At 39.9% G+C, this 439740-nt stretch overlaps 1 protein-coding gene and 1 pseudogene across 3 annotated transcripts; one reads left to right on the top strand and one right to left on the bottom strand.

The window, feature by feature from the left end:
* Window positions 1-3523: 3523 nt before the first annotated feature.
* Window positions 3524-332420, bottom strand: ZFAND3 (zinc finger AN1-type containing 3). Of its 2 annotated transcripts, XM_081293660.1 has the most exons (6): window positions 332216-332418; window positions 235165-235205; window positions 97001-97183; window positions 72534-72599; window positions 36612-36779; window positions 3524-5871 (listed from the first exon to the last, which is right to left on the bottom strand). In XM_081293660.1, the coding sequence occupies exons 1-6, from the start codon at window positions 332284-332286 to the stop codon at window positions 5717-5719; spliced, it is 684 nt and encodes a 227-aa protein (XP_081149786.1). In that variant the 5' UTR covers window positions 332287-332418; the 3' UTR covers window positions 3524-5716. The 2 variants fall into 2 exon arrangements, with proteins under 2 accessions (XP_081149786.1, XP_081149787.1); XM_081293661.1 differs by lacking the exon at window positions 72534-72599 and having other exon boundaries at window positions 332216-332420.
* LOC308650396 (dual specificity protein phosphatase 10-like) lies at window positions 299545-301037 on the top strand (annotated as a pseudogene). Its single transcript has one exon. The product of its transcript is annotated as a dual specificity protein phosphatase 10-like (transcript).
* Window positions 332421-439740: the final 107320 nt, after the last annotated feature.

Here is a 439740-nt window from a genome sequence, read left to right as displayed (position 1 = left end):
TGGGCTGGGGATATAGCTCAGTTGGTAGAGTGCTTGCCTCACATGCAAAAGGCCCGGGGTTCAATCCCCAGCTCCACAAAAACAAAACAAAATGAACAAGTCATGGCATTTGGTACCTTCAGTGTCACACGCCAGCTGCCTTGTCTAGTTCCAAAATACCTGCATCACCCCAAAGAAAACCCCTCACCCAGTGAGCAGCTGCTCCCATTGTCTCCTCCCATCCACTGTGGTGGCCAGTCTGCCGTCTCTGCGAATGTCCCTGTCCTGGCTATTTCTCGTACCTGCCGTCGCACACAGGACTTGTGTGTGGCCTCTTTCGTGAAGCATGATGTTGCACAGATCAGCATTTTCTCTTTATGGCTCACCCATGACTGTTCCACATTTTGCTCATCTTCCCTTGATGGACAGTGAATTGCTTCTACCTTTCGGCCACTGTGAAGAGCGCTGTGCTGCGGTGTGGGCCAGAACTTGAGGCCGGGGCTTTGTCTCTCTTTTTTTTCCCATTTTTGTCTGGTTGTATATAAAGTATGTTGACACCAATTTGTGTCTTCATACATGTACTCAGGGTAATGCTGTCCATCACATTCCACCTCCTTGCTAACCCCTGCCCCCTCCTTTCCCCTCCCACCCCTCTGCCCTAGAATTCGTCTATTCCTCCTCTGGTCCCCTCCCTACCACACTAGGAGTCAGCCTTCTTATATCAGAGAACACATTCGGCATTTGGTTTTTGGGATTGGTAACTTCACTTCGCCTTATCTTCTCCAACGCCATCCATTTACCTGCAGATGCCATGATTTTATTCTTTATTGCTGAGTGATAGAGTGGACCTGCTGGGCCCTGCGCTAACACTGTTTGAACTTCTTGAGACCAGCCAACTTTCCCAGGCCCCACACTACTTTACATTCCAAACGGCCACACCAGAGTTCCAGTTTTCCATGCCTCGGCCACAACTTGTTACTTTCCGATTTTCTATCATCGTCCTCATCTTAGTGGATGTGAACACCAGACTCTATGCATGTCGGGCCCGGGTTCCCAAGGTGTGTGGCCTGAGCACGCCGGAAGTGGCCTTGGGGCCAGGAGGCTAGCCAGCTCACCTGCTTCCTCCCCCCGCCCCCCACCTTCTTATTTTTTTGAGACAGGATTTCACTGTCACCCAAGCTGGCCTTGAACTCCTGGGCTCAAAGGATCCTTCTGTCTCAGCCTCCTGAGTAGCTGGGACTACAGGTGGGCACCCGGTGACTGCCTTAGGAGCATCACTTCTGCCATATGCTGTTCATTAGAAGCAGATCACCAAAGTTGGTCCCTATCCAAGAGGAGGGGGTTCTATTATTTGTTGGGAAAAGTGTCCAATAATCAAGGGAAGGGACATGTTTTAAAATCTCAGCATCGCCATGAAACTTTTCATCAGTTCTTTGGTGAGGTGCTCAAAGTGGCAGCTTGTGACCGAGAGCATAGAGTCTTCCTCTTCCTAGTCCACACATTGCCACTAGAAAGTTTGCCACACACCAGCTTCTGGCACCAGGCATTCCAAGCCTTGTCCCTCCTCTCTGGCCAGCTCCATGGAGCTGGGAGCTGAGTGTTTAAGAACCTGCTCTGCACTTCCCACAGGCGGGTTTCTGGGCACCAGGTCTCTGAGATGTGAGGTGGGATGTTGGTACCAGTCAGATGCCTTGGGAGCATCACAACACGCAGCACCACGTAGATGGCCCTGGGAAGGTGGCTCGGCCGTGGTCCCGTCACCCAGAGCCTCTGCAGCACACCCGGAAGAAGCCCTGCCTTCAACCCCCAGCTGTGCGCCGAGCTCTGAAAAACTGCCTCAGAGCAGCTTGGACGTTCGGACCACAGGGCCTCGTGGTGTGAGGTCCGGCGACCCGGACACCTGGCTGAGGGTGGTTGGCAGACACTTGGAACTGCAGCTCCCAGGTGCCCACGACTCCAGGGAAGGGTCTTTGCTATCAATCACTAGCGGGGGTAGGGGGGTCGGTCCAAGAGAAAAAGGACCCGGAGCAAAGGGCAGGGCAACAACCAGTGTGTGCTGGCGAGAGGACCAGAAGATGCCATTCCTGGTTCCACCCTGGGGACACGACTGACCCATTGTCACGGGTTGGGGCAGGCACTGGCCTAGGAGATGAAACCAAGGGCCTCCCATCTCCCAGGGAGAGCTGGTCCCATCCATCATTCCTTCTGAGTTTTCCTCTCAATGTCACAAGGGCAGGCATTTAACTGTGGGAGAAGGGAAGTGGGTGGGGTCCCCCTCCCCGACCCTAAGCCACAGAACTTAGCCTCTCCTTCCACATTTCTAAGCAGGCTGTGGGGCCCTCTGGAGCTGTGGCTGTCCCTTGCGGACTGCTGACTGTTGATGAGGAATGCGTAGCTCTGGACTCTGAGCACACACACGCAGCTCTCCCTCTCCAACAGAGCTCCACCATGAAGTTTCACCAAAGCAGCATTCATTATTTCTGCATGTGTTTACATTATTTGTAAATATTACCCACAGCCAAGTCATGCAGCAGGTCAGCAGTTCCTTTCTTAATATTTTTGCTCGGCATTCACAAATTCTTCTTATTTGCTTAACAGTCTACGTGCACCCGAGGACTGACTGCCCAGACACCTTCAGGCTCGTGGGTCCCCAGGAGGCCAGTGAGTCCTCCTCAGCCCCACCTGGTTCCCTCCCTCAGAAGCCTGAGCCCGAGCCCGGCTGCAGAGGAGATCCGCCTTTCCGAGGCCCCTACACACCCTACTTGGGTTTTTGCTATTGTGCCCATCTGGGGTCTCTATCTTGGTAACCACCTTCTTGAGGCAAGGGGGCTGCTTACAGCTCCCTGAATAGCACAGCACTGTTGCCCATCAGGAAGCTTTCCCCTCCCCTCCCCTCCCCTCCCCTCGTCTGTCTGTCTGCTGATTTCTATCGGCCTAAGTAAAGGCCTCACTGAAGCCATTAGGAAGAGGGTGCTAGGGAGGCCCCCGCTCCCCACCAGCTTGGCTAAGCAGTGAGGCCACAGACTGGCCTCTGCTCCTGCCCACCTGCTGGTCCCTCTGGATCACCTCTGAGGTCTTGACATCACCCGCATGGCAACTGTTACTCCCTCTGTCCTAACAGCAGTGGGATGAGCACCCGCCCTCTGCCTTGACACCACTGGTGTATCCAGCACCCAGCAACACGTGCTCCTACTAGAGCCTTCCCCACTCACCCCACAGGGGTCTAGGACCCGGCACCCAGGCCACACCTTGAGGGGGGGGGCCTCAGGGCTGCTTCTCACCCCACCCGCAACTGTCACCTCCTTGGTGCTGGCAGAGGCTGTGGACACATCTTCACTCCAGTGCCAACAGACAGAGCTACCAACAGACACCAGGGCAACAGCTGTTCAGCCTGAGCACTAACTGGAGCAGCCACCTCCAGAGTGTGCAGTGGGACTCTGCACCAAGAGCCACCATCTCCTTCCCAGCCCCGGCCAGACGCATTCTACTGCTTAGGCTATTCAGGGGGCATTTAGGAAAAACGGCGAAATAGAGAACTCCAAACTCTCATATGATTCGTTTAATTTTTTTCAGCAGGAGAAAAAAAGAATAAAGTTACAAGATTCTTTTAATAGTTTCACAATGTTAAAACTAAAACTGAGCTCTAGGCTATGTGTGTAAGTAAATCTAGAACACAAAAGGGTTAAATAAGATTTTCTCTTTAAAGATACAAGAATTTAAGCTTTCCTTACATTTAACAAACTTCACAGAACAGATACTGCAGGGGAACAAGCCCTTCCTCCCCCACCCGGCTCTACTGTCAGGAAGTGAACGTGGGCCGTGGGCCCTGTGTGCGGTGGCACCCAGAGCACCTCCTTCCCACTGCTGCCTCCAAGCAGCAGCTGCTGGGGCCTGAGGAGGGCCAGAAAGGGCACACACCTGCGGCCTCTTCCGGATAGAGCTTGGCGGGGGGCCTAGGCGGGCGCCTCACTGAGGATGGCCATGTAGTGGCCAGAGGGCCGTGGCTTGACAACAGTGGTAAACGCTGGGCAGACCTGGCCCCTCTGCCCTGGGCTGCCCTAGAGCAAGACACCGGTCTGGGTCCTGAAGCAATAATTAAGGCTGGAGATTCTGCAGCGGATTCCACTCGGGTGGGGGTGGGGGTGGAGGTGGGGTGGGGGCAGGAGATTGGGAAGAGCATGATTTCCTATTTCATTATTTTGGATTGAAAAACATTTGCAGCTGCAGGTGTTCCGCTGACAATTTGCAGACAGAGTAGTTGAACTGTGTGGTGTGGGATACAAGAAAACTGCTGGGTTAAACTGTTCCATCAGTAGCCTGTGTGTGGGCAGACCACGGAGCCTCGGCAGAAGCCTCCTGCCCTCTCTGACTGGGGCCACAAGTGGGGGGGCCACTGGCACAACCACCACCTGATTGGGGCCTCCAAGGGAATCCTATTCCTGACTCCCCAGCCAGACCCTCCGCTGACTGGTAACGATTTCCTAACAAGGCAACCAGGCCCACCACCCCTCTTCCCCACTGGCTGAGCAACTGTGGCTACTGAACCTCTCTGCCCACACAGAGGAATGGGTGGGAGACCTGCCCTCCCCACCTCCTGCCACAGCCACAGCCACTGCTCTAGAGGTGCCAACCCACACTCTGGTGAGGCAGGCTGCCTCCCCTTCCCAAGCCTGCCACGTGGATGGCTGTCCAACTACGGACCGCATGGGAAGGGGCGGGGGGCCACGGCACCATCCTCTTAGCCCCAGAAGGGCAAGTGGGCTCTGGGTGGAAGGGACGGAGGCTGTGGCAGCAGCATCCCCAGCTGCTCCCCAACACTACTACTGATTGATTCCTGGTGGCTATGAAATGTCTTTTTTAAAAACTCCCAATATGAAATCTGGCTGCAGAAGCCAGTTTGTAGATCCCAGCCACAGTGCTGTGCTGCCACGGGCCTTAGATCAACTGCCAGATCCCTGCGGTTAGCAATGGCAACCAGAGCCACTGGGGTCAGGGTACACTCTGGCTGGGTGCTGCTCATGACTGCGGATCCTGTGTAGAAAAGGTGGGTTTCGTGCATGAACTGGTCTTGAGTGGAGCTAATTTTCGAGGTGAGGTTATTGTTTCTCTTCTGTGTGATGAGTTTTTTTCATAGCAAGTCAGGTAAAAAAATTTCCATAAGAATCTGTCCCCTGCCCCCCATTTCCAGCTGTGTGGGAGAGCGAGGCCACCACCCAGCCCAGCCACATGGCCATCAGCAGCCTCCCATGGCCAAGGCACGCGTGGCCATCAGGTATCCTGGCTCCTGGGACTAAGGGTAAGTGAAGAGGTGAAAGGCCAAACATTAAACAGAGTTTCTGGCAAAGCCATGTGCGTCGTGGAACTGTAACACCAGTTTCTACTCCTCTAAACCCAGAGTCTCCGTCTGGAACACTTTCCGCTTAAGGCTTTTTATAAGTTTGACTCCAGCAGTGACAGGTATGTGTTGTTTTAAATCCACTAGCCATGCTCAAAAAAAAATATTGTTCATGTTTTAATTTTATACAATGGCTAGCAGGCACCTTAGTAACCAGCCAGAAATCAATTTCAACCACCATCAACCCCTAAACTACAGTACCAGGATGGCTGGCTAAAGAAAGGAAACGGACTGGCTGTAGTCTGACGCGTGCCCAGTACAAGGTGTCTGGCTGACTTTGTCCTAAATAAGGCTAACATTAGTGAACTAAGAACAGCGTCATGTGGTGGCCATGCCTGGCCTTCAGGAGCACCCCTCCCCGATGCGCTGGCAGGAGCGCCCCACTTTCCGGTCCAGTTTCACCATTTTCATGATGGCTTCCTCTCGGCCGCGGCCCATGTGGTCGAACGTGCAGTCATGCTGCTCGGGGAGGCGATGTAACATACAGAACACGTAACCTGCAGGGTGGGAGAGGCAGAGGACAGCAACTGTTAGAGCAGGGCATCTGGAGGTCACCCTAACTCAGAGGGTGTGGGGGCACATCTGGGTGGGGGATGGTGATAACAGCAAGGTCTCCTGCTGCTGAACAGTTGATGACAACGCTCCACATTCCACAGCCTCCCAAGCCAGTCTGACGTCCTCAGAACTCCCACTGTGGCTACTCAAAGGCTGTCCCCCTGGACCCAAGAAGGGTGGGACCCCACGCTGACTGCTGCAGTGAGACACTGTCCTTTCCCATGGAACCGAGTGGGCTGACTTCCCCACCCCCGTCACGTGCAGGAGGAGAGCACCTAGCTGCCAGCTCAGCACTGTCCCTGGCGCAGGCACACCGTGACCTCCACCACACTGTTTTTAGGAGGCAGAGAGGGAGGAGAAACAATGATGGCTTCTCTTACAGTCCACCTTCTGAATAGCTAGGGCTTGTGGGGAGGGCAGGAATGTCAAACCATGACCTTAAGCTGTGGGGGCTCTCAGGAAAATAGACAGCTCCAAGTCTTGGAAAAGGTAACAAAAATAGAAGGGAAAGGAGAGGTTGTGCTCTTACTGCCATCTCTAAGGAACTTGATGCTTCAACTCCCCCGGGGCAGGTGGGAGGCTGAGGTCCCCACTCAGGGCCTCCCACTTGCCCTTCCCTCCCAGATGTGGAGGCAGCTGTGGTCCTTAGCTTTTTGTTGTTGTGGTTTCGTTTCTGAGCAGAGGACTCCAAGGGAGACACTGGTCGGGGGCAAATAAGAGAAATGGCCTTCCTGGTGAAAGTAGCAGATCGAGAGACTCAGAGGCCAGACAGCAAGAAGGTGATGCAGAGTCCCTCTGGGTGGCCACAATGAAGAGGACTTCAGGAGTCAGCAAAGAGGCCAGGACAAAGGCACACACAGAGGTGCACGACGGTGTCGCCTGCTCCTGCGAGCGTTCCAGTCAACCTCTAGAAGGGCTAACGGTGTGTGTGGCAGAGATGCCCAGTGTCTGCTGGGTTCATCTGCCCTCTCCTCTCCCGCCCCCAGCGCTCTAGGGGCTGAGATCTGGGCCTCCGCACGCTAGCTAAGCACGCCTCTCCACAGGGAGGGTGTGGAGAAGATCTAGGCAGAAGGTGCCTGCCAGCACTGGCTGCTCCTCACCACCCTCATCCCGTGGGTGGTCTGCGGCAGGTACAAGAGCAAGCCTCCCCACGAAGCCAGTGCTTCCTGAACTTGCTCTCCGTAGCAGCCAGTGCCCCACAGAAGCCCACCCCGCCTGTCTCCCCTCACTTATTTTCCAGGCCCAAAACATTCCTCCCCAGGTTGTCTTATTTTAAGCCCAGATCCTGAAAACACAGAATGGATAATAGCACTCTGGCAAACAGACTCACCTCACAGCCTCAATTTCCTTCCAGTGATGTGGAGGCTGTGACAGATGTTGAGGAAAGGACCAAGTGGCCAGGATGGACGATTTTAAGATTAAGATTCAGTGAACTTAGGGTTTTTTTTTTTTTTTTTTTTTTTTTTGGTACTAGGTTTGTCTCTGTGTCTCTGTTCTGTAGTGCTGGTGTGTGTGTGTGTCTGTTTTTATGCCAGTTCCACGCAGTTTTTATTACTACAGCTCTGTAGTGTAATTTGAAGTCACATATTATGAAGCCTCCAGCATTTATCTCTTTGACTTAGAACTGCTTGGCTATTCTAGATCTTTTATTTTTCAAAATGAATTTTCGAATGTTTTCTTTCTTTCTTGAGACAGGGTCTCACTAAGTTGCTGAGGCTGGCCTCAAACTTATGATCTTCCTGCCTCAGCCTCCTGAGTCCTTGGGATTATAGGCCTGCACTATTACACCAGGATCAATGGCTTAGGTTTTAAGATTAACTTCACCTAGACACCATTCATCAGTTTGAGGAAACAACGTGTGTGTGTGTGTGTGTGTGTGTGTGTAGACCAAGATGACACTCACACCCTACTTGGAAGCCCTGAGTTCAGACCATGTGCCTGGGCATGTGCATGCAGCCTGGAGGTCCTGAGCGACCTGAGCCATCCATTGTTCAAGAAAACATATTATTAACTGCTTCCCAGGGAGAGCAGGGCAATATGTTTGACTCTAAATTGGGATTGGGTTTAAGGAAAAGAACAGAGATGAAATTTTTGTCTCCCGAGAAGCTGAACTCCCACTTGGTCCAAAAGCAAAGTTAAGATTAATGAGCTCATGTGTTATAGTTACTGATAAGTTCATTACTCAAAGATATTAGATACCAGTTGTCTTTCTCCTAAAGGATTTCACAGCAGAAGCGTGCATGGCCTCAATATGCATCCTCCATCTAACAAGAAAATCATCTTTCCAAGGCACAGCCCAGCTGGTAAGGGGGAACTTGTAGCCACGCTGGGGAACCAACAGGATGGCATCAGGGTATGTCTGTCACCAAGTCCTGACATATTTCTGTACTTGCAATATCTATAATAAGGGATGGGGATATCCCTACTGCCCCTTCCCTTCCTTCAAGATACTGGGATGATTCAGGACAAAGTCCCAGGGGCTCTTCTATCCTTCTGATGAATGCTGCTGGCTGAATAAAAGCAGCAGTAAATGGATCACCACTGCAATCAACCCAGCTCCTGGCTCAGCTGAACACCTCATCAAAGGCAGACTCCGGTGGAGGGAAGAGGCTTCAGTTTGGTCATCACCCCAATTTGCTTTACCTGCCTTCTGCCAGCTAGGGGGCAGCCATTGTGGAAAAGGAAACAAAGTGATTGATAACCCTAGCAACTCTCCCAGGTGTTCTCTCTGTCCACCCCAAGGATTCTTCATTCAGCCCAAATACCCAAGTTCTGTGCCTGATACATACACCTTGACACTTGGCCTTGATTTTTGAAAAGTGAGAACTACTCAGTAGCGACTATATTTGGGGAGCGTGGCATTGGTAACAACTGTAATATATGGCACTACATAATTCACTGGGGAGAAGTCTGCGGGAAAATTCTGGAAGGCTAACTTTCCAAGTTGCTACACTGAGCCTATTAGATAACATAAATTAAGTTTAACTCCCTCTCCTGTCAGGATCATTCACTAGGAGGAAGTTACATGCTGGAATTTGTCCCAAGTGCTGAGTAGGTATTATCCACTGACAGCGAACGATGGCTAACTGCCTTCTGGTGTCAGTATCAGAAGAGTGCTGTGTTGGGTACAGAGGATGGTGGGTAGGGATGGGTGGGAACCGATCTTTATTCATTTTTTTTCTTGGTACTCAAAGATCTGTTTCCAGAAACCACTGTGAGTGTCATGAACTTTTTATTATCCTCTGGAGACCAAAATAGACATGGACAGAGATGAGTCCAGGCTCCTTCGCGCTGTGTGTGTGTGTTCTGTAAGACTGTCTTTAATTTCAAAGACAAACACAATCTTAAAACACACAAGCATTAACTCCAACCTGTCTGGGCTGGCCTGAGTACTTCCTCTATATCATTCATTAGAAACCAAATGGGGCCTTTTGAGAGAGGGCCAAAGAAGACTGGCATCCAGAAGGCACAAAACACAAAGGACACAGAGCTGATGAGGTGAACCATAACAATGTCTCTGGCACCTCCACCCAGGGAACTTTGCAATTCTTTTTCCCCCCAATTTAAAAAGGTATCGATGAAAACCTAACTGCTCACTTGTATACACACACCCCAATTCTACACTCGCTCATGATCCCATTGTTCAGCAGCATGTAATTTTAAAAACAATTTCAACATACTTTTGTTTATCACAGCTACACAATTTACAGTACTTTGGAGGAATAATGAGAGGTAAGGGGTGGGAAAATATGGTTAAGGACACTTACCCCAAGAGAAAGAAAAACAGCCAGGGATGTTTTTGAAAACATGAAATGCCTGCCAAATGTGCTTTTTAACCTAGTCCTCTCCCCTGCAGTCATGTGACTGGCTGTCCTGCTCCTGGAGCACAGGGTTACTGGATTTCAGGAACAGTGGTCCAGGAGAAGGCTGTGGAGCTCCTTTAAGGCTGCCTGAGCTGTTTTCAGTAAATCTGCACAAAATGCTCAAGAACTTGCGTGGGCAACTCTTTGCTTGTTGGCACTGAAGAGCAATTTGGGACGAGTCCTTGATTAAAAAGGGAGGGTGAAGAGGCAGCCTCTCTGGACTGTCGCTTTCTCCCTGACATGGGCAAAGGGAGAAGAGCAATAGGGTGGCTGCCTGACTTCGACAGGTGATCTGGGCTGGAAGGTCTCCCTATGGGCTCCATCAGCTCCACCCTCAGTTTGAGAAGAGCACCTTGAACTGAGGAGGCAGCATCAGGAGGGGCCACGTGGACATGAAGTGGGAAGCATCCAGGGCACTGCCCACACCTGTGGCTGTGGACAGAAAGAGACGAAGTTCTGGGGAAGCAGCAGCTTTCCTGACCACTGCTACCAGACACATAAGATTTCAGTACATAAACCTCAGTCCTGACAGAAGCCCACATGAATGAGGAAGGCAGACAGGCCCCGGGGCAGGGGAGAAGGTATGCTTCTCTGGAGAGGGGAGGCCGCTCACAGGTGTTAAATGAACACATCTGGACTCAGCCCTCCCAAGGCAGTCAACAGACCATGGGCCACATTAGACATGAAGATGCCCAACGTGGAAGGGCCTGGAAGCACATTCCCAGCAGAAAACTGAAGAGAAGCACATTCTCCAAGACTTGTAAGTTCTAAAAATGCTCATTTAATGGGAGCCAAACATCTGATTTTACCTGACAGTTTTTAAAGCTCACATAGAAAACTCACACAACTCATTTGGATGCTCTCTTTCACAGCTCACTTTCACCTTTGTCTACAACAAGGGAGGGAGGGTGTGGGTGTTTTGAGACCAAATCTACATTAGAGAGTGATTTGCACAAATGCCATCAGTAGGCAAAAACGCCATAACACCCAACACCTTGCTCTAAAGTACTAGGGAAGTTCTAACAATATTTCCATTTTACTCCTATACAAAAATCAACAACGACCACTGCCCAAGAGGAATATCCCAAGGAGGATACTCCCAGGAGTCATCCAACCCAGTGCTGGAAGAAACAGGGCCCAAGTCTCTGCGGTGTTGGCAGGCAGGGAACCAGAGGCAGCTGAAGGAAGCCAAGCATCTGCCAGTTCCCTTCTTTTCACTGTCCCTTTCCCCTAGGCTACAGGGAGTGTCTACTGTGAGGGGAACAGGGAACATGGGTGGAGCAGGAGCTGGAGGCCAGAGAGAAGGAGCCCGCCTCACACTTGAGTCCACTTTACATTCTGCCCGAGCAGATGGCCTGAGGGGGCCCGTGTATCCCTCCATGCCCTAACAAGTGGGCAATGGTCAGAACTATTGTTTTTCATGTAATACCCCAAGGGAGACCAAGAAAGTGATGACAAAATTCACAAAATTTGAGACCTTGACATTTTCATTTAATCCCTACAAGGCAGAAATGTTGCTTACTGACCTCATCTTGGAGTAAAAAGGTACCATTTAAAGTTGGCAAAACTGGGCAGCTCTGGACACTTTGGGACTTCAATAAAACATTTGCTTTCATGCAGATCCCCAAATTGGAGGCACCTGAGTGGCTGTTTTATTAAAGCCTCCGACCAGGGTAGACCTCAGCTCCAGCTGCTTGGTATTTTTACCTCACTTGCACAAAATGTTTTACACTCTCTTGCTCATTTGAATTTCAAATTGTCAAAGGTTCAAGCAGAACCTAAAAATACCGACAGGCCTCAGGGACTGGGGTACTGTTAAAATACTCTGCTGTGCAGTGTGTGGTGGCAGTGCACATGCTGTCTGCACAGAGTACCTGCTTAGGAGCCCCCAGCCCCTGCTGGATGCTCCATGGTGAGGTGACTAGGCCTGGGCAGCTATGTCCAGTCCTGAGGCAAATCAAACTATTGCTGCAGATGCACAGGCGCTCCAACAAATAGAATCTACCCAAGAGCTTCCTAAGGGTGGCCACCCCAAATCTCAACTCAGTAATTAGGTATCATTTGGTTTCTAAAATGTCTTTTTAAGAAAGAAACAACAAATGTGCCTCGTTTGTGCAGCTGAAATGACCAGGCAAGCTCATTAAAAAAAAAAAAAAAAAAAAAAGTCCATTTTTTTCCCAGCAAGGTAAAAGTTTCTTAAAGCTTAGGACAGCTCACTGACCTCATAGCTCATTTGTAAGTACATGTTAGGAACAGCAGGTGGTTACAGGAAAGCCTGCTGCAAAGCATTAGCCATTTATACTCCCACCAGTAGCAATCCCTAGATTATACCACATCCGCTGACCCAATGCCCAAGGCAGAATTTGTAGCACAGAAACGTATTAAAGGATCTTAATGCATTTTATTTCATCAGGCCCATGGCACAGGCAAAGCAGTTGCAGGTGTTTCAGGAATGGAAGTGTCTGTTTTACATTCTTCTCCATTCCTGGCTTTGCAAGGTGGAGGGAAAATCATTATGCTCCAAAAACCAGAACTGGATCCCAGCTCACTGAGCTGGCTGATACAGTGCTCTGCTGAGTTGGAGAAGAGAACCAGTGATGGGCAGAGGTCAGCTGCCCAGGGCACTGGAACCAAAGCCAGAGTCAATCACTAAGCTGGGTATCTTTCAAAGGGAAGGAAAACTTGCAATTTAGAGAAGCATACCCTACTCCTTAATAAACACCACTAAATTGCACTGAGATAACTCTAAAACAGAAGCAATCATCTAGTTTTCCTCAAATCAATTAAAATATCAGCTACATACAACAAGCTACATGTTACACCAAACAGCCGTGTAACAGAGGGCAAAGATACAAGAACCCTGTGCATCACAGAACTCAAAGTAGCTGCTGCACTCACTCGGCACTGCTGGAGCCCTCCCTCAGCAGGCCTGCACTTTGCTCTAAGAGAGCAGTCAGAAGCGGAGGAAAGAAAACTGCCATGGTCCGTCTGAATGAAACTCCTGGTGCAATCTGTACACACACAGCTTTAAAACTATAAAAACGTCCACTACTGTTGACATCCTTTATTACTGTTTCTTTCCATACAGTCTAATTCTTGATAAAACCTCTAATTAACCCCTTCTTCTGTGGGGAATGCTCGCCTTATCCCAGCAAAGTCTTCTCTATCACCCACTTAAGCACAGCCCTCACAGAGAACAAACCTCCCATAGTTCACTCTTGCTCTGCCTAGGCAAAACCTATTTTGTCACCTAGGGGCACAGGATACCACAAAGGACACTGTGATTTGTGAGAATGTTTCTTCCAGCAAGCTCTTTCATCCTCAGAGAACAAGAAGGGGGCTGGCTGCTGGCTCCTATTATGCTAAGCTGTGGCTCATGGCTGAAATCCCAGGGACTATGGAGGCTGAAACAAAAGGATCACAAATTCAAGGTTAGCCTGGGAAACTTAGTGATACCCTTCTCAAAATAAAGAAGAAAAAAAAAAGGGCTGGAGATGTAGCTCTGTGGTGAAGTACCCTTAGGTTCAATCCCTAGTACCAAAACAAAAACAAACAAAAGCCCCCCAAAACAAAAAACCTATCCCTAAGACAAAATAGCTTAAGGCAGTTTTTGCCACAGGAATAATGACTTGCTCTGTCAAACCTCATTTCAGTAATTAAAAGTAGGCAGCACTAACCTCTTGATAGCAGGTTGTTTTTTGGGGTCCATAACCCTCAAGGAGGTGCCTACACTCCTGGCCCCTTCGCTGTCCCGACTCCAGCCACATTTGGGCTCTCAGGAAAGCAATGCTGTGCTGTCAAGAAACTTCTGGTTTGGGGAAGTCCTTACCCTTCTATCAGTCGGCTCCTGGTTTGTTTTAACTTTTCTTTAAACATTTCCTTTTTCCTTATAAGTTTATCTTCTCAAATGGAGGGGTAGTCTCTAATAAAACCAGCCCCAAAGCTACGGTGGAAGTGACAAAAAGCGACTACATTCATTCCACCTTGGAGGGCATAGGGTAGGCTCATGAGGTAACTCAACAGCCAGGCTCCTGCCACACGGCTTACCCTGGGACTGCAGTCTGTTTAGCCATCCCCCAAAGCACACCCGCATTCCATCTAAGTCATGGAATGTCCACATGGCAGTGTAATCAGAGGGCATCAGACTGAAAATGCCACACCTCTCTCCTGAAAATGCTACACCTCTCTCCAAAGCGACACCTAGAAAAGAAAGGATCATTTCTTTGATGCCTGTTCCTGGGTGACTCCTCATGGTGGTGTGGTCCCTCTCACCTTAAAGCTAGCACACCTGGCTCCTCAGCTCTGGCCTCCCTCCAGACATGCCTGTGCCTTCCTTCTCCACTCACATAACTTGCCTCTGCCCACCTGCCTTTACCTCTCAGTCTAGACTCAGGCTCCCTTCTCCTTCGAGAAGTCCCTGCTGCCAAGGGAGAATGAATGTGGAAATCTTGCTCCCAACGCGTGATGTACAAGTTTCCTCTCCCCTCTCCACAAACCTGTTTTTATAGACTATAAATACATGCTAAGTGACAAGAACTCAGTAAAGACTTCGGTGGAAGATATGCAAATTTTGGAGATATCTGATTTAAACATGAAGACTACACAAGGCAGCCCGGAAAGCACTCAGTGTTTTGGGACACTGTTGAAGGGACATGAAAACTTTTCAAGGACAACAGAGAGCAGCTTCTCTGCCCTTGTTGGGCATCTCCACAGGTACAGCTGAGAATTCTGCAAGCCTCTCTGACAAGCGGAGGCAGAGCATGTGTGTTTCCAAGTTTGCTCACGTCCTGGCAGTGTGTCTGTTTCCCTCAGACTGTCAGGCGGGAAGCTGCAGTGGAAGGATGAGGGAGAGGAAGGAAGGGGCTGTAGACACTCTGCAACAGCCTGTCCCACCCAAGCCACACCAGCATTGCACGCGCTTGTTTTATGTGCTTCGTTTAAGATTGAAGCCTTTCTACATGCTTTTTGTTTTCACTGTAGTAACTCAAAAAGGTCATTCTGAAGAGCTTAAGAATATAAGCATGCCCTTTTCTATTTTCACAAAATCTGAGCTTTAAAGTTACAGGTCCCACAATGTCTGCCGTCCACTGTAGGTGGTGGTGGGGCTGGGCAGAGGAGCTGGCTTCTTGAGTCTCTATATTTAAAGTTAATTTAGGTTCATTCAATGGCAGAATGTTTTAGCTACAGACCTAAGTTCAAATTTGAGGTCAGACTGCAAACTCTACTTAAAACCCCCAATGAGTCGATGACCCACATCCCTAGACTTTTTGGCCAGGGTTTGGTCAAGTCTGAAGCTGGCCTCGAATTTGTGATCCTCCTGCCTCAGCTTGAGTCAGTGAGATTACAGGAGTGTGCTACCCTGCCCCACCAGTCCACTGTTTGATACTACAAACTTACTGCATGGAAGAACCTAACCCCCATAGCCCAATCCCATCTCACCCAGGGTGGGAGTAGGAGAGACTCAGATACTAGAACTTAACAAAATGGGTGCAATCTAGGTATAAACACGCCCCATGAATGAAGGCTAAAAATGGCTAAGTCCAACTTGAGCATTCAGAACAGCTGGCTACTCCTGCAGAGTCAATGAGGGCTCTTTGTTTCACTGACATTCTTGTCCAACGTTTGAAATTCTAACTACATATGCTAATAATTCTGAAACTTATTCTCTCTGCCCTAGACACCTTTCTAAGCTCCATGCTTCTGTATTCAGTTGTCTACTTAGTGTCTTAATTATCTCAGAGTTTTGCGGGGGGGGGGGGGGGGTCTAAAATGGGACACTTGCTACTTACCCACAAATCTGTTTTTCCTCTAGCATCTCCATTCTGAGAGAACAAGGCCACAACAGCTCATGACGCAAACCTGGTCATCAGTGTTGTCTTCCTTACTCTTCACACTAAATTACAAACTTCTATGAATCCATTTTCAAAAGTCAAATTCATTCTCTTTTTTCCATTTCTATTGCCACCATCTAGTCGAAGTCACCAGTATCTTTTCCCTTGGCAGCTGCGATACCTCCTCTAGGTGTTCACCCCACCTCAAACCCACCTTCCTCAGAGCAGCAAAAGGAGTGTGATAGCCACTCCTTGAGAGTTAAACCTTTTAACACTTTCCTACTGACTATAATTAAAATGTCACCACTGTAGCACAATCACATCCCTGCCGTCTGTTGTTCCCCTGGTGCCATTCACCCCTGGCACTCTGTTCTAGACACACTGACTCCTGACTGACTTCTCACATACAGGCCTCAGTCTGAGCTCAGGAGGTCTCAGACCAGCCTAGGGCCCCATACATGCTTTCATGGCACCCTGCACTTCTTCAATTACTTGTCATAATTGAAATTTTAGGATCACTTGTGCAACTTTTTTATGTAACTTGTTTAATTTGACTAGATTTCATGAAATCTAGGACCATGTTTCTGTAACTTATCACACATACCTTACAACAGTGCTTGATTCACTCAAAATGTTGGTCGAATGGAATGAACAAGTTAGTTGCAGGTACACTGTGTTCTCTGGATCTTAAGGGACAACAAAGGTTAATCAATAGCTCAGGTACCCAAGTCCAATATCCCAATCCCTAACCTCTCACAGCACATTCCTCCCTGTTTCCTAACAGCTTTTCTCTCTCACCCTCTGTGATACCACACTCCTGACTTTCTTCCCATTTCACTAACTACTGCTCCTTAAAATCTTTTTACTGGTTTCTCTAAAAATCACTCCAGAATTAAGTCCTCCTGCATTTTTCACCCTTTACATTCACTTCTTTACATAGCTCATTCACATTTCCATCCAGGAATTCTTCCCCAAACTCCTATATTATCAAACTGCCTATTTGAGAAACACCTTAAACGAAGTTGTCTAATAGAAATCTCAACTATATATGTTCAAAACAGAAATTAATCCTCTTGACCCCTACATTAGTTTATCTCCTAATCATCCCTGCTCCAGTCAAAACCTGGGACTCATTCTTGATTTCTCTTTCCCTTACTACTCACACTGTCTTTATTTGTGGCCTCATTAGATTTACTCTAAATGATGTCTCGAATCTGCCATTCTCTCCCTTCACACGCAGAGGTCTGGTGGCAGGAATGAGTTCAGCATGCTAGAGGAACAGAAGGAATGCCAGCAGGGCTACGATGCAGGGAGGTCCTGGCTCCACCTGTGGACTGCTCATGCCCTGATGTTGCTCTTGCTGCCTTCCAAGCCTTCCTCCTCAGAGCATTTTGAGGGACTTTAGGGGCCTTAGGGGGCTTCCTTTTAGGATAATTGACCCGAGATGTACTGTTTCGTATTTGTTAACTCTTCTTTGAATAATGGAATATATGAATATAATAAAATTTAAATTGTATAAAGCAACATTCAGCAAAAAGTAGGTCTCTCATCTCATTTTCTCAGTCACCCTCCCCAGAGGCCAAGCAACCACTGCCACCAGTTTTATGTATTCTTGAGAGTCTATGCATACACAAGCATTTCTGCTTCTCTCCCAGAGGGATATTTTAAAAATGTAAATCAGATCATGTCACTCCTTTGCTTAAAACCCTTCAATGCCTTCCTACTATGTTTAGAATAATAATCAACCCCCTTTCAAAGGCCTGTAAGTTCCCCACTGTCCGTGTGCCCCTCCACTCTCTTCTCACACTCTGCTTTAGCAATGCTGGATGGCTTTTTGCTCTCAGATATGTAAAATTTGTCCCCCCCACCCCAAGACCTATGTTCTCTCTGCCTGGGACACTTTTCTCCTAGCTTGCTTGTCTCGGCTCTGCTCCCAGATTTGCCCTACCATCCCTACTGTGGTTCCCTGTGCTTACTCCTACCAGATATCATCTTGAGGACCTGTTCCCTTGCTTACTGTCTCTCTCCCCTAAAGAATAAAAGCACCAAGAGATTGCACACTTGGGTTTTATTTCCTGCTTTTCTTCTAGAACTCAATAAAAATCAGTAGAATGAAAAAATAATTTTAGTTGACAGATGACTCATTAAAAACAGAAGAAAATTAATTCTAGCAATAAAAGAATGTGTAATGCTAATAACTATCCTCTTATCCCACTCCAAGAGTCCACCACCACATGGTCTACTTACCTGGGCAAATGGGTTCAGCAGGGACAGCTGAAAAACTGTTATTTTGGATATATCCCAGTTTTTGCACTAGCAGGTTTACTTTCCTAATTATGCTTTTTCTACTGCTATAATTAATGAGTCGCTATTTGCTAAGCTCACTCTGAGAGGCAACCCAGAAATGTCCAAGATGGCATTAGATGCTCTCTTGGAATTGAAACTTAGCCATAAAATGGGCTGAATAGCTAATGAAGAACTGAGCATAGTCACACAGGCTCCCAATGGACATTCACTTCTCTACCCTGGTATTCTGGTCAGTTACCCAGATTCTATGCAAAATTAACCCCAGGGTAACAGTTCAGCTTAAGGGAAAAACACTCTTTAACTTGAAAATCTAGAATTCCCCCTTTCTGGTGTATCCGTAGCATGGATAGCACAGTGATGGGGAGTACATGTATGTCATCCTGTATATTAATCACAAGAAGGAGCAAGCTCTCTTGTGATTCCATCTTCCAGGGGCTGGTGGGCTGACATAGTTCAAGAAGGAAGAACATCAGAATGTGTGGAGAGTACAGCATGTGTCCTGACTGTCCTCTGAGGAGGAGGCCCATGAAGTTCTGCAAGGCTCAGGTGGTAGCTGTCATACTCTCTGGGGTTCACAAGGCCTGTCTTCTACCACACTGTAGCCACTGCCTGCCACCTCCCTAACAGCCTAGAAACACCCTTCTCCTAGGTGGCAAAAGCAAAAATCTTCATTAACACTTAAGAGAAACTTTTGGTTGGAGGAGAGCATCTAACACTGCCCTGGCACTCTTGCCCCTAGATCCCCTGGAGCCTCAAAGTGCTTTTCTAGGAGACTCATCAGACTGAATGCAGCAGGCCTTCATCGGATCCTGTAAGGCAGGGGCTGCTGTGGAAGATTCTAGGAGGTGGACTTCCCACAGGCTAGTGTCACCTACCTCCCAGTCACCTTCCTGGGCACTCACACTTTAGCATATATGGCAGTTGGTGAAGCCGTGAACAAAGGGTTGGTTACCCAAAGCAACGAGGGGCATTCCTCATCACCACCTCCTTCCACTGTGTCCCAGAACTGTTAGGAGTACAGCAATGAATTAGGCAACATAGGTGGTTTTACCTCAATGCCACAGGTGACAACAAAGAAAGACAACATCCTTCAAATCTCAGAGAAGAGTAAGTAGTGACCCCATCCAGGCTGCTCAGGGACTGGTAGTGTGACAAATCAGCATTCCTCTAGTAAGTGCCACTGGACCCCCCCCCCCCATGCCTCATTATTATCCTCTATAAATGTCCCTTCCATTTCCTCACGGTTTTAGTACTTCTCCATTTTGTTACCTTCTCCTTTCTCTCCAACACCTTGATTTCCCTTTACTTTTTTGTTTCACAAGCTGCCTCAGTGGCTAGGCTGCCTTAACTCCTGATCCACAGAGACAGGGTCCTCTGGACTACAGGTGTGAGGACAGGTCAGGGCAGGGATGCTGCTCATTACACACACCAAGCAGCTGTTATAGGTGCACCTCTGTCCGCAAAGTCCCTGGGAGATGTGTTCATTCCCTACAGAGCTCTGTCTAACCCTGAATAGCGATGGGAATAATATCTGTACAAACAAATAGGTGGTAGAAAGGTGAGCAATTCCTAGAAAAGTCAGCTGACCCAATTATTTTAGGCACTTCTTCAATGAAATACAAGGCTGAAACATTCACTCTTTTCAGTGTTCTGTCCCTGAACTTTGTTCATATGTGTCACAATTAGTCTCAGCTATTCAGATATGAATTCTGGTAGCTCCTTTCCTTCTAGCTAGGACAGTGTTACTTCTCAGACTATCCAGGAGTTGCTGCTTTTGAATCTCTGGGAACAGACTGCCTGCTATGCCTCTCGTGGGTCCTGTCACAGGGACCTAGATTCCTAGCAGAATGGCTTTGAATCTCAGAGACTAAACAGTTCTAGTGCACCCATGCACCATGGGTGAGCCACAACCTGGGAACACTGAATGGGTGCTGGCTAGTGGGCCTTCTCCACATCTACTTTCTAAAAGATAGCAGTGATCTTCACTGCAAACACCTTTTCTGATATACTGATTATAGTACAGACCAACACCACAGAGTTTCTGTTGTTCTTGTCATAGAATCTTATTTAGCCTCCTTGCTGGCAGCCAGATAGCAAGATTTGAGGTAGCAAGGCTTCGTGGAGTCTGTATCTGCAGGCCCCAGCAGTTGAGGGGTAAAGGCTGTCATGTGATCTTATTCAGAAGCAGAAACAAACTTCATTGATATTGATCTTCTCAAAGGGAAGGTGCTATAGAAATCTCATCTAATAAATAAAGGATTCAGGCTCCAGTGTAGGGCTGTCAGTCCGGCAAGAGAAAGAAGCTATCAGGCTCAAGGAGTCAAAAGTATTTATTGGTCATCTGTGCACTGTTTGGAGAGCTCTATTCTAGGGGCTGGGTGGAGGAAAAGAGAAGGAGAGAGAGGGAGGGGGAGAGATGGTGAGGGGGAGAGGGGGAGCCGGGGGTGGGGGGAGATGTGTGTGTGTGTCACTAGTTCCTGATTTTAAAGATAGCTGGAGACACACAGAGAGGAAAACAAGCTGAAGGTCACAAGAAGCAAAGCAAGAAATCAACTGCAAATAAAATCAATACAATTCAGCAGTGTGTAATAAATCGGGGGCACCAAGGAGAGGTCAACTGCATAAGGTATCCTGGAGGAGGTAAGTTTTCATGAACAATGAGGACATGAATTAGTCCTCTGGAGAAAACAGAATGTATAAGGTCAAGAAGAATTAAATGCCACTGTGTCTCATATTACCCAGGTACAGTGGACCCTGTCCTCCAGGAGTATCTCATCTATAGGAGGTGACAGGTGGCATATACCTGTAGTTCCAGTGAACTGGAAGGCTGAGGCAAGAGGATCACAAGTCTGAGGCCAACCTCAGAAACTTAACAAGATCCTATCTCAAAATACTTTTTTTCAAAAGGGAAAGGGAGCTGGGGACTCAGCTTAGTGGTAGAATGCCCCTGGGCTCAATCCCCAGTACTGCTACAAAATCAAACAACAACAAATAACAGTGCATGAGGGGCTGGGGTGGTGGCTCAGTTGGTACAGTGCTTGCCTAGCATGTGTGAGGCACTGGGCTCAATCCTCAGCACCACATTAAAATAAATAAATAAAGTAAGTAGGTAAGTAAGTAAAAAAACTGTTTCTGTTAAAAAAATCATTTCTAAAAACAAAACAAAACAAAATAAAAAACAGTGCACAGGAAGAATGGATAACAAACACCACCTTGAGTGATCCCTACACAGTAGGTCACACACATTTTTACTATTTAATGTTCAATTAAAAAGCATCCCTGAATTGGGAAAGAGGTTAAGGAATGGGCTAAATTCTACATGGCTGAAAATACATGGATAGCCAAGGCTGTAGCCATCTCCTCATTGTTTAGGGCACCCAATGGGTCAGCTCTGGGACATTTTGAAAAGGCAGTGGGATTTTGGGAGATCAACATACCTAGGCTCAAAACTCAGGTATTTCCTTAGTATTTCTGAGTTACTTCAAAGTTTGAGTTTTCCTCTCTATGAAAATGGAGGTACCATTTGTTCAGCAATGTTTTTTAAGGGTCAAATGATATAACACAAGTGCAGGCACCCAATACACAAGGAGATGCTCAAAGAAACAATTCTTTTTTCCTTCACCAGAGGATCATAACTGTAATAGTACGGGTTTGCCCAATCTACTCACAGGTTGACTAAGCATCACTGTACAGCAGGTATTGCAGCTAGAGCTGAGAACTAGAGAAAAATACTGCACAGTCCCTACCTCACAATGCTCATGGTCCAGGAGGAAGGATACATGTGTAGACAGTTTTAATATGTTCTGAGAAATAGACCAACAGACGCCAAGCATGAACTCCACAAAAGAGAAGTCTTTTGAGCAGTTTCAGGAAAAGATCAGATGAAGAAGGGTTTTTCTTCACAAAGCTACCCAGATTTTGTAAGGACCCCCAGTGAAGAAAACATGGAGACAAACACTGAGCCAAATCTGGCATTCCATATGCAACCCTGTCTTTAATGTTATGAAACCAGTTCTCTGGTCCCAGGGGATGGACTTGCTACTGGAGGAACTAGGGACTTGGAAAGCCTGTTCTGCTCAGATATGTGAAAGGCAGCTTGCAGAAGAGGAGGAGGATATGTGCTGGTTGCTCTGGAGGACAGACTGAGGAGAAGCACTGTGTTACAGGAGGCTAGTTTTAGTTTAGTGGAGCAGAACCAGTTAGTTTCCACTGCCTGCAATAGGAGATGCCATTCTCCCTCTGTCTGGAGGTATACCCAGTGGCTGGGTTACCCTCCAGTGCACTGCTGATATGGTACCTGCAACTTCAGTTTAGGGGGCTGGCCTGGCACCAGAGGGAAGACTTACTTCTAAGTTCTATTAGTAGTTTCATTCTACATCAAAGATGAGTAGATTTGTCAAGCTATAGTGCAAGAACACTGTAGTCACACATAGCAGGTCTGTGACCATGTAGCCTTTGTGACCTCTAAAGAACCTCTGTTTATGCCTGAGACGAAGCACAGGTTTTATTTATGCAAATACACCTTTCTCCAAAGTTGAATATTTAATTTAAACCACAGGCATTATCAAATAATTAATTAAATCATGCAAGCAATGCTATCCTGATAGTATGTTTTACTTTCTACCAATAAAAATTCAAGTCAGAGAAAAGTATCTAAAAATAAAAAATGTTAATGTCCTCTATCTAGATCTTATTTCCTTAGACAAATATTCCATGAGGAAACTCTTGTACACTTGTACCTCAAGCATCAATGTACAGGCAAAGTAGACCAGACATTCTCCCATTTCCCTGTGCAAGTAGGCCTACCTTCACACACTACTCCAGAGGGGCCTTCTCCTAATGATAATCAGCAGCTCACCGCAACACCCAATCCTTTTAAAATTTTTTCTTGTATGTTACTAGTCAACATTAACTAGTTATTCATCAGGGGCCACATATTCCAACAGGGACTGGAAGTTATAAAACACCACAAGGTTTTGGACCCTGAGAATTTTGGAGTCTTTCAGGGGAGAGATCATTCAAGGGGGAAGAGGCATGTGTTAAACCAACACTCAAAAGGTGTAACTCTTTAACTGAAATAGAATGGAGTTAACCAGTCTCTCAAAAACTCACGTATTAGACACTTAATTTCCAAATTCATGTGTTAATGGTATTTGGAGGTGAGGCCATTGGGAGGTAATTAGGATCTGATGAGGCCACGAGGGTAGTCCTTCATGATGACATTAGTGGCTTTATAAGGAGACTCAAGCTAGCTCACCTGCCCTGTCTTGCCTTAATCCTGCAATGTTATGATGCAGCAGAAGGCCTTCACCAAATGCCAAGCAGATGTTGGCACCATGTTCTCCTCAGTCTCCAGAACCACAGGCTAAATAAACTTTGATTATTCTAAATCACCCAATCTCAGGTACTTTGTTATAGCAACAGAAAATGACTAAGACAATTAGGACTGAACTAGGAACTAAAACCTCACTGGTGTGAATCCTACTCATTTGTAATTTGCAATAATTCTCTCTGGTTTTAAATTACCTTTGTGTGTTCTATGATAAAATGACAGTATATTAAACTTTGGAGTACATTCAAATTACCTAAAGAAGCATTCCCTCTACCCAGGGACTCTGAAATGCTGATTTAAGGGCCACACTTTCAGAAGCACATCTTACGAGGGGATTCACAGTAAGAATCTATTAGGAAGACTGATAATTATGCTTAATATTCTAAACACAAATTAGTTTTAACTATATATCATAGGCCCCAGAAAAGACATCTCTTAGGTCAAAACCTCAAGAGCAATTTGTGATTAATTTGAAAAAAAAACTTTTGAAAATCCCATTATTTTGACAAATACTACTTTGTGTACGTGCGCGCGCGCACAGGCATTATTACCATACTGGTCCTACCTGATGATGTTTTGTTGCAAAGGTTCCAGAGAGAACCAAAGCAAAATTTTGAAGGCTGAACTAATGACTAAGAAGAGGTTAGGAAGTCAGGTATTTTAATGTGAAAAGACCAAAAAAAAAAAAAATGTGGGTAACTTTAGAAAAGATATGTAGATTTCTGTAGAGATGATGGGGCAGAAAATGTATTAGGAAGGTGCAGTTAGCGGGGCTGCACTTACAGTGGAAGGAGGAGTAGGCACTGCCATACCAGGCACACATAGGCTAGAAACTCCTCAGCAAGCTGTGAATTTTAAGTCAAAGCTTCTGGAATACAACTTGTTAGTATAGGGCTGTGATCTGAAGGAATGACCACCTTTCTAGTCCCAGTTTCTTTATTTAAAAAAAAAAAAATGCTGGGATAGCTCAGTGGCAGAGTGCTTACCTAGCATGTTCAATCCCCAGCAGAAACAATAAGGAGGTGGATTAAATGATTGCTAAGGCTCCTTCTAAGTCTGCTATTATGTGATTCTACCTACCCACATACTTTTGTGATTTTGCATTTAATTCAAACAAAACACTTCTCATTATGGTTTACTTTCATCATCTCCAGATGAAAGCTGTCGGACAGCCCAGGACAGCATCTTGGGTTTCTGTTAGGATGATGATTTGAAGCGAAGAAAGCACTCTCAAGTTGCAGGCGTTCCCCACTTTAGCTAAACAGACATGAGACATAGGACTATAAAGAAAATGCTTTAACTGTAAACAGAAATGCACTGACAGAATAGTAAAACTCTTTAAAATAGTTCTGTCGACTTTATATAGGCCACATGGTAGCTTACCACAGGCTAAATCATCCATTTGTGAAGAACATATCTGAACATGAGAAAGTTTTTCTTAGAATATTTCCCTCAACTATAGCTATTAAAATCTGGTAAGGTGTTATAGGAGGGTACAACTGTGAAAAACCTACCACTAAATCATCTTTAATAGTGAAAGACAACCTTGCTGGGCAAAGAAACAACCAAAACTATTTACTACTGAAACAAATTTAAAAGCATATTTTATTTCACTTCACAATAATCCATTTTTCCCCATAAAAGTACTGTAAGCAAGGTAGCCTATTCAAATATTTGATAAAATATAGTGTGGCTGTCGTTGGTCAAAATGAACCGCAAAAGCAGGTGCAATTCTGAAATTGAGATGGAAACTATTTCACTTCATGGGACAGTAGAAGAGCGGTGGTCTATAACATAGGCTGCAGCAGAGAGTTCTGCACATTCTGTATTTTAGGAGCTTCGCCTTTGATGCTCCTTTGCTTGGGGGTGAGGGGACTCTCCATGTTTCTGTCATGTCTTTACAGACCAGTCAAAGCCCTGTCAATGACTTACAGTAGGCTGGATTTCTAAGACTGCTCTAATGGGCTAAGTACATGGGAGTTCATGTTCAGTAAAAGGTTTGTTTTGCTCTAACACCTCAACTTGAAATTATAGACAGGCAGCAGAGGAACTAATCTATTTGGTTTTAGTCTAGGACACTTACACATTAAAGATTAAATGGGGAAAATAAGCATCATACTCATGTTTAGATAAAAATACAGTGAGAATAAAAGGAAAAAAATAGTAAAGGGAGAAATTTTTCTCAGAATTTGCCTCAAGATTTCCAATTACCCTGGGGTCTCTCATATACAACAATTCCTATCACAGGATTTCTTTTTGCTGTTGTTTTTATTTGTTTTGCTTTTTCTTGCATCTCAGGAAGTATACAAACCTAGCTGCTATCTAAGGAGTATGGGAGAAATTTGAGCCTTTCATCAGCAGGCTCAGCATAAAAAACGGAAGTGTTAAAGATGTTGAACATTTTTTCATATACTTGTTGGTCATTTGTGTTTCTTCTTTTGAGCAATGTCTGTTTAGCGCCCCCCCCCCCCATGGATTGGGTTGTTTTTTGTTTGTTTGTTTGGTGTTAAGATTTTTTCTTTATATATTCTGATTATTCATCCTTGTCAGAGAACAGCTGGCAAAGATTTTCTCCCATTCCGTAGGCTCTCTCTTCACACTCTTGTTTCCTTTGCTGAACAGAAGCTTTTTAATTTGATAGCATCCCATTTATTGATTCTTGATTTTATTTCTTGAACTTTAGGTGTCTAGTTCAGAAAGTTGGTGGCTGTACCTATCTGATAATAGTATTGACCCTATGTATTCTTCTAGCAGTTTCTGGTAAAATTTCTTTGATTTGACTTTTGTGTAGGGCAATAGACAGGGATCTACTTTTATTCTTCTACATAGGAAATCCAGTTTTCAAGCAGCATTTGTTAAAAAAGGCCAACTTTTCTCCAAAATATATTTTCTAGCAACTTTATTAGAGAATTCTAACTAAGTGGCTTTGTCTCTGTGTTTTCTATTCTACTGGTATTCATGTCTATTTTGATGCCAATACCATGCTGTTTTTGTTACACCAAAATTTCATCTCAATCCAGTCAGAGTGTTGTTAATAATCAACAATACAAATAATATTAAATTCTGGTGAGGATGTGGGGGAAAAGGTATACTCATACATTATTGGTGAGAGTGCAAATTAGTACAACCACCCAGCAAAGCAGTCTGGAAATTCCTCAAAAACCTAGGAATGAAACCACCATATGATCCAGTTATCCCACTCCTTGATACTTACATAAAAGAACTAAAATTATCATACTACAGTGATACAGCCAAATCAATGTTTACAGCAGCCCAATTCACAATAACCAAGTTATGGAACCAGTCCAGGTGACCATTAAATAGATGAACATATTAAGAAAATGTGGTATACATACACAATAGAGTTTCATTTAGCCATAAAAAATGAAATTATCACATTTACTGGTAAATAGATGGAACTGGAGAACATCATGCTAAGTGAAATAAGTGTCAGTATTTCTTCTCATATGCAAAAGCTAGAGCAAAGTAAGAGGATAAAAAGGCAGGTGGAGGGGGCTGGGGGTGTGGCTCAACAGTAGAGTGCTCGCCTAGCACGCACGAGGTGCTGGGTTCAATCCTAAGCACCACATAAAATTGAACGAGTAGAGTAGAGGTATTGTATCCAACTATAACTAAAAAGAATATTTTTTTAAAAAAGGCAGTTGGTGTCATATATCATAAAGACAGAGGGGAAATCATGGAGAATAAGCAGGAAATTGAAGGGGAGAGAGGAAAGACAGGAAAGTGGAGGAAATGTGGTATGAACAAAATAATGTTATGTGGATGTATAAATATATGACAGTGAATTCTATCTTTATATCTATAAAGCACCAATTAAAATAAGTAAATAAGTAAATAAACCAATCAATAAGTAGAAGGAAGATCAGCAGAGAAAGAGGAATGAGGGGAGAGAGGAGGGAAAGGAAACTGGGGGGGTCCCCCACTGGGGAATGAAATAAAGTAAATTTCATGCAAATATGATTATGCAAAAATTAACCCAACTATTATGTATAACTATAATGCACTAATAAAAGTATTTAAACAAGTAAAATAAATAAATACATAAACTGTCTGAAATGCCACAAGTTCTCACTCATTTGTGAAAACTAACAAGTCAATCTCATAGAATACAGTGGGATAATGGTCACTACAGACTACGAAGAGCTGGAGAGTAGCTACTGAATGAAGTTAGATACGGGGTATCGAAATACAGAGAAGAGGAATGAGTTTGGGTTTTCTATAGCACAGTAGGGTCATTACCAATTACAACAATCTGTGACATATTTTGAGTTAAGTAGAAGAGTATAAAAGTTCCCAGAACATAAAAAAGATTAATGTTTGAGAAGATGAAAGTGCTTATTAACCTCATTTGATCATTACACATGGTATCCACATATCAAATTATCATACTGTACCCCATAAAGATGTGCAAATATTGTATTTCAATTTTAAAAAAATGAATAAACAAGAAAGATGCAGGAGCTCCTAAAGGGCTGGGTCTTATAACCACATTATCTCCGTACAACCCAAGGTAAACCAGAGATTTTACACTCCATGGCAACTGTGACAACACCCAGCAGCCAAACCAGTTTGGGTCATGATAAAGGATCTTAGGTATTTCCCTGTGTGGCAAAGTTTTCTAATGAATTCAGACTAGAACTCTATACAGCATAAGGATTTTTCCTAAGAACATAGGACCTTACTTTATTTTAGAGACATAAGATAGAATGCCAAACATTCCTGACAGGTTCACACTTGGAAAGGAATTAAAATAAAAGTACAGGGCTGGGGATGTGGCTCAAGCGGTAGTGCGCTTGCCTGGCATGCGTGCGGCCCGGGTTTGATCCTCAGCACCACATACAAACAAAGATGTTGTGTCCGCCAAAAACTTAAAAAAAAAAAAAAAAAAGGAAGGGTGAAAGACAATGCAAGAAAGTCAGGAAGAGAGAAATTAAAAAAAATGAAACTTAAAAAAATAAATAAATAAAATAAAATAAAAGTACAGAAACATGGGCTGATTTTTTGAGCCCTGTGAAATGGATGAACTTGGTAGTTTCATATCCCTACATACTAATCACTACAGTTCCTTGCCCCACTCTGGACCTTAGGACATCACTATTTGTTCATTCAGTGTGCAGGCCCCTATAGTGGCAGTGACAGCTGTGACATATATATACCTTTTCACTACAGTCAGCTTGTATTAATCCCAACAACTATTCAATAGCCTCCTTGACTTTCCTGTGTGCTTAGTTAAAAAAAAAAAAAAGTTGACCATATCCAAACCACTAATGGCTTCTCACTGTAAACCAACATCCACATTCCTCAGCCTGGAACCCAGAACCTTTTCCTCCTTTTCTAGTAGTCCCTCCTCACTTGATGCCAAGGCCCCATGTGGCTGCACATAGGTCATTTCTGGTCACCAGTTTTGCCCAAGAATTTGCTTTTTATTACATTGAAGTCACACCATTCTTCCTTTAAAGCCACAACTGTAGAAGCCTGTTTAGGGTCTTCCAGTTGGAATTAATCTGTCCCTCCCCATATTCTTTTTTTGAATTCTGTTGATGGACACAATACCTTTATTTATTTATTTTTATGTCTTACTGTTGATTGAACCCAGTGCCTCTCACATGCTAGGCGAGCATTCTACTGCTGAGCCACATCCCCAGTCCTCCCTTCCCATATTCCTATAATATATGGCTTGTACCTTAGTAAAAGTCTTATGATAGATAGGTTGCCCTGAATGCCAGTTATTTTATGTATGTGTGTGCTTTCCTCTCAGGCACAGCAAATCTCTACTTGAGAGCATATTAAAATCATCTTAGGGATCCTTGGAGAAGTGGTTAATTCCAGGATTGAAAAAAAGTAAATACAAGAGGTACCTGTAATATACTTCTTTTTTTTTTTTTTTTTGAGAGGAGAGAGAGAGAGAGAGAGAGAATTTTTTAATATTTATTTTTTAGTTATCGGCGGACACAACATCTTTGTTTGTATGTGGTGCTGAGGATCGAACCCGGGCTGCACGCATGCCAAGCGAGCGCGCTACCACTTGAGCCACAACCCCAGCCCCTCCTGTAATATACTTCTTATGCAAGAGAGAGAGGTAGAAATTGCTCCCCACATGCCCCCCCCCCCCCCGCAAAAAAAAAAAAAAGAGGAGTTTGTCACAAGAACACAGGAACTAGCTTGATGGAACTTCAACTTGGCTAAATCTGGGTAATGAGAACACCAAAATAATTTAGTACTAAAAAAGGAAAGAGGTGATACCAGTAAAAAATAAATGAGGGAAGGGAAGCAACTTTACTTTCGTAAGAATATGATAACTGTAGAAGGAATACAACAGTAAGCAAATCATCATTCTGCAAACATCATAGTAAGATTGGTTTAAGCAAGAATCATCAACAGATGCTGAATCAGAGGAAATTTTTGCTGATAGGAGAGCATTTACGTATCCATACCATGTTTCCCACAGACTGCTTATTAGGCACAAGGGGAAAACCAGTAGAAAAATAGGATAATACCTTGACTGGGTGGGTGAATCAGAGTTAACATCAACAATGAGGAGCTGATAGACTTCTGTGCCTCTCAATGTAAGGCCCTCAGAAGAACACATATCACTTATATAGTACTGTGGTTGGCTGAGAATATGTAACCTGAATCTAGTAATGAAGAAACATACAAAAAACCCAAAATGAGGAATGCTCTATTAAAAAACAAAAACAGTGTGGAAAGGTATATGTGAGAGGAATAGAGGGCTATGTTCTTTTAAAATGCCAGTATCATTAAACATAGAATGGCCATGAAAATATTCTAGATTAAGAGTCCAAAAACATGTGACAATTAAATATAACACTGATCATGGCCTGGATCCTAAAACTGAAGGGAGGAAAATGTTTTTATAAAGGACACTGTTAGATCCACTGATAAAACTGGAATACTGAAAGATTTGGAAAAAGTATTATATCAGTTATCAATTTAAAAAGTTAATAACTATGCTGCTGTGGTTTTATAAAATAATATCCCTATTCTTAGGAAACATTTACTGAAGTTTAGAGATAAAGGGCCATGATGTTTGCAACTAACTCTCAAATGGTACGGGAAAGGGGGGGGGAATTAATTTCCAAATAAAAAGTTGAAAACAATGCCTGAGGACCTTTTTTGACTTAACAGAGTAGGGCTCATTTACTTAAAAATAGAAAGGAAAAAAAAAAACTTTCAAAAAGTGAGAACTGCCTAAAACCATGGTTTTCAAAGTATGATCCTCAGACCAGCATTATGAGCATAACTTTGAACTTGCTCTACTGAATCAGTACCTCTGAGAGTGAGGCCCAGCAATGTATGTTCTAACACATCCTCTAGGTGAAGCAGAGAGCTCTGGAACTTCCTCATGCTGAGAATGAAACCTGAAAGAACTAACTCCTGATTTGGACACAGCCTAGCTAAATCTAGGTACGTGTACATCTCCTGGCTTTTGTGTTTTACAAATTGTACGTGCTTCTGTAGAGCTGGTAGAGAAACAATCTAGCTGCTTCACTCCAGTTTGATCAAACTGTATAAAATTATTTTTTCCTTTGGACATCATTTCTTATGTGGGCAGGCAGTTAAATCCAGCCAGCGAGGACCCAGGCAGGTTCCCTGGCTTGGATGCCCATCAAGTTTAACCTAGACTGTGAGCTCCTAGATTCTGTATTTTTAGCTCCTGTATTTCCTATAAAACTTAGAAAAATGTTTTATGCATAGTCATTGCAATAAATGCTTTCTGAATTGGTTTAACAGTGAACCACAGGGCAGAAATGACCACTGAAGCATTTGAAGACAATACACTAGGCTAGAGGCCCCAGCTATAAGAATCACTGGGTTTCTAAAGTGAATAGAAAAATTACTTCGAAGATTAAGAATGAATAAATGAGATGGATTCAAACTAAAAAGTTTCTTCTCAGCAAAAGAAACAATCTGGGGGCTGGGGATGTGGCTCAAGTGGTAGCGTGCTTGCCTGGCATGCGTGAGGCACTGGGTTCGATTCTCAGCACCACATAGAAACAAAATAAAGATATTGTGCTCGCCTAAAACTAAAAAAAAAAAAAAAAAAAAAAAAATTGTTTTTTTTTTTTTAAAAAGAAACAATCTGTGAAGTGAATAGAGAGCCTACATTGTGGGAGCAAATTTTTACCCCTCACGCATCAGATAGAGCATTAATCTCTAGGGTATATAAAGAACTCAAAAAGCTGAAAACCTGGTCTGGGGCTGGGGCTCAGTGGAAGCACACTTGCCTGGCATGTGTGAGGCACTGGGTTCGATTCTCAGCACCATGTATAAATGAATGAATGGATGAATAACTGTCTATCAACAACTTCCAAAAAAAAAAAAAAAAAAACTAAACACCAAAAAAATCCCAAATAACCCAATCAATAAATGGGCCAAGGACCTGAACAGACACTTCTCCGAAGAGGATATATAATTAATCAACAAATATATGAAAAAATGTTCATCGCCTCTAGCAATTACAGAAATGCAAATCAAAACTACTGTAAGATTTCATCTCATTCCTGTCAGAATGGCAGCTATTATGATGACAAACAACATTAAGTGTTGGTGAGGATGTGGGGGAAAGGGCACACTCATATATTGCTGGTGGGACTACAAATTAGTGCAGTCAATATGGAAAGCAGTATGGAGATTCCTTGGAAAACTGGGAATGGAACCATCATTTGACCCAGCTATCCCTCTCCTCAGTCTATACCCAAAGGACTTAAAAACAGCATACTTTAGGGACACAGCCTCATCAATATTTATAGCAGCACAATTCACAATAGCTAAAGTGTGGAACCAACCCAGATGCCCTTCAGTAGATGAATGGATTAAAAAAATGTGGCATATATACACAATGGAATATTATTCAGCAATAAAAGAGAATAAAATCATGGCATTTGCAGGTAAATGGATGGCGCTGGAGAAGATAACGCTAAGTGAATTTAAGCAATCCCCCCAAAACAAATGCCGAATGTTTTCTCTGATATAAGGAGGCTGATTCATAGTGGGATAGGGAGAGGGAGCATGGGAGGAATAGACGAACTCTAGATAGGGAAGAGGGGTGGGAGGGTAAGGGAGGGGGTGTGGGGTTAGAAATGATGGTGGAATGTGATGAACATCATTATCTGAAGTACATGTATAAAGACACAAATTGGTGTAAATGTACTTTATATACAACCAGAGATATGAAAAATGTGCTCTATATGTGTAATATGAATTGTAATGCATTCCACTGTCATAAAAAAATCAGTTAAAAAAACTTACTTTGCAAACAATAAAGTCAGCTTACTCATGAGGTTAGTAAAAGCACTATGCCTCAAAGGAAAACATATCCACTTACAGTTTGTTAAGTCACTACCAGTTGAAAATATGTAAAAACTTATGCAAGCTCTTAGACTGGTATTTAAAAATTAACAGTGTGCTTCTGAGAAGCAATGCACAGAGATTAAAAGCCATGCTGTGTATCACACAAGATCTGCTTAGAGAAGACAGCATTCACGTGGCTGTGATGTGGCCCAGATCTGATAAAGATGGCCAGGTTTCAGAATAACATCCTGTATGTGGCATTTCAGGAGACAAGACTCTTGCAACGAAGAATGAGCTGATCAATTTGCCTACTGAGTAGAAAATGAAACAAGTAAATCCATTTGATGCAACTGTTTTCTGTCTTGAGAAGTTAAACCAATGAAGATGCTCTAGGATGCAGACTATCATCCCAGCCTCGCCACATGCCTTTTCTAATTGGCACCCTGAAAGATTTCACAGGAAAAGGGTGTTACTTTGGTGTTGTTGATTTAAAGGTTATCTAGTCACAGTGAAGCAGAGGAGAATTCATCTTCAGAATTCACCTTCTTATTGAAAGCCCATGGAGTGCCTTGGCAATTAAAAATTCCTATCACCTATAGCCATTCCCTATGTGAGAAGGCTCAGCACTCGCCTTACAAATTGCTCTTTTGAAGATCAAAGGCAAGCTGAATGTGTCTGTGTGTGCTCTCGATGAGACTGTAATTTAATGGAATTTTTAGAGAAGGTTTCACTGGCAGTGTTTGGATGACAGCCACAGGGCGGAGGATTCAGGGGAGCTTGGCCACTCTTCCCTTTGGAGCATCTTCCCTGCCTTTAATTGGCACCTCATTAGAAATTAATGAAAATGACATCCTCTGTTCTTCCTGCTCTAGGCATGGAATGCTACAAAAAGGCCCATCACAATTCATAACACATTCAATTTATATAGCAATGGCTCTTAAGCATTATTTATGAGATGTGAATTTCTTGTCAGCAGTTAATAACCTGTACAGAGTGGAAAGGGAATGGAAGAAAAGATTGCGAATACATATAAAAAAAGATTTTCTGCAGTGAAGAAGTGTTCTGTTTGAGTTCAAACTACCTTTCTGAGTCTTCAATTTCAGTAGTAAATTACTGTGTTTTTCCCCTCTCCAAAACCTTTCAGGGCAGTTAAACATTTCTCCAACACTCCATGCATCCTCAAGGAAATAACCACACAACTCACCCTTTCCTAGAGAGATCCAAGCAGGCAGACAAGAGGAACACAAAAGCTATTTGTCAAAGACAGTTGTGTATGTTCCCATCTTTGTCCTTCATCATTTAACATATGGCAGCTGACTCAGTCATTTTTCTGGGTACATAGTATATGGTTCTTGGTAGACCAAACTCAACTTTCAGCTTCCTCTAGAAAGGGTCTATCTGAAGGGACTGTAGAAAGCTCTGGTTTTATTAACCCAACGAAAAAGTCAAATCTACCCCATAAGGAAGATCTCAGAATTGGGCAAAGATAAGGGACTATAAAATTAGATAACAACAACAACAACAACAACAAAAGATTGGAAGCCCAGGGCAAAACCCAGTAGGCACTAGAGACTCAATCTCCTGCCCAGAAGGGTGAAAAGCGTAATAGATAGGTTGGCTTCACTGGGGGCATGAAACACCTAACACCTGTTTCTGGATTTTCTTCAGCTAGGTATTAATAAGACCTTAGGAAATTAGGTAGTTTCATCAAAACTGAAGGGGAAACTGGGAGACTTGAATCTATCCCTGAATCTCATCACTAAATTGTGAATTCTACCAATTCTACCAGCTGCCTGACAAGAGGGAGCATTAGCACACAGAAGACAAGACAATGTGTCTGAGTGACTAATTGCTTGATCTGCTATGGCAAATTCAGTTACTTTCAAGAAGGAAACAAGAGCATTCCTATAATCCCTGTTACTTAGGAGGTTGAGGCTGGAGGACTACAAATTCAAAACCAGCCAGGGCAACTTAGAAAGACCCTGTCTCAAAAATAAAAATTTTTAAAAAAGGGTTTAGGGATGTAGACCAGTGAGTAGTAGAGTGCTTCCTAGCATGTGCAAGGCTCTGGGTTTAATCTCCAGCACTGCCTACCCATCCCACACCCTACCGGAAAAAAAAAGGGGGGGGGGGAAGAAAGAGCATTTGGTGGAGGAGGAAGGAGAGAACATAAGGTTCAGGAGAAATCCACAATTCTAACTGAAGAACAACCAAAGGCCTATGTTATAAAGGTAACAGGCAAAATGGCCAGGTAGGCTTCACCATATTGCTAATAGTGAATTGCAGAAACTTTCCAATGGTTCACATGAACACAGAAACAAAAATCTGCAAACCTTAAAGAATTAGACAGACTGTTCAGCATGGGACAAAGTTGATTAGCCATCAGACCCCAAAGCTTCTTTGGCTAACCACAGTATCCCTGATCTATGAATTTAATATTACCTGGAAGAGCTGACCCACACATAGCCATGAATAAGATTCTGGTCTCACCTGGACCATACCAAATTCATAAACACAATGAAGCCTAGAAACTCTGCAACAGACTCTGCCCCCACCACCTATCTTTTTTTTTTTAATATTTATTTTTTAGCTGTAGCTGGACACAATACCTTTATTCCATTCATTTATTTTTATGTGGTGCTGAGGAACAAACCCAAGGGCCCCCGACACATGTGCTAGGCAAGCGTTCTACCGCTAAGCTACAATCTCAGCTCCATCCCCATCTTAACCCTCTTCTTTATACTATTTAATAAACTTTTAATAACACACTGAATATCCTTTAAAAAAAAAACTTCTCTAGACCTTTCATAATTGTTTCCTGCTCCTGCAACTGATTATATACTTAACAGAGTATGTAACAAACAGAGTAGGTGTACAAGCAATTTTCATGAGAAGCTAATACACTTCCTGCCCGTGCATTTCCAAAAGGGCAGATAATTGAGAAATAGGAATAGAAAAGACTATCTTCAGAAGATAGAGAACTTCCAGGTGATACCACGTTATAATTGCTGAGTGAACTACGACCTAGTCCTCACTACCAGCAATGATCCTTGTAGGCTATCTATGGCTATTCCAGAGGTGAAGGGGGGAATTCCAAAGTTAACTTCTTGGGATGAAATATATTCTCAGAAGCTACAACAAGGCTGGAAGTCTGCCTGATGATAGGTCTGTTCTATAGGCCAATATCAATACTATATATACGTATGATAATACTATACTTTTAAGATCAGGAAATCTGATCTTAAAAGTATAGTATAAACAGGGACAAGCTAGCCTAGAATAATTCAGCTACACAATTTTAACCTCATGTCACATGATGTATGTGATTAAGAGAAGATGAAAAATTGGTCTAAGTTTTGTTCCACTGTGAGTAAATACAAAGTTTCAAAAAATGCATCCCTGTACAGCAATCCTAAGAGATGGTATTACACTGGAGAATTAATTTCGGGCTACTTCAAGGTGTTAATTTGCTGAATGAACTAAGGTTCAAAAAAAATTTTTTTTCTAATCAAATCTTGATATAAAAGGAATATTGGAGGGAAAGAGGAAGTACTTGGGACTGAAGTGGAGCAAATTATATTCCATGCATGTATGATTATGTCAAAATGAGCCCCAATATTATGTGTAACTATAATGTACTAATAAAAACATTTTAAAAAGGAATATGGAAAGAGATTTTTCCATTTATCAAAAATAGTAACACACTCATTCAAATTATATGGTACAAATCCCAGACTTCTGCTCGTTAGGTTAATTTCTAAAGTCACGAATGGGAAGGAACCAGTGTTAAGTGGTGAGGAGAAGCTGAAAGCACTGAGCAGTAAAAATGTAACTCAATATGTCTAAGAATAGTTGGAGATGCTTTTGTCTTCTTTGTATGCATGAGATGAAATGAAGGACATTTAGAAGCCAGAGCCCTGCACTGATTTCTCAAGCTCTACCCCTTCAGCTTGCAGAGAGGTACTTCAGCCTCTTAGGGTAACTGGTCTCTATCATGCCACTGGGGGAGATCTTACCACAGCGACACGATCCCAATTCTTGCTGTACCAGCTCCAGTTTGGTTTGGCACTGGAAGCACCGGCGTCGGCTCTTCTGTTTAGATCGGCTGGTTTCCTCAGACCGTTCAGTACTGTCCAGTAGTCGTGGCCGTTTCACTGGTGAAGCCTCATTCTCAGACTGTGAATCTGACCAAAACAACACATATTTGGGGATCAGGATTAGTGCTTGTCCTGGCAAGCACAACTGATTACTGTACTGCCAAGCACTCTTTAGATGAGACTTCTACCCCTGTCCAGGAAGGAACTGGACCTGTGTGAACAAGAGAGCCAGTTTTACTTGCCTGGTTTATACTGTACAAACCAAGACAAGCATGTACCTTTGGGGCTGTCTTCTAACAAACCAGGCTTGAGTTGGAGAGGGTGGTAGGGGTGGCTCAACAAAAATCAGTTCTATGTTGCTGCTATTGTTCAAAATAGCTAAGTTTTCATGATAAGACTATTCTAGCTAGAAATGGGATCCTCTCTTTGTACCCTCTTCAATTGGAGCCCACATGGTTATTACTTGTATAAGTGGTTTACCTCTTCTTGGGTATTTATTTGGTGGTGGTAGTACTGGGAATTGGACCCAAAAGCATTCTATTATTGAGTTACATCCCCCACCCAACCATTTTTTAAAAATTTAATTAATTTATTTATTTGGTATTGGGATTGAACCCAGGGACACTTAACCACTGAGCAACACCCCCAGCCTTATTTTATATTTTATTTAGAGAAAAGCCTTGCTAAACTGTGGAGGCTGGCGTTTAATCTGCAGTCCTTCGCCTCAGCCTTCCGAGTAGCTGGTATTACAGGGTGTGCCAGTGGGTCTTGGGTTCTAATGTATCTTTATATCCCTATACTTAGCATAATTCCATACTGAAAGTCAGTGCTTAATGGGAGATTTAATCTTTTCTAGTAAAGTTTCTTCACATTTCTATCCCTAAACATGTAAGAATCTGGCTCTAATACTAAAAATAAGTCCAATTAATATTCAGAGTAAAAAAGTACCTATTCACAAACAAGCTATCCCATGGCTTCCACTGTGGGTGGTTACAGAAGGCAGCACTTGGCACCATAACCTTAGGGCCTGTGCCAAAATGAAAGGTGAGAGAGGTATAGTGTATGACAATTTGTATCTTATGCAATCTCAAAAAAGTAACTAAAATACAACAAAGTTCATGTCACAGGCAAGCTGTAAATAACTCTTGATTTCAAAAGGGCGGGGGGCAGCACTTGGGGCTCTGTATTCCTACAATACTTGCTGGTGCATACTGAGGATGCATCTCTTGCCAAGGATCCAAAGTGGTTTGGAAGGGATTCTCCTAAATGGTTTTCTTCAAAATAATCCATATCCCACTACTTCTTACCTCTCCATCACCCTACCAAGGTCTAAGTCATCATTAGCTTGTCCAGCCTAAAACAACAGTGTCTTAACTGATCTCCCTGCTCATCCCTTTAAGCTCCCAAAGTCTACTTCCCACATAGCAGCCAAGTGATCTTAGTTTAGAATCACAACTCTTCCCTGCTCAAAACCCTCTAATAGCTCCCCTCCTCAGAGTCCAAGTCCAACAAATACTTGCCATGATTCTCAAAAGACCCTGCATGATTTACCTGTCCATCTCTCTCACCTCATCTCTTGCTGCTTTTCCCCTTTGTTCCATCTACATTCGCCTTCTGACTATTACCTATCTCTGGATCTTTACACCTTTTGTTCCCTCTGTGGAGAACATGCTTCACTCAGGTGTATAGAGGATCTCATCTCCTTTAAGCTTTTGCTTCAAAGTCACATTTTCAATAAAGATTTCCTCCTGGATCATCCCATCTTGATTATCCTGTTCCCCTTCCCTAGCACTTAATCTCCTCACTTTTCCTGACTTATGTTCCCCCACAGCACTTATCCTTTAACATGATCTCCTAGGAGAATGGAAACTCTTGGAAAAAACAAGAAATTTCACCTACTTTGCTGTGTGCCCTCCTTCCTACAACTCAACAAGCATTTCTTGAATGATTGAATCTTCTCCTAGGCAGTTCTGATCTTCTATTTAAAGTGGTTCAAGTGAGGAGTTGCAGCATGTTGGATGTATTTCAGTGAAGGCCATCAGTATGCCTTTCCCCAGCCTCCTTCTGTGTGAGAAGGATGTTGCACTTCACCCAAGATCATCTGCTGGCTCTGACAGGAATAGGGTACAGTGTGCTCACAGCCCCAGCTCTACCACCTGGTGACTTGAATACAAAGGCCCTGCACCATTCTAAGCAACTGCAAACTTCATTTTTCATCTCATTTAATTCTTCCAGACCTACATGACATTTTCCCCCAATACAAACCAACTAAATAAGGCATTTGATGAAAACAATTGAAAGCAAGTTCAGCCTATTTCCCAGCTCTGCTGAGCGAAGCTGTCCAGACCCAGTCAGTGTCCTGACTGAGGCAGTCAGACATGCCAGGCCCCTCCCATGCTTCTACAAGAGCAACAAACAACAATCTAAATGTAAATCATTACAAAGCAGCCAGACAAAAGGAACCTTGTATGTGCCACATTGTTCTCCTGGGGGTACTTCTTCACAAGCCAGAAATGGCACTATTTGTATTAATAGCCTTATTTAGATATACTTATTTGGGGGAGGGGGTAACAAGATGAAATATTCTAGAGTAAAAAACCCTCCAAACAACAAAAAGGTCAATTCTAAGACAGACCTAAATTTGTAGCATCCTTGTAAGAAATTATCCTCCAACCTGGGTGAGGGTACACACAAGGAAAAGGCCGTTGAAACCTTTTCATTATAATATTATTAAAATCTGGAGGGCTGTAGCATGATGCCAGCATGCTTATAACATAAGAGAACTACTCAGACCTTGAGACTTTCATTCATCCTTCTGATAGAAATGAGTGTGTGTTCAGAAATGCGAAGTTCACATTCCAAGTTCTTTCCAAGAGTCTAGCCCAAACTGTCAAATGTGCTGACTACCTGCAGAGCACCCATTCCCATTTCTAAAGGAAATCTCTGCACCAAAAAGATGATGACTTAATTTCAGGTGATAATAAAGCAGGGGTGAGGAATTAAAGAAAAGGAATAAAACCCTACACTGCTGGCAATGTTATCCAAAGCTAATGATTTTTTAAATAAGGATATGTGAAAAAAATTACTGTTTGATTCCTATGACTGGGACACAGAATTCATATTTATGTAATCATAATCACCACTGAACACTCTGCTTTGATGGAATCCCCAAGAGTTAAGAGGCCTGTCCAGTCTTAAGTTCCTACTTTATCTGATCCAACAAATTATCAACAACAATGCTAAGGGATACATCCACATGATTTTTTGCCAGAATTTTCCTTTATCCATCCCATATTAATATAAAGAGTACTGAATTACTGTTCTGGTAGGCAATACACATGGGAAATTCCTGAAATAATGGGTCCTAAGGGAGGTTTCTGATGCTGCCTACAGTTTCTGGTTGCACTGTACTGGCTGTCCTAAAGGAACACTATTGAGCCCTAGTTGGTCCTTATTGAGCCCTAGTTGGTCCTCTGAGTCAGTTTCTTGGCATATGTTTAAGTCTACAATCAAAGGCATGTAAACAATGTCTGAGCTGTGAGAAGCAGTCCTCAACAATTCTAGACCAAGACAGACAAAATGTCTAACACAACGTGTTTTTGTTTTTGTGTAAGAATCAGGAAACTCTTTCCAGATGTTAGGAGATCTTCAACTCTTAAGCTCTGGAATATGCCCACTTATCCTTCCCTCACAGTTGACAGGTCTATTAGACAGGAAGAAATCCTTCTGACCTCTAGTGCTCCCTAAACACAAGATGGAGGGGAATGAAGTTCCTCAAACTGTTTACTACTCTCAAAATGCAGCCATCTGGGATGGTGACTGCATTATACATAACTTTTTGGTGAAGCAACCCATTCTTTTACATTTTATCACAAATCAACTTAATGTTTTAATAGAAGCCAATGAAATAAATAGTAGTCTACAGAATCATCATCATCTTATCTGCAGAAGAAACTTGCATATCCTTGGCTAATTACTTAATGAAACCTTGTGCAATGGGATGAACTGCCTAAATAGAAGAAACAGATATCCAGGGCAGGAATTCTAATTATATAATAATGAGCTACAAAATTCAACTATTCAATTATAAATTTTATATAAATTAGACTATCAGAATAGATCTAAACATGGTTAACATTAAAGGAACCATCTACTATCCATATCGGAATAAATTACACCTTGATTACTTACTTTTTGCTCACAAATATTATTCCTATTACCTTGAAGCATTTTCAGTTTCCTGAACAATGACAGAGAACACCTAATTAGCCTACTTGCATACTTTGAACTTGGCCAGTAAGGGTTAAATGTGGAGAGAAAGGTGAACAGAAATAACTCTTACATACAGCTTTAACTGTCAGAAGAAGCGAGTCCTTGCAAGGAGCATGCTCATTAGCAGCAGGAGGATCTGTAGTGGTAAGCTAGAAACTGTTTCCACCCCAGAGTTAAGAGTGACTTCTAATTAAGGTCCTTCATAAAAAGCCAACAAAGCATCCTCCCACCCCCCGCCACCCCTATGCTTGCTTGAGAACATAATCTAGTCTGGGAATACCCATGCAGAGCTGCCTCATTCCCATGCCAGGCTCATAGCCCTTGGTATTCACCAACCCCGCACCCCCTGCCTTTTTTTCTTGCCAATGTTTAATGAAATGCCAAAGATACCATATCAGATCTTCTAGTTGATCGAGATCGTGTGATAAAACTAGGTAGGCAAATCTTAAGAAAAAGTAGTTTACCTATCAGCTTCTTTGATCCTAAGATAATCTCTGCTTAATTGGTGAAAGAATCGAGAACAATCATTTTTTAAATATATGAACTTTTGATGAGAGAAATTCTTCTAATTGTGCTTTCCTAGTCAATTATAGAAAGCAGTGTTAAGACTTTCAATTTAGGAACACATTTTAACTGGAAAGCTTGACTGAAGACAACAAACACAGCTACTTCTTTTAAAATTCTGTTTTGTCTCTGACAGAAATTCACATTTGTTCCTTACTGTCACTGTTCTTGTCTTTATTACTCATGTTCTCTCCCGAAAATTTCCAAATAAATTGTGTCAAGCCTGTCAAAAGTTGAATCCCAATCTCTCCTAATCTCCTGTCACTGTGTATCTGGCAGCGTGCATACACCCTGGGCCACTAACCATGGCTGTAGCCTGCTGACATCTCAAGGAGGATCCTAGACCTCTGTACAAGTCAATACTCAATATAAAACAGGAGAGTGGGAGAAGCAAAGAGGCAACAAAAAGAAGAAAGGCTTCTTCTATTTCCTTCACTCACACCTTTTCTTAATTTCACGAAAGATGAATCTGTTTAATCTCAGGCTATATGACAGCTTTTGAGGTACTCAATCAGTTTTTTTAGAACCTATCACAGAATCTTGACAGATTTGACATTTGTGATCCCAACAGCCTGTGCAAACATCAGTAAGAGCAATAATTAATGAACCTTCACACATCAATCCAGTCTCTCCCTTTGACCATTTAAAAGGAGCTTAAGCTCCTACAACCTCTGTCCATAAAAAGCATCACCCTCTCACTAGAAAAACTGGTGAAAGAGACGAAAAAGTCTGTCGTATACTGAGTTTTTCTTTGCATTTCTCCTCATGCTTTGCTTTCAGAGTGTATGCAGGGATTAGATTCAGTCTCTCCTGGCAATTTTACTCTTTGTCTGCCACAAAAGACTTCAAAGACAGAAAAATCCCTCATTATCCATTAAAATAATTTTTCCCACTTTCCTTGACTGGGATTGCAAGGAAATTACCTTCCCAATAGTCCTAGAATAATTGTGGAATAACAAGTCTGTTAAGAAAAGCATTACATGGATAGAGAATGAGGTTTTAGAAGTAAAATATTAAAATTTTGTATAGAATGCCATCTTCATTTGAATGGAGATGGATCTAACTTGAAATATATGTAGGGTGCTAAGTCCTAGATCATAACCATTTGTTAGTTGTTCACAACCTGCTGGGCAGTACAATTCTTTTCTTCTCATCCAACCTCATTCCCCAACCTCCAAATTATTTTTGATGGTTCTCACCATTCTTATTAGAGAGATGAGGGCACGCTCAATTCTTCCCCCATAATCTCTGCCTTGGAGACTGAAAGCAGACCTTTGACTCTTCTCCCTAATGGGAATACAAGGCGGGAAGATGGAGGCCTAGTCAGTAGTTCTATTGAGAGTACACCTGAATTTGTGGGCTCTCTGCCTTTCTCTGTAGGCTCAAAAAACTCAAGGCACCAGAAATAATCTTTGGGGTAACTAGTATCATCTGATTTAGATCTTCATGACAGCAATGCAGAAGCTCCTTCTAACAGAGCCTTTTCTGAGTGGAAGTCAGCTTGAAGAGCAGCAGAACACACAGAAGTCGGGTCATGATAATTTATGCCCTTCAGGACACAAGTACCCCATGTGCCCCAAAGGCATATTTTAAAGGATGGGATTAGATTTCTCACTTCCTCACAGCCCATCTTCCCTTCTGGTTCCTGTTATACAGGAATTCATTAAAGGTTCAAGTAGGAAAACCTGAATAGGAGCATCAGAGAGGAGTCCTTGCCTTGTTGCAAGCCTTAGCATCCTCCCAATCCTTCAATCTTTAATCAACTTTCTTTGTTTTGTTTTTGGTACTGGGAATTGAACGCATGGGTTCTACCACTGAGCTACATCCCCAGCCCTTTTTATTTTGAGACAGGGTCCACCCTAAGTTGCCTAGGCTGACCTTAAACTTGTGATCCTCCTGCCTCAGCCTCCCAAGCAGTGGAATTACAGGTCTGGGCCAAGGCCCATTTTTTTTTATTTTGAAAAATTTCAAACATACAGAATAATAAACACCTATGTACACTCCATCCACATTCAATAATTATTAATGTTTTGCCACATTCCTTACATTCTCCCCGCCATAGTTACATATTTTTCCCTTGTGAACCATCTGAAAATAGTTGCAAACACCAAAATATTTCATTCTGGAATACATACACATGTAATTTAACAGGATCATTTCCCTAAAAGACTAAAATATCACACTTAAGAAAATTAAGAGTAATGCTCCAACGTCATCTAATAATCAAACTAATATTCAGTCCATATTCAAATTATCCCACTGTTTTCAAAGCTATATGCTATCAAGTTTCATTGTTATACTTGGCTCTTATGTCTTTACAGGTCTCTTTTAGTCTGGAACAGTATGTCTCCATCCATCCATCCACCCACCTACCCATCCAATTAAAAAAATGTGGGCTTTTTTTTTCTTTAAATAGTCTTGGTTAGTTATCCTGTGGGATGTACCAAATCCTGTATTCAATATGTTTATTAATAATATTGTTCAACTTTAAAGAAAAGAGATCTTTAATCATACATCAGAACTGTAAAACTTTCAGTGGGTTCCCAATAAGCCCACATGCCACAACTACACGCAGGTGAAGAAGGGCAGGTACTGTGTAATCAATCCAGTTCCTACAATATCTTAGTAGGGAGGGAAAGAATACTCTTCCTCCAACTGCCTCCACTGCATATCTGACACATATGGGACATCAGGACAGGTTTTTCTGTGACTTGATCTGTGGATACACTTAGGCAAATATTAGGAGATGAGCTAACTTCTATTATTTTAACTCATGAGTTCTTTCTTTTAGTCTGATGGCATTCTCTGTAACTAAACTGATTTTAAAGGGTCATGCAAGTAACTCCTCTAATTATTTTCTTTCCAATGGCCTCCTGGACTTTTTCTGATAACCCTTCTCCTCTGGCTGATTGTATACTGTTGTTAGTAGTTGCTAAAAGACATCTTTTCATTGATAAACTGCTCAACTCTTTCGAATTCTTCTTTGTTTCAAATCTAAGGGGAAATTTCATCAGATTAAAAAACACATCAGAAAAGCCCACATTTGCAAAAAGAATCAAAATCTCATTCAATACAATAATATTCCAAGTTTATTTGCTCTGTTTCATTTTTACAGGCCTCTAGATTAATGACCACTACATCCAGGGCCATAGAACATTTCATTAACTATTTCTTGTGTGCCTACTATGTGTCAGGCACTGAGTTTTTGAACTGGCAAGTCAAAACTGAATGAGGCAGTGTTGAAGATATAGCTCAGTGGTAACACTTGCCTAACACACCTGAGGCCCTGGGTTCCATCCCCTGAAACAAACACACACACACACACACACACACACACACACACACACCAAACAACAACAAAAAAAACTGAGTGAGGCAGTGATCTCTCCCCTCAAAGAGACCAATCCAGAACACAAATATACCCACAGCACAGTATGTGCAATGTCAACGTACAAAAGGAATGCTATAAACATAAAAAATGAAAATGCTAAAATCTAGGGAGGAGGGGTAATTAAGAAGTAGAAGAGAAGAAGAGGGACAGGTCAAAAAAATGTACCCTCTGAACTTAAGACCTAATATATATAAATAAAATACACACACACACTTATTTATTTATTTATTTATTTATTTATTTATTTATTTATTTTAGTTGTTGATGGACCCTTATTTATTTATATGTGGTGCTGGGAATCGAACCCAGTGCCTCATACATGCTAGGCAAGTGTTCTACCACTGAGCTACAACCTCAGCCCAAGACTTATTATATAAGTCAACAGATGACATTTAGCTCACATTTGTCATCCCCATGATTTTTTTTCTATTAGGCCTACCATCTGTATGTAAGTATTTACTCATTCACTTTCTTCTCTTTATCAAAAAAAAAATCATCAAGTAAATAGAGCATTTCATAGTCTGTGGAGCATAGGCACTTGGAGAACACCAGTTTGATGGGTTTTCATGGAAATAAAGGTGCTAATTATCTTTCCCCTCTCTGACCTCAGCTGGTTCAATTTTCCCCCGCTAGGGGTCATAGACAGCTTGTAAAATGTCAATTTGTAAAATGGCTCAATTTTCCTCCCATATTGGTCTGTCTATTCAGACACACACATGGCTTTCATTGCCAATTTCTCTCTACAAGGAGTCTTCCCAACTCATTTTCTTTTTATTATTAAATGATTTATTTTGAGGTTCATATGTAATTATAAGAAACAATAACGATCTGATGCACCCTTCCTTCACCCAGTTTTCCAATGGTAACATCTCACAGAACTCTAGTACAATATATCACAACCAGGAAACTGATTTAGATGTGTCAAGATATGCAACATTTCCAACATGAGAAGGCTCCTTCAAATTGACCTTTTACAGCCATAACCACCACTTCCCTCCTTCTTTCTTGGTCCCTGGCAATCCTGTCAACCAGTGATCTTTCCTCTATTTCTATAATTTTGTCATTTCAATAACGTCATATATATGGACATATATATAGTACTATAAGTGGAATCATACCACATGTAATATTTTGTCCAAACTCAGTTTTAAGCAGGTGGATATGATAAAAGAGATTCCTTAAGCTGTAATCATTACAATAATGAATGCTAATACAAAGCATTACTCTGTGCCCATACTTCATACATACTTTTAGATATGATCACCAGTTTCGCTGGGATACATCTCGGTTGAATAACTCCACTTGTCCCCCGTTTTTAGAATACAATTTATATGACACTTATCATATCACTTTCTTCTCACTCCTGCTAACTCTAAGGAGGAGCCCTATAGATTGTAGTTTTTAATTTACATAAAATCAGTTTTATTCTTTTCTTTTTTTAATTGGTTGTTCACAACATTACAAAGCTCTTGACATATCATATTTCATACATTAAAATCAAGTGGGTTATGAACTCCCATTTTTACCCCAAATACAGATTGCAGAATCGCATCGGTTATTAATTTCTGATGTGCTAACTTTGTGCCGTCTGCCATATATTGAGTTTAATCTTGGATTTCAATGTTCTCATACTATGGAAAAAGAATCCATCTACAATTTCTTTACTGATTTTCACAGGATGATGCAACAAAGTACATACCCCCACCACCACCATCACCACACAACAGCATAAGAAAAGCCAGATATCTCCATTTGAAATTTTCTTCTAATAAGCAGAAAAAGCAAAACATGTATTCACAGTTTTAAATGGGTCCAACAGGCAGAAGACAAAGCTTCCTCTTCCTAACCATCCTGAGAGCCTCCTACGGCTCATATACCAGTTCATATACCAGTTAGGAGCTTATAAATCACTCCTGGGTTCATCTGAAAAATTGTAGTCACCATCCCTGTTTGTAAAGTGCCACTTCTGCTGCACTATTTACTGAAAGGACATCACCAGAAGCTAAATTCCAAGAAGTGGCTGGTCAGCAGAACCTGTCAGTCCAGCAGTAAATACAGTAGTGTTTCTTAGTAGCTGATACTTGGCCTAGCACCATTTCCTTGTTTTAGCTTCTCCATTAGCAACACCTGTCCTGCCTGCCCAATTAAATATTACTTTTCCCCATAGATTTTCCAGTTCTCAATGAAACTGACAATTAACCCTCAACGGATAATCTTTTCTAACATGCTTGGGTATTTTAGAGTTCAACAACAGAATAATACATTGATTTTTTTAAAAAAATACTACTATTATAGTGTCAGTAGTAAACAGTATAAAATAAGGGAACACTATTCAAGGTAAGACAAATCAGAATGAAAATCAAGATTAAGAAACCCATGTCTAAATCTCCTAATTTTCTTTCCTTGGCTACAAATCATTCAGAACCATGGGTGTTCAAAGACTCTTACAGTGATAAGTCTAGTCTTAAACTTTTATTCTACTATCTTTCCCAATATTATCAGAAAAGGAATATCAGTTATGATTTATTTTTCATCTCTTCAAGCAAAGAAAACATTTAAAAGGTCATAAAGTATCTATATATTCAGATTTATTTTCAAATAATTGTGTATAAGATGGGCAATACTATTTTCATTTAGTTTATCAGAACATTCATTTAGAAGTTAAACTTCATAAAAATACAGAATGCCTTCTTCCTATTCTGTGGTTTCCTGAAGCCTAGGTTTTCACATTATGCCTTATCAAATTACAAAACTATTTTGAGCAGTTGGGTAGTACCTGTGACTGGCTGCTTCCTCCTACTTTTAACTTATATTTGATGAGGCTTGGAGGGAAGAGATATGCCAGAAGTCTTCAAATACTATTATACACCAATACCCTGATTTTTCAAAGCACTGATGAACTTGTCCAGGGAGGGGTTAATCTGATCTGGCTCCAGGTCCTTTTTACCAGGAAGACTGAAAATAGGCGTCCTTTATAGAGAAACCCTGACTATAGGAGTAGAGTGGGGAAATGGATAAAGATGAATGAGATACCCGGTATGTACATAACATTACAAAATACAATCTTCATGTTTATCTAAAAAGAATAAAGGGGGGGGAGAAAAAAGATGAACGAGACACTAATTCAAGTAATTTTTATGAATTACTATTAAAAACAGAGACAAAAAGTCAAATCATGCAAATAATCTCACTCCTATGAAGCTTAACTACCATCCCAGTAGATATTTTTAATCTTCCAATTATTCTGCCTGTTTTATAATGCAAGATTCTAGAGTAAGGGCAGAATCAGCTACGTTTAATACTCTGCTTATGCTCAACAATAAAATAATAATATTAATAAAGGAGGAGGAGGGTAAAGACAAAGATCTCTGTAACAAAACAAGTTTCTAATGATGGTAATCTTGCCATAAGAGATTAACATCCTCTGGGATATGTGCTCCAGGTTTAATGTAAGGGGAAAATGTTTGAATGTTTGTATTTTGCTGTTTTTTAAAAAAATCAGCTATTTAAATGCATAACTGTGTAGATGTTAAAATATCTGATTTGTTTTTTAAAACTTTTTTTTTCTAATTTAGCATCAGCTTAATTCAGCTCCTCTTTCTACCCATCACTTATAGTTTCTTCTACCCAAAATCTAGCCTTTTAACTCATTATTCTCGGAGCAAATTCTTAAGTAACTTATACTATGCTTCATTTTAAATCCCCTGATATAAAGCTAAATGGACCTAAATTTAGGTATATTCTAGAATGCCCAGGGAAAGGCCTTTTATTACCCTGAATGAATGCCGCAGGTGTTCCTTCCTCAGGACTATCTGTGTTGAGTTAGTACTACTACCAAGAGTTAGTACTAGAAAGTTTAGGATGGCTGAAGAAAGCTGCCTTAAGGTTTATAAAGGAAGAAGAAATAACCCCATTTGTAAAATGAGCTGCTGGAAAATCAGAGGCAAGAAATTCTGAATAAAAATTATTATCATGAAAATTGTATTTAATCCATATTTGAAACACGAGAAACAAGTACCTAAACATTTTAACCTCAATTCAACTGATTCTACTCAACTCTGATGAGAGAACTGCTATTTATCAAATAGCAGTTCAGATTATGAACAGCCATACTAAAAATAAACTATATATCACATTAATGTTAAATTCCCAATTTTGATAATATTGGGAATTATTATCATATAGAATAATTTATTGATTTTTAAGAATTACACACTGAAGTTTTTAGTATAAAAGAATATTGGGTCTGCAACTTACTCAAATGGTTAGGCATGTGACAAATACACAGAGATAAAAGCCAATGTGGTAAATGTTAACACTGGAGAAGCTGGGTGAGCGATACCTGAAAATTTTATACAGTACTTCTGTGACTTTTCTGTAAGCCTGAAATTGTGTTTTTTAAAAAAGCACAATCGTATTCCAGAGTAGCCACATTTAGAGGTGACTGGCTAGAGTGCCTACTGATTCTTTTCCACAAGTGTGGCACTGCTTAAGTCTGCTGGAGGAGCACATGAAAAATGGCTGCAGTAGACAGTCAGCAGTAAAGTCAAAGCTCAGGCTTCTTTGTACCTGCAGTAAAGCCAGCACTGACCTATAATATACTTTAATGACTAGTCACAGACTTTACATGTCACTCTGTTACAATCTATAATTTTTTATCTTTTTATAGAAACAAAGCAGCAGCAGCTAGAACATCTTTTCAAGTAAATATGTACTTTGGCCCACATTCAAGGTAAAAACCTCAAAGATTGTCTGCTATAGTCTCTATCTCTTGCTAAAGGAACAAAAAAAATTGACAAAATCTAATTTTCTTACACACACACACACACACACACACACACACACATATACTTTTAATAAGTTTTCAAAGGGCAGATGAATGTGGGAAATGCATATAATATAACTAACTCCCCCATCCATTGCCCTAATAGAGATGTAGTTTATTTAAATTTCTGAGTTGTGATTCTGCTATTTGGGAATGGATTTCTAAAATTCTGTGGGTGGATACTGCTAATGAAACACAGAATTCAGAACGGCAGAGAGCATAGGCCAAATAAGCTTTTATAGCAGTGTGTGTGTGTGCACCAAAAATAATTATAGATATATAGTGGGAGGCTGCTTAACTGAGCCCACAGAGGCACTTGGCTGTTCAGATAACTAATCACAATATGAAGTCCCCCATGACAAAGATGCCTCCAAGGTTAAACTGTCTGATTTTTAATCATAAACAAGTGAATTTATTGGCTAAAGTATCTCCTCATGTTGTTGGTTTAGATGTAAGCGCCAGTCTTTTTTAACCAAGATTTTAACCACACACACACACACACACACACACACACACACACACAAAAAAAAAAAAAACCAAAACCCCAAAACAAACTGATAATGCTTTGTGGCCTCTAAGTTGTGATGTACCCCAGGGGAAAAGAAAAAAAAAAGGAATACTTAATTACAACTTAAAAAACAAAAACAATACAAAACTCAGAGAAGAGCTCAGGAAATAAGAGTTATTTATTTATTTTTTTGGTGTGTGTGTGTGTGTGTGTGTGTGTGTGTGTGTTTTAAGAAAGCAAACTTGTGAAATCGCTGTAAAGATTACTTTCCACCAATGAATACAATAAAATTTAACTTTTAAAACAGGACTTAGAAAAAAGGCAAAACAAAACAAAAAATGTTTCATTTTCCCAGTTCTAATTCCCAATTTTCTTAAGAAAGGACAAAATACTTTCTGAATTTTTTTTTTGTCATTCATAGCCATGACCTGTTCAAACACAGGCTGCCAAATGCCTTTCTTCTTTTCAAGACTTGACTACGGGCTGAGGTTGTGGCTCAGTGGTAGAGCGCTTGCCTTGCATGTGTGAGGCACTGGGTTCGATCCTCAGCACCACATAAAAATAAAGATATTTTGGGGCTGGGGATGTGGCTCAAGCGGTAGCGCGCTCGCCTGGCATGCGTGTGGCCCGGGTTCGATCCTCAGCACCACATACCAACAAAGATGTTGTGTCCGCCGAGAACTAAAAAATAAATATTAAAAATTCTCTCTCTCTCTCACTCTCTCCTCTCTCACTCTCTCTTTAAAAAAAAAAAAAAAAAAAAAAAAAAAAAAAAAAAAAAAAGAATTCCAGGAACCAGATGTAAGAAGACAAGATAGGGGGGCTGGGGTTGTGGCTCAGGGATAGAGCACTCGCCTAGCTCTAGCCTCGATCCTCAGCACCACATACAAACAAAGATGTTGTGTCCGCCAAGAACTAAAAAATAAATATTTAAAAAAATTGTCTCTCTCTCTCTCTCCCCCCCCACTCTCTCTCTTTAAAAAAAATAAATAAAGATATTGTCTCTATAACTAAAAATAATTTAAAAAAAGACTTCACCGACCTCCTCCTTTCCAAGTGTGCATTCTCCAGTCTGACTAGCCTAGAGTCCTTATGACCAGCTTCTGATTCCATCTCTTTTTTCCAATCACAATGTCTGTGTAAGTTCTTCCTTACTTTCCTCTATACTACTTTTGTTTCAGGTATCTTTTGTCTATATTCTCTATTGAGCATTTTCCAGGCATCTTTTTATGTGCTTTTAAATATATTATCTCCTAACTTTAAATATTCATTCTATTTTACAGAGAAGAAAACCTAGGTCTGTAGAGAGGTCAACAATTCTTCCAGTTATGTGACTGGCAAACAGGGGCACTGGCATGTGAGCCCATGCAGCCTGCATGTAGAGCCCATAGTTTCAACCAACACTCGCTACTTCCTTCTCTTTAGGGACAGGGACTTTAACTTGGGTACATTCTTGCTCCCCCTAGTTCCTAAGAATCACAGCATTCCACTGAGTTTACCCTCTCCTCTTCTGCCAATGATTACATAAGAAACCATAGTCCTGATTTTGTCCCAGATAACTTTTAGTTCAAGAAAGCAGACTAAACATTTTCCCCTGATTCCTCCATAGACCTAACTGAAATAAAAGCACAAAACATGAAAAATGAACAGAATTTTTCTGTTTAACTCAATCAATAAACAAAAGATTTCAAACAAAGTTCTAGAAGCTGATATCTGGATTGAAGTGGGTTTATGGTGAAACCTGGGGCAGCTGCAGGCCACTATGTGCAAGGAAAATCTTAAGAGGCCTCAGAAGCAGCTGGAATGGGGAGAAGCAGAATGTTCAATAGGGCAGACAGCAGGGGGATCCGATCACTCAAGGTACATCTATAGAACAACTGTACTAGTTTGCATCTCCCATCCTTGACAGCCAGCCCCCTCTGCCTGGTAAAAATCTTGACATCTCTTCTCTAAAGGAATGGTGTTTGTCTAAGCAAAGCTACATCTGCAGTCCCTTCAAAGTCAAATTCTCCTTCTAAATTGGAAAGCCTAACAGTAGGTTCTCAACTTGCTTATACCTAATGCTGCGAGTTAATGCCTCTACCCCACTATCCCACACAGAAACTCTAGTTAAAAACAAAACAAAACAAAACACTCAAGAAAGAGAATTGGTTGAAAACATTCCTACCCTTCCAGCCACAACACTGCAAGCCATAGAGCTGAATTTCCAAACACACGACCCAACACCACTGCCTGACCCCACACGACCGGACACCCCATCTCTGAAAGCAGCTGCCTCCATCTTGGGACGTCTTTGTTGCCAACTTTAGTTGGGGCAACTCCCAGATCGGAATACCAGCTGGGGCCTAGAAGCAATATCAAGGTAACTATAGTCCCCAACTCCTCCTTCTCCCACAGCCACTAACCCGGCATAGTGCTTGTAGTCAGTCCATAGCTCACAAAGTCTGGTCCTGAACTGCCCAATATAAAACAGCTCTTGGCAACAGAGGCATACCCCCAGAGCGCAGTCCACAAGACCTCCTGAGAGACAGGTTCCTGATTGGGAAGTAGAAAGGGGGGAGGTGAGTGAGATACATTTTTGAGACTAAATAAGAGACCAGGAATTTTGAGGCCTATGGGCGATATAAGGAGATAAGACCAGGCACCCACATCACAGGAGCAGGCCCCAAAGGAGATTCTTGGGTGCAGTCTTCGATGGGGACCTGCAAGTGCTATACCCCACACCTCCAGGAGCTCCACTCCCAAGACTAACCCTCTTCCCCTAATAACCTTGACCATCCTGAGGGTTGAGACACCAGCAAACAACAGATAACCCCATCTATCAGATGAGAAGAGAAGCAAAGCAGGAAAGATACTGATCGCCAACAAAACCAATTCTTTTCTCTTTTTTCCCTTTTCTCTCTCCTGCCCTCACATTCCCAACATTTGGGAAACCAAGTACTTTTCATGGATTAGGCTACTGAGGACTGGGATATCTGAATAGTAAAGTACAGTTGTGTTGTATATTCTTTTATCTCCTATTTTTACATTTTTATTTTTCTTAATTTTTATGTTTGTTTGCTTTTTGTACTCTCTATTGTCTTCTCACTTACTTGTCTCCTCAAAATCACTTTCTCTCTTTTCTCCTGTTACTAGCCAACTTCTTTAGATTCCTCATTCACTCTTCCTAAGATCTAATAAACTCTATATCCTCACCTCCTACCTCCTTAAAATCGTATTCTATACCCCACCCCTTGTTCTCTCTTTGTCCACATTAAGAAACTGTAGACTCTTTTGCAAATCTACTGATTATATTATACATAATAACTGAACTCACCATTTCTGTATATTGTGACTAAACCATAAACATCTTAATGGAAGCTATTTGGTTTAAGGCTGCATATTATTTGTATTGGGATCTGTTAATATTAATCTGCCCATTAAAAGAGAGGTACTGGAACCCTGCAGGGACACTATAAGCCTATAGGGTAAAAATTTGTAACATCTCGGGATCCTCAGTGCTAGAAGGGAAGACACACAAACAACATGAAAAAACAAGGGAAGAAAGTGCCCCCCCTCCCCAATCAAGATACTACCTTTTAGAATCCGCAGCCAGCAGAAGAAATGAAAAAGTTCAGGATGTACATAATTAAAATGTTCTGTGAATTTAAGGATGATATAAGAGAGCAAATACAGGCAGCAAAAGAACATAAGCAAATAAAGAAAGCAAAAGATTACTTCAAAAAGGAGATAGAGGTCCTGAAAAAAAAAACTAAACAGAAAACCTTGAAATGAAAGAAACAATAAACCAAATTAAAAACACAATAGAAAGCGTCACCAACAGATTAGATGGCTTGGAAGACAGAATCTCAGACATTCTCTTGAAAAGAATGTTGACCACACAATGAAGATGGTAAAAAGCCATGAGCAAAACATTCAAGAATTATGGGATAACATAAAAATACCAAATTAAAGAATTACTGAGAAACAGGAAGGCAGAGAGTTACAAATCAAAGGAATAAACAATCTATTCAATGAAATACTATCAGAAAAATTTCCAAATATGAATAATGAATTCGAGAATCAACTACAAAAGGCTTACAGGACACCAAATGTACAAAATCACAACAGATTACACCAAGGCACATTATAATGAAAATGTCTAGCATACAGAATATAAGGAGAGAATTTTTAAAGAGAAGAAATCAGATAGAGGGAAACCAGTAGTATCTCTGCAGATTTCTCAACCCAGACCCTGAAAGCTAGAAGATCCTGGATAACATATACCAAGCTCTGAAAGAAAATGGACGCCAACTAAGAATCTTATATCCAGCAAAATTAAGCTTCAGATTTGATGACAAAATAAAAACCCTCCAGGATAAACAAAAAGGTAAAAAGAGTTTACAACTAGAAAGCCTGCACTACCAAACATTCTCAGCAAAATATTCCATGAGGAGGAAATGAAAAACAACAATGAAAATCAGCAAAAGGAGGTATTACACTAAAGAAAAAAACCAATCAAAGAGAAACCAAGTTAAATACCAAAAATAAACAAAAATGACCAGGAATACAAATCAGGTCTCAATAATAACCCTGAATGTTAATGACCTAAACTCATCAATCAAAAAACATACACTGGCAGACTGGATTTTTAAAAAAAGACCCAACAATATGCTGCCTCCAAGAGACCCATCTCATAGGAAAAGGTATCAACAGACCTGAAGGTGAAAGGGTGGGGAAAAACATACCACTCACATGGACTGTGGAAACAAGCAGGGATTTTCATCCTCATATCAAATAAAGTAGACTTCAAACCAAAGTTAATCAAAAGGGATAAAGAAGGACATTTCATACTGCTTCAGGGAACCACACATCAACAAGACATAACAACTTTAAATATATATGCCCCAAACAATGGAGAATTTGCATTGATCAAATTCTTCTCAAGTTCAAGAGTCAAGTACACTCAAATACAATGATTCTGGATGACTTTAACACACCTCTTTCATCACTGGATAAATCTTCCAAACAAAGAAACTACGGAACTCAATAATACAACCAATGACTTAGACTTAATAGACATATATAGAATATTTCATCCATCAACCAGTGAATACACTTTCTTCTCAGTAGCACATGGATCCTTCTCAAAGATAGACCATATATTATACCATAGGGCAACTCTTAGTAAATATAAAGGTGTGGAGATAATACCATGCATCTTATCTGATCATAATGGAATGAAACTGGAAATCAATGATAAAAGAAGGAAGGAAAAATCCTGCATCACCTGGAAAATGAACAATATTTTACTAAATGATCAATGGGTTACAGAAGACATAAAGGAGGAAATCAAAAAATTCTTAGAGATAAATGAAAATATAGACACAACATATCAGAATCTATGGGACACAATGAAAGCAGTTTTAAGAGGGAAATTCATTGCCTGGAGTTCACTTCTCAAAAAATGAAAAAAACCAACAAATAAACGAGCTCACACTTCATCTCAAAACCCTAGAAAAGGAAGAGCAAAACAACAGCAAAGGTAGCAGAAGGCAAGAAATAATTAAAATTAGAGCGGAAATCAACGAAATTGAAACAAAAGAAACCATGGAAAATATTGACAAAACTAAAAGTTGGTTCTTCCAAAAAATAAATAAGATCGACAGACTCTTAGCCATGCTAACGAAGAGGAGAGAGAACTCAAATTACTAACATACGGGATGAAAAAGGCAATATCACAACAGACACTACAGAAATACAGAAGATATTTAGAAATTATTTTGAAACCCTATATTCCAATAAAATAGAAGATAGTGAAGATATCGATACATTTCTTAAGTCATATGATTTGCCCAGACTGAGTCAGGAGGATACACACAACTTAAACAGACCAATAACAAAGGAGGAAAATAGAAGAAGCCATCAAAAGACTTCCAACCAAGAAAAGCCTGGGACCAGATGGGTATACAGCGGAGTTTTACAAAACCTTTAAAGAAGAGTTAATACCAATACTTTTCAAGTTATTTCAGGAAATAGAAAAAGAAGGAGCTCTTCCAAATTCATTCTATGAGGCCAACATCACCCTGATCCCGAAACCAGACAAAGACACTTCAAAGAAAGAAAACTACAGACCAATATCTCTAATGAACCTAGATGCAAAAATCCTCAATAAAATTCTGGCGAATCGGATACAAAAGCATATCAAAAAAAATTGTACACCATGATCAAGTAGGATTCATCCCTGGGATGCAAGGCTAGTTCAATATATGGAAATCAATAAACGTTATTCACCACATCAATAGACTTAAAGAATCATATGATCATCATATGATAGATGCAGAAAAGGCATTCGACAAAGTACAGCATCCCTTTATGTTCAAAACACTAGAAAAACTTGGGATAACAGGAACTTACCTCAACATTGTAAAATCTCTCTATGCTAAGCCTCAGGCTACCATCATCCTAAATGGAGAAGAACTGAAGGCATTCCCGCTAAAATCTGGAACAAGACAGGGATGCCCTCTATCACCACTTCTATTCAATATAGTTCTCGAAATACTGGCTAGAGCAATTAGACAGACAAAAGAAATTAAAGGCATTAAGATAGGAAAAGAATAACTTATCACTATTTGCGGATGATATGATCTTATACCTAGAAGACCCAAAAGGGTCTACAAAGAAACTACTAGAGCTAATAAATGAATTCAGCAAAGTGGCAGGATATAAAATCAAAGGCATTCCTGTATATCAGCGACAAATCTTCTGATCTAGAAATGAGGAAAACCACCCCATTCACAATATCCTCAAAAACAAAACAAAACAAAACAAAAAAAAACTTGGGAATCAACCTAACAAAAGAGGTGAAAGATTTATACAATGAAAACTACAGAACCCTAAAGAGAAATACAAGAAGATCTTAGAAGATGGAAAAATATACCCTGTTCATGGATGGGCAGAACTAACATCATCAAAATGGCGATATTACCAAAAGTTCTCTATAGGTTCAATGCAATGCCAATCAAAATCCCAACGGCATTTCTTGTAGAAATAGATAAAGCAATCATGAAATTCATATGGAAAAATAAAAGACCCAGAATAGCAAAAGCAATTCTAAGCAGGAAGTGTGAATCAGGAGGTATAGCGATACCAGATTTCGAACTGTACTACAGAGCAATAGTAACAAAAACAGCATGGTACTGGTACCAAAACAGGCGGGTGGACCAATGGTACAGAATAGAGGACACAGAGACCAATCCACAAAATTACAACTTTCTTATATTTGATAAAGGGGCTAAAAGCATGCAATGGAGGAAGGATAGCATCTTCAACAAATGGTGCTGGGAAAACTGGAAATCCATATGCAACAAAATGAAACTAAATCCCTTTCTCTCACCATGCACAAAGTTAACTCAAAATGGATCAAGGAGCTTGATATCAAATCAGAGACTCTGCGTCTGATAGAAGAAAAAGTTGGCTCTGATCTACATATTGTGGGGTCGGGCTCCAAATTCCTTAATAGGACACCCATAGCACAAGAGTTAAAAACAAGAATCAACAAATGGGACTTACTCAAACTAAAAAGTTTTTTCTCAGCAAGAGAAACAATAAGAGAGGTAAAGAGGGAGCCTACATCCTGGGAACAAATCTTTACTCCTCACACTTCAGATAGAGCCCTAATATCCAGAGCACACAAAGAACTCAAAAAATTAAACAATAAGAAAACAACCCAATCAACAAATGGGCCAAGGACCTGAACAGACACTTCTCAGAGGAGGACATACAATCAATCAACAAGTACATGAAAAAATGCTCACCATCTCTAGCAGTCAGAGAAATGCAAATCAAAACCACCCTAAGATACCATCTCACTCCAGTAAGATTGGCAGCCATTATGAAGTCAAACAACAACAAGTGCTGGCGAGGATGTGGGGAAAAGGGCATTGCTGGGGGGACTGCAAATTGGTGCGGCCAATTTGGAAAGCAGTATGGAGATTCCTGGGAAAGCTGGGAATGGAACCACCATTTGACCCAGCTATTGCCCTTCTCGGTCTATTCCCTGAAGACCTTAAAAGAGCATACTATAGGGATACTGCTACATCAATGTTCATAGCAGCACAATTCACAATAGCTAGACTGTGGAACCAACCTAGATGCCCTTCAATAGATGAATGGATTAAAAAATGTGGCATTTATACACAATGGAGTATTATTCAGCACTAAAAAATGACAAAATCATGGCATTTGCAGGGAAATGGATGGCATTAGAGCAGATTATGCTAAATGAAGCTAGCCAATCCCTAAAAAACAAATGCCAAATGTCTTCTTTGATATAAGGAGAGCAACTAAGAACAGAGTAGGGAGGAAGAGCATGAGAAAAAGATTAACATTAAACAGGGACGAGAGGTAGGAGGGAAAGAGAGAGAGAAGGGAAATTGCATGGAAATGGAAGGAGACCCTCATTGTTATACAAAATTACATATAAGAGGATGTGAGGGGAAAGGGGGAAAAAAAACTAAAACAAGGGAGAGAAATGAATTACAATAGATGGGGTAGAGAGAGAAGATGGGAGGGGAGAGGAAGGGGGATAGTAGAGGATAGGAAAGGTAGCAGAATACAACAGTCACTAGTATGGCAATATGTAAAAACGTGGATGTGTAACCCATGTGATTCTGCAATCTGTATACGGGGTTAAAAATGGGAGTTCATAACCCACTTGAATCAAATGTATGAAATATGATATGTTAAGAGCTTTGTAATGTTTTGAACAACCAATAAAAAAAGAAAAAATAAATAATACTGATAAACCCTTAGCTATGCTAACGAAAAGAAGGAGAGAGAAAACTCAAATTACTGAAATCTGAGATGCAAAAAAAAAAAAAAAATCACGAAGGACACTACAGAGGTACAGAAGATAATTAGAAATTATTTTGAAAATTTGTACTCTAACAAAATAGAAAATGTCAAAGATACTGACAAATTTTAAGATCATATGATGCATCCAAACTGAATCAGGAAGATATACACAAGTTAAACAGATCAATTTCAAGCAATGGAGTTGAAGATGCCATTAGAAGCCTAACAACCAAGAAAAGCCCAGGACCAAATGGATACACAGCTGAGTTCTACAAGTTCTTCAAAGAACTAATATCAATACTCCTCAAATCATTCTATGAGATAGAAAAAGAGGAAACACTTCCAAACTCATTCTATGAGGCCAATATCATCCTGATAACAAAACCAGACAAAGACATCAAAGAAAGAAAACTTCAGAACAATATCTCTAACATAGATGCAAAAATTCTCAATAAAATTCTGGCAAATCAAATACAAAAACATATTAAAAAGACAGTGCCCCACAATCAAGTAGGGTTCATCCCAGGTAATTCATTATATCAATAGACTTAAAGATAAGAATCATATGATTATCTCAATAGAAGCAGAAAAAGCATTCAACAAAACAAAGCACCCTTCCATGTTCAAAACCTAGAAAAACTAGGAACAGTAAGAACAAACCTCAACAAGGTAAAAGCTATCTATGCTAAACCCAAAGCCAGCATCATTTAAATGGAGAAAAATTGGAAGCATTCCCTCTAAAAATCGAAACAAGACAAAGATGCCATGCCCTCTTTCACCACTTCTATTTAACATTGTTCTTGAAACTCCAGCCAGAGCAATTTGATGAAACAAAGTAAAGGGATACAAATAGGAAAAGAACTCAAACTCCTAACCACTATGTGCTGATGACATTTTGATTCTATACGTAGAGGAACCCCCCCCCCCGAAAAAAAACCAACCCTACCAGAAAAATTCAAGAATTAATTAATTAATTAATTCAGCAAAGTAGCAGGATATAAAACCAATACCCATAAATCAAAGGCATTTCTGTACATCAGTGACAAATCCTCTGAAAGAGAAACTAGGAAAACCATCCCATTTACAATAGTTTCAAAAAAAAAAATAAATAACAAAAACAAACTTGGGAATAAACGCAAGAAGTGAAAGACCTCTACAATGAAAACTATAGCTTGCTAAAGAAAGAAATTAAAGAACACCTTAGAAGATGGAAAGATCTCCCTTGTTCTTGAATAGGCAGAATTAATATTGTCAAAATGACCATACTACTGAAAGCATTATACAGATTGAATGCAATTCCAATAAAAATCTCAATGACATTCCTCACAGAAACAGAAAAAGCAATAATGAAACTCATCTGGAAAATAAGAATAGCCAAAGCAATCCTTAGCAAGAAGAGTAAAGCAATCCTTAGAGCAAGAAGAGTGAAGCAGGAGGCATCACTATACCAGACCTTAAACTATACTACAGAGCAACAGTGACAAAAATGGCATGGTACTGGCACCAAAATAGATTTGTAGACCAATGGCACAGAATAGAGGACTCAGAGACAAACCCACATAAATACAGTTACCTCATACCATACAAAGGCACCAAACACATATATTGGAGAAAAGATAGCCTCCTTAACAAATGGTGTTGGGAAAGCTAGAAATCCATATGTGGCAAAATGAAATTAAGACCCTATCTCTCACCACGTACAAAACTCAACTCAAAATGGATAAGGATCTAGGAATTAGACCAGTGACCCTGTGCCTGATAGAGGAAAAAGTAGGCCCAAATCTTCATCATGTCGGATTAGGCCTTGGCTTCTTATGGCACAAGTATCAATAAATGGGAGGGTTAAAACTGAAAAGCTTCTTCTCAGCAAAAGAAAGGATCAGTGAGGTGAAGAGAGCACCTACAAAATAGGAGCAAATTTTTACCACATGCACAGAAGGAGCACTAACCTCTAGGATATATAAAGAACTCAAAAAACTCAATACCAATAAAACAAACAACCCAATCCACAAATGGGCTAAGGAACTGAACAGACACTTCTAGGAAGATGCTACACAATCAATCAACAAATATACGAAAAAATGTTCAGCATCTCTAATAATTAGAGAAGTGCAAATCAAAACTACTCTTAAGAGTTCCTCTCACACCAGTCACAATGGCAGTTATCAATAATACAAGCAACAATAAGTGTTGGGGAGGATGGGGGAAAAGGGCACACTTATACATCGTGGGTGGGACTGCAAACTGGTGCAACCAACCTGGAAAGCAATGTGTAATTCTTTGGAAAACTTGGAATGAAACCACCTTTTGACCCAGCTATCTCACTCCTCAGTTTATACCCAAAGGACATAAAAACAGCATACTACATTGATGCAGCCACATCAATGTTCACTGCAGCACAATTCACAATAGTTAATTATGGAACCAACCTAGATGCCCTTCAATAGATGAATGAATAAAGAAACTCTGTGTGTGTGTGTGTGTGTGTGTGTGTGTGTGTATACACACACACAACACAATGGAATATTATTCAGCATTAAAAGAAAATAAAATCATGGCATTTGGAGGTAAATGGATGAAGTTGAAGAATATCATACTAAGTGAAGTAAGCCAATCCCAAAAAACCAAAGGATGAATGTTTTCTTTGATATGTACATGCTGATCCATAATGGGGTGGGTGGGGAGGATGGGAGGAATGGAGGGACTCTGGATAGGGCAAAGGGGAGGGAGGCGAAGGGAGGGAACATGGGGGTAGGAAAGATGATGGAATAAGATGGGCATCATTACCCTAGGTACACACATAAAGACACAAATGGTGTGACTCTACTTTGTGTACAACTGGAGAAATGAAAAATTGTGCTGTATGTGTACTATGAATTGGAATGTATTCTGCTGTCATGTATAACAAACTAGAATAAATAAATTTTTTTTAAAAAGGAGAATACTACTAACCACTGGGATGAGAAATAATATGAACTAAATCTTCATATTTCATAAGAGTTGGATTTTAAGCTTTCCCCCCATCCCACAGTTACAAGGCAACCTACAAAATTATAGTATTGAGAGAAACTGTCCAGAAAAAAAAGCTGGCCAGTTTTGTGGAGTAGGATCACACACTCGTTTTCTTCTTTTCTAAATTATTCTGTGGTATGATGTGCTACCATGTCTTACTTTTTCCCTCCTCAGTCCACAGAATTTTCAGCTGATGTTATTATTATCTGTCTTTATTCAGAAAAGAGGAAACTCCTAGTCCATCTTGTTTCAGCCAACCAAAAGAATTAAGAGGAAATCTCTGTCTCCTTCCTAATACTCTTGGAGGGAAGTAATACTTCTAGGTTTCTGCTACCAACAAATCTTACTCGTATACTTTTTCTATTTTTCTAATATTTTCTATTTTTTTCTCTTTCTGGGTTCCTTTTTTTCTTTGTATTTTAGCAAGGATAAAATATTTCCCAATCTTACCATCTCCACTTCAAAAAAAAAAAAAAAAAAAATGCCTGACCCGGTCTTTCCTTCCAACTATCAGTATCTATTGGTTTTTTAATAGTACAACTAACACCATAATGAATGATTCTGTTGGCTGCCTTTAGTTCCCTGTTACTAAGAGCCTCTTTAGTGATCCTGGGCTTTATACAAACTTCTTTCAGTTTTGCCAATGGTCTTTTGAGAGCCACGTCAATAGCTTTCCCTAGTTCTCCTATTTCCTGATCCCTCTTCACGTGCATCTTTCACGATTCTATAGGAAGCTTTCTCCTTTCTTTAGCTTTCTTAATTCAATGGCTTCTCTTTCTTTCCTGACCCAACATATAGTCCTTAAGTCTCTTATTCTTCTGAATTCTTTTCCTTACTTATTTACACAGCGTTAATCTTTGCTAGTTGGATAACTTCCAAAACAGGCCCATATTTTTTCTACAGAACTGTCTAAATATCTGAACTTGAGCTCATCAGAGACTAGAAATTGTTTCAACCAGTATTCCTTTGCCTTTTTTTCTACAGAACTGTCTAAATATCTGAACTTGAGCTCATCAGAGACCAGAAACTGTTTCAACCAGTATTCCTTTGCCTTTTTTCCTTTCCAGTCAAGTCTTTCTTTCTTAAGTTCCTCATGTTTATACTTTGCATTCTTTATTCTGCTAACTCTAATCTGATGATAAATCCTGTCAATTATTTTTTTTCTAAAACATTTTTCTCAGATTCATCTCTCTTCTTTATTCCATTGGACACTACCCATAGAACATACTCTACATGAAAAAGGATGAATTGTTTTTTTTTTTTTTTTGGTTAAACACTTTTTTTTAAACATGCAAAATGGAAAAAAATCTATTTAAATCAATGGCAAGGCATTTTATAACCTGAAGGACACTTCTATAACATTAATTCTTAGTTTTTCTAGTTTTAGATATTCAGATTATCTTATATTAGCCTTCTTTAAAAATAAGATATACCTATGCATATCTTAGGGCATCAGAGAAAAACAATTTTTCTAACAGCAGGATATTATAGATATATAATATCTATATATAAACTATTCTGATGGTTTAGTTTTGAAGTCACTGCCTAAAGGTGTGTTCACTTAAAGGCACAAGTGACATACAGAACTACCAGAGCTCATAAACTCCTAGATTAAGTGTTAAGCCCTTCTAAAAAATACCCCTTTGTGCTTGTGCTACAGATTTTTCCTATCTCAGAAAGTCTAATCACTGTGATTTAGTGAAGCTGAGTGATTAAAGTTGAACACAGTTGTATCTTGATTTTAGCAAATATTAGATGCTTATGTGCTACTCAAAATAAGTCAAGTCATATTTGAAGTTTTCCATTCACTAGAAAACATAGTCCTAGTGCTAACTAGACTTTCCCTTCACATTCCAGTATCCCTTTATCACTCCAATGACTTTAAGGAACTAAGTTTTATGCATTTCTCTAGGAAGGTAATTCTTTAAAAGAAAAAAGATTACATTAGTATTATGTTTGCTCCTGATGACTGCCATAATCCTCCCCATTGTCATTTTTTGAAATAAATATGTTATGTCTGTTGCTTTCTAAAGGTGGAATTAGTTGTATTTATTTCTGTGCTTTTAAAAAATCTCTCTATGGTATAAGCTCCCAGGGGGAAGATGTACATTTATCACTTCTTTTGCTTATTGCACAGAATCAACTACAGGACTCTGTCTGTGGTCTTTAATAAAGTGCTAGCCTGGTTGACTAACCTGTTTCTCAGCTGGTCCTATATTCCACAGAAACAACCATTTCTGAAGATCTGATCTATGACAACAGGCGATACAGTAAGATTATGGCTTTAATCGGCCGTGATTATGAATTATTTCTGAAGACCCTTAATGAAGGGGATGCCTTGGAAGCAGACACAGCTATGAGGGATAAGTGCCAGTCCACCTGCTGGCAGAAGAAGCAATGGGACTGTCTTTCTTCAGACAAATGAACAAGCAGGAAAACAGATAACACAACTTGTCTTGAAAGCAAGCTGAAAGATGAGGCAGTAAAAATCCATCAGCATACATCATGCTATCATGGCTTAGTGTCATCCTCAGCCTCTATTTGCCACCGCTGCATCAGCGCAAGTCCCAGACACTTTATCCTGTTTATAATTGCTGATGAACAGTAATAAGGCCTCCATGCCTCAGCTCCGTCCGTTCCACTTCGGCACCCACCTATTAGGTAATAACTTTTATTTACAGCCTTGCCTGATGTGCTGTTCTATTAGTACAGCCAGGAACCGAATAGGGCGCCAAAAAAAAAAAAAAGTCTCCTTAATGGCCAGTATCATTGCAAGGTTCTGATGATTTATAATGCAGCTTTGTGACTGTTCTATCATGCTCCTTCTGGTAAGATTGCTGTTTTGGTCAGGAAAGCTACATTTTTAACATGCTGCCCTCTGACACACACATGCCACTGAATAGTACCTGAAGAGCATTCCCCAGATTCATCTCCCCCACCAAAAGAAAAGTCAAAGAGGAAAAAAGTATTAAAGCCCCTTGACAAGTCTTTTAAAATAGTGTTGGCTCAGGCATTTAGTCCCAGAGGAGCAATAGAACAGTTAATTAATCTAAGTGCAGGGCTCTTTCTCCTTGGTAAGAGTGCAAGGTGTGATAAAAAATAAATGACCACTAAAAACCAAACATTAACAAAACACCACCACCCAGTCCCAGCTGCACTCATGAATCCAAGCAAACAAGTCTGAACTAAGCATGTGGAGCATAAGAGGTTCAACACCAAAACTTAAGTTTTTCACATACATATCTCCAAAAAGTGACAAGCTATGAGGAATAAATGCCAGCCCACCTGCTGGAAGAAGACATAATGGGGCTGCTGCCCTTTCCGTTTTATGCAGGAGTATGCTTTTATTTTTCAAGTGCAAAAATTCCTCTTGAAGAAACTGGCACCCTGGCTTGATATTCACTTCTATCACCTTTTTTGTTTGTTTGTTTGTTTTCCCAGAAGGGGAGCCTTCTCCTTAGTAGAACGCAAACAGGGCTTGTGACCCAGTTCCTGACCTCAAGTACAGCAAGCTTTAAATGCCGAACATACTAAACACAGGGGTTGGTGGCAAGGGCACCTAATTCTCATTTGAGGGTACTAAGTTTTCCCTTGCATTTTTAAAAATCTATACATTTTTTGAGATGAACAGAATTACTCCTACTTTCTATTCTTCAACATAAATAAATGAGGTAGATGGTTAAAATTATTATAGGAAAAGAGACAGAAAGATGGATAGACAAATCATTTAGATGATTTCCCTCTCCAGCCACTTCTCAATGATCAAAATCACTTTTTGTTAGTGAACAGTCAACTATGGCATACATGATAATCATTGGTGAGAACTGTTTAGAATATAGCAAAATAGGACCTTTTTGATTAGAGAAATTTTTTGCTATCTTGCCAAATGTTTAGTATTCATTTTGTCCCCCCCTCCAGGAATCAAATGAACCCCCTTTCAAGACCCAAGATGATGAGTGCACAGGTAAAACATTTTTTAAAAATATTTTTTTTCCTTGCCACGACAGATTTACTGTTTTGATCTTTCTTCAATAGTTACATTAAATGCTAATAAAAATGAAAGGTTTATATCTTTTCTAATATCCTCCTGATGGAAACTTGCATATTACCTAAGTAGGTCAAATTTCTAATTTTCTGCCTCAAGTGCTAGTACTAAAGACTTGAGGGAAGAGCTATATCTGAAGGATAAGAAAGAAAGAAAAAAATGAATTACCCAGATGCACTCACACCTTAAGCCACCTTCCTTTAAAACTCCACGAGTAGAGGGAGACATGAAGTCATCTTCAGAAGAGCCACCTACAGTGTGTAATATAGATTGTAGCTACTGATTCAACTCTTTAGGATTAAATATCCTAGCTGAAATGTTTCCATGAATTCTATTCAGGAGATTCCTATACAACTGCAGGTATTTCTAAGATTTACAGGGCCACCTCTGACTTAACACCACCACCCTTTGGCTTCTGAATCAATTTAAAAGACCTCATATAAACCTCTTGGTAACATAACAGCAATGGAACATTTTCCTTTAACTGGTTTCTGAACATTGATGTGGAAAGTGTTTAGCGCATCAATCTTCTCTTAACTCCCAGGAGAAAGTGGGTTTCTTCTCTTGTCTTTGTAAGAACAGACAATATCATAAGCAGGCTGCCTAAGAGAAGTGAGTCAAGAAAAGATTTGGGGAGGGACAAAAAGGAAAGCAATAAACAATACAAGGCTATTGTAGTTCATGTCACTGTTCATCACATTAAAAGGAAAACAGGTGACCCAAAAGAATAAACATGTGCAGAAAGGAAGGAAGAAAACAGGGAGGGAGAAAATGTAACAGGAAAGGATATACATTAAACTGAACATGCTTCTTAAAGAATGGAAAGGTTCTTTTTGAAAAACTGCTTTGATGTTTAATGGGACAGTTTCTAGTCCCATTTGCTTTAATCTTGGGCAATACTACAGTTCCCTTATGCTCTACAATTGGTTATTTTGCTTGATACTCTATCATCATCCTGTTTTTAACATATACACAGCATTTTTAACCATTATTTTTCAAGTATATCATAGAGAATATTATCTACCCAACATATGTATAAAGAGTAAAAATGAATACAGATATAATAGAGCAGAAGTCTGTTGACGGCCTGGTGTGGTAGCACACACCTTTAATCCCAGTGACACAAGAGGCTGAGGCAGAGAGATCACAAGTTGGAAGCCAGTCTCGGTAACTTAGTGAGACCCTGTCTCAAAATAAAAAATAAAAAAGGGCTGGGGGTATAGCTCAATAGTAGCATGCTCCAGGTTCAATCCCCAGGACTGAAGAAAAGGAAAAAAAAAGTCTGTTGACAGTATCAAATAGTCTTATCTATGCATTTTTAAAATTTAACTTCAGAAATAAAGAGACTATAATATGAAAAGATACGACAATGCCTTCTGAGTTATAGAGAGAGGAATACCCCCACCCCACCCCCTAGCATGTGCTAAATATCTACCCTGGATATATTCAGCTTTGGGCTAAGAGGTAGTTAATGCCCCACCAGCATGTTGTTGACCTCACCCTGCACTGGAGGAGCCAGACCAGTAGTAGAATCCTTGGGCTACTTATTGTACAAGGATCCTGCTAGACCGAAGCTACTTCTCCAAGTACATTTAAAACCAGACATGGTTCTACCTGTCTGTCCTTTATAGCTTTAAGATTCATCAATAACAAACTCGACTAAAGAAAATACAAAATAACTTCTTTGGTTGTAGCTCTACAAATAAGTCTTTAAATAAGAAAGCCTAATAAAAAAGATACAAACTTCTCTCTTTTTCCAAAGGTACTTTAACCACAAAAATATGAGCTCACCCATACATTCACATAGGTATCCAAATATCTTCCAATACAGTTGTTAAAGGAGATGATCACACCTCAGATTACAATGTTTTTACTGATGGTAAAATCTGATGATTAGAAAAGATGAAGGACAAAAGGGAATCCTCTGGTGATCTGTTGCCAAGCTAGGCAAACTTTTTTCTTCACAATATACTTATCCTTGGCAAGAATGTTATGAGAATTAACAAGAGAACATGTGGAAAATATTCAGGGTTCTTTGAAGAGACAAACTTTCTCTAATAATTTGAAGGTGTGATAGGCTTTAACTCTCTCACTTTCTAACCAACAGTAGCCTGGGACCTGGCAGCAGCATTTTTCAACTCTTTGCTGACTGTAGACATCTCAGGGCTCTACAAAGGGAACAGGGGTTAGGTGGAATGGAAACAACTCATGTATCTTCACTTTATTTTTTTTCTGCCTAAATATCAAGATGAAAATAATGATGTTTATTTTCATCTAAAAATTATACTGAGTGGCTGGGGGATGTGGCTCAAGTGGTAGGGCACTTGACTGGCATGTGCGAGGCACTGGGTTCGATTCTCAACACCACATAAAAATAAAATAAAGATATTGTGTCCACCTAAAACTAAAAAATAAACATTTAAAAAAAATTACACTGACTGTCTTTTCAAAACAAATACTATCTCTCAAAGTTAAGAAAGTATTTAAGTGTTTAATAGTTCTACGTGGCTAAAAGCCAGTGTCTAAAGTTTTTATCATCTTGCTCACAAATACAAACTGATCTTTCAATTGTTACTATAGCTACTTTTTGCAATCTGCTTCTTGAGAATCACAGTTATTACAAAGCAGTATCTTAAAAAGAATTCTCTCTCTCACTTTGATGATTGAAGACCAAAACACTCTATAGTGTTGTCCTCCTCTAAATTACAAAATTCTACCAGATGAACACTTTGAGTTACTTAAAATATAAATGGAGATCAAATAACTAACCATTCAGGTCCCTATTTACTAAACCACATAATAATGGGTCTATTGCTAATCTTTAGATCTAATTCTCAACATACTTTCAAAAACAGTGACCTCTTTTTCTCACTAAAAAAGAGGTCACTGTTTTTTGTTTTTAAGTTGTTGATGGGCATTTATTCATTCATTCATTCATTCATTCATTCATTCATTCATTCATTTATTTATTTATATGTGGTCCTGGGGGTGAATTCTGTGCCTCACACATGCTAGGCAAGTGCTCTACCACTGACTTACAACCAGAGCCCTAAAGTCACTAACTTTTACTGCACACTCCTACTTAAAATATTGAGTCATGTGCATTTAATATGTATACATTTGTGTATAAATATATATATTTAATATATATATATAACTAAATTACACATATGCATATTTATTCATAAATGAATTTGAAAAATAGAAATTTTTAAAAGGCTGAGATACAGGCTCTCATTAATAAATCTTATCTCACAAAATACAGATTTTGTGCCCTTATTCAGAGGCTGCTGACTTAAAAAATCATTTTGTTCAAGCTTTAAGTATCCTTTCTCTAACATACATCATTACTAAGCTGAAGGCTGCTTTAGGTACAACCTTGAATGGATGGGTTGACTGGAAGGGGGTCAATAAAATTACACTTAGATCTCACAGTATGGCTCCTAAGAAATGACACCACTATAAGGTAATTATTCACTGACCAGGTATGCTTGAAGGCCCATGAAGGATTAATCTGGAAGATCCTTGGGAGAAGCATGGCAGAAGCACCACAATGCATATGTTAGAGGCATGAATATTACTCTTGAAGAACCTATACATAAAGACTACAAGGAATATTTCAACAACATAATAACAACAAATAGTGATTCAGAAGAAAACTCATCAAAACCCCCACTATGGACAACCTACTGATTGTAAGAAAGAAAGATGGGGCAAAGACACTCAACCTGGACTTTTCAAAACAAATACTCTCTCTCAAAGTTAGGAAAGTGTTTAAGGCTAAGGTGGTCTGCTAGCCTTAACAGCTTTCAGGGGCAAAAACCACGGATCTTTAAAAAAGAAGTACAGTAGGCTGAACTTGATAATCTTTAATATCAATGCTTAGAAACCTCAACTTTCCTTCAGGCTTTCTACAAGATAACTTGGATACTGCATCCATTTCCTTCCACACCAGAAAATCTCAATGTTTCTAGTTAATCCACTATATTCACCTAAATGGAGGTTTTGAAATGTGTGACCGAGAGATCAATGCCTCTTTTATCATTTCATGTATGTACACTTAAAAATATTACCCTCAGTTCCTATTATAATACTAGCATGCAAGAGAAAATGAGGTCAACCTAAATTCAGTCAATGAAACTGGATATGGCCATGAGGGTTAGTACTTCTAGTTTAGTCTTCTTTCCATCTACAATATCTACTGATGTGTTTTACCAACACCATTTACATATACATGATCTTTATGATGAGATTATAATAGCAGCTACCAATTGATGAAAGTCTACTATGTGAACTTTGTATTTCTTTTCAAATTAATGAGAGTTATAATCCCATTTTACAGATGAAGAACACATTTTTAAATGTGTCAATTTATTTACTTTAAAATCAGTTTGTAAGTGGTTAAAGCCATATGAAACCAGGTCTCATTTTAGAACTTGTATTTTTTATTTATTATTTTTTTTTGTAGTACTGGGGGTTGAACTCAGGACCTAGGCAAGTGCTCTACCACTGAGCTACACCTTCAGAACCCTAGAATTCACATTTTACAACTATTTCACTAGATGCTGTTTCCAAATCTGCCCCTACCCAATTTCTTTCAATGATATGGTTTTCCACTGTTTGTTAAATAAAAAATAATTACTATATAATAAAATGTGAAAAGAAGTAACATGATGTATTGGAAACAACACAGTCTTTAGTATCTAAAAGATACTAAAGATCTATGTTCAAATCCTGGCTCCATGACTCATTAGTAATATTACCTCAGAAAATACACTTAACTTTCTGAGTGCCTGTTTTTACATGTATAGGAGGAATAATGATTAAGTATCCTGCAGGTGTTCTGAAGACTGAGCATGCATACTGAATGGTGTCTGGCAATGCACTAAGCATGCAATAAATGCTATTATTATTTTTAGATACACAAAGTAGTGTGGGGAGTAGAGAGAAGGCAACAGATCTAGAAGACTTGAATATCAAGTACATGATATTCTGGGGAAGTTCCTGCTAGTTTCAGTATCTAAACTCCGTATACCAATCTTTCCCAAACCTCTGACGATGACCCAATGTGCTCATGGTTCACTCCTTGACACTACTTGAACATGCTGATAGTGCTAAAAGTAAACCCTGTCCTGAGGGCCAAGACTAGAAGGAAAGAAAAAAAACTAAAAGTACACTGCACATGTGAAATGTTAGACCTAAATCAAAGGGCTCTGAATGTTTAAGCTTATGGCTAGAGTGGGTAGGCAGGTGGCTCTACAATTTCCCACTAGCTAATAAGGATGATCTGTCTTATGCCAGGGCACGATTCTTTTACATCAATCAGTAGAGAAATCCACTCTATTTATTGGAGTTTGCTGACTAGGCTCAAGAGAGCATACCAGGACTATCTCACCCAACCCTGCTTAAAAGCTTGTCACTTAGAGAAGTAAAATTAAGTTCTGTAGAGCTCAATGCCAGGATGCTACTCTAAAACTATGCAAAGACAGTTCTGTTTGAGGTTTAATATCAAAGCCTATAAAGGAGCTGAGCTTTCAGTGTAAGTCATACTTGGAAATAGTTTGCACTATTTCTATTGGAGAGTTACAAGGACTTTTTAAGTACAAAAATATTTTGACTGTGACCTTTAGAAAAACAATATAATTATTATTTTTTATAATTATTTTTTACTCTTCTAAATATAATCCTTGAGATATTTTAAATACCAGGCAGTATTATTAGAAAAGGCAAATATTGTTTAAGATAAATTAAGCTATAGGCTAAGAGAGCAATGGGCATTATGACTGTTCTTTAGAGAGCTGTAAGATTCATGTCTTCACGTTTAATAAAAATGTCACAGATGCACAAAAGATGTTTTTGCGACTCCAAGCATCTGAAAAGAATGATCTCAGCACATTCCGTGGCTTTAAGATGAATAAGAGAGAGTAATTTTCCAAAACTAAGATACTATGATAGTCAAGTTAAAACACCAATTTTTTACATTAAAACTTCTGTTGCTCTCTGTTCTCTAGTATTTAAACAATGTATGTTTGTTTTTGATAGGTGCAAGACTTGGACAAATTAGCCACATGCTAAAAACTGGGAAATGACCTGCATTTTTGTGTTATGTTTCATGTCCTAATAACAATCTTCAGATATTAGGAGATAAACTTTGATGTCCATCTTCTTGGATCTACCTGACAACATTACCCAGTCAATCTGACCCCCAAGAACACCACCTCTGATTTCTGCTCACATGCCATACCCAATACAGAGCATAAAATATATTATTTCACAATTCATAAAAGAAATCAGAGACTACCCTGGTAAGCACACCAAGTTAGAACCAGTGGCTCATTTCTATTAGGAATTCAGGTAAGGATGAATTCACATAAGAATGATGTACATACCTGTACCACAGGATCTTTTGGTTGGTGTGATTAACGAGACATGAGCTGTGTCTGTGCATGGCCCACCTAGAAACAGAAAGGCAGGCACATCAGTCAGAACATATCCTCCACATGCCCATAGTTGCTACCTTGAAGAAAGAAACCTAAAGAGGAAAGGATCAACCTGCAAATATGTATGAGGAGGGTAGTAGGAAATAGTGGTGAGTTAATTCTAAAGACCTAATTTTAGTTCAGCAATTGTCTCTCTAGAGATCCATAGCCTCTCACCTTAAAACATGCTTTTCACAAAATAATCACATAATTTTAAGAAGTTAAAGATAAAAATTTAATCAGAATTCAGATCTAGGTGAGAAGAAATTACCAGTAAGTTTGGGGAGATGAGTTTTTCCATAAAGCAATAAGCAAGAATATTCCCTCTTTTGATCTCAGTGGTCATTCTATCTTTGAATTTACTGTAAAACTATCCATATTTAAAGGAAAGAACCCCCCAAGGAATAACAAATGGCTTGTCAGAAGAAGTAAGGATCATTCTAAAACATAAGGAAGGCCCTGCTGACCAAGAAAGAACATTTAGTTTATGAAGCAGAAGCATTAGACACACCTGTAACCTCCCACAACTTGAGAGGCTGAAGCAGAAGAATGGCAAGTTCAAGATAAGCCTGAGCAACTTAGTGAGACCCTATTTCAAAAATAAACAAACAAACAAACAAAAAGGGCCGGGGATGTAGCTCAGTGGTACAGCCCCCCTGCGTTCAATACCCAGTATTCAAAATCAAAGGAAAGGAAGAAGTATGATGAAGAGAACTGTCAAATAATCTTGGTGGGCTCAGAGAGCTGATTTATAGTCATAAACTGAGAGTGTGCAAAAGATATAGTCAGTCAGAGGATGAAGGTTTGAAAAGCAGTAATTTCATTCTGTAAGATGAGGACCATCAAAACATTTTGAAGTTGACATTGATACACACCCCAGCATCCCTCCCCCACTGACCATGCCCTACCTTCTGAATAGAAAGTTACTATATAAATATGAAGGCCAGTGGTTCTTGACTTATCCTTGGAAGGGCAGTGGTGATAATCAGAAAGGAACTGAACAAAAAAGGTAAATGTTAAACATCTATTTTGAAAAAGCTTCCCAAGTGACTATGACTAGCAAAGGGGAAACACAGTTACTTGGCATAGTTGTATATCATCTACAACAAGACTTCGTATACTGAAGTTACTAAATGTAAAGGAAGGAACCTGATAGAGCTCTGAGACCTGTTCTAGTTTATGACACTGAGATGCAAGGGTTTAAGAACCTGGAGATTCCACTTATGGAACTTAAGCATTTCTGTACCAAGGTCAACTCTTTCCTATACTTAGGTCATATAATAACAGTAACCCTTCGTAGATATAAGAAGGCACAGAGGGGAAATTCTTAAAGGTAGCAAAACAAATAAGTGCACTGTTAACTTCAAAGACTACTTAGCACACATCTACTATGTGCCACCACAGGTTCACAGTCAGAGAGCTTATCATGTTATTAGGAAGGCAAAAATATATGTACCAGAGTAAAGAACAAGAAATGAACAACAACAACAACAAAATGGCTGGACAAAAAAATGACCAAGTACCACAGTACAGAACAGGTAATAAATGTTATATGTAATGAGGAAGAAGAATGTTCATCAGTGGCCAAAAAAAAAAAAATGTGGAAATGCAACAATTTGAAAATGAGGCAAGAATAAGTTAAAAAGTTTAGGAAGACCAGAGAGCAGGGTACTTCAACTGAATGTTTTTCTACAAATGTTACACTCGCCAGAGAAAGCTTAATATACTAAAATTCCAGAGGTTCAAATGGGGCAACTGTGACTTGAAAACATGCAATATGAAGAGATAATGAGCCACATATAAACCTAACACCAATCCCACCTCCTTAAGAACCCTCTAGGCACTGGCTTTTTACAACTCTGCAAAATGCTGTAGTTTCTATTTCCATGTTTTGTTGGCATTCTTACTTCTGGGACACTACAGGCTTTTATGGAAGACACAGTTTAGGTCCATGCTGTAACTATTCCTTACTTGCTGAATAATCCTGGGTAAGTGGTCCTTAGGTTCTTTAACAAAAAAAAAAAAAAAAAAAAAAAAAAAAAAAAAAAAATGGAGGGGGGATAATAGAATTGCCAGTAAGTCAGAGAGTTAATGGATTATCTACTACATTTATAAACTCTAAAACTTTATATTACATATCATCACTTTCTTTTCCATCACATTTTATGTTCCCAAGAATTAAGACTCATTGTTATCTGGTCATGGATCATGACTATGTGGACAGTAGGTGCTTAACAATGTTCATTAAGTGACAACCACCAACTGTTTGACTTAATCAGGAAAGTAAAGCACATTTTTAAAGAACTTTTTAATGGGGGTATAACACGAGAAGAATAAAATATAGGTATCCTATATTTTCTATATATCCAAAATACTTAGGACCAGTACACTGTATACCCTTTATATATAAGTTTGAAAGTAATTTTACACAATATTTTTGTTGGGCCTTTGTTTTGACTGTGATCCATGATGTGTGTGCAGGCATGGAATTTTCTACTTGTGGTATCATGTTGGGGCTCAAAACCTTTTTGATTTTGAAACATTTTGGATTAGGAATACTCAACCTATATTAGAATAAATTACCCAAATCCTAAATGTATGTCCTGAGGGATTTTAACATAAACATGCACAGGTAAGACTGATATAAAAATATTAGAACATTTTCTACATCCAAAAAAATATAGATTCCCAGGTCTTGGGTCTGGAAATTTTGATGCAATAGGGAAGAATGAGCATAGGAGGCCATTAGTGCATATTTCTAAACCAGCTGAACACTAAAATATTAACAGCTCAGTTAGTTCTAGCATCTGATAACAATTTCTTCACACATAAGCTCAATATCTGGCCACGATCACTGGGTTACCACAACATAAAGCTGCACAAAGCACAAAAGCCAATGACAGCACAACTATCAGAGTACTTTATTTTAAAAGGTATAAGATAATTCATCCGGTAAAATTACAAAAGAAGGGAAGTCATCAAAGCACCTAAAGAAATTTAGCTGTGTAACACTTCATATTTACAAATGTCTTAGATAATTATCAAATAAGAGAATCTTTACCTCATTTGTAGACTGAGAGTTTATCCTTTAAAAAAAGACTCTAGTGAATGACTTTCTGTAGGTTTTGGCAAATATGCAAATAACTTTATGGCTACCAAGCATATCTCAACATGAATCATCATGAGAGTGTTCTCTAGAGAGCTTGTTAAACTAACAACCCAATCCAATGTATTCACTACATTACAGTAAAGTACAAATAGAACCAGAGTTGAGCCAAGACAAATTGACAGCAAGAGTAACTGGGAGTGATAATTTATTCCAGCTTTGATAATTGGGCAATATTATAAAGAGAGCTTGGAATTAAGTTTGGTTTGGCAGACTATAACCTATGAAGCACTTTAAAACCAGAGTGGAGGCACGTGAGCACCTCACATATATCCTACACTAATTGTGCTGTCATCCCAAACTCCTATACTCTCAAATAAAAGGAGCATCCCCAGGAGATGACAGTATCTACCCTTACACAATTAATTCCAAGTCAACTCTTAAAATGCATGCAGGAAATCATGGGCAACTCAAGGGAAACCTTTTTAAGTTTCTGTCCACAACAAGAAAAACATAACATGGTTACCATGTGGTTATAATAAACAAAATAGTTCCGATAGCTGATGGTCAAAGTCAAAGTGAGGGCCTCTGCTCCATTAAAAAAAAAAAGGCTTTGGCTTTTTCCTTTCTGGACTTTCCAATGCCTGAGGGCCTGGCATATGTCCACATAAGTCACTGTAAACTCTACTCCCATTTTTAGCTAGCTGTCTTCTTTCCAAGCAGCAGGACTGAATACAGCTAGTTAAGAAGAACAAGATAAGAAAATCTCTTCATGACTATAGGTTCTCTAGGTGAATGGGAAGTGAGATGGAAGGGGAAAGTATGTTTGGTGGAACTCAGGCTGGGAAAATAAATATATTTTTTAACACAGAGCAATTCAAACCATTATCTATGTCATCCAGAGAGGCTCAATGTATAAAGCCTAAAAGGCATTTATTTTAGGACTGCAATTCAGGGGAGCTGAGATTCCAGTAGAGACTAGAATGTGTCCCATTAGAGGAGTTTAGAGTATCCTTTTAAGGGTAAAAAGGAAATTCATTGGTCTTCTATACAGACCATATCATTGTTCTAGGAAAGAATTCAGTTTATATACTCTTCAGAATATTCATGCTTGGCAAATAATTTTCTTTTGGTATGTTAGCAAGTTCACAGAGTGATCATCATGGCACAAGATGAAGTCTGCATCATAAAAAGGAGTCACTTTTTATGACTGGAGGGGTTGGATTACTGGGGATTGTACCCAGGGGCTCTCCACTACTGAATTACATCCCAGCCCTTTTTGTTTTTAAATTTTGAGACAGGGTCTCGTTAAGTTGCTGAGGCTGGCACTACTGAATTACATCCCAGCCCTTTTTGTTTTTAAATTCTGAGACAGGGTCTCGTTAAGTTGCTGAGGCTGGCCTTGAACTTGAGATTCTTCTGTCTCAGCGTCCCAAGAGGAGGAGATTATAGGCATATGCCACCAGTGCCTGGCTATCAATTCTCTATTTTCTAGCCTATATTAGTGGCAACTGGGTTTAGAAAAATAAGTGGGGTTTTTAAAATGTTTTGTTTATGTTTTTTCAAATCATGAGGTTCCTTGCTTAATCATGGCAGAATCTCTGGGATCTCCAAAGCAGTTAATATCAAGATTACCAACTTGAACTAACTTTTAGTTAATTATTATTAGTGTTTAAAAAAAAATTTTTTTGGATAAAACTAAATTAAAGAAGCTTTTTCAAGCTTCTTCATTGTCTGAAGATATTTAATAAAACTCTAGCATTTTGCCTTTGATATTACATTCAGAGGACTTTTTTCTTAAATGTCAAGTTTCAACAATGTAGTTTAGAATATGCAAGTGAATAATGTCTGTAGGTAGCTTGTGATTTATGACAAGAGAAGTCTGAATATCTTTTCTTTTAGAGATGTTTCTATCTTGTTTTAAATACATATATTGCATTTCCAATTTCACATGAAATGATATTCTTCAGCTGTATTCCCAATAAGTAGACACAGCATTTCCAATAGGGCAGTGAATTTTTCTGGGGAAAGTACTGATTTCAGCCCTCTAAAGTTGAAGACCTGGGTCGAATTTACATATTCACTTCACTGTAACCAGCAAAACAGGGCCATATAAAGGTCTCCCATTAACTATCAATACTCATATTTCTAAAAGAAATAGAATAAATTTTTTCAGCCTTCCATAGTTATCAAGCATATCAAAAGCAAACAGCCTCCTCCACAAAATAATCAAAACAAAACAAAAAATCTGAGCTATTCATGTAGTAGTCAATCCCAAAGGTTACCAGAAAATAGTGATTCAAGAAGGAAGTAGAGAATACTGGTTTGGAGGATACCTGCATTTATCCAAGGCTGAGTAAATAGAGAACAAGAGCATTTCTCCTTAACAGAGATCAACAATCTCCTTAAATAGAGATCAACAATCTATTCTGAAAAGTTTTGTAAAAACAGCTGTGATGATTGGTTATTTTTGGCTTCTGTTTCCACTAGCTCTCATTGGTTGCAGTTAAACTATGTGCTAAAACACATCAATTAGGAAAAATGGACTGTCAAGGAGTCAGTCAGCTAAAAATAGCCAGAAGCTCAATAATCAAACAAATATTCTACTAGCAGCCCTTTCATGGTAACCGAAAACATTAATACACAAAAATAGCCATTCCTTTTGCAGATTTATAACACTTCAATTTTCTTGCTTAATTAACATGACATTTACATAACAGTATCTAATTAATTTCCAAGGAAAGGCACTGTAGGCTAATTAGGAATGCATCATCCTTTTTTAACCAGCTTGTCAATTTCACTCTTTTATAATCCATACATTGTTTACCTTTGTGGCATCTTTTCCAAACCTGTGGTTTTACCAAGAGCTACAATTTTCCCCCTACTCAGAACATCTTATGGAGAGTTTCTTGGAGGGGAGGAGAAGGGAGGGGGACCAAAAAAACCCCCACTTTTCTACTGGAGATATAAACTCTTCCATCTCCTAATGTGACCATGTTAAGAATACAAACTTAGGGCTGGGGATGTGGCTCAAGTGGTAGTGTGCCTGCCTGACATGCACAGGGTGCTGTATATGCGCCTCAACACCACATAAAAATAAAATAAAATATATTGTGACCACCTAAAACTAAAAAATAAATATTTTTTAAAAAAGAATACAAACTTAGTTAAAAATATTCAAATCTATATTTCAAATATTCAATCTCTATTTTTTCAGCAATGAAACTGTTCTTCTTTAAAAACTTTCACATATAGTTAAGAATTGATGGCAACAAATGAGTATCAGGGATAGATGAGAACACACAAGAAAATAAGTCACCTCTTTAGAAAAGAAAACCCAAGGCTGGGGTTGTGGCTCAGTGGTAGAGCGCATGCCTCACATGCATGAGGCCCTGGGTTCAATCCTCAGCACCAAATAAAAATAAATAAATAAATAATGAAGATAGAAATTCTGTCTACAACATAAAAAAAAAAAAAAAAAAGAAAGAAAAACAAAACCCCACCCTCCAACCTCACCCTAAACCTGCAATTCACAAACTGTTTTAATCAGAAAGGACACATCTAATCTGTCTATATAATTAAGTTTGAAAAGTTCCATTGATTAAAAACAAGGATATATAAAGATATAATGAGCAGAATCTAAGTTTACAGGAAATCAGCCCAGAGAATAGCCCTCCCATTTCTTCTAATGAAACTTCCAAATTAAACCATTTATAAAGCTTGTTACAGAATTTAAGTGTTAATCTCCCTGTCAGAAGTTCTAATCCTAACCCAATGCATGATCTCACACTATTTAGACCTAAATTAGGGATTTATGAGAAAGGGATTTTCAAAGTGGGTCAGAACTTGCTATTGGTGGCTTATCTATTTTGCTTGAAAAGGGTTTCTCAACCAAATTTCATTACCAGTCCACCCTAATTCCCCTGAATAACTGTATGCTGGTCATCTGCAAATATTAGGGGTGTATATGCATAATTATTAGCCTATCTGCTCAATAGAAATAAAGTTAAAATTCTCCTACACTATCTTCCTCATGCAACAGTACTAAGAGCAAACCTAAATCAGGAGTACTTTGCATGTGCCCAATACTGACAGGCTCTTAGGGTCGAGGTAGATCTCCCTGTTTAGACCTGGAGATGTTTTAGAAGAAAGGCTTTCTCCTGACCAAGAAACAGCATGCATTAATAAAATGAGCCTCAAGGGCAGAGACAGTTTCACTCATGCTAGTGATCTAGTACAGTAATTGTTCAAAATGTTTTTCACTATTAAGTGACGATAATCCAAGACAAAAGCAATTACTGGATATAACTAGGTATTCAGAAGGGAAGCACAATTATTAAATAAAAAAGTTGATTTCCATAATATGTATATGTTAATTTAGCAAAGCAGTTCACAAAAGTTTTGGTCTTGAGATAAACTTTCTACCTTTAAAAATTTTGAACTTTTCTTTATGTAGGTTACATATTTATTTATATTTACCCAATCTGAAATTTTTAATGACAAAATTTAAATATGTTTTCATTTCAAATTAACAAAGAAAATTATGTTTCAACAAAAAAAATCATTTTTATAAAACATAATTACAATTTCAAAAAACAAAGTAAACTGGTTTAAAGACAGACACTTAAATTTCAAATCTGATCCGCATGCAATCTATTGCAATATTTATATGAAGCATCTGAAGGAAACCTGCCCTTCTACAGATAAATAGTTGGCAAAGGAAAGACTTCAAGACCCCTGAGTGGGTCTTGGGAACTGTATAAGATGCTCAGGCTACACTCTGAGAACAGAGCAGATCATCGAATCTAAAGATAAATGTATTTTTCAATTTCTCCCTATGCCTTACATGCCAAATGGCTTATTCTAGTCCTACAAATGATGTGTTGAATGCAAATAATAATAATAATAAATTTGCCCATTCTCAAAAAAAGTTAACATTTAAGAAAATAAGGGCATGTGAGTGGAATAAACTTTACACTCATAATTTTGAACCAGGACATTCTATTCCTGCTACTTACGTAGGAAGAGTAAAAAGTAGGTGAATTTACTCAATATCAGTTTTTCAGATGTGATAATGTGACAAAGCCCAACAACAATTAACAGTGAGCTTCTAAGACATTATCATCCTGGAAGTAAAAACCAGAATTCATTTTTGGGAGGCTAAAATCTCTCTCACCTGGCTAATAGAATCAGTTCTAATTTTAGACACCATATTATCTCTTGTGACAAAGCACATTTAATATGGATATGAAATTAGGGGCTGTCACCTCTCTAATTTAAGCTTCAGTTTTGACTATTTACAGGCTTAAATAAGGCCTAACTCAGATTCCTAAATTTGCATTTTATCATCAACACATGCATGCTTTTCATAACATTAATGGAGATACCTCTTGGTTTTGGAATAACCTTTTTTCTTTCGTTTTCGTTTTCTTTCGTTTCTGTTTTTTTAAATTTTTTTTAATAGTTCAGCTGACAAGAGTGTTCTATAAATGCTGGGTTGCATCAAGAACTGAAAGATGGCTGGAATGCCTTCCTCAGAAAAGGAAGTAACTTGTGCATGTTCTTCACAGGGGGCTTCAGGAAGAATGAAAATAAGCCATCAATTCAGGCCACAAGTACTACCCAATGGACTTTAAAAAGGAATTTAGGACACAGGTGTCCTCCTTCTCTGTCTCTTTGTTGAGTTCCTCCACAGTACCACTACTGGCAGTGTATTCAGAGTGACAGTGAATAAAAGGTACTGATAGTCAACCTTCTTGCTTTATAGACAGAAGTGATCATTGAAGAGCATATTAGCAGGACCTCTCTTTGCCACTAGTACTTGAAAATGTCATAGTATGAATTATGTAGTGAGGGGGTTATACTGATATTTCAGAATTTTAAAAACTGCTTACTGAACTGGCATCCTGTTGACTTTATTAAATCTGATTTAATTATCTTTTTGATAGATTAAGAAGTGAGATGGCTTTTGAAGTAACAGAAGACATGAACATAAAATGCAAAGTTACATAGTCATTTTTTGGTACTGGCAACCCTGAATTTCAGAGAGAATTTCACAAACACAAAATATAAGTAAGGTTAAAATGACTACATTTAACACATTCAAATGGATTTTCCTAGTATAATAAGTTTTTTTTCAGCCAAACTTTTTGTCATAAATAAAGCTTAAAATCAGAATAGTGTCACCCATTCTCTGTACCTACACAAAATATAAAAACAATATGACAACTAGAAAAGTCGAAGCTGCGTGAAGTGTGGTTATTCACTGTGACCTTTACTTTCAGAGGAAAACATAGAGCATTTAATTTAATAAAAACATTTTAAAAAATCAGTATGTGTGAGGGTGTGTGTGTGCAGTGATGATGTTACTTAAAACCTAGTCTAAATATCAATATCTGTATAATCTTACAGGTGCCTGAGGAAATCTTTATGGGAAACTAACCTTTCAGATTTGCAGACTTCTTAAGGCACCTTAGAAAATGAAAATTAAAGTTTGCTAGTCTTCTCTCTTGCAAAGAGGAATCTTGAAAGGGGAAATTCAGATGATAGAAGAAATAGCCATGAACAAAAAGACTTATTTCACAATAGGCAGGGTGCCATTTTTCTAAGACAGAGGTAGGGGGAGAGAAGAAGTGAGAGGGGGACAGATGGGCAGAGAGAGACAGACACTAATTTCCAATGTTCCAAAGTCTGAGATGAATTGTCACCACTCAAATCTCCAAATGTGATAGTGACCCTGACTTTTGAATTGTTTATTTCTATTCCGAATGGTAGAAAGCAATGAGAAGCTTTTTTTAAATGTATCAAACACACAAAAGTAGGCTTTAAAAGGTTAAGAAAAATTAAAAATAAAAGTTTCCTAAATATTTAAATCCTTAAGTATTTACTGAGTCTATTAGAAGCAAGAACAGTATGGAGATTATGGTTATAATAAAAGTACAACATTACTACTCTTGCATTTTGGGGCTATTATTAAGTAAAATGAGGGTTACTTAAACATAAACATTGTGATTCTCTTAAACATAAGCATTGTGGGTCTGACAACTTAGCCACTGGTAGCCAAAGTGCAAGTAGCATATACACAGCATGGATAAGGTAGACAAAGGGATGTCTGACAACCTGGGCATGAAGGAGCAGGATGGCACAAGATTTTATCATGCTACTCAGACCAGTATAAAATTTAAAACTTATGAACAGACATACTACATAGCATCAGAATTTAAGAACAGAAGCCACAAATGAGCAAGGACTTTAGACATCATCTTATCAAAACCCTGATGTTACTGAGAAGAAAACATCCAGATGTTACTGAGAAGAAAACATCACTCAAGGAAGTGACTTGCCTGAGATAACCCAGGTCATTAGGGACAAACCTAAGACCAGTAACCTTTTCAGAACATCTTAAGATAAGAGCATAACCCAGAGATTAACCTGTCAATCCAAGACTGTAAGGGTTAAGAGAGAACGCTTAACCAAAATTGGCTATGCCACTTAGTAGCTTAGCTGTGCAATTTAGAGTTAACTACTTAATCTCAAAAAAATTAAAGAAGAAAAGTTGCTTATATGTAATAATAAAATAGAGCAATTATAACAATGTAATAATGATAGAGGGAGAGGAGAGAATACAGAAACAGATGAAAAGTTTTCTCTGAGACTAATGGAATACCCAAACTAGATGGGTACAACATGTCCACATGCAACCACACATATACACAAAATTAACTCTGACTTATACAAAAGATAACATTTCAAATAAAATTACTATATTGAGTTCAATAGTATACTGAAAGAGTATTTCAAAGAATGCAAAGATGGCTTAACACTAGAAGTACATTAAAAATTAAGAGATTACATATTAAAGGATAAATACCATGTGAAAAATCTCAATTGATGCTGAAAAAGCATTTTATAAAATTCCAGCACCCAACTCTAATTTAAAACGGGGAGGGGTTTCTTTAACCTTAAAAAAAATATATCTACAAGAAATCTACAACCAACATTCTATTTGTGAAATACTGCTAGAAAAATTAATGTAGTTCCATTAGAGTGAATAATAAGAAAAACAAAACTATAAAGCTCAAAGAAGAAATTCTAGCAAGAACTGTCCTATTTTCAGAACATGACTCTTTGTTCAAGAATATATAAGAAGGTTTTAATGAAGACAAACTATATTCCTATATGAGAAGGTCCCAATAGTTTTATACAAAAGTCAATTATTCTTAAATCTACATATTCAATATAATCCTTTCAAAACAAACTAATTTTTAAAGAGAACTTGACAAGCTGAATATAAAATTCATTAAAAAGAAAATTACAAAATAGCCAACAAAATTTTAGGAAAAGAAAAACTAAGGAGGACTAATTTCATCAGATTTTAATACATACCACTAAAGTTATATTCCAGTTTTAAGATTACACAAAGTAGACCCATGGAACAAAATAGAGAGACTAGAAACCAATGTATACTTATATGATATTAATGGCATTTCAAACCAAGACTATTCACATGAGTGGTTTTGGGAAACTGGTTAACCATCTGCAAAAATAAATACTTACATACAAATCCCTATACCTCATATCATATACAAAATAAATTGTGGACTGGTTCAATGACTAAATGTAGAAAAAGATAAACTATGAAAAGTATGAACAACATAAAAATCTTTTTATAACCCTATTATTCAGAAAGCCTTCTAAGAAAGACACAAACCTAGAAGACAAAAGATAAACATATATAAATTAAAAAGTATTTTCTAATGAACTATGAGGTACCCAAATCACAATTAAAAGACCAGTAACATACCAGAAGAAAGAAATTTTAATATTAAGTAAAAGGGCAAGTTAAAAGTACTATGTGTTATATGTTCTTATTTATATACAAATAAGCAAAACCTACACAGTATATAACTGTGACAAAAAAAAAAAAACTTCTAAAATGAATAAACATGGTTATTTCTGGAAAGAGTGAGTATTTGATGGTGGAGGGGGTGGAGGCATTAAAAGAGTATTTTCACTTTCTATTCAATATAAACCTAAATCTTTGTAATTCAAAAGATAAGAATGTAGTCATTCTTACTTAGAAGCAGGATTAAAAGTTTAGAAAAAGAGAAAAAAGCCAGCAAATGAGTACTTTAAAAATCATGATTCTGCTTTAATTTGGTTCTTATTTTCATCACAAGTTGGAGGTCAGATGACCACAAGTTGAAGTGCTTGAACAAGTTCTGCCCAGAAAATATTATGAAACAAAATAATATCTATAAGAAAACACTGCTAACTACTCAAGTCTTTCTGCATTTTGATGAGGATTAAGTTAATGATTCTGTACACTAATTCCTGGTGAATTTCGAACATTCAATTCAATATAGCCTGTAACAGTACATTATCAAATGATACTACAAAGTATCAATTGTTTTAGCACAGTGTCCTAATAACAGCAGCATGCTTTACAGAACCAGCTTCAGGATTAATAAATAAATGCACAAGGAAAAAAATCCCTTAAATTAAAATCAAAAGAGACACTTAAAGTTTGGGCATTCTTCATTATGGAAAAGAATCTTCTACTTTGAGACTATTATATATCAGAAAAGCTCCATCTGTTGTATAATTATCTCTGATAAATGGCATGATGCTTTGAGCTTCATTAAAGAAAGGCACACACAGAGAGAACTGTAAATAAATCTCCCCACCATATTTCACTTAAAACCAGTCCAGCAGGAAGTCATAAAATATTTTTAATAGGTAACATTTCCCAAATGCTTTACTAGAAAAAAAAAGCCAGCCTATTTTACCCAATATCTGTCCTGTAGAAGAAGACAATCTGGAAAAGGGAAAACTGATTTCATTTAGAGATTATGAGAAATGTTAGTAAAAACAAACAAGTTTAGCCACTTGGTGGCAGTGACATGAATTTTTCAGAGGAAAGATATGGCTTTGTCAGATTCAGAGGCAATCTAGTAAGGACATCTGCTAAAAGGCACTACCATTTTTTCCTCCCCCAGCCCTCCCTAATCCCTGGGGGGAATAGGTATCACTGGAAACCCGTTTCCAAGGAAACAATTAGAATCTCCCTCAACAAAAATCAATTTAACCACAGGTAAAACATGTTTTCAAATTTCTGTTTTGGAAATTAATATTACATTAGAGAAAGTCCAGACAGTATATGGAAATAAAGCTTTGATCAGTAAAAATTTTCCCTAACATTCTGGTTAATATGGTTTTTACTTTTTAAGTGTATTTTCTTTTGGCTACCATAAAAGCATCTCTTGGGTAGATGCAGTAAAGAAAAGGGAAAAAAGCATAACATAGGGGCTGGGGTTGTGGCTCAGTGGTAGAGCGCTCGCCTTGCACCTGAGAGACACTGGGTTTGAACCTCAGCACCACATAAAAATAAATAAACAAAATAAAGATATTGTGTCTATGTAAAACTAAAAAAAAAGCACAATACACAGGTCCAGATTTGAGCTGTGGCCTAGTCTTTGGCCTTGCTGTGTAACTCAAAGTATATCACCATTCAACCTCCTTCTTCTCATTTGCGGACTAGGAAGGGAACTATCTGCCCTACCTGTGCTACATGCTGGCAGAAAAACCCCATGAACATAATGTTTGTCAAAGTGCTTTGTGAAATGGGTATGCAATCTTCTTCTGTAAAAGGTCACTGAATCTCTACAGCAACTATGGACTCTGCTGTTGTCCACAGCAGCAGCCATAGACAGTATATAAATGAACAAGCGGTACTGTTCCAATACAACTTCATTAATTTCCACACTTTACAAAATACCATTCTTTTGGTTTTCTTCAACCATTTAAAAAATGTAAAAATCATTCTTTGCATACAGGTGGTACAAGAACAGGTGATGGGTTAGGTATGGTCCATATGTTGTAGTTTACAAGCGCTGTTGCAAACTATAATTTTATAAATGGGTTGGTAACTATTTAATTCTTTTTTTTTAAAGTTTATTTTTCTATTTATTTATTTTTATGTGGTGCTAAGGATCAAACCTGGTGTTTCTTAAGTGATAGGCCAGCGCTCTACCAGTGCTGGGGATTGAACTCAGGATCTCTCACATGCTAAGAAGTGCTTTACCACTGAACTACATCCCCAGCCTAATCCTAAATATGTGCCTCTAGAGCTTAAAAGAACATTCTCTATACGGTAAATCCTATCTCAGGATATAGAATATCTGAAAACAGGCCTATTTCTTGACAATAATATCTTCTTTACTAGCAGGCATCAACTCTCTTCCACTCCTAAAAAGAAACAGACTAGCTAAGGCTCCTCCAATACTTCCATCTTATGCTTACAGGACTACACCCCAAACTCAGGTGGATGTGCACACTGTGAAGCTGTCAAACAGGCCAGAAGTAGTGATGCCCAGGCCTTTAAGACAACAGAAAGTTGATCTGCAGAACTGATGAAGGAAACATTTTCTCATCTTTTAAGTCTAATCTACTAAGACTGATTTGAGATGGGCAATCATCTCTCTATTACTTAAGAATAACAAAATAACAACCGATTTCAGCGTTCTAACAACCTAACATTATCCTTTCCAATCTGTGTGTGCGAATGCTGGGGATTGAACCCAAGACCTGAGGCATAAAGGTGAATGCTCTACCCTGAGCTATATCCCCAGTCCTTGACATTATCCTTTCTTTCTACAAAAGTTGGATCAAGAAAAAAAAACTCAAGATGACATCAGCAAGATGGCTGAACAAAGAGCTACTTACTGCTTGTTGTCCCCACAAAGAGAGTTAACAACAAAGAATAAACAATTATATTCCAACCAGAATGAGTGAGGAAGTACAATGAAGATTAACCAGGTAAAGCCAGGATTCCTGTTGAGTACAAAACACCAGGTAGCACTACAGAGACATGAGCAGGGCACCATGGCTCTGCAACCAGCTCAGAGCCAAGACAGACTTCTCCTTAGAAGGAAAAGATAAGCTGGAGACTGCACCACCATCAATAATTCCAACACTACTGCAGACTTCAGCAATCACAGGAGATCTTTCACCACCTTCAAAGGTACCAAACAGTTTATGGAGAGTTAAGAATTCAAATGACTATAATGTCCTAGCTGTAATATAGGACCCCATATTGAAGTACCCTATTCCCTGTGACCCAAGTTACTACAACTCTGTGCCATTTTGAAACTGGGCCAGCTGCTAGAGTGTATCCCATTCTGAAGGCTAATAGGCACAACATACCTTGATTTTTGAGATTCTGCCGTCATTCTACCATACTCGTGTGTGGCTGCAGAACCTCAGCCATGGTTACTTGATCTAGGCACAGCAGAAAGGTCAAGATCTTGGCTTTCTGATCCATACAGCACCCCATGCCCTAAGGAACAAGGGGACTTGCACAGAGAGGAAGCTAATATACAGACAGTGGAATGATGAAGTCCATATGTGCCAACAGTCATCGAACAGCTGGCCAGGTGTTGGGGATACAATTAACTGAGCAGTAGTGTCACCTAAGCTGGATTCATCAACCAGCCAGGCAGTAGCCCCACCCATCAGAAAGCCTTCTACACAGTCAGCCAGCCCATAATGTCTGAGCCCAGCCTGACAGCCTTCACCAGAATGACTATCACACACTGCAGTCACACGTACTAGTGGCTTAAGTTACTATAGAACAGCAAACATCTCTGATAAGGATTATAGCTGAAGAAACTGCACTGACAACAGATTCTGGATTCTGCTAAGAAACAAAGCTAACACACTCTACTCAATGAACACCCTAGCATCCATCCATAGGAAGAAATCTCTTTCTACTCTCCCATCCCCCCAAATCACCATAAAATGGGAAAAGGTAACTGTTCGATGAGATGCTCAGATATTAACACATAGCACAAAAAACATGACAAGCAATGAAACATGGCACACACATGGATAAACAATAATTCTTCAGTAACAGACACCAAAGAAAACGAACTTTATGAAATGCCTTTATGAAAAGAAATTTAAAATAATGATCTTGAGGAAGGCTTGATGAGATGTAAGGGAATACAAACAATTCAATGGAATCAGCACACTCTTGGTAGGCAAAAAAGTATTCTATAAAATTCAACATCATTAGCCAAGTACAGTGTTGCACACATATAATCCCAACAACTTTGGAGACTGAAGCAGGAGGATCACAAGTTTGAGGTCAGTCTAAGCAACTCAGTAAGATCCTGTCTCAAACTTAAAAATAAAATGACTAGAGATTTAGCTCAATGGTAAAGCACTCCTGGGTTCAATCTTCAGTACTAAAATGAAACAAACAAACAAACAAAATGTCTTCAGGAAAATAACTTTCTATGATTAAGGTCACATATGAAAAAAAAAACCACAGCTAACATGATACTAAATGGGGAAAAATGAAAAACATTTCCTCTAAGGTGTAGAATAAGACATGGATGCCCACCTCCCATTCTTATTCAGCATAGCTAACCACAGCAATTAGGCAAGGGAAAGAAATAAAGGGCATCTAAATTGGAATGGAGGATATAAAATTATCTTTGTTTGTAGATGACACAATCTTACATACATAAAAACCTAAAGATGCCACCATAAAACTCTTTTACTCCAATAACAAAATAGCTGAGAAAGAAATCAAAAAAGCAATCCTGTTCAATAGCTACAAAAAACACGCTAGGAATAAATTTAAGTAAGGAAATAAATGATCTCTATAATAAAATCTACAAATAATGATGAAAGAGATTTAACAGTGGGTGGCTATATGGTTGGCTGGTCTCTCTCTCTCTCTCTCTCTCTCTCTCTCTCTCTCTCTCTCTCACACACACACACACACACACACACACACACACACACACGGAAGGATATCCCATATTCGTGGACTGGAAGAAGTAGTACTATGAAAATTTCCATACTACTCAAAACAATCTACAGATTCAGTGATTCCTTTTATTTCAACAGGGAAAGTATCTTCACAAAAATAGAAAGTACAACCCTAAAATTCATATGGAATTTATAAAAGACCCTGAGAAGCCAAAGCAAACCTGAATAAAAAGAACAAAGTTGAAGGCATCATGATACCTAACTTGAAAGCATATTACAAAGCTATAGTAACCATAAGACCAAGGTATTGGCACAGACACAGGGACCAATGGAATAGAACAGAGAATCCAAAAAATAAATCCATGCAACTAGAGCCAACGGATTTTCAACAAATGTGACAAGAACATATACACTGGAGAAAGGTAACATTCTTCAAAAATGATAGTGGGAAAAAGGGATTGTGCAATGGAATGAAACTAGACCCCCTATCTCCTACTCTATACAAAAATGGTTCAAAGACTTACATGTAAGGGCCAAAACTATGAAACTACTATAAGAAAACATACTGGAAGCACTTTGGGATATTGGTCTGGGAAAGATTTTTTTGGATACAATCCCAGAAAGATAGGTGACAAAAGCAAAAATTGACAAATGGAATTTGTCATATTAAGAAACTTCTGCATAGCAAAGGAAACAATATAGTTAATAAATGGGAGAAAATATGTGCTGAATATTAACTTAACAAGAGATTAATATCCAGAAAAATAAAGGATTCAAAAGCAAAACTCCCCAGATAATCCAATTTAAAAGGGAAAAATTTCAAAAAAAGACAAATAAACAGTATCAAACAAGTTTATGAAAAACTACTCAACATTACTAATCATCAGGGAAATGTAAATCAAAATGATGAGATCATATCATCTCAGAAAGGCCATTATCAAAATGACAAAAAAACGGCAAATGCTGACATGGATTGGAGAAAGGCGAACTCTCATACACTGTGAAAATGTGACTGCTACAACCATTGTGGAAAAGAGTATGGAGGTTTCTCCACAAATAAGAACTAGAACATCTAATCTAGTAATTTCAGTACTAGGTATATATCCAAAGGAAGAAAATTGGTATGCTGAAGATAACATGCACTTCTCTGTTTATTGCAGCATTATTTATAAAAGCCAAGGTATGGATCAACGTAGGTGTTTATCAATGGATAAATGCATAAAGAAAATGTGGTACATATACATAATGGAATATCATTTAGCTATAAATAAGAAAAAGAAAGTCCTGCCATTTGCAGCAATATGGATGAGACTGGAGGACATTATATTAAATGAAGTAAATCAAGTACAAAAAGATAAATACCACACTCTCACTTATACATACATGGAAGTTTAAGAAAGTTGGTCTTACAAAAGTAGAGAAGAGCATAGTGGTCAACAGAGACTGAGAAAAGTGTGACAAGGAGATAGGGATGAAGAGTAGATGGCTAACAGGTACAGGGTGTAATTAGGACTCCTATAGTATAGTAGGCTATCTATGGTTGACAACAATTAATTGTATATTTCAAAACAGCTTTGGGGTTTTGAATGTTCCCAAAACACAAAAATGGTAAATGTTTGGGGTGACAGATATGCCAATTACCCTGATCTGATCATTATATTTTGTATACATTTATTGAAACATCACACTGTAACTTCTGAGTATGTACAGTTATTATGTCAATTAAAAACAAAATAAAAAGAGACATTCAAATCACATTTTACCTCCCCTTAAGAAAAACCTGGAAAGAACAATAAATAGGTAGTAGCAAAAGTAGAAAGAAGAATTTTATTGTTTTTTCAGTATCTAACACCCCCTTCCTCCATAGAGCCAACAATTGTATGCAATGTTCTTTAGACTATAAAGCACTCTAGCAGCTATGGTGTGGTGATAGTCAGGTCAGTAGAGCTAGACTGCTCTGTGATAGTTAGCAAGGTACTGAATCACACAGCGCCTGTTTCCACATCTGTGAGATGGGTATAATAAAAGTACCTACTTTACAGAGTAATTATTGAAATGAAGTACTCTAACACCTGTAACATACTGGGAACAGTACCTAGTACTTGGTAATCACTTAATGTTAGCTGTCAGCATTATAATAGCACCTAACTGCTGTGAAAAAGTTACTATTTGAATTTTGCTTACACCATTTTGAAAGATTTCTAACAGCCAATGTTCTGTGTACTCTTCTACAGTCACACACTGTGAAGGAGAGGTATGTGTGCTCTGAAAGAGAAGTAGCACTTAGAACTTTTAGATAACTGCTTTATTTGACCTTTAGTCAGTTGCTTTACAAAACTCTTTTGGTTAAAAATCTGTCCCAGAATTCTCTATTATACTCAATTTTGTCAACAGCTGTTCAGTCTTTTCAAAATGAAATATATCAAACTCACCCACTTTCTGATGTTATATTCATTTAACAGTAAGAGGTTGAAAGTAGATTTAAGCAATACTCATTCTCTTGATTATTAAGGGAAAAAAATTTAAAACTTCCAACAAACTCCAACGAAAGTATAGCATTTCCAGATCAACACAATAACAAAGATCTATACCTACTAAATATTAAAGATTATGCAGTACTGATAGCAACTCCTATACCCTACACTTTTCCATACATCTGCAGGGGAAGCCAAGAAGGACCGACACATAAAATTGTGGTCACTATGAATAGCAAGATAGGTAACTCCCAGCTGCCTCTTTATCCTTCTCCCAAGTAGGTCACAGATGAAGAAATATGAAAGGTTTGGCATATCTAATCTCACATGGTCATCACTGCTACTTGACAATCACTTAATTACCTCACCTTGACTTATAAAGCATTCACCCTGACAGCTTTAACAAACTGGCATACATCTTCCTTACTCTATCTAGCACAGTTGCCTTCAACTTAGAAGGTGTAGTAAAGCCCAAATGGGAAAGCTTTTGCAAATGACATGTCTGTTAATCACTGCTGGCATCTGCCTTCATTATACCACAATATTATTATGTGCCTATTTGGGAGAACAAGCCAAAATCTCTATTTGAAAAGGTGACTTCCGGGGCTGGGGATGTGGCTCAAGCGGTAGCGCGCTCACCTGGCATGCGTGCGGCCCGGGTTCGATCCTCAGCACCACATATAAAACAAGGATGTTGTATCTGCCGATAACTAAAAAATAAATATTAAAATTCTCTCTCTCTCTCTCTCTACTCTCTCACTCTCTCTTAAAAAAAAAAAAAGAAAAGAAAAGAAAAGGTGACTTCCCTGTGGGTAGATATCTAATCTTATTAATTTCTGTACCAGCACTAAACCTAGTGCCTAACATATAGCAGGCACTGAGTGAAGACTGCTAAATGAAAGTACAAATAGTTGAAATAGTTTATTAAGGTAACCAGTTTCAAATCCAAATGCCTCGTCACTTTATAACTTCTGCAGAATTTTCACAACATTTAGGCAATATGCTAGAGTGTTTGAAAGGACTATGGATCTAAATTAGTGTGTTAGAATATGGGATCCTCTGTCAAACAGAAGCTCTTTACCTTTAGGCAGAAGTTACTGGACCTCTTTGTGCTTCAACTTTCTCATCTATAAAAATAGACATAATAAAAAGTTCTCCCCTCATAGGCTTTATTGACAATCAAATGTCAATATCTATAAAAAGCTAAGAAGAGTGCTTACAATAGAGCAAACACTTCATAAATATGAAGTAAACATTTTGTTATCATTATTATTAAACCCCACACTCAATAACATGTTGCTTGGTTTTTGTGACCTTGTCCACCATCATTATTCTCCTCTTTGACATCTTCATTGCCTCTTATCACTTTTGTTCTCTAAATGTGGGGGTTTCACTCAAAGTCTATCCTCACTGATTTTTGTAGGTCTCATCTTTGGCATTTAACCCCTAAAGCTTAAACTACTGTTATTACATGGAACCTTCACTGTGTTCTCCCGAGTGCCAACTCAACCTCCTCAGTTGAACACAATACAAACTTAAGTCAAACTGGCAAATCTCCTCATTTCCCCCAGATATGTGAAAACCTGAGGAATTAGGAAATGTGATGACCTTCAGAGAGTATAACTCTAAGATGAGCCCAAGGCAGTCCCCAGAAAGAGAGAGAATGGATCCAATGTTAGTAGAACTAAACATCCTTATCAGACTTCAGGATTTTATATATCAGAAGAAAATGCATGGCATTCCACAATGGTCTAGGCAAGTAATCTATGAAAATATAGAAAGAATTGTATCCCAGAGGCTCTAGAATTCAAGGAAGGACTAAGTCCAGGCAGCAGAAGGGGAAATGGTCTGAAGATGGAATCTTACAGTGAAGTAAGACTTACTCTGTATGTTCTTAGGGCATACCAGACATTCAGCGTGTTTTGCTTAAAAATTCACTTAATTTAACTCTACTTGTTCTGAACCCATAATTTGCTATATAAATTTTTGTTATGGGTCAGCTTCTCATGAAGGTTTCCCTCCAAAGAAAATGTTTTAATCATATGAATATGTTTATTTCTAATTCCTGTTTTGATTTTTCAAGATGAATTAAAGTAACTTTTAGTTATGATTTGGGTTTCCACATACCTTGATTATAGGCAGAGCAAGCACTGACTTTGCCAATATGAATATTCTCTGCAACAAGTATATTTTATATTGTGAATTAAATGATTAAAAGCATGAATTCAAGCCAAATGCCTGAATCTGAATCCTGGTCCTGGTATCTATTAGTTTGTGACCACAGGCATATTGTATGATCTCTTTATGCCTGTTTCATAATCTTCAGAATGGGGACAATGATAATACCCACTTCACTGGGTTGTCATGAGGAATAAAAGAAAATATGCAAAACAAGTAGAATCTTTTTTGCACATAAAGTGCTCAGTCAAAGGCAGCTGTTATTATCTCAGTCTTACCTACATTTTGGTTGACTGAAATTGGTTTGTGGTAGTGTATTCCTGGTATGTGCAGCTCCAATCCAGGTTCCATCAGATGAGATCCTGACCAGCTCCGACTTTTCCCTTACACTATTAAGTTCTTGACCTAAGGGCTTATAATGAACTTTATAATTTTGTGGAAAACTGCACACAAATGAATGGTGTGTATTTTTTTTTTAAGACAAGGGACCAAAGCTTTGATCAGCTCCACAGTTAAATACATGACACCGAACTGATTTTCACAAAACAAAACCTACTGCCTTACCATTACCACTACCATCCGTTTTATCTCCTCTTAAATGATTCATGCTATCTGCCCTGGTTCCACTCAACAAATCATAATATTAAAAATTATCTCTCTATAATGTTATTCCATTATAGTACTTCCAATTTTCAATACTATCAGATTACTTCTTAAAAATAACTGTAATGCTATCACTTTCTCTGCTTATCATGGCCCAAATAGCTTAGCTGGGCATTGAAGCTTCTACAGCTTGATCTTAATTTACTTTTCCAGCCTTGTTCTCCATTCTCCTCCACAAATGTCTCTAAAGGAGTCACTAGACAATGAAGAATGCCATGAAGCGTTATTCCACCGCTCATGTTACTGTGTGGAGAATATCTTTTTCACTACCTTCTATCCATCTTCAATATCACTTCCTCCAGGAGCCCAATGCCTTTCTTCGACAGTCCCTATTTTCAACATGTAAGGTCCATTAACACTGGTGCATGCAACTATGTATCAGGGTTTCTAAACTTCAGCAATACTGACATGTCTGGTTGGATAACTCTTGGTTGTGGAGGGAAAGCTGTCCTCTGCAACCCAGGATGTTCAGCAATATTTCTGGCTTTCAGACATTATCAAATGATGTGGGGGTGGAGTCACTTCTGGTTAATAAACTCTGATACAACATAATAAATATATTTAATTTCTCCTGCTAAATAATAAATTCTTTGAAAACTGTCTTTTATATTCTAAATATATCTGAATATGAACTATTTGGATGAATCTTTGTTCTAACTTTTCTAAAATTAGTGAACAGAACATCTGTTATGCTTTGGATGTGAGATGTTCCCCAAAAGCTCACATGTGAGACAATGCTAGAAGTTTGAAGAAGAAATGATTGAATTATAACCTCAACCTAATCAGTGAGTTAATCCCTATGGGATTACAGGGATTAACTGAGTGGTAACTGGAGGCAGGTAGTATGGCTAGAGGAAGTGGTTCATTGGGGGGTGTGGCTTTGGGGTACATCTTTGTATCTGGCAAGTGGAGACCTCTCTCTGCTTTCTGATCACCATGTGAGCTGCTTCCCTCTGCCACATTCTTCTGCCATGATGTCCTGCTTCACCTTGAACCGTGAGGAGGAGCCAGCTGTTTATGGACTCAGACCTCTTAAACTGTGAGCCCTCTAATAAACTGTTCCTCCTCTAAGATTGCTCAGGTCGAGACTTTCAGTCACAATAGCAAAAAAACTGCCTAAAACAACTTCCTGACCTATCACATTTATGGATATTCATGAAACTTGAAACACTAAATTCCAACCTTATAAAGTAAAGCTTTTAAAAGGCAAAAACTGCTGTGCCATCAACAAGTACTATTAGTTATAGTTGTGTCCCAAAAGAAAGCATTGTAAAGGTTCAGTAGACAATAAACTTCCATATTACATGTATAATAGTATTCATTACTGAAGGACATATAGAAGAAGAGTAAACAAAATAAACTACTCCCTTGTGTTCTATATATAGTATTATTATCTAAGTTAAATGCTTAGTAACAGTCAAGATCTAGTTAATGACAGGGTTAAGTTCCCTAGACCAGTGGCTCTAAACTCTTGCTGCATATTAGAATCCTCTGCAGAGCTAGAGAGAGAGAAAGAGAGAGAGAGAGAAAGAGAGAGAGAGAGAGAAAGAGAAAAAGAGAAGATAGATATTTTAGGGCCTCCATGTAGACCAATTAAGTTAGAATCAAAGGTGGAGCTAACGATTAAAATTATTTTAAAAGTCCCCAGTATAGCCAGGTGTGGTGGTGCACACTTGTAATCGCAGTAACTGAGGAGGCTGAGGCAGGAAGATATCAAGTTCAAAGCCAGCCTCAGCAACTTAGCAAGACCCTGTCTCAAAATAAAACAAAAAGGTCTGGGGATGTGGTTCAGTGGATAAGTGCCCCTGAGTCCAATCCCCAGTATCACCATCCCACTCTCCCACCTGCTGCCGCCAAAAAAATTTCCCAGTAGAATCTAATGTGCAACTAGAACTGAGAGTCACTGCTATATACTGGCTTAAAACTTTGTGTACTTTGACAATTAATGTAAAAATCTATCATCCAAGAAAAACTTTCACTCTATGGAATGGCTGAAAATTATTATCTAACTTGCTGAACATGGGTTCTATGTGTGAATACTTACCTTGAATTTAAAGAACTGCTGCCCACTCCACCCCGCTCCCCGCCCCACCCATGAGCATGAGGCATTACCAAGAAGCTCATACTACATTTCTTAGGCTGCTCTCTCTACCACCTCTCAAAATCCAGGCACTTACATTCCTCTTTACTCGGTGAATTTACATTCAGTTCTGTCGGAAGCGGCTGCTGGCTGGGACTAAGAGTTGGCGTGGTTATCGAGGTATTATCGTTGTCACTGGTGGTCTCTTCAGAAAACAAATCTGATTGGCTGTTACTTGTACTTGGAGCGGAATCATCGTCTGGTTGTTTCTTTTGAAAATCTTTAAAAAAAGTAAGAATATCCACTTAATTAAGGAATTCACAATCTGAGTATCAGAAAACAACGTAAGTTAACATAAAAATTAAATGTAACAATACCAATTAATAAAGTCTAATTTGGGTAACTAAAAAAATGGAAATAAAATACTGATCAAAACTATTGGTGGAGGGTGATTAGAATTAGTTTTCCAATGTCTTTATTGTTGAGAAGAATGGTAGACACTGATTTCAACGTTAGATTTTGCAAAGTGAAAGATGCATGTTACAACTTGAAGGATGATCAACAGAAGGAAAAAAAGGAATAAAGAGAAATTAAGTTGCTCTAACCAATAGAGAGCAGATCATAAGGAAAACGGTATCACAAAATAGTCAGGTAAATAGAAAACAGATAATATGGTAGAAGTAAGTTCAAATACATCAGTAATGATACTAATATAAACAGACTAAACTTACCAGCAAACACAAAAAATTCAGATTAAATAAACAAAGTCCAATTATGTTTATAAGAGACATATTAAAAACATAGGGAGGACAGCCTTCTAGCAATTTTTTATTTCTTAAGCTGGTAGTGGATACACAAATGTGATTATTATGTATATTCTCCTTATGTTTCATTTCAAAACATCTAATGATACTCTATGAAGTACAGATTATACTTTATCAATTCAGAGAAGTAAAAGATGATCTTTACAACTACACATAAATTATATTTTGAGTCACAGATAAGCCCCGGTTATCATGCTCTATAACTTCACCAGAATCAATGTTTTGACATATTCTGAGCATAAGAATTTCTAGCATTTATGATACATTGTCCATATGCCAGGCATTGAAATAAATGGGTGTGTGTATACATATACATAAGAGTGTGTGTGTGTGTGTGTGTGTGTGTGACCAACCTTGCACATGACTGAGTCACACTCCCCAGCTGGGTGCTGAGGTGCTCAGTCACAGAAATGTGACAGAGCTTTCTCCACCCTTCTTGGGTTCTAGGGTCGGTGTCTCGTGCATGGATGTGTCTTTCTACAGCCCATGGGTGAAGCTACGCTCACCTATTCCTTTGTAATATAACCCTTTGCCCTGTTAGGATAGAATCTTCCATGGAAGTGCCTTGTGTGTGTCCCCTTCTCTTACTGTCCCCTTGGGTGTGGCCTACCCAGGTGTCAATCAACCTGCTGACAGTGGACATCATGAAGATAGACTCAGCCCCCTGAAACCTGACCCCTTGCCTCATTTGAATAGCTTCTCTTCAATAAAAGGGGTCAGTGCATGCTCTTGCTCTCTCTCTTCCTGAGGACCCTTAAGGTCAGAGGAGCCGTCACAGCGACCCCAAAGAAAAGGTATTCGTGTCTCTTGTGTGGTTATTTTGCGCAGCCCAGTCAGCCCAGTTCAACTGGAGTGACCCCTGAGCCTTTTAGTCGCGAAAACAGAAATCCAGCGTGTGTGTGTGTGTGTGTGTGTGTGTGTGTGTAATTTACATTAATTCTTAGGAAAACTCAAGTCAGGTATTAACGATACCAAATTCTGTTCATAAAGAAACTGACTTTAGAACGTTTGGGCAATTTGCTCCAAGTTAACAGCTAACAAGTAAAAGGGGTAGGTCCATTTGACAACAAAGCTCACAGTCCTCAATCACAAACACAGGGTATAGAATGGTAAGCAGTAGACCAGCCGCAAAAGGGGCTTCCATGTCAAGCTTCCACCCATTCCAACACCAATGGTGAGTGCAATAAATTTGTCTCTAACCTGCTATACCAAGGAGGAATCTAAGTGTCTACTGCTTATTTTCTGGGTATTTACTTCTCCTAATTTTTTTTTTTAATACTTCAATGTTTTAATATGTAAAATGATTAATTCTCTCAATGTTATCTGTATAACATCATTAAGAAAAAGATACTGTACAAATGGAATAAATACTGCAACAACGATACTTCTTTATGTTAGGCCATTGCATTAGCTCTCTTATGTCAATAGTCATTGTGTTTCTCTCTCATAGCCACCTATCACTTAACTGGAAATGTCTTAAGGCCCTAAAAAAAATGAAACTGAGTCATCATTGTATTGTCCAGCACCATCCCCAAAGAAGGATGGTGAGACAGGCAGAAACAAACAAACAGAAACTCACTTAGGCATAATAACCTTATGAAGTTGGTGTCTAAAGACATTGCCAGGTCCTACCCACAAAATCGTCAGCCCACATTTGCCATGTTCCTTGGATGCTCAGGTGCTTTTCTTCAAAAATTTACCTTCTTTTAACCCATGCTCCTGCTATGCCTTTTTCACACCTCTACAGGGTGATGGTGTCAGAAACAAACAGTATTCATTACAAACCAAACTAGCTGTCCATAAAGGGAGCTGGTAGATAATCTATACATTTTATGCTTGAATTGAAACATTTTACTTCAGAAATGACTTTAAAGAGTCACCTCAATCCTTTCTTCTTACAGGAAAAGCAAACAAGAGATAAGAAAATTTATGTAACTCATCAGAAATTTGGAGTTAGTCCTAAGAGTCTTCTAACTCCCCTGCCAATTATCAGTTTATGCAATACAAAGAATGTTACCATTTGACAGACCTGGATTCAAATCCTGACTTTTCAGGGCATAAAGCTAAAAGCAACCGTTTAATCTTTGAGGGTCTTGTCTGTAAAACAAAGGGAGGGTAGTTATTCATACCTCTCAGGATAATGATAACTAAATAACAAAACATGCCTAAAGTATTTGGCACATGGATGTTCAATAATATGACAGCAATTAAAAATGAAAGGTATGTTTCTACTTTTTGAATTTATTCTAATTAGTTATGCATGATAGCAGAATGCATTTCAATTCATTGTACACAAATGGAGCACATTTCTCTAGTTGTACCTGATGTAGAGTCACACCTACATGTGCAGTCACACATGTACCCAAGGTAATGATGTTCATCTCATTCTACCATCTTTCCTATCCCTCATACCCCCTTAGCATTCTCTGTCTCCTCTTTGCCCAGTCAAACTTCCTCCATTCTCCCCACAACCCTCCTATTATGGGTCAGCATCCAGTTATCAGAGAGAACATTCTGCATCTGTTTTTTGGGGATTGGCCTACTTAGCCTGATATTCTTTGACTCCATCAATTTACCTGCAAATGCCATAATTTTATTCTCCTTTTATGCACTCAGTAATATTCCATTGTGTATAGTTACCACAGTTTTTTTTTTTTTTATCCAGTCATCTACTGAAGGGCATCTAGTTGGGTTCCACAGTTTAACAATTGTGAAATGTGCTGCTATATTGAGTCATGAGATGGGAGGGAAAGGGAGAGAAAAGGGAAATTGCATGGAAATGAAGGGAGACCCTCATTGCTATACAAAATTACATATAAGAGGTTGTGAGGGGAATGGGAAAATAAACAAGGAGAGAAATGAATTACAGTAGATGGGGTAGAGAGAGAAGATGTGAGGGAAGGGGAGGGGGGATAGTAGGGGATAGGAAAGGTAGCAGAATACAACAGTTACTAATAGGGCATTATGTAAAATTGTGGATGTGTAACCGACGTGATTCTGCAATCTGCACTTGGGGTAAAAATTGGGGAGTTCATAACCCACTTCAATCTAATGTATGAAATATGATATGTCAAGAGCTTTGTAATGTTGTGAACAACCAATAAAAAAAAAATAAAAAAAATGTGCTGCTATAAACATTGAAGTGGCTGTATCCCTATAGTATGCTGTTTTTAAATCCTTTGAGTATAGACCAAGGATCGGGATAGCTGGGACAAATGGTTTTTCCATTCCAAGTTTTCTAAGGAATTTCAACACTGCTTTCCAGAGTGGTTGCACCAATTTGCAGTCCCACCAGCAATGTATAAGTGTACCTTTTTTCCCACATCCTCGCCAACATTTATTGTTCCTTGTATTATTGACAACTGCCATTCTGACTGGTGTGAGTGGAAATCTTAAGAGTAATTTTGATTTGCATTTCTCTAATTACTAGAGATGCTGAACATTTTTTCATATATTTGTTGATCGAATGAATATCTTCTGAGAAGTATCTGTTCAGCTCCTTAGCCCATTTATTGATTGGGTTGTTTGTTTTTCTGGTGTTTAGTCTTCTGAGTTCTTTACATATCCTGGAGATTAGTGCTCTATCTGATGTGCGTGTGGCAAAAATTTGCTCCCAAAATGTAGGCTTTCTCTTCACCTCATTCATTGATTGTTATGCTGAGAAGAAGCGTTTTAGTTTTAATCCATCCCATTTATTGATCCTTGATTTTATTTCTTGTGCTTTAGGAGTCTTGTTAAGAAAGCTGGGGCCTAATCCGACATGATGAAAATTTGAGACTACTATTTCTTCTATTAGGCACAGGGTCTCTGGTCTAATTCCTAGATCCTTGATACACTTTGAGTTGAGTTTTGTGCATGGTGAGAGATAAGGGGTTTAGTTTCTACCTTAAAGAAAGGATCAGTAAAAAAGAATGGTTTCTTCTTTTGACCCTGACATTTGCAACCTTACTCTCTTGTGCCTTTCCTTCATCCAGCATCCAACTTTTGACCACTGCCAAAAAGAAGGGATGGATGAGGCAAGGAATTCTACACTGGAAAGCAACATAGATGAAAAGTGCAGAAACCAACCACCTTATCTGATCCTGACACAGTACAGATCTTTTCACTTATTATACAATTCTCATATAAAAGGGAAAACTAGAAAGCCCCAAGATAGTCCATTTCTATAAATGAGAAAAATATGGGAATAATCATCTATTTTGTACATTGGTGCTGTTTAAAGGTATATCCAAAGGTATAAGTTCATTCTTGAATAGAGCTGTAAATTAGAGAGGTTTATGAGAAGTCTTTTAAAACAAACTTGTTTATAAAACTTGAGCAAAAACTTTTGTCCTTACTAAGAATGTTGTTCAAAAGCAAACAGCCAGGACTTTGTCAGCTTACTTTATTATTAACTAAGGGGAAAAATAATTTTATCAAAAAAGATACTTTTAAAATTGCTTTCTAGAAATGGGAGGTTTCCTCAAGATGGAGATAAGTTACTTACGGATGCTGGCTAAGGAAAAACAGCCAGTGGATTCCCTGAGTTTGCCTACCCACATACTTGTTGGACATCTTTTCCTCCATGTTTTCAGAATGATTTTTCACAGGCCAATCTTCTTACTATAAAATGTCCCTCTAAAATCTGGGAGCACTGTGAAAGCACTTTGCCCTGTGCTGCTAATAAGCCCATTCACCTGGGCAACTTTTCTGGAACTGTATCTTGCTCACCTTTGATGTGCATGTTGTTTCTCTTTTGGATATACTATATTTGGATTTGGCAAAATGCTTAGTTGGCTTACACGCCCATCCTCTACCAAATTATGACAAATTTTATATATATATATATATATATATATATATATATATATATATATATATATATATATATATAAATGTTTTTTTTCAAAGTAACCTGGAAAGACTTTCAGTGATTTCAAGAAATGAATTTTCTTACAAAATAAATTAATTTTTCTTTCTAACCATTTTGGTAGCCTATTTTTTCTCTTTGCAATGTGTAATGAATTTTTTTTGTTTGTCAAATGCATATCTGTGTGACCAATGAGTATTTCCATTTATTAATACATCAATTAAACCAATTAACTATTGTTATACATTTTCCATTGTCAATTTTTTACTATTATAATCAAGATTTCATTAAACTTCCTTAGGTTATATTGCTAGAAGTATATAAATCAGTATGAGAAGATGCACATTTTTATAACACTGATACAAGCTGTTAAATTCTCTTGGTACAACATCCTGTGATTTCCCAAAGCCCAAGATGCACTATTGTGTGTAAAAATCACCTGTCCACTTGTCAGTCTCATGCATTATACAGGACGCAGAACAGTGTTCTGTAAATGTTAACTGAAAAAGTGGCCAGATGTTTTCTGAATTATCTTTCAATTTTTCCTTTAAACCATTCATAAACTATTTTGTATGCCTTCACTCCTAGATTCATGTGAATTTCCTTTTTCATAATCAAAAGAGATGAGAAACCCAACTATACTTCTAACTCACTCATTAAGACTATGTGGCTCACTACTAAGGCTTATAGTTCATTACTGCAGCCACTAAAACTGGGTATAAAGAAAATCAAATGAAAGGAGATTGAGGAACTAAGAATTAAGAGCCTACCATAAGCATTGTGCCACGGACTTTACATTCATTTTCTCATTTAATCTTCAAAATTTACAGGACAGTAGATGTAATCCCTAATTTTCAGCAGAGGACAGTGGGGCATGGCAAACTTGGGTAATTTTCCCCTTCCAAGGAAGTGCTAGACAGGGGTTTATGACCCAGATTAATTTGATGATCATCCTATTGAAGAGTGTACCATGAAACAAACATTTTCCCAGCTTGCACGGGTACAAGGCACTTTGCCAGTTCACATATTCCCATTCTTGAAACCCCATCTCACTTTATATCACAAATTATAACTCCATGTTTCCACTGGAAGCTCCTGTGCATCAGTGACAAATCCTCTGAAAGAGAAACTAGGAAAACCACCCCATTTACAATTAGCCTAAAAAAAAAAATACTTGGGAATAAACTTAACGCAAGAAGTGAAAGACCTCTACAATGAAAACTACAGCATGCTAAAGAAAGAAATTAAAGAATACCTTAGAAGATGGAAAGATCTATCTTGTTCTTGGATAGGCAGAATTAATACTGTAAAAATGAACATACTACCAAAAGCACTATACAGATTCAATGCAATCCCAACCAAAATCCTAGTGACATTCCTCACGGAAATAGAAAAAGCAATCATGAAATTCATCTGGAAAAATAAGAGACCCAGAAAAGCCAAAGCAATCCTTAGCAAGAAGAGTGAAGCTGGTGGCATTACTATTCCAGACCTTAAACTATACTAAAGAGCAAAAGTAACAAAAACAGCATAGTATTGGCACCAAAACAGACCTGTAGAGCAATGGTACAAAATAGAGGACACAGAGACTAACCCACATAAATACAGTTATCTTATATTGGACAAAGGCACCAAAAACATACACTGGAGAAAAGATAGCCTCTTCAACAAATGGTGCTGGGAAAACTGAAAATCCAGATGTAACAAAATGAAATTAAACCTCTCTCATCATGCACAAAACTCAACTCAAAGTGGATCAAGGACCTAGGAATAAAATCAGAGACCTTGCACCTCATGGAAGAAAAAGTAGGCCCAAATCTCTATAATGTTGGATTAGACCCCAATTTCTTTAATAAGACTCCTATATCTCAAGAATTAAAACCAAGAATCAACAAATAGGATGGATTCAAACTAAAAAGCTTCTTCTCAGCAAAAGAAACAATCTGTGAGGTGAATAGAGAGCCTACAAAATGGGAGCAAATCTTCACCACAAGCACATCAGATAGAGCACTAATCTCTAGGATATATATATAAAGAACTCAAAATCCTTAACACCAAAAAAACACAAATAATCCAATCAATAAATGGGCCAAGGAACTGAACAGATACTTCTCCAAAGAGAATATATAATCAATCAATAAACATGTGAAAAAATGTTCAACATCTCTAGAGAAATTTAGAGAAATGCAAATCAAAACTACTATAAGATTTCATCTCACTCCAGTCAGAATGGCAGCTTTTAAGAATATGAACAACAATAAGTGTTGGCAAGGATATAGGGGAAAAGGCACACTCAAACATTGCTGTGGGACTGCAAATTGGTCCTGCCAATATGGAAAGCAGTAAGGAGATTCCTTGGAAAACTGGGAATGGAAATACCATTTGACCCAGCTATCCTACTCCTTGGTTTATATCCAAAGACTTAAAAATACCAAAATAGCATACTACATGGAAACAGGCACTTCAATGTTTATAGCAGCACAATTCACAATAGCTAAATTGTGGAACACACCCAGATGCCCTTCAATAGATGAATGGATAGGGAAACTTTGGTTTTATTTTACACACACACACACACACACACACACACACACAGGAACAATTCTCAGCATTAAAAGAGAATAAAATCATGGCATTTGCAGGTAAATGGATGGAGCTGGAGAATATAATGCTCAGTGAAGTAAGCCAAACCCCAAAAAACAAAGGCCAATGTTTTCTTTGATATGAGGATGCTGACTCATAATGGGGGGGGGGTGTTGAAAAGCATGGGAGGAATGGAGGAACTTGAGATAAAGCAAAGGGAAGGAAGGGGAGGGGGAGGGCAAGGGGATAGGAATGATGGTGAAATGGTGGTGAAACATCATTACCCTAAGTACATGTACTGAAGACACAAATGGTGTGAAAATACTTTGTTGTACAATCAGTGACTGAAAAAAAAAAGTGCTCTATAAGTGTAATATGAAAAGAATTACATTCTGCCATCGTGTATAATAAATTAGAATTAAAAAGTAATTTTTAAAAAATCTCCTTTAACAGAACAACATTTTGGTCTTCCTTCCCTCTCTTTCCAATTTATGTCCACAACAGGCTATGTAGCCTCTTGACAAGTACCGTTCTAGGTTTCTAAGTTGCACAGCCCCCACCTCCACCCTCGCCCCCAAAGTTAGGTGTCTTATTTTGAAAAGCTACAAAGCCATTAGCAATAGCCAGACAATTCATAAACTAGACTTTCAGCTCTCTGATTAAAATCTTAATAACATTTCAGTAGTTAGATGTTAATCTGGACTAACAGTCTCAGCTCTTAAGAACAAAGTGGTTTAAACTAGAGTTAGCAAGAACCAAAGGATCTAGCTGTCATCTTGGGTTCTTAGTTTATGGGAAAACTATGATATATTCAATGTGGCTAGACTTATTTAAACTAAATTCCATGGATAATCTCCTCTAATTTCTAAAAGAGCTAGAAGCTTTTCTAACTTCTTTAAAAGACAAAAATCAAAAAACCTTTACTCTAACAGATTTTTACCCTCTCATGATGATTACTTCTCTTTAAAATTCACTGCCTTTACTGACTTTAGGATTAATAGACTGATACTGTTTTGCTTTTGTATGCCTTCAGACAAGTTAAAAATATATACATTACACCCACATCCCACATACATTTAGCCTAATTATGACAAGTGACTCTTAGTCTGTGTATCCTGTTTAGGTCAATGCACACATCATCTGAGGGAATATCTCCAAAATTAAGATAGAACCTATATTCTGCCCTTCCTCCCATCTCATGGAACTGGCAACAACATTTAACTAGAATCTGAAGTCAGAAGCCAGAGAATCATCTTAAGACTCTACATTCTCCCTTCCTTAATTCTTCATAGAAGAAACCACCCAAGCCTACTCATTTACAACTCCTAAATATCTCCTGAATCTGTCTACTTCTCCATTACCATTCTAGTCTAAGCCATCAACGTCTTTCAATGGCATCTTTTTAAAATTTGTTATTTTTATTTATACACGACAGTAGAGTATATATTGACATCTTTATACAAATGCGAAGTACATCTTATTCTAATCAGAATCCCAGCCTTGTGGTTGTACATGATGTGGGATTCACCACAATGTATTTATATATGTACATAGGAAAATTAAGTCAGATTCATTCCACTGTCTTTCCTATTCCTGTTCCCCTGCCTTCCTTTCATTCCCCTTTGTCTAATCTATTAATATTATATTCTTCCCCTCCCCTCCTTGTGTGTTAGCATCCACATATCAGAGAACTGACCTTTGATTTTTGGGGGGATTGACTTATTTCATTTAGCATAATAATCTCCACATCCATCCATTTATCAGCAAATGTCATAAAGTCATTTTTTATGGCTGAGTCATTTTTAACTTTTTAAAATCATTTTGTCCCACATTTTCTTTATCCATTCATCTGCTGAAGGCACCTAGTTTGGTTCCATAGTTTAGCTATTGTGAGTTGAGCTGCTATATTGATGTGACAGCATCACCGTAATATATTTAGCAGACTTAAAAAAAAAAAGCCACCAGAAAACTTCTAGAACTCAAACAAATTCAGCAAAGTAGCAGGATTTAAAATCAATATCCATAAATCAATTGTGTTCCTATACACCAATAATGAATCAGCTGAAGGAGAAAGTGGGAAAACTATCTCATTTATAATCGCCTCAAAAAACAACAAACAAAAAACCAAAACCAGGCATCAATCTAACAAACGAGATAGAAAATCCCTTCAATGAAAACTACAGAATGCTAAAGAAAGAAACTGAAGAAGACGTTAGAAGATGGGAAGATCACCTATGTTCTTGGCTAGGTAGAATTAATATTATCAAAATGGCCATACTACCAAAACGCTACACAGTTATAATGCAATTCCTATTAAAATACCAATGATTTTATTCATAGCAATTAAAAAAGCAATCATGAAATTCATTTGGGAAAAACAAGAGGCCCAGAATAGCCAAAGAAATAGTGAGAAAAGTAAAATTGGAAGCATCACAATACCAGGCCTTAAATTATACTAGAGCTGTAATAACCAAAATGGCATGGTTTTGGCACCAAAACAGGATTGAAGACCAGGGAGACAGAATAGAAAACACAGAGACAAACCCACATAAATACAGTTATCTCATACTAGACAAAGGCACCAGAAATATCCACTGGAGAGAAGATAGCCTCTTCAACAAATTGTGTTGGGAAAACTTAAAATCCATAAGTAGAACAATGAAATTTAACCCCTGTCTCTCACCCTGCACAAAACTCAAAGTTGATCAAAGACCTAGGCATAAGACCAGAAACCCTACGTTTACAAAAGAAAATGTAGGCCCAAATCTTCATCGTGTCAGCTTAGAAACTGACTTCCTCAATAAGACTCTTAAACTACAAGAAATAAAATCAAGAATCAATACACAGGGTGGTATCAAACTAAAAGCTTTTTTGCAGCAAAGGAAACAATTCAAGAAATATGAAGAGAGAGGCCACAAAATGGGAGAAAATCTTTGCTTGCCTGCACCTCAGAGAAAAGTGAAACAGGAGGCATCACAATACCAAACCTTAAATTATACTACAGAGCTATAATAACAAAACCAGCATGGTATTGGTACCAAGGCAGACATGAAGACCAATGAGCAAAATAGAAGACACAGAGACAGGATATATGAAGAACACAAAAAACTTCTCTCTCTCACACATGCCAACAAATAACCCAATCAATAAATGGACAAAAGAATGAACAGACACTTCACAGAAGACATATGAAAAGTCAATATGTGAAAATATGTTTAACATCTCTGGCAATCAGAGAAATGCAAATTATTATGCTGAAATTTCATCTCACTCCAGTCAGAATGGCATCAAGAATACAAGTAACAGTTAATGTTGGCAAGGATGTGGGGAAAAGGGTATATTCATACATGGCCGGAGGGACTGAAAATTGGTGCAACCATTCTGGAAAGCAGTATGAAGATTCCTCAGAAAACATGGAAGGGGACTACCATTTGACCCAGACATCCCACTCCTTAGTATATACCTAAGGACTTAAAAATTCTGACAATGTCACTTCCTTTCCTAAACACTTGAGTGGTCCCCTCTTGCCATTATAATTATTGTAGTTAGCATTTTTGCTACTGTAACTAAAAGACTTGACCAGAAAAATTACAGAGGAAGAAAGGTTTATTTTATCGTAAGCCATACTCCTCCTTTCCTGTTCCTGTAGAGCATTCTTTATCTCTTAGTTTTTCAAATATTCCAGCCTTACTCAACATGGAGTAGAATGATCATAGCATGTGAGAAACTGTTCCATGGTATATTTCCACAGAAATGCCTAGTCATCTCTGAACTTAATATAAGTTCAAGGAAATCCTTTAGATTACCCATACAAGGCATTTAATAAATATTTGTTCAATAAATGAATGTCTTATTCACTGTATACCGCAGCCAGTAACAAAATGCCTGCCACACAATACACAATTTGGATTCCTTGAATTTAACTTAATGGATATTGATGAACATACGAAGTTTAAGAATATTAGTTTTCTTAGGCATTAATGGATTTAAAATTGCTATAACATCTATTTATGGGAAGCAAGAGTGATTCACATAAAGCACCTCTGTCAATACACAGATGTTTGAATTTTACAAGCTATCCCAGAAGATAGATAGATAGATAGACAAATTTTCATCCTTACTCATGATTTTACCTGGTCCTAATAGGACTCTAAAAGGCCTCTCGAGTCATATTTCCTGCGCAGAACACAAAATTGCAAACTTTTATTTGCAGAGATAACATTGGTTTGACTCCCAAAAGCACATTCTCAAAAGCTTTTTCTAAAAACAAGAGGAGAATACATGAAGCTGACAAAGTTTGTTATCAGTAATTAAGTATTTTTTAAAATATTCTTTTAGATGTGATGCTAATGATAAAACCTGGTGCCTTACAAGTGCTAGGCAAGTACTCTACCACTGAGCTACAACCCCAGCCCTAATTAAGTTTATTTTATAATTTGGCTTATCACTAAAATTACACAGGAACTAGATTCTTCACACCTATGGGAGTGACTATTCACAAGTGTGAACTAGCAACAAAGTTATTTGGAGAGAGGCTTGTTTCTTATACTACATTTATATAGTTTTCCCAGTAATGGTTTATCTCATAGTTACTTACAGGGCATAGATTAACATGTTAACATTACAGCAAATTAGTACAATACTAGTACAATAATATGTATGAGACACATTTATCTGTTTCAGACCAATCACAAAATGTCAATTTTTTTAAAAAAATTGACAAAACAAGTTGTCTGAATACTAAAGCATTATCTTAGCTCCAACAAAATTCTCATGGGATAGTGTATCTGCATGCTATTTGGCCATTAAAATAGTCAATAGGGTAGGTATATTGTGGAAAACTTGGTTAAAACTATCAAAAAGGCAAGTAAGAACCTAAAAACAAATCCCAAATTTTCTTTTGTTTAGAACTTGGATGTGGCTCAGTGGTAAAGTGGTTTCTGAGCATGGGCAAGGCCCTGAGTTGAATCCCTACCCCCACACACACAGATTATTTACAGATGATTTGTGATACCATCTAAATACTTCCCCCCTCAAGCCTAAAATCAAGAGACTTTACCACAATGGTTGTTGGGTATTCTTACACTATAGATCTGCTAAGGGTAGAGCAGCTCTATTCCATCTGTCTTCATTCCAGGGACCCAGAATGAAGAAGTGATTCTAATTATTGAAAATCTGCTAATCTCATGGTACAGGAAAAAGACAAATAAAGACTACTACATCTCTTAAGGTTTTCTCATTAGTGGCATGTGAATTTTTCATTTATACTTTATTGGTTAAAAGAAGTTACAGGATCAAGCATGATGATGAAGACAGGAGAGAATTATCCTACTGGAAGGCATGACAAATAAGTGGAAGCAATATTTGAATCATGGGTTAATAATGTGTGCATAGAAAATTTTGTATATAGTTTTCATGATCTTATTTCTATGTAATATTGTATATGTTTATAGGCATATTTTTCCCTTCAGAAAAAAAGAGCATAGATAGCATCACAGTTGATTTTCCTAGCTGATGATTATTGGGCAATGTAGATTGGCAAAATAATCTGAACTTTCCATCAGGCTATATTAAATTCTCTCTTTCCCTATAAAAATGTGAGTATGTGAAGATAGTAAAACCACATTAAGCAGATACTGGTTTATTGACAATAAAGTCTTATCTGAAACAACTGTGATTTCTAAGCAATGAAGATTATATTCTTTATAAATACCATACAATCTGACCCTACTTGAAAAATTTGTGTTTAAATTAATGAGACCATGCTATGTTGACTTTATTTTATTTACCTTCTTAATGATCATAGCTCAGAATCATTCCTGATTCTCAAATAGACACAAGCTACTAAATCAATTAAAACATTAATTTGAGAGCTCCCTATCAAATAAAGAAAATAAAATTATTAGAACGGTTCTTGGGAACCAACTGTCTCAGACATAACTAGATAACTAGTTAAGTTTTTAAGACAAGTAAAATTTGGTTAAACTAATACATGTAAAAATATTTTGCATTCAGGAATATGCTTTTAATTTCAATTCCAAGTGTTGGAAAATATATTTTGAAGATGATAGTTAAGGAATGAAAATTTTTAATACTAAAATTATCTTTCAAATATTTCAAATAGTACAGGCAGGCTCCTCTTACTAAACAAATTAATTGATAATGTTTTATATAGGTACAACTCTCATTATCTCTCTTATTCTACATAGCTCAATAAGAAGCCTTACCAATCAAAATTCTTTATAACTTCTTCTACTTTAGGCAATTCAATGGGCTTTAAATCTTGCATTAGTCTGAGAGATGGTTCTTTACCATTAATTCTGACCAGTGAGGGGGGGAAATGAGGTATATTTTAGTCCTCATTATCAGTGTACATCTTTCATAAGGCCAGTAACTTCTAAAGAAGAATGTTACAAGAAAAAAACATGTGAAAACAAACTTTTTTCTCTTTTCTTTCTTTCTTTTTTTTTTTTAAACCAGGAATCTAACCCAGGGGCGCTTAACCACTAAGGCACATCCCCAGCTCTTTTTATATCTTATTTAGAGACAGGGTCTCGTTAAGTTGCTCAGGTAGGTAGGGCTGTTACTGAAAGCACTGTTCACTACTCTCACTACCAAGTTAGAACTCATAAAATGGTGACTGTTAAATTATCATATTTCCATTTTTACTTTGAACTCTAGGAACTGAGCTTCCTATATTTTTAACTATTATACAGATGTTTATGGTATAAATTTCTGTGTTCAAATTCCTTGTCTTCACCCTATCTGAATTTTCCCTTTCCCCTGATTTCTTCATTTAAAAAGAAAAAGCTATTGTTCTTTATATTTTACTTTTGTAAAATCACTTTTAAAAAAGAGAGACTGATAATGAAATATTCGCTTTTATATGGAGAATTTTAGAAAGATGAACATTTGAAATAATCTACATTTTATATCTACACTTATATGAAAGCTGTTGGTAAAACCCAAAAGAAGGAAAAATCAATAAAAAAGGACAAGTATATCGAATTAGCAATAAAATTTTACATGAACTGCACTGGAATATCTATACGAGGGAACACACTTATAGATTTTATCTCATTTTCTCTTTCAGAGTAGAGAATGCATGCAGAAATATCAATTAACATTAGAATTTCTATGAGGAAACCATAGTTAAGTGTTTTTCTTTTTTCATTTCACATTTCAGAGCAAAGAATGAAAGCAAAAGAAATAGTAACTAAGTAGAACTGAACAGGTATTAAGGAAAGACATGCCAAGTCTAAGTAAGAGATCTGAAAACGTGCTGAAAAATAATGAGCAAACAAAAATGACCATAGGAAGTTTAGCAGGCTAGCTACAATACTACAGAAGCAATACAATTTTCCTTATACTTTACACTTTAATCGTCTCAGTACAAATCATAACAAATCTGAAAAGATCAGCTCAGAAAAGAGTAATTTCTTTTGCATCTTCAACTGTCCTTTATCAAGAGAAAAAAAATCTCCCCAATACAACCAGCCCCAAAACTATGTAATTCACAATTTCACCTGGCTTTGTTTGTTTAATAACAGTAATGAAAACTCAAGGAAGGCTATAATGCAGCCCCAATTTCTACTTTAATTTTGTGTTTATCAATTTGATATAATCTTCTTTCCTAAAAACTAAAACTGAAAGTGACAAGGAAAATTACAGTCTCTTCAGCAAAGTTCTTGCAGAGACATTAAAGATACCTAGTAAAGAGTAAACCGAAGCTACAATACTCAGGAGCTTAAGTTCTCCTAAAAGATGGTCAAAGGATACAAACTATTCAGTTCAGATAGGGAAAAAAATGTTTATCCTACAAATCTAAAAAAAAGTAAAAGCGCTGACCAGTCTTACATACAGCCAAATTAAAATCCTGCAGTAAGTTTTTAAAGTAAAACAAGCTCAGACAAAATAACTATATAATCCAACATGGCGGCCGGCGAGGAAGCAGCACTTTCAGTATCTCCACATTAATGGGATCAGAAAGACCCATTAATACACCTAGATTCTACCTACTGAGGAACTTCTAGCAAAATTCTGCTGAAAGGAGACCTGCCGGGAATTAGTAAGTTTATTAGAGGTGACAGTTTGTCCCAGACGAGTGAATCTTGGCCATGCGGCGCACAGGTCCAGTCCTGCGGCCACCTGCCCAGCTCTGCAAGTGGCCCCTGGCGGCCTGGCGCAAGAGAAGGGTCCCCACCCTGCCGGGCAGACAGCCCCCGCCCTCCCAGCTCTGTTAACGGCCCGCCTGCACAGTGACCGGCCCCGCCCACCCGGCAAACAGCCCCCGCCGCCAGGCTCAGGAGGCTACGTGAAGGGAATCTAACCAAGCCTTTATGAAATAGCGAACTGGGAACTAAAACCAGAGATTGAGTCAGACCAGAGACAAGCCAGTTCCACCCCTCCCTTCGGACACTCCGGCAAGGAGCCAGGGGCTGCCATAGCAGAGAAGGGAAGTCACCAAAGTTCGGCCAAGGAGATTCCTTCCCAGTGGAATCTACTTTAGCAGGTATGTGACTCCCACCCACATCAGATACAAACAACCAGGAAACTTAAAAAATCTCACCGTGGGCGTGACCGTAAGGGCCAAGGGACTCCCGACCCCCAACTCCCCCTAATGCCAGTGACGTGGGTGTGACTGTAGGGGCGGAGGGAAGCAGAGAAGACTCCCCACCCCCAACTCCCCCAACCGCCAACTGAGAGGGCGTGATGGTAGGGGCAGAGGGAAACAGAGGACACTCCAGACCCCCAACTCCTCCTACCGCCAGTGGAGTGGTCGTGATTGTAGGGGCTGAGGGAAGCAGAGGGGATCCTCGACCCACAACTCCCATTACCACCAGTGGCGACACCAATGGTCTTAGCCGCCAGCTTCCAAGGGCGTGCCACCAAAGGGGTCCGGAAAAATTAAACTATTGACTCCCAGAACACAGCTCCACAGCACTGGGGCTTAGATGAATGACAGAGAGAGTGCTCAGTCATTCGGGAAATAGGGCACGCGGTGGGGCTGAAAGTGTAACCAGATCCTTGGGGAACCGCCTCCGGTGAGCAGGACCTGGCTGGCTGGCAGGAGGAAGGGGAGGAGGGGCCGTAGAAGTGAAACGGCTCTGGACAAACAGGATTGAAAGACTCCCAGGAGCCACCTTACAGGGATTGCTGTGGACACATTGAGGGCAAAACTCAGCTCGGAGGGCACAGCTTTGCCTAGAGGAAGAGAAGAAAATGGATCTCTAAGACCTAATTTTATTTTTTCCCTCCCTTTTTCCCTCTTTCTTTCCCCTTCCAAGTTTTATTGTTCTTTCCATTCTCCTATATGCTATCTATCTCCCTCTCCTTCTCTCTTTTCAAGAGCACCTTCCTTCCCCTTCCCCCCAACATTCATCCCAAGCATTATGTCCTCCATTATGTGTAACTATTTAAATGCAAATAGATGAATGTTTCGAGGCCGTCTATAGTGCTCCTAAATACCTACCTACTACCAACACCCTGATCCAATCGACAGTTAGTATCCCCCTTCAGTAGAGCAACCTTCTAAAGTAGCCAAGACATACTAACCCTTATACCTTCATAGCACCTAACCTGAAGTCCTAAGAACAAACAACAAATCACTATATGCATACAAAATCGGGAAGCCCTTTATAAATTGAATGAATCAGCTCTAAAGTACAATAAAGCCCAACATCTCTAGGAATAATCTCCCACACAAAGGAGAGACAACAGAGATATACAAAGCCAAAACAAATGTATAGGAGAAAGCAGTTACAAAGCAGTCAAACAGAGGTGGAAAGTAACATGAACAACATGAAAAAACAAGGGAAAAAAGGATTACAGATAATGCAGGACAACTTAAATCTACAGGAGGACCTAGAAGCATCAGAAACATGGACAGGGAAAGAAATCAAGGCATACCTAACTCAGGTGGAACGGAATATTAGAGAAGACATGAGACAGCAAGTCAAAGCATTGAAAGTATATTTTGAAAACGAACTAAACAAACAAATTCAAACTGCAAAGAACAAGCTTTACCAGGAGATAGAGATCTTAAAAAAAAAAAAAAACAAACAGTAATCTTAGAAATGCAAGAAACCATACACCAGATTAAAAATGCTAACAAGAATATTACAAATAGACTAGATCAAGTAGAAGTCAGAACATCAGATAATGAAGACCAAGTTTATCAACTTGAAAAGAATATAGTCAACACAGAAAAGATGCTTAACTCTCACGAGCAATCTATCCAAGAGATATGGGATCCCATCAAAAAACCAAATTTGAGAGTCATTGGGATAGAAGAAGGCACAGAGGTTCAAACCAAAGGAATGGACAACCTATTAAATGAAATAATCCTAGAAAACTTCCCGGAGATGAAAGATGGAATGGATTGCCAAATCCTGGAAGCCTACAGGACCCCAAACATCTAAAACCGTAATAGACCAACTCCAAGACATATAATTATGAAGATAGCCAACATACAGAACAAGGAGAGAATATTAAAGGCTACAAGGGAAAGGAGGCAGATTACATTCAGGGGTAAACCAATTAGGTTAACAGCTGATTTTTCATCAGACTTTGAAAGGGAGAAGATCCTGGAACAATGTATTCCAAACGCTGTAAAATAATGGTCTCCAACCAAGAATACTGTATCCAGCAAAATTAAGCTTCAGATTTGACAATGAAATTAAAATCTTTCACGATAAACAAAAGCTAAAATAATTCGCAGCCAGAAAACCAGCACTGCAAAGCATATTGGGCAAAATTCTACAAGAAGAGGAATGGAAAAATAGTGCCCAAAACCAACAGCGGGAGGTTTCTCAGTAAAGGGGGAGGACAAAAATCAAAAAGTAAAAACTAGCCAAACTAAAATAAATAAATAAATAAACATGACTGGAAGTACAAATCATATTTCAATTGTAACCTTAAATGAAAATGGACTAAACTCACCAATCAACAGACACAGGCCAGTAACCTGGAACAAAAAAACAAACCCAACAATATGCTGCCTTCAGGAGACTCATATGGTAGGAAAAGACATACACAGGCTGAAGGTGAAAGGTTGGGAAAAATCATACCACTCACATGGCCCTCGGAAGCAAGCAGGAGTGGCCATACTCATATTGAATAAAATCAATTTCAAACCTAAGTTTATCAAAAGGGATAAAGAAGGACACTATATCCTGTTAAAAGGAACTATCCACCAACAAGACATAACAATTATCAATTTATATGCACCAAATAATGGTGCAGCAACGTTCGTAAAACAAACTCTCCTCAAGTTCAAGAGTCAAATTGACCACAACACAATAATTATGGGTGACTTCAACACACCACTCTCACCATTAGACAGATCCTCCAGACAAAAGCTGAATAAAGAAACTATAGAACTCAATGACACAATCAAGAACCTAGACTTAACCGACATATATAGAATATATCAACCATCATCAAGTGGATACAAATTCTTCTCAGCAGCACATGGATCTTACTCAAAGATAGATCATATATTATGCCATAGGGCAACTCTTAGTAAATATAAAGGTGTGGAGATAATACCATGCACCATATCTGATCATAATGGAATGAAACTGGAAATCAATGATACAAGAAGGAAGGAAAAATCTAGACACACATGGAAAATAAACAATATGTTACTGAATGATCAATGGGTTACAGAAGACATAAAGGAGGAAATAAAAAAATTCTTAGAGATAAACGATAATCCAGACACAACATACCGGAATCTATGGGACACAATGAAAGCAGTTCTAAGAGGCAAATTCATTTCCTGGAGGTCATTCCTCAAAAAAAGAAAAAACCAACAAATAAACGAACTCACACTACATCTCAAAACCCTAGAAAAGGAAGAGCAAAACAACAGCAAATATAGCAGAAGACAAGAAATAATTAAAACCAGAGCGGAAATCAACGAAATTGAAACCAAAAAAAACCATTGAAAAAATTGATAAAACTAAAAGTTGGTTCTTTGAAAGAATAAATAAGATCGACAGACCCTTAGCCATGCTAACGAAGAGAAGAAGAGAGAAAACTCAAATTACTAACATACGGGATGAAAAAGGCAATATCACAACAGACACTACAGAAATACAGAAGATAATTAGAAAGTATTTCAAATCCCTATATTCTAATAAAATAGAAGACAGTGAAGACATCGATAAATTTCTTAAGTCATATGAGCTGCCCAGATTGAGTCAGGAAGACACACGCAATTTAAACAGACCAATAACAAAGGAAGAAAAATAGAAGAAGCCATTAAAAGACTACCAACCAAGAAAAGCCCTGGACCGGATGGGTATACAGCGGAGTTTTACAAAACCTTCAAAGAAGAATTAATACCAATACTTTTCAAGCTATTTCAAGAAATAGAAAAAGAAGGAGCTCTTCCAAATTCATTCTATGAGGCCAACATCACCTTGATCCCAAAACCAGACAAAGACACTTCAAAGAAAGAAAACTACAGACCAATATCTCTAATGAACATAGAGGCAAAAATCCTCAATAAAATCCTGGCGAATCGAATACAAAAGCATATCAAAAAAATAGTGCACCCTGATCAAGTAGGATTCATCCCTGGGATGCATGGTGGGTTCAATATACGGAAATCAATAAATGTTATTCACCACATCAATAGACAAAGATAAGAACCATATGATCGTCTCGATAGATGCAGAAAAAGCATTCGACAAAGTAGAGCATCCTTTTATGTTCAAAACACTAGAAAAACTGGGGATAACAGGAACTTACCTCAACATTGTAAAAGCTATATATGCTAAGCCTCAGGCTAGCATCATTCTAAATGGAGAAAACTGAAGGCATTCCCTCTAAAATCTGGAACAAGACAGGGATGCCCTCTCTCACCACTTCTATTTAATTTAGTCCTTGAAATACTAGCCAGAGCAATTAGACAGACAAAAGAAATTAAAGGCATAAAAATAGGAAAAGAAGAACTTAAAATATCACTATTTGCGGACGATATGATCCTATACCTAGAAGACCCAAAAGGGTCTACAAAGAAACTACTAGAACTAATAAATGAATTCAGCAAAGTTGCAGGATATAAAATCAACACGCATAAATCAAAGGCATTCCTGTATATCAGCAACAAAACTTCTGAAATGGAAATGAGGAAAACCACCCCATTCACAATATCCTCAAAAAAAATAAAATACTTGGGAATCAACCTAACAAAAGAGGTGAAAGATTTATACAATGAAAACTACAGAACCCTAAAGAGAGAGATAGAAGAAGATCTTAGAAGATGGAAAAATGTACCCTGTTCATGGATAGGCAGAACCAACATCATCAAAATGGCAATATTACCCAAAGTTCTCTACAGGTTTAATGCAATGCCAATCAAAATCCCAACGGCACTTCTTGTAGAAATAGACAAAGCTATCATGAAATTCATATGGAAAAACAAAAGACCCACAAGAGCAAAAGCAATTCTAAGCAGGAAGTGAGAATCAGGTGGTATAGCGATACCAGATTTCAAACTATATTACAGAGCAATAGTAACAAAAACAGCATGGTACTGGTACCAAAACAGGCAGGTGGACCAATGGTATAGAATAGAGGACACAGAGACCAATCCACAAAATTACAACTTTCTTATATTTGATAAAGGCGCCAAAAGCATGCAATGGAGAAAGGATAGCATCTTCAACAAACGGTGCTGGGAAAACTGGAAATCCATATGCAACAAGATGAAGCTGAACCCCTTTCTCTTGCCATGCACAAAAGTTAATTCAAAATGGATCAAGGAGCTAGATATCAAATTAGAGACTCTGCGCCTGATAGAAGTAAAAGTTGGCTCCGATCTACATATTGTGGGGTCGGGCTCCAAATTCCTAAATAGGACGCCCATAGCCCAAGAGTTATATACAAGAATAAACAATTTGGGCTTACTTAAACTAAAAAGTTTTTTCTCAGCAAGAGAAACAATAAGAGAAGTAAACAGGGAACCTACATTCTGGGAACAAATTTTTACTCCTCACACTTCAGATAGAGCCCTAATATCCAGAATATACAAAGAACTCAAAAAATTAAACAATAAGATAACAAACAACCCTATCAACTGTTGAGAGCCACAGCCAAAGGGGCCCCAGCAAACTTCCAGCTGCCGGCTGATGATTGGCTCACAATGGCCCCAGCAACATCTAGCTGATTGGCTCCTCTGCGGTGATGTTCATTGGGCTGTTTCCCCGCCCTTCAGACTGCCAGCTGATGATTGGTTCACAGCGGCCCCAGCATCATCTAGCTGATTGGCTCCTCTGCGGTGATGTTCATTGGGCTGTTTCCCTGCCCTTCAGACTGCCAGCTAATGATTGGCTCACAGCGGCCCCAGCAACATCTAGCTGATTGGCTCCTCCACGGAGCTGCTCATTAGGGGACTTATTTGGCTCCGCCCACGTGACCCAGCCAATCAGCCTCAAGAGCAGGAGGATTGTGGGAGGTGGTGAGGTTTGTGTGGGGGTGAGAGGCTTGTGGGAAGCCCGTGGTGGCAGTTGGGCTCTGAGGGTTTTTTCCTGAGGAGCTGTTTTGTTTGGTGTTTGTAGTTCTAAAAATAAAGTTCGTTTCTTTTGACAAGTGGCTCCTGAATTGTGCCCAGCCAGACTGCGGCAATCAACAAATGGGCCAAGGACCTGAACAGACACTTCTCAGTGGAGGCCATACAATCAATCAATAAGTATATGAAAAAATGCTCACCATCTCTAGCAGTCAGAGAAAAGCAAATCAAAACCACCCTAAGATACCATCTAACTCCAGTAAGATTGGCAGCCATTATGAAATCAAGTAACAATAAGTGCTGGCGAGGATGTGAGGAAAAAGGTACACTTGTACACTGCTGGTGGGACTGCAAATTGGTGCGGCCAATATGGAAAGCAGTATGGAGATTCCTAGGAAAGCTGGGAATGGAACCACCATTTGACCCAGCTATCGCCCTTCTCGGTCTATTCCCTGAGGACCTTAAAAGAGCATACTATAGGAATACTGCCACATCAATGATCATAGCAGCACAATTCACAATAGCTAGACTTTGGAATCAACCTAGATGCCCTTCAATAGATGAATGGATTAAAAAACTGTGGCATTTATACACAATGGAGTATTACGCAGCACTAAAAAATGACAAAATCGTGGATTTTGCAGGGAAATGGATGGCATTAGAGCAGATAATGCTAAATGAAGCTAGCCAATCCTTAAAAAACAAATGCCAAATGTCTTCTTTGATATAAAGAGAGCAACTAAGATCAGAACACGGAAGAAGAGCATGAGGAAAAGACTAACATTAAACAGAGACGAGTGGGGTGGGAGAAAGGGAGAGAGAAGGGAAACTGTATGAAAATGGAAGGAGACCCTCATTGTTACACAAAATTACATATAAGAGTTTGTAAGGGGAAAGGGGGAAAAAAAACAAGGGAGAGAATTAAACAACAGCAGATGGGGTAGAGAGGGAAAATGAGAGGGAAGGGGAGGGGGGATAGTAGGGGATAGGAAAGGTAGCAAAATACAACAGTCATTAACATGGTATTATGCAAAAATGTGGATGTGTAACCGATGTGATTCTGCAACTTGTATTTGGGGTAAAAAATAGGAGTTCATAACCCACTTGAATCAAATGTATGGAAGATGATATGTTATGACCTTTGTAATGTTTTGAACAACCAATAAAAAAAATAAATCAGATATCTAATAGAAAAAAAAAAGAGCTGGGGATATACAAGTTCCTGGGTTCAATACCCAGCACTACAAAATCAAATGAAACTAAAATTTTTTAATTTCAATTACTTATTATGGAACATACATATATTGAATCACAGAGTAAAATGTATTTACTATTGTAGGTTGTACCCCAAAGTTTGCAATACTAATGATCTAACACAGCATTTTATACATGAGGAAACTGAGGTACAGAGAAGGGAAGAAACCAATCAGTTCTGTGCTCTTAATCACTGTGGAAGGTCACTAACAAACATATAAAAATATCTATTCTAAAAGAGAAATGTCCACCACCATGAATTCACCACGAACCTTGAGGGGCCGGGGTTGCAGCTCAGCTGTAGAGCACTCGCCTAGCACTTGAAAGGCTGTGAGTTCGATCCTCAGCACCACATAAAAATAAATCAAATAAAGGCATTGTATCCAACTACAACTAAAAAATAGAGATTTTTTAAAAAAGAAGCTTGAGATTAAAATTAATTAGTTAAAATGTGTAGGCTTTTCCTCCCTCAAATTGGGCAAAGGTGTGCTTTAATTTATATCTAAAATGTGCATAGTAATCTAGTAATTCCAATTTCATAAGAATTATTTTAAAAACAAAAGAAATACCAAAAAATGACATTAAAAAAATCAGGGGCTATGGTTATAGCTTAGTGGTAGAGCACCTGCCTAGCATGTATGTATGAGGCATTGGATTCAATCCTGAGCACCACATAAAAATGAATAAAATAAAGGTATTGTGTCCACCTACAACTAAAAACATATTTTAAAAAAATCAAAAAGGACAGAGATATATTTAAGGATAAAAGGGCACAACTTCAACTTATGCTCAAGTGGTTCAAGAAAGATGCATGTGATGTTTGTATTCAAATATCAACACATATAAAGGATGATAAAACGAGGCATAAACAACCAGAAAGGATAAATTGGGTTTCTTTGTAATTTTTTGTTGTTGTTGCTTTAAGTTTGAAATTGTACCCAAATAAGTAGTTTTTAAAAGGTGTGTTCATGTGCAATTCAAGCATTCTTTGACAAGGGAATAGATAAGCAAAATGTGGTGCATACATACCATAGAATGTTGGACAACCTTAAAAAAGAAAAAAAAATTCTGTCTGGTGCTATATAATATGAATAAACTTTGTTTAAGAACATTATATTGAGCAAAATATGCCAGTTAAAAAAAGAAGACAAATAGTGTCTATTTACATGAGGTACCTAGAGTAGTGAAACTCACAGTGTCAAAAAGTAGAATGATGGTTGACGGGCTGTTGGGAAGACAGTGTAAAACTGTTATTTAATGGGTTCAGGTTTTCAGTTGTGCAAGATGAAGAGACATCTGGAGATAAGTGGCACATGAATGCAAATGTACAGACCATCACAGAACTGTATTCATTATTAAAATGGTAAATCTCATGTTAAGTGAATTTTGCCATAATGAGAAAATTTAAAAAACATATATAACGAATTAACTTTAAAAAAAAGATGCGAATACAAAAATAATCACTGCGATCATTGTCATGGTAACCTTTTCTGTAACAATGTTAAATCAAGATGTCCTTTTAGAGATATGTATAATGAAAAAAAAAGTGAAAAAAATAAAAACGGGGAGGCCTATAAAGCACTATGCTTAATACACTGTGTGTGTGTATAAAAGCTCTTTAGAGTTCTTTCTTTGTAAAATTTTCCCCCATTCTCTCCCAGAAGTTTCAACAGAGAGAGACATCATAAATTTAACAGTACTAGTATCCAGGGGTAAGAGAATTAGGAAGAATATTATTTCCTATGCTTATATTATAACTGGCTTTTAAAACAGTTTGCATGCATTTTTTAAAATACTGAAAGCTGAAAACATGACAAATACCCATCTGTCCCATCACCTAGAAATTAACTAATTTTAGTACTTCTCATATTCACAAATACATACCAAAAAATTATTATTAATAAAGCTGTCTCTTCCCCACCATTTCAAATCCATGATAATGGTTTTACTACTATTTTCATGACTCTGGAGTATACAAGTATTCATACTTGTATTACCCATGCACTACAGAATATTGGTTTTTAAAATTTACATTAATTGTATTGTACTGCCTTTCCTCAATGTTGTTTCTGCAAACACCCATGCTAATACACATGCATCTCACTTATTCATTTTACACTTGTGAATACTATTCCATTTTATGAATATATCAGGCTTCTTCCTTCTGAGGCAAATACCTGGAAAAATTAAATAAATCTAACAAAAAAATTCAATAATTCTAACAAAGCTAGAATTAAAATATGTAAGGAGAAGGTTAAAGAGGGAAAGGGTGGCCATTTAGGTCATTCCATAATCACATGTATATTTTGAAGCTGATTAAGGACAATTTTGACCTTCAAGTTGCTAAAACTTGTTGACATCAGACAAAGCCCTGAGATTCTATGTTAGATCATGTCACTCTTCCCAAATAATCTTTTAAGCCTATCCTTTGGTAAGGAAGCATATTTTAGGAGGGATAAGAAAAATCCCATACTTTTTTTAAAAAAATTAACAAAATACTAAAACAACACATACACAACCTGAGAAGATAATTGACAAACTCCTTTGATGTAGAGTTTTCTCAAACCTGGGCAATTTCAGAATGTTGGCAATATGGCTTATTAATCCCTGATTTTAAAAATCTGATGTCTATTTCTACCCTATCTTATATTTAAAACAAAATAAATCCTACTCACTTTTACCTGTGTGGTTTTACTTAAAAGCAAAACAATCAGATTTTTGTTGGCTTGAACCTCAAACCAACCAAATTTTAACCAGGATGCTGTGACCCAACAGTTTTGGAGATAATGCTGCCTCAGAGTACAGAGGAGTACATTCAGCTCTTTTTTGGTGTGCTTTGCTTTTAAGAACTCTGCACCTTCAGTAACACTTAAACATGTGAGACAAATTACTTGGCAAAGATAAATGACTATGAAGGTCTACTGACATTGAAGATGTATAGATGACAATTCTAAATCCTCCAAGTAATGCTAGAAACTCTCTTTCCTTCTCTTAAAAAAACTAAAAACTAAAGCAACAGGTGGGGGAATGATTTTCAGTTGACTTCTCTCAAATGGGCATCTTTAGAGACACTGTCTCAGAATACCCTCTCAAAAAGGCCTCAGGTGAACCCTGCTATCCGAAAACATGCCCTTGTATAAACATTTTCTCTTATACATTTTTTCCCAAATCAAATTAATATGGTATATTTGATTCCATTTCAGATGGTTAAACTCATTTAAAGTTCACAAATAATGTATCTCTGTATCAAATAAAAAATCATGGCCCTTTCAAACAGCTGATGGACCAAAACACTAAGCCGAATAACCTCCTTGACTGCAATCAAAGAGCTGCACTGCATGACACCACTTCAGCTTTCACCATATGGGAGGAAGCAAAATGTGCCGTCAATAGCTAAAGGGACATAAAGCTCTCTAGGAGAGCTAAATCTATTCTTGGGGTCTTCAAAACAGCAACGGCAGAGTAAAGGACCTGACAAGATGCAAAAAAAGAAAAAAAAAAGAGAGAGAGAGAGAGAACTTGGGTCCATAAAGACCTCTTTAGTTGGGTTACAGAGCAACACTGCAAGTACTCCCCCATGTGGACTGCCAAGAAGAAGCAGGATGTGCTTTGCTCTGCTCTTAAACATTCTTCTGCACTTGTATTAATCAGATCATCCCCTTCCATATACTATCTTCACCTGTAAAATCATGTGGAGGAAGCCATTCCCTGAAAGAAAGGATTAAGGATGTACTACCTGGGAAATTAATCTTCTACTCACCCATCTTTGTAGTAACTATTCAAGAATATGCTGGGGTTAGCTGGGTGCAATAGTGAACACCTGTAATCCCAGCTACCCAGGAGGCTGAGACAGGAGGACCACAAGTTTAATTCAAGTCAGCCTCACCAATTTGGTGAGACTCTGTCTCAAAAAATAAAGACAGACTGGGGTATACCTCAATGGTACAGTGCCTCTGGGTTCAATCCACAATACCAAACAACAATAACAGCAAAACACTGGGGTTATCAATTATTTGTACTTGGTGAATAGGCAGCTGGAAGGGAACATTAGCACACAACCTATAAATCCACCTCTCAGAAGAATGATAAAAATGAAATTCTTAAAGGGCCCAAGGAGTCCTCATCCTAATATTTAAGAGTATCAGCAGTGGCTATATGCCCTTTGTGGTAACTTTTTGCATTCCTATCTCAGTGGAAGTACTGTGTTCCCTGCTTTGGACATGGATAAGTTATTTCCTTTATATTAAAGCACATGTACCCTTTACCCATCAGCTGATGCCATACAATCAATTATATTATCAATATTACCCAGTTTCTTGGTCAATCTGATCATGAAAATTTTTTTATCAAAAAGTTATCCAAGGGCTGGGACTGTAGCTCAGCAGTAGAGCACTTGCTTAGCGTGCTTGAGGCACTGGGTTTGTTCTTCAGCACCACATAAAAATAAAAAATAAAATAAAGGCATTCTGTCCATCTACAACTATTAAAAAATTTAAAATAAAAAAGTTATTCAATTATCCATCTTTAAAATGGTGATGGGAGGGTGGTTACAACACTTGTTAAACAAGTAACACCATATTCCTCTTAACACTAAAAAATCTGACATAAATTTATAACCTCATAAATTCTACTGTGTATAACTGCAATATACTCTAAACTCTTGGGGACAAATGAATATTGAGCCAACTTGAAAATTTAAGTTTTTATACAGAAATTTAAGGATGAAAATGTTTGACACAATTTATGCAGAATACCAGGACATATGAGGAGAAAAGATCTTCAAATCCTTTTTATACATTATTCCTGCACTATGGATATGCTTGTCTTTTTTTTTTTTTTTTTAATTAGCTGGAGCACACCAACCACACTTATCCCGCTTAGACTGTTACTTCACCATTTTAAAACCTGGCATGAGAATAATGGTTTAGAAGCAAAATATGTTAACTGACATCCAAGGAGGTGAACGGCACCCAACTACCCTTACTAAATATTCTGCTAAGCCCCAGATCACTATCCTGTGTCAGACATCAGGAAGACCACAAACAGGGGGCTATGCTGATGTTGGTTATCAGATAACACTAAAAACACTTTCTACTCTTTTCCTGATATTTTATGTTGCGTGTATTTAACCATTATACATTTCCTTTTAAATTAAAAATGAACACCAAATACCTAGTCTCTGTTCACTAAAGGACTGAGTAGCTTTAAAAATATATATAAATATATATACATACATACATACATACAGTGAGCAGAATATCACATGGCCAGAGTTTAGATCCTGCTCTTAGGTAAGAACCACATTTTATTTTTTATAAGCTCTTGGATGTGCTATAAAATAAGCAGAATTAACTGGGGAAAAAATGTTCTTCTCAAGAGAGAGAAAAGTAAATATTATATAGACAATGAACTCTGATTTTATAGTTTCTGGATATCTCATGAGATCATTTACCTTTTAAAATGCATTCATATATTTATATTTTCATGTTAAAAGTTTAGCTTCTTAAGTCTAGAATTTCTATTTGGTAAATTTGTATAATCTCTTTATTGACATTCCCTATTTGATGAATCACTATAACTAACCCCTGTTTTAAACTTATTTATAATTAATACTTTTGAAACATTTAAAATCTAATATCTGTACCCCCTCAAAGGCAATTTCTATTATCTGTTTCTTCTGAACCCCAGGCATACGGTCACATTTTCCAGTTTATGTGCATGACTTATAACATTTTGCAGAAAACCGGACATTTTATATAATACACAAATATGGTTACTAACCTTTTTCTATCCTCCCCTACCCCTGGCTCTGAGCTTGTTTAGTGGCTTGGCTGGATTAATTCTATGAAGTCTATTTATTCTATAGTATTCAGATTTTCTTCTTCATTGTTATTGTTGGTTTTAAGCCTGGCTTCCCTAGGGCTTGCTCCTGCTTAAGTCTTCTTTGCCAGTTAAGATTTTTCAGCCTTTAATGTTAAAAGTGTGCGTGTGTGGCTTGGAAACTGCTATTACATTTCAAGGAATTTATGGTTTCGTCCTGTGCTTAGTGAGAGAGGAGCTTGGAAGTTTTCTTTCTGGTTATTATTGAGAGGATGCAACCTTGTGTATGTGTACAGTCTTCCCCACTATCAGATATGAATGTGATATTATTTTTAAGACTAGCTTCCCAGGCACTTCCCCAGTCATCCACCCACCTAGGTCAGAGTAGGTCATTGTTTGTTCATAGACTGTGCTTTAATTCAATCAATAAGACTACCATGCGTGTTGATGGATCTGCATGTGGCATCACAGAAGGTTTTCAGGTCTTTTCCACATTCTGCTCTGACTGATCCTGAGTGAGTACAATCTAGTACATACATACAGCCTTCCAAACAACAATGCCCTAAGTCTCTAGACGGTTCCAAATAAGGTCAATACTTTTGGACAGAGCGGTGGATATCTCCCAATCCCTGTCAATGCAGAACCTTTACCCATACTGAGGGTGAGGACAATGGTTTGAGTTCTCTCAGAATGACACCCAGGTTCATCCTGGCTTGTCCATTCTGGCTTACCCCAAATGGTGTGGAATCTCTGCCCTATGAACAAGCTGGAGCAGAAGTCCAGTATTTCTGCCTGTTTTATCTGACACAAAGTCTTTGTCATATAACCAGGAATTGGTTCAGGGAACAAAGTCCCAAGACCTCTTGGCAATGACTCTGAACCTGTCCAGAATAGTGCTTCTGTAATATGAGGCTAAAGACAAGCGATACTGGCAGTTTACTCTTCTGGGGTGGAAACTATACCCAACATTCAAGAATACAGGGTAGAGGGAGCCCTAATATTTTTGGCTGCAATCATATGGACTATATCATCAGTAACTTGCAGCTGAAAGAGGGAGTGGTTGACAGCAGGCTGTAGCTCAAATGACACAGGTTCTGGCTGTTCTTACCAAGATTTACTAGATGTTCTTGAGTAAATATTTTTTTTCCATTTGCCATCTGTTCTTAAGACAATTTTCAGAGACTTTATTTGTAATAATTTTCATTAAATGTTTGTTTTATTGGGGAGAAAATCCACCCAGTTCCACACAGAACCCTTTCAGAAATTCTCACACTGAACTCTGTTTCTAGAAAATTAAAACGTGGATATGTGATGACAGAACCTGCACTTCTCTAGATTATTTGCTGTGTTCTTGAATAACTCAAACACTGCTTATCCAACTATTACCAAAAAAAAAAAAATGCAGAAATTTTTACAATAAGAAAATTATGTTAATGAGGAACTCTCATATACTTAAATTAAGCAACATAAGTTTAATATTTTGTCTGTATGCCTAAATGTATGTATTATTGTTCTGTTTTGGTTTTTTTTTTTTTAGTTGTAGATGGGCACAATATATTTTTATTTATTTTTTTTATGTGATGCTGGGGATTGAACCCAGGGTCTCACGCATGCGAGGCAAGCACTCTACCACTGAGCTACAACCCCAGCCCATGTATTATTGTTAATTCAGAATGTGGGCACATAAGAAAATATAGTGCCCAATCTCTTTTTGAAGATTGTTTTTAAGGGTTTCAAAGCTGAAATACACAATCACTTAAACATTGAATATACATGCCCAGTCATGTATCACCTTGGTTGCTTAGAAACCATGAGGCATGGCCTGAATAAGGAAAATTAGAGTAGCAGAAGGAATCTTTTGTTAAAAACAGATTTAGAATAAAATGCCTTGACTATGATTTAATATATTTTGAAAATGAGACTGCAGAGTAAACAAACATAATGGAATGTTTAGGATGTCACGTGTAAAGATGTCTTTTTAAGCAAAAGCATTTTAATTTATTGCCCTTGAGTTAAATTTGCTCACTCAAATTTCACCAAAGAATTCTAATGCATCCAAAATTTTTTCATATCCCTATGCATCAAAGTGTTAACAAAAACTAAAAAGAAAAACTGACCTATATTTATAAACCTCCAAAGGTCAACATGAAATGAACTTTTTATCAGGCTTAGAAAGTATAAAAATTTAATTTCCACTCAATTCTATTAAACAGCATTCATCAATGTAAGGCAACCATCAATAACCCCATACATATAGTAGAGAATTTCACACCTGATTAAAAATGATAAAAGAAGACCCACAAAGAATGCAGTGGTGTCTGGTATTTCAGAAGACATTTACCTGGATTGTTTATGATTTGTATTATCCATGAAATATTCTACCATGATTTATGTTTGATTATAATTAAGCAGAAAGTGATCTTTGGTAATTAAGTGCATTCAAATTCTGATTGTTGGTAGTCACTCTGAATCATTATCCTCTCTGAAGACAAGTATACCTGGGTTTTAGTGTTCAACCACCTCTAAAATAAAAAATAAAGATAATATACTGCAAGAGCAAGTGGCCAAAGTAAGAATTTCCCACTATTTTCTGTTCTACTCATTTTTAAAAGGAAAGGGGTAAAATAATTTTTTAGGTTGGCAATGGCTGTAGTACCTGCAGGGGACAGGAAAATTATTTTAGAAAGCAGTAAGAGGTATCATATAAAATTCAAAAATTCTTAAACACAGTCTGAGACAATGTCTCTGAGACATTTGTAGTTCATTTGTTTGTGAGCTATAAATCTTGGGAGACTTATATAATTTGCAAACAGGGATATTTTCCTGGCTGTACAGAGTTCAAATAAAAGAAGGGAAGGAAAGACTAACCAAACAAAAAGGGTAGTGCACCCTATTACACGTTTTGAAGGTGAGGAGAGGGACCTAAATGCTTCTTTGTTGATAATAGCTTTGTCTCAGCATTACCCAATTAACACTTCTTGGTCATTTCTTAAAGTACATGAACTGTAGAAATTCTTGAGAAAATGGACTATTTCTCTAAATATATTCTCCTCTACATACGTTTTATTTAGACTGAACTGACTTTCTAGTGAGTAAAAACAGGCACACAGAAGAGTGACAGTATATAGTAAACCAAATAAGTGAGAGCTGCTATCCTCATCCTTATCTGCAGACCACCTCTTGGACACAGAAGTCGTGAAGGCTTTCACCTAATTTCTAATGATACTGTTCTCCATTCCACTTCAGCTAACAATTCCTAAGGTAAAGATTTGACCTTTAGAACACTAAATGACCCATTTCAGAAATCTTACACTCAGTACTCAACACACTTTCCCTCTATAGTCTGTACTTCTTTATTCCCAATTATTTTTGCTTTTCTTTCCCAGTTCCTCTAAAGCGATTGGCATCTTGATGGTCTTATTTCCTTACCCTATACCTGGCCTAAATTCCCATAATCCCTTCTTTTGGAGTACTGTCACCAATTCTCAACTCACGTGTAAAGGTTCCATAGGCTCTACACAATGCCCCAAATCTGAATTATCTACAATCTGTTTCTAATCTTGTCACATTCTATTTAAACAACTGAGTTGACAACTGCCACTTCAAGTCAACCAGCTCCTTACCCACTCTCCCTATGTCCTCGTTCTGTACCCTCAACATATGTGCTAAAATGTATTCCAATGAAACATGTTAAAAAACAAACAAAAAAACCTCTCTGACTCTTGACCCCATAGCAACAATTTCTTTCTCTTCTCATTTAAGATTTTCTTGCTTAATTTAAGCTAAGGGAGAGCTGTAAACAGTAATAACATCAGAGAAAGTAATGTCTATATGATAGGATTAACAACACAAATCACCATCACCACGTGTTCAATGATTGTTTAATTACTGAAGCTCAAACATTTAGTGGCTTTTCTCATTTTGATGGGTTCCTGGAGATAAGGAAACTGAGGCTCTGGGAGATTCAGTTATTTATCTTCAGTAATATAGCTAACAAGTGGTGGAAAAAACTAGGACATATCCCCAGAAAGTAAACATAGATTGAAATAAATAATAATATTCAAATTTGATTTCCTTGAAGCATTTATAAGGTCCCCAGAAGGTTGAAATCCTCAATGTGAGAAACTGGTTTGGTAGCACTGATAAAGAGAGGTAAACGAGTCAGCACCAAACTTAACTTAAATGATATGTTTTCAGCCAATGTAGCAATAAATATGAAGTTCTACTATTGCAGTTATTGTCCTTTAAAATTTCAAGATTCTGAAATTATAATGTTTTGCTAATTTCACCTCTTTACACTATGATATACAGTTTTACCTTAAATTCAGAAATTCAACAGTTTATCGCTATGCAATAATTTAAAAAAACTTTTTAGGGGGTGACAAAAACAATTTTATTTACCAAATTAAATGTTATAAATGTAAATAAATACTATTCCATTAATAAGCTATAATTCTTATTGGTTATTCAACCCATTTCCTCCTTTATAAGTGTCTATATAAATTTTAAAAATGCCTAGGGGAGCCATTCTCTTTTAAGAATCACTCTTTAGAAAGTGATTTTTTTTTTTTTTTTGTATATCTGGAGTCCCCATTTGTGTAGAAGATCAATTATCAGCTTTTGACAACACTCTCCCGCCCTCGCAAAAAAAGTCTTTTTAATTTTTTTCTTCTGGTTTTATCCTGTATCAATTTCTAAACCACACTAGAGAAATTATCTTGTTTATTTTTAGTTACTTTAGCCAAGACTCTAAAAATAAACTGCACACATATGTTTAAAGACAACCCAGCAAACACATAATGTGCTGCCTTCTGCAAGCTTTGCAGAGGTTCCTCCTTAAGATATTCCTTACACCTTGAATTAGAATGCAAAACACTTTTAATTGGGCAGGGGCAAGGGGTACTGTGGATTGAACCCAGAGCCTCTCACAAGCCAGGCAGTGCTCTACCACTGGGCTATATCCTCAGTCTCCTTCCTTTGCCATTTTGTTTTTGAGACGGGGTCTCACTAAGTTGCCCATGCTGCCCTTGAACTTGTGATGCTCCTGCCTCAGCCTCCTGAGTAACCGGGATTATAGGCACAGACTACCATGCCCAGCCACAACATACATCTACCTATAGAAGGCTAGTATATTCCTTTATAATATATGGGGTAGCCTCTGAATTAGGCAGATTTAGCAAGGATCAATTGGATCAATCACAGTGAACTTTCTCCCTCCCTTCTTATCTCAGGTTGTTTCTTATATTTTAACACTTCTATTTCTCACATAGGCTAGGATGAAGGTAAAAGCTTCATATAAAGAAAACAAGAGGAAACTAAATAAAAGCATTTAAGTATGAAATTTGGCACATTTGGGTTCACATAAAAGAGGAAGTTGAATGTAAATGCTAAATGTAAAACACAAAGGATAAATTCAAATCTATAATAAAAAGAAGAGAAAAAGTCCTGAGGAAATCACTGTTTTAATTAATACAAAGCTCCCACTTTGTATTAATGCTTTTCCAAGTCCCCAAATGGACAAAAATGTTAGAAAACTGATGTATAAGGTAGACTATTCTTCCACTAGAAGCTATACTTTTAAAGTCTTAAAATTTTCACTCACAAAATAATGCTGTGAAACATTTTTTAAAAATCATTTTAAACACACTTTAATTCTGCTTATTTAAATATCAAAGCAATTAATGGTGTTTTGTTTTGTCAAGTACCATTAGGTGAATGTCACAAGAGTTGTTACAGAGATGTCTCATGATTGAGTCATCCTCAAAGGCTTCCAGGGAGGACATAAAAATCTACCTGCTTCTTTGCTAATAATGAAATGAAAGACTTTTCACTCAAACACTGACTTTGCACCCAAGGCACAGTTGCTAATTGTAACAATTACCATAGAAAACTAAGAGTAGATTGCTATGTAAAATTCAATTTGAACAGAGAAATGTGAATAAATGGAAGAAGGGTGAATAATTTTTTCCAGATAGAATAGGTTTACTTTTAAATTACTAGCTGTCTCCCACATGCTGTTCTGGTTAAAGCAGCCTGAAGACCACACCTGTGAGCCCCATACAAATGACTAGCTTGATTTTAGAGTCCGGTAACATAAATATATGTTTCCTTAACTAGATCAGCTGGAACAAGGACATCAACACTAGTTAGAAAATATTTCAAATTGACACAAATACGGATCAATTTTTTCATCTTTGTTTTTAAATAATGAAGACTGGTAATGTTGGATTAATATTTTCTAACTTATCTCTAAATTCTCTGTCCCTTTTCACTACAGATGGGAGTCCATATTACATGATGTTTAGTTTTCATAAAGAGTAATGAAAGCCAAGACCTTTCCCATCCCAGAGCAGATCTAAATAAATTATTTCAAACTTAATTCTCAGTAATTTAGCTCTTAGATAATAAGAGTTTATTGCTATCATTTTAGCTAATGTGTCGGAATTTTTCAGCCAGCAAGGCTTCTCTGTCTTTTCAAATAAACTTCTTAATGGTTTTATATCCAAAAGATACATCTTTGTATCAAAGAAGTCAACAAAGAAGCACCTGGATTAGCATTTTTTTCCCTCCAGCCCTCTAGTTTTTTAATCCATGTTCAATTAAAAAAAAAAACAGATTATAAGTATGTACAATACGATCTCGTTTTTATAAAAAGTGAAAAAAAATGTATACTCAAATATTAACAGATGTTAATTCATGTATTAGCATTTTGAAATGACAACCAAGGCTGAGGTGTTAACATAAAGTAGCAACCCGGGCTCTGCACAGTAAATTCACAAGCACAAATCCAAGACTGATCTTTAGTTTCTAGTGACAATATTGAATGAATAACAGTACTTTGATTCAGAATATACCTCTCAAATCAATGAATAGATGATTATAAACAAAGAAGTCTGCTTGGTTCTAGGTTAGGTCAAGTACACTTGAGCTGGGACAAAAGTTTAGGTCCTTCTTTAGTCTTTGATTTCTCTTCAAGAGTTTTTAGATAAAACTTTTCTCGGTTGGCCTTAATACCAGCTTTTAAACCAGATGCAAATATTTATCCAGTGCCTTTTGAAAGCAACACAGATTACCTACTGACCTAGGAAACTTCCTCAGTATTTTCAAAGGAATGTATGTGCTCAGGGTTTTGTTCTCTTTAGGGTAATGAGGTACATTATCTTCTTACAACATGCTCTGAAAAATTAAGGCCTTTCCCATCATACCTCCATGATCATTGAACAGAGCCCAAATACATTTCTCATATAACTTAACTGTCTCAAAGACTTCTTGACAAATTCTTTTTTTTTTTTAAGGTGGACACAATATCTTTATTTTATGTTTATGTGGTGTTGAAGATAGAACCCAGAGCCCCACGCATGCCAGGCGAGTGCACTACTGCTTGAGTCACATCCCCAGCCCACCTTGACAAATTCATATTAAATTTTTCTATTGTAAAATTTTCAAACAAGTGATAAACTCAATGCCAAAAGATTAAGTGAGGAGCTATGGTTGTATATAGCTCAGTGGTGAGAGCAGCTGCCTAGCACATGTGAGGCACTGGGTTCAATCCTCAGCAGTGCAGATAAACAAACAAACAAACAAATGTATTGTGTCCATCTGCAATTAAAAAAAAAAATTTTAAATGAGCCAGGCATGGTGGCATACGCCTGTAATCCCAGTTTGGGAGGCTGAGGCAGGAGGATCATACATTCAAACCTAGCCCTAGCAACTTAGTGAAACCTCATTTCAAAATTTAAAAATAAAAATAAAATAAAAAAGGACCCAGGAGTGGCTCAATGGTTAAATGCCCCTGGGTTCAATCTCTGGTACCAAACAAACAACCAAAAGATTAAATTATATAAAATGCCCATTTAGCCAGGATACTTATATCAAGAACATCTTCAAAGGTAATTATCTATGGTTTTATAAAATATAATTATTACAGTGATTACAACATAATCAGAATTATTGGCATTATTATAGTTAACATGTGAAATTCATTACAATCAAAAAAAGGATACAAAAATATAAGGGTCCCAATGATGCAAAATACATATGCATAAAAAGAAGAAAGAGTAAAAATGTGTTTAAAATGTCTAGGTGGGATTCTACTGAGCAACTAAGTCTACCTCGATTAACCCACAACCTTTTGAGATAGTTACAATTGTCTTCACTTCTGGCTAGAGAAACTAAGGCTCCAACTACAGGAGGCACATTCACAGGTAGAGCTTGAACTGAAGACAGGACTGACTCAAAGATCTAAAGGGAGTCTGTTGTTTCTAGAAGGGCAAGATAAGAAAAGGAGGGCTGAGTATACTGTAAAAGTTTAGGGTTAAGGCATAAAATACAGAACTACTGAAGAGAAAGGGAAATGGCTTGATGTGAACAGCAGTTATAGAAGATGAACATTAAACTCTATAGTATTGAGGTGGTGAGGCAGGAGGTGAGCAAAACTTGTAGTAAAATCCAGGCATATGGTTAAGGAGTAATTATTATTTTTACTTAAATGGAGGAACAAACAAGATGTAAACAGTGGTATCAAAACGGAAGAAATAAAACAAAACAAAACTCTAAGGAGTGAAAAAAGCAACTTGGCTATGGAAAGACCTGGGTTTTATCCTGGCTCTATACCCTTGGGGAAGACACCTCCTCCACTGGTTGTATTCTTGATCTGTCAAGATCTTACTTAAAAGATCACATTTTACCTCATCTCAGGCACTTCACAAACTTTTGCTCCATTTACTGTCCTCTTTCCTTTATATTATTATTGTCATCCATTTTGGTTCTACGACTTTTAAACTCCAGAAGACACTAAATTTGTTAAGTTTCCACAGTTAAGGTTCGTTATAAACTTTATTTCATCCTGTTCTTCATTCCTTCTAATCAGATTGTCTAGCATCACTCTCTCACCCCCACATCTGAAATTTTTGTTTGTTGGTTTCCCTTTTTTGTCTTTTAAAAAAAGTTTTTGGCAGTACTAGGGATTGAAGTACTATGGGCACTTTGCCATTGGGTTATAACCCCACCCTGTTTATTTTTGAGATAAGATCTCACTAAGTTGCTGTGGTTTTGGCCTAAAACTCACAATCCTCCTTGATTAAGCTTGCTAAGCTTAAGGCATGTGCCACCATACCCAGCTTTTGTACTTCTTTTAATACAGATATCACTATACAAGTGATAGGCTACCTTGACTGTTTGGAAATAAAAGGAAAGGCATTTTCAAAGAATAATTTCCTTGTTTGCATTATAACTTTAAAATCTTCTTCTTTCTGTCCTTTTAAAGATGGCAACTCACTTTCCGGATTTTGCTGTTTCTGTTGAACAATCACTTATAGGTCTCATTATTGCTTCTTTAAATAAAAAGCGTCCTTTTCTTTGAATACTTTGGTTATTATGACTGTTCGAAAATTCTCTGCATTTCTACACAGTGTTACTATGATAAGTGCCAATGTATGTGATAATAGACCTCCAGAAATTACCCAAAATGAATCATAAGAACAAAAAACATTAAACATTAATAAGAGAGCTTTCAAAGGCAGATGAATGTACAATCTTACATATGTGTAATTATAATACCCAGAAGGATAAGAGAATTGGAACAGAAATAATACATAAAGAAATGAATTTTCCAGGCTGGGGTTGTGGCTCAGCGGCAGAGCACTTGCCTAGCGCGTACGAGGCCGTGGGTTCTACCCTCAGCACTACATAAAAATAAATACATAAAACAAAGGTGTGTGTCCAACTACAACTAAAAAATAAATATTAAAAAAAGAAATGAATTTTCCAAAATGACTAAAAGAAAATAAATGCTAGACCAAGAAGCTCAGAGGATACACAGCAAGCACCAACATAGACAGATGGACACCACAGGCACACAAACATTCTAGGCATGTTCTATTTAAAGGCTGAAGACCTGGGGGTGGCGCATGCCAGGATGGACTTGACAGCTAGAAAGAAATAAAGGACGCTAAGACTTACAGCAGACTTCTCATTAGAAATTATGAAAGTTAGAAGAAAATGGAGAGACATGCCTGAAGAATTGAAAAGGGGATGGGAAACAATCCAAACCTGTCAACTTTATAATTCTATACTTAGAGAAAAAGTAGTTATATGTTTTAAATGTAGAAGTTCAGATAAAACTGAAATAGCTATGCAGACCCAATAACAAAGATATGAGTCCTACTGACTTTATATTTCCTCAACTAGCTATTACGGTTCAATCAAGATAATCAAGAGAAAAATATGTGGATTATCAAGCTCACTGAAAACACATCTAATCAGAAGTTACTAAAAACAGTTCCTTCCAAAAAGAAAATAACTTGATTTAGAATGGGCTATTCTATTCCTACTTTTTTCATAAAGAAAGGAAAAAGGTAATACACCTAGTTTAGACTCCATATTGGAATTCTAAATATGATATATGAAATCTGTCCATTATAAACTAGAAGCCAGAATAAGATTCAACAGCATACTTCAAGACAAGGTAAAAAGTCACAACTTGGAATTTACGCACAAACACATTAACTTTGTTTTATTACCATACTGCAAAGGAAAGATGGTCAGTAAAGTGAATTCTTTACTTCAAATAGTACCTTAGGTCAAACACAGTTTAGCTCCAAGGAGATATCACCCTCTGCACCTATGGAGCAGATCTGCAGTTGCATAAGGAAACTTCAAACATTTAGTAAAAGGACTACTACATAGTCATTTAGGTCCTATAAATGCTCCTCAATATTTACAATGGAAGCTAGAAGCCTATGCTTTCCAATTCACAAATTTCATTATCTTGAAAAAGTTTGCATGTAAACTGTGTGTTCTTAAGTCTTAATTTCAATATAAGGCGCAAACTGCAGAATAGAGAATAGGAAAAGAAGTACCTCAGTCTATTCCTAGGATTGATAATCTTTCTGGGATACTAGTTAAAGGGAGACTTACACGCTGCTGTAAAATAAGGAATTGAAGATAAGTTCTAAACATTTTGGTAGCAAATGTGCTCTCCTAAATGGAGTGACAACTTAGGGAACGTAAACAATGTCTTGGAGACTTTTGGCTTAACCACTTTTAAATCCCAGTCTTTAAAAAAAAAAAAAAAAAAAAAAAAAAAAAAAAAAAAAAAAGGCAGTCTTCCCAGTCCCAAGAGGCCCTAATCAATTACAGAGAAAACAAAAAAGCAAGGCACCACAGCAGGAGCATTTAGCTCAAGTACAATCAGCAGTGCTCCACCATGGACTCTGGCTGAGGGCTCTCTGAGAAGTTCTGCTGAGTCAGTGTCTTATACTCACTCTACTCTCCTGCCCTCCTAAAATATCCAGATGGGTTTCAAAGCCAGTGCTGAGAGCATCAGCCTTTTGTACAAATATTAATATTTTATACCGACCAAGGCAGCCAGCCGTGAAGAACAGTTTTCTTCAAAATTTTGCTTTGATTCCTTACTACTCTCTCAAACCTACAGAAAGCTGGGTAAGTTACACACACTGCTGGGTTTTTCAAGCCTTAGTACATTCATTAATATTTTATAGACTTAATTCCAAGGCAGCTAAACAATATATTCTATTAAAAATGCTCTATTAAAAGAGAGAGAGAGAGAGAGAGAGAGAGAGAGAGAGAGAGAGAGAGGCCTTTAGAAGAGCAAGCTGTAGCCTAAAATATACTTCCAAAAGGAAAAGTTAACCTTGAAAAATGGGTATCTCCATGTGCTATTCAAAGCTCTTGTTCTTTTGAAAAGGACCTTAAAGATTCCATAAATCTAGCATGGGGTTTCTGAATGAGAATTGAATGGGGGGGGGGGATTACTTACCAACCAAAATGAAGCATTTTTTTAAAAAACTTGCTGAATTTATATTGGAAGAAACATTCAAAAAAGCAGAAAGTAGAATAACATCGAAGAAAATCAAAATAATCTACTCTCCAAACTATCTTGAAAGACTAACTGTAAGGGACAAACAGATGTTTAGACCCAAATGTGGATCATCCCTAAAGACAAGTAAGACATCATTGTCCCTGAATGACCCCTTTCTGTTCCTTGTCAAAAACCCAGCCAAAGGGAAAAATAAGAGCAAGTCTGGGACACAAAGTCCAGATACATATTATCTTGAAGGGCACTGGCTTTCTCCTGTACACAAAGGATACTAGGGCAAGTTTGTATTATCTGTAGAAAGCTACTTTCTTGCATGCACCCCAGGAAATTTGGTTCTTGAGATGATGGTCATACAAGCAAACTCAGCAAGCTAATGAGGACAACTGCAGAACTGAGGGCATTGTGGAAAGGATATGTTTCACTCATTTGGCCAGCCACCTCTAGACAAAATGCTGTGAGAGAGAGGCAGCACTGTTTAGTGGAGTACCTTGAGGGATGGAGAGGTGTGTTCAGTCTATCTATCACCAATGAACTCTTCTTGGAGCAGTCGCTGATCTCTATTATTTCTTGAGGAAATTTATGATCTCCATAAATAATATGTTTCTCATGCTATCTCTTCTCTGGACACTTTCTAGGGTTTTCCTGCAAACTATCTCACTGCACTGGCAAAACAGGGCTGTGGACATGACACTATTTTGCTATTCTGCTTAACCTAAGGGCTTTTATCCATCACTAGAACCCATGTTCCTAGAGTCCTGCAGACTCTTGAAGACAACTCTCTTGCTGAACTGAGAAAATATGAAAGATAATATGAACTTACTTAGTTCTAAAATAAAAAGTCAGTAAATGTATTCCTTATTTATATTTAGTAAACACTAACCATTAAAAAACTTGGACCTAGAATTCTATCTGGAATAAACCAGATAATGTACAGGCAGGAACAGCTAAAGCTGTTTGCTTCCCAAACAGTGTGTCCACATCCTGAGGGAAATTGCTAGTTTTAAACTACACACACAAAATTAGGTTATTTTATTACTATGCAAAAAAACATAATGTCTACAATATATGATAGATGTCCATTGTCTAATTTTAAAACCATTTTTAAGTTCATCTAAAATAATACAAATAATACTAAATTTCTATGGTGGGTAAAAAGATTAATTAAATGAGGTATACAATGAGAAAAATACAAATAATAAATGCTAGCAAAATCCATAATATGGTACAGAACATCAAGGCTGAAAGAAACATTCTTCGAGTCCTTATATATAGTTACCAGCATTTCCTGATGTCTTCTCCGGGTAAACAAAACCCTTGATCACAAAGCCACAGAGGGACCAAATGAAGAAATAGTCCCAGGAGCTGGGACTTCAGAATTGGAATTCATTAGTAAATAATCAATAAACAATGTATTAAATATTAAATAACCCAGAATAAATTACATGAATGGGTGTTTAAGAAGCTGAGAGATTAAGAATTTCACTGAGTCAGGCATGGTGGTACACACCTAAAATCCCAGTGACTTGGGAGACTAAGGCAGGAAGTTCACAAGCTTGAGGCCAGCCTCAGCAACTTAGTGAGACCCTGTCTCAAAACTGAAAAGGACTGGGGATATAGCTCAGTGGTAAAGCACTCCTGGGTTCAATCCCAGAAATCCCCAGCTGCAAAAAAGGTGCTTCTTTGAAGAACTGGGTTTTGAGACAGATCTTGAAAAGGATTTAGTTTACATAATAGGTTCCTTTTTAATACTTTTATTGAGATACAATTCATATATTATAAAGTTTACCCATTTAAATTGTACAATTATATGATTCAATAGTTTTTGGCGGGGGAGATGGGGGAATATCAGGGACTGAATTCAAGGGAACTTGACCACTGAGTCACATTCCCCAGCCCTATTTTGTATTTTATTTAGAGACAGGGTCTCATTGAGTTGCTTAGCACCTCACTTTTGCTAAGGCCAGCTTTGAACTCATGATCCTCCTGCCTCAACCTCCCAAGCCACTGGAATTACAGGCATGAGCCACCATGCCTGGCTAAATGATTCAATAGTTTTAAGAACTTTGACAGTTGTTCAACCACCACAACAACCAATTTTAAAACATTAACACCACCTTAAAAATAAACCCTGCATCCTTTAAGGGGGACCCCTCATTCTTCTCCCTCCAGTCCTAAGCAAACATCCATTCTACATTGTTTCTGCAGATTTTTCTCTTCTGGATATGTTACATCAATGAAATTACATAATCTTCTGTGTGGGCTTCCTTCATATAGCATGTTTTCAAACATCTACATTGTAGCATGAATCATTCATTAATTCATTCCTGTTTATGGCTGAATAATATTCTACTGTATCACCATTTTACTATCTTCTTAACCATTCATCCATCAATGGACATATGGGCTAATGTCATCATTTGCTTATTATGAATATACATGGATGTATTTAAGTACCTGTTATCAATTCTTTGGGTGTATATTCCTAGTAGTGGAATAACTGGTGTTGAACAATATATTTTTGAAGAAAGGAACACTGAACACAGTGGTTTCTACAATTAGCCAGTATCATTAACGTGCTAAAATTATCTTTTCCCCTAATAATAGAGTATTTAAAACAGTGATAGAAAGTCTTAGAGACCAAACTGACTAAAAAGTAACTATGTGTACTACTAAAATTATTTGAAATCTTTTTTAAAAGCTATTCTTTTATTGAATCATTCTGTTTTTTCCAGACAAGACATTTTTCTTGTGTATTTATGAAACTGCTCTTACTTTCAGATATTTTCTTCTTGTGAAAATGTATTGTTTTCTCCTTGTCTATGCCCAAAAGATCACAGGCAGCACATTCTAGATTCTAAAACTTTCAAATCTTCTTCTCCTCTTTAATGTAAATTGATAAAACTGCACATATTTATGATATACAATACATGGCTTTAAAATACATACATACTCTATAAGGATTAAATTGAGGTAACTAACAGGTGCATTACTTCATCTACCTATTTTTTTAAATACCTCAAATGATCTTTTCAGAATACAAAAAGTTCCATGTTGTAAGTAAAATATCTTAATAACTATTAGCAGTAAAACCTTAACCAGAGCAACCATGTGGGTGAAAAGAGGAATGTCAGCTGGGTGTGGTGGTGCACGCCTGTAAATCCATGGCAGAAGGATCCCAAGTTCAAGACCAGCCTCAGCAATATAGCAAGGCAGTAAGCAACTTAGAACCAGTCTCAAAAAATCAAAAGGGCCAAGGATGTAGCTCAGTGGTTATGTGACCCTGGATTTAACCTCTGCTACAAAAAAAAAAAAAAAAAAAAAAAGGAATGATCACCTTTGAAGTATTCTTTAAAATAAATATTTTTTTATTTTTAAGTAGATACAATATTTTTATGTTGTGCAAATGATCGAACCCAGCACCTCATGCATGCCAGGCAAGCACTGTACCACTGAGCCACAACTCCAGCTCCAAAAAAAATTTTTTAATATTAGTTGTAGATGGACAATATCTTTATTTTATTTATTTTTATGCGGTGCTAAGGATCCAACCCAGTGCCTCACGCATGCAAGGCAAGTGCTCTACCACTGAGCTACAACCCAGCCCTTAAAAATTCATTTTACACACATATTCGTAAGTCCTTCTCGAGAAGTTTTCTGAATAAAAACTGTCAGAAAGTTTAAACTTCCCTTCAATTTAGTATCTAGCTAGTGTGCCTCTGAAAAGCTCCTTCTGGTCTTACTGACTCATGATTAGAGTTTGTTGAAAAGTTTTGAAAAACCTCCTTTTTTGAGGAATTCACAAAGGACAGTACATCCTAGTAACAAATACAACTTTATGTATTTGCAGAGAAAATGCAGATTATTTGTCCTTAAATCTAACCACCACCACCCCCCAACACAAATACCTGCTCCCTAAGGTCACAAAGGAAAGAGAGACCAACAAAAGTAGACAAACTGAGACAGTGACAAAACTATACTATAATCATTATCTGCCAAATTTCAGTCTAAGTTTGTTCCAATCAAGTTGTAGTTGTCTTACAGATCAAAATAATGATAATTATAAAGTTAAATATTACAGGGATTACTAAAAATTATACATTTTACCTACCTGCTCTTAGATAAATTGTGACCAAATTGCAGAGGACAGAAAAACACACTGACTGAAGACTTTGGATTCAAACAAATCAAGCCTGAATTCCATTAGGAACTTAGGAACCATGTAACCTAAGCAAGTCCCTCTTAAATTCTTTGGGTCTATTTCCTCATTCGAAAAAAAGAGAGGAGAAGGAGGGCGTGTAAGGATTAAATCAAAGACCTTTATAAACTTAGCATAGTGCCTGGAACACAGCAAACTCTCAATAAATGGTAGTTGTTATTAAAAGACATGTAAAGCAAAGGGTTGACTTATTTCTGTTGCAAAGATCAGGAAGAAATAATGGCATTCATAAATAGTATTTCAAGAAGATGCAGAAACATAGCACCAAACAACTTGGAATTGCAATGACATTAAAATCATAATCAGGCTTCCTGTTAGTGAAATAAAAGGCATTTTCTTTCTTTTTCAAAGGCCTTCTTGCTTACTTTAGGAAAAAAGTTAGGAAAAAAAAAAAAAAGAAGAAAGTTGGAGTAGATGCTGATGTCAAAAAATCAGCTGTCTTACTGCAGAGCTTCTCAAACTTTAATGTTATTTCAAATAACTTGGGGACTTGTTAAAATGCAAATGATTTAGTATTTGGTAGATCTGGGGCAGGGCCTGAGACTTTGCATTTCTACAAGATCCCAGCAATACCAATGCTGCCGGTATGGAGAAAACACATTTAATGACAAGAATTTACAGGACTCCGGGTTCAAAAAATAAAACAAAAACTTAACTGGTTTTGATACCAAACACTTGAATTCCAAATCACAGGATTAGAATGGTGTTGATACCATCATTGAGTCTGCTATCATACGTAGACCAATATTTGAGCACTGATGGTTATTAAATACTCATCAAAGCCAATCTTTCTCTATCAGGACACTAATGCACACAATGATGCGTGTGCCACCCTCCCTGCCTCCCCCTGAATGTCTCATTAAACAGAGGTACTTATGATACTGGGAAGAAGAAAACTATGCCAAGGATAGGAAGATACACATGGAAACCACTATCTAAAGAAGTATTTTTCCTAAGCCCTCCTTCTTTTAGGGTCTACCTTACTATTCTCCCCTCCCCTAGTCAATGAAAAATTGTGTTGATACCTGGTCTTTAGGGACAAACTGGAATTGAAAGTTTCCTTGATTTTTATCAATGGAAAAAAGCTAGGAAATTACTAGTTCATATAAAGAAGCATATAACTATAAAAAGCATAGTCCTGTCTTCCTTCCTACCCTTTTTCACCTCAACCTTTTAAAACAGGGCACAGTACCAGACTTAATGCTGCTGGCTGGCTTTCACAGACAAATCATTAATCTCCTCCACATTACTTATCAGCTAGGATAATGTTTGCTCTAATCTAACAGATTTTCATTTCAAAACCAATTGTAAAGCTCAGCAGGGTGCTATATACAACTTTAATGAGAGAGTCTTACCCAAGACTTCTCCAATATATGCTTGGTTCAGAACTATTAGTTTATTTTTTTTTTAATTTTTGAGGTTTTTGCAAGAAAAAAGAGAAAGGGTAACCAAGAAACAGAATTTTTTAAAAATTCAATTCTTTTCATGTATTTTCTATTCATATAAGACATTAATAAATTTGACCCAACTGATGACAGGATTTATCTCCTGTGAAGCCAGTTGTATGTAACTCCTTCACAGACCATTTTATATTGCATCCCTTGGCTTCCTCCAATTAATGCAGAGCAAGGTAGTAGCTCTGTAAATCTGCTGACAGCTGTTTAATGGGAGAGGTGAAAAGTAGTGGACATATCCTGGCAGTGTGGTTAATGGATACACAAACACCAGAGTCATCAGCCTGAAGTGATTCTGGCAGAAAATTAACTTAGAGATACAAAACTCATTTCATGAGAAGACCCACAGCAATCTGGGCAATATCAGGGAAAGGGGAAAAATAAGAAGAGGTATTTTTCTAAACTCCCTTTTTACAAAGAAGCATTTTTAAAAAATTTTCTTTCACATGCCACTGTGTAGCTTTCTTTCTTTTTTTTTTTTTAAGAGAGAGTGAGAGAGGAGAGAGAGAGAGAGAGAATTTTTAATATTTATTTTTTAGTTCTCGGCGGACATAACATCTTTGTTGGTATGTGGTGCTGAGGATCGAACCTGGGCCGCACGCACGCCAGGCGAGCGCGCTACCGCATGAGCCACATCCCCAGCCCCTGTGTAGCTTTCTTGTTACCTCCTCTTTGGAAAGCAAATGTCACTACTTAATCATAAGTGATGCAAAGGACAAAGTTATGTCAGAGATTTGTTAATACCAAATGTCACTTAAGTACCATATTTTATAAGATAATTTGGAACATGTTTTTATCATCAACTGATTCTACTTTCTAAATTGTTTTCCTTGTCTCTGAGACACTAAAGTCAGAGGAAGAAAGATAACTAATAGGTAATGGATTATAAATTATGATGCCTTGATCTAAAAATTAAATATATTTTCTTCCTATTTTCCTAACTACCCTGGAGGAAGGTACAATTATCCTCATTTTACATCCAAGTACATCATCTGCCCATCTCACACAACAGTCAGGTAGCAAAGGTATGGTCTGACCATTAATAAATTACTTTATCTAGATCTACAATCTATGCCACAGAGACCACCCAACAATTAGTAGCAAAAGCATGGTATTAAAGTTTGAGATGTCTTTTATCAACACAGATGAACTTATTTAATCATGAAAAGCAAGAAAACAATAACAAAAAAAAACTTTTAAGAAAATACGAATTTTTCTTTTTAATACCAGACAGTGTTCAAATCTGACACAAGTGGGGGCTGGGGCTGGGGCTATAGTTCAGTTGGTAGAGTGCTTGCCTCGAATGCACAAGGCCCTGGGTTCAATCCCCAGCACCACAAAATAATAAAATAAAAATTGAAAAGTCTTCTTAAAAAAAAATCTGACACAAAACCTAAAATCCATAGAAGAAATGATATATCTACATAAAAATAAAATTTCCTGTTCTCTCTCTCTCTCTCTGGAGAATATGTATTCTTTGCTTTACCCCAAAACCTTCTCACTCTCCAGACAGCCCACATTCACTTGTCTCTGCTTTCCTAAATAAACCTTTGTTAGTGTATGTGGGAGGGGGGGACAACAACAAAAAACCTTTCTATATTTTAACATACCATAAATGATTCAATGACAAATACTTGGAAAAAATATTTACAACACATAGTAACAAAAAATATTTACAATACATAGTAACAAAAATTCCATGGTACCTCATAAAAATACACATGGAGAAAAGATAGCCTTTTAATAAAATATAAAAGAGTTCCCACAAGTTAAACAAAACCTAAAGCCTAATAGAACAATGGATAAATGAATGAATTCATATTTCATTATGAATGAGTAAATATATAATTACAAATATTATACTATACATTATAAGAATGAATGAATGAATATATAATTTACACAAAAGAAATCAAAATCACTCTATATGAAAAAATGTTCAACCTCAGGACATACAAACTAAATCAAAATAAAGTGACATTTTAAAAGTTTATTAAATTGACAAACACATCACAGGAGAATGGACTAAAGAAATTCTCAAACATTGCTAGTTGGAGTTGAATTTGTAACCTCTTGGAGAGTAATCTAGCAATAATAAAATTAAAATGTACATGACACTTTGACCTGTAAGTGGAGTCTAGGAATTCATCTTACAGGTATACTCTCACGTGTACAAAGTACCATAAGTAGAGAGAGAATAAGTGCAAAGTTGTTTCAGTAAAAGCCAGTGGACAGGGTCCAAATATTCAAGAGAAAAAAACATCTGATAAAATTCAGTATAATGTAAAACTATGCAGCCATTAAAAAAGAATGAGTCAACTCCAACTCTATGATGATATGAAAAATGATTCTGAGGACATCTGAGTAGAAATCAAAAGGTACAACAGAGCTAGGTACAGTGATGCACACTTGTAATGCCGGGATCTTGGGAGATCCAGCCTCAATAACTTACGGAAGCCCTAAGTAACTTAGTGAGGTGTTAGGGTCTGTAAACAAGTCAGGATGGCACCTGGCATTTTGCCAGAGGGAGTGGTTTGTGAAGTAAACGCCAGCGAGCCATTAAGTGTGGAGATTCCTTATTGGTTGACTGCTGTATCTAGTTTATGTTAATTAAGATAAGCTGTGTGGAATGTATATATACCCCTCCTGTCCTACAATAAACGGCTCCCACTCCTGCTGTATCAATGTACACAAGTTGTTCGTCACCCCCGGGGTTATTTTGCCCAGCCAGCCGGGCTGCAGCAGTGAGGCCCTGTCTCAAAACAGGAAGGGGGGGGGGGGGTGCCTCAAGTAAATTAGTTCTGGGAATATGCTTCAGTGGTTAAGTGCCTCTGGGTTTAATCCCTGGTACAAAAAATAAAAGATACAATATGTAGTAACAAAAATTCCATGGTACCTCATAAAAATACACATGAAGAAAAGATAGCTTTTTAATAAATGGTGCTTGGAAAACTGGTAATCCACATGCACAAGAATGAAACTACACTCTTAACTCTCACCTTGAGAAACAATTAAATCAAAATGGATCAAAGCCCTAGGAATTAGATCAGAAACTATCTAACTCCTAGAAGAAAATATAGGGTTAACAAGTCAACATATAGGCACAGGCAATAACTTTTTCAAGAGGACCCCTAAAGTTCAGGAAATGATGCCAAGAATTATTAATAAATGGTATGGTATCAAATTAAAAAGCTTCTACATAGCAAAGAAAACAATTAAGAAAGTGAAGAGAGAACCTACAGAAAGGGAGAAAAATCTTTGCTAAGTACTCTTCTGACAGAGTATTAATATCCAGAATATATATAAGAACTCAAAAACTTAATACCAAAAAAAATCCCAATCAATAAATAGGCAAATGAATATTATTAGCCACAAAAAAGAAAGGCTTGGGCTGGGGCTGTCACTCAGTGGTAGAGTGCTTGCCTAGTATGTGTGAGGCATTGGGTTTGATCCTTAGCACCATATACAAATAAAAACAAAGACATTCTGTCCATCTGCAACTATCATTAAAAAAAAAAAAAAAGAATGGCTTTATGATGTTTGCCAGTTAATGGATGGATCTGGAGACTATTATGCTATATGAGATAAGCCAATTCCAAACAACAAAAAGTCAAATGTTCTTTCTGAAACGTGGATGCTAACACACAAGAAGGGAGGGGGATAGAAGCTCAGTGGATTAGACAAAGGGGAATAAAGGGTAAGGAGAGGGGACAGGAACCGGAAAGACAGCGGAATGAATCTGACTTAACTTTCCGATGTACATACATGAATACACTATGGTGAATCTCAACATCACACAAGACTGGGATTCTAATTACAATAGAATATTCTTCATGTTTGTATAAATATGTCAAATATGGTCTACTGTCACATATAATTAGAAAGAATAAATAAAACAAGCAAACAAGCAAAAACTATGTTGAGATTTTACCTCACTATAGTCAGAATATCAGTCATCAAAAATACAAACAGTAATAAATGCAGGAGAGGATGTGGAGAAAAAGGAACACTTTTATACTGTTGGTAGGACTGTAAACTATTACAACCACTATGGAAATCACTATGGAGGCTCCTCAAAAGACTAGGAATGGAACCACCCAGCTATACACTCCTCAGTATTTATCCTAAGGAATCAGTCACCATACTATATAGTGATATATGTATACCCATGTTTGTAGCAGCACAATCCACAATTGCCAAACTATGGAACCAGCCCAGGTGTCCATCAACAGATGAATGGATAAATAGTGTGTGTGTGTGTGTGTGTGTGTGTGTGTGTGTGTGTGTGTGTGCATACATACATACTGGAGTTTTATTCAGCCATAAAGAAGAAATTATGTCATTTGCAGGAAAACAGATGGAACTTGAGACCATTACATTTAGCGAAATAAGCCAAACTCAGAAGGACAAGGGTGATATGTTTTTTCTCATGTGTGGAAGCTAGAGAGGTAAAAGGAAAAGAAACAGGTGGGAGCAGGATTCTAATGAAAATCAAAGGGAGATGAGTGAAGGAAAGGGACCAGAGGTGGGAGGAGAGAAGAGCGAGGGAAGTGTTGGTGAGTGATATTGGCCAAATTATATTGTTATACTTGTGCATGTACAAATACGTAACAAATCCTATCATTATGTACAACTATAATATACCAATAAAAAATATGAAAAAAAGGAAAGGAAAGGTGTTACTAGGAAATTCTGCCCAAAATAAACAATAACAAAAACATAGAGCTAAATGTGTAAATATGAAAATCAAAACAAGTCTATTTATGTGGCAGCAAATTGTGTGGACAGGAAGCAGGAACTGAAAGGCAGATTTACTTTTAAAGATAAACACTCCTGTACCTTTTTAATAATTTTGCAGAATGTTGTACTTCCTATCCAAAAACTAATTTAGTTATGCATTTAAAACAATTTTTAAAATGGTGACAGGTATATAGCTCGGTGGTAGAGCACAAGCTTAGCATATGCAAAGCCCTGGGTTCAATCACCCCACAAAAATATATGCTATTAAAAGACAGTGCAAAAAGAAAAACATAACTTGAAATAGCTTTATCGTAGCCATTTGTAATGTGTTACAAGGTATATTGTTTAGAGTAATTTTTATTTCATTTCAAAATGCAAACTTAAAAGTGTTTTTTTCACCTATTAATATGAAAAGAAATTAAAGAATTATGTAATGTCAAGGGATCCCTTTTATAACAAAAACTATGGACAGCAAGGCTAACAGTCATTTTAAAGACTGTCATACTGTTTTAATTAGTTTAGAGATAGGTTACAAGTGAATTACCTGACCCATTTTATTTTGAAAACCAAATTTAAACAAGGTAAATTAATATATTAAGATAACTGGCCCCTTAGCTGTAACAGTGTTAATGTCTTGGCCCTTCAACAAGTGCAAAAGGGAGTTAATCCTCAAAGTCTGCAAAAGGAAGGAACATATGTCATTTTCTAAGACAAAATGTTAAAAAACAGCACTATTGAGAAGAAAAGAATAGACTCTTGTTTGGGGGGATGAGATAACTCAAAACTAGAGATCCAAGAATGCTGAAATGAATAGTATTTTCTGTGATTCGAGAAAATATAGTTAACACCTATTTCTATAAAACAAAGAGGCCAATATATATGTCTGGAAGGTAAAACATAAAGGGACCTCCACTGGGAAGACAGAAACATACATATAGAGGTATATGGTTCTTTTCTTATGGGAGGCGGGACATCCCTTTCCAAAGAGACCTGATGTTTGTGTCTCTCCCCCCACTCTTGAAATATCAAACACAGAAGTTCTAAAAATCTGGGGCTAGGGTTGTGGCTCAGTGGTAGAGTGCTTGCCTAGCGTGTGTGAGGTACTGGGTTAAATTCTCATTCCTGCATACAAATAAATAAAGGTCTATCAACAACTAATTTTAAAATTAAAAAAAAAAAAAGAAATTCTAAAGATGTATATTCATTCTGAGAACATCATTTACTGTACAGTTTAGTATTCACAAAATGAAAAGACAGGTTCTGCTAAAATGCCTTCAGAAAATATACGAACAGTGGTTTGGTGGAACTAAGCAGATCAAGCTTTCAGACTTTATTTTAAAAACACTGAGCTACCTCAGGAATGTATGGCTCACTGAGCACACTAATAACTAGCTTCAAATACCAGTTGAAGTCACTGTGGAATGAAAAGGCGGTGCACCTATCTGAATGCCAAACAGCCCCTGCCCAGACTTCCTTGTGCTGGTTCTTCCTCCTATGCTTTATTCCAAACCTTCCTTTCCCCTCCGTAAGTTGTGATCTGAACTGGCATTTGAATCAATCCATTAGGAAAGACTGAAGGTGGAAGCTGTTCCATTTCCACCATATGGCTGGGCTCAAATACTATTCCCTTGCTCTCCTTGGCTGTGGGCACCTGCCAAACATCCACAACTAAACCAGGGAGTAATTTAAAGTGTTATCTTCCCAGGTATCAATGTACCCCCCCACACACACACACATACCAATTTGGTGAATCTGACCAGAAGGTAAGCAATACCAGGTTGAAAAGGGGAAGTTTAAGACAAGAGAGGGAAAAAATAAAACACAACAACAAACATCCTACTTCCCCTCCCTCTTCAACACATACTAAGAAGGGGCCTATAACTAGATTTCTGGGTCTGAGTTTCAAATACAAGGCTTCAGAGAGATTCCCAAAGCTAGTTCTCAAAGACAGTAGAAAATGTATTAACCCACCCCTATATTGAAAATCAAGTGAAAGATTACCAAAATATCATCTTCACAAAAAAAGATTTTTTTTCCTTCTGTCCATGATATACCATTTCATTTGTTGAACCTACACCAGTCTTCAGATACCCATTCCTGTTCTTGTTCATAATTTTCTCTGGGCCATTCTATTTAAAAATGGAGACTTTAATTTCAGACCAGGATATTTTCAAAGGAGTTTCCCCCACCCTCTTAAAACAGGGAGGGGGTGTTTTGTGAGGAAAGCATAATAACAGTTAATCTGAATTAGGTTTCTTGGTAGAATTCAGAATGTAGAATACAACTCTAATGTGTCTTCTGGGTTTGAGCATGGATTTTGTTAATTTAGAAACTTTCAACTATTCTAGTCATACATAGTACAAATAAGCAATACTATATAAGAAATAACACATGGTGCCTACATGACCATGGTTCTCTACTGAAGATTGGCTCCTTGAAATTAGAATTATTTAATGTAGGAAATTATAGGCTAAGTGAAGCCATCATATATTGAGTGCTACATGTGGCATAACATTTTTTCCCTAGGAAGTTACACTGAATTGCTACTTCATGAGTAAGCATACTAAGCCCAAAAACAGATGACTAACAAGTAAGTGCATAAGACAGGATTTCAACCAAGATAAATATGACTCAAAAACCTAAGATCTGAACCACTGCCTTAGGCCTCAGGTTATATGCATGAGATGATCTGCTGTTCTACATTCCTATTAATAATGGAATTTGTGGCCCCTTATAAACATATTACCCTGATGTAGATCATAATATATTTTATAATACACAAAAAGTTATAGTAACTAACACAACTGCACCTGCTAGTCATCTTTATCTAATCTTAAATTTCACTATGCTTGATTCCACATCTTAAAGAGAAAGAATACATGACAGACCAGATTGAAGGTCTGTATATACTCTCCCCCAATCCCATTCCCTTCTCCAAACATAATCACCATCCTAAATTTCATTCAGGACTAATTCCAATTTACACTATTTCTACTAATAAGCACCTACAAATAGTCATCCACAAATAACATGGTTTTGTATGTTTTCCAACTACATAATGGCATCATGCATATGCACCACTCAGAAACTTTTAAAACAGCCATGTTGTTGAGAATATTCCATATTGACAGCTGTAAGGTGATCAGCACATGAACAAATGATGATCTATTCATCTGCTGTTGAACAATGAGGTTGTTTGTTTTTTTTTCTATTTTTTTCACTACTGTAAACACTTTCTTGTACCTGGTCTTATTTGCACAAACATTTCCAGAGTAAAGGACTTGGAAATGAAGGCCAAAAGGAATTCTAACTTTACCAAATGTTGTTTAATTGCTCATAAGAGTGGTAATCAATTCATACTCCCACCAATACCAGAACTAACACATTTGCACTAACATTTAATATTGCCAGACATTTTAAATATTGCCAATACAATGGCTTGAAATAATATCACTTTTGTTCTCAGTTGCATTTTCCTGATTAGTAATGAGATGAAGCAAGTTTTCATAATTACTAGCAACCTTTAAAAAGAAACCATAACAGCAGAGTTACTCATCAAAGCAGAAATGTAATATAAAATGAATACAATACAAAAGTTGTTCCTCAAAGAAATAATGTGACATTTTAGATAGTAAAAGAAACAGTAAAATATACATATTCTCCCACCCTCAACTCCTGGTATAGTTCAACCCATTAAGTTCCAGCCAGATTTTCAATTCTGCAAACATAGCCGTCAAATATTATTTCAAAGTTTTCCCTGAGTGCTGTATTTGTTGTTCAATATAATTTTTTTTATAACTGTTCCACATCTGGGATCATGGGACAACATGGGTTTAAATAAATTAAACACTCTTAGTCATTGTATTAGTACAAAGCAGGAGACAAAATTACTTAAGGTACCTTCCAACTAAAAAATATATATATAGTTTAAAATAGTTGAGCCCTTCTATGGTAAAATTATATAACTTGATAAGAACAAATAAATGAAACAGACACCCACAAAAAATCCTCAATAATTATTTTCTGAATTTACAGAATTGTACCTGTTATCACTTTTAAGAACCTTAGAGGAAACAGTACCCTGTGCCTATGAAGACGAAAGAAAAAAAAAAAAAAAGAAATGGGCTGATGCTTAACTAAACACATCTTATTATACTCTAGACATGAAACAAACAAACAAACAAAAATGCCTTCTTCCTTTAGAAAACAGGGCCCCAGGAAGAAGTGACTAACAAATGGCAAAATGAAAGAAGAGATAACTTAGGACAAATGTACTCTATGAACCCCGGTGTTTTAAAAAATTAAAAACAAAAATCTTTATATTACCAATTAGAGATTCAAGTTAAAATTTTTTTTGGTCAACAGAACTTTTAAAACATTTTACAAACTTTTACAGAAAAATTGCAAGATTAATACCAAGAATCCCCACATACATAAAGTCCTAAATACTCTTACAGAATTCAAAACTGTTTATATTTTGCCCCACTGGAATTCTCATTCTCATCCACCAACACCCCAATATTTGGGGGGAGTAGTTGTACGAATAAATTGGGCAAATACCTCCTTTGCCAGCACATATTTAGGTGTTAAGCCTATTAGATAACTGTAGGTCTTAAGTCATAAAAACCCCATGCACCTAGCTTAGAAAAGGTATTTTTCCCATTTAAAAACCCAAAGTTTTAAAAGGCAGGACTTTAACTTTAGTACCTATGCCTTATAGATTAATAGGACATTTGTTTATAAACTTTTTTTTTGCACACTGGGATCACATGGGAATCTAAAAAAAATACCAATGCCTGGTTCCTATTGCAACTACTTTTATTTTAGTGGTGCGGCATATAATCTAGGCAGCAGAAACTTTTAAAACTCTCCGGTTTTAAAATGTGTGGCAACTTTGGGACTGGGGCTGGGGCTCAGAGGTGGCGCACTTGCCTAGCATGTGTGAGGCACTGGGTTCAATTCTCAGCACCATATATAAATTAAAACAATAAAGGTCTATCCACAACTTAAAAATATATACATATAAAAATGTGTGGCAACTTCTTAAGAGCAATATTTTAGGGCCTAGGTATTTACATACTGCTTGAAATACTAGTTCTAAGTATTTCAAGTTATAAGTAACTGACTAAAATAAGACAAATGCCATCACATTGCAAACTGAGGATGGCAAAAGCTTTCAATATATAGTTCTAGGCACATACTTGTATGCTTTCTATGTGCTATTCTGGAGCAGTTGGATAGAAAGAGCTACAGCAAAATAAGGAAGCAGGCAACAACAACACAATAACAGAAAGCAATAACCACTGTACTGAAAATATTTCAAGACTAATCAATCAAAGAATATGTTTACTCTGAAGGTTCACAGGAATGGTGAATGGTCAGGGAAAATGTTGACATTTGAAATATTCATTAAAGGAGAAAGAAGATTTCACTGAATTAGACTGAAATAGAGTGAAAGAACATTCTGGAAAACAGCATCACAAAGAACTTTGCCACAGAAAAGTTAGATAATAATCAGTATTCTGCTAAAACTCCAAATGGGGTTGAATGAAAACCAGGACACAGTTGATATATTTTTTAATAGATGAATCTTAATATGATTCAAAACTGTATTTTAAGGATTAAGAATGATTGTGGGGATGGGGATGTGGCTCAAGCGGTAGCGCGCTCGCCTGGCATGTGTGCGGCCCGGGTTCGATCCTCAGCACCACATACAAACAAAGATGTTGTGTCCGCCGATAACTAAAAAATAAATATTAAAATTCTCTGTCTCTCTCTGTCTCTCTCTTTAAAAAAAAAAAAAAAAGAGGGGCTGGGGATGTGGCTCAAGCGGTAGCGCGCTCGCCTGGCATGCGTGCGGCCCGGGTTCAATCCTCAGCACCACATACAAACGAAGACGTTGTGTCCGCCAAGAACTAAGAAAAAATAAATAAATATTTAAAAAAAATTCTCTCTCTCTCTCTGTCCCCCTCTCTCTCTCACTCTCTCTTTAAAAAAAAAAAAAAAGAATGATTGTGTGTGTGTATGTGTGTGTATGTGTGTGTGTATCTATCTCATACACAGGTTATCAGTGAAATTTCTTGCTCCTGAGCCATTTTACTTCTCTGGCTTACGTCAAAACAAAGAGCTTACTGAACAAAATTTGGAAAATATAGAGAACTAACATTATGAAAATAAAGTCACTAACAATCATATTACCTAGATAACCAAAGTTGATTGTAGGTAATGCCTTACTAAAATTTATTCATCCAGAATTATTATTACAATATTTTACAAAATAGAATTCTATAGAAATGAATCCCTCACACATTAACCCTCCTGATGGATAGTGGGAGGATCAGCAGAAGTTGCAATATGGCCACAGCAGCCACTAGAGGGTGGCCAAAGCTGATGCATCCATCACCCTCACCTACTTTGTCTCAAAGGCCCTTAAATTTACATTCAAGATTTCTGGACCCTAATACCTTATTTTACATAAGATCAAAAATTACTACCAAGGGGGATGGGGATATAGCTACTGGTAGAACTCTTGCCTATTGTGGACAAGGTCCTGGGTTTGATCTTCAGCACCGCCCTCTCTACCACCAACAACATGGGGGGGAAATTATTATTAAAAAGAAGAGAGCCCTTCTGTTCTTCAGGGCAACGAAATATTAACAGTTGGAATGAAGAATTTGGATGCTCAGATATTTTACCAAATATCTCGCACTACTTCTTGAAAAACAGATGCAATTTCTTCAATAGGGATGAGGATGCTTGAAAAGTGCTACTACTACAAAGTGCCTCAAATACTATCTTTATCCAACTATTGTATGTCAAACTTAAGTATATCTTCTCATTTACATTTTAGACTTTCATATTATAGTTTTACCCAAAAATTAAAATAACTTATGAAATATAGCTATGTAAGATTTACCTTAAGGTTTTCTTCCCCCAGAATCCTAACTAACTAGATATGATTACAAACAATGATACAATTGTTTACAGTATTTGGTCACATTTTAAGTGACAACCCAGAAAACCAAGTATTATAAAAATAATTGTACTACTTAATGTGGAGAACCAAATAAATGTTCTAAGAACATAAAAGTCACAAAAAGATGGTAATAATCTGAAGGAAAAAAAAACAATCGAGCTTTTTCTTACTTGGTGCTTCTGATACAAATATTAGAAGTATAAATCCACATTTGTTAAAAACCAATACCTTAAAAATGCAAATAAAACCACCATAATGTAGCACTGAATACTGGAATAACTAAAAACTTTAAGACTGACAATATCAAGTGTTAACAAGGATGTGAAGCAACTAGAACTCTCATACATTATTGATGGAAATGAAAAATTGGATCAACACTTCGGAAGAAAACAGTTTGGCAGTTTCTTATAAAGTTAATCATACACTTGCTTTATTTTATTTTACAACCCAAAATTCTACTGTGTGTTTATTCATGAAAATAAAAGCATATGTCAATGCAAAGACCTATATTTGAATATCCATAGCAGCTTAACTCAAGATTCCAAAACCGGAATCAGCCTAAATATGCATAAGTTTAACTGTGGTAAATCCATGCTAAGGAAAACAATAACATAAATATCCTAAAAGTATTATGGAAACTAAAAGAAACCTGTCATGACTTTATACTGTACACTCTTATTGAGATCAATTTTTAGAGAATGCAAAATTATAGTTACAGGGACTGGGGTAAGGGAAAGAGATGAGTTCAAAGTGGTATGAAGAAATTTTCAGGGGTTATGGGTAAAAATACACACATACACACACGCACATGATTACAGTATATAACTGTGTGTATAAAAACTCAATGGATTATACTACTAGAGTTAATTTGATTTATATAAATTATCTCAAAAAAGATATATTAAAATGCCATTTAAAACATATTCAAAAAGCGATTTAAATAATGGGACAAGACTGAATAAATTAATAAGAGGAATGAAAATGGAGGCATACATATAGGGAAATAATTTTTCACCTCTGGATCTTAAAAAGGATCCTAATGAATGTTTCCAGGTTCCTACATGAAAATATATACACATGCTAGACATTTTCACAGGTTGTTGAAAATTTATTGTCCTCAATATGGAGAAGCACTAAGTTTGGAACATGTCTCTGTATCACTGTGCCCATATGGTCATCAATAATATAGACCAGTCATCAAACCCTCAAAAACAAGCCCAGCTAAATACTTAAACCTCTGGGTCCTTATAAAGGCAAGAACTGCCCAAATTATGGAGTTGGGCAGCACAGTATGTAAAGCATTAAAATGACCTACACACTAAACATAATGCCCCCCACGTCCCATTAGACTAACTCTTTTGAGTTATTAAATGGCCTCTGACATGTCTTGAATTATTGAAAAAATAGGTAGTTAGGAATTCATATTGGATATGATCAAATCAATAGAGCTGATGGATATAGAATTTCTTTTTGGAGAGATGAAAATGTTCTGAAATTAGTTTGTCGTGATAAAGTATCCACAGAATTGAACAGTGTAAATTTTATGGACTGAGTATTTCTCAATAACGCTATTTTTTAAAAAAATCAACAGTTTATCGTGTTAGTTTAGAACTTGACTAGAAATGTTAATGCAGCCTCAAGGTACAGGTAAGAGGGTAATGTGTTAACCACTGGGAGAAAAGACAGATGACAGAGTCTTAGTGACCACTGAGATAGGAATGCGGAGGGTCAGAAAGGAGAGCATATGTACTGGATCTCTTTTGGGAGAGTAAACTTAGAAGGAATGTTATAAGGATGCCTAAAGACACTCCAGGGCTGGTCTTGAATATCTATTATTCTTAATATAAATTTATTGTTTTTCTACAAACTATTATTAACATTAATGTGGTTTCCTTTCTCCCCTTTCTAATTTCATGATTTTCATCGGTTTTATTTTTTTCCAATCACCAACTAAAAGTATCTTAGCCAATTTACCTTTTGATCTATGAAATTGGTTTCAACCAATAAAATTAAACACCAAAAATATCTTAGATAACACTGCCAACTTTTCTATTATTTTTATTTTTTTAAGTTGTCAATGGACCTTTATTTTATTTACTGATATGTGGTGCTGAGAATCGTACCTCACACATGTAGGCAAGTGCTCTGCCACTGAGCCACAACCCCAGACTAACTTTCTTATCTTTAGAAAAGAAAAATACTAGTGCACATAAGTGACTTGCCAAGGTTATGAGCTAAAAATATAGTGAACAAGAGATTTTTAATCCAGTATACCACTATACCACTATACATCACCTACCTCAGAATTCACAAAAGGTTAGAAATCATATAATCATGTACATAAGAATATAATTTATGTTTTTGTAATCTACCCCAAAAGGAACTCTAAACTAGCCAAATATGATCTGAGGCATGCCCAATATACCACTGTTGTCATTCACAATTCAATGGACAGAGGAAGACTTTGCTATCAACTTGCAGATTTTACCTTAGTCTAGCAGTAAATGAAAGGTTCATGTTCTTTCCAGGGTTCTAAGACAATCACATGTCTATGGGAACATCTATCTTAAAATGCAATTAATTAAGCTTTCACCAGCTATTTTTTGTATTATGCATACAAAACTTATAGAAATGTTCACATAAATTAAAAAAACAGAAAGCAAAAAGTTATAGCTTTTCACAATGTGTCATTAGTATATTCCTACTAAGTCCTAACAAAGGTTTGAAAAGACTAACAGCTGCAGACAAAAGCAAAGGCACACCACCCAACCTGAATTAATCTATTCAGATTACGAGATTTTATAGTACAAACTCAAAAAACTAGTTAAAGTCCTTTAGGGAGGCTTAATTAGGCCTCCAAAGCAATCTGTATCTTTCTGGCCTGTTATCTGATAAAAATGAAACAAAACTCCCTCCCCTCACAATATTCTCATTTCATCAAAAGTACCCAAATGATAAGACATAAATTTCAAATTTAAGAAGGCAATATAGCTGTATCCTATTTATTAACCAGGCAACTTATTACACACTGTTTGTAACTTAAAAGGCAATAATAACTACCATTCATAATATCTGCATTCTTAAAATGTGTCCAGATTGAAGCAAAGAGAAATCTCTATGTTGGTGTGTAAATACAAAATAAAGGAGACCTACCTAGTCTGGTCCAGGAATTTCCTAGAAAATCCCCTAAAAGAAATTAAATCATATCTACTTCCAAAACAAAATCTGGGTGGTAGCAATGTATTATAGGTTATGTCAGGACCCTGTAACAGTTCAGAATACAGTTTTGGCAAGCTGTTGCAGATTAATACATGTATGAGAAAAATTTGGAAGATCACTGTTTCTTCTGATATAACCACTTTAAGACATTTATACTAAGGACTGCAGAGTGAGATATAAACACTGGCTCATTTATAGTTTGATATTGAATATTTGGAAATTATCTGCTGCTGGGGTGAGCAAATCCAAGAAGTCAGTGGGAAATGAGGCCAAAAGCATTTATCCCTTATTAAAATGCACCCAAACCAAATCTAGTATTTTCTTCCCTTTCACAAAACAGTACCTGGCATCAAAGATCACACACTCATAATCAGGGTGGTTAATTTTTTTTTAATTTATTTGAAAAAAACTCTAATTCATAGGGCTTCAAAATTCAAAAGGCATACAATATGAAGACTCTCCCTCTGGCTCAGGTCCTCCTTAGAATAATTCAGTTCTCTTCCCTCAAGACAATTCAGGTATTTAATAATGATCAGTTAAGTGTGAAAGGGAACCAGTTCTAGTATAGGAAGAGCTAGTCTTTGAACAATATGCTTGCAGGCAAACGTCAAGGGAATTCTTAATTACCAGTGGACCAAAACCTCTAAATTCTAGATGCAAGCAAAAAAAAAATGATTATATATTTAAATATCTTTTAGTAAAAATTCCAGTGATGTTTTTTATAGGACATATCACACACATCTGTGCCTTAAAAAGTGAGTCCTGAGAAGCTTAGTATTTTTCTACTAGTCAAACAGTCTAGGCTGGATATGGGGGAAAGGAGGAGAAAGGAAAAAATACGGGAGGAGGCCAGGAGAAGAAGGGAGAGAGGATCTCTGTAGCTACACATGTCCATAGGAGTTCTCCAGTTCAAAATTCTCACTCTAGATAAAGCCCTCAAACTGGCTGGGATAGCATGGAGTAGATGGCTTCTCAGGTGGGTTCCAATTTTGTTTTTATTTTTATGTCAAAAATCTATCACTTTTAACTATTTAATCCAAAAAGTGTGACATAAATATCTTCCTACTTTAAAATGTTCCTGCTTGTGATTTTTGCCTGAGTTTCCCTAAGTATAAAACCAAGCCTGGAAAAGATAAACAATAACAACAACAAAAAAAAAAAAGATAACATTAACAGTTTTCAAGTCCTTTAGATATACCAATTTAAGTCATATTGTCATTGATGTAGGTTTCAAGGCCTGTTACATTTTTAGGGTAGTCTTAGTTGCTGTTTTAAACAACTTATTTTTTCTAATAATGATTTTAGTTTTGGAACATTCATTAACTAAATAAGCTCTGTGAACGGTTACCTTGTTTCAGAAAGGTCCCCTAAATAAGTATCTCAAATCTGATATATATAGGACTCACCTGGGGATCTTATGAAAAAGCAGATTCTGATTTAGCAGATTTGGGCTGGGGGTGGTAGTGGTGGTGGTGATTACAACATTTGAACATATGTGATGAAACAGTTAAGTCCTTGGAACTTGGAAACCTGTGATTTCAAGAATCCACACTTTTCCTTTTTGAACAATCCAGAGCTTAAGCCAAAAGCAGTCAAAAAATAACCCCCCACGCCCTCCCCCACCCCCCAAAAAAACTTCCTGTGCTCTGTAGGCCAGGCACCTATCAGTGTTATGCAGAAGTTTTATGCTCTGTGGAAAGCATGTGTATGAATTTTACACCCCATGTGATTCATGACAGAAAAAAGTTATGCTTTAGTTCAGTGCAGGCAACTCCTCTTGTATTAACGGCAAAAATCTCTTGCATTAGTGGGAACAAAAGCACTCTCAGCAGTTGAGTTACATGAAAGCCAAATTTATATAGTTTATTTAGAAAGGGCAGCCTCTTAGACAGATTTCATATATTCTGTATGAAAAAGAAGCCATTAGAATTATGTAGTGAAATATAATTGGTTGTGAAATTATTCACCACCCCACATTCTATTACAGTAAAAGTAAAGACATACAACAGCTGGTCAATGTAATTTACATCTTCTGTTATTAAATGTTACCCTCAAGTCGATTAAACTGACTTTCTCTCCCAACTGTTCCCTTCTTCTGGAGACCACACATATATACATTCATGAAACATGATGCAACAGACAACCAAAGAAAAAGTAAGCCATATTATAAATCTCGGATATAAGTGTCAGGGCTATACATGTAAGGGAGAGTTGCTGAAACTAGCTGACTCTGCCTTCATTTGAGTTCAACCAAGTATACCATGAGAAGGATCTTCTGACTCATGATTTGTGATTTACCTAATTAATAACTTGTTTAAGGAACTTCCAAAGTCCAAAATCATAGGCTTAATAAGTCTGTCAAATATTCACAAATGTGCACATGTACCCAGAACTGTATGTTCAGTTTAGAACAGACTGATACCAACAGCCATCTACTTTAACTCATATACAGAAAAGAACTATAACACCACAGTAGTATTTTTAATCCTATTTTAAAATGTTCTAGAAATCTGATCAAATTAAGAAATTTTTTAGCTGTAATAGTCTCATAGCAAGCCACATTTTATTAACTGTGCAGAATGTAATAACTGTATAATAAAAGAGTGTTTAAATCCATCATTGCAAGTAAAATGATTGTTTAATTTAACATATTCAGATTCTTGTAAAACATTGTAATAAATAAAATGCTATTTGTCATAACTGGCAAAAGAAGCAAAATTACTCTTGATTTCGATGGTATTTTAAAAAAGGTAGGTTTTGTCAACACTGTCTCATACTTTTTACAATAAATAATTCTATTACATATGGCGAAAATATACATGATGTAATTTGTTTGAAGCCAGGTAAAAAGACATGCAGTTCTTACTAGATTGTACATATTAACCCTAAAATGGTCCAGTCTTAAGAAACACCCAGCATCAGAGAGCAGAGAACCAGACAAGATCAGATTTAATCAAACTGTGTCTGTTAAAATATAGAATACACCTGTGACTTCAGTGACTTTGTTACAAATATCCTTCCAGAAGCCTGTTTTAAATGCCTTTGTTTGAAAGGGGTATGTAATAATGCTGTAAAACTAGCTTTTTAATTCTTCCTTTTCTTTCTTTTCCTTCTCTCTTCCATTCTTTTTATTTTGAGAAAAAGAAAATGAGGAGCACATGACTCATTCTAAACAAACGAACAAACCAGAATCAGTATGATGTATCTACATTGTTCAGGAGACAGAGGTTACAGTCCTGAAACTGGAACTTGCTAGCTATGTGAGACACTTCTCAGTTTCACTCATTCTAAAAGTAAATTGTATAAACTGTTTCAGGAATAACTTTAAACTACTGGAGTTTGTCTCTCCTAAATCATAAAATAACCATGTGAAAGTACTATGGATAGTAATTCATTAAATGTCATTTTCAAAGTGTTTTAATATACATTGAACCATTTTATTCTCACAAGAATTCCACAATATAGATAAAATAAACAAGAGTATTATCATTCTACAAAAAAGTAAGTCATCTCTCAGTAAAATTAATGACTTGACCAAGACCTCATAAATGAGAGAAAGACTCATCAACCTTGTTTATAAGCTCCTTCTACAACATTACGTGATTCTCATCTAGGACTATCAGAGGTGGTATTAAAAGTATATTTTTAACTATCAACAGTTAGTTCTTATTGGCAATGTAATAATGCACATCTATATTCATTTTATACAATGACACCATAAATCAAGACTTGAACATACCAAGTGTGGAGGCACACACCTATAATCCCAGCGCATCAAGAGGCTGAGGCTGGAGGATCACAAGTTCAAAGCCAGTCTAAGCAATTTAATGAGGCTGTAAGCAACTTATCTAGACCTGTCTCAAAATAAAAAATAAAAAGTGCTGGGGATGTGGCTTGGTGGTTAAGCGCCCCTGGGTTCAATCCCTGATACTACCATCCCCAAATAAAAAGATTTGATTGCAAACAATAATCCTTAGAAACCATCTGTCAACATTTGCCATCTTTAGATATTAAAGCCCATCTTTTAAAACTTCAGTTATCTTTTACAAAATATACTTTAGGTCTTAGTACAAAATATACTATACAGTATGAGTAGATATACAGAACATGTCTATACAGAGCCCAAAATAAAACCCTCCCATGTGGTGCTCCTGAGATTTGAAATGGCACTAAAGAAATTTATCAGAAATTCTCTGCAAATCTGTTCCAAGAACTCACATATTCAATCTTGCTTATTTAAAAACTTTAAATCCACTGCTCTTTCAGAAGCTTATTATATAGCTGAAGGTTGTCCATCACTTCAGTTACAATTAAGCAATTCATTTATTCACACGTACCTCCACAAATTTGTGATGTCAATAAAATCATCAACTTATAGAGTTACAGGGACCCTAAAGATGATCTAAGACCTATACTTTGTAGGGTTTGTAAGCCATGAATGAGTACTGACTGAACATCCCCCAAAAAAACAGCCCCCTTTCCCAGTCTGCATACCTTTACCACATAAAGATGATCTGTTATACTGCTGGACATTTTAATGGAAGGGACAAAGGTTTTAACTTTAAATGGTGAAAAAATAAAGGCTGGAAATTATCTCTAGATTTTACTTTTTATATCATTACTATTCTAAATACTATCTTAATTACAGTTGGTCTAAAATTTCACATTTGACAGTTATATATTTCTATTTTACACAAATGCTCAAAATTTAGAAAGTAAAGGATCAAAAGTAAAATGAAAAAAATTGTTTAATATTGTTCAGTTCCATCTAATGAACTCCTATTTGAGAGACAGAGTGTGTGTTTCTGTCTGATAAAGGTTATTGGGGTCCTAAATCAGCCTCAACAAATACAACAACAGGAAAGGGAAGAAATAAAAATCTTACAAAGGAAGAATACTGATCAAATCTCCAATAGGTAGGTAATGTGATACAAAAAGCTGATATGCTAGAAATTAGATTTCTTCTTCACTAAAATCTACCAAGTACGTATAGTTAGTCCCTTTACTCAGTTTCATTGTCCTATGGTTTCAGTTGACAACAGGAAACTGCTGTTTTAAGTGGAAAATTACCAGTAATGAATAACTTGTAAGTTCTAAATTGTGCACAATTCTAAGTAACATGAAATATCATGTCATCCTACTCTGTTATGAATCATAACATTTGTCTGGCACATCAACAATGTACAATTAGTTATTTCCTTCCATATCCACAAATTCAACCAACAATGGATCCAAGTATTTTTAAAAATATAATTTCTCTGTTGAACACAGATTTTTCTTGTCATTATTCCACAAATAATACAGAGTAACAACAATTTACATAGCATTTACATTGTATTAGGTACTAGTTATTGCAAGTTATCCACAGATTATTTAAACTACACGGGTATAAAGTACAGAAGTAATATGCAAATACTATACCATTTTAAATATGGGACTCGATCATTGCAGATTTTGGCATCCATGAGGGTCTTAGAACCCACTCTCCATGGACAACAAGAGACAATTATATAGCTAGTCACCCCATTATTCACTTAGTAGCCTTCTTGGTTATCAGACTGACTGGTCAGAGCATAGTTCTTGTGTTCAAGTAATCCTTACACAGTAAGCCTAACTCTATATGTCACAATGCCCATATCATTCACTCTACTTCATATGTTGGCCCTTTATCAGATCATCACAAGAAAGATGTTTATACTACAATATTTGAGAGAAAACATGTTCAAATAACTTTTTTTAAATATATATTTTTTAGTTGTAGATGGTGACAACACCTTCATTTTATTCATTTATTTTTATATGGTACTTAGGATCAAACCCAGGGCCTCACACATGCTAGGCAAGCGCTCTACTACTGAGCTACAAATCCAGCCCTCAAATAAGTTTTATTACAATACATTGCTACAATTGTTATTATATAGGAAAAAAAATGTGCGTGTGTATTCAGATACTAATCACAGTTTCAGGTGTTCAGGGGTGTCAGGGGGGTATCTTGGAACATAGCCCCTGAGAATAAGGGGAGATCACTTTACTAAGAGAAATCAAGTTCAAAAAAAAAAAAAAAAACAACTTTCTGTTATCAGAAGATTTCAAGCTAAATATATATCTAAGTTCAAAGATATTAATCTGAAGTCATGTCACAGCCTCTCTCTAGCTTCTATACCCAGTTCTCAATATCATCATATGTTTAAAACACAAGACAGAATTTCTCCAAGGAACCACTATAAAACTCAGAAAGCTGACCCTGGATGATGAGTCTGGGCCATCCTTCAGTCTGATGAAAAATATAACAAAATTAATGGAAAAAGCTAAGGGGAAGAAAAAGTTGCCAAATAATATTTGGAGTTCAAAATTTTTTAAATGTCTTTTGATTCCTATAAAGGAGAGGACAGTGGCCTATTGAGAACCCACACTAACAGCAGAAACTAAGGAATGCCCTGAGGTCAGGAGGAAAAAATACAAAAAAAGAGTGTTAAGATTCTGCTTTTGATATGTTGTATTGGGGGGCCAAGTTACTGGGGTTGGGACCCAGGAATGTTAACCACTGAGCTACAACCTCAGCCCCCTCTCCCTTTTTAAAATTTGATATTCTGAGACAAGATTTTGCTCTTAATAAAGTTCAGCTAGGCCCTACAGTACATGCTTGTAATCCCAGCTACTTGGGAAACTGAAGCAAAAGGATCATAAGTTCTAGACTAGCCTGGGCAACTTAGCAAGACACCTTTAGATATATTACAATCTAGTCAGTCTAATATAATCAAACTATTTCCTTTTGTTCAAATAAATCACATGAGCTTTAAATAAGTCTTGTTTTCACTTAAATATGTCAATGATTTTAAACACAGAAAGGGAAATAACAGAAGTCCAGTACAACATTAGCCACTTTAAACAAAATGTAAAGATTCAGAATTATTCTTTACTCCTAAAAACTTCAGTGAGTTTGTGAGTTATTTTTCCACATTTCAAATGAGAAAATTAAAATGGGGGGGGGGGTGGAGAAAGGCAAACATAAAGGCAGCACAGGATGTTAAATTCTGCACTCACCTAACATCACTTCTTAATCTACAAGAAAAGGTATGGAAAGAACTCTGACCAATAGCCACAATTCATTCATTGTGTGCAACTACCTTTTATTCCTGAGGACAAAGAAGCTACTATCGCCTTTGTTCCCCCAACTTTCTCTACAGAGCTGGTTGGGAGATATGTGAACACTCAAATATATGTTTATCCATATTCTGGAAAAGGTTTTCTAAAAACTGGACAAACCAACTATATCATACATATTTGGGATATTTACATATGAATGAATAAATGGCTGAAAAATAAACATCAATTTTATGGAGTAAAATGTCATTCTACACTCTTTAAAATCTATAGCTTTGAACTGCTGGCCAAAAGCCCACTAAAAGGTAACATTCTAATACAGTTTATGTTGGTCTACTCAGTGGAAAGATCCCAAGAACACAAAATAAATTGTGTTGGCAACAGAACACAGATTGTCTCACAAGCTACATTTACATTGGCCCTTCAGTTCAGATCCAACACATTGTAGGGGCAACCCTGAGCCTTCCAGAAGGCTGACCGCTAGTAGAAATGGGACTTGTGAAGAAGGAAGTCGAGAACCAGTTTCAGAAACAAATGAACTTTGTTTCTAGGGAGATAAAGAATATTATTCAACTTTGCAGTTGGTACCAGCCTACTCTAGGTCAAAAAAGTGTGATTTATTTAAGAAGAATGAATGAAAGTAAGTTAGCAAAGCTTTCTACACTAAGGGTAAAATAGAGATTTAAAAAATCCTGGGCTGGGGTTGTGGTTCAGAGGTAGAGTGCTCACCTAGCATGCGTGAGGCACTGGTTCGATCCTCAACACCACATAAAAATAAAATAAAGGTATTGTGTCCACCTACAACTAAAAAATAAACCTTTAAAAAAAAATCCCCTTTACAAAAGGATATGCAACAATGCTGCATTTCTAAATTATCCTGCATTCTTCAACCTGTTTTCCTTTCAAGTATAATTAGAGCAAACATTTTGAGTTTTATTCCAATGCATTAGAGGACAGTTCAGTTCCCACATATATTTTTTTCTTTTCTCTTTTTTTTTCAGCTATGGATACTTCTACTGACATATTAAAAGAAAGAAAGAAGCATTAAGTAAAAGGTAAACATAAGATGCATAGTCAGGACCTACAGATTTTTTTGTTCCTTCATAAATTCTGTTTGAAGAGGACATAAAAAACATTTCTATTTTCTAAATTTCAAAATTAGATAGAAAAACTTATAATCAATTAATTAAAGGTACTTAGGTATTGATGTGATGAATACGAGAATCGAGATGACTCATATTGGAACCTCTCAGGAGAATCATAGAAAGCTTTTTAGCTTGTTCAGTATCTGCATCTGCTTTTATTTTTTAAAAAATGGTTAGCCCCATATAAGGATAAATAGAAACTGCATTTTTTTAGAACAGTTTTAGATTTACAGAAAAGTTGCTAAGATAGAATTCCCATATACCTAGGAGTCAATTTCCCCTATCGTTAACATCAGTATACTAGTATGGTACATTTATTACAATTAATGAGCCAATATTGAAACAATATTAACAAAGCCCATATTCCATTCATATTCCTTAGTTTTTATTGAATTTCTTTTTTCTATTCCAGGATCTAAGCCAGGAAACCACATTGTATTTAACCATCATGTTTCCTTCCTTAGGTTCCTCTTAGCTATGACATTTCCTCAGACATCCCTTGTTATGGACAACCTTGATGTTCTTGAAGAATATTGGCCAGGTGTTTTGTACAGTGTTCATCAATTTGGGTTTATCTGATGTTTTTTTCTCATGGTTAGGCTAGGTTTACAGTTTGTGATCTTTAAAGACCACAAAGGTAAAGTACCATTCTCAGAACAGTTTATTGAGGGTATACTTTCAAAACAAATGCTGACGCTAATCTTTGTCAACCAGCTGAGATGTTTGTCACATTTCTCCATTTGAAAGTCAACCCCCCTCCCACCTCCTATGAATGCCCCTCCCCTTTCCATACTGTATGCTTTGGAAGGGAGTCATAGCACACAGTCCACAATTAAAAGGTAGAAAATGAGGTTCCTCTCCTCCCGAAGGGCAGAATATTTACATAAATTATTTGGAATTCTACATGGCAAATTTGTCTCTTGTCCCCTCTTTTATTTAACCAATCACTAATTATATCAGTATGGCATATGTTCTACACTTTTAGTTACAACCTGCTATACTTAATTTTGTTGCTCAACTTATTCCAGCTTTGGCCCTTAGGAGCTCTTTCAATGGCCCTTCTGTCCCTTCTTTGAAACGCATCTATCATTGAGCAATTTTTTAATAAAAGTACTTCCTTACTTACTGGTTCTACAATATGCTCCAAGGTCATCTTGTATTATTTCTTGCCCTACTCCCAGACAGAGCCACTTCTCCAAGAGATCTGGTTCTTTCTATTACAAAATGAAATTAGAAACAAAGATCTGAGTGCTGCATATGATCCCTGCTCCTAGGCTGTCATTAGTTCTAGGCTCTCTTAACTGACAAAGCAAGGAAATATATATGTGCATACTAACCTGTACACATACTCATATCTATAAATATATCTCTGTGTAGCCATCTGTATCTATATTAAACTGGAGTTCTTATTGATGTGTCTGTCTCTAATCTGTTACTACACAGACAAGGTGTTCTAACCTCCTCCCCTTATCTGTGAACTCACATAACAATAATTAGAAACTTGGTTTCCACTATCCTCCATGCACTCATTTAATTGTGCAATTCCAGTATACGCATAGAGCAGTATCAGAATATTAATCTTGATCCCCATCCCCATGGAAAATAATTTTATCAACCAGAGTACAGTACTATGTGCTGGTGTTCTGCCTTTCAGTTTTACAGATTCCACTACTCCAAAGTTACTTATTTAGTTCAGCACTTTTTTCTCTTACCCCACCACCCCCTTAAGATTGTTTCATACATAGAGTAAGCCTGCATTGTCACATTCTGCATTCTATCTGGGGAGGTCCCAATTTCCTAAGTGAGATTTTTTTTAAATTTGCATACACTAGGGTTCATTCTTTTTATCCTAATGTTCTATATGTTTCAACAAATGCCATGTACCAGCCACTCCAGTGTCATACTGAATAGCTTCATCAACCCAAAACTCCCCCACTCTTCACCTATTCAACTCTATTCCTCATCTCCTGGTAATCACTGATTTCTGCACTATCACTTTAGTTTTCCATTTTCCACAATGTCATATAAATGAAATGATACAATGCAGCCTTTTCAAATCAGCTTCTTTCATTTTGAAGGTTGAATTTAAAATTCATATATATCCTAATTTTTTGTATCAACAAATAACATTCCATTTTATAGATGTATTGCAGTTTGTTTTTTCACACAACCTGTGAAGGATTTGGCTGCTTCCACATTTTGAAGATTATAATACAGCTACTATAGACATTCAAATGCAGGTTTTTCTAGGGATCTGCGTTTTCAAATGGAGTTTCAATACAGCAGTCAACATAATCTTTTCTTCCTGAACAATCTTCCAATTTTATCAGTCATGAACCAAAGTCAACTCCCCATCAACTTGACACCTCTGCCCCAAGAAGCCTTTAGTTACCTGGTATGATATTCAGTGCACATCTACTAAACACTCTATTCAAAGCTCACTTTTTAATTCAATGCATTGGATAAACATTTATAAAGGACACCCCCCCCCCATGTTCCAGGTACTGTACCAGTATTCAAAGGATGAACTAAACTGTGGCCTTGGTCCTCAATGAAGGAAATAAAGCATTTCAAATTAGTTCATCTAGAACATGAGGCACCATAGGAGTGAATCCCAATGCACTGAAGACTGCCCCAGGAGCCACCCCTCCCTGCAGTGGCTGTCTTAACCTCATGCTGGCTTGGGGTCCCTAGGGACATGAACTTCATTTGTTTTCCTTTTGGACTCTCCTCTTGTCCCACCACTATGCAATCAGCTGACAGAATTTCTAGCTTACTATAGGTACAAATGCCTAGCTGAATTCCTGGCTTTCTGATGGCATAAATGTTAAATAAAACCATTATCAATCTGCTAGGTGTGGTAGTTCATGCCTGTAATCTCAGCCACTCTGGAGGCTGAGGCAGAAGAATCCCAAGTTCCAGTCTAGTCTCAGCAACTTAGCAAGTCCCTTAGCAACTTAGTGAGATTCTGTATCAAAATAAAAACAGGATTGGGGATGTAGCTCTATGGTAAAGCACCCATGGGTTCAATCACCAGTAACCCTCACCCCCATCAGTTTTCCCATCAAAACCAATAGGCATCCGGAACCCTCTTCATATTAATTACAATATATTTATTCCTCTGTCCCCATTCTCCTTATAGGGCTTAGAGTCACATAGCAGATATATTCCTGAAATATAAGAACTGAAAGACTATTCCAAAGAATAAAATTTAGATGTTAAAGCACTTCTGGTTTAATATATGTATCTTTTCTAAGCACAAACTCACATGAGCTTCAGGAATTTACCCTACAAAGATAATTCAAAAGGAAAAACATTCTATGCAGAAAAATGTTCATTACAACATTATGAACAATAAAGAAAACTGAAAACAATTAACACAATCCCAAAGTAAGAAAAGAGATGAGCAAATGTGTACTGATTAGGTCAAGGGCATGATACATAGTGATTAAAAATAATTTGAAAACAAAACAAATATGGGATATGTCTGATATGAGAATACAAGGTAATAAATCTATTTATATACCTTAAGAATATGTATATATATAAAAATAAACAGAGAAGAAATATATAGAAAATGGTTTAGGTAGTGAAATAAAATTTTTCTTTATAAGTTTTATCTTAAATAAAATTTTGAAGAAAAATAATTTCAGATAGTTTTATGGATTCTTCCAAACCACACTCAACAGAAAAACAAAACTAGGGGAGAGATAGTTGTAGTTGAACCCAGGAAATAAAGATCCTACCGACTAGTTTGAATCCAGGTTTTGCTAACAGAGCTCTTGCAACTGTGGAATATTCACTAATCTCTATGAGTTCCCTTTGTATTGGAGACACTTAGCCTTAAATTTTTGTGATAATCAGAAAGAAATAAACATACAATGTAAGATAAATGTTAAGCAGTTGTTATTCCATTTATATGTGTTGATCAGATAATAGTGTTGAAAAGAAATACTGAGAAGAATACCATTATAATCTTAAAGCAGTACATATTTCATGTGACTGGTGTTGTTGGCAAAACTTTTCAAAAATCTGCTCTTAAAATTCATTATTTTTCTAGAAGAGCCCTAATATTTAAAAAAAAAAACTTTTAATTTAGGAAAGTTTGATAAATTATAAAGAACTATTGATTTTTGACATTTCAATTATATTTTCACTTATCGATTTTGTTTCTTTACTTTCTGTGCTCATTAGAAAACTTAAAAAAAAATTTTCATTTAAGGAGGAAATCCTGCTTTCTTCATCTTTGTGTTTCTAGCATAGTACACACCATACATTTCCACAAATTAAAAATATTTATCAACTAAATTCTTTAGGCTTTCTTTTTTTAATCCCATCTGCAGAATTAAACTACAGCAATGTGGTTAAGGGATAATTATCACTGCACATTTCTAATGCAATTTTCCAAAGGAAAATTTCTGTTTCATTCTAGAACTTTTGGGGTTTTTTAATTGTTGTTGTTGTTGTTTTGTAGTTGTAGATGGACGGAATGCTTTTATTTTATGTGTTTATTTTTATGTGGTACTAAGGCTCACACATGCTATGCAAGCGCTCTGACACTGAGCTACAGCCCCAGCGCCAGCCCAAAAACCTTTCATTTTTAACAGACATCCAAAACAATGTACACAAAAAAAAAACAGTCAAATGGGCTATCTAGAATTCATTGCATTAGGACTGACTGGGAGTGTGAATGGGTGGTAGAAAGCTTTGCCTGGCATGCATGATCCATGAGGCCCTGGGTTCATCTCTAATTGGGGGGGGGGGGGGCGCACACTGCATTAATATGTATCTTGGGTTGCTCAAATCAACTCAGGTTGAGAACTTAATACTTCAAAACTATTATGTTTTCCTAAATGCCTGCCATTCAAATTATGAATGGGATTGACAGCCGAGATAGAAATTTTCCTCAGTTTAAGAGGTTATTTTACTAAATGTCTACTAAGATCACCTCAAAAGGAGAAAAAAGAAATGTGGTTAACAGGATCTACCAGAGGTCAATAGCTGCCTTTCTGCCTTTGATGCAGCATAGTGCATCCAAAAACCATCCTCACACAGGTGTCTACAGCATTATGATGTTGTCACTGTTCTGTTTCTACCTTCCCTGTTTCCTCTCCATTCATTCACTGCCTGAATCAAAGGAACTGTTCAACTGCTAACCACTGCTGGCAACAAAGGCAGTTAGAACCAAGGCATCAGCTGGAGATCACATTCTAGAACACAATCATGAGGATCCACTCCTTCCTCTGATATAAGAATGTCTGAGTTGGCCTCTACTGTATATCAGAAAGCTGGGGGAACCCACCTTACATCTAGTCACTAAAGATGCTTAAAAGGCAATAGCACCCCTACAAAATTCTGGCTCTGTAATGTTGGTAAACCTTATTCTAGTGAGCCACAAGATGTAATATACTATTTAATCCTGCCTGATTTGTAGCTAAATAGCTTGCTTAGTTGATGGAAATTCTATGGCAAGAGTTACAAATAACCTATTTAATATTATAAAGGAACCTACATAGTATTTGATAAATATAGACAACCTGAAGAAGTAAAGAAGTATCTACACCTTGCCAAGCACTCTGTCAAAACATTGAAAAATGTAAAAACTCCAGCTCAAAATTAGTCATTCTACTGCTAGGACTCTGGCGGCAGGCAACTTCTAGGGGAAAAGTAATGTCTGAACTTGGAATAAGCAGTCTCTATTGAAGAAGTGGACACTTAAGAACTGCTTCAGCCTGCTTATAAGTGTTCCTATTCACAGACAGACACCAGATGTTCCACCTAATCTGATGAAGAGTACAAGCCCCTGTAAGAAAAATAAAACTCAGTTCCTTCTTCCACTACCGGAAACAAAGTAAGCTAACCGGCCTCTGAAGGCACAAGATTTTTCCTTCAATAACTTTAAATTCCATCTTTGAATGATAGCATCCTAACATAACATCTTTGCTTCATCTTGGAATCATAACATTATAAGTCATTACATAACATAAAAGTATTTTTTTCTAACAGGAGCCAAAACACACAAGAACTTGTTCTCTCAACTATAAACACACAAAGCTAGTAAGTACATGTAAAAATACAAAATGCCAGAAGTCCAATTATTTCTAGTCCTATGACCCATCCTGTTTAGTAGTTCAATAATTATTTATCCTTACTGATGACATTCCCTTTTAAAGGAGGATTTCGGTATCTTTGCAACAAGTTAAAATATCACTATAAGTCAAAAGAATTCAAGTACATGCCAAATTTTTGAGACTATCATACTATGCTGCAAAATAACTATGTTTAAATCAATTATTGCTTCATGACAATTTTGATTTGGATAGGATAAAGACAAGCAATTAAATATTTCAGAGAGATACTATTTTTTTTAATTTTTTTTTTACATTTATTCAGGATTTAATAAAAGAAATAGATTTCTTTAGGAAGGAGACTGTGATAATTCTGACCAAGTCCTTATATGTTTCTAGGATACAGTAATGCTTCCTTCAGTGGTCTACTTTATTTTTTTTATTGTTGGTTGTTCAAAACATTACATAGTTCTTGACATATCATATTTCACACTTTGATTCAAGTGGGTTATGAACTCCCATTTTTACCCCGTATACAGATTGCAGAATCACATCAGTTACATTTCCATTGATTTATATATTGCCATACTAGTGTCTGTTGTATTCTGCTGCCTTTCCTATCCTCTACTATCCCCCCTCCCCTCCCCTCCCCTCTTCTCTCTCTACCCCCTCTACTGTAATTCATTTCTCCCCCTTGTATTATTTTTCCTTTTCCCCTCACTTCCTCTTGTATGTAATTTTGTATAACCCTGAGGGTCTCCTTCCATTTCCATGCAATTTCCCTTCTCTCTCGCTTTCCCTCCCACCTCTCATCCCTGTTTAATGTTAATCTTCTTCTCATGCTCTTAGTCCCTACTCTGTTCTTAGTTACTCTCCTTATATCAAAGAAGACATTTGATACTATGTTTATATATGAATACACAACCGGTGAAACTCCACACCATGTAGACTGCAGGAATGGAATCCTAATTTGAATAAGTTATATTCCACGTCTATAAAATACATCAAAATAGGGCACCGTGGTACATGCCTGTAATCCCAGCAGCTCAGGAGGCTGAAGCACAAGGATCGCAAGTTCAAAGGGAGCCTCAGCAAAAGCGAAGCACTAAGCAACTAAGAAATATTCAGGACAAAAAGAAAGAAAATGCTTCAGCTCATTTTAATCATGAAGGCACCAATTAAATAAATCCAGAATGTTGAACACTATAAAATTTAGACTTTATCCAAGACTTAAGACTCTTCAAAAGTCAATGTCCAGAAAAACAACCAAAAAAGACTGATCACTGTATATTAAAATAAAACAGACATAATCAAATGCTTGAACTATGATTGGATCTTTAATTAAACACAAAATTTTAACTAATAAAAAGACATCTGAAGGACAATTAGAGAAATTTAAATATGATGTACTAGATATTATGAAATCATTCATATTTTTCTTAAGTGGGATGAAGATATAATGGTTATGTAAAATAATATCCTTCTTCTTGGGAAGTATATGCTCAGGACTTAAGGGAAAAGTGCCTGCAACCAGCAACATGAAGCAAAAAAAAAAAAAAAAAAAAAAAAAAGAGGGAGAAAGAGAGGGAAAGCATGTGTTACAAAATGCTGACAACTGGTCAATCTAAGCAAAGAGCATATAGAGGTTCATTGTTCTCATGCTTCAACTTTTCTGTAGGCTTAATAAATTCAGTCACATAAAGGAGACAAAAAAAAATGTGTGGTAGGCTAATAAACAAACAGGGGTTTTTACCCCCAGATTGAAAAGACATTTCTTGATCATATAATATTTAATCTAAATAAGTCTGAACACCAAAGATTACTTAGTAAACTATAAGCTAGGAAAGAGGAAAAATGGTTGCAGGAGCTCCACTCTTCTCATATCTACTTGTAATGTTGTGTTCTGTTTCATCAGATGATAAATTAAATGCTGTTATATGACAGGCAGCACATACATAAAATTCTTTTTTTCCTCCTAAGCTCAGGAAATAACTGCCTAGAAGTACAAATTCAAAAGAGAACCCTTCGAGGGCGAATGAAATTTAAAACTTAAAAAAAAACCACACACAGTTCCCCAACCTTTATTAAGTTTAAAGAAAAGTCCTGATTAACTTAAAGAACGCCAATCAGGAAGAGTAGTTATGATTTTCAAAAACCACAAATCATATCGCTCATTTATAAACTTAAAGAGGTTATCAAATATGATATATCACCATTAGCAAGAGAATATTAACATTTCATATGTTTATGTTAAATGCAAAAAAGAACGCTGAATTGATTATATCAATTTCAATAACAGCAAGATTTGGTGGCACATTCCAGTAATCTCAGTAACTCTGGAGGCTAAGGAAGGAAGATCACAACTTTGAGGTCAGCCTCAGCATCTCAGCAAGGTCCTAAGCAACTTTTAGAAATGCTATCTCAAAAAAATTAATAAAATAAAGTAAAGGGCTAGGGGCATAGATCAGTAGGAGAGCTCTAGATTCAATCCCCAGCTCCACCACCCCAAAACTCAATAGAAATCTTTCTAGGAGTTCATTAAACTCCTTACTATATGTAAAAGTTAAAAGACTGAGAACAATTTGACTAGTCTGAATTGAGATGTGCTATAAGTATAATACAAAGTTAAAAGACAGTATGAATGAAAGAATACTTTAAAACATTAATAATTTTATACTGATTACATAATGAAATAACAGTTCATATACATCGAGCTAAAGTTAATTTAATCTTGTTTTTTTTTTTCAGTGTAGCTGGTAAAAAAAAAGTTTTAAAAGAGAGGAGAGAGAGAGAATTTTTTAATATTTATTTTTCAGTTTTCGGTGGACACAACATCTTTATTTTATTTTATGTGGTGCTAAGGATCGAACCCAAGCGCCCCACACCTTACCGCTTGAGCCACATCGCTTGGGGGAAATTATCACTTAAGGGAGAAAGAGACAGGGGAAGAGGGTGGAACTCACACAAAAAAATACCCCAAATCACAGTGCTAGTAAGTACAAAAACAGAGACTTGAAAGCAAACCTTCTACTTCTAGAGCTTAAGTCCAAAACCCCAAAGCCAATGGTTCTCAATGTTGTCTAGAACTCTCAGCATCACTGGGAATTTGTTACAATCAATCAAACTCTAAGGTGGGGCTTAGTTGTAGTCTAGATTTTTAGCAAGCCCTCCAATGATTCTGAACTAAAGATTGAGAACTGTTGCTCTGACCTAAACTGGTAAAAGCCAATAAAACCTTCTCAGAGGAGGATTACTATTAGAAACCTGAGAAAAGGTTAGTCCTTGCTACTGTTATCTTTTGGTGAAGCTCTTCAAGAGACCTTCATTATGAGATCTGGCAAAGACTGAGGCTCTGTACTTACATCCTGGACTTTGCACAGTATCTCTTCAATGAGTCCCTCACCTAGAATAGCAACTCATTTAATATAACAACCATATAGATTAGCAATTTAAGTGCAAATATAATCACAAAAGTAAAAATGGGAAAAAAATGATTTAGGTAGAGGATTAAATGAGACAAAACCTGGCACTGAAAAAAAGATTAATAAATTCAATAATACACACACACAAAAAAAATCCTGAAATGCACAAAAACGTCACAAAGAGGATTTTCAAAAAAATTAAAAACCAGCTAGGATGGTATAGTATCTGCAACAGGTATCACAAAAGGCTAATTTCTTAATTTACAAAAATAACACCTATAAATTAAAGACCACCCAAGAAAAGAGACCTCCTTGAATTAATTAAATCAGATGATCACATAAAGAAATGCAAATATTCCATTTCACGCATATTAAGGAAATGAAAATCGCCCCCAACACACCCACTGCAATCACCTTTTCAAAGATCAAAAAGTCTACATATCTTAACTTAAGCTTCTGGGCTGGGGAGGTAGCGCAGTAGTATTTACCTAGCATGCACAAGGCCCTAGGTTCACCCCCAGCACTGCCAAGTGAGCAAGAGAATAAAATAAATAAGTGCCAAGCTTCCACTATTCTTGTCCCCACCCTCACATCTTCTGCAATTCAATTTGCAAAAATGCCATTCAGGGATTGTTCAGGTCAAAAATTTTGATGACTGTTCTTGATTTGATTACAACTTATGTGCCAGCAAATCTCAACAGCTTCAGCTTCAAATAAGATTCAGAATTCAACTATTTTTTCATTGCCATCATTCTGATCCAAGTCATTGTGAACTCTCAACTGCATTATTATAATAATCTCCTAACTGGCCATGCCCTTGTCCCCCACCGCATATCTTCACACAAAATTATCACTCTGGCTCTTAAAATGTGAATCAGATCCTATCACCATTCTGCTGAAAATCCTCCAATGGATTTTCATCTCATTCTGTAAAGGGTGAAGTCTATACCATAATCCAAAAGCCCCTTACACATGATGTAAGCCACTTTATCCTTAGATCTCATCTACTACAACTCACCCTGTGTTCTCTCTGCTGCATTCAAACTGTTCTTAAAAGGAACATTTCTATCCCCACAATCTTTGCATCAGTGTTCCTCCTGCCTGGAATTTTCATTTACACACACACACACACCCTCACACATGCTTCAAATTTAAATTTAAAAGACATCTGGTCACCCTACCAAATTTTTACTCTCCAGTCCTGGCACTTCATACACTGCTTCACTGATTCATAGCATGCAACGTGCTAATAAAGTTTGGTTATTTGATTCTTGTTCTATAGGGAAGCTAGGGGAAAAAAATTGGAAGCTTTTTTTTCTTTAAATCTATTGCATTATGAAATTTTATCAGGAGGTTTAAGGTCTTACCTTGTGTATCTTGTTATTTGGTGTTGGCACAATAAAGATTTCAGTTTTGTGTGGTGTGTGTGGGTGTGTTTGGTTGGTTTTTTGTTTGTTTTGTGTTTGTTTTGCTTTTTGGCACCAGGGATTGAATTCAGAGGCACTCAACCACTGAGCCACATTCCCAGCCCTATTTTGTATTTTTATTTAGAGACAGGGTCTCACTTGAGTTGCTTAGTGCCTCATCATTGCTGAGGCTGGCTTTGAACTTGTATTTCTCCTTCCTCGAGCTGCTTGAATTGCAGGTGTGCACCAATGTGCCCGGCTGGGTTTTTAACACTGGAAATTTTCTTTCATCATACTTTGCTCCTACTTTTTTTTTTCTCTTTTCTTTATGGAATGCTTTTCAAATTTGTGCGTCACTTTTGCATGGGGTCCATTTTAATCTTCTCTGTATTGTTCCAATTTTAGCGTATGTAATGCCAAAGCAAGCAACCCACTCCCATTTTGTTTTTCCTGCTCTCTCATTTAGGAACTCCTGCTAGACAAAGTTTTTGAGGCAAAATTTTTTGAATCTAGATCTTCATATACCCAAACCACATTCTCTCCAAAGAATAAAATACTAGTTTTCAAACATGGAGACATTCTCAAAGTTACCACTGATTACAATACCAGAGAACATTCTGCAACAAAAAGTAAATCTCAGAAAGAAGATGATATACAAAGTTACAAACAAAAAGTCCTGTTACATCTACATAATAGTTGCTAATAATAACATATCTAAATAATAGATATAACTCCTGGTTATATCTAAATAATAGTTGCTACATAGGAAATAATTTATGTATAGAGTGTTACTGGCATTATTGTTTTTTAACCAAGACAAAGCCAACAACAAAGAAATTATCAAAGGTTTTTAGGTCACCTTTTCTCCAACCTAATGGCATCTTAAACTTAACATGTTTCAAAACCTAACTTCCTGGGCTGGGGATGTGGCTCAAGCGGTAGCGCGCGGCCTGGGTTTGATCCTCAGTACCACATACAAAAAAACAAAGATGTTGTGTCTGCCGATAACTTAAAAAAAATAAATATATTAAAATTCTCTCTCTCCCCCTCCCTCCCTCTCTCACTCTTAAAAAAAAAAAAAAAAAACCTAACTTCCTCATTTTCCCATCCAAAATGCTACTCTAGCTGCCTTCTTCACTTCAATAAAATACAATTCTATCCTTCTAATTGCTTAGGCCAAAATCTTGGGAGTCCTCCTTGATTCTTTTTATCATTTCATCAATTAATAAATCCTGTTAGGTCTATCTCCAAGGTATATCAAAAATCCTAACAATTCTTCCCAACTATAGCCCCTGCCCAAGCCATTACAATCAAGATCTTGAATTACTATAATAATCTCCTAAATGGTCTTTCTGTATCCTCCTTTGCCCCCATATACCAGAGGTTAAGTAAAACTTTCAAATTTAAGTCTGATCACATTACTATTTTGATGAGATCAAATAAACGCTCATCCAGAGTAAAAACTAAAGTTCTTACCAAGGCCTATGATGACCTAAATGACCCAAATTTCTTATTACTTCTGACTACATCTTACCAGTATTTTAGTCTTTCACTCTGCACCACATAATAGTGGCTTCTATTATTCCTGGAATATACCTTGGAACACTCTCCAATCTCAGGATCTCTATATTTGTTGTCACCTTTGCCTAACATTCCTTCTCCAGATGTTCTGGTGGTTCAGTCTTTATCTACTGCCAAGGACTAAGTGTTTGTCTCCACATCCCATCTATACCCTGTCAAATTTTTGCATTGAAGTCTCAATCCCTGATATGATCATATTAGGAAGTGAGGCCTTTTGAAGATGGAGCCCTTATAAATGGAGCTGCTGCCCTTATTTAAAAAAAAAAAGACACATAACAGAATATCTAATATATAAGGATTCAGACAAGAAGGTATCTGCAAATCAGGAAGAGGGCCCTCACCAAAATGGTCTATAACTTCATCTTGGATGACTTAGCCTTCAGTACTATGAGGAGTAAATTTCTTGTTTAAGCCATCAGTCCCTCGCATTTTTGTTACAGCATCCTGTATTAGGTCATCTACTGACCTCTGTACATACAATAAGAAACCTACATATTTACACTACCTTCCTAAGCACCATCTCTCCTATTAACTATGCTTATCTTTCTCCACATCACTCATCATCTTCTGTTATTCTACACATTTACATATTACATAGTTTTTTTTTACCTCTCCTCTCACAGTATAAGGTGGGACCTTAAAGGTAGAGACTTTGCCACTTTCATTTGTTATATTCCCAGTGCTAGGATAGTTCATAATATATATTATGTGTTCAGCTAAATTATCTGTAGGATGAATAAAAACAAGGCATTTTTTAAAAAATGCTAACAAGTACACCACTCAGGAAGCTGCTCCTTACTCCATATACAGAGCAGAAAAGAGTCCCTGACACAAAGCAGACATTCAGTAAATGTGCGAGAGAGTAAAGGGAAAGAGAAGTAACAATGTAAGTTGAGGCCATGTCCTTATGAACAGAATGTTAGAAGATGAACAAGAGTTAGAAGAACTAGAAAAGCAAATCAGTGTTGAATAACTGTTTAATTCAGAATGAGGGCTGGCTTCAAAGGAGACATGGAGCTACTACCCATTTGATCCATTTAAGAAGCAGTATATTTTAATTTTGCAAAACAATAAGAACACTAAGATTATAGATAAAACTATATAGAAAGAAAATGAACAGCTTGAACCACATGGAGGAAAAAGTAGAATGTTAAGAATGGAGAGATGAAATGACAAAATAAATATACTTTAGAGCAGTGACATTTCTAGCAGAGGGTGGGGGGATAGGGAAGAGTTTGCAACAGCTGTAGCAAGAAGGAAGTTTGGCAGGAATAAAAGCATAAAGGTCAAAATGGAGATACACATTGAGACCGCATATTTACACTGCTTATTTGGAAAGCAGCATTAAAGTTCATACCCAATGATACAAAAAGAATCCTATGTGCTCCTAAGGTTATAGGAAAAAGCATTAATCACACAGTCCAATAGGGTAACAATGCAGCTATGTGAGGGCAAAGATAACGTTACTATGGGAACTTTGCTTCTAGTTTTTATTTTCTAATTATGGGTTGGAAAAAATAATATTTTCTTCTAATGTAGCATAAAAGTTTTTATAAAAAATTTTGAGCAGTGTTTTCTTCCAACTCCAATAACTTTAAAAAAAAAAGAAGCAGCAGCAATTCTCAAAGCATGCTTTATATTAAGGCTATAAGTGATTAAAGAGTTCCAGTGTTGCCTGAGATACTAGAATTTCTCCCCAGTAAATAATAATCTATTTAAAGGGCATTATTTTAAAGAGGATGTTTCATCTTGAAGGTTATGTCTAACAGTAATAATACTCCTTTTTAAAGAAAGGGCAGTGAAGACCAAAGCAAATCATGACTAAGGGTTGCTATATCTTTGCCAATTTCCAGTAAGAAAAGAGTCCAAATGTCACCCAAATAGGCTGAACTATCTATAGCTCTTGCTCCTCTCCTCTTTGTCTTGATTCAACAAAGTACTAGCAAACAGTCTCAAATGTTCTGCATCAGAACAGCAGAGCTCACATAAGGGTTAAGGATTAGATTCAGTAAGCCTAGTGCAGGACCTAAGGTATTTAAGTTTACTTAGATTCTACAGGTGATCTGGAGCTGCTATTTTAAAAGGGACACCTTCTTCAATTAGATACATTTTTTTTTTAACATTTACACTGTTGAGATTTCTAGTCCCACCACCACACATGAACATTCAAGTATCTCTATCTTTATTAGAAGAATGTACTATAAAATGAACTGTTTTTTCTACTACCGATTTGATGGGAACTTTTTTGGCAACAGTCACCAACAGAAAGGAAGCCTAGATAACTGTTAGAGGATTTCTAAAACAAATTAAAAACCATGAACCATTTATTCAACATCTAGAAACATACTCCTCTGAACATCACCACTGGAAGCCTCTGACTCATCATACCACAGAAATGAATTTCTTTCATGCTTGGAAACCCACTTCTGATTCCTCTCCTTAGTTCTGCATATCTGCAGTTTCTTCTAAACTGGGATTAAATTTCAAACTTCATAGAAGGTATCACAACCTGATTCAAAGACAAATCCCACCCCCTAGCCTAAATATTCTTGAATGTTTTCAAGGTCACGGATTCTCAAAGCTAAATCAACCCTATACTTAGGAAATCAAAGTTTTAAAACTGATAAACATAGGCTCTCTGAGACCATATCTTTATTTATTTTTGAATTCTCTGTGCCTTGAACAATTAGTAAAGATTCTGAAATTTTTTCACAGACATAGCTATGACAAGCCTTTTAACAAAATAAATATGAAACAAAGTTCATTTAAACTATTATACATTAAAGGAATAAAGAACAAGGAGGAACGAATAACATCTAAGCCTCCATTTCAACCCTTTTTCTGCCACATTTTCTTGATCCATTTATCTACTGATGGGCATCGGGGCTGATTCCATAATTTGTTGTGAATCATACTACTGTAAACATTGAAGTGAATGTATTGCTATTATATGCCGATTTTAGCTCTTTTGTATAAATACCAAGAAGCAGGATGACTGTGTTATATGGTGGTTCCATTTCTAGTTTTTTGAGGAACTGCCATGCCATACTGCTTTCCAGAGTGGTCATGCTCATCTGAGTCCCACCAATGTATCAGTGTACCTTTTCCCTCCATGTTCTTGCTAGCATTTATTATTATCTGTGTTCTTGAGATAAAAAGATAAAATCTTAGTGTAGTTTTGATTTGCATTTCTCTGATTGCTAGAGATGTTGAACTTTTTGTTTTGTTGGGATTTTTGTTTTGTTTTTTAATGTTGGCCATTTTTCCTTCTTCATTTGAGACATTTCCATTTAGTTCTTTTGCCCATTTACTAACTGGGTTATTTTATTTTGCGGTTTTTGAGGGGGCAGCATTGAGCTTTTTAAGTTATTTATATATTCTGGATGTTAATCCTCTGTCAGAGGAATGGCTGGCAAAGATCTTTCTTCCAATTCTGCAGGCTCTCTCTTTGTGCTCTTAATCATTTTCTTTATAGTGCAGAACCATTTTAATTTGATGGCATCCCACTTGTTGATTCTTGGTTTTATTTCTTGAGCTTTAGGGGCCTTGTTGAGAAAGTCTGACATAGTCTGATAAAAGTCCCGATTAACCCTGTTTTCGCTAGCAGTTCCAAGTTTTCTGATCTAATTCCTAAGTCTTTGATTCATTTGATTTGACTTTTGTGCAGGGTGATTAACAGGGATTTAATTTTATTCTTCTACACAGGATATCCAATTTTCCCAGAATCATTTGTTTAAAAGTATGTCTTTTCACCAACACTTTCTGGCACCTCTGTGAAGTATCAGAAGGCTGCAAGCATGTTGGTTTGTTTCTGTATCTTCTATTCTATTCCATTGGTCTTCATGTGGCAACAGTCACCAATACCAATACCACACAATTTTGCTACTGTAACTCTATAGCATAATTTGAAACTGGGTATTCAATTTCTAGATAGGTGATGCCTCCTATATCACTTTTCTTGCTCCAAATTGCTTTGGCTACTGTGGATCTCTTATTCTTCCAAATGAATTTAAGGATTTTTTTCCAGTTCATTGGTAACTGGATGAAATAAATGAATATATGGAATATATATGGATGATGATGCCAATGTCTTGGCTGAGCACAAGATCACGAGCCACTCACAGCTTTGTCAATTCAAACAGCAATTCTTTATTCCCGAACTCACACCGGCCTCTACACACGTTCTGGGGCAATCCCAGTTCTCCTCCGCCCAATTCCCCTACTCCACAAGGCTTTTTTCCAATATACTTTCTGAATTTCACGAGAACTCAACGGGAGCTCAGGCAGCAGGAACGCCCTAATCCCAGCAGCAATAATCTTCAACCTCTAACTTCCCTAAAACCCATATTGTCTTAAACCGGGAACACCCTAAACCCAAGGACGGGGATACTTCCTCAAACCTGATCAGCTCTAAACCCGGATCCGCCCTGGTCCTTGAGCAAGATCACCTTACATGCAATGTCAACAGCGAAATTCCAAGGCAAGTCCATTTAACATGGGGTACGCTGGCAAAGAAATTTCGATGCGTCATTCCTACTTGGCAATGGCCCTCAGCATGATGATATATGGAATATTGAACCTATCTATTACTTTAGGTACTATGGTCATTCTGACAATATTAATTCTGCCTATCCAAGAACATGAAAGGTCTCTCTTCTGATGTCTTCAATTTCTTTCTTCAGTGATCTAAAGTTTTCACTCTAGCAATCTTTCACCTCCTTGGTTAGATTAATTCCACTTTTTGATTTCTTTTGTTTGAGGTTATTGTGAAAGTGCTAGTTTTGCTGAATTCTTTCTCAGCTGAATCACTGTTGGAGAATAGGAAAGCTATTGATTTATGAATGTTGATCATGTATCTCTGCTATTTTACTGAATTCATTTATCAGCTATAGAAGTCTTCTGGTGAAATTTTTGGAGTCTTCTATATATAGGATCATGTCATCAACAAACAGATATTTTGACTTCCTCTTTTCCTATCTGTATCCCTTTAATTTCCTTCTCTTGTCTGACTGTTTTGGCTATAGAGTTTCTAGAACTATGTTGAATAAAAGTAGTGAGAGAAAGGATATCTTTGTCTTGTTCCTGATTTTCAATGAAAAGCTTTCAGTTTTTTTCCATTCAGTATGATGTTCTTTGGGTTTATCACGTACATCTTTGTAATGCTGAGGTAACTTCTTTCTATCCCTAGTTTTTCCATCATTATTAACATGAATGGTTGATGTATTTTTATCAAAAGCCATTTCTGTGTCTATTGAGATGATCTTATGATTTTTGTTCTTTAGTCTACTTAAGTGATGAACTATATTTATTGATTTGCATATGCTGAAACAACCTTACATCCCTGTGATGAAGCCTATTTGATCATGGTATATTATCTTAATGTGTTTTTGAATGTGGTTTCTAATGTTTTATTAAAGATTTTTGCATCTATGTTCATCAGCGATACTGGTCTGTAGTTTTCTTTCCTGATGTGTCTTTTTTCGCTTTTCATAATCAGGGTTATACTGGCTTCATAGAATGTATTTAGGGGTATTCCCTTCCTTTCAATTTTATGGAATAATTTGAGAAGACTGTTAGTTCTTCTTTAAAAGTTGGAAGAACTCATCAAAGAATCCTGGGCTTTTCTTAAAAAGCTTTTAATTGTTTTTTCAATTTCATTACTTGATATTGGTCTGTTTAGGTTTCTATATCTTCCTGGATCAATTCAGGCAAACACTATGTGTCCAGAAATTTCTCAATGTCATCTAGATTTTGTTTACTAGTATAAATTTTTAAAATAGTTTCTAATGATCCTCTGAATTTCAGAAGTGTCTGTGATGATATCTTCTTTTTCTTCTCTAATTTTGCTGATTTGCTTCTTCTTCTTCTTCTTTTTTTTTTTTTTTTTTTTTTTTTTTGGTTAGGTTATCAATTTTCAAAGAACCAACTCTATTGAGTTGATCCTGGATATTCTTTTTCTATCCTCAATTTCATTAATTTTTGCTCTGATCTTTATTATTTTCTGTCTTCTACTGATTCCACAGAGAAAATTTAAAACATAAAATTTCTTCCCTATTACCACTATCCAGAGTCAAACACTATACATTTTGGTGTTTAACATTAAAAAACTCTACATATAGTATACAGATACCTATTTCACAAAACTAAAATAGTACAGCAATTTATTTCAGTTTGTTTCTTTCATTCAAAAATATACTTGATAGAAAAATTATAATTATATAAAATTATTAAAATTTTATAATTCTAACAATTAGCATTCTAGAGAACCTACCTAACCATAACTAGAAATCATTAGAATATCTTGAAGTGCAATTACAGAAATCACAGATAGGAGACTGATATTGGTTTGCAATTAGGTAAAACTTTCAAATAGAATACCAAGGGATTGGGAGCGTGACTCATGTAGAACACTTGCTTAGCATGTAGGAAGCCTTGGGTTCAATTCCCAGCAACTCACATGCCACCAAAAAACAAAGAATATTAAAGAAAAGCCCTCATCTTTGTAATTTTGAAGTAATGGTTACAACTCTCATATTATTCTAGATTATGATATTGCTCTGATTTATAAGTGCTGGTCTCATCATGATGTAGTTTTTGTTTAAGTGTTCCTAATTTCTCAGAATGTAAGCTATGTTTATGAATAGGATCCTAAAACAGACCAAATTCTCCTACCTATCACCACCAGCCTATCTAACATCCTCTAGGCTAAAAGTACCAGCTAGGTACAGGTGCTCCTCAAGTCAATGATTTTTATTATTATTTTAAGAAAATCTTGTACTTTAAATCTATTCCTGGTCCCCTTGCTATGTTTTCCTGGTGCCTTTAGAAGTATATTTCAATTGGAGGTTGGGGGGGGGGGGGTTTAAGAGGTGTGTGTGTGTGTGTGTGTGTGTGTGTACACACACACACACACACAAAAAAAACATGCATTAGGAATAAGTCAAGAGGTTCGGGTTGTGGCTCAATGGTAGAGCGTTTGCCTCACATGCATGAAGCCCTGGGTTCAATTCTCAGCACCGCATATAAATAAATGAATAAAATAAAGGTCCATCAACAACTTTAAAAAAACAAAGTCAAAAGCAGAGAAATAAATAATTCCCATGATTCTCCAGGAGGGCTCTACTTCACCAAGCAAGGTGCTGCTTACCTAACAATTAATTTTAATATTGTAGCAGGAAATACTTTTTCCTTTACTTTTTAATCTGGGAACAAGAACAAATCGAGTAATAGAATGTCAACATTAATTTAAGGGGAGCCAAAAAAAATGACTTAATAACGCTGCAGCAGGATTAATATTGTACAATCATGCAGCCATAAAACTCTTGACAAATTCATTTTTGTATCACTGTATATTTCTACTAACAGGGCAGGGCATATCTACAAGGCTATTAATACCTACTGCACAATGTCGATCAAATTGCACTGAAGGAGAAGCATTTAGCGGGCGATAGGAGAAGAGAATTGTCCTCACCCATCTGCAGCTTGCATTTAAATACAGCATAGAGAATAAGGCTGAGTGATTTGAAACAGAAGGCTTAGAAGGCTAACAATTGAAATCAAATGGTACAACTCAGAATATGGGTTAATCGTCACCAAGAAATCTACTTCTATTTTAAGACAAGGAATTAAGACTGAAAAATAGCAATGATAGGGAGAGATTCTAGTCTAGTCTAAATCAAAAGAAGATACCTGGACCTTACACAAAATGTACAATAAAAATAACTTCTGTTTCCAGGCTTTAAGGGACAACATTTATTCTCCTGCCTGAAACAACCAAATAACCCAGACAAAAGTGCATGAATTTTTAAATCTCTGGACATCTGGGGAAAAAAAGGACAGTGATCCCAGAAAGATGGAAAACAAAGAAAACCAACCCTATAACTGTCTCTCCATGAAGAGTTTTCAGGTTGAGGGAAAGGGAAGGGAATAGGAGATGGAGCTCAACAGTAGTCCTAGCTTCGTGGGCAAGGAAACTACATGCAGCTACAGTTCAGGTGGGTCCTATACCTGGCTTAATGCTCTGCTCTTGCCATAGTAAAACTCTTAGTTTTTGAGAAAAGAGCCTACAATTTCATTTTACACTGGGCTCTACAAATTATATGGCTGGTCCTGCCCAGCAGATGCCCTGAGCTGAGGAAATGACTGAGTCTGGTGAGAACAAAACAGCTAGAGTTCATAGAACAGAATAAGAAGCAAGAGCTGTCTATGGGTAGAGTATTAAGCAGAGTACAGATCAATACATTCATATGAAAAAAACTTCAGAGGTCAGGAAAAGACCCATCTGAAAGACTTAATGGGGACAATGTCTCAAAGAGCCTGCTCCCAAAGATCAGACTAAAAATACCTGTAATTCAGGGGCTCTGGGTAGAGTACTCAATAAGGTCTTACCAGACAGATAAGAGAATAACTAACCCTAGACTAAAAATCACTTCAAATTCAACTTAAAAAAAAAAAGAAAATCCCCAAAGTAGGACTTCAAAAGATCAATTTGTTTCCAAGTACAACAGTCCTCTCGTATCTGCAGTTTTGCTTTCTGCAACTTTAGTTTCCAGAGGCTAACCATCATTAAAAAGTATTAAACAGAAAATTCCAGAAATAAATAATTTCATATTCATATAATTTTTATCACATTATATTGTTATAAGTATCATATCTTATTACTATTGTTAATCTATTACTTTGCCTAATTCATAAATTAACCTTTATCATAAGCATATCTATATAGGGAGAAAACACAGTATATGAATGGTTCAAATCTATCCATGGCTACAGAAAACCACTAAGGGTCTTAGAATAGAAAAGGAGATGATGCTGCAACTTAACTGTATCCCAGAACAAAGCTCAATAAGATATAGGTAATAAAGTAACATTTAGCAATCAAGAAGGTAAAATTCACAAGACCTGGTATTCAAAGATGTGCAATACACAGAAGAATGAGCATAATGAGCCCAACAATAAAAGGCAACCAACCCAGAACAGACATGGATATTAGAATTAGCAGAAGTAGATATTAAAACAACAGAGAAGAAATTTGTAGGTTACCAATAAAGCAGAACTTAGGTGAAAATTTATAAATTTTGTTGGAAAATAAGGTATCAGCAGGGCACAGTGATGTTTGCTGTAATCCCATCAAACTCGGGAGGCCGAGGCAGGATCCCAAGTTTGAGATCAGCCTGAGCAATTTGTGAAACCCTGCCTCAAAATGAAATCTAAAATTAAGGACTGCAGATACAGCTCTCTGGTAGAGTGTCCCTGGGTTCAACCACTAATCCTGAAATATGAAAGAGAAAGGGACAGGAATATGGATTAAGGGTAGGGAAAACAGAAAGGGGATCATCAATAAACTAAGCTTCCACCTTAAGAAACTACAAAATGAAGAACAAATTAAACTAAGAGTAAGAAGAAGAAAGGAAATAATAAAGATTAAAGTGGAAATTCCATGAAATAGAAACCACAAAAATAAGAAAAGCAATAATATTAACAAAAAGCTGGTTCCTGGAGATGGACTAATTCTGTAGATAAACTTTTAGCCCAAGTGACTAGGGGAAAAAATAGAAAAGGTACACATTGTCAATATCAGATATCAGAGGTAACTTCATTATATTCTGGAGATAGTAAAAACATAAAGAAAGAAACTATGGCTAACCAGGAGGGGAAGTAGGCGGCGAAGGGAGTGCATCACCCCAGTGCGCCGCATCACTGTGCGGGAGAAAGACGAGGTGAAACAGCTGAAGGCTATCTTGTTGGGAATTTCCAGTGAAATTGAGGTGCTCCAGAATCTAGTGGACGGATTTCCATCCCGCGAGGTTCAGCTGTGGGGGCTCGGTCGCGGGCGATTTCTCCGCACGGAGGGTCGCAGTGCCTGTTCGGCGGACCGCCCCGCAGCTGGAGTCTGCGGCGCACGCTGGGAAGCGGTGAGGTGCTGGAGCGGGAGTGCAGCGATGCGGATTCTGAGGGCTCCTGCCAGTGGTGCAATGGCCGTGCTTAGTGCTGAGCTCCGGCTTTGAGACAGAGGAGAGAAGCGGTCCAGTTCAATTCTCAACACCGGTCGGACCACGGAGGAGGACAGCAGCCGCCATCTTGGAGAGCGGATGTAATCATCCCTGTTTTCTACTGATCTCAGCTCATTCAGCTACGGAACAGGTGATTTCAGGCTGGTACTTGCCTGCATCTCGCAGACAGATCGCTCAGGCTCGGGGCTGGAGAACCTGTGGAGAATGCTCCTAGGGGCTTGCTCCTGGCAAGGTGTGCGCCGGGCTTTGAGCGGCCGGATTCTGGTTCCCCGGGCTGCTTTGGCCCAGGGCTGGGGAACATGCGGAGACTGCGTGTTGAGGCCAGCTCCAAGTGGAGCGTGCGCTGAGCTCGGGGCGGCTGAGCTCTGACTCCCGGAACAGTTTTGGCCCGGGGCTGGGGAGCCCGCGGGGACTGCGTCTTTGAGCCTGCTCCCAGAGGAGCGTGCACCGGGCTCTGGCTCCCGGGGCTGCTCTGGCCTGGGGGTGGGGAACCCGCGGGGGATCGCTCCGTGGAGCCTGCTCCTAGCGGAGCGTGGCCGGGATCGGAGAGGCTGGGTTCTGGCTCCCAAAGCTGCTTTGGCCAAGGGCTGGGTAACCTGCAGTGACTGCTTCTCGGTCCGGGTCCTGCTGGGTGCTGTGGGGGCCAGGGGGGCAGAGTGGAGCTGCCGCCTGCACCCAGAGCAGGCCAAGTGACCTGCCGGCGTGGTATCACGATACCCCAATTGCAGCTGGGGCCAAAGAGAGTAGCCACCCACGCCTAGAACAGGACCAGTGACCCGACGGCGCGGTAGCCAAGTCACCCCATTTGGAGTAGGGGCTGTGCAGAGCCGCCATCTGAGCCTGCAAGGTAGGCAGACCTGCGACCCACTGGCAGGACAGGCCCGGTAGCCTGCCAGCGTGGTGGACAAGTAGCACCGAGGCAGTCACATCACACTAGTTGGAGTGGGGGTGGAGCAGAGCCGCCGCCCGTGTCCGGAAAAGGCCCAGCGACCTGTTAGAAAGGCAGTCAGGTACCCCCACTGGGAGAGGGGGCTGAGCAGAACTGCCGCCTGAGCCCGCAAGGTAGGCAGACCTGCGACCCACCGGCGGAACAGGCCTAGAGGCCTGCCAGCGTGGTAGACACGTCACACCAATTGGAGTAGGGGCCGAGGAGAGCCGCCGCCCACATCCAGATCAGGACCAACGACCCGAGGGCGTGGTAGTTACGTCACCACAATTGGAGTGGGGGCAGAGAAGAGCCGCCACTCGCGCCCGCAGGGTGGGCAGACCTGCGACCGACCAGCGTAGTAGACAGATCACCCTAATTAGAGGAGGAGCATAGCCACTACCCGCCCTGCAAGGGAGATTTCCCAACTATAAAAGAGCAATATAAATAAATAGGGGGAAAATTTCAAAAACACAACAGTTTCACCAAGCAAAAAGAAACGCGAGCAGTATGAAAAGACAAGGAAAGAAAGGACCACAAGCAATGCAGGTCAACTCAACTTTAGAAGAGGTAATAGCTATAACAGATGGAATGTCAGATAAAGAGTTCAGGATATACATGCTTCAGATGATCTGGAGTCTCAAGGAAGACATGAGACAGCAAAATCAGACAATGAAAGATCACTTTGACAAGGAACTACATAAACAAATCCAGGAAGTAAAAGATCAATTTCACAGGGAGATAGAGGAAATAAAAAACAAACAAACAGAAATCCTAGAAATGCAGGAAGCAATAAACCAACTTAAAAACTCAATTGAGAATACTACCAGCAGAGTAGATCACTTAGAAGATAGAACATCAGACAATGAAGGCAAAGTATTTCAACTTGAAAAGAACATAGACAGCTCAGCAAGTCTGCTAAGAAACCATGAGCAGAATATCCAAGAGATATGGGATAACATTAAAAGACCAAACTTAAGAGTCATTGGGATACAGGAAGGCACAGAGCTCCAAACCAAAGGAATAAACAATCTATTCAATGAAATAATACGAGAAAACTTCCCAGACTTGAAGAATGAAACAGAATCCCAAATCCTAGAAGCCTACAGGACGCCGAATGTGCGAAATCATAAGAGATCCACACCTAGACACATTATAATGAAGATGTCTAACATACAGAATAAGGAGAGAATTTTAAAAGCTACAAGAGAAAGGAAGCAGATTACATTTAGGGGTAAACCAATCAGGATAACAGCTGATCTCTCAACACAGACTCTGAAAGCTAGAAGATCCTGGAATAATATATTTCAAACACTGAAAGAAAATGGGTTCCAACCAAGAATCGTGTATCCGGCGAAATTAAGCTTCAGGATGGAAGATGAAATTAAAACCTTCCACGATAAACAAAAGTTAAAAGAATTCGCAGCTAGAAAACCATCTCTTCAAAAAATCCTTGGCAAAACATTACAGGAAGAGGAAATGGAAAATAACATTGAAAACCAACAGTGGGAGGTAGGACAGTAAAGGGGGAAAAGTAATCAAAGAAGAAAACAAATCAGATTTAGTAACATTAATAAACAAATATGGCTGGAAGAACAAACCATATCTCAATAATAACCCTAAATGTTAATGGCTTAAACTCACCAATTAAGAGACACAGGCTAGTTGAATGGATCACAAAACAAGACCCAACAATATGCTGCCTACAGGAGACGCATTTGATATGAAAAGATATACATAGACTGAAGGTGAAAGGTTGGGAAAAATCATACCACTCATATGGACTGCGGAAACAAGCAGGAGTGTCCATACTCATATCTAATAAAATAGATTTCAAGCCAAAGATAATCAAAAGGGATAAAGAGGGACACTACATACTGCTCAAGGGAACCATACACCAACAAGACATAACAATCATAAATATATATGCCCCAAACAATGGTGCATCTATGTTCATCAAGCAAACTCTTCTCAAGTTCAAGAGTCTAATAGACCACCATACAATAATCATGGGAGACTTCAACACACCTCTCTCACCACTGGACAGATCTTCCAAACAAAAGTTAAATAAGGAAACTATAGAACTCAATAACACAATTAACAACCTAGACTTAATTGACATATATAGAATATACCACCCAACATCAAGTAGTTACACTTTTTTCTCAGCAGCACATGGATCCTTCTCAAAAATAGATCATATATTATGTCACAGGGCAACTCTTAGACAATATAAAGGAGTAGAGATAATACCATGCATCTTATCTGATCATAATGGAATGAAACTGAAAATCAACGATAAAAGAAGGAAGGAAAAACCATGCATCACTTGGAGAATGAACAATAGGTTACTGAATGATCAATGGGTTTTAGAAGACATCAAGGAGGAAATTAAAAACTTCTTAGAGTTAAATGAAAACACAGACGCAACATATCGGAATCTATGGGACACATTGAAAGCAGTTCTAAGAGGAAAATTCATTGCTTGGAGCTCATTCCTTAAAAAAAGAAAAAAACAACAAATAAATGATCTCATACTTCATCTCAAAATCCTAGAAAAAGAAGAGCAAAACAACAGCAAAAGAAGTAGAAGGCAAGAAATAATTAAAATCAGAGCTGAAATTAATGAAATCGAAACAAAAGAAACAATTGAAAAAATTGACAAAACTAAAAGTTGGTTCTTTGAAAAAATAAATAAAATCGACAGACCCTTAGCCATGCTAACGAAGAGAAGAAGAGAGAGAACCCAAATTACTAGCATACGGGATGAAAAAGGCAATATCACAACAGACACTTCAGAAATACAGAAGATAATCAGAAATTATTTTGAATCCTTATACTCCAATAAAATAGAAGATAGTGAAGGCATCGATAAATTTCTTAAGTCACATGATCTGCCCAGATTGAGTCAGGAGGATATAGACAACCTAAACAGACCAATAACAATAGAGGAAATAGAAGAAACCATCAAAAGACTACCAACTAAGAAAAGCCCAGGACCGGATGGGTATACAGCAGAGTTTTACAAAACCTTTAAAAGAGGAACTAACACCAATACTTTTCAAGCTATTTCAGGAAATAGAAAAAGAGGGAGAACTTCCAAATACATTCTACGAGGCCAACATCACGCTGATGCCTAAACCAGACAAAGACACTTCAAAGAAAGAAAACTACAGACCAATATCTCTAATGAACCTAGATGCAAAAATCCTCAATAAAATTCTGGCAAATCGGATTCAAAAACATATCAAAAAAATTATACACCATGATCAAGTAGGATTCATCCCTGGGATGCAAGGCTGGTTCAATATACGGAAATCAATAAATGTTATTCACCACATCAATAGACTTAAAAATAAGAACCATATGATCATCTCGATAGATGCAGAAAAAGCATTCAACAAAGTACAGCATCCCTTTATGTTCAAAACCCTAGAAAAATTAGGGATAACAGGATCATACCTCAACATTGTAAAAGCAATCTATGATAAGCCACAGGCCAGCATCATTCTGAATGGAGAAAAATTGAAGGCATTCCCTCTAAGATCTGGTACAAGACAGGGATGCCCTCTCTCACCACTTCTGTTCAACATAGTCCTTGAAACACTGGCCAGAGCAATTAGACAGACGAAAGAAATTAAAGGCATAAAAATAGGAAAAGAAGAACTTAAATTATCACTATTTGCAGATGACATGATTCTATACCTAGCAGACCCAAAAGGGTCTACAAAGAAACTATTAGAGCTAATAAATGAATTCAGCAAAGTGGCAGGATATAAAATCAACACGCATAAATCAAAGGCATTCCTGTATATCAGCGACAAATCCTCTGAAACGGAAATGAGGACAACTACTCCATTCACAATATCCCCCCCAAAAAATAAAATACTTGGGAATCAACCTAACAAAAGAGGTGAAAGACTTATACAATGAAAACTACAGAACCCTAAAGAGAGATATAGAAGAAGACCTCAGAAGATGGAAAAATATACCCTGTTCATGGATAGGCAGAACTAACATCATCAAAATGGCGATATTACCAAAAGTTCTCTATAAGTTCAATGCAATGCCAATCAAAATCCCAACAGCATTTCTTGTAGAAATAGATAAAACAATCATGAAATTCATATGGAATAATAAAAGACCCAGAATAGCAAAAACAATGCTAAGCAGGAAGTGTGAATCAGGCGGTATAGCCATACCAGACTTCAAACTATACTACAGAGCAATAGTAACAAAAACAGCATGGTACTGGTACCAAAACAGGCGGGTGGACCAATGGTACAGAATAGAGGACACAGTAACCAATCCACAAAACTACAACTATCTTATATTTGATAAAGGGGCTAAAAGCATGCAATGGAGGAAGGATAGCATCTTCAACAAATGGTGCTGGGAAAACTGGAAATCCATTTGCATCAAAATGAAACTGAATCCCTTTCTCTCGCCATGCACAAAAGTTAATTCAAAATGGATCAAGGAGCTTGATATTAAATCAGAGACACGGCATCTGATAGAAGAAAAAGTTGGCTATGATCTACATACTGTGGGGTCGGGCTCCAAATTCCTCAATAGGACACCCATAGCGCAAGAGTTAACAACTAGAATCAACAAATGGGACTTACTCAAACTAAAAAGTTTTTTCTCAGCAAAAGAAACAATAAGATAGATAAACAGGGAGCCTACATCCTGGGAACAAATCTTTACTCCACACACTTCAGATAGAGCCCTAATATCCAGAGTATACAAAGAACTCAAAAAATTAGACAATAAGATAACAAATAACCCAATCAACAAATGGGCCAAGGACCTGAACAGACACTTCTCAGAGGAGGACATACAATCAATCAATAAGTACATGAAAAAATGCTCACCATTGCTAGCAGTCAGAGAAATGCAAATCAAAACCACCCTAAGATACCATCTCACTCCAGTAAGATTGGCAGCCATTATGAAGTCCAACAACAACAAGTGCTGGAGAGGATGTGGGGAAAAGGGTACACTTGTTCATTGTTGGTGGGACTGCAAATTGGTGCAGCCAATTTGGAAAGCAGTATGGAGATTTCTTGGAAAGCTGGGAATGGAACCACCATTTGACTCAGCTATTCCCCTTCTCGGTCTATTCCCTAAAGACCTAATAAGAGCATGCTACAGGGACACTGCTACATCGATGTTCATAGCAGCACAATTCACGATAGCAAGATTGTGGAACCAACCTAGATGCCCTTCAATAGATGAATGGATAAAAAAAATGTGGCATGTATACACAATGGAGTATTACTCTGCATTAAAAAATGACAAAATCATAGAATTTGGAAGGAAATGGATGACATTAGAGCAGATTATGCTAAGTGAAGCTAGCCAATCCTTAAAAAACAAATGCCAAATGACTTCTTTGATATAAGGGGAGTAACCAAGGACAGGGTAGGGACGTAGAGCTTGAGAAGAAGATTAACATTAAACAGGGATGAGAGGTGGGAGGGAAAGGGAGTGAGAAGGGAAATCGCATGGAAATGGAAGGTGATCCTCAGGGTTATACAAAATTACATATAAGAGGAAAGGAGGGGTAAGAGAAGAATAATACAAGTGGAAGAAATGATTTACAGTAGAGGGGGTAGAGAGAGAAAAGGGAAGGGGAGGGGAGGGGAGGGGAGGGGGGATAGTAGAGAATAGGATAGACAGCAGAATATATCAGACACTAGAATGGAAATATGTAAATCAATGGAAGTGTAACTGATGTGATACAGCAATCTGTATACGGGGTAAAAATGGGAGTTCATAACCCACTTGAATCAAACTGTGAAATATGATATATTAAGAACTATGTAATGTTTTGAATAACCAACAATAAAAAATAATAAAAAATAAAAAATAAAAAAACATAAAGAAATATTATGAACTTCATGCCTTAAGAGGATAATGAATCACAACCAAATGGGAATTATCTACAAAATGCAGAACTGATTTAAAGTTCATAAATCAGTGTAATTAAATTACCATATTAACAAATTCAGAAAAACCATATGATCATCCAATACATATAAAAAAGCATTTACAAAATTCAATATTCAATCTTGATTTAAAAAAAACTCTCAATAAAATAGAAATAGAAGGGAATTTTCCACAACCTAATCAAGCACATCTATGAAAACCTATAGCTAGCCTCACATTTACCAGGTATCTGACTAGACATGAAAAAGTGATACTGCCTTATTTTTATTATTAAAACTTATTTTAACTTATTTTTATAGGCATCATAACAGAACATTCAAGGAATCAGCAATAAAGCTACTAGAACTAATATTAAGCTTACCCAGGTGCTAGGATACAAAAACAATGTAGTAGCCAAACAGAAACAGGAAAATCTTAAATTCCCTTTAAAAATAGCACCAAATATATTAAATGCTTAGAAATATGATGACAAATGTGAAAGACCAATACAACAAAGACTACAAAATATTGTTGAGAAAGAGGTTTAAATAAATGAAGAAAGATGTCTTGACCACAGATTGAAAGACTCAGCATTGTTAAGGTGCCACTCTACTGAGCTGACATACAGATTCATAGCAATCCCTATCATCAACCCAGCAAACTTCTTTGTAGAAATTGACAAACTGATTTGAAAACTCAATGAAATGGAAAGAACCTAGAATAACCCAAACAATTCTGGGGAAAAAAAGATGAATAAGTTGAAATAAATAATTATTGATGCCTGATTTTAAGAATTATTATAAAACTTCAGTAATCAAGAGAGAATGGTATTGGCGTAATGACAGACAAAAAGAGTAACTGAACGTGTCAGAAAATGCAGTCCAGAAACAAACCCCACATATAGATGAGCAACTCGTTTTTGGACAAAGACATAAAACTATAAAACTTCTTAAAGAAAACATAGTAGAAAATCTTTAAAAGTATATTCTTAAAAAAAAAAAAGATACACTGAACTTCACTGGAATTATGCTTCAAGCTTCCATTCTTTGAAAGTCATCGTTAAGCGAAATATCAACCAAAGAGTATTGCAAAAATCTTTGCAAACATGGGGGGGGGGTAATCCAGAATATTCAAAAATTACTTTAAAATGTCATTAATAATAAAATGAACAACCCAGTTTTAAAATGGGCGAAAAAAGATTGACAGTCCACCAAAAAAGATACATGAATGGCATATAAGTGCATGAAAAGCTACTCGATATTATTAGAAGAATGTAAATTATGACCACAATGAGGCACCAAAACATACATACTACAAGACATAAAATTAAGGAGAATGACCAAGCCAAACTGTGGGGAAGATACAGAGGAAGTGGAACTCCTATATACCGCTCATAGGAGCATTCATTGCACAGTATAACCACTTTGGAAAAGACTGGCAGTTTGTATAAGCTAGTCATTCCATTTCTAGGCATTTACCCAAAAGAAAATGACTATCATATAAAGACTTGCATGTGAGTGTTCACAGTAGCTTTATTTGAAATAGCCAAAACCTGGAAACAATCAAAATGCCCATCAACAGATAAATAAGCAACCTATGGTAATATTCACACAATGGATGCTATTGTATTAATCCATTTTCTGTTGCTATAACTGATGTTAATAAAAGAAAATGAGGTTTACTTAGCTTACAGTTCTAGAGGTTGAAAGCCCAAGATGAGGTGACCCCCATCTATTGGGTCTCTGGTCAAAATTGGGTAGCAGCACACCACATAGCAGATAACATCATGTGGGAAAGGAGTGAAAGGGACAAGTGAGTAAATATATATATAGTCAAAAGATTCAGGGGAGATGGCAGGCTCTCTAATAGGAACCTATTCTCATGGAAACAAATCCACTCCTCAAGACCAGCATTAATCTATGCCGAGGGTGGAGCCCCGGGGACCCAATTACCTTTCACTAAGTCTCTCTCTAAAGGTTCTACCACCTTAACACTGACAAGCTAGAATCAAGCCTCCAGCAATAGCGGATGCACTATCCATTTTCAGACTGTAACAACTACTTACCAATAGGAAGGAATGAACTTCTGAAATAGGCAGCAATATAGATGAAATCTATATTGACAGAAGCCAGACTCCCCCAAAGAAAAGTATATATTGTGTAATTCTATTTATTTAAAAGCATAGAAAATGCAAATTAATTTATAGTAACAAAAAGCAGATCACCTTGATTGCCTGAGAGGAAAGTAAAGCAAGGGTGGCAGAGAGAGATTATAAAGGGCTGAGAGAAAATACAGATGATGACTATGCTCACCATCTAAATCTGATGATTTCACAGGTGTATATAAAAGCACTTCTTGAATAAACACAGTATCCTTCAAAAATCTCCCTTGTGTTTCTGCATTACAACTACAAATGCTTTTATATTCAATGAAATGTTCTGGTAAGTCCCTCTGCCAAGTTTATCTTCCTATAAGCCTATTTATTAGTTGTGGATTAATCTAGGTTATATAAAGAATAAGGGTACTGGTGCTATAGGTAAGACCCTATTTATAAAAGGCCAAATTAGCCTTCACTTCACAGCACCTGCTAAAAAACACTTTTCTGATTCACAAAATGAATCTGAATGAAGCAGTTATTTCTCTTCATTACTTAGACTTCACAAAAATAAGATTTCCTGCTGTGACAGTGCAAGCAGGAAATTGAGGCAGCTTATAATGACGTCCATGGAAATGTGAGGCAACTGTCCATTAGTTCATGGCTAACTGGCCAGGGTCTTGGGCAAAGTATGCCTCATTTCACCCAATGTTATTTAAAAAATAACATTTTGGGGGTACATTAATTTATTTTCCTCTTGATCATTATTAGTTTCCCTTTTGATTAAATTTCAATTGACAACCTGAATTAACTTAATGATAATGACAAACTTTTGAGGTGATTGAGAGAGGAGCCTGTAAAACTATCTTACAAAATAAGGACACTACTTTAGTAATGACATTAACTCCCTAATTCACCTACATATGAAATTTTCTTAAAGCACAGCATATTTGTGGGAAAAAAAATTACAGAGAAAACAAGTTAAAAATGTAATAGTAATAGGGTATGTGGAGTAGCCAAAAGAATAACTATTTGTTGAGAAAAGGCAAAAGCTGCTACCTCTCCTTCAAGTTCAGCAATCCTAAATAAAGCAAAAGTTGATTATTTTCATGCAAACAGTAGGCAATAAACTCTCAGGTCACTAAAACTCTCTCTCTGAGATAGAGAACTAATCTAACCTATAACACAATATACTGGTAACTGTATTGCTCATCTAAGGATACAGTAAATTCTTCCTAAGTAGATGAAAAAATAACATTGCAGAATTTTCCCAGATGTAAAACTAGGAAGGAATAGAGGACAGTTCTTAAATTACTGCACAGAAAAGTCAAGAAGACTGATTTTAAAAAAAATCTGAATCCATGCAGTATTTAACCTTCAGCTTTAAAAAATATCACAAAACACAACCTTCAGAACATCTAGCTTAGTACTCAGTATAAAGCTGAAGAGGTGTGTTTTTTTTTTTTTTTTTTGGGGGGGGTACGTCATCACATGCAGCTATTTAGATTAATTAAAATGAAATAAAATGCAAAAGCCATTTCTTCGGTCACACTAGCCACATTTAAAGCTCTCAATAATCACATGGGGCTGGTAGCTACAATACTGGATAGCACAGATTATATATATAAAATATATATTTCTATCATCACAGAAAATTTATTAGAGATATTCCAGAGTACTCAATTTTAAAATATGATAGTGGCTCTGTTTTACAAACTTTCATCCTTAAGCTATTTTCATAAATGAGAAATGTAATAGTTTTGTGAACCCAAGCTTTTCAAAGTTTAAGTTCTGAGGCCACCAATGAAATGAAATTAGCTTCAAACACCATTAACCTAGAAGAGAGTGCAGAATTTTTTAATCCTATATAATTTTCTTTATCTTAGGGGTATTTAACTATCTGAAAACTACCATCAATAATCTATGGTACTCAGAGTTGTTATGCCCCCTTTGAAACATTTGAAGACTTACAGAAAACCATGAGAGTTTCACTAAATTAGCAAATGAGAGAAATATGAAAAAGCAAAAATAATATATATAGTGCCATGGTATCTGATAATTTTGACAAATGAACTCAGGCAAGGAAATGCCAACAAAATTAAGTGCAAAGTTTTTTTCAAAATAATTTATCACTTTATTAATAGATGTAAATGTTGAACTGCATTAAGATAAGCAGAATCTTCACTGAAGCTGTACATTACTGACTTCACAGAACTTGTCTTTAGTTGACTTCTAACAATACTGCTCTAATCCTAGATTACAGTCAATAGTAGAGATGAATATTATTTGTCACCTGCCTCTTTTACTTAAGTCTCTGCCTGCCAAAATAAAATCTTGCCCTGTTTATCATATATAATAAGGCCAAAAACCTTAAAATGAAAGGGCAAAAGTATAACACCTGGTCTAATTATCAATGTACTAATAATATAATCCCATTCAAATAAATAGCTATTGTGACTCTTAAATGTTTCAAGTCATACTTGGTATGTCCTAACTCTTTACAAAATCTCAAAATAAACACTCTTGAAATTCATATACCTGCAAAAGTCCAAAAATGTTGGGCAGCCACGTCTGTTATTTCAATACCATATCTAATGTTTATCATACATCTGGAGATGTATTTTTATTAAGAAAAGAGTCATCGATTATTCCTGGAACCTCATATAAAGGCAAAGACAAACACAGAATGGCTGATAAAATAGAAAGATCAGCGTGATGAATGGATATTGTTAAAGAGAGGTTTATGTGCTAAACCCAGCTTTATTGTGGGTCCTCTGTGTGCAGCCTGAGAAACAGCTGGTGCCTCAGTCATCTTATTTTTTTTTTAATTGGTTGTTCAAAACATTACAAAGCTCTTGACATATCATATTTCATACATTAGATTCAAGTGGTTTATGAACTCAGTCATCTTAAAAAAGAAAAGAAGGGTACTGTCCATGTGGTAAAACAGCTTGATCCTATCAAACCTAGCAAATTGCCATTAGGTTAAAAACAGGAGGAAGGCTGAGTTCAAAGGAAGGGGGGAGGGGTACACTACTCAACTTTGGTCTTCCATTTTTTCCTTGAGAGGCAACTATTTAATAAGGAAAAATTAGAAGAGTGAAGCAAATGCAATATGAAACTCTGTTTCTGCCATGAAGCCAGAGGGAAAATAATGCAATATGGGAAACAAATATTGTTACTTCAGGAAAAAAGTAAGTAAATTTCAGAAATAAACATGAGATGATGACTAAAATGAATCAAGAAATTGGTCCACTTTAGAATAACTTGACAACATGAGGAAGTATGCCCGAAAACTTCAACCACCCATCAATAACAAACTTGAAAGTGTTCACCTTGCTACTCTGCAGTCAAATCAACAAGTATCAAAAGCAAATGTTTAGTCTCAACTTGTGAGATACTAAGCTAACCAAGGACTCATTCCCACATACAAATACACAGAACAGCATTTCATTCATCTACAAATTGTGCTTGAGTGTATACAGTGAGAGAACTGTGCATTAACTGCAGTTACCCTGAGGTGCTGGACGGCTGGGGGGGGGGGGGGAGAAGGGGCAGAAATCACATAACCTGAGTTGTAGATTACAGGTTCAATAAGAACTGCAAAAGTATTCTACTCAACATAAAGTAATAGTGAAGTGAGTGAAGATTAAAAGTTAAACTGAAGTGAAACAAAGATATTCCTGATATTAGCATCATTCAGATCTATATGTAAACACACACACGTTTATCAAAAAACACAAATTACAACATAAATCCAAACTTTCAATGTACATTATCAAGAAAGACTGAAGAAGAACTGGAGTCTTAGAGCAGGGAATTTATGAGGTCCTTTATGAGGTCCCAAGAATAATCGATGACTCTTTTCCAGATGTATTCTAATCCTTTTCCAAATCTTCTATTTCCTATTCTGAAATTTATGTAAAGACCTCTGACCTACTGGGTCCTAGTCCTTAGCAATAATATACTAGGTAATACTTGCCATAAAATCAAATCCTAATATACAGTTACTGGTATGGTTTCCTCTTGCCTCACAAGACCAGAATAAATAGGACAGAGCCTTAGTATGCAAAATCTTTTATGACTTTCAACTTTTACATAAATTTAAACTTTCCAAAACTGTAATAATAATGCAGAGAACTTCTGTGTGTCACTTTAACTGGATTTACAAATGGTTCTCATTTTCTTATTAAGGAAAATTTGACACTTGGGTAGTTTTTGGTTTTGGGTTTCTTTGTGGCACTGGGTATGCTAAACTAAGCAAGTGCTATACCATATTAAGGTACATCCCCATCCCAGAAAATCTGGCACATTTTTGATTCCTGACCTATATGTTTTTCTTCAGGAAATGACTTCACATTCTAACAAGTCCTCTAATTTCTTTGACTCTAATAATACTATATTTATTCAATAATTACAAGGGGATTTGATGTTTCCTGAGAAAACCTCAAATTCTAATTTACTAAATGAGGTTTCCATCAAAGAAGTGATTTCTCTTAGATATTCAGCATGCAAATTAACTCCCAAATGACTGAATTAGGATACAGGACAAAAAAAATTATATATGAATTAATCACCCTTTTTTCTCAATATTGTGAGTTATTTTGCACAACTCACTTGATTACCCAGTAAATCTTTACCTTGTTTGAAACAAAAACTTCAAATAGCATATAGTTTAACTGAACTGAATTACATCATTAAACATTTTAGGGGTAGGATGTCATGATAGCTCCAAATTACTGGTTATAGTCTAGGGGTATTTCAAAAACAGAGCTAGAATAAATTTTTTTATCAATTTTTTATCAATCTTTTATCAAGAAAAGAGAAAAGAAGAAAAGAAAATAGAAAAGAAAAGAAGAAGAAAGGGGAAAAAAGAAAGAGGGAGAGAGAGCAAGTAAGTAGTCTTGAGCATGTGTATGTGTTTTCCCACTGTGAAGAGATTTCAAACCTCCCTCTTAGGTACATATTAGCCATCTTTCCCATGTACTTTTCCCCTGGAGCAGCACATACCAAATGTAACTATTCCCAGTCCCCATAATATCTCCTTAGCTTCAGGCCTCCTACTGGTCTGCTTTTTTAAACCCTTCCAAAGAGAAGTCTCTGTATCTAGTATGCCCCTCCCAACTCTTCACCTAGTTTCCCTTGTTGACTATCTAATAACCTACCATGGCGAGGCCTAGTTCAATTAGTCCTTGCAGTTAATTTTTTTTCCCTCATTTTTCCCCCTTTACTCACTGCCTACATACTTCATTCTACATCCTCTGCAGAACAGTAAGACTTGTTTTTCTTTTAAATCTCTAATGAGACTTCTAAAGACAACCCATTAAGTCCCAATTTCTTGTCAAAGGAACAATTATAGCTCTGAAATCATTTATGCAATTCAAATTTTGACCCAGACTAATCCCAGGAAATGTTTTTCACTCCCGTTTAGATATTCTAGTTGGCACTCTTTGTTTAGAAAACTCTTAATCTTTATGTTGCAGTTTACATAGCAGCAAAAAATACATCAAAATAAGGAGTTCGAGGGGCTGGGATTGTGGCTCAGGGTACAGTGCTTGCCTAGCATGTGCAAGGCCCTGGGTTCGATCCTCAGCAGCACATTAAAATAAATAAATAAAGATATTGTGTCCAACTACAACTAAAAAAAAAAATTTAAAAAGGAGTTGGAGATGTGGCTCAGTGGTAGAACACTTGCCTGGTTAGCATGAGGTCCTGAACCCCATAGTGGAAAAGAAAAGAAAAGGAAAGGAAAGGGAAAGGAAAAGGAGAGAAGAGAAGAAAAAAGAAGGAGAAAAGAAAAGAAGAAGAAAGGAAAAAAAGGAAGAGGGAGAGAGAGGATTGTGCCAGTATAATAATTTTAAAAATTCACTTGGGAGTTCTTAGGAGAAGAGTCTCTAAATTGAAAGAAAGAGAAACTATTATCTGGAGTGGGAAGCCCAAGTTAAAGAAGGAAAAACAGGGCATCCACTCAGGGGAGAAGGCGGTAACAGAGACAAAAGATTTTGCCAAGGAATTAAGGATAATGGATGCCAGGTTTCTCATTGTAGTAGAAGAGCATCATAAAATAATTAAGAAAAAAAAACTAAAATGAATCCTATGGTACTGGATGGAAATGAAATCATCTGTATGAATTCACAATTTTCAATACTTCATCACAGACATAAATCTAGAGGTAAATATAACTCTGGAAGCAATAACATTCCAACAGTAAAGTGCACTCTAATCACCCAAATCTTGGCTTTTAAACACCTTTTTCCCACTGAAAACAGCCAGGGTTCCTTGGGAAAATGACTGACTACCCAGGATTGGGGTAGGGAAAGCATAAAATGAGACTAGAACATCTTGTGGCAGAATGCAAGAAGGGAAGAGTGACAGGGATATGTCATAATAGACACAGATATGGTATAGAAAGGGTTTCCACAGATCAAATCTGGAATAATTTGAGCATTAAAATAGATAATAGTAATAGAAGAGTAAAATCCAGTAAATAAAATAGAAAATGATAAATCCAAATTGTTATGGTCTGGATGTGAGGTGTCCCCCAAAAGCTCATGTGTGAGACAATACAAGAAGGTTCAGAGAAGAAACTGTTACGCTGTGAGAGCCTTAACCCAATCAGTGAATTAATTCCCTGGATAGGGATTAACTTAGTGGTAACTGAAGCGGTAGGGTGTGGCTGGAGGAGGTGGGAACTGAAAACCTGGCTTTGAGGTATATATTTGTATCTGGCAAGTGGAGACCCATCCCTCCCTCCCTCCCTCCCTCTCTCCCTCTCTCCCTCTCTCTGCTTTCTGATCATTATGCAAACTGTTTCCCTCTGCCACACTCTTCCCTCACAATGTTCTGCCACACCTCAAGCCCTGAGGAAAGGAGCCAGTCTTTTATGGACTAAGACCTTTGAAACCTTGGGCCTTCAAATAAACTTTTCTTCCCTAACTTTGTTCTAGCCAGGTCCTTTAGTCACAACAGCAAAAAAGCTGACTAAAACACAAATAGACACAAAACGAATAAATATCCCTACCCCTACACAGAGATGGGATATTAAGTTTTAAAGCACCTTCCCATAAACATTTATTAAAAAAAGAAAGAGCTGGGCATAGTGGCACATGCCTGTAACCCTAGCTACTCAAGGAGGCTGGAGGTAAGAGGATTCCAAGTTTGAGGTCAGCCTGGGCAACTTAGTAAGATCCTGTCTCAAAATTAAAATAACTGGGAAGGTAGCTCAGTGATGGAGCACCCCTGGGTTAGATCCCCAGTACTGGGGAAAGGAGGGAGTGGGGAGGGGAAATAACTTTACAGAAATGAAAGCCAGAAGATTTCATCTAAAAAAAAACGAAAAATGTGGCCATCATTAGTAATGAGTCAAACCGAAATTGTATAAGATTCAATAAGAACATCAGTTATGTTGTTCTCCAAAGGAACATAATAAATCATAAGGAAATAACAGATAAAACCAAAATCAAAGAAAATTCTATATAATAACTTACTTGTAATCCCCAAAAGCACCAAATTCATGAAAATCAGAAAAAATTAGGGAACTGTTCCAGAAGGAAAGAGATTAATATTATAAGGTCATATGCTATAAAATACATACTGGGCTAACTGAAAAAAAAAACTGAATAGGATATAAAGATTAGATGGTAGCAATGTATCAATGTTAATTTCCCAAGATTTTGACCACTGCACTGGGGGGTCGTGGGGAGGGGAGTGTCAGGGATTGAACCTAGAGGCACCTAACCACTGAGCCACCTTCCCAGCCCTTATTATTTTTTATTTTGAGATGGGGTCTCAACAAGTTGCTTAGGTTGGCTTTGAATTTGCAGTCCTCCTGCCTCAGCATTGCCCTTTTGCATGATATTCTACCTCATCTTGGGTCCAGAGCAGAGGAGTGAGCTATTTATGGATTGAGACCTCTGAAACCATGAGACCCAAATAAACTTTTCCTCCTCTACATTGTTCTTGTCAGGTCTTTTGATCAAAGCAATGAAAAAAAGCTGACTAAAAAAAAGGAATGATGGAGCATATGGTTGGCAACCTACTCTCAAAAATGATTCCATAAAAAAAGTTTTTTGTGGGCTGGGTTGTAGCGCAGTGGCAGAGCACTTGCCTAGCACATGTGAGGCACTGGGTTCAATCCTCAGCACCGCATAAAAATAAATATAAAATAAAGGTATTGTGCTTTAAAAAAATTATTTGGGATTTTTTTTTTGGGGGGGGGTAGGTATTGGAGATTGAAACCCAGGGTACTTTACCACTGAGTTATATCCCTAGTTCTTCAAATTTTTTATTTTGAGATGGGGTCTTGTTAAGTTGCTGGGGCTGGCCTTGAACTTGCAGCCTTCCTGTTTCAGCTTCCTGGATGTAAGAGACTTCGCGGCTAGAGGTGTAGCTCAGCGGTGGAGCACTGGCCTAGCACATGCGAAGCCCTGGGTTCGATCCTCAGCGCCATATAACAATAAATAAATAAAATAAAGGTATTGTGTCCAACTACAACTAAAAAATAAATATTTTTTAAAAAAGAAAGTAAGAGACTTTGTAACTGAGATCTTGGGAATACTACGGGAAGATAAGCACTTAACAGCTACCTTGTATACCCTGCATTACTCACTGATCTTGTAGTATAGAAGAATTCTATATCCAATAGATCTCAGAAAGATTTGACAGATCAACAGGGAAACTTTATTAAATTCTACATTCAGGGAGAAAACAGCAGAACGTCAAAGAAAAGGACTTTGGAATGAAGGAGGCTATCCGTTCAGAAGCAGACTAGCAAACATTATAGGGGAAACTTTTAGAATTGTCAGTGAGGCAGGAGGGAAGCCTAAAAACTAGAAATAAGTGATAAGTTTAATTTTGAAGATGGAGGTGAGTGAAAAAGAACTCTTAGGATACATGATTAGCATATAACTTGGAACTCAGTAAAAACCTAGATAAGAGAATTTTGTGCACCTAGAATGAAGCAAGTAAGAGAATATGGCAGCCTTTCCCAAACTTTTAGGTAAAAGGAAAGGCATGCACATGGGAAGATAGCTTTAAGGTTCAGAGATAGCATGTACTTTGCTGACATTCAAACAACTAAGAGGATATAATTCATGAAGAGTGAGCAATTCTGCAAAAGGAAGGAAGTTACAAGCACAAGTAAACATCCACAGAGTGGAAGGTGTATGTTAATGTGTGCTGGCAACAAAGACCTGAAACACTGTCTCATTAAATATTTGGCATTCGAGGATTTGACATTTGGGGTTTCAGGGTTCACTGCATATAATAAATGATTTTGCTAAATATGAATTTGAATTGTCTTTATTGCAGGACAGCTGTGCCAGCTTGAGTTCCTAGGCTGGTAAGTGAGCCTAAGAAAACCAGCTTAGTATAGTTTCATGGTTTTTATTTAACACAGAATCTCAACATGTACAGTAGTACTGTCCCCATTTTAAGCTAAGAAAACTGAGAAAAATAGATGCTACTCTAATATCTTGAAGGTTTCAAAACACATCTCCCACAAATTTCAAGGATTTACTATACAGTTATTTCAATATTTATGCCTATCTCCCAATTAGATTTTAAAAGGTTCTGTGAGTAGGGAATAAATATTTACTTTCCCTACAGTACTTTTTGTAAGGCAATAAAAATAGTAGACATTTAAGAAAATTATCTTTAAACAAATGCAATTTATGTTCATAAAGCACTCATTCTCAAGTTTCAGGTACCCAGGTTTAAGTGACCTCAAGAAGAAAATAGATTAAATTAGAAGACTGAAGAACTTGCCTCTATTTAGTCTCAATTTCATTCTAGGTCTAGTCTCAACTTAGCAGAAAAACTCAAAATACAGGCACAACTAGAAAGCAGCTCCAGAAAATGTTTTCTATGAATCAAAGGTTCACATTTATATTTATGTATTTCACCATTTCCATGAAATTACATCCATTTCTACCCATAATATGCATCCATATCATTCAAAATGACATTATTTGAATGGTGAAACAACACAGATGAACTACTACAACCAATAGAAAATACATGATTACGGGTAGGGATGTGTGGCTCAGTGATGAAGCACTTGCCTGACATGCGTGAGGCCCTGGGTTCAATCCCCAGCATTGGGGGGAGAAAAAAGAAAAGAAAAAACATGGTATGTTAACTACTTTAAAAATGTTTAAAGTAAAACTTAGTTTTTAACACTGCATATATAACAACAGCAAGACAGAATTCCGGGACTTGTGGCCATCTATGAGATTCCAAGCTAACATTCCTATTCTGATGAGGTCAGACTAAATGCCTTTGCAGAGACCCATCACTACTATGGAGAAACTGCATTAATAATAATGTTCAAACATTTTATATTGCTACACATGAATGTCACAGGACTAAACAGAAGCTTGATTTGTGGACTGCTGTATTGTGTTAGGCTATGCTGCACCACATTGGTTAAAACTGCAGCACAAAAGCAAAGTCTGGCATTTAAGAGAATTCTGAAAGTAAAATGGGAATGCTACATCTCGGTACTCATTATTCCATTCTACTCAGGAAAGACTTAGCTATTTAATTCTTCACAAAGTAACCCTTTCACTAACACCTTTAACCCAACAAATTAGCACTAAACCTGAGTAAAAAATTGATCTTAGAACAGAAGGAAAGATTTGGGATTCTGCAGCCCTTTAACCCTGCTTGTACCTTAAAGCTAAGGTTCAGGGTTTACCTTTGAGGATAAAATTATGGAAACCAGCCATCTTAAGGCTTGGAAAATACCTTGGGTAGGGGGGAGCTTTGAAGAGAAATTTCACCATAATTCACATCTACCCATACAGAAATTCACCTTTGTTAAACGTAAGTGAAATAAATATAAGGTACATTCACCTATCTGGGGGTCTTTAAAAGCCAAACAAGGCATCTTACAAGTGTGGAAGAAACTCTAATCCATATTTAACCAAAAATTCATTGTTAGAACTATGTCAGATCAATTTTGTTTCTAAGTAAAAATCAATTCTAATTCTATCTTAAATATTTAGCTCCCAGGATTGATAATTAGAGAAATAGTGATATAGCATGATTTTTAAAATTTTTTCATTTAATATTTCTTAGTAGACCTAAATGAGCAATTTTTCAAAACTCCTATCTATACTGAAACTTTACCAGTCTAAAAACACATGACTAAAAAAAGACGAACATTAAAAAAAAATTCTGTGACACCTTTTCTGCTCATAATTATAAATTCTTCGCTCCAAGAAAAAAAAATCAAAAATTTAATTTTGGTGCTCACTTTGGCAGCACATATACTAAAATTGGAAAGATACAGTGAAGATTAGCATGGCCCCTGAGCAAGGATTACACACAAATTCATAAAGCGATTTTTGAAAGACAATGGAATGAATCTGACATAACTCTCCTATGTACATATATGGATACACCATAGTGAATTTCAACATCATATACATCCACAAGATTGGGACCCTAATTAGAATAAGATATACTCCATATTTGTATAAATATGTCAAAATAGACTCTACTGTCATGTGTAACTAAAAAGAATAAAAACTTTTTTTAAAAATCTAATTCTGAATTCCACTGATTCAGTTTCCCTATTTGATTTGTATACAAGATTTCTGGACTGACTATAAGGAAACAAACCATACAGTATAATGCCCTATATGTCTAATACATAGGATATTTAAATTTTCTCCAAAGGCACAAGCATAAAATATCCCACTAGGAATATGTACCAGGATTGTGCTACCTTTCCTTATAATTTCAACCTATATACAATTTGCATATGAATAAAGTACTGACAAGTTTCCTACATCTTATCAACAACTAGGATATAGGTTCTACTACATTTATTAGGTAAAAAGCAGGTAGCAACTCTATTTGCATTCTATTCACTTACTTCAAACACATGCAACAATTTTCCCACATCATTTCAGAATACTACAGCCAAGTTTTCTGCTTGAGTGAAAAACAAATCTAGACCACCTGTTACAGTCTGGATTTTAAATGTCCCCCAAGGGTCCACAGGCTCAAGGCTTGGTCACCAATTTCAAGGCTTGGCACTGTTAGGAAGTGAGGCCTATTAGAAGAAAGACTACTGGGGGGCATGCCATTGAAGGGAATACTGGGACCTGGCCACAACCTGTTCTTTCTGCTTCCTGACCACCATGAAGTAAGCAGCTCTGCTCCACTATGCATTTTTTGCCATAATGTTCTGCCTTCACCACAGGCCTAGAGTAACAGGGCCAAGTGAACCATAGACTGAACACTCTAAAACCAAAAACCAAAATAAACGTTTACTCCTTATTAACTGATTTTCTCAGGTATTCTGTCATAGTAACAAAAAGCTAACAAACCATCCAGGATTGTTTACCAACTGCTTCTATTATTACACTGTGCTTATTAATAAGAAATAATGTAAATGCCTACAAGTTCATACTTTACCCAATGCCTCAAAAAATTATTTGATCCTCACAGATCTCCTGTATGACAAGTTATCATCATCCTCACCAAACAAAACAACAATCTGAGAAATTTAAGCCATTTGACCAAGGTCACAATAATGAACAAAAGGAGGGCTAGAATTCAACAAATTTAAAAAAAAAAAAAAAAAGTATCTAGTCCAGAGCATTACAACAAAGGTATAATATATGGCAAAACATTTCCCCTAGAATTGGCAAGTGATGAAAAAATAATTTGTTCTAGAGGGGTTAAAAATGTGTTTTTCCTGAAAGATGGAGGAAACTTGCTCAATACATAACAGAAAGACTATAATATAATATCATCTCAAACACAGTCATCAGTTCTAACCACATCAGACCTAGATAGCAACAGAGGGATAAGTGGCCAGGAAAGCCATAGGCCATTTTGTTTTTCTGAAATGAGAAAGATCTTCAGGTAAAGAAATTCCACAATCATTTGTTTACTCCCAGCAAATACTATGATCTTTAAGGACTGTCCGTTCTTATCTACAGTTGCTTCCTTCCTCCCCACTCTCCATCTTAAGGTCTGGTTTCCACACCAACTATTCTTAATGAAACTATCCTAAAGCAGAATTCTTGATTTGAAAGCTAGAGCCTCAATGAAATACATGAAACCACCTTAAAGATGTGTATAAAATTATAAGCACTTTCACATTCTGATGAAGTCACAGATTTCCTCAAATTTTGAAATGTTGGGACTCAAATACTGTTCTCTAAAGTTACAAATGACAATATTACTTATTAATTATGATCATTATTCATTTATTTTAATATCTCTATCTCACTTGATACCATTTAACACTCAAGCTTCAAATCTTAAAATAACTCCTTTCTAAACTCTAGGTTACTGGTATCATCTAGCAACTGACAGTCACACCTCTGTGACTTGATATATCTACTTTACTTTCCCTCTAGAACCTGAGCACTCCTTATGCTCTCTATATTACTTGCCTACATCAGTAATTCTCAAAGAGTGGTCCCCAGACCAAAACAGCACTTGGGAACTTGTTAGACATGCAAATAGCTCTGGCCCCACTCCATGATGACTACATTTTAAACTCCAGGGAATGGGCCCCAGCAATATGTGCTGTAACAGGATCTCCAGTTATGTGGGTATTTTAGAACTACTGCATAATAAGCCTAATTCTATTTTGCCTTTCAAACATTTAATGAACACCGAGTATGTGAAGGATCTCATTTTAACATGGAAATTTCAAAAACTGATTTTAGACCTTTCACGCCGTTCCAAATTCTAAGTACACCACAGAACATATACAGTTCCTATATTACCCAAATCAAAGTCATCAATACTTCTTCACCCCCAAACCATCTTCCCACCACAAATCAATATTCTTATCTGTTCAGCAGCTGAAAACCCTACAGTCCCATTTACTTCTTCCTCTTTTTTTTTTTGCATGTGACTTTCAATGAGAACCCAAAGACTCTTATCCCAGTATAATTTAGATTTCACCCCTTGTTCCCCGTTCCCATAAGAACATCCTAATCTGGGATTTTATGATATCTACTGGACAAATCTAATTGTTAATTTCTCCAGAGACAAGTGGCAGAGCCAGAAACGAACCCAGAGGCTACATGATTCCAGAATCCAAGCTCTCACCTATTAAGTTACATTGTTTCCTTGGAGTATACTAAAGCACTGACATCATTTAACTCCCTAATTTTTTAAAAAATATTTTGTTTTCTAGTTGCAGTTGGACACAATACCTTTATTTTATTTACTTATTTTTTATGTGGTGCTGAGGATCAATCCAATCCAGCACCTGGCACGCGCTAGGCCAGCACTCTACTGCTCAGCCATAATCACAGCCCCCTAACTCCCTATTTAACACATTAAATGGCTTAAAATCAGTTATTAGTCCACAACAGAACTTATTACTTTGGGTGAAAAAAAAAAGATGGTCAATCAAAACTGATCCAGAACAGACAAACATTAGAATTAGCAGGCAAGGACATTAAAACATAGTGAATAACTATTCTGCCATGTTCAAAAAGTTGAACAGGAGATATAAAAGATATAAAGACTCAATCTGAACCTCTAGAGATGAAACCTGTAACTTCCAAACTAAAAAATACACTGGATGGAATCCCCAGGAAATTAGAAATTACCGGACTAGTAAACATGAAGATGTAACAAAAGAAACTACCAAAAACAACACAGAGAAACAAGAGGAGGATATAACAGCCTCAGTTAACTATATATAGGATAATTTCAAGTGACCCAATATGTGTGGAGGAGATTATGAAATGTGAAGAAATAACAACTGTAAGGTTTTCATATTCAATGAAATGTATAATAATAGCAGCCCAAGAATTTCTATGAACTGCAAGTATGAGACAGGCAGAAAATTACACCAAGGAACATCATAATTAAATCACCTGAAATCTGTCATAGAAAACACATTAAAGCACTCAGGGAAAAACATACCTTTTAAATACAGAAGAAAAAAAATAAGGACAATAGATTACTCATCATAAACAATTCAAAAAAAGATAATGGACAACATCTTTTAAAATACCCTGGGGGGAAAAGACCAACTTATAACTGTATACCCAATGCAAATATTTTCAAAACAAAGGCTACAGGCCAAGCACAGTGATGACATCTTTAATCCCAGTGACTTGGGAGGCTGAGGCACGGGGATCATAAGCTGGAGGCCAGTCTTAGCAATATGGCAAGATCCTCCCCAAAATAAAAAATGAAAGGGCTAAGGATGTAGGCCAGTAGTAGAGTACCCCTCAGTTCAATCCCCAGTACCTTCAAAAAAAAGCAAAGCTAAATGAAAACTTCTTCAAAGTTTTAAAAACAATTTATCACCAGTGGTGTTCCATGATAAAAAATGATAAAGGAAGTTCTTTGATAGAATGAAAAATGATTATCCAATAGGAAGAGCAGTGGACACAGTTATTACAGTTAACTATAAGACTTTTTTCTTAATTCTCTTTAAAATATAATTGACTACTGAAACAAAAAATAGTAACAAGGTAGTAAAAGTTTCATAAAATACACAAAAGCAAAATGTATGACCATTGGGTATGTGGGAGACTCCGCTGAAGTTAAGTTTCCATCTCCCAAGAATATCACGGAATCCCTTACCCCTCCTCCTCTCCGAAGGATGCCAAGCCAAACAGCACCAAACTCAAAGGTTTTCTCAACCAATCCCCGTGGAACACAGTGTCCTCTTCCTGTTCTTGAGTCACCCTGCCAATTGGCACCTGCCACATGGCCTATACAACCCTTCTTAAGCCGAAGCTTGCAAGCTCACAGTTCTCTGCCCTCTTCCTCTCTGCTCTCTGCCCTCTTTCTCTGTGCCCTCCTCTTCCCTCTTCCTCTTCTTTCTCTCCTCTCTGCCCTATACTATAACCATTATTTGGATCCATAGAAAGGATTCTTTAGGGGCTGGGGATGTGGCTCAAGCGGTAGCGGCTCGCCTGGCATGCGTGCGGCCCGGGTTTGATCCTCAGCACCACATACAAACAAAGATGTTGTGTCTGCCAAAAACTAAAAAATAAATATTAAAATTTAAAAAAAAAAAGGATTCTTTATATGGCAAACATGGTAAAGGATTATAAAGGATTCTTTCTATGGATCCAAATAATGCAAAAGGTTATCAGATTTAAAAAAAAAAAAAGTGAGATCCAACATGCTTCCTAATAAGAAAAGCATTTTTAAAATAAATTTATTTGTTAATTTATTTGGTAATGAGGATTGAACTCAGGGGTGCTTTACCACAGAGCTGCATTCCCAGTCCTTTTTTTAAAATTTCAAACAAGGCCTTGCTAAGTTGGAGAAGCTGAGGCTGGCCTGGAACTTATGATTCACCTACCTCTTCCTCCCATGTACCCAGTATTATAGGCATGTGCCACCACACTGGGCTAAAATTTATTTATTTTTAATCAAACATATTTACAGGGTACACTGTGATAATTCCATACCATCTTAACAAGTAATGATCTAATCAGGGTATTTCAATTTTCTTAAACATTTGTCATCTTTGTGTTGGGAACCTTCAAACTCCTTTCTTACATGATTAATTGTTGTAAATTTTAGTCATCCTCTTGTGCTGTAGAACATTACAACTTATTTATCCTACATTTTGGTACCCATAATCTCACCTCCGTTATTCCCTAGCCCACCATTTCTAGTCTCTAGTGACCATTATTTGACTACTTTATGAAATCAATTTTTTAGGTTCCACATGAGTGAGAACATGTTCTATTTCTCTGCCTTATTTAACTCACTATCCTCCAACCACCCATGTTGCCACAAATGACAGAATTTCATTCCTTTTTATTCATGTACCACATTTTCTTTATCCATCTGCCTGCCTATGAATGAACACCTCAGTTGATGCCATTATCTCTGCTATTGTGAATAGTACTACAATAAACATGGGAGTACACGTATCTCTTTGGTATACTGATTTCCCTTCCTTTGGATATTTATCCAGTAGCTGGATGCCTAGATCACAAGCTAACAATGACAATTCACAAAATCCTGAGTCATAATGATAGCTTATAAATCAGAAGTGAAAGTGTCTCATTCAGTCACACAGAGCTCAAGTATTCCTACATAAAAACTGACCTTTACAACATATTTTAAAAGGGTTCTCTTGGTTGCAGGTTTAAATAAAAAATAAAAATAAAGCTTGTGTGCCTTAATTTCCCTCATCATTCTCCCACTCTCAATCTCTGCACAGAACACCTTGTATTTATTTTCATCTAAAACACACACATAGAACCCAGGCAGGCTTTCAACAGTGTTACTAAACAAAGCATATCAACCCTTTGAGACACCAAAAACACCACTCCGATATTAGGCTGGTTCTCTAAACTTATAACAAAACTAGAGTTACTTAAAAACTGAACAAGAACAGGGAATTGAACAGCAATGCCTTGGGTGCCCACATGTCTCAGTGAAAAGCACTACCAAAAAAAAAAAAAAAAGACTACGTCTTCCTTAGCTCAGCATATTAACTACAAAAAAAAAAAAAAAAAAAAAAAAAAGACTGCTTAAAATAAAGTCATATTTAACTATTATAAAACAGTATTTGAGATAAGACATTAATTTTTGTTTTACAAATATACCATTTGGTGTGTCCAAAAAGTAAGTGATTTCCACTAATAAGTCTATGTCAATGATGTTCCCATGCAAATTTTTCTGTTGCCCCGAATTACCTGCTTCCACTATATGGTTTACCTATAACAGGGGTCTTTTTGATTTGTCCTTCTCTGTCCCCTCTCTTTTGCTCTTCTTCCCCTCATTAATCCCTTGGCTTAATCTTTACTTTAGATTCACCTAACCCAGAATATCTGGTGCCCTTGTAACGCCCCTCCTTAGTCTTTAGTTAACTGGCCACAGAGGGTATTCCTGAAAGAGATAAAAGGACACATGCCCATTGATGACAAAGATGCCAATGAACACACAGCCTTCCTGCCCTACTCTTTTCCCTAAAAAAGCCCCCTGTGACTGGGCATGGTGTCACACATCTGTAATCCCAGCAGTTTAGAAAGCTGAGGCAGGAGGATCTCAAGCTTGAGGACAGCTTCAGCAACTTAGCAAGGCCCTAAGCAACTTAGCAAAACCCAGTCCCAAAATAAAATAAAAATAAAAAGGAGGGCTGGGGTTATGGTTCAGTGGTAGAGTGGTTGTCAAGTATGCATGAGGCACTGGGTTCAATCCCAGCACCACATAAAAATGAAATAAAGGTATGATGTCCATCAACAACTAAAAAAAATAAAATAAAATAAAAAGGACTGGAGATGTAATTCAGTGGGGAAAGTGCTTCTGGATTCAATCACCACCAGTGTACTCCCCCCACTTTAAAAAAAAAAAAAAAGGCTCTTTGATCCCCTAAGATGAAGCTTTGAGGAGCTAACCCCTCCATCTTCTTCAGGGTCACCTTTGATTAAACCTGATTCTATCCTACCAACTACTGAGGCAGTACCAGGCTAGACATTCCAGTAAACATCCCCAGCCAAAAAAAGTAACCAGACTATCCTTATCTAAGCTCCTAAACTGCTATCCAAACTATAAGAGGCAACATCTCTAAAACATAATACCTCAGTCATCATATTTACAAGTTTTGACTTTTAATGAAGACACACTGGGCCTAAGGGAAGGACACAAAGTTTGTTCTCATTTGTGTTCCTTCCCCACCCTTGTGTGTGTGTGTGTGTGTGTGTGTGTGTGTGTGTGCGCGCGCGCGCGCGCGCGCGCATTCTTTATATATTAAATTAGAGACAGGATTCACTGAGTAGCTGAGCACCTCGCTTTTGCTGAGGCTGGCTTTGAACTTGCGATCCTACTGCCTCTGCCTCCTGAGCCACTGTGATTACAGACATGTGCCACCTTGCCTGGCTTGATGTCTTTATTTCAAAGCTTTACCTTCAATCCTATTTTTTCTTCAAACTAAGTGGTATGAAAAATAGAAAGCATATTCTATGCTTTCCTTGTGTCAATCCTAAATTCTAGAGTTTACTTGACATATCAAATAAAAACAGAATTACAATATTTTTACAATAGATGGAAATACAATACCAGAATCAATTTATGGAGCTAACTAATAAACAATTAGTCTATGGAGGTCTAATCAGAAACACCTGCATTCGAGTGAAAAGTGCAGCTAAACTTCAAAACAGTCTTAAGCCATTGGTGGCGAAAATACTATTATCACCTTAAAACAACATTCACATAAGAGTACAAAACTTTACATTTTTCTTCATGATTTCCAAGACTCTTTGGGGAGGAAGTGCTCCTATTATGTTGAAAATTTGGCTTTCCATATTAGAAAATTAGAGTCTAACATGGACTTCCTAAACATGAACAGCTCAAAACTCAAAATATGCAGCAGCCACTGGTTAAATTTGGAGAATTTTGCTAACACACATCTCAAATGATCATGAAGGAAAAAAAATAGATTAAAAAAAAAAGACAACTTTTAAAATTTAGTCACACAAAGGAATTTAGAAAATCATTTTGTGAAGGTAACCTTTACTATTCTTTCTTCCAAAAGGTGCTAATCTTTAATAAGGGATCTTGTTTGTAAGTAAAAGAGTTAAAACCCTATCTTCTTATTCCCAAATGAGTATCAGTCCCTCTCAGAAGTGCCATGTTTTATTTAAAACATATTCTTTCTCAGTAACCACTCTGTTCTAATTGGCAAGACAAAGCCAGGTCCCTGAAGCACATAGCTCATTACATTCAGTTTGGATTACAAAAAACACAATGAAACAAACTGCATCGAAATGTACAAATTAACAGTTCAGGAGTATGGGACTGGATGGTGGAATTAGATTGTAATTTGGAACAAAATCCACAGGGAGTCTGGGGAACAAATCACTAGTGTCTCTATAAACTATACAAGGTTTCTAAATGAGCAAATACCCAATGCAGAGGACAGGCTTTTCCATAACTCAACCAAATTGCTAAAGAAGGGTACAAGAGTTTTTTTCAACACTATTATGCGCATATGTATTCGAGAATGGAAATACCAACAAGAAGGTTTAACAAATGAAATCCACAGGTTGTACTATCTAAATATGAAAACTCATCTTTGCCTTCCCACTGAAAATACACAGACCTACAATTAAATCATACTTCTAAATTCTTTTTTTTTTTTTATCTTCTGAGAAGTTAAACACAGAAGACTAAATAAGAAATGGTTCTTCATAAGCAGTGCCGACAGCAAGGTTAATGAGCTAAAATTTATATGAACAACAACAAGAAAGATGTTAACAAATTAAAATTTCACCACCAAAAGAGAAAATGTGTTAGACAAAAACACTCGCATCACACATGCATACCTTCTAGCACTGTTCCTCCCTTGATTTTCCCATGAGGTCTAGAGACAAACTGTATCTGAACCAAAAGAAAAAAGCACAGGAAAAGCCTGTACTCCTAATCTACATACAAATGCAAAAAAAAAAAAAAAAAGATGTTACTGAATCTTCGTATTACAATCCCATGTAAATCTACATCTGGGTTTTTACAATATATTCCCTCTAAATCTACTATCTTCATTCCCGGTAACATCACAGAGTAGAGAAGATTAGCACTGGAGACTAAACATCTAAAGTCAATCTCAGGGCTGGGGATGTGGCTCAAGCGGTAGCGCGCTCGCCTGGCATGCTCGCCTGGCATGCGTGCGGCCTGGGTTCGATCCTCAGCACCACATACAAACAAAGATGTATCCGCCAAATACTAAAAAATAAATATTAAAATTTAAAAAATAAAGTCAATCTCAGTTCTTCACCTTAAAATTCATTTAATTTTGGAATGTGACAATCCATTTCAGCTGCAGTTTGCTTATATGTAAAATGAAGATTTAAAATCATTAGCATCCTGTGGATCAAATGAGATGATACTGTATAAAAGGGAATCATAAGATAAATAGCCTATGGCAATCTTAGTTATTATTGCAATTATTTCATTTCAGAATTTCATTGCCTATTGAAAGACAAAAATGTAATTGTCCATACCCTTCCTTCACCTTTTTCACATATAATAATTCTTTTTTTTTTAATACCAAGGATTGAACTCAGAGAGCTTAAGCACTGAGCCACATTCCCAGCTCTTTGTCACTTTTAACTTTGAGACAGGATCTTGCTAAGTTGCTGAGACTGGCTTTGAACTTGCAATCCTTCAACCTAAGCCTCCCAAGTCACTAAGATTACAGTAGTGTATCATCATATCAGGCTTCATATATAATAATTTTTGTTCTAAGTATCAACCTTGATACTTTTTGATTATGTACCATTTTTCATTTTCCCGAAACCACAAGTCTTATTTTTCTCAAATCTGAACTCTTAAGGTTGTTTTTGGTTTTCCTCCCATACTGGATTGAACCTGGGGCTCAAGTATGTGAGGCAAGTCAACTACTGAACTACATCCAGCCTGACCCCCTCCCCACGTATTTATCTGTACTCTATTTCATTTTGAGACAAAGTCTAAGCTATCCAAGAGTACTTCAAGCTTATAATACTTGCTTCCACCTTACAAATAGCTAGGATTTCATTGTGTGTACCACCACTTAAGGTATTTTTCTCCTCTGAATCTAAAATTTACTCTAAAAGAAAACTAAGATATTTAAAATAAACTTTTGACAATAGTTAAGATTTTTAAGGGCTGGGATGTGACTTGCCTGGCATGCGTGCTTGCCTGGCATGCGTGCGGCCCGGGTTCGATCCTCAGCACCATATACAAAGATGTTGTGTCCGCCAATAACCAAAAAATAAATATTAAAAAATTCTTAAAAAAAAAAGATTTTTAATATATAGTTACATCTACTAAACACTGTACAAAATTAACTAGGCATGAGACTTTTAAATGATATAAAATATTGTAGAGGTAAAGATCATTTTATTCAGATCAGAGCCTGAAAATAACATTTTATCTTTTTATTCATCATTCCTTTTATGGATAAAAATTTAAATTGAAGGGGGTTATAATCAGGTAAAGTGTCCAAAATGTTCACACACAAAGGAAACAACAAGAACAAGAATTACTCTAAAGGAGGACTCAAGGTGGCAGGCTAAAGGAAGCCTGCATTCCTAGTTGCTTCATGACTCAGGATTCAAGCAGCAGGAGTGTGGCTTCTCTGCAAGGCAGGTTAAAGGGAGATTTCACTAAAACTCAATACTCAGGGTATCTTAAAGACTCAGAAATTTGGGTTCATTAAACAAAGAAAGACTACATTGGAGCCAATTCAGGAGCCGCTGCAGCGCTGGTTCAACATAGGCAGAGGGGGAACACAGAGAGAAACGCAATGGACAGATTTAGTACAGAAAACCTGAGGTCAGAAAAGCAGCTTGCCCTTAGCTGATCCAGAGACTGCACTGTGCAAGGTGCTCGAAAATTTTCCCAGGTTTCCCAACTGGCCATGAAGAGCTGAGGTAGGAGCCACCTTGAGATGGCCACACTACAGCTGCAGCTTAGAGTTGAAGATTTGAACAAACATGGTTACAATGTCCTGGGTCAAGCACCTTCCACATACTGTAGGGTACATGTACCTAGCGGAACAGGAGTAAAACATGCACAAAGAATATTTTACCCAAGGAGATTCAAGTCAGAAAAGCAAAGGGAAGCCCAACTCACTTCCCCCTTGAGTCTATCAGCTGACTTGACCAGATGAAGATCTGAAGATGAGGTTGTGAATACACTCAGGGACTAAGCCTGGGACGCCGGAAAGACTGTGTTTATGGGCATCAGAAGGATTGTCTCCCCTGCTCTATGAGTAGAATCCTTCCAAGGCTCCAGAGATCTAAAGCCTTCAAAGGCTCCCAGCAAAGATCAGCAACTGCCAAGACCTAGGGTGTGCTGATCTAATCTCTCCAGAGCAGAAACCACCTAGTAAAGACCCAAGGCCTGATCAGATCTAAGCCCCACCTGCTGGAATTCCACTCATAAAACTCTGCAGCATCCCCAACCTGGGAGTGCATCAGTCTGATCTGTGAAGACAAAACTCCAAATGACAATACTTCACATCCCACTCTATCTCATACTGTAGAGAAGAAAAGCTGAGACTTACCTGAATCAGCTTCAGACTTAGGCCACTCCAAATCGCAACATGAATGAGATGGACATCCAGAGACAGCATCATTCAGAAATCCAAAGTAGACCAGATTAAAAAAGAACCTTCCCACAACACATTATAATTAAAATGCCTAACGTACAGAAGAGAAAACCACCAGGTCACATTAGAGGCAAGTTGATCAGAATCACTTCTGATTTCTCAGCACAAACTCTACAAGCCAGAAGGTCTTGGAATGATGTGTTCCAAGTCCTAGGAAAAAAAATTACTGTCAACCAAGAATGCTATATTCAACAAAGCTATCAAATTCAAAATTAAAAATGAAATAAAAACCTTCCCAAATAAGCAGAAACTAAAAGTATTCCTGGGTACTAAACTGGCACCTCAAAACTTAAATATTGCACGCAGAATAAGGGGGGGGGGACCTCAGAGCACACAAAAAGAACAAATCTCATTTGAAAAGGAGTTAAGCAAATGAGAAACATGACCAAATTTAACATGAGAAATAAATCAAAATGGCAAGAATAAACATCTCTATAATAACATTGAATGCAAATGGTCTCGACTCTCCAATTAAAAGACACAGGCTGGCAGAATGGTTTAAAAACCAAAATCCAATTATATGTTGTTTGCAAGAGACACACCTTGCAGTCAAAGACAGGCTTAAAGGGAATGGATAGAAATTGATATACCATGAGAAAGGAGCCAGAAATCAAGCAGGAGTAGCTACTCTTATATCTGGCAAGCAGGTTTTATATCAAAATTAATCATAAGAGACAAACAAGATCACTTTATATTGGAAAAGGGAACAATCCAACAAGAAGACATAATAGTAATAAATATTTATGCTCCAAATGTGGGTGCACCTAATTACATAAAAGAGATACTATTCAAAATTAAGCCTCACACAGGCCCCAGTACAATAATACTGGACAATTTCAACAGACCTCTCTCACCATTAGGTCATCCAGACATAAACTCATTAAAGACTCTTCGGACCTGAAAAATATTATAAATCAAATGGACCTATCAGACATCTATACAATACTTCATTCAACAACACCTGAATACACTTTCTTCTCAGTGATTCATGGAACCTTCTCCAAAACAGACCATATTTTAGGCTGCAATGCAACGCTTAGCAAATACAAAACAACTGATATAATTCCTTGCATCTTATCAGATCACAGTGGAATGAAATTAGAAATTAACATAAATAAACCCTACAGAACCTATATAAATAAATGGAGATTCAATAATATTCCTTTAAGTGATGAATGTGTGATAAAATAAATCAAAGGATAAATTTTAAAATAATATTAAGACTCAAATGAGAATAATGATATAATATACCAGAACCTCTGGGACAGATTGAAGGCAGTTCTAAGAGGAAGTTTATAGGTATGAGTGCCTACATAAGAAAATCTGAAAAAATTCCAAATAAACAAGAAAAAGAAGAACACATCAATTCCAAAACCTCCAGAAGGAAGGGAATAATTAAGATCACAGCTGAAATCAATGAACTTGAGAATAAAAAACAATTCAAGGCTTGATGAAACATAGTTGGTTCTTTTAAAAGATAAATAAGATTGATAAGCCCATAGCCAAACTAACCAAAAGGGAGAAAATCACAAATTAATGAAATTAGAGATGAAAAAGGAGAAATAACAGATATTTCAGAAATCCAGCAGATTACTAGAGAGTATTTTGAAAATGTATGCTCCAATAAAATGGAAAACCAAGAAGAACACATTTCTAGACAAACATCATCTGCCAAAACTGAATCAAGAGGCACAGAAAATCTAAACGAACCAATAACTTGTAATGATAGAGAAACAATAATAAAAAGCTTTCCAAAAAAGGAAAATACAGGACCAGATGGATTCTCAGCTGAATCTGACCAAGCCTTTAAAGAAGAACTAATACCAATAATTATTCAAATTATTCCATGAAATAGGGAGGGAATGCTTCCAAATTCATTTATAAAGCCAGTATCACACTCATACCAAAACCAGATAAGGACACATCAAGAAAACTAATGACCAATATCCCTGATGAACTCAAATAAACATATAATTAAGAAAATATTAGCAAATTGTGTTCAACAACATATTAAGAAGGCTGTACACCACATTGAAGTTGGTTTTATTCCAGAGAGGCAGAAATGGCTTAATATAAACAAATCAATAAATGTAATTCATCACTTTAACAGAATTAAGGACAAAAATCACTTAGTAATCTCAATAGATGCAAATAAGGTCTTTGACAAAATTCAGCACCCATTCAAAATAAAAACACTGGAAAAAATAGGGATTAAAAGGAACCTACCTCAACATCATAAAGACTATATATGAAAAAACCAAAGCCAACCTCACAGTAAATGGGGGAAAAAACTAAAAGCCATTTCCTTTCAAATCTGGGACAAGACAAGGATGTCCATGTGCCCCACTCCTATTTAATACAGTGCTAGAAATTCAAGCAGAGCAATTGACAAGAGAAGGAAATTAAAGGGACAAAAATAGGAAAGAAAGAAGTCAGATTATCACTGTTTGAAGATCATATAATTCTATACCTAGAAGATTCCAAAACAAAAACAAAAACGAAAACCTCCCCCAAAACATTGCTAAAGATAATAAACAAATTTGGCAAAGTAGCAGGTTACAAAAACAACATTTAAAAAAAATAGTTTTTAAATACTAACAACATGTCTGCTGAGAAAGAAATCAGAAAACAATTCCATTCACAATAGGCTCAAAGAAAATCTAGGAATAAATCTAAGCAAGAACATGAAAGAACTCTACAATGAAAACAATAGAACATTGAAGAAAGAAATTGAGGAAGACCTCAGAAGATGCAAAGACCTTCCAATTTCATGGAAAGCAGAATCAATACTATTAAAATGATCATGCTACAAAAAAGCAATATACAGATTCAATGCAATTCCCATCAAAATACCAATGACACTCTTCAAAGAACTTTAGAAAAAACAGTCCTAAAATTAATTTGGAAGAATAAAAGACCCAAAATAGCCAATGCAATTCTAAGCCAAAAAAGCAATGCTGAAGGCATCACAATACCTGACTTCAAATTATATTACAGAGCTATAGTAACAGAAACTGCATGATACTGATATAAAAACAGACACACAGACCAATGTTACAAAACAGAAGAAACAGAGACAAACCCACACAGATGGTGTCACCTGATCCTTGAAAAAGGAGCCAAAAACATACATGAGGGAAAATCCAAACCTTTTTAATAAATGGTGCTAGGAAAACTGGTTATCCACATGTACAAGAATGAAACTACACTCTTATCTCTCAATTTGTGCAAGAATCAATTCAAAATGGATCAAATGCCGGACCCAGGAATTAGAACAGAAACTATGCAACACCTACATAGGTGTTGACCCTTGGGTAGGGTTGTTGTGCAGGCAACAACTTTCTCAAGAGGATTCCTAGTGCTCAGGAAATAATGTCAAGAATTAATAAATGGGATGCTATCAAATTTAAAAGTTTCTGCACAGCAAAGGAAAAAATTAGGAATGTGAGGAAAGAACCTATCAGAATGGGAGAAAATCTTTGCTACTACTCTTCTGACAAAGGGTTAATATCGAGAATTTGTAAAGAACTCAAAACACTTTACACCAAAAAAAAAAAAATCAATTAACCCAATTAATAAATGGGAAAATAATTATACAGACACTTATCTGAAGAAGAAACACAAATGCCAACAAATATATGAAAAACTGTACAACATCATTAGCAATTAGGGAAATAGAAAATCAAAACTATGATGAGATTTCATCTCACACCATTAAAACTGGCAGTCATCCAAGAATACAAACAATAATAAATGCTGGAGAGGATGTGGAGAAAAAGGAACACTTTTACACTGATAGTGGGATTATAAACTAGTACAACCACTATGGAAATTAGTATGGAGGCTCCTCAAAAAACTAGGCATGCAACTACCACATGACCCAGTATACCTCTTCTCAGTATTTATCCTAAAGAATTGAAATCATCTTTACTATAGTGATACATGCATACCCATGTTTATAACAGCACTATTCACAATAGCCAAATTATAGTACCAGAGTAGGTGTCCATCAATGGATGAATGGATAAAGAAAATGCATTTTATATATATAAATATATATATATGTGTGTGTGTGTATATATATATATGTATATATTACAATGCAGTTTTATTCAATTATAAAGAAAAATGAAATTATGGTATATGCAGGAAAATGAATGGAACTGGAGACCATCATATTAGCAAAATCTGAGTCTTAACTCAGAAGATTAAGGGTCATATGTTTTCTCTCATGTGCAAAAGACAGAAAGGAAAACAAAGGTGGGGGTAGATCTCCTAAAAGTCAAAGGGAGATCAATAGAGGAAAGGGACCAGAAGGTGGGAAGGGAGAGGGGAAATGCTGGGAAGTGATTCTGGTCAAATTATGATGTTATATTGTGTGCATGTATGAATATGTAACAACAAATCTAATCAATATGTACAACCATGATACACCAAAATACCAATATGCAGGGGGGAAAGGAATTACTCTAAGTCTCTATTTTAGGTAGAACCACAGCCACAGAAACACACACACAAAAAAATCTAACAGTGCTTTCCTAAGCCTATCATTCATTTGTCCATATTCCTGTCAAGCCTAATTCTGATGTAGTATTAGTCTACTGAGAATACAAAACACAAAAAGTATTAGCATTTAATTATTATATTGCTTTCACAGAGGATTTTCTAATTACATAAAAGAAGACCAACCATACCCAACTCAAACTGTTCACATAATTAAATCTCCAACTTCTCTGATAAAATTGAAGCACGCTTCTTACATATTTCTTTCTTTCAAAAAAATAGCTACATATTTGAGCAATAGATTGAATGTTATACTCCATCTCCAAACTATGTCTACCCAGAATCTGTGAACGTTATTTGGAAAAGAATTTTTGAAGATGTAATTAAGGATTTCTAGATGAGATAATCCAGGATAAGGATAAACCCAAACTTCAATGACAATTGTCCTCAGAAGAGACCAGAGATGAACAGAGAGAGATAGACACAGGGAAGGTTGCTAGGTGATAATGAAGGCAATGATTAGAATGATAAATATATAAGCCAAGGAATGCCAAGGACTACTGGCAAAACCCGGAACAGATTCTCTCTCAGATGTTCTAGGAAACCAACCCCTGCTGATTGATTGATTTCAGACTTCTGGCCTTCAAAACTGAGAGAATAAACTTCTGTTGTTTCAAGTCACCAAGTATGTGGCAATTTGTTATGGCAACACTAGAAAGCTAAGAAAGATCATGTACACTATAAAAATCAATAAATACTTTAAAAACTAGAAAAATAAATAGAAGCAGACATTCAAATATTTATAAGTAGACACTCTAACACTGTAATATGCCCCCATTGGTTAATTAATCCTGTGTATCACTATTGCGAACAGAGCTATAAATCATCATATGGGCAGAAATTAAGCCAACTGACAGAACAAACTGTCATCAAAGACTCAGTAACTACTGGCACGTGTGAGGTCCTGGGTTTGAGTCAAAGTACGAAAAAAAAAGAAAAAAGAAGGAATAAAACTAAGTTAGTAAACCATATGTGCTGGCACATACCTGTCATCCTGAGATGGCAGGAAAATTGCAAATTCCAGGCCAGTCTTTGCAACTGAGAGACCATCCTTCTCAAATTAACAAATAAAAAGGACTGGGGATGTACCTTCAGTGGAAAAGTACCCCTGGATTCAATCCCCAGTACCAAAAAACAAAACAAAATAGTAACTACTAAACTTCTTCTACTTTTCCTATAATATTCTGACACCTGGTCACAATTTTTCTACTTAGGCCTAAAAGCATTTTGTCTGCCATTAGAAATTCTACAATTATTTCTGACATAATTTCTATAACATCATAATCTTCAACATGGTGCTTCATTTATTTTGACTAGCACAATAATTAGCCAGATAATTTAAGAATGCTTTTTAGTAAAATAGCAGAAAGGGCTACTGAAGTCCCTCACTGATAATCATTTAGAAACTTCCTGATCCAGTCTTGTCTTCATTTGAGAGCAGAGAAGCTACCCCACAAACAACAGGGTTTCTAATACAGAAAGCAATCTTAAAAATATACAAGTAACTGTTTAAAAAACAGAAAATGAGGGCTCACAACTGTGGTATGAAAACAACTTAAATGCCCATCAATAGGGAACTAGATTAAAATTTCCGAGTACATTATAATGAAGTTACTTGGTGAGGCCCAAAGCAACTTAGAGAGAACCTGTCTTAAATAAAATATAAAAAGGTCTGGGGATGTGGCTCCTGGTTAAGCACGCCTGGGTTCAATCCCTGATACCAAAATATCAAATAACAAACAAACAAACAAATAAATAAGAAGCGCGCAATTGCCATTCTTTTGGGAAAGAGTGATTTGAAAAATCAGAAAAGTCTGACAAGTCTATAGATTCCACAATCCTGCCAAAATCTCACTCACTGGAGTAGGTAATTTGTTTTTTAGTAATATTACTGTTGGGTGCGGGGTTCTTGCGATTTCCAAAGGAAGCATACATAACAACAGGAGCTTAACATTTTTTCAAACTGTTTCTCTTACTGTAGATGCTCTCAATTCAGCTGTAACCTACAACTCTTCCCTTTCAGAAGTGATGGTATCAGAGCACTTCTACTCCAGTCTTCAAACAGGGAATGGAAGCAGAAAAGAGATTAGTGTATAACTCCAAGCATTAAGAGTTGCATATTCATGAGGAAGTTTTAATTTAGTTGCTATGAAACAGGAATCTGTTACCATCTTCTGAAAATTACTATGAAACTCAAGCCAATCAGAAGAAAATGTTTGCATTTTGGCTTACTTACATTTCACCCTATGCCCAGCACTGCTTTATCACTTTATACCTTGGATGTCAACATTTGATTTCCTATGCACCAAGCTACCATTAACTTTATTTTGGGGCTGGGGATGTGGCTCAAGCGGTAGCGCGCTCACCTGGCATGCGTGCGGCCCGGGTTCGATCCTCAGCACCACATACCAACAAAGATGTTGTGTCCGCAGAGAACTAAAAAAATAAATATTAAAAATTCTCTCTCTCTCTCCCCTCTCTCACTCTCTCTTTAAAAAAAAAAAAAAAAACTTTATTTTGATTATTCCAGAAAGAAACTAACCATTTCAAGAATATGTCAAACTTAAATACTCCACCTATACTTCACTTTTTAAAAATTTACAATCTGTACAATAACATTGATAATCCTTAAGCCTAAAAATAGAGACAAAACTAAAATATACATCTCCTTAATTATTCCTATCCTGAGACTATCAAAATTAAGTTTTTCCTGTTGTATCTTCCAACTTTACATCATTGTAGTACATGCGTATGCATGCGCGCTCACTCTCTCTATATAACACACACACTATATGTAGTCTAATAAAAACGTGGTGCTAGCCATGTGCAGTGTCACACACACCAATAATCTCAGCTATTCGGGAGGCTGAGGCTAGGAAGATCACAAGATTAAGGTTAGTCTCAGCAACAGCAAAACCCTGTATCAAAAAAAAAAAAAAAAATCAAAGGTGCTGGGGTGTAGTCAGTGGTAGAGCACTCAAGTTCAATCCCCAGTACTGAAGGAAAAACAGAAACAAAAAAACCATACATGATACTATACATACTGCTTTGCCATCTTCTTAATCAGCATTTAATTCACATCCCTATGTTATTTTTTAAGGGGGGGGGTCTCTAAACTAATGATATGTTAAGAGCATAAATTATGGAAACCTCTTTGCAATAGTCTCTTTTAGAGAGAAAATTTGAGAGCAACAAACAAGCTTGGTAATTTCTAGACTGTATCCAAAGTATGTAGCAATAGGAAAAATGAACCCCCACTTTTAATACCACTTTTGTCATCCCTTAAGCCTTCCCTCAAAGTCCAATTTTAATTTAAAACAGTAACTATGTGACAATATTAAAAAATAATAAGTGAAAATGAAAATCACTACACAGAACTTATAGTTCTGCCCCAGTTAGCAAAGGCTAGTAGACAAAATAAGTGAATTCTAGCAACAGTTTCTCCAAAGTTAAATATCATTTTAATAAGTACCTGAGAACAGATTTCTAAAAAAAATAAGTATCCAACTGATTCTAGAATCATACTAGAATACGCTTTCTTATGACATGTAGTGTTTTTTTTTACTATAGAATGTTTTATAAGTAATGAGACACAAAGATTATCTTCCCACTGAAAAAAATAAACATGAAGTTATACTAAAACTAATTTTCAGGAAATTATACTTCACTATTAGCTTACAACTTAAGAGATGTTTTATCTGTAATTTTAATGGATACATAGGATTTTAGTTGTAGATGGACACAATATCTTTATTTGTTTATTTATTTATTTTTATGTGGTGCTGAGGATCAAACCCAGTGCCTCACATGTATTAGGCAAGTGCTCTACCACTGAACTACAATCCCAGCCTTTATCTGCAGTTTTAATCAATCAACTGATAATAGACCTCTTAGACCTTAGTTCTTCTAACTATATACTTTACAATAAAATCAACACAGTGATGTATAAAAGCATTTCTTTTTAAAGGAACCCATAAAAGAAATGGCCTGCTTTGGGTTTTTAATAAAGTACTTTTGTCTTAATCTATCAATGTTAGTATAAGCTTTTTAAATAAATTATGAAAATTGTTTAAAATTAAATACATACAGAAGTCCAAAGGACCAAATAACACTTTGTACATTAATCATATACTAACTGTCATATGATAAGCATCTGTCATAAGCGCTACTCAAAGAATCTTTCCTTCCTTGGGACATATCTTTAGGCTCACACTCCTGAAATATAAGATTATAGCTACTTTTAGTCACTATGCTCTTCTGTCCCCCATAATAAGCATCTCTAAGGATAGTATCCAGTAGAGATAACACCACATTTCTGCAGGAATTACTTCAGTTAGTTCTTAAAAAGTTTCAGTCTTTCCCACTTATAATCATCCTATTTAATGCCTGGCCAATTGTGAACTGGGTACTAAATGTCCCTAAATATCAAAGACTAGTTAGTACTAAAATTGACAAATTCACAAACTAAGTTTTTAACCAAACTGGAAATAATGCTATGAAATTGTCGTTTCTACCTGTGGAAGAGACAAGAGTACCCTTTAGATGACAAGCTTGAATTTCACATGTATTGCAACACAGAAGTAGGCTATCAGGAACTTTCACATAGAAATACAAATTCAAACTAGTTCTGGGTGCAGAACTGACAAAGATCACAAGAAATCAACTGGTTAACCCCTTATCTGAACTTAGAAAGGATATATTCTCTATTTTACCACAAAGAAAACAAGATCCCAAGATTTCCCAAAGCCTTCCTTCTACAATTCAGTGGTTTTCCAATTTTTTGAATAACAGTAACACATACATATTTACATCACAAATCCTTACATGTGCTATTTTTATTTACATATATGTGAATTAGCTTCACAAATTAATTAAAATAATTTATCCCCTTACTCTTTGCTGATATTTGCTAATCAACTTTTTGAGCTACTAAGCATGAAACATTAAATTGATTTCTCTACCCATTAAGGAGTGACAATACCCAGTTTAAAAAACTGTATCAGAAGGTAGAGTTTCAACAATTAAATTGTATTCACCATAACTATAAATACCACTGTGTTGTCTTTCTATTGCATACATTTACTGATTCTTAACGTTATACACAAAACAACACAAAAATACTTAAAGAAAAAAAAAAAGGATAGTATGACAAGTAGAATCAAGGAACAGAAAAGCCAAAACTAGGCCAAAAGAGAACCTCAGGCTAGCTTTAATAATCAGAAAGATCTGTAGTAAGATCAACTGATAACACATTAAAGAATGTTTAAATGCTACCATTTTCAAAAATTCCATCAAATATACTGTATTCATCAAATAAAATGTAAATCTGTTAAGCAAATCTTTTCTTTAGTAATAATATAAAAATAATTAACACTCTCAGCTGGGAAGAATAATATATCAACTTAAAGGTATGAGACCTTACCGAAATTGCAGATGTTTCTGGTTTCTCCTCATACAATCATCTTAACCTTGAGAGAGATATACCCACATTTGTAAACTAATGTTGCAAAAACATTGTCATATAAGGAAGGAAAATACAGAACATGCAAAAGGGGGACAATTAGGAAGTTTGAAAAATAGCAAACAGGAATTCTTAAAGAAATTGGGAAAAAAATAATATGGTAAAATTAACTCTTCTCTTTCCCTCCTCTCCCCATCTTTTTGTAAAAAACTAACAGTATCAGGAAAAAAAAAAAAAGAATACAGAGCATTTTAAATCTATTTTCCTCAAATCATAACGCTCTTCCCTAGTGTTCACCAAGAATACTGCCTTTAAAATCCTAGAGATCCTGGCATAGAAAATCTTGAAAAAGTCTAGAGTTGAGGGAACTTTAAGAAACAGGAATACTATGCATTTATGATCAAACTAACTTTAAATGATTTTATCCTTTAAATGTTAACAGGGGCAATACCAGGGTTCAAGTTAAGTACGTCAAACAATGAAAGTAAAAATAATACCCTCTCATTTCAAAGAGAGGAATTTTAGTTGAGCTGTGACCCTTTAGCAACTTTATCCTGGTTGAACTCTTCTACATGTATAAAAATGTCTAACACAGTCACATCTCATTCTAGCAATATTAAGAAAACACTATTATTTGATATAAAATTTGCAGTGGATTTTTTTTTAAAGGAAGACTAGTTCTCTGTATACTAATTTCAATTTGCTTACTCCCTTCCTCTAAACTCACACAAGCCCAGGAATCTTTTATAAAGAAAAGAGAAAAATATCAAAGTGAAGATGGTCAATGGGAGACATGTGTTCATTATTTGGCAGCATATCTCATATAACAGTGATCAGCTGATCATACACTAACACCCAGTTCCTAACCCACAACTTTCTATCAACAAAACTTTAGACATGTAGCTTCTTCTCATTTCACTCAACTTTATGTAAACATGATAATAAACTCATTTTTCACCATACAGATTTATTTTGAAAAGAAGTCTTGAAAAAGCTGTTTAATTAGCATATTGACTAGTATTAAAAAGCCATTTTTAAAGGGATTTTCCATCTTTTAAGATATACTGCACATTTTATAATATACTTTTTTAAAAGCATTTAAGATCACAGTGGCTTTGGCCAAAGCTATCTTCTTGTTGTCTTGCCCACATCTCATTATTTTCTACAACAATGCATTCACTACACTCTTGGTATTGTACGATAAGACAACATCCACAGATGTATTTTTAAAATTTCATCTCTTTTCTTTTAAATTTCAAAAAGAACAAAAAATGATGCTTCAGCAAACAGGATATTCCCAGTCATTCCTTGTAATTGTTGGGGGGAGAAGGAGTAAAGAAATAAAGAAAAAAGATGTGAGATACCTTCTTCAAAGATACCTAGCTAGCCTTCTCCCAAAGTTAAGGTTTACTAAATTATATTAGAGAAAAGATACAGTCTACTATACATTTTGACTGTTACTTTCATACTTACTGTAAAGTTAAACTCTTATCAGTGAGGAAGCATTTCTTCTGACCTGTAGTGCTTTGATAAAATCCAAAACTTACCAATGTTACTTAAAAAAAAAAGAAAAAGAAAAAGAAAAAAAAACTATTTGACAAATTCCAAACTGAACAAATAAAATTGCTAGCTTCCCCAACCCTCCCAACTTCTTCTACCTATCCCCTAGCTAGGCACAAAAGGTCAAAAACTCTTAAGATTATTTCTTTGCTCAAAGAATATAATCAAGAGAATATGAAAACTGTTTCTCTCTTTTGTTAAACTACTCTGAGTCCTCCTCAACTAGGCTTCAGTCTGGACCTATAAAAACTAAATAAAGATTCAAATACAAATGAATTCATCCACCCTTGCCCCTACATTAAAAGACTTTAGTAAGCACTAACATACTAACAGCCAAAAGTTGCATCCTTAGGATGACTCTAGGCCTCCTTTAACATGTCTACCCCTTTATAAGCTCAAGGTTGCCAAAAGAATTTACTGTTTGTTCTAGTCAAAACTTGAAGACAGGTCCTTCTTAGAGCTTTAACTGAAAGGGGTTTACAACTGTGAATCCTTCCTCTGTCAGTCTGAGATACATGTTTCTCCTCCTACAAAACTGAAATGTCTTTCTCAATGGCCTGAAAGCTACTATTTTAAAATATAACCACCAAAAAGGATAAGGTTTCTTTATCTCCCAGTCTCTATAGTAAAACAAAATCTTAACTTTGATAACTACCTAACAGCTAATAGACACAAATGGCATGACCAGCATATTTTACCAACTCTTTGTAATTTTTTCACTTCTCTGAGTCTACAAACACTCAATTCATCTCCTCCCTACTCTCATTCTCCCTTTAGAAGGCCTATCACTTCTGTGCAAATTGAAATTCAGTTCAGTACATATTAGATTTTTCTCTATTGCAACAGTGTGTTGCTGATTATCTTTACCATTTTAGTGTCTAATTTTGCTTACCTTTGACAAAATGAATAAAGAAGGAAAGTTTAACATAATTAGTAAAAATTTGGCTATTTTATATAAAATCACTAGATAAAAAGTTCTTTAAAAAAAAAAACACTAGAAGAGGATCATAATTCAAGGAATCAATCAATCAGTTTGGGGGGGGGGGCTAGAAAAGGTCCCCAGCAAAAATCAAGCTCCAATCTCTCATTCTATAAATGATGAAACTAAGGTCCAATAAGATTGACTTACCAAAGGTGATTTCAATGAGGGATTTGATTTTAGAAGGGGCTAACTCAGCATGATTCTCTGACTCCAACTTGAAAATATTCTTCCTCTTGTATTCTCATTGATAAAGCAACATTCACCATTAATCATTCAAAACAAGATCAGAGATGAATATATATTATCTGCCTAAAACACACACATTTTTATAATTCCACTGTACACCAACAATAATACAGGAAAGTTTGGTTCAAGTAACATGAAATTCCATTTCACTCAGGAAAGACTATTTCAACAGTCCTAGGCAAATATATGAACCGCCTTGATGAGAAAAAACTGCTTTTACACACAAGTTTAGAAAACAAACTCCCATGCATAAATATGAAGAGTGCCAAATGATTTAGATAGTCTTAAAAATATTTGCCAAAAGAAGAAAAATAAAAATAAATTTTAAAAACCCTTTTCTGCACTTACCAGCAAAGCATTTGGAACAGAGATTCATAGTCTTGCTGGACCTGGGGCAAAAAAAAAAAAAAAAAAAAGAAAAGAAAGAAAGAAGAGCTAAAAATTCTGTATCAATCTAATTAAAACATAAGATGTTTGAAATGTAGGCAAAGAATTTCCTGACCAGACAGGAAACTAATAAATGAGTAACAAGTTCCTGACTAGCCACCCGTCCCCACAAAAAAACCAAACAAACAAAACAACAAAAAGTAAATATACCATTTGGTTTTCGCTTTTTACCTGTGAGTTAACCAATGCTTTACTTCATTTGCTATAACTAACAGCTCGGGCAGCAATAACTTTGGAAATAACATAATATGCCCAAAAGATAGCACAGGATTCAATGTGTCCCACCTACCCTCTATTCATACTCATTTGATTTCTGTAACATTATTAGAACTTTTTTTATTTTTGGTGGGGGTGCAGGGGGTTGAACCCATAGGCACTTTATCATTGAGGTATATCCACAGCCTTTTTAATTTTTTTTTTCCAGACAAACTCTAAGTTGCTTAGGACCTCACTAAAGGCATGTACCACTGCACCTGGTATATTACTTGAACTTTTCTCTCTTTTTTTCTCTCATTAAAGTTCAGTTCCTAGTCACATTACAACCCTGTAGTTTAAAATTCTTCTTTAGATGTTCTCAAATTATTTTTCATGCCCTTTCATCTTTTAACATTAACTACAATTCATTGACTACCACCTTGAATGGGCATTTAACATACATTATATTTTTAATCTTCCCAAGAGATGAGTATTACCATATTGCGTTTCTTCTAAAATGCATTTTTTGTTTTGTTTTGGTACTAGAGATTTAACCTAGAATCACTTGCACTAATCTACTTCCCCAGCCCTTTATATTTTTTTTTAAACAGGGTCTCACTAAGTTACTGAGGCTGGCCTCAAACTTGTTATTCTCCTGTCTTGGCCTCCCAAGAGGCTGGATTACAGGCATGTGCCACCACAGCTGGCTCTAAAAAAAAATTTTTTTAATCACATTACCATTTCTGTAACTAGAAAATACTTTACAGTTGGCTATATTATGAATAATTTAACAAGGGAATGTTACCACCCATCTCCTCCAAGGTGTTATTAAGCTGAAGAGTCTTAGAAATCAAGAACATACAACCTGAGAGGTTACCATCTTGTCCGACATAATATAGCTGGATAATTGCAGAGGGATACCTGGCCTGGAGTTTGAGCTACCTCCAAAGGCCATCCAGTCTGTTCACAACACACCTGACACCACACAGCAGACCAGGGACTACAAGCCAGGTTGTCAATAAGGACTCATCTGTTGAGTTCATTTCCCTGCTATTTCCTTTCTTGATACTTTACCAAGTGGACCCATTCTTACAGCTCCTTCTTCTAAACACATCTTTAAAAAAAAAAAAAAAAAGGATCTTACTGAGCTGATTAGAGCCTCTGTTAAGTTGCTAAGTCTAGCCTTGAACTTGTGACCTTCCTGCCTGAGCCTCCCAATTGTCAGCATTACAGGTGTTGGACCACCACAGCTGGCCCAAAAACCTCTTAGAACCCTCCATGGTGAACAAGCTGACCTATTTGCAGGTTCACTCCTCAGCAACTCCACTCCCAATAACTGAGCCTTCAAGGAGAGTTGTACCTCCTTGCTATTTCCTTTCTTGATACTTTACCAAGTGGACCCATTCTTACAGAAGAGTCAACTTTCTTACAGAAAGTCAACTTTCTTCTTGCCTATGTACTAAATTTTATAATTATAGAAAGTCTCCTTCAGGAAGTATTTCCTGATGACTATGATTGTTTTCCAACATAATGAAATCCAAAATCTAACTGTCACTGTCACAGAGTGCACGATGGGGTGGGGGAATCTATTTCTCTTTCTCGGAGGAAATGCTACGTCAAAAAGTGAATTTTTTTTTTTTTTTTAGAATTTTGCTTAATATACATGAAGGGCAATGAGGAAAATCAAGTATCAATAAATGGATAAAAATGAATAAACAGATAAAGAGATGTGTTAATGGTATCAAGTAACATTTGTTACATGATTACTATATGGTAGGCATACTACCAGATGCCTTCAACTGTTTTACCAAGAAGGAAACAGAAGTTCCTAGAAAGTATATAAATTACAAAGATTACAGAAACAGTAAATGAACAAATCTGGTCTAATTCCAAGCCCATAAGCTTCTTTTCACCATGCAAAACACAGGCCTCTGCCCCAATATAGAAGCTGGTGGACACACAAATCCCAAACTAATAGGTTTTGAGAATGGTCCCACAGTTAAAAGATTTGACCTAATCAAGTCAGCTCCCTGAGATAGGAAAACCTCTCATCTGGCAGAAGCTCAACCCCCATCCTCCCTCCCTTACTTACTTACACACACACACACACACACACACACCCCTACACTCACAATCATTTCAGTTCCAACACAAGGAAGAACTAAGGTTGAAGGAATTCCTTTGTTAACTAGAACTCCCCCTCAGAGAAGCAGAGTCCTATATGATATTTTACTATCTCTAGTCCATGCAGCGTCCCAAAGAGCCAGAGGTAATTGGTACAACACCTTTGCTGCTCCCTACTGTGCAGCAGGAATCATGGAAAGCCTGCAAAAAACAACTGAGGGCAGCTCAGATCCAAGTGTGCCAGTTTTAACCTGGTTTCAATCCCTGGTAGCAAAAAAATAAAAAATTTAAAAATTGTGTTTCACAAAGCTGTTAAGAAAAAAAAATAGCAAAATAGCATTTTTTTAACTCTCCTTGATCTCTTTTCAGATAATGTATTTAAAATACCCACTACTTATATAAATGACATTCGTTTCATATTCTGAACAGGAAACTTTCAGTAACATACTGATCAACTGGGTTATAAAAGAACTAATACAGCAGATATTATTAATCAAAATATGCTTTAAATCTAAAATAAACCAGATTTTGGTTATAAAAATAATGGGGCTGGGGATGTGGCTCAAGCGGTAGCGCGCTCGCCTGGCGTGCGTGCGGCCCGGGTTCGATCCTCAGCACCACATACAAACAACGATGTTGTGTCCGCCAATAACTAAAAAATAAATATTAAAAAAAAATTCTCTCTCTCTCTCTCTCTCTCTCTCTCTCTCTCTTTAAAAAAAAAAAATAATAATGGTCATTGCTGAACAATGCCAATTTGGATCACAGGGATCAACAACAATGAAACCAAAATAACTGGCAGAAACTTCTGAAAACTTTGCTCCTTTCTCGTGTTGTACATGTGAAACCTGAAGCTAACCTCAGGCATCCAATACCCACATAAAAGTAGTATGAACAATTTGCATAGTCGTGGGACAGAAAACAGTGCTTTCTATATGAAAGCAAGCATGAAAGAGAGATATGATTCTTCTTTGTTCCCACCACTATAATGAAACTACTCTTGAGATCTCTAATAGCTTCTATGTTTCTAACACCAATGTGTAACAGGTTGAATAATGACTACACAAAGACATCAAATCCTAATCCCTGAAATTTGTCATCCCTAGAAGTTACCTATCTAGAACAAAGGTCTTTATAGATGAATTAAGAATTTTGAATGAGGAGATTGCCCTGGATTATCCATGTGAGCTCTAAATGACATCATTATGTGTTCTTGTAAAAGTGGCAAGAATGTTCTTGTGAGTTGAGAGATATGCACAGGAGAGGTGATGGTATAAGATAGATGGAAACAGACTGAGATGGAAACAGACTGATATGATAAAAATCACAAATTCAGCAGAGACGAGTGGGGTGGGAGAAAGGGAGAGAAAAGGGAAAATGTATGGAAATAGAAGGAGACCCTCATTGTTACACAAAATTACATATAAGAGTTTGTGAGGGGAAAGGGGAAAAAAAAACAAGGGAGAGAATTAAACAACAGCAGATGGGATAGAGAGGGAAAATGAGAGGGAAGGGGAGGGGGGATAGTAGGGGATAGGAAAGGTAGCAGAATACAACAGTCATTAATATGGTATTATGTAAAAATGTGGATGTGTAACCGATGTGATTCTGCAACTTGTATTTGGGGTAAAAAAGGGGAGTTCATAACCCACTTGAATCAAATGTATGGAAGATGATATGTCATGAGCTTTGTAATGTTTTGAACAACCAATAAAAAAATTTTTTTGATATATCTACTCTGCAGAATATAACACAGGAAGAATAAAGTACAGACAGTCCCCAACTTACAATGGTTCAATTTAACAATCATTCAACTTTGGTGCCAAAAAAATAGGTCTTCAGGAGAAATCATACTTCAGATTTTAATCTTTTCCAGGTCTATGATTATGTTGCATATTGTTTTACGCTGTTAGTGGCATAAAACTACAGCTTCCAAAGCTACAGGCACACAATCACAAGGGTAAAAGTATATTATGATGCCAAGCTATGACATCTGGCAGATAGTAGTATTAAATGCATTTTCAATTTTCTTCAATTTATAATAGGTGTATCAAGATGTAACCCCATTGTAAATCAAGGAGTACAAAAATATGTTTATACTATACGATATAATTAGGATTAAAAAAAAAAGCTGGGACTGGGGGTGTGGCTCAGTGGTAAAGCCCTTGCTATATTCCACAATATTTATTAGGTTGCCTGGGTTCAACCCCAGCACTACAAAAGAAAAAAAAATGCTGATATATCTATCTGTGTGAAAAATTAGAATTGTGTTAATGTGTTCATGTATGTGCCCAGAAACAAAGGCTTAAGGATGCATGGAAAATTGTTACCAGTGATTGTCCCTGGGAGAATAAGAATGTGGGGAAGGGCATTACTTAAAGAATTTTTTTTCCCTAAAAGATTATGAACCATTTTTACAATTAAAAAAAAAAAGTTTTACTCCTGGAACTCAAAATTAAAGTGTATTTGATGAAACAGATTTGAGTGGAGAATGTAAACTATAACTCTGATAATCAGAAATATGAATATAGTCTTGATACTTAGCTACAATAACATATAATTTTCTGTTTAAGCACATTTTTTCTCTCAAGTTCCACATTTTTTACTTTTAAACTACCAAAAATAACAACTCCTTTTTGGAGATAGTTAAGATATCAAACCTAAAATGGAAAAATCTGGCCATGTAATGATAGAAACAAAAACAAACAAACAAACAAACAAACAAAAAACAAATTCAGGAATACTGGGGGTAGCTAGCAGAGGCAAGGAATGGATTTTCCCTTAGAGTCCCAAAGGCAGCCCTAACAGATTGTGTAGCCTGCAGAACTTTGAGAATAAATTTATTTTGTTTTATGCCACTAAATTTGCAATGATTTGTTATATCAGCCTCAGAAAATTAATACACAGAGTTCTCTGATCTCATCTTATTTTTTCTCAGCAGCACTTCACAAACCTTATTCTTCTTTCTAAAACATGCTCTTATTTTTATTTTAAACTTGTTGTTATGGTTTGGATATGAGGTGTTCCCCCCAAAAGCTCATGTGTGAAACAATGCAAGAAGGTTCAGAGAAGAAATAATCAGTGAATTAATCACCTGATAGGGATTAACTGAGTGGTAACTGAAGACAGATAGGGTGTGGCTGGAGTAGGTAAGGCACTGGGGGGCAAGGCTTTGGGGTATATATTTGTATCTGGCAAGTGGAGATCTTTCTCTCTGCTTCCTGATCATCATGCGAGATGCTGCCATACTCTCATGCCAAAATGTTTTGCCATGATGTTCTGCTTCACCTTAAACCCCCAAAAATGGAACCATCTGTGTGTGGATTGAGACCTCTGAAACCAAGAGCCTCCAAATAAACTTTTCCTCCTCTATAGTTGTACTGGTTGGGTCTTCTTCACCAAATGACCAAAAAACTGACTAAAATAGTTGTAGATGAACACAATACCTTTATTTTATTCATCTTTCTTTGTGGTGCTGAGGATCAAAGCCAGGGCCTCACAGGTGCTAGGCAAGCACCCTTCCACTGAGCCACAACCCCAGCCCCAAACACACTCTTCTTTTACCTTCTTGTCACTTGGGTCCTAAATCAAATTTACCCTCCCTCCTACCTAATTTTCTTCCCACCTCGCTGTCCCCTTTCAGCCTCCCTTACTGGTTCCTCCCCCACTGCCAAGACATTTATCTGGAAGTCCCATGATTCATTCCTCATAAGCTCTATTTCTCATCTGGTGATCTCATGCAATTCCATGGCATTAAATATTGTATCTTTAGACTAAAAATTTACATATGTTTACCTTCGATCCCAAACTTCTTCACCTTGCTGCAAACTCACATATGTGCCTATTTGACATGCCAACATGCAACATGAGGGCAAACACAGAATTTCAAATTAGAATTCTCAAACTCTCTTCAAGTTTCACACACTTTCTTATACACCTTTATAAATGCTAACACCTTCTTCCCCCAAGCCGCTCAAATCAAACTCCTTGTATTCCCTTCTTTCCTTCAGTTTCCCATGTACAACACAGCAAGATCCACTCTTCTTGCAAAAAGACTTGAAATCTACGCACTTCCTCTTCTTCTCAGTACTTCTACTCTGGCCACCACTAACTCTCTCCTATGCCATAGTTAATGACTTTTAACTGGTCTCCCCATTCCCATTCTTGACCTTCAACAATGGATTTTCCATACAATAGCCAGGATAATCTTGTAAAAACAACTTAGATCTTAACACTATCCAACAATTTCCTGTTGCACTTAGTGTAAAGCTCAAACTTTTTACCAAGGACTAGAAATCCCCTTGTGGTGTGACTCTGCCAACCCTATTCCTTTCCATTGTTAACCATCATTTTGTCCTGTTTACTCTCCACATTCCAACCAAACTGGTCTTTTTTCTGTTCCTAGAATGTGCCACAGAGCTTCTGTCCATGCTGTGGCACATTCTCTATCTCCAAATCATTGTTAAGGCAGTCTCTTTTTGTAATTCAGGTTCTAGTTCAAACCGCTTCAGTATCCTTCCCTTGACCCAATTTAAATCAGTCCCTCTTCTTTTCTCTCACAGCACATCATTCTTTGATATCTCACCATTTGACTCTTTGCTTGCTGACTACCTTTCACAACTAGAAGATGAGCTCAACAACCCTCTTGGTTACTCTTATTTTGTACTTAATAGGCATATCTGCTAAATAAAGAAAATAATCTTTTTTTCAGAGATATGAATCACAAAAATACAAGTAAATTTTTAAATGTATTTTGTAGAGATCCTATGGCTGTCAACTTATCATCGCTCAGGAGCTCCATCACAACGAATTTCATAATTAGTAGAATTATATATCTTGACATGATTTATCATTCAAGAGATAACAGGTGGCAGACATTGTAGAAAGTTAAAAAACAGTTTAATTTGTTTATCCTCTCTATTTAATAAATAATTAATGCTATTTGCAAATATATTCTCCTTATATAGAATACAGAAAAAGAACAAAAACATTTAAGCATTAACTGAAGATCACTTACAATTCTACCTCCCCAAAATAAGAACTGGTAACATTTTGAAATATTTACTCATTTTTATAAATAGATATGCATAACTCAGCTTTTATTATATTTATCAGTATTGGTGAAAATTTGTGGTATTTCACAGGTATTCATTTTATTATGCTTTGTATTATATATTATATGGTCATATATTTTCTTTTGTATATCAAAAATTAAAAGAAATGCATGATAAAAATATTTTTTAATTTTAAATTTACACTTAATATTTCTTGTGCCATTCTTCAAGAACGTTTTGTTGCTCTAGAATAATTATATAATAAATAACATAACAGATATAAATAATAATAATCTAGTACATATTAATACTTTATATATCCAATATAAGCTTGCAACAAAAATAATCTTTTCCCTGAGTATTTATTTTTCTTAATATATGTTGCTACAGTCAGCATTTATACACAAAAATCATGGTCATAAATGTGTCCGAATGATTATCCTTAAAACTGATTTGAAAAGTAAAATTTACTAGATGAAATGTATGATTTTGTTAAGTACGGCTAAATTTTGAAAAGTTCACATAATGTTTTCCCATACACCCTTACCAACATTCAGTATTTTCACTTTCAAATCTTTGGTGGTAAAAATTGTTATTCTGTTTAATGGTGTGTCTTCTTGCTTTAAAAAAAGTTCAATTTCACTCATTTTTAATAATGAATAATAATTCATCACGAGGAATTTCCATTCTTAATTTCTTAGAATTCTAGAAAAGTCCTATTAAAATATTTTTCTAACATAAACAAGACTATTATCTATACCTACCCAGAGAAACACATGCATGCCAAACCCACAGAGAAGCTGTTTTAATATAAATATAGAAATTAATAATCCTGTCATCCTGTCAATGTTCCTCAACATCACTCTTTTTTTCCCCCTTGGGCAGTAGAGGAAGAACCTAGGGCATAAGAATAATAAAGGAGAATAAAAAAGAAAAATCAGTACCAACACATAAACATGCCAACTCTTCCATTTGGTTTCTTCTCTAGATTAGACAGGGACCTTTAAAAAAAAAAAAAACCTAGACAATGAGATTTACTCCTTTAAAATCCTGTGTTTCTTCTTAAAAATTCTAATTTCTATAAAAGCAAACTAATCACAGTTCTTAAATTCCTTTACTAATTCAGGAGGAGGGAAGAAGAAAACAGGATAAATCAACAGAAGGAAGGAGAAAGGGAAGAAATAAGGGGTAAAGGGGGAGTTGCAAAAAAAAAAAAAAACAAACTAGACTGCATCCTTCACTCTAAAACCATTTCAGTTGCCTTAGAGGTAAAATTAAAAGACTAAAGACCAGGAACAATCTGCCTGACACCTAACACATTTACAGTCAGAAAATCTAAATCCCTACACAAGCTAGGACACAGCAAACAGCTCTACTAAATATCATTCTCTGCTCACCCCAAGCAAACAAGAAAAGGGCCAGTTCAAATAGATGACATCCTAGCTGAGAATGACAAAGGAGGCTTTCAACAGTGCAACCAGCTTGTCAGAACTATTTCACATCACTCTAAATCACTCAGACAATGTCTGCAAAGTTTTTGTTTTTAAGGGAATATTAAAAAGGAAAAGACTTGTTAATAAGAGGGACTCATTTTTAGAATGTACTAAATAATAGGTTCTAGAGTGTAGCAGTATGAATCACTTTAAAACTGCTTATTTTCAAAAGTAATTTCACCATAAAAATTTAGATTCCAGGTGGGGTATTGTGATTAGAATTTCTTTAATACTGTACACCCAAATCGAGGAGGCCAGATCACAGGATATGCCTCTGGTTTTATGTATTTTTAAGTTCTTACACTAAAAATATAGAAATGTAAAACAAGTCGGATCACCTGTGGTTCTATACACATTACTAAAAGCTTAGTTCAGCACCATCCAACAATTATAAACAAGATGAAGCATGATCATCAATAATCAAAAGAAATTAGGATTTTTAGCATTTGAAAGCGTTTGTGTAAAGGGAGGGAGGGAATACAATGAACTGAACATATTTCAAATATTTTCAAAATGCTTTTTCCACAAGAGAAATTTAATGACACTATCAATTCTAGCATACCATGTATATGCAATGGTTATGACCATCTTACTAGTTATGCCCAAACATAATAGATTTTCGTTCCCAAAATTATCAGCAATTGCTTTACAATGAATCATTACTTTACAATGGACTCCTTTAAGCAAGCACTAATTTATGCTAAATATGAACACAAATGGGGGGAGGCCTTCAAAAAACTGAAAGTAAAAAAATCAGGCATGTAGTCATGCCCACAGAGATGGTATTTGGGGTTTCAAAAAAGGAAGACAAAATCAGAGGAATCACTATCCTAAGATCATCTATTCGATAAGGTCTGTGAAAGGTCTGTGAAAGACCTGAGATGGCAAAGTTCAGAAACACTGAAGTCTGGAAGGACATCAAGCAACACCAGTGTTGGATGTTTTGTCAAAGGCATTACACCAAACAAATCTTAAAAGGAGAGAGTTTTAACATAGACAGATACAGTGTAGATATAGATATAAATAGATACAGTTTAAACATAGATTTAATGTTTATTTCTGGAGAGTAATCTCACCAATGCCATCAATGGCTCCTTTGAAGATCATCTAGAAAGCAATGGAATAAAAGCTTTTGAATGCTGTCAGAAGATCATAAATGACATCAAAATTATGACCACTCTCCTAAGGTTACATCAACAGATACTTATGGTTTAGGATAAAATTTCAAGTGACAGCAACATTTACAGATTTTAAAGGTTCAAAATCTATTCTTTATCTTAGAAAATGTGCAAGTTGAAACAATAAGTGAATATGGGATCTTTTTAAAAAACATGGTCAATAACTTTAAAAGTGATTTTTAGCAAACAGTAAAAAGTGATGTCTACAAAGATGTGGAATGTCTGAATAAATCTGTTCGTAAGTATAGAAAAAGTAGTATTTTAAAATTTTTATGAGGAGCATGTACAAATACTTCTATAATCAGTGATGTTAAACATGCAGTTACCATTGGGATAAACTGGGTGAACAACTGTATGTGAAATCTGTATGTGATCTGCACACATGTGAGCTATATGTTGATGAAATTTAACTATTTAAAAGTTTCTATATTCAACTTAATGACACTATCAATTCTAGCATACCATGTATATACAATGGTTATGACCATCTTACCAGTTATTGATTTCTCAATAAGAACATTTTGTTCTTATTGAGAAAACAAAGACTGCCTTACATTTTGTTATCATATGTAAATACATGATCTTTTAGGAAACTCAAACTCTGTATTAGAGTAAAACTAATGCATAGCAGAATTCACGTTTATAGTAGAGAAAACAGGAGGGAAAAAAGTTCATTGCTATCAGATATAACTAAAGAAATCAAAATATACAGTTGATAAATGTAGTTTCATTTATTCCCATCCATTTTATAAAAATATTTTTTCAGAATTCTTTATCAATTTGGGAGGGCACTTTCTGCACTGAGGAAAATTTTCTGTATCTTGATCTGGGTGATGATTACATAGGTATATACATTTGTCAAAATTAATTTACACATTTAAGATCATATTACACATAAAATACAGTTCAATCACATACTTTTGGTACAAAACTACCCTGAAAAAAATTTCTACAGTACTTTAGATAAGAGCACTATTCCAAAGGCATTCTTCATGTCTCTATGAAAATACGTACAAGATTACCAACCACTCAGTATGAGAGCATAAACCTAAGAATAAACTGAGAACAAAACACATATGAGAAATAGCATGAGGTATTCCCTAGCCTTGTTTTCTTACGGCTAGTCATGCTGCTTCTGCAAATGGATGGGGTTAGATGGTTACTACATTTATGGAGATCAGAATGCTTTTCTCAAAATAGGGGTCAAAATAATTAAATGGCCATGAAACATTTGCAATGGATTAAATACACTGAAGAACCACTTCTTCTACAGCAAAGCAAAGCTCTTTGCATTTTCATCATTTTTACAACAATGATTACACAAAAATTTTTCAAGAACTAAATACACACTTGCCCTACCCAGGTGAAAAATATTTTGGCTTCATCCTGATGAAATGTGCATTTATGTACTTTTCTTATTAAGATAATTCAGGCTTGTGAAAGAGATATTCACTTATCCATACTTATGCAAAATCAGATCAAAGGCAGAATAATTTTAATAAAAGATGAAAACTAAGCCTAAAGTATTGTTATTAGATTTTTCTTTGTCAGAAAATGAGTCATAAACCTGGAAGATGATAGACTTATAAGCGGTTCAAACCACAGGGTTAAATAGTTCTATGGCTGAGAAAAAGCAGCACTCGGTACTTTCAAGCAACTGGAAAACATTCAAGGAAAATGGTATCTTACATGACATGACATTTTCATTTGTTTCATTCAGGTAAAATACAAGTGCCAACAGAATATCTACTAAATATGAAGGCCAAAGCAATAGATACAAATATACAAACAAAAGAAGATTTTAAATGTAATGTCACTGACATTAAAAATAAATGTCATTTAAACTTCAACAGGACTTTTCATTTGCTCAAATTCCAAACATGTAAACATTAGATAAGTCTACTAGAGCATTCTTAGGAAGACTGTGAAAGGATTGAGAGGATATCCACCTTGGAACATGGTTGAAAAATGATAGTAGAGGAGAAACTGCTTTTCTTATTCCCACTCCAATGCTCACTGACATATAAATAACTAAAATTCAAAGTTCAAAATTTCCATTTCCCGACTAGTTTAATCATTCTTCACAAAAGGAAGATTGGCTAAAATTTGCAAAAGAAAATTCTCCATGTCATCAATCTGAACTATTAAACTTAGAGCAAGAAATGAGAACCAGAATTAAACTCAAGAGTATATCTTTTTTAATCCCCTTGTTTCACAATCACCAGAGATTCTACTGGTTCTTTTTGTATATTTCAGTGCTTACCATCCTGAATTTCTAATTTCTTACTTATACCACTCCCATTGTTGTAGACTCTTTTATAATTCTGTCATCAGTCTAAAAACACAGGCAGCTACAGGGGTAGTGGTAATTGCAATAGCCTGACAGTTTGTAAAAGTGTGGCTTGAAACGTGTAATCCTGGCTCTGGGGTTAAAATAAAGTGAATTACTTAGATGAGTGACCTCTAATATTCTATGAATCTATGATCACACAATAACATAATCATATATAATTTATTAAGAGAACTACTAACTCTCCTTTGTTATTTCTAGGCTAAGTATCTGCAAAAATGGTCTGGCACAGTTCTACTTTCTAGTTTTTCAAACTGCTCATTCTGGAATATTTTTCTGAGATATTCCTCATATGTTTGGACTGTGAAGGTCTAATACTAAATATGGTAAAGTAATGGCTTTGTGATTTCTGTAAGCACCATTTTAATTATGATTAAAAATGCAAAGTCATTATCTCCTATACCAAATTTCTACAGCTGGTTACTTTCTTTAAGATGATTATCTTGTCCTGATCCAACTGCATGTCATACTGTGTATATTCACCAACTTTCTAAACTATCTGATATTCTAAATTTCAATCCTGTTTTCTATTATGATATTCACAAACTTATGAGCATACTGTGTGCCACCATGTAAGACTGTGGAAATATTAAAAAGCATAAGGCTCCAGACCCATCTGACAGAATTCAACTTAAGAGTATATGGTTCCATTCCCCAAGGCTGAGGGCTAGTACTGAACCATGGCTAATTACTTTAAAAGGACTCATACTGTTGGGCCAGTCTATTTTCATAGCCAGAGAACTTGCCACCTTTCACAAACATATGGTACCTAAACCACCACAAGAAAAATAAGATGAAAGGCTATAAGCTGGCAGAACACAGACCCAAGACCAGAACCTATAATAAGGTGATTTCTATAGCATCATCCGCTTTTTAGAAAGAACACAGAGAGAAGAAAAAAATACTTAAGTTTTCTTGACAACCTCACTCAACTGACTACATTAACCTATGCTCATGAAAACGGACTGACATAACCAAAGCTTGGCAAACAATCTCTCAGACAGCAGAGCTATTTTCCAATTTGCAGGCTCATTTCTACTTCCACCTGTTGAGTGAATGTCTATCAAAATCCAGAGGGGGTTTTTTGTCCCCAAATATTTCTTTGCCATAATTAATTATGTCTATTTGTTTTTTACTGTAATTAGTTTAATCCGCTAGAACTTAAACCAATAAATGCAAAAAGAAAGCATTATTTCTATGAAATTCATGTTAATTACTTTGAAGAGATTAAAAGATTAAAAAAAAAGATGCTGGCAGATAGGCATGGCCAAAACAACTTAATGACTAAGGAATATATCGTAAAAATCTAGAAAGATTATGCACAGCAAAGGAAACAATCAAAAGAGAAAAGAAACAAATAATGGAAGAAAATATTTTCAAACCATACATAGGATAAGAAGTTAATATCCAAAATATGTATGAATCACAACAACTCAATAGCAAGACAACAACCAGGTTTTAAAATGGGCAAACTTAAAAAGGCATTTCTCAAAATATCCAATGAGTATAGGAAAAAATGTCCAACATTACTCATTATCCAAGATACGCAAATATGGCTATTATTAAAAAGTCAAGAGATAAGTGAAAGTGTTGGTAAGGATGTAAAAAAAAAAATGAAACTCTTGTATACATTGATAGGAATGTAAATGTGACTGACTATAGCTAGTGTGGAAAACAATGGTGAGGTAATGAATTTGTTAATTAGCTTACTTTAATCATTTCATAATGTATACATGTGTCAAAATGTCAAGTAGTATTCAATATATTTAACTTTTATCACATTAAACAAATTTTTTACAATTTTAAAACTTCGAAAATCTAGGAAACATACTCTCAGATTGATTCACAGATGGTTTTAGTCTCTAAGTTAATAAGTCCCAAGAAAGTAGCCAAACCACTTTTTTAAAGAAAGTCTGAAGTTTCTTTAAAAAAAAAAAAAGTCTTCAGTCTCAGAATTGAACCTAAACTGGACATTAATTAATTTATTCTTAGGTACCTATGTGCCAGTTATAGAGCATGATTAAATGAGTTAACCATTTTAAACTACTATGTGTTTCATAGTTACTGACTCAATGCTATTATTATTGTCTGTACTTAACAAAGGGGGAAACTGAGGCACTTAATGTTAACTCATCTAAGTTCTCTGCTAGTAAGAAGCAGAAAGTAAGGGTTCCAGCCTGGTCCTAGAGGCCATATTCATACCTACTGCGCTAAGCTATCACAGATGTTGTGTATTAATTGTGTGACTTATGCAGAAACAAGTGTATGGCTATGAAATCATTTCACTGATATGCAAATAAAAGGTCTTAGTCCTCATTTTAAAATGCAAATCATGTACATTTATGTTGTAAATTTAAAAATCCAAGTTATTTTTAGAACTCCATGCTTTAACACATTTTTTCACTTTCCCATCAATCTCATCAATCTGAGTAACAGACTTCCACTACATATTTCCCATGTTCTGGAACAGGCCAGTCATAAACACAATGACCGTGCAAATAACTTCACATCAATTATTGATATAATTGACATACCATATTCTCATTTCCCAAGGAAGGAAAGAGAAGTATTTACAGACTTAGTGTAACATCCTGAGATTCTACTACCCCTGACAGAACAGTACCATAGTATGAGCAGTTTCAGAAATACAGAGAAAAAACAGGCAACATCAAAGCTTAAAAAAAAAAAAAAAAAGTAATGAATCGTAAGTGAAATTTGTTAACTTTCAGAAGTAATTAAATCTGCTTTAGGGGAGTGAATTAACTGATATATGAGATTGGTTATTGTTGAGAAAGTCTTCTGAGTAGATTCTATTACTTTCTCCACCATTTTGATATGCACTAAACTGCAATCTAATATCACTTTAAAATCAAAAGCAACTTCTAAAACAAAATCTACCTCCACAACCCTTGCATACTACCCACAATAAATTCAAATTAAATTCCTCTCTGAAGCCTATCAAGTCAAGGAAGGTATGGGATGGATACATTTAGAAGGCAGAGAAACCTAAGGAAGACAATGCAGATTAAATGCAGAGGCACTTTACCACTGAGTCACATCCCCAGCCCTCCCCACCCCTTTTTTTTTTTTGGGGGGGGGGGGGACCTAGTCTCGCTAAGTTACTGAGGCTGGCCTCAAACTTGTGATCCTCCAGCCTCAGCCTACAGAATTGCTGGGATTACAGGCATGCACCTTTTCAACTATATAATTTTCAAAATATTCTATGCATCCCTGATGTAGCAATAGAATACTGAAACACTTATAAAATGTTACTGAAGAACAAGACACTATAATCTCAAACTTTCATCCTACAAATTGCTTACCAAATTCAAAAGTTATACCTTTAGAATGTGGCATTCAATACCTTAATCAAATTATCAAACTTTGCTATACAAAGTAGGGGACAACCTGACATTATATTCACTCTGATGTAATCCACATGTTTTATACTATAATAAAGCACATCAGGGATTTTTATATTTTTTCCTAGGTGTTTTTATGATTCCATGCTTTGATTTGCTTTTTCACTTCATCACTGATATATTTAAAATTATTCAACCTCCCATTAATGCTGTTTCCTTACCAAAACTGTATAACCCAAAATAAATCATGAGAAAGCAAAGAGGTAAATCTAAAATGTAAGATAAGGCCACTTCCAAACCTCACTGACAAGAAAAATTTAAAAAGGCAGAGGACTTGTTCTAGATTGAAAGAAACTAAGAGAAGTAACAACCAAAGGCAATCCATAAATCATTTTCATCTTATAAAAGTAGGGAGGAAGCACTAATAGAAGTCTTTAGGGGACAAATGGGTAAATTTCAATGAAGCCTACAAAACATTAATATTATGAAATTTTTCTAATTTTCTAAGTGTGATAAGTAATACTATAGTTGAGAATGTTCTCATTCTAAAACACATAATAGGCAAAATATCATGGCATCTACAAATGGCTTGAAAGGAAGTGTATTCATTTTAAAAGACAAAACATGGGTAACAAATGTTGATCAGTGAACCTAGGTGAAGAGTATATGGGAACAGGGCGCCTGGGTGGGCGCCATGGTGCACACCTGTAATCCCAACAGCTCCAGAGGCTGAGGCAGGAGGATTTCAAGCTCAAAGCCAGCCTCAGAAACAGTGAGGCTCTAAGCAACTCAGTAAAACCCTAACTCTAAATAAAATACAAAATAGGGCTGGGATGTGGCTTAGTGGTCAAATGTCCCTGAGTTCAATAGCCGGTACCATCACCACCGTCCCCCAAAAGAGAGTATATAGGAGTTCATTATACTAACTTGACTTTTCTGTGATGTTGAAATTTTTCAAATAAAAAATTGGAGAAAGATGCAAACACAAAAAAACTTGTACATGAATATTCACTATGCATAATAACCAAAAACGAGAAAAATTGTCTACCAGCTGAAAAAAGAAGTGTCATATGATTACACTTTTGTGAAACATTCAGAAAAGGCAAATCAACAGAAACAAAGCAGATTAGTGGTCACCTGAAGAATGAGGAGAAACTGTCTGCCAACAATACTGAAGAAGCTTTCCAGGGTAAAGGAAATGTTCTAAAACTGGATATGATGATAGCTGTACAACTCAATAAATTCGCTAAAATTCATCCAACTCCAGAGTTACAAAACAGTGACAATTTGGAAAGAAATTCCATCATCTGCCAGTACAGACTGGAAGCAGAGAGTGAGACATCAGGTTAAACTATAAAACTAAATGAGTTACATTTCAAGAAACTCTGATAAAAATGAAACAGTCAACAAAATTTTGGTACAAGAGTGAACTGCAATCCCTTATTTTATATTCCAAAATCTATTTTAGATTCCCCAACAGGGCCCCCAAAGAATAAGTTAATTTTCGTGATCACAATACTCTGCCTTCAACAAAAACACAATCCAATTAAATAATAAACAAAAGATTTGCTAATAAACCTTCATTTTCCAAAGAAGATATATAAATGGTTAAGAAAGATATAAAAGATGTCTAATGTTCTTACTTATCAGAAAAACGCAGATCAAAACCATGAGACACACTTCACACTTGGTAGTATGGGCATCATCAAAAAACAAAAAATAAATGTTCATCACTATATGAAGAAATTAGAACCTTTACACACTGTTAGTGGGATATAAAATTATGTAGACACTGTGGGAAACAGTCTGGCAGGTCCTCAAACAGTTAAGCACAAAATTACCATATGGCCCAGCAATTCCATTCTTAGATATATGACCAAAGAACTGAAAGCAGGTATTCAAACAAAACCTGCACATGTTACATTTGTGGTAGCAATACTCACACAGCCAAAAGATGAAAAGAACCCAAATGTTCACCAACAATTTGATATTTATATACAATGAAATATTATTTAGATATAAAGAATGAAGTCATGATACATACTACAACATGAACCTTGAAAACTCTATACAAATGAAGAAAACAGTCACATGTTGTATTGTTCTATTCATAATAAATATACAGAATAGGCAAATCCAAAGAGACAGAGGCAGATTAGGGATTCCAAGGAGATAAGGAAAGGGATTAATAGGAGCAACTACTCAATGAGGATGAGTTTTCTTCATGAGGTGATGAAAATATTCTGGAACTAGACAGTAGTAAAGTTGCAGAACACTGTGGTTGTACTAAATGCCACTGAAATGTTTAAAGTATTAAAAGGATATATTTTACCTGTATTATACTACAATCTAAAATTAAAACAATAAACTGCATATGTATAGAGCATTTTTAACTTGAACCTAAATATTACAATTTTTCTACTTCTTTTGGCTTTTAAATATATCATAGATCAATCATATTATAAGTACGTCATAGTTAACATTAATTGATCACTTGCTACAGTGCTACAAGCAAGATACATGCTAGGCATTTTTTAATTTGTTTTAATCAGTTACACATGACAGTACAATGATCTTGATATATCATACATTTGAATTAGATGGGATATAATTTCTCATTTTTTCTAAGTGTACCGGTTGCAGAATTACATTGGTCATGCAGTCACGTATATACCCACAGCAATAATAATGACTATTTTATTCTGCTGTCCTTCCATTCCCCCCTTCCCCTCCCCTCCCCCCCTCATCACTTCTCTCTTCCCAATCTAATGTGACCCACTTCTTTTTTATCCCCCTCACATCTTCATACCTGTATTCTGTATAACGAAGGGGTCTCCTTCCATCTTCCATGCAATTCCCATTCCCCTTCCCTTTCCCTCCCACCTCTCTTCCCTATCTCTTCCTCCCTATCCCATTTTGAGTCACCTCCTTTATATCAGAGAAGACATCCGGCATTTGTTTTTTGGGGATTGGCTAACTTCACGTATGCTAAGCATTTTTTATGTACTTCAGTTAATTATTAAAATCCCATAAGGAAAAAAATTCTGTAGGGACTGGGGTTGTAACTCAAGTGGTAGAGCGATTGCCTAGCATGTGTGAGGCACTGGGTTCAATCCTCAGTACTGCATATAAATAAATAAAGATACATTAACCACTAAAAAATACTTTTGTATTTCCTGTAAAGAGCCAGGCACAGTGCGCGCATCTGTAATCCCAGTATCAGGAAGTGGAGGTAGGAGGATGGAGGCAGCCAGTCTAGGCAAGATAATAAAACCCATCCCCATCTCAAAACAAAACAAAACAAATCCCCTAACAAGGTAGGTGGGCAGGCATCATAAACCTTACTTTATATATAAGAAATGAAGCCTCAGAGAAATGAGACAACTTATTAAGAGGTACAGCTGGGATTCAAATTCTTATTCCAAGAGTAACTCAAATATAAAAGGAGGGAAATAAAACTTGTACATGAATATTCTAAATGATTTCTAAATGAATAAACTAAATAATTTCTAAGACACCTTTCAGCATCACAATTCTATGAATGGCAATGAAAAGAAAATTGTATCCTACCCCAAACTGTCCTAACAATAGCTTTCCAGTGTAATATATGGACAGAAGTTGTATGCTAGCATTACGTTCCTCCCACCAGGAAATGACTTAATTATTTAATATTGTGCTAGCCAGAAAACCCAGAGTCTAAAGATAACTCTCACCACTCATTTCAAAGTAAACCATGAAAGGCAAAGGGGAGGGAGGAAGCAGAAGGAATAGGAAAGACAGTGGAATGAGATGGACATCATTACCTCAAGTACATGTATGAAGACATGAATGGTATGACTCTGTGTACAACCAGAGACATGAAAAATTGTACTCTATATGTGTAATGAATCAAAATGCATTCTGCTGTCATATATAACAAATAGAATAAATAAATTTTTTTAAAAGCAAATCATAAAAGGGGATAAAGGGGACCAGAGTAGGGAGGGTAGGCCCAAAGTGGCCATACATAAATATCAGAAAAAGAAATTTTTAAAAATATACAGATTCCTCAACCCCACCCAGACACAGTGAATCAAAATCTATGGGGCTAATGTCCAGGAATCTTTACACGTTCTTAAGAGGTGATCAGTCTTATTTAAGATGACCACTGGGAAGTTTTTTTGTTTGTTCCTTTGTTTTAATATTTTGAGTCAAACAGAACAGTTGTTATAATTAGCACTGATTTTTTTTTTAATACAGGAGTACAGAATTTAAAATCTAGTTATGATGTCAGGCCTTTTTATTTACAAGTCCATGAACATGATTCTAGCCACAATGTACTTTTGTGTTTACAAGAATTCATGACAGGGCTGGGGATGTGGCTCAAGCAGTAGCGCACTCGCCTGGCATGCGAGCGGCCCGGGTTCAATCCTCAGCACCACATACAAAGATGTGTGTCTGCCGAAAACTAAAAAATAAATATTAAAAAAAATCTCTCTCTCTAAAAAATCTCTAAAAAATAAAATAAAATAAAATAAAATAAAATAAAATAAAGTCACATAAATTTAGGTTTGCACCTAAGTACTTTAAAAAAAAAAGAAAAAAAAAAGAATTCATGACACTCTGCATTGTACCTACACTGCCTTTAAGAAATCTTTTATGGGGGCTGGGGTTGTGGCTCAGAGGTAGAGCGCTCACCTAGCATACGTGGGGTACTGGGTTCGATCCTCAGCACCACATAAAAAATAAAGATATTGTGTCCACCTAAAACTAAAAAATAAATATTTAAAGAAAAAAGAAATCATTGATGGATTAATACCAGCTGCTTATTTACATAGACAATATTACATGGAATACAAACACACATGAGGAACACTACTCAACATTTAGCACAGTGCCTGAAACCTAGACTCCATAGTTTTCCAATGAACAAACATGTAAACCAAAAATATTTACTAGCATCCATATAATGTGCCAAGAACTGTGCTAGATTATGTGACTAAAGCCAATAAAAAGACATACTCTCACAATATATATTATTAGCCGGGATATATCAGTCATTAAGTAGGCTGGTAAAGGAGAATATACCTTCTTTCGTTATTTTCCTTCTTTTACTTTTGGATATGAACATTCAGCTTTATCCTTCTCTGGAGCATTACAGTATTCTCACTTTGTCATATCAATCCCTTTAAATTCCACTTTTCATTTTACATGGGGAAAATGTACACCCAGGCAGCCTCCATTACTATTTCAAAGCAATTGGAAAATCCCAGAATCCACATTTCCATTGGGCTGAGACTTTCCAATATGCCTAATAATGATACTTTATGACCTAGAAGTTCCAATGAATTGGTAGTAAGAAAACATTGATCTGCTTCAGTGGCACTGTAATTGGAATGGTGATTAAATGCATCATGTTAAATTTACCCTGGGTCTTTTCCAGTGTGGCAAATATAAAATGAGCTATCAGCACCAGCAGAGCCTAAACTACTCTTTCCTTCTAAAATGATACTTCTTCTGCATGTCATAGGTGATATGTCTGAGCTTCCCCATTAATAATTAGGTAGCATAACATGACAAACTGTATACACCAATACTGGCTTCCACAGGATGTACACTGCCCAATGTAGTTTATTGTATTTAGCAACTTGGGACAACCTCATGTATGTCAGAGCTGTGTATTTGCACCACTGTAGTTAATGGTCTGTCAGCATTTCCATTATAAACCAATTTTCAAAGGTTTATTGCTCTGCTGAAGAATTTGCTCTGAGCTGAAATCTGGCATCCCAGAAAAGTAAAAACTGTAGCCTGTAGTTGTTTATTTCCTTCCAAGTACACCAAGCAGTTTATTGGAGTGGAGGTGGGGGTGTGTTTGGTTTTTGTTCGTTTGGTTTTGTTTTTTGGTTTTTTTTTTTTTTTTAAGTTAATCTGGCCCTTTATTTCAGAATTTTCTCATAAAGTCCTATGAGAATGTCCACAAAAACAAAATCTCACATTTCACAATGGGACTATTGTTTAGTAATAGCAGTTAACAATTTGCAAGGTAGAGAATATAAACTCCAACTTATTTATAAAAAACATTTTTTAAAATGCAAAACTATTTTTGATGAACTCCAAGTTTTAAAAGGTTTTCACCAGTTCTACCAAGTTATGACCCATGCTATTAGAGTATTCTGCTATATTAAAGTATTCTGCTGTTGATATTAAAATCAGTAGATAACTAAAAATTTTCTCAACTGTAAAAACCTTCTGTTATCCTTCCCACTTAAGAACCATAACTAATGATGTAATGCTATGTAATGAATGTTACCTGCTCTCAATTTCATCTTACTCTACTACTTTTTTTTAATATTTTTATTACTTGCTGATGATATGTGGTGCCAAGAATCGAACTCAGTGCCTCACACATGCTAGGCAAGCACTCTACCACTGAGCCACAATCCCAGACCCTTTACTCTGCTTACTTAAAGGGGTTAAAGGCTATGAGTAAATGCTAGGTAGCAAGAAAGGTTAATAATAAGAGAGGGTCTGAAAGTAATTCATTAAATTCAGAAAATGGATGACCAGTTCTAAAGCTAATAAAAAAAATAATTGTGATAATCTAGAACACTGGCATATTAGTGGAAAACTAATAGTTTTATTCAATCTATGGAAACTCTTCTACTAGTCTGAAAGCTGGCCAGAATATTTCATGGAGTGAACAAGGAAAACGTCAACTATTCCAGTATTTTTTTTTTTTAGTTTCTTGTTATTGAATCTATATTGAAAGCTTAAATATTTACACTTTAAATTACAGAGTTTTTCAAATATACAGCTAATTCCGATACAACTCTATCCAATGAGTAAAAGAGCTGCAAGCTTAAGCTTAAGTTTTTAAGCTTAAAAATGCTTATAATATACAAGATATATATAAGATATAAAGATCCTCTAAAACTTAGGAGATTGCTGGCCAGAGATTCATCCTAAATTAATGGAACTACAGCTTGATAAGCTTTGCCAATTTTCTAATTTTACATTACTCTGAAATTATTTACACCATGTATGAAACTACTTCCTAACTAAATAATACAGAATTTTTGTAAAAGGTTAAATAGGATCTCATTTATGATTACACTGAAAATATGGGTATGACATAGACAAGGACTAGAAGGACTAGAAGGATCTAACAAATATTAAAACAGATGTATAATTTTTTTTACAAATTTTCTTGATGTCATTGTAATATAAACATTTTATATTTTGATTCCAAATTATTCCTACCTTTACCTTTGACAGGCATTATACACACTATACAAATTCACAAATATAAAAGCTAAAATCAAATCCAGATTTACCAGACTCTCAACAAACAGAATACTTAAGAGTAACTCTCAGTATCTATAAGATAACTGATTTAAAGTGTAGTTAAAGATAATTGATTTTTTAGTTGTAGATGACACAATACCTTTATTTTTTATTTATTTATTTTTATGTGGTGCTGAGGATCAAACCCAGTGCCTGTGGCATTCTGCCACTGAGCCACAATCCCAGCCCCATCTTTTACGATTTTTAAGGATCCAGCTAACAGGCTCCACAAGTACCTAAGCAGAGAACCTGGGAATCCTTCTGGATTTTTCAACAGAAATCTCAAGTAAGCCTAAACTGGTGGTTCAGATGCAGGTAACCAACACAACAACGCAGCACATACCAGAAAACATTAAACTTTTAGTCTCATTTTTACTCAAAAAGTTGAAGCTTCACTATAAAGCTAACTGAAAACCTCTGGAAGTTATTACTGAAAAGACAAATCACCTTACTAATGGTTTAAAATAACTACAAAGGTTTTACCAGCTTTTGTAATAGCTTTTCATCCCCTACCCATTTGCCACTCAAATCTCCCTTACTTTTTCCCAGAAAACCGTTTTCATTAAAACACTATTTGTAAGAAAATACAACTACAGAACCATGTATTTGTTTTTAAATAAAGAAGGCCTTATCCATGGTGAAAGGACCAGAAGGGGAGGCTCTCTGCTCCCACCTCTAAAGAACACAGTAGACTTTCAATAGAATTAAATTTATTGTTTATAAATGTAACAAATACTTAAAAATGTAATAGGTACAAAAAAGTATTAAAGAAAAGTGTGCCTCACTTCCACTCTTTTGTCTGTAAAACACCCACAGCCCTCCATTAGAAACCACAGCAAATTTCTTGTTGATTCTTCCATGAGGCACATCCTATTTTAAACTGTAGCTCCTATCCTCCAAATCTCAGCACTTCTTAGCCTGCCTGCATGCTCTATTTTTCCTTCATGCTCTATTTTTCCTTCTAACACTGATCAATTAATTAGCTTAGCATTATGTATTATTTATGATTAAGCCAATTATTTTATTCTTGTCCCATCCCCACCTACAAATAGAATAAAAGCCGCATGAAAAACTCAGTTCACTGCTATATTCCCATATAATGAAACACTGTATCCGGAACATCATGAATCCTTAGTAATAATTATTTGTTAAAGGAGTTAACAATAATCACGTTATTACAAATGCTAAGTAATACATGCAAGTTATCTACTCTTTTACAAAATAGTGATGCCTTTCCAAAAAGGGGAGGGGACCTCCACATAAATAGTGTACTCAAATAGTCAAATTAACTATTGCAATCACTCTATATTAACTGTTATTTGAAATTATAAATTTTACTCTGAATTTTTACCAAAGGAAACCTGCTCAAACACCACTTGTAAGATTACTTTCCTCTGAGATTTTTCTTGAAAGTGAAATGTCTTCTGTTACTACAATGTCTGTCCATTGGAGAAACAAATTGAATGATAATTTCCAACCTCAGGAGTAATGAAAAGGTAGTTTGCTATGCAATTTTTTCATAACAAGGTTAGCTAAGTTATAAATAAAAACAGAAATCCCCACACATTTATGCAGAAAGACATATATTACAAGGCTTTATGCCACACTGTTTAAAATAGTTACCTAACTAAATGATAATTAAAGTAAGACTGCCAACAATATGAGTACCCATAAAAAGATTAATTAGAGTATGCTGAAATCTACAGGGTACATGAAACTTCTAGAAAGATTAATTAATCTACATATTCTGGTAGGAAACAATCTATAAAACATCAAAAGAAGCTGAGGAGTATCTAGAGTACACACCCAAAGGTGTATTGTTTAAATGTGTAATTGCTAAGCACAGGTATGAAAGGATACCCTCCACTAAAAAAACCTGGTAAAAGCAGTTGCCTCAGAAAAAAAGGAACTATAAACCGTGATAAAAGATTTACTTTTCACTGTAAACTATTTTGAATTGTTTAAATTTTTACCGCGTGCACATATTTTTTCAAAATAGAGAAATCACAAAATTACAAAGTGATTTTATATGAAACACAAAGATAATAATAAAAATCTCTTGTCAATCTCATTTAAATGATGCTATTTCAAGTATTAATTTACATACACAATTTAAATTAAAATATATCTCTAAATTGGCCAGATGAACCATAGTTTTGGATCATTAAGTAATTCATGTCACCTCAGAAAAATCACATTATAAAAATAAGTATTAATACAATATCACTTAAATAACTATATTTAAAAGACTGACAATAACATGCTAACATTACATTTAATGCTTTTCTCCTAATGCCAGAAAAAATGTAAGGATATATATATATACTACCATATCTATTCAACATTAAATTAAAGACACTAGTGAAAGTAAGCAAGAAAAGTAAAATAAGAATCTTTATGAGAAGTAAATCTGTAATTATTTATATATGACATGACTGAATGTATAAATCATACAAAGAAATCTATAAACTATTAGAATCTGCAAATTAACTTGGCAAGGTCACTGACCATAAGGTCGACAAAAATTAATTTTATTTCTACATTCAAAGCAATAAAACAAGAGAGAGAGAGAGAGAGAGAGAGAGAGAGAGAGAGAGGGAGGGAGGGAGGGAGGGAGGGAGGGAGGGAGAGAAATTTAAATCATAAAATTTACCATGGAACCAAAAGATATCAAATACCAAGGGAAAAAAATCTAATAGATGTATAGGGCTACTACGGTGAAAATTATAAAATAGTGCCAAAAGAAATTAAAGAAGACTTATATTAAGTTTATACACTATGCTTATGGTTGGAAGATAATATTATAAACTGACAGTTCTCCCCAAGTTCACCTATAGAGTCAACAGAATTTCAACCAAAATATCAGTAACTGTTTCTAATTAAAACTGACAAGCTGACTCTAAAATTTATACAAAAATGCAAAGGATACAGAATAGCTAAGACAAATAATAAAGCTAGAGGACCTACACTAACAAATATCAAGACTTATCTGATAGTTACAACATTAAGGACCAAGTGTTATTGGTGCAGAAATAAGCAAACAGACCCACAGAATAGATTAAAGAGACTAAGAAAAGAACCATACTTATTTGGACAAATACCACCATATCAAATCATTGGAGGAAAATGATCTAGTCAATAAACACTGCTAGGTCAACTTGATATCCTTATGAAAAAAATAAACTTTTGACCATTTACTTAACAGTATTGCTAAATGTACACAGTAGACACAAATGTGAAATGTAAAACAATAAAGCTAAAAGAATTAAATATGGCGAAACTTTTTTTAAAACTGGAATCCAGGTTAATTTTAAGGTAAAACTTAAACACAAAGAACACTAACCACCTAATACATTGATAAACTGTACTTCATTAAAATAAAGAACTTTTCATCAAAAGATTACACCAAGGAAAGAAAAAAAGCAAAGCACATTTGGGAGAAGATAGCTATAATATGTATATATGATGTGTGCACAAAATATATAAAGAATTATTATTAACCACTAAGACCAGCACTTTATTTTAAAGTGGACAAAAGACATAAAGAGGAATTTCAAAAATATGGACACTCAGCTGGGAATGTAGTGCAATGATGGAGTGCTTAGCATGATGTGAGGCCGCAGAGTCAATGCCCAGCAATGCCAACAAATTTACTTTAAAAAGTGGGCATCTCTGGGGCTGGGGCTGGGGCTGGGGATGGGGCTGGGGCTTGGGCTGGGGCTTAGCAGTAGAGCACTCACCTAGCATGTGCAAGGTGCTGGATTCGATCCTCAGCATCACATAAAAATAAATAAGTAAAATAAAACACATCAAGGGGCTGGGGATGTGGCTCAAGCAGTAGCGCGCTCGCCTGGCATGTGCGGGGCACTGGGTTTGATCCTCAGCACCACATACCAACAAAGATGTTGTGTCCGCCGAGAACAAAAAATAAATATTTTTAAAAAAATTCTATTTAAAAAAAAAACACACATCAATCTTTAAAAAAAAAAAGAAAGGCATCTCTGTGATCAAAAAGGCAACTGCACAAGAGCTCTACACCATTCAACATCAGAGAATGTAAATTAAAATCATAATGTGAGGCTGGAATGTAGCTCAGTAGCAGAACACTTGTCTAGCATATATGAGGCCCTGGTTTCAACACACAGCAACACATACACAGTCATACCAAAAAGAGTAACTGAATTTAAAAAATTTAAAAAGACTGAAAGTAACTGTTGGCAAAGATTGGTACAATGGAATATCTATACCATTATGCTGGGACAATAAGCTGATGATCACTATGGCAAAAGATAAGTATACATAACCTACGACCATTCCCTCCTATGTGTATACTCATGAGACATGAGACTATAAAGATGTACCAAGAAATAATGTAAATCAATATTCACAACTGCGTTATTCCTAACAGAGACTGAAAACATGTCCACAAGCAAGAGAATATGCAAACTGTTCTGTATTAACAAATGAAATAAGTACTACCACAAGCAACAACAAAGATGAGCCTTACAGATATAATGCTGAACAAAAGAAACCAGACACAAATAAATACCTATGATTCTAGTTAAGTTTAAGTGTTTAAAATAAGTAAAACTAAATCTGTGGTGACAGAGATCAAAATAATGATTATCTATAGAGGGGACTTTACAAAAGGGCAAGAAAGAGCCTATAGAGTGACAGAAATATTCTTTATCTGGATCTCACTGGTAATTACATGGATATACTGGATGGATGGATGGATAGATAGATAGATAGATAGATAGATAGATAGATAGATAGATAGAAACAGAAATATGCATTTATAAAAATTCATCACCCTGTAAATTTAACATCATATATATTCTACATAAATCACATATAAATTCATGAAGAAGACATTATGATCACCATGCCAAAATATTTAAAATGTAAATGTCTAGGGGGAAAAAACCATTTACCAAAATTGAGACTAGAAAAATCAATGAAGAATAACTCATAATGAAAAAGAAAATAAACCATAATTTAAATTAGCTTTATTGGAAATGAAGAAAACTTCAAGATCAGGTAACTTTAGTCGAAATTTCTATAAAGAATTAAGATAATATGTCAATCTTACCAGAAAACAGGAAGGGAAGGAACACTTATCAGCTCATTTGAGGAGGCCAGAACAACCTTGCATGCCTCAATAAGAGTATTTTAAGGGTATTTAAGTTAAAGAAAATAGAAATTATAGACTAGCCTTGTTCACCAATATAAATGCAAAGAATATAAAATTTAGCAAACCAAAATCAAAAAAGAACAGTATAGCCCAATAAAGGTGGGTTTGTTCTGATAATCCCCAGTTGGTTTAATATTCACATATTAACAGACCACAGAAGCCAAAGATAGAAGCATCGGACCAAGTAAAAGAAAACTGGATAAAATTTAATACACACCCATGGTTTTAAAATATCAGAAGGGAATTCCCTTTTTCAGAAAAAGGCAAGTTTTAAAATTTAAATAAAGCCCAGAGTGAATATCAAATTCATAAGACTGGGAATGGAATTACCATATGACCCAGCTATATAACTCCTTAGTATTTATTGCAAAGAATTAAAGCCAGCATACACGTTTATAGCAGCACAATTCACAACAGCCAAACCTCAAAACCAGCCTAGATGTCTGTTAATGTATGAATAGATACAGAAAATGTGATACACACTCAGGCAAATAGAGTTTTATTCATGTATAAAGAAGAATGAAATTATGTTATTTGTTGGAAAATGAGTGGAACTTGGGAACACTATGTTAAAAAAAATAAGCCAAAATGAGAAGGTCAAGGGTTGTAGGTATACTTTCTTTCATATAAAGAAGTTACAGACAAAAGGGGGGAAGGGGGGTGGTAGGGGGGGAGGGTAGTAGGGTGGGATCTCATAAAAATTGAAGGAAAATCAGTAGAGTAGATGAAAAAGAATAGGGGAAAGGAATAAGGGAGCAAAAGGAGAAATAATGGCTAAATTATATTATATTATTACATCATGTGCATAAATATGTAACAATGATTCCCATGATTTCACCATTATGCATGATGACAAAGCACAATAAAAAATTTTAATGGTGAAAATCTGGGAGCTTTCTATTTCAAATCAGAATCAACCGTTATCTATCTATATGTATTCAATGTTGTACAAGGCAGCTAATACAGTGGAAAAGAGTAATAATGAGAAAGTACAAAAATTCTAAAAGGTAGAAAATAAACTAATTCAAAAAGTATACAATTGTGTAAGCAAAAAACCAAAACTCCCTATAAAATTATTAGAGTTAAAAAGTAAGCCAGAGGCAGTGGTGCATGCCTGTAAATCCCAACAGCTCAGGAAGCTGATGCAGCAAGAATGCAAGTTCAAAGCCAGCCTCAGCAAAAGCAAGGCTCTAAGCAACTCAGTGAGGCCTTGTCTTAAATAAAATAAAAAATAGGGATGGAGATGTGGCTCAATGTTCGAGTTCCCCCGAGTTCAATCCCTGCTACAAAAAAAAAAAAAAAGTGAATTAAGGGCTGAGGTTGTAGCTCAGTGGTGGAGCGCTTACCTCGCACATGTGAAGCACTGGGTTCAATCCTCAGCACCACATAAAAATAAATTAAAAATAAAGGTATTGTGTCCATCTACAACCAAAAGTAGTTTTTTTAAGTGAATTGAGCAAGATTGCTTGATTCAAAACCAGTATGCAAAACTCCATTGTATTCTATATACCAACATCAAATGCATTTGGCAATGCTATGGCATTACTTACTGATAATTATCTTAAGTGTGATAATGGTATTAATGTTATATCTAGAGAACAAAATCTTTGCTTTAGGTATGTTTTCTCTCGTATGTGGAAGTTACAAATGAAAAGGGGGGGAGGTAGAGTGGAATCTCATGAAAATTGAAGAGAAATCAATAGAGGAAAAGGAACAGGGGGAAGGGATAAATTGTAAAATTACATACTGAATTATTTTTGGATGAAATGATATGGTGGCTGACATTTGCTGCAAAATGGTGACATACAAGTGAAACAAAATTAAATACAATAAATGGCTGAAGCCCCTCAAAATAAAAAGCCTCTCAGCAAAAGCAAGGCGCTAAGCAACTCAGTGAGGCCCCGTCTTAAATAAAATACAAAATAGGGCTGGGGATGTGGCTCACTGGTAGCCAGGGTAATTCACAATTCTGTCTGCATTGTTTCATAATAAAAAGTCAAAATATCAAAAGAAAATATGTGCCAAAGATATTTCTGATGGACTGTTATCCAAAATATACAAATAATACTCAACAACAAAATAAAACCCTTATTTAAAAATGGACAAAAGAGAGGATGACTGGGGTTGTGGCTCAGTGGTAGAGTACTTGTCTAGCATGTGTGAGGTACTGGGTTCGATTCTCAGTACCACATATAAATGAATAAATAAAAAAAGGTCCATCAATAACTAATAAAATTTTTTTTAAAAAATGGACCAAAGACCTGAAAAGACATCTCATATACAAAAGGCAAATAAGCATATGAAAAAAAATGCTCAACATGTTATGCCAAATGCTGGCAAGAGTGTGGAGCAATAGGAACTCTCATTCACTAATGGTGGGAATGTAAAATGGTACTGTGAAGCCAATCTAGCAGTTTCTTAGGAATCTAAACATTCTCATACACTTCAGCAATCGTGCTCCTTTGTATTTAACCAAATGAAATGAAAACATACCAAAAGAACAATATGGCACACCAATATATGTGTCAACTTTATTCATTCAATGGCCAAAATTTGAAAGCAACCAAGATATCCATCAGTAGGTAATGAATAAGCTGTGTTATAACAATGGACTATTAGTACTAAAAATAAATTAGCTATCAAGATATAAAAGGACATACAGGAACCTTAAATGCATATTAGTAAATGAAAGAAGTCAATCTGAAAAGGCCACATACTGTATGATCCTCACTATACGACATTCCGGAAAAGGAAAAACTATGGAGACAGTAAAACAACCAGTAGGGGCAGGCACAGTGGCACAGTCCTATAATCTCAGCAACTCTGAAGGCTTAGGCAGGAAGATTGCAAGTTCAAGGCCAGTCTCAGCAATTTAGGGAGGCCCTACAGAAAAAAATTTAAAAATAAAAGTAAAAAAGAACTGGGATGCAGCTCAGTGGTAAAGTGCCCCAGAGTTCAATCCCAAAACAAAACAAAAATAATCAGTAAATGCCAGAGCTTAAGTGAGACGGAGGGATGAATAGTAGAGCATAGAGAATTTTCAGACTAGTAAAACTATTCTTACGTGATACTATGATATGTATCAGTCATTAAATATTTGTCCAAACCCATGGAATGTACAACACCAACAATGAACCCTAAAATAAATGATGGACTCTGAGTGATGATATGTAAGTATAAGCTCATTTAAATGTACTGCTCTAGTACAGGATATTGACAGTAAGGGAGGCTGTGCAAAAAGTAAGGACAGGTGTAATGGACTCCTTGTACCTTCTGCTCAACTCTGTTGTGAGCCTAACACTGCTCTTTAAAAAAAAAAAAAAATTGGCAAACTTACTCTCAGATATCTGTAGTTGTAAACTGTAAAGCTACAATATAACTAAACAGTTTGTACTGGAATGAGTATAGACAAATTAAAGTACTAGAATAGAAAAACCCAAATCAGACCATATGCATGGACATTTGTTTTACAAGAATGGTGTTATTGCAAAGCACTGGAAGAAAGAAGGTCTTCTCAATAAATAAATGGTGTTGGCCCACTGAACACCCATAATGAACCTTTTCCCTACATCTCACATAACAATTAATTCCAGGAAGAATGTATATCTAACTATGGAAAGTAAAAGAATATACCTACTAAATATCAAAGAGGAAAAATGTATTATGAAAACACAGTTAAGATTTCTTAGTCAAAATACATAAAATGCATAAAGTATAGATCATACAAAATTGCTATACTGAACTACACCAAAATTAAGAACATCACTTCACTGAAGGACATAATTAATGGAGTGAAAAAGTAAACCACCATAGATTATGAAAAAAAAAAGTCTGTTAACACCTAAGTGCTAATATCCTTAATATATCCTAACTTCAACAAATCTATGAGAAAAAAGACAACCAAAAGAAAAAAGGCAAAGATTTTAAATAAATCACGAGAATATTTTAAACATACAGAAAAAATAATCAGGAAAATATAAATCAAAATGGTAATACAATATGATGCCATCAAGGAAATTATTAATATTAAAAAGATCTACAATATGAAGGACAGGCAAGAAAGTGAAACAAGTAGAATTCATAAGTACAATTTTGGAAATCAGTTCATCATCTATTAAAATAGGTGATAGAGAAACTTATGACTTATTATCCCTAGTTACACACCCAACAAAACATGGCATTTATATACATGAATGTTCACAGTAAATAACACAGATGTCCAGCAATAATAAAACGAAAAAACAAACTGAAACAAACTGGTATATTCCTAGAATGGGGCAGATAAATAGCAATGAAAATAAATTAAATATAGCTGTATTCAACAATGTGAATAATCTCACAATATTAATCAAAAGAAGTCAGACTTGGGCCAGGTGCGGTGGCACACACCTGTAATCACAGCAGTTTGGGGGGTTGGGGGGTTTGCAACTTCAAAGCCAGCCTCAGCAATGGTGAGGTGCTAAGCAACTCTGTGAGGCCCTGTCTCTAAATAAAATACAAAATGGGGCTGGGGATGTGGCTCAGTGCCCCTGAGCTCAACCCCCGGAACCCCACTCCACCCCCTACCCCAAAAAAGTCACACTTGGGAGAATGTAAAACAGTGGGCTTCGACAATGCATATTATATTCAATTTTATGTTCTGAGCAATGGTTACATAAGAATTAAATTTATGATAGTTCATTGAAACATATATACTCACAGGTATATAATTTTCTATAGCATGCTATTTAATTTCACACACACACAAAAATGAAATAAGGACATCCAAGTTCAACTACCATGGATAACAATAAACCAGATTTACTCTACTATCTCAAACAAAAATGTCAAAAATCAACAAAATATACGGGAAATATATTTTGTTCAAACTACTGAACAACAGAAAATGAAGGTCACTGATCAATAAGACAGCAAACAATAAAGGAAACTTATGATTTCCCCACTTTACTAAGAATATCCAGGGCACAGCACCAACAGGCAGATCCAATGAAGCCAATCTCTCCTATAGGTTGAAGAAGAGTTAAGAGGACAAGGAGGTCAAAACAGCTAGAGTTTGCAAGGCAGTTAGAGGACGTGAGAAAGCAACACAAAGAACTCTGGTGATCCACTGAGAGCCCTCTATACATGTTCAGGTCAGCAATTATTAGTGTGCACATGTGAGGAAGAAAGAACTACTAGAGAGATCTACAAGGAACAGCCATTATTCACACAGAGCCTAGAACAGTGCCTGCTCCTATCAACTGGATTGAAAAACTTCACAATCCATAGGACCCTGGGTTGAGGCAGAAACGAACTGCCTCAGTACTAGAATAAAAGAACCCTAGACTGAATACTGATCTGGTACAGTCTAACAAAATGAAGACATGAAATGACTGAACTCTTTCAGAAAAACTTACCTATCAAAATAAAGCTCAGAAATATTTATAAGAACACAAAAATATCCATCACCCAAAATGGTAAAATTGACAATGTCTAATAGATACTCAAAAATTTTAACAGGCATGCAAAGAAACAGGAAAATATGATCCAGAATGATAAGAAAAATCAAATCAATCACAACTAATCTGGAAGTGATAGGACAGTAACCAAAGACATTAAATTATTTCAACTGTATTCCATATGTTCAAAAAGTTAAGTGCGGGGGTGGGGGGCGCTGCTGGGTTTGTGGCTCAGTGATAGAGCACTTGCCTAGCAAGTGTAAGGCACTGGGTTCAATCCTCAGCACCACATAAAAATAAATAAAATGAAAGTATTGTGTCCAACTAAACTAAAAATACAAAAAAACTTAAGTAGACTTGGAAGATATCCAAAAAATCAAATAGGAGTAGGCAAAATATATCTCATGGAAATACGAACCTACAAAGAATGATAAGCACTGGGCAAAGGGTGACTATGTGAATAAACAAACTTTTCTAATTACACACACCCTTTCAAAGATGACTGCTGAAAGCAAAACTAATAACAATATAATAGGGGTTTTATAACACATGGAAAGGCAAAAGTACATTATGACAAAAGAATTAGAGATATTGAAAGAGAAGATAATCACATGATACATGAAGTTCTGTAAATCACTGGAAGGCAGACTGTCGAAAAATAATAGTAATCACAAAAGTTTATATCCAGATACCTTTTATCACATTGAGGAAGTTTCCTTCTACTCCTACTTTGTTGGGTGTTTTTATCATGAAATGGTGTTGAATTTTTATCATAAACTTTGCATCTACTGAGATAATCATATGATTTGAGGTTTATATTCTTTTGATAAGATGTATTACAATAATTTACTTTTGGATATTTAACAACTTTAGACTCCTGGGATAATCCCATCTAGTCGTGATTACAATTGTTTTATATATTGCTTATTTGGTTTACTAACATTTTGTTGGTAATTTTTGCATCCATATCCCAGAAAGAAGGATTTGTATGTAGTTTCTTTTGGTATCTGTCTGGTCTTGGTGATTGAGATACATGAGTTGGGAACTGCTTCTGCTTCATGGTTTTATGTATGTATGTATGTATGTATGTGGTGCTGAGGATCGAACCCAGTGCCTCACACATGCAAGGCAAGCACTCTGCCGCTGAGCCACAACCCCAGCCCCCAAAGGCCACATATTCTTATGATTTCTGAAATGTCCAGAAGAGGGAAATTCAGAGACAGAAAGTAGTCACAGGAACTGGAGGGTTGAAGAGTGAGTATAAGGAAGTGATAGCTAAAGTACAGAGGATTAATTGTTTGTTTTTGTTTTGTGGTGATGAAAATGTTTGACTAGCTGTTTAGTTATAACCCTTTTGACTATTTTTCCAGAATTCTGACAAAAGTTGATTATGACAGTTTCTGCTTGTTATTCAATGCTTTTATGGAAATACTAATGTAATGGTTGGAGATGCCGGCTCTGTCATTTGACTGAAGCCATTCCTGGGGTGATCTTTCAGATATTGGAAAGCAGGATAAACCATTAAGATATGGTTTCAAAATAAAAACTGAATTTAGAAGAATCTGCTATTCCATATGTTTATAATCAAATTCTCAGGAACTCCACAATACCAGGACTTATCTCAAAAAGAAGCTGATATAATGACATTACTTTGTAAATTAGCAAAAATTATAACAAACCTCATGGTGTTAGTTTGGCCATACTTCAAATGCTTTGTTATCTACTTACTTCATAAAACTTTGATGACAGTAAAACATATCACTGTAGTTGAAATTTGAAATCTTTTAAGAGTATCCCACAATTTAGGGCTAAGGATGCAGCTCAGTTGTAGAGCACTTGCCTAGTATGTACAATTACAAGGCCCTAGGTTTGATCCCTCATGTCACTAAAAAAAAGATTAACCACAACTTAATTCTATCCACAAAGTAATACAGTGAGGAAGAACAATAAATTGTTACAGAAAGACCACTATATCTCAAATGGGGAAGGGCCTTCTTCATAGCCATTCAGGTAGTCAATAACAGAGTCAGAATGAGAAAGCTAAAGGCTCCTGGATCTCAAGCTTTTTATGCTCTTTCCATCACATTTTACTCCTTCTCTATAAAGACCAGAAAATCCACATATCAGCAAGGAGGGATTACTAATTTAAGTATCTCAAAGAGTTAACTAAGTAGGGACTCAAACTGAGGTGCTACTTACTTGAAAACTAAAGTGCACATTCATTAAACAAATTGTTAACTGGGAAAGGATAATAAATGTACATGTGTAAATTCTCACTGAAAATTATCAATTTCAGAATGATTCCAACAAAGCAATGCTTGTATGTGTTGTCAGCTGGGATATAAATACAGAAAAAACTAAAATGATTCTTGCTATTATAAGCAGCTACTCATATATATATATATATATATATATATATATATATATATATATATATTTATTTATTTTTTTTTTTTTTTACTTTTTTACTTTTAGACAGGAAGAAAATGGGAAGGTAAGAATTGAGTGCTAAATGCAAGCAGTCACATAACAAAATGCAAGGCCTAGTTGTTCAAATGAATTATCATGAGAAATACCCTGAAGATGATTGATAGAACATGTCCTAACATGCCAAATAATTTTCCTTGTCTAATACAGATGCAAAAGTAATCAGGGAGAAAAAAATAAAAATAAATCACTGCTTAAAATATATGCCGTATAGTTCATCTGAAAGTAGTAAATATATATCAATCACACAATAAAAGTTATATATCAACAAAGAATAATAATTTTCAATCTTTTCAAACTAACTGAAGCCTGGCTAGTTATTAAATCATGGTTCAAATCAAAAACACTCTTAACTGTAGTCAAGTACTATATAGCATCAATGCCCAAGGACAATTCCAGATTCACCAACAGGAATCCACAGTCCAATAACAAGGACATTAGGTCTCACAGGATAACGCATTTACTGTTTTCTTCTCACCTCCTTATGCCTTTCGAAATTATAACACAATGAATTATTAAATTCAGCATCTGAAATGCTCAAAATGACCCTCACTTCTCAGTGTAGCAGACACTATTGGTAACATACCCAGTCACTCTCCTTCCTCCTCACTAACAAAATCCCTATTTTCTTTTGGAGGCCCTAGGCACAGAACCGGGGAGATATTAATCCCATTATTCCTCTTTGCCAACAATATATGTAAGTGTGGCTACGTGACACAGTTCTGAAAAATGAATTGAAGTTTTCTAAAGATGTGAAGGGGCAGAAGAATTACTGGGGAGAGCTTTATTCCTTAATGATATAGAAAACTGAGAAAAAGAAAGATCCCTTTTTTCCCTCCTTCTGCTTCAGATGGGGGTACAGAGGTTTGGAACTGCAGCCCTATGGGAAGGGCAAGCAAAATACAGACAAATTATAGAACTACTGAACCTACCCTAGAACTACGAAATTCAGACTTCTTGTGAAGTGAAATAATAAATGTCTATATGGCTTAAGCTCATGCTATTCAAAAGCGTAGTCCATGGAGTTCGGCCAGTCCACAAAACATTACCCATCTACAATGAGGTTAAGTACAAAAAAAAAAAAAAAAAAAAAAAAAAAAAAAAAAAAAGAGCAAGTATTCAGAAACTTTATGTTAATTTTACATTGCTCATAGCATTTTTATTCTATTTTATAAACTGTAAGTCTGCAATGAATTAAAATTTCTTCTTAAAAAGAAGACCATTGCATAGTAGAAGAGGATTTGTTTAGATAATTTTTAGGTGGTTCTAAGTCACTTATAGCCAAAACAACCAGGGACTCAGCAACATCTAAGAGAACACAGTGTATACAAGTCCTCTTACATCCTCACCTATTTTAAAGGTAACCTTTCCTGCAAATAATAAAACATACCAGGTGAAATTTAATTGAAGTAAAAACTAATCTGGAGAACTGCATTTTGATTTCCTAATTATGAAATTCCAAGGATCCCAGAGCACTATGGAAAAAGAAAAAGGGAAATCTAACAGGAAAATTCAATCCAAATGACAAGGAAAAATTAAACTCTAAAAGAATAAAGCATAAATGATTGAAGCATTATGCATTCCAACTGATAATGCCATAATTATACAACTACATTTCAGATGCTAATTCTCTTTAGAATACAATATTATCTGACTTCATTAAACTAGTTTGGAGCTCAGTAGAGCTGATCTATTACAGTATCAGAGATTAAGCTATGTCATTCAAACTTGAAAGTCTGGCTTTGAAGAAATTTAAACAATGTACAATGGGATACTATTTTTTTATTTTTTTATTTGTTCTTTTTAGCTATAAATAACAGTACAGTATATTCTGAGATATTATACATACATGGAGTATAATATTCTAATTAGGATCCCATTCTTGTGGTTGAACATGATGTAGAGTTACACTGATCGTGTATTCATATATAAATAATGAAAAGTTATTATATTCATTCTACTGTCTTTCCTAATCCCATTCCCCCTCCCTTCCCTTCATTACCCTATTAATCCAATGAATTTCTATCCCCCTACCAATAATATACTATTTTTAAATCCATCAATTAAAACTCTTTCTGGGACTGGGGTTGTTGTGGCTCAGTGGTAGAGCACTCACCTAGCACATGTGAGGCCCTGGGTTCAATCCTCAGCACCACATATAAATAAATAGATAAATGTACTGTGTCCATGTACAAATAAAAAATATATTCTTTTTTAAAAAAAAACTCTTTTTCTATCACAATCTGTAAAAATTTTTAACCATACTCTTAATATATGAGAGCTGAAACTACAAGTAAATTATATTTTACCAGGAATATATAACACAATTAAGAAAAGACCTTAACTTATAGTTTCACTTTATAGTTTTTTTTTCCTTTTCAGTAAATTAACAATACATACAGGAATAAGAGTTTACAAATGCCTTCTTAGTACTGTACACAGATAGGTGAGAACATACAAGTAGAAATATCAACATAATAAGAAGCACAGCTGCAATTGAGATAGCACAACTTTATAAATGTGTTTATCAAAACCATTTGTTTTCCAAAAGCCTATACATTAATTGCTTAAAAAATAATCCAGATTCCACAATCCACTTCTTCCAACAGTAGCAAAATGAACTTGTCCAAAAAATATAGATGGTATTCCAACAAATATCTTCACAGTCTAATTAGATTAACTCACTGATTAAACAGCTAACCACTAAATAAGGAAATCACATATTTTTAAACAGCTAAGAGCATACATGGTATACTTATGGGAGCTTCATCAAGCACCAAGTAGAGTTCCCCAATCTAAATAAAAAAAACAAACTAAAATACAGTTTTACTGGTATTGGGGTAGCCTTGACAAGACTCTTCCCATTAAGGAATACCATCATAAGACAGGTTTGGTTTGTTTGGGCTTTTTCCCCTTTTTATCACAAGATCATCCCAACATGTTTAGTTCCAGTTTGTTTGAACTTTTTTCATAATATACATTAAGGTTAGCTTATTTAAAATACATTTCTTTAATAATCCTGATGTAAAGTGAATGCTTTAGATAAGAAAGTCATGATGATTACATATTTAATACAAATGTTCAAAATGCCAAGAATAAAAAACACATTTCTTTTAAACTGAGAATAGTTCTTGCTCACTCTTACAAGATAATTACTTCCATTACTCTGAAATTTCACTGCTTTCAAATCCAAGAACAAAATGAATACCAAGAATGATATTTAAAAGAAAAGCCAAAGCACTTTTTCCACACACATTCCTACTTCATTAAAACACAATTTATGCTTTATAATTTTCACTGATTAAATAATATGTTACCAGATTAAGGAATAGAAGCATAATATACAATCAATAGCTCTTGACTCTAATATCCAAAACATGGAATTCTCACTTTTAGCATTATGTATGTGAAGCCAGAATTAGACAGTCAGTGTAAATAGGTAAATAAGTGAATCTGGCAAGTTGGAAACCGTCCCCTGAGGGATTGAAATGTTAATTCCTTCAAAGCTCTTCCTTCACCCTTATCAAGAACCTCCCCCTGCTCTGACCAGTTATTAAGGTAACCTGTCCCAGGAATTGCCCCTCCCCACAAGAAACTACAAGGCTGTTAATTAATGTGTCCTTGGCTACTCCATCCTTTCCTTCCCCCTTTCAGCCCACCTATTTCCCACCTTTTTGCCATCCCACAGAGCATTTCCTAGGCCTAGTCAAATGCCTAGTCAGTTAAGCAGTAAGGAGAAAGGGGAAAAGGGCAGGAGAACAAAGGATGCCTAGGACATACATATAAAAACACCTTGATTCTTGGGATACCAGGATACTAGCTATAGCCCCCTTCTCCCTCCAGGGGGAAGTCTCTGTTACCCCTTTTTAAAAACCCTGCTATATATGCTTGCCTCGGCGTGCTTCTCTAATATTCAAACTTCAACACGTGAGGAAGCAGAACTCATTACCGGCGGTATCATATGGACACTTATATGTATGTGTACTAAATTGCTTTCTTAAATTTTTAAAAGGTAATATGGCTCTTCTGAGCAAAAGTGTGCTGAAGCGATCAATGCAGAATCCAAAACATGACTGTGGAAGATCTCTACTGAACAGAAATCACTTGTCCTGCCCAAACAACTAATACTATTTTAGGATTCAGCCATTCAAACAACTAAGCTGTGTTCTAACACATCAAATTTAACCTTCTAACTATACAGACAGGGAAGCGAAGTCCAGAGCTATTTAAGTGATTTCTCTAAGATCACTTTACTCATCAGTTTAAACCTAGCACTGGTTTCCCTGTCATCTAGTTAACTTGGTTGCAATAGTTAAGGCAGAATATTGACACATTCTTTAAACATCTGTTCAGTTGCTTTGCTCAGAATTATAACTTATTTTTCTTCCTTTCTTTTTTTAATAAACTATGCACAATTTAATTTGTTTTTAAAAAGTAATCTTAAGAAAGCTTTTCTGAGGGGGTAGAGAGAGAAATGGGGAGGGGAGGGGAGGGGAGGGGGGATAGTAGAGAATAGGATAGACAGCAGAATACATCAGACACTAGAAAGGCAATATGTAAATCAATGGAAGTGTAACTGATGTGATACAGCAGTCTGTATACGGGGTAAAAACGGGAGTTCATAACCCACTTGAATCAAACTGTGAAATATGATATATTAAGAACTATGTAATGTTTTGAACGACCAACAATAAAAAAAAAAAAAAAGAAAGCTTTTCTGGAAATAAAGACCATTACTCAAAATTAAGGTTGGAATTCTTCAAAATTGTCTTCAGATCAACATTTATAAATTGTTAAAGGAATTAGCATATATATGACAGTGACCAAGTGCTGAAGTCTCTACTGATTTTTCCTATCAATTTTTTAGATAGATAAGACTTTTGGTTTCAAAAATGAGGAAAACAAAGTCATACAAGTCTTACAAGTGCACAGTCTTTGGACACACCACTGACTCTCTTCATTTTTCTACAGTTACCTTTGTATAGACCTTAAGTATTCTTTAAATTGATGACCACATAACATTTCTTCCCTTAATCTTGTCTCAAAAAAAACATATTAGTCATTTTTCCCACCCAAAGGCATATCCAAGCTCCAAAAGATGCCTGGTCACCAGAAAAAATAGCCTTCAGGCCCTGAATACAGATTATAAGATTACCCGCTCCCATTCACACTTCAAGACATTTTGAGAAAAGATGGCAATGTTGGAATAATTAAAACTCAAAACAAAAAACATGAAGTCAAAATTCCTTTCCAAAAATTCACACATTATTTGGACACTATTACTACCTGGGAAGAGCTGGAATGACTGAAGCATAATAAATGTTCTCTAAGTTGAAATAGCTTGAGGAACCCACTGATATTTTTTTTTTCTTCATTCACATCTCTAACAAAAGTATTCTTCAGCATGACATCACAACATACTTGGAATGACTGAACAATCTAATTTGCTTGCTGGTAACCTTGCCTTCTCGGTTAAATGGCACAACTGAGAAACTTTGCAGACATCTTAGTCTAGAGCCCAAAGCCATAACGGAACTTTATGCCAACAATCTCTCAAAGGACATAGCAACCTTACCTACTGCCAATCCTCATTTTTTGTGAATTAGGACATAATTCATTTTCAATCACTTGTAAAGCTCTATTGGTCCCAAACAATATCAAAATCATTCTAAACACTCCTCCAGTTAATGTGATAAAGTCCAAAATCAATTTCTATTAGAAGAGCTACACATATTCCAAAACTCTAGATCTTTTTCTGTACACAGGAGCTTGAAAGGCCCTAGAACTCTTGGTGACCCAAGTTTTCTCTACAAAATATGACTGTATCTTTAGAAACTCTACCTCAAGTGGTTGCAAGGCCTGGTAATCTCCTGAACATCATGAATGACTTTGGTGGAAGAAGTGCACTTTGGGAGAAGAGGTGCATTACTTAGATACAGGGTAGATTTCTAAAGATTTAACTATTTTTAAATATCTGTAAACATAACTACTTTGTGAACTAGGTACTTTCTATACTATCAACAAAGAGAGATTAGGAAGAAAAGAAAAATTCAATGTTAAATTTTCTTCACAGTGACAAGTAAAACTTCTGGTACAATGAAATACAATTATACCAGAATGCACGAGCCCTCCAGATGTGCTTTGTACACTGTTAGGTTTGGAGATACGGTGTCCAGTGTCATAATAATGTTACCTCTAAATATTCCTATATTAAAAGCTGTAACTTAATCAGTCCATTCTAGTTGAAATGAACTAACTGGGTAGCAACTGTAGGCAGGTGGAGGTGAGTCCCTAGGTCATGTGTTGAAAGGGTTTGTCTTTCCTGCTGCCCCATCCCCTTTGTTTGTTGATGTTGTTGCTCTTCTTCTTATCATTGGGCTACTAAGAGGAACAGCAATCCTTCACCACACCCTTGGGCCCAGAGCAATAATAAAATACGCTGACCAAGGACTAAACCTCTGACTGTGACTATGAACCAAAAAACAACTTTTCTACCCTACTTTGTTTTGGTCAGGTATTTTGGGTCACAGCAACAAAAAGCTAACACATATACTGATTGTGCTCTTTGTAACTCATATTACTGATTTATGAACTAGAACTTTAAGATGTTTGAAATATAACCATATACTGCCCAGTGCTAATGAAACATTAAGCAATCACTGGAGTGTCCTAAGCAGGAGTAAATGTTTACAAGAAAAACAAAGAAAATTTCAAAGTCCCACATTGAACAATACAGACACACAGCATTTCTTATCAGAAATGCCAACAGAACTGGCCAATTATTACTCTTTTTTATCTTTACATGTGGCCCAGACCAGAAGCTGGGCTAATCTAATCCCAGCCCTCACCTCTCATATCAAATAGGGAGATAAAAATATAAACTCATTAGGAAACAAATGGGGGCAGAGGGATGGGTTTACAGACCAGTGAGGCTACTGTCTTTGTTTTCCTTCTCCAGAGAAGAATAGTGTGAAGGACTGACTACCACCACCCACTGCCCTACACTGCCCCACACTAATTCAGAAAAACATACCTTCCAATGCAATTCTCCTCTCAAACATCAGAGAAATCCCACCTGGTCCTAGAAGCCCTAACCTTAACAAGTATTCTGTCCATGGGCAAAGGAAGAAGGAAGAGAACGGGAAGGTTATATCAGGCTTCTGATATGACCACTGTCCCCACCAATAAGCAGAATCTGAAGAGCCTAGGGTTAAGGGCTTAATCTGGCCTGTCCCTTTACTGACATGAAAATCACTGCAACTGCAATTAGCATAGTTAACCCAAGGTCATTGTTGGCAATTTTTCTTTCATAGAGGTTGGACTGCTTAAATAACACACAAAGAGTAATGCTTTCATTAACACAGTTCCTACAGTAAAATTCCACCAGCTCCCCACTACCATTAACCTGGCCACACAACTGGCCGCTTACTGAAAAGCACCCTAATATCACAGCTATCTTAGCACTAGCCATACTTGAAGAATATGGAGATTTAAAAAAAGAATATAGAGAATTCAACACTGGGCATATTATGTTATAACATCAGTAGAATAAAACTGTCCTGACACAAACTACTTGTACAAACCATCGGGCAGTCTTCAAGTGATTATCAAGGGGGCTTTTTAAACTCATGGTGCTTTTTTTACCATATATTAGCATGCAAGGGAATGTTTTTTAAAGGAGAGAAAAAAATCTACAATTTTTGAAATTCTAACTAGTCTTCAAAACTACCTTTGTCCCAACCCCCATCCTTAAAATTCCTTGCTCTCTTAAAATTGCCATTTTTAGTAGCAAAAATCTCTGAAGACTTCAAAGACTAAAAACTCTTATTTTTAGTGTTCTATTACTATGTACAAAAAAAATCCACATAGCAGGTACTTTCTACCTATGGAGATCTGAAAACAGTAAAGTCTCAGCAACCCAACCATATTATGTTCTAACTAGTAAAAGGGAAACGTGTGGAAGAATTAAAGAAATTAACTGGCCCAGAGCTAATAGCCTCGCTCTCTCTAGCAGCAATCCTACCTCCTTTTGGCCTAAGCAGAAAAGACAGAAAAGGCCATCAAATCTAGCATTAATAATGGCATTAATAATGATTGAAGTCTTGCCAGCCACTTACCCAGCTTTTTAATTTGAAGGCCATCATAATCTCGGCCTTCCTTTGCAGACTAGTTTTTATGAGGCCCTAGCACACAAAAGTAAGGAATCTAATAACGAACTTTTTAAAACATATATAATGGAACAATAATTTATGATCCAGGACTATACTGCTTTTAAAAACTGTCCATTATTAAATATAGCCTTTATGAAAGATGTTTGTAAAGCATAAGACATACCTGAATCCAAGTTCTGAATAAATAATTTTAGACAATGTTTTCTCTAAACTTATAGACAAATTTTTAACTTCTTTAAAATTTTTAGTTCACAGGAGCTATCCTCCCCCTTACGGATGTTCCAGCTTGACCTTCAGATTTTAAGCAACTTGGTGTAGTCAACGCTGGAGCACCTATAATAAAAGATTCTTACTGCACTCTCTTAACAAGTTATTCTATTGTTTGGGATTAGAACACAGTAAACTAGAACTTTTCTTTTTCAGTTCCAGAACAAAGTAATTTTTAGACCAAAAAGAACTGCTCAGCATCCCAGCTGATGCAATAGGAAAAAGCAGAGGAGAAATTCACTGGTTTATACCATGTAGCTACTGGAGAGTTTACATCTAAAGCTGTGGATGTAGTTTTGAAATATGAAGCTTAAAGTAACATGGGCAGAGCATGTGTTTTGTTGCTATATTTTAAAAACTAAATCCTTTAATGGCTTTTTTCCTATTCACTTGTCTTTTATACCCAGAAAGGAGGTGGGGTATCTCATCTGAGTAAATGCTTTATTGACCTAACTCTTACCTGCACAATCTCAAACTCTAAAAGCTTGTGGACTATTAAGCCTAAGACACAAAAACAAATATTTTGCTTTTAATCCTAGAAATACATCCAAGTATAGCACTAATGGTTTGTTCCCCATGCACAGCCTACTATACAGCCCCCTCAAAAGTTCTAAACCATCTTCAGATTTTCCCAACAAAAACACAATATCAGTTCAAAAAAATTAAATATCAAATGTCTGGTTCCAAGTGCTTTCTATTATTTCATATCCAAACTCATATTCTGAATGATATGTAACAGGTCAAGATTATCTTTTAATGAATTTATTATTGAGAAGAAGCATGCTCATTCATCCCAACTATTTGAATATTCTTTTAAAGTATTCACTAACTACATGCAAAACAGTACATACACTGAAGGACCTTGATTACTAAGTTAATTTAGTTGGGTGCTGGTTTTATTTCTTAGAAATAAAGCAGAAAAAAATTAATTTTATAACCCTAAGAAGTAAGTAACTGCTCATAGTATATAAGTCCATAAGGATGTCATGGATAATAAATATAATTCCACTCAATCTCCCTCACTTCCTAAAATCAATCCCTCCGCATGCCCCCCGACCCATCCAAAAATCCACTTTTGTATTTGGAATGAAAATTAGAGGTGGAAAAGAAGACTATTCTTGCTGGACCAAAGAAATGATCTATGAAGCATCCTACCACCAAAAAATATAATTCTGAGCAAAGTGGTCCCAATCTGCTCTTCTTTACTATCTTATCTCACCCATTACTAATTCCTTCAAGGTGTACTTTAAAAAAAAAAATAACACCACCACCATAAAAACAGTTACACAGGCCACATGGATTTAGATGAATAATAGTTTACTTAAACAGTCAACTACTTATAAGCTGGGCATGAGAGGTTCCTGACTCCAGCTGTGACCAACAAGGACACTTATTTCAGGCACAAAAGGGCTGAAATCAACCCAAACACATCAAAGACTGTAGGATTAATACACAAAGATGGGAAAGGGTTTTCTGGAGCAGTGGGCTGTCCTGCAGCAACAATGAGACACTTTCCAGCTACCTAAGAACTTCATCAGAAACACTATGATTAGACGTCAATGCAGTAAAGGAAGCAAATCCCCATGTTTATCTCTCATTCCATGCCTATGGTTACTGTCTCCTCTTCCTTGCCACTCTGAGAAACCCCAACCAACCAGACCAGGACAAATATTTTTCAGAAACTAATTTCCAAATCTAATAGCTTGAAGTTATACCTTCCTCTTGACATTTCCAAATTTCAAGAAACTATCTACATACCAGGAACAGAGAAAATAATTAATTTCCATAGTAATCTTAAATTCATATTAAATATCTACAGAATAACAAATGAGAACACTGCACTAAGGAATTCCCACACACACAAAAGTCCAGGGAAAATACCAATGAAGCAATGCTGCTCTCCTCAAAAGAAGTGGTATGATTTGTACATACTCCGGATAAACAATACAATCACCATTATTCCCATTGGTGAATTTTCAAGAATTGTACACCTATACAAAACATTCTCATACATTAAGTACTTGCACAAATATACAAATATTAATAATCAGGTAGTAATCCCTGCAAGCACAGAATTAAAACATTTCTAGAGTTTCCACAATGAAGCAGGAATACCTTCAAAGCAAAAGAATTCCACAAATATGCATAGAAAATACACTCCTAAAATAATTAATTTCAATTAATTTTTATATGTGTGTATTTAAATCTCAAAAACAAGGCAAAAAGATCATGCAATGACTATACCATTCCACACCAACAGCAACCCAGTTCTATACACTATCCAACCAACAGTATGTACAAAAGAGGCTCACTGCTCTTTCTACCACATCCTAAAATATGTTACCTCTTATTTTAAAAACACACATACTGATTTTGCAGCTATTCCTAGATTTTTAGAGTATCCTTTGATATGAAAGACTGAACAGAAATAAAATTACATCATTAGTGCCTCAAAACACCCACATATCATTTCAATCATATGAACAATTATAAGAACTACTGTGCTGAAACATATTCCAAAAATACAGCCTTTACATACAATTAAAATAGAACTCTTCCTTTTCCCTACTTTCTTCTAAACTTAAAGTCAAGAAGTAAAAACACTTCAAATGTCTTTAAAGACATTTTAAAACCTTATGGGTTTGTTGTTTGCAACAATGCTATCAGGAATGCCTTTACCTACCATTAACAGGTAGGCAAGAAGTTCTTCCACCTGTTCAGGAGCTACCAGAACTACTTAACAGCTTATTCTAAGAAATAATGAAGAAAGGTACACCTATACCAGAGTTGAAGGTTGGGAGTATAAATCAGTGCCCCTAGGATTCAAAAAGTTGTGAGGGAAATGAAAACAAATTTTGGATAACCAGTAATATGAACTGATTTCATTTCTGTTGTGCCTTCCCAATTAATATATTAACCCAATTCAAAATAACTAATTCCCTGCCTCACCTTTTCATATTAAGTTACAAACACTAAACCAGTAATTTTCCAAATTTTCAAAAACTAAAATGATTTTTTCATAAGAAATCATACCAAAAAACAAGAAAATAAAATTGAGAAAGTGGTTTGTATGGCAAATATATTTTCTAAATTCAAATGTAAAATATATGTAATATTATTATAGAGTCAATTACTGAAGAAACAAAGCTCATTTGATAAAATACTGAAATCAGTTTCTAGAAGAGGACCATACACAGAAATTAAACAATGCGGGGCTGGAGCTGGAGCTTAGTAGTGAAGTGCATGCCTTTCGATGTGTGAGGCACTAGGTTCCATCCTCAGCACCACATAAAAAAATAAAGATATTGTGTGTCCATCTACAACTTAAAAAATATTTTTTAAAAATTAAACAATGCACAAATAAGAACATAAAGATAGTAATGAAGAAAAGCCTGGGCTGGGTTTGTAGCTCAATGGTAGAGCGCTTGCCTAGCAAGTGTGAGATACTAGGTTCAATTCTCAACGCTGCATGTAAATAAATAAATAAATAAATGGTCCATCAACAACTAAAAAATATTTAAAAGAGGAAAGAAAGAAAGAGAGGGAGGGAGGAGGGAAAAAGAAAAGAAAAGAAGGGAAGGAAGGAAGGAAGGGAGGGAGGGAGGGAGGGAAGGAGGGGAGAGAAAATCCTCATTCTCACATTATTTGCTAATGATAGCAGATTGGTTTTTAAATAAATCAACTCCAAATCTTGGGATGTTCTCTAAAGAGAGATTGGCGGGCAGGGGGGCACTTATTTCAAAGATCATCACAAAAATGAATTCATGGCATTCATGGTAATGCATTCGTGGTAAATAAAGTTTATTTTTTAAATAAAATTCTTATTAAATATTTATGAGGGCTGGGTTGTAGCTCAGTGGTACAGTGCTCACCTAGCACATGTAAGGCACTGGGTTCGATCCTAAACACTACATGTAAATAAATAAATAAAATAAAGGTATTGTGTCCTTCTGCAACTACTTTTTAATTTAAAAATAATTTATGAAATCCTCACAAGCACCTCCATAGAATTCAGTAGTAACTTCAAATCACTGTTACAAACCATCTTTCATACTTCATCTCCATTTGGGGAAGAGGTCTATGCTTTCTAAAATTAAAAATACAAAAATGGCTATTTAAATCTGAAGTCTAAATATGTCTAAGACATAATCTTGTACTCAGTAAATCAGTATAAACTGTTGTTGAGAGCCACAGCCAAAGGGGCCCCAGCAAACTTCCAGCTGCCAGCACCAGCTGCCAGCTGATGATTGGCTCACAGTGGCCCCAGCAGAAGGAGCCCCAGCAAACTTCCAGCTGCCAGCTGATGATTGGCTCACAGGGCCCTAGCAAACTTCTAGCTGCCAACTGATTGGCTCCTCTGCAGTGATGCTCATTGGGTTGTTTCCCCGCCCTTTCAGACCACGGAGCTGCTCATTGGGGGACTTTTTGACCCAGCCAATCTGCCTCAAGAGCAGGAGGAATGGGGGAGGGGGAGAGGCCTGTGGGAAGCCAGTGGTGGCAGTTGGGCTCTGAGGGTTTTCCTGAAGAGCTGTGTGGTGCGGTGTGTGTTCTAAAAATAAAGTTTGTTTCTTTTGACAAGTGGCTCCTGAATTGTGCCAGCCAGACTGTGGCAAACTGTTGTCCCTTGATTTCAGAGATAGAACTGATGATTATTCCTCTAGTGTACCTAAAAATATCATAAGATTATTAATCATCTCACCCAAAAATACATCTAGATAAACCTTGGGGGATGGTAAAACCTACTGGTATCATCTCTGCCCCCAGATAAGCCAAGGGATGATAAAGTACAGCCAGCTGGTCTGATCTGGTCTGCTACTTGTTTTTTAATGACCTACAGCAAAGAATGGTATTACAGATCAAACTCTCTCACTCTCCCAGCTCATAAAAAGATATGCTAGAGGGGGCTGGGGATGTGGCTCAAGTGGTAGTGCACTCACCTGGCATGCACGGGGTGCTGGGTTCGATTCTCATTACCACATAAAAATAAAGATGTTGTGTCCACCGAAAACTAAAAAATAAATATTAAAAATCTCTCTCCCCTCCCTCCCTCCCTCCCTCCCTCCCTCCCTCCCTCTCTCTCTCTCTCTCTCTCTCAAAAAAAAAAAAAAAAGATATGCTGGAGGGCTGAGGTTATGTAGCTCATTGGTTTGAGCACTTGCCTAGCATGTATGAAGCATTGGGTTCAATCCTCAGCAATGCATAAAGATAAATAAATAAATAAAACAAAAGTATTGCATCCATCTGCAACAAAAAAAAATAGATACACTGGAGACCTAAATCCCTACACTTCAGAATATAACTTATTTAGATACAGGGTCTTCACAGAGGTCATCAAGTTAAAATTCATTAGGATGGTCCCTAACCCAATATGACTAGTGTCCTTACAAAAAGAGAAAATTTGAATTCACAGACACACACACAGAGAAGAATACATGAAGAGACATAAGATGATGATGACCATGTACAAGGAGAGAGGAAGGCCTGGAACAAATCTTTTCCCATAACCCTATAAGAAGAAATCAAATCAACCCTGTCAACACCTTGACCCAAAACTTCAGGCCTCCAGAACTGAAAGAGGGAATAAATTTCTGTTGTTTAAACCACCCAGTTTGTGTACTTTGTTGTAGCAGCCCTAGAAAACAAATACAAATGGTTTTTACACTTTCAAGTGTCTGGGAGTGGGGGATAATATTTTTGAGACACATGAAAATCATGAAATTCCAAGTTCAATGTTGATCAAATTTTACTGGTTCACAAGCCATATGTACTCCTTTACACTCTGTCTATGACTAACAGCTTTGTTACAATGGTAGAATAACTGAACCAAGATCATGTGGCCCACAAAAGCAATAGTATTCACTGTGGGGCCCTTTACAGAAGTTTGTCAATTTAAAAAAATAGTTTTGTGTTACAAAGTACCATATATTATAGTATAGATGCACTTTCAAGAACAATGTTACCATTTTCCACCTTCTAATTGCCTTTCAGTATACCATCTTTCCTGAAAAAATTTGGGGCAATTATAGCTATATTTCACCTACTTTCCAAAGCTACTGTATATAGATCAAGTGAAATGATAAATGCAAATGCTTCATTACACTACAGCACATGGAAATTATAAAATTATACACACACACACACACCACAGACCGGTTGCACCAAACAACTTTAAGGGCAACAGACAACATACATGACCCCAGATCACAGACTTGATAAATCCACTAATGTCAGCAGAACTTACGTAACTGAAACACCTATACATAAAATACTTCAGGCAACCATCAATGACAACTCCAAGAACAACTATAACAAATAATCCCACTAAAATTTGATAAGTACTACCAACCAGGCAAACAAGTGATTATGTATGAGTTAAAGCTGTGCATACCTTCTATTATCAAAATACCACCATTTATTGACCTAACACTACAAGCTAGCATATAGAAAGAAAGAATGATAGATTGTGTTTGCATTAGCTCTTTGGTTCCAGTTTCCAAAAGGCTAAAAACTCATGTTTATAATACACACACACACACACACACACACACACACACACACAGACACACACAAATTAGATACCACTTACAGTCAACTGTTTCTCAGAGTTATAGAAATACACACACATGTGTACCAAAGGACAAGTAAAAGAATGGTCACAAGACATGTAAAATAATGTTCAAATAGCACTTTTCTGTATCATCCCCAAACTGGAAATAATTCAAATGCCCACCAACAGAAGGGATAAACTATTCATAGTAAATGCAAACACAGCAGTATTTTTCAGCAATGAAAATGCAACAAACTACTCCCACATACAACTTAGACTCATCTTACAAACATCAAAGTAGAAACCAGACCAAAAAAAAAATCAGAATTTATAAAGTTCTACAACAAGTAAAATGAATCTGTGGTACTAGAAGGTAGGAGAAGTGTGGCTACTTTGGAGAGACAGAAGGGAGTAGTGACTGGAAGGGATGTTAAAGGGGCTTCTTGAGATATGGTAGAGTTCTATTTTTGTCCATAAATGATGTTCAATTTGTGACAAAATACTAAGCAGCCATTATGACCGATGTACTTTCTGCATATGAGTATGCATGTGTATGATCCGTCATTACTTGAATAAAAAAGCTTAACAAAAGTTCCACTCTTAAGAGATGCTTCCTAAAATTCCCAACTGTTCCACAGATAACAACTATAGACTCGGGATATAATATTTTTTAAAAACTACCTGAAAACAACCAAAAACCATAGCAGAAATTGGCAACAGAAAAAGGGAATACCACTGAGAAAGTTTCCTAATTTTTTTTGGCTCTCTTACTGAAGGGGAGGCTAAATTAAGCCATGTAGGTGATAGAATCTATACTATACAGAAACAGTCTTACTGTCACAAAGAGCCAGAGGACAGAATTCAGATGAATACCACCAGGTGATAACTGAGGGGAAAGCAAAGAGTCACAAAGGGAGGGGTCAAAAATCTAAATACAAAGTTTTCCAATCTCTGGCTGATCCTGAAAATAACATGCATGGGACAGACCACAAGTAGTCCAGATAAAAGACTCGGGTAATGGGAGCTGGGGTTTAGATCAGTGGTAGAGAACAAAGCTGAGCAGGCGTGAGGCCCCACATTCAACACCCTGCACCACATACACACACACAAAAAAAAAACTGGGGTGGGGGGTGGGGAGAACCTATGGCGATAGTTATACACCATCCTGATAGTTGTACAAACACAGTCATTTGTCACCTTGTGATGGATACGACAACGTGTTCTGATAAATACACATTAGGCAATTTCATCATTGTATGAACATCACAGAGTCTTCTTACATAAAATAAAATGTCTCTCTCTCTAGGAAATACAATCTTATGGTACCACTTACCATCCTTGACCAAAATGTTGTTGTGTGTGGGTATGAGGGTACTAAAAAACATTGCAGCATATACTTTAAATGAATGAATTATATGGTATGAATTATATCTCCAGAAATCTGTTAAAATAAAAATACATACAAAAATGGCAATAAACTAAAATGGAATCCTAAAAATGAATGAAATTGTACAGTATATGAACTATATCTCCAGAAATCTGTTAAAAATACATACAAGAATGTCAATAAACCAAAATGGAATCCTAAAAATGTTCAATTAACCAAAAAGAAGAGAAAAAAATATTAAGAAACAGTTTTAACAAATAAACAATTTAGAGTAAATCTAAATTCAACCACATCAATAATTACATTAAATATTAATTAAACACTTCAATTAAAAGGCATATTCCAACAAAATGAATTTTAAAAGCAAGAACCAAATGTATGATGTCTATAAGAGATATACTTTAAATACAAAGACTTAAGTTGAAAATAAAAAGCTATACCAATCAAAGAATAAATTTAAAAGGCTGAGGTGACAATATTCATACCAAAGAGTAGATCTGGATTCATATGGTATTATCAAAAAGAAGAGGGACATTTCATGTAGATGAAAGAATCAGTTCACCAAGAATGAGAATAAAAAAATGTATATGACAAAGGATCTGAACACAAAAGAAATACGAATGCTCAATAAATACATGAAAAAATGTTCAACATCTCTAGCAATTAGAGAAATACAAATTAAAACTACACTGTGATTCCATCTCACTCCAGTCATAATGGCAATTATCAAGAATACAAGTAACAACAAATGTTGACAAGGATGTGGGGGAAAAGGTACACTAATATATTGTTGGTGGTACTGCAAATTGGGGCAACCACTCTGGAAAGCAGTATGGAGATTCCTCAGAAAACCTGGAATGGAACTACCATTTGAACCAGTTATGCCAATCCTCAGCATATATACCCAAGGGACTAAAAATTAGTATACTACAGTGATGCAGCCACATCAACATTTATAGCAGCTTAATTCACAAGAGCTAAGCTATTCTGCCCCAAAATTAGACAACTCACATGAAATGGACAAATTCCAAACACAACCTATCAAAACTGGCATAACATAAACTAAAAAAATCCTAATAGTCCTAATTCTATTAACTGAATTCCTTATCAAATACATTCTCACTAGGAAAAAATCACAGTCTATGCAGTTTCACTGGCAAATTCTCTCAAACATTTAAGGAATAACTAAAGCCAACTAATAAAAACCCTATTTCAAAATAGAAGAACAAACATTTACCAATTCATTTGTTACCAGCATAATACCTCATATCAAACTCTTGTCAGAGAAAATATAAGTGTGACAAAAACCAAAATCTAACAATGTATGAAAAATATGATTCATTCTGATCAAGTAAAGTTTATCCCAAGAATATAAAGTTGTTAAATAATTCTTTATCCATACTATATCATTACAACAGAGATCTCTTTACCATAAAAATCTAGTCATAACCTTTGTTTTGCAAAAACTGTTCATAAGTCCACAAACAAGACAGAAACCTTAATATAGCACATCTAGGCTCCTTTCACACATCCATCCCTGCACAAGAACCCTATTATCGTTAATAACTAAACCTCCAATAAGCAGTCCATACAGCTGTTATGCCCCTGCTCAACATATGCTACTCCCCTCCTTCCCACCATTCACAAATTCCAAAGCTCCACCCCAGCCAAGTTCCTCTAAAAGTCTTCCTGAGTTTGTCAAATTGATTTAATTAATCGTCTCTATATTTCCGTAGTATCTTCTGTGACCTTTAAATATATATATTCTCATTATTTCAACTATCAATCCTTCAAAGCAGAGGCCAAATCTTTTCATCACATTAACAGAAGAAAACACACATGATCATTTCAACAAATGTAGAAAAACCATTTGACAAATCAATACACATTCGTGAAGGAAAAAAATCAAGTCTCAACAAATTAAAAACTGAATTTCTCCAATCTAATAAAGAGATCTAAGAAAAGTCTGAAATATTATACTTAACTTCCAAGTAGCGATAACCTCATATATACAATATTTATATGTGTGTTATTATTTATCTGTTACTGGTCCTCACAACCATCTTGTGCCCCTCCCCCACCATCACCAAAAAAAAAAAAAAAGTAGCCAGCACAGTGGCACCCGCCTGAAATCCCAGTGACTCTGAGCCAGGAGGATCACAACTGAGGCCAGCTTGGGCAACTTAGTGAGATCCTGTCTCAAATAAAAAAAGGGCTGGGGCAGAGGATGTAGCTCAGTGTCTGTGGTAGAGTGACCCCTGGGTTCAATACCCAGAATGACCGGTTAGAAATGTTAAATCATACATCCAAGTAAGAAAGCTAGAACTGAAATCCAGGCTTTACCCTAGCAGTACTTTTCCACTACAATAAGCTGTCCCTTATCTTCATGTTCAAGGCACTATGGTCCCTCCCATAGAGGTATCCTAGTCAAAAGATTGGGTACTAGCCCTATTGTGGCAATTTAGTTAATATTTTCTAGTAAGGACACAGGTTTCAGTGAATATAGAAAATGACTAGTAATGAGAAGTTGTGCTTCATTTGTGTTCTGTATGTCAAATGCATTCTACTGTAAAATAAATAAATAAAAAGAAAATTACTAATAAATAGCTACTAATTTTTATTAATTGACCAAATAAAGTAGGACAAATTCTAATATGCAATGAAAGTTTCAAAAACCCCTATTAAGTACCCATACAAGTATCTCAATGGTGTGCCACAAAAAGGAAAGGGCACAACCACCTGTCTGTAATCCCTTCTTTCACTCATCTAAAAATGCAACAGATGCTATACAGAAACAGGTAATTCAAGACCTTATCTCTAATTCACTACCAGTCAATGCCTTAATTGAGCAGCTGTCAGCTGGAAGCTTAGGACCAGAGGTCCTTAACAGAGAAAACCAGAGTGACACGGCCACTTTTGTATTTCCATTTCTGATTCATTAGAATTTTTCATGCAGGAAAATATGAATGTTGCTTTAACATCTTTCCATCTGTGATTCACCCATAGCAAGCAAGTTTCACAATGAGATTGAATTTGCTTCTTTACTGCACAACATGTACTTCATTTCAAAGCACACAAGGAAATACAAGTCTTTCAAGTCTATTAACAGAACTACAAAAAAAATAAAAATAAAAGGATAGGATTTTTCTTTTTTAAACTAGGTTTGCCATCCAGCTGCCAAGCCAATTATGTCTATGCATCTTCTTTTGTGTCCCTTAAAACTACACATTTGACTTTGTCTAGGACAAACATTAAACAATTAAGATAAACAAGCTTTCTCCATGAATGGAGTTATCGTCTTTGTGACTATCCCAGATCCTTAGTAAAGCAGCCCATGTTTCAAGTCCTTTATGGACAAGTTCCCTAAATGGTTTAGTGAATTTCTTATCTGACCTTACTATTACTGAAAGTTAGTGACCACAGAGATATCTATCTCTGAGATTTATTGTGTTAAAGTAAAAATAAGGACTTCTTTTCTTTCAATGACAGAAAATTCAAAGGTCACTGGATAATACATTACCAAGTACAGTACACTAGTATCTCAGATATGTCTGTCCTCAATTGTCTGCTTTCACCAATCTTTAAGAGCGTACTACAAAAATCACTGTGTGATGACCTAAATTTTTAATCAAGAAACCAACAAAACTAGCTTTATCATGACTACTTTCTGGATAAACTGTACTATAATTCCAAACCTCTCTTTAATTCCAAGAATTCAAAAATATTTAGACATTCTAATAATTCTTGAAAATTAAGAAGGCATCTACTGGTTTAATTCTTTTCACATTACTAATCATCTAAGAAAAGAAGGTTATCAAGACAATTAGAATTCCCAAAGTACCACATCACACAACAATACTGAGCAAACTACAGACCAACCCAACCTAACTTTATTATACTACTCTCAAAATCTAATTTAAGAAATTTTAAAAGATTCAAAAATCAAAGAACAATAACCTCATGTAATCATTCTTTAATACATTTCTTCTAAAGCCCCCCTCTCTAGCTGAATAATTCCAACCAACTCTTCCACCATCACCCTACTGCTCAGAGAGCTACTGCTCTCCCAAAGTTAAGGCAGAGTTATCATTAGAGATGTGGCTTTGGGGCACCACAGACCAAAAAAGTAAATCAGCCAGAGATTAAGGAAGAATAAAGGGTGAAAGTCCTACTCTCAGTTTCATAAATTGTAGTAGAGACAAATCACTGCACCCAGCATTCTATCTCTAACCTGCATAAGACCACATAGTATGACCCACTACTATCCAAAGGGCACTCTCCATTCCCAGTGGCAATTCCCTTCTCTATTTCCTCAGTACCTACAAAGCTTTAAAACAGTTGTCCTTTTTGTTCCTAGCCTCCAGCTAAACTCTGAAATCAATATATTTTCTCCACTTAAGCTGCTCAGGCTATATCCCAACCCATATAATTTCATTTCACATAAAAATTTGTTCAAAGATATAGCAGTACGGATATTGCAATGCATATGAATATGTACTTTCTAAATTTTCAGCAAGAGAAATTCTTCAATTACACAGAATAACATGCTGAAGTATAAATAGAGTTTAAAAGGTGTAATTTCAAAAGAGAAAACATTTATTTGAAATTATTTACAAGTCATATTTTATATATATTGGGGGGAGATACACACACACACACACACACACACACACATCTATATAATTTTCTAGAACTGGTCTTTACACAGTTCCCAGATCCTTAGTAAGACTACTGCCTTTCTTAAATATTCCTCCTCTTGTCCCATAGGGAAGAAGAATTTTCCAGGAAAATCTGTAATCATTCCCATGTAGAACTACAGTAATTACTATACAATACTAGAAACCATCATTCTTATCTCAGATCCTCCAGATAAGTATGAAATTATGGAGATCATCTGGTAAGAACAGAAAGGGAATTTGTCTACATATGCAAATGCAGAAAGAAAGGAAGACAGATTCAGGCCTTCAAGGCAAAACTCCATTTAATTTTTTATTTAAATTCAAAAGAAATCCAGGCACCGTGGTATTACCTATCATCCTGGCAGCTTGTGAGGCTAAGACAAGAGGGTCACAAGTTCAAGGCCAGCCTCAGCAATTCAGCAAGGCCCTAAGCAACTTAGTGAGAAAGTGCCTCAAATTTTTTAAAAAAGAGCTGGGACGTAGCTCAGTGGTAAAGTCCCTAGGTTCAATCCTTAGTATCCAAAAAATAAATAAGTTCAGAAGCATAAAGTTGTCACTAATCTTAACTTGTCAAGGTACCAACCTCATAAATCTGGCAAACATTTACCCTAATGACTGCATGGAAAATAAAAATCTCCATTTAAATCCTCAGTAATATAGAGAAACTTCAAACAAAATACATATATTAGAGGCCAATTCAACCAAAAATACAGACAATCCTTGAATTTTAATTGGCCTAAACAAACTTCATTTTTATTACATGTGAACTACAACTCAAAGCACCTATTATATATAAATTATGAATTGCAAACCCAATTACATTCAAATTTTTAAAACAAAAGTTGTCATAAAAACCATATATGCTATTCCAATCTGACTTTTTTAAAAAAAAAGGAACACCTTTTAAAAATACTATCAATTTAGTCAGTAATGTCTTAGCCAAGAGGCAAACTGCTTCTGAAAGAGAATGAAATTTTGTCTCTAATTAGTTGGTTTACAATTAATTACCACTGGAAAGAAAGGAAGCCTTCTACTGAGTACAATAAAGTAACAAAATTATATTTAAACATTCTCATTTCAAAATTAATTGTTTTAGGCATATTTTACACTGGCAAACTTATCACACCATTTTTTCCTTTTTTCCATCCACCCATCATATATTTTTGTATGTCTATTATATCTCAAGCACTATAAATATAGTAGCAAAAAAGTTAAGACACACAGCATGCCCTGACAGAGTTTCACATATGTTATTAATCCAACCCATCCACATGTTTTAGACAGACACAATTTGACCTAACAGAATTCAGCAATCAGTTCAAATACTATTTGTCCTGGACTGCTTGGTCTACTTACATTTCAAAAACAGATGACTGTCCAACCTGGTTAGGCATTTATTATATATAATCAAAGCCATGATGACTTGCTTATTTGAATATATGTTTAAGAAATTGTTTAGTTAAACTAGGATGGCAAAATCTAAAACTTTTCAACAATAACACCACAAAAGGTCATCATCAGAAATCAAAATATTAACTTAAACAAGAAACAAAATTAAAATTACACAAAATTTGTTTATGCCATTCCCTCCTTGAGCACATTCTTAAAAAATAACTCCAGAAGCTGTGGGGAAGAGGGTGTGGGTAGCTCAGTAGTAGAACCCTTGCCTGACATTTGAGAGGCCCTGGGTTTCATTCCCAGCAACATATAACTCTGAGACCATAGCCTAACCCAGCATTAGAAAGAAACATGAGATCAACTTTCCCATCCTGGGTGTGAGAAGGGCGCATAAAGCCAAAGAACATACACAGCGTATTTTCTCTTTTCTATACCTACACCAAGTATAGCAAGCAGTTCAATAAAAGTTTAACAAGCTCTAAAAACAGTGAAACTTTGAATAAAGCTCCAGTTACAGAGCATGAAAACCATACATCATAATACCTATGCTCCATGATCCTATCAAAATCTTTCTATAGTTAACAGCCACACTTCACCTACAGCCAGATAAAAAAGCCTATAACTCCATAACTGAAACTGAAATGCTGAGTTTTAATTCCACAAATCATACTGTGTATAACATTCATCATGCTATTTAACAAGAACTGCTCTGAATTTTACCTGACATTTCACTAGCATATAGTTAGATCCCAAGCAGAAGATAAGCTCTGAATACTCACATAGCAACATCATGTTCTATGTCCATGCCAACACCTATCAATACTCTACAGGTAATTAAATGCCATAAGAATTAATAATCAAGTGGGGCTAGGGTTGTGGCTCAGCCATAGCACACTTGCTTGCCTTGCATGTGCAAGGCACTGGATTGGATCCTCAGCACCACATAAAAATAAATAAATAAAGGTATTGTGTCCAACTACAACTAAAAAAATAGAGTTAGAGAAGATAATACTAAGTGAAGTCAGCCAATCTCAAAAAGCCAAATGCCGAATATTTTCTGTGATATAAGGAGGTTGATTCATAGTGGGGTAGGGAGGGGAGCGCGTGGGAGAAATAGATGAACTCTAGACAGGGTATATGGATGGGAGCTGAAGGGAGGGGGCATGGGGTTAGAAATGATGGTGGAATGAGATGGACATTAATATCCAAAGTACACGTATAAAGACATGAACTGAAGTGAATATACTTTGTATACAACCAGAGATATGAAAAATCGTGCTCTATATGTGTAATAAGAACAGTAATGCATTCTGCTGACATATATAAATTAAAAATACTAATTAAAAAAAGAATTAATGATCAAATGAAGACACTAAATTACTAGCTGCTGTGTTGAAAAAAGAAACTGGGTAAAAAATAGTAGCTATGGTGACTGGCCCCTACAAAAAGAGAAGACAAATATATAATACATGCCTATCTAAAATCTAGTTTACCTTTAAAAAAAGCTAAATTAATATTCTCTGAACATTAAATGATGTGGTAAGCAAGTCACAAACAAGGAAATATATAAAGCAGTCACTTGCTTCTGCAAAATGCTGACACCTATAATTTTAGCCACTTTTAGAGAATATAAATTTTGACAAATATTCTCTGGATTGAATTAGGATTCTGCTTTTTATTTACCCATTTTGTTTCTAAAGAGTCAGCCAGCAGGGGGAGGGACAAGTTCATTAACACTATAGTACCAAATACTTTAGCTAACAAATTTTTGAAAGACTGGGTTTTTTTTTAACTTCTGAATATTGGCCTTAAGAATTACTGGAGCCAATGTGTTTTAAAATTATGGTATTTTATAAAATTATTTGTTCTTTAGCATATAAACATTCCATAAAATGGGCTGGGGATGTGGCTCAAGCGATAGCGCGCTCGCCTAGCGTGCGTGCGGCCCGGGTTCGATCCTCAGCACCACATACAAACGAAGATGTTGTGTCCGTCGAGAACTAAGAAAAAATAAATATTAAAATTCTCTCTCTCTCTCTGTCCCCCTCTCTCTCACTCTCTCTTTAAAAAAAAAAAAAAAAACATTCCATAAAATTCTTACTTCTTAACCAAAGTCCTTCAGGGATACAGGTATATTCCAAATAAAATATAAACATATATCGTTTTCAAAGACAGAAAAATAAATCAATATTAACCAAAATTCAACAGACAAAGGAAAAAAGCTTCTACATTCTAAAATATTACCCAAATTGACTAAGATACAAGGCCAGCCCCACTGTGCCCACAGCCATTCATCAATTTAATCCTTAACTATTACTGGCACTGAATCCTTACCCACAGTCTCCAGGCTGCTGCTATCATGGCCTTCCCCAAAAAGAAAACTTCATTTCTAATGCATGACCATAAAATATATCGGAAAATAGATGGGAACTTGCAGGTTATATATTTTGGAGTCACGATTTAATAATCAGCAGAGTTTCTATTGACAACCATAGACTACATGGCAATAAATGGTATCAAAGGTGGGTAGAGAGAACAAGGATATCAGTAACTGAAAAACTTTTAGTCCAAATTAGCAAACACAGACTACTCAGATAAAATTTACTCTTAAGCAAAAATGCCAGGATTGCCTTTAACAGAAATGAGAATAAATTTATATATAGATGTCCTCTGTTCAGCTTAAAAAGTATTAATTAACATACATTAATATAATTAATTGATCCTTCCAAGAACTCTGCTGCAAAGCAAGTAATGCCTATTTTACAATTAATGGAATTGAGATGTGGGGAGATTGTTTTATTCAAGGTAACAAAACTAACAAGTATGGGACAACATGTTAACTTTAGCTTTATGTCTCCAAAGTCAAAATTCTTTGCATCAAAACACATTGTCTTGAGGCCAGGGCTAAAATACATGTGTATTAGAAATGTGGTTGACCTGCTTCTACAAATATGTATTTTTTTTCTTTTCTATTTCTGTATGTGTTCATAGGGATAGAACTCCGAGCACTCTACCACTGAGCTACATCCCCCGCCCTTATTATTATTATTTTGAGACAGGATCTCAGTAAGTTGCCCAGCTGGCCTCAAACTTGCTATCTTCCTACCCCAGCCTCCCAAGTAGCTGGGATTACAGGCACATGCCACCATGGAATATGGTGTGACACCATGGGGTATTTTTTTAAATAATACATATATGAATAAAAAAAGTCAATGTGACATGCACAATGCTGGTCCTAGTAGTAAATTGTTCTTGATCTTCCTGCCCCAAGAAATGACAATGTAGTTACTAGTTGATATGACTTGTCCCCTCCAAACCTCATGTTGGAATTAAATTCCCACAGTTAGGTATTGAGAAAGTGAAAATGTAAACTGACTATGGTGTTTGGAAGTGAGGACTCTGGAAGGTAATAAGGATTATATAAGGTCATAAGAGTAGATGCCCCATGACTGAATATAGGTGGTTTTATAAGGAGAGAGATCAAAGAATATACACACTCCATCTCACCATGTGATCTCTCCCTCTTGCATATACTCCCACCTCTGTGATACTATTCACCATAAAGTCCTTGCCAGCACCAAAACCTTTGTTTCTCCAAACTGTGAGCTAAATAATACTTTTTTTCTTTTTCCCCACTCCCTAGGTACTGAGGATTGAACCCAGGGGAACTCTACCCACTGACCTACATCCTTACCCTTTTTATTTTTGTTTTTTTATTCTGAGACAGTGTCCTGCTAAACTGCCCAGGCCGGTCTCAACCTTGCAATCCTCCTGTCACAGCCTCCTAGGGTCACTGAGATTACACACATGTGCCATCACACCCAACTTAAACCTATTTTCCTTATAAAGTTCTTAGCCCCAAGTATATCAGGATAGTAATGGAATATAGACTTACACACTGGCAAAATCCAAAAAGGCAATTGCAGCAGAACACCATAAACACAGAAGAGCTGATTGGGCATTATTATCTCCTTCAAGGAGTAAGTACATTGGTCTTTCAAAGCACAATACAAAGAACTCTTTTAAAACAACTTAAATTTTTATAGTTTTTCTTTACTTGGTTTAACTAACTAGGTTTTACTCACACTCAAAACAGAGTACTTTGCAACACATGTCCGCCATTTGTGGTCACACTAACATAACATATATATAACAGGATATGTTTTATAATCAGTGTTCCACTTTTCAGTCACATAGGTGGGAACAGAGTTTTCTGTTATATACTTGCAAATAAAAATTTTTAAGAAAAAACTACTTCCTTTCATTGTCAGAAGCCATCCTCTTACATCTCAAAAACGACATCTCAAAGGTGAATTACTCCTCACCCTGCTCAAATTCTAGTTTGTTTTCTTTTAAATCACACACAAACTATTCTTTACTTCAGACATAACTCTTCTCACCAATACATGCTGGCATTCTGGTGAAGAGCCTCAAAGGCCTTCAGTACCTGAGCAAACCAGCTACAATCTACCATGCTCTCCTCAGAAAAAGAGCCCCACAGTAGGGTATTCCAGCACAAAGGTACCTGTGTCTATAGGAGAAGACAATCATGCTATTCTGGTTGTGCCAGACTGAAACAGGGTTGCTGTCCCTCCCAAAGGCAAATATAGGCTAACTGGACATCTAGGGTTAAACTTGGCCTAACTGGGGTGACTATGCAAGGAATGGTAACAAACTTATCCACAGAGACACTCTCATAAACATGGCATAGAAAGAGGGGGCCACCAGAGTTGAGGCAGTACCATGCAAGTGTTTCTAAGGCTTTCTCCATGAGAACTACTCTATATCCTAGTCTGGGAAGTTACAGGACCCAGAACAAATGCACAGATAATAAACAGACATTATCCAAAGCTACCCCTCAATAAAGCCCCATTCCTGAAGTTATATTTTTTCCTCACAATCCTAAAAAAAATCTAATACAAGTTACCTACTTCTCTAGAAAGACCAACATGTTCACTCATCACACCTATCTGACCTGGTCATTCGGTATCCAAACTTTCATACAACCCATTATGCCCCACCATGGAGTCAGAAGCAGGTAAAAGTGAAGTTAAGACCCTTCCTATTACCCAACTCCTCTTATCATAATCATCCATAATAATCCTGAGCTGCTAACTATGTTGCTGCTGGAGATCAATGAAGCCAAGTGAACGGGGGCTGAATGTGACAGTCCATAGCTGAAGCCAAGCACCAGATGGTGGAGAGCTGCTGAGAGCCATAGCCAAGTAGGAATGACGCATGGCAATTTCCTTGTCAGCCTACCCAATGTTGCTTAGAGGGAGGACTCTCCATTGTGAAAATGGGCTTGCCTTGGACCCAGGTCATTTGCAGTGACACTGCATGAATGTTTGAGAGTTTTGATTTGAAAGGTGACCTTGCTCAGGGATTAGGGCGGATCCGGTTTAGGATCCGGGTTTAGGGTGGGTCCTGCTGCCTCAGGCGCCCGCTCCTTGAGTTCCCCTTGAGTTCTCGCAGGATTCAGAGGGTATTTGGTACGGTGGAGGGTGTATTTTCCCTAGAATGTGCGTGTAGAGTGCCGGTGAGAGTTCGGGAATAAAAGAGTTGCTGTTTGAATCTACAAGGCTTTTGTGGTGGCTCGGTTATTTTGTGCCCAGCCAGACTGCAGCAGAGGGCTACACTTATTTATGAAACTCTTGAGTTCTTCTTGAATTGCCAGTTTTCAGCCTCCTCATGCCTCCATCTCCTTTAGACCACAGGGTAGTAGTGGCACTATCTAGGCCTGTCCGACCTCAGGATCTCAACCTTTGTTTAGACTCTAGCTATCTTGGCTCTGCCACTCCAGGCAGCAATAGCCACCGTCCTGTCATCACCATCACAGTAGTGTCCCTCAAGGCTGCGAATCTGACGTATATGCCCTCATCCAGTGGCTCTGCCCACTCCCTGAATTGTGGATTCAGCAGTGCCAGCTGCTGCACTGTGGCAACCTACGACAAGGACAATCAGGCCCAAACTCATGCCATCACTGCTGGCACTGCCACCACCGCCACTAGAACCTCTACCACCTGCCCTGCTAACCAGATGGCCAACAAAAATGAGAATACAGGCTCTTTAATTCCATCAGGTGGGGTGGGCAGCCCTGTGTCAGGGACCCCAAGCACCTAGCCAGCATCAAAATCTACCCCAATGACCTGGCAAAGAAGATGACTAAATGCAGCAAGAGTCACCTGCCAAGCCAGGGCCCTGTCATCATTGACTGCAGGTCCTTCATGGAATACAACAAAAGTCACATCCAAGGAGCAGTCCATATTAACTGTGCTGATAAGATCAGCCGGCAGAGACTGCAGCAAGGCAAGATCACTCTTCTAGACTTGATTTCCTATAGGGAAGGCAAGGACTCTTTCAAGAGGATCGTTTCCAAAGAAATTACAGTTTATGATGAGAATACCAATGAACTGAGCCGAGTGATGCCCTCCCCAGCCACTTCACATAGTCCCTGAAGAAAGAAGGCAAAGAACCTCTGGTGTTGAAAGGTGGACTTAGTAGTTTTAAGCAGAACCATGAATACCTCTGTGACAACTCCCTCTAGCTCCAAGAGTGCAGGGAGGTGGGGGGGGCGGTGCTTCTGCGGCCTGGAGCTTGCTACCTCAGTCTGTCCCCACACTCCTGAGGATCAAGAATGCAGAGCTGACACCCATCCTGCCCTTCCTGTTACTTGGCAAGGAGCAGACGGAAGACCCGGACACCATGCAGCGGCTGAACATCAGCTATGTCATCAACGTCATCACTCACCTTCCCCTCTACCATTACGAGAAAGGCCTCTTCAACTACAAGAGACTGCCAGCCACCGACAGCAACAAGCAGAACCTGCGGCAGTACTTTGAAGAGGCTTTTGAGTTAATTGAGGAAGCTCACCAGTGTGGGAAGGGGCTTCTCATCCACTGCCAAGCCAGCGTGTCCCGCTCTGCCACCACTGTCATCACCTACTTGATGAAGCACACACGAATGACCATGACTGATGCTTACAAATTTGTCAAAGGCAAACGACCAATATTTCTCCAAATCTTAACTTCATGGGGCAGTTGCTGGAGTTTGAGGAAGACCTAAACAATGGTGTGACGCCACCCATCCTTATGCCAAAGCTGATGGGTGTGGACACGGTCATGTGACAGTGATCAGGTAGAAAAGACTGCTACTCTCCTTTGGGGGGTCGAAAAAGGAAGGAGGATGGGTTCTGGGGGGGGGGTTCCTTTTTTTTCTCCTTTTTTTTTTTTGTTGGGGGTAAAGTTTGTGAATGGAAACAAACTTGTTTAAAGACTTTATTTTTAACAAGCGTGAGAAGACTATAACTTTTGATGCCATTGAGATTTACTTCCCACAAACTGACAAAGCAGGGAGGCTAAAGAGGTCTTTTTTTTTTTAAGCCAACAATAAAAATATAATAAAAGTTGTTTCTTCCCCTTTTCCTTTTAAGCTTTTTGTAGAGTTTATGACTCAATAGTCTATGCAGGTTCATAGACCTAAGATCCCATATACACCATTTAAAAAGAACCAAAAGTTAGTAGAAAAGACATTGAATCATGAAGACCTAGGAGCCCCCTGGGCCATCCATATAGGAAATAAAAATCCAACCAAACCAAGCCCTGCTGTGCTCCTTGGTGCAAAGAGAAGATCAGGGGAGTTTGAGTGGTCTAAGAACCCTTCACGTATTCTTTAAAGAAATAGAGAATAGGGCTGGGGATGTGGCTCAAGCGGTAGCGCGCTCGCCTGGCATGTGTGCGGCCCAGGTTCGATCCTCAGCACCACATACAAAGATGTTGTGTCCGCTGAAAACTAAAAAAAATAAATATTAAAAAATTCTCTCTCTCTCTCTCTCTCTCTCTCTCTCTCAAAAAAAAAAAAGAAATAGAGAATAGTGTTTTATGCTCTGGACTTTTCTTTCCCCCTCTCTGGGTTTAAGAGACTTTTTGAAATAACAAGGAACTGACTGACCATTATACCACAGGCCTTCACTGGCTCTTGTGCAATAATATGGTGTTTTGAGTGTGCAAACAAGTTAGAGCTGGCAAGTGAATGATAGACAAATAGTGCAAAGTTGCCAGCTTGGAGATAGAAAGAAATTCAACAATTACTTTCCTCCCCACCTTTTTCTGTTTTGTTTTTGTTTTTGTTTGATTCTGGTTATAGTGTCATAAACCTTGTTACATACATATATCAGAATATTAAAAACTGACAAAAATTTATTGAAAAATATTTTTCACAAAAAAAAGCAAAAACACACAAAAGCTTTGTGTGTTTCTGTTGATTGTGTAAAAATTTATTTTTTTATATAAGTGAAACTCAAAAAATAATAATAATAATAATCCTGAGCTGCATGACAAGTCACTTCCTTCAAGACTTCCCTAACTGATCAAAATGACACTAAAAATACTTATTTCTCTATGACACCTCCATGTATTAATTTGTTCTATAAATCACACATTTTGATAAACTATCCACATTTAGTCCAACTTATAAGAAGACCTGCAGAAATTGCTTTGTACTTAATGTTATTTCAAATTTGCTGAAGATCTAATTTTATTTTCTTTAAAAAGAGACCTTTAGGGGCTAGGGTTGTGGCTCAATGGTAGAATGTTTGCCTAGCATGCATGAGGCACTGGGTTCAATCCTCAGCTACCATATAAATATAAAATATTGTGCCCACTTAAAAATAATTTTTTTTTAAAGAGAGCCCTTTATTCCCATATGGTCTGACTGGCATATTTTACAATTTTTTCCAAAGTACCATGTTCTTCACATTCACTTATATATAGCACTTTTTTCCCCACTACAAAGCATCTACCCCAAATTCTTCCATCTTATGTGTTCTGTTTCCATATAGTCTAACATAGTATTTTGCCCTTACAAGTGAACAGTGTTAACAGACATATTTACCAGAATCAGATTCTGAAGGATACCTAAAAATTAGATTTTTTTTATTACTCCATTATCTGAATTTTCTATTACAGTTGCACAGACATGTCAAAAGGACATTTATTACCAAAGATTTTATTTTAGCTATGGTATTCACTATGCTAATTAAAACATTAAATACAGTTTTACCAAAGTATTATATATAAAAAAATAAGAGGGGCTGGGATATGTATAGCCCAATGACAGAGCATTTGTCTGATATACACCAGGGTTCAATTTCTCCTACCACAAGGGGAAAAAAGATATGGGGGGGTGATGTATTTTCATCATTTAAAAGTGGGCAGTAAACAAAAGGCACAATATCAAGAGAACACAAACTGTGCCTTAGGAGTTTAGAATTTTAAAAAAAAACAAAAGACACAATCTTAGGTACATACAAAAAGTGGGAGTGGAAGGGAGGGTGCCCCTAAATAAAGGGAGACAAGGGAAGACGTAAGTCAGCAGGTGTTATTCACTCCATTAAACAGGTGGAGTTCTGAGTATAATCTGAAGCAGTCAGAAAAAGATATATGCTGAACATTCAAAGAAGCAGGTATTTGGCACAGTGAGAAATGGAATTGCAGGTGAGTAAAAAGGAGAATAACATGAACCCAAGAAAAATGCTTCTGTGAAGAGCCACCACTATGGTTTAGATGTAGTTTAACCAAAGGGTTCATGTGTTAGAAGCTTGGTCCCCAGTATGGTGATATTTAGAGGAGGTAAAACCTTTAAGCAGGAGCCTTTAATGGGAGTTAGTAAGGTCATCAGGGGCACTGCACTCATAAGGGACTAAGGTAGTTCTCATGGGATCATGAGTTAGATCTCGGGAGTGTGACTTGTTATAAAAGAGACTCTTTCCACACTCTTCCTGACTTGGCCCTGTGATTCCTCCTTCTTGTATGCACTCCCACCACCACGATGTCATTGACCAGATATGCCAAAGCCAAAAAGGGCTCTTACCAGAGCCAGAGCCAGAGCCAGAGCCAGACTGCTTAGACTTTTCAGAATCCAAAACTGTAAGCTAACTAAACCGTTTTACTCAGACTCACATAGTCAGTTACAGTAACAGAAAATGAATTAATATATCATGCAAGACAGCTGACAATAAAAAAGAACAGGCAATAGGACTGGGGTTGTAGCTCAGTGGTAGAGCGCTTGCCTTGCATGTGGTTCAATGGCCCTAGGTTCAATCCTCAACACCACATAAAAATAAATAAATATAAGATATTGCGTCCTGGGCTGGGGATGTGGCTCAAGCGGTAGCGCACTCGCCTGGCATGCGTGCGGCCCGGGTTCGATCCTCAGCACCACATACAAAGATATTGTGTCCGCCGAAAACTAAAAAATAAATATTAAAATTCTCTCTCTCTCAAAAAAAAAAAAAAAGATATTGCGTCCATCTACAACTAAAAAAAATATTTAAACAAAAGAATAGGCAATAAAGAGAACCAATATCAGGTACAAAAAAGAAGGACAAGGTTTGAAAGAGGAAGAGAAAAAAATGATAAAGGATTAAATATCATACCCAAGTGTGGTATCAGCACTCAAGAAAGGTATGTGCAGGACTGGAATGTAGCTCAGTGGTAGAGGGCACACCTACTATACATGACGCACTGGGTCCAAACCCTAATACCAAAAATAAAATGTCATTTTGTTTTGCTTTATCTTGTTTAGACTATCATACACAAGGTCCTAAGTTCAATCCCCAGCACTACCAAATGGGGGAGAGGAGATATATGCAATATTAAGTCTGAATTATGAACAACATCATTAATTTACCAAGTTTCTATTGAGAAATAGTTAATCCTTAATGAATGAGGCAGCAATAATTACAAAGTATATTAACAAACTGTATAAATATACATTAGTTATGTGTGTACATATTACATAAAGTTTTATAGAAGCTCTATTTCAAAATGGAATCTAGATTTTACATGTATGAAGTCACTGCAGAAGAAAGAAAAGGAGAAGGGAAGAGAGAGAAAGAGGGAGAACAGAGAAAACTTTTCATTTGACCAATGAAATCAGAAGTATAAATATTCTCTCTCTCATCTTCAAATTTTTACCTATTGAAGGAAGAATGCCTGGTAAGAAAAAATTCCTAACATCAAAACAAATTTCTTTCCTTTCTCATTAGGCTCAAACTTTTGTCAAAGAATTAACATGCCCTCCAAAAAGCCAACAGTTGAATTCCATTATAGATACAAATTTGAACTGCCACAAAATCCAAAATTGATTTCCTCAGTGCAATCTTCCAAAAGGTAGGATTGTAGACTATTAATATCAGAGATGATCACCCAAAGAGTAAAAGGAAGAAAAGGTAATTAATAAGCACACACATCATAATCCAGCGATTATGAACAGTTCTCAAATGAACTGTTATTTTTATCCTGTAAACCTCAAACTTCCAATAATTTTATCTTTAAACTGAGTAACTGGTGAGCTTCTGATCATCATGAAACAATTAAAAGTGATAAGATTTTGGGCCAGCCTACTTCTCACAGTCCCCGCCAAACAAGAACTTCCCCTGACTAAATTATTTTTAATGAAACTGTTTCTTTCAATCAAAACAGTCTTTTAAGTAATATGCATAGGAAATAATGGAGGAGCACATACAAAACAACCAGTTATTTAGAGATATTCTATGGCATCATTAGAGCTAGGACACTGTTTAGAGAAGATACAGCTAAGAAACACCCGGTAGCCTAAAAAAAAAAAAAAAAAAAAAAAAAGACAGGGAACTTCAAGGGGGAAAACTGAGAATTTAACAGAAAGAAGGAAATTTTGGCTAAAACAACAGTGATTTGACCTTGTACATGGCTCTGAGGCCAAAGCAAAAACCGCCAGATTTTTTCAAGGCCCTGAGAATTTAATAAAGATATTGACCTCTGCTCAATGAGAAGTGACAAAAGTTCATGGATCTAATGATATACCTGATTTGTATGTAATTTAGACCTTAAGACTTAATCACATCATTAAAATAATTTATGCCTTTCAACTCTGCTGTAAATACTAAAAGAACCATCGGAAATAAAAGCAACCACCCTAAATTCTAGAACTCTTGAAAACAAGACTTTTTACCTCTTCCATATCCCTGCTGACACTCTGAATGTTAACAGAAATTTACTCCCAAAGAAGTTAAACAAATAAAGCAAAAGCAAGTGAAAACTTTTAAAATTTTCAAAAAATTTTAAGGGACTGCTTTACAATCCTTTGGTGGTCTCCCAGTAACACTATCTTCCCAACGGTCTCAAATTTAACCATTCATCATGGACTTCTTTAAGGGGGCATTATTTCAGTTTTAGACTATACCCCATTTTATACTTTTTGCCCCCACTAAATAACTACCACCCAGTAGATGTGTCATCCTCATGCAGACTACAGGAGGACAGGAACTAGATGCCCACTGCCTACGGCCATGTCTGACACAAAGTAAACAAAGTATGTCAGTCTGACTTCACTCCCAATCTTGTTCCCAAGCTAGGTGTTTTTTTTTTTTTTTTTTTAATATCTATATTTTGTTTTGGGGTTTTGTTTTTATTTTTATGTGGTGCTGGGGATAGAACCCAGAGCCTCATGCATGCTACGCAAATGTTTTACCACTTAGCTACAACACCGGCTCCGCAAGCTAGGTTTGTAAAAGGCTATTGATCAGGCTGGGGATGTGGCTCAAGCAGTAACGCGCTCGCCTGGCATGCATGGGGCACTGGGTTCAATCCTCAACACCATATAAAAATAAAATAAAGATGTTGTGTCCACCGAAAACTAAAAAATAAAAAAAATTAAAAAAAAAAGGCTATTGATCCCAATCTACCCTCCCTCGGTATTATTATACTTTGGATCTGGAATATTCCCCTAAGGCTCATATGTTGAAAACCTGGTCCTCAATGGTGGTGTTATTGGGAAGTGGGGCCTAGTTGAAGGAGGAGGTCACTGGGGGCATGTCCTTGAAGGTTATATCTTATCCCCAGCCCCTTCCTCTTTCTCTGCTTCCTGGCCACCACAAGGTGAATGGCCATGTTCTACCACATGCTCCCCACCATGATGTTTTATGCCTTATCACAGGAAGCCCCCCCAAAAAAGTGGAGCCAAGTGACCATAGACTGAAATCTGTGAAATCATTTGCCAAAATAAATCTTCCTTAAGTTGATTTTCTCAAGTCATCTGGTCACAGTAACAGATGGCTGACGAACACATTCAGAAAAACCTCACCTCTTCCAAAAAGCCACTTCTGACTGGCTCCAAACAGCTTCAACTGAAAGAAAACCATCTTGCTAGCTGGGTGCAGTAGCACATGCTTGTAATCCCAGCTTTCTGGCAGCTGAGGAAGGATTGCAAGTTTGAAGGCAGCCTCAGCAACTTCACAAGACTGTGTCTAAAAGTAAAGTAAAATATTTTTTTAAAAAATAACAAAATAGGGGCTGGGGCTGTAGCTCAATGGGAGAGCACTTGCCTCGCACATGTGAGGCACTGGGTTCAATCCTCAGCACCATATAAAAATAAAGACATTGTGTCCATAAAAAATATATATAAAAAAAACAGCATAAAATAAAATAAAAGGGCTGGGGATGCAGCTCAGAGATAAATCACTTGTCTAGCATTCACAAAGCCCAGGGTTTAATCTCAGTACCCAAAGAGAAGAGAATCTTGCTTCTGATTATGTTTCAATCATCTATGTTTTTATTCTTATCTAGATAAGATACTCCAGGGCTGGAGCAAAATCCCACTGTAGTAGTGAAACTCCTGGGGCTATGTTTAAGATAAATGCAATGTTCTAATGACCCACTGCTTAACCTGTTGATTACACACAACCTACCCCTTTTATAGATACCTGCCCAGGCAACAGTAGCAGCAGCAGCAAGGGCACGAGAGGTAGCACAGAGAAAGAAATACAGCAGAGAAAACACTCACACCTAGGTGAGACTACAAGAAAGTACTGAAGATGGTATCCCTCCATCCCTTACTCTGGACCATCATATGCCCTTTCCCAGAAGACACTTAAACCGAAGTATATGCCCATCAGCTGCCCTTTAGGACATTTTTTCAGCTATCAACACAACTCTATTTCATCTTACGTAGTGAATTTTTAAACGAAATTAAAACACAAACACCAATTATTAAATGAGGCAATTCATCTGCGGAAGACAGGTGTTTGTAAATTACTTACCTCTCCTCTTCCCCAAAGAAAGATAGGAAAAAGATGAAAGGAAAAACATAATAGTACAAAGCAATTCCAAAGGAACTGTGGCTCTACACTATGGCACACTTGTACAACCCAAACTCCCCCATTTCTCCTACCCTCCATATTCACTCCAACTCTTTGGTCATCTGCTGCTCCTACTGACAGGAAATAGAAAAGTGGATCTGAGCTAATTCATCTCTACTTAGAAAGCAATTTAAGTACTTAAATAAGCACTATTGGGTGATATGCCTTAAGACTTCTGTCAAACCTTAAAATTGATTTTTTTTTATTAACATTTCCCTTGTACAGGAAAACATGATGCTGAAGAACCTCTCTTGTCAAAACTAGATCGAAGTTATAAAAGTGCCATACAAACTAGAAGCTTAAAGAAGCTGACAGCTCTCCAAACAGTTCTTTCATCCCTGTCTACAATTGTCTTCAGCATCATATAAAACTACCAGCATGAAGACAGCAAACACAGCCCTCATTTTTTTAAAAAACACATCTCCAAGAATAAACTCAATCACACTGTAAGATAGCCAATTCCCTCTGCAGTTTAAAAGTTTTGCAGCTAGTTATGTCATGACCATGTAAGCAGTTCTATTTCTGCATTTCCTAACTAAAAACTTAACAGAGAAGTGATTTTTATACAAAGCCAGAAAAAAGGCTAGCTGATAGTAATTTATGAGGCTACAGAGACAAAAGAATAGTCTACACATAGGAAAAATAACCAGTTTCTTTCTCCATTCAGTGCTACAGCTACAGGAATATAATGATTCTTCATTTATTCAAAAATGAAAATGATAATAAAATTCCCTGATGTTGACAGGTGATTTTTAACTTCACTGCTGTTTGACAAGTACCTACAGGCTTTACTTGGCCTCAATCTGTCCAGTTTGGAACTGCCAATTAGCAGTACCTCAAAAACAAACCCCAATGTATGGCATTATTTTTAAAAAGTGATTTTCAAAATGCCCGATACTATGAAAAATAAGAACAAAATAAAACCTGGATAGTCAAAGCCAAGAGATGAGCAAAGATCAAATTTTCCAAACAGATACAATACACATACTCCTCTCTTAAATAGAAAGAATATTATAGCAATCTAACCTTCACTGAAATCCTAGCCTTTCTCAATTGAGGTTCCACAGAGGAGAATTAAGCACTAATACCATAAGGCAAAGAGACTGGCAAAGAATTTCTGTAAATATTTCTAGGTTTTTTTAGGTTATCTGGTCTATGTCATAACTACTCAATTTTGCCACTAGAGCACAAAAGCAGTGCTTAATAATAAATAAATGAATGAGCACAACCGTGCTCCAATAAAACTTTATAGACACTCAAATGTGAGTTTCATGCAATTTTCATGGAAACATTTTTTTCAGCATTTGAAAGATATAAAGTCATTCTCAATTAAAAAAAAAAAAGTTTCTAATTCATTTGCCACATTTGGCCTTGAGCAGGAGTTTGCTAACCAACTAGTTGAACTTCCTTCCTATCCATCTAGAATGGTAATAATTAAGACTCCATATAATAGAGAATAGAGAACATCACTCAAATCATTTTATGTGTCTATAGTGCTCTGATTGTCTAATTATCTTTCTAGTATTAAACGGCTGAGATTTTATTAGCACTGTTTGGGCAAATAACTTTATACCAGTTTTTCTTAATTCTCAAAATATAAAAAATATAAAAAGAAACTTTCACAAACAGTACTTTGCCAGAAGGTCACATAAACCGAGCATTGCAAATTAAATACCTGCTTAATGTAGTGCCAGAAATAAAAATCAAAGAATTCAACTGTCACCTTGCAATACATACTGTTTTGTCTTAAAGCAGAACCTTCCTGAATAAAAGTCCACATACTAATTACAGGATTACCTTAGGTAACTTACATACCAGGTTTGAGTTCCAGCTTCACCTCTAACAAGATAAGTGAGCTTCAGCAAGTTCCATACTCTTTTTATTCCTCTGTTAATATGATTAAATATCTAGGGCTGTGGTTATAGCTCAGTTGGTAGAGTGTTTGCCTCGCATGCACAAGGCCCTGGGTTCAATCCCCAGCAGCACAAACCAACCAACAACAACCAAAAAAAAAAAAAAAAAAAATCTATAACCCTCCACAAATAATCAAAAGTATGCAGTTAAACTTATGTGAAAGATTTTATATATCATATAATGCCACAGAAATATCAGTTGACATCATAAGGTATTTGATGGCTTCCCTTATGACTTTATATTATAATTTTCCAATTTTTTATAATATAAATTTCTAAGGTTCAGGTTTAGAATAATGTACCTTGGAGTGTACCCCATTCAACACATGTGAGGCACTGAGAGAATAAGATGACTGAGATGGTTTCTGCCGCAGTCTGGCTGGGCACAATCAGGAGCCACTTGTCAAAAGAAACTAACTTTACTTTTAGAACCACACACTCCAAACAAAACAGCTCCTCAGGAAAAACCCTCAGAGCCCAACTGCCACCACCGGCTTCCCACAAGCCCCTCACCCCAACACAAGCCTCTCCACCTCCCACAATCCTCCTGCTCTTGAGGCCGATTGGCTGGGTCATGTGGGCGGAGCCAAAGAAGTCCCCCAATGAGCAAGTCCAGTGGTCTGAAAGGGCAGGGAAACAGCCCAATGAGCATCACAGCAGAGGAGCCAATCAGCTAGATGTTGCTAGGCTGCTGTGAGCCAATCATCAGCTGGCAGTCTGAAAGTTTGCTGGGGCCCCTTCGGCTGTGGCTCTCAACAGGTTTCAACCCTCAGCTTACAATGAACTCAGATGTGTACACACGATAAATCAGTGCTATTCTAGGAACAAGTAAAAGACAACATTCAGTGAAAACCAATATGAGTATCCTGTGGGATCAGGAAACGCTATTCAAGTATTTAGGCACGACCTGGATATATAATGGGAAGCATACTGTAATTGAGCAAAGTGCAAGGGAAATATATATATTTTGAAACAAATTTATAAAATTTGAAACAAATTTCAAAAGGAGAGTTTCATTTTTGAAAACTAACCAGAAAAATGAAAACTCTATTTTGAGTTTTTAGATCTCTAAAGGGTAAATATCTACAATAATAAAAGCTTTACAGCTCATTTTAAGTTCAGAAAGTGGGAAAATTACTATCCGTGATGGTTTCAACCTATTTCATCATTTCCCAAAGCACTTCTCAAACATTCCCTAAGAGGATACGTTTGGAAGGGACTGATAAAGAGAAGGGACAAGTATAGCTTAGCAAGTTTCTGAGTGTCACAGTGTAGATCTTAAATGCACCTCCCACGCCCATGCAGAGGCCCCTGTGTTGAAAGCTTGTTCCCTAGAATGGTGTGCCTAGGAGGCTGGAGAACCTTTAAGAGATGGGATCTAGTTGGAGGTCTTCAGAAGGCCATTTGGTACATAACACTGATGGAGATTGTGGAAATCCACCCACCCCACCCACTGCCTCACTCCTTCCTCTTCCTCTTCCTCTGCTTCCAGACCACAGTATGTAGTTTTACTCTGCCACATGCCACCACAATTATGTCTTGAAACTTCTGAAAAATATGAGCCAAATAAGGGGATTAAATGTAGTGCCTCATGCATGCCAGGGAAGCACTGTACCAATGAAATACATCCCTATCCTTTTTATTTTGAGATAGGGTCTCATTGAAGTGCCCAAGCTGACCTCAAACTTATGATCCTCTTGCCTCAGCTCCCCAAGTAACTGGGATTACAGGCATGCACCACCACTCCCAGGACCTTTACTCTTATAAACTTATCATCTCAGGTTTAGAGTAAGAGAAGGCTGACTAACAAATTGAAGTACTATGACGGACAAAGCTAAGTAATAAAAGGCAACAAAAGGATCATACTTGGCTGTCTTGATGACACATGCAACCTGCTTCATTTTCTTGCAGGGCATGGTGGTGCATGCCTGTAATCCCAGTGGCTCAGGAGGCTGTTCAAAGCCACCCTCAGCAATGTAGCAAAGCTACATTGTAAGTTTCTTAGGTAAATTTATATTCTAGGCAACTTAACAAGACCCTGTCTCAAATTTAAAAAAAAAAAAAAAGGGGGGGGGGGGCTGGGATGTGGCTCATTGATTAAGTGCCTCTGGGTTTAACCCCTGGTACCAGAAAAGGAAAAAGAAAAAAAAGACCATTTTTCCTAAGTGTGGTGTGTGGCAAGGTATATTAAGTAAAGAGGGCTTCCAAGTCAGTTTTTGAGGACCACAAAAATCATTCTCCATGGTGTCCCTCTCCCCTTGATGCCCTTAACACATCCTCAACATCAAGAAAGTTGGTAGATGAAATAAGAAAGAGAGTAACAGCAAGTCAAGTCAGAAAGGTGCAAGGCAACAAAGAAGGATCAACTAATTCCTCCCTTCAATATCTAAGCTTTCATAAATTATTCACATCTCTTAATCTTGCTTCTTCTCATTAGACCAAATCCTTGCTCCTAAGAAACTTCATCAGGAGAAGATTTAAAAATAAGGAAGAAGAAGAAGAAGAAATTCAAAACAACTGTTTATTTATTAACATCAAGGAAAGAACCAAACTGGGGAGTGTAGAAGGAAGCAACATAGTGAAAGGCTTGAAGCTCTGAAAATTATCACAAATTTGTCTTAATGTTGAAGTGACTTCACTGTAGCTAGAAACACTTCCAAGTGCTCTTTCCAACCCTCAGTTTATCAGCACATTTCCTAACCGGATAGAAATAAGGTTCAGTAAGTTTCTATCAAAACGTCAATTATTAGAGTACTATAATCTCAGATTCGTGTTTCTACCTCTACAAAGCCCTAACAGTCCAATTTAGCTTTCATCCCTCACAGAAAATTCAGATACAAAATGAACCAACAAGTCAGAAATAGGTCTACAAAAACTAAATAAACAGAAAAATATAAGCAAAGTTTAGCCAATATAGATATAAAACATAAGCTGATTAGTTAAAAAAAATAACCAAAGACGGGCTGGGACTGTGGCTCTGAGGAAGAGCACTCACCCAGCATGCATGAGGCATTGGTTCAATCTCAGCACCACATAAAACTAAAAAATAAATATTGAAAAAAAAGAGAAAGAACCAAAGATCACCAATACTGAATGTAATGATAATAGACACCAACTTGAAAAGCAGAACAGAATATAGAAAAACATGCAAGTTATTTTTAAGGCAATATATGAAAAGTTTAAGAAATGATCTTATTGTATTCAGCTTTGGTTAAGACATTTTTATATTAACTTTGGGGATATGTCCAAATTAGTTTTTTGTTTTGTTTTTGTTTTGTTTTGTTTTGTTGGCAGTGGGAGGAGAGGTGGAGAAACTGAAAGGATCTACAGGTAGTAGAAAATTTTCAAATGTAAGAAGAAATTCAGAGGGCTGAAATGTTGAAAAGGAAAAGAGGTCTCTTTTACTAAAGATTGTTGGGGATATTGAAAGCTTTTAATGAGTAAACACTGAATAATTGCAAAAACAGTCTCAAGTCACAAAACAAACACTGGTCCCCAAAAAGGAATATAGCAGACCATATAATTTCCAAAACAAAACTCTTATAGAGGCAGAATTTTACAAAACTGAATCACAAGTGAGAACAGACACTTGTTTAAAAAAAAAAAAAAATCTCAATAGTCAAGGCATATAGGGCTTAAAGGATTAAGATCAGGGGCTGGGATACAGCTCAGTGAGTAAAACACTTGCCTAGCATCCTCCTTGCCCTCCTGAGTTTGATCTCCAACAACAACAACAAAGTTAAAAGATCAACCCTTAGTAGAGAGCAATACATAATGGATGATGGATGAGATGGTTTTGAACTGGGATATACATGGGGCCAGGGTATTTCCCAAACTGTATCTGAAACCAAACTGAGGAAACTAGAAAAGGGCAGCTAGAATATAAATTTACCTAAGAAAATTACAATCTATCTTCTTAGTCCATATCTTCACGTCAGGTAAGAATATCTGCGGATATGTGCCTTTTGTATTGTTGCTATTATTATTTTGAAAGCAAATTAGGGTGTCTATAAAGAGAAGACAAAATGGTAGTATAGTTACATAATGATACACTATTTTAAAATACACAATAATTAAAAGAAACAAATTAATACATTCAACAACACTGAAGAATATAAAACATAACCTTGTGTCAAAGAAACCTTACATAAAAGAGTACTTATCATATAATCTCATTTATATGAACTTTCAAAAGAGGGGAAATTAATCTATGATGAGGGGAAAAATGAGAAGAGTGGTTACCTAGGAAGCATGGGTGGGAGAAGAGGTAGAATGGCTAGGAACTGATATAAGAGAACTTTCTGGAATGAAAGAAACATACTATAACAGATTATTCCTGAGATTTCATAAGTAAATTTACTTATGTGGCTTACTATATTTGGGCTGCTGTAATACAACACCTTAGACTGAATAATCTATAAACAATAAAAATTTATTGCTCACAATTCCAGAGGCTAGGAAACCCAAGATCAAGGCACCAGCAGATTCGATGTCTGTTAGAGGGGTTATACAGTACTTACAATCTGAATGTTGGTGTCCCCCCCCCCAAAATTCAGTTTGGAACCTAATACTCAATGTGATATTGTCTTTTAGAGATAATTAAGTTATGAGAACTCTGCCCTTATGAATGAGATTAGAGATTAGAGAGATTAGAGGCTGGAGAGACTAGGGTTGAGGCTCAGTGGTAGAGCACTTACCTAGCACATGTGAGGCACTGGGTTTAATCCTCAGCACCACATAAAAAAATAAATAAATAAAATAATAGTTGTATCCATCTACAACTAAAAAACTGAAGGAAAAAAAAAAGAGGCTAGAGGGAATGCCTGGTCCCTTCCAACACATTAGGATGAAACAATAAGGTGTCATCTATGAAGAATAAGTCCTCATGAGACATTATATAACAGATTAAAGCAATATAGAGACAAAATATATCTTTAAAAAAAAATTAACCAACAGATTCCATGCTTCATTATTATGTAGTGAATCTTTACTTCATTTTTCTAACCAACTGAGTCGTTTTTCTAACCAACTGATCTCATATAAATTTAATTACTTAAGTGCCTCCCCAAAAGGCATCTTAGGGGGGAAAATTCTCATTTTCAAAAGCAAAAGAGCAGACTTTTGCTTTCCATACATTTAAGTGCAATCTCAGAAAATAACACAAGCCTTATGAAGGTAGTTGTATGTGAAGCAGCCAACTGCTCCTGTTTCTGTTGTTTCGCTTTGTTGCCCAGTCTGGCCCTGAACTCCTGGGCTCAAACTACCCCTTCTGCTTTAGCATCCTGAGTAAATGGGACTACTAACATGTATGTACTAAGTCAGCTGGTTTTCAAAAAAATTCAAATAAAATTCCTCCTGCCTGTAAAGGCTTCAAAGAGATACATGAGATATAAACATCAAAGCATATTGAAAAATGACAAAGTTCTAAACAAGCATTATTATTATTATTATTATTATTATTATTATTCCATGATATTCCTTACAATCTCTCAAAACTGTTACAAAAAAAAAAAAAAAAATCTGTTACCAGGGGCTGGGGATGAGCAGTAGTGCACTTGCCTGGCATGTGTGAGGCACTGGGTTAGATTCTCAGCACCACATATTAATAAATAAAATAAAGGTCTATCAACAACTAAAAATTAAAAAGACTAAAAAAATTTTTTTAAAAAACTGTTACCAGACAAATAAGGAGAAAATTATATAAAGAAATTACTACTATAAAGGAATTAAGGCCACTTAAAAGGAGCTTCCCAGTTCAGATGTTTGGTCCACTATGACTAATACTGACTCATTTAGATATTCATGTTGAGTCAAGAATTACTGCTTGCTTCTAATTTACCCAATACATCTTTTCTGTTTTGCCCCAAGTACCTAAAAGAGGGGATGATGGATACTGTCGAATGTAATGGCTCAGTGCATCCTTATGGGAGTGCACTAAACACCTCTTGCAAATCCAAGGTTTATAATACTACTAAGCAATTTATAACATCTTGATTCAAGTATTATCAATTAAATTATCTTGACCGTTTCAGACAGATCCCTAGGAAGATCACTGTCAGCACCTAAAGGCTTGCATTAAACACCTTATTCTGGTTTTGAAAGTAATTTTCTCCCCAATCCCTGTAACTAATCAGCAGATACAGCACAATTTTAAAATGATCTTAACATCATTCATTCAAATGGAAACGAGTACCAAACTGAAAAAAAAAAGGTCATCTGGAGAATGTCAACACATATGTAAGAATATTTTACAATTGCTCTTTCTCTATCCTTTTTTTTTCTTTTTTCCTTTCTTTTTCAGGAAGGATTGAAGAAGAGGGAAAAGTTTCATTTAGAACCTGAAATTTAAAAAAAAAAAAAAATTTAAAAAGAAGAAAAGAATAGAAGAACCTGAAATTCTAGTCTCAAAGTTTGCATTCACAACACATCCTGAAGAGAATAAACTAACAAAACAATGGGGAGGAAAAGCATGATCAAAACTTATACCAAGGCTGGGTGCAGTGGGCACGCCTGTAATCCCATCGGCTCAGGAGGCTGAGACAAGAGGATTGTGAGTTCAAACCCAGCCTCGGCAACTGTGAGGCACCAAGCAACTCAGACCCTATCTCTAAATAAAAAATACAAAAAATAGGGCTGGGGATATGGCTCAGTGGTCAAGTGCCCTAGAGTTCAATCCATGGTACACCCCCCACAAAAAAAAAAAAAAAAAAAAAAAAAAGAACTTATACCAAGACCTTCAATAGTAAGTATTTACTGATTTGTTACAAAGTACTCAGCATCAATACAAATTGTAAGGGATAAAAAAAAAAAAAAAAGGTCCCCTACAGTATGGGGACTCATTGGAATGACACAAAGCTCTTTTTTCCAAAAATAACTGTATACCAAAAATAAACATTAAAAACATTTAAACACATTTTTTTATACACACACAGTGACCTACTTCTCCAAATAGGTCCTACCTTCCAGTTGTCCACTCATTCAGTCATCTATGGATTAATACACTGATGAAGTCAGAACCCTCTTGAACCAATCACTTGACAAAGCCCCACCTCGAACACATGAGATGCTGGGGGCCATTCCAGATCCGAACCATAATATATAGCTTAGTGGAAAGAACACAAACTCCGAAGAGAGTCAGTCCTGATAATGATTTGTTGTGTAAAACCTCAGACAACTGACTAAGCCTCAGTTTCCTTGTCTCAATGGAAGAGACCCTGGGTGTGATCCCAGCATCAATAATAATAATAATAATAATTGTGCAAAGGACTTGAATAGACATTCCTTCAAAGAGGATACACAAATGGCCAAACCAAAGGGCACAGGAAAAATGCTCAAAAGCATTAGCCATCAAGGAAATGCAAATCAAAATATAATGAGGTATCTATACTCTATGAGGATACAATCAAAATGCAATGCTGGCAAAGATGTGGAAAAACTGAAGTCTTTGTGCATTGCTGGTGTAAAAGAGAGTCTGGCTGTTCCTCAAAAAGTTAAACATACGAGTTATCAACAATTTCCCTCTTAAGTACATATCCAGGAGAATAAAAATAGGTGTTCAATAACTTGCATACAATGTTCATAGCAGTATTATTCATAATGGCCAAAAAGTGGAAACAGGCCAAAATATATCAACTGATAAACAAAATATGATAAATCCACACAATGGAATATTATTTGGCAATAAAAAAAATAAAGTCCTAATACATTCTAAAACATGGAACAACCCTGAAAACATGCTAAGTGAAAGAAGTTAGGCAAAAATGGCCATGTTATTATATAATTCCAGGCAGATGAAATGTCTAGACTTGGCAACTCCATAGAAACAAAGTAGATTTATGGTTGAAATTCTGAGCTAGAATTAACTTTCTAACCTTTGTAGGTTGAAATATGGCAAGATAACCAGACATGGTAGGGCATGCCTACAATCCCAGCGCCTCAGGAGGCTGAGATAGAAGGATCACAAGTAAAGGCCAGCATCAACAACTTGGGGAGGCCCTCAGCAACTTATCAGGACCCTACCTCAAAAAATAAAAAAAGGCAAGCTATTCTTGTCTGGAAATCCAATCACTGCCCACGTTGCAGCCCTGGGCTTTCCCATCAGTTCCCATATTGTAAAATGGCACAATGTCAAAATAAATTCAACTTCACTCACCTGCCCAGAGATATTCTAAAATAAAAAGATAGCAAGTTGACATCAAACTTATGAAACTATTTAAATGTATCAATACAATTCTAAACAAGTTTAAAATATATTTTTGTGTTCACCATCAATTGTACATTTAACATTAATGTATTTACCATTTACATAATGGTATATAATTATACTTTAATAAGAACCTGTCTATAAATTACAATGACTTGTCTTGATTACCCAGTTCAAATGATAGGATGTTTAAAATTCCTTTAAGTCACAATGTAGTAATCATATAGCTAAATAAACTGAAGAATGTTTATAGAAAATAACAGGCAGCAAAATGAGATTTTCAGAATATCTCAAAAATGCTGCGACTTGAACTCAACACCATTTTCTCTAATAATTCTAGTATGTCCTTTATTCTTGTGTCATATTGACACATACAACTTACATCATGAAAAAAACAGAATATCAGTATTAGCTAAAATGTCCTCTCATCTTACCTCACATCTCACCTAATTTTTCCTAAATACATATAATTGAGCTTATTTTAAAAGAAAGACATGTCATTATCTCCCTCATAACGGGCTTTCTATCCCTTCCCAACCTATGTTAGAGAGAATGAAAGAAAATGATAATACAAATGTCTAGTGTGTTCTTAGCAACACAAATGCAATTCAAAAATAAAATATAATTGTAAGAACTTCAGAAATAAAACTAAATATTTTCAGGGATGAAAGTCCAAAATAAACAAGAGAGACATCTTCCTAGAAACACAAAAACTGGGAGAAAAATTTCTCTATATAAAATCAAGTAAAATATCAAAACAGATTACAATCTTGTCTACCAGAACATAGAAGACTATAAAGATAGACTTTCTCTTAAAACCTAAGAAGTTCCAGCTTGATTTTCTTCTTCTTTTTTTTAATCTACCCTAAAAAGTCACAAAAATGTATTACTGGAAGAATAATAGAAGATAATAGCATGCTTACTCATGCCTCTCTGCTTTTCACAAGCTATTTCCCCTGCCTGGAAAGCCCTTCCTTACCATCTTTGTAAGGCTAACTCCTGCTCAACTTTTCATATCCAACTCAATAACCATTCTCCTGAAGAATTCCCCCTGGCCATCCTCCAGTTCCAGTGCAGGTAAGAGGTACCATCAGTGTTCTTCTCAAAATACCCTTTCAAAGATCTCCCATAGCACCTCCCTTGCAGTGTGTTTTATCAGTTTATTGATCTGCCTCCCCTTCTAGACTATGTGCAAATCCAGAACCAGGTATCTCACACTTAGCAGATCTCCAGACACAATATAGTGCTTAATAAAGTAACTTCTGGTTGCTAAACAAGACTGGCTCTCCTGGAAAATTGCCAAAGGCTGATCAGAACCTTTGTCAACTAACTAGGGGAGATCAGTCTGGAAATCACTATGAATACAAAATGCCCCAATGAGGCAAGATAGTTCTGCATCTATTAATCTGCCATCAATGCTCCTTCATTCAGGGTTGGCAACTAAATCTTTAATGTAATGACCACAGCCAGACATTGTGGCAAGGGTTTGACAGCCATTAGAGTTCACCAAAACTCAAAGCAATGCTAATACATTCTTGTTCAAAGATAAAGGGGCAGGGCTAGGGCTGTAGCCCAGTGGTAGAGTGCTTGCCTACCATGCAAGAGGCACTGGGTTCCATCCTCAGCACCACATAAAAATAAAGGTACTGTGACCAACTACAACTAAAATAAATACATGAATAAAGGGCAGAACTATGCAAATCAGTATGAAGGTTCCTCTTTAAAAGACTAGGCATGGACCCACCATATGACCCCACTATACTACTCCTCAGTATTTATCATAAAGAATTAAAGTCATCATACTATGTGGTACATGGTTACAGCAACACAATTCACAATAGCCCTACTATGGAACCAGCCTAAGTGTCCACCAACAGATGAATGAAAAAAGAAACTGTGGTATATACACAAGAGTTGTTTTGTTTGTTTGTTTGTTTGTTTGTTTGGGTTTTTTTTTGTTTTAGTTCTTGATGGACCTTTATTTATTTGTTTATATGTGGTGCTGAGAATAAAATCCAGTGCCTCACACATGATAGGCAAGCACTCTACCACTGAGCCACAACCCCAGCCCACAATGTAGTTTTATTCAACCATAAAAGAAAATGAAACTATGTCATTTGCAAGAAAATAGATGGAAATAAAGACCATTATGTTAAGCAAAATAAGCCAAATTCAGAATGCCAAGGGTCAAATGTTTTTTTCTCATGTGGACATTAGAGAGGAAAAAGGAGAAGAAATGGGGGGGTGCGCTGGGATCTAACAAAAATCAAAGGCAGATTAGTAGAAGAAAGGGACTGGGGAGGGAGAGGAGAAGAGTTGGGGAGTAACATTGGTCAAGTTATATTATACCACTGTGCATATATGAATATGTAAGAACAAATCCCATCATTATGTACAACTATAATGCACCAATAAAAAAATGTGAAAAGAAAAAAAAGAAGGTAACAACCACTCTATCAATTGAAGAAAAAAAGAATTAAGGGGCAGAGAGGTAAACCCAAGTCTTTGATTCCAACCCACATCTCTGATTCCAAAACACACACCTAGGGGCTGGGGTTGTGGCTCAGTTGTAGAGCACTTGCCTTGCATATGTGAGGCACTGGGTCCAATTCTCAGCACCGCATATAAATAAATGAATAAAATAAAGGTCTGTCAACAATTAAAAAGTTTTAAAAAAAAACACCTAGCCACTGAGCTCATCTAGTTTTCTAGACATAAAAAGATTGGCATTCCCTTCATCTTTGGAAAAATGTTGAAGTACCTTGGGTTTGATGAGAGGGGTCCTTTATTAGCTTCTCAGTCAATAAGAAAGGTCCTTTACCTCAGGAAGCACAACTACTAAATTCTTTAAAATTTAATACAACTTCCCCCATATGTATTTACTGTAAAATCTTTCAAAAAGAAAAGGCTTGTATGAGTTGTTTTTTCCAAGAACAGCAAAATAAAGTAGATAATAAGTGAGACTAAAAGAAGAGAAGAAAAATCAATCCCAAGGAAGGGAAGTAGTTGTGGCGCAACATCAATGAAGGAAACGAAGGTAGGTTGAGTCTCCATGTACAAAGACACACCACAAGCCAGGTGTAGTGGCACACACCTGTAATCCCAGCGGCTTGAGAGACTGAGGCAGGAGGATCAATTCAACGCCAGTCTCAGCAACTTAGCAAGGTAATTAGCAACTCAGCAAGATCCTGTCTCTAATAAAATATTTAAAAAGGGCTGGGGGATGTGGTAGTTAAGCACCCCTGGGTTCAATCCCCAGTGCCAAAAAAAAAAAAAAAAGACACACTACAAAAACACTATCCCTTAACAGGTACCTCTGGGCTTGACAGAAGAAAAAGCCTATGGGTTTCAAACAAATGAAATATCAATTTTGCTGAAAGCTACTGTTATGTCTGTTAAACTTTAGCATTCAATTTAGACCACAGCTCTCATCCTGTGATCTTCAGTACTTCCCTATAAGACCCCAAGGGACTCATAGCCTGCATTTCAGGATAGAAATGTTTCTTTAATCCCACCCACCACCACCTATTCACATTAGTTTCTGCAGCCATTGGAGATATGACCACCTTGTAGAAGATGGTGACCATAAAGTATTTTCATTTCTGATTAACACCACTCTATTTCCCTCCACATATCCCCATTCTCATCCTCCTTAAATTTCAGTGTCTCCCTCGACCACCTTCTGTGTTCTCATCCTTTCAACTCACGTCCAAATCTGGTATGCCCTATACATTTCTGTCCAATTACATTTCTGCACCTAAGGTTTAAACACAAAACCAATAATATACATTCTTCCAGTCCCTAACTCCAAACAAAAACACATCTAATGTAATTATCTGATTTATTTCCAATGAAAATCATTCAGGTAAATCTAGGGGGCCTTCTAATGTCAGATGAGAATATCTAATCCTAGACAGTTTAAATCCAAGGGTAAGGGCTGGGGATGTGGCTCAAGCGGTAGCATGCTCGCCTGGCATGCGTGCGGCCCGGGTTCGATCCTCAGCACCACATACAAAGATGTGTCCGCCGAAAACTAAAAAATAAATATTAAAATATTCTCTCTCTCTCTCTCTCCCCCCCCCCCAAAAAAAAGATTATTTTAAATCCAACGGTAAGAAAATGCAGTCTACAGGGACATATACTTTCATAGATTAGAATTTATAGTGGTTATCATTTTCTAAATTATTCTTTACCAGTATTAACATAAACTTCAGCATACACTGTACAATGCTCCACATTGTATCTGTCATCAGCAAAGACTTTAACACTTAAGTCATGGCAACTGTTCCTTGATTAGACCTAATATGCAGTAAAGAAAAAAAAAATCAGCCTTACAAATAAAATACATAGTTAAAACACATCTTGGAAGTGCTATAGCACCATAGGGGCAAAGAGAGTTAATTAACAGTGAAAAAAATGACCCATGGAAGCAGAGAATACAGGCCTCAGAAATTGCCTTAACTTGTTCCCTAAAATAAAAAGATAATAATTTTTTTTTAAAGTTGCCATTTACAACCAGTTTTGTGGATCAACATAAAAGAGCACTCCTCTCCATTTAAAGGTGAAGAGCACATCTTGTGTGATATTAAAAAGGAAAGACAAACTACACAAAACTGTATATAGTGGTCATACACACATAAAAGATTTTGTATATACAGACAAAGTTTCATATACAAACACACCAAGATTTGAAAAACCTGGTTTTCTGGACTTCAATGGCAACTGAAGAAGGCACAGAAATCATAAGTCAAGAAACAACTCAACACTGAAATATACCACATTTTCTCCTATCTCCAGTTTATTTTTTGTTATTTCTTGCTGGTTAATAGTTTAAGAATAACTATTTTATGTGTTTCATTCATTAATACTTCCAGGAAATAATTTTGCCAGCACATATAACCACAAAGTGTACCACCGAAAGTGTTGCAATATAAAAATGCTGACATGAAATAGAAAAGAGCTTTGAAAGCACAGATGTGACAGCAAAGTTCTCTACCCACTCTATGTTCCCCTGCCTCTACTCTTCCAGTTAGATACCATAAACTACAGAAAGCTCCTTGAACCATGTTCAGAAATGCTACCTAGGCAAGCTTGTAAGACGAAAGAAATGCTTCCCCAAGAACCTGACTGCAGGAAAAGTGCTCGTGATACTCTCAAATGGTCATAATTTGAGAAATATAGCTAAGAACAATTTGGAGTATTTGGAAATATGGCTAAGAGAGATTATATATATAAATACACTTCAACTTACCAGTGTGTAAGAGTTTAAGTATATAAGACACCAACAACTGTTACTCCGTACCACTCCATTTCAGAAAAATGAGGGGGAAGAAAAAAAACACTCCCCAGAAGTTCCTAAGCACATCACTAACCTCATTCTTTGCCAGGTCATTATTTAAGCAGCAATAGGGTTACATAGAGCCTAACCATAACCTAGAAACACAAAACACAGCATTATCATTCCACTGCCCTCCCCCCACCTAAGGCCAGAGCGGTAGCAAACAGCATCAGTGATCTCTCCTAGGATATTCTTCTGCCCTAATTCAAATTCAAGCATGCCTATGATCAGGACATCTGTACAGATGAAGGAGCAGATATAGCTAGCTGCTATCATCCTTCCTCCAGTTAACAGATGTAGCCACAACTCCAGGTGCTGGACATGTTGTAACTGACCCCTGGCCTCACAGATAACATTTCATTCATTCTGTGACATTTCCTCAGCCCAGTCTACCACAGATCAGTTTGGTTTTGCTCACTACTGCTGAGTATTATTATACACTCCATCTTCCTTGGTATCTAGGGTCTTGAATTTACTAGAAAATCCAAAGCATTTATCCCTCATCACATATACAAAGCTGCTAGATAAGCTTTACATTTGTGGGCTGGGGATATAGCTCAGGGGTAGAGGTTTTACATATATATATGAGGCCCTAAGTTCAATCCTCAGCTTTTACATTTGTGAAAACAAGGATTATTCTCTACAAATCACAGACCTAGCAAAAAAAAAAAAAAAAGTGAGTCTCTTCAAAATTCTAAAAAAAAAAAAAAAAAAAAATTCTATTAGGTCAACATCCCTATATAGGCTTCATATGTTACCACTTTAATAATGCTAAGAAGGGCTGGGGATGTGGCTCAAGTGGTAGCGTGCTCGCCTGGCATGCGTGCGGCCCGGGTTCTATCCTCAGCACCACATACCAACAAAGATGTTGTGTCCGCTGAGAACTAAAAAAAAATAAATATTAAAAAAATTCTCTCTCTCTCTCTCTCTCTCTCCTCTCTCACTCTCTTTAAAAAATAATAATAATAATAATGCTAAGAAAAGAGCCAGGGCTGGGACTGTAGCTCAGTGACAGAGCACATGCTTGCATGTGTGAGGTACTGGGTCCGATCCTCAGCACCACCTAAAAATAAATAAATAAATAAGATATTGTACTAAAAAAAAATTTTTTTTTTCAGTTTTTGGAGGACACAACATCTTTGTCTGTATGCGGTGCTGAGGATCGAACCCGGGCTGCACGCATGCCAGATGAGCGCACTACCGCTTGAGCCACATCTCCAGCCCACTAAAAAAAATTTAAAAAAAAAGAAAAAAATAGCCGACTGACACAAGGATTAACATGAGAAAAAAAATGTTCAAATTATGCACTAACTTGCCCTGAAATTTTAATTCCTATAATTGATCAAAGGAGCACTTTCCAATAATCTGGATTAACAGCACTGCTTCTCCCAGTGGAAATAAAATATACTGGAATAGACACAATACTCTCATTTTTAGAATATTTAAAAAAAAAATGGGGGCTGGGATTGTGGATCAGCGCTTGCCCAGCATGGGCAAGGCCCTAGGTTCAATCCTCAGCACCACCTAAAAATAAGTAAAATAAAAGTATTGTGTCCAACTCCAATTAAAAAATATTTTTTTAAAATGATGTAAAAGATTCACAAGAAAATAGGCTGGAATATTCTGGCTACCTAATAAGTCAACACTCTAGAACAGCACTGTCAGAACTCTCTGGGAGGATGAAAATATTCTATATCTGTGTTCACCAACAGGGTAGCCACTAGTTATTAAGTTACTGAGTAATGAAAATGTAGCTAGTATAATTGAGGAACTGGATTTCTTATTTAAATATAATCTGAATTGAAATTGCTAGTTGTAGATTGTGGCTACCATACTGGACAGTACATTTCTAGAATACCATCTTAGAGTCTGGTTATTAAATACTTTTAAATAAAGTCCCTTAACCTCCCTTCCAAATGTAACACACACATCAAAATTTCTTTCTTGTATCTAAATATTTCATTCAGCAATGTAATCTTATTCATATATATATATATATATATATATATATATATATATATATATATATATCTCCTGCTCAGAGCAGGATCAATGGTCCTTCAAAGCCTATAGTAGAACTAAGCAGTATCAATGTCATTCACAGTTATAATGAAGGCCCCTTTTTGCAAATCACTCTGATACCAAGCCCCACTACATTCAACAAGGCAGAATCTGGATAATTTTTTTTAAGTTTTCATTAAAATAACAAAAGTGGTAGGTTATGACTAATCACTTGGTTCATGTAGCTTTGCTGAACTATCAATTTTAACCTTTCTTCAAGAAAAGAATCTGTGGGGAAGTAGAGACGTAGAACTCTGTTTATTAGGCTTGGCTTCCAGTTTAGGGCACACAAATCCTACCCTGACACCAAGTAACAGAACTGATTATTGTAGGATTTCAAAACACCACATCACTTTACATGGACACATGCTACTTATAACCTAATAAAATTCCAAATTGAATTAGTTATCACCCTCTTAGTACTTTGCTCTGAGTAAATAATACGTATACACTGTTCATAGTTGAGATTTTAAAAAAAAGAACTTCATTCATTTCAAAAGATTCTTAGTCCTGATTCTCCCACCAAGGAAAAGAGTTAATTTGTAAGAAACCAATGTTTTTTCTTGTTGTTGTTGTTTGGCTTTTTAATTTTTTATTTTTTAGTTGAAGTTGGACACAATATCTCCATCTTATTTATGTTTATGTGGTGCTGAGGATCAAACCCAGGGCCTTGCACGCCCTAGGCAAGTGCTCTGCCACTAAGCCACAACCCCAGCCCAAAAAACCAATATTAATGTTAAAACCACTAAGGATTATGAAGAATTTTTTTTTTTACTTAAAACTTGCCAGTATGACTTAAAATACTGAATTCTCTTTTTTCAGGGGATGGGTAAATAGAAGAAAAAGAGTAAATGGGAAAAAAAGATAAGAACCATTTGTCCTATACGTTAACTGAATCTAATGCTTAAAACAACTGCCTCAAACCAAAAGAAACAAAGTCCAGGTTCACTTTTTTTTTTAATTATCTCCCTGTGCTTCATCATATCAAAGAGGCAAAATCACATTTTCTGAATATCCCAAATGTAATCAGGAAAAATGGGATAAGTAGATAAATGTGCTGACAGTGAACACTTAATTTAAATCATGGTGTATCTTTATATACACAATATTCAAAGATGCAAAGAAGACCTGCACAAACAAGCTGTTTTGTTTTGAAGGGACTGTTTAAAGGAGTTTAATAATCAAGGGCTAATTAATGGCATCACTGGCATGAACATTATGCTGATTACCTAGTGATTCATGCTATATTCACATGAACTTGAAATCCCAGGTTAAGCTAGCTGAAATGTGGTGACATGCTCCAATTGGGAGACTAGAATTAAAGAAACTAAAGGAATATGAGGGCCACACACTGCTAGGAGTCAAGAACACTATACAGATGATCCACACAGTAACAGATATGATATTCTCCATTAATTTACAAATTAATACAGAATAATTAATGTGCTCAGAGAAAAAGAAAAAATACATGTGAATCAAATTTATCAAAAATATATATTAATTCTATCTAAACTAAACTAGTCAATATTGTATGACTGCCAAAAATCAAGTGGAATAAAACAAATCGTGTTTTCAATCAACTCTATACTAGTAACCACTTCAGGAATGAAATTTATTTTGTGATATTACTCCCTTTTATCCCCATCTCTGCCTATCCTCATCTTCACTTAAAATGTATCTATATTAAGCTGATCTAGATTGTACACAAAACTCTTCAATAGAATTGATCACAAAAATGAAATCCTAATAAAATGTTTCCCTAAAGAAAATGCACTCATGTAATATTTGTTTTATGATACTAGAAAATCTTTTAATCTTCAAAACCATGAATAGTTTACATAGTAAACCCCACATTTAAATACTCCATAATTCCCCTAAATACTCCATTATTCCCCTAAGTACCAATCAAAACATTTATGTCTACTATATTATAAGCCTATTTATGAAACATACAGAACTTCTCAAGGTTTCTACATTTTTTCATCCTGCTGGATTGTTTGGGTTGGCCATGATGGCTCATGCCTGTAATCCCAGGGAAGCTAAGACAGGAGTATCACAAATTGGAGGCCTACCTCAGCAACTTAACCAAGCTGTAGGTAACTTAGCAAGACTAGTCTCAAAATAAAAAATGAGGGCTAGGGTTATAGCTTAGTGGCAGAGTGTTTGCCTGGCACATGTGAGGCACTGGATTTGAGCCTCAGCATGACATACAAATATATAAAAATAAAATAAAGGTATTGTGGGGCTGGGGATGTGGCTCAAGCGGTAGCGCGCTCGCCTAGCGTGCGTGCGGCCCGGGTTCGATCCTCAGCACCACATACAAACGAAGATGTTGTGTCCGCCAAGAACTAAGAAAAAATAAATATTAAAATTCTCTCTCTCTCTGTCCCCCTCTCACTCTCTCTTTAAAAAAAAAAATAAAGGTATTGTGTCCATCTACAACTAAATGTTTTTTAAAAATTAAAAATAAATAAATAAATAATTTTAAAAGGGCTGGGGCTGTAGTTCCATGGTAAAGTGCACCTAGACTGAATGGGGGTGGGAGTTGGGGGGTTATCCCTGCAATTGTGAAAGCAAAATATCAATAATAGTAACTGGGTTTTTATACTAATAAGTAAAATCCGGGGTAAAATATTTCCTAATTAACCTATTATTCTATAATATTATTCTATGATACATATATTCTTATTCTCTTACTCCTCTTCTTCCTGTTTTTTCTATAACATTCTAGGTCTATTCTTTGAACAACTTTTGAAAATATTTAGGAAAAATCTTTGTGCTTCAGTATATTTTAAATGTCTAAACATTTTTAAGACTGGGGATGTAGCTCAGTGGTAGCATACTTGCCTGGCCCTAGGTTCAGTCTCCAGCGCAGAAAAAATATAAACAATTTTAACTGCAGATTCTACTACTACTTATATCTAAATAGTTTTAAAGTGCTTTCATGTATGTGCATATTTCAACTAAAAAATGAACAACTATTTCACTTCAAATATGACAATTATCAAAACACAAATTTTTTGCCTGATTATTAAATGCCTAAAATGAGCCCAAAAATCTCTTATTTTACTAAAAAGTTTAAATCCATATTACAGGAAACAAATCAGTTCAATCCTAAAAAAATTGTATATGTTATATCAATAACTTTTAACTTTCATAACAGGGTAATCTTCAACAATTTCCAAGGCAGCAAACTTTCCCAGTGGGGCAATGGTCTGTCCATAAAATAACCTAATTACCTATATGCAATTATACAATATAAGCCAGGAGGTAGAGAAATGTGTTCTAAGCACTAACATATTTGAATTATATGCTCCTCTTGGCATTCTCCTCTCTATTGTGTTCCCACAAGAAAGATCTCTAAGCTCTCCTATTTACCAAGCCCCACTGACTGGTGTCCTGAATGGACAACGCTGGGCAGCAAATCCTGCAGCCTGAGTCACTGGACAGAGCAGCAATCCTAAAGGAACCGCCTTTACTCAGCTGGTGCCAGAATATTCTGCCGAGAGGCTATTCTGCAAAGGCCTGGGTGTGGGTCTTAGCTAGCTGACTTTAAAGACCTACAGGTTCCAGAGTGCTATGCTGCAAAAAAAAATTTTAGATTACATAGTTGCCTTCATCTTCATGAAGTGAAAAGGCAACAAAGATACCTCCCTGAATGACTGTACCATCTACTTCTATTCTTCCCCACCATTACACCTCTCAAGCCACCACCACAGTTAATTTGATTTCTCCTGACAGGTGTTCTGGATCTCCAGACCTGGCAACACCCCACGAACATACACACACACCCAATCACAAAGAAAGTCAACCAATAACCTTTCAAATCAAAGGTATCACGTCAGTTCCTGCTCAAAGTTCTTTATTGGCTCCCCACTGTGCTCAGGATAAAAGTCCAAAGTCCTCAGCAATACCCCTTGGAGGCCTGTTATCACCAATTCCTCTCACCTCCTAGTCTTCATCTCCAGCTGATCATCCTTCACATCTACCAACTGACCCATTCTGTTCCTAAAATATATAGCGTGTTCTCTCTCCCCGCCCCCACCACCACCCCTCTCTCTCATTCTGGCCTTCACCTATACCATACCTTCCTGCTTGAAAGAAATACTACCATTTTCATTCTCTCCTCCTTTTATCCTTCCTATAGGATTAGGCTAAAATGTCACTTCCTCCAGGTTACCTTTCTCTACTTCCACCCCAGCTAGGGTAGGTGCCCCTCACATGGGCACCCTTGTCAATGTATTGCAACTGTCAGTTAATTTCTCTATGCCTTCTTTTCCAGAGGATAGGGCCAGTATCCCCCTGTCCACCAGTATATCAGAGGCACTCAAACATTTGGTGACTATTTAATGAACATAATTATTTAATGTGGCCAATTAACAAACAGAAAATATGTTCAAAATTAATTATGACATGATGGAAAGGAGGCAACAGCTTTGTTATCTTTTGGTATAAAATATAAACTACAGAGGTGTTTACAAAAACCCTTAGAAACTGTTAAAACACTCTAGAAATAATACTTTTCACAATAAAAGTATTAGCTTTGTGATCACTACTCCTGTTAATCCAACTAAAGTTTATTCAAAAGTGCCAGATTAAAAGTAGCAAAAAAGGAACGCTGATTGATTTTTTAAGTATTACATTAGTATAACTTTTCCTGTCTGCTACTACCAAACTCTCTTGACCTTACTAAGAACCCTGCTGGCTAAAGGTAAAAAGCTATCCCATTTCCTTAGTTTCTAAGCCTTGATACAAGTCTTTCAACAAGGATTCCAATCATAACAGTCCCAATGACTTAAATATGTTGCCAGGAAATAGAACTCTGATACATCCTGGGCATTACAGTAGTTATCATAGACATCTATTTACTTTAAGCCACTATATCTAACAATGAACTACAATCTGAGGGTATTGATACCAGATTTTTCCAAGGCAGTGACTGATGTCATAAATGTGAAGGTACTAGCCCTCTAAAGAATTCACCAGCTCCACCCTATGCTCTGTGTGAAGGGGCAACTTATCTATACTCTTTAAGACTAGGAATAAAGAGATAATAGCTCCTACCTCAGTCTCTTGCAAGAATTAGATTGTCCATGAAAGCACTTCACAGACAACCCAAAAATTATTTTTAAATCACAATGAAAAAAATAAATAAACCTTAAGTACTTTTCACATATCCAAGATTTTTGGCAATCCCATAACTTCTTTATGATTAATGTCCTTCCACTGGAAAATTTTTGAATAAGAAAGATAAGAAAACCAGGACCTATTTTATCATAACTTTTGTATTTGACAAATTCCACTGGAATCTATATTAAGATCCACTTTCTGGGCTAGGGATGTTAGTTCAGTAGCAGAGTGTTTGCCCAGCATGTATCAGGGTCTGGATCCAATCCCAAATACCATAAAAAAAAAAAAAAAAAAACTTTTTAATCTTTTTCTGCACTCCTAAAATCAAATTCTTAAATTCTTTTAAAACCATTCCTAAAGTATGGAAAACAGCAAAAAGAAAATCTTTCAATACTTTTTCCCAAGATGTCCTCAACAGAAACAAATCACTTCCTTCCTGTTTCTATTTTATCTCCAAATATACAGAATCTTAAAGGGGGGAGGGGCTTTTTTTTCAATCACAAAAGTTGGCCTTCAAAGTCTCCAGTCTCCTTACTTCAGAATGAGAGTCATGTGGTATGATGAAGGCACCTGTTAAATGAAACCCAAGTATTCCAAGGACAATTCAAACTGCCGGGTAAGGGGAGGGGGTTGATTTCCTATCTCATATTGTTTCTGTTCTAACACAAGATGGCCAAGTAATAATACATCCCCTGCCCTCTCTGAACATTTTTATCATTTTTTCCTTAAATGGGGAAAGACGAATTTGAGAGCCAACTGAGGAAATTGGCTCTCACATTCCCCAAGCCAGGTGACTTGAGGTTTTGTTGGTTTCTTGGTTGTTTTGTGTGTTTTGTTTTTGAGTCTTTGGGGTTTTGGGACATGGAAATTTTACAGACCTCCTGAAACGTGTTTTAAATAAAGGTGAGACCTCAATAATCTTCTAACTTTACCCCAGCCTGGGTCTGGAGTCGAATGTTACAAATGAGTGACATGTGAACAGCTTCCTAAAAGCAAATGGGGCACTGGGATATAATTTAGGAAGTGATGATGCAAGTCTCTGGGGAACAGGGAGGAGGGGAGGTGAAAAAGTCAGAGGAAATACCCTCCTGGTGCCTGGGCACCAACTCGTAGCAAAGCGGGGGAGGGCGAGCTGGCCTCGACATGCCAAGGGAAGGGAGCACCCTGCTCCACCTGGGGGTGCCAACGCCGCCCCCTCCCTCCCCCGTTTCCCTGCCCCCCTCACCCCTGGCCCGTCGTCCCAAACTGCAGGCCAGCGAACCCCAGAAGGTGGCAGCGCACCCCGGGCAGGGCCTTCTCTGCCCACCCCGTGCTCCCCACCCGGTAGCCCTCCCCAGGCCGCGGCCCTTGCCCCCCCCCCCCGATAGGCCCGGCCTGGGCCCAGCTCCCAGGGTTCGGGCCTCCCCAGCCTGAGGCCGGCCCGGGCAACCCGGACGCCCGCGCCCCTGGCCCCGGCCCCCGCCCCCACCCAGCCAGGCACTTACCCCCAGAAGCCGCAGGGACAGCGAGGAGGCAGGCTGGGCGCTTTGCTGCGCTCGCTCCCGGCGTCTCCCATGGTGCTCGGCGGCGGCTGAGTTCGGTGGCGGCAGCGGTGGCGGCGGCTGGGCCTGGGCCCCGCTCGAAGGAGGCGGCGGCGGCTGTATCGGGGGTCTCGGGGCGGGGGGAGGGGGAGGGAGCGGGCGCGCGGGCGGGCGCGAGTCCGGGGCTCCGAGCCGGGATTCCAGGCCGGTCAGCTGGAGGCGGGCCGCACCACTCGGCCTGCAGAGACGGGGGGGCCAGGGGAGGCGCGGAGAGGAGAGGGAGGGGAGCTGAGGAGGAGGGGCGTGCGGGTGAACCGAGGACCGCGGGGGAGGAGGGAGACCCGGCGCCCTCGGCAGTTCCCACCGCCGCTCCCCAGCCAGAGCGATGTCCCGTGCGGCGGCGCGGGGAAGGACCTGAGGCCCCCGCCTGCTCTGGAGTCGCAGCGGCCGCTGTGACGCCCCAGGCCCTATTCACTCCGTAACACTCTCCCCTCCCCCGGAGGCTGCGCTGACCGGACAATGGCCGCTCCGCCCCCTCCCTCCGCGTGCACCCCTCCCAAGGAGTCACAATGGTCTCGCCCGGGGGAGCCGCCGCCAAAGCCCAGCAGCTGATCAGCTGGGATCCGGGCGTGCCACTTTGTTCAGCGCCTCCGAGGCAGAGTATGGGGCTGTGGGCAGAGCCGAGAATATCGAGCGACTGGCTTCTGAGGCCTTCGTATTCGTGGAACTTTTAAAATTCGGGGAAAACTTACCTTCCCCTGTCTGAGGAAGGGGAACAGATTTCTGAGTACTTTGGGGAGCGCTGGCAGCCCCCAAAAAAGGGAATGGTACGCCCCAAGCGGGTGGGGGAGGAGCAGATTAGTTGTTTAGGGTAAGTGGGGCCAGTCCCAGAGCGGCGGCGCATGCGCCTTGAGACCCCATAACCGGGTACGGGGAGGGGCCTAGAGGGAGCGTTTCCAAACCCGGAAGTGTGTTTCGGGTCCCGGTGCTCTCGGGGTCCTCCAGTGAGACCAAGTCCGCCAGGCAAGTGTTCTCGCTCCTGGGAGGTGCCAGGGAACATACGTCCCCAGGTTGCCAACCTGGTGGTAATCTCTGACTTCGCATTGCCCCGCACCCAGTCCATTCTTCCAGTTCCACCCAGTGAACTGATCTCTGGGCAGTAAAGATGTCTAGGAAAGGTACTTCTCCCACCCCGCAGTCTAGTTCTTAGCTTCTCCCCACCCTCACCCTCACATGTCCACTCGCTATGCCTTAATTTGGAGAGTCTTTCTTCCTCCTGCAGTGGACAAGTTTGGATTTTGGAGGGAAAAGGGGAGGTTTGTCTGAATCCATCATGGAAAATGATAAGTGACTAGAGAAACTTGAGCTTCTGAAGAAGTCCTTTAGCTTTCCTGTCCTTGATCCTGAACCCTTTTTGTTTTCCAGCCATTTGTGAGCAGGGAAGGCAATTGTTAATGACTAATTTCATCACTGAGGTAACTTGCACCAGACCTCTTGGAGAGGTGACCTATCACTGAGGGTCCTATGAGTTAACTTCACTGAGGGTCCTATGAGTTAACTTCTAAGTCCATGCTACTTCGGGAAGGCTTTCTGACTCTTAGGAATAGCTGCCGTGTATCCAACCAGAAATATCAATGTCAGAAGATATTGCCTACGTTAGTTTTATTACCAAATGTTACTATTTTATTTCTTTAGCTACCAGATCGCATTTCAGTTTGCATTCTCTCTGAGTTTTATTAACGTTGATACCGTTTATCTTAGACTCCAAAACTTCTTTGTTTTTTTTTTAAAGAGAGAGTGAGAGAGAGAATTTTTAATATTTATTTTTTAGTTTTCAGTGGACACAACATCTGTTTGTATGTGGTGCTGAGGATCAAACCCGGGCTGCACGCATGCCAGGCGAGCGCGCTACCGCTTGAGCCACATCCCAGCCCCAGACTCCAAAACTTCTAAAGAGGAGCTGGGGATGTGGCTCAAGAGGTAGCGCGCTCGCGCGCTCGCCTGGCATGCATACGGCCCGGTTCGATCCTCAGCACCACATACAGACAAAGATGTTGTGTCCGCCAAATACTAAAAAAAAATAATAATAAAACATTAAAATTCTCTCTCTCCCTCTCTCTCACTCTTTCTAAAAAAAAAAAAACTTCTAAAGAGCAAGGATCATATTTAGCTTCATAGCCTACAATGCTGTTGATGGTAAAGACAACAACTGCAAGAAATCAAGCCCAGACATCATGTGTACACCTCTAATTCCAGCAACTCGAGAGTGTGAAGCAGGAGGATTACAAATTCGAGACAGGCCTTGACAATTTAGCCAGATCCTGTCTCAAAATAAAAAAATAAATAAAAGGACTGGGGATGTAGCTTAGTGGTAAAAGGCATTTTGCCCCTGGGTTCAATCCCCAGTACAAAAAAAAAAAAAAAAAAAAGTCACTGCTGATTTATAATATGTAGTATTTTTATCAATTTTGTAAACTTTCACAAGCCTTTAATATGTTTGTCCAAAGTGCACAGAATAGAGGAAGCCATTCAGTCTGCCTCACTCTTATGGATTCATAGTATCCTTGAATCTTTTCATTTTATTTTTTTTTTAATATTTATTTTTTAGTTGTAGTTGGACACAATATCTTTATTTTATTTTTATGTGGTGCTGAGGATCAAACCCAGGGCCTCACACATGCTAGCTGAGCACTCTAAAGCTGAGCCACAACCCCAGCTCCTATCCTTGAATTTTAACTGACATAAAATTACCACACACATGAAAGACATAACAGCCTTAGACATACAACCTTTGAGTTTAACAAAGTATGATTAAGTGGAACTCTATTGCCATTTTGATGACTTTCTTTTATGTATGGAAAAGGAAACCCTAAAACCCAAAGGAAAATTTAAAATACGAAGTGAGTATCACCGGGCACAGTGGTGCAGGCCTGTAATCCCAGCAGCTCTGGAAGCTGCAGCAGGAAGATTTCAAGTTCAAAGTCAGCCTCAGCAATTTAGGAATATGACTCAGTGGTGAAGCGCCCCTGGGTTCAATCCTCAGTACCAAAAAAAAAAAAAAAAAAAGTGATTGTCTACCTCTTATTTGCCAGATATTCAATTCAACAAGCATTTATTTAGAACCCAATATGTACAAGGCATTTCCTAAACCCTCTGGAGACTAAAAGGATTAATAAAACATACCATTCGAACTTCCTAGTGAAGATAATTTAGCTACTGTCTTCCATGTACCTGTATATCAACCACTAGTTGCCATTCCTTATTTTTTAACATCTCCACTTCTTTGTCCTTCCTGTCTCCCTCCTGCCCAGCTGCCCCTCTCTCTCTTTCAGCAAACTCCTTCTACTCCTACTATAGAAGCATGTTGCCTCTTCAATGCCTTCCAAACGCTGCCCCTGGTGAGTTGTTCCCTCTTTCCTCAGCCCACCTAATCTTCATGATAGGACCATCCAGGAAATTTCTATGCTCACCTCTTCTCTCAAACCTACCTCCAAAAGGACCAACATTGAAGCAAACTCAATCTATATTTGCTGAATAGAAGAATTAATCTGGTAAAATCCAATCTTAGCCAGGGGTCTTTTCTGCAAGTAAAGTCACACTTAAACAACCTTATGCAAAAAAAAAAAAAAAAGCGGGGGGCGGGTGTATGTATATATAAAATCTTATAGGACCCAAGGGCACACAGATAGTAACAAGATCACACTAGATCTCACGAAGGTGCCAGGCAAAAATAACATACCTATAATCCCAGCAACTCAGGCGACTTGAGACTGAGGCAAGAGGATCACAAGTTCAAGGTCAGCCTTGGCAATTTAGTGAGACCCTGTCTCAAAAAATAAAAAGGACCTAAAATATCAACAGGAAGCCAAGTGGCTATTCTCTCAAATTCCTTTTCTCTTTGATCATATGTTCTTCCATTTTTGCTTTTCTCTGCAAAGCTGCTTAGTTCTTTTCTGTAGAACTGCTTTAACTGCTTCTCTGGGAACAGAATCCAAGCTTACTTATCCTCATTTCAAGAATCAGAAGAGACTAGTGAGTGTCTATGAATCTCAATTCGCAGGAGAAAGGAAAAAAAAAAAACTAATTGGTCCAGTCTATGGTATATCAGACTCTTCTGGAGGAATATCTGTCACCAGTCCACTTCTTGGCACTCTTGTCACCTTTGGTCAATGGAACAGTGAATAGTTAAGGCTCTTGTAATACAAACATGGCTGCCAGACGCCTGTTCATGTGGGCTGGGCCACTGTTCTCAAAAAAGATCAGTTGTGTGTTTGGCAGATTCCAAAAGTATTCTCCACAGACAAAAAAGGAGTATAATGCACTGAAATTTAAAAGCATAAAGAATAATGCACATAGCCAGGCACCCTGTTATATACCTGTAATCCCAGTAATTTGGCATGCTGATACAGGAAGATCACAAGTTCTAGGTCAGCCTTGGCAACTTAGACTATCTCAAATTAAAATATGGGGTTAGAGATGTAGCTCAATGTTAATGTGCCCCTGGGTTCAATGCTCATTACCACAAAAAAAAAAAAATTTAAAAAGAAAGAACATGTTCAAGGATTTTCCAACAGACTCCTATTTAAACTATCTTGGGCCTTAATTTAAATGACTTCACTCAAAGAAGCCTTCACTGATCTTCCAGTTATGTTTCCCCGTTATTCTCTTACATTCCACTCTTTTCCTCTGTAACACTATCATAGTTTATGATTAAATGTGTGTGTATGAGTTTTCTCTTCCAGGATCATGTCTATTTTGTTCACCATGACTACATTTGGAAGACATTCAATAAATATTTGTTTTCAGAATTAAAAGGCACAATAATTTGTTAAACCAATGTGAGACCCACATATGGATTGGCAACCTGATCAGACCATCCTGGAGGACTGTCTCTGTCACCAACCCACCTGTCCTAGAGCACACTAAAACCCACTGCTCACTTTTTGGTCATTCTGTAATTGTATAAAATGAGACCCAGTGTTGATGTTTCCTGTTATGACATCTCTAGCCATCTAACTTTTCATTCTTAGTTCCCAAGGTCTCTATTTGAACAGTGCTTGATCTGATTCCTATAAAATGCCCACTTAGTTGGCTGAGAGCTCAGAGAGGACATAACATTTCAAGGTATTATCAAATTAGGGAACCAAAGTGTGGGGGTAATTGGCAGAAATGCTTTTGTCATAATTGTCTTGACTATTTTCTATCATGGATTACATTCCAGATGAACCTGTGATGTGACTCTTGGGAGTAGTTTGCAATCACCATTGGCCCAAAAGGAGTCATCTACGTACTCTGCAGGGGCTAGTAAAGGAAAATATTAATGCTTCAGCAACCGAGCGCTTGAAGCAGTAACTGAGGTTGTGTGGGAAGAAGCCCACACAAGGGCAGGGACTGACACCTGGGCTGTTCAAGAGACCTTACTTAACCCTGGAGGCATGCAAAAAAGAAGGGTCCTGTAGGGACATGAGAGAAAAGAGATGGTCCTCCATTCTGATTCTTAGCCTTACCCTACAACCCTTAACTCTAGTTCAAAACCTTTCATCAATGGAATTCATTATAACCTGCTATTAGCCTCAAAATCCAATCCAAACTCTGGCCTCAATTTTAATCCTAATCTATCTGTAAAATTTAATACCAGATTTCAACCCTAAGGACAACCCTAATTCTATGAGATTAGCAAAGACTTCTTGCCTTGTTACTAGGTTATTTTCCCAGATCCTTTTCTTGTGATACTTGACCCTGACCCACTTGGGGGAACAGAAACCCCTGTAACATCCTAGAACACTGGGGAGAATGGGACCCAGTACCAATAATCAGAAAAAGAAAAGAACCTTGATGTTATGATTCAGATGAGGTGTCCCCCAAAAGCTCATGTGTGAGACAATGCAAGAAAGTTTAGAAGTGAAATTGTTGGGTTATGAGAGCTTTAACCAAATCAGTACATTAATTAATGGATAGGATTAACTGGGTGATAACTCTAGGCAAGTAGTGTGTGGCTGTAGGAGGTGCATACATTTGGGGTATGTATTGGGTCCTATATATTTTGTCCTTGTTAAGCAGAGTTTCTCTCTCTCTCTCTCTCTCTCTCTCTCTCTCTCTCTCTCTCTCCCTCCTTCCCTCCCTCCCTCCCGCTCCTTCCCTCCCTTTCTCCTTCCCCCTCTCCTTCTTTCTCTCTCTCTCAGTCTCTCACTCACTCTCTCGTTTTCTCTCTGTTCCTGGTGCCATGTCCTGAGTGAGCCACTTTCCTCCACAGCATTTCTCCACAGTTTTGCCACACCTTGGGCCCAGAGCAATGCAGTTATCCATCTACAGACGAGACATCTAAAACTCTGAGCCCAAAATAAACTTTTCCTCCTCTAAAATTTTTCTTGTCAGGTCTTTTGGACACAGTAGGGAAAAGCTGACCTAAACACTTGGCCTGCCAGGAAAGAAAAGGCATCTCTCGCCTGAGCAGGAGGCCAAGGCCCTGTCAGTTAGATATCCTGTTGCCTCATTCAGGTGCTGCTCAGCCAGAAAAGATGGGATCCAAGTCACCTGTGTAGACCCAGGAACTCTTGGTACAGCCGACCAGGAGTGGAAGACTGAGTGAGATCATTCTGCAAAACCGTTTGTTGCAACTGGCCAAGTGGCTTCCTGACCACATCAGAGAACAAGATCTCTTGTCTCTGCTCTTCTCCGCATTTAATTTGGATTCCCAGGGATTGGGAGTAGGGTGTTCTGAAGTCACTGAACCAGACCCTCTCTAAGGTTTCTTCTGGCCCTCAAGTTTCCTGATGTGCAGTTGATTCTTTTAGTCACTCACGGTCCAGTTGGCATGGTTAGACTCTCAGAGCCAAGGGAAACGAAGAGCAACCAAGCAGACTGTCTCCGGCCCTTCTCAGGAAACTAAAAATAAATTAAATAAAACAAAGAGTGTGACGGAAGAAAAGGAAAGAGAAGAAAAAGTGCCGCCAACTCACATCCCATGTTCCTCTTGCTCATGAAGCAGTTTGTGATTTCCCTGTGCTCACACCCATCTTGGTGTGAAATTTAATTTTACTGACTTTTAAATTTATTTTCAAAAATGAAAATGTTTTCCCCAGAAATACTTGACCTTTGTGGGGGGGAGGGTCAAATAACAAGGAAAAAGTCTTCCCTAATAACACTCCCCCCCCCGCCAGAGATACCCTTTGCTAACAGCTTGGTTTCCAGGCATCTTTGTATACAGTCATATAAACAAAGAGTATGCTCGTGTCAGACATATTATGATTTTTGAAAATATGTTCTAGTTGTAGATGGACACAGTACCTTTATTTTTATGTGGTGCTGAGGATCGAACCCAGTGCTTCCCACATGCTAGGCAAGTGCTCTACCACTGAGCTACAACCCCAGCTCCAGTATGATTTTTTTTAACTTTGAAATATGTAATGGGGGCTGGGGATGTGGCTCAAGTGGTAGCGCGCTCGCCTGGCATGCGTGCGGCCGGGGTTCGATCCTCAGCACCACATACAAACAAAGATGTTGTGTCCGCCGAAAACTAAAAAATAAATATTAAAATTCTCTCTCTCTCTCTCTCTCTCTCTCTCTCTCTCTCTCTCTCTCTCTCTGTCTCTCTCTTAAAAAGAAATATGTAATGGGCATCACCTTGCACATCATCTTACATTAGTAGTAGTGTTGTTGCTACAGGTATTCGTCAGAGTTCTCCAGAGAAACAGAACCAATAGGAATATATGTATGTTTGTATATAAACATATATGTACACGTACACATGAAAAATTGGAGTGAATATGTATATATAGATAGAAAGACTGATTTATTACAAGGACTTGGCTTACATGATTATAGAGACTGAAAGGTCCAAAGATCTACAATCGGAAGGCCTGAACACAGGAGAACCCCTGGAATAAGTTCTAGTCTTGAGTCCAAAGGCAAGAGATTGATGTCCCATCTCAAATACCTTTAGGCAAAGAGCAAATTCTGTGTTTCTCAGCCTTTTGTTCCATTCATGTCTTCAACAGATTGGAAGAAGCATGCCCAGTCTGCTTTACTCATTCTACCGATGTGTTCTAGTGCATTTGGGATGCTATAACAAAATCCCATAAATTGAGTAGTTTACAAACAGCTAAATTTATTTCTCTCAGCATTAAAGTTTGGGAAGTGCAAGATCAAGCCACCAGAAGATTTAGTCTGGTGAGGGCCTACTTTCTGGTTCACAGATGGCACCTTTTTGCTGTACCCTCACATGGTAGAAGGGACAAATGAGCTCCCTTGGCCTAATCTATAAGAGCATTTGTGCTACTTCCAAGAGCTCTGCCCTCATGACTTAATTACCTCCTAAAAGTCCCACCTGCTAATGCTATCACCTTGGGGGTAAGATTTCAACATATGAATTTTTCAGAGACACAAGCATTTAGACCAATATTAATCTTGTCTAGAAACATCCTCATAGACACACCCATAATAAAATTTAACCAGAGCTCAGTCAAACTGACACACAAAATCGACCAAGACACTAAAATCAGTTGTTCTAAAAATCAGATTGCTTGAGTCCAAATGTAGGTACTGCTATCTCTGAGAATGAAGGGAAGTTACTTAACCTGTCTATGCCTCAGTTTCCTCATCTGTAACAGAAGGCATGTATAATGACCTCAGCTTTTTTGCTCACAGTTTCTATTTGGTGGTTCCACTTCTCCCTGATCCCAGACCTTCTCAGGGCCACACATACTAACTAGTTTAATCAGAAATCCCTCCCTATCTTTCTGGCCACAAGAATTGGTATTTGCTCAGGGAGAAGCAGGTCCCTCCATGGGCTGGCTTGCTAGCTTTGTCTTCCGATATCAAGTATCTTGAAGACCACATAAGCCCAGAGCTGCTGAGAGACGCCCCATGTGAAGTCATATTGCCTGGGGATCAAGCCAAGATAGAGGAAAGAGAAGAGGTGGGGAAAGAGAGAAGGACTAACTCATCAAGACATTATCTTAGACATTAAGTCTAGCAAAGTCTGAAGTCAGAACTACCCTCTACACTTTTAAATTACATGCACCAATAAATTTCTTTCCCCACACATTAATTTGACTTAGGTACATGAGAAAGGTCCTGACTATCCCTAATAGTATATACCAATGTCATAGGTTTTTTGTGATGATTAAATCACATAATCCAGGAGAAAATCTTAGCATAGTTACATAGTATATTGTACATGCTAAATAAACACTTGCTGCTATTATTTGTTATTTGTTTCTTTTAGATAATCACTGGCAACTCTAGTGTATGGGTGAACCTTTTAAAGAATTCCCCCTTGGTTCATTTATCCCATCATTCATTCATTTACATTCAATTATTCATTCAACAGGCACTTACTGATCACCTACCTATTATGTGTTATATACTGTTATAGGCATTGGATACAGTTTTGAATCCTACTTTAGTACTACTCATCCTCTAGTGGTAGAGACAACCCAATGATATTCTTAAAAATGTCTTGTTCCAAGAGCTGGGTATGGTGGCACACACCTTAATCCCAGGGGCTCAGGAGGCTGAGATAGGAGAATTACAAGTTCAAAGTCATCCTCAGCAATTTAGTGAGGCTCTAAGCAACTGAGCAAGACGCTGTCTCAAAATAAAATATAAAAAGGGCTGGGGATGTGGCTCAATGCCCCTGGGTTCAATCCCCAATACCAAAAACAACATCAACAAAACAAACAACAAAAAGATCCAGTTTTCCATATTTATAAATAATTTTACAGTGAATATACTTACCCATTTGTCCTATTAATGTTTTATGGTTTTGTTTTGTTTTGTTGAGACAGAGTCTTGCTGTGTTACTCGGGCTGGCTTCAAACTCCTAGGCTTATGCAATCTTCCTGCCTCCAAATAGTGGGGATTACCTGAGTGCACCATTGTGCCCAGCTCTTGGTTAGATTTTTTAGAAAAGGAATTGCAATGCTGTTTAACATTCATTATATAGGCCAAACTTCCCTCTAGAAAGGTTGTTCTAATTTACACTCCTTCCAACAATGAATGAGAAGGCAGATTTCCCCATATACCTCAGTAGCCGTAGGATATCATTACTCTTATTAATTGTTGCCAATGTTAAAATAAAAAATGGTACCTCATGGTTATTTTAATCTGCATTTTTGGGTTAATGAGATTCAGGTATACATGTACAATTTTTGTTTATTTTGTGTGGCATTATCTGTGTCTTTTGTCTATTTTATACAGATTTTTATTTAAATATACTAATGATGATATTAAGAATATTAACCCTTTGTCATATACATTGCAAACCATTTGTCTTTTAATTGTATCTAGGCTTTTTGCAGGCTAAAATGCAGAGGAAATATGTGGAATATCCTTGGCTAATGTTTGAATTGCCAACAAGGATGCTTTTTTCAAAAGGCCTCTAGTTTTGCTTAAACATAAAAAAGAGTCAGGCGCGGTGGAGGCTGAGGCAGGAGGATATCGAGTTCAAAGCCAGCCTCAGCAACAACGAGTCACTAAGCAACTCAGTGAGACCCTGTCTCTAAATAAAATACAAAATAGGACTGGGGATGTGGCTCAGGGGTCGAGTGCCCCTGAGTTCAATCCCCAGTACCCCACCACCACCACACAAAAAAAGACTAAAAAAAGAAAAGGAGAAAATTAAAAGGGAAAGACAGGAAATTGCAGGAGGACCCGGACAAGTGGCAGAAAGAAATCCTATCCCCTCAGCTGTCTGTCGCCCTCGCCCTCCTCGTGTTGGGCAGTCTCAAGGAAACGGCCAACGCCTCCATGGGTCAGCCCAGCCCCTTGGGCTTGGTGCCAGCTCTGAATTCCCTGGGTTGGATTGTCCAGGACATGTGCCCCAGCCTTCCCTATTTCCTGTCTAGAGGTTTTTAAAAAGCAGCCAAAAGCTGCAGCCATATAAATGTGAGTCCCCAGAGGCTGGTCTGGAGTTTCCCGTCAAGTCCCTTGCTCCTGTCTATAGAGGTCATTTCTGGGGTGAATAGCATCACGTGTGTCCAGGAGGGCATGGGCAGGGGGATCAGGAGCAGTTGGCTATGCCAAGCAGAATGAGTGGTCCAGGGAAATGGTCACGGTCAGGAAAGAGGCTCCAAATTCCAGGATGGAGTTGAAAAGATAAGGCTGAGCTCTTGGTTTGGGTTGCCCTAGAAGCTGACCCTGAGACAAGGATTGGGAGGTACAGAGAACATAGCTAGGGATAGCCAACGAAGGGTGCATCATCGAGCCAGCTGTCACTGAGAGTGATGAAAGCTTAGTCTATGGGGACAGAGCAAAAACGAAACCTTAAGGTCAACATAGCTGAGGAGTGGGGGAGGTGGCAAACTGAGTATTTATACACCCGCTTCAGTCCCAGTTGACAGAGGTCAGGGAACTTCAGCCGGCTGACAAAGCACCTTCCCTGAGAAGGCCCCAGGGCAGAGACACAGAGGGAAGTCCATGGAGTTTGATGGGATCACAGGGGACGCAGACAGGGCATTACAGTATCTGCTATAGCTGGGGACAGGGTGTGTATGTGTGTTTGGATTTGGGACATATGATTTTGCCATATTATCTAGGGTTCTCTTCCTCAAACTGATGGGTAGGGCTGCTGTCTTCTGGGGAGGAGAAAGGCAGCAGAGTCAAGGTTGCCATGAGGCTGGAGGATCGGGGTTCTACCAAGGACACTCAGCCTCTGTTTCCTGCCCTGACTTGCACACCTCGTAGGGGGTGAGCCGGGCAGGACTGAAGCCTGGTCTGTGTCAATCCAAGGCACACTAGAAGGCCAGAGGGCAGGACGGCCTGGTGCAGCATGCTTTCCACAGGATCCTTGCCGCCTGCAGCTTCTTGCCAGTAGACAGGGAGCTGGGTGAGGCGGAGACTGCAGCTGCCATCTGTTCTCCTGGCTCCACTGCCTGGCAACTGCCTGGCCATGTGTGCTCTCTGCTCCTGAGGAGGAGGCATTCCTCCACGGCCCATCGGGCAGGACAAGGAGCCGTGCCCTCGCCAGGCCTGCGCCACATGATGGATTCAATGATTATGACTTTCTGATGTGGAGGCTGCTCAGTCATGTAGCAGACCCAGGCCCATCTGCTCTGTGTTTCTTGAAAGAGCTGGTGGAAGGGGAAATCTGCATGTGGCTCCTGCCCGTGGGAGCGTATTCCTAGGCACACGTGTGGGTGTGTGTACACACAGCTATGGCTGTGCACACAGGTGTGAACCTGGGCATGTGGCATTGGACATGCACACAGGTGTGGACATGAACACTGGGAATTGAACACCACTGTGATTCCCTTTCCTGCTCAGAGATCATCCAGCAAAAAAGGCATTAATAAATAATAATGCTTAAATATATAAATCCACATAATACATACATATTTTTCTTTTTTCTTCTTTTGGTACTGGGGATTGGACCCAGGGGCACTTTACCACTGAGCTACATCCCGAGTCCTTTTGAGTTTTTATTTTGAGACAGGGTATTGCTAAGTATTGAGCCTGGCTTAGCACTTGTGATCCTTGTCTCTGGGAAGGCACCACAACACCCAGCTAACGCTAATATTTTTTTATCGCTTTCTACTAACTATAATAGGTCTTTTGCACACAGCAGTTACTGTAGTTCGTGTAACTACAATTAGTGTGTAAGAGAAGTTTTACCTTCATCCTACCAATGAGGATACCAAAGTTCTTGAGGTTAAGGGAACTGCCCAGGGATAATTCAATTTGTAAGTGGCATAGTCTCAATTTGAGGCCATGTTCCTCATTCCTCAGTGATTGGTATTTGATCTCCATCCCCTCCTAAATCTTCCCAGAATGAGAATGAGCAAACCACAGCTACACACAACAATAGCGTTGATTCACATAAAACTAATGCTGAGCAAAAGAAGGGAATACCTGCCACACGATTCTGTTTATATGAAATTCAAGAAAAGCAGAACGAATCTACAGTGTCAAGAATGAGGAGAATGGTTAGGCTCACAAGAGAGAGGGAAAGATGGAAGGGGACCCGGGCTGGTCCTCAGTACATTTTACTTCTGGACCTGGGTACTGTCACATGAATGTGTCCCCTTTGCCTCCGTTCACTTAGCTACGCAGGAATGCCTTGTGCACTTTTCTATATGAATGCTTCACCTCAGTAGAAAGTTCAAGTTTTTTTAAAAAAATCTTGACATCTACTATGAGAGATTCAGACAGAGGAGACATCACAGGGCCTGCCCTTCGGAGTTCCTGGGTGACACAGTCTAGTCTTAGGAAGACTCCAGGCTGTGGAGTGAGGAGGATGGGGTCAGTGGACTCCAAGAAGAGTACCCCAGGGAGCTGATGAGGAATGCTGAGGGTCAGTAGAGATGAGTCTAGAGGTTGGGCTGCCAGGAGCGGTCAATGTGCAGTGGCCAAGAGAAGAAGGTGGCCTTTTGGAACCAAACAGACCTAGGGAGACACACGGGATCCATCCCTACCAGCTGTGGGATGTTGAAAAAGTCATTTAACCTCTCAGAGCCTTGGTCACCTCCCTGTGCAATGGGGTCACTGATAGTAACAGATGGCTGTTAGGGTTAAATTGCATGATATAGTCAAAACACCTGGCATGGAGCGTGGCACATGGCCAGAATTCAATTAAAGGTGTGATCAGAGGGTGGAAGAAAGGAGTTCTGGAATCTGAGCGCTTCCTTAATATCAGAGAGTCTGGCAGGTACACAATGCCTTACATGCATACTGGGTGGCTTGTGGTCAGGACAAAGGGATTTCTTACTCATGGGGCAGGGCCTGGTCGGTGAAGGGGAGGCAGGCACGGTGCTGGGCTGGGCTGATTGATCTGCTCCACAATGGAAGTTCCCCTGGGAGAGATCTTAGAAAAGGGGTCCAGGAAGACGATCCAGGCTTAGAGGAGCAGGGTGGGGTTCCAGGTTGGCAGCCCAGCCAGAGAGAAGCATTAGGAGACAATTATCTAATTTAATAAAGGCTTTATGAAGCTGTGGGGTGGGAGTTCTTCATCTAGGAAATCATTTGGGATTCACCCTTTTTTTCTATTCTTTACTTTTCTTTCTTTTTCTTTCTTTCTTTCTTTTGGCAAGATACAAAGACTGGTAGAATTTGTTTTGAAAATTGGTTAAGGAAGCAAGTTTGGCCAGACTGAACCAACCCTCTAATGACACAGCTGACAGATGACTAATCTAAGGAAGAACTTTCTGATTCATCTCCTACCTCAAATGCCAACTACCCCAAGGAGCTTCCTTCCCCCATGACCCACTTAGAGTTTTGCACTTTCTTCTTCTTTTTTTTTTTTTTTAAGGGAGAGTGAGAAAGGAGAGAGAGTGAGTGAGAGAGAGAATTTTTTTTTTAATATCCATTTTTTAGTTCTCGGCGGACACAACATCTTTGTTGGTATGCGGTGCTGAGGATCGAACCCGGGCCGCATGCATGCCAGGCGAGCGCGCTACCGCTTGAGCCACATCCCCAGCCCCTTGCACTTTCTTCTTGATGCTCCTGTACCTACTGACTCCTGGGAACCGAAACAGGGACAGAGCCTCACATCAGTTATTTTTTTGTATTATAACAGGAAAACTAACCCCTCCAAAAAAAGAAAAAAAAAACAGTATCATAAACACAATAGAAGTTTATTTTGGTTTCTTTTAAAATAAATCCACACATAACAGAACCTTTCATCCAAAAACAGCTGAATATACTTTCTTCTCAGCTCCTCATGGAACTTTCTTCAAAATAGACCATATTTTAGGTCACAAAGAAAATCCTAGCAATACAAAAAAAAAAAAAAGATACAATTCCTTGCATCTTTTAAAAAATATTTTTTAGTTGTAGAGGGACACAACACCTTTATTTTATTTATTTATTTTTCTGTGGTGCTGAGGATTGAACCCAGGGCCTCGCACACGCTATGGGCAAACACTTTACCACTAAACCACAACCTCAGCCCAATTCCTAGCATCTTATCAGATTATAATAGAAACAAATTCGAAATCAAGAGTAAGAAAAATTACAGAAACCACACAAATACATGGAGATTGAGAATATGCTTTTGAACAATGAATGGGTCATAGAAGAAATTAAGAGATAAATTTAAAAATGCCTAGAATCAAATGAGAACAGAGATATAACATCAGAATCTCTAGGACACTATGAAGGCTGTTCTATGAGGAAAGTTTACAGTTATGAGTGCCTACATAAAAAGATCAGAAAAATCCCATATTAAACAATCTGATGGTATATCTCAAGATCCCAGAAAAACAAAAACAAACCTATTCCAAAACCAGTAGAAAGAAGATAATTAAAATCAGAGCCAAAATTAATAAAACATAGAATTAAGAAAACTCCAAAGGATCAATGTAATTAAGATTACTTTTTTTGCAAAGATAACAATATTGATAAACCCTTAACTAAATTAACTGAAAGAAAGAGAGAGGAGCTGGGGATGTAGCTTGGTTGTAGAGCACTTATCTAGACAGACATAAGACCGGAGGTTCAATCCCTAGCCCTGAAAAAAAAATGGGGGTATGGCAGTCTGCACCTGCAATCCCAGCAACTTGGGAGGCTGAGGCAGGAGGATCACAAATTACAGGCCAGCCTCAGCAACTTAGTGTAGCTCAAAACAACACAGTGAGGCCCTGTCTCAAAATAAAAACTAAGTGATAAAGTGCTCTTGGGTTCAATATCTAGTACTGCCCCCACATAAAGAAAAAGAAAAAAGAAAGAGAAGACCCAAATTAAGAAAATTAAAGATGGAAAATGAGATATCACCACAAACATCATTGGAATCCAGTGTCTCATTAGGGACAATTTTGAAAACTTATATTCCAAATAAATTGGAAATCTAGAAGAAACGGATAAATTTCTAGATACATATGTCCTATCAAGACTGAACCAAGAGGGGCTGGAGTTGTGGCTCAGTGGTAGAGACTCTGGGTTCGATCCTCAGCACCACATAATAAATAAATAAATACATAAATAAATAAACAAGTGAAATAAAGGTGTTGTATCCAACTACAACTAAAAAAATGAATATTAAAAAAAAAGATTGAACCAGGGGATATAGAAAATCTAAACAGGGCTGGGGATGTGGCTCAAGCGGTAGTGCGCTCGCCTGGCATGCGTGCGGCCCGGGTTCGATCCTCAGCACCACATACCAACAAAGATGTTGTGTCCGCCGAGAACTGAAAAATAAATATTAAAAATTCTCTCTCTCTCTCACTCTCTCTCCTCTCTCACTCTCTCTTTAAAAAAAAAAAAAAAAAAGAAAATCTAAACAGACCAATATCAAGCAATGAGATTGAAGCAATATTAAAAAATCTTCCAACAAAGAAAATTCCAGGACCAGATGGAGTCTCAGCTGAATTCTATCAGACCTTTAACGAAGAACTAATGCCCATGCTCTGAAAATTATTCCATGAAATAGAAAGGGAGGGAACACTTCCAAATTCATTCTATGAAGTCAATATCACCCTGATACCTAAACCCGATAAGGGCACTTCAAGGAAAGAGAACTACAGACCAATATTCTTAATGAACACAGTTGCAAAGCTCCTTTATAAAATATTAAAGTCCTATTTAACAACACATTGAAGAGATTGTACATCAAGATCAAGTTGGTTTCTTTCCAGGGATGCAAGGACAATGCAACATATGTGAATCAATAAATGTAACCACATAAATAGAATTAAGTACCAAAATCACAGAGATATAGAAAAGGTCTTTGACAAATTCAATACATTGTTCATGATTTAAAAAAAAAAAAACACTGAAAGAACTAGAGATGGAATTAACTTTCCTCTGCATCATCAAGGCTACATACAACAAACCCCAAACCAACATCATAGTGAATGGGGAAGAGCTAAAAGCATTTCCTCTAAAACCTGGAACAACACAAGGATATCCATTCTCACCATCACTCTTCAATACAGTCCTTGAAATTTTAGCCAAAACAATTAGGCAAGAGAGGGAAATAAAAGGGATGCAAATAGAAAAGGAAGAAGTCAAATTATCACTGTTTGAAGATGTTATGATCCTTATACTTAGAAGATCCAAAAAGCTCCTACTCAGAAGACTTCCAGAACTAATGTAAAAATGGAGCAAAGTAGCAGGATACAAATCAACATTCCAATATCAGCAACCTTTCTAGACACCAATAATGAATTCGCTAAAAAAGAAATCAGGAAAACGATTCCATTCAAAATGGGCTCAAAAATAAATACCTAGGAATAAATCTAACCAAGGAGGCAAAGGACCTCTTCAATGAAAATTATAGATAGAACACTGAACAAAGAAATTGAAGACTCTAGAAGATGGAAAGACCTCCCATGTTGGTGGATAGGCAGGATTAATATCTTTAAAATGGCCATACTACCAACAATCCCCAGCTTCAGTGCAATCCCCACCCAAATACCAATGACAGCTTTCATAGAACTAGAAAAAAAAATTCCTGAAATTCCTTTGGGAGAAGAAAAGAATGAGAATAGCCAACGTAATACCAAGCAAGAATAGCGATGCTGGGGGCTGGGGATGTGGCTCAAGCGGTAGCGCGCTCGCCTGGCATGCATGCGGCCTGGGTTCGATCCTCAGCACCACATACCAACAAAGATGTTGTGTCTGGCAAGAACTAAAAAATAAAAATATATATATATATAAAAAAAAGTGAGTTGCAGATGCAATTCTCTTAAAAAAAAAAAAAAAAAGAAGAGCGATGCTGGAGGAATCCCATACTTGATATCAAATTATACTAGAGCCAGCCTCAGCCACTTAGTGAGGCCCTGAGTGACTCAGTGAGACCCTGTCTCAAAATAAAATATAAAAGGTGCTGGGGGACTAGGGTTGTAGCTCAGTGGTAGAGCACTTGCCTGGCATGTGTGAGGCACTGGGTTTGATTCTCAGCACTGCATACAAATAAATAAATTTAAAAATAAAGATCCATTGACAACTAAAAAATATTCAAAATATTTTTTTAAAAAGAGCTAGGAATGTGACTCAGTGGTTAAGTGCCCCTGGGCTCAATTCCCATCACACACACACACACACACACACACACACACACACACCTTTAGACCTTTAGTGTAAAAATAAATTAACACACACAAATATAAATAATAAACACTGGCAAGGATGTGGGGGGGGGAGAAACACTTATACACTGTTGGTGGGATTGTAAATTAGTACAACCATTATGGAAATCAATATGAATTGATTGAATTTAAGTTTTCTTAAAATGTTAGGAATGGAATCACCACTTGATCCACCTTGGTATACCATTCCATGGTATTCATTCAAAAGAATTAAAGCCAGCATACTATAGTAATACATGCATACCCACATTCATAGCAGCACAATTCACAACAGCCAAATTATGGAATCAGCCTAGGTATCTATCAACAGATGAATGGATAAAGAAAATGTGGTATATATACACAATGGTGTTTTATTCAGCCATAAAGAAGAATGAAATTATGTCATTTGCAGGAAGATGGATGGAATTTGACAGCATTATGCTAAGTGAAATAAGTCAGACTCAGAAAGTCAAGGGTCAGAATGGGAATGTGGCTCAGTGATAGAGTGCTTACTTGGTATGTGTGACGAATTCCCAGCACTGGAAAACATTTTTTAAAAAGAAAGAAAAAGAAAGTCAAAGGTCATATGTTTTTGCTTATGTGTGGAAGTTAGAAAAAAAAAAAAGAAAGAGGTCTTACAAAAATAGAAGGAAGACCAGTATATAGATGAGGAAGGAAAGGGAGGTCCTAGGCAAAGAAATTGACCATTATGATATGCACATGTGCAAATTTGTCACAATGAATCACACTATTGTGTATAATTACAATGCATTGATAAAATGAAAACATACCATTGAGAGGCCTTATCTTTAGACCTTATCTTTAGACCTTTAGTGTAAAAATAAATTAAAAGTAAAAGAAGTCCATGCAAACTTGTGCTTCAAAAGACACTGCCAGCAAAATGCTGGGGTTGTGGCTCAGTGGCAGAATCCTTGCCTAGCATGTGTAAGGCGCCAGGTTGAATTCTCGGCACCGCCTATAGATAAACAAAATGGGGGTCCTTTGACAGCTAAAAAATATTTTTTTAAAAAATGCAAAGATTTCCCACACATTGGGAGAAAATATTTGCAAATCATATGCCTGATAAAGGATTCGTATACAAAATATGTAAGGAACTGATGAGGTGCAATAATAAAAAGAAAAACAATCCAATTAAAAATGGACAAGATGGGGTTGGGGTTGTGGCTCAGCGGTAGAGCGCTTGCCTAGCACGCAAGAGGTGCTGGGTTTGAGCCTCAGCACCACATAAAAATAAATTAATAAAATAAAGGTATTGTGTCCAACTAAAACTAACATTTTTTTTGAAATGGACAAGAAATTTAAATAAACACTTCACTGAAGAAGATATTTGAGTAGTTAGTAAGCATATAAAAAGATGCTCAGCTGGATGTGCTGATGCATGTCTGTAATCCCAGCAATTCAGGAGGCTGAGGCAGGAGGATCGCAAGTTCAAAGCCAGCTGTAGCAGTTAGTGAGGGCCTGAGCAACTTAGTGAGTCCCTGCCTCAACATAAAAAATTAAATGTGCTAGGAATGTGGCTCAGTGGTTAAGCACCCCTGGGTTCAATCCCTGGTACCAGGAAAAAAAAAAAAAAGATGTTCAACATTATTAGTCCTTAGGGAAATGAAGAGTGAAACTACAAGGAAAGATCACTTCACATTCACTTCTTGTTGGGGAAAGTCATTCCAGTCATTAACAAGTCTTTGTGAAGAAGTAGAAAAACTGGAACCCTCATAGGGGCTGTAATATGGTAGGAATGTAAAATGACATGACCAATTTGGAACATAGTTTGGCAGTTTCTTAATAGGTCAAACATAACTTCATTATATAACAATTCCACCCTTAGTTATCTGACCCCACAAGATACATGAAAATACATGTCTACACAATGCCACTCTTCATAGCAGAATTATTCATGATAGTCCCAAAGTGGAAACAACCCAACTATGACTTAAGTGGTGAATGACAGAGCCGTGGATTAGAATATTGCTCAGCAACAAAAGCGGGGAGAGCACGGACACAGGCTTCAGCAACATGAGTGCACCTCAAAAACACGCTCAGCTCAGATGAGAGAGTTCATGTCTATGTTTCTACGAGTACAGAATATCCAGGAAAGGAAATCTGTCGAAGCAAAAGGCACATTTGTAGTTAAAAGGGGTTGGAGGTGGGAAAGGAAATGCGAATGAGGCCAAATGGACAGAAAGATGGTGGTGAGGATCGTACCACTCTGTAATGTTATTAAGTTACTCTTTTTGTTTCTTATTTTTTTGTTTGTTTTTATTGAGGCATAACTTGCATGCCAAAAAGTACACAAATCTTAAATGTATAGCTTGATTTACACACACACACACACACACACACACACACACACAAGCTCTGGATAAACACCACTCATATCAAGACCTCAGAAGGTCTCTCCTGGCCTGTTCTCCACAATAGTAACCACCATGCTGACTTCTTTTCTCTCTATATATATATATATATATGTTGTAGATAGACACAATATCTTTATTTTATGTGTTTATTTATATGTGGTGCTGAGGATGAAACCCAGGGCCTCACACATTCTAGGCAAGCGCTCTGCCACTGAGCCACAACCCACCCCACCCCGCCATGCTGATTTTCACTGTAGATGAGTGTGGCCTGTTCTTAGAAACACAGAGCAGCGTGGGGGCCACATTCTCTTCTCTCACAGGGCTCTTAACTTTTGCCCTGGGCTCCTTGGCTATTGTGCTGTTTTTGGGGGGTGGGGCTGGGGGTGGAAGGTGGGGCATCATGTGTGCGAAACGTGTGCTCAACTGCTTAAGCTCCATCCCCAGCCCTGGCTTCTGTCTTTTTTTTTTTTTTAATTTTTTAATATTAGTTCTCGGCGGACACAACATCTTTGTTGGTATGTGGTGCTGAGGATCGAACCCGGGCCGCACGCATGCCAGGCGAGCGCGCTACCGCTTGAGCCACATCCCCAGCCCTGGCTTCTGTCTTTTAATGGCAACACTGTGCTCCACATTGGATGTCACCTTTCTTTCCTCATCCCCTCCAAGTGCCACTTACCCATCATGACAATGTTGACTTTTACTGAAGAGTTGGGGTCAATGGGGAGTAATTACAACCCAGGGCACCACAAATCCTACAACGGTTATCAACCATTCTCTGTATCCTTGGTGAGTCCTTCCTGGGTCCTTCTGCACCCTATGATTACCCACCCCCTTGTCCCCAGTGAGGATCACAAACTCCAAATCCTAAATGGGACAAGAAAGTAGCATACCTGGCTGAACTGGGCTGAGTGGAAGGAGACTTCCACTTCACTGAAGAAATATAGGAGAAGTTAGTAAGCATATAAAAAGATGCGCAGCTGGGTGTGCTGGGCACGTTGGTAATCCCAGCAATTCAGGAGGCTGAGGCAGGAGGATCGCAAGTTCAAAGCCAGCTGTAGCAGTTGAACTGTAAGCATGGACCCGTGAAACAAGGACCCCCGTGTTCAGCTCCAGCCGAGTATCCCTAAGGGTGGAGGAGGGGAAGGTTTTTAATAAAATCATCCTGCATTGGGTTGGTTTGTACCGTCAGCTCCAGGCCCTTCTGGATTTTCTCTCCTCTCCCTGGCCCGGGCCTCTATTCTCTGCTCTTTGCAATGCCAAGCCATTCAGTTCTTCTTAGTTCAGGTCTCCCCACCAAGTGGGGCCCACAGGTCCTCCTGCTTCCCCCAGATCATCTGCCAAGACTCATCAAGGTGTTTTCCTAGAGAAAGAGTCGTCTACTCAGGAGTTAGGAGGGACCTCATCAGCATTTTAAAAATAGCTCCTTTGTTTTTCCTGCTTTAGTTCCATTTTAGAGATGAGGAAACTAAGACGTTGAGAGGTTCAACTACTCACCCCATCACAAAACTCTGAACTGGCCAAAGTGCAAGATCTGTCCCAACTCCAAAGTCCACACGGGATGGCTTGCTCATCTCTATATCCCCAGAACTCAGCCAAGTGTCAGGATGCAAGGTCAGAGTCCACTTGAACATGTCGCATTTGGATCTAATTAGAGGATGGCTTTGAGGTGAGGAAGGCTTCTCAGGCCTGGGAGGAAATCTGGAGCCGAGAAAGGATGAGCTATTTAGGGAGCGGGTGGTGGGCAGTGAAGGGAGAGGGCTGGCCCTGCCCGCCGGCCCTGCCCGCTGGCCCTGCCCGGGCTGCCCGCCTGCCTGCAGGTTCCTCTCTTCTGGCTTCTGGGGAGGCTGGTGCTCTGGGCAGAGCTGCTGCCATCCTCCATCACAGCCTCGCAGCCTGAGGAAGCTCAGGGCCCATCCTGGAGGACACTTTCAATCAACTTTTGTTCAATTTATTCCCTCTGAATGACTCTGAAATGTAAATAAAATTAAATTAATGCTACTGTATTTGTCTCTGGTTAGGGCTATAATGGGCTGCAGTAATGCTGCCCCTGAGATCAACGGTGAAGAGAGAAGCCTTGACAGACACTTTGTGGCCAATTTTGTGCACCCCTCCAACACAGCCAGCCCTTCTGTCCTCTCTGCTCTGGAGGGACAGCCTGCACTGTCCCCAGGATATTGTGTTAACTCCCCCCTCGTCTTCCACCTCACACCAAGCCAACCTGCCCCACCTAACTGCTCTCTGCAGACACCCCCACTGCTGCTGCCCCCCAGCTCTCAAGTTCTTGGGGCTCTAGAATGGGGCAGAATGATGATCTTCTTTTTTGCCACCAAGCCAAGAGCGCCCTCCCCAGAAGCCTGTCTGTGGGGACTCACCCACAAATGGCTCCCTTACCAGAACTGATCCCTGGGTCCATTTACCCACCCCCACCCTTGGGTTCCATTGCCCTGGCTCAGAGGCTCAACAACCTCTTTACCATTGACACTTTGTGCTAGATCATTCTTTGTCATGAGGGAAGGTCCTGTGTGTTGTAGAATGTTTAACAGCATCTCTGCCTCGATTCACTAGATGCCAACAGCACCCACGACCACCTCCAGTTGTGACAACTGAAAGTATCTCCAGACATTATCAACTGTTCCCAGGTGGCCAAAAGCACTTTGGGTTGAGAAGCACAGGAGGAGGGAGGGGCCAGAGAAAGGGGGAGGAGTGGAAGAGGAGTCTGACAACACTTGTCTTTTCACCCTCCGCCGGTCTAGTCTATCCTCCTCCCCAGTACAGTATCTTAAAAAACCTATCAAGTAATAAAGAGTCATCCAAACTTTGGGCCAAACACCAGAAACCCTGATCTCTTCTATCTAGCCTCCTCCTCCACCTTCCTCCCTGCTATCCCAGCTCAGTCTCAAGAACTGCCCCCAAGAAACCAAGAAGGGAGGTTCTGTTAGGACTTCTCCCTTGACAGAGGTGCCCCAGAAGAAGGAGTTCTCAGAAGACTGGGATTCTGCAAGGACAAAGTAATTTCTTGCCGAGAGAGATTCTCAAAAGAAAAAAACTCCAGATAGGAGGTGGTTTTCCAATAGATGTAGGCCCCTAACACTTTTTAGTGAGTTTGGGTTATTAAAATTCAAGAGGATCTTTCTAGAATTTAACTGCCCCAAGTCCCTGGGTTGGGTAGGTGGGGGCTGGCTGAAGGCTCTCAAGTTCTGCCCCTCTGGCCAAGTGTGAAGAAAGCTGAGAAGTAGCTTCCTTTCCCAGCCTCCAGGGGTCCTGATAAAGAGGCCAGGAAGGATAGATTTGTCCCAGGCCAAGCGGAGAGGAACAAGTCCCACCCACTGCAGCCTGTCACTTCTCACTCAGTCATCTCAATTGACAGAACAAAACAATCCTGTGATTTTAAGTCTATTTATAAATCTCTTACAGCTTTTATGTGGTCCAGAAGAAGGCCCGGCCAGAACATTCCAGCTTACACAGAGGAAATCAAAGAAAATGTTTATAATCACAGGACAAAGTCTGAACCCAGAAGTAGAGCAGAACTCTGGAGGATGAGAATTCATCATCTCTGAAGAATCAGATCCCACCGCCCATCCTCGCATCTCATCCTAATTTGATTCGTGTGTACGTGTTTTCTGCATTTCTATCTCTTGCCAGCGTCTGTTCCTGGCAGAAGTTTCTGATTTTTGAGTCAATAAAAACCAGAGTCCAAAAGTACATTCACAATCTGGAGACTGTCCGTCAACCAGCGTTGGGTTAGTAGGATGTTGATTTGACCCCTGGTGCTGGGGTTCATTAACTTAGCATAATGTGCTCATCCAGATGCAAGAGCCCTGGCGCTGAGTCTTCGGGCTAATATTTTTTTTTCTCTGCTAATTCTGCCACGCTAGGGCACCCTAATGCAGACGGTAAAGAATCACTGACAAGAACAGATGGCTGAGCACTTCATACATCCTGACATCATCCCATTAGCATGGCACTGACTTCCAAGTGCAGCCTTCAACCCTTCCAGGTGTGCAGGAGAGCTGCCATGCTGGCTCCTTGCTGGGTGACACTGTGCACCAAGAGTCGGCCATCATCACCCGAGGTACGTGGGTGACCGCATGTATGGTGCGATGCTGCATCGTGTACAACCAGGGAAATGAAAAGTTGTGCTGTGATTGTGTACAATGGATCAAAATACATTTGGCTGTCATATATACCTAATTAAAATAAGTTAATTAATTAATAATTTTAAAAAAGAACAGATGAATAGAAGAGGGTTCAAGGGCAGTGGGAGAACCAAAGTGACACCCCAGTACTCCTCCATCTCCTCTATGGAATCGGATTCACCACTGCCCTGAACCTCGGCCTGGCGCTCCCCCCAGCCAAGCCCTCTGTGGCTGTCCCAGCCTCCCAGGTCTGGATGGAGCTTCATCCTCAGGGGCTGGGCCCTACGGATATGATGGACTCTGAGTCTCCTCACCACGTTCCAGGAGGTGGCTGGGAATAACGACTGGAGGGTAAGGAATCCAGATGGTTCTCCAGACTCTTCTAGAGAGTTAAGGTTTACATCCATGCCTCTTTTACTTCAAAGCCCATTTTAGGACAACTAGAATTAAAACTCTCTCTGGCCAGACACTATGGTGCACACCTATATTCCCAGTGACTCTGGAGGCTGAAGTAGAGGATCACAAGTTCGAGGCTAGCCTGAGCAAAAGTGAGACCCTGTCTCAAAATAAAAAATAAAAATAAATAAAAGTGGCTGGAGATGTAGCTCATCTGGTTTCTATCCCCAGTACTGCAAAATAGAATAAAATGCTCTGCCTGCCCACTAGGGCACGGCCCTCCTTCCCTGTCTCCTCTACCCCAGGCGTCCATGTTCCCCAGCCTCTCTCCACAGCCTCCTCCAGCATGGGGCATTGGCACTGCATGGTTGACACCACACTTGGCCCCTGAGCCAGCCCTGCCGATGACTTTGATGGATGATGAGTGGGAAATAAGTGTGTGTGTGTGTGTGTGTGTGTATGCGTGTGTACCCGTGTGCACACACTAACCAGATGGGGGAAGATGAGGCAGAAGGGACAGAAACAGGAGGCAGAAGGAGAGGCCCAGAGACAAAGGATGATTGAGGAAGGACGTCAGAAAGCGATGAGTGAGGAGGAAGAAACCCCAAAATGGGATCCTAACAGAGACCTGGGTAGACCTAGAGGAGCCTGAGGGCTTTGATCACCCCACTGTGCCTCTGTTTCCTCATCTGTAACTCGGGGACAAGGATAGCACACACCTTATAGAGGTATTATGAGGACTGAATGAGTTCATATACCTAAAAGCCCTTAAACTGCGCCTGGCTCTTCTATTTCATGGAGTATGAATATTAGCCATTATTATCATTTTTGCTTGTTCTTTATCTCTAGATCCCAGCCCTGGAGTGCAGAGCATGGTGGGGAGAAAGACAAGCCCCCATTGGTCCCTCTGCCCCGTCCTTCTCTCGCCCGGGTCCTTTTTGCCAACCTTGCCTTCTGCTAACACTTCTTATACTCCCCTATATCTCTGGGGACACTTTCCCCTTAAAAACTCCCTAAGTTCTCTTTTCCCTCTTCTTCTTCATCAAAAAGGAGAGTTGTTCCATTTATCTGAACTGTGTGTCTAAACAAATGGGCACATTGGTTGTATACAGTAGGAGGTAAGATTGAATAGGTATTTTGAATGTAGTGAAAAAGGACCTTGGATATTAAAATGCTGTTTGAGTTATTTAGGTTTTTTTCCTGAAATAAATGGGGAGCCACAGATGATGTTAGGGACAGAAAACGGTGAGGTCTGGGCTAAGCTTCTGTGAGTTTGACTGTTAAGGACTATTTAGTACAGGGTAGTCAATTACATGCTTGTAAGAATGAGTTTCAAGCTTTCATGGGAGCAGGTTTGACAGGTGAGAAGGCACCAGGGTTTGGAAGAATCCAGTCTGGGATATTTGGCTCTGATTTGAGGGCTGATACAGCCCCAGGCAGCAGGGTCACACGTTTGTCTCAGGTGATTTAGCCAGGACCAGAAGCCAAACAGCATAAGGTACGCATCCATGTTGTGCTGCATGTGCACATGTGTACAACTGCGTGTGGGTTGGGGCTACAGATTCTGAGACACCCAGCAGAATCTCCATAACTTGGTATTGGTGAGGTAATGCCACGCAATGGTTACAAAGTTGTGATCTGACACCACAATGCCCAGATGCAAATCCTGGCTTCTAACAGTGAGACCTCACCTGAATTAATATACTGCTCTGTCTCATCTGCAAAGCAGAAAGTAAATGCTTAGAACAGCACCCAGCTATAGAATAATCCTCAGTATGGGACAGGCCTTATCATTGTCATTATTATCCCTATTGTTGGTAGTATGATCCTGGACTGGGAACGAGGACACCTGGATCTCGTTTTAGTTGACTCCTTCTTATTGCTCACATTTCTATGAGGCTGGTTCCCCAGTCTTCCGTTGTCCCCCAAACCATCCCCACCTCCTTCCTTTTACAGGGATGGTCTCCTGGGGGCCAAGTTAGTTTGCTGTGACCTTGACCATTGGCCCCTGGGATTGGACAGCAGTGGCAACTTCCCTGGGTTCTACCTAGGAATTTGAAATTGGGCTACAGGGTGCCTGGCTTAGACTTAACTTGAAGCTGACCCTATAGTCTGTGCTCATTTGGGGCACAGACCTTGTATGTTGGGGCTCAGCCGTGATGGTGGCTTTGGATTCCACAAATATTCCTTAGTCTTTATTTTTTATTTTTACTTTTGGTACTGGGGATTGAACCCCAGGGGTGCTTTACCACTGCCATACATCGTAGCCCTTTTTAAATTGTTTGATTTTGAGACAGGGCCTTGCTCAGTTGCTTAGGGCCTTGCTAAATTACTGAGTCTGGCCTTGAACTTGTCATCCTCCTGCCTCAGAGTTGCTGGGATGAAGGGAATGAGTCACCATGCTTGGCTCCTCTGTCTCTAAAAATCACAAATTTCTCTTTTCTTGCTTAGGTCAGTTTCTGGTGTGTGCAAGCAGAGTATAACAAGCCCCGTCCTGCACGGGCGTGATCTTATTCTCTCTGTGTGCGTGTGTAGACATGTGTCTATAGTTCTACTCTAAAGCACAGGCGCATGCATTTCTTACTCTGGTCACTTGTCAGTAACCAAGGCCCGGCAGGGGTCCTGGCCCGTGTGACCTACAGAGACAGCTTATGGCAGGCAACACATCATCTCTTGCAGCTACTTCTTCCCTCTTACTCTTTAACCCTGAAGTTGCATACACACGGCTCCTGCAGCCGTGCCTGCAGGCTTTTGCTCATGGGGTCCTCTACCACAGTCCTTCCCCTTGAGCTAACCTCCTCAGGGCTCCAGATTCAGCTCCAGCCTCATCTCCTCCAGAAAGCCCCACCTGGACCTGCATCTTCCACCCAGTTGGATGGGGCACTCCGCCTCTGTGGCTTGGTGACCCTCTTCTGCTAGCTGAGCACAGGCCACACTGGTTATGTTATCTGTTTTCCTATCTGCTGCCCCATGGTGCGGAGCCCCTGAGGGTATCAACTGAACCTTCTGCTTCTGTACTCTCAGTACCCAGAAGCACTGGACACAGCACGCATGTGCCGAGGAGTCAGGCACGGGGTGGGGGAGGCCAGGTGTTTAGCATTCCCCATGCACGCATGCTCTTTTTGTATGTTACCCTCCTTGGTCCCCCTCAGAGCAACCTTTGGAGCAAACATCATTATCTCCATTTCACACATCAGGAAACCGAGGTTGAGAGGATGTTAGCTAGGAATAGTTTCTGCTGCAAGGAACAGAGGCCCCAAGAGTGAAATTTATTTCTTACTTATGTGAAAATCCAGAGGTGAGCTGTCCTGGCTGGTAAGGCAGCTCTGTTGTATCAAGTCCTCAGGTGTCACTTCTCCACCATCCTTAGGATTCGACCTTTGTCATCATGGTCCAAAATGGTGGGAAGAGCTCCAGATGTCACCTATTTGTTCCAGGTAGAAGATGCACGAAGGCAGAATAAAAAAGGAGGCACATGACTGTTAAGAATGGTTCCCCAGAGCTTAATTACATGGTCACCAAGATTCCAGGGATCTGGGAAATGTCCTCTGGATGGCTGTGTGCTGGAGCTAAAATTTGGAGATTCTACTGTTGTGGAAGAAGAAAGGTGACACTCTCAGTCTTTGCCACAGAGAGTTCAAGAAACCTACCCAAGGTCACACAGGGGAAAAGGTCCCAGAGCTGAGACTCCAGACCATCTCAGTAAGACACCAGAGCCAGGTGTAAACCAAGCTGCTTCCTATAATCTGGAGGATAAGGCGACGTGTTTACAGAGAGTTCTGAGGTCAAGAAAATCTGCACCAAAACGCAGGCTCTGCATCAGGTCCCACAGGGACGGAGGGTCTAGAAAAATTCAAGATGCCACTGGCCATGGAGGCCAAGGGTCCTAAAAGGACTGGGGGGTCACTTCTTATGTCATAGCCCCCAAGGGATAGAATCTTGCAGCCCAAGCTCAGACATGGCCCCAGGGAGGACATGGGAGGGGGAGGAGTCCCGCAAGACACTTCGCAGCACACCAGGGTGGCCAAGTGCTGGGCTATGGAGAGGGATTATCAGCTACTAATAGGAAATTGCTCGATTTCGCTCCTAGAATTAAGCCTCAATCACTTCTCAAGTAAAGGCTTGCAGGCTTAAGCCTTTTGGGATTGGACATGGTTCTGCTCACCCAGGGGGTCCTCCAGTCAAGGGCAGGCACTCTGGCACCAGCAGGAGTGGAGAGGAGGGGTGGGCATCTTGGAAGTGCTCCCTGCAGGGGGTGGCTGTGCTGGGAGGTAGGAGCTTTGGGAACAGCTGGAAGGCTGCTGAGCGAGAGGTTAGGTTCCAACGTGCTGGGTCCTCTTTCCAGCTCTCCTACCATGCTTGACTTCCAAAAGCATAACCAGTGCTATTTCTAGCTATGGGCACATCGCTTCTTATCTCTGAGCCTCAGTATCCTCATCCACGTAATGGGCAAAACTGCTGTTTTGATGGGAATAGAGGTTACCCATGGAGGGTATTGACTGGGACAAAGCATAGAGGACCTTGGCAATGCCTTCTCTTGATCTGGTCACACAGGTGTACATGCATGTAAAGATTCACTGGGCTGCATGTGCACCCCCCCACACACAATTTGGTACTGAGGATTGAACACTGGGCTACAGACCTAGTGTTTTTTAAAGATTTTATATTTTATTCTGAGACAGGGTGTTCCTAAGTTGCTAAGGCTGGCCTCAAATTTGCCACCCTCCTGCCTCAGCCTCCTAAGTTGCTGGGATCATAGGTATGTACACCCCACCTGGCTGCATGTGCACCTCTGATTAGGATATTCCACTGCATGGAAGTTATAGCTCAGGGCAAAAGTAAACAAAGAGGAAAGATGCCCCTCACACTCAAGCATCCTAAAGGGTGTTGGTGAGGATTAGTAGAGAGGGTGAAAGCAAAGCATTTTGCACTTTGCATGGGGCACCTGGCACCACCATGCCCTCGCCTCCCCTATCCCCACCCTTGATGGATTTGAAAGACATAATCTCAAGGAAAGTAGCTGCCCTAAGTCTTTCCTGGGGAAAAAAACAGAGTATGATTAACTGTATAGATCCACCAGGAAAACTTCTCTGCCTTAGGGAAATTGAGGCACAAGCCCAAAGGACAGAGGACATGCACAGATTTTAGGCAGGAGAGGAATCATCAGCCTCATTTTGAAGCTAGTGGAGGCGCAGAGGTGGCCAGCATGTAGGCGGCTCAGGAAGGACTAGTGCTCAGGCCCGCTGACTCCCTGTCTAGTGCTCTTCCCTGCACCAGAATCGCCCTGAAGCCAGGGACGCCAGCCTGGCTCCTCCTCGCCCCCTTGTGGCCATCCTGAGAACACCGCAGTAGCAACGTTGCCTGGAGAGTCTGTGCGCAGATGGACCCGGCCAGGCGGGGCCCTTCCTGTCTGGAACCCTCAGCATTCAATGACACCTCAGTGTTGAGTCACCCCAAGCAGGAAGGAGCTGTTGAACAAACCCAGCATCCTGGAGGCGGGGGCAGGAATCCCAGAGGGGATGCCCTGCCCGGCTGCTGCACAAGCTTTGCAAACTTGCTGCTTGCTCAACCCCGGGGCTTACCCGGTGCCCTGGCTGACCTCTTTACCCAGCTCCATCCACCCCGAGTGCTGTGTGGGATGTCCCGGTGAGAATTCCATTCATTGCCCAGCCCCTTCCTCAGCCTCCCTTAAGCTCCTGCCCTGAGACCTCTTTCTCTTCCTGCAGCCCCCCTCTCCCTGCTCCCCGCCCTGCGCTCTGGGCTCAGGTAAGATCTTGTCAGTGGATCCTGTTTTATCGACACCCAGAAACCTTGTGGTCCCTCCCAGCTGGTTTCTCCATCTCACTTGGTAACCATTCTAAAACAAGGCTAAAGAGCAACTGACTGCGGATCTCTGGACCTATTCATTTTCCCACTAGGTAACTTAATGCACGTTTTCGAGTGCCAGCTGTATGCTAGGTATTAGCAAGATATAAAACAGTGCCACCTTTCCTGATCTGGCAACTCCAGAATGTTTCTTTTCACTCTGTGCCTTCCAGGAGCTGTTTTGGAGTGTTTCTGCTTACTAGCTCCGTGACCTTGAGCAGAAAACAAACAAGGGAAAACCAACATTGTTATAGATGCCAAGCGCTAGGCGAGGTGATTTACATCTGTTATGTAAGTCTCCTGACAACCCCATGAGGTAAATATTATTATTGCCATTTTTCTAGGTGAGGAAATGAACTTGAGAGGCTCAGATGGCTTGAGCTAGCAGAGCCACGATTTGAACCCAGATGGCTCTTATCATTCTATCTGTAAAAATATAATCTGTGCCATACATAAAATCTGGGCCAGCCAGAGCCAAGTAGCTTTTAAGAAACTTTTATGATTTTTCTCTGCCCCTACATTCAAGGTACAGAACTTGGCCAAGACCTCAGCTGTGCCAGGAGTGACACAAAGACCCAAGGCTGTGGTTGGAGGCTCGGGGGGCCCATCAGGGCCTTAAATCGGCCCTCTTATCCCTCAGACAGGCCATGGCATGGAGTAATCTCATCTCAGCATGGCACAGCCCAGTAGGAGAAGGTGAAAAGTGGTCCATTGTTGTTGAGTTTAAAAGTCAAGTGTGTGTCTCGAAATAATGCTAATGGATTCATCAAAAGGCAGATAACAAGGATGTTCATAGCAGCTTCATTAATAAAGGCTAAGAACTGCAAACAATTCAAATGTCCACCAACAAGAAGTTGAAAAAATACATTGTGAATAAATAAAATAAATAAAAGTTGAATAAATAAATATAATTATATCATTTTTAATATATATATATATATATATATTCTATAATGAAATACTACTGGGTAAGGAAAGCTAATTCCTATAACTACATGCAGTAACATGGATGGATCTCAAAGCTGCAATGTTGGGTGAAAGAAACCAGGTCAAACAACATCACGTTCTCTATGGTTTCATTTATATTTAGTTTGAGAAGAGGCGATATTAATTTATGGCAATAGAATCACAATCGTGGTTACCATTGGAGGGGCACATATTTTGAGTTGCTGATAATGTGGCATATTTTGATGTGGCTGGTCATTACATGAGTGTATACATATGTAAGAATTGTGTTGTACACCTCGGTCTGCTACAGTTTACTGCATATCTCAGTTAAAAAAAATATATATATATATATATAATGGTGATGTCTCCCTGGGGTACTACTCATGCCCCACCCTCCCCCAAATCCCCTGAACACACCCTCAGCAACAGCCTCCTCAAGCAGGATGGATAAGAGAAAGCTCTGCTTAAGGGAGGGGGGGAGGGATCAAGGTCTCTTTCAAAGAAGGCAGGACGGAGCAGGTGAGTGACTGTCCCGTGGGATTGTGCCCTGAGGTTTTCCCTAGACACTGAGCAAATGGCACCAACCCTTCCCAGATCCAAAGAATAATCTGCTGTATTTCTTTATATATATATATTTATATTTATTAGAACTTTATATATAGTAGTTGGGTTCATCTCGACAAAATCATACATGCATGGAATTCAATTTCAGTTTATGGCGCCCCCTTTGCCTCCCCCTTTTCCCTCCTATCCTCTCCCGGCCCCCTCTTCTCCTTCCTCTGTTCTGCCAGATTTCCTTTCGCTTCTCTATTTATTTATATTTGATTGGTTCTTTTTGCTGTATTTCTTTTGAGAACAGGCAATGTTCAAAGCCCTGGAAAGTGCTTTGCCTCCTTCAGACCTCCAGGGTTTGCAGTGTTTTCCTGTTGAGGACACAGGCCCTGAACCTGGAGGAGCTCCGGAAAGGTGTCCTGCAGAGTCCGCAGGGAGCAGGGTGGAGCCGCCTCCACTGGGGATGCCTGAGGTTGGGTTGGGATGCTGGGCTGTGGAGGGAGGGCCAGGTTTGCCCTTTGAGGGAGGGATGGGGGATGGGGCTTCCCAACTAACATGGTGACCAAAGCTGGGGCACCTCAGAGTGGTTACCAGCAAATGGAAAGGCAAGTGTGTGTAGTCGCTGGGCAGGTTACCGGATGTGTGGGGTCCTTTGAAAGCTTGGACCTTCCCTCCACCCAGCCAAGGGAGCAGAGAGATGAAGCTTTCCTTCTTTTGTGCATCCATGACACCCCCTCTCTCTTCCCCCACTCCCTAGGTCTCTCCTGGGCCCTTCAGCATGCTGGGTAATATAGTTTACTTTAAGAGGATTTCCTGTGCTTATTGGCTGGTTGATGGTGCAGAGTGGATGGTAGCTCAGGGGAGAGGTACGAGGAAGGGGAGCAAGGCGGGTGGGCCCCTCCAGAACTACTCACTGATCCTGGTTCAAGGGGAGGAGCACACAGTTCATCTACTGCAGGAGAGAGATGAATAGGGAGCCTCTGCCCTTTAGCCAGCCCCGGGGACTTAGGAGGATAGATGACAAAGAGATGATAGCTCAGTCCCTTTCTTCTGGGAAGTTCTCTCTGCTATCTAACTAATATTCTTCCTAATAGAGTATCTTCTCAGCTCTGTCCTTGGTGGAAGTGGAGAGGCTGAAGGCCATGGGTCAGTAGGTCTGCAGAGCAGGGACAGGACCCAGGGAGCTCCACCCACATCAGGCCTTTCCCCTGAGCTGCTGTGGTCCTGAGGGGTCTCTCCCACGCCTTACTCGCCCAGGGAAGACCCACTTCCTTGCACTCTGCAATGGCACTCTAGTCCCACTCTGGGTTTGGGATGGAACCTGACACAACTTCCTCAAGAGCAATTGGTGAGTGGAAATTGGTGAGTTCCCCTAGGGGAACTGGTGACAGTAGCAAGTTGCTCCAGCCAAACCCTCACATTCCACACTCCAGGCCACCATTTGATTAGTCAATATTCCCCTCCTAGTTTTAATTGTGTATTTTTTTCTTTACTGGATAGGTTACTATACTTCATGGAGTCCAAAATCACAGAGCCACAAACTGCCCCCTTGGTGTCCCCGCATACCCAGTTCTCCCCAGAGACAATGGCCTGCTTCCCTTTCTTGAGTCGACTTCTGCAGATGCCATACAGGGACCCAGAAAGGCAGGTCTTGGTTTCCCTTGGTTATGGGGTTGCCACAACCATAACCTGAAGTCCCTTCGCTCGGGGGAGACAAAGATCAGAACGCGGGCAAGTACCTTTGTGGCGTACTGAGTGATCAGTTTTGCCATGAGAGACCTGGAAAGCCCGTGGGGGGCGGGGTTGCTGAGAGGCTCCTAGGACCAGACAGCCCCGGGGAGCCCCGCGACAGGCCGCCGGGCGGGGGCGCTCCTGGGAGGGGAGCCTTTGAAGCCGAGGGAGGTCCTTGCATCAGGGCGGGCCTGAGACTTCGGGCACTTGGCGATTCCACCTGGGGGCGCGTGGGGTGCGGTGGGGCCAGCCCTGTCAGCCGTGAAGGACTTTAGACTTGATCTGTTCAGTGGGGAGCATCCAGGGGACTCAAGCGTGACTGACAGGATCGGGCTTGTGTTTTGGAAAGATCCCGGTGGCTGCTGTGTGTTAGGAAGATGGATGGGATGAGGGGCCGCGGGAGCAGCAGGCAGGCCAGCTGGGTCCTCGCTCCCTCCTCCAGGCCCGGCCGCGCTCGCAGACTCAGCCCGCGCCCCGCCGCCCCCGCGTGGACTCTGCGTAACCGAAGCCTCCCTGGCCTCGCGCCCCTGCCTCCGGCGCAAAGCGGGCGGCGGCGGGTGAGCCCAACCCTTCCAGTGACTTCAGCTTCCCGCCGAGTAATCCGACTCCAGATTCCCCCTCCAGCCGCCTCTCTCTCCCACTCCCTTTCCTGCCTAGATACTGTGATGTGAACTGTGCTCTCACCAACTCCGACTCCTCATTTCTTCTCAACTGTCAGTGCATGGTACCTGGTACTTCTCAGTTGGCAGCTTATCTTCCTCCCTCCTGCAATCTCCTCACCCCCCAGTACTGGCGCTTGAACCCAGGGGGTGCTTTACTACTGAGCCACACCCCCAGACCTTTAATAATAATAATAATAATATTATTATTATTATTATTATTATTATTTTGAGATAGGATCTCACTAAGTTTGGGGCTGGCCTCAAATTTGTGATCCTCCTGCCTTAGCCTCCAGAGTCCCTGGGATACAGGCGAGTACCTGGCTCCAGGCCTCCCTCCTGCAATCTTGCAGGCTGATAGCAGAGTTCTCTAGGACACACTGCTCTCCTGCTTGGTAATTCAGCCACTCCTTTGGGTCCCTGTTCTGTGGAGGTTTCTCTGGCTCCCTGATCAATCCTGGGTGCAGGACATCCAACTTGTGTCTCCTCATTACACAGCAACTGGCGGCTCTGCCATCATTCAGGAATTTGGTTAAAAGACTAGGGATTCTTCCTTCTTCCCTCCAAACCACACAGTTTGGGTCTTGTACCGCCCTTTCTATTTTTGGCTGTTTCCTTTTCTCAAAGCCCGGGTATGAACTCCTCACCCGGGAGGTTGGTCTCTTTCCGGTTCAGGTTCACTTTCCACCTCCTCCACTGTTTTGTGCAGGGAAAAGGAAGGCCGGCCTCTACAGTTGCCTTCTTGGGCATGCGCTTGCTCTCTGGCTTCTAGTTGGGTGCCTCGGGTGGGAAGTGTTGGCAAAGGATCTGAGGGTGGGAGGAGGGAAAGGCCAGGGTGTTGGTGCCACTTGGCCCTCTGCCAGGTTGCCGTTTGGCGGAGGCTGCGTTTCCCTCCAGGGCTCGGCGAGGCTCCCTCCCTGTTGGGTGGACCACCCGCACCCCCAGCTCCTGCTCAGGCCAGTCTCTGTAACAGCGTCCTCCCTTTCCCCCTTTGTGCCTGAGGTGGCAACCAGCCCTAAGGTGCCATCACCTCACTCCTTTCCTTGCAGTTGCCCACCCCTCTGAAAAGAATTTCTTCATTTATTCTCTTTCAGTTAAGCCTCGGAATGCGCCCCGGGTCTGCTGCTCAGACTGACCGCCGCGATCCTCAGCTCCCCACTCCAAGAGCCTCAGGCTCCGCCCTCCTGCTGGGGGCGGGGAGGCTCGGTATATCTCCCTGTATCTTTGGTGATTTGTCCCCTGACCTCGGACGAGTTCCTCCGTGCTCGGTGGGTAGACAGACTTCCTTCCTAGGGGGGTCGCAAGGAATCCCCGTGCGCTCTGGGCCTCGCCCAGTGCCTGGCACACTGTAGACCCGGGTAACCCTCAGACCCCTTTCCGTTTGGGGAATGGCTTTCTCTCCACGTCTGCCTCCACCTGACCGGGGAAGAATACTCATTGCCACCCAGAGAGGAATCTAGGGACTGGAGGGAGTGCACCCAATGACAAATCCCGTCTCTGACCCTAATCGGTGACGCCCTAACCCAGAGAGTGCCTTTCAGTACTTCATTGGCCTTCTAAATGGAGTGTGGGTGGGACGGAAGGACCAGGAGAGCCCGATCGCCCTCCCACCGCCACCAGCGCTGCCCGGCCAGGAGCTGCTCTTGCGCCATTAGCCTTCAGGAATAAAAAGAACGGTTTCTTAAGTCAAGAATAATTATTTCAACCAGCTTTCCTCCTCAGCTCGCCGCTGTGCCGGCTGGGCCGCGTGTGCTGGCTGACAAATTAATTTCTATTATTTATATTGAGCTAGAGAGGAAGCACAAGCCCAGGGAACCCGGAGGGGGAGGCGCGCGGAAGGAGGGGTCGTGGAAGAAGTGATGGGAGATGGAGATGCAGAGACAGGGACAGACAGTGGAAAGAGCCCAGGGAGGGGACACAGAGACAGAGGATCAGAAATAGAGACGGAAGAAAAGAGAGTTGATAGTTGAATGGAAAGAAGCCGAGGAGGATGAAGGAGGCAGAGAGGGAGGGCAGGGGTGGAAGCCAGTGTGGGCCCTGGGGTGCGGGCACTGGCTCTGCTACCTGCACCTGCAGGGGAGACTAGGTCTGGGTAATCGGCAGCAATCTGCGCTCCTGTGAAGATCTGCCAGGGAGCTGCTTTCTCTGTGCTTCCCATCTGGGACATGCACTGGCATATCATTGAGCTCTCAGGCAACTGCTCCTCATGACCCATCAAAATGCACAGAAATGAATCTGCCTCCTCCAGCCTCCCAGGTGCCTCCAGCCCCATGACTCTTCCTGGGGAGCCCAAGAAGGCCTCATTAAATTTATCCCACCCAGATCAGGACCACCAGAAGCTTGGAGGCAATGTGCCCCTTCCCACCCCTGTCCGTCACTCCTTTATTTTCCCTTCTCCTTCCCCTCCTAGGATGGAGGGGGCACTGGCGTGGCAAGCACCTTCCCCTGGAGGAGAGATGGGGGCACAGGATGTGGACCCATTATAAGCAGGATGTGAGGCTGGCAATTAGAAGCATAACACTCTCCCTCTTTGCAATGACTGGGAACTGCTTCCCACTCCCAGAGTGGGCAAGGTGGGCCTTCTGTCCCCTCGTCCTGCCAGGATGCAAAGCCAGACTTACATGCTCTGGCCCTGCACCTTTTAAAACTTTACATCTTGCTAGGCTCAGTGGTGCATGCCTGTAATCCCAGCAGCTAGGGAGGCTGAGGCAGGAGGATCACAAGTTGGAAGCCAGCCTCAGCAACTTAGTGAGGCCCTTAGCAACTCAGTGAGACTCCATCTTTAAATAAAACATAGAAAGGGGTGGATGTGGCTCAGTGGTAAAGTGGCCCTGGGCTCAATCCCAGGTGCCAAATAAATAAATAAAAGGATACATATTATTCAATCCTTTACTTCCTTTCTTAAAGTGGTGCTGGGAATGGAACCCAGGGCCTGTAGCTGCTAGGCAAGGGCTCTACCCCTGAGCGACATGTCCAGCCCTTATCAAGGAAAACCTTAAAGGTACAGCTCTTTGAGTTTTGGCATGTGTTACATACACACACCCTTGTAACCACTAAGCGCTTAGATGATGACAGAAAACTCTCCCAGCACCCCGAGACATCCCCTTTGTGCTGCAGTCTCAGTCTATGCCCACCCTGCCCCTGCTCTGTGAGGTAGCTAGGATTCTGACCACTCTCAACACAGATTAATTTTTCTTGTTAGTGAATTTCATATATAAAGAATCATGCAGAAGATGCCCCTTGCTGCCCGGCTTCTTTTGTTTATTGTCCATGTTGCAGTTTGTAGCAGCGACTCATTATTTTTCATTGCTCTAGAGCATGGCATTATATGAATATATAAAAATTCATTAGTCCATTCTCCTGTAGATAGATAGATGGGCTGTTTGCAGTTTTTAGCTATTGTGAATAAAGCTTCATGAACGTTCTTACACCTGTTTCGCTCTGCACATTAAGGGCAGTGTGACGTTGGGCAAGCTACCAAATTTCTCTGAGTCCCAAGTTCTTCACCTCTAAATGGAAAGGAGGAATAATGTTAACTATCCTATGGAAGTAATGATGTGGATTAAATGAGATAATACATGCAAAGTGTCCAACACAGTGCCTGGCATACAGTAAGCACTTAATAAATGCCATTTCCTTTATCCCATCATCTTTGGGGGGCTTGGAAACGAGGTTGCTCTATATAATTTCCAGCCTGGGACTCTGTGGTTAGAAAGCCAATTCAATAGCAGACACCACGGCAGCAGAATAATCATTTTCATATGCTCACGACCATTTTCTGAGTGTTCAAGGGCAGGTTTTACTGTCATTTCTATCATCACCCATTGGCTGCTCTCTGTGGCCTTTTGGCTTCCTAGTGCATCAGGGTCTGCTGCCCATTTAACCGATGGGAAAACTGAACCCCAGAATAACTTCAAAGATTTGCCCCAAATCACTTATCCATTTTTATGAGTCATTTGCTGAGTGTAAAACATGTCCCTTTCATCTCTGTGCCTTTTGGTCCCTGACATAGGGATGGGAGCTCCTGTTTGTGGAATAGATAGAACCTGCAGCTCCTTCTGGGCCCAGTGCTTCCCCATGAGCTGCCTTTATTAGGAAGGGATGGCTGTGGCCCCCTCTACCCCTCTGCACATGATTTCTTTCCTGGGGAGGCCTCCTTTGCCTTAAATGGACAGGTCATAAGCAAGGGAGAGCTTTGTACCTTGTCCTGAAAGTGAAATGGGTCCGCCCAGTGCACATCCTGGGTGGATAGAGAGCTCCCAGGGTTCGTCACATTTGGCCTCTGGCCTGGGGGTCAGTCCTAAGTAGGTCGGTGGCCTGCTTGGAGAGGGGGCTGCTTTCCCAGTGCTCAGCAGCCCTGAGGCCAACGGCAGTTCAGCTTGCCTCACTGGTGAGGTGGGATGGCCCTGGGAAGTCATCTGCTACCTGGGCCCGGCTTGCCTTGTGTTGGACAGGTCCCCTCCAGCTGGAATGTGCACTTGGGAAAGAGGCAGGCACTGTCTCCTGTTTGGCGAGTGCAGGGAGCTGGGGCTGGGGGCCTCAGAGACCCCATGGAACTCTCCTTCCCTCTGCAGCCCTCAGAGGAGGGGCTGCTAATTGTAGGTGGAGGACTACTAATGAGCCCGCTAAGGACCTGGGAGACAGCTCTGATGGCGCTAAAGGGCTTCCCTGAGTTTCCTTAAAAGCCCTGGTGGCAGAGAAGCCTCCATTAGCAGGAGGATTAATCACCACACAGATCTCGACCACCCCCTTCCAAGGTGCCTCCAACTGCCCTGCTGCCACCTCAAATCAGAAATGATGGGGTTTGGAGTTTAGAGATGCCCCCACCCTTGACCCGCTCTGGCTGATCCTAGACAAGAGCGCAGGGCAGACAGGTGGGGGTCCGTGAGGCTGTACCTGGAGAAGGTGGGTGACAGAGGGATGGGGGACAGAGCCCTGAGAGGCAGGGGCGGGGCCTCTAGGGAGAGATTGCCTAGACCCTCAGGAGAATGCAAATGATATGCAAATTATGCCAACCATTAGTGATTAGTTGTGGGTCAACAGCTCAGGTCCCCTGAGTAATAAGCTGGCAGCTCTACATTCTAAGCCTCTGATTGGACTCAGGGGAGGCGACAGCGGCTTGGCCCTGGTGGGCCTGAGCTAGAACCTCTGGCCCCTCAGGTCTCTAGCCCCAGGGGGCACTGTTCTAGCCTCCCCTCTCTCCAGCAGTGAGGGGTTCAGGCAGCTGGGGGCCCAGAGAAGCTCCTGTTCATGCGCCTCCCCAGCTGCAGAGCCAGCTCAGCCCTCTCTCCTGAGGTGACTGTCCCAGGCTCAGCAGCTTAGCTCTAGAGTCCCCTCTTCTCCCTCTCCCCTCTCCTCCCTTCCCTCTGGGGCCTCCTCTCTGTGTGAACAGCTCTCTCCCCTCCTCCCTCTCTCCTTCTGTTAGTGATGCCCTGTGACCTTGCCTCAGTGCCCTTGATGGACAGCTTAACAACCTCACTGCCTTGCGCCTCTGTCACTTCATTTGGACCTGGTTCTCATTTGACACATTCAGAGGGACCAGCCAGCCTTGGAGGGTTGGAGAAGGGGGACCTGCTCCATCATTTCAAATTACTGAGAAAACTTGAAGCTGCCCATCTTGTCTGCCCCTGAGGGCAGGGAGAGGGGACTCTGAGAGGGCACCTTGTCCCCCTGTCTTGCTCCAGGTCATGTTGGACATGTGGAGAGGGCTTTCTGTGCTGCCAGGAAACTCTGCTGCCTTCTGAATGCCTGGGCCTGCTCCCAGCACCCCGGTGGGAGAAGATTCTTCCCGGAGTCTCTGCCCCAGCAGGAGGGGAGAGAAGTGGATTTAATTAATATTTGCCAAGTCCCTGCTGTGTGCCTGCAGCATTTTAGGGTCCATAAGATGAAGTGTGTGTGGAGCAGGAGGGAGGAGTGGGCAGGATGTGTTCAGAAATGTGTTTCAGAAATCCCCTTTCTTAACTCTGGTGGCAAGCCAGGTCAGCTGGGTTGGGTGGCCTGGTGGGCCTGAATGGAGCTCTGTCTCTAGGACTTTCTCTGAAATGAGAGGCCTCTGAAGCAGAGCTGGGGTGGGGGGAGACCCAGAGGGTAGGGAGAGGAGGCCCTGGCCCAACCTTCATCCTTGGGGCAGGAGTTGTAGGGGCCTGAGACCAGTCACTGGAAACCAGGGCCTAACCCTCTGTAGTGGTGGGTATGGGTACCAAGGGGGACTGGGCAGTTCTGAGCAGTGCCAAGTGGAGGAAAGCAGGCATGGACCCCCTAAAGCTACCCTGCTCCTCTCCTGTTTGGCTCCCCCACCCCCAGCTCCTAGCCAGCCCCACGGGGGACCTGAGCTTGGCTTTTCCCTGCTTAGCAATACTTATGGAGAGGCAGTGGTGTTGGCCCAGGGTGCCCCTTCTCTGGCTCAGGGACCCTCCCATGTTCCTAGTTTCCTCCATCACTCTCCCTCCCCTCCTGGAAGAGAAGCCAGGAGGCAAAGAGGGGGCTCTCTGCACTGGTGAAAAGTGGGCGTTCCTGTCTGGAGCTCCCTCATCTGTACAATGGGGATTCTCCCGCCGGCTCCCAGGGTTGGGGTGAGAACCGGATGAAAGTGTTTGGGGGTTCCTGGAGATGGGATGTACGTTCTGGGGTTTGCTCAGCCTGCCCTCCTGCTCCCTGCCCGGTTCTGAGAGCCCCAGCCCACGGGGCCTCCGCAACAGCAGGTTGTGTGAGCCCCCCTCCTCTCACAGTCTCGGGGTGGAGACCCTCTTCTCCGGGTCCTTTTCTCCCTTCCCCATCCAATACCCACCCCCGCCCCGCCCAGCAGTCTCCTGTGTGACATTGCTGGAAAGGCTGGGAACCCGACCCTCCTCCCAGGGGCCTCTCCAGTGTTCCAGCAGCACCAGCTTCCAGCCTCCCCCCTTGCGGTGGCCAGGCGCCCGCTGGCTGCCCGTGACCTTCAAGCAGTTCTAGGATCCTCTTTCAACTCTCCTCCCTGGCTCCTCCCAGCCCTAGACATCCCTCTGCTGCCAGCCTGTAAAGCTACTAACCCTGCAGCCACCAGGGGAGGATCAGGTGTGCAGGGGCTGGGCAGGCTTCTCCCTGGGGCCAGCTGAACAGCTTCTCCTCCCAGTTCTAAGGATGAGTGGGAAAAAAGAGAACAAAAAGACCTCAGTGATTAAGAAATAATATTTTAATGAAATATTTAAATTTTTTTTAAAGAGAGAGTGGGGGGAGAGAGAGAGAGAGAGAGAGAGAGAGAGAGAGAGAGAGAGAGAGAGAGAGGAGAGAGAATTTTTAATATTTATTTTTTAGTTCTCGGCGGACACAACATCTTTGTTGGTATGTGGCCCGGCCGCACGCATGCCAGGCAAGCGCGGTACCGCTTGAGCCACATCCCCAGCCCATATTTAAATTTTTTTAAAGTTGCAGTTGGACACCACAATACTTTTATTTATTTTTAAATATTTTTTAAGTTGTTGATAGACCTTATTTATTTATTTATTTATTTTAATATTTATTTTTTAGTTATTGGCGGACACAACATCTTTGTTGGTATGTGGTGCTGAGGATCCAACCCGGCCGCAGGCACACCAGATGAGCACGCCACCGCTTGAGCCACATCCCCAGCCCCTACCTTACTTATTTATATGTGGTGCTGAGAATGGAACCCAGTGCCTCACACATGCCAGGCAAGTGCGTGACTGCTGAGCCCCAGCCTCAGCCCCACACCTTTATTTTATTCATTTATTTTTATGTAGTGCTTAGGATTGAACCCAGCACCTCCAACATGCTAGGTGAGTGCTCTACTGCTGAATCACAACCCCAGCCCCTTAAATATTTTAAAAAGTAATATAAAACAAGCTGGCTGTGGTGGCGCACTTTTGTAATCCCAGAAGCTTGGGAGGCTAAGGTAGAAGGATTGTTAGTTCAAAGCCAGCCTCAGCAAAAGCAAGGAACCAAGCAACTCAGTGAGACCCTGTCTCTAAATAAAAATAAACAGAATAGGGCTGGGTATGTGGCTCAGTGGTCAAGCACCCCTGAATCCAATCCCTGGTACCCCAGTCTCCCCCCAAATTAATGTAAAACAAAATCCATGACTGTGGTAGGAAGAGAGATGTACCTCCCATTATGTCCTTATGGCAAAGGGGAATTAGGGCTTCAGTTAGAACTAAGAGTGTTATCATGTGACCTTCAGACTGGGAGAGGAGCCTGGATTGTCCACATAGGACCACAGTCATCACCAGGGTCCTTAAAGGGAAAGAGGGAACAGGTGGGCTAGGATCTTTCAGGAAGGAGATGTAACGGGAGAGCCAGGCATAGAATGATGTGGTGCACCGTGCGTGCGGAGAGGATGTGAGGGATACCCACGGAGGAATGTGAGCAGCCCCTAGATGCTGGGAAGGCTCCTGGAGCCTCCAGAGAGGAATGAAGTCCTGCTGACACCTTGGTTCTAGTTTAGGGACACTGGCATCAGACTCCAATTTACACAACTGTACATAATACATTTGTACTGTTTTAAGGCTCTAAGTTTGTGCTAATTTGTCACATAAACAATAAGAAACCAATGTAACAAGGAACCAAATTTAGTTGCTCTTGGAATTGGTTCCAGGACTCCACGCTCAGAACAACATCTGGGCATGCTCACGACCCGTCCACAGAATGGTGCAGATTTGCATATAACCACGCACATCCTCCTGTATAATTTAACTGTCTCTAGATTACTTATTATACCTGATACAATGTAAATGTTGAGTAAATAGTTGTTTTACTGTTGTTTAGGGAATAATGATAAGAAAATAAAAGTTGGTGTATGTTCAGTTCAAATGCAATTTAGAATTTTTTTTTTTTCACAGATGGTTCAACGCATGGATGCAGAACCTGCAGATACAGATGGTCAACTGTACCAATATTTAAATGAAGACAGGATCAGGAGAGTCTAGGTTCCTGGCAGAGGGACTGGAGCCCTTGAACTAAGCGGGAGAGTGAGGGTGAGTGAAGGAGCAGATAGAACTGGTGAAGGGGGATACTATGGCAACTCCTGAGACTCATTTTGGTTGGAAGGCACATGATCTTAGGGTGTGTGTGGCAGGTTGGGGGTGGGGTGGGTAGGAGAGAAGAGATGGCATGAGGTAGAAGAACAAAGGACCTTAAGGTTCAGCTAGAAAGCCACACAGAAGAGACCCAGAGTGTCAGGGCTGAGGGTAGAAGTCAAAGGTTAGGAGATTTCATGAATTTCTGTTTGGCCAACTTATTAGTATTTTATTAACATTATTACTGTTTATGAGTCAAAGAATACATGCACACTTCTTAAAAGTAAAAAACTGAAAGACTCTTGACGAAATAGCTATTTTCACCCTGACCTTTCCCACCCCCTCCTCCTATTCTTGAGACAGAAACTTTTAACTGTTTTTGTTTTTTTAGTGTTTACTTCATATTTCTACAAAAAATCTTATTCTTCTACTTATCTTTCAGTTTTAAGTATTTATTATTGATTTCAGAGATGAAAAATTAAATTTACTAACCCCACCCTCTACTTTTTCCTCCCCTACTATAATCTTACCATTTTTTAATAAATTCATATTTGATGTTTATTATGATTTGACAAAATTATTTGTAGTTGAGCCAAATAGTGGGCTCTGACTATATATTTTTAATTGTATTACCTCCCCTCCCATGGAGTTAATTATCACATTTATTTATTTATTTATTTATTCATTCATTTGGTACCAGGGATTGAACCCAGGAGTGCCTAACCACTGAGTCACATCCCCAGGCCTTTTTTATTTTTTATTTTGAGACAGGGTCTCACTGAGTTGCTAAGGCTGCTGAGCCTCACTAAGTTGCTGAGGCTGGCTTTGAACTTGTGATCCACCTGCTTCAGCCTCTGGAGTTACTGGGAATACAGGTGTGTGCCATGTGCCTGGCTATTGCTTCTATTTTTGTTTTTCAAACAATTCATTTAGCACATTGGGCAATCTAGCCTTTTTTTCCTCCTCCTCCTCCTCCTCCCCCTCCTTCTCCTCCTCCTCCTTCTTCTTTTTTTAAATGGTACTGGGGATTGAACTCAGGAACATCTAATCACTGAGCCACATCCCCAGCCCTTTTTTATTTTTTATTTTGAGACAAGGTCTTGCTAAGTTGCTTAGGTTGACTTTGAAATTTTGATCCTCCTGCCTCAGCCTGGAGTTGCTGGGATTACAGGTGTGTGCCACCACACCTGGGCTTCTTTTCTTTTCCTTAGTGATATCTTCCGGAAGTCCTCTGTGCCCTATTGCCATTGGGTGAGGCTTCTGTGGGACTGCTGTCTAGCTCTCATTGGGAGAGTTCCCTTTACATTCATCTGGTAAATGTCCTATGCATTTCTCCTTTGTTGCAATCCTTCTCTCCTAAATAAGACTTCTCCAGTTCTTGATTGACTCCCTCCCTTTTGGTGAAGTATATTTTCTAAGACATGGGTCTATAGGAGCTATATATGTTGAGAACTTGCATGTCTGAAAATGTCTTTATTCTACCTGCCCTTTACTGGATAGACTAGTCTAGGCAGAAAACCACATCCCACAGGACATAGAATACATTATCTGTTGTCTTCCAGCTTCCCTTTTATGGATAAAAAATTTAAGCTCATTTTGATTCCCCTTTCTTTGCAAATTACCTATTTTTGTTTTCTCTCTGGAAGCTTTTAGGCTTTTTAAAAAATCACTATTGTTTTGAAATTTCACAATGATGTTGCTTTGTAGAGGTCTTTTTCTGTTTATCATTCTGGATGATCTCAAGTATGTCTTTTAGTGCTAGAAATTTTTCTTGTATTATTTCTTTGCTTATTTTTAATTTTTATTGTATTTGTTTTTCCCTTCCATAGATTCTGTTTTTCCTTTTCTCTCTTTCCTTTTTATTTTTTATTTTGAGTCAAGTTTCACTATATTGCCCAGGATGGTCTTGAACTCATGATCTTCCTGCCTCAGCCTGCCAATTAGCTAGGATTTTAGCATGCACCACAGTGCCCAATTCTATTTTTTTCTAATAATCCTATTAGTTATATGTTGAAACTTATCAACTGATCTTTATTTAAATTTTTTTTTTGTGTGTGTACAACAGGGTCTTGCTAAACTGCCCAGGCTGGCCTCGAACTTGTGATTCTCCTGCTTCAGTCTCCTGAGTCTCTGGGACTACAGGTGTGTGCCACTGTGCCTGGATTTAATTGATCTTTGAGTTTTCTTTTCTCTCTCCCTTCTCCACTTAGTTTTCTTGTTCATTTTTATGGGAGATTTCCACAACTTGATCTTTCAACACTCATATTGAATTTGAGTAGTTATCCTTTAAAATTATTATTTTTTATTTCTAAAGTCACTGGTTTTCTGAATATTTCCCTTTATAGTATTTTATTTTTACTTTGTGGATCCAACGCAGTCTCATAAAATAATTCTTATGTTGCTTTTCATTTTGTTAGTTTTTACTTCCTGCATGGTTTCTGTTTTCTCATATTTCCATTTATTTTCCTGTTTGTTTTGGTCTCTGTCTTTCAGGTTACATATTTTCTATACACATATGGTGATCCCTGCTGTCTGTTCATATTTAAAAGCGGGTTACTAGGAAATCATTTGACAGCTACATGGGGAATCTGTCAAGTACTTGGGCTTCAAGAAAGGATGATCAGGTGGAGGTTTGGATGCTTCCTTGGTAGATGCCTAGTGTGTGCAGAATCTCTTCTTGGAGAAATTGGCTCAAGGGAAAAGTCTATGCACAGACTTTCACTTTATCACTTTTTCTGGTAAATTACATATAGTGGGTTGAATGGTGTCCCACTCCACCCCCCACCCCCGCCACACACACACACACACACACACACACACACACACAAGATATGCCCATGTTGTAAACCCTGACGGCACCTAGGAAACTTCCAATGTGAACTTATTTGAGAAAAGAATCTTTGTAGATATAAAGTTAAGGATCTTGGATGAGGTCATTCTGGATTACCTGAAGGGGCTGTAAATCCAATGACAAGTGTCCCATAAGCAATACACTGAGAAAAGAAGATGAGCCAGAGATTGAAGTGCTGCTGCCATAAGTCAAGGACAATCTGGAGCTGCTAGAAACCAGAGGCAAGACTGGAACTCCCTCCCTTGGAGCCTGGAGCCTCTGCAGGGACGTGGCCTCTGGCCCAGGGCTGTGGGAGCATACTTTTCTATTGTTTTAAGCCACCCAGTGTGTGCTAATTTGTCCTGTCAGCCCTACACAGCACACAGCACCTCCCCTCCAGCCAGCCAGTCTGTTTTTCCTGATATGGAGGTCCTTTGGCTCCATCTCTCCTGGGAGGGAGCCTCTAGTCTTTTGCTGGGTGGGGGCAGGGTAGTGGATTAGCTGTGGTAGGAGAGGAGAGGGGAGGGTCTAACCCCAACCCTAACTTTTCGCCAAGATTCCTGTTCTCAGCCTCAGCCCTCACTCCCACCATTTTGGTAGCACTGGTGTCTTCCGTACCTGACCCTTGCTGAGGTTCTGTGCGAATTCCCTGGCTTCTATTTTTAAATATTTATTTTTTAGTTTTAGGTGGCCACATATCTTTATTTTACATTTATGTGGTGCTGAGGATTGAAACCAGTGCCTCGTGCATGCCAGGCATGCTGAGCCACAACCCCAGCCCTCCCTGGCTTCTTTTTAGCTCCTGCCCACTTCTCTTTAGCTCCTGGGCTTAAGATTCTCCTTTTTATGTAGTTTAAAAAATCCATGACCAAGTCTATTAATCAGGGTTCTCCAGAGAATCAGAAGAGAGATACCTAAGAGAAGATTTATCATGGAGTTGGCTCGTGCAAGTTTGGAGGAATGAGAAATCTCATGATATGTCATCACAAGCCGAAGGAGGAGGACAGCTAGTGGGATGCTCCAGCGTGAGGCCTCAGGCCTGAGGCCCAGGGAGCAGACAGTGTCACTCCTGGTGCATCAGAGGCCTGAAGACTGGCAGGGGTGGGGTCTGCCCGTGTGAGTGCTGGAGCCTGACAGCCTAAGGAACAAGAGCTCTGATGTCCAGAGACAGAAGACAGAGGTCTCAGGTGGAGAAGGGACAGTGGATTCACCTACCCTTTTGCTCCTATAAGACCCTCAAGGGTTTGGATGAGGCCCACACACATTGGTGAATGTGGATCTTCCCTCCTGTTCTATCAATTCAAATGTTCGTCTCTTCCCAAAACACCTTTACAGACATACCCCAAATAACGTTTTACCAGGTATCTGGGCATCCCTTAGCCCAGACAAGCTAAAAATGAACCACCACCCTACCCACCCACTGCTTTTCCAACTTGGTGAAATCTTAATAGCTCTCAACCACTATCACTCTTTTTTCATTATCTTTCTTTTGGTGAATTTTTTCTTTAATTTCTTTCTTTCTTTCTTTCTTTCTTTCTTTCTTTCTTTCTTTCTTTCTCTCTCTCTCTCTCTCTCTCTCTCTCTCTCTCTTTCTTTCTTTCTTTCTTTCTTTCTTTCTCTTTCTCTCTTTCCCTCTTTCTTTCTCTTTCGTATTGGGTATTGAACACAGGGGTTCTGCATGCCCGGCAAGTGCTCTGAGTTACATCCCTAGTCCTTTTTACTTGGAGACAGAGTCTCACTGAGTTCCCCAAGCTATCCTCAAACATGTGATCCCTTCCTCAGCCTCCCAAGTCATTGAGAGTACAGTCATGGGCCACCATGCCAGGATATCTTTTTTAACTTTTAATTTTTATTTTTTGTACTGCTGGGATTGAACCCAGGGCTTCAAGCCTGCTAAGCATTCATTCTACCATGAAGCTGTACTTCCAGCCCTTGCCTTTGTTCAAACATATTTTTGTCATTTTTGTGGGGTTTTAGGAAGGAAAAGAGATAAATAAGTACATTCCATTACTTTCTTTACTTAGAAGATTCCTGTTCTTAATTGTAGTTATAGATTTTGATGTCTGTAAGGAAGGTCCCAGTACTCTGTAATTTGCCACAGGCCTCACCAGTCTCTACAGTACTATACCTGTCTTGGTTTGCACGTTCATGTTTTCTACCTGGCTTCCTCCTGTGGACATCTATATTTATTATCACTCCTTCAAGTACCCTCCAGAGATCAGAACTCCAGAGAACGGTGACGAAGAGGGTATTTCGTAAAACAACTTCTGTTGAATTCCTTCCACTTAAAATATACCAGAACAGGGCTAGAGACATAGAATAAAATCAGAGTTAGAGAATTGGGGCAGAAGAGGAGGGAATTAAAGGTAGCTCAGCTGAGCTTGGTTGACTTTATAATTCCTTGGTTATAACCTAGGGAAAAAAATATATGTATATCTCCTGTTTCTCCCCCTGCCTCAGTCTTCCCATTTGGCCAAGAGGCATAATCATCTACCCCTGGCACAGTGAGTCAGGATGGAAGAAGCCTCAACAGAAGGAAACTTGGACGCTTTGCTATTTTCACTTCTATCTGTAGTGATGAATGTGACCTTGATTGGCCTTGAATCTGACTGCTCAGATGTATCTTCTCTTTTCCATTGGAACTCTCTGCCTGGCCCCCCGCTGGCCTGGAACACCATCAGGAGAGATCTTCTTACTGAGAGTCCTGCTACTAGAATTGGTACTCCGCCAGCTGGGAGACATTCAGAGACTACCACCCTCTGAGCACCATCCTCTACCCATCTGCCTCCAACATCCAGAGGGGGAGGGGTTTTTCTGCCAAGGAAAGGTCAAAGGTCAAAGAGGGATTCTGGGAAGAGTTAGAGATGCTGAGGTGGTTGAGGCTGTAAGTAAAATGGTGACCGTTGTTCTGGATTGAGCACTACAGTAGGCCCCCAAAGTCCAGCCCCAACCCAAATGGAGTCAGCGGTGCCTAAATGCCTCATCATCCAACTGAAACTCTAAGAGGCAGATAGACCGGCTTTTCCTGAACATGGGAGATTCTAGTCCACTTGAGCTGATATAAGAAAGACCCCTCTACTTCCAAAAAATGATCTGAAGTGGCCTGCTGTTCACCAACCAGGGTTCCTTCTACTGTTGTGTTTCCACGTTCTTGTCTTACAGTCTTGACGCTTCTGCTCCTGCCCATTCTGTAGACCAGAGGCTGCCCTGGTTCATGAACCACAAATAAAAGCCAATTAGATCTATAACTAAGCCTGTCTTAATGTGGTGTTTTGACAGACGACAGTCCTAGCTCCTTTCTCTAGGCAGAGGGACTTGAAAGGGAGCTTTGAGGCTGCTGAGCAGTTGCAAGGGGTGGGGGAAGCGGAATGGGCTGGGATTCTCCGGCAGGCCAGGGAAGCGCTTGGCAAGTGACTGGGCATTTCCTCCTCCGTCTCCGCTTCTCCCTACAGCCCCCAGCCAGGGAGCACTGGGTCTTCCCACAGTGCAGGGGCACGGTCCACTGCTGGTGTTGGTTGCATTGAGTGGCATGGCTGCACCCAGCACTCTCTGACCTCCCTCTCGGGGAATGGGGTCCAGTAATGCAGGCTGCAGCTGTCCTGGCTGCAGCTGCCCAGGACACCCCCTCCTCCTTAACCACAGGTGCTTAACCACATGCCCAGACATGGGGGATCTGGAGAGGAGAGCCAAAGGGAAAAGCCGAATCTGACAGCCCCAAGACCCTGACCTCTTCCTTTCCTCTCCCCTCCCGCTCCCCTGCCCTGCCCTCTGTCAGCCCCCAGGAAGCAGCAGACACAATCAGCAACTTTCATTTTTTTAAAAAAATAGAAAGGCACTTTAGGGCTTTTATAGAGGAGGCTGAGACCCATTAAGACACAAATTAAATCTTTGTGGAAACAGCAGAGTGCGGAGTCCCTGCGTGAGGAAGGCCCCTCACTGGCACTGCTGCCCCCAGCCCTCTGCCACTGGCCTTGGGCCCCGCCTCCCCCCTCTCTCCCCCCAGGATTAAAGTGCATCTTGGCAGCCAGAGGGGAAATTAATCAGTCTCTGCATTAAGTAGGTGAGAGGGCTGGGCTGGCGTGGGGTGGGAGAGAGAAGCAGGTGAGGGAGGAGCACCCAGGCCAGGATGGAGGTGGGGGCCCTTTGCCAGACACCACACACTGTTTGATTCAACCCTGTCAACAAGCTTAGGAGGGAATTGCTGTTGCCAACCCCCATTTTACAGACCCAGAAAACTGAGGGTCCACTGAACTAAGTGATGTGAATTGTCATGCTGCTAATGTCGCTGGGATTTGAATCTCCTTTTAGAGGACAACAGGAAGAGAAAGACTGTTCCTCTCTTTCCTCCCTCCACTCATCCCAGAGCACCTCTCTGCAGCTGATTCAGGAGCCAGGAAGTCCTAACTGCATTTGCCTGTGACTGGTCACTCTTGAGAGTCCTGCAGAGAAGGTGTGGGTTTATCTGGGTCTGGAACCCCCCAGAACTGGGTGAGTAGGGTGGGGAGGAGCCCTTAGCCTGTGTGGTTTGGACAAAGGAGTGGGGGCGGGACAGGCTGTGGCCTGGCAGGCTGCAGGGTTCAGGAGGGGCCTCCTGGAGGACCAGCTCCCTGGAAGGCCTGCACGTGTCACTCATCCTTCCTTCCACAAGTGTTTGCTCAGCACCTGCCTGGCAGCTGGTGGGGGACTAAGTGCTTCAGTTAGGGAGCAATGAGAATGAGAATCCTGCCATGTTTCTTCTTTCTCAGAAGCACATTTCTCCCGCAATCTTAACATTTCTGAACTCAGGATTTGTCTTACGAGCAGTGAACATTAGTTATTTTCTGCCAGTGTTTGATTTTTCTTGGAGGTACAGACAACCAAGGTGTGTCCCAACCAGGAAGTTTAGATGCAGTAGAATTTGGTAATCACCTCGCTTGTCTCCCTTCCTAGGTGCTGGGCACTGTTCTGACTGGGTATTGTTAACTCCTTGGGTCCTCCTCACTGTCCTGGGATGGGAACGAGTACTGCTTCATTTGAGAGGTGGGAAACTGAGGCACAGGGAGGTGAATTTCATCTCTCCATCAAAGAGCGCACAGCCTCCTGGGCTGCCTGGCTGACATCAGCTGCTGTGGGGCTGTGAACAGGGCAGCAGAGAGAAGGCCGGAGCAGGGGCTGCCCTGGGAAGTGGGCAGTAGCCTCCCAGCCCAGGTGGCGGGGGAAGGGGAGGTTGGGATGGCCCAGGGCCGAGGAGCCATGGAGACTCTCTGGGAACTTTAAGTGGAGAGTCTCCTCCTTCCTGGCCCCTCCCAGAGCAGACTCGTGGACATTTATTGGGGTTTAGAGCTCTCTCTTCTCCTGGTCTGTCGAAGGCTGGGAGGGACCTGCTGATGGGAAGGCTTACAATAGGGTGGAGAGAACTGGAAAGAAGTTACTAGAAATCGCACACCGTCCAAAGAGGGCCCGGGATGTGTCTCTCCTCCCTGCCAAACCTGTGATCCTAGGCAAATCACCAGGCTTCAGTTTCTCAATCCTGAAAGTGGAATGAATTCTCCACAAGGAGACCCTGGATAGGAGCCTAAGAAATATGGACTCCTCAGACCTTTGTCCCCACCCTCGGCGTCCTTTCTGTCCCTAACCACCTCTCCCTCCCCAGCCAGTCTCATCCCTTCCCCAGGCCGACTCTGCCAAGCGCTGGGAAATGAAGACCTCACCTGCCAAGAAGAGCGGGGAGGGGCGCCCAGGGCCCTCCAGAACGCAGCCTGGAGCTGTCAGGCTGGTGGTGATTAATTAATCAACCCGTCCAGGGAGGCCGGGGCCGTCATCAGCAGCTTCTCCTGGATGCAGCGCAGCAGGCAGGGACGGTAGCTTCTCCCAAGAGGTCAAGGCCAGGGAGGCCCAGCCAATCTCAGCCATGTGGACCTTGGGTCCAGCCTGAGACCTGGTGGGGGAGCTGAAAGGAGGGGCTTGTCTTTCCAAGCCTGGTGTCTCTCACTTGTTTATTCATTTGACAATCCCTATTGATCACCTGCTGGTTGTTTTATGACAGGTCCGCTGGAGACAGAACTTGGGTCAGGATGCCGGCCCACTGGCTTGCTCTTTGGAAACCTCTCAGAGAGGAGCAAGGAGGTGGCCTGATCTGCAGGGGGCTCAAGCACAGTCAAGTCATCCCCCCCTTTGACAGGAAGGCCAGCCCTTTCTGCCGCCTGCTCAGTTGGTCGTTGGTTGTGGGCTATGGGGGGTGGCCAACTTCCAAGACTTCAGCAGAGGGTGATGCCACAGCAAGGGGACAGCTGGGAGCCAGTAGTAGCCAGTAGCCGTAGCTGAGGAATGGATCCTCCCTGAGCATGTATCAGCAGGTTCTGGCTGAGTGACAGGGTGCCCACAGGTCTATTTGTAGGTTTGTGGACTAATGTCTATGGTTGGTTTCTCAACTGCTTTGATCAGTTTCCATCATTCTCCTCCAAACTTCATCTAGGAAGTCATCCAGAGCCTACAACCCCCTTCAGTTCACCTTCAGTACAATAGTACAGCACCTTTCCCTCAACACCTGGCCTCCGCTTGGGGCCAGTCAGAGGGGAGACATTCCCACAAGGGCATGCGCATTCTCAGCGTGGGTTGGGTCTCTTCTAGCTCTTTTCCTGTTTCTCTTGGTGTGAGGGATTGAACCTGTCTCCCCACTGAGCTACACCTCCATCCCTTCTCATTATTTTTCATCTTGAGGCAGGGCCTCTAAGCTGTCCAGGTTGGTGCCTGCCTGCAGTGGCTTCTCTGGTGTAGACATGAGCGAGTTGGAAAGAGGAGGGGAGAACTCAGGTCTTTTGAGTCCAAGCTCTGAGAGTATCTGCAAGAAACAACTTTGGCAGAAGTAGCATTGTGATTCCCACAGGTAGGGGCGGGACAGGAACTCAAGAGCTTTCTGGAGCACTGGAAAGGCCATACTTTAGCCCAAGGGTGATAAAACACATGTAGGAATAGATTAAAAAGTGATTGAGCTCTGCATTTAAGACTTAGGCACTTATTGTTTGTAAATCATCCCTCTTTTTTAGAATGCCAAAAAAGTTCTAACAGTCAAAAAAGAAAAATATTGTATGATATCACCCATTGGAGACATCAAGAGTGGTGAGAGCCACAGAAGTAGAAAGTAGAAGAATACTGAAGAGTGGCTGCCAGGGGCTGGGGGAAGCAGGAAATGGGGAGTTGTTCATGGATACAGACTCAGTGTTGCAAGATGACAAAGTTCTGGAGATTGGTTGCTCAGCAATGTGAGTTACTTAATCCTACTGAGCTATATACTTAAAAATGTCTATCATGGGTAAATTTTATGTTATAAAATTTACGTTTTGTGTATTTTAATCGCAATTTAAAAAATTGTTTTGAGAAAGGCCCTTCGCTCCCCCTGCATCTCTTTGGGATACTCCATGAGGTCCAGAGGCTCTGGAGAAGTGGCTACCCCTTGATAGCATCTCCCTGGAGAACTAGCTAGAGCTTTAGAATTGGGGGGCCAGGGAAAGCACAGCTGCTCTCCTATGACATCCCCACAAGGTGGTTTCTAGGCTGGGCTGAGACACCTTCTAGTGAAAGGGATCAATCCAGCCCACACTTGAAGGTTGCTTAGGAGAACTTCTCCTCTGCAGAACTCTCCTAGAAAGTTTATACTTGTCTGAAATCCCACATCCCCAGCCCTGTTTTGTATTTTATTTAAAGACAGGGTCTCCCTGAGTTGCTTAGCACCTCACTGTTGCTGAGGCTGGCTTTGAACTCACAATCCTCCTGCGTCAGCCTCCTGAGCCATTGGGATCACAGGTGTGTGTCACGGTGCCTGACTGGGTTTGGTTTTGTTCTGGTTAGATTTGGGCTCCATACATTTGAATTTTCTTTGCCACTGTCCACATGGGTCCAGCGCCAGGCACACAGGGAACATTCATATGGTGATCCGACCTCTACCCTGCACCCTTGTGTCCCATTTCTGAATAAGTCCACCTGCCGGACAGTTAGGAACATTCCTGATTGTCAGTCCTATGTCAGGACGGCTGGTGGTAACACATGGAAGTGGCTGAGAATCAAACACACATATCCACTAAAGCCAGTCTCAAAGGGTCATTAACTCGGTTTTCTCCTGAACTGGATCCCACAAATGCGGCCAGGCACTCAGCACCTCTCTGAGCAAAGGAACATAGATGAAGAGAAATTCAGGGTGGGAGGAGCCTGGGATTTTAACTCATTATCGACACTTGCAAATTTTACAAAGCCATACCCATGTCAATGAGTGGCCTTGAAATAGAAACTGCATTGGGCACACGGAGAAGTCATCTCTTTCTGTGAGTTCCCAGAGGACAGGGAACTCTTCACTCTTCTCTTTTACTGGATAAACATGTGCCTTTCCCAGTTCCTGGCTTGTCTGACCTGGTGACGGTTTGTTTACATCCCTTTAGTTGGGCCCAGAACTGAGTGACAGCTGGCTGATCCCACCAGCCAGAGCAGGACATCCAATTCAATGTATCCATTGATCCCTTCAAATGGCCTTGGGGCCTGTGTGTCACCAGTGGGCCCTACCTATCTTTTTTTCATGGACTGAATTGGCAACTGTTTCTGAGGGTTTCATCTGGGCCAGACCCTGAGGTAGGCCCTGGGGATCTAGAGGCCCAACAGGGGGCTTGTGCTGTGGAGTTTACAGTCTTCCTGCTCAGAGCTGCGGCTATAAGCTCTTAACTGTCACCCTGTCCAGTCCCCACAGTCAGCTTTCAGTCTCAGTCTCAGGGCCTTCCACAGATCCTCCACTCAATTTCATCTTATTAGATTTGCTCCACTAGGCCATTCTGCCAAAATCATTTTGGATCTTCTGTGTGCCCTGTCTTCCCGTTCCCTGTGGCTCCGTGTCACTGGTGAATGCGATAAGCTGCCTGTTATGTCTTCATTGCGGTCCCTGATAACAGCCTTTGACTGCCTGGGTCCAGAACGAGCCTGGAGGCGCTAGAAGCTTCCCTCTGGGTGGACACAGATTCCTTAATCAGCGCCCTTTGGGGACAGTGGTTCAATGCACCTCATTACATGGTCACCCAGCCATGTGTGTCCATTTGTTCTCAAGGACATCCTAAGTGGCCTTGTCACATTCCTCAGTGAAGTCCAGACTCACCACCTCTGACACAGCTTCCCTCTGTCAGTCTAGCAACCCTGGGGAGGAAGAAGAGAAGGTTTTTGTTCTCCAGTCACCAATGCCCGCACCCCCCCCCCGGAACTTTTTAAAACTTTTTATTTAATCATGCATTCAGAAAAGTTCCCAGATCACTGATAGCTCAAGGACTTTTCACAAAGTGACACATCATGTAATCAGCACCCAGATCAAGGAAAAGAAGAGTCTTCCCACCCCCACCCCAACTGAAGTCTCATCATTTCTCTCTCACCGTCCCACTTCGAGTCACCCTCTTGGGACTTCTGACACCATAGATGAGCTTCTGCCATTTTTGAATTTTGTATAAATGGAGATATACAGGATAGAGTCTTTTGCGTTTTTTTTTTTTTTTTTTTTGCTTCACATTATATGTGACAATTATCTGTATGGTATGTCACTGTAGATGTTGAATCTCATGAATGCATAATATTCCACTATATGAATATAGCACGATTTATTTGTCCATTCTACTGAAGATGATTAGAGTGCCTTCCAGTTTGGGACTATTATGGGTAGTGCTGCCATGACATTCTGTTATTTATAATGCATCGTGCATATGGACCCACATACTGGGTCTGCGCCTAGGAGCGGAACGTCTGGGTCATGATATGTGCATTTTGTAGATTTACTAAACAGTTTTGGAAAGTAGTTGCGCCGTTTTATACTCCCACCAGCAATATAAAAACATCCTCGCCAACATTTGGTATTGTTGGTCTTTTTAATTTTATCCCTTCTGTGGGTGTGAAAGTGGCAGTTCATTGAATTTGCATTTCCCTGGGGACTAAGGACGTGGAACACTTTTTCATGTGCTTATTGGCCATTTGGATAGCCTCTTGGGTGAAGTGTCTGTTTAAATCTTTTGCTCATTTTTCTATTGGGTTGTCTGCCTTTTACTTATTGATTTGTTGTGGCTCCTTTTTTATATTCTGACTGTGCACCGACTCTACTTTTAACCTCAGCTAATTATTTTTGCAAATGAGTGTATTTGATCCCAGAAGGTAGCTGGGAGGGAATGAGCATCCACTTGGTGAAAAGCTAGAATATGAAGGAGCTTTTGATTTTTGGTTGTCATTGTTTGTAATCAGGCAGCCATGTTTTTTTTTCTGGAAAAGTGGTAAGGGAAGGTGAAATGATGCAGAAAAGATGTGTCCAGGGGAACAGGACAAAAGGGCAACCCAAGAGTCTTGGTGGGGGAGGATGGCAGGAAGGCATCACAGCATTTTCAGGGACTTTGAGGTTGTTAGAAACCCTGAGCTTAGGCACTGGCCTCGCACTTCTAGACCTATGATCTTGGATTCGTCCCTTCTCTTCTTTAAATATCTATTCCCTCCTCTGGGAATCGAAGATAAATATCCACCTCACAGGGTTTCTGAGATTAAATAAAAAGGCAGTTTATAAAATATAATATTTATGCAAATATCATACATCTCTTAAAATTGGGACAAACCCATAGGTGTAGCTTAATATAGTAGCTGCTCAATAAATGTGCATTGTTGAGTATCTAATGTTTACCAGGTAGGCAATCTAGTATTAAAGAGACTCTGATGTCAGCTGGCCTGAGTTCACATGTCTGTTCTACCATTTACTAACTGTATCTCCTTGGGAAAATAGTGTCTTTGTGCTTGTTTTCTCATCTGTAAAACAGGGAGAGTGCACCTAACCACACACAGGATGGATGTGAGTCTTAATGAGATAATTTATGTAAAGACCTATACCAGCTCATAGAAGGCCCACGATGTTAGGAGACAGGTTAAGCAAGTTGCCAAGTTCACATGACCTTCAAGTATCAGAGGTGGGCTTTGAACCCAGGCCTCTGTGGGTATGTTGCAGTCAATGCATCTAATTTCCCTGCTGTCTGGCTCATATTTGTCCCCTCTATTTCCAGGAATATCAGGAAAGCCTTTGTCAAATGTCCCACTGTATTTCTCAGGGGGTGAGAGGTCTGCACCCCTGGATGCAGATACAGGGTGGATGCAGCGAGCCCGGCCTGGAACGTGAGGAGGGGCAGAGACTGGTGCATCCCTGAGCACCGAGTTGCAGATCCAGCAGGAGCCCCAGATTGGACTCTCCCGAGTGCCAGGCCCTGCAGCCTGGGATGGCCCCGGAGCTTTCTGTAATGAGCCTGCCATATGGCTGGACAGAGACTTATGACTTCTGGTGGCTGGGCCGCCTCCTCCCGCTTGTCCTCCCTGGTTATTTATCACATTTGTCCCTCTAGAGAGGCAGGGCCATCGCTTACACTGTCCAGAACAGGGAATGCAATAAAGCCAGATCTACAGGAGGCCCAAGCCCTGCCCCCTTCACTTAGGGCGCTCCTAGGGGGGTGGGGCAGGCCCCCTCCCCCACAGCAATGCCAGCCTGAGCCAGTTTCCCAGGAGGTGTCTAGCAGCATCAGTAAGACAAACACTTGTCACTGATGACACCACCTCATCCCACCACTCCCATCACCGTCACCCTCCACAGGAAGGTGATTACAGAAGGAGCATCCCTTTACCTGGAAACCTAATAGTCCAAAGGCTCCAAAATCTGAAACTTTTTGAGTGCTGACACGATGCTACGAGTGGAAAATTCCACACCTGACCTCACGTGACAGGTTGCAGTCAAAATTCAGGCACGCTAAAAATACTGTATAAAATTACCTTCAGGCTCTGTGTCTGAGGTGCAGGTGAAATATAAATGAGTTTCATGTTCTGACTTGGGCTCCATTCCCAAGATGACTCATTCTAAATATGCAAGCATTTCAAAATCCGAAAATATCTGAAATCCGAGACAAGCCTGCTCCGAAGCATTTTGTGTGAAGGGCTGCTCCACGTGTCCCAGGCCCGCCTCATTACTCACTTGAACGGGGCCTAGAGCAACAAGGGGATCGGACTTTTCACAGCTGTTTCTGTCTCTGCTCCAGACTTTTTCTATCTCCCCTGATGGGCCCTACAGAAAGCAGTGGCCTTGTCTGGCTCCCCTGGTTCCATGGAGGTGAACTGGAGTCACAAGAAGAGCTTGGCTCTAGACAGACCTGACCTTGGGCCTGTCTGTACCACTGACCAGAGGAGAGGCCCAGAGTCACGCCCTCTCTGCCCCAGTCACACCTTCGCGGCCTTCAGTAGTCTTGTCTGTAGGGTGGGAGACAGTAAGAGTCACCCCACTGGGTTACTGTAGGGAAAGGCATCAAGGGTGTGGTACATAGTAGGCGCTTACTAAGTAGAACAACAAATGATCACCTCATTATCATCACTCCCAGGTGAAACCGCTCTCCTTCCAGAACACTCTTTCAGGAACAGGAACCTCCTTTCCTCTGCCCAGAGAATTTTCGGGGCTTCCCACTGTCCTGGTCACCTAGCCCAGGATAGCAGCTTCTCTCCCCGTCTCCTGCTACCTGACCCAGTTTCTGTGAACACCCAAGTTTCTCATGGAGCAGAGACGGCAGAGTCACATCTCCAGGTCTCATCGTCTTGTTAGGACAACATCAGTGTAAACATTAGTTATTCACAGACCCAATTACATTTTGATTGCTCTGACCCAAGTGAGATTGGGGTTACTCTCAATCCACATTTATTTTTTGGCACAAGCTTCCTAAGGCGTGGGGAAGGGAAAACAACCTCTCTCTCCCTCCACTGTCCCTGGGCAGGAAGCTCCTCTGGGGTACCATCATCTCTTCTCCTCTCCTGGTCCCCAGCACAGCCACACCTGGACTCGCTGCCATTCAATGGAGAGACTGGACCAGGGAGAGAGGATTTGGGTTAGAATGAAAGGAAAACTTTCACCAGGGAAAGGGTAAGGGATGTCAAGGGGGGAGCCGAGCATCTCTGCCTACTGGGGAGACTCTCAGGGGAGCCCCTGATGGGGGTGGTGGGCTGACACAGTGCCCCCACGTTCCAGACTGTGCCTTTGGTTAAAAAGTCGATTCTCGGGGCTGGGGATGTGGCTCAAGCGGTGGCGGGCTCGTCTGGTGTGTGTGCAGCCCGGGTTCGATCCTCAGCACCACATACAAACAAAGATGTTGTGTCCGCCGAGAACTAAAAAATAAATATTAAATATTCTCTCCCTCTCCTCTCTCACTCTCTTTAAAAAAAAAAAAAAGTCGATTCTCCCAAGGTCTTCCCCAGCCCACTAGATTTTTCCAGTTGCTCGGGCCAAAAATCTTGGAGTTATCCACAATTCCTTTCTTTCTTTCTCTCCAGTCTATCAGTACATCCTTTGGCTCTACTTCAAAGACGATTCTCTGCCAGGCGCAGTGGCACATGCCTGTAGTCCCAGCAGCTCGGGAGGCTGAGGCAGAAGGATCGAAAGTTCAAAGCCAGCCTCAGCAACAGCTAGGCGCTAAGCAACTCAGTGAGACCCTGTCTCTAAATAAAATACAAAAAGGGCTGGGGATGGGCTCAGTGGTGGAGTGTCTCTGAGTTCAATCCCCAGTATGAAAGACGTTTCTCACCACTTCCTCTACTCCCACCCTGGCCCCAGCACCGTCATCTCTTGCCTGTGTGTCTGCCATGGATCCCTAAGTGGGCTCCCCCTTCCCTTATGGTCCATTCTTGACACAGCCACCAGAGTGACCAGGTCACTTCCTGCTCCAAAGGACACATGATGTTCCTGTTTCTCTCAGAATAAAAGATAAAGCCCTTAAAATGATGTGGCCTGCTGCCTTCTCTCTGCCCCTGCCCCTGGGCTCTCCCCCTCGCTGACTCCCCCTCATCCACGGGAAGACCATGGACAGCCTCGTCTTGGGGCTGAGGGAGATGTTCTTCCCAAATATCTGAGTGGCTTGTTCCCGCACCTCCTTCACACTTCTGCTCAACTGTCACCTTATCCAGAGAACATTTAGGCCCTCTACCTGCCAAGTCCCAGCAGAAAACAGATGGCATGTTCCAATTGAGGTCCTCTGAGGGGAGTCCATGAAGGCGTGGGCAGGGCGCTTGAAAGCCACAGGGCCCAGGATTCACAGTGGCGTTGGGGGGTGAGCTGTGCCCATCCTAAGGCCAGAGGCACAGGGGGCAGAGGTCACAGAATCCAAGAGACAGAATGGGCTACACAAAGAGGGTGACCTGATAGGGGCTGAGCGGTTTGGCCAAGGGACACAGCCAGCCCAGTGACTCTCTGTTCCCGGTCCCCTGGGGAACTCCCCTTTGAAGGAATTCCAAAGAAGCCAGAGGTCAGGGGCCCCACTGACGTAGTTCCCTTCCCTCCCTGGGCATGGAGCCAGGTGGAGTGGGTCTGGAGGGGCAAAGGCAGGGGTCCAGGTCACCACCCCTGACCACACTATTCGACCATCACTGCCACCAGTCCCCACATCCATCCCTCGTCTAAAATGCCCATGTCTGTCCACTGGGTTGTAACCTCCCCGAGGAAAGGGATTTCGCCTGTTTTGTTCGCAGACACATCCCTGACGCCCAGCACCGTGCCTGACTGTCATAGGTGCTCGATGACCCTGAGATGGAGTGAAAGAATGGCCAAAGGGGAGTAGTGGGGGAAGGGCCAGATGAGGGCCAATGTGGCCTGAGGTCTCTTCCCATCGCCAAGCTCTCTGGGTTTGGCCTTGGAAATTGCCATCTGTAATGGAGAAAGAATGCCTTCGTTGTTCAGGTAATTGGTAGTAACTGATGGTAATTTCAAGTAATTAAACACTAATTAATTCAATGAGTCAGTAATGTATTTATTTATGGTATCTGTATTTATTCCTTTATAAATATTGGTATTACTTTTTTAAGGCAATTAAAATCCACTGGAGAAGTCGCTCTGGTCCCAGGAGGTTATGGAAGCTTGGTTTGGCCCAGAGCCAAGAATGAGCAGGGTTGTGTGAAGGCCGGGGTCAGAGCACCCACGCAGAGGGGACACACCCAGTGGACACTGGAGAGGGTTTTGTGTGTGTCTGGCTGGTTTGGAGTTGGGACTTCAGACTCTCAATCCCAAATCCTCTCCAACTCCTCCACTTTCTCTTTTACTCCTCTCCCCAGTTCCAAGGGATTCTTTGGAGATCTGTGGGGGACACAGGGTGTGGGAGGGCCTCCCCTCCTTGACTTCTTTTCCAAGAGAACAGCAGTGGCCGAGCCCTTGGACCTCTGCCTTAAAGGCCTGGTCCCCTTGACACATGAGCAGCCAGTTCTGGGATAGAGAGCGGCTGGAGAAAGAGGGAGAAGAGAACCCAGAAGGAGTTAGCTCAGGACCTGAGGGGTCAGTATGGAGGGCGGGGAGCTGGGGAAGGCCTGGGGGCAGGAAAGGTGAGCCCAGGCTTTGAGGGCCTTGCTGACTTTGGGCTGGGTGGGTGTTAAATATCCAGGTCTCATAGATGGACTGGTACAGAGGACAGAGCAGTGTCCCCCATAGAAGGCACTGCCCTCATCTTCCTAGGTTCCTGGTACCCATTCCCAACTTGCTAAAGCCTTCAGGCCTATCAGCCGGTGTGGTGCCTAACGGGTCTCCTCTCTTCACTAGTCCTCTAGAGCTGCAGCTTCCCCTCCCTTGGTGGCCTTTCCCCCTGTAGTAGCACTGGGAGACATCCAGGCACAGGCTCTGGAGACCGGTGACATGGGGTCAGATCCTGGGTGTGATGTATCGGGCAAGTTACTTGACATCTCTGAGCTTGGGTTCTCTCATCTGTGAAATGGGAATGATAAGCATCCCCGTCCCACAGGGTTGGTAGAGAGCCTTAATATGCTAACACCATGGGGCCCTGTAGTCTGATAGGAAGTGATTACTCCACGTTAGTTTAGAATGACTAACTAGGGGAGGGGCCTGGCCCGCCTGCGGCTCACCCCCCCCCCCATCCTGACCACTAGGAATTTTCTTTTCTAGCCTCAGAGCTGTCTCTAATTTCTCCCCCTCCAGACTGGAGGTGGCATTTTCTTGGTGGCACACCTTCACTGTTGGACCCCAAATGTTGAAAGAGAGTCCTCTTTCCTGTGCTCCTGTCCTCACCTGCTGCCTGGCCTCTGGGCAGGTCCAGCTGCACCGTGACCTCCGACTTCAGGCCTCTGACCGCGTCCTTGTGTCTCTGACCCTGCTCCATCTCTCTCATCTCCCCACCCCCCTCCCCCTCTGTTCCTTCTGTCTCCCTTAATTAGCCACACTCTGGAGCTGAAGTGTTTTTATTATGTTTTATTTATTGAATGCCTTTACGTTTCCTGTTCTTAATTTAAAAGGCAGATCGATAAAATGCTTTATATTCCTTGCTTAAAACAAAACCGAGCGGAGTTAAGTTGTTCTTTGTTCATGAGGCTCTTCCTTGCTTCTTTTTTTCTCTGTAGGAAAAATGAGGTTCCTCATCCATATTCTCTCAGTGGACGAGAGCACTTCATCCACCCAGGCGCGTTCACTCAGTTAATTATGCAGCCAACAGTGATGGAGTCTCACATGTGTGCCAGGCTCTGTGCTGGACTCAGGGAACACAGAACTAATGCAAAGCCATGTTCCCGCCCTCTGGGTACCCTTATGTGCCAATGTGGACGGCACTGCAGGTGGCCCAGGGAGGGAGAGGGGGAGTTTTCCTGGGTGGAAGGCAAGTGGGGCCGAGAATTCAAAGAGGAGCTGATGTTCTGATTCTGGTTCACCCAGAGCAGACCCTAAGACAAGGTGAGTGTGAATAGTTGATCTGGAAGGACCACAGGGAGCGCTTTCGGGGGAAGGCAGAAGAGAGGTGATCTGCCAAGACAGAAGTCAACAGAGGGCGCATCAGATGAGCAGGTTACCACTGAGCATCTAGGGCTCAGCCCTGGGGAGACTGGGTGGAGCCTGCCTCAGAGTCACCTCGAGGGCACCGGGGGACGCAGACTCTTGTCAGCTGCCATCATTCATCAGCCAGGCGGCCCCTAGGAGGCACTGATGCCCAGTACTCCTGGCCTCTGCCCGGGTGGCTGGAGGGAGCCTCCAAGCAAAGAAATACAGGTGGTGGCAGTTGGAAGTCAGGTGGTGTCCACTGATGTGGCAGGATGAAGGAGCACCGGTGGGACACCGACATCATGTCCTGATGCAGGTGTTGGGGGAGGGGGAGAGTGTTCCAGACAGGTGGCGAGCTCGAGCAAGGGCACAAAGGCGCAGGCCGCTGGAGCCCAAACATAGTTTCAAGTGGTTCCAAAATCTCAAGTCTAGGAAATCTGGTTTTGCCTCGCCTGGGCCTCCGCTTCCTCTTTTATGGAAAAGTGATTAAAACAAACCAACCCAACAGCCCTTCCCTCGCCATCCCGGATGATTTGCACACCCACCCCCCACCCCGTTGGACCTTGCCGAACAGACTCCAGCTCAGCCCTTTCTCTGAATTCCTCTTCCACACTCCTGCCAGCCCGCCAGGCCCTGGGCATGCGAGGCTATTTATGATGTCCTGTCAATATCTGTCTTGGCGGAGGAGCGTGCAGGGGACGGATGGAGCCTGGGGTCCTATCCATCAGTCACTTGGCTGCAATCTCTAAAGAGATTTTAATTGTGAGCTCAGATTTACTCCAGTCATCAGCATGGCCCGCCCGCCTCTTTACCAGCCCAGAGTGGGGCCCGCAGGCCCGCCGTGGTTTGCCAAATGCACGTCTTGTAGCAACGCTGAGGAAATATTTGCTGCAGTGAAACAATGCGCCTGGCCGAAAGCAATAGCCCTAAATCGCCCCCTGACAGCCCGCCAGCTCCGCCGGGTGCTCCTTCCACTCCCTACCTCCTTCCCAGAGGCGCACTCCGACTACCTGCCCAGGGAACAGAGGTGGTGGCCTCAAACCTGAATTGGAGGAAAACTGAGGCAGGGGATATCCCTGCCCCTCTTCTGCACCGTGTGGTAGAGGGGACAGTAAGATAACTAAGTGGCAGGGGTGGAGGGTGGCATGAGAGAGGGACTCCTGGGTCAGGCAGACCTGAGCCAGGCCCACCCTGAGCAAAATGTACAGTGGAGTTTAGTCCCTTTATAGCTGAGGACACAGGGGCTGAGGGAAGGGGCCAGCCTGTGAGCTTTGGTCTTCTGGGGCCCTCAGCATCCTTTTCTAAACTCTCTTTCCTATGCCTGTTTAGGGGACCAGGGTCCATTTGCTGCCAGGATTTGCTCTGGAGAAATGGTCCACTTCCTAGGGCGACGGGATAAGTTTAAATGGCTTCCTGTCTTACAGACAGCCCATATCTTCTCTCCACCTTGGGGTAAATGCTTATATCATGACAAATAGAGAACCTCTGGGGGACAGAAGGAGAAGGAGGAGGGTAAGGAGGAGAGGAACAGGAGGTTGATAAGGACCTGGGGGCAGAGAGCCTTCCCAGAGTTACCCGGAGGAGGAGCCTCCCATTCTACCTTCATGGCCGAGGACCCAGGAGCAGGTGTGGCCTGAGGGCACCTTCCCTTTGACCCAGCAGGGCCTGTCTTTGTGGGATTTATCCAACAGAAAAGGACAAACTGAAACCACTGGCACATAGGAATCAGGTACTTGATATCTATTGTCACACTGCGTGATAACACAGAAAACCCTGGGAATGAGAATATCCATTAATAGGGGCACACATTCCCTGGCTTGGCCACGCTGGAAAGAGACATCATCCTGAACCCTGGGGAGGGGACACGTTCAGAGGAGCCGGAGGGGAGGAGGGAGATTCAGGTCTGAGTATGGGGACCCTGCAAATCCAGGCTGTGGGTGGGCCTAAGTAGGTTCCGTGTAAACACAGACAGGCCAGCAGTGGCTCTGAGAAACTCCCCCGAGAGGTCAGAGGATCTGGAGCACCTGTGTCCTCCCCAGTTATAACCCAGGTGGAGAAGGACCCTGGGGCATGGGTCCTGCTTTGTCCAGAGTCAGCCTCTCATTCTTCGATGACTTCTGACCTGGGGCAGGGGCCAGTCGGGACAGGTTGGAGGCAGGCTCTGACTTTGGAAGGGCTCACCAAACACATGAGGAGAGGCACGCAGGTGACTGGAGGGCAGCCAGTGAGCACCAAGGATTCTGGAAGCTTCCGCCGGGTCTCTCCTCGGCAGCTGGGAAATCTGGGAGAAGAGCTGGAGTTCATTCTCCTCCGCGCCCCTCCCTGGAGGTGGCCAGAGGGGCCAGTGGGCAGAGGTGGGTGATTCTTCACTGGGCTGACTCGGTGACCCTCTCAGGTGGGCGGGACTGGGGTTCGGTGTAGAACTGCAGCCCCCTGTTCCCAGACTGGGACCTCCCGAAGGCCAGAGCCCACGTCCTCCTGCAGACTGAGAACCCAGCAAAGGTGGGAGAGGACAACCCTCTGTCACCCTGGATGGGACCCTGCCTTCCTCCACAAGCTGGATATTCAGCTCTGACCTCAGGGGACACTCTCCCGACGGGGAGTGGACAGGAAGCGGTCTCCTGTCTCTGTCCTCTGTCCCCATCCCAAATTGCCTCCTTCACCTTTGCCAGGTTGTGTTTACCTTGGCCTCCCCCTGCCCTGTTCTCCCAGCCGATCTGATTGCTGTAATTAGTTAATCAGTAACTGGCATAATTTCCCCTGATTAATGCAGGAATAATCACCCGCCAGGGCTGCCAGCAATTGCTTATCAGAGTCACTTTGAAACAGCTTTGAAAACGAACGATTGGCACCTTCCTCGGCGTTAAAATTAGAGCCCAAGGAGGCCGCCCTCTGCTGAGGGAGTCTGGGAGCCGCAGGAGGGGCCAGCAGGGGAGCCCCCCACACTTGTCTGGGGCCCTCAGCGAGCAGAGCCTGGTGGTTCCTGCGTCGGGCTGGCTCCAGAAATGTTTGTTGAACGAGGAAGACAGAAGGGCTCCTGCTCCCGGTGTGCTGGCGGCGCTCCAGACAGCCAGGGAGGCAGGTGGAGGAGCTGGGCCTCCTTCTGGGATGGAGCTGGCAGGTGGAAGCCAGCACAGGTGGCTGGTGGGGCAGGAGGGGTGGCCTTGGTGTAGGGGCGGGGCGCTGAGGGGCCGGCTCTAGGACGTTCACCTGGGACAGAGTGGAGAGCTGCAGCCATTCTTTATAGACATTATCTCATTTAATCCTAGGAGATGATAATAAACGAGTAATGAGCACACACTATGTGCCGGGGCTGCTTTTTTATTTTTGTAATTTTACTTTTAATTATGGAAATTTTTACACATATGTGGAGAGAATTGTAATAATGAACTCCTATGAACTCAATGCCCAGCTTCTACAAGTCATCCATATTTTTTTCGAATCTTGTTCTGTCTATTCGTTTTTTTGTGGGGTGTGGGGAGTACTTAGGATTGAGCTCAGGGTGCTGTACCACCCAGCTATATCCCAGCCCCCTTCCTCCCTCCCTGCCCCCTCTTCCTCCCTCCCTTGCTCCCTCCCTCCCTCCTTCCTTTCCTTCTTTCCTTTTTTTTCCTCCCCGGGTACTGGACATTTAACCTGGGGGCTCTCTGCCACTGAGATACACCCCCCAGCCCTTTTTATTTGTATTCACTTTTGGGGTATGGGAGAGTGAACCCAGGGGTGCTCTAGCACTGAGCTACATCCCTAGCCCTCCTTATTTTTTATTGAGACAGGGTGTCACTAAGTTGCTGAGGGTGGCCTTGAACTTGTGATCCTCCTGCCTCAGCCTCCAGAGTCACTGGAGTGTAGACTCGTGCCACCACACCCGGCCCACTTTCCACTCTTAATCTTGTTGTTATCTAGGTATTTTAAATTTTTAAAAAATATTTATTCTTTAGTTTTCAGCGTACACAAGATCTTTGTTTTGTATGTGGTGCTGAGGATTGAACCCGGGCCGCACGCATGCCAGGCGAGCACGCTACCGCTTGAGTCACATCCCCAGCCCCTTATCTAGGTATTTTAAAACCAGATCCATATAGAATGTCATTTCCTCCATCAAATGAGGTGCAGGTAATGGGAGCACGTGCCCCTGGGGTTGCTGCGAGGGTTAAATGAGCTCGTGTGGCCAGGCTTGGGACACAGACAGACTCAGTGGACACTGGTTATTGTTATTACAGAAGGGGGGGGATTCCTTGTGAGGTCTGCAGGGTGGAGAGAAGAAGCAGGGAGTGAGGTGGCTTCACTGTGTGCTGCTCTCCTGCCCAAGGCTGGTAGGACCGAGCATTGCCACGTGCTGGTAGGACCGAGCATTGCCACATGCACCGTGTTATACCGACAGGTGTGTCACCCGCAGGTAGGCAGCAAGGGCAGCAGAAGCCTCGGGTGTCTGGTAAGCTGGTCCCCCAAGGCTCAGGAAAGCTGTGGTGGGGACAGTGTGGTCAAGAGATGCCCCACTTGCAGCACAGAGAAGGGACCCCAGAAAGCAGCCTGCGCAGGGTTTTACACCCCGGGCGCTGTATGACTTGCTGGGCTGAGTGTTCACGGAGGCCTGTTTCTAGGAAGGACTGGACAGGAGCCCACTGGAGGCCAGTCCCTCCTGAGGTCAGCACGTCCTGCTGTCCTTCTTGAGAATGACAAAGAAGGAACGAGGGAGAACTGGATGGATCCCTGGCTGCTTGGTGACCACACTGCACAGGTGTGGGAGACTGTCCGGGTGTCAGCACACCTTACACAGGCAGGTATGCGGGAATGGGGTGGTGAAGACGTCGTGATTTTTGTTTTGTTTGGAGGCTGGGAACTGAACCCAGGGCCTCATGCATGCTAAGCATGTGTTCTACCAGTGAGCCACATCCCAGCCCCTGATGTCATTAATATTTCCTGTGTGTCTGAGTCACCCGTGGAGCTACACTTGGGGACCAAGGGAATGTTCACAGGGGATGCTGCTGGTTCACAGCCAAGCTGTGTCCCCAGAGTGTTCTTCTGATTGACTCATGGAATGTGTGCCCTTTTCTCCAGTCCTATCCATCACTGGAAGAGCCGAGGGATGGGCTGGCTGCAGGGGCGCAGGACTGTAATCCCAGTGGCTCTGGAGGCTGAGGCAGGAGGATCGCAAGTTCAAAGCCAACCTCAGCAACTTAATGAGGCTACAAGCAATGTAGTGAGACCATGTCTCCAAATAAAAAATAAAAAGGGCTGGAGTTATGGCTCAGTGATTAAGTGCCCTTGGGTTCAATCCCTGGTATCAAATAAATAAATAAATAAGGTGAGGGACAAGGGTCAAGCAGGTTATCAGGAACATGGGAGGAATAGTTCTAATTCTCTCAGAAAAGTCATGGTGGCATCATGTCAGGGGAAACCTGAGAAGTCCCTTGAGTACCTCTCTGCACTGGGGTGCCAGAGGTGCTGGGGTGCTGTGTTGGTGGTCTGCTCCTGGGGGCACTGCTAGGCCATGAGGGACACCAGAAAGAGCTGATGGTGCTCCTGATCACCAGGAACCCACACACAGCCTGGGCGGACACCATGAGCTAAGCAATGCTCTCTAACAAGACAATTCCTGCCAAGCGCTGGTGTGCGCATGTCCAAATCAGCTCCCAAGCCTGGCTTGCTGGGGTCCCAACCCTGAGCACGTGCGTGCCTGCGTGTGCATGTGTGTGTGTGCATGCACACACGTGGACTCACACTGCTGACTTGCAAATGAGCTGTCCTGTGCACACATTGTCAAGGAACACCTGTCACCGAGCAGCCTTTGTGAGGGTGAGAAATAATGAGAAGTTAATTTAGAAACATTTCTCTGTCAAATAGGTGAGACTGGATGACTAGCTGCATTAAAAAAAAAAAAAGAAAAAGAAAAAACAACTTAAACTCCACAAAAGAATTTCAAATGGACCTCATGTTAAAAGAATTGAGCTGTTCGTGCTGAGGCAGCTCCCGGGGGCCAATTGACAGGGCGGACATTAGGCCCCAGGTGGGTATCGCTGTCCTTGGGCCCAGCTGGCATGCCTGCTCCCTGCCTTCCCACACTCCTACCCTCTCCGCTTTGCAGAGGCTGGACTCACCACTTCTGTCTCTGGGGCGTCTCCTCCCTTGTGTCCCTTGCCAGTCCTTGTAGCCTCCATCTTTAGCAGAATTCAGGTCTGGCATGACAGGCCCCAGGCGTGATTTTTTTTTAATCCTCTCCATTTCAAGTCTTTCTTTCTTTCTTTTGCCACCAAGCAGACAACTCCCAAATAAATAAATCCCTGTCCCTTGTCCTGATCTCCCTCCAAGGACGCCAGACGCCTCTTCCCCTCGTGTCCTGGACGCTTCCACCAGGCTCTCCTCTGGAAACTCGAATTCAATTTGTCTCTATCAATTTGTCAGAATCGTCCTCTGCAAATTAAATTATCCTTCTGCGATCCCTGAGCCTTCAATGGGCATCGCTGCCCTTCTGTCCCTCAGTTCAGAAATGTGGGGGTCACACCCGGCTCCCACTCTCTCCTTCTGGATCTCCGGGGTCCTACTCCTGAAAATTTCTTCCTTTCTGCCCCTGTCACCATCCCCACTGACCCCCCTGCTGGCTGGAGCCTCAGCTCTCCTGGGGTCTCTGCTTCTCACCGTGTCTTCCTCCCACACACCCTCCAAGCCCTAACAGGATGTGGACTCCTGAGGCTCAGGAAGGCAGGTGTGAGCCCTGGGGAGTTCCCACACTCCTTCCTCCTAGTCTGCTGCCTCCACTTCCCCTCCCTGGACCCTTTTCTTAAGCACCACACTAAGTGTCCTTGCAGCCCCCGGGGGTCCTGCCTACCCCATGCCCACTCAGTGCTGGGATGGAACCCAGAGCCTCACCCACGCTAGGCAATCACTCTGCCCCTGAGCTGCACCCCAAGCCCCTCCCCAATTTTATTAGTTAGCATTAGGTTCAACTGCAATAATAAAGACCCCAATAGGAGTAATTTCAGATCCATGTTAGTTCTCTTTTATGTGAAAGTCCAGATGGAGCCTGCTCCATGAAGTTCCATAAAAACCCAGGCTCATTCTAACATATTTGTCTGTTGATCCTCATGATTCAAGATGGTGGTTGGAACTTCCTCCCTTACTCTAAGCATCAGTGGGGACAAGGATACTTGTGGCTGCTTTGAAGGAAGTCTGAAGGTACATGCTGCATGTCCACATACATCCCATTGGCCAGCTGCAAGGGAGGGATATGGAAGGTATTCTTTATTTTGAACTATATATCTGATTTAAAATTTTGATCCAAACAAATAACCCAGTCAATAAATGGGCTAAGGAACCGAACAGACACATCCCAGGTGATATACAGTTGGGGTCTGGGGTTGTAACTCAGTGGTAGAGTACTTGCCTTGCACGTGTGAGCACTGGGTTGGACTCTCAGCAACACATAAAAATAAATAAATAAAATAAAGATACTGTGCCCACCTACAACTAAAAAAAATTTTAAAAAGAAGATATACAATCAATCCACAAATGTATAAAAAATGTTCAACATCTTTAGTAATTAGAGAAATGCAAATCAAAACTAATCTAAGATTTCATCTCACTTCAGTCAGAATGGCAGTTATCAAGAATACAAACAACAATAAGTGTTGGTGAGGATGTGGGGGGAAAGGCACACTCATACATTGCTGGTGGGACTGCAGATTGCTGCAACCACTCTGGAAAGCAGTACGGAGATGCCTCAGAAAACTTGGAGTGGAACCAAAATTTGACCCACTTATCCCACTCCTCGGCATATACCCAAAGAACTTAAAATCAGTATACCACAGTGACACAGCCACATCAATGTTTATAGCAGCTCAATTCACAATAGCTAAACTATAGAACCAACCTAGGTGCCCTTCAACAGATAAATGGATAATTTATGTATATGTATGTGTGTGTATACATATATATATATATAAAATGGGATATTTCTCAGCCTTAAAGAAGAAAGAAATTATGGCATTTGCCAGTAAATCATAGAGCTAGAGAATATCATGCTAAGCAAAATAAGCCAGTCCCCCAAAACCCAAAGCCAAATGTTTTCTCTGACGCGTGGGTGCTAACTCACAATGGGCGGGGGTGGATGGGTGGGAGGCTAGGGAAGAATAGAGTTACTTTAGATTAGGTTGAAGGGAGGGGAGGGGGTCTGAGGGTAGGAGGGGTGGCGTTAGAATGGATCCGACATTGTCACCTTATGTCCATATACAACCACATGAGCAGTGATTCTACCTCATATACAACCAGAAGAATGAGAAGTTAGACTCCGTTGTATGTGATGTATCAAAGTGCAGTCTACTGTCATGTGTAACTAATTAGATCAAATTTTTAAAAAATTTGGACCCGAGGTTGTGTTACTGTGAAAGAGGGGGAGAGAGGATATAGGGAACGTGTCTGTGATGTGACCTGACAACCCCCTCCAAATGCCTCTTCCTCCAGGTACCTTTCAGATCCTGAATCGTCACTTATTTCTCGTCCGAGGTGTCTGCCGGACCTTCTCTCTGTTGGCCCTGCAGTGGGCACTGGAGTGGGTCTCCCCTTCCAGACCCTCAGCCCCTGCGAGGTAGAGGTGGTGTCTTCTGTGATGCCGAGTCTCCTCGTGGGCAGACACACAGGGAGCAAGAGGAGGTGCTGGGTGATGTCTGTGGCCGGATTGACCTGGCCCTGGAGCATCCCAGGTCCTGCCTCCCTAGGGACCAGGGCGGAGGGTGGAGATACCTGGTTGTTGCCAGGCTCGCCCTCTAGGCTGGTGCACCCGTGGATATTCACTGTGTTTATGGTTTATTTGATTTTATTTAGCAGCACTTTGTTGAGGAATAACACACACCTTAAAGTCCCCTAGTGATGTCTACGTTCAATAACTTTATACAAATGACACGTTTTACCAGCACCCCTCTGAGAAAGAGATGGAGTATTTCTAGCACCTCAAAAGGTGCTCTTATGCCCCTTCCTAGGAATAGTGCCTGCAGTGGTAACCATTGTCTGTATTTTGTGTCTGGCTTGTGTTATCTGTAGGCAACAATTAGCTGCTTGGTGGCTGTGAAGCAAACAGGAGTCTGGATGGGGAGTCATCTATCTTTTCAGTTTCAAGTCTTCTCAATGTGCTAATAAAACTAGTCTTTAAGTCCCTTTAGCTCATTCAGCTGTCTCTGGCCCCAGGGCCTTTGCACATGCCATTTTCTCTTCCTGAAGCACTCTTCCTCCACTTGTGGCCTATGGAATTCCTGTGTGACCTTCATGTCTCAGCTCCAACATTAATGCTTCAGGAAACTGTCCGTAACCCCCCACTTAGGCTGGGTTTTTCATTCCCATGGAACCTTGAACTTTTTCTCCTGACACAGTCATTGCTCCTGTAATTCCCTAATTACTGTTATGGTAGACACACCTTAAAGTGACCCCAATGAGTCATGCTTTTATATAATCCCATAAGTACTGGTGGGACTTGTCAGTTGCTTCTTGTCACAAGACTCTGTCAAGAGTGAAGGGAGTAGCCCTGCCAGGTGGTGCACACCTGTAATTCCAGCAGCTCAGGAAGCTGAGGCAGGAGGTTTTCGAGTTCAAAGCCAGCCTCAGCAACTTAAGGAGGCACTGAGCAACTCAGCGAGATCCTGTCTCTAGATACAAATAAAAAGCTGGGAAGCAGCTCATAGTTAACTGCTCCTGGGTTCAATCCCTGGTACAAAAAAAAAAAAAAAAAAAAAAAAAAAAAAAAAAAAAAAAAGTGAAGGGACTTAGCCATTCCAAATCAGTTGATTTTGAGTTAATAAAATCATAAAAAAGGGATATTTTCCTGGGGGGACCTGACTTAATCAGGGGCCAGGTCCTAAAGAGGAACTGAGACCCTCGATGAAGTCCAACACTTTCCTGCTGACCTTAAGCAAGCCACCAGGCAAGAAAATCGATTCTGCCGAGGGTCTGTGTGGACCTGGGGGCGGGTCTCTCTCCACCAGCCTCTGCTGGGATCGCAACCCCCGGACGCCTTGCTGTGCCTCATGGGACCATGAAGAGGGGACTGACGTCTAGACTCGGATGCCCGACCCACGGAAGCTGAGATGAAGGACATTACTGTTTTAAGCAGGTGAGCAATACGTAACCAACGCGCATGCCCGAACCTTGAGGGTAAGAGCGCCTTAGGCAGAAGCCTTGTCCTATGCCCCACTGCGGGTGTCCCCTTCTCCAAGAGAGAGGTTCCCAAACTGCCTTTATTCACAGCACCCTCTGTGTCTTATTAATTTTTTTCCTGATTATCCTAGAACAACAGAAATACCTAACACTTTCATTATTGAGTAGCTACATCCAAGGAACTGACCAGGCCCTTAGGTCCCAGCTGGGCGTGGCTCAGTGCTAGGGCGCTTGCCTGGCAGGCGTCAGGCCCTGCGGTCCGTCCCAAGGACCACAAAGCACACGAGCAAACAAAAACAAGTATTTGTATCTTAAACTCAGTAGAACCTGAAATAAATAATACACATACGTTAAAAGACAAACTGTATTTTTATTTCATTTTTAACTGCAATTAGAGCAGTCCCCCTCTATCCTGGGGGATATGTTTTGAGACGTTCTGTGGATGCCCGGAACCGCAGATGGCAACAAAACTGTTTTTTCCTATACATGCATGACTGTGATAAAGTTTACTTTATAGATTAAGTGCAATAAGAGGTTAACAAAAATAACCAAAAATAAAACAGGACAATTATAATAACATAAGAAAAGTTACTTAAAATTTGTGAATTGTTGGCCTGGGATGTAGCTCAATGGAAAAGCACCTGCCTGGCATGTGTGAGGCACTGGGTTCGATTCTCAGCACCACATACAAATAAGTAAAATAAAGGTCCATCAACAACTAAAAATATTTTTTAAAAAACTTATGAATTGTTTATTCCTAGAATTTTCTATTTAGTATTTGTGGGACACAACTGATCAAGAATAACTGAAGCACCATTAGAAGGGAGGATGATGAGACAGGAGGATCACAAGTTCAAAGCCAGCCTCAGCAAAAGCAAGGCCCTAAGCAACTCAGTGAGACCCTGTTTCTAAATAAAATATAAAATGGAGGTGGGGATGTGGCTCAGTGGTTGAGTGCTCCTGAGTTTGATCCTTGGTAACAACAACAACAACAAAAAAAAAAAAAAAAAAAAAAAAAGGGAGGGTGACTACTAACTTGAGGAAGGTGTCAGGCACTGCATGGTGTCTCAAACGTTGGAATCCTACTGACCAGCACGACGCTCATGCTTATTTCCGGTTCCACGCTGATTCTCACATGGAAGAACCTCATCTTCACAAAGATATGACACCACCAAAAAGAATACAGAGCAATCTAGTGTTTAGTCTTGAGGTAAAGGTGCGCTACCTCCGTCTTGTGTGGTATTGCTGTGTTTTCTTTGAAATTTTAAAATACTCCGTGGTGCCCCTGAGAGTCCACTGTGGTGCCCAAGGGTACCTTGGCACACAGTTTGGGAAACATGAACCTTGTTCTGAACGATGGTCATTTACTGAATGAACGGATGAGTGGACTGTGGTGGGCAGGGAGCCCAGAGAGGAGCAGAGAGGGCTTTGGAGTGAAAATGCCCCTTTCTCCGCCTCCACATGGTGGTTCTAGAGATTTATCAGTGAGAATCCAAACAGGAAGCGGAGGCCACCCCAGGTGCCTCAACCGGAGGAACATAATGCAGGGAACTGGTTTCTCAAGCGGTGGAAGAGCGCAGAGGCCAAAGGGGGTCAGCGAGGTAGCTCAGAAATTAGCTGGCACCTTTCGCTGGTGAGTGCATCAGTCCTGGGAACTGCAGCGGGCCGAGCGCCACCTCGGAGCTGCTGCTGATGCCAACTGGGTAGAGGGCACGGGAGAAGAGCCCTGGCTTTTCCCTTCTTTTCAGTTTCTCACTAGCGCCCCCTACTGACACACCCGCAGGACACCAGCTGGCACGCAGCTGTTCAGTGTCGCCTGCAGGGCCATCCCTGTCACAGAGCAGCTTGGCGGGAGGGTGAGAAATGGATCTGAAAACAACAGGCCCCAGGCTGCTCAGGAGGGCTTGAAGGAACTGGCATGGGTCACAGCCCGGGCAGGGGAAGGGACTGCGTCCCCGAGGCCCCTTGCCTGGCCTGGGACCACACAGGCATCCTTCTGAGAAGGGTCAGCTTGTCCAGGACAGGGCTAAAGAGGACACCCTGTGTGGCCCTGGCCACCAGGACAGCCCTTTCTTCCAAGCTGGCACTGAGACCAAACCCAGCTTACAGAGGCTTGGAGACAGACCTGCTGCAGGCTGGCCCTGGCCGCGTGATTTCCATCTGGTCACTCCAACATGTTTCTGGTCTTCTCCCACAAGGGCTGGCAGAGGCCATGCCTATGGATCCCTCCTGTCCTTGGCACCCTTCAGTGCATGACGAAACCAGACACTGAAGGTGGAAGATCAGGAGGGCAACAGCTAGCGGGGGAGGGGAAGGGGAGGCGAGAAGGCGGGGCCATTCCACCATCCTACCTGGAAAGTCTGCAGGTGGCCTGCGCTGACCCTGGGACTTGGATTGGTAGGATGGGGTGGCCTTGTCTTCCTGGAGGCATCACCCAGGGCCAGCTTTCTCTGGAGGGAGAGGAGACCAGGACAGTCTACCCCACGGCTGCTTTTCTTGCAGGGTGGAGAGAGCTTAGCCCCCGAGAGAAGGGATCATCCTGCTCCAGAGGCCTGGGGCTGTGAGGAGGGAGCAGAGGCTGGCATACAGATTCGAGGGACCCTAAAACATGGAAGCAGGTCTGGGAGGCGTGAGCTGGACCAGAACTCAGAAAGTGACACACAGATCTGGAGAATGTCAGACCTGAATATACCTGTCACCCATCCCAGGCCGGTGACCATCCTGAAGGCCAGACAGGGAAAGCTGTGCACTTAGGGCTCCTGATCTGCTGCCGGCCAGCCTCCTGCCTCCCAGCCTGGTCCTCTCCTGAGCTACACCCACCTCCCACATCACACCCAGCTCAGAACCCACGCGTTCTGTGCCCCATTCTCTAAGGGCTGTGCTTTGGATTATCTGTTGTCCCCCAAAGTGAACTTGAGAAGTGGCTTGTCATTAAAATGTGGATTTAATATGTGTTCCTATTAGAATGTCCCCCTACAAAGGCAAGGATGGAGGTTACCTGTTCTGGGTCCCACTGTCCGCAGCCCCCACGGCAGTGCCTGGCACGTGGCGGGAGCTCCATCAACGACGTCCCTCAGAGGTCAGCAGAAGGTTGAAGGAGAGGTTCTGGACACAAAGTGCTTCAAAGGGTAAGTTCAGGTTTGGGGTGGGAGCTATTTGGGACCCTCTCCCACCAAATCAGGACTGTGTTCCCCTTGCCAACCCGAACACTCACCCGGGGCCCCAGGGAGGCCGGGCTACCCTGTGCAGGCCTCCTTCACTGCTCTCAGGATTTCTCTGTTCTACCACGGCCTGTCTCCTGCCTTTTGTACCCTCTTCCCACATTCTGACCCTCTTGGGGAGCCCCGTGCAGGAGATGAGGAGCAGCGCCCAAGCCCCTCCCCGGCCTCCTGGTCACAGCCTGGCCCTTGCTTCCCTTTAGGAACCAACAGTTCTTTCTGAAGACGTCCTTTTCAAGGTCCAAGCCACATTCTCAAATGCTTATTAGGCATCTCCTTCCGGATGATGTGGATTGAATTCTGTCACCCCAAAGATATGCTGAGAGGGCTGGGGATATAGCCAGTTGGTAGGGGGCCTGCCGAGCCTGCACAAGGCCCTGGGTTCAATCCCCAGCACCACCAAAAAAAAAAAAAAAAAAAAAAGAAAGAAAAAAATCCTAAAATTATGCTGAGGAGACCCCGGAATGTGCCCTTATTTGGTCAAGTTAAAATGAGATCATAACTGGATCAGAATGAGCCCTGATCCAAAGACAGTTGTCCTCATTTATTATTTTTTCTTTTTCTTTTTGCAGTACTGGGGGTGAACCCAGGGCCTCATGCATGCTAGACAAGTGCTCCATCACTGAGCCACATCCCCAGCTCTAGGCGTCCTTATTAGAGAAGAAAATGTGGTCACAGACAAAGGGAGAATCCCAGGTGTCTAGAAAAGCAGAGATGGGAGTTTTGCATCTGCAAACCAAGGAGCACCACATGGTTAGATGTGGGAAGCTCCGGAAGTTAGGAAGAGGCAAGGAAGGATCCTTCCTTAGAACGTGACCCTGGGTGATGTTAGGGGACAGGCCCATGTGAATGGTGGGAAAATGAGGTTAAGAGAATAATTCTATGAAATGGGCCCCCTGGCCTGATCCCCACATGCTTTCTTTTCCAAGAAGCAATTTACCTGTAGCTCTGCGGGCCTCAGTGACAAGATATGTCACATTCCTTGGCAAACTGCCTGTTTACTGCAGGAGAAATGCAGGCCCCTAGATAATGTTGATGGGAGGAACCGGGAGACTTCTGTGACTAGATCCTGAAATTCTGGGAGATAAGGATATTTCCTCCTAACCACAAAATCTGTAAAAATGTATGATTAAGGATCCAGTTAGAACTGGCCAGCATGGGCCAAGGTGCCTAGAGTTGCCATGGCAGTGGGTACTTGAAAGTCCGATGTCGTCTTGCTGTCAGTCAAAAGTTCAGAGGTGGACCTGGGTGAGACTGTCTGGAAACTTCTCTGGGATCCCCAATAAAACTGGAGTGCAGGAGAGGCGCATTGTCCCTCTCCCCTCTGAGGGGACCCACTTTCTTCCTTGAGAGTGTCCCCTTTCCTCTTTCCTATCCCTTCAGTAAACTCATTCCTATTGCTCTGTGCAACATGTTAGAAATCTTTCTGACTTGATCGCAAGAATCCAGGTTTGAAACAACCCCCCAAAAAATGGGCTAAGGAGCCGAACTAACACTTCTCAGAAGAAGATATACAATTAATCAACCAATATATAAAAAAAGTTCAACATCTCTAGTAATTAGGGATTTCAAATCAAAACTGCTCTAAGATTTCATCTCACTTCAGTCAGAATGGCAGTTATCAAGAGTATAAGCAACAATAAGTGTTGGTGATGATGTGGGGGAAAGGCACACTCATACATGGCTGGTGTGATCAATCTGGAACACAATATGGAGATTACTTAGAAAACTTGGAATGGAACCACCATTTGACCCAGCTATCCCACTCCTCAGTCTATACCCAAAGGACTTAAAATCAGCATACTACAGGTACACAGCCACATCAATAGAACCAACCTAGATGCCCTTCAATAGATGAATGAATAAAGACACTGTGGTATATATACACAATGGAATATTACTCAACATTAAAAGAGAATAAAATTATGGCATTTGCAGCTAAATGGATGGAGTTGGGGAATATTATGCTAAGCGAAATAAGCTAATCTCAAAAAACCAGGGGTCGAATGTTTTCTCTGATAAGTGGGTACTAATCCATATGGGGGGGGGCAGCATGGGATGAGTGGAGGAACTTTGGATGGGGCAAGGGGGGGGCGGCAAAAGGGTAGGAAAGACTGTGGAATGAGACGGACATCATTGCCCTAGGTACCTGTATGATTGTTTGCATGAATGGTGTGAGTCTACTTCATGCACAATCAGAGAATTGAAAAATTCTTTTCCATTTGTGTACAATAAATCAAAGAGATTTCCACTGTCATGTATAATTGATTAGAACTAATAAATAAATAAAATAATCCAAGTATGAAGCGGGGGGTCTTCACATTGCCTCAGTTTCTCAAAAGTCCCCAGCTCCATAAGAGTGACACCCTGATTTTGGACTGTAGCCTCCAGAACTGAGAGAGAACAAATTTCCTCAAACTGATGTTCGTGGTCACTACATGGTCTGTGGGGACCTCAGTGCCTGACAGAGGCCACGGCTTCCTTCCCTCCGCCCACCCCCTGCAGGGGCGCTGATTGGCAGCCACCTGGCCCTCACCTGGGCTTGAAAAGACTGAATCCCTTGTGCTCGTTTCTCAGCAAGTCCTTGCCCAGAGTTGTTCTTTGCCTCAATCATCTGTGGCTCTTCTCCTTCTCCCCTGCCGCTTTCCTCCTTTAGAACTTCATTCTGGAGTCTTCTAACCCCTGCTCCTATAACGCCCCAATGTCGTCATCATCCCCCCTCCCCCAAGCCAAAACCCACCACCTTGGTAGGGGCCTTGCCATGGCCGCTGGGTCCCTTACCTGGCAGTGTGCTCGTCGCCCAGCTGCTGTGGGTGCTGTGGCTCACTCATACCTGCTGACTCTGGAGCACTGTCCCGGCCTTGTCCAGGAAGCTCTGCTCCCCCTCAGGGGAGGCCCAGCCAATGGGGTGCTGAAGGCCTCACCACAGTTCCACCTGTGGTGTCCCCCAGGGTCCTGAGCTGCTTGAGGGATCGGTCGGAGCCAGACCCATGGAGACCACATGGCCCCCATCCTCGTGTGGCCCCTGCAGCCCGCCCCGGCTCCCTCCTCCCTTCCTCCTGGGGGTTCTTCCCAGCACAGGAGCACCTACCCCAGGCTCTGCTTTTAGGGTGGCTGGCCTTTCACCTCACTATAGGCCACCAGAGAGGTTGGGAGGCTGAGGAAGTGCAGGTTACAGAGCGGGCACTGTTGGTGCACCAAGTCTCTTCTGTCCATGTGCAGACGGTGAGATCTGGTGGCCAAGTTTGGGACTTGGCCCTGGGAAACCTCAAGGGTCAGGGGCTGTACTTAGTCACCTGATTTATTTTTTTAGGAACCAGGGATTGAATCCAAGGGTGCTTAACCACTGAGCCACGTCTCCACCCCTTTGTATTTTGTTTTGTTTTTGAGACCAGGTCTCACTGAGTTGCCTAGGGACTCACTAAGTTGCTGAGGTTGGCCTTTAACTTGTAATCCTCCTGCCTCTTCCTCCCAGCCACCAGGATTACAGGTGTGTACCACCACACCCAATTGATCCACCAGCTTTGTTGGCAGATGTGTCAGCATTTTTAGGGTCAGAGGACCCTGAGGATTTCCCATAGACCTCCAGGAAAGGCTCTGTCTTTGGGTTTGGCGGGGGCTGGCTTGTTCTCCTTCCAAAAGGATTGAACCAGCAAATGCCCAGAGAGGGGGCAGTGAAATGACAGCAGAATCGTGCCACGCCTACATCAGGGACAATAAGAGGTGAGGAAGCTCAGCAACGGGCTGGGAGGAGTGTCTCCAAAGAACCCAGGAAGGGCACCCAGTGAGAGGACGAAGGAGTGGCATGCTGAGCCCCCGCACCCAGGCAGTGCTCCCCACCTCCTGCACCCCCAGACCTGGAGGGGCAGCAGTGGCCTGGTGAGTGGGGGAGAGGAAGGGAGCACCACTGGGTGAGCAGAGAGAAGCAAGTAAAATGTGTCCCCTGCCTTCCCAAAGCAGGACCTGGATGGAGCTGGCCCCACCAGGGGTGTGTGGTCAGGGAGACCTTTGAATTAATAGGAAGGTGCTGCTCGGGCAATACACAGACTCGACTTAAAACAGACAAGTTTTTTTTTTTTTTTTGAGAGAGAGAGAGAGAGAGAGAGAGAGAGAGAATTTTTAAATATTTATTTTTTAGTTCTCGGTGGACACAACATCTTTGTTTGTATGTGGTGCTGAGGATCGAACCCAGCGCCCCACGCATGCCAGGCGAGCATGCTACTGCTTGAGCCACATCCCCAGCCCCAAACAGACAAGTTTTATTGTGGAAATTTCAAACATATCCCCAGGTAAAGAGAATACTGTATTGGACTCCTGTGTGCCTTCGCTCAGTTTCGATGGCTATCGTCTCAGGGCCAGGCTTGCCTTCTCCGCACCCCTACCCTTTCCCCTTCTCTCTAATGGGCTGGACTTTTTAATTACCAGATGAAATACATTTTTTATGTGAGCAAATATGGCTTTTTGCTGCCTGAGAATATTTTTGGCTGTGTGGCCTTGGAGTAGTGGTTTCCCTCTCTGTGCTTTGGTAAATGCGACCAAATATGTCTTTGTGACCTCACATAAGATACTGACCATGGATGTCCTCTAGGAGTGGCCACACACTAGGTGGATGGGTGAGATGGTGGCAATAACGATGATTTCCAGGATCAGAGAGGAAACACCTAGCGTGTGTGGTGTGCAGTGGGCATGTGGGCATCCCACGATGGGTGTAGGTGGCATGTGGTGCTGCGTTGGTGGTGTGGAGGTGTAAGGCATGGAGCCGTGTGCTGGCATGCAGCGGGCCTGTCGATGGTGGCTGGGGGTGCCGGCTGGCTCGCTGGGCCCGGTGCTCCCTCCTGGAGGCAGCCGGCTGCCTCTCATACATACCAAGGCTCTTCTCACATCAAGAATTCATAATCATCCCAAAATATTCAATGGGGATATGAAATATTTACACACGAGGCACCAGACGGTGAAATGAGCCTGTCCCCAGACCCTGGCAGAACCTCTCTCCTGCAGGGAATGGGGCTGAGAGGAGGCTGGGGGAGCGCTGGTCCCCAGACACATACTAGGTGTCCTGGAATGGAGGGGATGATGAGCCCTCAGCCTCCTCCCTGCCCCAGTGAGGCATCCCCTCCCTCACCCTCCACCAGGGCAAGGGGCCTGGCCTGGCAGGGGAGGGAGTGGCTCACGTCCTGGGAACACAGAATCTTGAAAGCAATCTCAGAGGTGCCCACCCCTCTTTCCCCAGAATGATGCAGGATCCTCATTTCTACCTGCTTGCTGAACCCCAGCCACGGGGAGCTCACGCCTGTCACTTAACAGCTGGTATCCAGGGTGAGAAGCTCGTCCTTGGGCTGAAATGGCTACAAGCTCTACTCACGCCAGCCTCCTTATCCGACACCATCAGCTTCCTCTGAGGAGTCACCTTGCCCGTCCCCCTGCCAGTCTGGGTCCCCGGTGTCTTGAGGCCCCCAGCTCTGTCAGCACCCTGGATAAACCCACCGGAGCACAGATGGGCCCCTGAGCAGCCGTAATGGCCTCGTCTGTTCAATTAGCATGCAATTAGCCTGATGCATATTTTAACATCACATCAGCCTTGCTCATCCATCATTCACAGTTGGGGACAGACAGACAGACAGATCTCTGTCTGCAGAGCCAGAAGGAAGAAGGTCTTGTTGGCACATTTTCCAGAGGGTCACAGAGCGGGCTGGGGCCCTGCGCCCTGTCAAAAGGCTGAAGGTTCTCTCCTCCAGCTGCCTGCTTTGGAGTGTGAGGCCGGGGCGTGAGGCCGGGACCTCAGTGTCCCCAGGCAGCGTCACCTCCAGCCCCCACTTGGACCAGCAGAGTTGACTGTGGTTTCCTGCTTGTAATATCAACTCCCCAAAGATGCCATCTCTCCTGTCCGACTGGAAATCCTTGGAGGACGGAACCCCGTTCTTTCTTCTCCTATCTTTTCCCATTGCACCCAGAATTCCCAGTTAAGGACTATGATTCCAAACAGAAAGAACACTGGACCGAAGTCACTGAGTGCTTGAGTTCACTGAGCCACTTCTTCTGGCAGAATCTGTACTTACCACATGGAGTGGAAAGGTCAGACGCTTGCAAGCTAGATCTATGATCCATTTCTGCTCCACAACAGGCTGGCTGGGTGACCTCGGAAACGAATCTGAACTTCTCTGAGCTCCATTTCCTCTATTGCAAATGGGTGCTAATAATATCTACCTTAAGAGGTTGGTGGAGAATTAAAATAAGTTAACCGTGTGTCGTTTATAGGCACCCAGGACACAGGGTTCCCCTTCCTTCTATTTCAGACTGTCTTGAATTCACAGGTTTTTTTCATAGACTCTGGCCACTTGCTAGTGGGGAGATTCCTAAGGGGCAAAAGACCTTTATGGTCAGGGCTGGGTGGAGCTCTGAGTGGGGAGGGGGGGCCCTGTGTGGAGAGGTGGGGTGTGACCACAGGCGAGTGCAGCTGAGCGTTCCTGATCAGCACATCTTCCATGAGGATAGACTGGAACGTGACACTGTTACTGGCAGCCCCTGAGCGGCAGAACACAGAGGAGCCTAAATATTTCATGGTCAAATTCATCAATAATGAAGATGGAGACTAAATTACATAACTGTCACCTTTCTGTTAAATAATATTTTCTGCAGGGGGATTGGAGGGGCCATGGAGGCTTTTATTACACGTCATGAATGATTTAAGCCAGCAAATAAAGGGGACCAGGAAGAGGAGAGGAGAGGGGGATTTTCTGGGATCTTCTAACATCTCCTGCTGTCTGGGGATGGCTAAAGGGAACCTGAACGGTGTGAGGGTCTTGGGGGAGAGGGTGTTGGGTGTATCCACAGGGAGTATGTTAGCCAGCTTTGTGTTACTAGAACAAAATGCCTGACATCAATCAACTTTAAGAGGAAAGATTAGCTGGCATGGTGGCCACACCTGTAATCCCAGCAACTCTGGAGACTGAGAGAGGAGGATTGAAGTTTAAATCCATCCTGGGCAAGTTAGCAAGACCCTGTCTCAAAAAATATATATTTTTTTAGTTCAGTGGCAGAGTGGCAGAGTGTCCCTCTGGTGGCTTGGCCCCAGTGCTTTTGGGCCTGTTGCAAAGCAGTACCTCGTGGAGGAGCATACAGCCGAGGGGGCTGCTGACCCCACAGCAGCTGGGAAACAGCAAGGGAGAGGAAGGTGATGGACCCCACCAATGTCTCCATGGGCTGGACCCCAGCCACCCAGACCTCCCACTCAGCCTCCACCTTCTGTCGGTGCCAAGCTGAGGACTAAGCCTCTAAATGGGCCTTCGAGGGATAATCCAGATCCAGATCACAGCAGGGGCCTTGGGGGACACCCCTTCAGTGCGGCAGGGTGCAGTGATGGACACGCCAGCCCTGAGTCTCTCTATCCAGGCATTTACTCTACACAGAGGTGAACGGAAAGAAACTTCGAGAAACTAGAAATCAGGGGCAGTCATCAGAGCACCCAGAGCAGGGTGCTCTGGAGGGGCTTGTCACCCCATCAGACCAAAGGCTTCCTGGGGCAGGAAGTGTGTCTCCTCCATCTGTATTGGGGTCCCTATAGACAGGAGCTGTGTCTTCCCCCATTCAACTGGGGACTTCCAAGACCAGGGCTTGTGCCTCCTTCATCCGGGAGCTCCCGGAGGACCCCAGAGCTCCCTCTCCATCAGATTTGGGAGCCCTTCAGGACAGGGGCTGTGCCTTCTCCTGCAGGTCTGAGGATCCCCAAGACTGTGCCATGAGCTGACGTCTGCTCCATCAGATCAGGGGGTCCTGGAGGACAGGCGTCTGTCCCCCCCCCAATCAGAGTGGGGCTCCTGAGGGCAGGCACTGAGTATCCTCCATAGACTGGGGGCTTCTTGAGGTGCTGGCCTCTACCTTCCCCATCAGACTGAGAGGGCAGAGGCTGGGTCTCCCTGGGAGGCCTAGGCCTCCTCTGCCTCCTTTACCTGCTGGTCGCAGCGGCAGGCAGCCTCTCCCTTCCCAGGGAGCAGCCTCAGGGCGTGTGTGCGAACTCACTGTGCCCTGTCAGCCCGCCGTGGGAAGGGTGAGGGCTGGGAGTGCACGGTGCCGGCTAAGTGTATAATTACACAGTACTTGGGGGTAATTTTCCTCTTCCTCAAGAAGCGCACGTTGGCCCTGATTTTTCTATCTGCAGATTGTAAGCTCGTAATTAGCAGCAAATTACCCACACAAGTGACAAATTTTTGTGCTTTCAAGTAAACAGACAAAATACCCATGGTTCATAAATTGCCTCTCGGTGCAGCAGGCACCTGGCTCCTGGCAATGCCCGGCCTGCCCACACGTGGCAGGGAAGGGGGGCACTGAGCTCGTGGAGGGCCGGGCTGCAGCCCGAGGGATGAAGGGTAGATGGGCTGATAGATCCTTCCTGTTTGCCAACCAGCACCAGCAGCTTAGAATCCTTGGCCAAGGACAGTTTTGTGGTCACTGTAGTGGACATGGAGCACTAAGATGGCAGGATCAGCCTCTACGATAATAAGGGGACACTCACTTCCCATCTGTCACCCAGCAGCTCATTGAATCAGGTCCTGTGTCTTCCCTCAGCCAATACCACCTCTCTGGGTAGCACAGGTGAGCAGAACACTGCCTCTTCCTTGCCTTTGAACATGATTGTTTTTTTGTTGTTGTACCAGGGATTCAACCCAGAGGTGCTTAACCACTGAGCCTCATCCCAAGCCCCCTTTTATATTTTATTTAGAGACAGAATCTCACTAAGTTACTTAGGGCCTCACTAAGTAGCTGAGGCTGGCTTTGAACTTGTGATCCTCTTGCCTCAGCCTCCCAAGCCGTTGGGATACAGGCATGTGACACCCCACCTGGCTGAAGATGATTCATAACCTATTTTACGTCATGGACCTTTGGCAGTCTGCTCCCCCTTCTCAAAATATTTCAAATGCATAAAATAAAACACAGGGGATTAAATGTGTTTAGGGCAGTTCCAACCTTAGACCCAGGGTTGGGTCTGCCCTAGAGCAACTTCTAGCTCTAGTTCCAGAGGCACGCACTAATAAGAACCCTACGCTTCAGCTCCAGATAGATTTCAGTTCAAGTGTTGACCCTGCATGAGTCAGGTAATTTCTCTGTGCCTGTTTCCTTATGGGTAAAACAGAAACCATAATAGAGCCTCCCACAAAGGGTTGTAAGGATTGAATGAGATAACCTATATAAATTCCTTCAGAGTCTCTTGCACATAGTAAGTGCTCAATCAATGTTAAGTATTGTGAGTCCAGTTCTTACTTCCCTAAACCTTGGTCTGTGTGTTCATTCTTGACCTTCCACACCACATGACCAGATTTGACCAGCTGTCATTTAATAAGAATTGATTTCCTGTGCTCGGGATGCCCTAACACCACCTGATAACTGCAGCCCGGAGGGGAGACTGGCTACTGGAGGCAAATAGGATCTAAGGCTGACACATGCTCAGCGGCTGGGCCTGACCTCAGGGTCCTCATTTTAAAAATGAGATTTAATAACACTGACTTCATCTGGATGAAAAGGGGTAATATTTGCCAAGTGCCTGGTTGGCACGGTGTCACTGTCCCTGTGATTAATGTTAGTGTCCCTGGTAATCTGTTTCTTGGTAGCCTCTGATGAAGCACACCTTCTACTCTTCACACCTCTGAATGCTCCCTTCTCACGTGACTCTGGGCTGGCCTTGGGCCCCGCCTTAACCGATGAATGTGGTCAAAGTGATGCACTGTCCTGGCCTGGGCCTCTAGAGCCTGGTGGCCGGTGGGCTGGAGCGCCTGCAAGAGCTGACGGTCACATCTTAAGGAATTGTTTGAGCTGATTGACATCAAGTTGGTAGCTTGGAATTAATTTGGGGGGTAGAATTCATACCACAGATATTTGCAGATAATACAAATCAAGGGCTTATAGTTCTCTCTCTCTTTCTCTCCCTCCCTCCCTCTCTCTCTCTCTCTCTCTCCTTCCTCTTTTCTTTTTCCTATAGAGCCAATTCCTGGACCTGAACCACTTCAATAAAGACCACATTGAGAGCCCCGTGGAGAGGGGAAGGCCCCAGACTATGTGGAGGACAACCAGGGAACCCAGATGTGTGACCCAGTCAAGCCGCTGCAGCACCCGCCTCCTTTGGCACCCAGCTGGGTTGCCCAACCTGGCCCTGAAGAAGCCAAGGACATTCCAGCCCAGACATCCCACGATCACAGGTGAGCTGTTCCTGCTGTGACCTGTTTGAATTCCTGACCCACAGAATTATGACCCAATAGATAGGTATTGTTTTAAAACATGGAGTTTTCTTTAAAAAATAAAAGTATTTAAATGTTGATGGACATTGATTGATTTATTTATTTGTGGTGCTGAGAATCGAACCCAGTGCCTCACACGTGCTAGGTAAGCGCTCTACCCCTGAGCCCCAGCCCCAGCCCCAGCCCCAGCCCTGAACCGTGGAGTTCTGAGGTGCTTTACAATGTAGTGGCAGATAATGGAGCTGCCTCCTCTCCCCCAGGCCAAGAACCAGCAGCCCCATGTCCCCTCCCAGGGACTCTGCATTATGGGATTTCTCACCCTGTTTGCATTACCTGGGTTCCAGGAAGCCCAAAGAAGAGGTGCCCCAAACAGGAGTCCTTCACCCCAACACAGGCAGCTTCACTAGGCTCTGACCACCTAGATGGCACAGGGATCCCAGACAATGTCCCCATGTGCACCCTCCCCACCCCACACGAGCAGACAGGGAGTTGTGGAGTGTGGGACCTTTCTGGGAAGCTGGCGCACAGCTGAGAGCGGAACAGAGTCCCCTCCCTTCCCTGTTGACATTTGAAGAGGACTAAGTTAGGAGAAAGGTAAATGCTATTCTTCTCTCCTCCCGGGACTAGGGAAGGGGTGGGGGTAGACTCCTGGGATTGTGATTGGTCCAATTTTGGCAAGGGTGCTGGGTGCAGGTGTGAGGTCACTTCAGGGTGAGGGGTGGCTGTAAGAGGGCTGTAGGTCAGTGGGGGCTGGAGTGGGCACAACGGCCCTTTCCGTCCCACACCAGCGTCCCTGCTCCTGGCTAAAGCCCGTGGTCCCAACCAGAGCTAGAGGTCACTGGTCTGCACGGCATTTCCAGATTCCTGACAGATTTGGGAATGAGAAACTGGAATTCTCGAGAATTCTTAGAAATGTCTGAAATCATAAATTATTCTTTATTTTCCAAAATCCTATCTTACATGTGTCAAGTAATAATGAATAAATAATAAACATCGAATCATTTTTCAATGATAGGGTTATATTTGATGTTTAAAAAATGGTCTTTTGTTTAAAAAAGATATAATTGCAAGGACTATTGTTACTATGAAAATATTTCAGTAATTTTATATCATTTAATAACATGTAAACTTATTCCCTACCTGAAGTAGACATTTGATAAGCAAAAATATTAAAATAAGGGAACACTAATGCCAAAGAAATCATTTAAAAATCGAGAGCTAACACGAATATTTAATGTTAAAAATTTTTATTCTTAAAACATTTTTTTTTAATGCTGGGAATTGGACCCAGGGGTTCTTTAACACTGAGTGACATCCCTAACCCTTTCCATTTTATTTTGAGACAGAGTCTTGCTAAGTGGTCCATACGGGCCTCAGACTCTCGGTCCTCCTGCCTTAGGTTCCCAAGTAGCTAGAATGACAGGCCTGCGCCACCACACCCAGCAAAATGAAAATGTTAAAGCACACAAAGCATTCATTAATTAACCTGACAGACTTCATCTTTGTTTTGTAACAAATATTCCAGACTTAGGGAGAAAAATCCTTTGGGCTGACATTCCTTGAGTCTTCAAGCACGTGTCCAAAGGCATCTTTAATTTGAGAGGGAGGACATGTGTTGCTTCTATAAGCTCTTTTTTAAAAACAATGGAAGTACTGTCTGCTTGCCCTGATTTTCTTTTTGCTACTGAAATTGATATGCCGTTGCTCATTCAGATTTTGAATCAGTTTCTGATTTTGTGTCTGAGAATTCCACTACATCCCTATCTTCCTCTCTCTCTGCATTTCTTCGATGGTGAATATTCAAACACGGGACAATGCCAGTAACCGTGACTGGAGAGTATTTGAAGAACGTAACATTCAAATTTCCTAGCAAGGTTAACATTACCGTGCATACAAAAATTGCCAATTTAAGGGCTTATTTTGCTTCCAAAACTTATTGCTTGAAATATTGCCCACATAAAGTAGGACTATGCATATAAACTTATTAATATTTATTTTATTTATAAGATTGACTCACCATCGGCAGCAGACAGAGCCACAAGCATACATTGATATAATGACAACAACTTATAAGGAAGACTGACTGATTAGATGGTGATATTCTTGTCTGCGAGTGCCTGTCCCAGCTTCCAGAAACGTACATGTTAACCTTCAACTCTGTGTATCAGGGTTTCTGGGTCTTGTTTTCAACTTGATGTCTGAAGATTCCTTCAAATCAGTAACATGCATCACTGTGTTGATTAGGAAGCTTTAATTCTCACAGGAGGATTATAATACTTCCAACTCCTACCCTTTTATTTTTACCTGATGTCTTGGGATTTTAAATGTGAGAAAAGATGGGAAGGTCTCCTAGCATGGCTTCAAGGACCTGAGCTTCCTTCAAGGACAGGAACCCTCTGCATGCCTACCTCTGGACAGATGGAATGTTATTGCCTGGCTTGGGAAGGTCAGTAAAGAGACATCTGGGCTCAGGTAGAAAAGCCACCCCATTTCACTGGCTCCTGGTATTCCTCATTTCCCCTCTGGGCTCTGGCAAGATGTCACCCACATGGGACCTGCTCTTGGCTCGCTTGTCTTAGAGCCTCTTGGTGATCCCTGGAGCACCTCGTCCTTCATCTTGGTTTTCCTGCACTGGGAAAACTCACATCAAGGCCCAGGTGGCCCCTCTCCTACTCTTTTACCTGAAGACCCTCCTGCAAGTCTTCTCCTTCCAAGCCCCGTGACTCCAGGAGAGAAGGAATAAAATATGGGTGGAATGGAGGGCTGGGGCTGGGCTCAGGGGAAGATTTTAATTCACAAGTTCTGCATACGTGTCCAGGCCTGTTGCTTCCAAATCCCTGGAAAATATATAGCTCTACCTGTGCCCTGTTAATTAACCCTCAATAAGTAGATTAAATAGACACACAATATTTTTAAGAAACCTATAATTTTGGGAACTTTCCAGAGCTACCTACTGATCAGATAATGAAGATCACGTTAGCCTGAGGATCCTGAGAAAGTAATCGGACCACTAGAAACCATCCCGAGATCTCTGCACCAATGTCATTCCCACACACATCTCCAAACCCACCGTCCCCCAAAGTTCCTTTAAAAGAGGCGCTGGGAACCCTGAAGCTGTCTCTCACACTGGAGATGGGCTGCAGTCTCCCTTGAGTGTGTATCTATTTTCCTAAATAAGCCTCTTTGTCTCTGATGGGTGCGTGCTGAAATTTTTTTCCATCATATAAGCCAAGAAATCCACTGTTCTTAGAGTCCCCGAGTTTCTAGGAGAACTCTGATTTTTTTTTTTTTTTTTTTTTGGAGACACCTCCACCAGGCAGTTTCTTATGCAAAAAGAGGGATTATAACCAGGTGAGGTTGTGCAGGCCTGTAATCCCAGTGGCTCAGGAGGCTGAGGCAGGAGGATTACAAATTCAAAGCCAGCCTCAGCAACTTAGCAAGGCCCTAAGAAATTTAGCAAGACCCTGTCTCAAAAAAAAAAAAAAAAAAATTAAACAAAAATTTTAAAAAAAGGCTGGGGATGTGGCTTTAGTGGTTAAGCGCCCTCTGGGTTCAATACCTGGTACCAAAAAGGGCAGGGTTCGGGGGGGGGGTGGCGCATTATAGCATTGCCTGGGACGATTGACCATAATTATCGACAGGAAACAATGGGGACAGGGACGTGTACAGGTCACCTCCTAGTACTTCTAGGTCCAGTGGTAAAAATTAACGGAAGACCAAACAGGCGACAGCATCCGAGGCTCAGCCGTCCACAGAAGAAAGGTTAAATTGACCCACCAGATAAAGAACTCCAACCAGCTGAGGTGCTTACGGAGATAGGACATCGGATGAAATGACAGATGCCACCTACGTCCCTGTGACTAGTTACGGAACAACTCTACCGTCCACCCCTGTGGCTCTGTTCTGGATCTCTTGATTTATTTGAACAAAATTTCCTTTTTTCCCCTCTCATCCCCATTGCCTGTTATTTTTACACAGGAATGTTTTTGATGATTCTATTTGCAATTTATTGCATAGATTAGAGAATATGAGGTGGGATCAGGGTGGAATTAGGCAGAGAATGAACTTCCCCCGTTATCCTGGTGTAATTACTGGCATGAATTCGGATGGCTTCCCTTTGGGGAAAAGGAGGCGTGAGTGTTCATGGGGAGGAATAATTACAGCATGCCAGGTAGGAGCGGGGTTTGGTGGTGCTCATCTTGAGAGGCAAGTTTAAGAGGGGAAGAAGGGTGTATATCCATGTGGACTGGAGTGGACATTGGTCATTCTTGGCTGCCCAGGGCTTTGGGACCTCTGTGTTTCATGCTCCTGCCTATGAGAAGCCCGTTTTCGGAGGCTCCTCCTTTATACCACTAAACAGATGGACCAGGAAAATCTCTGCAGAAGCCTGGCATCCGTTTGGTGACTGGAGCTAGCTGGCAGCCTCTAGCAGTCCCCCTTACCTGGGTGAGAGGGTCCCCGCTCTGGGATCTGTGTTTCAGAGTGTCTTTCTCTGGTCCTTTTTCAGCCAGCTCCTCCTGGCGGGGCCAGGCATCTGCCCGTCCACGGGGCACGTCTACCCACCTCTCCATCCTGATGCAAGGACCAGGACCAAATTCCCTGTTCCCATGGCCCAGCCCCCCTCCAGGGCCCGCACAGGGCTCCTTCCTGCTCTCTCCAGAGGGTGGATCATGCTGCTGTCCTGGACCCTAGAGCAGCCTGGGGCTGAGAGTTTGGGGACAAGTGGGCGGAGCTTGGGCCGTGGGCAGGAGTGCCCACCCACCAGCTGTGCAGGATGGGCCTGGTGGGGCCAGGGGGCCAGAGGTCCGCTCCTTGCCCCTCGTGTTACAGCTGGTTTTGAGGAGTTGGGGATCCCAGCTGTGCACCCCGCCCTCCGGGTAGTTACCGAGGCACACTTGTCAAGGTAGGAGAGCACAAGGAGACGGTGTTTTCCAGAAAGGCTGGCGGGGTGTCTCCATGGCTCACTTGCTCTTTCAGACCTTTGCTATTCTTTGCAGAGCCCACGTCCCCTCCCCAGGGCTGGGCAGGACTTTGCCATTGCTTCTGATGAATAGCATGTGGCGGAGGCCATAGCCTGTGACTTGGGGGCGCTGGGTCAAAAGGGCAATTCAGGTCTGTTGGGGTCACTTTCTTAGGTAATGTCTACCCTCCATGCTGTGAGGAAGCCCAAAGTGGCCCACGCAAGGAGACACATGGAGAGGAGCTGAGGCCTCCAGCCAGCGCTGGACACATGAGTAGACTAGGTGGACCAGGTCCCCGGCCTCTCCACCTCCCTGTGGAGGCCTCCGACCTCATGGACAGAGACCAGCATTCGGGACCTGGCTTCCTGGTCCCCAGAGTGGTTCTGTTAACTAAAGCATTAACAGTGCATCTATAGTTCCAGAAGGTTCTGTAGGAGAACAGTAAGTGTTTTATGCCAAACAAACTTATTTTGGCATTGTAATTTGAACAGCCTCGAGTACATTTCGTTTCATAGATTGTTGACTCTATAACTTTTAAATATTTGGGTACGTAGTATGTTGGGCCTTCATGCTTTTGCTCTGGGTCCTGCAAGTGTCGGGACCATCTCTCGGGTTCAGTGTCCAGTGTCACTAGGGTCTGTGCTTGGTCTGGGTGGAGAGAGATGTCCAGCACAGCATGACCAGGTTGTCATTTGGACACCATCTCAGGCTGCCTGTTTTCCACTCTTGCCTTCCGTGAGCACCTAACGTCCTGTGTAAAGTCTGCTTCTTCCTAAAGCAGCCAGTGTGGTTTCTGTTGCTTGCAACTTAGGAATTCTGATCCGAACGAAACTGGTTCCCTGTTATTTCACTTTGATTCAGTTCAGCAGACACTGATTGAGTATTCGCCACATCACTGGTCCTATTATAGGCACTAGTGATACACAGATGGGTAAGATAGACTTGAGTTACACCAGACACTGTATTTAACTACTTAATGTGGTAGGTATTATTATCATTAGTCTCGAATTGGGGACAAGGCAACTGAGACTCAGAGAAGTTAAGTAACTTGACCAAAGTCACACAGCTAGTAAATGGTGGAGCTAGAATTAGAACCTGCAGTCATCCGATTGCAAAGAGACTGTGTTTAACCATCTGCCTCCAGGTGACATCTGTGCTTGGTGGGAGAACACAAGGATAGTGTCATTATAATTTCCATTAAGCGTGTACCTCTAGGAACTTGGAGGAGGAACACTTCGTGGAGATCCAGGAAGACTTGTCCAGTTGTCACCTGCACTGGGTCACTAGGGATTGGGGAATGTGTTGGACAAAAGGGGATGGGCAGGGCACTGAAGACTGTGGGAACTGCATGTGCAAAGGCTGGGGAATGCACGGGCATGAGTGGTCGTATTGCTGAGTGTGGCTGGGGAAGAGGGGTGGGACGGCGGGGTCCCAAGAGCACTGAGAACCAAGCACTGGCTGCCAAGCTGAAGAGTCTGAACTTGATCCTGGAGTCTATAGAACCACAGAGTTCTTTTCAGGGAATGTGCTATTTGAAAATCTCTGGCAGAGCAGGGGAGGACTGCAGGACACGTGGGCTGGAGGAGGAAGCTAATGGGACACCTTTGCACAATCCAGGTGAGACATGAGCAGGGCCCCACCAGAGCCATGCTGATGGAGGAGGAGATGGTTGGAGGGATGGAGATGGGGAGGCAGACGCTGCAGGACTCCAATGTGCATATTAACAGGAAAGGAAGGGCTCAGGGTTGGATCCTAGGAGTTTGCTGGATGGTGGAACGGTTCGGGGAGTAAGGGATGCAGGGGGAAGAGCGGCTGCGTTTTAAGCAGAGAGCTGAGGCAGTAATGATGGCTACGGACCACCAAGCCACGCAAGAGCGGGGCCGACCTCGAGGGGAGGCAGGGAGATTAAATGAGTTGGTACACACGATGGGCCTCGCACAGGGCCTCTCACAAGGCGGGCGGCGGGAGGACTGGCTCTTCATTTCTCTGTCATTAGCCTTGTTTGACAGACTAGAGAGCTGCTGGCACTTGCCAGGTCACACATCCAGGAAGCCAGACTTGGAGGCGGTGTTCCTTGGCCACACCACACCGTCTGAGGTCACCCGAGTGTGGGTGGTGGTCAGAGCCCGGGGGGCGGGGGGGGGTTGGGCTCACACTGGGGAAGGTCAAGGGGATGGATGTGGGGGTCCAGAGTTGGAGGCCAGGGAACACTGGTACTGCTGACCCCAAACCCTTGGCCAACCCTGCACCCTCTGGGCTCCCTGGCGCCCCAAGTCCTGCACGTGGAGAGCCTGCAAGCAATGGAGTCCTGTCATCACTGTGTCCTGCCCAAGAGCCTCTGCTTCAGCCTTTCTGGAAGGGTCTCAGTCCTGTGCTCTCCTCCAGAGTTCCTGGAGCTCACGGTGAGCTTCCTCTGCCCAGGAGGATGCTGGGTGTCCCCTGCCGACACACGTGGCGATGAGAGTGGAACCTCCTGCAGGGCTGTGGCGGGGCTTAGGTGAGGTAAGCTGCGTGGCTGCTCGGTTGGAACCTCCAGGGTTTAGCCCCACGTCCAGGACCTCAGTTCCTGGGGAATAAACACCCAAACAGAACGCGTTGGTTCTCAAGTCCCTCAGAACCTTGGTTTCCTCATCTGTGCGTCAGACAGCCAGTCCCTCCCAATCTCACAGGTCCCAGTGATTTAAGGAGCCAATACAGGTGCTCTTGGGGGACAGCTGTGGGCTCCACCACTGAAGTCACGGTCCCTGAAGGCAGCTGGGGACAGTCTGGGGAAGGAGGTGGGAAGCAGCCTTGAACTGTGGGCCGCTCAGCTCCTTGTGGGACACACAGGGCAGGGTCGGGTGGCGGGGAGGAGGGGCAGCTGTGGGCGCGCTGGCCGGCCAGGCCGGGGAGTCGCTGTGGAGGCCGATGGACTGTGACCTCCTCCCCCGTGTCGTCGGCTCCTGCTTGGCACATGTGTGCGTGCCTCTGCCCACCTGGGCTCCCGTGTGCGTGGACGTCACACTCGGTGGGGCCCTGGCTGTCAGGGATATTTTTTGAGGGGGGTCCATCCTGACATCTGCAAGCCAAGCATCTCCTGTGTGTCCCCGGGCTGTGCAGCAGTGCCATCGAGCCACACCAGGAAGGATGACGGGCTGGCGGAGATGCTGGCTTTTTCCATGGGTGACAATACCCTGGGTGACAGTGGTGGTGTTGTGGGTGGGATGGCCTCTTGACTGCTTCTTCCGTACTTGGCAGTCACCTTACCTGTACATCAGACACCCAATTTCCTAGAGAAGGAATGTGTGAGGGGGAAGCTGGGAGGGGAGGCTGGGGGAAGGCTGTCCTCCGCTCTCAGCTCTTCCCTATCCGTGTTTCCTTCAGGAGCAGCTCACTTTGGTGGGTGACTGGGGACGTGGTTAGGGGGAAAACTCCCTGCTGTGACATATTTCAAGGCCTGGTGGGGTGGGGTGGGGGCGAACACACGTGACTAGCCTCCCCCAGACCTTTGCTCAAACCGCCCCAGCAGGACACCCTCCACCAGCAGGACACCCTCCAGCTGGACGCGCCCTGCCCTTAAAGCTCAGCCCCAACAGCCTCCTCTGTGACACCTTGGGCGTGGCACGGTGGCATTGCAGTCTCCGTCCTTGGTGTGCGCCTAGCTTGCGAGGACAGCGGTACAGCAGCCCCCTGGCGCTCTGGGAGGGCCATGGTGACACCTGCCAGTGGGCCCTCTCTGTTTTGGATGGTAAATTCCTGGAGTTCCACTTGGTGTGGCCAGGACCCCGGGCCTACTGGCACATGGTGTGTTGGCAAGTTTAACAGCCAGCTCTGGGGGGGGGGGACCCCGTGTGGCAGCCACAACGGAACCCAGAGGAGACACCCACAGCTTGCCAGGCGGACGGACAGTGGCTGGTTCACCTCCATGAATCCTCAGTGTGGGCGAGCACACAGTAGGCCCTCGGGGTATGAACGATGGATGGATAAAGAGCCGCTGGCTGGGAATGGAGTCCAGAGGCTGGAGCCGTGGAGGCCAGGCTGGCTTTGGGTGGGGGAAGGCCGAGCCGCCCACGGCAGCCCCCAATGGGCAGCTCTGCATTCGCTCATAAATAACCTGTGAGGCGCCGAACGCGCTTTTCTTGTTGGGGCTTTTGTTTCTTCAATCTCAACAAAAGCCGCACTAATGAGTTATTGGAAAATCCAAGCCCTGCTCCAGGCCAGAGAGGCTGTGAGCACAGAGGGGGAGGTGCTGGGAGGCCGAGGGCTTCTCTGAAGAGCAGCAGAGAAGGGAATTTAAAAAGCCCTAAAAGCTCACGTGTGTGCAGGTCTTTGCAGTTCACATGGACTAGCTCAAGGAATCCTTCACAACCTGACCGGGTGGGAGTCTTCACTTCTACTGTTAGGGATGTTTCCACCTCAGGGCCTTTGCACTTGTGGTTTTCCCTGCCTAGAACAACCTCTCTTCCAGATAGTCCCTCTCATTTCACTCAGATCGTTGATTGAATGCCTTCCCTGAAGATCCTGCCTCAAGTGGCATCACCCCTCATTCTCCACCCCCTGGCCTTAGTTTAATTTTGGTTCCACAGCAACCATCATAATCCAATGTCTTAGGTTGGGTTTTCCCAGAAGCTGACTCCAAGGCAAAGATTTGAGAGCAGGTGGTATTTCATGACTCGAAATCTCCATAAGAGATGGGGAAATAGGGGGACAGCAGATAAAGGGTGTATTGTTTATCAGTTACCACTGTCACTGGGGAGCTGTGGGGGACAGTGGGGGACACCTTCTCAGATCCAGCCTGAGGAGGAAGGGGACTGAGCAATGCAGTTCCTTGGGTGTCAGCGGCTGAGGCTGGGAGGCCCTGGTCTTCTGGCCACGACATCAGCAGGCCAGGCGGCCTTAGGCAACGGCCAGAGGAGAGGCAGTTAAAAGTTGGTGAGGGGCCTGGAGTGGTGGCACATGCCTGTAATCCCAGCAGCTCAGGAGGCTGAGGCAGGAGGATCTCAGGTTCAAAGCCAGCCTCAGCAAAAGTGAAACGCTAAGCAACTCAGTGAGACCCTGTCTCTAAATAAAATACAGAATAGGGCTGGGATGGGGCTCAGTGGTTGAGCGCCCTTGGGTTCAATCCCTGGTACAAAAAAATGTAAAAAGTCCTTGAGGGCACTGAAGTAAGGGCGAGGGAAGACTCCATACGGTACAACAACTTCATGGACTCTCCTGCTAAAACGGAATTTTCATCAGGGAAAATGTTGGTTGTGTTTGGTGCTGTGTCCTCTACACCTGCAGCAGGTAATTAAGAAATCGTGCTTGAATGAGCAGATGCCGATTTTCCAGATGAAGACAGCGAGGCTCAGAGTTGGAAAGGCCTGTGCCCAAGATCTGATTCAAGCCAGGTGTGATAGCACACACCTGTAATCCCAGCGGCTTGGGAGGCTGAGGCAGGAGGATTGTTGAGTTCAAAGCCAGCCTCAGCAACTTAGCAAAGCTCTAAACAATTCAGTGAGACCTTGTCTCTAAATAAAAAACAAAAAGATCTGGGCATGGGACTCAGCGGTTAAGTGATTTGGGGTTCAACCCCTGGGAACAACAACAACAAAGGATTTGTGCATACAAGAGTATTTACTGAGCACCTATTTTGGGCCTAACCCTTCTAGTCTCAGGTTCCGAACCTGGGTTTCCTCCCGTCACTCCCCTCCCAGGGCGGGGATGTGGGACTTGCCTGACTCCACTCTACCCTCACAGGAGCCTCCTCTGGGTCCCGCCTGAGCTGGTGGAGTGAGAAGCTCTGCTTTGTCAGGCATGAGCTGTGCCATGCTTCCTGTGTCCCCGGAATAACGGGCACCTTCCACTCACCCTTCCATGGAAGGAGCCACGGTCAGGGAGGGTCTGAGTCTCCAGGAGCTTTGGGTGTTGTCAAAGCAGCAGGGACGTCCCGCCTGCTGGGTGCTGGGTTCAGGAGGTCAAGGTCTCCTGATGGGGAGGGAGGCGGGGCCTCTGCAGCCTGAGAAGCCTCAGAGACTCCACGCTGGGCCTCAGTTTGTGCCTGCAGTGCCAGATGGGGCTGTGGGCAGAGACTGGGCACCAAGTGCTGGGGCCCCTGGGTCTCCAGGCCACTAGCGGCCATCAGAGGGCTGCTATGGGGACCTCTCAGAGTGTGTCCAGGGCCGAGGGGCCTGACAGGCCTGGCCCATCGAGCCGGAGCCACAGTGATGGGAGTCAATTACCATGGCAACCACAAGGTGAGGCCTCTTTTCCTGAACCCTGGATCCTTCTGTGACCCGGGAGGATCCCCCAAGACATAACTAAGGCTGATTTCTCTGCACCGTGGCAACTGGAGACTTGGGACTAGAATTTATTTGACTTGAAAAAATAAGAGTATGACATTTATTGCAGGCGGATGTTGCAGAGTGACTTCAGGCCACCTCCAGAGCAGAGGGACCCCAGGCCTCTAGCTGAAGGCCACCCACAGGCCTCCCGCCTACCAGAGGCCTGGCCAGAGGATGCCAAGGCCCAGGTCAGCCTCCAACAGCCCAGAGGGCCCCGAAGGCTGCGGAGGAAAGGACAGAGGAACTGAAGTTAAAAAAAAAGAAAACTGAAAATAACATTCATTTATTTCTGATTGTAAAAATGAAACAGGCTGCTTATAGTTAAACTGGGAGAAACAAATATATAAAGACAGAAAATGCAAATCACCCCTCATTCCATCACCCACGATGATCATTAAAATGGTATTAGTGTTACCCAGCTTTCACATCTTTATTCTATACACAGCTTTTTCCATAATCGAGGCCATATTAACATTATTTATATAATTTATGTTCTATCGATAGAGGACCACGGGTTCCTGACCTCTGCATGGTAAACGACGGAGCCGCTGCGCAGACACTTTCCCTACACAGTCACACGTTAATGTGCACAGCAGTGAAGAATGGTACCAAACAGCCTCAGGATCCTGAAGAACTTACTTCATCCTCTCTCTCTGCCTCAGTTTCTTCATCTGTAAAATGGGGCTATGAAACCTTAGTTCACCACCTCGTAGCATGTTGAGGGCCACCTGGGAAAGTTCTTTCACAACTGTGATGGTATGGTGAGGCCATGTGGTGCAGCAACGTGAATCAGGAGGCCCAGCTTTTAGGATTCAATTTGCTGTGTGGCTTTGAGGCAGTTTCTTGGTTCCTCTGATCCTTAGCCGTCCTCTTTGTTAAATGAAGGACTAGATTATGGATTCTAAAGATAAAACTAGTAATTGTTAGAATGCTTAGTACCTGCCAAGCACTTCGTGTGCATCGTCTCAATTAATCTAACAACCACGAGGTGGGCACTCTTCTTTGGATGAGGAAACTGATACTGAGAAGTTGAGTGACTTTCTCAGGTTGCTCAGCTGGTAGGCAGAAGACCTAGGATTAATATTGAGACTCCAGATCACTGCTGTCCAATGGAGAACTCCTAGGATGACAGACATGTTCCATACCTGTGCTGTCCAACACAGCAGCCACTAGCCACATGGGACTGTTGAGCACTTGAAAAGTGGCCAGTGGGACTGAGAACTGAATTTTAAAGTCAATTTATTTAAACTTAAATAGCTACTAGAAGTTATGTCAGCCAGTGCAGTTCTAGGACGTCAGATTTTGGACAAATCGAATGTCTCTCCATGTGAGAGGGAGCATTAAGTGGTGAAAAGCATAGACTTTATAGACTGAAGCCAGATTTTCAGGTTTGAATGCCAGCTTTGTCACTTACTAGCTGTGTGGCCCTGGGGGAGTGACTAACCCTCTCTGTTCCTCAACCCTCTCCTCTTCAACACGAAGATGATAAAGGTGGTTGTTAAGGCAAATGGTCTTTAGGCTGCGCATTTTATAGTTATGAAAATGTCACACACACACACACACACACACACACACACACACTCCTTCAGATAAGCCCTAGGTTAGGGGATGAAAAGAGCAAGTGACACATGGCTGGGCCATCCTCAAGGGGTGGAGTGGGCAGGTTCCCGGAGGTCCTTCAGCTTCTCCAGCCAGGCACGAATCCTGAGGCCCCCCGCTTCCCCTGGGGCTAGTAGGCGTGGAGGGTCCCAGGAGAACCGAGAACCCGATAATGAGACGAGTTAATCAAAAGGGCAGCGAGTCCCCAGGGCGCACGGCGCGTCCCGAGAGCGCGCGCGCGGGGGCGGGCGGGGACCGGTCTCCCAGCAGTGGCCGGAGCATACTGCGGAGGGGGGGACCCTGCGGGGAGTGACCGGGAGACGAGGGGCGCAGATAGGAGCCGGGGGCGGAGGTGTGGAGAAGGAGCGGAGGCTGTGATGCCAGCTCGTCCTGAGGTCAGGTCGCACGGGGGGCGGCAGCCTGGCCACCACGTGGCGCGGAGGGGTGGGCGGGATTCCTGTCGCAGTCTATGTGATGGCGCCCCCTGCAGTTTATGCCGCGCAGCAGCCTCGTGTGTGTGTGTGTGTGTGTGTGTGTGTGTGTGTGTGTGTGTGTGAGAGAGAGAGAGAGAGAGAGAGAGAGAGAGAGAGAGAGAGAGAGAGGGGCACGCCCCCAGCCCACTCCTTATTTCCTCCCTGTCCCCTTTACTGGGATCAAAAAGGGGTCCTGAAGGAAGGCGAGCTGCCCGGGGAGGTTCACAGAAAGAGCCCGGGCGACTGCAGGCCCTGTCCCTGGGGCAACCTGACCCCTCCCCCTGTCACCTCCCCTCCCTGTCCCCCTTTCCCTCCCAGCCCCGCCAGCCCTTTCGAGCTGGGGAACATTTGATCCTGCTTCTCCGACGCGGCGAGAAAGGCCAGCTCAGCAAAACCCGACGCCACCCCTGGGGCGGCTGGGCAGGACGGAGGCAGGACAAGTCCCCGTCACCCCGCCACCCGCAGCCGCACACTCTCCGCCCTCCAGTCGCCAAGGCCCCCCGCAAGCCCGGGCAGTGGGGTCTCGGCCCCCTGCACTTGTTCACCCCGGGTTTCCTAGGACCCTGCCCTCGCCTCTCCCTTCCGCTCCCCGAGGGTCCACTTCGGTGGCTGCCCCCTCGGCAAACATTTCTTCCCCTGTAGCCACCACTGGTATTCGTCCCCATCTCCATATTGCCTGGGTGATTCGGTCCTCCCCACGCCCATCAGTCGGGTCTTGCTGGAAGCCTACTTTTGCTTGAGTCACTGGGTGTCACCTACTCAGTTCATTTTAATGAGCATAAATCAAATGACAACTGTGTGCCCAGCCAGGTACTGCCACTGTTTCCAGAGTGAGTGACACCCACCCTGCCCTTGAGCTCCCAGGACAGAGGCTGGAGTACAGGTGGGGGTTTGCAGACAACACCCCATCTCAGGCGGCTCTGCCTCCCCAGTGGCCAGAAGTGCCTCCAGGAGAGGCCAACGAGGGAGGCCAGGACCTGGCTTTTTGCTGGGGTGGGGCCTGGCCCCGAGAGAGCAGCTCATCTTCCCTGTGGGCGCTGCCTGCTGCCAGCTTCTCAGTCTTGCCTTCAAACAGGCCTCATTCCCAGGGGCCCAGAGAGGCATTTGCATTAGGAGAAAAACCCAAATAAAACACCAGGCTTCCCGGGGGGCTGGCTGAGCCTGGAGGGCGGCAGGATCAGGCTGAACCTGTGGGAACAGCCTTACAGAGAATCCCAGCAGCCAGCCTGGCCTTCCTGGTGCTCCATCCTCTTGTCCCCTACCCTGAAGGGGACACTTCCTTACCTGAATGGTGTGTTTCTAGACCTGGCTCCAGTTCTACACCTGGATCCAGAACCCTCTTCTGGCTGTCTCCGCCCTGGGGCTGGGTAGTGTCCCCTGCCTCAGACTAGGACGCCCTGAGAACAGCGCTGTCTTTTCTTGCTGGATGGAACCAGCATAGGGGGTGCTCAGCACGGCCTAGGATAATGGCCCACCAACATTGATTAAATGAATGACAGTCAAGAGTAGCATCTGCCCCCTTCCCAGACCCACCCAGGGGCAAAGCAGAGCCTGGTGGACCGGGTGCCCTCCGCCGGCTCAGAGTGGGAAGACCATATATTTTTTTGAAGTCAGTGTTCAAATTGCTTTGGATCCACAGAACCATCAGTTCAAAAACAGTTAAAGGATACTTCCCCTGTCCCAACTCTGGACTCATTATCTAAATAGGGACAAAGGGAGCCTGCGTTCTTGAGCTCAGGTGACCCTCACTTGGGAAATGGTGGCATTCAGATCTCAGGCCTCGCACGCAGGTCACAGGTGTTGGAGGCTGGTGCTGGAGGTGATCTGAGAGGTAGTGTCTGCACACACTGTCATTGTGGAAATGAGAATTTGGAGCCCGAGGGAGGGTCACGTGGTTGAGGCAGGGTGCAATCATGATGTGGCAGCTGGAGAGGGGAGGGATTCCTCTGTATCTTTGTCCTTTTTCTCCCCCCCCACCCAAATCACCCTAGAGTTGGTCTCTGGTTGCTCACTGCTCAGCCCGTTGGTGAATGTCTCTTTGCCTCAGTTTTCACATCTGTAAAATGGAAGAGCCACATGTTTTAACTTACCTCACAGGGACAAGTGAAGGACCCAGTAAGATAGTAGATATGGAATTCCTTGGGAAGTTCAAATGCTCAGGCACCTTTGCTAATGATTGAATTTATAATTCACAAGAAAATCCAATTAAATCAACCTTTCAAGCATGGGCCAGGTTCCCCAGCTCACAGTTTAGCCCCATCAGAATTCATTCATCAATTCATATGATGAGCATTTATTGAGCACCCACTGAATAGTGGGATACTGTGGTTTCCCCTTTAATCTACTACCCATGCAGTGGTCATAGTGTGCCTGTTAAAAAGTCAGATCCCTCCTTGATTCTACTCAAGACCACATGGCTGCCATCTCAGAGTAAAATTCAATGTGCTGTAATAACCCCAAAGCACAAATGACCGGCTCCCTAAACCTCTTTGATCCCAGCCCTACTCTTCCTTCACCTGCTCAGCTGTAGCCAGGCAGTCCTCCGGCTGAGGTCCTCCTCACTACCACAGGAACTTTGCACTTGCTGTCTCCTTTCTCTGCAGATGTTGGCCTGGCTCCATCCCTCACCTCTTTAAGGTCATGACTCAAATGTTAGTGTAGTCTTCTCTGGATGTCCTCTCTAACATTTTAGCCCTCACATTTTCTATTTCTCTTCCTAGCTTTAATAGTCTCCTTGACTCATTATCTAAATACTACTTTCTTTCCTTTCTTGTGAAATCCGTTGTCTGTCTCTTCATTAAAGCATAACCTCTGTGAAGCAGGGATCTTGTCTGTTATTCACATCGAATTCACAGTACCTAGAGCAGTGCCTAGCACATAGTAGGTGCTCATTAAATAGTCATTCAATGAATGAATGGTGAACATATGTCCCTGTCCCCCAAGAAGCTGGCGTTCTCCCAGCAGAGGGTTGTCCGGGTATGGGATAGGAGTGCATGGTGGGGGGTACAGACCTGTGATAGAAGGCCACAGGTGTGGGGGGTGGGTTTCAAGGGTATCATTGCAGGATTGGGTTTCACTATTCTTAAGCTTCACAATTTATAACAGGACTTAACTGCTTACTAATTAGCAGCTGGAGCCATTAATTGGCTATTTGTTAGAGCCCGAATTAATAAACTAGTCTTTCAGTGGGGTCATAACTCTCCCGGTTCCTCATCCCCAGGCAGCCCTCCCCGCTGGCCAGAAAGTGTCTTGCTCTGCGATTGAATCAATACCTGCCACTGTATGATTTTCAGAGACAATCTCCCTCGCAAGGCCCCCCGACAGCATCACGGCAAAGACTTCCTCTCTCCCTCTCTCCTCTTCCAGGCTGACTCACCCAGAAGAGCAAGCTGCAGGAGAGGGGAGGACGCTCTAGTAACAGTTTTTATAACAAAAGCCTGCAGCTGCCCTGCTTGGCCAGGGTCTGGGGCTCAGGCTTCCTGGCCCATCCCTCATCCCCTCAGCGTGCAGCTAGTTCCTGACCCCTTCTGGCGCCCAAGCGCTGGGCTTCCTCTGAGGCAAAAGGATGGTGTTTTGCCTTCGGTGGGAAGTGGCGGCAGAGCGTGCTGAATGCACAGTGGTGCAGCCCTCTGGTCGCTGACCCTGAGCCTCCAAGCATCATGCTCAGTCCCCTCCTGGGCCTGAGGCCCCCTCAAGAGCTCCTTCGATCTCAGGGTCCAGCTCTTGTGCCCCACTCTACTCTTAACAGCCTCATTTGGGATCCAGAGGATTGCTCCAGTGTGGGAAGGGAACAGGAAATGCTTGTGAAGGTACTCCTAGGTCCCTGGGCCCTCGCCTCTCTTGGGCACAGGACAGTGGGAAAGAGCAAGGTCATCCAGCCAAGCCACCGAGGTCAAAGCCCAGTCTGGCTACACTTAGCAGCTGGGTGAATCATGAGGATTAAACAGTGGATACACATGACCTGCGGTGTCAGCTGTGGGTACCCTCCCCTCCCTCACCCACATCTGGAGGTTGACATCCTAACTACAGGAGGATCTACCGCGGGGGGGAAACTAAGGCCTACAGAGGCCAGGACAGGAACGCAGGGCTTCTGGCTTCCATGCTAGTGTGTTACCTTCTCTGGGGCTCCCCACCATGGTCCCACACATGGCTCTCTCTGCAGCAGCAGGCAGGACACACCTGGGGGAGGAGATGGCGGAGTCTTCACGGCCCCCACCAACAGGCTGCAGGTAGTTGCACTGCATACCATTAGCCGCAGAGTGATCCCAAGTGGATCACTACAGCACACATTCAGTCCCAGCCTGCCTTGAATTTGGACTTCTGCCCCTGCCCTCCCCAGCCCTCCTCCAGGCCAGCAGGTGTTCAGAGAGGGCACACTTAAGAGAACCTCAGCAGGGTCTTTAAACTCAGAATGGGCAAGGCCAGAAAAGCCAGCGTCACCACCGTCACTCCCTAAGAGCTTCCCTGAGGAGGTAAGGTTTCTAGAAACCTTCTAATGATGAGAAGATGATAATAAATGAAGCCTCTCCTTGTCACACCCTCAACTGGTGGGTGCCACTTCCTTTTCAGACCGAGTGGGGGAGGTGGGTGGGAAGATGCATGATGGCTTTCTATCTCTGGAGAGCAGAAAATGAATGGTTTTTTTCCTTTGGGGTAATGGGAGGTGGAGAGAAGGAAGGATGGTTACATTGAGGGGAACTCAGTTCTGTGGTTTCTGGCTTGTGATGGACATCATTCATTAATCCATTTAAGGAACCTTGCGTTGGTCTTCTCTGGGTGAACTGCACTGAGCTTTCTTTTTGGACCCTCATATTCAGCCTCTGACCTATGGAAAGGGACAGAAGAGAGGAGAGAGGATGAAGGAGACCAAACAAGCTAGGGTACCTGGGGGGCGGTGTCTTCAAGTGTCCTCGGACTTCCTGAGATAGACAGAAGAGGGGCTGAGGTGTCCAGCGATGGCGCCCCTCCCCATGCCACAAGGCATGTCCCCACACTTTCTCCTTCCTCCTGAGCAGTGGGGGTAAGCGCTGGAGGGTCAGAGGAGAAGGGACCCAGCAGGAACAGACCTGGGGAAGGAGTGGTTTATTAAGATTTTAAATTTTATGTCTTGATTTACATGCAGAAGAATTAACACTTTTTTTGGCGTCTTTGAGTTTTGACAAATGCACAGAGTCGCGGAATCACCCTCGCAATCCACATACCCAACAGTTCCGCCGGGTGAGCGGGAGGAGGGTTTGTAATTGCCCGGTTGTTGTAGCTGCCGCGGCTGTCCGCGCTCCCACGGGCCGCTCTGCCACAATCCCCGCGCCCACGCCGAGATAAATAACGGCGACAGGTGGAGCAGGTGAGATGAGCGGGACTGGGCTGGGGACCGGGATCCGAGGCAGAGGAGGCCGCCGGCCCGGCCAGCCTGCCTACGCCCCTCCCCGAGGGCGTTTGGGAGGAGCGCTGTCCCCGCCGCTGCTCCGGGAGGGCTGGGTTGAGGCAGCGGAGACCCGGAATGCCGGACCCGGGCGGCTGGAGCGGCGCCCCGGCTTGGCTACCGGAAGGGCGTGCGCCCCGGGGGCGCTTGGGGGCGCCTGAGGTCCCCAGGGGAGACAGGATGGGGAGAGGGGCGAACCGAGACTAGGCGGTGGCCTGGGGAGCTCCGGCAGAGGGGTCCTGCGGGCAAACCTGTTGGCAACCTGTGGGCTGCGGCAAGGGCATGAGCTCTAAGCGCGCCCTCTCCACCCGCGGCTCCGCCAGCTGCTCTGGCAGCGGCCCCCGCTCCTGACGCGGGGAGAGCCGAGGCCTGGGAAGGGGCTAGGGCTGGCCGAGGGTGGAGGGCACTCCCGAGCCGAGCGCACAGCCCTGCAGCCCTACAGCAGGCTGCCGGCTCTCGCGCCTGAAGGACCCTAGTGGCCGCAGAAACCCGGCCTTTCCCTCGGATCCGCGGTTTCATTCCCGCCTCCCAAAAGTGCAAAACATTTATGAAGTGTGCAGTGTCCTGCTGGCTCGGGTCCCCCGAGCGAGCGGCCGTGCTTGCCCGCGAGCGTGCCGAGATCGCAGCATCCGGCTTGGGCAGCCAGGCTGGGTGTGCAAGGGCGGGCGAAGAGCGAGTGTGCGAGCGCGCGGCTGCAGAGCCCGCGCCGAAACCCACGTCCCTCCGCCACTGTCCTCGGGATAGATGGATCCATTTCTGCTTTCTGACATTTTCCTGCCGGGGGCTGGGGGGAAAGGGGCGGGGGGAGGAGGGGGAGGGGAGGGGAGAAAGAGAGAGAAAGAGAGAGAGAGAGAGAGAGAGAGAGAGAGAAAGCAGGCAGTCTGCTTCCCCCAGCCCTGTTTTGTTTTCTCTAATTGGTCCTGGGGGAGGCGAGGAAATTGGACAGAGGCTGGGCCGGGCGAGCTGGGCTGCCTTTAATTGGCTCCTTTTTTTAACTGGAGGGGAATCAAACAGGAGAGCGAGCGACAAAGGGTGGGAGAGCGAGAGACCGAACGAGGAGACGCGGGGAGGAGGGAGGAGAGGGAGGGAGGGCGGGAGAGAGGGAGGCGGGGGGGAGCGCGGAATGAAAAGCTCGGAGGGGCGAAAAAACAGCACAGCGAAGCCCAAGTTGCCGAGCGAGCGGAGCGCTCCCGCGGCCCGGAGCCGAGCGGCCGCCGCGCCCCGCAGCCCGGCCCGGCCCCGCCCGATCAAGGCCCCCGCTGGCCGAGGCTGCCGGGCGGGGGCGGGGACGACCAACTTGGGGCGCTGCGCAGCCCCGCTCTCCCGAGAGCGCGGAGCCGGGGAGTGCCACGGACGCGGCCAGACGGCGGGAGCGGAGCGCGGCGAGCGGAGGCGGCCAGCTGCGCCCGCGCCGCAGCCCCGGCCTCGGCGAGGGCGCGAATATTTTTTCAAACGACTCAAACTTTCCTTCCTTCCCTGCTTTCTGAGGTCCCTCTTGCCTGGAATTGCTCTCCAGATTCCCGCGGGGCGCCGGGGCGCGATTCCTCCCTCGGGTGCCTCGGCGGCTCGGCTAACTTCGCGGACCCCAGGAGCCGAGTCGCTCTCCCGGTGGCCGAACCCAGCCCGCGCTGCTACCCCCGCTCAAGAGGGCCAGGACTGAGGTTCCTTTGCAGCTGGCAGGTGCGCAGACTGCCCCCTCAGGTCGGGCCGCTGAGCTCTCAGCACCGGGTGCAGGACTGGAGACAGCGAATTAAGCCGAGAGGAGCCCGGGTCTCCCTGCCCCCGCTTCGCGGAGGGGCGTCCCCTGGGCGGGGAAACGACAAGTTTGTCAGTCTTCGGTGGCCTGTT

Source organism: Spermophilus citellus, assembly GCF_964194105.1.
Source record: "Spermophilus citellus genome assembly, chromosome: 5".
NCBI classification, from domain to species: Eukaryota; Metazoa; Chordata; class Mammalia; order Rodentia; family Sciuridae; genus Spermophilus; species Spermophilus citellus.
Note: the sequence above shows the minus strand (reverse complement) of the source record. Positions and strands in the feature narration are given on the sequence as shown.

What these genes read in the sequence shown, in the direction of transcription:
- ZFAND3 (XM_081293660.1), bottom strand. Translation starts at nt 332,286, where the DNA reads ATGGGAGACGCCGGGAGCGAGCGCAGCAAAGCGCCCAGCCTGCCTCCT. An exon ending in CTGTTCCAAATGCTTTGCTG is followed by an intron (nt 97,184 to 235,164) that starts GTAAGTGCAGAA and finishes CTTTTTTTAAAG; the next exon opens with ATTTTCAAAAGAAACAACCA. An exon ending in CAAAAGATCCTGTGGTACAG is followed by an intron (nt 36,780 to 72,533) that starts GTATGTACATCA and finishes TGTTTTGGTCAG; the next exon opens with ATTCACAGTCTGAGAATGAG.